This window comes from Motacilla alba, chromosome 6 (genome assembly GCF_015832195.1).
Source record: "Motacilla alba alba isolate MOTALB_02 chromosome 6, Motacilla_alba_V1.0_pri, whole genome shotgun sequence".
NCBI classification, from domain to species: domain Eukaryota; kingdom Metazoa; phylum Chordata; class Aves; order Passeriformes; family Motacillidae; genus Motacilla; species Motacilla alba.
This window is the reverse complement of record NC_052021.1, coordinates 26,767,270-27,343,985: the sequence shown is the minus strand read 5'-3', so window position 1 is coordinate 27,343,985 and position 576,716 is coordinate 26,767,270. Positions and strand designations below refer to the sequence as shown.

The 576,716-nt window shown below is 39.8% G+C and overlaps 6 protein-coding genes and 2 long non-coding RNA genes across 60 annotated transcripts in view; 3 read left to right on the top strand and 5 right to left on the bottom strand.

Annotated features, from left to right (window-relative positions):
* Positions 1-47,125, bottom strand: part of TCF7L2 (transcription factor 7 like 2) — a 173,387-nt gene extending 126,262 nt beyond the window's left edge. For 13 of the 36 annotated variants that reach the window (XM_038141195.1, XM_038141196.1, XM_038141197.1 and 10 more), the window contains exons 1-3: positions 46,224-47,124; positions 45,820-45,886; positions 45,513-45,637 (exon numbers count right to left, since the gene is read on the bottom strand). In XM_038141195.1, coding sequence (XP_037997123.1) covers positions 45,513-45,637; positions 45,820-45,886; positions 46,224-46,412 — 381 coding nt within the window. In that variant the 5' untranslated portion in view covers positions 46,413-47,124. Of the gene's footprint in view, positions 1-45,512; positions 45,638-45,819; positions 45,887-46,223 lie in introns of all 36 variants that reach the window. The other 23 variants (XM_038141206.1, XM_038141194.1, XM_038141200.1 and 20 more) reach the window with 6 other exon arrangements.
* Positions 47,126-100,403: 53,278 nt separating this feature from the next.
* VTI1A (vesicle transport through interaction with t-SNAREs 1A) lies at positions 100,404-367,463 on the bottom strand. 5 transcript variants are annotated; one of them, XM_038140471.1, is made up of 9 exons: positions 367,109-367,463; positions 360,479-360,537; positions 356,227-356,337; positions 316,965-317,042; positions 310,605-310,625; positions 305,677-305,761; positions 212,371-212,441; positions 207,941-208,013; positions 100,404-111,769 (listed from the first exon to the last, which is right to left on the bottom strand). In XM_038140471.1, the coding sequence occupies exons 1-8, from the start codon at positions 367,200-367,202 to the stop codon at positions 207,948-207,950; spliced, it is 585 nt and encodes a 194-aa protein (XP_037996399.1). In that variant the 5' UTR covers positions 367,203-367,463; the 3' UTR covers positions 100,404-111,769; positions 207,941-207,947. The 5 variants fall into 5 exon arrangements, with proteins under 5 accessions (XP_037996399.1, XP_037996397.1, XP_037996400.1 ...); XM_038140469.1 differs by having other exon boundaries at positions 207,952-208,013; XM_038140472.1 differs by lacking the exon at positions 310,605-310,625.
* Positions 367,464-367,605: 142 nt separating this feature from the next.
* ZDHHC6 (zinc finger DHHC-type palmitoyltransferase 6) lies at positions 367,606-377,807 on the top strand. Its single transcript, XM_038140468.1, has 10 exons — positions 367,606-367,996; positions 369,707-369,798; positions 371,390-371,549; positions 372,596-372,757; positions 373,344-373,397; positions 374,861-375,028; positions 375,315-375,356; positions 375,706-375,851; positions 375,940-375,983; positions 377,243-377,807. Exons 1-10 carry the CDS (start codon positions 367,748-367,750, stop codon positions 377,344-377,346), a joined length of 1,221 nt encoding a protein of 406 aa, XP_037996396.1. The 5' UTR covers positions 367,606-367,747; the 3' UTR covers positions 377,347-377,807.
* Positions 377,808-379,406: 1,599 nt separating this feature from the next.
* ACSL5 (acyl-CoA synthetase long chain family member 5) lies at positions 379,407-400,087 on the bottom strand. Its single transcript, XM_038140993.1, has 21 exons — positions 399,933-400,087; positions 390,763-390,948; positions 390,115-390,223; positions 389,396-389,460; positions 389,215-389,316; positions 388,798-388,897; positions 387,426-387,604; positions 386,742-386,774; positions 386,495-386,546; positions 385,878-385,951; positions 385,373-385,450; positions 385,025-385,159; positions 384,417-384,551; positions 384,247-384,342; positions 383,648-383,720; positions 382,821-382,909; positions 382,624-382,740; positions 382,051-382,194; positions 381,053-381,154; positions 380,605-380,676; positions 379,407-380,218 (listed from the first exon to the last, which is right to left on the bottom strand). The coding sequence occupies exons 2-21, from the start codon at positions 390,916-390,918 to the stop codon at positions 380,078-380,080; spliced, it is 2,052 nt and encodes a 683-aa protein (XP_037996921.1). The 5' UTR covers positions 390,919-390,948; positions 399,933-400,087; the 3' UTR covers positions 379,407-380,077.
* A 2,943-nt stretch (positions 400,088-403,030) lies between these two features.
* On the top strand, positions 403,031-445,308 carry LOC119702627. 4 transcript variants are annotated; one of them, XR_005257402.1, is made up of 5 exons: positions 403,031-403,560; positions 403,672-403,728; positions 429,793-429,853; positions 440,872-440,955; positions 445,069-445,308. It is a non-coding gene; the product is annotated as an uncharacterized LOC119702627 (long non-coding RNA). The 4 variants fall into 4 exon arrangements; XR_005257401.1 differs by having other exon boundaries at positions 403,031-403,728; XR_005257404.1 differs by lacking the exons at positions 403,031-403,560; positions 403,672-403,728 and adding an exon at positions 420,096-420,199.
* Positions 407,507-410,536, bottom strand: LOC119702628. Its single transcript, XR_005257405.1, has 2 exons — positions 409,602-410,536; positions 407,507-408,891 (listed from the first exon to the last, which is right to left on the bottom strand). It is a non-coding gene; the product is annotated as an uncharacterized LOC119702628 (long non-coding RNA).
* TECTB (tectorin beta) lies at positions 416,655-426,167 on the bottom strand. The gene is made up of 11 exons (XM_038140995.1): positions 425,698-426,167; positions 424,726-424,814; positions 422,755-422,945; positions 422,238-422,380; positions 422,085-422,157; positions 420,611-420,714; positions 420,448-420,531; positions 420,086-420,248; positions 418,245-418,314; positions 417,345-417,377; positions 416,655-416,856 (listed from the first exon to the last, which is right to left on the bottom strand). Exons 2-11 carry the CDS (start codon positions 424,799-424,801, stop codon positions 416,804-416,806), a joined length of 990 nt encoding a protein of 329 aa, XP_037996923.1. The 5' UTR covers positions 424,802-424,814; positions 425,698-426,167; the 3' UTR covers positions 416,655-416,803.
* An 11,441-nt stretch (positions 445,309-456,749) lies between the features above and the next one.
* On the top strand, positions 456,750-487,549 carry GPAM (glycerol-3-phosphate acyltransferase, mitochondrial). 11 transcript variants are annotated; one of them, XM_038140748.1, is made up of 22 exons: positions 456,750-456,952; positions 457,642-457,743; positions 459,249-459,356; positions 461,337-461,459; positions 464,420-464,493; positions 467,371-467,484; positions 468,759-468,908; positions 469,553-469,649; positions 470,673-470,809; positions 472,137-472,236; positions 472,966-473,178; positions 473,555-473,668; positions 475,602-475,687; positions 476,598-476,713; positions 477,502-477,572; positions 478,719-478,983; positions 479,488-479,630; positions 480,996-481,073; positions 481,842-481,982; positions 482,699-482,888; positions 482,998-483,056; positions 484,238-487,549. In XM_038140748.1, exons 3-22 carry the CDS (start codon positions 459,312-459,314, stop codon positions 484,352-484,354), a joined length of 2,433 nt encoding a protein of 810 aa, XP_037996676.1. In that variant the 5' UTR covers positions 456,750-456,952; positions 457,642-457,743; positions 459,249-459,311; the 3' UTR covers positions 484,355-487,549. The 11 variants fall into 11 exon arrangements, with proteins under 11 accessions (XP_037996676.1, XP_037996672.1, XP_037996670.1 ...); XM_038140744.1 differs by having other exon boundaries at positions 456,752-456,952; positions 457,645-457,743; positions 459,249-459,379; XM_038140742.1 differs by having other exon boundaries at positions 456,752-456,952; positions 459,249-459,379.
* Positions 487,550-576,716: the final 89,167 nt, after the last annotated feature.

The following is a 576,716-nucleotide window of genomic DNA, read 5'->3' as shown; positions in this document are numbered from 1 at the left end:
TCTTATGGGGGTTTTGCATTATTTTTATTTTAGCCACGTGTTTAGAATAGGACAGGAAGGGGTGACCTTTTTTTTTGCTTTTTTTTTTTTTAATTTTAAGATTCTGTCCAATTATTTTCCCCTTCCTGAGCCTTTTTTGGGTTTATTTATATTCCCGTAATACACAACAGCATTCCAGATTTAGTTGGTGACACTTGGTTGACACAGTCAAAAGTGGATCCAGTGCAGCCTGTCTGCCAAACCAAGCCCCTCATCCATCAGCCGAAGTCCTTTTACCGCAGGGTCATGAAGGAATCACGGACTGTTTGTCATTCCTTTCTACCAATGTCCCTCCTTACTCTAGAAACCAAAACCCTCTTATGCTTGTCGGCTCCTCCTCTTCCCCACCCCCATGAATTCAGCTCTTGGCATTCACCAGCATAAAAAGCCATGGGATTCAAAACAGAAATTCTTCAAAACAGAATTCATGGCATTAAGCAGTAAGTAGGATATTCTGATTTTATTGTACTTTACTTACTCCTACTTAGCTCTAATCCTCACTCCCTAGACAGAGGCTCGCTCTTGCTGTCAGTGAAGTCGATAGGAATTTGGCTATTGACTTCAATAGAAGTGGGATCAGTTCCTCACATCTGTTGCACAAGGCAAGCAATATGCGCAGCAAAAAAAGAAAAATAGGTGGGGAGAGGAAAATAAAGTGGGGAAAAAAGGAGAGAAAAACCTCCATGCTGAATTGTGAAATGATAAATTAACGCAAGTCAGGACTGTACATGACAGTCTCAGGGGACCTCCAAATCTGCAAACCAACACTATCAATTCCTAGACCAATTCCTGCTTTCATAAAAAGGCAATCCAAGCAACTTACAGGGGAGAAAAGACCCCAAAACACACACACAAAAAAAAAAAATTACTCTTCGGTCAACAGTTTCTAATGCACCAGCTGGCCTGTCCAGTATAGATTTTCATGCCGAGGAATCCCTCAGCTCCCTTCCCAGCCCTCTGCTTCCCAGAGGTTTGGAGCACAAGGAGATAGGAACAGCAGGAGATGGCAGGATCCCAGCCTGCAGAAGATGGAGCCGACGGAGCAGTGCGAGAAGTCAAGTACTAGTTGCTGCTCCACAGCAGGAGCAGGATCCAAAATAAACAAGACCTAGATCTGGAACACGATCCTGCCCTGCGTCACAGCCCCGCGATAATGCACCAGGAGTCAGGATTTCTTGGCATCAACCACACTCTCAGCAATAAACAAGCCAGTTCTCCAGAGCTACGAAGGATGCAAAGGTAGTTGGGGAGGGAAGGAAAGGTAGAAGGGGGAAAAAAGAAAGACAAATGAAAAAGAATTATCTGTGTATGAGACAAAAAAATGCATAACATGAGTATGCAAAGATGGAACTTTCAAAACCGGGATGGGAAGAAAGAAAAGGAGATACAGAAATGAACCTTATACACCTCCTACCTGCAAAGATGCTGCTCAAGGATTCGGCATCTTGGCCAAATAATTTCTCTTTGTGTTAAATTAAGGGCAGCAGTAATAGCTTACAATAGAATGGCCCCAAGATTCAAATTCTCCACCTAAATCTCCATAATATAGCTAAGAATTTCAAAGTCTTGTTTAAAAAAATACGAAAAACAAGTAAATACATAACAATCTAGCTGGATCTCAAAAATTCCTCAGGTCTGTTTGCTCACTATGCTCCATGGCAATCAGAACAGCTACTCTCCCTCTCTATTTATACTCCATTTCAAGCTGCGGTTCTTACTACGTGCAGCACATTCACCATGCCAGAAAAATCACTTAGCTTGGAAAAAACCAGAACGAGAATGATGAAACTGGGAAGAAAAAGAAGGTAGGGACAATATTTTGCTAAAAAAAGTACAGGTGGCATTTGTGCTCAGACAGGAGCTAACGTAGTGCCTGTAAGTCTCCGATCCACCCAAGTACTTAAGCACCTGCTTAACTTTTAAGCTGGAGCAGCCCTGAAGGTTGTAGTGTATTTCAAGGTGCTCCAAGGCATGGTGGATCAGTGTGAGTGGTGCTGGCCGAGTCACTAACATTTACTGACTGCACGTATGGCAGAAGAGGCTTAAAGCTGCACAGCAAGTGGCTTTCAAAACCATCAGACCTGCGAAGAAAAATCAATACAATTTGCTTCTAACCACCCAGTGTTCAAGTCAGGTTTTTTATTGCTGACCCACCTTCTTGCTCTCCCATCCTGCCTGATCCAAAATGCCCCGGGATGCTCATGTATCGGTACCAAGGGAAACCCTAGGTCAGGGCAGAGGGATGTGATGGGAACCAGAGGAGAGTGTCACATACGGCTCACTGTAGCATGCTGTAAAAAGTCACCCCCTGCAACACAGAAATTCTCACAGAATTAAATCCCTTATAATCCCATTTAGCAGAAACAAGGTAGAGTGGTATGCTGGTGCTTAAGACATTTTAGTCTTTAAGAAAGTACATTTTATTTAAAATTTAAAAAAAAAGCCCAGGCTTCTCTTAAAAGAACTTGAATGGAAGACATTTTAAACCAGAGTTCCTCCTCTGTGAAGGTACTTTTTGTTTGCTGAGTTTTTTTTTAAGGAAGTCACAAGGAATAGAATAAACCATTGAATATTTTCACTCTTTCCAAATTTTTTATAGCGGCACATATACGTGCTACCTAGTTCATATGTACAAATAAATGTACTGAGCTAATATTAAAACAGCAACTAACTGCAGTGAGACAGAAGCTTTTGCTGCAAGACTATACAAATACAAGCAAAATAAAACGTACACTGCTCCCTAAATTAAGAGCTGCTAACTGTGGTTACAACTTCTTTCCCACTGGGAAATGCTATCTGTGGTCCAGCAGAACACCTTCCCCTCTCCCCCAGAGCAAATGACCTACCAACTAAGTACCAGCTTTATACTCAAGTTGGTCAAGTAGGTTTTTGCTTAACCCACAGGCATTTTTCATATTTCAAAGTTTCTATTAACTCCCTACTGATGTACCCTAAAAGAAGTTTTTAAGGGCTTGGAAGCACATAAATAAAATAGACTTTGCTGGACCAGCACAGACGAATTGAAAGTCTTTCACCTGCAGTGGTGGTGATAAAAATTTTAGATGTAGCTGCACACATGGCCCCTCCATAGACTTCAGATAGCCGTGATTTCCAGCCATTCAGCAATCTCCTGGCTACTGAGCTGCCTCAGTTATGAGACAAGCATCAGGACAGGACCTGGGGTTTGGGTTGGGTGTTTTGGGACTTGGTTTTCTTCTTTGGTTTCTTTTTTTTTTGGCTGTAGCAAAGCCCTCTTTAGCTGCAAGGCTGAAAGAAGCTGCTAGCCTGTACAGTGATGATAAGAAACCTGGAAGAGGAGAGGGAGATGGCAAGGAAGAAAATCTGGGAGGAGGGAGGGTGACTTGATGTGAAACCCTGAAGCAGAAAAATAAAGGTTTGCTTCAAAGCTAATGCTGTGTACTAACCCTTCTGCCCCTGTTTGCTCTGTAAGGCACATGCCTAGCTAGAGACAGACCGTGCCTGCAAGGTAGAAACTCTGAAGGAGTGACCAGAGACTCAGCTGCTTTACTGACCAAGTTCAAGCCACTAAAAAATGGATGAATGCAAAACTGACCCATCCTCTGTGGTGTTATATCAGCAAACACAGGCAGAACTAGTTATTGTCCCTTTTTAGCTTCCTTCTACTAACTTTGCACAGTAAAAGTTGATAAAACCAGACAAAAAAGTAAACACACCTGTATTATTATCTTTCCTTTCTTTAGTCCCAAAGTGTTTTCCACATCTAAACAGAATTCCCACTACAATGAAGTGCCTAGCTGCAGATTCTGTTTAAAGACTTACTACAGAGGATCAGGTCACAGCTCTCATAAAATATCCAGCAATTAACTCTTTATAGAAAGTTCATTTGGCAAAAGAACCTTCAATCCTGCTTTCTCCTAATACAGCTTTCTGCTCCAGCCCCCGCAGCACATGTTAAGCTGAGAGCATTTTAGGTACTGTCTGGGCTACAGAGCTGTGATAAATTAAGCACTGCACAGTTGCATGAATGAAATGAATATACAGAACCATTTAAAGCACGCTAATGTTAATATGAGGGAACTCCTACAGATAATCCCAAATTTTCTAATCCCTTACACTTTTCACCCATGGCAATGGATTAACAGTCCCAGTCCCAAGACCGCTCATTAAGCAGAGCATCCTCACCACAGCCTTGCTGAGCCCTGCACCACTGCTCTCCACTCACCTGTGGGTCCCAGTGGGTCAACTTTGTACTGTGCTCCATCAGTAATCCGAAACAAACCTTTACCTTGTTGGTACCAGTCTGTTTCATTCTGCCTTTTCTCAGGCTCACTCTTTTGATGCATTTAAAGTAATTTTCACCCCCTTCCAGAGCCCCATCCCCCTGAGCAGTCACAAAATCATGTTCAGCAGCCCCACAGAGTGTGAAACACTGGGCAAGGCTCACCACTGTCACCACTACCAAGAGCAGCATGGAACAGGGGCAGAAAGGCTACCACAGGCACTGTGTATCTTCTTCATGCAGGAAAATGTTTTCCCTTTAAGAAAGGGATGACAATATACTGAGAAACATATAGATTCCATAAGGGAAAAAGAAAGGGATGATCTCAGAAATCAAACAGATATTCTCCATATCCCTTATTAGAGACATGAGGCCATTTCCCCTTCAGTTCTGCTCAGAGGGGATTTCTCGTACATTTCACATGCAAACATCCCAGAGAAAGCAGGACTTAGGAAGAGACAAGAAAAAAAACACACCATATCCTTGGCAGCTTAAGACCAACTTTGCTAGCATTCACTAAATATTCTCAGGAATCCTGCCCTGTAGCCTCTCATGCAGAGGCAAACCCTTCTCTACCATTTCCCAGACAGATATCAGAGCCCCAGAGAAATGGAGCACAGACCTTTTATTTCCTCTCCACAATATGCAGCAGGTCTGAACAGAAACATTGGTTGTTTGTCATTACAACTTCTGCATATATTTACAGAAGACCAACTAAATAACTTAAGATTATTATCAGGGTATAAATCAATTGGCAGCAGACACTTTGGAAATGAACACAACCATTCTGGAGCAAAAAATAGAAAAAGGAAAAGTTTTCTTTGTGGTGTGACTCTGCCTCATCAGCTTTATTTATTTTCCCCAAATCACATGGTTGCCCACAGCTGCCATCAACTACTTTCATTTCAATTTTGATTCTGTGATTTTAATTCCTCCTTTCCAATGGTCAGAATTACTGGCAGGAGCAATGCCACTGATAAAACTACCTCTCCAAAAAAATCTCACCTGATTAACTCTGATGAGCACATTTTCACAGGGATCTCATGTTTATTTAACACAACTCAGGCAAGGTGCCAAGGTGATTTACAGATAGTGCTAACAGATGCAAATCTACCTGGCCAGGAACCACGAGGTACAGACACAGCACATAAACACACAGGCAGCAAACATGCCAAAGCCATGTGTCTTGAAAACAGTTTCCTTAGTAGTCTGATGGCTGTTACTGGCTCTCTGCAGCACCACAACTACACCCCCTTAAAGAAGTGTAGAGCTATCCTATAAATGACATCAAACCAAAGAAAGACCAAGGTAAAGAATACTGTAAGGAAAGTCCCCCTCACATGCTTGATTCTACCCCAGTATGTGGAAAACAAAACCCAGAACGCAGATCCAAATATAAACATTCTGTGAATGATTCTGGTGCATTTGGTAAGAAAACAACTCTGTTGTTATCCACTCAACCCAATCCTACATGGAGGGGGGAGAAGTGGGGTACTTGATGATCTACTTTGTGCTTGTACACTTGCAGTTATTAACACAGAATGTGTGACCACATGGGATTTGGAAATGCAGAGTATCTAACTGGTGAGCAAATGCTCCCTCATAACCAAGACATTGATTTAACTCGACTGCCAATGTCACCTGGGCTGCTGGAAGCTGGGAAAGTTTGAGTTCTCCACGCAGATGCAGAAAGCAGCCAGATGTGTCTAGGATGAACAGCCAACCTGCTAAAGCCCTTCCTCCTCATCCTCTCAATATTTCCTTACTCAAAGGACAGTTATAGGAACTTTTTGTTGCCAGCCCACCTCTTTTAATCTCATGATAAAAAGGCAGGCATGGGAGACTTGGAAGATTTTTTTAACTTAAAAAAAAACCTGTAGTACTTTGATTTAAATTTTTAATACATTTCTCACATGATCACCATCTCCAGTCATTCTTTGATACCCTCTTGGACCCATCCAGCAACACGCTCTCTAAGCCAAGATGTATTTAAAGACCATTCCCATGAGGAAAGTACACTCAGCCCCATTCTGTAGAGGGGCAGGAGAGAGAAGAGGGATTTTGAGTGGCTTGCTCCAAAAATGAAAACGGGAAGTTTGTGGCAGAGCTGGAAATAGACCCCACATCTCAGTTCTCCATCACGTGCGTGGCCCCATGCCACCCCCAGCCTACCTCCTACGGTGGGTGATGTTCTGCACTGCTGCAAAGGCCACCCTGTGGGGCTTCAGGCAAGAGCAGGAGCCACGACAGTGGGCAGATCTGTGACCCACCAGGGCAGGCAGCAAGTCTGACCCTCAGCACCAGTGAGGACAAGGGAGCAGGGTCTCAGGTCTCCATCCCGCAGCGGAACCAGGCACGGCAGGCTGCTCCCACTCCAGCATGACTTCCCCAGCACTTGCTATTCTCGGATATTGTCCTGCTTTTGAGGCTGGCAGAAAATAGCCTCAAGTACAGCAGTCCCATTCACACCGCTTCCCCTCTCCTCGCTCGGGTCACAAACGGAACAGGTCAGGTCACACCAAATGCTAATATTAGCGGATAGCAGGGACATTTTTAAACTTCTAAATTAAACTAAATTTGCTAGGACAGGCAGGTCATTCACCATGGTTTCCCTTGGTTTACTCCTTTTTTGAAATGGCCCACAGCAGCACAGTCCCAGCACGAAGCCCAGCCAGAACAAAAAAGTGGGATGTTGGCACGGTGGAGCTAGCAACATGACACCTTTTCATGCACCATCTCACTCTCCATGCCAACTCACATCCTCTCCTCACTGTCTAACTGCCTTTGTTGGGGTGGAAAGATGGCACCTTGGTAGCTGCCTTCTGTGCACAGGGAGGGCTGGCCATGTCCAGCAGCACCTGCAGCCCCCCAGGCACAACTCTCCTGTACCTGCACCCCTGGGGCCAAGGAGACCCATGCTGGCACAGCAGAGCCCTTATTCAGAGAAAGGGTCACTCCCCCAAAATGGGTTTTTTTGGATAAATACTCCTGGATGACTGTGAAAACAAAAGGAAGGAAGCCAACTGTATGCTGCCCATCCACATTGATAATAACAAAAGAAAAATGAAAGCAGAAGTCCCCAAGTCTTTGTTACCAAAAACCACTTCATGGTGAGAGGACAGGCCTTTCTCCCACGCATGGCATTTATTTTTCTGTGTTTTGCTCCATTCAACAGCAAAACCTAAGCTAGCCAGAACCCTCCGCCCCACCCTGATACCATCCCATGCTTTTACGTGACTTGGTGCTTGGTGTGACTTGTGCTGGTCAGCACGAAGAAGAGGGAATTAAACCCTTAGGGCTAAGGCATAAGTGAATGCTCCTGAAAAGCATTTCAAGGGACAGAAATAAAACTTCTCTAATTTAGTACCCCTAAAATTAGGTGCATGGGATTTCCTACACCCTGACCCTTGGTTTTAGTTTCAACTACAACTTAACTTCCCCAGAAGAGCTCAAGAATGACACAGCTCTTTTTTTTTTTTTTTTTAAGATTAATCATCTTCATATAAAATACTAACAGAGGTCACAGGGAGGAAAGGACTGAACTTGAATCAAGCACTGTCACTTTTATTTCTTCCAAGACTTCAGAGCAGTTATGGAAAACACACTTTAAATAAGAAACAGACTCATTGCTGGGAAGTCAAAGAGAAGGTGGATAGTGTGGGGAGCAGGTTATTTCAAACCTCCAGGGGAAATCCTCAGCAGAAAACCAGGAGCCAAGAGCTGTGGCTTCCTAGCAGTGGATTTCTGGCTGCACTGTGGTCCCCAGAGCCAGCTCTCAGCAGAGCCAGGGGCTGGGGCTGTGGAAGGGGACAGTATGACCAACCCAATCTACATGAGGGCAAGCCCCAGGTATTTTGGCAGCTGTTCCCCCACCTCCAGGCTCCTATTTCAGGAGTACACACACATCAGACAAGCTGGGGGAAGGTGGCAGCCACTGTTGTCCTTGACAGCCGAGCAGCAGAAAGAAGAGTCTCACCCTTTTTTCTCCCTTCTCCTTAAGAGCTTACTGTCTCACAAAGCCCTTAGTCAGACTTGATTTTTCCAGTTCCTTTTGCACAAAATGCGGCATAATAACAAAATAAAACGGGGACCCAGAGAACAATGAGTTCAACAGATTAATGGACAGGCACAGCCATCTTCAGCTTTTATAGCCATCAGCCCTGAAGAGCACTCCCTTCCCACAGCCTTTGAAATGAGCCTCAGCAGTCCTTGGACCTTTCAGGCAGCTGACAAACACGCACCTTCCTTTCTCAACTAAATCCCAAAGACTCATCTTCTGCCCGTGCGCACGTCAATCTTGCCATCATTATTAAAGTTTTATTGGCACAACAATGCAAACTCTGAGCACAATGCATTAACCTTGTAAAAATAACTGAAAGAAGCCAGGTAATGGAAAGAGCAGGGGAAAGCTTTTTCATCTCTCTCCCTGAAGACAGAGGCGGGGGGAGAATCACACAGCGCTCTCAGCAGTGCTGAGTCATCACAAAAAGGATTTCCAATCTCTCCCCTCATCCCTCGAAAACCACCGACAACTTCTTGAAGACACCTTGGAAGTACTGTTCTCCGACCCAACTTGTCAACTGAAATTCCTTTCCTTAAAAGACAACACAATCCTGTTCTACAGTGGCATATTGAAAAGAGGAAGGGGAAAAAAAAATACGTTGATGTCCAGGAAAGTAGGAAAGGTTACACTCAGCAGACAAGGACTCCTATTTTCACCATAGCAACAAGCCTATTTAGAATATGGCCTACCTGCATCAAAGAGCAGCCACAAGAAGCTAAATGTAAGTCTAGTGGTACATTCAAGCACTAAGATGAAGAAGCAGCTCACATAAGCATGTCAATGAAACACTTCCAATTACATTTCATGCACAATTATCAGGGTTTGCTCTGAACCTCCTTTCTTGGTGTGTTTTTTGTTTGTTTGTTTGAATCCAGGTACGAGTAGCAGGGATGAGGCGTGGCATTATGGAAGGTCCAGGTGCAGGGAAGGATCAAAAGGAAGCAATCCCAGTGACTCTCAAAGAGGGAGACTTCACCGGGAGGCACTACAGGAGGAGGTTGCTAGCTAGAACAGAAACAGGAAGTTACTCACTGATTGTTAATTTGCTTCTAAACAAGGTGAAAGAATACATCAATGACCAGTGTTGTAGTCCCCAATTCAGCAACAGAGAGCAGACACAGTCTTCACACCTCAAACACCTGAAAAACATCCCCATACTTGAGAGAGAAACTAACCAGCCACTAGAAATTGTGATCAGAATAATTCCCCTACTCCCACAGGAGTAAGGCTCAGGTGGGAGAATACACCTGCATCCATCTCCTAAAGGAGTACAGAATACTACAGGGACATCCATGACTCAAACAGGACTCACATTTATCATATAAACTGTATCACATTTACTGATACAACAAGCTGACTGATCTCTCAGTATAATGATCACTACTGAAAAAAATTATGCTAAGACACTATGAGAATCCCATATTCAGCCTCCAAGCACCTGTCTGGTGCTGCTTCTTTTAAAGTCCCTACATGTAAGAGCAGCTGCCCAAAGAACATCTGGCTTTCTAAAGAAATGAAGGGAAGATCTTAAAACCACTCTATCTGCAGGAGAAGTAGCAGTCATTTCACTGGTTCAGGTCAGAGACTGAGGAGAATTGCTTGATGACTGGAAAGTTGACTAGAACAAAAAGACTCACACAGATGGTACATAAGAGAAACTTAAGCCATTTATTTCTGATATTTAAAATATAAATGGAAGCTTTTCTTAAGCAAGAACATTGACAGGTCATAAGAGATTTGACCAGACCAGGAAAGGCAAGACCATCTCAGATACTCCCATTGAAAAGGTGCCCATCAAAACTGCCAACAGCAATTCAAGAAACTCAAAAGAACAACTAGTTATTAGCTGAAAATAGAGTCATGTATTTCTAACCCAATATTAGATAAATAATTTTACAGATAAGAACAACACGAGGGAGCTGAATTTTCAAGTGTGTTCAGAAATTTACCAACTTGCATTTTACTTTTAAACCTGAAGAGGAAAGGCAAAAAATGAAAAAGTCAACCACAATAAAAAGTTCAAGAAAATCTTTGGTTGAAAGAGAATGCACCAAGTATGAAATAGACACTTCACAGTGCAAAACTCTCTGCTGCTGAATGCGTTTACAAGGCACCCTTTCCATTTTCCAAAGCATTGCTTCACTCACTTCCATGAGCCTTCCATGGCAGTCAGTGGGAGGTACTGGGGGACTGGTGGCAAGAGCTCTGATAGGGTTTCTCCACTGGAGAAGGACATGATGCTGGCTGGCCAGAGCCATTCCTCCTCTTCAAAGGTCCAGCAAGGACCTGAACAGGATTCAGGGAGACTGAGCTACATGCCACAAAATGAACAACTTCACATTCAGCCCATGAAAGGAAGAATGCAGAGGAGAGGTGATGAGCAATCTCTGATTGAAGCCTCAGTTGCTTATTTTTTTAATTTTTTTTATGCCACCATCCTACCTTTACTGCATGTAGAAATGAACACCTTAAAAATCAGTTCTGGAATTAATTAAACCAAACTCATACAATCTCTTGTGCAATTGCTAAAATCAGGCCACATTTCCACGATGTTTATCACACGTCTGCAGTACCAGATCATCCAGCATCTCTCCAATCAGGGTGTGGGCACTCAATTATGTTCTTGTCAAATTAACAAGAGACCATGGTATGGAGTTTATGTCCATGGCAGGAGGCCAGATGATACCTGATCTGGCATGAAGTCTGCCAGGACACCGAGGCTCCAAAAGATTTTAAAAACCAGAAACTGGTAGAGAGGTTTTATACAAGTTCAGTACTTTATTTCCTGAGGCTGCAACAACCTGTCTCCCTACAATCTGATTAGCTAGTCTATGCAGCCAAAAACTCGGCTTAGAATCAGCTATACAGTCATTTCCACCTCTACTTCCAACCCCAAAACGCATTAAGACAACAATATAGACCACTGATTTAAGAAAGTGTGCAGGGAGTTGCACTCAGTGGAATATGCTGATTTCTAAATCGCACTCTTATGTAAACACAGGCTACTTTGTGTCTAGATCCTGTTTGAATGCTGTTGTTCCTATTGTACAAATGGGGAAACTGAGACAAACAGCAATTAAAGGAGATGCCTGAGGTCATGTCTTAGGTCTAGCAATCAGCAGAGGAATCTGGATTCCCAACTCCTACTTGTATTTTTTAACCACTAAACCACGATCCTTCCCAGTTCAAGTACAGTTTCAAGTTCAAGGACTCACAAGAAAAACAGGAGTAGACTCTGTTAGATGCATATGCAGGCTGCAATGTTTCTCAAAATACAAGTAACTTTCTGAAAAATCTAACTACTTTAAAGAAGAAAAAATTCACTGCAATATAGTCTTAGTTGGAGCCTGAACATTTTTCCACCAGGGAAGCAAAGTAAATACAAACCCAGTGACATCTAAGTACACTGGCCGATTACAGCTTTACTTTCAAAAGAGCTTTGATTGATCTTTTTTGATAGACCTGAAATAAATTAAACTAGATTGACTCACTTGAGAATGGACTGTAATCCTTTAGTCAGATCCTGAAGAACTCAAACCAAACCAGCTGTTAATTTAGGCTTTATAAGATAAAGCCTGAGAAATCCAACCTGATGTACCCCAGAGCAATGGCTTACATCATCTCTGCAAGCAATCAACTTGCTGCTTCTTTTAGGAGCTAATCAGTGCTCTCTACCATGTGGGTGCCAAACTTGTTTTCTGCCTCTCCAGCAGACTCCATAGCCAAAGTAGGAGGGAGGAAAAAAGAGCAAGGGACAAGAGGGTGTAATTTAAAAGATTCAGCTGTTGACTTCATGAAACACATTGCACAGGCTGTCCCAACATTGAGAGAGGGGGGAAAAAAAAACCAAAAACACATGAGCTGACTTACAATAACTATTTTAATTCAAACAATTGCTGGATCTAGGTCGGGAATAAACTGCCCAAATCAACATTCACAACTTGGAAGGGGAAAGGAGGGAAAGGAAGAGGAGAACCCACACGTTTGAGGAACCAGATACAGACAGACAAGGAGAGAGTCAGTTACAGCCTTACACGAACAACAAAGCAGGCAAAATAAAAGGTGGGGCTTTCCAGCTCTCACAATCCAATAATAAAAACATGCCCACCATTTTCTCATTCTCCCATCTGAGATTTAGTTTGCAAAAAACACTTCTTCCTGAAATGCTCTGTTTGTTGAACCTAAGGGGATCACACTAGAAATCCAATTTAAGGAGTTGAGGTGCTTTCAAACTGGTTTTGTCCATTAAGGAAAAGATAGCAATGAGGGTTCTTAGGTGAAGCAAACAGAAATTGATTGTTACAATAACATGAATGTGGTATATATATATATATATATATATATACACACATATAGATATAGTGAAGTTATAAAAAGGGACATGCAACAGGCAGAAACACCACTCTGAAATAATTCACAAAAGGAAACTAACACAATTCAAATACAAAAAACATACTACTTCTTGTCATAAATCTTATATAAAGGGAAAATAAGGAAAAAAAGGGAAGCAAGTCTTAAGACAAAATTTGACTTCCACCAGACACTCACTAAACCCTTGGCAATAACATCTCCAACAGGGTGACTTACTCCTGCAAGACAACATACTTCTGGGTATGCCAGCTACTTCTGGGAGGGAGCACAGTGCAATCTGTGTTAAACACACGAGAGCTCCCAGAGAAAGCCACAGCTCTGCAGAAGATGAAGCTGAAGATTACTCCAGGTGCCCATGGTTGCATTTGCAGTCTCTGTGACAAGAGGACCACTCTCAAGGCAGCTTTGTATTGCATTGGGAGGGGAGGAGAGGAAAGGAAAAAAAGAGGAAAAGCAGTGCAAGTGTCATGGGGATCGAGCAAATCAGATCAGCCAAATTACTAGTTGGGGAGAAAACACCCCATCAGTGGTAGTTCCTGTATGCTTTGTTTAACTGCAGTAAATTAAGTTCTTTTTAGAGGACTTCAAGCAGGATTTCATTAATTAAGATCACAGTTAGCTCTTCTCACTACAGGAAAGGAACATGGCAGGGTGTTTTTAAGAGCTGCAATGCTGGTTTATATTCCTACTCCTCAAGGTAACAACGCTGTACCAAAACATCAAGCAGGTGTTTCTATTATCAAACTATTACCAAACACAATACTTGCACACATTTTCCTTGGTTCAGAGTATAACTGAATACAGCAAAACACCTTCCTAGCACTTACTAGAAACACCTCTGTAGTGCTCAGCAGCCCTGTTCAACATCAATCAAAAACAAAGTCAAACTCGGCTCTGGTCAGCAGCGCTCCAAGGAAATTGTGGGCAAAGGAGAGGAGACTATAAATGCCTTGAGATACTTTTGGAGACTATCCAGGAATAACAGAGGTGGCCTCGGATACAAGCTTGCACTATGCAGTTTTATCCCAGCAAACAAGTAGATACAAGTAAACAGCGTTGCCTCACACATGTCCCAGAGGCGCTGCATACTTCAGACACGCAAGTACTCCGTCAGCTCCTCAGCACTAACACACTCCAGCTGCATGGCAGCTCCAGGCTTTCCCAGCCCCCTGCCCTGACCCTCACCAGCTGAAGAAACCAACACTGCCAGACAGGGCATGGGCACATCTGATTTGGGCAGTTGAGAGGTGATCCCATCTTTGACCACCATAAACCTCTAAGTGACAAATAGAAGCAAGAACTCATACTCAGCTCGCTGTCGTTAACATCTAGGTCTGTGCACATCAGCTCCTTGCAAGAATTAAATCAACTCAACCTCATGATTTCTCACTTTCCCCACCTAAAATACAATCAGCAGCACCTCAGGCTGTCCTCATGGGTCTTCAACCATATAAACACACCAAGATGCCTGGCTCTCCTTGCCATTGATACCTGCTCAGGTCTTCTTAGTTTATCAAGGCCCAACAGTCCATTTTAAAATCTTAGCTCAATTTTACATACATCAAACAGCCAGCAGACACAAAATATGAAGGAGGGAAGTATGACTGTTGAGGCAAACAGATATAACTTGGCTCCGTTTGCCATTTCATGTAACTTCCTGCATCACTGAAGAATGATCCAGCAAACATGCAGAGGAAAAATAATAAATAATCAGCACAATAGGGAAGAGAGAGATGTCTCCACATAGCCCCTTCTCTATTCTTTTTCTTCATCTATCCATAAATTATTTCCCCTGACCATTTCTGATGTGGACATACATTCCAACACAGCTGTAGGACTACACAGTGTCTCCTCTCCACACCCATTCCTAACATATGAAAAGCATGTCCAGACCCTGGGACAAATTCATAAAGTCCTCAGGCCTTGAGTTATCACAGTCTTCTATCTTCAGTTAGGAAGGACACTACTCTCTCTAGTTTCACCTGAGTCCCAGGCTTCTTTCTATAGGATTCTGAAGCTCACAAAACAAAAAAAAAAAAAAAAAAAACAAAAAAAAAAAACAAAAAAAACCAAAAAAAACCCAAAAAAAAACCCAAAAAAAAAAAAAAAAGAAAAAGAAAAAGAAAAAAGAAAAACCAAAAAAACCCCCACAAAACCAAACCAAAACAAAAAAAATTTACTAACTGTCTCCTATGGGGATGGAGACACTTTCACCCAGAGGTATTTTATATTCTTTCTAGATAATCTGATTGTTTATGCAGAGACCATCTATTCTAAGCAGAATCTTGTTTACTGCTCAGGGAAACAATTTTAAAGAAATACAGAAAATAACCTGAGTTTTTAACGTCAAAGCAAAAAAAAAAAAATTAAGTAATTAGTTCATAAAGTATTATTCAGGGTTTTTTAAATTAACTTAAGTAACAAGACTGCTACTGTTGTCTTTATAGGAACCATATTTGTTCACAAAGTGAGAGTTTGGAGGCAGGGTTTATAACTATGTTTAAGTCTGCAACCCAGAGTGGCTGAGAACACAATATTAGAGTCAGAGATCACAAAATCAAACTGAATCCTTCACACAGCAGCATCCAGTATTTGAGACATCGCTGCACCATACAGATTGGCACAGGCACTTGGTTGTGCAAGGAAGGTTGCAAAAAAGTTCGATGCAAACTTTATACCCTTTTATTTGTCTAACAACAGTGCCCAAAGGCACCACCAGAGAACAGAGTCCTTTTGTGCCGAGCACTGTACAAACAAGAGAGTGAGAAAGACTGACCCTGCCCAAAAAACAGATGGGAGGGAACGAGGGAGGCACGGCAAAGGGAAACTGCTCGAATGAGAGACCTGTGAAATGCAACATCCGTGCTCAGGAACACATTGCCTGTGTGAGTGGGTGACAAACTGAGAACTAGTAACAAAGAAAACCAGTTTCCTGCATCTCCCCAAACACTGATCCCTGTCCCAGCTAAAACAAGTGTCCCTGAGCAAGCATCCCAGGGACTTCCTACAACATAATCAAGTACTTCCACACCACACCAGCCTTCCCAAGCCTTGTGACTAAGAACAAGAGAAACAAATGAGCTGACTTTGTTCTGCTGGAAAGTTGGGCCCCTCCCCTCACCAGGGGAATTAAACTCCTGTTTCTAGTACTGGAGGATAAAGCATCAGGTTTCAAAAATCATGGCACTTTTAGCTCCGGGAAGAGCTGCCAGCAGCTGAGACATAAAAATTGCTCATCTCAGACTTGTGGTCAGAGTTAACATTTGGGGATATTTCCACAGACAAACAGATAAGGAGGGAATGCTTCCCTGGCAGATTTATTAATCTGTAAATGCTGGCTGAAGACACTGAGCTGTTTGGAGCAGCAGAATCCCAGGGAGATGGATTAGCAGCAGAAACGTGGATGAGGTGGCTGTGGGTGCATAACGCTAATTAAATATAATCTGCAATTTATGAAATGGGTTTGTACATATAAAGCTACATTTCTCACCACTAATCACAGAAGATCACATAAAATCACCTTCTACAGCACGTGGGGGGTTATACACTTATTAATTGGAATGAACCATCAGGGGGTGTTTACTGTGCCTATAAACTGTACCCCCACTCTCGTGAAAGCACTGCTACATCACCGACACACCACAGCCCTGATGCTGCAAGCCAGAAAATCAAAATAAAATCTTCAAGAAGGAGAGAATTCCTTGCAATCAAAAAAGATGGACACGCAGCAAAATGGTACAAAACAGGCAACAAATTTCCTCTTCCTGCTGCCACTAATTTCATGCCTATCAATAAGATGAATTATTCTGCTGCTCGCTTTCTGTGTAGTCTTTTGTTTCCCAACCCCAGGAAGATAAATTATGTCAAAGTATAGACTTCACCACAATCCATGGGCCCCAAACTATGCATGGGCCACTTCAATCTCTTCAGCACATTTTCAAGAAATGACATTTTTCTCTAGAACCCTCCATGCTTTGCAGGATGCAGTTCCTCTATATGTGCTCTAGATACAGAAAGTCTCCTTTATTTTTGGGAAGACATCAGGTAGACAAAGCCTTCTAAAAGGTGTTTATGGCCACACTGTGGTTAAACTAGAAAGCACCATTAGACCTTTATTAATCAACAATTTACAACTTTAGTTCTCAATCCAGTATTATTGAGTTGATAACAGGGAGATGAAAGTGGAGATGTACAGTAAAGGACTGTCCTATAAATGTTAGTCTATCATAAAGAAGGATCCTGCACGGTGTATGAGGGGGTGGGGGCAGCAATGACTTTCATCACTACTGGCTTTCCCAAGGTTATTGATGGGAGCAAACAGACTTTCTATTTTTTTCTCAGTTTTATCATATATCTGACAGTATTTGATGTTGCTTAAACCGTACAAGATCTTAGGAGCATGATTCTAGAAGAAAAACATTAGCTTTTGCCTTGAAGAGGATTCCACTGCCCTCAAACATGGGAATACACAGGAGTTTTCATGCTTGGTAAATTTAAAAAGCATAAATTCTTCACCTTCCAAACATTCATTATCAACCTTCAGGTGGGAAATTCAAAGGTCCTGACTATTTTTTTCTTCTTCAGTATGTATTTTATATAGGCAATATGGAGTAAAAGAATTACTGAAGGACGCATTCAGAGTCACTTGTAGTAGAAATTAAACAATTTGTTTAATTCTTTTAATTGCAATTTTAAAATAATTTAATTATGTCCTGAACCAGTGAGGTGTTAGACATGGACATGGTTCTGAGAGAAACAGCTCTTCAACCAGTTTAAGAGTCAGACTTGTCCTTAGGTAGCTTTCCTGAAAGTGAGGTGTTCTGTCTTCATCCAGTTTGTCTTGGTCAAGGAGAGGAATTTTACCCTACAGTAATTCTCAAGCACTTTTCCTACTTATCTACCTTAAAGATCTAGCTAGAAATGGGACTTGCAAACAGCAAAATTAAGAACTCTGGAAGCCAGGCTGAATATTGCTGATAAAAACCACAAAACCAAGAACTCAATTGCAAAGTAGGCTAAAGAGCAGAAACTCAAAGATAAAAAGCCACTCTTGCTGTAAATAACAACGATAACAGAACCACTAAAGCAGAAATCAAAACCCCATGTACTCTGCTTGTGGTTTTTGACAGAAAACCAATTCATTTGCTTCCCCTCAATTTGCACACCAATGCAACCAATATTTTGCATGCTGATTGGAAAATTAAAAAAAAAAAGAAAACAAACACACAAAAACCCCAACTCCTTATGTCATACATATTTCCAACACTCAACAGCATGCAAAAATATAAGTTAATACAGATTTTTTGTAAATACCTGGAAACATGATATATGCAAAAAGCTGTCTTATAATATTCATGCTATCTAGTTTAAACTTTTCCCAAAAAATGAAGCACTGGGTTTCCAACAAGCCTACGCAGCCCACCCTGTATGCTTAAAACATGCTTTTCTTCTACACGTTGAAAAATGCTGTTTACCAGAAAAGTCAAAAGATGGGAAAACAGCCACTAAACACAAGCAGCAAATGAAAGTTGATGATGCTGCTAGAGCTCTTCACCATTCTGTTAACTGACATGTTGTGATATTAGTGTGGATTTTTTTTTCTTTTGCCATTCTGCTTGTTTCTTGTTAGGAGGAAAATAAAAACCATCAACAAATAATCACAGCATCACACATTTCCAAATAGACTTTGAAGTTCACAAAGTTGTTGAGGGAAAATTCACAGCCCTGTTGCTGAGATTTGGTTACAGGCAGCCCAATAAAAGCTGACTTGCTAGAGTAATAGTTCACCATCATTGAAAATAAACATTTTGATGATTATCAAATAAATTATAAAAATGGGAGTTTAACATCTAAAAATTACAAGATCAGCAATTTGCTCTGAAACAGCTCTTAGAAATGGTGGAATCTATTTAAATGCCTAGAACAATCTCAAGGAGAAGTATTTTGTGTGAGCACAAGACTAAAAGCACAAGAAGATGAGTCCTTGGTGGTGTATTTGGCCCAAGCTTTGTATATTCATTTTCTTGTAATTTTTGGTGGGATTATAGAACCCACTATAAGAGCAGGAATAAAGTATGATAGCATGGAGACTGGGAGGGTGGGAATCATTGTTTAGTAAAACTGTCTTTGGAGTGGGATTTTCCATGAGATTGCTATAATCAATACAACTTTTACTCAGACTTTAGGAGGAGAGGAAAAAAAAAGCAAAAAAGAAATGTGCATGTGGTCAGGGAGAAACAAAGCCTGAAATGTGTCAGGCAATCTGGCTTCTCATGGCTACCCCAGTCCAAACACTTCTGAGAATATGAAACCACAATGCCATAATGAAAATTCTTTCGTATACATAATTATTGAACACAATCAGCATCTGGTAGGAGAGAAAAGAAAGAAGTCTGAATACACAGCTCCCATCATGACAAACTGTCAGCTGGCTTAATCAATCAGCAGCTTATGTTTTTACATATGATTTTGGTGGGAAGTCAAAAGGAAGAGAGCTTCAGGGGAAGGGAGTATTTAAAAAAAAAAAAATACACCAAAACCAAAAAACCCAAACAAAACAGTTTTTTCATTTCATCCAGCTCTTATTTACTTTAACCCCACTTCTCCAAAGTTCTTTCAAGACAGCATCATTTTCCAAAATACAGAGAAAATTACCTTATGCCTTAGGCTAAGTTTTAGGTAAGCAGTGCTAGTTCGATTTCATAGATGGGCAAAATGAGGCAGAGACAACCAGGCCAAAGGACAAACAAAATTGTCTGTAACAGTCAAGAGCCATCTCAACCCTTTGGGTTCAACAACTTCTGCATCCTTCCTCCCATTTTAAACAACACCACGTCCAAGATCCTTATCAGCTGAATGATGTTCCTTAAAGGACAGAGGCAGGATACACACTACATCCCTATAATACACACATTCCATATGACCTATGCTCTCCAAACCAAGAGTGACTCCCATGTCAGCATCTAAGATCCTGCAGCCACCTCATTAAACAAACAGCGACCTTTTAATTAAGAATGAACCCAACATTCCTGTGACACGTGCACACATCTCAAGACACCAAAAGGCCTTCAATTCCTCTTGTTTGCACTTCAAGGTTTTGTTTCGGGGTTTTTTTAACAAGTAAAAGCTATTTTATAATTTTTAAAAAGTATTAGGCAATTCCAAATCACAGCAGCTGATGAGCCAGTTTTTTGGGACTTAAAAAAGAATGATCCACACAGGGAAAAAAGAAAACACACAAACTCTCACGGAGTGGGTCACTGGGCAATCCAGACACATTCTCAAAGGCAGACGTTGTGGGAGATGAAGTTACTAGGCAGGAAAAACAGTTGCTAAGTCTGAATATTTGGTTATTCTCAGAGCAGGGATTACAAGAGGAAGTGTTGACAATGTAAGAGTAGCTACCATGAAGTCCCCAGAGCTTTTTAGCTGTCCCTGCTGATCCCACAGTGAGGGGAGGGGTGAGTGACAGGGCTCGCCCACTGTGACAGTGCCAGAAACAAGCTCGTGTGACACTCACAGCATGTTATACATTGTCATTTTAATACAGATTCTTCCAGGCTCTCCAGAAGAACCTACCTACGCACAGACCCTCTAAGTAACACTGGTTCACCTCAGTGTCACAGCTCACAATGAATCGTGCTCCTTTTGCCATTACCACATGGCTACATCCAGAAAAAGGAATAAAACACCTTTCTGCCAGCACCACAATGTCCTAGGCCTTTTAAACAACTTGGAGCTCAATTCCTTTGATCCTCTCAGAGCAGGCTTTCTTAGCTTGTTTTTACCGAGGCTAAATGGACTTTCAGGACAAGACAGGAACACAGCCTACCAGCCTTCCCAAAATGGCTGATGGATCTGTCTTCATTACAGGGAAGCACCGCTCATTCAGAGTCCCAGGCACAGAAATAAAACTGTTTGAAAATATTTTCAATAGCTCAGATTTAACAGATATCAAAATGAAATCATGCCTTGCAAAATTAATATGCTTTGAAGTATAGATGACTGAAAATGAAGACCAACTCTTCTCTCTGTGTTTTATTTAATAAAGTCCTGCAGAATTCCTTTTGTTATTACACTGAGCTTTCTGCTATACCAGAAATAAGGAGTTACTAAAATATCCTAAGTTTGCATATCAGCAGCAGGTTATTTCACCCTAGGTTTAACAGCCTCTAGAAATTTCACAAAATGACTAGCTGACCTCAACAGCCCAACTTGGAGACCCATAACCATGGAACAGGTTCCCTTCTCCCATGTTATCTGCTACCAGCAGTTGCAGGAGTTGAGCAGAGCATTGTGACAATGAGAGGGAAGCAAGGGGATGCCCAGCAAGGCAGGAACAGGCACAGAGGGATTCAAATAGGACTTATGCCTCTTTATTCATGGCTTCTAAATTTTGTGGAAAGGACCTTAGATGAATAACAAAGAAAGATGGTTTGGGTTTTTTGGTTTTTTGGGTTTTTTTTTTTTTTTGGTCTGAAATGAGACAGAACACATGGATCTGGGTTAGTTTTGCTGGAACGTACTGAGGACCATGAACAACAGATTGAAATACATTTATTGCTCAACCTCTCAGTCTTACCAATGCCATTCCTCTGTGAGATTGTTCACTTGCATATTCCATGGCCTTTTACAGCTTCCTAGTGCACACATTTTGGGTATTACACCAGTAAATAAGCAGTGAAAACTTCCTAGGCCATTACTGTACAACACCCTAATCCTCTGGAATATGTCAATCATTCTGCCTGCACAGCACAGTGCTTAATTTTCTCTTAAAATACTGAAAGCTGTAGCTGGAAAACCTCTGAATACACATTGAATACATCCCACAAAGCCATCACAAGACTAAGACCATGAGGAAGTGATCACTCCCTACCCTCTGTTCTTGAAAAAATAATGAGAAAAAAATTAAAGAAAAACCTCTCCTCCTCCCTTGCATTTCAATAAATCTTAAAAATCCCAAGAAGTTTTGGAGAAAAATTATTTTAAAAGCCCCTTCACACAGAGTCAAAAAAAATTATCCTACAGAATGCTGCTTTCAATTTATATATATTTCCTTCTCAATGGGAAAGATCAATAGTTTTAAGAAAAATATTACACCTTCTTTCTGCTCCATATGTTTCTCTTATTGGTTCATTTACACTGGGCTGTTCTCGTACGAGCAGTTAGTACATCTTTTTGTCATTTTAGCCTTCCCCAGCCATTAGTGCTAACCACTGAGACGGCGCAGCTCTCCTCTGCCATCCTGCCTCAGCACTGCATCTCTTTCTCCGGCCCTTCTCCCTTTGACTAATGTTCACCAACACTCATACATCATTCCCAAATTGGTCCAAATGAATTAAACACAGCTCTGCTTAACATTACGAGATTTAAATGGATTTTCTCTCTGCAGGTCTGCCCCATAATTGGGTTTATCCATCTTGTTGAAGTACAGTTTACACTTGCTAACATCACGCCAATTCAAGCTACATTTTCTGCTCCAGTGGCAGGAGTGAAGCAGATTTGTCATCGGATCATAACAGGTAATTCAAACAACAATTAGTTTGATGACGGCCCGTATGTCAATGTCTGGTCCCAGTCAGCTCTGCTCGCACCCGCTGCTCTCTGTGTGCTAAGATGAATTGTGCTCACAATTCTTCCATTTCAATCGACAAATACTTACCGGGAAAACGCTGCAACTCAACTGACACCGAACCTTCCCATCTCCCAGCAAGGACCCAGGGGAGAAGCCCTGGGCAGAGCAGGAGGGTGCAAGCTCCTCTGCCCTCCAGCTACACCCCTGCTTCTGGCAAAGGCTGAAGACTGGGGCTTCCCCACACTTGTGCAGGGCAGCAGCAGCACTCTGGAAACACCTCTCACCTGCGCACACAACCTCACCCAAACTCAAACCCACCCTGTGAGACAGGTGCAAGCTGCCCTGACTTTGCAGCCCTGAAAACTCAAGCAAGTCTAGACAGAGGCTAAAATGAGACTATTTTCTGATGGGTGCAACAACCACAACCCACTGTAACTGCCCCAGGGGCAATTATGAAAAGCTGAGCATCACTGAAAATGTTCTTTTCAAGGTGGGCAGTCAGCACAAGAAAGCTCTAGCTCCAGATTTCCATGTGTTGGGAAAAAGAGGGCAGAACACCCCTGAGTCCCAGTTTATAGCGAAATACTTCAACTCCCATAATAATATTCAAAATATTTGAAGGCAAAGTCATGAGTTCTGGGTTTGAAAATACCATGCATTTCTTGGAGGGCTGATTTTGCCAATTAGACAAGACATCATTTGCTTCTCCAAATCTGTTCAAGAAAGCTGGTTTCAGATTAAAAGAAACATTCTTTTCTGAGGGCCAAGTAAATCTAATACACATTCATGTTTTTCAGGTCCCTTCATAAACATGAGGTTGTCTATGACACAGCACTGATAATTTCAAACAGCCATGTACATCTGTATCCATAGTTTTAACTAAAAATGTGATGAATCCCTTGGCTGCTTTTCCTCTTATTCTTTCTGGTTTAGAGAAAGAAAAAACCCTTCTAACTGACTTTTTACAATATCATTTTGTCTGCAATTATATACTAACATGCAATACTAGTTGCTGTACATCATTTAAATGAGAAATCCAGCTAGCTGACTGAGAATGTAGGAATGCCTTCAATAATTAGAAAAATATCTCCACTGAAAGAAACCAGCATTTAGATAGCAGTCTTGGTTTAAAAATTAAAAAGTGCTTAATGAGCAACAAAGACATCAGTGACTAAAGATTTTCAAAGCCAATACCAGCACAGCATAAAAATCTCTTTAACCTAAACACTGTAAAAGAAGATGATTAACTTCCGATCAAAAAGTAGTTAAAGCAATGGTATATAAAATATTCTCCTTCTGGAAGTGGCAAGGGAAAATTCTGTACAGATAGAAAGCAGATACAGTAAAACCTTACTGGAACCTGGAAAACATCATTCTGTGTCTCTACACTGAAATTTAAGTCAGATACAAATCAAAGCCCTGAAAAAAATTACAGCATTTTGTGTGTCTGGTTCACATTTTCTGTTCTAATACCATCACTGCCTCCCCAAAAAATTACAAGCACTTCTTTTATTTTCAGCTTTTTTTATTATTCTGATGCATGCCTTATAGATGGAGGCAAATCAGACTCAGCAGGCCTAATGCTTAGTTGAGGAAAATCATGAGAGGGCCACCAGGGTTCTTTTGTGGAGGCTTGTTTCTTTTGGGTTTTGCAGGTTTTTGGGGGTTTTGTTGGTTTGGAGTTTATTTTTGGTGGTTTTTCTGTTTTTGGTTTTTTTTTTTTTTAAGCAGAGTTACCACAGCTCGCAAAAATCTTTGGACAACATACATTTAGCAATTCTACATTTGTTTTTTACATCATGCTGGCATTTCAGGATAATTCTGAACACCGGGAACAGTTCCAAGTGTCTCAGGTCACTTCTGAAAGTACAGCTGGCATCAATCCCACAGGTCATTCCCTTGGAGGGCTTCCCAACATCTCAGGAGCACCCAACTGAAAACTCCAAAACCAGGCAGAGACATCAATGCTCACACAAAGCCCATCCTCTGGTGATTTGTGCCTGTCAAGCTCTGAAGGAAGAAGTCCCATCATCCCAAACACTTAACGGGCAGAAAGAAATCACAACATCTTCACCACATTCGCAGCGCTTGACCCCAGCACTGGGCAGGGAAGTGGTGGCAGCAGACAAGACTCTGGCAAGAAATCAGGACCCAGTTTTGCAACCATTACTCCTGCCCCACTGAAGGCTGGAGGTATGGGGTAATGTCCCCAGAGCAGACCCTTATCACCCTTACCCACAAGGCAACAAAGCCACTCATAGCCCTGGGCAAGGCAGGCACTTATTGCATGGTGGAGGGGGCAGCAATCTTAACAGGGTGTTTATTTTTGCCAAGCTGGCATGGGAATAGGGCACAGGTGTGCACGTGAGATAAGGGCAGGGGTCACTGAGAGAAAATGTAATAATGACTTCCAGGTTTCGGAATCGCCTGGCACTCCAGAGCCAGCAGATTCCAACTCTTCCAGCTATTCACAGCCAGGAAATACCCTCGCTCTCAGTCATCGCTCAAAATAATAAATATTTATTTATAAATTGCACGCAGCCTGTTCCCCTGGAATGGGGCTGAACAGAGCAGAAATAAGGGCAATGCAACCCCTTAATTGTCAGAACACCTGCAGAAGCAAACAGGGACCACAAGTTACACACACACACACACTCAGATAGTACCAGGAAGCATCACCAGCATCCAAGAAATTATGAAGACAACTGAAAAATTTCTCAGTTTTAGATCTATTCTCTCTACCAAAACAGAGAGATCTTTCCCAGGTCATAATCCCTCAAAAGAGGAGACTTCCTACTCTATCACCAAGCAGGCTCAGCTCCAGCCATGGAGGACAGGTGCCAGGCTCTCATCCTGGCATAAAAGGAGATGGATACTGATGGTGCTTGGATGTAGAACTGGGTAGAGCACAGCCAAAAGTCAACACAGGGAGCAGGAACTGAGTGGAGCACCTAGTAAGTGGTAATTTTTTTTTAAATTTCATAGGTCTCAGCTATCACTAGCAGCCAGTGCAAAGCCTGAAAGCCAAGAAGAATAGCCCATCCTCAGGTTTTTGTGTCCCAGCTTGTCCTGACAGCTTCCGTTGCAAATCAGTTGTCGTAGCTGGAGACTGGACTTGAGACGCTGATTAAACAAAGCTTGCTCTGCTCCTGTCTGACACAGCAGCTCCCTGTCCAGCGCCTCATTAACAGGCTCATGGATACCCATCCACTGTGACTGCTAACTCCACTGGCTGGTGAAGGGCATGCACCATGCTGGCAAGAGGCCGGATCTGAAAAACATCCAGCTTTTCTGAGCAGTCAGAGCCCTGTCCCAGAGCAGCGTGGATCACTGTGCTGGAACCCCTCTCCTGCAGCGGGTGAGCTCAGGCAGCTGGCATGGGGAGCCAGGCTGAGGTCAGGCTGCTTGGAAAGAGCAGAGGGCAGTGGACCAGCCAAAGGGCCATCACAGCTTTTAAGATTTGCTGGTTTGTCCCAGCAAAATCCTCAACAAACCAGCCTTGCACTGCAGAGACTCGATTTGGAGACAGAGTGCATTCATACCCCTGTGCAAACAGCCTTGGCCAAAAGCCAACCAGAGAGACCCAGCAGTCAAAGTAGGTCCTGCTTTCAGGGGAAAGCAGAACACCAGAGATAAAGGCTGGTATACAGTGGCCCTCTTTAAAATAATTATTGAAAAAAAAATCCATAAGAAAACTTTCATCGGCTTCATCAAGGCCAGAATGTGACCCAAGCTTGTGGAGCCGCCCTGAGGGAAGGCAATTAGCCTCACTCAAGGGATGCCAAAAAATTTAGCAGAGCATCCATAATCACCCTGAAATGTTCTCTACTAGCAAAGCATAATGTGTTTATCATTTATTTCTCAATTAAGTGGTGCTTAAATTGACTAGGGAGTGGATTTCTATTGTACATTGATTAGCCAATAAAAATACATTCTAAAGCAAGCTGGCCTACAGACAAGGAACATCCATCCATCCCTCTCCCTCTGCCAAGAAAGGTGTCTTCTTGGACAGGCTGCCCTACCTTCTCTGCACCTCTCCCAGCACTTCAGCTCTTGTGCAGAACACTTATACACAATGAATGAATGAATTCCTAAGGCTACTTGTAAAATTACTAGGCGCAGCCTTGTTAAACATTCATTTGGAGCTAAGACAATACATTAAAAATCAGAAAGTAAGGGAGTGCCAAGTGCAGTGCTACCATCAAAGCTAAATAAACAGAATAGTCCATCAACGGCTTATTCCCCCAGCTAACCCCAAACCATCCATCTGCACTCACTGGCTCCCACAGATCAATAGCAAGGCTCATTGATTATAATTGGAACAGAAACATCACACCCTTTTCCTTCCAGGTCAAAAGGCACAATGACTACAAGCCATTAAGTACTTTGTGGCATCACTCGATGACTGTATTTATGCCATGTACGTAGTTATGATTATTGTGTGGAATAATGTTCATCTATTTCAGCAACAATCTGACAAACTATATTTATGCTGCACCTTTGGCCTCCTTGCTTGAACTCTGCTCAGCAACATCTCTCAGCTGGGACTACTTCTAACACACAAACCCTCCAAATTGCTTTCAAACTACCAATGTTTCTTGGATGTTGTTTCATTTCAATCTACTACAAAAGGGCAATTTTTTGCTCTCCGCTCTTTCACCCTCCTTCTCTCCTTCTCTTGCCCCTCAAGCTGTTGGCCAAAGAAAACAAAGGATTTTAAGATACATTTCTTGTGTGCCCTCTGTGAGCACTGTGAGTCCAAAGTGTTACAAAGGTTGGTCCAAGAAGCTGCGTTTCACCACCCAGCTGGGGAAGATGCCCCTCAAACCCCAACAAAGCACACAGGAAACCTCACCACTACCTACAGTCCCTCAGGAGCTTCCAGGGGGCCTGGCTGACCACCTTGGAATGTCACTTTATAAAAGTGGCCTTAATTGCAGACATTCCCATATTGCACTCACATGACAGCTTCCCTATCATTCCAGGGTTGCTGTGTCTTTTGTGGACAGCCAGCAGCAGAAATATTAATGCTACTTCTGTATTTCAGAGGAAGAAAAAAAGGCATAGACACATACTTCTATTTTATATATATATATATATATGCACACACACTCATATAAACCCCTTTGCTGTAAACAAAAAGGCTGGTTTGTCTGAAGGTGTTATAAATGCCCTTCAGAGCTCATTTAGTCTGGGCTGCATAATCTCACCAATGAATTTGCCACTTGTAAATATTCCAAATTTATGCCAATAAAGTCTTCTCAGGAACCAGACAGCCTATATATGCACACATATATATAATCCATGCATGGAGCCATTAATATCCGTTCATGGTTTGTTATTCTTGTGAAAGATCAGCAGGGGAAAAAAGGGAAAGTCCAAACCATGTGTCCTCAGAAAGAACACTGAGCACTCAGCAAGTTGGAAAAGTGGAAGCTCACACCCCATCCATGAGATGGGGCAGGTCCACACCACTTCTAATTTCAAAACTGAAAGCAGAGACAAGAACGTCAAGGAGAAAGGAGATAAATGATGTCGTGTCACGCTCTCATAAAAGGTCTGGATACACCTACAGAGCCTTCCTTATGACTGTCATATAAACATTACACTGGGGCTGTGTGCAGGAGATTAAACTGGAGCAGAGAGAAGCTTCACATGTGTCATTCTACCAAAGGTTATTTTAGGATCAGCTTAGAAGATGAGTTGTGGGTGGCAGCTGATTACATTACCAGAGGCATATCTAAATATCATGGGCCCATCAGGATCTCTCATAAAGGGTTGTGGCTGCACTGGAACTTGAGCTTGAAGCTCAGCCTGCAGAGCAGTCCCCTTCCCCAGGGCTGTGGCAATCCTCCCTGGGCATGAACTTCCCTCAGAGCAGGACACACACACAGCACAAGCGCTTTGGTTTAAAGGCCACATTTATTCAAGGAATAATGTCAAGGAACATATCCACGACCCAAGTAGCATTTTCCCAGCCAGGACCACTCTGCTGCCCTATGAACCTGGTGAGCCACCATGAGCACAAAGACTTGGGCACAGGGCACATCCAAGTACCACTCAGACAGTCCTGCATGGCCAAGTCACCACCAAGCTGTATTACCCCACAAGCCAGCACCAAGCCACAGTTTTCCTGCTTCTGTGCATGACAAGTCCCAGCAGTCAATTACCTCTGGAGTTCCAGCTGTCAGGGGATCACACTGTGGTGATAACTGCAGCTGAAGGAGGGCTTTGGAGGAGCACAGCCCAGCTTACCATGAATCCATGAAAATGTGTGTAGCAGACTAATCTCTACTTACATAAGAAGTGCCTGTGTTCTCCCACATAAGCACCCACCCTCACAATCTTGAGTCAGAAACCAATGCTAGCTAGTCACAGAGTCATGCCCATGGCTTGAGATGGCCAAGCAATGCTGCCAGTCCTGTCTTCAAATGGCCTAATTTCAGGTGATTTAGAGGAAACCACACAGCTTATTCATACAGAGAGTGACCACTGAGTACAGCACCTAATGGCAGTGCTTGTTCTCACACACAGACAGGCAGGCCCTCCCCTACAAATAATCCTCCAAAACAACTAGAAAATAATCATGTACTGATCGTCAAATGTTGCTGCGACCTTAAGTTTGCAGAAAAAGAAATCTCAATATATACTTAAAATACATATTTAATATATGTAAACACACTTATGTAGGTATATATCAGCATTACAATAATATTATAAATATTGCTGTTACATAGATGTTGATGCTATATAGATATTAACATTAATTTTAATATATAGCAGGTTTTGATAGTTTCCTATCAATCTCTTCCAGATTTCTGCACTAAACCCCTGGTTCATAATTAGCTCTATTTAAATATTTTCAAGGCTTATAGCACAGTTTTTTAGCATACTACTTTTATAAAATCTGCAAACATTTATTGAAGCTTTTAAAGAGAAGTTTATGATGAAAATTAACCATTACCCTGAAAAGTAGCTAATTATATCTTCATAAATTTTTACCTGTTAAGCCATCCAAATCGCTACCAAAAAAATTTAAAAAATAAAAAATAAATCCATCTTCATTTTAGTTCAGAGGTAGTTCCTCTCCCGTTTCCAACTGTTCCGAGATGTTGGTACATATGACTACATTGATGTGCTCAGTTGATTAAAACCAAGTATTTCTACTGCAATTCTTGGATGAACCACTCTGTCAGGCTCTGCAGGCCCAGAAGTATAAATTAAATCTGAAATCTGGGCCTCAGTTTGGGTGGGCAGTGTTCCTTCAAGTTGTAAAAGCATTTAAATAACACCACATGTTAACGACACAACTGCTCCTCTGGCTTTGTCATCTAATAGGACATCACTCCTTGGCTTTTTTCAGCACAGGAGGCCCATTCATCACAGGAGGCCACATTCCCCTGGTTTTTCCCTGAACAAAAGTTAGAATCAGCTGACACTGGACCCGAGTCTTTGTCCGGATCAGAAAGAACAAGATGCCCCCCAGCGCCCACCTTGCCCGCCCAAGCGTTTCCAGTAAAGGGACAAATCTTACTACAGTAGCAGAAAAAAAGTCATTTAGTCGCTCAAAAGGGGCTGCTGGTGACCCCACCTAGCTGCTATGCTACAAACTAAACACAACATATGCTACAGCAAGTGTATGTAGCACGGAACAGGCTAAATGATACAAATTTCCAAAGCAGCTACATAACTCTGGTGACAAAGTATAAAGAAATGGGTGCAAACAGCAGAAACTAATACAATCTATATCGGTTTACACTGAGGAAAGGCAAACCAACACCAGTTTCATCTTCTGTTAGGTCAGTGTATGCACGCTCATACAAAAAGAGATCATCAAATTTTTTTTAATTAATTTCCTCCCTCTACTTCAATAACAAGTCTGTAACTTGTTTCAGTAAAATCCACGCAACTGCAAAGGCAAAGAATCACCATAACCACTAACTTACACCACCTGCCAGAAATAAGATCACCTCAACAGTTTGCAATTCAGAGGTTAATCTTCTTAAAGTTTTAAGACAAATCACTACACATTATCCTACTGCAACTACACTCTTTGGCAGGAGAAGGTCACATCACCTACCAGAGAAAAACACGTATCTCTAGTGGTTCAAACCATGGCACATCATTGAAGGACTATTTTTAGCCACTTTACAGACAGCCTCAAATTAGTGAGAAATATTTCATTCCATAGCTTCAAATTAGCCTTTAATAAAGAACTCTGATTGTTTCCCCACTATAAGCCAGGCTGCCTGACATTGTTTGGAGGATAACTCATCCTCTCCTCTGAGCAGAGGTACAACCACAACTTCTCTGGTGCATAAACAAGAGGGGCAGCTACCGATTCCTCTCTTGATCAAACAGTCCCATACCTGAGCCTCCTGTTGTGCTACTCAGCTGAGTTATTACTCCTTGAAAAAGGACAGCAAGTCACTTCTGAACCATTTCACAGGCAACAGCCTTTTTCTCCCCTCCTACATGAACTGAAATGCCAAATACCAAACCTATTTGTAGCAGTCAGGATTAGTTCTAACAGGAGAACCACTGAGAGGATAAACTGATCTGAACATTTATCTAATCACTAACCATCATTCCTACTTATTAGTTTATTGTACCCCAAATGCAGAGTACTTAACGTAATACAGAAAGTTTGACCTGTGCCTGGAGGAACTCCCAAGAGTAGGAAAGAAACTGAAATAAGATGAAACTGTAAGAGAAACCAATCTCAAGTTTCAACCACTTCTGATAGCAGGAACATGGATCCCGCAAGAACCTCTTTTAGCCGTTACTGGAACTACCCCAAAGAAAGATAAGCCTCTGTTAGATAATCAGGAAGTTACACAAAAGTGTAAATCTCTGCATCAACATCACAAAATACCAAGAGGAGATGTCTGACAGGCTCTAGCACTTCATGCTCCTGGCTGTTTTGATGTTCTTGCCACCTCTGAAGGTTGCTCTGGAGGCATGAGACAGCAAGTCACCTTTGGAAACTACATACACCTTCAGCTTTAGAGGAAAATCATCCTGGGAGCCAGACATCCCAACTGCCTTGACTGTGCTCCTACCAAACACAGCATACCCACGTGAACACAGACCTAATGCAACTTGCTGATTGTATCAGTACATTGGGGTTGGTGATTGCTGGCACCACAAACCACCACAGTGTCCCAGCACCTCAGCTCCATGCAAACATTCAGGCTGAGATGTGATCACTCCGAAGGCAATCAGTGTGCAAGATCATTACCAACCACCTCGTGCAGCTATACCTTGAAAAGTGACTCCATGAAAGTGGTATGAGGGTGAGGTAGGGAGGAAAGAGGAGTGTAGTGTTTATTTCCTTTTAACTTTCCATTTCATATGCATTCAAGTGCCGTGTCAGAACATGTCCAGACATTTATTCCCCTCCCCATTTACTCTTCCTCCAAATCCTTGTCCCACAAATTTTTTCTAGGATCAGAAAATTAAGCAGAATTCATTTCTCTTTCCTATGCACACGGAGTAATAAAAAAGGCTTTGTAATCCAAATTCTTCACTTGTGTACACCTGCGTTAACCCCATTGTCCTCAAATAATTCCCTTAACAATGGCTGTGGGTTTGTACAGGTGTAGAACAAGCCCTGTAATTAGAATTTAACAAACAATTCCAACAGCAGAGGGAAAAAAAAAAGAAAAAAAAAAAGTGAGACTTCAGCTTACTCTTTGTGGCATCAACTAACATATTCAAGTAGCAGGGGGAAAAAAAAACCCACAAAATCAAATTTCAAAGGTATTTAGGCATGTGCAGATTCTGGCAGGAAACTCAGGATATTTCCAAATACTGCCCATTTTCTACTTAGATCCACAAACCAGAGCAATAGCACAGAGTATAAATGAAGAAGTTGCTTCTCATTTGCACCATTTTTTTCAGTGTTCTCTTTAGCCTCCTTCCTGCTTCACCAAGTATTTTTCTTCCAAAATAAACTTTATAAGCTTCCTCATGGGATCACTATTTAGGCCATGATCCTACAAGCCCAAAAGCACAGACCCAGCTGGGCTGAAGACAATTCCTCAGAGGGCTGGTAAGGAGGAAAGCCCAGAGCATGTGCAGGACCAGGGCTTTGCACCACCAGCTCCCAGGAAGGGAAGCACCTCCAAACTGCTTCTCCAGTCAGAAACAACACCAACAGCAGGCAGAGAAGCAAAACAGGGCCAGGCAGAAAAGCAGGACTGAGGAAATGTCACACAACAAGAAGAGGACATCAGCTGCTTTGTGTTGCCACCTCAACTAAACTTGACAGCTGCTCTTCCAGGCTGAACTGGATTTTACACAGCTGTAAAATCATATAAAAGCTTTCTGTTGCTGTCATGAGCTCTGGCTTGCAACCACCACTTCAAATCAGCTTCCTCCAGCCCTCTTTCTCCATGCACCAAGCCATAGCCAAGACATGGACTGCAGACATGATCAGGCTTTGTTGTGATGGATAACTTGGTCACAACAGTCCAGTCTAATGGGAAATGTTATCCACCTGGCAAACAAATGAGATTGGTGACTTTATAGGGCCAGCAATTACTCCTCAGTGATGCAGAATTACTACAGAGAACTTAACACTGAAGACATGTCCATTACTGACAAATTACCAAACCAAGAAATCAATTACCAGCTGAGAAAATAATGGACAAGGGCTTAGATTGAGAAAGCCATGTTCAAGAGAGGTCCATCATTTGCAACAAGTACATTCTCAACAACAATTGGTCCTGGTACAATTAGTACCACACTGGTACTCTTTCAGGATGGTAGACATCACAATTGGTCTGCAAACCATCAATGGTTGAGACAAAATAGCATCATCTAAAAATGGAGACACTGTTCAACCTGACTACGGCATTGTCCAACAGACAAACCCCACTCTATGCTCCAACACTGCACAAGCAATTCAGCATTACTTCCAGGAATATCAACGTCTCCCAACTCCACCACTCCAAGACAACTTCCCCATGATCAGAAAGCCCTGCCACATTCACACACCATGCTCACAGATGGGGCAACTGAACTGGAGGAGCACATGCTGCTGAACATTAATAGGCATTTTTGAAATGCAAGCTCCAAGACAAGTAATTTTTCCATAGTTTTTCATCTTAGGGCACAACCATGTGAAAAAAAGAAGTCTGCTTTTGGCTAAAACATAAGGAGATCTAGCCAAATTCTTCATCATCATCATCAAGTGGAAAGTAACTGAAGGGGGATGAAGGGAAAAAAAATCAAACTACATAAGAACACATGATCTCTGAGATACATTGTTAAATAGTCATGGCTGTGAAAATTGTATCCATAATCAGCAGCAAGACCTTCCTTTACCCTCTGGTCCATCCATACCTTAGGAATTCACTGCAGTTGGTGGCTAATGCCAGGTCTCCAGAAGAGAAGAGGGGAGGAGACATACAGCACTCACAGGGTGCCAACAGAGCACCTGACCATGCCAGAGGGCTTCAAGGCAGTGTGATACAGAGAAACACAAGACAGAGTGAAGACACAGGCCTAAATGGCTCCTCTCTCCCTCCCTCTGCATTCAGATGTAGAGGTGAATGAAGGGGAGAAACATAACACTGACTAAATGATTAAGTAAATTAGCCAAGGTTGCAAGCTCCAAACCTTAAGGTGGAGATCCTAACATTATTTTGGGGAGAACAAATGAAAGGCAATCACAGAGCCTAAGCAGCCTATTTAAATGGAATTGAAATTACCAACATTACACCCAGGATGATTACTTAAGGAACCCAAGGAGCTTGGTATTTTCTTTTCTTTAGAAGTAAAGGCATACAGGAAATTCAGCAGTCACATTTTCTTCCTGGGGCAAGAACACCCACACTGCTCACTCACTCATTCACTCCCATTTTTCTCTGTGCAGTGTCTGACCAAGAGGAGCCTAGACTGAGTCCTCCAGACACTCCTGCATCGTGCACAAAAACAATCCTGATTTTAACAGTTTTATTTGGCTTGCTCACAAGACTCAGTCTCATGTAATCCACGGGCCTGATCCTTCTCCTAATAAGAGCAATGGCAAAACTCCAGCTGATTCAGTAGTTCTGGACAGACCTTGCAGCAGCAAGAGGATAAACTTCAAGGGCCCAAGCCTTATCCATTCACTTTTCTTGCTTCCACAAGTAATCCTTTTAAAAATAATGGGACTGCTCCTAGGAGTCAAATATGCAGGACTGAGTAAGAGCAGAAATCAACAGAGAAATATTTGGGGCTCCCCCTCCACCACAGTACAAGTGCATTTTCCCAAGCATCCTCTTATTCTGGTAAATCAAATGACAGCAGCAAAACCCCCCCCAAACAAAAAAAAAATTAAAATTTTAAAAAAAAATGCCTAAAAATGCCATTGAAGGCAGGAAGAAGAAACCTAAGTCCTTCTTCTTTTTAAACACAGACAATCAAATGATGAGTAGCTGAAAATGTGGCCACACACACACACTCCTTCATATACACATACATACACAGAGGCAGTTCATCAGAAGTGAATCAGAGGGAGAAAGATGAATTTGAACCCTTTATCCCCTGTCCTTTATAAAGGCTGCCACTCAGTAAACGGAGATTGCTCTAATTACTGTGACAATTCTGCACCCCGTTCAAACAACTTTTGTGCTCTGGACAGGTTTCTCCGCGAGTTTGAAATTCTTGGCCTGAGAACCACTCTTGTCTAAAAGAGGTTTCTCGTTGCAAACGCAGAATGCAACACTAACAAGTTGTCCCTCTTTTCAGCTCCTTTCATTCTCCTCTTTTCCAACTGCCTGATTCAGGGCTTAATGGAAACTTGTCAAGGCTTTTCTTCCCACAAACCCTGTAGAGCCCCAAGGCAATCTGTGCACAGAGCAACCACAGGAATCTCATATTGTCAATTAAAATTGAATAGACACCTGATAACCAAGTATGTGTTCAAGGATAATATACATCACATGCATATACACAGATGTACCTGCGCAGCCAGTCCAGTGCCCACATTTGGGCACACCAGCAGCACAGCAACTCACTACTTCCCATTTACAACCACCCAGTGACATCCAGGTTCTGGTTTTCACTTTTTATATTTAATTTAATTTCACTTTTATGAAATAAAAAACAAAGTACTTTTAAGTACTGTAGTCCAGCAACAGAATACAATGGAAAATAAACTAACTACATGTACCAAGCACTTGGCCTTTAATAACCCTGGGGATTGTAAAGATATTTAGCTGCTATCCAGATAAAATAAGCTCTGTGGATATTCTTTACACAGAGGTTTGTGACCAATGCAGCAGTTATGTTTGTGACTAGCTCCTGTAAGTACCTTCTTTAATTTTAATTGACAGAGGCATGATTTAAACTACATTTTTATGATGTAGTTTAAGAATTAATAAAAATCCCATGAGAGAATGTAACAGGGATTGAAGCAAACTGAGACATTTGGTTAATAATAATAAAAATCTCAACTTGACTTTCACACAGACAACTACAATCTGTAACTCCACTGAAAGGGAGAAAACCTTCCTGTAAATGTCCCGTAGAAAACAAAGATAGAAACACTGACTTATTCTCCTGATGTGTTCATTCAAGGTCATACCTTCCCTTGGATTCTTTAATATTGGCAAACATTTATAATGGAGCAGTTTCAATAGCTGTCTGTTCAGCCTGGGTGTAGATCAATGCATCATCTATACGCCGACTTCCAGACCTTGCCTATGTCAGAGTAGTGGTCCTGCTTTTATAAATCTCTTAAATCTAATTAAGCCAATGCAAACCTCATACTGTCCATGCTCCCAAACCAGTTCACTCATTTAACCAAGTTAAAATTATTCAGGCTAGGGTTTAAAGCAGTTCCAAGAGAACCTTTATTAAATATTACTATCAGTTAAAAACAGAAATCAATGTAGCAGCTTTTCTCCAGAACAGAAAAGCCTACAGTCTCAGACTTTTCCAGATCATTATTTAAGGAGTCACTGACTCCAGTGGGAGTTCGGAAGTGCTCCAAGAGGTACGCCTCCACCTTTTCTTGCTCTATTTTTCCCTTTCTTAAAATAGAACAATTTGTTTCTATTGTATCAACATCCAAGAATCTCTCATATTCCCCTGAATGTCCTTTTGCAGTATTTTCAGATTGGCAATTTCTATTACTTTATTACTTCCCACATCCTCCTTTTGGACTTTTTTTTTTTTTGGTGTCTCTGCTGCATCACCACCAGTAGTGAATTAAGCAGCAGAGAATGATTTTGTTGTATACAGCATCTTTCATGCCACAGATAGTTTGGAAAGACCTACAGAGCTGTGAGATACACACAAGTTGAGCACATTTATATATTCATACTCAGTAGCCATAGGCATGCAATTGTACTTCCCATGGAGCCTAGGGCACTAAAACCTGTTCTGCCAAGAGGGGAGAACAGTTAGGCAGGACTAATTGTGTCAGTAGGAAGAACAAAATGGTGAAGTCCAACAAGAGTCCCTCCTGAACGCAGCCTCACTTCCTACCTGAACGCCTGCAGGAGTTTGGTACCCAAAACATCTGACCCCGAAAAGATACTGCCCTCCCATCTTCTCCCTCCTTGCACTTCCTTCACCAAGCAGCAAAGGCACTTCAAACAACATAAATCCATTCTCCACTCAAAGCCTACTTGGCTCCTATAATTTCTATCATTTTCCTGTCATCATTTCTTCTTTGCTGAAGCCAGCAGCATATGAGTCAGAGAACAATCATTAACTTTTACAACTTCCATACAAATCCACCTACTCATATTAGAAAAGCAGAACTGACATGCAACACAGCCTCGGACCAAGCCCTGATCCTGCCAGGATGCTCCACACTTCTGCGGGAAATACTGCAGAAGCAGGAGCTCATTCAAGAATGCACCACTGGAAATGTAACTTGACTTCCCCCACCCCCCCCTCCTCCAGGAGCAAAAGACTATGACGAAGGAGCTATACATCAATATCATATTTAGTTGAGTTTGGCATTCTCAATGCCTTCATCCACTTTTGAAGAACTTGGCCATTGGTTCAAGACACACGGGGCCTGATGCAAAGCCCTTCGTTATTAATAGAAGCCTTTTTTCCACTGACTTCAATGGATCTTGGACCAAGCCCAAGGAAGACAAGATTTCACAGCAGTAAGAGTGACACACATTCTCCGCATTGAAAAAAAAAAAAAAAAGGGCAAAAGAAACAATACGAAGCATTTACGATGTCAATCTGTAGCACACAGTTCTGTTTGTGTTTTGCTTTTTAAATATAGGCTTTAGGCTGTTGGATTAGTGCACCCAAAAAGTCTCTCTGAAGGTGGAAGGAATCACAGGCAGATAGAAAATGCTATGGTGAGATACATAACAATCCCAGTACCTCCCTCAACTAGGATATAGAGGCATCCTCTACCACAACATTTCTTGTAAGTTGCTGCAGCCACACTCTAAAGTGTCCCAGCACTATAAACTCCTCCAGTAACAGCTACAGTATTACCCATGACGAATTAATTTATATTAATACGGCTATCACACGCATTTCCATATGAAACCTATTGTTCTGGAACATTAATAAAAACCTCACTAAGTGAAGTAACATGGTACCCCTACACTTAGTTTAAAGATATTTAAAATAAATACATTTAGAACAAAACTGCTAATATCTTTAGTTTATCATATTTGGCACAGCAAGCAGAAACCCAGTTATCTTCTCAGTACGTATTTATAGCATCACCCGTTCCCATTCATTCTGCATTTTCTTAGAGAATCTGCTGTACCCTACATCTGCAATTCATTGACTTTACAATTTACCACATGTTGAGATGGAGAGGTCTCAGCTCCATTTGAATCACTGCACAAATATGCAAGTGATTTATCGTTTTAAAACTAAAGACTGCAGAAGAACGACTCCACTTTTCCTGAACATTACTCCTTCTGGCAGACCATGAACAATTACAGCGCGTACTAATTAAGCTCTGTAAATGTGCTGTGCCCTGCTAATGCCTACCAGGCCTCAAATTTAGTTGCATGAAGCCAAACTTCAGCCAGCGACTTAACTCATTCAGCACTGCCCAGTTGCCTGAGCGTGACCCCACAAAGAATAAGGGTCGAGGGTTTAGCCAACCTAAAACAAAGGCGTGAGACTGAACAGATTTTTTTGCCGGAAAGAATCACAGGGGGGAGATGCTGGAGGAGGTGGGAAGCATCTTGGGAATGAGAGGAACATCCTTGTTGATAACCTGTTAAAAAGGTACAATACCACACCAGCTTTGCAGCGCAGTGCTGGGGGATTCGGATCTGTCCCTGGGGGCTAATAAGTCACAGCGCTCCATTGATTAGGGAAATGCATAAAACCTTCAACAAAACTGTACAGCTATTTGTGGAAGAGCTGAATTGACAGCCCCCTCTTTTTTTTTCTCTTTTTTTTTTTTTTTTAAAGTCAGGCTTTACATGGCTCTAGAAGAAAAACATATGGCTAAAGGAGTGCAGCTTTCCACCACACACATAACCCAGCCTTTTTCTTAAATTAGTCTCCAAGCACAACAGCAACCTAGGGGGAACCTGAAATCAACTGCTGCAGAAATTAAAGCTAAAAGTAATACCTAGGCATATTTGAGTAATCACATTTTCTTGTTAAAACACATACACCCCCAGCACAGACAAGACAGCAGCACTTCAAATCTGACTGTCCACTCTAGCAAAGCGTGTGTAATGGGGAGTGAGCCGGGAACAAGGAGCTCCGCTGAGCCTAGCATGTTTCTTCTCGGGCCCCAGACTCTAATGACGTTTAAGAGTCAATCCCCAGATCCCAAGCTTCCCCTCCAACCATCCATTCAAATACTGGCGTTTCCCCCCCTGCCCCCCCCCAAGTTTCTACAATTTCTTCTCCCGCTCCAACATCCCTCCTTTGTCCTCCAATTACTCTCCAGTGGCCCCCCCTGCTCTCGCAGTGCCTCCCCCCAGTTAACCCCTCCCAAAACACCACCCTGTGCACGTCCCCCTGCTCCCCTCCACGCTGACCTACACGTCCATCCCACATTGTCCCTTCCAGCAGGACACAGGGCTTCTCCCCTAAAAGCTGCCTCTAACCTCAACATCTTCATTCATTCAGCGCATGTTTTCCCTTAACGTGGGCTTTTGCTGCTTTCTAAGAGGCCCTGTTTTGTACACACAAACCAGTCTAATATATCTATTTCCAAGCATCCTCCTTCTGCATAAAACCCGAGGCAGGTTTGTTTTTTTTTTTTTTCATCCCCAGCTCAGCGGTATGTGAGAAAATTAAAGGACATTTCCAGGTGTCATCTGTCTTTAAATGTTTGCTTGTGCCGGTATCTAGGAAATGCTGCACAATACTGCTGAGACCTCTGTAAAGGACATGAGCTGTGCTAAACTTCATCCCTGCTTCAGCCTGGCTGCATCACCCACTGCCCAGCCTCTACAGCACCACAAGCGTTAATTATAAACTTCGGAGCCTACGTAAGAAAAAAAAAAAAAGCACAAACATAAAGCAGCAGTTGGGAGGAGCAGCAGAAATATTCTTCGCTTTTAGGTGGGGAGAGAAAAGATTTCCATATCTCCCCCACACACCCCCAGCACCACACTTCATCTCTCATTGCTTATAATTAGTGAAAGAAATTTGACCCACTGCCAGTGTCTGTGGACCTTGGATATTATAAGGCCAGCGTGGCGTCAAATATCTTAACATTCATAAGTGTTATAGGCTGTAAATAAACCCCGTGGATTTATGACCCTGCCGTGCTTGCCAGCAAACGACTGTGGCACATTTCTTTCAGCAGACCTATCGAGGTGCAAGTTTGCCTTTGGTTGTAAAATTAACCATTTCCTTCACAAATGTGCCCAATTAAAAGTCAAAGTTTTAAGGCTTACTTACATATTTGCCAGGACATGGGACTAAGGAGACACCCAGGGAACACAGCTTTAAACATCCCCCCAAAGCTCACAACTCCCTCCAAAGCAAAACTTCTCACAACAGCCCCAATGTGCAAGGAAAGTGTCTGATTTCACCAAAAAGCCCTGAAAAAAACCCAAGCTGACAACCCGACCGCTGTTATATTTCTACGTGCCTATCGCCAGCCCTCGTTTTTGGCTGCTCTGAGGCTGGGGGGAGCAGGCGTCTCCCCCCAGGCTGTGCCTGGAGAAGGATCTCCTCCCTTCCCCCAGGATAATGTCATCTGCTTCCTGTGTAGGAGAGCATTTGCTAAATCCAGGTTGTCTCATGCTTAACTGCCAATAATCCAACTTCCACATAACTCCCAGACAGCTGGGAAAAGGTCCTTAGAGTTTTTAGTCATGGTACAGAAACACACGTCCACACAAAAAATCTGCAGCTGTCCTTTTTCTCTACACCACATTTTTTATCTGATTTTGGGGCCCACTCATGAAAGTCTTGACAAATTTAAAACATTTTTACCTACATTCTGGTTTACAAGTGCCAGTGAAAGCTGCAACATATTCCTTCCCCCCCTCCATCTTCAGCTGACAAATCAGCACATACTTGCTTGAACAAAAAATGAAGGGGAAGAAGGGAAAAAATAAACCACACCACCCTATTCAACATCCTCAGTCGTTGTATGAACGCATTCAAAAAACCTGGAAAGGCATCTACTCTATTTTTTTTCACTACAGATCAGCCACTGGTGCACCTATTAAAATTGTTCGATTTCCAAAGCAAATATTATTTTTAATGAAGTGCAGTCCTGCAATTATCCTGTACACTCAAGTAACAGTACTGCATTATATTGTTTTGCAAGGTCCCAGAAACATGAAACTTTTCTCTAACTAATTTTCATAGCCCCCTGAAGAGAAACTGAAGGAGTAAGCACTGCAGCATTTGCTCCAGAATAAAATCTTATCAAGAAAAAAAAAAAAAAAAAAAAAAAAAGAAAAGAAGAAAGAAAAAAAAAAAGAAAAAAAAAGCATAGCTTTAAAATAAATCAGCTTCTTTACTACAAGTAAGTTAACAAACACAGTCTGTTTGCCACTGTATACCAGCTATGCTAATGCTATAGCAGAGTGATTCAGCAATCTACCTAATTAAGCACAAGGAAAGTTTCTTTTATGGAGGCTCCATTTGATTTACACTACAGGATCATCAGTTCTTATTTAACAGCTTGTTTTTACACAAGTCCAGAAACTTTATTAAAAGCAAGTCCATTCATTTTTTTTTAACAAAGCAAATAATTCACTCTCCACTGAATGGCTCTGTATCATAAAGTACCAAAGTGCTGACATATTAAGTTGTATCTACATTATTAAACTAGTTGGTGGACATTAATACTATAATCCATACTGCAGACATTAAACCTCAGCCATAAAGATTAGTAAAGAATTAATATTGTCACATCGAGACTGAAACCTTAACACTCCAGCCATAAATATTTCTGAAGGAGATGAAAAACAATTAGCATAAACACCAAAGAAGGGCAAGAACACCTGTTCTTTTTCAGGGCGATAAGCATTTTATTGTTCTCTATTTAAAATGTAATGACCTGTGTAATTACAGTAATATTACATTGTATTGCAAGGGCTTGGAATGTCACACTTTGAAAAGTGTTGTCAAAACAATTGGAGGGAGGGGAAAAAAAAAAGGACCACCATTAACCCTTCACACCCCAGGGTCTAAAGCTTTTGTATTACGAAGGATTACATTGTTTCATTCCGTAGCTAAAGAAAAACAACAATTTTTCAAGGCGATTAATAAAAAATATTTCCTCCTAAACATAAAAATCAAGGCGATGGGGCTACTCCCCACCACAGCTATTCCCAACTCCCAAACTTCGGGGCTAAACATAAGCTTATCCCTACAGTCCCACTCAGCCAGCAGCAACTTAGGGGAAAGGAAGATGCCACAGCACTAGTAAAAATAAGAGCCTCTGCCAGCAGGGTTTTCTCACATTACACTGCATCTATTTGCTTACCAAAACCATTAACCAAGCTCCAAATTTAAGCTAAAAATCAAGTACACCACTTCTACATTTTCCAACTCTGAAAGAAAAACAGTCTCCTTTATTATCCATAACATGCAGCCACCCCAGTCCCTCCACAAGTGCAGGGATGGAACTGGTGCTCTCAGATGCATCACTTCATTACTATTTGACTGGAACTCTACTTAATAACATCTATTCTCATAAGCCCACCGCTGTATTCTATCAAAAGCAAGATTAGCATGCAAAAAAGCTTGGATTTTTAAAAATAAAATTATTCCTATCAACCTTGATAAAGAGTTTGCAGTATTTAAAGCATTATCCTTGAGAAAATATTATTCCTCATAAGCAGATTTTATGATGCTTCATAATTCTTCACATTCCTGAAGCAGTAAAGGAGAAATTGCTGCCCACAAGTTTGCTCTTGAACAGACAATTACAGGTACATTTAAAAAACACAATGACCCCACTCCACCCCCAAATAAAGCAACAAAAAAAAATCCAGGAAAAAAGAAACCACAACAAAAAAACCACACCCACAGACTTTTAAGATTGTACAACAGCAAAAGGAAAAGAAAAACAATTTTGCTACGTATCTGCATCACCTCTTTACCTTGCATGCTCTGACACTCAACAAATATGGCTCCAGGAAAAACTACATAAATAAAAATAAAATTCGTAATTATGCAGAAGCATCTATACCTTTCCAGCGCGTATTTAAAAATAAAATAAAATCAAACAGGAAAGAGAAAGATCTAGTTCATCTGGAATTGAAAGCTGGTACAGCAGAGAACTAGAATCCACCTAAAAATAGTGTGTGACAGACAACAGCTATCCCGCTGAATCTTTATAATATTCTGCTCTCAGGCCTAAATAAACAACTTTAATTTTTCCTGGCTATAATTAAGTGGCAGGCAAACAAACAAGCATACGGAATGTGAAAGAATAAGGTTAAGAAGATAGGAGAAGGTTGCTGGAGCCTGGATGTGGAAATAAGAAAATTGCCTATTGAGTGTGGAAATATCCTTTCAGAATTCATCTGATAACACAAGCAGGCCACCTGCTACACCAACAATAAACCAACCTGTAAGCTTTTGTACAGCACCTTTAATTCACACGAACCCAACATTCCTACGGAGGCCTTTTTTAACGGTGGGGAAGCAAAGGGAGGAATGCTCCAGGAGAGCTAACTGCTGAAGGATCCTACCCCACATGCTAAAGGAAAAAGGGATCTGTAATAAACGTAATGAGGAAAAAAAGAGCTGGAGCTGTTGTAAGAAAAATGCTCTAAAAAAAAGGCAGCAGAGGTGTGCTTCCGATTAGTCTGCACTTGGAACAGTGGAATGCATTGAAGGTAAAAAACGAGGGGAAAAAAAAAAAAGGAATACAAAGCTTCACAATTCGTAACAAAGTGATTTGGAACAAAGATTGTTTTGCCATCTGGATTCTGGTACTTATGGAATTTGGAATTTATCACCATCATCCATATACATGTGGGTGACCATATTCAAAAGAAAAAATATAATGCATTCATCCCCTGAATTCCCCTCCCCATCATTACAATTGCAAACTGCAGTCACCCCTCTGCTACTGTCCCAGAAATCACCTCCTCACAAAAAGAGCCTCACAAGCTTCCAAAATAAAACTCTGCCACAGTCCCAAACATATGCAAAGTCAGAAAACCTTCCTCACAACCTCCCTGTCACTCTACATTTGCTAATCTGTGTCTACTGACGTTTTACTAAGTGAAAACAAGACTGACCCGATGTTTAATATTTTAATGCTTTAAAACACTTGTAGATCTGATATACTGAAGTTGTCCAAGCCCTCAGTCATTAGTACGGCTTCAACATCTACCCAACAGTAGATCTATTATTGTAAATCGCTATCTCGTGTTACCACAAGGAAAAAAAAAAAGTGTATAAACACACATGGTGATGGTGGGAACGCTGCAGACTCAGAAACACCCAGAAGAAACAAAACAGCAACGCTAAAGCCATCGGTAGGAATCAGTGGTGTTTGCAAGTCCCAGCGGATTAAACCATCCAAAATGAAAAATTTTTAAACTCTTTAAAAAAAGGAAAGGTGACACTTGAGAAATCTGATGTCAGAGTAGAGCACACCGTGGGTGACACTACGAGCGGGGACTATAAACCCACCATAGACCCCAAAGTTTCCTGGCATCTGGGCTAAACCTCGCTCCAGCTGCAGGCACACACAGACCTTCACCCCCCTCCAGTGAACCCCGAGTTAGGAGTGAAAAGAAAAAAAAAAAGACAAAAAAAAACCCAACAACAAAAAACCGGACGCTTTCAGCAAATTGTTTTCCTGCCAGCATACTTCCAAGAGGAATTTTGCTCGACTTGTCTGATTATTTTTTGCGCTGCTGTTGTTGTTGCCAGAGCCAAGCCAGGCGAGTTGTTTCCGGACTCAGCCCTGTGCCCTGAGCGCGGCTCCCCCCGCTCCGCACCGGGACGGAGCCGCTCCCCGGGCACGGCCCCGGCCCCGCCGGGCAGGGCAGCGGCGCTCGGCCCCCGCACGCCGCGGGGCGCGGATCGGGGCGGCCGGACCGGGCTGAGCCCGAGCACAACTCGCGGCACCCACGGCCCGAAGGGGCACAATGAAATCGCCGCTCCCGCAGGCCGGGGCGGGCGAGGGCAGGAGAGGGTTAAGGGGGAGGAAAGGGGAGGGGGAGCCGGCCCAGCCGCCACGGAGGAGGGCAGAAGGCGACGGATCACCATGGAAAACGAGGAGTTTGGAGGAGCGGATCGCAGGCTCGGCCGGGAGAAGACAACCCCCCTTCCCAAGGAAGGGGAGAGGAGATGGGAGAGAAGGGAAAGGGGGGAGGGGGGGGAAAAAAAAACCTCCAAACGCAAACTTCTTGAGTTTTTTAAAATTTGTGCCCAGTTTTGTTTTGAGGCTGAAATAGGTGTTGTTTGGAATTTGTTTGCTTTTTTCCTTCCCCACCCCCAACCCCCCCGCAGCGGAGGTTACAAGGGCTCAAAAAAAAAACTGCCCACAAAACTGAAAGTAAAAAAAAAATTAACAACAAATAAGAAAAAGACAAAATAAGAAATAAAAGGGGAAAAAATGAAAAAAAAAAAAAAAGGAATATGGCGAAGTGTAAACAATCCCCCTCCCGCCGCGGCCCGCGGAGTTTGGAAAGTTTGCGGCGCGGGGGAGGGGGCGGCGGCAGGGCCGGGGCGAGCGGGACACCGGGAGCGCGGCGGCGGCGGGAGCCGGGGAAGGAGCGGGGGGGGAGGAAAGAGAGGGGGGAAAAAAAAAAGGCACTTACCGTTCTCGCCGTCGGAGAGAGCGATCCATTGGGCAGATACGGGCTGCTGAGGTCGGGGATCATTATAAAGGGATAACCCGGGTATGGTGGGCCCTTAAACAACCCTCCATCTTGCCTCTTCGCAGCTAACATGGCGGGGAGACACGAGCGGGAGCGGGGAAGGAAGGGGGCAACAGGGGGAAGAGAAGGAGGAGAGGGGGAAAGGAAAAGTTTTTTTAGCAAGTGTCCCCAAAAGAGGAGCCGGGCGCCCGGCGGAGGGGCGGCGGTGCGGGGCGGGCGGCGGTGCCGGCCGGGCCCGCGTACTCACCTTCCTCTAAACTTTCCCGGGATTTATCTCTGAAAGTTTCGGACCGAGGCGGGGGCCGCCGCTCCGCCTGGGAGCAAGCCGGGGGTCGGCGTGGGGCAGTTGGGGAAAGGGGTGGTTGGAGTGGGGAGGATGTTTTTTGGGGGGTGGGGGGGAGAAGGGAGAAGAAGAGGAATGAAAGGCGAAAAAGAAGGGAGAGGTGCGGGGAGAAGGTGGAAGGGGAAACAAACAGAACAAAACAGAAGGCATCGTTACAAGTTGGTGCCGCGGAGAAAGTTGGGCGCCGGCGGGAGCGGGACCCGGCGCGGCGCCCCCGGCCCCGGCCCCGGCGCGGCCCCGGGCACAGCGCGGCCCCCGCCCGCCCGCCCGCCGCCCCGAAACGGCCCCGCGGGGGGCTTCCCCCGTACCTCCGAGTCTGAGGAGCTGTTTTGATTCGTTTCTGATTCATTGACGAGAGATGACTTGACATCAGCTAAATCCCTCTCCGCCGAGGAGTTCTCGGAGATCTTCTCCTCCTGCTCCCCTTCGTCTTTGAAAGAGATCAGTTCATCGTTGGCGCCCAGGTCGTCCCCTCCACCGCCGTTCAGCTGCGGCATTTTCCTCCTGCTTCACCCCACCAGCAGCAATTTTGCAAAAAGGGGAAGGGGAAAAACAAAAGAAAAAAAAAAAAAAAGGAGGGGAATGGGGGGGGGGAAGGAAAAAGAAGGGGGGGGGGGAAAGTTTGCACCAAAAAAAGAGGAGTCCAAGGTGAAAGTTTCTTTTTTTTTCCCCTTCTCTTTCCTCCTGGGGAGGGGAAAAGAGGGAGGAGGAGGGGAGGGAAATGTCTCTTCTTTGCTCCTTTGCACCAGTGACTTTAGGCTTCTTCCTTTCCTTCTTCGGGATTTTCTCTTTCTTTCTTCCCGGGAGCTGCTCGGCGTGCACTGCGCGCACACGCACACCCGCGCACGCACTCGCGGAAAAATTAATAATAATAAAAAATATATAAACCGTGGGGAGGGGGGAGCAGCGGGGGGGGAGGGGGGTTAAAAAAAAAATAATGCAACAAACCAAGCCCAGAAGTCAGCTGTGACGGGGGGGCAGTCGCCGCGGATATGGGGAGCCTGTGCCGCTCGGGTTTGAGTGAGTTGAAGTTGGACTGAGAGCTTTTCAGTTCAAAGGCGGCGCTGATTGACAGATAGAAAAAGGGGGATCGAAATCCGGAGGAACGGAGAAGTCTGGGATCCGGGATTATTGACAGGGAGCGAGAAACACACCAGGCACTTAATGAGATGCAGGAGAGGGCGGGGGCTCCCCGGTGACGTCTGCATAAATAAACAGGTCTGGGGCGCGGGAGGGGGAGGAGGAGGGTGGGGGAAGTAGGAAACTAACAATGATCCTTTTTGGCATGGGAGCGGGAGCGCGAGGGGAGGGCAGCGGGGGCGGGGGCGCCGCTGGGGGGGCCGGCACGCAAAAGGAGGGGGGAGAGGCTGGCCAAAAAAAAAAAAAAAGAAAGAAAAAAAAGAAAAAAAAAATTTAAATTTGTGCGCCGTAGCTCAGAGCTGCGGGACGGGGGGAGCGAGGGGAAAAACACTCGAACGGGTGTCCCTGACTCCGCGCTCCGGGAGCGCCAACTTTTACATTCTGGACATTAATAAACATATCATCCCCCCGCAGCCCGGCTTCTCCTGAAGGATGTTGGTGTTATTATTTGGGTACATGCGACGGCAGGGTGGTGCGGTGGGTGCTTTTTTTAAACCGTTAACATTTTTCATGCCACTCGTTGGAGGTAAGAAACTCCAATCATAATAAACACTAGAATATAGTAAAAGCCTTTTTTTTTTTTTTTTTTTTTTTTTTGGGCAGCACTTGGTCCTTGCATTTATTATGGTTATAACACGCAGGATGAAAATGTGTGAGATCACTCGCTGAAGATCAGATATTTCCAAATTATCTTATAGTAAGGCATAATGTTTTCTGGTCCTTGATGTAAAAAAAAAAAAAAAAAAAAAAAAAAAAAGAGAGAGAGGAGGAAAAGGAATGTGACTGCTAAGAAGTTAATTAGCATGGCAGGACGGAGAATCAAGGACTCCCAGACTTCAGAAGTGAAAAGTTGTGGTGGCGTAAACATCACGCTGCTGGGGGGGAATCAAAGAGAAGGGGGGTCGCGGTCCGGGCGCGGGGCGCGGAGCCCGGCCCGGGGGCTGCCCGGTCCGGCCGGGGCTCCGCCTGCACGGCCACAAAATGGGGAGCGGAGTCATGCGGATGCGAGAAATGGCATCTGTTCCCCGAATCTAATGTGGCGAGGGGAAGGAGGAAACAAATTGATCTTCCAGCAGTGACAAATTGTAACAATGGACGAGTCAATTGGAAACTTTAACATGGGCAAGGAACAAAAGGAGGGGAGTGGGGAGGGGGGCGGGGGGAGACAGTAATTTCAATGGGAATTAGTAAATTGCCTAATGGAAATGGTGTTTGAAAGCAAGGGACAGGCTGTACTAAATAATCCAAACATTCCTCCAGAAATCTAACCTGCTGCTCATGCTAAGGGTCATTCAGCACATAGGGTTTCCAAAACAAAGCCAATTTGTCATGCAATATTTAGAGAGTTTGGGGGTTTCAGCTAAACTGTCTTCTATAAAAAGAATAATAAAAATAATAATACAGAGATCGACAAGGCTAACACGAATTCTCAGGCATTAAAAAGTTCACATAGAAATTTGCATACTAAAGGGAAAGATGCAGACAAAATAGAAATAAAAAAATCACTGCAACTTACAACTTTAATATTAATCAGTAAAGCAGAAGTAGAGTGAAAGGAAGCATGAAAAGAAGTAAAACAAATGTGTACATTTAATCAGACAGGATTGCATAGGACACAAAGAACAGGGCTAATTAGTCTCAGCAGGTAGGGACTAACCTTCAGACTTCATAAATAAATAAGTCTGTGAACAATGTCTAAGTGGGAATATGGAGACAGAAAAGGGATTATTTTAAGACACCAAGTAAAAACATGACTAATGAAATACTTCACTGTTAACTCAATGTACAAATGCATTGAACAGTTTCTTTTTCCACTGGTCTTTTGACTAACTTGCTCTTTACTTTCAGAAATTGTACTAAATAACTGTCTGTGGGCATGCACACTCCCCATTTACCCCTGATTATGTACTTACTGTCTCTGCAAACTAGTGCCTTGCAGAGTGACACCTTAACAAATATTCTCCATTTTTGTTTGCTTTTTGATTTTAAATGCCTTTATATCCCAAAACAATATGAGATTAGAAATACAAATGTGACAGACTCCTATTTATTTTGCAGGGCCATGTGCTATAATTTGATCCAAATGAACAAAAACAGTTGCACTGTTTTGTTTTGTTTTTCCAAGATCTTTTTACAATCTGCTATGGATTTTTCTTTAAACAAGCATGCTTTTGCTTCAGTCCCAGTATAGTTGCTAACTACTTAGTAAGCACCATCAAAAGTTAGTGTGCAGGACAGAGCCAGTTGTTGCCCAAAGCTGGTTGCAGAAGAAGGGCCCGATTCTGTAGAGGCTCACACACATGAGTCACATCACTGACAGGTGACTTGTGGAGGTGATGCCACACCCGGACTGCTCTGCAAGCGATGTTACTCACATGAGTAAATTCTGCCAGAAGGGAGCTCAGTGCTGTTTGCCCCAGTGCCAGGGGTGGTCCCGGGTGTGGAAGATGGCTCTGGAAGGGTGAGGGACTGTGCCCCAGCTGTGGAAGGTGTTTCCTGGGCACGTGTCTGCAGCTGGGGTTTTGCCCCCATGGTGGATTCAGAGGAGTCCCATGAAGGGCCAGGAAACTGCTGCCGAGTTTTTATCAAGTTCTTCCTTTTGCAAACTTCCAGGGGTTTGTTTTCAAACTGCAGCCTAGAGCTAGTGTGGTTGTGAAGTCCAAGGATTGTAGATGGTTACTGAACCAACAGGGCTTAATGAAGGTTGTACAAGTCACTTTGGATGGCTTGTGCATCTGATTTGTATCATTTCTCCTTATGTAACAATTTGTTTCACAGTCAGGGAAGTGAGAGCTCTCCAGGGGTCAATAGAAGCTGTTGAGTAGTAGGTTCTCAGATGATACCTTGAATTTAAAAAAAAAAAAGTATAGCATTTAATAGTGAAAGAAACACAATATTAAAATAAAAATAGAATTAAAAAAATTCAAGCTAGTCCATGTCAGGAAACATGATTTATTGTTTGAATGCCCAATTTTAAGCGACAGCTGGAAAGACAAAGCCAGGTGCTCCACATTTAAGAGATGTTGTCTTTCTTGCCAAAGCTGACCTCTAGCACAGATAAAGAAGTGGAAGTGCCTTTCTCCAAGCTTTTGTAACCCTCACCACTCAGTACAGTTGTACCAAATCTGAGCTATGGGGTTTGGTGACCGATGACGGTGTCACCGTTTTACACTTTGGCCCATCACTTTGGTCCTGAGACGCCTGCAGTAGAAGAGCAGCAGTGAAACACCACGTGAGCTTCACCTCACAGCTCACAGTGCAACGAACTGAAGAGGGAAGAGGTTGACATGGGGCAGCCAAGGAAATTTACTGTTTTATGAAGAATGTTTTGGAGTCTTAAATGCCTCACCAAAGGCCCCAGCCTTTTTTGGAGAAATATGGAATGCTGAATGCCAGCTGGATCTCCTGGCTAATGTTTACATATTTGGTGTGAATCTGTTTTCATGGTCTTCTCCAAGAGGTCCCGATGTAGGTTGCAATGTGTAAAATTCAAATTATTTATTTTGGAAAGATAAAAGGACTTTGGTTGACCAGGCTGGGATTTGAGTCTACAGCTCAAAGGAATCTGCATGTTTACAAATAATCTTGGATCATTAAATCTGCTCTGAATGTCAGAAAAAAAAAAATCAATATTGAAAGGGTTCCAATAACTGGAAGCAAACACATCTGCCTAGTGTATTACCAGTACTGCCTCTTCCACAGTTAGCAAAGAGGGGAATTTTTTTCTAGGGCAGACGAGATGACAGCATGAAAACACAGAAACCATGGCTCCTGTCTGCAGTCATTTGCATTGACTGAAACAAGCACACGTGAAAATTCAAGAAACCTATTAAACAGGAAAATATCAACAAACAGCCAGATCATGGTGCTACTGCCAGATTTCTTTGTGGCTTTAGATGTCGCACATACTGACCAGGTCACTGTGTGCTACTGGATAAAGGAGGACTTTCTATCTTCATTCAATGGAGAAACATTGGAAAATTAGTCCCCAAAAACTGCATGCATTGTTTTTCAAGCTCATAACACAGCCTAATGGCTCTCAATCCATGCTCTGCTTCCCAAGTCATGCCTATTGCTCAGTAGGAACATCCCTCCCTTTTAGCACCTAAACCACAGCTGTACCACTTGCTTTTGTTAGAGATAATTCTGTCAAATAATAAAATCGTTAATGGGTAGAAATATGCATTCATGCAGGGATTATTCACACTTTATCATGAGGTGATATCAAGCACTATAGGAGTGAATGACAAGAAATAGGCTTCTGAAATACAGAACCCTCCATAAATATACCATTTTTATTGACAACCCATCTTTTAACCCTAATAGTAATGGAAGAAATCCAATAAATGAAACATTTACTGCATAACTTGCCTTATTTTCGGGTGGTGTCTGATTCCTTTCTAGCTGTCTCTAGAAGATGTTTTTAGCCTAATTTGCTCCCTAGAAATTTCACTCGCTAGAGTTATACATCTATGACGTTTTATTGCCTGAAGCCAAGTCTGAATAAGAACTTTCTTAAGATATACTTATCCTAATGTCAGTCTACAAGAACTGGGCTGCTTTAGTTTGATTTATTTGTGCAGCAGAGATATGGTGCACCTATGTAGCTGGCCATGGCCTCAGACTGTATCTAATACCCCAAACACAAACAAGTAAGTGAAACCAGCAAGTTTAGCCATGGTTAGTTACAAGCAGACACTTTTAAACTAATCGCCTTAGATTTGTATTTTTATGTCTCTGTTTTCCTAAACAACCAACACAGCAGACCACTGCAACTGAGTGCAGGTGTCTATATTGTCTGTATATGGTCACAGACACACACCAAGCACTAGCCAGATGCAGTGTGCTTTAAGTGTCTAAGGAATACAGGTTGGCATTGAAGGACCAGGAGCACAGATGTCACTGGCTGAGCTTGCAGACCACTGCCTGGCTGGTTCCCTGGGCCCTTTCTTCTGCCTGCTCTCTCTAGCACCCACTTGTGCAGTCAGTCATCGCTTTGGAGCAAGAGCCTTCTTTTTCTTGGTGGTTTTGCTGGTCCCTCTCCAGAATTTGTGCATGCTATGGTGATGCAGACAATGCACTGATAACAATTTGGCTTGCAGTGTTAGTGAGGGTGGTGTTGTAGGTGAACCATGGCTGAGAGCAGATGGTGGAAGGCAAGGAACTCAGCAAGCTGAAAGCCCTGAGCATGCTCTCGGCCAGAAAGGACTGCCCTTTCAACTGACACACAGTAATTAGCTGCGTATGCATTTGTAGTCTGTTGCAATATGAGGTAAAAGGGATTAGTTTTGCAATGGTCTAGGAACATGAACATGCGCCAGCTGCATTCCAGCTGTAGGGATTCTGGCTGATGGATGACAATAGTCAGCACAGGGGTAGTAACTTCTTAAAACAATCAAGTTTAACAGCATAAGATTATTTGATCATGCCAAGCAATCACAGAACCACTCATGTTGGAAGGGACGTGAAGACGCCTTCAGTCCAGCCTCCTGCTCAAAACATGTTTTAGCTCTGAATTCAGAGCCATTTGTTGAGGGATTTGTCCAGTCAGGTTTCAAAAGCCTTCAAGGACAGAAATGAGACAACTCTGAGTTAGGACTTTGCGTTTATTCTTTCTGAATTTCATAATGTTCCTGTTGGCTCACTCCTCCAGCCTCTCCAGGTCCCAGTGGACAGCAGCTCTGCCCTACAGCATATTAATTGGACTGTCCAGTTCAATATTTGATGTCCTCCACAAATGTTATGAGACCTCCTCCAGGTAATTGATGCAAATGCCAAAGAGGACAGGCCCTGGGACAGGCCCCTTTAGTACTGCACCTGCCATTGATAACCAGGGCTTCAGGCCATAATCACCACTCTTTGAGTTTGGTCATCCAAACAGTTATGCATCCAGTTGTCTGCCTATACAGACTGTAATGTCCTAACCTGGGTGCTGAAGTTTCCTCTCCTGAAGCCTCAGGTTTGTGCTCTGCTGCTGGTCTTCTTCACTCCTGTCACATTTGTGGCTCCTTGTAGTCACTACAGCCACGGCTGCTGTTGTTTATCACATCCCTGTCCAATTCTTCCTTGCTTGTGAGTAGCAGATCCAGGAGATCATCACCCACCTTTTGGCCATCCACTATCTGTGTTATGAAGTTTTCCTCAACAAACTCCAGAGGCTTTCTAACCCTATTCTGTCCCACTGTTTCGGGCTTTCAGCTGAAGTCAGAGATGTAAATTTTTCCTAGTAGCACTGTGGACTGTTATCTGGACGCTTCTAATTGTGTAAACATGATTGACTTTGTCACCTTAATCAGATGATCTGTAACAAACCCACCACAGCATTACCCTTACTGGGTTGCCCTCAAGCTCCCAATCAGCCCGCCTCTGTCTCCATTTATCTCCTGTTTCCCTGTATTTGTGCTGCTCCTTCACATAGATTCACATAGTATTTGTACTCCTCAGAGCACAGGCAAGTCAATGCATTCCCTCGTGCCTCAGTTTTTTCTCCAAATCAGTCCACTTAGATTTCATGTTCTTCAGTGTACCACTGTCCCTGGCACCGTATTTTTCTGTCCCAGATCTTCAGAGCAGCCCATGGCCCCCATCCTAAATGCAGTCAGTAAGGGTGACCAAGAGGAGGTCATTTTGGGCTAAGACAGGAAGTTTTAATTTAGGCTAGGAAGTGAATGAGTACTGCATTTCCTGCAAGGCCAGAGTTAAACACGCAGCCCAAAGCCCAGGAAGGTCTGCAGGCTGGAACCACATGTCCACACGAAGTGCACTCCTCTCAGGTACCACCAAAGGCAGACTTTAATTTTACAGAAAACTACAGCAATGAAGGGGTTTTCCTCCACAGAAGCAGTTGTTACCAGTATTTTGCACAGAGCCACCTCTATGCTACCACATGTGCAAACAAGCTCCTGACACTTGAAGCTTGCAATCATATTAATTAATAGTTGATCTATTAATTCATAAACAAAGTAAAAGGGTTCTCAGGAAAATCCTTCCTAACTTCCTTGAGAGTATTTCAATAGCTTGACCAGGCCATTTATAATAGAGATATTTACTGTATTTTACTCCTTCCTAACAAATAATTTTCTGATTAATAGTTCTGCTTTAAAACTTGTTCTGGTCTTTCCTTTTCTTCCTCCAGCTCCTGAGGCATATGTCTTCCTTTTTTTCTTCCTCATTTGGCAAAGGCCTCCCAGCTACATCAAGCAGTTTCAAGTCAGCCAGGGAGATAGACAGAGCTCTGCTGAAGGAGCAGAGCAGTCTCTCTTTGTAAAATATGCTGCCATTTATCAGCAGACAGAGGTTTTTCTTGCAACAAGGAATCTGAGCTAGTGCATACCAAAAGAGTGGCACTGGAGACTTTGTGGTTGGCTGTTGTTTCAGGCACATTCAGCGTTTACATAGCCTGAGGGCATAAATGAGCAGGCAGGAGGGAATGGACAGACCTTCCTACAGCACAATTAGGTGACAATGAGCTATCCAAAACAATCACGATAGCAGCAACATCAAGTGCTTTCCCTGTGTCTCAGGAGTCCTCCCAAGACTTATTGCATCAGAGGCTCTGTCTATTGCTGGTGCCTCTAGATGGTGTCTCTGGAGAGATGCAGTTGTCAGGCGCTCTGGAACAGTATCCTTTCTGGGAAACTTATTGCAGCTTGAAATATTGCAATTAGCTCCAGTGGAGCTGGTTTCTGAGCTCCCTGTCCTTACTTAATGCAGGATCCCTAGGAACAGGAGACATGGACCTGCAGGCATTACAGGAGGTGTATGTAAGGGGGATAATTTACAGGAGTAACACCAAACATGCTCCATCTACTAGAAAAAAAGAGAAAGGTCTCAGGACCTTTCTGCTCCAGTTCTTCAAGTCAGTCTTTCTTGACTCACTTTCTCCTTCATAAAGCTTGCCTCTGAAAAAGGGAAGCCAGGGAGCTGCTCTCCTGCTCTTCCACCTTGGCTCTCTGGATCCATTAGCTCCTTCCAAGGATCCTAATCCTACAGAGCTCTGTTTTACAGGGGAGAGATCAGAAAGAAGGTTGCAATTTCAAACCAAAAGACATAGAAGATTGTGATCAGCCTCTGTCCCACAGAAAATGCACTGTGTGTGGATTTCAAGGCATTTGGTAGATGTAAAATTCCACTGGAGACTGTTCTGTTCAGTTAGAGAGACACAAAGGACAAGGGTGGGTCCTGCGTTCACAAGAAGAAATCCAGTGTGTTTTGTCAGCTATTTTACCTGAAGCTCGAATCTATCATTTACACCTGCTCCATTCACATTTTTTCAACAACTCATGGTTGTACAAGAACCACTGCAATTCTTCAGGCAACAGCACCCTTAGGACATCTCCTACATCCGTGGGAAGACATAATCTGGCATTCAAGGCATTGTGGTAGAATTGGCATCACCACTGTTTGCCTGAGGCACCATCTTCTTTCTGTGCCTTGCCAGCCTGTTTAGCTTAGCCTCCTTCTCAAAGGCAGGGAGCTAAGGCAGTGCTTTTGCCAGAGAGGAATGCAGAAGAAAACAGAGATTACATAGATAGAATAATGTTGGCCTCCAGATTTCTTTGCTGGCCCAGACTGGTGAAATCTATGTTCAAAAGACCTGGGAAAACCGTGCCCATGGTTATGAAAATACACATGTCCTCAGGCTTGCTCTCTTTGTCCCTCTGACCTAAAGCAATCTTTGTCCAGTCAGGAGTGGAGAACATAGCTAAAATAGCAAATGCAGCCCATTTTGCATACTTTTCTGTGGCACTAGAACTAAATGATTTATAACTGAAACATTGACTGCTGCAGTACAGGACAAGTAGAGGAAAGTTGGCAAGGCAGCAATTGACCATCTTGTAGGAATAAGAAATTCCTTTCTTCCTCCTGATCTCAAACCTGTCAAGTGGCAAACTACCTTCATTCTCTTTGGGAGGATAATCAAAAGGTTGCAGAACCAGACCTTAAGTTGTTCTTTTCTGGACAAATAAGAACTGTTGTCAATGACCACCCACAGCCACCTCAGGACATGCAAGGAGCTCCCGTGCCTTGGGTACTTGATATGCCCAGAAATCCTGTTCCACTAATTAGGTAATTTGTCCATGAATCTGTTACCAAAATCCATGAGATTCTTCCTGTGCACATATCTAGTTCTTTATGTTAGAAAATGGGTATTATATGCTCTTATGGCAACGACTTGTCTATTATTACAAAGCGCATTTGCAATGTTTAGCAGAAAATAGCAATGTTAGTTTTGATTTAGCACAACAAAATTTTTAAGAATATGTTTGGTTTTTTTTCCTGCAAGCAGATGTTATTTGAATCTAAGCACTGCTTTAATACAAATAAATAAAAGTAGGATTTTTAGGAGATTATTATGATCTTCAGCTCCAAGGTCCTGTAGTACAGAGGTCATTGAATTTCAGCAAGTGGTTCCTGCCATGAGTCTGTCATTTCTAGCTGAGCTACAATATTTCATTTAGAAAGACATCTGACCTGGTTTTAAATATTTCAAGTCAGAACTCCCCTTCTACTGTAGACAAATTTTGTTCCAGCGATTGTTCATTACCCTCTCAGGGGAAAAAAAGAAAAAAAGGAAAAAAGAGCACTGTAATTCTATTTCAAACTCATTTTCCTCTCGTTCCAGCCATATAATACTATAAACGAGTATCATCTTGTATTGCCTTTTCCTCACCAGTAGCTTTCATTCCTTTTCCTGCTGTTCTGTGGTCCATGACTGAACTCCTCGTGCCTTCACATTTTCTTCCCTGGCAGCAGTGGGACACCACAGGCAGAGGGCTCTGCTTGTGTTTTGCATATTGCAGGATAAGGCAGTGAAAACAAATTTGAAGATTATCTGCAACAGTAACATATCAGAGAATATTTTGTCTTTCCTGGCCTTAAGTTGGTCATCTGAGTGGCCTGCAAAGTTAATACAGAGGCCCAAACATCAGCTTATCCCAGCTAGACTAAAACATCCCCACTGTGCAATGCCTCATCTTGCCACAGTACCTGACTTACTCCTTTGACTGCAGCCAGTTCCTGCAGGACTGGCAGATACTACACAGAAAAAAATCCCTACAAGCTGAACTTCACTTCTAATGAAGATACTTTCTAGAAGGAAAACACTACTAGCTGCCAACAGAAGATGTCTTTGTATATCCTAAATTTATTGTCTGGACTATAAAGCCATAGTACAGTACACCCGTATTTGCATTCCATAGTTGAAATCTTGACCATAAGGACTCTAATGGATAGACATTTCCATTTTTTAATAAAGAAAGCACAGAGACTCTGAGAGACAGACATCTAGGATCTCTGGTTTTAAGAGAAATGCCAAGATCGTGACATTGGGGATATAGTCTCTTGAACTGGCACTAACACTAATTCAATAGAATACGTGATATTCTAGCATAGCTTTGACCAGAACTCATAAAACTTTCTGTAAAATCCTTCTGGATTTGCTTCTCTTAACAACATAGAGCGCCCTTGTTTTGTTTTACTTTCTAAAAGATTTATTATGCTTGTTTTTCATCAGAGAGATATATGAAGTTTAACTTTCCCTAGTTTTGTTGGCTGACAATCTCACCTCTTTTATCTTGGCTTCCTGGAGAAAAGCAGCTCACCTCGTCATGCTGTAGCATTTGTAACCATAGATTAACTTCAGCTGAATGTGACAGGAGATGGAGACATCAACAATATTTCTGTCCTCCAATTTAATGACTGTTAGAGAAGTCCAGCTTAGCAGCCATGGGAGGGAAGGTCCATAGGGAAAGGGCAGTGTGGGTGGCAGAGAGCAGTGAATCCATGGGGGAAGGTGCATGGAGAACAGACTGCCCAAGTCCCAGTGCTCACCCCACTGCTCATTCAGTGCTATTAATGCTGTGGTCACACACAGATTACTCCGTGAACCCCTTCTCCCACCTACAAATATCAAGAACTTTTCCTTTTCTAGCTAAGTTCACATACTATGCCTTGCAGGTAGAGCCACTGGAAGGATTATTAGGGAAAAATGCAAATATTGTTGACTGCCTTTAGGTTTTCTTTTAATTTTTTCTTAACTCCTTTTTATTACAAAAAAAAAAAAAAAAAGGAAATTAACAGGTACCAGACCCACCATCCTCCCACAGATGTACCAATGGTCTCCTATGCAGAGTTTGAGGATTTCTGTGCAGGAGTTCATCTTGGAGTTTGCAGGATTTGTAAGATTTTTTGGTTGTTTTTTTTTTTTTTTTTTATTTTAACAAAAGCTTAAATAGAATCTCCCAATTTACTCCAAACTGGCAGTGTAGACAGGGAAGTGATACTTCAGCTGTTGTAACACACACTTCAGCAGGACCAGCTCATACATCATAAAGCACCACTTGCCTTATCTGTGTTGGAACAAGTCGCTCTAAATGCATGAACTATTCTAACAAAAATAGTGCAGACTTATCTCAGAATGCGCAGGGGGAAGTCTCACACGTCCTGATGGAAGGGCACAAGGGCTGAAACTTTGACAATGATTTAATCTCAGTTGCATATTTCACAAGGTTATAGTTAAGAGCAAATAAGCAAAACCAGAGAATTTTAACAGTCCCATGAAAAGTGGCTTCCCAATTTGTTCAACTTCTGATCTTCACTTAATGGGTAGTCCTGCTTTTTTTTTTTTAGAACTCCAGTGGCAATGTAGTCTGCTGTGAAAGATAAGACCTATACTAGCAATGCAAACAAGCAGCAAAGAAATAGCTTTGACTACAATTTTTAAGTCTTCTTCATATATTACAAACAAGCACCATACCAAAACCAAAACAAAACAAAAAAAAAAAAAAGAAAACAAGGGGAAAAAAAAAGAAGAAAAAGCCCACAACATCTAGGATGCAGTGATTTTCATATCATCCAAAGAACAGGGGGAAAAGCCTGATTACACTTTAAAAAGCCTTGGTAGTACTGAAAATACAGCAAAATCTTACTTGTGAAGCAACAAGGCTCAGTGGCTTCCTTTGCAAGAAGCCTTCAAATTTCCAGATCTCTGTGTCCACTGTTTACACTGACCGATCTACCGCTGCCCAAGAAGAATGAAGGTTAACAGTGAAGCTGGAAATTCAGTGGCCCAGGTGGAGTTTCCATTTATGGGGCTGTTCTTGAGAAGACAATGATCCTCTGTCCCTTTTCTAGCACCTTTGCAAATTGGAGGTATTGCTGGCCGAATGGGTTAGGGGTTTGTATTTTAATTAACTTGCAAGGTCTTAGAAAATGTTTTCAGTCTGTGACCTACAGACTCCTGCTACCTTTACTAATAAAAGGTTAAGGAGAATGGGTCTGCAGATGCTATGGAGCAATATCTGCATATGGAAATGCTAAAGGGGGCTACACTTTTCACTGGAAATTTGTAGGGGTCCAAAAAAATCAAAAAATACTGGAAAAAAAAAAGTGGCTCAGATCTCATCTGTTCAGATGAAAGAAACTGCTGAAGACGGAAGTGTAGATATGTATTAATATATCATGATATTGTAACTAAAGAGCATTATACAGCAGCACAATGTTATAACATAGTTCCATCTATTGAGTCTCACAGGGCTGTAGCAATAAAACCTAAAGAAATGAAGGCAGACTGGGCTGTTTACTTTTAGCTTCTGATTTCTAAAAACCGTTTTATTTACAATAGGAGGTTGTTAATGTTTTTAGCAATGATATCCTTGGAATTATTAATCAGAGTTGGAAAACAGCTCCCCACACAGGTTTGGCTTAAGAGTAATAGCTGTGTATGATAAAGGAAGACCTGAAGTCATGCAGGGCATCTTAATATGATACATGTATTAGAAAATATTGCATAGATGCAATGTGGCCCCCAAGTGTAAAACTCACACATATTCTTTCCTCTTCCCTCCCTCCCTCTCTCTTTCTCTCTGTCTTTCACTTGTAGTCTCTTTCTATATTTGCTAAAACTGAAAACAAATCCACTAGACTATAGGAAAGCCAAATGTCACTAGTCTATATGAAAGCCAAAACCCTCCATATTTAAAATTGTGAGGTCTAGCACAAGAGAAGGAGTACATTTTGGGGGAGGGAGATAGGATTTTTTTCATATCAGCAAAAAATATTGGAGGTAGATATCTGTGCAGTTGCTGAGCTTTTGTGTTCTGGGGCTAGGAGACTTGAATATTATTAAGGGATCAGTCACAAAGTGCATCAATCTGGCATGTACTAGAGCCAGATATCTATTTGCCAAAAACTGGGAAAAAAAATCTCAGCAGGCTCACAGTTGAAGAATGGTGGACATTGCTTTGATTCAGGAAAGCCCTGGCACAGATATCTTCCTGGATATGGATAACATAATGGACTTTGGGGAGCATATTAAGTCACCCCCCTGTGACTTGCTAGCAGCTCTGGATGTGAATTATACAACTCTGGATTGATATGTTAGGGACTCAACAATTTCTGTCTGCAGCATTTCCAACCTCTGAGTGAAGTATTGGGTTACATTTTTTCCTTTTGGTTTGATGGCAAATTCTGCTGTGCTGGGTAATACTTTTTTTAAAAGCCTGCAAATAAAAGAAAGTGTAAATTAAGTGGGGTGGGGAGAGTGACTGTGAATGCGTGTGTGATGCCCTGCATTTAATATTTCTCTAGAACAAAGTCACACTTGAAGGCTGGCTTCTTTATTTATACTGTTTGTTTATGAGATCCACAAATGCTTGTTTTCAACATGAAATAATTTTTGCAGTGGCTTCAAATGAAAATATGTATTCACTAAAACCAGAAAATCAACTGGGAGCTCACCACTGCACTGAGGCCCATTCAGACTCACAGCAACCCAGCACCCAAGGGCTCATTAGAGATTGACCAGGAGCAAACTGCTTGATTGGCTCTGCTCTGGCTGAGTCTAGGGTGCTTTTCCTGGAATCCAGCTGAAAAGTACAGGTGTATGCAACAAATATGTTGGATTTTTGACACCTGACATCAGTTGATACTGACTGACAGGTCTTGGCAGTTAGGGCTGGTGGAGACTTCTGAGAGGTTTCCTGCCCCTATTTGGTTTTAGGAGCAGAATTTTTTCTTGATGACAGGACTTGGATTTGATTACTTGAGTTTGATCACATGTGTTCATACACATTACATTGAAACTTTATTTCTTCATAAAATCAAAGTGATTTTATTACCACTAAGTGTGATATGCACAAGACAACGGAAGGGCATGTCACTTTCTAGAGTATAATTTGTGAGAAAAATTCAACAACAGATACAGAAAATATGAATAAAGAATGACTGTGGGCTCCCCAATCTGTGTATAATGGAGAGAAATTCTTTATATTGCTCTGTGGGTACGTTGCCTTCTATCCCTGATTTCACGGACCATTATATTTTATTTCATCCCACACAGACCACCTCTTAGCCATAACTGCATAACATATGAAAAATACACTATTTGCTTATGTGAGAAAGTAGCATTAATAAAATAATTATATATTTTAAACCTAAACACTTTATCCTGTTTTCTTCTAACAAGAAAACTGGCTGCCTGTAGGAGCACTGAGAAGTGACAACTTGGAGTTGGAATGACATGACTCCCAAACACAACATCCATTCATGCCCCACTGGGTTTCAGAAGCTGTGATTTTATAGCAGTAGCAAAAAAGTCCATCCACTTTGTAGATGACTTTTTACAAGAGATGACCGAGATCTTGGATATGTGAGGATATTGAAGTGATCAGAGGAATTTATGCTGGAAAAAAAGATGGATTGAAGAATGGCGGTGAAAGAAGTAGGACTGGAATTATGGGTACAGAGAACACAGGAGAAGAAGTCTTGGCATTTTACATTTCAAGCTGTTTAACTGCCAGACAGGTGTGATTTACCTGGAATAATTTCCCATAAGCATCAGGGAAAAAAAACAGTATGGTATGTAAGATGACAATTAAGAGACTTCTTTTGCATGATTGCACAGGTATCAGTAAAGGGCTCAGAGTTATATAATGAGGAATTGTAACTGTAACACACAACTTATGAACTCTGTGACTGTACTCACAAAAACACTGGACAAACAAGTTCCATTGCTCACCCCTGGCTGCTGTCATTGGCTAAAAAAATCAGAGAATATTTCTTTTTAAAGCAGTCTCCTCTTCTATCATTCCACTTGGTCTCCCTTGTGAAACACCTGGTCCATGGGGGTGCAAACATCAGGAGGGATAAAATGGTCTTTCAAGAGAATTCTTTAAGGTTTTCAGGTCTGATACTCATAATTTACATGAAGAAAAAAAGAACTATAATGGATGCTTATAAATTCTGTCAGGAATGAGGAAATCTGTTAGCAGCTGAAAGTAACTACCCAGCATTTTAAAAAGCAGCAGTTTTCTATCTTGTTCTGTCACAGGGTCATTGAAAGTCAGAATCTGAAAGATCTTATCCAAGTAGATTTTTGCTATCATCCTGGAGCCCATGGGCCAAGAGGGATGGTTAGTGAGTTGGATAATCCTGCCCTCCACACATTATGCAGCCAGGGAGAAGGGCAAGCATTCCAGTGGGAGGGATACTGCCAGGCAGCCTTTGTGGAGGTGGTTTTCTGGCAATAAGAATGAATTGGAGAATGAAGTGCAGCACCTGTGATAATGTGTCTTTTAAATCATTATGTCTAAACATTCTTCTCAGCCATCTAAAAACATGTTTCAGTTTAAGCCAAACAACACCATTCAGCACAATACGTCTGAGGAAGAAAGCCACATATTGTTCTTGCATTTGTATTTTTCTTTTCTTTTTCCCCAGTCAATTATTTTTTTTTCATTTAAGAACATATTATGAAAGGCCCAATCATTACAGTAAAAGAACAAGTCCTGCAAACCTTCACACATGTGATTTTAATAGGTGTAGATATGTGAACAAGGATTAGTAACACTCAGCCCTTGCTTAGCATTAGTGTGTGGGCTCAAGTTATGCTCTTGCTGTGAATTGGCAATGAGACACAAAGCCTTTCGCCTCTGGGGCTGTGGTTCAAATGCAGCCTGGGTCATTGGTGGCTCTACACAAAATGAGGGGGCTGTTTCTATCCAATTTCACCCTCTCCCTGTTAAAAGACAGTAGAGAATTCAAGGTCAGAGTGATCTCAGAGTCTCTCATCTTATTATGAATTGTTATTTTTCACTTACTATGCTATACTACAGAGCCTGGAGGCTTCTGCCAAGCGTGGGGCATGTCACACTGGTTACTGTGAGAACAGGTGCAGCTCCACTTATTTACAAACACACTCAGGGGAAGAGGAAGATGAGCGTAAAGAAATGAAGCTTCACGTCCAAAGGACAGTGGCCAGAGCAGAGTACACCTTTGCCCGAAACCTGACTGTGCTACTTCCTTCTCCACCTGCAGCTGTGGGCAAAACAGTGGCAGGAAACAGTGTCCTTGGACTTTTGCTTCCCAGCAGGTAACCTGCATGGCTGTCAACCCAGCAGAGTTTATGGTATTTTTTTAGTAAGGTGGGGATAATATAAAACAAAGTGTGTGACAGATGAAATGCATTAGCCCCAACAATATTAATGGATGATAATGTATACGGTAGATCATTTTATCACACCATTTACATGTAAGTTTGTTTGGTGTATTATTTTTGACACAGTGGAAGATTCATAGATCAAGAGAATTGGTGTAACCCAATTTCATATGTTTTGTTGGATCTTGGAACAAAAGTGGATGCATTTTGAGTATACATTAAGCAAGTGCTGCATTAAGAACTTCCTTGCGACACCTGGCACCTACTTTTATGGCTTATTTTGTCAGATTGTTTCTTCTATTCAAAGATTAATTTTCCCACTTGCTGAATTTGTTAAATCTTTGAACATTTCAGCCAACGAAGAGGTTTTCAGATCTGAGTTTTCTCAGGATTAAACACTTCTGTAACAGAAAAAACGCTACTCAGTCAATACAGACAGACTTGTTTGAAACCTAGCATTTGTTAAACAAAAAAGGTTAAGCTGTTTATAAAGAAAAGCCCGGAATCAAACATGCCCTGGCTTTCAAACATGCCATCTGTAACTAAACAGGCATTGGCTCAAGCACTTATAAAAATGCTATTTTATGCTCATTTAAAATTTAAAACAAATGTTGGGTTATCATGTATATGGTTTAAAATCAAGGTATATGCTCTTCCCTAATGCAGGAGAAAGATGTGACACCCCTTCCTAAGGAGGAGACACCATCTTTGCAATACTTTTTTGGGGTCAGTCCAATTGCTGTATCAGGTCAGTGCTGTGCAGGCCACGGAGGGGGAATCTCCACTCAAGTACATCCCCGTGCCCATTGCAGGGCTTCTCCCAACACATGTGCATCCTCTCACCAGACCTGTCAATTCACACCATTTTTATCAGTCACTCCCCTTGGCAATGATAACACAGAGAAAACTTCCCTGGGACTTTCTATGAGCTTAAATTAGAGATGAGGTGCTGGCATCCTCAATGCATTCCAAAGCCTGGGTTGTACCCAGTGGCACAGCTGAAAACTGGCACAACTGTAGCATGTACCAGGTGCCAGGTCCATGGTCCTACCTGTGAGACACACAATCTGGCCTGGCATCAACTCCTGCAAGCTCATTCTTCATCAGCCAGACTCAATGACACCCCAAACCTCAACTCACTTACAGGCATTTGCAAATTTCTATAAAGTCCTTTCCTAGTATATTGGGATTTTTGCCATTTTTAACCTGGAAACAGGATTCTAGTGAACTGTACCTGCCAGGGTTGTGTTTCTCTGAGATTTCAAGGCCAGTACAGAAAATCCCAAAACCTCAAATACATCTTTGGGTGGATTTTGCTGGTTGTGAGGGAGTGCTGCAGAGGGCTCTGGGGTGTGAGAAGGAAGGCTGAGCAAGTCTGCTAGCGGGGCTGGTCCCTGGTGTGGCAGTGGAAAGACTGGATGCCCTCCTGGCTTGGCTCTGCCTCAGGAACACTAAAGAGCCTGCACACAATTAGGGACTAGCCTCCAAACTTCTTTAAGTTCACTCATTTAAAAAAGCAACTAAACTCTAAGAATAAAATAAAGCCCAGAAAAATTAACAAAAGGACAAGACAAATGCTTAAAGAAAATGAAAAGAATAAAGGATTTTAAGCTATATCCTTGTTACCTTTGTTTCTCCTCAAGGAAGTAATAATTTTTGATCATTAATATCCCTCTTCCATAATAAGGTAAAACATCAGATTATAAAGAACATTTTTTAATGAGAATTCAGGGACATTTCTGAGCTGGTTGAGAAGTATGAAAGTATTTAACCTCAGTTCAATGGACTGCCCTTTATTAACATTTTTCTTCTAGTGCCACTCACATAACTGCCCTTTCACAAGCCCCGTCTCAACCATTTGGTACTTATAACTTGGTTTTAGCCAGAGGGTGCATTGCAGAATACAAATCAATCATTGACTTTATTTCTTGTGACTAAAGGATTTCATAGACAGTATCTTTGTGAACAGAGCTACCACTAACAAAACAGTGCTTAATGATTAAAATGTGTCCATTTTTCTCTCCATTCAGCAGTAAAACTATCAGAAGTGTTTGGAAACCTGTTCAGTGAGTGATGTGGCACTGACAGTGCAGCACACCTCAGCTCAGCTGAGCACATGCATATGTAAACAACTCTGCTATCAAACACTGTGCCTTGTCAAAGATTAAACGTGTCTTTAGGGAATGGGAACAGTGCCATGCTAACACCTTGGCAATACAGGCCAAGTGGCAGGACACTTGGCTTCCCATCAATTTGTCATATGCCTCCCTTGGAAACATTCTTCTGGAAACATGAGAGCATCTCTGTCATGGGTTTCTGTCCACTGGCTGCTCTGGGTGAGCTGCCAGTGCTCTGCACATTGCCAATGTTAGCAGTGCTTTTGTCAGGTGGACACTTGCCCATTAGGAAATGGATTGAAGCCACCCATGTACTTTAAATGTGCCATTGTCTGAGCTCCAAGTGCTAATGAGAGTTAATGGCATCAAGTCTGGTCTGGTCTGGAGTCTTACAGGAGCTGTATCCCTGCTACCCACTGTTACCTTTGAGGGTTCTGTCCTACCTCTCAGTATATATGTTTGTACTACACCTCCTTAATGCAAGAGTATTTGTATTTGTATTTTACATATTTATTTTATATATTTGTATTTGTACATTGCACAAGGGAAACAGAGCCAAGCTAGAACAGAGGGTAGCAGCACTGTTTTAACTTAGAAATTAAGGTGAAGTTGATGAAAAAAAACTGATGAGGTTTTGCTGTTCATGTAGAACAGCCAAGTTTTATCCCAGAGGCTCACATTCAGTTAAGTGCATTTAGCTCTGTCTGCTATTGGAGGGTGTAGAATGGGTATCAGCAGCACCTCTAATGTTTTGGAGAGCTGACACTTCTAGAATGTTTTGCAAATTTTAGCTCAATGGTTTTGACAGACCACAAATTCTCAGGCACGGTGATGGGAAATTCTGCAACCCAGTGGACATGCACTAAACTCTGTCCCCCAGCCATGGGGCATAGAAGAACTTTTTGAAATAAAAGGCTTTTCTCACAGGGCTCTTCCCTTGCCAGTCCCCTGGTGCCAGCATTCATTAACATCCCAGTGCAGACGCACTATACCTGGTACATTTGGATGCACGGCCAGTGCTCACCCTGCTTGGGCACACCAGAAACACTCAACAGCAGCCAAGAAAAACAAGAAGAAAGAATGTCCATTAGGAGATACTTCGTAAGAGTTACAGATTCCCAGAACAGCTCCAAGTTTTGAGGTTGAATCCTTGGGTTTCTATCTCTTGTCTTATTTTACACACATCAGCTCAGACAGATTTGCAACACTTGACAGGCAGAAGTCAGTAGATTCCTGACCTCCTTGATGTCAGTGGATTTTGCTGCTAGCACTCATGGAGTCAATATTTCATTCCATTTTAGTACTGGATTAACTGAGGTACATAAGGCAACACACTTGTGAATGAAGGCAGTGCATTGGCCTCTGTTTTTCTAGGCCTTTTGGTGACACATCTCATGGTCTCAAAGCAGTACAGCAGGAATATGACATTTAGGCCTTTCAGACATGAAGGAATGCTGTGGCAACAAATGCAGCAAAAAGCACAGCTTATGAGAAATGCAAAGCAGGTTAACAATAACTGTCTTTGTCAGAAGAGAAGACACATGTAGAAGCAGGTGTGAATATCAGCTCTCAGAGTTGGAGGCAGTCTTGCAATCTTGAATATGTACAGTACTCAGCAAGAAGAATTTTTAGAATGACATTTAAAAAGCTGCTTTTTTGTTGCTGTTGTCCATTTATTTTGTTGCTTTCAGTTACTAATCTGAACTGCATAATCATTTTTTCAGTAGTCATGTTGTTTGTTGGACAGTTCTGTCTAAACCTTAGGGTAGTGTACAATGAATTAAGACCCACACACTCATATACACCTGCAAACTATTCAAAAATCCACAAAGAAAATTTTAAGTAAATACATCAAGGAAGAAACTGGCCTCACATCCACCATTCAATTTTCAACTGCTGTGTCTTAAATGGGAAAAAAAGAGAGCCACAAACTTTGGTTCTTGGAACCAGCAGAATGGTTCACACGTTTTTGTTTTAACTTTAGGATTCTCTCGTTTTAGCAGTGAAAAGAAATGATAGTTTGCTTTTGCCATTCATGTATGACACTATTTTACAGCTCACAGCTAGCTGCATGCAGACTTTAGTAGATGCACAAGGAGGTGTTCATTACCTGAATGCAAAAGTTTAAGCAATCGCAACTTAGCAGAATCTCTTGGACCAGGTCTCATTAGCCTGGGAGTTCCAATTCCCCTGGAAGCACCTTGTTGAAGCAGACAGCTTGCCTCTTCCAGCACATCAGCTCTTCCTTTGTACAAAGGATGTTACAGGAGAGTGATTAGATGGAGAAGGATTTTTCTGCTAAGAAAAGAGCTGGCAGAGGGGGATGTTATAGTAGAATATAAAATCATGAATGGCATATGGAAGACAAATAAGAAATGGCTGTTTCTTTTGCTGCCCCTAGTTCTTGCATGAGGCAAGCAAGTGGTATGTTCTCAAACAATAGCAAATGTTTTGTTGTACTCCTTCACAGAGTACAGACTGGAGCAAGTTGTGAAACTTCTTGCCACAGAAGTTCGTGTGCCAGAAGTTTGCACAGATGAAAAAAAGGAGACTAGATAAAGTAATGGAATTAAAAGCACTACAAAAATAATGTACCAGTAAATCTTGATATGCCATTCATTCTTGGGAAGACCTGAGCTGCTGGAAGCTGAGTGAATAAACTTGGGACATATAAATGCCAGGGTACGTTTGCCTTGTTCTTGTGCCCTTATCTGGGCACCTGGTATAGCAAGAACTCAGACCTTTGGCCTGACCGTGCTAGACTGGTCTCGTGTTTGCACCTCTGCCTGGTTTGTGCTTATCTGCAGCCTGCTGGTAAACTTCTGTACAGCCTCCCCCAAAATGTCTTTTAAGAGCTTAAAGTATCATGAACTTTTACCTAGCAATTTGTGCAGATTTCTTGAACTTTAGAAGAAGCTATAAGTAATGACATTTGCTGAGGAACACAGTAAGATACAGAGCCAAGCAGGCCTAAGTCTCCTAATTGTGTGTATGCATGCATGAGAGGGAGAGGGAGACGAAGAAAAAAAATGTGCATGTGAAAGTAACTTTGTGTATAAACCAGATATTTTCCATGACATATGCTGATGAATTGAATTCTGTTAATTTATAAACTACATTCTGAGCTGGTAGAATTTCTGTAGTGTTTCACAGGCCGGATCCTGTGAAAGGACTGGGAAAAATCTGTTCCAATTTACTCCACGCTCTGCAGTGATTTTCTAACCAACTGTGTGTGAATTATTATATTTCGATCTGTATATAGAGCACTGAGCACTCTGGCCCCAGCCCAGACAAGCAGTTAAAGGAAATGTCCTGCTGAATTCACAAAGACTGTTTGCATTCTTAAAGTTAAGCATGTGCTTAAGGGCTTTGCTAGATCATAACCAAAGATCTCAGAAGCAGTTGGCAAGACTGATACCACAGAGAATAGAAGAAGAGGAAAACAGCAAGAAAGATGTCAATAGATATATTGACATGAATTTGGAATGGTGCTTAGCATTTGAGCGCATTAAGGAAAAAGAGATCTAAAAAGCTCAAGAAGAGTATTTGAGAGAGTGTGTTGACTTCTAAAAAAACCACTTCTTTCTAACAACCATACATCAATCACTGACTTTCAAAGGAGAGAAACATTGCAACGTATGTTGCACCATTCTCATTGTATTATTTTGTTATGTGTAACACTGCAGCAATTTTCAGCTTACAAATTCTTAATCTCGTTTCGGTTCTAAAGCACACAGAGATCCCATCATTTCTGAATGGGCATCTCTAGAGATTGTCCTTTCAGAGCAGGGGCAGCTATAGCAGGTTGCCTGAGGGGTTGGCTGTTTCCAGGAATGAGGATGCCACAGTCTCTCTTGACACCTTGCTCCAGAGTCTGACCACCTTCACCAAGACCTTGGTATCTTCTTCCAGTGGTACAAAACTCCTGCCAGTATTCTCATAAATGTTTAGACCTTCTTCCTATACACATGCTCTGCTCTACAAAAACAGGTAGGCCCCAAGATTTCAAAGGGATTAGCCATAGGATTGTAAAATAGACATGAGTGCTTTCAGTACTTTAGCTGGCAAGTCAAAGTGAATAGGTCAAAGTTGTTATAAAAATGGAAAAATCCCTCAAACTATATACTGCAGAACTCACAATTTTGTGACACAGATATCACAATGTGTGTGCATATTTTTTCCCCTTGAAATTTAGAGGAATATTATTTCTTAATCCTGGGTCAGGTTTGAAAAATTTTCAGTTTTATCTGTGGTAGTGGAGGGCTTTTAAGGATTCACTCACATTCTGCCTCCCCACTATCCCCCTCCCCCTTAAATTTAAGAGCATTTTCTCACTGATTCTGATTTCCATAACAGCCATAATTTCACTCTTTCTTTTCAAAAGTTCAAAGCTCCAGTGCTGGTAAAGTGTATACGGATAAGATTGAACCCTTGGAAAACAGCAAAACACATGAAGGCAAAGGTGCATGATAAAGCGATTTATCTGTGCCTTTGCAGTTATTACACAGATAACATTTTGATATGTGTATTATGTTTAGTAACTCAGTATCTATGTGTGTAATAGACAATTTTTTAGTTAGAAGTTTATCTTCCAAAACTGTACCACGTTTTTCAATGAGTCAGCTGGTTACAGTGACTCCTGCAATTTGTGAAGTAAATGCATTTATGTATTATGACATGAAATGTGCTTAATTCATTTCTGCGCTGCTGTTTATGTATGATAATACTTCACAGGAGATGAGTGAATATTCTATGAAACCTTTCAAGAGGTCAATGTAGCCTTAACTATAGTGTCTTCACTCTGCACTGACTAGCAAATCTTTGTTGAGGGACGAGGTGGCTGGGGTTTGTATGCTCACCATGACCTGCATGGATTAATGGAGAGCAAAGGTTCCAGTGAGTGTGTTTGTGCAAACATATATCTACAGGAACCTTCAGGCATCCTGAAAGCTCATCTGCTTCCCTCAAGGATTTGAGGGAAAAGATGGGGAGGAGGATTAAAAGAGTGGCAAACAGATAGAAAAATATTACTGTTATGTTAACTTCTAATTTTCTGGGCTTGCTATTAAAAGAGAAATTGTTATTGTTCAGTTAGCATGAAGATGCTGTGGGGTATTTGCATCTTTCCCTAAAATAGGGCATTTGGAAAGTGCTTGAAAAAATAATTTTATTGGTTCTGTGTGGATTTAAAGACAGAAAGCAATTGATCTGCCCTCAAGTCCACAGCTACCTAAGGAAAGGAAACAAAATATTGTCTGTATTGTACATAAGTGGCTACAATATGATTTTAAAGTGATATTACTAGCATCACTTGCAAACGTCTTTCTTTCTCTGCTGGTGCCAAATTTTCAAAACATTTCAAGCACACAAAATCTATTCCATCTTTTCAGAGCAGACCAGATGCTACCAGAGCTGCCATGCCTATCCATCTCAGCAGCCATGCTGCTTCCAGTGTTTTGCTGGGATCACACAGGAAGGTGGAGGAGCACGGACTTTCAGTGAATGACTAACTTAGGGGGTTTTCCAGCTCTCCTTCCTTCACACCACATCCCTTGAATCAGGCTCAGTGCTTTTTTGAAACAGCCCACCACAGGGTACAAGACTCAACTGGCAAGAAATGTGAATAGTGTTCCAGTGGTTGAGTGAGCTGAACTGCCTGACTGAAGAGTGAGAAGGGAGGGGGAAGAAAGAAGAGAGAAGAGAGCCACTATGTGAGAGCCACTTTCTCTTGAAGTCTTATCCTAAGAAAAAACTCTAGGTAAGTATACCTGCAGGCAATGAAACTCAGGTCTGTTTTTCTCAAGTGCTCAATACTTCTGCTAACTCCCATGGCGACACCTTAACAGTCAGATTCTCAAAAGGACTTAGTCTTCAGTGAGCACCCAGGGTGCTGAGGCCTTTAAAATTTCTGCTCTCTTCCTTTGCTGCCTACTTGGGAAATGAGATTTTTGTAAAATTCTGGCTTTACTCAATAAGTAAAGCTTCTTAGTTAACTCCACTAGCTGGGGGAAAGACATGGATCTTTAATACGTTCTACTAGTATTTGCTAGAGCAGCCCAGGTTGATTATAAAGTGTGTTTGCATGAAGGAAGCTGGTGTCTGTATTCCCCTCCAAGGCCAATGCAGAGTGTAGGGGATGAAATGCCATGAGATGATGGGTCAGTCTCCAGGTCACGGCCAGGCCACGCAACCCTTCCCTGAAAATAATTTCTTTCTCTCTCTAGCTCCAGGCTGGGCAAAACTCCTTAAAACCATATTCTGAATTTTGGTGAAATTGTACTTGAATTGAACCCAAGAAGATGTAAAGACACTCTCTCCAAGGACTCCAGGAAATGATGCAATCTACAAACCATTTACTACCTGTGTGTTTTACCCTTGGATTTTGCCAAGGTGCTTAACTCTGCTTTATGGACTTCCCATTAAACTTATCTCATTGTAAAACAGTGTTTCTTTAGGGAGGGGAAAACGTTTCAACCTTAAACTATTTAAATCAAAATCGCTGAGGATTTTTACACACCGGGAAGCGGCACCAGTTAGTTCTAAACAAACTGTTGATGTGAAAGGATCGGCACACCCCACTCTCACTGGGGCGGCATTGGCTGACGAAGGCTTCACCACTCCCACCTCCATTCACGACAGAATGGCAGGCAGGGAAAAGTGCCAGGGCCTCAGCTACTCAAGTGTAAAATCTGGCATATAATCACAAAGGCTGAGAAAGGTAATGGAATATAAATTGGGGCACCTAGATGTAGCATGCAGACTCTGTCACTTCGGTGCTTTGACAGCCTCTGACAAAACCTCGACAGGGAGACTTTTCAGTGTGATTTAGCTGAAGGAAGAGCATCCTTACAGGCAGCCATCCTTCATGGGTGACGAGCCCTCCTCTGGCGGGGTGGGGACTCAAGGGTGGCTACAGTCCCTGCACCTCTCTGACCACAGGCTCCAGACTTTGTCCTCTCTCTTTGTCCTTTTTGGCAGCCAGGCAGAGAGAGGAGAGCACGTGGGTAAAAAGGCAGAGACACAACATGTTGAGGCTTGGCCTCCTGCCTCTCCGAGGCAGCAGTGGTGCCACCTCTTCGTGGCTCTTGCCTCTCTTCTCAGCCTCCACACACTCAATGTCCTCCTTTTCCTTGCTCATTAACAGCCCCTGGCTTGGTAATGAGCATCAAACTGTAATTTACAGCATCCAGGGGAGTGGGAGGAGTGGAACAGGGCAGAGAAAGTGCTGCTCAGCTCACCTCTTTGGCCCCACAGGCTCCTCCTGGACAGCTGACACTTCAAGTTTGGGATGGTGTTCGGAGCTTCTCAAGCAGCTCCAGGCCCGGGCAGGGAGCCTGGCTGCTGCTCCAAACTTCCCTTGGGGCTGAGGAGCAGAGTCTGCCCCTATCACCTCCAGAGCTGACCTCCCAAGTCTGTCCATCACGGGACTGGTTTCCCAAACTGTTGGGGAAGGTTGTGTGGGAAGGGTGGCCCTGCTCAGCTGTCCTTGCTAAGCCACCCAGGTCTCCCTGCTCCAGGGCTGATTCTGTAGCCAAAAGCACTACAAAATGCATACACATCCTCAATTTTGCATGAAAAAAGCCAGTGTTGTGCAACTCTCTCTCCAAAATAGGATCCAATAGCTCTGTTTACATGGCCTCAGGCTGATGCTGGCTAGGCCATAAATATCTCACAGCCTGAGCCATGGGCATGCTGGAGCCTGTTTTGGGGAGGAGGGGGATGTCTTCATTCCAGACATTGCAAACCAGAACAGCTTCCCCGCTATCTGAACTTGCTGCTCCCTACTTACTATTAATTTGTCCCTTCCTGTAGCTGATTTGTACCTCAATTTCCCTGCTATCCTTAAAGTTAATTCGTTGTGTTTCGTCCTACAGAATGGTGCTTAAACACGGATTCCTGGCATTAGCTAGTGAATATCCAAACGAGATACCTTAGTCTTCCCTTTAAGGCTTCAAGGGTTTAGGTCCGAAAAATTAGCTAATTTTCAATTTTCTTTTTCTTTTTTTTCTCTTCCCCCCCCCACTTTGAAATCCTGGAGGATAAGGCAGTGTGGTCACAGCACTTGTGAATGGATATCCCTGTCTCAGGGAAAATAGGGACAAAAAGGAGACTTCTGATCTTGACTTTCTAATGAGAAAGATTTGGCAAAGATGCATGATTAGATCACTTAAGTGGAGAAGCAGTTTTGACTTCCAGTTAAAAATATTTCGGACATATTTTTTCAATATAGTTAACCAAGGCTAACGTGTGTCAAGAAAGTGGAATGAAAGGTAAGTGTAATATGAGAATGAAGGCAGCTTGGAGAGAATGACAGGGAAGCAGACTGAGGGGACAAGTAAGCCCAGAGTCTGTCCAGGTTGTGACCACACGAATGCCTGGATCAGGGGACAGGACACAATTAAAAATCTTCCAGTGGATCCTTTATGAGAAGGTGAGAGAGAGACAATAGCATTTCCTGACTGCACTGATTCCTGTGATCCTGTGTGGTCTTAAGCTCATTTATATGGAACACTGCAAGCTACATAACCTGAATTAATGCTGTGAGACAGAAATGAAGCCACTAATGGACAAAAGGAAGCATGAGTCTAATGGTTCAAACACAGAGCTGGGGAGTCAGGAGACCAGAGCAGTTTTACCTGATTTAGCTACTGACTCATCTTGAGACACTGTGAGGAATTCACTAGTATCAAAACTGTTGCTGATTTTGGTTTGGTGTCCACGTTTTCTGAGGTTATGGTCATTTTGAGCACTTAGACCTGAGTTCCTAAATGCCACAGCTGCCTCATCTGGAGGCTGTGAGCATACACTCCTTCATGCTAGTGCAGCCCTATGAACCTCTCAGGGGAAAGGGCATAATATTATAATTTAAATAATTTACTTTAAACCTTGGCTCAAGGGAGAGGATGGCTATTAAGTAATGGCCTTTGTAATCTAGAAAGCCTTTCCTGTCCTTCCCTGAGATGGATCCTGTACTTAACACTTCACCTGGCAAAGCAGAGAACAATTTTCCTCCACTTACCTTAACAAGGCAAGTCTTTTACTCACCACAGCACAGGCGGGCTGGACGCTTTGATTGAGATGGCCCCACATGGACTGTACAAAGGATGACTCAGGAAAAGTTTTGCTAATTCCAAGAGTCTCCATCAGGCAGCTCTGCGGTCTCCGGGCATTGCCACTGGCAGCCAGCTTGGGGCTCCTGTCTGCCCATCGGCTTCTGTTGCAACAAACACGAGGTCACACATAGTCATATGTTAAAGGCTTAATTACAAACGAAATGTCAGCTTCTGCAAACTTGTTTGTGGCTAATTCTGTTGAGGATCATTCAGCTTCCATGGGTAAATTGGGTGGAATTGAATCTCTAACTTCAAAAAAGGCTGTGTTTAGGGACAGGTTTGGTGCCTGTCATGCTGTCACGAGCGCCACTAAGACAACTTGGCTTGCTTCAAAATTGTGGGGTATTTATATAGGCATACAGCTTATGTAGTGGTTCATGGGAAAAAAAAAAAAAAGGAAAACAAAACAAACCAACCAACCAAACAAACAAAAAAACCCTGAAGTCTGTCTTTGTGGATAAACAATTTGCTTTCAGAGGTAAGGTGAAACAAGGTTCTGACCCAAAGATACCTATTGAAAAATTTCTTGTGAGGCAGCTTTGTGAGGTATGTGTAGTTGAAAGCAACCAAGATGAGTGCAGCCATGAACTCTGTCCTCCCTGCATTTTCCAGTGGTGGGCATAGTCTGGAACATTCTAGGAGGGAATTTATCCACACCAAGGATGAGTGCAGCCCCAGCTTATGTCTTTCTCCACAGCACTGGGTGCTGATTCCTGTAAGAGAGGTCACTTGATGAAGTATATCCTGTCTCAAGCATGATCTGGCATGGCACTGCCTGTATGTTTTTCTAAGCAAAACTCCCACTGACATCAGTAGAAGTTTGACTTCAGAGGAAACTGAATTTCTGCCTATTTAATCTGATTCAAGCCTTCCTACATGAAACACAAGGGACTGACACAGCCTCTCCACCTTGGGAATCGTATCTCCCCATACCACAGCTGAACATGCCCCAAGGTCTGTTGTGGAAAAGCTGAGCAAGTCTGAGCCATTTTCAAAATGTTGGTGGAGTTTCACAGCCTCAAGCAGTCATTATTGCACTGGGTCATACCCCTGAGGTAAATTATTAATAATAATAATATGTTATTTTTGTTAAACCTGACATCTCCTTTCATCTCAGCCCCATGCTTATCAGGAGCTCTGCAACAACAAAAAAGGAAAGTTTTATTTCCACATTTCCATCCCTTCGTCTCATCACGCCACGTCTGCTTTGGGGAGTGAAGCATAATCTGTGGAAAGCTTTCATGCTCTCAAACCTACCAAAACATGCAATATTAATTGGGATTATTAATTGTATTTACTGCACTAGCAAGTCTAACCTTGTTAGAGGCCAGTGTGAAGATGTGGGATCATTTCTGTCATTTGGAACATCCTGCATGCTACCTCCTCTCAGAAATCAAAAGGAAAATTACCTCACTTTTATTAATCATCCTTTTTCTTACAAGATTTTGCCTTTTGTTTAGCTGCACTTCACAAGGAGAAGGTGTGTTTTCTGTGCTGCTTTGAGATCTTGGCAGTTAATGGAACTCTTTGATTTTTAAATAAGAGTTATTCCTCTGAGTGTACAGTATAAACCTAACAGGCAAGGGACTGTGCCTTTAAGTTCATCAGTTTTCCCAGTGCTGTACTGGAAGGATTGGACTGAAACTTTAAACATTTCTAGCCATACCTAGCATATGTATAATTTATAAGCCACACACCGTTTTCTGTCAAATAGGCGATTGATCTGACTCGGATCTCGTTAATTATCCTCCACATACATTATACGTTAACAGATCTTCAGTATACTGTGTATCAATATTAATAAGATTATAAAACACTATTGATAATTAGGAAGAGAAAGAGACCAGGCCTTTGATTCACTCTGTTACTAACGCCCCTGCATCTCTAGATTAAAAAGAGACCACTTTTCGTTTAATAATATCAGATCAGTACATCCATCTTCTAAAAGGCTTTATTAAGAGAAAGCTAAGATTTGCATCCCTATGCAAGGGGCTATTTGAAATTGATTATGGAAGCATCATTGATGTGTGAGAAATTTGTTTCTCTGTCTTGTCTAAAGGGGGACCTAATAGGTGGGAGGGATTTAAGGTGGAGCACTGCACTCTTGGGTCTTTGATCAGGAAATTTCTATTTTTCTTTGTCAGGCTATATTTGGTAAGCCAGATTGTCTTGTTTCAGAGGAAATTAAATGGGATGTCATATTTCTTCCTTTAAAAAATAACAACATCTATGCTATCATAGTCCAAAAGAGAACAGTGGAATTAAATAACAATATTTATCTTTAAATTATGTGGGTCAGATTTTTTTTTCATTACGTTTTACAGTTTTCCTTTTTTTTTTTTAAATTTTGCTCTGACCTGCACTTTATGTTTCCATTAAGCTTGTTTGCAACAAGCAAACCAGAACAATGAGTTGCTAGTGAGAGCTCTGAAACTTCATATCCAAGTTGAATCAGGTAAACTTCGCTTTCTTAGAAATTTCATACTAAAAGTGAGGGAAAATCATTGAAGGATGACAGGAAACATAGCATAAATTAAGGTTGCCACGTCACTGGTCACTGGTCCTCCACTGGAATTCTGTATTGCACCATAGTGGCTTGGGAACCAACACTCTAGCCAAACCCAGGTACTTTTTCTAACACTTTAGAAAAAAGATTTGGAATTCAAGCATGAGACCTGCTTTTGCCTTCCTGCTAATGTCCACTAATTGCTAAAGAACTTATGTCACTAATCACCCAGTCATTGTCTTCATGAAACTTCAGAGCAGCTCTTCACCAGCTCAGCTCACACAGAGCTGATGCAGCCAGGCAGAGTTCTCAGGCTCTCTCCCTGCTCTGGAGCAATTCTGCAAGGCATCCTTCCCACTGCGGACTCCCTTGGGCTGGCTAGAGTTAGAAGATCTCATTCCATCCACCACAGATATTTTAAGCACCATATCCTGCAAACCTATAGAGATGAGATTTCTAAAATACCATGTTCAAGACCCCACAGCTTCTGCACGGGGGTGCAAATGTTGCTGTGCAGAACAGGCTCTAGTGGAAAATACTCAGTGTGAGCAGCAGAGTGAAGCTGAGAAAAACTGCCCTCCCTTGGACAGGGGCTTGACTCAGGGAAATTTCACACATGCATTTCCCTGCAAAGTAACCCAGTAGATTCTGATTTCTCATGGCAATTCTGCTAAAAGCCTAAATAAAACCATCAATTTATGGCTTCCAGGAAATCTGCCCTATAAATAATCTTTCCATTCCCTAGAGCTCTGTGATTTTCAAACATGCTGGGCTAGATCATGTTTGCGGGACTGTGGAAGGGACTCTGAGATGAGGGAGGTCCCAGGCTGCTATGTCCACTGCAAAATCTTGGGAAAGTCCCTTCATCTGCCTGGGACATCCATCATACTTGTGAAGGGTCACAGAAACTGCCTGGGTGGGTACAACCATGGGGCACAGGACAAACACCCACAGTACTTAAAATGTCAGTGGGACTCCTCTGACACCCATGCCAACTGGAGCAAGGCCACCAAACAAGGTCGTAACATTTAAATTGCTCATTTTGCCTCATCTCGTTCCATGTGAAACTGGGAAAGGGGCAATCAGCTGAGACATAGAGGTGGCAGGGCACAAGGAGAGATGATGACCTGCTGGAGAAAGGCTAAGCTGAGAGCAGGTACATGAACCCAGATCAAAATTTATGTACGGGGTACATGAGCAGCATAAAGGGCTTTTTATGTTGCTACAAGTGTAGGCAACACAACACCCAATAATTGTTCTTTTTTAACCTCTTGGATGGTTGTGCCCTTCTTATTTCTTGAGGGAGCCTTGAAGGAAAACTGTAGAAAGGACAGCAAGAGACAACAATGTGAAATGAAGCCTAAAGGCTTAGAAAGACATAGAATAAACCAATGGAAGTGCCACAAGATAGCACAAAACCCTGTAATTTTACTTCCTGGTCAAGGAAAGTCTAATGGCTGGCAGATTTTAATGAAATTCCTGCAAGTCAAGTGGATATCAGGGCAGGAGGACTGGTCTGTGCCAGCCTGTGGCTAAAAGCTTGCTGCCCTTTCTCTCTTCCTGGATGCACCGTGGTGCAACTTCCTGAGCCGAAGTTCATTTCTGGTGGCAGGCTGTCCCCTGTCGCATGGGGAATGAGCCTGGGACCCTGAAGACCTATCTGAGCCATGTCACATCCATTCACAGTCGGGTTTTCATGCAGTTCAGGCCATGAATAACTTGCTGTGTGTTCCTGGAGATGCACCACTGCTGTGTGCCGTGTATGCTGTTTATGTTGTGTGTGAGCACAACAGCACCTGCATGCACAAGGATGTTTACAAAAGGAAGCAGGGAAGTGCCTAAGGTGTAGGTTTCTCATGAAGGAGGGAGTTCATTCCCCTAGGCCCAGAAACACTCCTTTAATTTCTTACGTCGTTTCACAAAAAATCACATGGGGAAACAAAACTATTTTCATTGAAAATGTAGAGAAGTAAAGATATTTACAACTCTGGAAGCTAGCTAGAAAACCCCTGAAGATCCAGTTCATATTCCATTGGGAATATCCTAAGTTAATGCATTCATGTGAATGTATCTCCCAAAAGAAATGCAGGAAAAGGAGAAAGTACATAGAAATTTGGGGTTCTGACCTGTCTTTGGCATTAGTTCTTTAATGCCAGGCTTGCCCTCTTGGCTGCTGTGCAGCGCAGTGGCTCAGCAAGCCTGGCAGACTTCAGTCAGTCTCTGAGGTCTGATGCTGCTCCACAGATGTCTTCAACTGTCTGGAACCAGGAAACAGAGACCAATAAAAATCCCTCAGCTGACTGGTGGGGGACAAATATATACTGAGATCATGGTGAAATGCTTGTCTACCACCTACAAATGAAAGATCTCTTGATATAATCAGGGCCATAGAGGGGGCTGTCAGCACAAGAGGCAAACAGTTTTGATGGCCAGTCTTATCCATCAGGCAAAATGGGTGTTGAAGCTGTACTACCCCAAGTCATGGGTTCTGCCAGCTTTGGGCTCAAATGTGTCATAGGAAGAGCATGGAAGACTTTGTTTCATCTATGGCCTTCCTGTCTAGAGCGGTACAAAATCTTTCTGCCTCTACAGCTCTCAGGCTGGGTCTATTAATTAAGAATCAAAAGAGGGAGGTGAGGAGAAAATATGCATGATTCCTGGTATCATCAGAGCACATGCTGAAAATGAGATCCTTGGAGGCAGTGGCAGCAGTCAGTATTTAGGCAAATTAGGGCAGTGGTTTAATGCATCAGTGCCTTCCTGATGAATCACAGAATTGTTTGAATTGGAAAGGACCTTAAAGACTGTCTGCTTCCAGCCCCTTGCCATGGGCAGGCACCTTCCGCTGCACCAGCTTTCTCAAAGACTCATCCCACCTGGCCTTGAGCACTTCCAGGGATGGGGTACCCACAACTTCTCAGACAGGCAAACTCTGCTAGTGGCTCACCACCCTCACAGTAAAGAATTTCTTCCTGATATAACTTACCCTTTTTCAGTTTGAAGCCATTCCCCCTTGTCCTATCACTACATACACCTGTAAAAAAGTCCCTCTCCAGCACTCTTGCAGCCACTTTAGGTACTAGAAGGTGCTCTAAGGTCTCTCCAAAGCCTTCTCTTATCCAAGCTGAATAGCTCTAACTCTTTCAGCCTGTCTTCATAGCAGAGGTGCTCCAGTCCTCTGCTCATCTTTGTGGCCTCTTCCAAACTCACTCCATCAAGTCCACATCCTTCTCACGCTGGGGACCTCAGAGGGTGGATGCAACAATCCAAGTGGAGTCTCAGGAGTGCAGAGTAGAGGGGAAGAATCACCTGGCTTGGCCTGCTGGCCACATTTCTTTTGATGCAGCCCAGGGTATGGTTTATGGTGTGGAACCATTATGGTAGAAATGGTGAGAAGGATCCATTATCACAGAGATGATGCTCCAGGTGTCTGCATAGCCCAGAGCAATTATTACATGGCTTCTTGACATGGTACCTCCAGACAGCTCCATTGTGCCCGGATTTGCATGTTATTAACCTGCTCAGTGTTAGTACATCAGAAGAATTAGGAAATAAAAAGAAAATAATATCCTCATTTGAGCTTGAGCATGGTAGACTATTTTTCAAGCCTGGCAACATTTTAGCTTCTATCGAAGAAGAACATTTGCTTTTGTGTTAAGTGGGGAAACCCTGCAGATGAATGTGCAGCGTGAATAAAAATAGCAAAACCTTGGTGGTTCCGCACTTAAGAAAAAACAATACTTGGGCCACTTGAAACAATAAGGGTTGGCTGCCAGCTTGAAATTTTGTTTGACAAATTTCAGAGAGAAGGGGTTTTTTCTCCCCTCCTCTAGCCCTGAGATATACTGCAAAAAAATGCATGCACACGAGCCGTTGTCACAGGGAATGTACCAGCCTTCCATTAACATTGCTCTCTATAGGATGGTGGTTGGCAGGAGTGCTCATTTTAAAATCCAAAGGCTCATGTCTAGTGCTCCAGCCCTTATTCCCCAGAGTTTTTTCAAGCCACTTGAGCCACTTGTCTGGAGCCTGCTTGCTTTGATCTCCTTCTGCATCGAACGTGTCTGGAGAGAGCTCTGCAAGGGGAAAGCATGAATCGAATTGTGCGCTCCCATCTCAAATCTTGCCCATTGCAAAGCCATACCAGGAAATTGAGGAAATGTTCCAGGTTTAAGCTTTCTACCCTTAGCCAGAAATTAAAACCCCTTCATTAATCCAATCTTAAATCTCAACTAGCTGCTGCTTAAAGTGGTAATAAATATTTCATACCGATTGTGTTGCGTTCCTTGCTGTGTTTATTAAATGGAGTTTCTCATAATTCCAGTTATTCATTTTAATAGGTCAGGACTTGGCTGTGATTTAAACAGACCACTGAGGAAACAGCCGTGGTTAAACATTGTAACAATATGGATTATTAATTTAATTGGCCAGCTATTACTTGTTTTGACTCTGTGCTAACACATTTAGCTCAGTCTCTTGTGGCCTATAAACCACAAAGGTCGTGACTTCAACATTCAGAAGAATGGGAAAAAGAGAATCAGGGCTGAGATTATGAGGAAAAATAGAGAAACAGTGTGGGGAAGACAGAATGGGGAAGGCTAAGGGCTTGCTGGAGGCAGTGCAGGGCAAAAGGGGATTTATTTAGTAGCTCAGCAATAGAACATCCTCTAAACCACCAGCCAAACTAGCAGTTTCTTTCAGTCTGCATCCCTCTGAGGTGATTTCAGACAGTGATTTTTACCTGTGAGTATAACAATGGTATCCCCACATGTTTAATAATATCACTATTTTCTTTCTAAATTTTTACAATCTAGTTTAAATTATGCCATGCAAAGAGCTCACATGTGAATAATTAGCAATAATATTTATAAGTGTGTTTAAAAGGCCAATCAGGCATCCCCACCCTGGATAGTTTCACTGCACCTTTATTGAAAGCCATCTCATGATGCTAGTTAGATACAGTGGGGTGAAAAAGCACAATCCAAAGGGCATGCTAGCAAAAAGTGACAGTGAGGGAAAAATGTGGGGTTTATCTTCTGTGCTCAACAAAGGCAGTGCAATTTGTACCATGGACTGCTCCACTTGAAAGGGGTCAAATCTTTCCATTGATTTTTTTTATGCACCACTCTCATTGACTCCAAATAGGAGTTCTGTGCTTTGAATAGCATCAGGATATGACCCCATATTTGTCTTGGCAACGGTGTATAAAATGTGGCGGTGGGCAATGTTTCCTTACTGATGCCTGTGCCAGGTATGTTCAACATTCAACTCGTACAAGTGCTAAGACCCTACCATGAAGGAAAGTACATGAATACAAAAGGTAGACAGGTATATTAGGCAGAGAGGCAGTCAGGTATGAGTCTCCATTTTCAGTCTCCCTTTATCATGTGCCTTTGAATCTGTAGCTGTTCCTGTAACAAACTGCACAGGCCAGTAAGTTGGAAGAACACAGCCCAAAACCTTTGTCTGCAAAGGCAGGCTCCAAATCATGAATCTAACATGGGAAATGTAGCATGCATGAGCACAGCATACATAATCAGCAGTAACAGCTGCCCAGACAAGTTGGTGGGATTCCAATACTGTAAGACTTCCATCCTTGCTCTCTTATCCTCCTTCGCATAGCTCAACCCAATTTTCCAAGACACAGGGACACTGGGAAAAAAGACACAGGCTTGAAAGCTTATTGATTGTGTAGAAAAGAGCCAGATGGAGAAAAATTCCTTCATTGCTCCTTTCTGTTTTTTTCACCTCTCCTCCTTTTCTGCCTCTCTCCCCCTCTCCCTGACCTAACTTTGGCCCTGCTAGAAGCCTTTCTTCACTATGCCAGCCATCACTCACACCCCTGTTGCACAGCTCAGCTCCCCTGCAGGCAGATCCCAGCTCCACAGGAGTTCCCATCTTCCTGCCTAAATTTCCTTGCTCACCTCCTGCCTTAGGCTTCAAACCCACTTGCTTTCCATCATTGCATCCCCCATCATGCACATTGAGACTTGGCTCCTTTCCAAGTTTTCATCCTACCTCTGAGCACCTTCTACTCCTATACTCAAGAACCGTCTCCAGACTCACTTTGCCCGGCTGGTGCCACCAGCATCAACATCCTGTAACACTACTGTCCCCCTTCAAGATATATCATTTTTTGCATGCACGGAGTACAGACCAAAGGCTAGGACCACACTAAATTCAGTGTCTTGCAGAAATCCTTTAAAAGCATCTAAGAATTCCTTGCCCTGTGTTGTCAGGCTGTGCACCTCCCAGATTCCCCTCCTGCAGTAGTCTGGCTCCACCACTCCTCCCGGCTCTGCGTGGCAGTCAAGAAACCCCAGCCAGTGGAGCACAGCTCCCTATCCAGGGAGCCATCCTTAAGCTGCTGCAGGTGCTGTGTGCTGGGCCCTGTATCTCTAAGTGCTACTGACAAATAGGGCTTTCTTCTGTGGTGCCTAGCACCAGCAGCCCCTAAGGACAAGATACACTTTCCTTCTTCTCCCCCACCCCCAGCCCTTGCACACAATACAGCATTTGTCATGAACTTGTTTTCCAGTACATGAAGAGCACAAAAAACGCGTGCTCTTTTATGATAAGGTAAGCAGAGTGACCCTGTAACATTCCACATCTGAACTCAGAACGGCATCTGCCTCACAGCTGTCCTTGTAGCGAGCATTTCAAAAACACAGACAGCAAAATCCAGCAACAATATCTCATCACCGATGTAGCTGCTTACAGCACAGTCCTGTCTTCCAAATACCCGTGTTTGAGAGGTGACCTACAGCTGTGAAATTTGGATGCAGATTCCAACACCACCCCTTAATTTCAAGGATGTTCCAATATGAGTTTTACACAGAGTTGCAGGCCAAGTGCAAAATTTGTGGCTGGAGCTAGGTTCAGACTCTGTACACCCTGAGTCACAAAGATTTCCAAGAGTTTTGGCTTCGTTGCAGTATTCATGTTCCTTCTTACTTGAGTGCGTTGACATACCCTCTAGGAGTCATGGACTAGGAACCCACAGCGACAGGCTCTGCACAAACAGAATAAAAATAAAGGGAAGAGTTTTAAGTTCAGAGTCAAGAGATAGATACAGGGAAACGTGGAAGTGTAGGGAAAGAGTTGCACTGCCAACAGGACAGTCAAAGTACAGTTGAGTTTTCAGTGGTCATCCAGCCAAAGGAGAACTGAGGGAGATTTTAAAAAGGGAACAAGTCAGCAACATTGCAAATGTGTGCAAAGTGCTTCTCAAGAAATGTGGATGAAAAGATAGCCAGCATGAAAGGACAGCTATGGACATGGACATCTCAGACCAACTGGAACAAGATCTACTTTTGAGGAAATAAACAATGGGAAATGGATGGAGGGGGAAGAAACCTTGAAGGGCACTGAAGGCAGAAGCAAACTGTTGCTACTTGCTACAATAGCTAAGGTAGTGAAGGAAGGCAAAAAGAAAATTGATGGGATCCATGTGATGAAAAATGGGCACCATTCAGAGTAAGTATGAGAGGAGATACAGAGTTAGACCAGAGAAAGGGGTCTTGTAATCAGATGAGAAGAGCTTCAACAAGCAAATTGATTGGTAGAAGAGTATCTTGAAGAAGTTGTGCAGGAGGTGCCAACCATGATAACTTGAATGCAGGATTTTAAGAGAGAGCAGTTGAGATTAAATTCATCTTATTTATTTAACCCTATAAAGAGATATCCCAAAGAAGTGGTGAGATTTTAACTTGGATAGAGGGGAGAAAATCACAGTGGAAAGAGGAATACAGAAATCAAGGATGGTAGCTGAAATAAAATACAGATGAAGTCCCTAAAGAACGAGACACAGGAGGAGGACTGAAAAACTGCAGACATGAGTGCAAGGGAGCTCAGGGGCAGAGAAGTTGCCAGAATGTGTCCAGGAGTTGCTGGAACAAGGGAGAGCATGGGACACAGCAATGAGGGCTGGTACAGGGGGGAGCCTGGTGCACACTGGAGAGTGCCTGCAGGTGGAAAAGCAGAATCATGGAAGACATGATGCTGTTCAGAAAAGAAAGAATGGAAACTGGGAGGTTGGGTGGGTCTTTCTACAAGTTATAGCTCAGTTTGCATGTGTAGTCCTTCACATAGTTCTGTTCTACCTTGTTCGTTGGATCTGGGGTTCTCTGGCAGGCAGTGGAGGAATAACATCATGAACTCCTCCTTGTCTTCAGATATCATATGAGAGATTTTCCAAATAGTAATGTGGCTGCAGAAAACCAGGAGAATATTTAATGTATCTTTTTTTACCTCTATGATTTTTCTCTCCATAAAATGTTGACAAAAATCAGCATTTCTAACATCACAGATTTTTTTGAAAAAGAGGAGGAACTGTTACGTCATGTGGAAAAGATCCTGTTGAAAGGTATCATAATGTCTGTGATTGCTCATGTGCAACTCCTTCTTGGAGGTCTTTAGGGGATTAAAATGAATACTTTGAGTACAGGAGCATCAGTTACTTCAGTCAACATCAGTAGCCAATGAACTGATTACACTGGCTTGTATCTCTGCTGTGGCACAGATGGAGACCATTCAGTAAATTCCTTCATGGTGAGAATCATCCTCTTTGTTTTGGAAGAGAGGTGAGGACACAGAAAACATAAGAGAGTGTAGCAAAGAGCAGGTGCTGGCACTCAGCTTGTTCTAGCGAGAATGATGTAATACTTGAATAAAAATAATTAGGTTGTTGGACACAAGCCTTCGTATAAAAAACAGCATAGAAAACACATGTTTTCACATGTTTCCAATGCAAAAACCACCTGTCCACAATTGGTTTAATGAATGTTCACATTACTGTGAAGTTTAAATGAGCATGCAGTGGGTGCAGCCAGCACACAGCGGGTTGGTGTGAGCACTGCTGTAGGTGAGCAGCAAGTCTTGAGCTCCACATGCTCTGAATGTCGTGTGATGGGCCAGGGGAACATGTGGAGGAAATGCCTCATTTTATACTTCTTCAGGAGAAGGAATGAACCTATTGTCTGGTCTTCTGGGCAGCAAGTACCCGACTCCAAGCCCAATAAAACTAGTGGGAATCAGATTCCAGGATCTTGTTGACATTCTGCACATTCTGTGGTTTTTCTTTTGTCAGGATGCACTCTGCTTTGGTGAGAAAAAAGGGGAAGGGAAGGAAAGAAATGTTCAGAATTCTCTCCAAAGTCATTTGTGGAAGCATTTATTGGTTTTGCTCTCTGTGCATAAACTTGCTTGCCTGGTCTTGAGCTGGCTGGGTCATTGGTTTCTGCCTAAGAGTTTAGAGAAGTGAGAGTAAATTTTTGTTTCCCATGATAACTTGTATTTTGAAAATGGTATTGGCTTTTTGTCTTTTTTTAAGGAAAGCAATTGCTCATTTGAAAATATGACACTAACAGAATATTTTGCAATGTAAGGACAGCTGAAAATGCATTTTGCAAACAGTACAGCACTTGACCACATCTCTTGGCAGATACATGTTAACTCCACCTTAAAGAAGAGATCTAGTCACTTAAAACTTGCTAGCAGTGTATATGGTGAATAACACCAGGGCTTTTTACATTTATAAACACTATAAAATTAGTTTAAGATGAAGTTTAAAAAAAGGCCTGTAGAACATACTCTGGAACATAGGAAAGAGCTGGTGTACAGTACTTTGGAAGTTTGTTTCAAAAATACATAGCAGATAGATCATTACTTGGTTTTCATTCTCACCTGTCTCTGACTTGTCCCACAATACATTTCTGAAACTGTCCTGACCTATTTCCACAACATATTTGTAGCACCCACACAAACATAATCTGTATTTTTGCAAGATAAACATGTGAATATTGACTTATCTTGCCTAAACAATTCAAGTGGAACCCTAACAGCCTTACTAAAATAAAAATATTTGTAGCTTCCAATAATTAGCCTTCATCATATGCATAAAGATGTTTTCATCTTTTTTTCTACCAGCTCCTAGATTTAAATCTGGACTGTCCAAAAAAGTGCAAAAATCCAAAAAGTTTTCCTCTTTTACATCCATTAATCAGATTGAAATACCAGTATTTTCTAAATATCCAACAATGTTTGCAGTTCCCAAGTGTTTTTTTTTTGAGTCCCCAGCCTTCCTCACAAGCTCAGGACATGTAGATTGGCAGACAATATTCATATCCATAGAAAAGAGTGACAGGCTTGGGGGAAAACCCAGAGAATTACTCCAGACTCTTCAACTCAGATTTCATTTTGTTTCTTGATAGTCAGCACCTGACTGTAATTCATTTTGAAAAGTTTAAACAGAACCTTCTATTTTTTGCTGACTTTGGAGCAAGGGCATTTGTCTATCCCTCATTAATCTTTATGTCACTTGCAAGAAACATCATACCTTTTCCTTTTGGAATAGATTCTCCAAATAGAGGTCCAATGCTGCAATCCTTGTCCCCATTAAGGTTTTGCTAATGACCTTATAGCAATCAGATTATTAAACTGGGCCAGATGCTTGCTAGATGAAGAGAAGTTGAAAAGTGGCACTAAAACAGAAGCTTTCCCCTTTGACCCTCCAGCAGAGTTTAAGGCATCAGCTTTCAGTGGGATTGACTTAACAGAAGCAAGGTGAATTTAATGATGAGTATTTTCCAAAATTCCACCTGAGCATTTGTTGGTGTTGGGTGGAACCACCAGCCAAGTGCTTCATTGCACAGTTTGAAAGGTTATTGAGTCCTTTAGCTGTCCTGTAGATACAAGCTCTTGGCTTGACAATATTGGTAGGCATTTACATACTTGCTGTTGCAAGAGAGTAGGAATGCACTCAGTCTGAGGATTAACTTCCAGCCAAAGAGTAAGAACTTGTTAATATATTCCAAGAGTATCTCAAGTCCCCTTTCTTCCCCTGCTTGGGTTCAAATAATATCATCCTCTTCACTCCTCAGGATTAAAGCTAACTGATACGAAGGACAAGCATGAACCTTCATAGCAGAACTTCTCCCAAATAAAACAGAAGTATTTCCTACGTAGAACCTTCCCTTGCTGAGCCCCACCTTTGGTAATCACAGAAAGAAACTTGGAGGAAAGAGTACCCAAAGCAAGGCTTGGAGATTTCATAAGAAAAGGAATGAGGGAAGAATAATGACATTTAAAAAGTATTGGAAAATAAAAAGGTACAGAGGATTGGCCATGGATATGTCTGAGGAATCTGTGTAATATTCTAGTACTGGAGAAGGGCAATGTTATTCTTAAATCTCCAAAACCTGACAAAACATATAAAAGACAGAACTGGGTTCACAATTACTCCCAAGTGTAATATTATTAAGTTCTTCCAGAAGGGACTTCACTGTAATAAAGAACGGGTTTGTTTCTCCATTTTACAAGTCTCTCTGAACTCATACGTTCAATCTGCCTTTCACACCATCATTGAGTTTGCTTATTTCTGGATTACCACACTCTCTCACTGACACAGGAATGTTAGAGTCAACCCGACACACATAGAAATGTTTTCTATCTGTTAAGCAGTGCAGTGCCAGAATATAACCCAGGATGTAACTGCAATGCACAGTGTCCTCTTAAAGAAAAAATACTCAAGAGATATATGTGTTAAGGGCTCTGTAAAATAAGGGAACTAGCTATTACCAGAGTTTACTTATTCAGTACATCAACAAAAGTGGACATTAGTCCTTCAGTTGAAAGTCAAAATAACTCAACTCATCCAAATAGTACTGGTGAGAAAGGAGTAGGTTAGGAGAAAAAAAGAGTTTTTACTAAAGCTTGAGTTTTTTTGCTGAAACACTGAGGAATTTGGACCAAGTTAATATAGCCCCTATTTTCAAAGGGGCCTTTAATTTAAGACATCCAGCTTTCTGAGTGTCCAGCTGCAGAAAGGGGCAGGCTGGCTACGAGTGTCAATCTGAGTTGTTGGGATGTGCAGGTGGTAGTGGGGAATCAATGTCAGGCCTTCTAGGAAGCACAACATCAGTGGAAAGCGCTGACCTCCGGTGCTCCACGCCGTATCCTTCTGTGAGGATACCAAATGGCAGAGCCGGGTGTAATTATACTGCTGCTTGTAAAGCCAGGGATTGAATGTGCTACATCAGCACTCGCTGCTTTTATTACTGAGGGGGAAGAAAGTCTCGCAAGGAAAGGAGTGAATGAAATTCCGAGTGCTGTGTTACTCTGGTTAACTTCTGGAAATCTAATTATTTGAGAAGAGGTGCACTTAGGAATCATTCTGTGTGGGTATAAAAAAATTGCTAAAGAACACCCTGTCTCCCCTCCTCTATACCTTACCCTCAGAAAAAGAAGGCAGGTAAGGGTACATTTAACATTCACAGTCTTTTATACTGCTAAGTGAAATCAGAACAAAATATGGTAATTAATCCATTGTGCATTCAAGGATTCAGGTTTGAGCAGCAGATGGGAAAAGTTGTGGATCATAACCCCATGCAATATTTGACAGAATATCAGTCAAATATAGTTCACACATCTTCATGTTTCTGTCAGTCCCTCTCATCTAAAGTTAATTTAAAGTGACAAGAACTACATTAGCACTTTTCAAAGGGTAATGCAAACTTTAGAATATTCACCTCAAATCAATACCCATCCAGACTCCTAAATGGTCAAACTGGCAAGTTCCTGAAGGTGATTCCATTTTGCTTTTTATGCTAAATTTTCCATCTGTTTCTGGGGTTTATGCATTAACCTTTAAAACAACTGGTTCAGAAGTATGGCAGAGAGGGTGGCACCTGTTTATTCTGCATGATACCGTCATGCACACATGTACAAAAGAGTCAAGGCAAAGTGGAAGAATCTAGTTGTGCAAAGCAATAGTTTGGATTTTAGCCTGTGAGTTATTTTTGAACAACTCCTTGTGCAAGAGGTGTACTTTGATGCCCTGCTTGCGAGTGGGCACCTACTTTCATTTCACCACTGCAATAAAAGAGAGTCCAAAGTAGAGACCTCACACAGGCTCCCACAGAAATTTTCATCTGGTTGCCCTGGTGCTCACAGCAAAGTTCAGATTTCCTGAAAAGTGTATTATTTGGTAGAAACAGTAATTTCTCCCCTTTTTTTTTTTTTTCAACCAAAACAGCCTTTGTGAGCACATGCACATCTGCAAATGTACGCTTGCGTATTTTTGTGACTGACTTGGGTGTGGGAGTACAGCAAAGTCCAAATCCTCTGATCTAATGCTATTGCTGTGCTCATTGCTTGTGCTTCTGCTCCTTGTGTTCACATTACCAAATAAGAGATCACACCCTGCAAGGCTCCACAGAGCTCATCTCCAGGGAAGGCAAAAGCACTTCTTGGCATTCGCACTGCACACAATCCCAGTATCGTCCCCCTTCCCCCCCGGCCTTGTTACAAATGATTTAAGGCAGGCTGTGAATGAGAAACATAAGGTAAACACTATTTGGCCTTTATTGCCTTCCGTCCCAAGCATAACTTGCCCTTGCCTCTGGAGAAGTGCCCAGCTCAGCCCTTCTGGAGACACAGTCACTGGCTGGGATGTGTGTGTGTGTCTTCTGGAGAAGGTACAAAAGAGAAAGGATCACATTGGTGAAACGACTCCGGCTTCTGGACTTTGCTGGGGTTGAGTCACATGTGGTATGGAAGGAGGCACAAAGCCCACCAGCAGCTGATGGGGTGGGGAAGGGTGGGGAGAACATCCAGTCCCTTCTCGAATTTTCCTCCTTTCTTTTCCATAGAACAAACCCTAAGATAATCCTTTCCCTGGCAAAACTGACTCCACCTCACCTCATATCCCTTGCACAGGTTGTGCTCCAAAAGGGGTGATGAGGCAGAACAGCAGGCCAGCCCAAGCTGTTCATCATCTGCATGGGGTACTTAGATATTACAAGACAGATAAAACTTAAACATGTGCCTGGCTCATTTATGCGGCTCTGTGAAAATACAGCAGGAAAAATAGCTAACCAAAGGGTCCCCAAAGAAAATGGTTGTATTAGATCAGACACACTTTTCCTCATGACTTCAAACTTGAGATAACTTTGCCAAGCTGTAGCAAGAACTTCAGCTACTTCAGGTAGGTGTAGGTGATAGGGGGCTAAGATGCTCAGCTTGCAGGACTTAGTTTGCTTGTTCCAGGTGGTATAAATCCTTACTAAAAGCCCACTGCAGCCAGCATCTTCCCAAAGGACTGAGCTGCATCCTCTTGGTGCCTGAGCCTGGAAAAATCATGAAAATGCTTCACCATGGGGACTTTCTCTGTGCAGTAATTCAACCACTAGAATAAATAAAACATTTTCCTCTACTTCTTGACAAAAAGGCTTGACTGGGAAAAAGGTTCTTTTCTTTAATAGCCCTGACCTGTGAGTATTTTTAGGTTCACATGAGGGGATTAAGTGCCAGCTGGTTCCACCCAGTGTAACCAGGGAACCTTGTTTTTTTGTGTGTCTAGCCATATACACCGAGGTGACACTACACAGTTTTTGTTCAGCATAGCCTTATGTTTATGCAAATGTCTATATTTAAAATAAAATAAATACTGAAATCCACAAAGGCAGAACCTGACATGTCCCCCACCCAGCTGCCTGTCCTCCCGTACGTCCTTACTGTCCATAAACCCAAAGTGGGTTGTGCTAAACAGAGGAAGAAATTAACTACTGGAATCAGGCCACACGTGTTCTTCACGGTTGGCCTCAATGACCCTAAGGGTCTTTTCCAACCTAAATGATTCCAGGTGATTCATAGACCACTTGCCTACAATACAAAGTGGCACTAGCTGCCAGATGCCCAGGACAGAGGAGCTCCAAGGCACAGGAACTTTGAGCTCCTTTTGCCCTTGGTAGGGTTTTCACATGAAGCACAGACATATAAACCAGGTTTACCCTCTTAGTTTTTACCCAGATGTGCTCTGGCAAAGACTGCTTGCTCCTCTGGACTGGCCAAGGGCTGTCAGGCTTTGGAAAAACTGTTGTGTGCTGCAGTGGCTCCCCAGGAGACTGGGAGGCTGGCCAGGAATAAAAGGAATCTCCTGCAGGAATCCAGGAGCCAGGGTACACCTGAAACCTCAGGAAGACTCAGGAAAAAATCCCTGGTGTGGCTGCCAAAGTTAAACATGGCAAGCAAAGGACAGATTATTCAGTGTTGGGGTTCATGGGAAGCTTCTCTTCTGCTTCCTTCTTCTGCACCCACTCTTTGTGTCCTAGATCTCCACAATACCATTTGGTCACTGAAGCCAACACTAGCAATCAGACATCGGGAGTTACAAATATGTTGTCATTCTTCTCATCTCTTTTCAACAGGAAAGAATTTAGTGAGAGTCATGTTAGAAATGAGGAGCACATCTCATTTTGGGGGTTAAACACTGCTTTTCCTTGAATTCAGGAATTTGTGCTATTTTTCTTTTAAATTCTTGATGTCAGAACTATAGTCATCTGTAAAGCAAAAGCAAAATTATTCTTCTTTTCCCTTCTGTAGGGGAATTATTTGTATTTTCTGCAAGACACTGCCTCCTTTTGAGGTATGCACTGAAAACAGTTATACAAAATGCTAGGGAAAACTGTGCTCGCATTTTTTCTGCTGTCATCTCTTTGCTAAGAAACACGAAATCAATGAAAATCTATGTGTTCTCCCTGCCCTACATTTTCTATGCAATTTCTGAAACTTTGAATGCCTGCTAAGAGAACCACATTGCAGGAGGAAGGCATATCATCCTGGGAGGACCGGTATTGCCAGCAGGGCTGGCAGCAGAGCCACAGAGCCATCCGAGTAGGTCACCCCCTGGAGCGAGAGCCATGAGCTCCTCCAGCCTCCGGGGCTGCCCAGGAATGGAGCTGGCACACTCCCTCTTCTCAAGCAGACCACGGCAGCAATTAATTGCGTAGTAATGCAAGGATGCAATTAGAGCCTGGCCAAGCACAACCTACCCCCTCTCGGGGCCTCCAAATTTGGAACATTTTCATTCAGCAGCTCACCCAGACCTGCTGGTGAGAGTTGACCTCAGAGGAGTATCTGACAGCACCACCCTGCTCCCATCCTCTTCCTCAGTGGGTGAGAGTAGTTGGGTGCTGATGCTCTGAGCAGGCACTTGGATATCTTCCCACTTTGTTTTGCCAATGTGCTTGCTCGGGGTTGTTTGCCTGACAACCCAGCAATTTTGATCTCTCTTCCAGGAGGCCTTTTAGTCAGTGTAACTCCCCGAGTTTATCCTTCAACATGCTGTACTTCAATTATGCCACTTACAAAGAGTGCAAACTACTACATGTAATTTTTGTTTGTTCTGCCTGCGCTTTCTCCTTGGTTTTGTCCTCAATCAGTGAACTACCCAGAGCAGGGCAGTTGTCTGAGGTTGTTTGGAAATAAGCTGAGCACATAAAGTCTTATGATTCTGGGTCCATCCTCCCCTTCCCCCCACCTCACCACAAATGGACTCTATTACTAATCATAACTCACAGCCAAGATCTCTTTGGTTTTAGAGAGGAAGAGATTTTCAGCCTCGGGCAAAAGACATCCAGTCTGATCATGAGAGATGCTGAAAGCTACGGGGGTTGCTGGCGCATAGTATCACTGAGGATATAGTCCTTGGGGAACAGCTTCCCTGCTCATCTAAGTTTTCTTTCATCCAAAATTCAGGCCTGCCCTGTCCCAGTTAGCTGAGTAAAATCTTTACTAGAAAAGAATGGATTTGGGTGCCTCTGGTGGTTTATTTTTGGTTGTTGAGCACAGTGGAGGGACCTGCTTTGCAGAGATGGCTGAGCAACTTGCTTTCTGAAAAAGAAATCTCCTTACACATACCAAGCACAGCACCCTAAAGTGCAGGAATCTGAGCTGTCAGGGCACTTTTGAAAATGGCCATAAAACTGCTCAGAATGAAAAATACTGTGAAAATTTTGAACTTCTCATCAGATACAGAATTAGGTTTCACCTTCTATGCTACAAAAACCCTTTTATTATTGTGTCTTGTAGCATTAAAAAAAAAAGACAATAAACATTAAAAAGCAAAGTTTTACTTTGGCTGAGACAGAGGTCTGCTACCTGTACTCTGCTACCCTGACCACTACTTCCCTTTAAAGCCAGTGGAGGAAGTTCTCCTAGCACACCAAACACATGTGTTTGTGTACTGTTTGCACCTATATTTATATTCTCTTAATTACTTTGTATCCCATACAGATTTAAAATTTTCTCTTTTAGTAACAAAGCTTTCCAGCTCACTTTTGTCTTTCTTTTAAAAATAAACAACTTAAAAGAAGGCAAGATCAGAGGATTAAGTAAATTAATGAGAAAGATACTTAAAAGGCTTTCAAAGTATCCTTCTTGCAACACTGGTATGTAGATTTCTTAAATAAGTAATCATGAGTTCGCAACTCAAATTAGCACCACCATACACATTATGGAGGTCTGCTCAGGAGGTACAAAATTTGAACTCACCTCCGTAAACGAGACAAACCACATTTGGTTTTATTTTGGTTTTATCTTTCACTGCATTTTCCCCTCCGTGGCTGGTGATGGCATTTCAATGTGGCAGGCGTGCTCTGGGTTATTCAGAGCGGGAAGTTGTGCATCTTTATGCACGAGGTGTAGGCAGCACAGGACGACACTGCGCTCAGCTGTCGGGAAAGGTGGGAAGAGCTCGGTCTCCGCAGCAGCTGGCAGGTGCCCTCATGTTGCTCTGCAGGCACTGAGGGATGGGGAGACGGGGAGGGGAGGCTTGAGCTAGAAAGAAACAGAAAACATAGATAGACACAACTGAGGCCAAGCTTTGAAAGACGAACCGTAAAGGCTACAGACGGATGTCTTAGCCAGGAGGCACGGAAAAGTATGAAAGGAAGAAGCAATTAGGAGTATTTGTCATAAGAAGCATTAGGGAAGAGAACAACTTTGACAACTTAACCTGTGGCATGAAGGCAACTTGCAGCTTGCTGTCACTGAAGCTGAGGGGCAAGAGCCACCATTTTACAAAACCCCCAACTTTTGCCAGTTCAGTCAAGGGCCCGTTTAAGGTACTGGAGAATACAGAACCTCTGCACTCTGCAGTGCAGTGCCTCCTCTCCTTCACGCTTACTTTAGGAGAAAGTTGGGTGAAAATACTCCAGGTTCCTATCTCGAGGAGGAGAAACTGAGCACAAAGCATGAGCCCTCCAGCAGCACCCACTGAGCGCTGCCCTCCACACGCCACAGCCACAGGGAAGCAGTGGCACCAAGGAGTCTGCATTGCAATCTGACCTCAGACACAGATAAATATAAATACAAATATAAATATAAAAATATAAATGTTGTTCTCCTCACAACAGATAAGCCAAACTCTAAGGCTGGATGAGAGGTAAGAGTATGCAATATTTTTTCCCCTGATTAGCAAAGGAACCTGTGCTTCTCATCAGCAGCACCCAGACCTCCTCCACTTCTCCCTGCAGATTAACCCTGTCCTCCTTGGCAGGACACTGGCAGAGCATGTCCCCAGCCGAATTTTGGGAATCTTGCCCATGTATCCTCGCTGCCTTGAGAAGACACCTCAGCTCACTCACCTTCCAGCTGCATTTCCCGCGATATGGACTAAAGTTGTGTGGGAGAAGTCTGGGCCTGGGTGATGAGGCCCATTGTCCCTTTGTGTACATAAGCAGAGTTATGCAGGCTCCCAGCATCTCCCCTGATTTTGGCTGTGTGAATCCTGGACTCCTAAAAAATCATTGCAAAAAGACCTAATTCTTCAGGTCTTAAAGAAGTTTGGAGTAACACCCCTGTTTGGGTCAGTGGAAATACCTGAGGCTACAGGAGATGGTCCCATCTCCCAAAGCCCCTCAGGACAAGGAGGCCCAACAATTGGAGAAAACATTTTTAAAAAAATATTTAGTCGCATTTAGAAATTCAGTTATCTAAGATTTGTTAGAAGGGTTTAGTCTTGGTTAAAAAAATATTCCCAAAAATACTGTTGAAAAGGTGTAAAATAAGATGAATAGTGAAGTAAGTGTGTGTGTGTGGGTATGTGTGTATAAGCATGCTAGAGAATTCTTTTATCTCATTGAAAGACATTTGATACTTATTAAAAGATTATTGCTTTAAGGCATATTTTGATTTTCTGCCTAAGACTGTGGAGAGTCTTGCTACTGAGATAATAACAAAGAAACCTTAAACATGAAAAAAAATACCCACATGAAAGATAATATGTTCCTTATTAGTAGTGGTATCATTTTCGGTGGGATTGCTTCTCTCCAAATGTAAAAGAAGTTTAAAAGTAAAAGCTCATTTCCAGTAAAAAGAGACACCACACAGTAGTTTTGAACTTTTTTTTTGTATTCAAAACTGCTGGTGTGTGATACTTCATTAAGCAATTATCATGACTATTTACTTCAAAAATTTATTTACAGTTTCAAGATCTGTGCTAAGGAGAATACAATCAACTGTGTTGTGTATATCAAGACAGAGAGAGTTGGACAAATCTATTAGACATGCCCCAACAATGCTTTCAAAACTACACTTTTTCTGCTCTTAGATGAAAGCATTTTGGGGAGTCTAAAAGCAATCATGTGCAATTTTAGAATGATTGAAACCTTTCAGAAACTTGACTGTGTATTTGATGTATTTTTTACATATATATATATTTATTTAAACGTGTGTTTTTACTTTGGTATTTCTATTGTCTCTTTACAGCACCTTTCTGCCCTCAGACCCTGCAGAAACCTGGAGAGTCAAGCCCAGGGTGGTGGAAGAATATTTCAGTCAATGAGAGGACACAGCTGCAAATATAATCTCCTTGTAGCTGCTAAATGTTAGTTTAGAGGAGTAATTTAATTTTTATTAAAGTTAATTAAAGTCCATTTGGATTGATCTAGATGCAGAAGATGACAACCTTCTTCACAGGAAAGAAGAAAACAATTATGGTACATAAAGCTAAATAAACAGCATGGAAGAAAAAGACCATCCCAAATTTACAGTCTCTTCCTAGTTTACAATCTACTGAAGTTTAAATACCACATTAATAACCTCCTGAGCAGGGAGGCACTTGAAATACATGCCTGATTAGTGAAATAGCACATAAAATTCATTTTTCTATGAAGACGTGCAAATATTTTATTTACTCAGGAGCATTTACAAATTAAGATTTAGTCAGATATTTTCTGTGTTTTGACCTACACTTATTTCAACAACATCCATCACTAGAATAACTGTGCTGCCTGCTGAACATGAACTCATTTGTACGAACATTGAGGAGCACATTATCTGGAACACATTTCGAAAAAGAAAAAGACATAAATAAATAAATATGTGATTTTTTTCACACAGAACAGAAAGGTTAAGGGATCACTGACTGAGGCAAGAAATGCTTTGGCATTAGAGGAAAACTGTAGATCAAGAGAATATTATTTTTAACAGCAAAATAAAATCTCTTTTACATTCAGTACTTCCTTTGTTTCATTCAGGACAGTAGGCATTAGAAAAGGGACACAGCCCCAGGAATGTAGCAACCCAAACCCCATTAAACATGCATGGGGAAGATTTCCAGCCTGCTGTGCAGGGAGTTACATGCCCAGGCTCTGTTAACAACAGTAATTGTGCATATAATTTCCTGTGCATTGCTCTGAAAATTCACCCTACAGTCTTTAGCTCCATGTCAAGTAACTCAGCAGCCATTTATTACAGTCTGAGGGTGGAAACCAGAACTTTGAAACTGCAGAATGGCAGCGGCCACCTTTGCTCCCCTCCCTTTCCCTCACTTTTTTCCAGAATTCATCAACTGAAGGGAAGGTCCAAGGACCTGGTCCTCAGACAAAGCAGGAGTGCATCCCTGAAGGTCCCTCCTGGGGACAGGGATTTCATGCAAACCTCTTTGGATCTGGTTTTCACCTCTGGAAGCCTTGCAGAGGCCTGGGTGTGGATGGCCAAGGAGAAAAGGCACAGCTGCAGTGTGGTGTAGAGTTAATACCCACAGGAGCCCAGGTAGTGGGAGAGGTGGCAGGAACAAATAAACTCACCTGAAGTGACAGACTGAAGATGCTTCAATAGTGGGTTTGAATTGGGCTATTAAAACACGAGTGGCTGACCCCAGAGAAGGGGCTGGTGCTAAGGTCCTCAATTTCTGGATAAGAGAATTGCTAAGAAAAGATACCAGGACAGAAGGTACAAGTGAAGCTCTGAGAGGAAAAGTTTGCAGTAGGAAACCCAGCTGACAGTGCCTTGATACCAGACACTACTGTGAGACATGCCAAGCACCCACAGCTGCCCTGAAAACTCAGAGTTTTACTCAGACCAAAGAACAACTGAAATAAAAACCTTCTCTCCTGGAAAAGCAGTAAAATGCCAAGCTGCCTTCCTTGGCAGAGAAGCAATTAAAAGTTTGGCTCTATCTGCTCGCAGAAGAATGAAAGCAGAAAGTAAAATGGAAGCTACATCTGAGGACACTGCAGAATCAGGGCAAGCCATGAAGGTAATTTGCTGTAGACCACTAGGCTCCAGAAGATCTTACAGTGAATCATGTTGAATAAGATCTCTCTCTGCCTGCTCTTCTGCACTTAGATACTAATTAAAAAAGTATACAAACTTATCATCCACAGAAATATGTACATACTCAAGCACCCAAACCACCATTCTGACTATGAAACAAGAATCCCACCTTCTCCACCACACTCCTCACCAAACTATCCCCTCAGCCATCAGCACCAGGAGGAAAGGACAAGAGGAAAAAGCAGAACAAAACCAAGATGTTCTTGGCACAGTGTGCCCAGAAGGTTAGGCAGTGATGCACTAATGAATAAGGTTCTCCAGGGAACAATCTCACATCAGTAGGTGGAAGGGCTAATCTAATAGTTTTCTTCCATATCTAAATTCTATAAAGGTGTAACTTGCAGCAGGGAGCATGTGATCACTCTTTGAATAAGCAGTGGGAGGAGAAAGGATATGTTTAATGGCCAGAATTAGTTTCCTTACACTGGTTTCCTGAGCCATTGTGCAGAATATGCAGCCTAAGAGTAGTGTGAGACTTTTTTTTTTTTTTTTTGATTTTGAAATGGGCACACATCAAATACACCCATCCCCCAGACACAAGAAAATTCTCGCCACATGCTTCTGTCCTCCAGACTTACACAGCATTTTATTGTATGGAACACATCAAAAGCGTTTGGTTCCCTTGTAAAAGTTTTACAGGAAAATCATTGAAGAGCAGTGTAACTTTTCCTTTTTTTTTTTTTTTTATTCAAAACTAGAACCAATATTCTGGATTCCCACACTTTGGTGTGGACTCAGAGAAAGCTGTGCTTTTCTGTACTGTAGAGCAGAAATACAGACCCTGTATAATTAGAATTGCAGTCATGGCCTGTGGGATCTAGTGATTTGGACATATTTTATTTAACCAGCTTAGTAAAAGGTAATATTCAGCAGCTGTGATCTATAGCAGAATTACAATTTTCAGGGTCAAGGAGGGATTTTGATATTAGGAGGTTGGGCAGAATTGCTGTAAAATCTCATGAGCTGTCGTTAAAAATAAATGAGAAAATAGGTTATCCAAGAGTCATTGTAAGGGAAAAATCAATAGGCAGTGTCTATTCACTTGGGCTGTCAAAATCCTTGAAATTTGAACAAAAGTTTCACGTTTAGTGTGCTGTAGGTTTTGAAATGTAAGTGGTGAATGCTCTGTGGGTACAAATTCATTGTGCTGTGCATTCAAACAAGGAGAAACCCTTCTGAAGTTCTGGAGTTCTCTATTAAGACAGTACAGTTCCTCCGTCACCAAGCCAGACATGTAAAACAGTTGCCAGCAAAACTTCAGAAGCAATTTTAGCTAGCTGGTGACAAACTCTCTCTTGGAAATAGTGCATTTCTTTCTCTCACCTTGCTCCTCTGGGGTTCCCTCCCACGTGTGGCTCCCAGCGGAGGCAGGGAGGGGCTGCAGCCCCGGAGCCCCGGCAGCCTCGTGCGAGCGCACGCGCCTGGTGTGGAACCGCGACCAGTGGAGTTTGGGAATGAGGATTATTGATAATTCGCAGCAGCACACATAATTGATATGGAAAGGGAGTATCATCCTCATTCAGAAACAATTAACTTCCCCCTCCAACTCAGCAGTTCAAAGAAGACTCAGCCTTTTAAATATGAATGAGCAGAATTTCAAAATATGCAACTATTAGCTATTACAATGTACACATGGAGTAGGGTTTTTTTTTTTAATATTCTTGTGGCTACCAAATTTAAGTGTGACGTGGATGCAGATCTCCAGGAGCCCAAGTCATGCCTGGACTCCAATCACTTAGAAGTGGGAAGGGGAAAATGAGAGCTTCACACTGCTCTTGGATTTTATTATTTTATTTGAGCCACAGCCTGATACAACCCAAAAGTCCAGTTAATTCCTGGTTCAAGACCGACAACTGAGACTTTACAGAACATACAAGAATTCGCAGAAAACACTCATTCCTATTGGACATCTAAAAGGAAAACCTTTCCCCAAAGCTCAACAACACTGAGGAATTCAAAACTCTTCTGCAGCAGACCAATGAAGATTTGTACATTGTTAATTTGATTGCAGAAGGTGCATGTTAAATAGAAAAGAACTGAGTTTGTCACTGTCATCTGAATCCATTCAGTCAGTGCAACAAAGGTATATTTAACTAAAATATGAAACAGACTTGCTAACATCGCATTATTTTCTCAGGCTTACAAAGTTAAAAAAAAAATTAAACTGAATATAAATGACTTTGAGCATTTTTTATGACACCCACAGCCTAAGTGATCCAGATAATGTAATCTAACCATCATTAGAAACCATGAAATTACAATTCCTCTGGGATGGATATTTATCTCTCTGTTACATACAGAAAGGCGATTAATTAGTAGCTCTTTCAGTGTTTAACATTACTGTGTACGGTGGCTGATTAAAATCTAACTATAGAACAGCTATGATAGCTAACACGTAATCTGGGGAAAGTTTAGCTTGGGCACGAAGAAGCACCTTAAAAGAAAATTTTAAAAAATGCACTCTTAGAAGTAGGAAGCTTCAAAGCCAAAACACAGACTTCCTTCTAATTTCTATTACACACAGCAATCATGACAATTACTGAGATTTCAAAAACCTCAATATTCAAAACAACTAAACCCACGTGAAATATTTTTGCAAAGTGGTACAATTCACAGAATACCTTTTTTTTTTTTTTTTTGAGAAAAGTGTACAGAACACAGTGAGGAAGGGAAACACATTGTCTTGAATGTCTTATTCTGAAATTTAAATGGGAGGGTTTGCCAGGGTGTGTCTGTGTATGTCCTGTATGGACAGCACAGCGTGCACACACTGTGTGGGCTAAATTCATATTTCTGGTGTAATTTCACTGGCTCGTGTGGAATGCACCAAAGATGTGTCAATGTGTGTGTGCAGACAGTTTCCTCCAGGATCTCATGGGGGAAAAGAGGACATGGATAATTTCACTTTGAAAGGAATAAACAGAGGCAACTTTAGCAGGTTTGCTTCCCAGAGCATTCCTTTTGTGAATAAAAATACTGGAGGAATTTCACGCAAGGGTGGCTGAAAAATCCCAATTCACTAGTTGTTATTTTGAAAATAATTTCTTACTTTGGTGTCACTGTATCTAGGTATGAGAACTAAGAGGTTTGGTCTGGTTGAGAAGAGGAAAGAAGCTTTAAAAGAAAACGTGAACAGCTCAGCAAAAACTCCAAGGTAATCCTGGTGATATTTAATTTTTTGAAACTACCAGCTGAGACCACAAGTCAGTATTGGACATAGGTTGTATTTTAGTGACAACACACAGAAAGAAAGTGGAAGTACCTTGAAAATGTAGTGTAAAGAAAGGACACTTTACCACCCCCACAGCCCCCCAGTTCAGGTCCCAAAGAACTGAGCCACTGATTCCTAATCCTCTCCACTGCATCAAGTATTGTGTAGATGCTGCTCTCTTCTGGCTGCCTACACAAATTTTAATATGTAAAATGTTAATAAAAAGTGAAATAAAAGGCTGTGAAGAATCAAAGATGGCTTCAAAGTGCTGAGGGCAATGGAGGCACTCTGAGGCCTTGCTGAGGAAAGGTGACCTATAACCAGTCACCTCATAGTTCTGATCCCGCACCACGCGGGCCATGACCTCCTTCAAAATTTCCCTCCTTTCTTCCTGAAGACCTCACTCAGGATGACCCATGTTCATATTTGTAGGCGAGGGGAAGGCACACACTTATTTTTCAGGAGAAAATTATGATGTCTACTGTGGGCAAACCATGCAGGGCAAGGGGTACAGGTGTGATGCTGTGGGGTGTGTGTGTTTGGCCATGTCACACCTCACGGCAACCTGAGTATCAACAGTTCAGTTTTGTATTCTTACAAAAAACAAGGATAACTGAAACCCAGTGAAAAGGTTAAAAAAAAAAAAGAAAACCTTAAAAAAATTCTAAACTCTCAAGTGACCCCTGCATCAGGACAAGGATCTTCAAGCCTATCCAGCACAACCAAGCTGCCAAACCAAGTGTATCAGGGGTCACACCACCCCTCCAGGGAGAGCAGAGGAGGAAAAAGATTCCTTTGAATAGGTTGGAGGTAGGAAATAAAGAGGTCGCCATGACATTCTATTGCTCCACTGTGGGACACAAAAGGGTAGAACAAGATGACCCCAAGATGGTTGACGTCTTTCTACCCTCTAGTTCCACACTATAAACATGTCCCTGTCAGGCACCTCCAACCACCTTCTCTGCAGATTTCCTCAAGCAGATCTTCTGGGTCAGTCCTGTGGTTCAGAAGAGGTGCCATACCCTGCTCCATCCATCTCATGTGCCCATGTGGTAGCATCACATAACCATGGTCTGCCTGAGAAAGAAAGAGCTGCTCTGAGGGCACGTGACACCTGTGGGTAGTGTGAGTTCAGACTGTCCAACAGCACCCAAGTCACTAGTCCAAACTGCAGCACAGCTTAGGCACTGTGTGAAAGCCAAAACATCTCATCCTAGAGACAGAAGAAATAACCAACACTGATCCAACCCCACACTAATTCATTGTCCTCCTTAAGGCTCTTAAAAGATCAAAATAACCTTCAACTCAAGTGATATCTGGCTATGTCCTACATCTCTGGAGCTCTGCTGACCACACAGCCAGGACACATGGCTGGGGCTGAAGCCTTATGAAGGTGAGAAGTGCTGTCCCTGTGACAGATCAGCTGCTCGTGGTGGCCAGGGAGGTGCACTCTGTGCCACGTGTTTGTGTGGCGCTGCTTTGCTCCCGTGGCGAGAAGGAGAGGAAGCGCAGTCCTCACAGCATCCGCGGGACTCGCAGGGATATCTGTTACAATTCATTAAGTAGTGCTCTAAGAAGTTACAATAATAACATTTCAACACAGTTTCCAGAGGGAGTCTCGGAAACTACAGGAAAAGCTGACAAGTTTCAATCCATTTATCAAAGCACTCCAAGACAGATGAAACAGCAGAGCTGCTTAGTGAGGAATGTCTCTCTTTCTGGGTGTCCAGAGCATTTCAGTAAATAAAAAGCTCTTTAAAAATAAGTCAATACAATGGAATCCCTTTTGCCTTTTGCCAGCACTTGTATTACACTTGCACCCAAATGACCCTCCTACCTATAATACTGCAGCATTTACATACACATCAAATGGGTGCTTTTCACTTACATAATACATTTAATCCAGGGATTACAGAGCACATTATATATTAAACATTACACCACCTCGTGAGGTAGGTTAGCATTAATGAAATTGTGGTGGGTAAACTGAGGCACAGGCCAGCTTTATTACTTGCCTGTAGTCCAGAGGCAATCAGCTGAAAAGTCATTAAGATGCTGCTCAAACAGCAGAGACACATATGCACCTACTTGAATGGGTAAAATAGACTGATCCATGTGTTCTAAAGCAACTTCAGCTGCTCATCTGGAGACACTCAGGTCTTGATTTTCTGAGGGCAGGAGAACAAAAGGCAAATAGGAAATGTCAAAAAGAACAGAAAGCAAATGTTTGCTGATAGAAATATATATTTTTTGTATGCCAAACTGTTTACGCAAAACAAGAGGCATCCAATACTGAAGGACACTTCAGATGCTGATCTCTAATAATTTGATTTTTCTGAGTAAAGATTTTTCTAGACCTGCAACAGGGGTTTTGTTAGGTTTTTGTTCAATAATGTTGGTTTATATTTAGCTTTCATATAGCAGGGAAAAAAAAATCTTTGGTTAAGGCCAAGCATCTAGGATGAAATTTTCAAAAGCACTCAACAGTGGCTTTTGAAAATAGAATTAGGCTAGTTGCTGAGACAAGCTTTGAAAGCCACCCCCTACCTCCTTTAGCATTTTAACTGAGAGCTGATTTCCTCAGTGATGGTACTGTTCCCTGTTTTAGTCTCCCCATCTCATGGCCTTCCCTAGTATTGCTGAGGCAAGTTGGATTTAACGCCAGAAAAGCAGGCAGGAGACAGGAAAGGAGGGAGCCTGTGGTCATGACCTCCCCAGCAGGTCTGCTGCCCCAGAGTGCTGTCGCTGGACACAGGGATGCTCCCTGGGTGGCTCCCACTTTCCAGCCAGCCTTTGTTCTCTTTGTGGGAGCCCTGGCTAATAGAGGTGTACACCCTTCGCCTGATGGGTAGGTGAGGCTATAATTACCTCGGTAATAAGGTCTGATTCTTCCCTGCTCTGCACCTCCTCAGCTGGCCAGGAATACTTGTCTAAAGTGGGTGCAAAATGCTACAAGATCAGAAAGATGACATTTTACATCAATGGAAATGACCAGGTGTAAGGAACAAAGGCCTACAATAACAATGCTCTCAACTCTGTTGTCCTTTAATTAAGTAGTTCCTCCAGCAATGACACTAATGAGGCCTTGTTTCCTCAGGGTTGGATTCTCTAGTATCTAAATGGGATGTGAGCTTTTCCTGGGGAGAGAGGCATTTATAATTTCTTCCTCCTAGGTAGTGTCCAATTTGGGTGGATGTCACGCTGCAGCCTCTCTTGGTGAGGACGCCAGTGAGGACATCTCTCCTCTTGGCTGCTGATTTCCTGAAACCAAAAGAAATTTTTGAGAGCTCCACTCTCTTATTACATTTGGCTGAGTTTGGTCAAAGGCTCCAACTTGGCAGGGGATAGGAAGACAAATTCATCAAATGAGACAGAGCAAAGACATAAGCCTGTTTCTTCTAGGAAGAGAAGATTAAATATTATTTTTTATTTAAAAGCAAGTTTTCTAGTGGTGTGGTAAACTCACAGGATATTTTCTTGCTTCCTTGGAAGGCATGCCTGGCTGCAACTCCTGCAAGCAGTATCAACAAAAGGAGTGTCTACAGACAAATACATGCAGACAGGACATGCAGTTCAGGCAACAAGCAGTGTTACTTAGCTGGCTACAGAAGAGAGCTGGAAAGTTCATTAAATCCACAGACGCAGTGATCATGTTCACTGGGGACAGTGCTGACCGGACAAGGTCATGGGTCTGAACAGAGAAAGCAACTGAACAAAGAGGCAGCAGTAGAAGGTTTTCTTTGGGTTCGGTCCAGGAGAGCAGTCACAACATGGCAGCCAGCAGGATGCATGCACCATAACACTGGCAATGCAGGCTTGGCCGCCTGCTCCAGACCTCTCTGGCCACAGGACAGCAGGGACAGCCCTTTTCCTGTACAGAGTTTAATGGCTCAGAACCACTTAAGGCCCTTGAAAATGTGTAAAACTTCCACTTTCCAACACTGCTTTCTGGCAGGACAGACATCCAGCAAGTGCCTTCACATGCTCCTGAACATCCCATCAATGAACAGGCACCAGCCTCGTGAGAAACCCGACATTGCCTTGCAGATTCCACATCCTTCATTGGTTATGCCACCACCACCACCTGGTATCTCTTATGATACAGCCAAAACACCAAGGGAACACCCAGGCTGCACTGCCATAACTCCAGGATGAATCTGCAGCACTTTCCCAAAACACCACAGTGCCTGGATGGTGGAGAGATACCAGCTGTGGGTAACACAACTCCTCACACTTAGCCTACCCCACAGAATAAACAACATTTGTAGGTTATCTAGAGTTTTTTTTGCCAAATTATTGTTGCCTGGGGAAAAGCAGACTATTCCCAAATCCACCCTTGGATGCCTCTCCAACGGCAGACACCATTTTACTTATATTTCTGCACAACAGTCTCCCAAGCAGGTTTTCCAGCCGGGAGAGGTAATCACATCTGTGTGTTAGCGGGAGACAGAGAGCTGCAAAGAGCGAGGGCTGGGAGCTCCCCCTCTCTGTGTCTGTCCCTGTTGAACTTGTGTGGTGTGAGATGGAGACAGAAGCAATAGATCCCCACAGTACCAACCTGTTACAACCATACCTTCAGGAAAAGTCCAAGGAACTACCAGTGGACCTTCCTGAGCAATGGATCAATACAGAGCTTCATATCAGCTGCGTCGTTATTCATGCCAAAGGCAGTTGTTTGGATGAAGGGATGAAGAGTGCACAAGTTCACTGGTTCTCAGAGTATAAGCTCTTCCTCCCCCGCCCCATAGATGCCTTCATTATTTATGTGTGACAACTAAAAGACAGCAGTGGAAGATGCTAAAGTGTTTCTCAACGTGCACCTCTGTCTCCCAACACGCACAGGCCGGGATTGTGCACCCAGGCCAGGCTGTGGGCATGGCGAGGAGCTGGTGTGCCACTGCTTAACATGCACAAAAAAACCCACTGCCAGACGGTAGCTGATGAAATATTCACCTGCTACATGCCTCTTTCCCCACGTGACTCCAGAAGTGACAAATTATCCCAAGGAAGTGCGAGGGAGCATCATGGACTAGGATGGATTTGCTCTGCAGCATCCTGTGATACGTCATCACGCCTCGCTCGCCATTTCTGCTGTCATCCCTGCACAGGGACCCACCGAATGCAAACTGCATTCAGTTCTATTGAATAAGAAAAGATCAAAGACTGACTATTATAAAGCAAAGGGAGCCTAACACATATCCTGCCTTTGACTGTTTCTTTTTTTACCATCTTAAAATTCTCCTGAAGCTTCTCCTTCTGTAAGAGGATTATTTACAACCAACAACTGCAACTACACAGAGAAAATATACTCAGAGATAAATACTTTTTCTCCTATAAAAAGTAGCAGTTAAAAATATCTGTTTCAAAACAAAATCTTCCCATGGTTTCATACAAAAACCAAAAAAATGTCAAAACACATGCTGTCCCCTCCAAACGAAAAAAAAAGCCTGAACCCACATCCTCCTTGAGTTTATCATAAGCTGTCAAGTTGCTAGAAACAGAACTGTGTAAGACATTGCCACAGCTAACAACTTTACTGGGGATCCACATGTAGCTCTTTCCCCCCTACAAAAGTCCTACCAGATTTTGAAATGTGAGTGGTTCAGTTCAAAACAAAAAAAGAAAGGGACATGGATTTTTTTTTTATTTAGGATGTGTGCAAAAGTGGTTCATTTACGACTATGTATTAAAAAAAAAAAAGAGTGGATATAAATATTTATGATTGGAAATTTCATTATTTAAAATTATTCTATAAATTTGCTAGTAACTCAAAGATGAATGCCTGCTGTACAGTTTGCAAATTAAGTACCATTATTTTTCTCTTCTGCACTTGAATATTACTCACAGCTAAAGTCATTTAAAGGGGTTAACATCAGCCTTAATTAAATATTAAAGTGTGCCTGTACCTGCTGCTATTGTTGCCCTTAGAATAAGATATAACCTATTTTTGACAAGTTTTCATCTTTCTCTGTGGAAGACGCTACATGAAACCAAATCAGTGGCAAAGAGGAGGGTAATGAATAATCTATTTCATATTCCAGCAGTACCCAGAGCTCTGAGTGGAAAAATATTCAGTCAGATGATAGTATGAGGCTGCTGAGGTACCACATGACGCAGCTAATGTTTAAATAATAATAATAATAATAAAAAAAAAGCGATAAACAAATCATTAGCCCTTAACAGTTGTTTAATGCAATTTGTTAATGAACGTAATGGTGGGGACTAATAATGAAAGAAAATAAAAACGTCTAAACAGGCGCCAAGTTGCCAGTGATGCTCAATTATTTCCTTGTCAAGTTTTTATGATTTAATGAGCTCCTCTGGGACTGACGGCTGTCAGTCAGTCGTGACTTTTTGACACCATTACAACTTCAAATACAGCAGCAGGCAGGCTGTTTTCCTCGGATTTGAAATACTGAAATGATCTGACAGGTTTAAAGAAAAGATGTGCAAAAAAAAAAAGGAGAGAGAGAGAGCGAGAGAGAGAAAGAGAGAGAGACACAGTTGCTTTTTCTTTCTTTTTCTTTTCTTTTTTTTTTTTTTTTTCTTCTATGGGGCAGACAATCTCTGGATGCTGTTTGGTAATGAAAACCCAATCACAGAGGTCATTATCTGATGAGGTTTTCTTGGAACTGGCAGGGTTTTTTTTTCTTTATTTCTTTACTTAATGATAACCCTCGATGGGTTTGCCCCGCATGGGATGGTCAGAGCCGCACAATTTTGTTCACCATTAATTTCAGCCTTTGAAGCTCAGAGCTCTGAAGCAGCAGCAAAGAAAACCCCCCACCAAGCTGGCTCCAAAATAAGACAATCCAGCCTGCCTTAAACAGAATAGCAAATGGCCTCCCATCCCAGAGATGAGAACTGACGTCAGTCAAGCTACATTTTCTGATATTTCCCCAAAACGTATAGCATTTAAAACCCTTTAAAACTTAAGAGTCTTTAATTAAATTGCTTTTGATTTTGTATCAGTGCAGAATTAGTTTATTTATTCTGCGAGCCCAGCTGTTTAGCAGGGATGGATTTCGCACACAGCACCACGTGTGAGTTTTTTAATTTGTCGTTTCTCCACAAAGGCTGGCAACATTAGAAACACTTTGCTCTTTGAGGTTTACATTTGTAAGCACTTGGATTCATTCACAGACGTGCTGTAAAAGTGACCAAACTAGTCCAGGGGAAGCCTGGACCTGGGGGTGTCACACTACCTGTGGGTGGCTGGGGCTGTGCTCTCAGTTGAAGTCACTCAATCCCCACCAAAATGTGTGGATTTGGTGAATCTCACCCGCACACTTCCCAGGCCAAATGAACAGGGGTGAGAAAGGAGTAATAATGTGTTTTGAAGATGTAATGTCCACCTGAGCACTATTTTACATGTGGGAAGTACATGAGGATGCAAAGCAGGCACAGAAGAGTTATTAACAGGTTAGCATGAGAAACATAGCGATGGCAGGCTCATCAAAAGTGAAGATGAAGGCTTTGCGTGGCAGTCTCTCTCTCTCCCTCATTCCTATCTGAGTGGATGTATCTGATGTGACACTATGCCCTAGATTTATACTGGGATAAGGAAAACTAGCTTCCTTTCAGCTTTTTGCTGATTCCAGCAGGTGGCTAGATAGAGGGCAAAACCTAGTCATAGGTCACTGTTAAGATCAGTAGTCATGAATCAATTCCCATGATAGTTAAATTATTGAGGCAATGCAGAGAATGTCTAGGCAACAGACGGAGCTTAAGATTTCCTTCTTGACAGTTTTCTGCTTTACAAAATATGCATCTCCTAATTTGCCGAGCTGAGGATAAATATCTGTAATGCTGCCAGGCTTCCTCCTAATTTGTCTGAACTCAGCTCTGTGCCATCACCAGAAGCTAATGGCCAGAGCTCTGCTTACACGACCCAAAGGCTCAGTTTGAGTGCATTTCGTGCCTGAAGGCTGGAAGCTGAACACCCAAATCTTTCTGTGTCTGAGAGCCATGGGGTAAATGCCACACACCTGGCAAGGATGAAACCAGAGGATGCCAGGTGGGGTCTCATGACCTCATGACAATGCAGGGCCATCAAGGTGAGGAGCTGAACATGACTGTGCTGCACAGAGCAACACCTCCTGAAACGTGGGTCTGGGCTACCCAAGAAATTTTGTTCCAGCACCATCCTGCAGACAGTGACATGAGCTGGCAGAGAAACCCAGCGCATAAACCACTTCTAAACTTTGTTGTGAGCTGCATGTAACACTCAGACAGCAGAGTTGACCCTACATGCTTGCATTTGTTTCAATAAGTAGCATTTTTCCTGTGGAAATTTTTTTTTCCTTTTATTCTACAGTTATCACCCTATTTCTATGTTTTAGCTGTGGCATCAGTACCAAATCCTTTTAACTGAGTTATTTGTTTCTATGTAGAGAAAGCAATGACATTTAGGGCCAAAATCAGCCTCCAGGGACAGCACAGCAAATTGGTAGAGTCCACAGGGGTGCCAAAATCCCAAAAATACTAAGGCACACATGAAAATTCAGGGCTCAGCTCCTGCTTAATGTGGGGAGGAATTTAAAAGTCACCAGATTTTTGTTTCTTTTAACATCTTTTGGAAACGTTTTATGGCTTATGTTCAAGGGATGAATATTCCTCTTCATTTGCAATATTTGTAAGGGATTGCAAATAATGAATTTTAAAGTCATTATAAAAATATGAACTTTATCCCATCAGCAGTGATAGACCTTTGTTGGAGTTGCAAACTTAAATATAAGCTAAATGACCTCAACCTGTCTAAAGGAGAAGCACAGCCAATAGGAAAAGAGAAACAGCTCACTTACACACAGGTAGATGAAACTTTGATATATTATATCAGCTAAAAGCATATATAAATTAACATTTTTACAGTTTCTGTTTAAAAATGAGAATACCACATCAGAATTTAATACACTCAAAATACTCCAACATGCAGTCTCAACATAGTCAGGCCAGTATTAAAAATCTAGATTGTTTAATGCACTATAATCACACATTTGTTGCTGAACTATTACTTAAGATCTCTTTTCAATCAGCAACAAATTGATAAGTATCTTTAAATATCTTCATTAAGGGCCTAGTGTGTAATGCTTATCAGTACATATATCAACACTGCAAGATTTAAAAGAGATTCAATAGATTGGCTGTAGCCACAACTACATTTTAGGTAAGTGATGCGTTTTTATGATCTTGATGAAAGTGGAATTGCTTTGAATAAGCAGAAAAGAAAACCTAACTTTAAAAAAAAATTGTTAAATTGAGTTTTGGATTTACATCATATATTAAACACCATCCTAAGGTCGCTCTCTTTTTGAAACTAGCTACTGTTCTTAACCAGGTTACATCTACTACGATAACGCATGATTGGGAGTTAGTCACAGGAGACAGGTTCACTTTCTACATCATTTGGTCTTTGCTTTACTTATATTCTAAATCACAGAAGGTCAGATACTGCTTGATATTCATACACCTTGCACAGCACAAGAGAAGTGCAAAGACCCCTCTTCCCTCATGAAACTCTGGCAACTTACAGGCTAATTGTCTGTGGGTGAATTTGATACATATTAAGTCTTTTTATACCAGAACAAACCCTCACTCCAACAAATATTAAGATCCTGAAAACACTCAGATAAGGACAAATATGTAGGAAAAAAATAGCCCCACATGCCATCAACTATGCCATCAATAATACAAAATATTTTACACCACTTGCACCTGAGTTGAAGAGTGGAAAAGACAGGGAGACTCTGTCAGTGCAAGAGAATGATTCATGTGACCACTTTGTCTTAATTACTCAGAACAAGCAGTTTGTTGCTGTTTAGTGAAGAACAAAGATATCAGCGTCCCCTGACAGAAAAATAAATAGCCATCATGGTAGTGAAGATGATGATGACTGCCAGCACAACGATCAAAATCCGGTTTTGGATGATCCTGGAAAAAAGCAAAAGAGACAAAAAAATTGCAGTGAATGAAACAAAATAAATCAAAACAGCAGAATACTTATAAAAATTATAAAATTAAGTGTACAAAAAAACTGGAGAAAAGACATATGCCCATAAATTCAGTATTCCCTCTACCATTTTGTGTATCTTGATTATTTTTTACTTCTCCCAGTTTCCAGTGCTTCCAACTGTATCTTTATGTAGCTATTAAATCCAACTTTTGTATTCAAGAAAGAAGTAGAATTTTCTGAATTATGTATACATGTATATACATATTAGAATATATTAAATAAATTATGTTCCAATTTATTAACCTTCTAAGAACAAATTAAAAAAAATAGTATTCAGTCAATGCAATCCAAGCAGGGTGGTCTATAATAGTAAATATCATTATATTTTTTAAAACCATTCTGAAATCTTTAGTAGTTTTAATCTGAAAAGAAACAATTTATTAACTTTCAAGGGATTTTACTATTAAGGAACAAGATTTCAAGGAAACACATGTCAATGAGAAACTCACTTGTACTAAAATACCAAGGGAAAAGTACAAAAGATAGTTTTGAAGAAAAGGATGATATAAAGAAGCAAGTGTCAAACTGTGAAGCTTATGTTGTAAAAGCATCTCTTGTCTCTGTAGCATACCTTTACTTATGGTAATAGGCAATGTTACATTTCTATGCAGTATGAAAAAAATGAAGATTAGTGAAAATAAAAAGATGCCAGAAGAGGAAAGTCCTAATATTTTTCAATCATTTGTTGGGATAAATTCCTGCTTCTAAAATCAGTCACCACATCACTTCAGATTTTTCCTAAAATTAATAGGTCAATTAAAATTACTAAATCAAGAAACAGTAGAATTTGAGGCATTTTACAGGAGGATTTTGGATTGTAAGAATTCAGTGTTTGTTATTTCATTTTCACAGAGAAGGAAGAATATTTTCACAGGCTCTTTATAAATAGGGACTTTTGCAAAACACACTTGTACATGAAGCTTATCATTAGAATTGGAGAGGTATAGAAAAAAAATCCCAACAACCAAGTGCAATAAAAGCACCCCAAGTTATATTTTTTTTTCTCATGCTTCTGCAAAACAAAACAAAACAAAGTCTGCAAGAACCAAACAACAGTAAGAAGACGTAAAACTGTGTTTTGTGAAACATCAAACCAAGTAGAAGTTGAAGACAGGGAGTGTAATGTGTTAAAATGAGCATATTTCACGCAGTGAAAGAGAGAAGAAACTCCAGAGAGCAGAGGGGAGTTTTTCCTGGTAAATGTTTTTCATTTGAATGCGGGTGGATATACATATAAATTATACTGGAAAGTGTAAAGAAAAATGCAGTTTTAACCAACTCCAGCTCTCTCCTTGCTTACCCCCCACCTAAAGGAAAAGCAGTAAATGGATGGATGAAAACTGTCACATCAGACAGACACCCTCCCCTGTGACACTCTAAAAGGACTAGCTCTCTATCCTCCTGACAGGTTACAAAATGATCACATTTGCTGACACGTCTTCCGCAAAACTGCTTTAGTGTTTGTGTCCACTTTCCTAGCAGGAGATGAATGGGCTGCTTTGTCCTCATTTATCACTTAAAGCTGAACTAAGATCTGTCTCGTTTATTTTTCCCTTCCTCACTAGAAAGGCTCAACCACAGCATTAATTCTTTCGCGATGACAGCTAATTCAAACTTAACAGGCAATATTTACTCTGCCAAAAGGATGAGGAGGAGGGAGGGATGTTTCTCACTCTTTTTTTCCTTAAAAAAAAAAAGTGTAGCAGGCTAACAAAATAAAGCTAATTAAGGGCTTTTGGTTCTTGTTGGTTTGCACTTCAATTTAACACCTGAACTTACAAGCTTCTCTTTTGTGGCGGGGTGTGACATTCTCTGCCAAACACCTGATAACAAACGATTTGCCCAGGCAAATGCATGAAAACCAGAATATATATTTACTCACTCGCCCTCATCACTCCTGAAAGGACACTCAGCAAAATTGAAACTCAGCAGTGAAATAGATTAAAAGCATGAAAACTCTTAAAACATTCAGCCTTAAGTAATACACAGTGCAGCTGGCTTGACAACCATTTTATTTGTGGGATGTGGGCCCCAAGGCATCCATAATGCTAATTTACAAAGGATTAACTGTGAGTGAAACTCGCTTAATCTAACACATAGTTAGGCAAAGGCATACATAACATACTGAGTGTTTAAATCAACTCCTCCTATCTCTGACCCACCGAAAAAATCATTGCATCGTCTGAGAAGCAAAACTAAAGAAAAATAAAAAAGAAGCATGAAGTTCGCCAAATGCTTTATTTTTTAATACCCTGTCAGTACACACATGATTGCAAGATTATTTAATCAGTGTCCATGTCTCTAAAATCCTTTTCAAGAAAACACTGAGTGAGGCAAGTCACCACCTGTATCTGCTAATTGAAGGTTCACTTATGGTATGAATCTAGGAAATACATATCAAAGTTCAATTTCTAGGAATCTGAATTAGTCTGCACAGTGCAGCAAAAGAATATCATATTAAAAGGAACAAATTAATCATGAAATAGGATGGATGTTATCAACAGATTCCTACACTGAAGCATTATATACTTTTAATATTCAAGTCCACAGTTAAAGATTAATTTTATATCTTTAAAAAAAGAATAACATTGAGTTTTACTGTTTTCCTTTCAAGCGAGCAAGTAAAATTAAACTAACTGCATACTGTCCAAAGGATGGGGCTGGGAGGAGAATGACAGAGCTGTTTGGCAGCAGCAGGACAGTCCCAAGGAGGACTCAGTGGTGCCTGTTGAAATCTGAGTCTGGGAGCTGCTGCTAAGACAGAGAACACAAGTTCTGGGTGTCAGCACATTTCAGATCTCAAAGTCAACAGGCAAGGATGACCCTTTAGAGTAAAGAAAAAAGGAAGAGGAAAGGGCGTTTTGAGTGATCCAAGACAGTCAAGGCAGCTCACAGTTGTGGAACAATGGTTGGCATTGGCAGGACCCATCTGTAGGGAAGCCTATAGTACTGTCACAGCCAGACACTGCCAGTGGGTATTGCTCTAGGCAAAGCATCAAGGAATTTAAGTGGGGGAGGGAGTGATAATACCAAAGGAGAAGAAAATGGGGCCTAAGCTTGCTACAAAAAAATCCCAAAGGCTAACATGCTCACAAGAAGCAGATGATAATCTTTTATCTCCATTACACCTTAAATTCAACAAAATCTGGTGAACGAGGAAGCCCAGATTTTTCTTTGAAAATGCAAAGCATGTTTACAGGGTAAATAATTTAGGAAAGAATATATACTTGAAAGAAGACACCCATTGAAACATCCATGGCTAAAATGCCTGAAGGCAAAAACTTGTGCATTTGCATGCTGCATTTTATTAAGTTAGCACACTGTAGCTTTTAAAGAATGCATGGCCAAATTAAGAGGAATGTGTGACTGAAACATCAAGGATTCCTCAAGTTTACATTATGAATCACAGTGCTGTTGATATGAGATGAATTAACCATTTAGTTGATGCAGTTTAGGCACTGAATTCACACCAAGTTCTGCTGGAGCCCTGTGCAGAAGCTCGTTAACAGCCAATGTCTTCTGTTCCTTTCATACTCAAGGCTCTAGGAGCACAAGGGTTCATTCTACTTTGAGTTAGAAGAGACAAAAAATCTGTGCTTTTAAACCAAGCTCCATCTAGTTTATTATGGACAGCAGCCCGAAATATCTGGGTGCAAAACCACACAGAAACCGTAACTAAAGCAGATGCAAGGGTAATGTTAATTGATGTGCTGGAACAGCACTCTGGACTAACACTGCAGAAAGCACATCCCTCTCCTCTCGAGATTCCTTCTGCTCCACCTTTCTGGATGCCTGACCCTTATGGTCACAGTGCCTAATCTCCAACCACTGCTGTGCTGGAGGGTGCCTCACTGGCCAGCCAGTGCCAAATTCAGGACACCATCCGCTTTTGAGGATCACCTCCCTGCTGCACAGGGCAACCACCGCTCTGCAGAACAGGTCCCACATGCACTACCAAACACTGATGTTCCCGGAAAATCCGTTCCCCTCATTGCTGCCCTGGCAGAAATTGTGTTGCCTTTCCACATTTCAAACCCCCAAAGGATTCGCGCCTGTCCGTAGCTTCACACACACACACCCACACCCACACACACACACACACACACAATGGGTCTGACTCTGTTTGTGCCATGTTTAGATCTGCTCCGTATAAACACAAAGCAGCTCCCGAATGAGCTTTTGCAAACCTTACATTAAGGATGCCAACCGTGTTTAAACCTTTTTATAAAACTGCATTCATTAGCAGGGGAGTGCACGACATCTATATGGGTTCAGCCTGATGTCTTGCACATGTCTTAGTGCCTGATTGACCAGCATTGAATAATGATGCCTTGCCATTAAGCACTGATGGTACAATAACAATTGTCATGAAAATCAGCAATCATGGTAACATGTTAACAAAATGCAGGATATAAACGAACCAGTGCAGACTCTGGGTGCATAAAGAGTGTGTCCTTAACTTGAGGACTACAAATAAAATACTGCAAAAAATTTCCTACAGAAGCTCAACTCTGACACTGATACAAATAATAAAAAAAAACCCACCAAAACAAAACCAACAAATGGCTTGGGGGATCAGTTAGCACACATTCATTACAACACAGGGCTTTATTCTTAAAGGAGGCATCTTGAAAAATAGTGTCCTCAAGAACACAGACTGATTGATGACAGAGCACTGTTCAACAGTGTTTCACTGTAATATGTGTTTATGATTTAACTAGAAGTGATTCCTATCAGTTTACTGGACAGAAAGGCTTGCTCTGTATACAAAATCACATCTTAAATGGTCACTTTGAATACTTGGCTATTGCATTTTTTGGTGCCCTTTTATTTCTGATTGGCAGTTTTTGCTAACATGAAAGAAAATAGGTGCATGCAAATCAGTGGCAAGCGATTTTTAAGTGTCCAATATTCATGTGCAAATCAGCAGATTCAAACAAACACTAAGGGTCTAGTCAAACAGGGAAAAACATACCAGGCAAAATTAAATGTGCATTTAAAGTAATATAGCTATACTCACACAGCTTCTGGACAGACACAATTATTACTATATATAAGGACATCCTTGTTACGATGAGTTTTCAAATGGAAGCACTAAACCCCACACAGGGGAATAAAATGTTATGATTGGTAAAGCAAAGCCTTAGATACATAATGATAAATCTCAAGTTCAGGGTGTGTGGGGGCTGTTCAATCATTCACATCTTCAGGTTTAAGAATGCTTTTCTTAAATAAAAGCAACTGAAAAAAATGAGACAGGCTGTGGCAAAAACATAAAGACATGGCAACCTACTGTAATGAACATTGCCTAGCAGAACTACAGCTGGCTGGAAGTATCTGCCTCGAGACATTTTTCACCATTAACAACTGAAATTAGCAAACAAAAATACCAGTGAAAAATATATCTGCACAACTTGCACATGACTCCTTGGCCCTCCTCTAGCTGACCATGGGAAAAGTGAGGAATTTGGAAAACACTCAAGTTTTTTTCCTCTTCCCCACCACAAACTCTGAACATATGTCTATGTCTTTATGTTCTCAAGCCAGAAGACCTAATTACATTGTAATTGACATTGTTTGTTTAGATGTGAAAAGGCTTTGGGGTTGGTGGAGAGGGGACGGGACCCCCCCATGGCTTACTGGGGAAGAAAAGACCACACTTCCTGAGGTCCATCTTCAGTCTGCAGACTGTTCCTAGCAGAAGCCTCTTTCATGTTCTCTGAAGTCCTTCCCAAAGGAAGAACTTAGGAAAATCCATAACAATTGCTGAAAACTGAGCAGATAACAAAGTGAAACCCTCAAAAATGGAGGGTTAGTGATTAAGAAAGGATGGGCTTTTTCTAGCTGATTTTCCAGCAGGGTTTATTGAAAGAGCCAGGCCATACAGGGCACCTATGATTTTGTTGATAGGGCTGAGGAGTTGTGCAGTGCTATGTCCTTTAGCTTAAAAGTTCAGTCTTAAGAACTGGGGCTGTCTACTTATAATAACATGGATACCAATCTCTAGTTATAATATTACACTCAAACCACATCAATGTGTTTCCACCTGGGCCCTGAATGAAAGAATGAGTCATGTAATAACAGGTGCAGGGAAGTAGTCACACTATCCCACTTTAAACATCTAAATTATATCTAGCTAATCTCTCTCAGCTCTGTGTATACAAGCTCGAGTTGTGCTCTGAACTGCCCTCTCTTTCTCCTGGCTATATAGGCACCCCAGCAGTGCTGGTCAGCAAGGTTAGGTGCCTACAACATAGGAATGAATATCTCTAAAAGCTTGAACATGAGGCCCAGGCAAGAAAGCTTGCTAGCTCTGAAGGCAAAATCATACAGAAAGGTGTTAGCATATTGTAAAGTGTAATCTCCATCAATCAGAAATATTGCAGAGATGAAACTCACCAGTGAAGCAGAAGATGCTAATCAATAATTAGTCGGTAAGGACCTTGATCCATCATCACTTTTTAATGGATCCTATATTTGCACATTAAATTTTGACCAGAAGCAAATATACTTTTCCTTTGACTGTTCTTCTAGAGGAGTAAAAGAAAGGATATCCCTCTCTTGCCTGCATGCCTGCTGAAACACACTGGCCTTCCTTGACTCAACTATGTTTTTACCCTGCTGTGTCATCTTCTGACAACCTTGCCATAAATTAAAACTTAAAATTATTTTGATTATATCTGATAGCTAAAATACTTACGGAGAGATTTAATTAATAGTAGAAATCTCGCAAAGCATTCTAAATGAACAGCATTGGAGTGTAGTGTTATTTGGTAGCCAATAGGGTTATCATGGCTTGCATGGGCCTTCTCTCAAGGAGCTGGCAGTCTTGGGAAGTGAAAATTGTACCCAAGAGATGAGTGGGGTGTGTGTGGGGAGTGAGAGGGGACTGACTGGCCTGGGAAGGAGAGAGATCTACAGGAATGATTGGAAATCAAATGTGGTAACAGGGAAAGCCTGATCAAGGACCTAATAGATGTGGGACTAAAGGTCAAAACACAAAATTGAAAGGCGCTCAAAATCTTGGGCTAGCCAGATTTTATTCACTGCTTATTTTAAAAACACATGGGAAGTCATTTCTGAAGGATGTAAAGTATCCTTCTGCTCCTGAGACCCTAACATGGAACTTTTCTCTACATGGTTTTGATGCAACTTCAGCTTTCTGCCATCTCCATGTCCACTCCTTCCACAGAGGGAATCAATCAGGTGATGACTGTCACTAGGAGGCACAGTGGGGCTTCTGGGGCCATGAAAACTCACCAGCCAAAACAGGAGAGGGACTAACTCGTTTCATGCAAAGCACAGGCAACACCAGATCCCTTTGGCAAGTCTAAATGACAATCACATGCACAGTGGCAACTGCAAGTGGAAGGAATCAAGGTTGTCTTAATCTCCAACCAGCCTTTCTCAGGGTACTGAAGTAACAAGAAGAACAAATCACACATTTAGTCACCTGAGCATGACTAAGAACCATAGGCCTTAGCAAACATTACAAGAGCTTTAGCAAGAGCTCAGAGGGAGGGTGGATAGCCCAGCTGTCGGTGCAGTGGCATTCTTCAGCACGTTGGGTATATGAGACCCTGGTGCCCAAACAGTTAATAGGGAAAGAAAAAAAAAAGCCCCAACCCCCTCGTCAGCACTCAAAGCTAAAGCAATTATTTCTCCAGCAGAATAAATGTATGCTAGCTATAAAATGACAAGAACATACAAGATCTCATATTGGCTTTTATGATAAATATAGTTAAATTTACATTCTGTGCAATTTAAAGAAAACAAAAATGCCAAAAGTCTGCATCTTATCAACTTCCATAATCATTAGAAGCCACTAAAAGATATATCTTAAACAGATGAAAGGAAGTAACGTCTTTCACCCTGCCTCAATTTAATTAATGACTAATCTACAGGTTTTAGGTGTGACAAAGCTGGAGACTGGACACACACACTCTTCTTGCATTATTTTCTTCTGATTACAGGATATTTGACTGGGCATCTTTTTGTATGGCAAGTTTCCTACAATTGTCTTAACAATGTTGACCTCTTTTGTAAAAACCTGAAGGCATCTGCAGCAATTGTTCCTGAAGATCTGCTATCCAAAATGTTACCATTTCATGGCACTTCTTGAATGATAGAATAGAATTTTTTTTGGTATATATTCATTTTTTTTCAAATGCTATAAAAGAAAGGAAAACAATCATGGCTAAGGCCATTTGTGAGATGGCATTAAAAGAGCCTACTCTGAGACAGATAAAAATAATGAGAATCTTTCTGTCAAGAAGGATTTAGAAAATATCACGAGCATTATTAAAATTTAATTTTTTACTGTGCTTTTTGGTTCCCCCTTTTCCAGTGATAATGAGCAGGACTGCACACCTCCACAATGCTAGTACTTGTTTTGAGCAATAAATTCAGCCTTCCAGTCTGAAGACATTTCAGACAACAATTTTGACTGCTATAGGCTTATTTTTCAACCTTTTCTGTGCTTTGAGTCTTCCTATAAAAACCAGTTCATAAGCTAATTTTCCACAAGGCCAGTGGAACAAATAAAAATCAATTTTTGCCCAACCGGTTCAGAGAAAACCTGGGAACAGTGAAGACAGAACAGTGAAAAATAAAAAGAATCGATGTATTCACAAATGGTTTACCTGATAGAGAACTATCAAATTAGTTGTCAGGAGATACTTGCCGCTATGAAAGTATTTTCTTTTCAGCATGTTACAGTATTTCTATTAGGGGAGCAGAGAAGCCTCTACTTTGTCATGACCCCAGACACCTCGGTTTAACGACCACGTCGAGCCTCCAAATATTTGGTAAAACCACAGGGCACAAAGTCACAGTGCAAGAGCCCCTCGCAGGTCTTGCAACCAGAGGGACCTGCAAGCCCAACTGGCTTAGGGTGGGCGTAAGTCTTCATGATCTCCTGGAAGGCACAGAGATTCCTGTCTCATAGAAGGCAGGGAGATATTCATGACCTCAGGCCAACCTTGTCAAGAGGAATTTGGTCCATCAAGAGAAGGAAAAAATCGTAAAAAACACCGCCCAGACTTCCCTCCTCTGTTAAAACCCCAAGTGTTCAGGAGCACACTGAAGACTAAGCAGTTTAATCTTTTGGACAGCAGAACACAAATTTCTCCAAAGATGGGAATCCCATTTGTAGACTTCAAAACCTTCAGAATCTCAAGGACAAGTCAGGGCACAGGCTTTAATATCGTGGCCCAATCCATTTCATCATCTTCTACACTAATTGGGCAAGTGGTCCCAAAACTGCCATACTGAGAAGGGATGGGATAGGTGCTCATGTCTGCCTGTCTGCAGCAAGAAAAATTTGTCTGGAAAATTGACTGAAGAACAGAATCTGCTTTTTAATACAAATTAACCATCGCTGCTGTGGAAATAAAACAAATTTATAATTTACAAGCTTAAACATTAAGGAAGCTATTTTTAAGTACCTATAATCTTCGCTCTGGTATGTAGCATTTTATACACTCCTTTATTTTTATGAGTTGGCATTAGAATGTGACTCATTTTAACAGAAAAAAAAAGGATTAACTATGTTACTCAGAAGTAAAGCTCCATATTACCTATTTAAAATATTGTAACACACCATGGAGACATCCTTTCTAGGTCCAAACAAAACATTACTCAATGAAAAAATGGCATGAAATATAAAATATTCAGCAGAGGAAGGGTATTTGGAGCTAAGCAGTTTCACTGCCAATAAACAGCATCATAATAAATAGTGTGCATGTAGGAAAAAAAAAGTATACCTGTTCTTCAATATTTGAGATGTAACACCTTAGTGGGGGAAACGAATAAAGATACTACTCTTCCACTAAGCACATGCAAGGGAAAACTAAAACCACCACACATTTTGATTCTGAATCTCTTACAACTGATGCTAATTTGCTTATGATATCTGCCTGATTTAGAGCTAATCTTCTGTAAATTAACTCCTAATGCTGTCTGAAATAATCCTCTTAATGCTGGTCTGTCTTGAGTACTTTATATCAAACACCATGAAATGCACAAGCATACACAAGGCGTTCAGCAGCTGTAGTGCTGTTGGCTGCTCAAGAGTATTTGCTGTGCCATGAAGGCACAGAGCTGTGAGGCCCTGGGGCAGCTTGGGGACCGCTCTGGTTGTCCCCTTGGAAGGGGACAGCAAGCCAGAGCCGTGTCCCACCACCTCCTGGCCACCAGAGAGAAGAGGAGGCTCTTTGTCTGCTGATGACAATATGGTGCAGGGGGGTACAGCTCCATGCTCCAGAGCTCCCACCTCCAGCAGCACATGATAATGAGAAAAAGTAAACCGCTCAGGCTTTGAGATTTCCCAGCAATGAGATCTGTGTTAAACAGCACTAATTATCAGCTGGAAGCCTAATCTGATAACGGGTTTGAGAAGACAGAGACAGACCATTTTGTTTCTTCAGTGGAGGAAAATATTTTAAGGGTGTTGCTTCAGCATCAGCCAGCTTAATAATTATTGTCAGTGGGCTTATAACTCTGTATTCAAACATATACTTTTTCTGCTAAATCCACTCGAGCAATTTTCTCCCCAACATTACTTTAATGATAGAGCCAAAAACCTAATTAATATTGGTGAGAAATGCAATACAAACACATTATTTTCTTGGGTTTTGAAACATAAATAGCAGACACAACTTTGACTGAATAGACTTCTTTATGTTTTAACAGACAGTTTATTGGCCCAGACTCCTACATATAAAAAGCACAATTCCAAAAGCAATACATTTTTAATTGAAAAATTCATGTATTTTTACTATGTACAGGTAACTTTGTCAGGTAAAGGGATTTTAAAACAATTTTAATACATGGAATGTTGTTTAGTAATTATATTCTCATCATAGCAAGTGCTTATAGGAGGGTATTAAAAGAAAAAATATATTGTTTAAATCATACTTTATTGGAACTTGCTTTTTCAATATTTTAAAGAACAGATAAAGCACAGTGATCACTGAGCCGTATGTGTCCAACAGCCCTTCAAGAGACTTGTGGAAATGTATAAAACAAGCAGTGATACAATCCTTTGCCAAACACTGTCATAAATTTTTTATTTGGCAGCTAACATTCTCACTAGCTTTCTTGGCAGCAATTGGGACCTTTAGCAAGAAAGGTGCAGGAGAAAAATACCTTGTTTAGAGATGTTTTCAACACTTTCTGGGATTTTTCAGAACTTCTGCCTGCAGCATATTTTACAACCACAGTCTCCAGTCACCTGATGAGTGGGTGGTGGTTTAAAACTTTTTTTTTTTAATATAGACAGCCTACTACTTCCCTCTGGCCTTCAGCCTAGGATGTGAGCATGTGGAATGGGGCTGTGTGTTCCACAGAGATACAAGTGGTTGCTCCTCTCTGTCTAGACAAAAAAACTTGAAAATAGTATCAGAATGTACCTTTCATTGCTCTGATACTATCTGTATCTTATTCCCGGGTGACAGAGATAAATGAAAGTCAAACATATGCTGATGACTTTTGCATTTTTCTCAGGAGATATCTGCAGAAGAGCTGGTCACAGGTGCAGCTGCCCTGGCCAGCCAGTGTGTTGCTGAGAAACAGAATTGGGAAATAGATTTCTGTGCCCAGGTCCAGAGGTTTTGTTTGTTTGTTTGTTTTCCTTTAATATACTGAACTTAACATCTGATGCATTACCTTCCTCCATGAGGCCAGATGTGCTGATGTATGTGTCTCACCAATTCACTTACAGAAAAGATATTCTATATTTTGGTATTTCATCATTTCAGGATAAAAAGAAGATGAACCGACTTTATATTTCAGCAACTTCCTCCAAAACGTTCACAGCATTAAGATACGTTTCAGTTCTTCACATGAACAGAAGGGAAACAGTCTTCAACAGATGTGGACAAGAAAAACACCTTATCTGCTTCAAATGAGAAAGGCTGGAATTTGGTTTAAGACAGCACACATTGCTTTAAACACAGGCCTAATTAAAGTAATGCTGTTAAAATTATAAACACGAACTAGAAGGCTTCCCCACAGCCTGTGCTCCAGTTTTGCCTGTCGTGTTTACCAGGGGCATCACCCCTCGAGAACGTTTCAGAGTCCACACAGACATCTAGTGGCAGGTGAAAACACTGCACGGTGGCACCGCCACCTGGCACAGCTCCACGGGGACCTGAAGCCGTGCCAGGGGTGAGGTGAGCTAACTTTGCTACGACTGTGGTTGGGCAACCAAACAGGGAAAAAGATGTGCTCCCTCTGTGCCATCCCAGCAGTCATGGAGAGACAGCTGCTCTCGTGGCAACTCTGGCTGCCCAAATTTACATTACTATCGATTCTCTTCAATTAAATCAGAGCTCTTTTTGTCTTTCTGAGTACCTTTAAATGTCTCTCCCCTTGCTACTATTTTATCGTAGTTAAAAACTGCAGAGGCTAATTATGTAGCATCGTTTGAAAGCTTCTCTGAGCGTTCCTATGCACAAGGCAGCTGACTGGAACACACCGGGGCAATGAGACTTTACAGACAGCAAAAAACACACACGATGAGCGAGTCCAGTCAATAATAAATTCTAAATGGTTGGAGGAGGATTATGACTTGCTCCACAGTCCACATCAATCAATGGAAAGATGCCTAAAACTTCAGTGGGGTTTGAGTCCCACATCTGCAAAGGAGATCAAGCGCTCCAGCTCTGCACAGAGTTGTAAGAGCTCAGTGCCCTGATTCTGCTCTGTTACACCATTTGAAATCAAGCAGTACTCAGTGGTGTCATAACCCTGTACATCTGTGTCAGACCCTGTGTTGCAAGGACAGACTCGATGCCAAGAATGCAAAACAGATGTTGCTTTCCTTATGTTTTCTTGTTGTCCTTTAAGTTGTTTTCATGAGGTTCTGTTTTCATTTTGGGGAGCACAACAGGTCGACAGGACTTTTCAGAGGGCAGACTGGAGGAATGCTTCTTCATCTTCCTTTTTATTTTGTGTGCATGTGTGAATATGCAGAGGCTTTGAGTTACAACTGGGAAAAATCTCTCTTTTCCCTTTTTTTTTTTTTTTTTTTAAGCTTCATTTGAGCTATGCTTAGTTCCCTTGGGGCAAAAGGAAAGGTAGCTATTTGTGGATGGGAAAAAGAGCTTTTGTGAACAGCAAAACTGCATCACCAAACAGCTTAAGAAAAAGATTTTTTTGAAGTTATTTTTTACTACTACTTTAAGAGGAAACAGGGATAAATATATCTTTTTTGCATGTTGACTCATTAACAAATTTAGCAATAAACACCTTGCAATTAAGTCCACTAGTTTACTGCTGTCCAGAAGTTTCTCAATACTCTGCACAGAAGGTTTTGGAAAACACATAACTAAGAAATGGTGAAGGCAAATCCCAACAGCTTGCTCAAACAAATCTAGCCAAGGCTTAAACTCACTTCTTAACACTGAAATTCAAGATGCTGTATCAAATAAGCAGCTCTTTTTCCCTGAAGAGAAGAAACTGGGTGTAGCTAACCTAGTGCATAATAGGTTTATTCTCATTCACAAAACAGGAATTACTTTATGGCCCCAAAGTAAAACTAGCAGAGAAATATACTGGCAGATTTGCTGCAGATGTGTGTTGTGACACGTATGCAGGGAATCTGCTATTAATCACACGCTAAGATTTTAATATTATGTAGGGTAATGCAGGCAATCATTATGGTGGAGGTTCTGGATGCATAACAGCCTAACCCACAAATGGGACTTTTAAATTTAACTCATTTGAGCTCACTCTCACACTGCACCAGTTGAATTCCCTGGTTCATCCCCCTTCTGTCCACTACATACATTTATTTCAATATCTATTGTGCCTTTCTTTTTGTGCTTGTCCTCCACTTCTTTTCTTGAGACACGACAGTTGTTGGGGAAAGTGCAGCTTTTCAATTCTCCTGTTTGCCAGACTATGACAGGAATGTTCTTGTTAGAGGGGCTGTTGTGAGACCCCTGGACATGTACCCAGCACAGGAAACAGTCTGGCTCAAATGCTGGAAAAGCCATTCTTCACCTGAATCCGTCAAAATTTGTGTCTGAACATAACTAGAACCTATGTATCCATACCCGGGCTGAGATTACTACGGACAATTATACCGTGGAAATGCATTATTCTGACAAAGCAATCAATCACGTTATTTCTCACAATTTCAGTTCACCCCTAAAATTTTCCTTACCTCCAAAGCCAGCTGGATATTATATTACTGAAGCTGTTGAAAGGGTGTAACACTAACCATGAAGCCAAAGGCCACTAAAACTATGCAATGCATAAATTTTTATTGTTTGCTCAGCATTGAAATCTCATTAGGGCTCATAACTCATCGGCGCACTGCAAACATTTGCATCTGCTGATCATGAGAACTTGGACGGAATGTACACCTTTGGCTAATTTACTTGTTATGTTTTTAGATGAGACTGTGTTGCTTTTTATTTTCTTTTAAAAAGTACTTACGCAGTTGTGAGTCAAATGTCCACTTTTTAAACCGAATACATGAAAACTTTCATTTGCAGTTTCTCAAGGTTGTTCTGTTGCTGGCAATGTTCATGATCATCATTTTACAAAAGCTTCATTTGACTTAGTATTCAGGGTAGTCATTGTTTGAAAACTGTGCCCCATAGAGCATTTCACTTCATTCATCCTTTCTGTTTTATGCAGCCACATTTTAATTAGATTAAAATTTGTCCTCCAATTAGCTTTCATTAAAGTTTATAGATTACAGGAAAAATCTCCACTGAGTTGTGCTTCAAAACTGTGCCTTAAGTTTAAAATGAAATAACTGTGCAAATGAAGCTATTATGAAGATTATTACTATGCAAAAAACATCAGTCACTTCTTGGTTTGCTTATACATTTAACTCTGTAATTCATTTTGCCAACTTCAATACCTCTGTGTTCTCTAGAGTAGTCATCATAATAATACCTTACAGTTACAGGATACCTTTCATTACCAAGGATCCTTAGGGGCCTGATTCTGCATACCAGTACTCCTGCTGAAGTCCCTGAAACTATTTGAGCAAGTGCTCCTTGCTGCTTGTGAACCAGAACCCAAGTACAGGTCAAATCCTGCTTCCAGATACCCACGTAGCGTTACTGCTGATCTGCGCAGCTCAGAATGCAAACCAGATATGAACATCATGTAAAAAGTCCTTCTGGGTGAGATGTGGCAGCTGTTTAATGGTGCATGGTTACAGGACTCACCTCTGTAAATGAGGGTGCGAGGACAGATACTTCCCCCACAGTTAAAATTGCAGAGAAAGCTGAGAATGTAATTATCCAAAGAGGAAGCGACTCTGTAGGACACTGGGGCTGGGGCTGCATCTCTGCTGTCACTCACGTCTTCAGATGTGACACTGCCAAGTATCGGATGCCCAGTCACTAATACCTCCTGCACATGCAAATCTACTATGGGCTGAAGGCAATATAAAGTTTATAGTTCACCAGGCTTATCCTACAACCAGACATTTACTCTAGAGCAACCTCTTGGTGGAACACAAGGGACTCATGTTGGAGCAGGGCACCACAGAAATGGATCTGTTTGCAGGAAGTTCTCTCCCAATAGCAAGAGCTATAAATATATACATATAATTAAAAATAAAGAGAGAGAGAAATGCAGCCAACATTTTAAAACTAAAAATAGAGACACTTGGGTTACAAAAACAGGGACCTGTCTTTGCTCTAGCAACATATTTCTGATGGGAGGAACACAGCAGAAAACAACTACTTTACTACAAATGTAATGTAGATCATTAGCATGGGAGAATTATTTCAGCAAAATGCAGGAGTGTAAAAAGCAGTTTTCCCTATTTTTCATGTGCTTATTGGTTGAACAACCACTAGTAAGTCTTCACATCCCTGTGGTAACTAGTGTTATTCCCACTTAGCAGATGGCAAAAGTAAAGTTTAAGGGTGTCAAAGGCTAGAGGGGAATTTATAGTTTAAATGCTCTGACTCAAGCCAAGACCATGTTTCCAAGATGCAAAGCAAACAGCAGCAATGCTAATTTTAGGAGTCATGCTCAAGTCTGTCCCTTCCTCCACCTGTACTTCCTCCTGGTATCCCTCCTGGTATTCACTTCTGCCATCTCGTTACAGCATTCCAACCTCAGTTGTGCTGACTCAACAGCTTATGGGTCCATGTGATGAATCAGATCAAGGAATTGATTCAGGACAAAAAAAGAAAGAGAAAAATGAGAAGGGTGGAGAGGTGAGGAGAGATAGCTCACTGTGCACTGGATGAATTCAATCTGAAGACATTGACAGGAAAACAGAAGTACCCATGTAAACAAGACAGCAGCTGGATGCAGCATAGGGGCAAGAATGAGTATTTTTGTAGTATTTCTGTTGTTGATGTTATTGGTTTTGTACCACGGGACTGAGGTCCAAACCATTCTGAAATCATTCCATTTTTGTGCTTTAACTCTTTTATAACTCTTCTTCTGTTTACCTCCCTTTTCCTGCTTTGCTCTGGGGAAGAGCATAGTTACTCCTTACTACCTTAGCTCAACAAATTTGCACAAGAAAATTCAGAAACTGCAAGTATTTGACTTTCCACAATCAAGACCTGGAACACCAAGTTTGCCTTCTCAGTTACACTGTCTGTATTTCAGTAATTTTGCTCCATTTCCTCAATACAATTGCCATGTTTCATAAAATACAGACAAACTAGTCATGCTTTATGTCAAGGGTGCATTTACAAATAGTTTATAAAGGATTTAGATGATTAACCATATATTAGGACAGTTAATCAAATTTAAGAGGCTATTTCAGAATTCTACAGATCAAGCCGTTATTTATAATCCTTGGTATTGCTTTCTACCTTACATCCAATCCTAATGCACACCATTAGAATATTCTGCTAACTCTTTATCAATTATTTGTGTTAGCAGAAAAAATCCAAACAAAAAAAAACCAAAAACCAAAACCCAAATCCTATCATAAGGAATAGGTTAGATAATTAGGACATTGAGACTCCTAGACTAAATGAATCAGACCCAAGAATCAAATCTTTGGAGATAATTAGCCTCTGCCATGATTTAGATACTTCAAGGTCCTTAAAAATCTCAGCCCTCATCACTGTGCACATGGGATTTAGGCAATTAAAAAAAGCAGGCAAAGTGTCATCTGAAAAGGCACAAATGCTGCAGTAACTGCAACAGCTGAGGAACACATATTTTCTTCAAAAAACTATCAGCATCACGACAGGTTGCTTAAAGCTTCAGCGCTTCATGCTGGTTGGGGGAAAAACCAGACAATGGAAAACTTGAGGAATGTTAAATTTAACTGTTATCCTTACAAAATGTAGTTCAGCTCGGTTAGAACAAAATGAAAAGTTATTTCTTGTCATTTTATTCAGTCATTTGAAGCAGTGTCTTCTCTTTTTCATAGTTTTCACTTGGTACTGGGCATACAGAATGTTTTTAATGAAGAAATAACTACAGATCACTTTTTATTGTGATATGCTTATATAGTTTTTAAAAAAATCTGTTCTGGAAGTATAGTGTATTTGGTGCTATTTTTGCCTAGGAATGGAAACTTGAACTGGAAATAGAGTCATTCATTCACACTTACAGGATGACATCGCGTTGACAGGCATGCAAACTTGGAAAGGTGCTACGCAGTCACTCTTAAAATACTACACTGTATTTTTTTCCTTCTAAACTTCAATTAAGAAAATGTTATAGAGGGATCAGTACTTTGTGAAGGCTAAGGGTTCATCATTTGCAACAGATCCTCTTTCAGAAGTACAAAGACAGAAAAGTCAAGGCACTAACAACTAAATAAACTGTTTTCACAACAGAACTGGCACCTTCAAGTCCCTCTGCAGTGAGGTGCTGCGCTGTCAGGAGTTCTGCTTGTTCACACTCATCTCAAAGAGCATTCCCCAGTCCCAACAGAAAGGTCATCAATCCTTGCTGCCAGGTAGTCCGTTACTTGCCTTGGTTGTTTTTTTGTTTTTTTTCTCAATTTGAGGAGAATGAAAATCATAAAAGGTGTGAGAATATGGTTGGAGTAGATAAACTTAGAGATCCTAACAGAGCTGGAATGCTGTTGGTGCTAACAAGCCCTGAGCAAGTGATCCATGTCTGGCATGCTCTGCCAAACAAACTGCAATTACAGAAGAACCAAAAATAAAACAAGCAACTTTAAACCTCCTGAACGTGTGAGCCTGGGTTTAAGAATCATATTTGCACTTGCTCCCACAGGCTTGCTTCCAAAAGGCACACAAAACTGGAGGGACCTTTCTAATGGGAAGGAAGGAAGGAAAGTTTCCATTTGAGACCTGGCATTTTGGAATGGCAGAAAGAGCAGCTGACCCCAGGGGCTCTTGCCCCTCAGTGTCAAATTCCTACCAGAGCAGCTTGTGAGACTTCGGCTGTATCATACCTGAATCAAAACGTCAGGGCTCGAATCCACACCACAAGTCATGCTCTCTGAAATTGAGGTACATAATCCTCTTGGCTTTGCTTTCTGTTGGGCTTTTCTACCCTTTTGCATGCCTTTGCAGTGCCAATCGACATGTGTTTCCCCTTTTTGTCTTACAGAGAAAACCTCAGCTAGGCCCAAATTTTAATGATTTCAAACGATGCGCTCTGTAACTTCCTTTGCACCAGCTTCCTTGTTTTCTGCTGGTTCCAAAAAACCCCTTTGACCTGCTCGTAAGAACACCATTTCTGTTTCTGTCATCCCAAATTAACAAATGAATGAGGAGAGGGAAACTCCCCTGTCACTCCAAACCTTCACCCTTCAAGTCTCCCTGCCTCATTGCAGCCCTGGTGCTCTAAAATAAAGGGAGCATTAATGGGCTGAAGTTTCCATGGGACATCAGCACTTACTTAAATGATATTCTGAATCGTGGGCTAACTGGTGGTGGGCAAGGGCAGGTATTTACTTGGTGCAGTCTCTTAGGATACAATGGATTTATGGCCGTCAATTCTGAACAACACCACTATTGTCTCTTCACATTCTATCTGCCTCCATTATTCATTTGTGTTGATTTTGATTGATGAAGACACTTTAAAAAAGGAGGGGAGGAAGGAGGAGGGGGAGAGGAATACTTCAACTGTTCGGTTTCTAATTCCTGTAAATCTACAGTTCATACTCCAAAAGTACTACTCAAAAGAAATGTCAATCGCCACATTTTGGTAAAGGGTTTTCCCTTTTAGCAGTCTCTCTTCTTTCTGAAAGAAGTGGGGTGCAAACAGTGCTTCCATGACATTCCTAATCACCATAGGCGACAAGAATAGTTTGAGGGTTTTTTACGAAAAAGTACTAAGACTTCTGCAAAACCTCTTTTGCATATTTACTTCCTATGCTACAGTTATTTAAGTTTTAGAGCTGGTTTGAGAAGTCAAAAATTGTTTGGCCCACAGACTTGAACCCAAGAAGAGTAGAAAAAAACTTCATTCAAAGTGAATGCACCTGCTAGAAATCTGACTGTGCAGAAGTAATCAAAAAAAAACAAAAAACAAAAACAAAACCAAAAAAGCCCAGCTTTGGCTTGCTTACTTCCAAATATATGGTATTTACTGACCTCTCATTAAAATATCCTGACAGAATACAGATTATGAACCACCCAATACATTTCTTTCCATGGGAGGCAGCATCTGAGGCCTGGGGGTAAAGAGATTCCTGAGAGTTGTTTATATTCAGTTCACTCCTCTCAAAGTTTTAAATGAGCTTCTGAGCAAGCACTACAAACTTGCCAAGCTCTCTGCTTACTTACAGAAAAGAGAGAGAGAAAGAGAGAGAAAGAAAGAGAGAAAGAGAGAGAGAAAGAGAGAAAGAAAGAGACATTCTCCACATGTTTGCATCTCTTCCCAGAGATCTGCCCCAGCACATGCTGACTGCCTGTAGCCAAGGAAAGTCCAGTATCCTCCTGAATATTTGGCCACAGGATTTCCTCACTAGTTCCACCCCTTTTTGCACTTTAGATAGGATGAGGTATAATAAAGCAAGAGAAGTAGTGAAAAAAAGGACAGATAAATTTTTAATAAACTGGCGTCAGTTGTCATAGTCACCACCACATTCATAAATCCACCCCTGTATTGAAATTTTGGTGTCTAAAATGTTGGTGTTTTAAAATGACTGCAGGCTCAGAAGAAAAGCTTTCCTGTTTCCTATTATCTCTGAATATGTGGGCTTAGAAACATTACTTACAAAAAAAAGAAAACTTGACTTCCAAGAAGAAATAGGTGAAGGGAGGAAGAGTCTGTGGAACTGCTGAATACACAAAAGCTTGCTGCTTGACCACTCAGTTCGTTTTGCAAAGCATAATTACATCTGCCTTTTTATAATGTTATGTGGTTCATATTATTACTTTCTGCACCATCTTTCATGTTTCAAGGGAGTAGGCTGTTACTAACTGGTGTTAGGAAGAAACTAATTCTAATTACTCAGTATTTCTGCAGCTCCCTGAGAGGGATACAAGATGTGTGCAAAATCATCCAGTTCTGTTTTTGAAATTCCCGTCTTCACAATTTTGACTTTTCAAAATGATCTGCTCTTAATATAACATGAGTTGTCAAAGGCTGTCAAATAAACGATATAACTCTCAGGAAATAAACATCTCTCCCCTAGTAGGTTTGTATATATTTCTGCAAAAGTAAAGAATTCTAAAAGTAAATAAACACATGGGAGGATTAGAGAAGCAATAAACAAAAGCATTTCCTCATTTTGAATTTAAGAAAATAGAAGCCTCTTTCCAGCCACTGCCAGGAAATACTAATGCACAGAGGTGAAGTTTGTACTAGCTAAAATATTATTTCATGCTAGGGCATATGGACATGCATTCACTCATGCATGCACACATTGCACGTATATCCCCAACCAAAATTTAAATCAGGTTTCTACTGTGCCTTGATGGATTGATGGGCAGAGGATTTTAACACCCGTTTGGACCAACACCGGCACAGGGACTCCTCGCTGCAAGACGATAAAGACTAAACCTTTTAGTCCTAATGAAGGAGTTTACAGGATTCCTAATCCCTGCACCCCACCTCACTTCTCCCGCAGTCCTGCTGAAAGCTTTAAAACAGTCCCCAGCACTAACATGGTACAGAGCCTGTTGAACATGCTGATCTGCTCATGATTACTCTTTGCCACTGTAAAACAATCTAACTCCTCAAGTGAATGGAGTCTGTAGCAACAATGGTGTTATTGACTTGTTGCTCCAGCTCTATTTAGTTATTACCCTCGAGGCCACAATCAATAGACTTTGCACCAAGTCAGCCTAATAAATCCCAGGCTTTCACTGGAGCTTTGCCAGGAACTGCTAGAAAATCTATGGCAGTCAAACACTTAGAGTATGAATAACATAGAAAGCTGTACTGACAGCTGTATAAATTAATTAACAAGGAATGTTCTTACTCTTTTAAGAAGATCATAATGCACGTTTACCATGATTTAAGGAGTCACAGGTAGAGCAACAGAAAAATTACCTTTGTGCTTTCATTTAAAATAAAAATCAAATATGATTAAAACAACACAGCTTCAGACTACTTTTTCCTCCCTTTGATTATTGGACATGCAAAAATCTGCATTCGCACTGCTGCTGTGGCCATTTAATTATTCCAAGTTTGATTGAAAAAGGAACTGAGCCCAGCAAGCACTGACCACTCAGTGCAAACGGTGCTGGCATTTTCACCGGATGAATGTTGACTGTTGTGTGCTGGTATCTGCAAGGGGGACTTAAATCGTGTTTGTAATGCAGTGATTAAAACAGAAACAAAAGGAAGGGGGAAAACAGTCGTTCAAGAAGTAAGAGGTTGGTCACTAGTGAATTCCAGGTTCTTTCAGTTCCTTCTGTAATAAGCAAATGTTCTGCAGAGTCAGCTGCGAGGCGCCTGATCGCAGCGTCCGGAGACGCGCTGAACCCACTGTGGCAAGAGCTTGGTGCCAGCCCCGGAACAAAAGAACCTCCTTTTTGCACATTGGAAACAAATGTAACAGATCAATAGGCTCTTACAACTGATTAGTTGTCCCAGTGGTACTCTCTGGGAGCATTCAGCTTTCCTAACGAGGGTCACTGCTTTGCTGGGAAGCGAGGAGGGGCTTGGGCACCTGCCAGGCTGGCTCCCCACCAGTGGAGGTGGGCACTACCTGGGGCAGAGACCAATGCTTGAAACAGTCGTGGCCTTTGGCTTGTAAGGAAGTGAAGGAAGGCTTGGGCAACGAGGCAGAACTAAGCCATGCTGTTAGCATGGGAAAGATGAATGAAATCTGTCCTGGCCCTAGGCAGAACTGATCTCATGAGCGTGGTGAGGGAAGTCAAACCAAGCTATCCCATCTGAGGAGGGGGTAGCAAACAGATGGGGGGGGACACAGACACTTTTGAGAGGAAAAGAAGGTGTGACCATGCTCTGAGGTGTCTTTCACCATCCACAACCAGGAAAGGACTGCAAGCAACCCTGAGAAGCAAACAGAAAAGCCTACTGGCTCTCAATAATGGATGCTTATTTTGATCCTTTTGGGCTTTAGGGGCTCTTAGGAACCTCACTGGAAGCAAGGGGAATCTTTTGTTTTTCATTTGGATGAGGAGATTCTGAGGAATCAACAAGGGAAAACCCACTAAGCACAACCTCCTCTTGGGATACTTGGTTTATCCATCCTTTCTAAAAGAAGGAAAATCCTCCTTCTTCAACTTGATAAAGAAAGGGGTCACTTTTGGATCCCAACCCATAGAAAAGGGCATGTGACTGCTGGAATAGATACATTCTGAACATACTCTCACCCAGAGGATGGACAACCTCACCCTGAATGGTTGGTCGCCACAGTTTTTTCAAAAAACTAGATTTTCAAAGGTCATTTTGATACTGCTTGTTATCAGCAGAGAGGAAGGGATGAAGTTCATTTCACAGCTCTCAGTTCCTCTCCTCCATGGACAAATGCATTTAGTCTCAACTTTTGAATTCAAAAGTAGGGCTTTCAGGAACTTCAATGTTTCTAAGGATTGAGGAAGCAATTTTTACTGAAGTTTCCAAATTCTCTTTAAGTCCTCCTGCTCCCTAAAAGGACTCATGAGGTTTTTTGGGAGAAAAAAAAAGTTCCATTTTTCATTTAGAACATGACCTCACATTTGAGGTTATTTGATTGCTTCTGAGTAGTGCTCTTTCCTTATCCCTTCCATCCCTTTTCCTTTTTAAATATGGCAGATTACTTTGTTTTAAAATACCCCTTTCTACTGAGTCTTATGTAAAGCATATATGTATCAAATAAAAGATCTGCTTGGGAATCAGGACATATTTTCAAGAATAGTGAGGTGGACAGCCAGAGTTTCTGAGGGCTCAGCCCTGTGAAAAAGGCCTAATTTTCATTATCAGATGAATATCTGTCCTTTTAAAACATAACTTCTCTTTAATAAGGTCAATTTCAGTACCTGAAATTGTGTCATCAAAAGCACTATTCATATTTGAAAATTTAGGATTCAGAATTCATTGAAAGTAATTTGAACCCACCAGGGATGCACCTGGAGCCTTACAGCTCTTCTGGCAATGTACCATCAGAAGTGGCCATATGCCATTGTCTGGCACCTTGTTAGCAAAATGGAGTTACTCTGTGTTTGAATAAAAAAAGCCTGCACAGTTTCTGGGTCCTGGGTCATCCTTGAGGTTCCTTGTGCCATGTGACTGTTTTTATTCACTAATTTTCTGAAGACTCAGTCCATCACTGTGTCATGTTGATGCGGTTTTTGTAACAAGCAGAGGCAATAACATACTTGCATTTTTCAAGCAGCTATTTCAGACATAGTATCTGAACTCCTACACCTTTATTTTGTGTGTGCAAACATGACAATGGAGTTCAAACCTTAGCATGAGTGCCAATTCCTGACCTGGCAGTAGGACACAGCAGTGCAATGCTGGAAGCTCCATGAGTGGAAGGCAGAGACTGAACATGCAGGACCTGCCAAAAGCAACAGTGCTGGATCTAGGGCTGGCATCGTTTTTCTTTCTGAGCCAGTTTTGCAGCAAGCTCCACGATGCAGTCAGGAAGTGCTCTGCTGCTGGAAGCTGCTCTGCTTTGCTGATGAGATTTAAAACTAAGCTCCTGGTCTTTTGGGAGTCGTTAAAGATCCTGAGATAAAAGTGAATCTCATTAGCCAATCTTAAGAAACTCATAGGAAGAGGGGCTGTAGAAGGAGAAATAGCTGTTTATGAGCACAGCAATGCAGAATTTCATTAAGTTCTTGCCCATATTCTGCATCTGACCAATACAGAAGAAGACAACTACAGAGACACCAAAGGATTCCCAACCTCTCATTTCCTAACATCTTCAGAAATATTAATTATCAGCTTCACAGCATTATCCAGCCTACTTGCTTTTTTCTTCACTGCTCAGCTTCTTGATTGAGGCTCCTCTGGCCCCACTGCAGCCAGCTCTACACAGCTGCCACAGCTGAGTCGTGCCTGTCCTCAGCCCTCTTATTCAAGCCACAGTGTCACCCTGGCTGCCTGTCCACCAGGAACTTTCTAGAGGGACACCCACAGCACAGAGCATGAAACAGCTTCACAGTTTGGGTCTGCTGTGCAATTATACTACCCATTTAAATTGTTAAATAAAACTGCTAATGCTTAGCAATCACAGGAAAAAATATTACTATTTTAAACAGACACCAATCAAATGCAGGCTAAAAACCTGACTTTCTTTTTTCAAGTCTCTTCTTTCCTTACTCATTGCACTGCATGCATATCCCTCTCCCCTCCTCACAAACTAATTTGATGGTCTTATTTTTAAGCATAGTAACAATTGTTCATACTAGTAATCAAATAACAGCATTTTTCTCTAAGTACCTAGGTTTTTTCACTTGTACATGAATAAGTACAGTAATTCCCAGGCATCAGGCATACAGCCACAGCAAGGCAGAACTTCCAAAAAATTGCATCACTCTTCACAGCAGTGCCTGCTACACGACTCTGCAATTGCTTCTGCTCCTTGAAATAATCCCCTCTGAAATGGAGTTCTGGATTTTGGCGGGTGATAATCCCAAGGGGTACCACAGTGATAGCCAACAATCCGTAACCAATAAAAGTAAGCTTGCCAAAGCATCCTCTTCCTCTTTTTCGTTCTCTGATTTCCATATTCTTGAGAGCTGGCCCAGAAACCCTGGCCAACAGTAGACAGTCATACCAAAGCACAGATTTAGAGGATGAAGAGTATAAATGGAAATACAGAACAGTTGAAAAATTACATTTTAATTCAATTTTCTGAAAAACAGTCCCACACTTAAATGCACTTTGGATGAAGACCATAAAAGTTGTACAGCTTCTCTGGCTGCTTTTCTAAACTCAAATGTGTGCTATCTCACTTTAATCTTAACTGCTTCTTAAGGTGATAACACTGAACAATGGGGCTCTAGAATATATAGGCCAATCAAGAAGCAGGAAACATTTTTCTTTCCAGCAGGTCTGCAGAGGTATAACAAAAAGAAACACTCCTGAGCACTAGACTAGCACTGAACATAAATGATAACATTGTACTGGGCTGAGTTTTCAGTGATTTGTTCCTTTCTACCAAATGTTCTGAAGCTAATTGGCTCTGGAAAAGAATCTGTGCAAAGCTGGTATGGCCCAACCTGCTTTAATTGGGGTGGTGCCCACCAGTAGCTCCTCAGGATCAGGGCAAAGGCATCCTCCTGCCAAGCCAGGCTCTTATTTACTCGTGTAGCTTCAAAATCTCTCCATCATGATAGACTGGATCAACCCAATCTAAATGTTTTGATCTGTTACATATGTGGAAAATGAGATACTGGCACACACACACATAAAGCAGCTGTTTTCTAAGTGCAGTCCTTTAATGGCCTCAACACAGAGCACCAGGCAAGTGAATTAGTCCAATGGAGACTGAGTTACCTTCCCCTGTCTGAGCAACACAGGAAAGGAAATTCGATGCCTACTTTAAATGACAGAATTAAGCTAGATGTAACTTGCAAATTGATTAATTTTCTCAGCAGACTGAGATTGATCTGATTTTTCTCTTTCGTGCAGTAAGTATTCTACACTTGTCCTGAAACAAGTTAGCTAAAACAAATTAGTCAGTGAGGAATAAATTTAAAGGGACACTGACAGATCTAATATAGTCCCAAATTAAGGATAAAAGTGAGAACAATACAAAATAAATATTAAAAAGTCAGCCTGGAAAAAATCCCAATGCTGCTGTGGACTTCTTATAAGGAAATAATTTCCATTTAAATAAAATTCACAACCTGCAATCAAGTTCTGTGGTGAAGGTGAAATTTACTTTCAGTGAGGTGACACCAGCAAGTACACTCAGCTCTTCAGCTGCAACCACCAGCAACAAATAGACTGCAACGAGCAAATGCAATATTTCTAACCAGTGATCCAGGGTTGGTAGTTGACAGTTTAAATGCATTGCTATCTTGCTAGCATAATATTTTAGGGATCATCCATAAAAATTTCAAGTATTTTAAAAGGCACTTATGAGAGCAGGCAACATGATCGTTGCTGGTATGATTGCTTTTATCCAGAGGTCCTCCTGAACTGCTCTGTCAACTTGTGCACTTGGAAATTCACACTTCCACCACCAGCTTCACCCACTTAGAGGAATTCTGCAAAGATGCAGCTCTGTGGGCCTTAAGACCTGACCTGGCATGACTGGACTAAAAAGGAGATTAGTTCATTCACATTCATTTAACAATAGTTTAACCTCACTGGTTTTGTGGCAATTTTAAAACAGTTCCCTGATCTTTTTCCAGTTTCAAATTCAACACTTGAATTGCACAGATATTAAAAAAAAACCCAAAATTTTCAGATTGGGTCTGTTCAGTAGCACTTTCCCACCATGCTTTTCAGTCCTTCTCTGGTCATAAACCAACTTCAAGCTCACAGCACCTCCTGTGATGGGGACTCAGAAGCATGCATACTCTCCTTGCTATTGTATGAAATAAGACCCATGGCATCCATACCATAAATGATCAGCCACCCTTCATTAGATCTCAAGTTGCTAACTGAGCTCAGAACTTCCACATTTTATTTACGAGACACTTTAGATAGTAAATAAAACCTGATGTGCTGAATAAAACAAAAAAGACAAAGGAATGACAACAGTAATTGAAGTTCCTTGTGGGGGAAGCACCACAGAACACATTATCCATGGCTGCAATAAATCAGCACTGAAAAGAGTTTAATAAAGCTATTGAGTAAAAGGTAGAAAAAGGAAGTGTAAGGGCAGTTCTTACAGGAAGAAGTAAATTGATTATATCACCCCAATGGTGATAAATATGGTGATATAAGCTGCCTTGTTGTTCAACTGGATGAAATAGCATGTATTTCACCAGCCTATGGGATTAAAACCTGGAGGTGACAAATTGAATTGGCATTAAGAATAATGTTTGCCTTTGTAATTCTTTTTTTCTCAAGAAACTTACTATATTGAATGGGACAAAACTTACATTTAAAGGAAGGCTTTATTTGTCACACATATGATCTTAACTCAATAAACCAAACAAGGCTTTTCTCTTTCTCTAAATCAGTATAATAATGGTAGTTTTGTTTAAGCTGCTTGTTTATACAAGAGCCTGTAGATATATAGACCTTAGGCTAATCCTATTGCTGAAAGTAAGACCTAAATGAAAACAAATCTTAACCAGCAGATCTTTATTTTAAAGACAGCTCTGTTCAAATCAGCTATGCTGATTATACTCTGAGATAACCCACACACCATTTAAGGTCGATCACTTCAGCAAACATCAGCTTTGCACTGCAATTTTCTAGTCTTTTATTTTCCAGGATAGCAAAGACCCGCACAACGACTTTATCAGAGGGTTACACAACTTCAGGCCAACAGATTCTTCAGGGAAAAGAAATAAATGCAAAAGCTCAATTTAAAATTTCTGTGTTACTCCAACAATGCTGGATTTTAGTATTGAAGAGCAGGTTCCATTTTCTCTTTTTCTCTTTCATGCAAACTAACTAGAACACAAAGCGATGGCACCTTGACTTTTTCTGGTTCACATAACATCTACATAAAACTCATGAAAATGATGTGCAGGAACCTGAATGTGGTTTTACCCCTCCCAAACGAAATATTTTTCCAAGGAGTACCTAGTATCTCTCAGGGATACAGTGGAGAGTGGGAATAAGGGAAATGGAAGAAAAAGCAGTATCTTTTAAAAGCCAAACTTTTATAATTATTATTTTTCAGTGTGAAACAAAAGTCCCATACCAGAAAAAGACTGATAAATGCTTGTCTTCTGCAAATACATAGGTTGCATCCATCACTTTACGTGCACTCATTACATGCCGGTGGACTTAATCTTTAAAAGAAACTTAATTTTATCTGTGAAAACATTTGCAGAAGAGAACTGATAAATTCTGAATGTAACATGGTCAACTTCCATTTTCCCCCTTCTTCCACCTTTTCTACTGAAGTGGATAGAAACAGGCCCCCCTGAGGAAGTCAGGACACTGGTCCTCAATGATTGACCAAAGCCAACAGAGCTAAATGCCAGCAACAGTGGCTTCAGTACTCCCCGCAACCCTACAGTTCCCTGTGATCTGCTCAGATGAGTCTGGAGTCCTTTCCTAAATACACATGCTTGGATTTGTTTGTGGTTTCTGCAGAAGAAATATTGCCTCAGGTTGTATTAAGTTCTGGAAAGAGTTTTCAGTGGCAATTTTTGTTCGCTGGAAAGAAAAACTCCGTGCTCTTGATAACCCCTACTCCCCCTACCAAGAAATTCCATGAGAAACCCTCTACTATGGCCAGCAGAGAGATGGGAAAGCTGCTGTCAAACTGCCTGGCCCTCCCCCCTCTCCCTGAACCCCTCCCAGGCTGCACACACACCAGGAGCAATGACTGGGCTTGCACTCCCCGCTCACCACAAACTCCACTGCTGCAGCAAAAGCACAAGTTTTAACAAGTCTGCTGACTTCAATAGCAGCATTTGCTAGCACAACACATGTCCACAAAGTCAGGAGCTCTTCAGAGCAAGGATTACAGATCTCCAAGGAAAAATAAAGTCTAAACAAGGGAGGTGATGGGCTGACTCTGAAAGGACAGATGATTTGGGTCAGATGTGCATTAAAAGCTTCAAAAGTCATATTGCTTTTTTCTCTTAAACCCTTTGTTTATATGTTCAACTCTGCCTTACTCTTCTGTTTCTACCTAATATCTTACTTCTTCCTCTGTACCTGAGGCCTCTACCCCCCGTGCTTTCCTTCCTTGTCTGGCTCCCTCTCCTTGTTACCATAAAGCAGTTTGTTTCCCACCCTTTTTTACTCTTTTGTTCACCCTAAATATTTGTAAAGATAATTTCCTTTCCCAACTCTCCCCAATTAATCTATTAAGGGAAGTGATGAATTCATTGTGCTCCACCAATGTGCCACAGCCAAATTCTGAAAGAAAGGGGTGACATTTCATTGCATATGGGGGATATGAAGGGGCTGAAAGAAGTGGCTTTGCCTGCAATGAAGTTTCCATTCAACTCTGCACTTCTGAGTCTTGGAGACAACATTTAACTCACTACATTGCTCACCCTCACTGATGTCTTAATTCACTTGGCACCTCTTGTTGGCCAGTGATTGAATTTAAAACTGTAGGCTAAAGGGCTCTCTTTGGATTACCTCATTTAGCTAACTGTGTGCTAATCAGAAAATGTGCACTGAGTAGTAAGACAGTTATTGCTGTGTATAACCAGTTACAACTCTTCTAACCCCGTATCCAAGACTGAACATGTCAATATAAAGTTCAAGGATACCATGTGAAATTCTACCTCCTCCTGGAAGGAAGTGCCCAAGGAACTCTCATCCCAGTTCTAAATATTAAACATTATCTAACACCTTTCAAAAGTGAGGCTTTATCTTCTTCTCTTTGTATTGGATAAAATAATGCCAGATATTATTGTCATCTACATAATGGTCAAATCCCTCATTCAGTTTTGTAAATTCTTGGTTTGAGTGAATTCCAGTGGCAATGAACACTTAGACTGATCACACATTGTGTGAAATAGCAGGTCTGGTTCTGGGAGCTAAGCCAAAGCTGGAAGCTTGTTGGTACAGAAAGATATTTTTAATTGGGAAAGGAATAATTTAAAAAATGCCAAAAAACAACCTGTACATATCTTAGTTCTCTGTTGGATTGATGATGTGACAATTTATTAAGTTTTCTCAACTCTTTGGCCCAGTTGTAAGTCAGAAGAAAAAACGAAACTGGGAATTCTGGTAAGAGCAATGCCACTGAAAAAGTGGTACATATATTCCTTTTCTTCTTGACTTATTCATACACATCATTTGTCTGTTTCTTGATAAATGAATTTTCTGGACAGCATTGCTCTTATGGCACATCAAGGCTCAAGAACACAGTACACCAGGGGAAATAAGAAATGGATTTTATTAAGTTTATTAGCAGCTAAAAACATGATACTTCAAGGCTGGAAGTAAAGTAATCCACCTACACAATTTGAGTGGAATGAACATTTGGCTTCAACTACAGCTCATATGAAAAATATAAATCCAGTTTCTCCATTGGAAATCCTCTGGGGTTGGGTTTTACACTACCTTGATCAAACTAAGAATTAAAGTTCAAGCTGGCTTCCATTCCCACATGGCAATATGACCTACATGTTTGTATTAGTGGTGCTACTTCTTCCATACCCTCCTTCATATCAGTATTTCCCCCAGCTTTTCCTTTTTCTTTTTTTTTTCTTCCTTTCCCTTCTTTCAAAGTCAACGTGAGTTTTAACACTATATAGACAACATATTGTGCAGACAATGAAAAAAAGTAATTAAAGAAACTTATTACAGAAAGAGCCACTTCTAAACAAGGTCCCATCACTAAGTTTCACAAATGGAAAATAGCTACCAGAAACAAATGAAGCAAGAAAAATTGATCATTTTTGAAAGAAAATTCTGAAGCTCAGTATAGTTGTTGTTAAACTAAACACAGAGGAAATCTCATGGCTGTATGCTCAAGGCTATACTGGAGAAACTGGACTTGTGAGAACCAGGACTTCTGGGTTCAGACCTGCCCCAGACACTCAGTGTGCCTCTTGTGGTTACCTCTGGGCCAGAACTTTTCCATCTGGAAAGTGAAGGCAAAGCTCACCTCCTACAAGGGGACAGTGCAGGGCTTAGCTCACATCTACGGTGCTCTGAAGCTCTTGGATGATGAGAAGTATCTGTATCTGAAATGCTGTCCTTACACACCTACTATCTGCAATAATCTGTAGTGGCACATATTGACTTTTACATTACCAGAAGAAGACAGATCTGATTTCTTCCTAGATCTCACTCCTTGTACTCTGGGAAGCAGCTCCAAAGCAGAAAGCAGTGTTGCTGCTCTTCTTACTGCAAGGCTTTCACACCAAGACTATTGCTCTGATGGCTTTGCCAGTCAACTCACACACTCCACTGTCCCTCAGCCAGAAGAGGCCTTGTTAAAAGCCAGTTCAGGCAGGCTGAGGTCTCCAAGAGATCTGGAATGACTCAGATCAGTTCTATCCACCAACGCATCTTCAAGTTGCTGTTATTTCCATTGACACTCAAAGCCTCTGGTTAGCATGGAATAGTATGGACTCCATTGAGAGGACATCCCCACTGACTGAGGAAGCAATGGCTCTGATAATCCAGCTCACCTTCCCCTTATTCCATAGTGTGGAGGCTTCAGTAAATACTCTTCCAAAAACCACTGTTTTGAGACCAAATGGGATAGAAATTGACAGCTGCGGAGGAGACCACATCTGGATACCAAACAAGATAATAGGAAGGAGGAGCAGTTGCCTGGACTGGGTGTTGCAGCAGTGGAGTGCAGGAACACAACAGCCAACTTCCATAAGAGACCTGCTTGTGTACAAGAGGGAGTTAAATCAGCTAATCATGTATGCCATCACAGGATGGGTACTACAGGGCAGCTCAGAGAGTCAAACAGGCAGTGATCACTCCTTATCTATAAAAGCAGCCATGTTTTAATATATGGTGCTTCACCCCACCCTTTTCAGAAAAGATTGATAAGCAAAATGATGAAGCTTTAATGAGCTTAATTGCAAATGCCTTATGTTCTTGCATTGTTGCCAAACAGCTACTTTGACATCCAGCAGTTTACTTAATAACTCCCCCCTCCTCTTCCCTACCCCCTCCAAGCCCAGTAACGTAATTATTCCTGTGGCAACCCCCCTATTTGACGTCTCTTTATTTATTTCCCTTCTCCCCCTCCCTGAATTACTGTAAATGGGTATCTTTGAAAGGAGGGTGGCAGGCAGCTTTTGGTACAGGGCTCACCAAGGAGCTCTCCATCAAAGGGCCCTTTGTGAGCATGTCCTGGACCGAGGCCAATCAGATCATCTTGCTGTCTGTCTCTGAAGAAAATTCGCCCCTGGTATGCAAGCCAAGCCAAGAGCGTAGACAGGGTGACTGCACTCCTAGTCCAACCTGTCTTAGCTGAGTGAAAAAATGCTGAAGGGAAAATTACCTGTTTGGCTCCAGACTGAATTAACTTTTTAATATACAAGTATGTTTATTATTTTTTCCTTAAAAGTGCCTGCCTATCTAATATATTCATTAATGTTATCTGGTCAGTTCGCTTGAAATATTATGAAAAATGTGCAAATACAATAAGGTGACAGTGCTTGGAGGCAAAGCAAGATGTATTTTCTAATTATATGACAGAAAACAACATTGTTATTAACAAATGACAGTGCAGAGCAATCTTATGCCGAGGCCAGTGCAAGCTAGGATATCTTGCTCCTCATATCCAGAGTATCAGGAGAGGTAGATGGCCTTGACACCAACTCTTTCTCTATTCACTGACCACCACAAATCCTCAGCATCAAACTCCACCAAACTCCTGGAGCCAGCCTTCCAACCCCAGTTTCCCAGTGGCACAGCCTCTCTTCCCCAGCAGATCCTCCTGCTCTGTCCTGTGCCCTCCCAGCCGAGGGGCTCTCCACTTCATACTCAGAAATGTTGCATTTTCACCATCCTTCAGCTGCTTGCTAAGTCTCCTACGAGTTTTGACTGGGACTGCAGAGAAGTGCAGAAAGGTTCTGCCTGCCCCCAGCTCTTGCTCCTCTTCCCTTGGTCTGCCTGGCTCCCCCAGCCCCTGCTTCTATCTCGAATTCCTTCCTCTGCTGCCACTTCCCCTCGCAGCTTCTTCCTGCTCCCTGTGTGCTCTTGACTCTTTTGTTCCCCCTTTTAGAAACACCTTGTAAGTGCCAGACAGGAATTTCCCGACACTATGTCCTGCATTAAGCAAGCGATAATGGCCGAAACAATAGAGAATTATGTCAGTAGGGTGCCCTAACAAAAGAGCAGAATTTAAATGAGGACACAGCTTTGGTCTTTGGAATTTGTCCACTATAAATGACTCTTCTTATATTATTAGCATGTCTAGTTTAAGTGGAACACATTGTAATTTTAAATGGACAATAATAAAGAAGGATCATATGTCCTATTCTTACATGTGCACTTAACATTCCCTGGGGGTTCTTTCCGCCTGCTATCCCCTCTCTTTCCCCCATCAAAGCCCTTCATATTTCTCACTACATTTAACTATCTTTTTAAAACTTGTTTTTTGCTCCTAGGACAATCCAAATCTTCTAATCCAGAGCAGTGTAAAGAAAATATAAAGTAGATTGTAGAACTACAGCTAGCTACTTGTGCACCACCCCTGCTCACAAAAAGTTTGTTTTGCAAATACTATAGAAGAAAACTCAAATTATAGACTATATTTTCAAAAACAGTTGACCTTAAACTTATCCTGGTTCTTCCTCTCTGAAGATTTAAATGACATTAGGATCCCTATATTCCTTTCTTAGTCATGGTTCAAACAACAACCGGCCAGGCTGCCTTTCAAAGCTGGCCATCACCTAGCAGCAACAAGGATACTTAAAAGTAGTCCCTTAAGCAGCCATTCCTTCCTAAAGAGCTGTGCTGGTGTCAAGGGTTTCTGACTACACCTCAGATTTTGCAAACTAATTCAAGCTAAAACAGACACTGACTTAAAAAAAGTCTGCTTACTTTACAATATAGTCCCATGACCAGTTGAACTTCACAAAAGAAAGTCACACCATGGATAGAAACCTGTGTCCAACACATCCATTGTTACTACTGACAGTGGAAGTTATAATCATGAAACAAAAGACTAAGTTTCCTAAATTTCTGTGCAATAGAAAATGAGTTACCACATTTGTAGTGATATTTTTCACTCATTTCTCTTCCTTGTATTTCTTGACAAGCTACTGTCACCTGAAAACTGGGGTTTCAGAGTAAGAGCAACAAGGAAATACTGACAGATCAAATGGGGGTTGTCCAAGACAATATTTCCAAGACGAAATGCAGGACTGGGTTCAGAAGTGTCATTCTGTAGCCTACAGTGTTTTTTAATTGTGATTCTGACTGCTTTCTTGACCATCAACACAACCCTTACTTACCCTATGTCTCAGTTTTGTAACTGGTTATCAAGCAAACCAAAGTGTTGTTAGTAAGCCTGAACAAAGTGCAGAAATTCTTCTGTAGAACATGCAAGCCCATGCAATGGTTTAGTGCTGTTGACTTTCAGAAAGACTTGGTTTAAAAAGGATGTTCTACAGCGCTCTTGATTTTCATTCCTCAGACTGTGGGTTACCACCAGGGAGACCTATCCTTTTTTTGCTGCACATGACAGGCTCATTTTTGCTTACTTGAACTGTGATCAGTTTTACCAGGCCCTGACAAGGGTACACCAAACACAGCCTTGTTTTTCTTCTAGGAATGTGCAAGAAGAATAATTTTTACACACCTTTTTTCCCCCCTGCAGCCTACAACAGGGCCAAGAAGTACTTCAGATGAGGTAGAAGCATAATCGAATAATTTTAGTAGTCTTAAATCAAGCTAGTCAGTATCAAAATACCGTGATTTCTGAAGCACTCACTGGAATTTAAGGGGTCTTTCTGGAATTAATCATTCTGGCACAAGACACAACCACACACCATCTCTTTCTTCTATGCACTAATTTGTCATAAAAATCTGTTCCTTTGACATTGTCTCTACTGCCAGTAGATGACAGTCGAGAAAATATATGTAAAAACAGCCACAGACTAAGCAAGCTATAGATTACAGAGTGAAGAACAGTCCAAAAATTCTGTCTTAAGCCATAAAAAAAGATGAAACTTTTCTTTTCCTAGAGATAAAGATTTCTGCTCCAAACACTAGTTTTCCATTTCCCAGATGTGGCTTTTGAAAGGATTCACCATTTGTAAAAAAGAAACATGATGAGTAATAGCTATCTCCTGCTAATTTTGCTTCCTGTAGGGATTTACTCCTTGGTGTGATCTCACATGTTCAGGGATGTGTGATGATACGAAGAGAATGGAAAAAGCCCTTCAGCTTCAACACACTGGCACTGCCTCTGCAAAAGGCTGATGAAGAAATGAAGCTGACAGTCTGAGGGAGGGATTGTGTCTCCATCAACCTCCTACGTGCCAAGCTACAACAGGACATGGCATCCAGTAGATGTGGCCTTTTAAATCTTGCTTCTAGATCTGGCATGAAGAGCAGTGAAAGCACATTGGTGTTACAGTCCCTGGGGAAAGTGCCCTCCTGCATCTGCTCCCTCTCAGCTATTAGCTTTTAAACCCTGTAGAAGGAGCAGCACCTATATCAGGAGTACAAAACTCTACACCGGCACACAGGTCCCCATGCTGTGGCTGCTCCTTGTTTGACTTGGCCATCCAAGAGCTCCAAGGCCCTTAAACAGAATCCTAAAACACGGATACTGTAAATGTAAAAGAGAGAGCATTAGGCTACTAGGAAACACCCATGGGAAATGTGGTGGCGCAATGTATCCCAAACTGTGATACACACCTCATAAAGGCAGGGGAGCTTCTTCAAAGCAGTCACACAGGTTGACCCAGAACCAAGGCCTTTGCTGCAATAGCACTTGGTGCCATTGGAACAGCTGCAGAAGTAGCTAGGCTGTTGTATTTATCTTCTTTTTTTAATTAAAAAAAAATATTTTATTTAAGTGTAGTGGCTATCCATTTGGGAATATAAATTTTACCTGTGTCCTGGAACAGGCACATGAAACAACTAAGTCTCACAAAACTCCTGTAAGACAAATTCCATAACACCCCCAATTTTAGAGGCAGAGACAAATGAAGTCAATATCAAGCCCAGGGTGTGCACGAAGAGCTCCTACCCCTGTGTTCAAACCACAAGATAATTCCTCTCCTTTCAGGCCCTGATCCAGAGCAAATCAGTTGGAGTCCTTCTATTGAGTCCTCAATCAGCAGTGTAATCACTTTAGCATGTGTCAGGATTAAAACCAGCCCTCCAAATAAGACCATGTCTACACTGCAAATGCCTTACTGATAAAGGAATACCAGCACAGTAAACAGACAAAGCATTCCTGGGGCGGTGTAAACTTACACTGGCAAATCTGCTCTTTGTAGCGGTACAGTAAAATCATCCCCGCAAGCAAAACAAGCACCATTTTGAGGTATAATTGCATCTACATGTGTAGTGTTTGCTCACTGAGAGGTGTCAGTCTGACCAGAACAGCTGTGCTGATAGAAATCTGCAGCACAGACCTGGACTTATTTAAAAAAAAAAAAGAAAAAAGTTTTAAGCAATTAATAAAAATCAACATTGACTCTCTGGTCAAAGTGGTGTCAGTTTGTCTCTTCAGAGGTTTACACAAATTGGTTGATTTAAGAAAGAGAAAAGAAAGGAATTTAACATGGTTACATAGACTTGCCTTGGCTGGTATTTCGAAGAGTGTAAAGCTATGGAAATCAGATCTACTGTGTGGAAACACCATTTCTGGACACAAAGCCAGGCTTTGTGAGTTTACAGCTAGATTTTTCCAAGACCCTATTCAGCAAAGTCCTGTAGTCACAGCCTGCTAGTTCCACAGATGGGGGAAAATGGTGATGTGGAAGAGATCTCCCACATGGCCAGCCTCCTTCCAAAGCCCTAATGGCACACTACCTCTTGCTGCAGATATAGGTATCTTTGTATCTCCCTCTGCTCTTACAAGTGAGAGCTTGAGACTGCATGAAAAAAAAAAAAGGAAGAAGAATACAAAGAAGGTACAAGGAATACAAATGTAAACAGCCAAAAACGAGACAAAAATCTGGCTGGGAAGGGAAAATTTTTCTTTGGAGGGAAAATGTTTCTCCTGAGAAACCTTTGAAACACAAGAACAATCACAGCTTAGCCCAAAAAGTTCCTTTCCATCCTTGGACTACTCTGTTTGCTCCTATTTCCACGTTACGTGCAATTTCTGTTTTGACAGTTTCTTAAGATCCAGTTGAACAGAATGAGATTTGACTTGATGATGTGAGATCTGATAAAATTATGTGAGGAAATCCTAATTTAACAACCAATCCCTTGAATCACATTTCCTTACCCCCAGTAGAATGTAATTGTGATAACCTAATATGAGCTGCCTCCTCTCTCCTCCTTTGTGTGTGCCTAATGCAATCACAGCTCTGCTGAGCCTCATGTTCACCCCTGACCAGCCTGCTCCCTCCACTCCCTCCTGCACTGATTCAACACAGGGTGTCTGATTTACTCCCAGGCTCCTTCTTTGCTGGATTCTCAGCAGCCAAAAGGCTCATTTCCCTGTGGTGTCTTTGCAGACACCACCTCTAATCCTTCTTTTCTGTTATGTCCCCTCCTCTATGGGTGTAATCTTTCTGAGTCTCCATTCTTTCATCTGCTCAACAACCAGTTTCATTTGCCCTTTCATTACCCTCCACTAATTTACAACTGAAGAACCTTTTCTGACACAGGAGCTTGAGAAGACATTGCAGTGAAGCTACCACAGGCCCTTCTGCCTCACCAAAACACTGACATGTCTCTTTCTTTCCATGCTGATACCCAGACTATCATTCTATGCCAGCATAACTCATCTTTCCTTGCCTTGTTCCCACAAGGAAGAATTAGTTAAATAAACACACAAAACTAGAAACTTGGCAATCTCTTGTTTACTACAGACTTTGCCTCCTTGGCTTCCAATTCTTCCAAATTGTCCAAAATTAATCAGGTATAGACAACTTCTCTATCCCCATACTCTAATCAGAAGTGCTTACTTGGTAAACAGCACTTCAAGATCTCTTCTTTGAAACACCACACTTCATTCCTGTGGGAAGCACACAGCCCCCATTCCCTGGCAGAGACACAGCCTCAACACCTACCCCGAAGGAAGATGAAAAATGAGATGGCTGTTTCCTAGCTGTGCATACTTGAGAAAGAAATATGTATTTTCTTCCCTCCCTTTTGCCTTGCTGAGCCTGTTGCAGTTGTGATGACATGTTGGAGGTGATTAGGCACTCAGTTTTGATGACACACATAACTTATCCATGTGGCCAATAAAACCTCCACACAACACCTCCCCATCCACCTCTATAGACCCTCTTGATTCCTACCCCAGGCTTCAACACCCAGGAAAGTTATTTATGCCTAAGTGAATTAGCTTGCTAAGAATTTCTTAAGTGGAGTGTGGTGAGCCAGCAGTTTTCTTCCACAAATGAGAAAATAAGTAAAGGGCTCTCAGAGATCAGTGTTGCTGAAAACAAATTGGCACAGCTAATTTTGGCCTGACAAGTGCACTAAGGATTCTCTACATTTCCCATACAGGTCAAGCTTATCGGTTCACACTTGTTAGTGCAAAAATCTCTTTTCCTATCTTTGTTTCTGCCACTTCTCTTATCCTGTCACTCTCCTGCAGTAAGTGCACTGGTTGGGCACTTCAGTAGCCATTTTTGCAAACACTCTTATTCCATTACAGAAAGATATTCACATTACACACAAATGACAGTAGACTTCAGTGTAGTGCTTATCACAGAGAAAGGACAAGACAGCTGAGTGCACCTACTGCATTTCATGCTGCCTTACACAACGTGATCTCTTTTTCAGCAGCTTCCCTTCTGGAAGAGACAGGCAACATTTCAATTGAATCCTTTAAAAAAATTCTGCATGCAGAGGACAGAGGGAGGAAGGGAGAAAAGTTATCCATTATGATGGATTAACTGCAAAGGTAGCACTTGTAATTTCCTCTCACTTTTGAGCCCTTGGGTCATAGACTTGACTGGGGTTGGATTGTCCTGCATTTCAAGTTTGGGGTTGTTCCATTGCCTGACCATGGGTGGAGCACACCAACCTGCTGACAAAGTTCTTTCCTTTCCAAAACATGGGAAAAGAAACCAAAGAAACAAAACCCAGCCCTAATTTAACAGGATTGGGATTTGCAGATGGGAAGTGTTTTACCGAGTCTTATCACTCCTGGGAGAGTGGATATTTGCTGAATCACACAGCAACGGGTCAAAGGGATTCTGCTGGACATAGGCAGAATTTGGTGCTGATCCAGCTTTTGCAAAACACTGCTTGCAGTCTCAAGGGAGGTACAGGACTGGTAGGAGGCTGGAGATGGAGAGCCCTGCTGGGAGGAGAGCTCTTCTAGGTACATAGGGATATTAGGACCATAGGCAGCACAGTGAGGGATCTCCATGGGATGTGGAAGCATGTGTTATGATCCCCTGGCCCTCCTGAGTGCTAGGAGAGATTGTCTAAACTCCGTAAGTGAAGGAAAACCACAGAGGCAGTATGTGTGACACTTTGCCTTCAAAGTCAAATCATTCTATGGCCCATTTTTCCACTCAGTGAGTCAAAACTGCTAACCACAGTTCCCATAGGAAAGCAGAAGTCAAGCACTGGGAAAAGCACTTTTCTGTATCTGATTTTAGCATTTGCTTGATCCAAAGCAATAATCTGAAGTCAAGTAGAGGCATTTTTCTTTTTAAGTAATGAATGTTTAACAGTGGAGCAACTTATGGAGATGACTGCTTTTCCATCAATACTCTGTTCTTTCCCATTTATCATGCCCAGGGCAATGCCAGCAGTTGTCCTCCACTGTAGATTTTGAAGCCTGATAAAGATCAAGGTATGCAATAAGGTCTAGTTGGGATGCAGGCTGATTCTATTCCTATATAAACACCCTATCAGCACAATATGCATAGTTGTAGCATCTTTGATGGTCTCAGTTTTGGGGGCAGAAAGAAACAGAAGACAGAAGAGAAAGTAAGGTTCATTCCATGTAACAGCAAAATTCACTCCACAAGCCTAAGTAGGAGGAGGAAGAAATATTGGCCTGCTTATTAGCTGCTGAGATGTCCAGAGGATGTGAAACTTCTCTAAGTTCAGGATTCCAGTTCTGGGTATTTCACACTTTACAATTCCCTGGCAGGCCAGCCTGTTTGCACAGACCCTGGCTTCTGGGATTCAACATCTCACATTAGGCCATTTGGAATTTATTAAACACGTGTCCCACAGAACACAAGACTTCCTTCAGAGGAATAGGCAAATCACTTGTAAGTGTGCATTTACAAGATCAGAAGTCATGAAAACCATGCTCACTGCTTGTCAACTTATTTAGGGGAAATTGTGTAATCAACTTAACACAGCAGTTATTCTTCACCTAGAAGATCAAGCTCATTGTTCTTACATGTCACCACACCTGGCTATTAATCACTTAGGAGGAATACATAATTTTAATTTAAATTAAGCTATACAAAGTGGGGTTAAGTCTGAATTCAGGTATCTTCTCTCTCTTTCAGAGAAGCTGGAAAAGTCAGAGTTTCTCTAGTTTAATCCCCATTTTCTGGAGGAAAAAAAAAAAGAAGAAAAAGACATTTGACTGAAAGTTGCTATCAACTACTTATGTCCTCATCACAAGCTGTTAAGGAGACAGGTAGCTAAGCCATTCAACACCCTTTCTTTCATCTTTTCCTCTGTTTTCCTCAAACAATTTGGAATCCATGCAGAATTTTTGCCAGTGGCATTTTCTCCTTCTACCTTCTGCATTTCATCTCCTGTGCAATTCATGGCAACTCATGAAATGAAACAAAAAGAGATTGAGGGTCACTTTATGACTAGACATGATGCTCTCCCTTGTCCAAAGCCAGTAGACAGCACTTCTGGAGGACAATGTGAAAACACTGTCATCCCAGTGTGGTGCCTGGAAACATATTGAGTCCTTAGTACTCTGAGTACTGTTCATCCTAAAAGCCCCTCTGGGTAGTGATCCAGCTTATTAAATGAAAAGTACTTAAATTCTGGAAAGACATGATCACATTTTCCCCTACTTGCTATTCCAAAACCTCATATCATGCAATTGAAACTGTTTTAAATAATTATGCCAGGAAGCTGACAACAGCTCAGATCCCCTCTCCCCACCATGACTTTACCTGGGCTTTACCTGCTATGAATGATGTTATGCCATTTCTGGGACTGTTTCAGAATCTGCCACTTTGGGATATCTCTCCTGTGCATTAAATTGCATCTGGTTACACTCCAGAAATGCATCCTGCCAGGTCAAGGGTTTTTCTTCCCTGGGAATTAATTATGAAGTCTTCATCTCCAACATGCACAGCTACTTCTTATTTGCTGCCTACATGCTTTTCACTTTCCTGGTTTTAAACTGGGTTGGAAATGCTAACAAAAGAGGTAATCTGCCTTTGTGGGTACTCCCATAATTAGCAACACGCACATCTGGATAGTTTCAATAGTCCACTGTTATTCAAACAATTTGTAATCACACAGACTGTGTAGTGAACCAGCAGACCGAAGCATATAGCTTTTCATTATTATGTGGCATACAGTACCCATAATACACAAATAAACTCAAAACCTGCAGCAGCAACAATGACACATTCTGTGTGGCCTTATTCACCAAACAGCTCTCTAAGAAGTCTTTATCGAAAAATGCAACACATCCACTAATTATTCGGGGTTGTAAGTGGGTAGGAAGTATAGGAAAATATTGCTGCATCTGTTCAACATTCTAAAAAGCCAAGTCCAACAGCATTTACAGGATTTAAAAAATAAAGTCTATAAAAACCAAGAGCTCAGAGCTTAGTTATGTGGGTACACAGTACCACGCACATGTAACAGTAGTCGATTTTACAGGATACGTAACAATACACACCAGCATAGCCAAAGGCAGGATCAAGCCCTTAAAATTTTATATTGTGATTCGTGCTCAAAGATTTGTTTCAGTGTGGATGCCATGACTCATATTCTCCACTCCCCCAGTGCTTCATCCCCTCCTTCCCCACAACCCAAGCTAACTTTTTATTAAAATGCTCTGGATGCAGATTCGCTTGTTTAAGCCTGGTATTTATGTATTTCATCCTGCAGCCTGTACTCACAGGAGCTACTTACACAAGGACTGTGAGACTGGCCTGTCTGGAAATGTTTACTGCAGGAAGAAAAGATGTCTATTCCTGCTCCTTGGCTGAAGGAGCCTTTTCCTTTTAATGACAGACTGCCCAGATTTCCTGAGCACAGGACTGACTAGGAAACATCTCCCCTTGTTGGCCCCTACACAGCTCTGCAAGCATCCTATCTGAGCCCACACTGCATCCATCACAGGACAGTGCTGAACCATTTCTAAGTGGTGCTTCAAACGTTTCATGAGCTATCTCTACTAGTTGTTGGCTACAAGATTTTATATAAAAAATTTATTATCAGAAGAATTTATGATTAACTTAATCAGTACTGGTTTATAGGGAAACAGCACAGGGCTGTAGAAAATTCCAGTCTGAAATTTCTCAGAGTCAAGGTACATCAGTGAAATGTTTATTCAGAGAAAGCAACTGCCAAGTAGGTGAATACAACATAATGATGGTTAGCCTGGCACTGTGAGTCTGGAGTTCTCCTGTGGCTCTTACTCATATTCTATCCAACTCAAGGACATAATTTTTAATCTTTATATTCTTTTGCTTGTCAATCTGCATAGTACAGAATGATACAACAGTAACTGCAGGGTTACCTTTCTCCCCAAAAACCTGCTTTGCATCCTCTGCATCTTACCTGAACAACTGAGTTTGGAAGAACCTGAGAATGTTTATTTCTCGCAGAAGGAGTTTGGGTCCATGCTTGCTGTGCAGCCTCTTGAGGCTTTTGGTGACAGGACAAAAATGGAGAGAGCACTGAGCTTTCCATCATGGCCTGCTGCCCTGGGATAAGGGATATTTCAGAGCATGCTAAGAATAACTATTTCTCCCTCTGCACTTCTCCAAATTCTGTGAAATGCTTTTTGAATGATGTTAGGTACGTCAAGGATTGTTAAACTGGGTTTTAGTAATTACTCACATTGACTTACAAAACCTGTGTATTTACGTGTTCCTTTTAAATAACAATTCTTCGACCACAAAAGCTGATATTCACCAAAACCTGATGTCTGCACATGGCACACATTCTGGCCACACAAATCCACATGACAATTACCTGGATGTTTTGACTAGCTCCTAGAGTTATAGATCTAGGTGGCATTGACAACAGATGTTTTCCAGCCAATCCCACACTTTTTTCAACCGTATATAAGCAAAGAATTTCTTCTCATTTGTGACAACACATTCTTATTTCTCAAAGGCATTGTACAGCTACATTAATGCATGAGAAATGTGTTGAGGTGATGCGTTGAAAAACACAATGAAGGTGCTAATCAATACTGACAAACACTGAAGAAATTCAAACCTCCATACAAAAGCTGAAGCTCAAGGCCCATGTGAAATAAAATAAAAATTATGTGACATAACAAGGGTTATCTTTGATTAAAAAATGACACTTTTTCTCGTATGAAATCTGAGTTATTTAATTTTTCAAAAGTAAAGCTACAATAAGCAATAAAATCTCTTGCACAAACTGCAGAGTAAGTTAATTTTGAATATAACTAAACAATATATCAGCGAAGTATTCCTTTCAGCTTCCTGGAGACTTGTATATTGCCAATTTATAATTAGTTGCAGATTTTCAATTACTTTCTAGCTAACAAAACAGTTTCATTTGCATTGTTTACTTGCCACTTAACTCAAATTGTACCCAAATTGGTTATTTTAAAATGTGACACAGATTTTCAGGGCCAAAGCAAATTCTATATATTTTAATGTAACAAGCATCTGTATTTCAGTCTTCAATGATAAAAGTGTACAGGATTTGGCCAAAACTCAATCAACTCCATCACAATCTCAAAATGCCTCCTGTGCAATTTGTCAAAAGCAGATTTCTTGGCAACAACACACAAAACTACAGCAACATATAATGAAGAACATAATCTCGGAAAATACGCAAAGTTTGTTTTGTGTACTAATTGAAACTGGGAAACCACTGTAGGCGTATTTAAATTTAACAGAAAATCAAAGAAATTAACCATCAAAATATCATTCTGCTACTGTGCTTAAATATAGTCCACTGCATTGACTCTCATCCTGATAGCCCCACTCATCAGGAGCACAGTAAACTCAAGGTGCAGAGATTTGGGGGTAGAGTGACTAACTGGTGTTGCTCAGTACCAGGCAGACCTCAGCTTACTCAGTTACATGATACTCTTTATGATAATGCACCCTGCTATGAGATTTAAGAACTGGCTGTCTGCAGCAATACCCTGTGCCAAGAGATTCCTGTTACCATGGGAGAGAAGTGTTCTCCACTCCCTCTCCTGCCACACAGACATTAAATGCAGGTGATTTTTGACTTCCAGAATAGCAAGTGCGAGTGTCTGACCAGCCTTTGTTGTAGTCCTCATTCTGTAATTGATCATCCTTCTCCTCCCCATATAAAATAGGCACAAGTTTTAATTTTTTTACTCATGCAGAATGTCCCACTCAACATCTCTAATTGTTCTGAAAATGTGTCCATCTCTGCTAGATGTGGGGGTAGGACACCTGTTACTGGGGCCAGACAGTCTCTTGAAGACAAGGACACACACAGCATGGAGCAGACTCTTCTATCTTTTTCTTCATCTGGACGTGTCCTTATGGACCAGGGTGGAACAGACTGGTGTCACTTTCCTGATGAGTTATGACAGATTCAGGGCTAACAAGTTTGCTCTAAATGTATGCACAATTCTGTGACACACATTTTACCTTTTCTGTGAAAAATCTTATTCAAAATTGTATTATCTGAATGAGTCTAGGTTTGCAGAGCTGTTTTACAATTGCTCCTTCTCCTCCCCAGCCCTACCTGAGGCTAGAGCTGCCTTGGCCATGGAGTGCCTTGGTGCCAGTCCCAGCAGAGATCACAGCTCCACTGTGGCAAGGGCTGATCACAGTAAATAGGCAGATATGCCGAGTTCAAAGGATGGACAAAACTTCCCTGGACATTTTAGACTGAAATTTGATTTTGTTCTTGGATTGGGGCTGATGTGTTTCATGAATTGTGCTGGTTTAGATTAGATGATACAGAAAGCCGGTCATGTGTTTTTCAGTGGAGAAGAATCTTTTGGGAAAGTGTTATTGCTATTGTTCCCTCTAATTTCCTGTTTCTTCTCCTTTTGAATGCAGCATGACAGCACTAGAGCAGTCTCTATAACACAGATACTTAATATTAACCTACAGTATTTCCTAGGGAATACTACTTAATCATATTCTATGCACAATAGCAATTTAATAAAATATATATGTTAAAAATAACAAAGTCTACCATTCCTAGCCCCACCCCTGAACAGCCATTATTGTCTCCTTCCAGCAGCAAGAAATGGGCATTTAATCTTACTTTCAACTTTCAGTCTTTAAATCAGTTTTAAATCCATGACAAGACTTTACATCCTACCCTATTGTTAGCAAGATTCCTTAATTGCCTCCTTTAAAAGACTTTATCCAACCCTTTTGAAAGTTTAAATAAATTATATCCACTGGTTCTCCTTTATCCATTATTTGTTAACTATTTCAAAGAAATCTGAGAAGCTATAGAAATTGTGCTGATTTGCCCCCATCATATTATCCTCATCTAGGTCCTTTATAACTTGATCTTTAATCATTCCCTCAACCATATTTCTTTACAGTGAGGTGCCTCCCAGGTTTATAATTTCAGGGATCGCCCATAACACCTTTTAAAAGGAGGGCAACGATGTTGATCACCCTCTGATAAAACTTTTTTTAAAAAATAATGTGCTGTTGCCATTTGTCAGTTACCAGCCATGGCTGTCTCCATTTATGGCCTCTAGGCTTGATTACTGCATCCAGATATATCTAAAGACAAATTTGGCAAATCTGAAAAATCTGCAATTGGTACAGCCCACCTCAGCAACTGTAGCTGTGTGAGTACATCCAGGACATCCCCATGGAACATCTCCATGGAACATCTCCATGGAACATCCCCGTGGAATATCCCCATGGCCCTCTCCTTTCACCACTCTCTGTGGAGCTGAATGCAGGCAACGTCTCCATCCTGGCATTCAATGGGCCCACACTTCCACTGAATGAGACAATCTCCTGTCACACTGAACTACACCCTTCCCTGAGGATCTGCTGTAGGATCAGTCAGCAACAAAAGTGAGCCTTGCAAAATTCAAAAGACAGCTGTCTCAGAGGCTGGTGCAAGAGTAAAACTAACTTTTGCAAGAGACAAAAGTAGCAGTGATACTGTATCACATTCTCAAAAAACAGCCAATTTTTTTTTCTTGTGGTTTAATTAATAATAAAAATAGGCATATCCCGACCTTTATCAGAGAGTCAGTGGGGCAGCTAAATAAGGAAGCAAGATATGTATTCTCTTAAATTTTAAACTGCATAAGGCATGCAGATGCTATTTTGACATGAGAGTGAAACCTAAAAACCTAGAGAGCTATTCCTCTTGAGTTTCTTCCAAACTCGTACCATTGCCATACAGATCCAATTATCTATTACAAATTAATTCTTCTAGTCCTTCCAGCACATTTTTATCCCTTTGTCTCTGTCAAAACGCTGCTGTCACTACTTGCAAAGAAAACCAATGGAGGAGGTATTTCCCCATTGCCTAGTGATGCAAACAAATAATCTAGCTTTTCTACACTCTCCTGCTCATCAAGCTGAACTGGGTTTGACAACTGGAATGTATTAATTAAACCCTTGCACATTTAAGGGGAAAAGAGTCACTCTGCCAAATAAAATGGGACAATAATGAGGACAGCATTGGAGCATCTCTACTGAAAGCTTGCCACATTTCTAGACATATATTCATTCACCCACTCATCCTTCCCCCTCCCCCAGGATCTCCAGTTTGGTATGAAGTTCAGAAACAAGGATAACAGCAAGCAGCAGACGAGATAAGCGGACACAGCGAGTATTTTTTGATTTCCCTTATTAATGACACGAAGAATTGGCTCTTTTTAAAAGGACTGTGTATTATTTCCTGCCACTATTCTTATGGAGCAAAAGCATGACACTAAGAAAGGGGTCCATGCAGACCATGCAAACACACAGAATCAAGGCATTTACATCACATAAGGGATTTCAACAACTCTCTTCTGGTTTTTACAAACTACTTCCACTATGGAGTGCCCCTTGCTTTGGGAGAATAGGATGCAGCTGGGGAAAACACTGCTTGAAGGCCCAGTACCTACAACAAATGGGCTTTGGGGCTGGCAGGAGGAGAGAGAATACCCCAAACTCCCCTTCCTCATTCAGGACTGTGGGTCAGGACAGTTTGCAGCTGCAATCCAGGCAAGCCCAGCTGTAGATGGTCACCAGGAGACATTTGTGCTGTTGTCTGGTGGCCATAAAGAAAAAGCCCTGTCACCACAACCTCTAAAAGCACTGCATTGCAGCATTTTCCAAGGATAGCCTGGAAGGGAGAGCAAGGCACCAAACACTTGGAAGCAACTAATTGCTTGAGAGAGAGTGTAAACTTAATAAGTAGGCCACACAGATCACATCTTTACCACCAACACGTTGAACCATTTACAAAAAAGTTTTGTAATTCTGCATAATTAAGTCTTTTAATAATGTAGATTTGAAGACTACAGAGCCACTGCACTTAAGGTTGATGCTATTTTAATTACATGGAAAAGACATAATTTGGGAAGAAGCCTTGCAGTTTATTACATTTACTTCTGTCAAATAACTTATAATTGTGTGCCAAGGTGCCTGAGAAAAGTATTGTGGGTTTTTTTGCTGTTTTTAAACATCTTATGCCACTCGAAAAGGACTACTTCCTTTGTAAGTTGCTGTTTCAACTGAAAGGTAGCAATTAATTAAGCCATTTACATAAAACTGTCTTGGATCAGCTACCTACAAAGATGAAGGCTGAAATCTACCTTCTAATTGAACAAATAAAGTTTTAAAAATAAATATATGTTGGTAATTATCTGTAATAATACAAATTAGGAAATTTAGCTGATAAAATGAATATGTCAGAAATTAAGACTAAATTCATATCATCTAAATTGAATAGGAACAGTCTATCAAAAACATTCTTCTAATTTATCTTTCATTTATTGTCACTTTATACATCATTTGATGTCTTGCCATATCACATGATGCAAATGGAGAGGAGGTGGAAAGTGTCTCTGTTTAAAAGGAATGTGCATATTCTGATCAGGGTTTTGGGTTTTTTTTTTTGTTTGTTTGGATATGGACAGGACAGAAAGGAAAAACCTCTGTTTTTACAAACTGTCATTATACACAGCAGGAGACAATAAATGACATAATTTAGCAAAATAACCTGGGGTACTTCAACACACACAATCAAAAGTAAACTGTTCATTTATCTAACTGTATGCAATTGATATGAGTTCACAGCGTACTAATATATCAAGTAAAATAAAATAGGTGTGTCTTAAAATATTGCAATAGTTTTAACTTCAGAAACACAGCTTAGAGCAAAATCATGGTCTCACTAGCATTTAACTGCAGTCTATATTTTTCCTTCTATACTTAAAAGAGGAAATTGTACAAAAACATCTGATGCCAGTGGTGAAAGAGATCTACACCAGAGATTTGCATTGCTGCAGCTACAGCAGCACAGACAGACGGACCCCGTGCAAAGTAATTTTTACACCCAACCTCCAGCACAGAAGGTGGTTTCTCATCCTCCACCTGTGTGGTGGTTCAGCTGATTAATGGTCTCACTGTGACAGCTGTTACACATGCAAAACTTGCACTGAAGCGAGATGCGGGGGTTTTTTGTCTGCATAATGACTCGAGGACACAATTCTGAGTCATATCACATGTTCTGAGCCAGGTATCTTCCTTTTCTAATTACAGCATTCTTTGCTAATGGATGGGATACATTTTCTTCCAATATATCTCATCCAAATGTTCTTCCCACACATAAATCAAACTTATAATAGTAAAAACTTAATCTGGAGAGATTTCATATTAAAGCTTGCTCAGTCTGTCTCCAGGCAGCGATTGAATACCTCGGAAGCAGCTGAGATTGTGCATTACACATGTTGTGCCTGCACTCACCAAACCAGATCTCTAAGATGTATGAAAATATTTATGTACACAACTTGGAGTACTCAGCAGGAGTATGCATCTGCATAACAATGAGCACAATGTTAAGTGCTCACAAGACCAGAGCTCAAATCCACAAGAGATTTCACTCTGCAAACATCCCAATCTCATTTTTTACTACTGACCAGTAATGGGACATTCACTCAGGATTATTGAGCTTCTACACCTGGAAACATCTGTGCAAGTAACTCTTCAGAGCAGAGAACAGCACTACTTCTAGGTTTATGCAGAGCCTCCAGACTGTGGGCTACCCTTTGAAAATCAAATAAATATCTGGCAGATAATAATTTAATACAATGTCTGCTGTGTGATCCTTGACTGTTGTACCTCAAAACTTTATAACACTTTGTAAAATTATTCTAACTGAATTACTGAACTAAACAAGACTGTCTTTTTACTTCAACTATACAGCAAACTTGTTCTCTGTTCCACCACTTCCAGGTCCACAGCTGAAGTGCTGAGCACCTGTGGCAATGATTCCTTCTGCTCCAGTCTTCCACACGAGGTAACTGTGACAGGCATTTACTGAGGCATTTCAGAAACTGAATAGAGCATCTCTGGCCCTGTTTTTATACTTGCTTCAAGGAAACATTTCAAAATAGGATATAACAATGGAGAGAACTGCATATCTAACATAATAAGCAAAAATTGAACACCTTTAGAGATACACTTTTGCACAAGTTTTCACACATGTGAACCAAAGCATAAATTCAAAGATGTAAGTGCACTACAGAAAATACTGTTCATGAATGGATGTTATGTAAGAGAACATGTCACTTCTTGATGTAATCTTTAGTACTAGTCTGAAATCATTAGTCAAATAGGATGCAAAAATCTAAAACAATCCAAGAAAAAAGCCTGTTTTCTTTTCTGCTTCTCTTTCAAACAGTGTCTCAAAGAATACCTTTGCCTTTTATAATTTCTACAAAATTGGAAAAAAAGCATCACCCAGGTAAGTTTACTGATCCTTGATTTAATAAATCTAATGTAGATTCCCTGCCTCAATGACAGTGATCTACCACCTGACAGTAAGCAACACTTCCATCTGAAGTCCAGCACATAAGGTATGATAATGCAGTCATTGCAATGAGAACCCTTTTGCATTGTGCATGGTCATTTCATGACAGTGGAAACAGAAGATAAATACTTCTCACCACATTACAAATAACAGAACACATGCAATCCTCCCACACTTCTCCATTCACCCTGTCTCAGTCACTGGTGTTAGGATGATTAATAAAACTCAGTTTGGTCAATAATAATCTGCTTTTGCTTTCACCAGGAAGCTCATCTTTCCTCCTTTGCCCATGGCTCTTTTATTGTTCTCTGCCTCTGGTTCCAGAAAATGGCACAGCTTTGCAAAATGCTCAGAGATGTTTCAGCTATGGAAGATGCCATGGTGAATAAACTTCTACATTGCTTCACTCTACATGTGTCAAAAGTGAAGCTTCTTCTGCCACTTATGACAAGTGTCTTCTAGGAGAGACAAGCCTAGCCTGAGGAGTTTTTCAAAGGGTAAATGCTGTGTTTAAAAAGAAGGTCTACCCTTGGCAGAAAATCTGATATGTTCTCCTTTGCAGGCATATAATAACTTCTAATATCAAGATTGATTTGAACCAGAGAAAATAACTCTTACCACAGTTGGATTTTTTACAGCTGAGGTTTTAACTTTACACCAAAAGTTAAATCCCTGCTGAACATGTGTAAGGCTGCATCTCCAGAGTGGTTAATTTCTCTGAGGTTCTCCTAGAAACTGGCCATAGGTAAACAATCAATTTTAAGGAAATTTTTATTTTTGTAGCTCCTGGACCATTATCTAGATATATCTATTGAGTTACAAGAAGGAGACTGTCTTATGAAAGATCATTACCTCTGAATTGCTCATCCTGTTGCTGTTGATTTCTGTGATGCAACAACCTTTGGCAAATATACTTGAAACTATTCACACTTGCCTCCTTCTGAGGAGGTAATGCCAGTGAAAGTTTCCTGGTATCTGGAAGCTTTCTTTTGTACTCATGGAACAGGTAGACAGGAGTTATAAACTATTGCCTATTGCCTTCACATAAAAATGAGTTTGAGAAATCAATTCTGGAAATTATAATTCAGTTTCTACTTCTACTTTGCCCCGGATGACTTAGACATTACCTCATTGACAAGGATCAGAAAGAAACCACTGTTTCAACTTGCCAAGCCTGTGGCTAGAAGTGACATTCTGAGTCTGATCTTAAGCAACAATCCCTAAGCAAAAGGCTATATAACTAATTACTAATCCCTTGAGCTGTCTGGGCTATAGATGGCACCATCATACACTATTTATTTATTTGGATGAAATTCTGTGTCAAAATATTTCAGCAGGACTACAGTGACCTGGCAAGATACTATAGGGATGGATGACTTAGATATGCCACAGATCAGAAGATATTCTTAGCAAGCGTATGACTCTCAGAATGTTAAAACATACGAAGCTAGTTATCAAAAAGCAAAACATATCATAGAGTTTCTTTCTGATTTTTTAAAGTTTAAGAACAGCATATAAAGAAACAATGTTGCAGAGTCTTAATTTTTTATCAGCTAGCTCTATTCCTAATTATTCCGATATTTTATCCTCTGCAGATGCCAAAGATAAAATAGAAACATAATTAAACGAAAAGCAAGGAGGAGATGTCCTGAACCTAAATGTGTCTAAGATAACCTAGTTTTTGGAATCTAAACAAACGCCTGTTTAAACATTTCTTCTGCAGTATGCCTCACTTGGAAGCATCTTCATTTCCAGGTGAAAATAGCAAAATTGAATCCCTGACACCAATGCAACTAAGACCTCAAGAGCTTTGCTTCCTTAAAATGTACAATCATTTCTCACTAGCTGACACTAGCTGTTGACCTGTGTGATTTGTTATCTTCAACATAAAGTACACAAAAAGCTTTAGAAATTCCACATTCAGGACCATCTGGTTAGTGTTACCCCATTTATTCCCCTCTTTTTCCATTAAAAGTTTCAACCAGAAGTACACGAAACACTAATAACAAGTAGAATGTTCAACAAATGCTAATGACTGACTATAACTTATCACATTCTTCATTCTAAATACCTCATGGAAGAAATCCATTTGTTTTCAGAAATCTTCACCATTAGAGAATTTTCCCACTGGCCCGAGGAACTGATATTTGTTCCTTTCCATAATACTTGCCAGTTATGTGTGTGTAGGATGCAATCACCAGGAGTTGAAATGGTGTACATTTAACTTCTTACAGCTGTTTAAGTCCTGGGACAGGACTGTCTCTGTTGCTCCATGTGCTAAACAGGAAAGGCATGTGCTGGCTTTTGAGTCCATGGCAAACAATATTCTGTGCCCAGATGCACGGAATCCTCTAAAGTTCACACCTGGCAATGTGTGTAAATCCATTTTCTTATCCTTCAAAGATTTTCCAAGCCTGCATCAGCTTGAAAACCAATTGTTTTTATATGATAAACCAGGAGGGGAAATGGGCACACACTCATCCTACTCTAGAAAAGGCAACAGGTCTATTCTTATTGTGCTCTCCTGTGATCTGACAGATCCAGGATCCTATTTCCAATTCAGACCAAATGCTCACATTTCACATGTGAGCTTAAGCTTCTGTCTACTGACCCTTCCAGGGAAGGTGTCTTTGTTCCTTCTGTTGTAATCATTCATTTCCAAATTACAGTTACTCATTGAAGCAGGCATTTTGATCCTTCCCCAGAGCTCCCCCAGAAACACCCACGTGACCATTTGGATGGATGAGAAAAGGGCAATGGATGCTAGGTCTGTATATATCTCTTTCACTCTCCTTTTGACCAGAAACTCTTTGTCAAATGTAGTAAAAAAGTGAAAAATGGCAGTGTTGTAGATAGGTTTTTTTTGGGGAGGATGGGTTTTTTTTTGTCTAAAAATCTCTCCTCACTGAAGTGTTACCACTCTCATCTGTACATGTGGGTATATCAGAGAGCATCCACAGTACTCAGGACTTCCTGAAAATGAGAATTGAATCTTGTGCAGGTCACTTCTCAAATCCAGTGCTCTCACCAGACCAAAAGCCAGAACAAATCCCAGCCACTGGTGTGGGGAAACAGATGTGTTCCAACTCAAGTGTTTTATTCTAGCAGTTAGCAATTGTTCCTCAGTCTCTCAACCCCCCTCAAACTCTCCCTTCCAGGCTGAAAAGAGTAACAGAGGCCTTGTCAGGAAGTGAAGCTGCTTGGCACACCAGGCAACACCTGGAGTAGGAGAGCTATTGCCATATTGAGGGCCTGGTTACCCTCCACTGCACTGACAGGATTTCAGTGACTGAGCCAAAGATGGGTCTGGAGCTGTTGTGCAACCTCGTCACATTGACTAAAACATGTTTGAGATTGACTCCCTCGCATTACTGTGCATTATAGAAATGTATATAACATGCACTCAGGGGAGAAATATATTCTTGGAGCACACCCACATCCAACATATCAGTGAACATTTTATAAACAATTTTCATATTTACAACAAAATCAAGTGCTAGGTTCTTGAACCAACAGTAACCCCTGAACGAGTCTTTATGTGTAGCAAGAGCAAAGTAGGAACAGGATCATGCATGGCTTGGGAGACTGTTAAGGAAACTGAATCTTCTTTCACATCATTTCACATCATTTCATCCTATCAAACACCATTATAAATTAAAGAGCTACAATGAATTTTGTCATGGGTGGGGGTTTAGTTTGAAGCAACAATACTACATTTGATTCAAGAATAATCAATTGCGACCTATAATACCAGTGTGCCAGCTTTTTCAAATTAACTGACCATGGCTAGCAAACAGCTATTAACATAGTGACTGTGTGGGGATACAAAGATATGCAGTGTCTGTGCTGCTGAACCACAAAGTATTTTTAAAAGAAGAAAAAATTAAAGAGGATGACCTCCCCCTCTCCAACTGGCCACTAAGACAATGAACTTATTCAATCTTTACAGTCTTTTGTGCTTCTTTATAGGAATATTCCACCAATTTCCAAAATTATAGCTGGTAGCTAGTTTAATATGATTTTTGTGTTAAAATAATGACAGTGTTCACAACAGGCCTAAGCGTTCTATTAAATCAGTGATTAGTACACCCTTGTATATATGCCACATGTCAAAACTATCATACATCTTTGTAATTGATTATAAAATCCTCTGTAAGTATGTACAGTAATAAGGCCACCCTGATGTTAAAACATCCAGACACAGTTTACTACTCACTGCTAAATTCATCCATTCAGTGGGATTGACACCAACCTTTTCTATTTTCTCTCCCTAACAAACTGCAGATGTGTCTTCTGTGCAGGAGACAAAAACCAAAAGACTTGAAGGATGACCTTCAGCACAGCAATTTGGCCATAAGCTGGCAATGGCCACAGGAGCAGCAGCGCTGGCTGCCCTCTTCCCAAGAAAGATGGATGCACCAGTGACATGTCCCCAGCACAGGACAGGACAGAGTTATGCTCCTGCTGCACCAACAGGCCAGTCCCGATCGTCTGTTCCAGCCTCTCCATCAACAACAGATGGTTCATATAAGAATACAGTACAGCTCAGTTGGGGTTTTTTTTCAGATTTTGAGGAATATGGTTGCCTAAGGACAGATATGTGCTTTGCTATAAGACTGCCTGGTAGTAAACACCCTTTTAAAAAATACAGCAATATTTTTCAGAAGAAAGTAATGAAAACTGCACAACTGAGGATGTAACAAACCCAGCATTTTTTAACAGACTGAGAAATCTGTTAGGCTGAATTTTAAATAAATATGATAAATCAATCAAGCAAGGACTCTTGTGCCATTCTTGTACTGATTTAAAAAAAAAAAACAAACCCAAAACAAAAATGAAGAGACCAGTGACCATTTTGTTTTCTCCCTAGCAGAAAAGTATACTTTTGTCCTATTTCCTTATAATAAAAAACAAGAAAACTCTTGGGTCTCAGGCAACATAACTGTTCACCTCAAAGGCAGATGCCAGGCTTAGAAAATTTCTAGTGATAATTCCTGAATTTCAGAAAGCAATTGTGAGAAGCTGGTTATGATGGGGATGCATACAAAGCCATCCTTACAATGCACCTCTTCCTTCTGCTTATTGAAAGGCAGCTTTGGAAAAGCTTGAAGAATTTTGACCATTGTTACTCCTCTTTGCTATGGTTTCCCTTTTTCTGTTATATAAACATAATCTACTTGATTTTTCTTTCAAAGCATTCTCAGCCTAATCCCCTCCCAACCTATTCTCATTCATTTATTCCAGAGGGGAGAGCTCCCACCTCCAGTCAGCCCCTGACAGTAGGCTCCATCACCCATTTGTTACCTTTTCAAGCAAGGATCTTTGTGCTTTCTCCCCTGCTGCCCCCATGCTTGGGTAGAGCTCCTTGTTCATGTCCACAAAGCTGCCTCGTTATCCTCCTTCAAATCCCCTCTCAAACCTCCTCTTAACTCTGCTGCTAGAAAAAAAGCTTGACAATGGCTGTGCTGCTGCAATATTGAGCCCACTACCTATGAAGCCGACCTTCTTATTCACTCCTCATGCTTCCCCATCTGCTTATACCCACCTGTTGTCTCCTGTCATTTGGTTTAAAATTTATCAGAGGAGAAAGGGCTAAATCAGCTTGAATTACTCTGCCTTTGCTGAGAACGCATATTCTTGTCAGCTGACATGAGGCAACTTGTTACCCTGAGAAAACATCTTTATATGCCTCAGCCATCTGGATGTAAATTCTCTGGAGGGGGCAACTCTGCTCTGTGTTTGAATGCTGCCTAAGGGTCCTGGTCCTGGCTACTTCATAGCACAAAACCATTGCTGCATCTACAGCAAGGATTATGTTTGCTCTTCTAGGCACCCACTTGTGTGTGTTACCATAGCTTGGGAGCCTGAGTAGATGGACAGAAGACAGAAAGTCTACTAAACAGTTGAATGAAATATGGGTCAGCCTCAGAGTATTGGACATATGGCCCATATTTAAATCTGATTAATACACAGGCCAAATTCTAGTAAACATTTAAGAAGTTGGATGATAGACATATACAGCTACAACCTACCTGGTTACCCTCCATTAGCACAGTTACCATGAGCAGGGGTTAAACCAGCTTTACTTCAATAGCAACATCATCTATCTCTACCAGGCTGCTATTTCCACTGCCTCCTCTCCACCCTGTTGGACAAATAACAGAGCAGCACCACTCAGTCTCAACAGCCTCAGAGGCAGGATTAAAACTTTTAGCTACTGTGAAATTATCTTTTTTAAAAAGCCAGATGTTATTTTCCAGATGAAGTGGTTTTTGAGTGATGCTAACAGAAGTGGGTTGGTGCTGTACGGGGCAGGGAAGAAGATTTCCCTGACTGGTCAAATCAAGCCTCTGAGTCATTCAAAGTACAGGAAAACATCTTTGATAAAACCAATCAGCCCAATTTTCAATCTGTCATTTAGTTAAAAAAATAAATCTGTATTTTTACTCTAAAAATAAACATGCAGCATTCAAAAGAAAAAATCCCAATCTTTAACTTTGTGCTTGCTTATTGTCTGAGGGTGAGGTTTGAATTTGCCCTTGCCTAGAAATCCCATTTAGGAAAGTATGGGATCAGTTTCATCCTTTTTTAAAAAAACCAACTTTTACAAGTGGAAAAAAATCCCACAGAGGCTGCAGGGTAATGTTTTTCATTAACCGGAACACACATTTTCAGAAGTAAATCTGCATGCTTTTTTTCTGGCAATAATTAACAAATTATTGTATAGCATTTTTTTAAAATTACTCCCCAGATAATGACTCTTCTGTTAGTTTACACCAATGAATACTGCCAACCTGTTTGTTTTTAACAACAAAGCAAGAAGTCCAAAGCCCATTGCTGCAAGCCATATTTCCAATCCCTATCTTCTGCATAGTTTTGAACTATAAAAAAGAAAATCTTTTTCTAAAACTTAATATAGAAAAATGAGCATGACCAAAACAGTTTCAAACCCCAATCTTCAAATGAAATTGCAAAATGAATTTGAAACTGCAAATGAAGTAACATTTGTTTTAGTAAACAGCAATTTGTACAGATAAGGTTATTTACACAAGAGCTCAACACATTTTTTCCATCTGCATTATTTGACAAGATGGATCCAAAATTCAAGAAAGTTAAAACTGAATAAACAAGGGTATCCGTATATTTAAAAATCCATTTCTTTTACTACTTCACCTAATACAAAATCAGCCCAATGCAACTGCCATTTTAAGGAAGTCTTACAAAGTTTGAATGAGCAAGTGTACTTCATTACAAAAGATAAAAGTTTCTTCTTTCCTACAGTGAAAACAGGTAATTTCAGAGGCTGTGGCTTATAATTATTCACTGCTGAAAGGATTTTAAAAGGTCCATATTGAAAACAGTGACCCCCAGCTTCGCCTCAGGATGAATGGAGGTAGAAATTCTCATTTTGCCAGAATGCTGGTTGATAACTGTTAAGCAAAACATGCATTTCTTCATTACAGTGTGGTCTGCAGGTTCATTTAAATAACAATATCATCCAGCATAAAAGTCACAAAAGAATTATCTTGCAATTTCAATATGTTGAAATGTATTATTAGTGCTAACAATGGGCACCTTGAGTAAATAAATGAATGTCTGTTATTGGCAGCATTACTTCCGACTATTTAGCTTTATGGAATATCAAACTTTATAATTCAACACCTTGGTCAAGAGTGTTTGCTTGTGTAACTTTTGAACTAGAATTGACATTTTTTAATGTCTCTCCAATTTCCTCTTCCTTTCCCCACTGTTAGCAAGAAAGTAAAAAAAAATACATTGCTCAAGCATGGGAAGCACTATTGTGTCCTTTTGTGAGGTATTTAAAGAGCCACCTTCACACCGCCATTATTTTTCATGACAAAAGCCCCCCAAATATGGAAATAAGATTTTTTTCGAAAGGTATCAGTTTATAAATTATATAAACAGTATACAAAACCCATCAACAGTCTTTTCTGACCTGCAGATCTCACAGAAAAAAATTAACATTTTAGAATATTATTATTACAGGAAATAATCTCTATCTCAAGAGGCCCACCCTACTTATTACCATTAAGATAGAAATCACAGCACAAGAGGTGCACATGATGCCTTAAGTTATAGCTTTCCTATTTTCCAGATTCTGTACTGTCGTAGTGTGTAACTCTGGACTTCATATAAAATATTAGCAAGTTCTTTTCACAGTTTAGTTAGACAAAACAATCCTTTCTCAGCCTGAGAACGAAGGACACCGTTGCATCTTTAGGCCCATAAAGCATAAACAATGGCAAATCGAGGAGAGTAATCTAGGAGGATGGGATTTCATAACCCAAAGCTGTAATTAGACAATTAACCCCAATATGTAAATGGACCAAAACTAATAAAAGTGCAAAAACTGGTGACTGGTCATCCATCTTAAGTAGAGCCACAGCCAGCCTCTTGTACTACCCAGGATGTATCCTTTAAAGGCCTTTTAATAAATACCTACTTTATTCCTTTAACTCTGTCCAGCCTCTGTTCCAAGGAGCCTCTCTAGACACCACACAGCTTCTGAGATCAATTTTGTGTCCAAAACCATGTGATGATGGCAAGTGCTCTCTAAGAAAACATTCCCTACTGCAAGCCTCCAAACGGCTCCAGGAGGAGGAAGGGGTGTGCTGGTTATCAGAGATCACCCCACACCTGACTTTGTGGGGTATCTTGACCACTGATGAAGTTTTCAGGGTGGAAATTCAGCCTGGTGCCCTCATCTCAATGCACACAGGGCTCATCCACACTCCTGTCTTTTCCCTCCTTGCCACTGTCAGTGATCCAGGTGAAATCCACGTAGCGCCAGAGAGGACAGGCTCTGATGTGGTCCCTAACAACCCAGGTGCCCTGTGATTTAATCATGGCCATGAATGGGGCTGTGACAATGACTGCAGAGCTTTCACACAGCTCTTCCTTCTGGCGATGCTCTGAGGGCTCTGCCACAGGTTTCTCTCAGCTGCCTTTTGGATGCACTGTCCCAGCCCCTGGGTGCTTCCCTTTTGCATGACATTCTGCCCCCTCAGCAGAGCGGATAACACAGAACAGTTTGCTTGGTGCAAAGTTGGCTGTTCAGCTTATTTCACCAACAAAGGTTAAGTTTGATTTAAGGCACTGCTCTTTGCACTGAAATGACTGAAACAAACCCCCTCCCATTTGATTTTGTCGGGTTTGCTGTAGGGTTGGCAGCCTCAGGCAGATGGATGGGATGGACAGCAAAGAGATGGTAATATACACCACAGCTATATTCCTTGGGGTACATCTGCCAATATCCTACACCTACTGAGACTCTTAGCCATTTCTTCACATCCAAGATATCCACTAAAGAGGATACTCAAAAAAATAAATCACATTACAAGAAAATGGCAGATTCAGTTGAGCCTAAAGAAAGAAAAATCTTTTCCCAAAAGACAATGAATACAACCAAGGTGTGCAGCATGACTTGTGCCAATATATTTATACCATTATCAAAAAGATTGAGAAAAGAATGGAGACTGCTGGGATACGCTGAACCAGACAGCAGCTTTAAAACATGGATGTAGTCAAATGTTCCTTTCTTTTATACAACCTTGGAAAGGATGCAGTTTGTAATTCAGGAAGACAAAGTTTACTTATTTTCACAGATCTGCAGGTAAAGAGAACTGCAGTTCTGTTTAACATTAGCTACATTGCCTTCATGGCCATATGTAGCCTGGCACAGTATCAACCTCAAATTATTGTAGAGTTTGTAATGACTGACAAGGCAGAAGTCAGCCTTGTAATTCAGGTAGAATATTCAGATATGAGAAATGCAGGTTCACTTCTAAATGTTATTACACATCCCCTGAACCACCTTTGGTAGGTTGCAGTCTGTGCATCTGCAGCACATGGCAAAGATAACACTACTGCCTTCTCCCATTCTTTGTCTTGACAACCAAGATTATTAACTCATCAGCACAGAGAATTTCTCTTAATTTGTGTTTATACAGTAATTTGTACAACATGGCCCCAGTTTCAGATGGAGACTCTATGCATCACTATACTTCTAAATAAAGCCTGGCTTGATTTCTTGAGGTCTACAGAGCCAAATTACAGCAATTCATTTCAACAAATTGAAGAAGGGCTTGTATATGGGAAGACAGAAAGGGACTGAACATGTGGTTAGCAAGGGGGAGTTTCTTGTGCTGTTAATCCAATTCTAGGGTGACTGCTGGGAATCTTCTTTACTCAGTAAAGCCCTTAATTATGAAGAGAGTCTATACAGAACTGCTGAGGATAAAAACAATGAACAAGTGTCATGGTTAAACTATCTCTTCTTTTATAACTGGCTCATTTCAAATGTCTAATAGAGAAGTCTACAAACTCAGAACCCCTGGATCAGAAGCACTATATTGTTTTTATACCATAGGTCAGTGCATCAGCATCCTGTAGCAAAAAGGGTATTACGCAAGTGTTGAAAGGAGTAAATATCAATGAATAGTAGTAGCCTGTGACGTCTCCAACATGTGATACTGCAAACTCAAAAAGCAATTTGGCACTTCCAAATGCTGGCACCAAATACGGCAGTGTAACGTGTTTCTACAGTTCTCATTCTATAATGTGTGATCTCACCCTCAGGTCTATAGCCAAATACAAGAAAAAAAATAAGGGGGAGCTGCAAAAACATGTGAGAAAGAAACATTAAATAGTAGTTCTCCAACCCCCACTGCTGTGTGGCACAGAGACAATGTTAGCAATGGAAATCCTGTAGCAGACAGCCAAATACTCAAAGAGAAGAAGAATCCAAGCAGCAACAGACTTGCAAATCTCAAGAAGATCCTTCAGCCAGATTTACAGCCTGTTTTAGGTCCCCTGCACAGAAAGGTCTGATCAGGCATGCCATCCTTTTTCTTGTTTCTGTAAGTGTATAAAAGGTTGACTGCTCCTGACTTCTGCATATTTTTGCTCTAATGTGCAAACTGCCAGGCAGTCCCACACTAGAGATCGATGTCACCCAAACACTGCAAGGGGTTCTGATAAAGTATTAACTGAGTGCTCTGACCAGTTATTAATGGGAGCTTTCTCTCTTATTACAGCCATCATGTCAAAACTCAAGCCAAAGGAATTTACCCAGGCTCTGTCCAAGGAATACGACACAGGAATGTAATACACATATGGCAAAGATTTAATGTATGTGATGACTGCTCGGCAAATGATGTTTTTATTGTTCAAGAAACAATGGCATATTCAAATGTGGTATAAGTAAGGAGTGAATAATGATGTTAGATCATTGCACCACCAGGGACACACAAAAGAAAAATTTGTTGCAAAATTTGTCTGTCTGTGAATAGAGTAAAATGATACTGAGGACGGGCAGACCATCAGGAATCAAATTGCTTTCAGGAAGAAGGGGGGGCTGGCATTTTTTTATTGCCAGTAATTTTCTAATGAACTGTTGACAATCACAGATGTTCTCACACCTCAGACAGCTGGGGTTCTCAAAAATTCACCATGTGGCCAAGTGTCAAATTTTAACTGGCTTTTACCTGCCTTTGTGGTTCTGACTACTCAGAGTATGCCAGTGGTTTACATTTTTGCTGTTTGGATAGTCACTGGCTAAATGCAATAGTTTCCACTTGCCTTTGCCCTGTCGTGTAGGTAAACACTGCAGCCTAAAACCAAGAGTAAACCATGCATGGACTAGCAAAATGAAAGGCAACTTGTAAATAGTGACCACAAAGGAACATGAATATCCTCCTTGGAAAAAAACATACCATTTTTCACTTAGCTTTTAGTAGCATCATAAAAATTTGTACAAAATCACTAGTTTTCCAAGCCTTTTTTGGTCACAAAGAAAAAGCAAATTAAAAATGGGTTTGTAACCAATTGTTAAGCCATGAAATTTTCACAACAGCAGTGATACAAGTTTTAAGGTAAAAACCCAAACATTGAGAATTAAAAACACAGGACCTGCTATCAGACAATCACAATTATCCATTTCTCCAAATTATAGGGTTCCTCTGAACTTTGTGATTGCAAACAAGAACTTTTAGAAAGCTACTAGAATGAGATGTAAAAGTATCTTTATAGTCACTACTGTGGTTTGATTTCCTGAAACAAACTAGAGTAAATTCAGATTGGATTACAGAAGAGGCCGATCTACAGAAGTCCAAGAAACCCATTGGAGACTGCTACTTTTATCTAGCTACATCCTTTAAAATTCAAGAATGGAATATCTGTCCTCTACAACTTGAGAGTGTCAAAAGGTCTCAGTTATTTTCCCATGACAGGCCATTCTATCTGATTCAACAGAAAACAAAAATTGAACTTTTACATAGCGCTTCTTAGAGGCTGCTTTTTATGAGAACTATCCCAATATGATACAGTTTTCTTTAAAAACACTGTTCTTGTTAGCTTCTGCTAAAACAATAGGCATGAAGTGGTACCTTTTGAATCTTCTCTCTCGGATAAGGTATTTCTGAACTTGATAACATCACCTGAAACATTCTGCCTTTTTATGACCTAGAAAAATGGCTGGTATTCTAAAAATGTGTCTATTTTTAAATTATATGTATTTGATAGCTTGACTTGTTTTTAATCATCTCATACAGAAGTGATGTGCTACTAATGACAACTGAAGTACCCAAAGATACCTTTAATTTACAGATTTCAAATTAAACATCTCCCAATACTGTGAGAATTGTCACCTTCACTTCAAAAACCAGGGGGAAAAAAACATAGTAGAAAACACTTTTCATATAATGGAGAGAAAGAGAACGAAGTCCAGGCAGACGACATATTCCAGTCCGGTGTTTTATTGCTACATGGCACAATCCAGTTTTCTGCTGGCCATTAATGGTATTTAAAGTAAAATAAAGAAGTTAACTATGACTGGTACTTTAGAACAGGGGCTTGCACATGTCACAATCCTGGTAAGAATAATTCTGATGATTTCCACTATGCATTAAAAGTGCATATGACTTTTAATCATACAGATTAAGCTACAATAGATTATCAGACTATGCCCAGTGTGCTCCTCACACAACAGGACCATAAGGCATGGGGGCTCTTGGCCCTGGGCCACCATTAGGATACAAGATCTCCTTCAGTGCTCCCCAGTGCCCAGAACTCTCAGCTGATCAGCAGTTTATGATGCTTCACTCTGCAGGGCCATGGGAAGACAGAGCAAATGCACCCACATTTTGTGTTTGATTTGCACTATCGCTGTGAATGCACAAGAAAAGCATGGGAACAGATGTAAGAATAAGGACAGCCTGTCCACTGACAGCATGTCAGTGATGCTCTGTGTTGTGCTGGTCCCCAGGCTTAGACTGGATTTCCCTAAGATGGGACTGCACACAGTCCTTCTCCACATTACTCCGTGAATTATGGATTCTTCTCTTATGCAGGGGGCCTCTTTCTTTTGGGGTCACTTTCAGTAAAAAAACAACCTCTCTCAGGAAAGATTGTCTGGCTTGTTCTCCCCTGTCCAAGTTCTCTGCACATTCTCCAAAACTATATTTTAAAAGGTTGTGCTAAAGCAACTGGCCTTTTGTTCTATCTCAGGGGACATTTCATTGTTGCAGACCCCAAGCCTGTGTCAAGAAGCCAAAATGAGTGGGATTTCAAAAGCTGCTCCCATCCTATTGTGCTATAAAGCATCTTTTGAAAAGGAGCCAGCTTGTCACTCAGTCTGTACTGTTAGCACCTTCTCTTTTCCCAGGGAATCTCAATCCCAAATGGAGATGAGACAACAATGGAGAAAGCAAATTAGCCCCATGTTCAAAGTGGACATGGCAGTCAGGTGTAGAAACACAGTATACCTAAAATTTCAAGGGTAATTTGTAGATTTTACAGAGCTGCTAGATACAATCTAGCATCACTATATTCATGTATATATTGATGTTCCTTTAGTACAGCTTGGTAAATATGGAAACACACTGAAATATAATTCAGATTAAAAAAGCAATAATTTAAAAACCTCTCCTGCAAGACTTTCCTCAGATACTCCCAATACAAAAATTTGTGTCTCTTTCTCTGTCACATAGTTCCTCCCTTTTCCTCATCACCTCGTAAAAAGTAAATCATCCTCTCATAAGCCAAGAAAAATTTTAAGCAGTTTTTTTTTCTAGAGTCATGTAATGTTTGGCTCTATTCCAACTCCCATGCAGGAAATCTAGATAACATCTAAATAGCAAAGACTTTTTCACTGCAGAGAAGCTACTGTGTAGATGTAATGCCTTGTCTCCTAAATGAAGTTAATTGGTTTGACTGTAAATGACCAAAAGCTCTATTCTACTGAGTTACCCTAGCCACTAAAATGAGGAAAAGCTACTGAAGACTGCCTCCATGTGAGCCCATAATTCATAAGCACTTATTTATCTTATGGTCTAGTGTGAGCTCCAGCCCAAGGTTTTATTGTGTGATCTTCTGAGTGGCCGGCAAAACCCAGTCACCACAGGGATGGGATGGACAGAGAGTGCTGACACATGAGACATGAGACTACACTGGACTGACTGAAGCTGTGTCCTGCTGGGCTCCTGGAGGATATTGCCTTCACTGGAGAGGTGCCTGAATGGGAAATGAATGTATTTGTGAACAGCTGCAGTTTACAACCCAGTCCTATACAGTAAATTAAACCAATGTCAGGCTATATTAATATAGCAGATTATAAACAGTGGTGGAGGAACAAATGCACATCCCATTCAGCTCTCACCACAGTGGCTGCACTGACTTCCCAAAGAAAGGCAGATGAACAGCCATGAGTGGAAGCTGCTTCAGCCACGTAGCTTAATTCAGTGTTCAGTGTGTCAGCAAACCCCATACAATACATGAATAAAACTGGTTTCCTTTGTGAATTGAGCTGGGACATGGGGCAAACCAGCAATTTCCAAGAAGAAAAAAAAAAAAAATTAGAAGATGAAACAGGATCAGCTTGAAGCCTGCCTCCTGCCCTTCAATGCCAGGCCCAGTCACAGCCTGAGAAGATGGACAGAACAGGTTACCCTGATCTGTGTAACAGGCAGGGGGGAGGTGAGGGGCAGAAATCATGTTTGGTACCTCAAAGGCAACTATGTCTAGACCCCTGGAAAACATGCAGCACCTATACATGTGATATATATGTGGAATATAAGCACCTCTACTTAAGACAAAGAATTGCAACTTTGGCAGAAGAGGTGGAAAGCACTCACTGCCCAGCCTCTCCTTAACCTGGCGTCTATGCTTAGCTGGTTTATGAATCCCACACTTGGAAACAAGCCCCTAAAAGACAGAAGTGGCAAATGTGCTTTGCATGACCAGGACTTAAATGTCTACAACTAACCAGAGTGAATGGTACTGCCAGATAAAATCTTTTGAAAGCAGAATATCAGTAAAGGAATCTTAAACATACTGACACACATAAAATATTTTCTTAGTGGCATATTTCATGGACTATAACCTTACAAAACTTTTGAATTTATGGAAGCTTTGCCAATAGTGAAGTGTCACTAGAAATGTTCTATAATTGGGACTAAACACAAGGAAAAAAAAGACAGTTGAAACTATCCATGAAATCAAAAGTGCTTACTTTTCTTAGATTATAGAGCTGTATTTGCAGCAATGCCAGAGCAGTATAACTAGACACCTTCAAAGAGCAAAGAACAAAAAGTAACTAGGTAAATGCTATGCAACAGCCTAAAAATACTATCATTAAGTTAAGAAACGGGTTCTCCTAGAACATTAAAACTACCCATTAAATGAAGAAACTAATAATTGGTACTCTTGAGTTGTGACACTTCATAACCTGTGCAGGAAAGCAGCAAATGACATCTAGGAAAAATCACTGGAAGCAGAATTTAATTTGTACTGCAATATTACCATCGTCTACCACAGTCTAGAAAACCACAGAAATATAGATAATAATGGGAAGGTTCTTAAAACCAGGAAGGGAAGGAATTCCTGAACTGTAAACCTGAAACCTGACTGGGTTATGGTACTGCAGGACAGTTGCCCAAATACTGCATCATATCAACACACAGCCTCATGAGCTTTTACCTTGATGCTCTTGCAGAATGAAAGAGAAAGAGAAGGGGAAAGGAGAAGGGCACCCAAACATCATCCCTACTCTTTACTACTGCTGTTTTTCCCACAGTTAATTCCCCTGACTTCACTGCCACTGAGCAGGTATAAGATTGAGAACAAATAATGTTGATGAAATAAATTATTAAGTTCTGAATACGAATCTATACTTCAGTGAGGGACAGGTTGGAAAGGACATGGACCAAGTCCAGCTTGGGTGGAACTGCTAAGAGACAAGTGGTTTAAGAACCACCTTCAGCTTTTTATGGCAAGAGTTCCCTGCTGCTATTTGCAGCACTTCAGAAGAGGAGACACAAAACAAGAACAGGGCAGCAGAGTTGACATTGCACCCCTCAAGTTTGCTCTGCTCAGAAGAGGTGAGAGCGGGAAGTTGCTCCCAGCTGGGATCTGCAATTTTCACAGCCATAGAACAGCATTATAGTTTCTCTCCTTGGGACTCTGGGCAGAACCTGATGCTGGTCAGGATGAAGGACTGATCAGCTGCATTCACAGGCTAATGCTGAGTGCTAATGCTCCATCAGAGTCTTTTTCTGGCATTGCTATGCTGGCTAGGAACAAGAAAGACAAAACCAAACCTAACCCTGCCAACATTACTTTTCCAGCAAAACTTCCAGTTTTAATGTAGCAATGGTGACGGAAACATGCTATTGTTGACTCAGCTCATGTCCTTCAGAGGAGCAGTGTAACTATGCCAGGCACAACAGACCACTGGCACCAGCACCAAGCTTGGCACTGACCTTGACTGGGGATGATGCCAACTACAAAGAGTTTCAACACCTTCTCAAACAAAACATGGCAACAGATTCAACAAAGGCTCACTGTGAGTGAGAGAAACTAGTAGGAAAAACTCCTTGGGCAAGCATGTGATACATCATCTAAAGTGTTCTTCAGCAAAATGACAATATCAAACAGCTGCTGGAATGGAGAGATAGCATTGTTGAACCTAAACTTGGGGCGGGTGTGACACAGCTTAAGAAACAGGCTGTTGACTAAGTCAGGGGAAATGTCAGCCTGACAACCAGCCCGTCGGAAGTGACTGCAGATCCTCTCTTTGTACCTATATCTGCATGTCAAAGTCACCGTGGCTTTGACAATGACCATCCCTTTACAAGCCTGCTACAATATTTGTGTCATCACCTTCCATTGAGACACTGAATTAAATAATTTTTTAAAATGATTCAGGCAGCAGTGATGCATGAATTAGCACCAGGTTGTGCCATCAATGGCTCTTAAGCTAATATTACTAGAACAAAACAAAAATCATACTAAAAGGAAAGTGTCTTTATCACTGAGCACTAGAGAAGTGTATTTACATACTAAATCTTATTAATAAACACTCCAGTACAGTGGGAAAACAAATAGATATCAGTGTGAAATATTTAAGTGCTGAATGTAATACTGCTGAGCTGGCATGAGCTGTCATAATCGATGGGAATTGTTTACACAGACTCCATTCCTCCAGTTACGCAAACAGAGCCCGTGTAAACATCAGACCGAACCCGTCGGTGCATGGCCCCATTCCAGGCTTCTCAGAAATGCAAGACACTTCCACTCTCACTGACAGCATCCTCCCATGGACAGAGCTCACAGAGCAGGAATGAGGCAAACACTCATCTGAAATTCCTTACTCAGGACGTACACAGGATATTGGGCAAGTTGCTTTTACCCAGAATGGATTTTTCCCACTTCTCTAAAGCCTGCTTTTCTCCCACAGCTCTTTAGGATTTATGGCAGAAATTTAAAAGCTGAGTGATTTTAATTACTCTTATGGAAAAATCCTATAGGATTCAGCAAATGGGGTGGGGATGGGTTGGATTTTTACCTAGGATGACAGAAAGGATTTCTGCAATGGAAATTTAGAAAATTATTCAAAACTGAAAGTTTTAGCAGGAAGAATACTCACTTTCAATAAATTTGAATAGAGTTGTGAGAAAAAGCTTCAGAGCCCTGCTGACTTCTGCGGATTTTCCTTCTCAAATTCACTATTTCTTTTTAACAGAGAACACTTCTCCCAGCATCTTCATCTAGAATCTTTATTTTTCTCATGTTTCATTAAATACCTTCTTAGAATCTCCCTGTTCTCTTTTAATAACAAAGTAATGTAATACCCAGTTAGTTTAGAAACTTTGCCAGCATATGACATGATGCTAGTGCTTGTAAAACTAGAGCCAACTTCATTATATTTTACCTCAGGATAGTAATCAGGGAAACACTGTCTGATTCAGAAGAAAGAAAACATGCTTTCTTCATACATTAGAATGTTATCAGCTTATGATACCTAAATAAACTTTACTAGGATGAAAAAGTTTACTATACACTCATAAAACAGACCCATTGCTGAAGCTCCTAATGTTTGTTTAACAGCTGATGGGTAAGCATACTAAAAGGAAATTATGTGGTTGAAATGGAGTTTCATAGTTTATAGACAAATTTTAGATAAACATTCAAAGCAGATTTTGGGTTTTGCACATGAAAATGTACCAACTATTCATTTTCCATATCAAGCCTATGCAGGATAACATCATCACATTTAAACCACATTAATAATACTAATCTGCTACTTAAGCTCTGTTCTCAGGTTAACAATGGGACAGATCATTTTTATCTTCTGTTTACCAAAGCTACAGAGATCATTAATAGTGGTAGCAGATCTCCTAGAGTGGTGGAAGTTAGCTTTCCAAGTGGAAATGTAAAAGCATGACTGGGAGACAGGAAGGGACAGAAGGGGTGTGTATTTCTGAAGGATGAGTTTTCATGACACTGGCATACAGTCCATATCAAAGTCAATCCAACAAAGTTAATTTGATAATTTCAAAAAATGTAAGTTGAAAATCTGGAGAGTTTTAAACCTCCTGGAAGTGCAGGCCAGCAAAGAAAAGCTTCCTCCCACAGCTCTGCTGTAATATCCAGGTTGAGCTTCTAAGTCCATGACCAAAGCAAAGCCATTGTGCTGGGCCTTCCTAAACAGAAACTCAGGTGGGAACAGACAAGTCCATTCACAAACCACAGCAGGTCTGAAGCGAGGCTGCAAACACTACAAGTGGATGTGCTAATCACCATCTCACTGGCTTCCACCATCCTTTCCCTACCCTCCCCACTTTAAAGAGCTTTTTCATAATTTATTGTCTGGAAGGCAAAATAGTTAATGCTAATGTATTCAGGAATAGTATGCAGGAGGTTCCTGGGTTCAACAATCCATTTCTTGCCTTATTTGACAAAAGCATTTTGTCTGTTTAATAATAACAACAAAAAAAAAATCCACATTTTAAATCTCCGGGAGAAGATATTTGTTTTAATTAGGAAGCTGTTGATTAATTTAACCCTGTGTAAGCACCATATTTAGCTACCATTAAACTGAAAAATACCTAAAGTAATTAACATGGCATCTTTTGAGAAATTTCTTCTAAGAGCTTTTAAGAATTTGTTTTCATTGTTTTCTGTCATGACAACAGAAATGCACACTTTCTTCATCAAACAAATAGAATATAAGAGCAGTTACCTTGCATGTGTGAGGAGAAGTGTTTCTATCTCCTTTCTGGGATGCATCAAAATCTGCTTGAACTACTCTTTAGAGAACCTGATGTGGATCAACACACAGCACAACTCCTGAGGAGTCAAGAAGTTCATTGCACCTAGGCTTGTCTGTTTATAAAACTGGCGGAGCATTTTAAATTGCATCCTCACCTCATGCACTTGTCATTTCATTTTGGGAAATCAAATTTTTTCCAACCATGAATTACATAAATTTCATGAAAGATTTCTGAGAGTGTAGCTGACTAGGTGGTAAACAAAGAATCCTCTGGTTTCTCAAGAGTACTTCATGATGTGCAATGGCTAAGAAATACATGCATCAATAAAACTTTCTAATTGTCATTATATTAGTGACTGTATCTCTTGAGGATGCAACTATGAACAGCACCATTGTTTTCATATGTACAAGAAGTTGTATTTCAGCTGGCTGCTATATACCACCAACTAAACCCAAGGTCCATCAGTTTTACTCTGAATACTTCCTTACTTCCCAAAGAGACAATTAAGCAAATGGAACCATTCATAGAACAAGAATACTGGAATTCAGCCTCTAAATCAGTCTGCTAACTGATTAAACTGTGCTTAGTTAAGAAATGGTTAGAAAACAATTCCGAGTTATAGCATAAATAGATTAAAAACTTCACAGCCAGCCAAAAATCTTGGACTGCTTCAGTCAGGGAAAGTTGAGTGCCAGTTTTAAAGGACAGCTTTTGGCTATGTTATGGATGCATTATATAAAAAATTGAGTGCTTCCCACTATCCCTAAATATAGCTTTATTAGTTGTAGTAGGAATTCTTCATATAACAAGATCTTCAGTCTTGCAGAAATTAGAAGCACTGCACCTTCATCTTCAAATTCATTACTTATTATTTGTTGCCTAAAAGGAAGCCAAAGCCAAATTTAATTCGAGGGACAAATGCAGGATATGCTTTTAATTTAAAAAAAAAAAAAAAAAAAAAAAGGACCTTTCTTGTACTTATTTAGAATAAAACCTAACAGAAAATGTCTTTGAGATCAGATCAGTTCTGGAAATCTGGAAACAGCTTGGCACTAGCATAGCAGTAAGAAAAGGTGAGAGGAATGTGAACCAAACTACAGGTGGTAAGAAAAAAACCACTTAATGCTAAACATGTTAAATGGGTCCACAAAGGCCTTTGAGAACCATGTACTGCAGAATTAAGGGGCCTCAATGTTTCCCATTGAGATGTCTCAAATTTCACTACTGTAGGAACTTGCCAGTACATAACAAGACCAGACCCCAGTATCACTGCACATGATGCTGAGTACCTGTCACACTCTAGGCTTCGCCAGAGAAACAATGGCACTGAAACTTATACTCAGGGGTAGGCTTAAGCTTTTCAGCTGTCACGAGTTACAAGACCTGAAGTGGTTCTTCAGTTTCCTTTCCAGGGCAGTAACATTCCCCAAAGGCTCCTGGCATTGCATGGGAAAGGGTGTGAGGGCCTTTCTGACCAGTGCTCAGCACTGCGAGGAGGGACAGCAGGACACGTGCAGATCCTGGAATGGGGGCACCAGGGAGATGGCAACCCACCCGGGAACAAATTAGTTAATTGACTTCAAAGGTGAAGGAAGATTCCAAGTATTTTCATGCAAGGTAAAAGTCTTCAGAGAGAAAAGAGAGCTGTGGCAAAGAATACACGCACATGTATGTGGCTAGATATACATGCATCCCTTCCGGGGAAGTCTCAAAAATAACAAACCACTTAGAAAAGTTGCAACATTTAGAACCTAGAGATCACTGCCCAGTCTCAAAACATCTCATGGACAATAAACATCTATCATCAAACTGTCAGCTCAGAAACACTGTGGATTATGTGGTTGTGGGTGACCAGGCCAGCAGTTCCACAGGAACAGCTGAGGAACTTGGATCAAGCTGCCTTCCCAGTATTAAAATATTGCAGTAACAGGCTAGTTTTCTTTGCAGGTATCATACAGCTGAAAACAAAGCCATATCCTTCAAAGTTACCTCCAGCCTTGTGTGAAGGATATTTCGCTGCATGAGAAGCACATCAGAAACTGTTCTGGAGTCACTGTTCAACCTAATGATCCTTTGACACATCAAGTTATGCCAAAGGGAAGGAAGGGTTTGTAACAGGGAGATTCGAGGCTGATGGTCTGTACAAAGGTCAATAATACAGAAGCCTTGCCAGGGAACGAAATACTTTCCCATATTTTTTCCATCCCTCTTCATCATCAGCCTTTTGTATGGGTAGCTTACCAATGTGCCTTTTTACATAAATATAATTACAAAGTTAAATCAAAACAGGATGGTAGTAAGAATCTGTGGAATCCTTGTAAACGCAGTATGACAGCTTACATTTTATGACACAAACTAATTAAAACATGCTTATTCTGTCTCCAGAGCTGCATCTGAACTCAGTGAAATAAATTTTTTCATGAATTTCAGTGGGGAGAGAATGGGAAACAATTTATCATATGGCCAACCTAGAGAAACTTTGTGTATGCACCAACAGTTTTGTTCACTCATGAGAAACCTCTACAAGTCAGCAGTAGATGATCTGACAAAAGTGTGAAAAGTCAGAGACCGAAGACATGCTGCATTTTCACAGGAAAGCTGACCCACCCAGCCACGTGAGATCATTCAAGAAAAGCCCATCAAAACTGAACAGGCCACTGTAAATCTTGTAAGATTTTTGTGACTAGGATGCAATTTCTCCTCAACTCTTGCTTCTGTACACTAGATCCCAGCAAAGAGCTTTCCAAGTGAACATCAGGATCCAAAACAAGACCTTTTTATACATGGCAAACTAAAAGCATCAAAGACCTAAAAATCATCATTATCAGTTTTAATTAGTCCTGTTTTTCAAAAATCTGATTTGTATGTCATATCATATTTAGGCAATAATTTGTTGGCCACAGATGTTCCTCCAAAACTGGAAGCAAAAGATATTTTTATTAGGGATTTTTTAATAAGGAAGAGGAAGACACATATTTAAAACACTGTCAAGAAAGAAAAAATTACAAAAGTGTATATTTAATAAAGTATATATATGTAGTACTATTATCAGGCAAGGCTGTAATTTTTTGTTGTTTCCTAATGTCATAACCATCTGGCAAAGATCCAGATTTTGTGCACAATCTATTTCAGTTTCTTCCTAGGGTTTAAATGTAAGGCAAAAGGTCAAAACACAACCTGAAATATTTAAAGTGGTCAATGACAGTCATACTGTCAATGAATTATCTCAAGTTTACTGTTAAATATGGATAGCCTTTGAGGTAACCTCCAGTATATGTCACAGTTTTCTAATGAGTTATTAAGTTATTAAGATATGAAATATTACTGAATTTTAAGCAAGACTAAGGAGTAAAACCCAAGTAAAACAAATTAAAAGGATAATAATTATGCAACATCTTGAGATGTACCAGTCACACTATGCATATATAAAAAAATACATTAATAAACTGAACATATTAATAAAAAGCTAAGACTGGCCCTTCAAGACCTCAACACTAATTGGAAAGGATTTAGACAGCACATCTTGAATAACTTCCATTAACAGTTTTGGTAAGTCACTGTTCAACTATCTAAAACTGGAATAATTTAAGCTGCACAGTTCATCTACTGTATTATCATTTGTGAAAGATCAGTGAAACATCATTAGACAGTTTGAGTAATGAAGCAATTGTCTAATTGCCCCGACTTGAATCTTATTTCTGATGAACTTAAATGATTAACCATGAACTGGTTTCTACATTTGAAGCCCCACAGTTCAATTAAAGGCCAATGATTATCATCATCCCTGAGATAATTTACTTTGAACTCTGAAGAATTCTTTCAAAGAGGGTGACACTTAAGCAGATTTTATTTTTAACAAAGAGGCAAGCTTCAGACCCAAGAGGCAGCTGTTATGCCACAGTACCTAGAAGGGTAAGAAGCCCACGCAACCCCTCAGCAACTTTGTGATCTGCTGTGGTACCATCCTGCAGAACAAAGAGATTATTGCAGCAGCAACAATGACCAGCCCTCCCATCTGGCAGCCAACAAGTTGCTCCTGGGTCTTTCAGATAATAATCACTTATCCAAAGTGTGAGCTCATACACGCACACCGAGAGCCCACGCACCAGGAAGCTGGACTGCCATTACAGAAGGACTTCCTGCAGGCAGAATTCCTGCTGAGCTGGGAGACAGGGTCCTGGCCCACACCCTGACAGCAATGCCCAGGGCTGTCTCACATTGGGACTTACCCAAATACGTCAGGAATGGGCCCAAGCCATGGTTACAATTACCTTGAAGGCTGTGACATCCCCTCATTTAACTGGTTCCAGGCTATAATTCATGGTCTAGATGAATTTCTGTATTCTCCAAAATATCATACCCTCAAATACAGTTTTGGAAATGAGTGTCAACCAGGTTCAGCTGCTTGCTTTCTTCTTTAGCTACCAGAACTCAACACACTCATACAAAATATCCAGACCACAAGCTCACATAGCTGGAACATCCGAGTTACACAGTTCTCCTGATTAACTTCTGAATGCTAATTTCAGAGGTGTGATACCCTCTTTACAAAAACCTGGTAAGAAACAAGAGACTCAGAAGGACTGTGAGTATCTGAGAACACCTAATGTAGTTTCAGAAGGTGCAGGTAAGGACAACACTGTCACGGGTTCATGGACAGAGACAGGACAGTGGGTTTCTCAGTGAGCATCTGGTAGAAAGGAAGTTCCCACAGGTAGGAGAGTTTGGGTGGTAGAGAACAGCACCTTGTGGTGATGGCACTGCACAGGGTCAGAAGTTTTGCCATGAGGCATATTCACACCTTTTTTTGCTGTTGATAAGCAGCAGTTCTGTCACACTAATAGCAGAATTCTCCCTTGATTTAATGAAATCTATATTAAGGTGCAGTATCACAATTCAGCACTTGCCTTTAACCCCACTGCAAACACAAAGTGTATTACAAATCTGCTACAGGAATCACTTCATCCAACATAGATATGCAGAAGTCTCAAGGGTGGAAAGTGGCAGCTGTTCAACACATTCACTCATGGAAACGTTACTCACCATCAGTATTTGTTTTGCTATTGTTACACAGTTATGTTCACAGTGAAAGTGCCTAAAATATTTGTTTTCTTTTTAGAAACTATCCCATAATAGCATTTTTTTTCTGCAAAAAATGCTTTCTGAACTGCAGATTAATGAGTAAAGCAAGTCGTTAAAGATATCTTTTAAATATCGTTCCTTTCTCATTTTATAGCTCAAGAGCCATGTGTCTCTCTTTAACATTGTGATTTGCAATGTAATACTCCATGAGCTTCCATATCTGCCTTGTATAATAGTTTCAAATAAAATTTGGCTCTCTGTATATCTTAACCTTGGGAACAGGACTGTTAAAATCCTAGAGGCCAAATACCAATATCCCTATAGGATTCTCATGCACATCTGCATTTCTGGAAAGATGATATTTTTAAGGGAAAAGCTTTCAATTAAACATTCCTCTAGAAACCATAGTTTTGCCCAGCTCCTTCCTGTTGCTCTCTTGGTAATGGCCACACCACAGGGTAAAATTTGCCATATGACAATTTCATCAGGTAGGAGACCTAAGAATACATATTTGTAATAAGTTTCATTTTTTATTAATTCCCCTTTAAATTTCTGGGGGTACAGCTGCCCTGAAAATTTGTGTTACAGCAAGAGGACTGGAGGAACTGTCTTGTATCCCCACTGCAGACTGGATCTTTCCCTGTCATTTGCAGGCAGAGAATTGCAAGCAACCCACTTGAACTGCGAATGAAGCTACAAATGCCAGAATTTGGTCAGTCTTTTATGTTTTTGCTTTCAGCCAAAGTACCTGAGGCACTGGGATGCAGACACTAAAGAATCAGATATAAGTGTGTACCCACTTTAACCTCTTGTTTATAGTTCATTACCCAAAGTTTCTTGGAAACTGCACTTTTGAGAAGGAAATTTCTCCAATTTGGTTTTGGCTAGGTGATCTTCTGCTTGCTCGAGGGGTTTATTTGTGGTGTTTTGTATTTGAAGAAATGCAGTTGGGATATTTGAACAACCAAAATGTTAAACACACGTATTTCCTTTATATATGCTATGGGTTTTTTTCAGCTGATTTTTTAAAACCGGAATGACAAAGCGTTAACAGGTAAAATCCAGAATGAAAACTGAGAATTCTTACCAAGAATAAGGGACTGTGCTTGTCTTGGAGAGAAAATATTCTGGTTTCAACATGACACATGAGCCCAAGCAAACTGAGCACTGACCACATGCAGTAGATTTTTTTGTTTGTGTTTTTGCTGAACTAAGAAAGGATGCACCCAAGGGAGATATTAACAAACTGAGGCTACTCAGTTCACAATGTTTGTTGTCCAAGTCACAGAGCAACAAAGAAAAAAATGCCACAAAGCCCAAATATTCTAAAACCCTATTGATTTTAACTTATTTCATGCTTCTAAAGTCTCAAAAAAGATAAGCTGTGAGGCTGAAAGACCAGGAATACTGAAAGTACACCTGCAGATGTCTGTGCCTATTACCAAACCTTCCCCAGCATTTATTTTTTTTCTTTTTTGTAAAAAAACGTAGGAAGAGCATTACCTCAGAAAAGTAAATACTCTCACACTTGACATGTTCAGTTTCCTTACCTTACCAGCTTCACAGAAACTGTATTTTTGAATAGGTCCTAAATGAGTGTTTAGGGTTTATTTTTTTGCCCCCAAGATCAAGATTACTGTCCATGGTTTTGTGATGTCAGTAATTATCACAATAAATCATTGTTCTGCTCCAGTGAGATGTTATGCCCCCACATATTACTGAGTCCTACACTGGACATAAAAAACCAACAAAACCAAAACCAGCTAAAGGGTGGGATTTCCAAAAGCATCAAGCACCAGTCAGATTTTACACCCATAGAAGTCAGAGGTAATTTGGAGCAAAAAAAAAACCCAACAGAAACCCAAACACAAACAACCAGAACCATATCATAATGATGCAGTATTAGGCTGAAAAAAAACCCCAAAGCAATAAAGGTTCCAGTGTTGGCATTCACTTACAAAAATCACTTGGCATGAGATACCAGTGGGAGATAAGCAGGTACTGATCACTGGGGGCAGACTGCACAGTCTGACTCCAGGGGTCACCCCCCAACAGTATTGAGGACAGCAGTGGTTTTGCTCTCCTAGTGTGACAGCACTCTGGAGAGACCACAAAATAGCTGAAATGTTCTTGTGACATGAAACTGAGGCCTGAAATATTTAAATATTTAGAGTGTCTCCCTGGAGTATTTAAGCCTTCTGATTGCATGCATTGAAGATGGCTGAAGCAGTGTGCTCCAGAATTAGGAAAAATGACTTCTGTCTCATTCTAATGTGTGAGTAGGAAAAAAGTTCACATGAAAGACCTGTGGCATCACACATTAGACTGTGTAGTTCCACAAGGTCATAACTGCATCTCCTCCATAATCCCAATATATTCAAGAAAAGATTGCTACAGAAATCTGCAAAACCTAGTTCTGAACACTGTGTTACACCTAGAAGAATGCTTCACTATAAACACTTGCTTTCAGACCTTTGCAAAGCACATGGGCCTTTTTACTTGAGTAATGCTTGAGAACTGTAAAAAACGTCTTCTATGCAAAGCTGGAGTCCAGTGCAACTCTGTTTGCAATTCTCCTAGGCATGGGGATTAAATGAAATGCAGATCTGTAAATTCAAGATCATTACAATGCCACAAAATCTAAGGCACTCAAATCACCTTCAGATGTTGCTGCTGTTAAAATTAACAATAACAGGAGCACAGTTGCTAATGTTAGGACAGCAGACTCAGAAGGCCAGTCTATGAAAAAGATTTGCCACTACAACAGTATAACTATTCTGGCTTGAGTTTCTACTGGAGTTGCAATTTACCAGCTGGAAAAAAAAGCTTTTATTGTTAGAGGTTTTACCCTCCCCAAGCAAAATAGAATATACTGGCCAAAGTTTTTTTTTTTTTTTTCCTGGTACAACCATGTCTACACTAGGGCTTTTGCCAATACACACATACAGCCAAAAATCACACCTCCAACTGACATTACTATACTGGCAAGTGTTTCTAGCACTGGCCTTAAAGCAGTTATTTGTTCAATCATTGCTTTCCACATTCATCCCTTACCCTAAAAATATTTTTTTTTACAGGTAAAAAGCTGGGAAAAAACCAATCTTAGGTCTTATTCATCTGTTTCTTATATAAGTAAAGGATCTTTTTTGCCTTCACAGAAGTTGAATTCCTCCTTCCCTTACAAAGGCAGAATAAACATGGTGGGGGAGCTGGTGTGGGGGGGTGGAGAGCATGAATCTTTAACCCCACAGCAGAACAAACAAACAAAAGTGCAGGTCAGCCCTTGCTCATCTTGCAAGAGGGGCAGAGAGACAGAGAAAGAACAGAATTCTCAATCCTAATGACTGCTTGTTGCCATTCTCTACATACCAAAGTGAATACAGTCCCTCAGCTTTGGAAGTGCTATTTCTGTTCCTATTGCTGCATCTGCTGAAGCAGATTCCTCCACAAGCAAAAAGTCAAACAATCATCACCCAAAGCTCACACAGAAAGCAATACTTTAAAGGGGGCATAATTAGTACAAAACCAGGGGCTGAGGGGAGAGAAGAAGGAGAAATGTCTTTTCAGAAAACCTCACGCTACCCTCCACAAGAAGAGGATTTTCCTGTGACTTGTCTTGGTCTAAAATTATAAAAACAACTATGTATTTCCAAGCACATTTGTTTCCAATAGCTGCAATATTTTTTTGCAAAAAAAATTATCTAAACAATGGCTTTAAACATTGTATGGGAAAATAGAGCTTAAAGTGTTTCATTTTACTTCTAAGGCAGCAGTATAATATTTTCTTAATATCCTTCACCTCTCCAAGCCATTTCCTGTGGTTTGTCCTAAAATTTACCCTTGTCAGGGTATTGGAAGTGTCAACTACGCGTGAAGAGTCAACTTGCTCTTGGACTGAAAGCAACTGTACCCTTTTAAAATGCCATGACTGCAGCATCACTAGAGAAGGCAAAACCAGTGTGTTTTTAGAGACAGAACTTTTCTCCTTCTTCACATTGGTATTTTTCCCAAGCTAAGGGTCAGAGAAGTTGATTTGGAAAACACCACATTATTTCTTCTTGTGCTGCTTCTGTTCTGCCCATGTTCAAACAGTTAAGTAGAGACTTGAAGATGTACAATGGATTTGGCTTGATATTAAATTAAATAAAATTTTCTTTTGGAAGCTGTCTAGCAGATCCTATAGAAAGTAGTTGTAACTGTACCTGGAATACTCTGAGTTTTAGAGAAATTTCCATGTCATATACTGCTTTAATGCAATATTGACACACGTAACCTGCAGAACTCAGATGCAGATACAGATTCCAAGGTGTTGAAACATACACACTCAGGGTTTTGGTTTGAGCTCCTCCACAGTAAAAGATTTCTTTACTTCTGAGCACGCAATGATACTTTACAAGTAGTGAGCTCTGCTATAACTCTTTACAGGTCAGAAAAACCTGAACCTTTCATTGTGCAAGTAACCCAAGATTACCAAAGGAAAGTAAGCCCCATGGCCAGCCCATCTGACGCAAGGAGAGTGACATCCGGACATGTTTAGAGTATCAACACCTCCAACCGAGCTTCGTGCTGCCAGGAGCTTTTTCCTGTTTGGATTCAAATGTAAAGACACCTGGGATCAAACGCAAATGATCTCTTTCGATTTCATCCGCGGTGACGTAAGGTGAGGGCGGCTTGACAGCACCCCGAGGAGCCAGCGCACGCAGCCCGAGTTACTTGGGGCTACTCAGGTTCCCTTGCACCCTTCCCTCAGCCCTGGGTTTCTCTCAAGTACTTGCTGCCAGCTGCACTGAACTGCACACAGAAGAACAATATGCAATAAACAGACATCATTAGAGAAATGTTATTTTTCTTATTACAGAAAAGTTGAAAACTTTCACAATATCTTGAAACACTGCTCAGAAATTACCTCTTCGGCTTGGCATCCATTCCTCTTTAGGAACAAAACAACCCCAGCAATTACAGGAAAAAGCCAAACTGACATAACTAAACCAAGAAAGCCTTTTATCTATTCATCTCACAAGGTTTTATTTGTTTGGTTTTTTTTTTTTAACTACTTCTTAGGGGCTTGAAAAAAAAAGCATTAGGTGCTCTTTGCATGCAGAACATTTATGACCTTGTTCAACTTCTTCAATATATTTCTTACTAATACTTGCTATATTAATGGACTCAGCCCAAGAACTAGTAATGTTGAGCTTTTTAATTGCTTTACACAATTAAACGCTAATGTTTCAATCATTAATAAGAACACTAAATATCATTCTTTGGAGCACAATGTAAGCAATGTATTATAAACAAAAGCTTCACCAGGTTCCTACCTTTCACTTTTTATAAGTAGTTCAGAAAAAGAAGCCTAAAAATAAATAGCATTTACTGTCAGTGGAGAAAGTGCTGCAGTAAAGAGCAGCAAACAACTGGGAGACACAATTATAACCTCCACCCCTTACAGCCTTCACAGAGCCTTTGCTGTTGCTGTCTATGTAAGCAGAGCAGAGCTGTCTGCTTCAGGGTTAGGGTTTTCTTGGAAATGTTTACTATAATGAGAGAATTTTCTGTTCTTTTTCTTTTAATCACAACACTGTCCAGTTTTGAGACCTGAATTGATGCAAAAAAAAACCCCAAAAAAACCAAACCAACAAAAAAAACCTCCAGATGACATTTCAAGGAATTTAATAATCAGATGCCTCATTGCACAGCCTGAGAGTGTGTTTCACATTATATTAAAATTATTGACATCCAGTCATGTAATGGCAAAAAGAGCTGACACCATGCTTGGTTACAGCTGTTGCCACAACAGTAGTTATTTGGCAAATGACGTGAAAGAGGACAAAGTGCTATTGTGAGCTTACACCAAGCTTTTACACACTATGTCTCCAGTTCATAAAGAGGAAGGAAAAAAAGAAATGCCGCCTTTTTTCGGCACAACCACATTGTGATTCTAAGTGAATGTGTTTGTCAAAAGATGTCAAAACCATCTCCAAATGACAGGCTATGAAAGCCACAGAAGGGGATGGAGAGGGAGCCCAAGACTCCTGCAAGAAACGCAACTCAAACTTTGGGTAAATAAGATAAGGTAAGCCAGAAAAAAGAAGGAAAAAGAGATCTCGGAAAGCAAACTTGCTCTTTCTCCTACCAGGAGCAGATCTCAGCTGCAACTTTGTGGAAAGTACCATGAACGGGTCACACTCTGAAGAAGGCCACTTGTGCTCCCAAAGGAGTGTCTGTCACTGGTTGTCTGCTCTTGAAATTCAGGTCTTCATGAGCATGCTCAGGACATGCCTCCATGTCTACTTTCTTTGTGAGTCCATCCACATTAGAGAGAAATGTATATTTGACTAAAACACTTGCATCTCATGGTTTTTTTTCCTCCATCAAGGAGCTGGAGAGCCTGCCTTACCACAGAAATGGTTTCCCAATAAAATAATCAACAACAGTGTTGGAACTCTGTTCCTTGAAAGGAGGTTTGTCTCTGTGCCCCAGTGAGCCAGCAGGGAAAATCAGCTGCTACACATTAAGGAAAAAGTAATACATTTAAAACAAAACAAAAAACAAAAGGAAAGGAAAAATAATTTTCATCAAGCATTTAATTGCAAAAACATGGTGGAAGAGAAAGAAGACTCAAGAGAAACTCCAGGCCTTCTTGCATTTAAATCAGCCATTCTGCACTTAAAACAGAAATGCTTCGATCCTGGTTGGTGCAGAGATGTGTCTACAATCTTTTAAATTAATTTACTGACCCTGATGTTTTTTCCTCTAATACAATGTTACCCTAAACCCTTCCTCCCATCTAGCTGAGCTCTAAACACGACCTAAGAATTCATTTTGATGTCTGTGACATTGAGACCGATTCTTTATATTGATCCAAAATGAAAAATTCAGATGAGAGAAAACAGCCAAACAGTTGACCTATGTGAGTATTGACTGTTGTCTACATGAAAAAGTTGGCTCTTTCCAGAAAACTTGAACCACCATGTAGTATTGAAGATGCAAAAGCGATTTCCTCTTGTGAGAACAAGATATCACATGTTTGCTTTTGCCAAAAGCTGATTTTAACAGTAGCCCCTGGAACATAGTATTTATAAACTTACTATGTGACAAACAATTTATAGAAAAGCAGGACTAAATAATTTTTAAAATTTCTCCTAACACTAGTTATTAGCACACCAGATGCATGCAGCATAATTATAGCACTGGTTTCTTTTAAAATATGGGAAGACACTAGAAAATATTTTAAAAATAATTTTTCCTTCCTTCTTTACTCTCCATTTATTATTTAAATATGCTTCTGCAGTGAGGAATCGCTCTACACACATATGAAAACTGCAAAGTGAAACTGAATATAAACAGAAAGTGACTGATCTCATTTCACTGAGCAAGAGGGTTGAAGGCCAGAAAAGAAATAAATTGCTTAAGGGGTGGGATGTTAAGCAAATATTTATACAATTTTCCAGTTTTTATCAAACATAAAATATAATCTAATAATCATCTAAGGAATGTTTTGAGAACATTTTCCCTTAAGTATTACTCAACATTTAGACATGGATGATCAAAAAGTCGAGACCCACTCCCACCAAGCATACAACAGTATTTATCTCAATCTCTCTCTACTAGGAAAGATTATAAGGATTACATTTCAAGCTTGTGCAATTGTCTTTAGACAAACACAACAATATGCAATAAACTAGTATTCCCCAGATGACTTTATGAGAAAAAAAAAAAAAAAAAAAAAGAAGTGCTAATGACAATTAAGACTGAAAGAAAAGAAGAGCCAAATAAGTAACAATGTGGGACAAAGAGGCCCCCGTGAAAGATGCATTAGCATGGAAGCCATCAAATCAGGGGGTGGTGGCTTTCCATGCGGGAAGGCATTCTTTGGGGCCACTTCTTGGCTTCCTCCACACAAAACAGTTCATTCCTTTAAATGATGATACATATTGTCAGGGTTTGGATCAAAGAAAACAGGGTACAGTGGGTCTCAAACTGAAGTCAGTCTCAGAGAGCTCAATAGTTTAGGGCCAAGTTTAAAAGCCCTCCCAAACAATTTCTATTATCCAGCTCAGTCACAATAATATTTTCCTATTTAACCTGTGTTTAATTGGGTCAATGGAGCAAGAGGACAAAACAGAAACTGTACTGTAAGCTAGTCTCTGCATTTATAAAACAGCTTTTCTCTGGTATATTTAGCACCTGCTCCTCCTCCCAGATTCAGAGAACAAGCTTGAGCACAGTTTTCAATTGATTTCAAAGAACAGAATTGTAAGCATACAAAAATTGATGTCTGAAAAATGTGCATGGGTTCATTTAATCTGCTCCACCTGTGTTGTCCATTTACAGTGAGCATCACTGAGATGAGATGCCTTTTTCCTTAGCTGACTGCTAAGGATCTCGAGCTAATACATTCTAATAATGTTTGTGTAGTTTCTTCCAAAAAATACTACATGTGTTATATGCATAACATCAAATTTGAATATAATATAATTCCAAATACTCCATCTTACTCCAAAGAGGACACTGGGAATTTACTGAGAAAAAACTCCTTGAGAGCAATCCTTGCATGAAGAGTTATAAATGTTCATCTCATTTGATCACTTAGATTCCTTAAATAGGAAGCATCTGATTGAACTGGCATGTGGGAGCTTGATTTTTTCACTCCGTGCAGATAGAGCTTTTCTAATTATTCAGCTATTCAAAGACGGCCATGAAAATATGACCAACCAAGTGCACCAGCACAAGAGATGTTCTATAAACAACACTCTTCATGAAAATTATGCTCTACAGCATCATTATCAGACACCACATTCAGACCTCATTCTACTCCAGATTTCAACATGTGCCTGCTACACAAACTGTCTAACAACCTTTCTTCTAACTTTACAGCTAAGACCACCACCATTTCAATTGATATTTCGACAAAATGCAATTAAAATCCATGGTTTTATTTTCTTTTTAATCAGGAGTTGTGCAGTAAAATACTGGCATTTCAAAGGCTCACTAGTATGTTTTTGGTCATCTACATTTGGGTTACTACACCAGATAGCATTTGTATGTGTTCCCAGAGTATCTCCATGGCTTTACCCATCCATGCTCTGCAACAAATTATGTTTCTTTTTTTTTTCTCCACAGGTGAGAGGTGATGGTGACAAAGGTAATTTTAGCCAGAAGAAGTGACTGTCTACCTTCATCCCTGAGCTTACATGTCTCTCCTCCATACCTCCTTTGACAAAAATAGCAGTGCTGTGATACTAAGTCATAAAACATTTCATTTGTTCGGATCTGCTTCTGCTTTGAGGAACCCTAAAGTACTTAACAGACGTTTGTAAAGTCCTGATTGATTGCAGGTTGACAGCAGCCAAAAATAATACATCACAGGCCACAGCAAATTATAGGAACAAAATTTCTGACAGAAGCAGTAAAGAGAGATTGAGAAGGAAGAAGTTGCCTGGGCTAATTTAACATTACTGCTCCTCTTCTCTCTCTCTCTCTCTCTCTCTCTCTCTCTCTCTCTCTCTCTCTCTCTCTCTATATATATATATATATATATACACACACATAGTTCATCATTATGTCTCAGGGATGTGTTAATTCTATTTGTTAAACCAACTCAAACACTCTTTTCTGTCTGCAACAAACTAAAAATATCACCCAACATAAGATGAGCTTGTCACCTGTAGCCCTCAAATTGATATCTGAAGAAAACAAAGAATTGATACCTCCTTTTTCTCCTAGCTATGTTCAATAGCTGAGGAGATGAGGTATGTACTTGCCAATGGACTATTATGGGAAATCAGATACTTCACGACCCTCTAGTCTAAATTCTTCCCATGCTTCTCTTTCACTCCTTTTAAATCCATGACTCCATGGATTTAAGCCATGACTCCAAATCCGGATGGGCACTACTACCAGTCAGTCTATCATTCACAAACTCTCATCAGGTCATGTGAGGACCATGCACAGATTAATTAAGAGCATTTGCTCTTGGAATGCTTTGCTGTGATATGGAACATTATCTTCATTTTAGAGATGCACAGAAACAGATGTGTTCACAGTTATCCAAGATATACCCAGGACAAAGCTAAGAATCAAATATCAGTAGCCAAATTTCTGATTGTTTTTACTAGATTGGAATGGTAAAAAAAAATAAAATTCAAGCCCTTAATAAGATTAGAAATAAGTTAGTTACATAATATCTCAAAATCAAAAGGCAATACATCACAAAGCCTGTGGAAACATGCTGATGCTGATTCAATATTCAACTTACATGAAATACCTATGAAAAGACTATAAAAGGAAGACTTATAGCTGAGTCTTTTGCATTATTTTATATATTTTAACTATGAAAATACTGTATATTTTGAAATATATATAACAGCTCATAAAATGAGATATTTTCTTCTCTTTGCTCATGCACTTGAAAATACTTTATCTCTAAAATTCATGCCAGTATAAAAAAGTCCAAACAAAAAAGTCTTCTTTCTTCATACCTTAAGATTAAGAAAACCCCCAATAATATAATTAGCTTGCCTTTGAAATAGATTTAAAGACTTTGAAAGCTATTTCTTCATGTGTCTAGGAGTAAATAGAAAGTGAACACATTTCAGCACACAGACTTTGTTAGTGGGTATACCCCTAGTGCCTCTGATTCCATCTGCATTATGCAGGACAGAAATCAAAATGAACAGAAACCAAGCTGTGGTGTGAAGCTCAAGTGAGGACCTGCCAACTCACTCTCAGCCATACAAATTCCACAAATCCCTTCCCTTCCCTGTCTACAATCAATGCCAGCCAAGCCTTCACGTGGTGATAAATCCAATTCTATTTCCTTATAAAACACAATGAGAACTGAGACTGAGTCCTCCAGTAACGATTTCAAATTCTGGGCATCTTAAGCACAAGTTGTTAAGTAAAACACTAAAATGAATGTTACTGTTTTAATTACTGTTTTAATATGGGAGTGTGTGATCTTTTGCCTCCTTACAAATGTGCCAGAAAGCAAGATTTTACTTGTAAATTGATTTTTAATGTATTTTGGTGATTATTTTTTGGCGCTTATGAGGGATATTTTGGGGAAACTGAAATATCGACTGATTTCCTTTGTTTCTAGCACAAATACACCCATTCACCTCTGTCCCTTGAATAAGATTGGGCTTTGCGATTACTGTCTGTTTCATTCTGCTTAAGCACTGCTGAAAATAAAATAAAATTAAATCAACTGTAAGAGAAAGCAACTTGTTGTCTCCAAAGTTTTGAAATGACTGAACCATCTCATATTTAATAATTCAGACTCAGTCCTTTAAATTTTGTCCAGGAAAATAAGATGTTCTTTATATTTCAAAGATGTCTTCACAAAAGTCTGCAGTACTGGATTTTCTGACGCAGAGTGATTATAAAACCCCCTTTTGTTCTCATAACTTCATGATGTATATCTATAACTCTTTCTTGTTTGTGAAGATAAGACCAGCCTTGTCTCTCTAAATGCCTTTTCAAAGGAAGATTCACAGTTGTTTGACTTTTGATCTGTGTGGCAACTAGCTCGACCACCTGCACTGGGTTTGAGCAGTTACTGAGCTTGCTTTGTACCAGCTTATGAACACAGCAAGCCTTTGACACCAGAACAAGCCGATGTGTGAATACACCAATTTACAACGTAAATACAGGGTCCAACAATATGGGCATCTTTAATGACCAAATGTGTAAAGTGCATATATTGTTTACTGATTATATCATTAAATAAAACAGATGGCTCATATTCTCCATCTACCTACAGTGGATTAAAACACAATGGTGTAATAGTCTGGTAAACTGGTAATGTGAAACATTGCTTTGTACTGCTGTAGTAGCATAAATAGCTGTTCACAAATGAGCTCCAAAGCTCCACTGCCACTAAGAGTAATTAGCTTAAGGCTCTACTGAAAGAATGCTACCTTCACAATCAACACGTGTATGCCATTCATGCTGAAAACTGCATTTGAAAGATACAGCGGTGACAGAAAGTAGCAAGGAAGTTTCTTGGCATGGATAAAGTAGACCATATGCTTCCCAACATCCAGGCAAGATTGGACACACTTAGAATCAAGTTTCTCAAACAATTCCCTATTTAAATGCATTATTTGCAGACATGATAAGCATGTCAGAGAAACAACAGCGGGGTTTTTTTTTTTTTCACTTGCACAAGCATTTTTATCAGGAGGAAGGCAGGGAGTTGGTGCAAAAATAATCTTAAGATGCAATTTTTTTCTTCAAGAAGAAAAATTAGTGTTGCAATCTTAAACTATCAGTAGATCTACAAAATAAGTAAAAGAAAATATGAAGACTTTGCTCTAACTCACAGATGTTATAAAAACCTTCTGGGTGACACTTTGGTTAATATAGCAAATTCCAAGCTAAACAAGAGCTCTAAGATAATAAATGCTACACAGTGAGATCCTGCACAAATTATTTTAGAGCTACACAAATGTTGCAGAGAACATAAATACCAGTATTTATGGCAAAATAGTTTTTGTCTCTGTCTTTCTAATTTTTCTCCATTTCCACACTGACTTTTCTTTGCCTTCTTGATTAGATTCAAGTCAGAGAACCACAGAATGGCTTGGGTTGGATCTTCCATATTAGTTAAAGAGCCAGTCAGAATTAGGAAATTTTCATCCTTCCTATCACCAAGTTGACTAAACAATCTCTCACTGTATGGCCACACTTTCTCATTCATGAATTTTTATTCTTCTGAGAGCTGCTCAGCGGGTTAGTGATGAGTGAAGATTTCTTCTGCAGAGTTTTAAAGGTCCAATACAACACATTACATGCTACCAGGGATATATTCCTCAGTTTTGGTATTGTCCCACAGCATCACTAATTTATCTGTAACAAACTGAGTGATACCCCAAAGTCATAATTTATGGCCTTCTTTGTAAAACTACAATAATGACAGCAACAGCAACTACAAAATACCACCATCCCTACCCCAACCAAGGTTTGATCAAAATAAAAGAGTTCCTTGTTCAACATTAGGGCTACAGATGAGCAAATCTATGACTTGCAGGTTCAGGTCCTGGGTCTTGAGGTAGAACATCACTGACTGACTTGAACACAAATTGTACTCAGCTGAGTTTTCCTTTTTCCAGTTGTTGGTCAGTTAATCTCTTATTAGCCAGAAGTCCCACCTATTACTAAGAACTAGACTGAAAATGATCTAGTCTAAAAGATTAGCTAATAAGGACAAGATCCTGATATCACAGCAGTTTTATATCAGCTTGATCACTTCATTGTTTTCTTAAAGATAAAGCTCTTAGTGTGCTATCAGAATCATGCTGGAAAGCCAAATTAACTTTGATTTTACTAAAAGTCAACAATTTCAATCAAGTGTGGCAAGAAAAGTGCCAAGTGCCACGGAAATCATACTCAGCAGGCACAAAAGAGCTTTTTTACCCGACAGAAGACGGGGCAAATCAATTTGCATTCCTCCATTTGTTTTCAAACACTACCTCTGTCCAAAATACTAGTGAGTCTATGGGCAAGGGTGGGAGAAATGAGTTAAAATCATGTTTGTTTGACACAATCACTGTCTTTTTCTTTAAGTGTTTAGAAATGCCACCAAAAAAGTTAAATCTCAGTCTTTTTTAATTTCGTCTTGCAAATGTTGCTCTCAGTCAGTGTAGTATACAGTCTAGTTTTAGTCCAGATATGCAACTTTATGAGAATGATTTAATTTTGTTGTCTCTATTTGCAAAGCTTCAGGACATGTACACATGAAGCTACTGTTTGGAAAGGCTGAGCTTCCAGGATTTGCCTATTAGGACAAAATCCAACTCTTCTATTTTTACATTCCTGTATCCCATCAAAAGGCTTGGCTTGATGAAAACTGGAAACTGTAATTTAATTCTGTACACTTTTATTTATGTTCTCTAATTGCTGAAAAGTTGAGCAGAAATTTCTTTCCACAGCACAAGTCACCAGAAATCGCCTCACATGCACCAGCACATAAAACTTCTCTGTCTACCCAGGAAAAAGGATTTGGGTTAAACATGAGGGAAAACTTGGAAATATCTGACTGAAGAGTTGGGGAATGTTGATCAGTGGAGAACAGGCCAAAAAATATCTGTCAGAATTAAAACAAGGTCAGCCAATCCTGCCTTCACACAAATGGATGAACTTTTCTGAAACTATTTCCAAGGTGGTTCTATTTTCTTTGGTAAATATATGGATTAAAAGGAAGTGACCCAGTGGCAAGATATCATGCATATCTTGTGTTCAGAAAATGTTACATTCAGGAATTTATGGCTTAAATACCCTGCAGTAAATGGAATGTGTAAAATTCAACCTATATTGTTCTTTCACAGTTATAGTGTGAGTGGTGTCAAGATGATGATCCGTAATCAACTACTGGCCTTAAAGACTTTGAATTAATTGATTTCTGAAAAGTTGTCTCCAATTATTTCAGCAATTACTAGTGCCAGCTTTTGCTAACAGTTTCTCTCCTTCACATAAAAAACTGTACCATATCCAAAACATGTTCACTACCTTCACCATTCCTGAATATCACATCAGAGGGATGTGACATTCACACATCATCCTACTGGAACCTCCGTGCAACTACTGCAGGAAAGCCCTGTACTGCTTATGCAGATATAAGACATGGCTTCTCAAGAAAGTGTGTCGTGGGATACCTGCTGTGGTTCAGACAGGATAATGCTGGGTGTGAAATGCCTTTTGTTTCACTCATGACACTGTGAACCTTTTTAGGCTCCAGCTGCTTGATGGTAGTCAACATTCCCAGTGCAGAAAAAAACCACAAAGGGTTACACGATACTTAACCTATCATGATGCTTTGCATTGTTGGTATATGCAGTCTAGGACTAGCTAGGATAATTATCCATTGGGATCCTGCTTTCCTGCAGAAACACAACTGTGTGTTAATGTTCTTTCCAGCTGTTCAGCTGGACATGAGTAGACAGAAGGGGAGCAAATGAGATAGCAATTCCAGATGATAGAAAAGAGGGAATGGAAGGGACAGAACAAAGGCCATTGTACACTTCAAAAAGGAACGGAAAAAGAGAATTAGAAATGTGGTCTGAAGAATGCTGAGAACCCTGCTCATAATGGACATAGTGTAGGCAGCCTGACATGTGGATAAAGCTTTCCAACAATCTGAAAAATAAACCAGTGCTACCATATAAATGCTCTTACCTCACTGAATGAGGGACATCCCCTTCTAAAGCTGCCTGGGCACAAGGAGATTAAAACACTGACTTATTTTATCCTATGCATTTAGGTTACTAGATGTGAAGATCAATCGTGATGTTCCTTTTTTCTTCCAGGTTTGAAGAAAACTTAACTCTGTATCACTTAGGTTGTTAGAGATGAAGGTTTGCAAAGGCTGTGGTGGCATTAAACTAATCCCAGCTACATGCCTGCAATGTTGAAATTGGTCCCTTTTTAAGGCATTCAGTGCCTGTGGCCTGGAACTCTTCAAGTACACTGATGGCTGGTGGTTAAATAGCAGCTCAAAAGACTTCTGCACCCTCCATGGTGCATGAGCTGAACAGTATTTTTAACACTGAATGAAAGTAGGGCAAGATTTTTCAGAAGTATTGTGGAAACAGCACAGAAACAACACTGTCTAAGAAAGGTAAGGTTTAGAAAATGGTTTTCCATTGATTATTAAAAATAACAAATGCATCTCACATGCATCAGACTACATCATACCTAAACTAAGGACAAGGAACCCATATTGTCCTATACTATTTTAAAATATTTGCTTTTCAGACCTAGAGGTACATTTCCTGTTTTTTGGTTGGACTCCTAATGATGAAGAATGCTCACCCTTGGGAATTTTGCTGATGACACATTTATGTTTTCCAGATGTTTTGTCCATCACTTCCACAAAGAAACAAGGTTTCTTTTTAAAGTCAGAGACAAAGCGAGGAACAACTAGGTACTAATTAATGCCAAGGTTTAATCTGGAATAACAAGCAGTATGTTCCTCATCCAAGGACTAGATTGTGATTAACAGCACCACAGAGCTTATCAGTTTCCTTCTGAAAAGATTCAACACTTCATAATTGATAAAGGTTAGCCGCATAACAAAACACAAATGTACAATAACGTAAGAATCAAGTAACTATATTAGATGCCTAAAAGTCAGGAAAATTATAAAATAAAGTTATTATACTGACAGTAACAAGCACTAAAATATGCTACGCATATTTTATGGCTTCCAGTTAACAACAGAAATATTAAGGACATGATTTGCAAGGAGCACAATAAAACCTGTGTTGCCCCAAGAGATGACCCAGAATCATTCTGCCACCTACTCTCCGCCTTATTCAGTCTCCTTCAAGTTAGGGGAATTGCTCCTCTGGTTTAAGTTAACCATATGCTTAAATATGCTCCCAAATCAAGGTCTAAATTACTGAAGTAAACAGCTGCAGCTGTAAATATTCAACATGGAGCAGACATTTTGCTTGAGGATTTACCGTTTCAATAATTTTTCAGTTGAGAAATACATCTTGAAGCAAAATTAGAAATATATGTACAAAAAAGTTGCTGAAACAATTCATACACAAACTTCTTTTGGCTTGAGACCAAATATCCTAGAAAGAGGAACTCCTCTATTAGCATGAAAGCAAAGCAAACGTAGCTGTATGTTAAACCCCACTCTGGATTGGACAAAGACTTGCCTTCAGAAAACTGCAGAGACTAAACAGTCATGTCCAAGTATGACTGATACAGGCTTTAGCTCAGAAGAAAATCAGTTTTTTGTCATGGACTTTTGGGGATGGAAACAGACATTGGTAGGGAAAAAGGGAAAAAGACAGTGGTAACACTCACTCTTTGTTTGGGTTTGTGTCCCCATAGGGACATGACTGTCCCTGCTGCTGTTCTCAACATATGGAAATGTGGGCTTTGTAGCCAAGCAAAGAGGCAGAACAGACATTCTTAACTGCACATCTCTATGAGCCAGAGAAAGCAATAAAGAAGTCCTGGGCATACACTGCTGAATGGCCACGGCCCAGGTCAGTGGGTGCAGGCAGAGCACCCCATGGCCTGCTTCAAGAACTGCCCTACACCGAGGGTCCCCTCAGCCCAATGACCACAATATCACCACTGCTGAAGTTGTATGAGAACTGCTAGAAAAAACTGCAATCCAGGCCCAGACTCTGAAGGCCAATTCTGAAAATCACTTCTGCTTAGGACCAGAGGCAATGGACACAAGCTGGATGCTGGGAAATTTCAGTGAGATACCTGAAGGATTTGCTTATTTCAGCTGCTACTGGAACAGATTGCTCAGACAGACATTGGTATCTCCAGCCTTGTATATGCTTGAAATGTGACTGGAGTAGAGCCTGAGGAGACTTGTCTTGAACAGGAGGTTGGACCAGATGACCTCTAGGGGTCCCTTCCACCCTAAGTCATCCTACATCTCTGTGAAATGTTAAAAAATAACTGCAAGGTCTGAAAAAGTAGAACAAACTTTGACTAGCAGTGATGCAAGAAGCAGGACTCCAAGATTTTTCCTGGAAAGAGTGAAAAAACTGCACCAGAACTCACATTTCATTTCTGACTGCAGTGATATTGATCATGCAGCTGTTGGCAAGTCACAGAACTTATTACCTGAGAGCTGAACCGAACCCTTACTGCCTCATTTCTATCAGACAGAGGCAGTGTCTCTGTCCTGTTGGGAATCAAATTTTAAAAGTCTCTTTTATAAATGCAGATGTGTTCATAAGCGTCTCAAAACATCATTCTCAAAACATCTCAAACAATCCATAACACTGAAATCTGAAGATTAAAAGAGTATTTTTAACACAAAAATTTCCTGGTGAACCAGACAGGATAAAAAGTTGTTCTGGAGTGTAGCAGCCATTCTTCTAAAAGATTTTCCCGCAGTTTGAAGGGGGTAGACAGAACTTATCTGCTAATTGAAAAAAGATTCAAATCTACTGAAATTTTTATCTGGTTGCTTTTAGGTTTGTTTGTTTCCCACTGGGCTGTGTGTGGCTTGGAGACTTTCCAAATTCTTTTCTTATAAGCTTTTCTAGGCTATTGGCTTAGGATATGGGCAAAACCCTGATGATATTCCAGAACACATTCTTTTCTACTTCTTTCTAGCATACTGTGCACTCCCTAGTTCACACTGCGGTACAGGCCAGGGGATAGAGACCTGAGACAACTTGTTCCAGTGCCTCACAGACAAAAACTGCATACTTCATCTAAATCCAAAAATTAATATCTACTCTAACTTAATTTTCTGAACACCCATGTCCCATCACTGCACTCACAATAAATAATTTCTTCCTAATATCTAATTTAAACATACTCTTCTTCAGTTTGAAGCCATTCCCCCTGATCCTAGAAATGCCATGCCATAAGAGGAATGTATTAGCTTAACAGAACCTAAGTATTTGCTACAGAAAAAAGAAAAGATCACGAAGTATAGGTAGGTCATTTGTATGTAAGAATACTTAAAAACACTATTTACAAAAATATTCTTACCCACACACCCAAAATCTTGTCAGACAACAAATTCCAATACATAAGGCTGGGTACCTTATTACTGGAGCACCAAACTGGGATAGGAAGACCTGTCCCTATTATGCAACTGATTTCCTTACTGAGCCATGGCCACCTACAAAACCTGTCTCTGCTTTTATTCCCCATCTCCAGATCATTTTATGCACAAACACATGGCCAGGGAATTTAGGTCATACAAAGGCAGTAATTTAGCCCTCTAGCTATCTAAATACATGATCTCTTAATATATTCAGCCAGATTCAAAAGAGATGCTGCTTTACCTTTCCCAGACAGTAAAATTAGAAAGAGTTAGGCACTAATTTGAAGCATAGAGTGTTAGCATGGCATATGACTTCAAGCATATCAGCAAATAGATATTGTGGGAACAGCCACTATATTGAGTAATGCTCAATTTATCATTACCTTTTCTGTATAATAGTGATGTGGAGATGGTCCTACAGTGTTTTATTTTATTGGTTCCAGTAATTACACAAAACATTGTGATTTCTTGGGGTCTGTATTTCATGATTATTCTTGTAACTAAACAAATTGGGATGGTGCTGAGGCTGGGATAATGCTAGACCCTTCTACCTAACAGTCACAAACAAATTAAATTCACCATAGGTCTATCAATTACGTGGTTTTAAACAACATCCTGAGAATTGTCTACTGAAAGCTGCTTCTATGCTGGCATTGCTTTTGGCACATTTACCTGACCCAAGCTTAAATCCTAACCTGACTTTCTTCTAGATGGGTGACTCAGCTCAGCATTTTTGTTGAAGAAAAAGGAAATCCAGTGCTGTTCTGACACACAGAAACATGCCATCATGGTGTTCAACTACATAATCCTTTTGTCTGAAAAGAAGAGCCCAAGTATATCTCAGAAAGATCATATTTTTCATTTGGCTTATGGAACACTTATAAACTAGGACTCCTAACTGTGATTCCCAAACACAAAACAAAGTCAAAGGTTACAGCATATGTTTTTGTTTCAGCTTCTCCAAATTACTTGCAAATGTATTCAAACACAATATGAGGAGATACTTTATTTTATTGAAAATAACAGACTACAGTGTGCTGCAAAAAAGGCTGGGGTACCTCAAGCATAAACATGGAAAGAATACATTGGTTTAGAAACCCATAAATCCTTATTTGAATCTGCCAACCTGAAAGCCAAGTAAAGCCCGAAAAAACTATTTTTCCTAAATGCTATGTCTGATTAAGCCATACTATTAAATGACAGCTGAACTTTAACATTAATATGATATTATTTAAATAACTGCATGATTTTTTTTACACTAAAATGATGAATGATTTTTGGACAGCTCAATTGACATAAAGCAAGAAACCCCTTTAATGAGATTTGACAAAATGGAGACATATGCAGAATATTCGTTACAGCTCATGTCGCAGAGCCCTTCCGGGGGAGACTTGGGTTTGGTTGGTGTCTTTTCTTTTCCTTCATTTTTTTTATAGTTTATTTTGATTGTCTACAGCCACTGAACCATCCCTTTCAATTGCCACTTCCTTCCTCCATGGATTTTGAATTTAGCTTGTGTCATTTACATATTACTCTTAATCAGAGAATTTTATACATTACATTTTGCAGTTGGAATTGTAAGAAATCTGTGGAATGAAGGCATCAGGTTCAGTCACTTTAACCTTTGTCAATTTGGTATACAAGGAACTAACAAAGGTATTTTTTCTGAGGAGACTTATGGAGAAATAAAGCTTGTGTTAAAGAACAGCTTTTAAAATTCCAGTTTTCACGTTTCCTAAGCCAAGTGACAAATCAACAACTCTGCTAAAATTTTCTCCTCTTTTTTTTTTTTTTTTTTAATAAGCAAAGTGCATTAAGCAAACACACAACATAAAAGCCTGTGGCAAGGGTAATTTCAGACTGAAGTCTTCAGAGGATGCACCAAACTCCTTTAAAACTGTGCTTTCTTAGCACCCAGCACCGCTTATTAGAGGGATGCTTTTCTTCTTTAGGAAACTGAATATGTACAGAAATACAGACATCACAGAGAAGCTCAGGTGCTGTTTCACTGGGTAAAGAACACATATCCAGAGGTGCCACTAATTCAAAAAAATCTGTCTGAGAATGCACCGATGCAAATTTAAGGGTAGAATAATCAGTGGATAACTCTCTCCCTTCAGTCCCACATAGAGTTTTAGAATAATGGACAATTTTCCTTTTCATATCACCTCATTTTGATCCCAGGGACAATTTTCATAACATTGAAAGCATAGAAAAAACATGCTAAAACCACAAGGGTTGACAGTGTGTCTGCCCCATCTATTTAGGCAGAATTGATAATTTTAACCTTTTCTCTGCACATAAATTTATGCTGCCCCAAAACATTTACCAACTCGCTCATTTTAACAGGCCAAAAACCCCCTCAAGGCACAGAAATCACTCAAAAATAGAAAAGACAGAAAATCATCATCAAAAGACCTTAATTTTAGAACACATCCAAAACCCCCCAAACAAACACAAAGAAACAAAGCTGAGAAATCATTACACAAGGGCTATTCTTCAGGTTCAGAAAACCCTTTCCATAGTCATGACAAAGCCTTCTATCATCCAAAGACATTCTACATAGCAGCCTGGGTAAAAAAATGTCAGGTACACCAGCAAAATGTTGAGATTGAAGTAAAATTGAAAATAAAGGCACGGAGGGAGAGGAGAAAAAAAAGAAAGAGCAGAAATGTCCCTACCTTGGCCTTACCTTCGCAACATTCCTGTCAAAATCCTGGAACTCTTCCCCAGGTTTGCATCTGTTTCTCTAAGCTGGGGAGAAAAAAGTCCCATTAAAGGTAAAAGGCACACACAGCCCAGTCTGTACAAAGGACAGGGGTTTCTCCAGTCACCTGAGTCAGTTAGCTTCAGGGTTAGCACACAACAGGCTCGTAAAGCCACCAAAGCTCTGAAATTTAAAAATATCTTGTCTTGTTTTCACTTACATAAATATGAAACCCAGACAAGGGAAGTCATTGAGGCAACAAAGGTGAGTCAGGATAAAGAGCAAAAGCTTTACAAATAAAGGGTTGCAGGTAGAAGCTCTGTACATTGGAATCCATAAGTCCCATGTGTATGTGTATTGTTTGTGTACACTAGTGAAAGGATCAAGGGATGAAGAGACAGCCATGTTCCTGATGCTTTATGAAAAGAAAGACATATCTTTCTTTCACTGTTTTTCAAAGACTGTAGTTTAAAGAAAGAAACAGAAATACAAAATATAACATTTTAGCAATTCTGTGTAAAACAAATATGTCTATACTGCCCCTTAAATATAAAACTTGTACTGACCTTACAGCAGCCACCTCTGGCCTGGGTGCTCAAATGCTTTGTGAATAGTATATATACGTGTACAGAAGGAACAGCTGTATAGTTTATATGGTGGGTTTTTTTCATGTAAGGAACTCTCACTCACTGAAATGACCATTTTTGTAGTTTATTAGTACAAAGGAAACCTACAGTTTACAGCTACACCTAACTAGCTTGTTCTACAGCAACACCTAACTGTGTTGTTCTACAGCTCTCAAAATATTGCCAAATAGGTAAAAAATGAAATAGAGTAGATGAAAAGTTAGGAAGCAAATGAACTTCATGTTTATTTCTATTGCTTTTTAAAAGGGACTAAAATGTCCCCTCTCTTTTTGTGTTTATTAGCATCCCAAAAAAGGAAATCTAGAAATTAGAAGATAATAGGAAGAATGGAGTTACTTTCCTATCACCTCTTCTGCCACTGGCAGCTAGAAAAGAGACATCTTTTGACATTTTAGACATCTTGGAACCAGTGAGACATCAAAATTTACTGTTAAAAGATAATGTAATGGTTATGACTATTTCAGTTATGAAATAGCAGGGACCACTGTTTCTAACATGCCCCAAAACACAGCTGTGTGTACATAGACAAAAACATTCTTCTCCTTGGGAAAGCTGAATATTTACCTCTTCATTATCAAATCAGATTGAAAGGATTACCTGAGTCATTGGCTTCTTACTGAAAAAACTTTGTTGTAGTAGACAAAATGCATCCTGTGTTACAAATCCATCAAAACAGTAACACTGCCAAGGAGAGTGGCAATCTTCCAATAACAAATCACCTTCACCACAACAAACCACTATTATATCTTGAATATTTGAACAGCAGCAATATTAAACCCAGTCTCTATTCTGGAGCACAATACTGTAAATATTTGCTGCCAGATTTAATGCTTATTACTGAAATCAGTAGGTGATGTGACAATCAGTGTCACATAACCTTTTTGCATAAATTTCCTCCTTATTCTTCTAAAAGCTATTAAGAAAATACCAAGTAGAAGCTGGGACTGGATAACACCAATCAAGTCTTGCTCTTAGCAATATCATATTCAGTGGGAAGGCTTGCACTAACTCTCAGATCTCTGTAATTATGTGCTATGATGGAACAAAGATGAGTATTATATTCCAGGGAGGCCATTCCCTCATTTTTTCCTGATTCATCTAGACAATTCAAGCTCCAGAAAAGCAGTTTAGCCCGGTTTGACACAAGTAACAGTGGAAAAAACGTCACAATAATTTTTAAAAGGCTCATTAAAAAGCCAAGTTCTTATCTATGCTAGAAGGGAATCTGAAGTACAAATGTATGCTTTACATTGGTCTTTCATTATTCATAAAGATGCATTTAACACTTGGGGCTTCTCCTCCCTTTTCACAGAAAAGTAGCGCTCTCCTTTTTACCATTAAATGTTTGATCCTAACTTTCCTCTCTTGCTGCAGGATTCTACCTGACAGCTAGAATCAGTGCTGATAGTTAGGAAGGGGAAGCTGAATCTTAGAGGTTTGACAAACTCCTCTAAGCAAGATGACCACATGTTTTTACGGTAATAAAAAACCCACAAAATAAGCAAAAGAAACATTAAAAAAGAAACAAACACGTACACACATAGTTGGAAGATCTCTAGCTACCTCCCAAGAGGATGCTAAGAAAACACCTTTTCTTCCTGCTGTGGCAGAAAAAAACCTAAAAAAACACATGAAGAGTTTCAAACTGTAAGTTTGTTTTTATTTAAAACTGAATTATCTGATTGCAGTTCTTCCACCATTTCTTTACCAATATCAGCACACCACAGAAGTGTGGAATGGAACTGGTGGAATGTGAACCCCTTAAACAGCGTGTGTTTCACAGAACTGATGTAGTGAAAACATTTTGAAACAGGCTTTGATATTAGCAATGGCAAATCTATATGGTGTTTAAAGATAATATTAAGAATGATAATGAGAGAACAGGAAGATGAACAAGATGCTGACATTGATATCTTGTCTGCCTTAGACAAATTTCGAGGTTTTCCTAAAAGATGTTGCATCTTTTAATGTCCTGTATAATCCAGTTAACCTATTTGACTTGTAGCAGAGCTTTTATCTCTTCTCTTTGCCTTCAGTAGAAAATATGAGTTTTACTCTACAGACAAGAAAATTCATCTATGTAAATTTAACCAGACCATTGAGACATTAACTTATTTACATTTTGCTTATAAAAAAATAATTTTCCTAATTTTCTCAGCATTGAACTGTTAAAGCTGACCATCATACTCATGGTGACAATTTCATTCCAGAAGACAAGTTCATTTCCTGGTTGATAAGATAATAACTCCATGTATTTAATGTACAGCTATAGTGCATTGATAAAGCACCCTTTGTTCTGGTCTTTCAAAAGCTCTAGAAAATGGAAAATTAGCTAAATTATCTAAGATCTCCCCTGAGTGTTCATCTGAGTGTACATAGACAGCTGGAACAGGTAGAGCCATGTGGCTCCACTGGAGAACTTTTCTGAATTCCCTAAAGATAATATTTTAAGTATTTTTAAGTATTTAAGTGGCTCCTGGTAAAAAAACTTGGAATTTGAGATCTTCCATTATGACAAGAGGTTTTTTTGCTGCATTGTGGTGTAGTATGTACGTACTACATTTTCCTAGAATATCCTTCTTATTTTTAGTCTTAGCATCTTACAGGTTTTGCCTTCAATGAAATTTGCTCCTCAGGTGGAAAGCAATGAAAAGGAAAAGTTATGCTAGGAACCATAAATACATTGAGTGATCAGAATTACATCTCTGGGATATACAGGATCAGCAGAAAGGAATACATGACATTTATCTCCATTGCTTAGGTTTTATTTGTCCAGCTAGAAACAGAAAAGCATTTCAGACTCAGCAGTCACTGGGGATATAAGAAGTGGAGGTGAAATATGACACCAAGTTGCCAGAACAAAACTTGGTCAATCCTCACAATTCTTGTTACATTTAGTGATCTAGCTGTATTTGTTGTTTTAAAATCACTAATGCCCAGCACTTCAGAAAGCAGCTGGTACAGCTGACAGAAAATGCCACATTAATGCTGTTATAGGAAGCTTTACTAATCAAAGCTATCCAATGAAGAAACTCCCAGGGACAGATAAAGGAGTTTCTTTGAAGTGCCACTGGTCAGTTAAGAGATGTGTGGGAGAACATGGCTTTGTAGAAATTGGATGCTTGGGAAAGTATCTGAGCAACAGGTCATGGACAGAAAGTCCTGATTCTGTGGGCAGAAACCAGAGACAGAGAGGCTGGGTTCCCACATGGAAGGTCAGAGAACTTGTACACACTGGGTGGGATGGGCTTCTGAGCATCTCCATTAACTCTGCACAGTGGAGCTGATCCCCATGGAAGCCACGGCAGCCAGAAGTGACACAGATATGTTGCCTTGGCTGCAGAGACAGAGCAGCAGTACCTGCTCCTCACACAGACCTGCCCAAGGGGCCGTTATTTGCATCTGCAGCTACAAAGAGTAAGGCTGCTCAACTATTAGAAGCTCACTTATGATACTGAACTGTTTCATTGGAAGCCCAAGAAGTCATTGGAATGGACAGTATAACAAGCCTTTCAAAGGACAGAACACTGACCTAGCTGTGATAGTGACAGAAAATTTGCTCCCAGCAGCAGATTTGGTGACTACAGTGTGATTCCCCATCAGAGAGACTTGGCAGGATGTGACCTATGTAAGACACTTTGTAAGTTCTCCACTGCAGATGGTGATTATATCTCATCTGGATTATTTTTGCATGCACAAAGAACTTGCCCAATGCAAATAAAATGCAGAATCAGCAATTACTTATTATCAAACTTACCCTTTCCCGAGCACGCTGGATCTTCTCTCTGTCATGGCTGAGGTTTTCAAGCATCTCCTGTCCAATCTGCTCTGCATTAAAAAATGAAAATGTAAATCATGAAAAATACAGCTTGTGACTGCAAGGCCTTAAAATGCCAAGTTAGATTCTAACAAGAGCATTTAACACGTGGTAGCCTAGTCACTCCTCCTAACTGCAAAGAGGAATACATCATTATATTAAATTTTAAGTTTTTCAAACAACATAAAACTGAAGAAGCAAACCAAACCAGAAGCTGCCCCTCTGCAGTCTCTTGAGATTGTCTACACCCTGGGAATTGATGCTGACCTTTGATCTGTGAAACAAAGGCAAGAAGACTTTCAGACTTGCTCTAGATGCTGGGTGCTCATAGTTCCTATCTACTCCTTAAGCCCAAGGAAGTCAGTAAGCCTTTGCTAAAACACCAGCCATCCTTGTACATCTAAAGACACAGAAGTCATATTAGAAGAAAACCTCTCTCAGCGCCTCTCAGCATTTACCATTGATGCTTAAATGAAAGCTTTTTCAGGCTCAGCCCAGTTACTGGTGTCTGCTTTGCTCCACCATGGACTATTTCTGGCTGGCTTGAGATAGGCTGTAATCTCCTGATGTTTTCAACAGCAGACAGAGACAATAATTTATAGTCATCACCGTTTGTTTACACAGGGCTTGTTTGCTTCCGCAGCTTACGCTGAACCAAAGGTTGCAAAATTATAGTGGAGAGGCCTCAAGATACGGTACAAAGACAACACAAGATGCCAAAACTTTACTCTTCAAACAGCTTCAATCAAATGCTTCTCTAACACTGAAATATTAGCAGCAAGTATAGAGAAGAGATTTTAATCTTCAAAGCTCTATAGAAATATTAAGAAACCCTTCCTGTATTTCCCTGAAGGAGAAAAATAAGTTAAATCATTCCCATTTTACAGATGGGGAAGCAGGCAGAAGGAGCAGAAGCAGCTGTAGCTTTGCCTCAGGACACACAGCACGTGTGAGACAACCAGCATTTTTGTGCACATTCATTTAGGGTACTTAGCAGGCTTACCAGAGATATGAACCAAAACAGTAAAACTACAAAAACATGGAGTTTTTTCCCCCTAAACAACAAAAAAAGTGCCTTGCTTTTGTTCTGGTGAGTGAGTGGGATCCTAAATGTCATTATTCAGGAAGCCTTCAGAAATGGATCGTTAAAAAATCGCCAATATGTTAGCAAACACGATTATGATTTTCTTTTTAATAGATGCAGTCCATTTTCAAGGAACAATCCAAAGTAGAATCACCTCAAACTTTAAAAGTTTGAGACAAGCAATGTTATTTTTAAATCCATTTAACACAAGGTACACAGTCTGCCAGATAAAGTCTGAGGAAATTCATTACATATATATTTCTCTATCAGTTGCCAAGTATAGTACAAGTAAGATAAATATTTCCTCTGACCACAAATTGACATCCTCATTATGCTATCTTGTCCCTCTTGGCTCGCTGCTCTTTACTTTTAGCTGTATATACAATGCCTCCCAAAGGTGAAATGTGGTAAGATACATGGGTTTGGAGTTAAAAAAGCTGCACAGTGCAGTGCAGTTACACAAATGGCAGCCTCAGAAAGTGATTCACGAGAGCCTTGCTTATGTTTGCATGTCAAAGGACTTACAGGATGGAACTATACTGAGCTTTTCCTCATTAAAGCACTCAAAATACTGTAATACACAAACAGAAATATGTGCTCAATACAAACCAGGGGAGAAAAAAAAACCAACAAAGCAAAATCTCTTAAAAGAGAGGGGGGGAAAAAAATCAACAAATTACCAACCTAGTAGCATGAGGTGAAATGATAAAAAGTGTATTTAGTGCTAAAAATTACATGTATGTTTGCAGACATAAAGGAGTACGAGGTACAGATCTTCCTTCAAAGGAATAAGTATAAAATACATGGCTAAAATGGTTTTGTATCTCATGAACAAAGCTCAAAAATATCTTTGTAGAGAACAGTTTTATTTTTATTACACCAATTTTTAAGCAAGTTACTGTGGGTTTGTATATATATTTTTTTCATCTTCTTCCTGTCACTGGCAAGTTCACACTCTTAGCTTTTTATAATGATTGAGTTTATTTTCCAACCATCAATGTGACAGCAGCATCAACTGTAAGTGAGGGTAAAACACCGTCACTTTGACGAATAGTGTATTTTCCTCTCATTGTCGATGACTGAAGACATCAATAAATAAGGAAGGAGAGCATGTCAGCCAGAATATCACAGAATGAATTGTTGATATGACACTCAGGGATTAAACCTTCAGCCATGAAGTTCAACCTAGCAGAGGGGTCTGAGAACTGAGATAGTTGCGTTTCTTCCCAGCAGCCTCTATAGATAAATAATTGGACGGATCATCAATTTTACAGGAGTAGCTTTACTCTACATGCACTTTCGTTGATGATCTTTGGCCTTTTTTGGGCTAAAATAACAACATAAGTTGAACAAAGAGATATGACGGAGATAACATAATCTCACAGTAAGTTTGCAAACATAAATTGACACCTTTATGCTCTTCATATCCTCATTCTACTCAGAAAATTCACTGATGACAGTGAAACTTGATATTTAGCTGGAAGGTCAAGACAGTCAAACAAAAATATTATCACACAGAGAAAATAAAGACTTCTGAATGAAGACATGTCTCTTCACTTGGTTTGCAACTGAAAGCACCTGGGACTAGGAAAAATGTAGCATTACCCAACAGTACAGCTAATTACAAGCTTGATATAATTGCTTTCTAACATTTTTCAGGTTTCCTCACAACTCTGATGTTTTCTTTCCAGTTAAAACATTCATCCCTGTGGCAGATTCATGCTTTTAGTGCAATGGTGCTCTATGGATCTTCCCAGCCTACTTATAATGCAAGTCATTGAAGAAGCTACTACAGTTATGTGAAAAGGTCAGGTTTGTAAGATATACTGTAGTGCAGATGCATGAATTAAGACCAACACACAAACTAAAGGGTGTTGCCTATTGCCAGTAATGGTGCTATTTCCACAGAATCTTAACAATGTCAATTATTTGGGGATTATGCCAACCCTTCCCTTGTTTTGTACGGACAATGTTTAGTATGGTGCAGTCCCAAGTCCTACCAAAGACTGAGTGGTGCTGCCTCTTCTAACTGAAATTCCCAAAGAGATGCATAAAATTATGTTTTAAAATTACAGCTAAACTGTGAGAAGCAGAAGGGTGAATGCATTTACATCATTATTATCTGTGTACTGACAGAGGGCAGGAATATTCGATAGAGCAATTATCTCAGTCTTAAACAATCCCGTGATGGTCAGAAAAAAATATTTCTGAAAAAGTACATAATACTAACAAGCATCATCCTTAAATGGTGAATGCTAAAATCCACAGCTCTAAATGTATTCTGCCCTAAAGGTTTTTTGAACAAAGTATGGGAAATCGTCTTTAGTGCCAAGCACTTCAAAAATGCCATGTTGTGAGTCCAACACAAATGGTGCCCTGTTCTATGAGACTGTTATGCAAGAAAAACATAACATTTCTTATCCTAAAACACTGAAATTAATTAGAGGAATTAATACAACTTTCCTCACATGAAGGAAAAAACCAATACCCCCCTGCAAAGTAACAAACACAACCCTAACTTCCCCCTTCATGTGCGCACAAATTGGCACATGGCTTTCAACTGTTATGCTGAGATAAACCCAAAAGACAATGATCACTTCTAGCAATGATTTGCACTCCTGAATAAGCCCTTTCTTTGGAATTTGCTTGTAACCTGTATGCAGTATTTATACATAAATAATTACAAATTGTAATTATTTAATATGTGGTCCACAGAGTTTGATTTCTAATACCTACACACATATCAAGGACGCAAAATAAGTTGCGCTTGATTGGTTTCTTTTACTTTTTTTGCCTCCAGCCATTTAAGAATTTATGTCCTTTATCAGCTAAACTGATTCTGAAAGAGCTTTTTCTAATCACTCAAGTCAATAATACTTTTTTGCCCTAAGAATGACTAATATATTTACTCAAGAGACTGGAATGACACGGAATGAGCCTCTCCAGGCTTTAGGATAAACAAACGTGCATTTTTATGAATTTTGAAGACAGACTCTCCATTTTTCTTTTCATATGAAAAATAAAATAATCCAGCATAGTTCATAGAGCACTTTTTCTCTCGGTGTACCCTGTGCATTTGCATATATATGTGTGTGTGTATATATGTGTGTGTGTGTGCGAGTACATATAAAAGTGTCATAAGATGCAGCAGATATCTTGATATGATTTAAAATTAAAAAAAAGAAAAAGCTTATAGCAAAGAAAATCACAGAAAGGATACCTGGAAATATGATTTGCTCAATCTTATCATATATCCAATGCATGCATCTGAGCTATGTAATTAGAGGTTAGAAAAGATGAATTAGAAAAGATGAATTAATTTACACTGGGAAAAGCAGAAGACCATGCTAAAAATCAAGATGGCTGTTCTACAGAATCATGAAATACACTACAAAAACCACTGTGTGTTGACCAGAGTAGGAGTCGGGAACAGCTCCAGGCTGAGATCCTCAGCCCTGCCTAGTGAGCAGTGCCATTTGGGGAGTGCAATTGTGTGTGGTCTTTGCACAGAGACATCACATGCTCTGAAGATGTAGCAAAAGCTTATACAAGAGTTTTGAAAACTGTGCTGACACAGGCTGCGGCTTTTTTTTTTTTTTTTAACTAAAGCCACTCCATTTTGGACAGGTTAAAAGTTTTGATTTTAGGGGACTAGGATAAATCATCAACAGCAGTTTCTGGGAAAAATATACTAGAAAGTGGTAAAAGCTCACTGTTCAGAGGTGACAGCAAGCAGATTTACAAACTTGGAAAATATAGATTGCAGGAGTTGAAGAATTTGGGGTTGAGTTGAACACCTTATGCTTCTGACAGCAGAAAGTTAATAAAGAAAGTGATGACATATCATGAAGTATAGGGACACAGGTAAAAGTCCAATAAGTTCCCCAGTTCACACATGACATATATTTACATTGAACAGCTGATATAATTAGAAACAGAAGGATTTAGATCATTAAGGTTATTAAAAAAACAAGTACAGGGTAATACAGATAAATGAAGGATAATGTAACAGCCATAAGCCAATGGAGAGACAATTTGTAGAGCATTAACAGAACAGTGGAACATGAGTTAGTGCTCAAATGCCTCAAGAATCTGCCATGAAGATGTTAATCTGCATGCTGCTAAGTGGTCAATGAACACAATAAAATAAAAATTAGCTATTTTTTATAGGGATTAGTTGGCTTCTTCAGTAGAAGCAAATGCCATACAGGTGGAAAGAGCACTGATAATCCACAGCATTCACCAAGGACATCCAACACTTCCAGAGCTGTCAGAAGTTCAGTTGCAAGAGAGGATAAAAGAAGTTGCCCAGTCTTACTGTGGAGGCAAGTAACATCTAAAAATACCTCCCAAACTTCCAAAGTCCAAGATGTCCACCAAAGTAAAAAATACAAACATTTTTCAAATGAAAAGGTCTCCCTATAAGCTATAATGGATGTTCATGAAATTATTTTTATTGGCCAAGAGCAAAAGGGGCTGGTTGAGACTGAGGTCAGAGAAGCCAGAAAGAAAAACATCCAGAACACCTAATCAGAATTCAGTCTTTGTGTTTTGTTCAAAATAAAGAAGAAAAGATATTTGAGGAAGGTGCCACATGCCTTTAAGAACAAACCGGGAGCATTTCATAACCAACGCCTCCCATGGTCCAGGCCTAGTTTGTCCTTCACCAGTAAAAAAAAAAAGGCAGATGAATGAGAAGAAAATAGGATAAAGAAAGAAGAAAGATGACAGATCTAGTAACTTCACCTCCAGTTGCTTTTTCTGTTTCTAAAGTTTCATACCTTTTCTGAAATCCTAACTTACATCAATCTGCTGGTAAAAAACAACTCATTTCTCACTAACTGATGTATTTTTTTCTGTCTACTCCCATCACCAATCTAGCTGAGCTCCCTTACTAACATCCTCACAGCAACATTCACAGGAGGTGGCAGACTTTGATTCTGCTGAGCACTTGTCTACATTGCAGGCTGGCCATTGTTCTTGCCATGCCCCAGCCCAGCAGTGCTTGTCTGCTCCAAATTCTTCCCATCGCATCTTCCTCCCCTTCCTTCTTCCTTCAAATAAGTTCTAAGGCAAAAAAGAAATCTTTCCTTAGTGCATCAATAAGTAAACAACTTGCTATCCCCCTTTCAATGACTAATAATGTACCTAAAGTTGGGAGCCAACCCTCAGTGTCTTCTTTTGCTACTTTTTAAGTGTTCCCAGGATGGATAAAGCCCCTGCTTGTTCTGAGCTTGGTGCGGGAATGGGTGATGCTTCATTGCAGTGCTGCCAGTCTTGAACTTGTCTGAAAGTTGTTCAGCAGGGGAGAGTATTAAAAATCCTGATTGCATCTAAATTAAGTTGCAGAAATACATCCTCTAAAACTTGAGCCACAAGCCGACATTTAATTAAACTTGTGACTCCAAACAGCACTGAGATGACACAATGGTGATCTTTGGTTCATCTAAGGCTGTATTCATAATCATTATTTAATCAAAAGTGCTCCACCATCTACCCACTTTGCTATAAACTCAGAGTAGTACAAATAATTACTCTGGACTCTGCATTACTGGTAATTTTAAAGACATAAAATGTGCAGGTAGAGAGTTGGCAACATAAACTCCTGCACGTGCACTTCAAGACACAGAGCTGAGCACAAGAGAGATGAGAGAGCCTATTAGCCAACCAGCAAATAGAAAAAAAAAAATTACATTATGTTTTTAAAAGAGAAGAAAATGTTTTGAAATTTGTGAAGAATATTCATTGAAGAATATGTTTTAAAATTGAAGAGGGGAGTGAGAATTTTTTTCAATCTTATTTAACTACATAACCACTACATACCACAGTATGTGACATTTAGGAAGCACAAAGAGCAAAAACTGCTAGTTAAATCTGTAAGCACTGGAAGAATTTATTAATTTTTCAAACTGATTCTTTATGGCCCTTTTATGTAGCTTAAACTTATCAATAGTAAGAGTGTTTTGCAGTATTTTCTCTGGACATCAGTAGACCTATGAGAAGAGTATATCCTTCAACTGTTTCAATCTGAGAAAATGCTCCTTGAAGCAAAAAGCAAAGTTATCATCAGAAAGTAAAGTCAGAACCAAACAAAATTACATCTGGGCTTGTTCAGGTTTCTCCCAACATCCTGATTTACCAGATTTATCTTGGATCTACAGGTAAATTAAAGTCAGGAAAGCTGGCAATATGAACAAGAAGTCTATGCCTGTTTGATCTCTAATACTTCCATGAAGCTAAAGAGTGTTTTAACCTTTCTTGCACTGTTCAGAAACTCATTTCAAATGTGAATGGAACTATCTCCTGCTGTATTCACATTCATATTTAAACAACGAAAACCAGAAATAAAATAGCACCCAGACATGAGAAAAATAAAACAAACCTCGAAGCTGATTAATAAATAATACTTAAACACATTGACCAAAAAGTGCAGAGGTCTGTGCATAAATAAAGCATTCTGTAAACAATGTGTGTATATAAAAATATATATATAAAAACTTTTTTAAACATGGTAAAGCCCACGAAGCAGGTGAACAGCTCAGCAACCTCGGAGCTGGCTTCAGTGCAACTCACTCTTTGAATACGAATTAGCAGTGGGTAATAGCAGCATATTTATGAGGCCTTTTGCCTGGTCCTTCTCTCCAGTGAATGCTGTATTATTCATTGCGTGTGCCCTGACCCCAGTGCGCTCCTGTTCTGACAAATCATACTTGATTAAGACAAATCTTTATTAGTTAGCTAGTCAACTTCCCCATTTATCATTTGCAAATCCCATTCTCTTTTTCAGGTACAGTAAAAAAGTAACTGTGACCAAAACCATTTTTTCTCCGTGTAAAATGAAATGCTTGTTACAGCCAGTAAGTGCAAACTGAAGCCTAGAAGTCAGTAGTAGATGATAAAATAAAGATTTAACAGGCATAAATTACAAATGGGGCAAAACTCTAACACAACAGTGTACCTTGGATAGCCTGAAGAAACATTAATTAGCTCATCCTTTCAATGTTTCTCATTTTTTTCACAAACTGAATCTCTCAAAATCTAAATGCCATAAAAAGAAATGCATTGCAAAGTTGGAGGATGAAAGTGCTAAAGTATATAAAAAAAATAAGAGAATGTGGAGGAAAGTTATTGTTCAAAGTTTCTACCAATACTAAAATCTTTTAAAAGGAAGAAAAATGAGTACCAAATTACTAATGAAGCTTCATTTCCCCTTGTAAATGCAGCATCTCTCCAAAGAGGTGGCAATTTGGAAAGGAAAAATCCCTTTCAAGAAAATGTTAGAGTATTTATTGGGCAATTTACAACCAGAGAAGCATGTGATATGCAGTGCACAACAGTTTTGTCATGATGGTGGTTTTGCTTGCAGAGAAAAATGTTTCTTCTACCAAGACCCTGGAGATCTGAAGCAGCTACTTGGAGATGGAGAGACAAGGGACAGAGGGAAGGGACAGTCTGTAGCTTATTAGGCTGGCTGCTGTTCAAGTTCCAGCTATAACCCAGAATTTTATTCTTTGGAAGGATCTCTAGCAAATGTTCCCTTGGCCGTATTTTTGTCTGGTGATGAACATAAGTAGATTGTGCATTTTATTACATTTTGAATCTTGGTTTTCCACATTGTGATATTTATACCCATCAATTAGAATCTATGTTCATTTGAAATACACAGCAATTTAGAAACCTGCACCTAAAGGACAAAACATCAAGATAAACATTGTGGTGCTCCTTACCCGGAACACTTCTCACAGTCTTCCTCCACTTACAGCTTCCCATCTCAAGCCATTTTTCATTTTTTCTTTGTTTTTTGTTTTGTTTTCTCTCTTTTTTTTTTTTTTTTTTTTTACCCTGCAGGACCAATGCAGCTATGGATTCTGCTGCTTTTTCACACACATGAGCTAAGTGCTAGTTATTTCCATCTGCAACATTGCCTTTGATTACACACAGAGTAATGCTGAGAAAACCACTGCCTCACTAAACCCACAGCAAGGTTCAGAGGGAACAATGAAAAATACTTGATGGCCTTGCAAATCAGTGTTATCAGGAGGTATACAAAAGGGAAAGAAAGAATCCAGACTAATTTTAAAATCCTGGTTGAATTTGCAGGGCTATGTGTAAATATATGCGTACATAAAATAAAATTTAAAAATCTCTGTCCTTGTACTTGTAAAACAAAGATATTTCTTCTGGAAATTGCTGAGATGGAAAAATAGACTATCCCATAATAGAATTTTTACAGCACTCCTCAGAGCAGACTCATATTTTAAGGATCAAGTTAAGCTCTTCAGATGGTGTTTCAGAGGTTGACTTACATGGGACCTTTATTGCATAAAAACCTGATTTTTCAGTAAGTGCCTAAGATGACAAGTGTGATTTCTTCTGATGGAGCAACTCAGCAACACTTATCAACAGTTTTGGCACCTGTACAATAGACTACCACTACATGACTTGATTTAGGGCAGACCTGGAGATTTCCAAACACAAACTGATCCAGAATAGAGCATGGGGCAGCAGCTTCTGCTTGGATGCTCCAAAAGCAGCACCAAGTGCCATCCTATCTACTGGAAATGGTCTTTGGTTCCTCAGGATTTGGGCCAGGATCACCAGGGAGGCTGCTGCTTGCTCCTGGGTGCTCCCTGAACTGCAGCTGGCACAGACATGGGCACTGGAGGTGCCATGGAGCAGTGCTGGCAGCTGAACAGTCTCTCTGGGGATGTCCCAGGCTTGGGTGACATCTCCTCTCTCTCCTGGTCTGCCAGGCTTGTCAGCATGCAGGACATGCTGCCAAAGGCACAGGTGGTCTGCTGTGGGATGTCATTAACAAATCTGTGGGACTTGTTGGCAGGCCACTGTTAGAGTTTATTTCTGTGGATGGTCTGTATGCTGCAGACAGAATGGATTTAGTATGTTTTTCTTTGCTGTACCTTAATTCTTGATTTCTAGAAGACAAACATGAGTAAAACATTATGTCTAGCAGCCCTTAGCCCACAGAGTAAAGAGACAGTAAATATCTGGATTTTCTGTCATGCTCAAAGATCAAGAACACAGGGAGGCAAGGTCAGATTTGAGAAAGGGCCCCAGACTGTTGGGTTCTGTATTTGAAATGAAGTCATGCCACCTATGGGCAGGTACCATCCAGCCCAACATCCTCACTGATGTTGCTGACCTGAGCCCATGGTCATTTTCAAATTTTACTGCTGTTTTGGATGCCAATTAAAAAAAAATCATAAATTGATCTTTCTGAAATTTCTCAAGCAATATTTGATGTTGCAAGATAAGAATTTGAAAGAACAGAGCTGTAGTGCTGTCTCAGGCACTACTGTACCCCTGGTAAATTCTTGTGCCTGCTTCCCTGGCTCTAAAATGGGTGGGAAAGAATCCACATTGGTCAAACAGTGTGTAACATTAAAGGAATCATTTTCATATGCAAGGCATTTAAATACTGCACTTAGCTTCTTATATATTCATTCTCATGACAACTACTAGTTTGAATACCATTTTAATCGAAAAAAAACCCCAAGATTAGAAATTATTTTAAAAATGAAATCTGAAGTGGCCCACTCTCCTCAGCTACAGAACATTATATTTAATCTAATAAGAGGTTTTTAGATTATTCGAACCCCAAAATATAATTATCCCATGATCTTCTGAATTGTTAAATTATTGCAGTATGACAATTTAATGCAAACACCCAGTTTACAAACATAACTTTGCTGGAAATTCTCAAGAAGTGTTAAACCGATGTCAGTGTCTCAGTAATTTCGCAGTTTAAAAACAGTTAGAAATGTAATGACTACACTGCACTTGATTAAAGCATTTACAGCTCTAATCAAAAACTGACAGCAAGATCAAAGATGTTAACTTAAATCTCTCTTCTAATTATGTTTAAAATGCCACACCTCAGGCCTGTCTCTCCTCTTCTTTTTCAAACCAAATTCTGCTTAAGAAAGATCTAACACTTCTTAACAGTTCATTATCCAATAAAACTATTCAAAGCTTAAAAGCAATCTACACAATTAGTCAGGACCTCAGGGAGTCCACCGGTAGTCTTTATTACAGGGCTTCATATTAAAACACCTTAATTATATTTGTCAAATGGATTTCATTAAAACCCATCGTCACTTTAATTTTCATATTTTGACAGTGCTGGCATAGCATTATTACCACCTGCCAAGCTACGAACTACAACAAAATTATCAAATTCCTTCAAATACTAAGCAGTTTCTTTTTGTACCTGACCAATGATTTCCCTCTTTTTGGTGAATGCACCATAATTAAGAGGAATAATTAAAATTTCATATTCAAGCAGCACACAGGCAAGCTAAACGTGCAGTGTATCTGTTGCAGGTGTGTAAATAAGAACCTATATGGATACCTGGTTGCCAGGAGCACATAATACAAAGGTAGGGCACATATACTGAAGTGCTTCTGAATAAAAAAGCCAAGACATCAAACAGAATGCACTATTATTTAATCAAATGACAACCATCAGGATTTGAAAGCAGAGGACATTTTAACTTTTACTCATTATACTGCCATTTCAACACAACAGATCTGGGGATTATGACCATATACTGTAACCACAGTTTTATTTTAGATGTAATCCATGGAGGTTCCATTTGACTGTAGACAATCACAATGAAATTTAATTAAAATAAAAATTCTTCATCCTCTCTTCATACAGTTAAGTACTGTGACAGGGCTTCTGATATTTAGGATACATTTCCAATGCAGGACATACCAATTGTTGTTTGATTTTTTTTCTTAATACTCAACGCCACAGCAATTAACGACTTCAGATAATTACCAATAATATAAAAGGTAGGTACCAGCATCTGTCATGCAACACAGTTTGGGCTGTTAACATCATCTAGGATATAGAAATAAATTGAGTCCTCTTTTTTTTGCTATCTGAAATACTGTACAGAAAACTGAATTTATTGATATTGTGCATATATTTACTGAGCTAAATTCAAGCCTGATTAACTCCATGTTCTTCAGTGAACATGTGTGTGAGATGACTTTGGCCCACAACAGATAAAACAATAGCATGCAGATTGCAATGGGGAAAAGAACAGAGAATTTTCCTTTCTTCCATATAATCATAGCAAGAAATAAGAAATTAAGAGGTTTCTGCCATATGTCTAATACACTTCACTGCTTTGTACAAAGGTCTCAAGAGTAATGATCTCCGTGTGTTATGAATATTTTAAGACTTATTAAATGTTCTTGGATTATTTTGAGCAAAACTATGGGATTCTAAAGAACTGGTTTAAATGACAATCAAATATTATTTCTACTTAAGGTGAAATAAAAATTTTATAATTATTTAATGTATTATCAAGGAGGAAAGCTTCAACCTCTTTCACACCATATCACAAGTTTTAGCAGAGGAATTACTGAAGAGGTGCCGGTGTCTATTTAATTTAATTTATTTTATTTCTTTTCATTTCTTTAATTGCTTTTGAATTACAAAGAAATAAAGAAAGAGTACTTACAAGCAAGGGACTATGAGCTGATCACAGATCTCTTATTTGACCTTTTGGCAAGTCATCTTATTTCTTTTATCCTATTTACTCTATCTGTAAAACAGGGGTAAATAATGTTCCTACTAGAATTCCACTGAAACAAGCAAATGCCCACATGCTGCCTAGCTTCTTTTACTAGGACATCTTACAGCAAACAATCAGAATTTTCTGGTGTCTCTTGTTCAACTGCAAACTATCATGACAGCCTTGGGGGTTTCTCTTAGAAAAACCCAGAGACAATCTAGGAGAAAAGCAGTGTTTTGAAAACAATCCCAGCCCAAACCAGCGTAGGTTTGCTTCTACTGACCTGGAGGGAGCCAGCTCCCCCAGCCAAACACTAGGATGGATGGAGGGATAGGGAAACTTCCCAGATGGGGAGCTGGTGGATGAGGAAAGCTCACATGTGCCTTTGACACAACTGGTCAGGCTTTCCCTCTTGAAATCTCCTCCTCCCTCTGCACCCAGGCTCCTGCCCTCTCTGTGAGAGCTGTGTAAGGCTCTGGCTTTAGCTCCTTTCCCCCCCCAGATCTGCAGCTGATTTATGGCTGGAAAATCTCATGCACCAACTCAGTTACTATTTAATAAGGGACAGATTTCCCTCCCTGCTACACTGCTCTCTCCCATCTCTCTCACTGCTTAGCCTTCAACTCAAATTCAACGAAACACAGCAATTCCTTGTCCATCAACATGTCTCCACTCCATCTAGTCTCATGACTTGCAACATGATTGTCTTCCTTTCTATCCAGCCTCAACAGCTTTTTTTACTCCGCTCTTTTTTCCATCCTTGCATTTTGGGCAAGCTCTCTGATTCTTTCTGCATGACATCAATAGGAAACAGACTGGTCCCAGCCACTCCTTTCTTAAAACCCTCTTCTAAACTCTCACCCTTTATTTATATTATCACACTGTTTTGTTTTAGCCCTGACAAAAAAAAAAATCTATGCACCACCTACAGTAATCTAGAACCTTGCTACAAACACTGTTTTTTAGTATCATAATGGTCTTTTTCTGTCATGCTGCTGTCTCTCCCCAGGTCAGCACATGAAACAATAGCTACATTCCTTCTGTAGCCAATCCCTTCATGGTCTGACTTCTCCCATTGTCTATCAGCATATTGACTCCACTCTCAGCTCAGATATCATTGACCTGTTAAATTTTTACTCGAGCATTTCTGCACTTTCTCCCATGCTGCCATAACTGAAAGGAGCTGAGCATAAACAACTCATCACCTCATCCCACTCTTGCTATCTCTGGTCTGGCTTTTCTTGTCAATTGATATACCAGGGATAATAATTTCTTCACAGTCCATGGAAATCTCAGGCACAACCATGAACCTTTGTGTTAGCTGAATTTCTAAATGTCTAGTCCCAGATGCATAAGCAATAGCAGAAAATCTAGTGAGCCCATGAGAGTATCATCCACAGGGGAGGAGGAAGGTACAGTAACAAACAAGTTAGCACCACTTGTCTTCAGTGTTTCAGAGCAGGTGTGACACAGGGATTTATGATGTACACTGCATTACTGTGAGGTTTTACCTTCCTAAAGCAAACACTATCCCCCACAAGCTATCAGCAAACAGAATGTAAATCTTGTTGTCATGAGTGAATAATTTATTAAATTGACACTATTACTAATAATTACAGAAGATGTGCCTGTTTTTCACTCCTGACAAACAGGAAGCCAGCCATGTTTCCCATTTCAGCAATGATACACAAGGAACAATTCAAAGTGATGCTCGTCCCTGGCTGGCACGTATTCTTTACCATTTGAAGTTTATTTGATACAAATGAGGGTCTACAGAACCCTGCTGACATGAAGTCACAAAGAGCATATACATTTATGAATACTGCATTTACTGCACTCTGTATGCGATGTTTGTTAGGTCTCGGGGCTGAAATCACAGCTCTGAATCTATCTTGAAGATGTTAAGGATGCGTTGTGAGCTTTTGCTTTCTCTCCTCCTGCCCCCCAAACAAAACAAAACATCACCACAGCCTTCATGGCTTTAATTATTAAGTTTATATTTTCTGTTTTATCTTAAATCCCATAATGGAAGCAACCAGGGTTTTTTTTTTTCTGTCTCCTTGTTTCTTTTTTTTTTTTTTCTGTAATAGTACACACTCTTGATGTAGGAAGGAAATGTGAAGACAGAACAATCCAGCTGGATTAGACATTTTTGAAACCTACTGCCAGCAGTGAGCTGTCAAAGCCAGCAATCAAATGTAACCCTGGCGAAAAAGAACTGGGGACTGCTGTGAGGAGATTTACTTAGAAGAAACTCTCAAATAGTGCTTTTATGTCCTGATTCTCCTCCCCTGAACCAGTTTTATACCTGCTTGTTGTCTCCCCCACCTCCTTGAAGCTACACCTGGTTTACAGTCTGTGGTAGGAATACTTTCTCTATTCCAAAATTAACTATTGCATTTCTGTGGCCTCAGTGCAGAACACCTTGACAAATACTTATTGTTCTCCTCCTAGATCTTAAAATCTACGAAAATGTGGGGTAGCTATTAATACAGAGATCTCTACAATGTCTCCAAGAATAAAAAGTCTTATTATCATTTTTTTTTTCAGCTCAGAAGCTGACAAAAGAAAGATGTCACCAGAAGTCAGAAGGGTAAGAATTCACTATTCTGACCTTACTCCCACTTTTCTACAAGACCATAATTATATAAAATTTATATTCCATCTTTTCCCCAGAAAGCTGTTAATAAGCATAAGGACAACTTGGTAGCAAGCACCATTAAAATTAAAAGACACAAGAAGATATTTTGCTATAGCAATGGAAAGGAAAGCAAGACAAACGTTAAAGAACTGACTGGAACATGAAGACAGTTTAGGGAGTGAATCTGGGATATTGAAGAACAGGGTCTCAGACAACCAGTGGGGGAAAAGCAAAGACCAAGACTATGTTGACTAATTATTACAGCAGCAAGATCCTTACATTACAAAAAAGGTCTTTCTGGATTAAAAAAAGAATGATTACAGAACAGGAGAGTAATCTGAATTTGGGCTATATCTAGTCTACCAACATACCTGAGACTCTCTCCACCACAAAATGAAAGTAATGTTACTTAATTATTTTCTAGAGATGGCATGAAGATTTATTGATTAATACTAAATTTTAAGCTTTAAGAACCCTCTGATTCATGCAGAATCTGAATTTCAATGCAACAGTCAAGGAAAAAATAGAATTACAAGAGTGTCCAATTTGTGTGATATGCATATTCTTTCTGTTGGACAGAAAAGCACCTTTAAGACTGGAACACGAGGAGCTACAGAAGCCACTGTAGGTCCACATACTGGAAAAACTTACAAAGAGTCAATTGAATAGTTAATTTCACAATTTGTGACTTGAAAACTCAGTACTACCTTAAATTTTAACCAGAAGAGAGAATTTATACTCCGGCTACTTTCCCTCTTTTAAATTGATCAGCCATTACAGTTAACAACCTTCCTACACCATAGAAATAAATAAATAATGTTGTACCCATTCTAATTCAAAAACTCTTATCATCATTAAAAACACAGTTGATTTAGTCAGAAGTTCCATCTATTATGTGCTGTAATGATTTAATAGTGCCAATTAGATCTATAGTATTCCTAGACATGGAGGAGTTGCAGCTGGAGCTCTGCCGACCAGTCAACCAATTTTCAAAGGATATTTAAAGGTCTGCACCACTCTATTCTAGATAGAAGATTAAATTGTAAAGGAGAAAAGAAGCAGGATTTCAAAACAAGTATTCCAACATGACAAATAACTCTTTTTCCTGGGCTTTGCTTTTGTAGAAAAGAGAAGTATTTCACCCTCCTATTCCATAAGTAGCTGGAAATGCTCTGCATATTTTAATAATGACATCAAATAACTTGCTAATTCAAGATACTTTAGCCAGCCATGTGTCCTAGTGAGAGACAATGCATGAGCCCTTTAAAGTATCTACAATACAGAATATGTTCCTTGATAATGTCATTAAGCCACGATGACATGTAGCAAGCAATTGCTGGCAAAGGTCAATAACCTGATCCATTTATACAACGAATGCCTGTTAAAACAGTGTTTAAAGAACAATCAAATGATTGATGACCATAAGCTCTATGTTGGCCATGATGTGCTGGGTGCACACACGGCGTGTTCTGCAAGCGCTCCACGTACCTCTGCTGCTGGGGGGGAAGCTCTTCTGCCAGAAAACAACAAACCAAAATGTTTAGACAAAAATGCTGACAACAGTAATTGAGTAAATAGAGGTCTGAAGATCCATTTGTGAGCACTGAGCACTAAAAATGTGATGCTGATCTAACTGAGTACAGCTCAGTTTGACAATAAGGTGCTCTGGGCAAAACAGACTGCAAGCATTCTCTAAGCTCCATGTCACAGCCTGGAAAAAAAGATGTGACCATCCCATAGATCTCTATCACTGATTTCTAAAATTCTTAATTTTTAATTTAAAATGATACATTAAAATGCAGCTTGATTTCATGCACATTTCAATTTGCCAGCTCAAAAGCCATTGTCAAAATTCACAGGTCCAATTTGCTGTGTTATTTAAAAAAAGGGGAGAAGGATCATTTCCAAAATACTTTTGTTGTTTTAATCTGTCAACAACCATCATTCTGTCAACAGAGTGCTGCACACTTCTTTGAATTTAATACCCTTTTCTAAACAGTAATTAACCTAACAGCTTCTTACAAGTCATTTCTCTGTCTCACCAGAAAAGCGTGGTGACCTGTGTGTTCTGTAGGACAGGAATGCTTCTCAAAATCGTCATATAGTCCCCACACAGAATTAATTCTGTCATTCTAAAGTGACCACATTTCACTTTTCACAAACAAGAATGATCCTGAAAGTCATATATATATATATATATATATATATATATATATATATATATATATAAAAAAAAATATATGATCATAGAAGTAATAAAAGAAATATGATCCATGCAAGGCATTTGATATTCTATAACAGTAATGGTTCTGGCTTTCATGAGATAAACACGCTGGGACCACATTGTGCTGCTGAAGTGCACCCTTCAATTAAAGAGCATTTCTGCACACAAGCCAGTTCCTCATGGAGGTGTTGATTATAAGTGGCATTCATCAGAATCAATGGTATAAAAATAAGCTCCCTGCCATTTTGCTGCATCCATAAACAGGTGTGGCCTGAGCTTTATTAGGTGCCCAGACAAAACGACATGCAAGGACTGTATCTCAGCATGAGTCACAAAGCAAAATTACAGTTCTGTGCTGCACTTGGGAGACTTCTTAAAATATGTTTCCCAAGTCAGGGGCAGCAGTCAGTGTTGTTGGTTAGCACAGTCAGGAACTGGATCCACCCCTTCCTGGGCCCTGAAGAACTCCTGCATTGTGGTGCAACAGTCAGACACGTTCCATGACTGTTCTTAGAGCTCCACCTTTCCTACAAAAGTGCAATTTCTGCATGGCACAGTGAGCAACATTATACTGGAATTATATTTAAAAGCATTCATATGAAGAGTCATCACTTCTTCCCCAGTAACCTCCCAGCAGCCACAAAACTAGCTGAAATAGGGCAGAAAACAGTTAAAGCAAGAGTGAGTTACACATTGATGACTTTTCCATCTTGCCCTCAGCGCAGATGGAAGTTCAGTCAGCCCTTAGCACACATGTGCCAAACAACTGATAAAAATGGATGCCAAGTACTCCAAACTTCTTTGCATTTTGGAAGCTAGCACCAACTGATGTACTAAAGGAATCTATCCTGTTTCCATCCTGCTTGGCTCTGTACCTGAAGCCTCTCCTACCTACATTGTTTTAACCACACATACCAGGATGGATTTTTCCTCACAAGGCTTTACAGGCACATCACAATTTTCACTCCAAGTGTCCAAAGATCTTTCAGCAAGCCAGTGATTCCCATGTTCCTCCAGCGGAAATTAAGTTTTCATCTTCCTTCTTACTCTGTGAAAGAAATCAACCTATTTCCCGTTTTCCATGACACAATCCCATTTCTTCCCTTCCACTATAGTCCTGCTGCCAGGCTTTTCCCACCACCTCCTCTTGTGTCCTTCTCTATCTTGTCAACCATCAGGTGAATGCCAACACTGGAGCCTGATGATTTCATTCTAAACTGACAAAGTCAAAGACTTCTCATTTACAGATCAGGAATGGAGATGTGGGAATGTTATGGCTCTTCCAAAAGTCAGAATAAATTAGTGAGACAAAGGCGTATCTCCTGACTTCCAGTTTCTTAGGATAGAAGAACATTGGAACAATTAGCTTGTAATTTTTCCACGTTCAAGATGGGGAAAAAAGGCATCATCCTCAGGTGCTAGGAACCTTCCATTCCACATTCTTACATGTTCTTCCAAGATGTTGAAAGAAGTGGGTTTTTCTTTTTCTAGTGTTCCTGGTACAGAAGTCAGCACCTTTGAATTCTGCGTCCTTGGCCAGGGGAGCAAGGCCAAGCTGGGGCCCAGAGCTGCAGGGGTAGGAGCTTAGTACAGACCACAGACCAAGAACAGCTCAGAGACTTGCAGTGAAGGCAAGCATTCTATGGGAGGATGTGTTTAGATGATTCTTCTCTCTACATTAAAGAGCACTACATTTTGTGGGGTTTGATTCCCCCCCCTCCCCCCCCCCCACTTTTTTTGGCCTAGGGAAAAATCCACCTCCACTTTATTAATAGTGAATTCAAATGGTTTTTCTGCTGCAATTTAACAACTTTTTTTTTTTTTCCCTGCACAGAGACAAGATAGTCTTCTCTCTTGAACCCTTCAACATATTTGTTCTGCATTATTTTTTCATTCGCAGTTATCCCGGAGGCTCTCAATGTTTAAATAGCTCCCTCCTTCCCATGTAAAGCTGTGCACTAATATCGATCAACTTAGGCTGGGAGTTACTATAAGGCATTTTTCAATAACCAGCCAAGCTGTTCAGAGAGTGTCTTGGATATAACCCTTAGGTAAACAGCACAATACACAAGGAACTTTCACTCAGCAGGCACATCCTTCCAATCTCGAGGCTGGCTGCCAGTGCTTCACCAGACAAAGAACTCGATTCTGACTTTCTACTCTGCAGGTCAGAGGCCAAGTTATATGAGCTGAGGATGTTTTTATCCTTATGCACAGCATTTAAGTTTCTTAGCACACTTGCATATTTAAAGATATCACAGCCATATGCCCTTCAAATAAGGGGTCAGGAAGTAAATAAGCTTTTAATGAGTATCAATTTACTTTTTAATAAAAAAATAAACACAATTAAATTTCATTCATCTAAGAAGACAAAGGTGTGGCTGTGCAAGAATTTTAGGAATTAATTAGGTGAAACATCTTTATCAGTGAATTAAGAGTCAATAGGAACCCTTACCTGGCTGAAGAGAGAGGAAGAAGAAAATAATTTTAAGCTAAATAACTAAAAATAAATCATAGGAAAAGAATTACATATATAAACAATATGTCAAGAAGACAATATGTCAAGTAGTATCCACACTTACAGAGAGATAAGCAAGCTATTCTGAATTGTTAGGTTTTCATTTAATTCATCCCTGATATAAAGTAACAGGTTTATTCTATTCTTACATTACCTCATTAATCAAAAATGGGAGAGAAATGTGATTGGCATGAAAGACTTAAAGTCATTCATACTTTATGCCTTAAATAGATACATTCATTGGTTACTTCCCACAGTACTTAATTCTGAAATGAAAAACATGGGGTGTTTTAATTTCCTCTTCTGAACTGTAAAGCATCAGATTATGCTACATTGTTTTTTTAGCTCTGAGAGATCCTTAAGAGACAAGCCTGTGTAAACTAAAATGGCAAAAAAAAGTCTGATGTAAAAATAGTCCTAGGTCGTTGCTTTGCACACTAAAAGCAGTGATGTTCACACCCACCAGTGGGCGAAAGATAAACATCACAAAAGTAAATAACACTCTGAAATAGCTGGCTCCTATGAGTCCTGCAGACAGCACAAACTGTTTTGTTGTTTCAAAAAAAGATTATGCATACGCAAATCCACATGACTTTAATGACAATTTCTGAACGTGTTTTCAGGTCAACATCTGTGCTGGGCAGCCGGGCAGAGCCCTGTGGTGCAGCTGTTCCCAGTGCCCTGCTGGCACTGCCCTCACTGGTCCCTTTCCTGCTGGACCTGTCCGTGTCCAGGCTGGCTCCTGCTGCAGCAATGCTCCCTCACCAAGGAGTGAGGCAGTCTGTGGTGGCAGGACACAAAAATGAAGGTGAATGTGGCTGGGCAGCACTCAGGTTCCAAAGCTTGGGGGGATCCCCACATGTATTGAACTGAGACACACACACGGACCCTTGGAAAGCCGAGGTGCCCCACATTCAGAGTTCTCTGCATCTGACAGATGGCTGAGGAGCACAGCACTTACCTCCCTCTCTCCCCACAGAGCACCACCTTAACCATCAAGAACGAACAGGGTTGCAGCAACCCAGGAAAATTCCTGTACAATGGCAAATGCAATTCAACGCAGGTAAACGCAGGATAAAAATTGTAAGACAAAAGATTCCAAAAGAAAGCCAAGACATTAGGGGAAAGTGTTCAGAGGCATAATGATTGAAGAGAGATTTAAGTGTCCTCCTGGGTTATGAAAGTCTTAAGCTAATGGATAACTGCAGTGGGAAAATAATACTGCACCTTGAGCTGCATGCCTAGAGGAATAAAAAGCTAAAATTCTGGTGCTGACTGGCACGTAAGACTGGAAGCCCTGCCTATAGTATTGCATTGTCTTAATGCACATGAATTAATACTTCCAAGTAAACTGACAAAATATGAAGAAGGACCATCTGAAGGAGGACCATCTGAAACACAATTCATATTTTACAGCCCACTGTAGCTCTGTATCACACAGAAGCTGCAGGCCACCACCACACTGTTGCAATTTTCCATTTCTGGCCATGTTCTGTGAGAGTGCAGATGGGATTGCAAAAGAGAAGTCAGAAAGGTGCCACGTCCCCAGTACAAGGGAGGCAAGACTCAGGAACACACAGTGGCTCAAAAGCCATCACCTTTACAAATAATTTGTTCAGATTTGCTCTGTAGAAACTAAAGTCTTGGAGGAAGAAGTGTAGCATCTGATTTGGCACTTTATATGATACAAAATCTTTGTCATGTCCCAAGAACTGTGTATCAAAAATTGATTCCAATTTCTTCTAGAGCCCACCTCAAATTAAGATTAAAAAATGTAAGAATTTTTGAAAAGGAATGAAACCTCACATATATGCAGGATCTTTGCCAGATTTCTGTGTAACCAGAGAGGGACTTAGGGCAGAAAAGACAGTTCTAAGACCATTCCCAAAGGAAGTTTCTGAAAATAAAGATGCTGCCTTAAGTTATAAAAAAATTAGTTCCAAGTTCAACTGGTGCAAAATTTGAAGCTAGAAATGTGCAATCTGTTTGAATTGTGTTTAAATTTATTTAACTAGTTAATCAAAATAAAACCACACCCCTTTGTGGGGTGTAGGGTGTATGCTCTTTAAAGTAGACCATAAGCCACAGCTCAGCACAATGCTTTGCAACAGGCATCTGAGCCCCGAATTCTCAAACTGAGTCAGCCTTAAAGAGCAGTCAGTGGCAAGGGTGCCTGTGTTAAGGAACACCATCCTTACTCTTCCCACACCTTCTTTTTGGTTCATTAATCCCCTGAGGGTCCCAGGGGTGACTGGAAGAACATGCCAAGGCTCCCTACTCAGCACATCTGTAACAGGCACAGATGTTACAGATGTTCCTGTCTTCCTTTCCCTCAGAGCTCTGGGCAGTTCCTCCCATCCTGCTAAACCACCAGGACAAACAGCTTCAGGCTGCAAGATTTCCTCCTGGACAGAGCTTTCACACGAGCCCACCCCACATCTGGGCTCACCCTGGGCTCCATCCTGATGTCACCCCTGTGGACAGTGGCTTCTGCTCACATCACCAAGGAACACCTGGCCCCAGCTGCTGGGCTGGGGGAGTATCAGGTTGCTGTTACAAAGGTTTGTTGGCAGATAATTTTAAAGAAACACATTCTGAGAATGTTTTTACAATCTTCACCTCTACCTGTTCTGTCCTAAAATCCATTTTTCACTATCGCTTCTCCAAAAGACAAATTTTATGTTTCTTTTTTTTTTTTTTTAAACCCACTAGAAGGAATCCCCTACTGCCTACACAATAAAGTCAGTCAGAGGCAAGATTCTTTCTCACAGATCTTATCCCTCTAAGCCATCAGACTGACTAAACCACTATCCTTTGATCAATAGGCCGCAAAGTGGGAATTTTCAAAAAAACCTTTAAGCAAAATAAAGTTGCTTCCTTATTACACACAGGCCTTACTCCCCCAAACTAGAAGAGTGGTGGGATTTCTTTTTTTTATTCTTTTACTTTTATTTTTTGTTCAAAACTTGTTCAGTCTGGATACAAGATATATCCCATCAAGGCAGAGAAAGCACTGAGAATAAGAGAGTATTTACTACCACTGAAAATGGTGATTTCATCAAAGGCTCAGCAAAGTGGCCAACTGTGAGAAATTGTGAACCATGCACTGAATTTCACCATTTGTTTACAATTAAATGTATTTTAAAAAGGTGTCTAATTAGCTGTCTGTAAATGTAAATGTATGCTATGTTTAATTAAAGGGATGTGAATAAAAACAGTGGTTCTACCTGCAGCATAAATGGAGACTGATTCTTTGAGCTTTATTTTATGCTGCCCATAGTGTCAAAAAAAAAAGTAGTTTTATGTGTGAGACTTAGTTTGGACATTGGACTTCTGAGATCCTCTAACAGCAATCACCTAGTGTTAAAAAGCCAAAACATCTTTTCAGAGACCACTGCCAGACAGAAAAGAAAATGACTCTCTAATAAAATTGGATCAATTTTCTAGCTAACCTGTCCCAAGTGGAAACAACATAAGACAGGTTCCCAGAGAGTCAGCATTAATGATGGGTCCATGCAATGAATATCATATGCTTCCCTGGACATAACAAAATTGCCTGGGGCAACTTTCATATGAGGGCTGGATTGCAAGTTGTCTGTCTTGCTTCTTTCCCCTTCCTAAGCTAGCTCCTAGGCTTTTTTTTTTTTCCTAAAGATTTCTCACTGTGCTTAACTGTGGTACAGAGTATGTGCTTAAACATATGGAAAAAAAAAGAACTGATTTATTTAGTCCAGCTGAGACACTGAAGAGAGCTGGGTTCAGTTCCTGTCTCTGGAGGGAAGGCACAGCCTGGCCCTGGGGAGGTCACTCTGGGTTGCTTTTAGCTGATCTTCAGCAGCCCACGCTGCTGGGCTCTGAGCAAACATCAAGCCCACATCAGCCTGAGGTTCCACAGCCCTCCTTCCACACTGCCAGTCCCTTCTGGACTCACGAGGCTGAGGTTCAACACCATAAAGACATTACCCATTACCATAAACAATTATTCTATTTTGCACATAAGGGTTTTGGGCTGGCAGAGGATGCTCCTGTGTGCCTATGAAATCTGGGACAGGCAGCATCCAAACTGTGCTCAAACCCCAACTGAGATAACAATAACAATATCCCTGGACATAGGCATGTTGAGGATAAATTGCCAGAAGCAAATGAGACATCCCACCTAAATCATAGATAGGTTAGATATATTATTTTGAAAAAAAGCACAAGCATATTGATTTTAAAATACTTGGGGTAGGTAGGATAAAGGAGAATTTTTGCACTAAAAAGCCCACATGCAGGATTTAAGTGCCAGGTATCACATAATCAGTTACACTATTGAATATGACTGCAGAATGTATGAACATTTGACTAAAGCATCTATCATTTACAATATTTATATTGAGAGAGTTTAGATTGTTCAAAAGCATTCCTATACAGCTTTTTACCTACTAAAGACAACATTTAAAGAACAATACTTAGAACAAAATTTATTGTGCCTTTTTGCAACCATTTTCATTGAAGAAGTAATAGTACTCCAGTGCAGTCTCAAATTCTGACAAAGCCAAACAAACAAAATTCCCCAAAACAGCCCAAGAGACAAGAACTGATATTTCAAATGCACTTCCACTATTTGCTTCTTCAAATCTCTATTACTTTTCATGAAAGGAAACCTTTTTGCACACAAAAAGGGCTAGGCAACATTTTTTTTTTCAGTTAAGATTACTCTGCAGATTTTTTTTAAACTAAGTTTTCATTGTAGAAATTTTAATTTTTTTTTTTTACTTTTGCAATGATTGCTATCTATATTACAAAGAACTGATATAATTTAATTTGCAGATAAATATCCCTCCACTGCATCAGCATACTAAGAAACATGAAAAAAAATATACTAGAGAAACCCCAGCTGCACTGTTTTATGCAACAGGAATATTTCAACCTTGAAGTAAAAAATTTGCCTTTTATTTCCAAAACATTACCAATGGTACTACAGAAGAAAGCTAAGTTGGGAATATATACTTGGCAGTCAAACATAGGCAGGTAGTAGAATTGCACTTTATATATAAATATCATGAAAGCAAAAAATTGTACATCGTCTGTACACCTTAATTTCTATTCATGTAACCCTAAAGGTTTAGTAATCTCAGGTTCAAATTCTATAGATTATAGAATTTGAATACATATTTGAATACAGATTCTATATTCATATGGTAGCTTAAAATATGTTTTCAACAAATAATTTCACAAGTTGGCACAGAATCCAGCTTCCCTCTGCCACCAGAAAAGCTGGTGTTGTGCTGCCTCTGGATTTGGAGAACTGGGTTTTACTCCTTGCTCCAACATACATCTGAGAAAGTAATTTAATTATGTCCTCCATAACATGGGGCTCATAATTTCTCTCTCTTGCCTGGGTGATATTGTTAATATTGGGAACAGGGGCTGCCGCTCGTGCTGGGTTTGAGCTGTGGGATCAGGTCACGATGTTGCAGAGGCACGTAACTCCTGGTGCTACTCACTGGACACCCACTTGCCTCCATGACCCTGACCCACCATACCTAACACACAGCAGCTCCATCTTATTAATTTTTTATTAAATACCTGCAAAGAATGGGAACTAAGTATAAGAAGCTGTTGGAGGTAGGTGCAAATTACCTTAGTGCAATTAGTCAGAATTTAGTTTTAACAAGCAAGCATTTAAAATGCAAAAGCATTGTAAAGTCATGTAATCTCTTTCCCCAGATGAACTTTCCACTTGACAGTGAAAGACATAGGGACGTGAAACTGAGAAAAACAGGTGAAGCTATGCTTTATTATTCTACAGCATATCAGTCCAGCCCCCGAGCAACATGCCCATTAAATGCTTAAGACAGCGATGGAAGCCCTGTGGATCTTTACATCTCACCTGTGCACACTCAGTCCTAGGCTGTACAGCACAGGTAAGAAATACGACATGATTTACTCACTTCTTATTTTATTTTACTAATAGAAACCAGCAATCCAGCTGAGAGGAGGCACTGCTTTACAGATAATGCTGGGGATCACCAGAAGTCCGTAGAAGACACAAACTGAAAAATTCAGGTACTAATGACAAAGCGCAGGGAAAGAGTGGTAATTAGAAATACATTAAAGCATGGGGCAGCAGGGGTTAATGCACTTGCCTTTCAACACCACAGCATTAATAAAACCACATGACAGTGGTTAGTTTGTACTTCTCCTGCTAACACAGCTCAAAACCTGCCTAAGGAATTGAAGGGCAAAAGGTCTCAGGACCTTCCCATGGAAGGAGCTGCAGGAGATGCCCACCCCAGCCCTTCAGCACCATGCCCTGCTCCAGCCAGTGTGAAGAAGCAGATTTTGCACACACAAGAAACAGACCGCGCAGGAGATTTGCTGCGCTTTAAGCTCGTGCAGATGCTTGAAAACAAGCAACAGCTTAACACTAATCCTGCCTAGGAATCAATGCTAACTAATGCCAGAGTCCCCTCTTCTCATGCCTGTGGAGGGCACAGAAGGACCCCCACAGCCAGGCCAGCCTGCAGCCAAGGGCTGCATTCCACATGGACAGCTTGGGTTTTGTTTCCAGTTTGAGTCTGTCTCTCCCTAGGTTAGAGGGAGAGAGGAGAATGATTTAATGCTGCTCAACAGCAGCAACCCCTTTGGGCAAAGAAAGCATGGATGGGGTCCAGTCAGAGAAGGGGGGAGACAGAGAGGTTCTGACTGTGAAGGCATTCATGACCCAGGGCAGAAAGAGATTTTACTCATCATATGAAATGTGAACTAAATGAATGCCCAGCAAACTCTGGTTTGGTTTTTAAAAAAAAAAAAAAATCTACTTCATGCATCAAATTATCTACCAATCCACCTTCTTATTTGTCTTTAATGACTAGTATGAAAACAGCTATCTTTTCTTAAGTGCATTGTAAACTGAATGACCCTTCTATAAAACCCCACTGGATTTATAGTGTTAAAAGCCAAAGTCCCAGAACCGTACCTCTGTTTACTTGAGAAGTATAAACCATTAACCAGAAAACAGAGAAGCCTTTTACAGAGACTGGAAAACAAATGGTTTAAAAGCATTAAGATCTACATATCTTTCCTTCCCATACATTCAAGGCCATCAATCATGCATAATCCAGAACATACGAGGTGCAAAAGTGCTAAAAAGGGCCCATTAAAATACAAGTCTTTCCAGGTGTACCACCCAATCACCAGAACTGAACAGAGAGCAAAACCAGCTCCCACTTATACACACAATACCATTAGAGGTAATTTATCATGTCTTCTTAAAGTGATATATAGCACGTTATGAAATTGCTCATTAACTCTCCCAGCTAAAGCCCAGCTTGCCCCCATGTACTTAAGTGACTGTAATGGGCATTTCAGAGACCTTGGCTTAGAATTCACTCTTATTCATAAAGCTCAGCTTCTATAATCAACTTTTTAACCTGCTTCTAGTAATATCTAAGTTCATTTTTTCTGTGTTAGTTTTGCATATTATGCAATGCAATGGTTCCTTTTCAGGACCCAAACAGACAGTATTTGAATTAGATTTCTTCTTCCCCTTTGCCATTCTCCCTTCAAGAAGACCTATAAAAGCCTAAACCCATACAAGCCATGTCTTTACTATAGATACAAAAAACCCCTTCATTAAAATACCATTTTAGTAAGTGTAGAGCCACAGGAACTTTTTTTTTTTTTTTTAAATGGGAAAGAAAGCATTCTCATAAATATCCAAGATCACTACTGTAATCATCCTACCACGTCAGTATCATTAGTCACAAAGAACTGCATTTTAAAAGCATTTCAGCACATGCTTAAACTCCAGCATATATTTAAGTCCTGCTGCCTCCAAAGGGACTTATGTGCATGACTGGCTAAGGGCCAAACAGCCAACTTCACATATCAGCACATGAGCAGTTTCACACCCATGCTTTGCAGGATGACTTTCAGCCAAAGGTCTCAATAGCCTTCCCATGGGAAGACAAGTGGCACTGTCTCATTCAGCTGGATGACAGAGACATGGGGTTTGGCCAGCTTAGAGCCTAACACAGTGCCAGAGCCAGGAATTCAATCTTTCTGATGAAACTTTAGCAACCCCAAATGGTTCCCTACCCATGAGACCTCTCCTGCCTCAATCAGGATTCAAGCTCTGCTGCATTTGTTTTGTCTGCTCTGCACGGGCAAGCACAGGGCTGATGCTCACAGCAGCCACGATACTGTCCTGGAAAACAAAGTCCTTGTGGAGGAGCCACACAGCAGCTCAGCTGCTGGACTATCCAAGGCAATGCAAATGGACTTATCCAGCTTTGTCTGCCTAAACCTACACTAGAGAGAAAACATTTCAGCACAAGTTGATATTTCCAGACTGGCTTAGCAGTCCTCATCTCTGGTTTGTTTGACTATTTCCAGGTCCAGTCTCTACTCATTATTATTGTGCCTTGAAATTACAGCAAACATTTTCTTTTTAACTTCATCCCATTTCAGTCTTTCTACTACTTTTCTGATAGCAGATGACAAGGTTCACTTTCACAGGCAGAAATACACAGAAATGCATTACAAAAGAGAAGCTTCTACTAAGGGTGGAAAATGAAGCTCAGCAGGCAAAAGTCAGTGAGAAGGCAATTCCCTCTGAGAGTGTCTGCTTTATGGGTTAATACAGAGGTCCTCAAACCATTTCATAATTGCATCACTTCTTAATAGAAGACTGGCTTGCTGACACCTTTCCATTTGCAGCTGTCTGGACCACCTGCCCTCCCCATTTGCAACCGCATTACATCCCTGTGACACCCTAGAAGAGCAATGCCTGGTTAGTGATCTATTTTATTTTACCTTGTGGCGATTTATCAGACTGAAACAAGGGGAAGGGCCAGCTACTTACCACTCACAATTAGTTATGCAAGAAGTGATTTTTAGGAACAAAGTGAAAACTTCAGTTATGGTAATTTATTTGATTCCTCAGTATACAGACAGAGCACTTGCCTATGACTGTGCTGCGATGTCTGCATGGCACAGTGCCCACCTCTGCTGTGACTGCTTATGGACAGTCACCCAGGGCATGGCAACATGTGACAGACTAATAAGCCCAGTGCACTCAGCATAGGAGTCCCTGTGGATGGCTTGAGAAGGACAGGACACAAATGACTGCAAATTAGAGTAAGTTTTGCCAACAGGAGCATAGCCCCATCATTGCCCCTTTAACTGTTCTAAGCCCAATTCTAAAATGATCCCTTTTAACACTAAAAGATACAAAGATATCAAAACCATCCCAAATCACTTAGAGAGCATCTTGAATAGCTCATTCAGAAATTAATTGCAGTGTGTCATCCTTTGTAGTTCACAGTCTATTGTTACTGCCAGGTGCACTGGCAAAGGCAGTATTTGCCTCGTGCTCTAGGCAGCATTTCTCCCAATAGAGGACATTTTCCTCTAGTGACAGTATTACAAGATTTAGAAGGTAGGCTCAAACAAAATAGGAGCAATACTGACCTAGCTATCACAAAATTTACTTGTGTAAAGCCCATTCCAGGCCCTGACAACTGAAAACCAACAGAGAGATCACATCTATCTCTAGGAGAAGCTGTCTGATATCCTAGTCCTTACAAAAACAAAAAGCAAGACTCAGAGTGATTTGACCAGGATCACTTGGGATGCCTGTGGAAGAGATGCAAACTGAACAGAGCTCTTGTGACCAAATACAGCTCTCTGCCTTATAACTACAAAAACACCTTATTCTGACTGCCTGCATTTAGGAACTTCATCAAGCTGTGCTGGTTTTGGCTGTGACAGAGTTAACTTTCTTCATAGTAGCTGGTATGGGACTGTGTTTGGGACCTGTGCTGGGAACAGTGTTGATACTACTGAGATGTTTTTATTATTGCAGACCCCAGGAGGGACTGGATAATAATATGGAACAGTGTTTGATAGGTGCTGGCCAGGGCCCAGCACAGTGCAAAAAAGTTTCACCACCCCTGGAAATGTTCAGAAAACATGGATGTGACACCTGGGGACATGGGTTAGCAGTGAACACGTGAGCAGTGCTAGGGTAATAGTTGTACTTGATGACCTTAAAGGTTTTTTCCAGCATTAAGAATTCTGTGATCCAAAGCTGCACCTCCTTGGAATGGCCACAGCACTTCTTTCTCCCAGGCATTCTATCACTTCATCACGATCCTGTAATTGTTCAGGAATAAACAATAAATTGTTCCAGACCATTGCAGGTAAGAAATTCTCCAAGACACCTGTTCATATTCTCACATGCTGTGTCACCCGTTGCCATCCCCTCACGAAGCCTGGGCCATATTCCTAAACTGCTTGTTAACCTTAGAACCAAAGCATTATTCTTAGGAAACATCAATAGAAGTATTTTAACTACCCAAGGATGTTCAAGGTACTGAGAAGGTCTTGTGAAGAGAGAGAAAACATCACAGAGAAAGATAGCAAAGGTGCTATTCTGCAATTCCTCCACAAAAACAAAACAAAACAAAACAAAATTTCTCAGTGAAAGAATGACAATTCCTACTTGTCTGCATGAGATAGTACCCAGAGCACAGTAGTGGCTTCAGTACAGAGCCCAAATATCAGATTAAGCTTAGGTCAGTGTTTTAACAACAAATCTTCCAGGCAAAACATCACTAATCACTACAGAGCACAGCAAACTGAAAAGCCAGCAACAATCTTTAATGTGTACAGTGAAAAAAGCGCATGGTATAGATCAGATAAACTAATATCAAGAACAGATGAATCAATATCATGACCCACAACCATTAACAGATATAAATCACTTCTAATATACTCTGGTCAATCTGTTATTATCTCAAACCCTTTGAGCCCCACATTGGGTGCCAAAGAGGACTGCCATGGTTTAACCCTAACTGGCAACTCAGCCCCATGCAGCCACTCTTTCACTTCTCTCCTGATGGGATGTGGAGAAGAATAAGAGGAGACATGAGAAAACTCAGGGATTGCAATAAAGACAGTTTAATAGGGAAAGCAAAAGCCACACACACAAGCAAAGCAAAACAAGGGATTGATTCACGACCTCCCATGGGCAGGCAGGTGTTCAGGCATCTCCAGGACAGCAGGGCTCTATTGTGTGTAATGGCCACTTGGGAAGACAAGCACAGCTCTAAATGTCTTCCCTTCCTTCTCCTCCCCCAGCTTTATGTGCAGAGCATGATAACATAAGACATGGAATATTTGGGTAGTCAGTTGGGGTCAGCTGCCTTGGCTGTGTCCCCAAGTTTTTGTGCACCCCCCAGCCTGCTCACTGGTGGTGTGAGGAGCAGAAAAAACCTTATACTGTGTAAACTCTGCTAAGCAATAATGGAAACTTCTCCATATTATCAAGACTATTTTCAGCACAAATCCAAAACACACCCCCATACCACCATAAAGAAAATTACCTTTATCCCAGACAAAACAACATACAACAAGTTAAGACATTGGTGTATTCACAGGGTAAGAGCAGACTTAACACTGAAGGTAGGAAAAAATCATATAAATATATAAAAATCTAAGAACTCAATATATTTATTGCCTCTGAATTTTCACTCCTCTTGTGTTCCCATGGTCTGTCTTAACAGCGCAGTGTGTCCTCAGGAAACACACACACACTTCCTTGTCTGACCAGAACAAAGGGGTTAACCCCACAACACAGCAGCCCACAAGACAGGTAAGCCTTAACATGGTTGCAGAATTAGAAAACACCAATCTTACTGTGTCCAGAGAAGTTACCATTTTTCTGTACAGCTTTTTGAGATTGTTATTGGATGCTTCTCAAAGCAATTCCATTGCTGCCATAATAACATATCTCCCAAAAAAAAGTTTCCTTGCCAAGACTAAGTATGAGGACAGGAAGGTAATGATTTGCTGGAGATCTCCTAAAAAACCACACTTTGGGTTATTGGAAATATTTTCCCACTTAAGTACTAGTGCGACTTTTGAACATTTCTCCTTCCAAAATATTTCAATATTTTCAATATTTCTCCTTCCTGCCACCCTAAGGCTCACAGATTAGGATGCACACAGTATTTCATCCTGCTCAAGACCTCTCTAAGCATCCTGGAGTCTTCAAGCCAATCTTGTCTCATCCCAAGTATCAGAAAGGCCAAAGAACAACTATTTTCAATACACCCCAAGCTACTGTGGAACAGCAGGTTTTGGATGTTTATTTAAGTCTTTAAATGTGATAAAACTCATGCTGAGCAAGTATCTCAAGACTATCAGAACTGCACTTAATGTGTAGCTGTGCCAGAAAAAGTCAAGTGTGCTGGTGGTGTAGTCAACATCCTTCCTTCTCCAGTTGAGAAGCATACATGTAGCTGCTCTTTTCCTTCTGCCATAGTACACATCAGTCAGTGGAACAAAAACACAACACAATGAAATTAGTAACACAAGGCTGCTTCCTAGTTCATTGCAATGAAATGTGAACAACACAAGCTTTGCTTTCACTCTAATTCCTACCTGATGCTCTTCATCAGTAGCTCTGTACAAAGAGGTGAGAATCCTTATTTCCAATTTCCAGATAGGGAAATGGAGGTAAAAAGAAAGAAAATGACATGGCAAAGCACTCACTTACTATTAGCAGAACCAAGAAATTAACTTCAATTTTCTGAACCATATTTCTAGGGGCCTATTTGTTATACTACACCCAGAAATATTTTTCCTTAAAAATATCAACATCAACATCATTTTTCATATTAAATTTATGTACTTTAGATTTTTATACATATTGAAAAAGCAATTTTAAAAAGTAAAATTAATACATTCCTCCTGTACAGCACACTGCCAAACATTTTTAAAATGTCACCGTCTCATACTCCTGTAATCCAGAGATCTGGAATTTATGCTCTATTACCCAAACACAGTGCTCTATCTCCAACAAAACCTGAGTCCATGGATTTAGTTTAATTTCAAAGCCTGTGCAGTTGGCTTATAAAGCATGTTTCTGAAGGACTTGAGATCTAAGACTGAGATGTAAATTCATGGGAAATTAAAAAAATAAGAAAATAAATTAAAGGCTGTATGATTTCAAATGAGGTCCCCTTAAAGTTTGAAATACTCCTCTAATGCAAGACCAGTGACATGCAGTCTCTAATGTCCCCATCCAGATATCTGGCCACAAATTACAAGATGCTCTTCTCCCAGAGAGCCTTTTAGCACCTAAACTTTCACATTAAGGAATAAATGACCACCTTTTTCCCCATACATTGGACAATTTGAAACCAGATCTTATGCCACATCAACTCCAAGCACCCTTGTCTTTCTCAGTTTCTGATTTCCAACACAAGCCAGTTTTGCGTCCATCCTGTGAGCTCCTCATTTCACCTGTGAACTCAGAGAAAAATCGCTTTTTTCAACAATCCAGCACTGCCAGCTGGATCTTTCCCACATCACTCATTCTTCCTTACTGACACCATAGACCCATATAAGTATAACTATGGTATCTATCAATGTTTAGTAATTTGTTTACCCAGGACAGCTCAACTCTGATGGAGCATCTGCTTTTCAGCAAGGTCTTGATTTGTTACCCAATTTTCCAGCTGGATTGACAGAGGCACAAAGAAGTCAAGTGACCTGCCTGGGTCAGACAGCGGCGGTGGCTTGGAACAGATTGGAGCCCATCATCTCCTGTCTCCACACCCTGCACTAGACCATGCTCCCTTTTACAAGTTGTTCTGCACTAGAGATAAATTTTGTCCACTTTTTCTACTTGTTGTCTTGTTTCATAGTAATCCCTCCCTGTTTCGTTTATAAGTTGTTTCACTTCTGAACACAGGTTTAAGCTATTTGGAGGTCATTGAAATATACATAATGAAGCATTCAAGCCAAAGTTTTCAGTGCTCTGGTCTCCCTATCCTTCTCTTGAACTCAATGACCTGGCAAACATTTCTGTATCAGGTGTTCATATTTCCTCTACAACTTCCTTCAGGAAGAAGGAATGCAACTCATTTGCCACTTGTGCTTTGTCAAATTCTAATTGTTATTAATTTTCCAGCTAACCACTTCCAGAGAGATTTCAGGCTATTTGCAGCTTCATTTATCATGGGATTTCTATTCCCATCACACAAATACAAACTACTATTTACAGTTATTACACAAGTAAAGATGCTTGTACAGTCCTGCCCTTACTACTGTGTATTTTTACTTTATAACTTTCAGGCTATAAACATGAAATTTCCATTTTAACTTCTACAGGCCAGAAGCTACAGAACCCCAAGGCCAAGTGGCTTTTCTGAGACCTTTAATAATTTTCTTGGGCTTTCTCAATCTCACTTGGACTGTTTGCAAAACTATGCATTTCCTACTTTATGCAATTGAAATGAAAGTAAACTGGTTAAGGTTTGCAAAGATGGAAATTGTTAAAAAGCTATTCCTCTGGGGGCATTTGCTTCCTAATATAGCCTCATTTTTAAATTCCAACTGAACCACACTTTGCTTCAGACCCAAAATGGGTTTGGAAAGGTACACATGCTTTTTATCTATAACAGGAATGTACTACTAGAGCACTGCTGAATAACTTCCTTTAAGCTCTATTTTTTGAATAAACCCACCAACCTAACATCTTAAATTCCATTTGTATTTCAAACCAAGGATTATGAGAACAAAGGGAGCTTAATATTACTATTGCAATGGTATTTCAGAAGAAAGTACATACATAATGGTACCTTGGTTATTCATTAAGCCAAATCTTTACTGAGTCTCAAAATAATCTTTTGTTTCATAAATGGTAGGGTTTTTTCCCTTGAAAATAATTGGATGCACTATTACTAGGTAACGAAATATCTGATTTGAGGCAAACAGATATAGGAGGTAGATGTCTGACTATGATATATCAAAATTTACTTCAGAAACAGCATAGTCTACCTGAAAGTGCCAATGCTCTTTCTGTTATCTTCAGTCAAATTCACTTCCATAATCACACTGGCTTCTCTAGAAAAAAAGTCTATTTGCTTAATTTGTATCCTCATTTTTTCGAAGCCATTCAGGAATAAATATTTACATTAGCAGGACCAAACCCAACTTAAATTGGTAAAAAACAACCACTTCATGCTAAGCCTACTTGCTCTCCTTTCACTCACAACATAATGCATATTTACATATATACATATAATCCATAAATACCACACACAGTTCACTTGCTTCCTTTAATGAAATCCTGCCAACACCTGTTAATTTATGATTCCTGTTATCATGGTTTTCCTGAAACTCTTTTATTTAGGTCCCAAATGACATTGTCATGTAGTTGTACAGTTTAGCAAGCTCACCTAAGCCCTCCAAACACTCTGGCCTCTAGCAAAGAATTTTTGCCTTGTCAGGTGGATGGACAAAGATTTTCACCAAGGCCATTCACCACTAATTCTCATGTCTCCACAGAGGCAGTTTCTGAAAAAGCACAACTTCTATTCAAGAATGTTTAGTTCCAGAAGGACCCTCTCAGCCCTCCTTTACACAAATTGCAGGTTTGCCTGTGCCTTCAGAAGGGTTCTCTGTATTTACATAAATCCCAGGTGTCCTGACACCATCACACTTCACAGGTTAGTGGGCATGAAAGGGTGTGGATCCAGCAATCAAAGACAAGGCAAATACTCCATAATGCATGCCAAAAGAGATATTTTTATGTACTTCTGTGATTAGAGAACTGTACATTTGGGTGCAAGATGCTCTTTGCACACCTCCCATTCCTACTTTGAGGGCTGTGACAAGAACTGTTGAGTATTAGGTGAATATCTACCTACTTCCACATCCCTCTCATATTTTACGGGTAAGAAAGAAAATAAGGCAAATAATTTTTCTTGGGGCAAGAGGTGTTCAAAGGTGCTAACTTTCATTCTTTTGGAAGACAAAAGGAAGACAGGGTTCAATTAATGGGCGTATGCAGGGTGGGTGGCATGGCTGGGCGTGTAGTTATTTCTTCCCAGAAGCAGGGTTATTCAGTAGCTAGACAAACATGTAAAGGCTGGTTATGATACCATAAGGGCACCAGGCTCCTGCAGAGCTAGAATTACAGGGTTACTGTGCAAAGAAAGTAGGCCCAGAAGGACATGAGGTATTTAGGAGGAAGCAAGGGTGTAAATGCTATTTTGGATTTTGTTTTAGAATACTTGGAACCAAAGAAGAGACTAAAATGAAAAAATGCTTCAGGGTGAGGGCTTTCCGTAAGAGCTCATTCTGAATGCAATTTTAATTTGAGGTGGCTCAAGTACTGATGAAATGCAGCAAGCTTAGAGCATGAGTTAAAAATAATGAAAAATGTAATACTTGCTGAAAAATACATCTATTCTGTTGTTTTAGACACTGTGCAAACATTTGCACTTTTCACTTCTTCAAAATCCTTCTTTCCTGTGGCTAAACCTCTAAGATTAGAAACATTGTGAACAACAGTATTAGCCAGAAACTCAATGATACTTAAGGTCAAGGTAGATGTGATAATTCTTTGGTTGAACACTTGGTTTCTTTGGAGCAGAATCACTCTCAAACCTCCTCAGTGAGGTGTAATTGTAGTCATTCAGTCTAACTAGGTTAATCTTACTTTATCCAAGGGATAAAAAGTTAGTCCCTGCCTTAAACAGCTTCCTTGACAAATGGAAACACAGGCACAGAAAGACTGCGAAGCTTTATGCACAATAATCAGGACCTTCACAGTGGATCTAGAACTGAAATAATTTTGTCAAGAACCAGGTCCTGTTTCTTTTTCCCTGGTTCCTACAGTCATATTATTGAAGACACCCTCAATGGGGTCAGTCTTATGGATAAAGGATCTATGGGAGACCTGTGCTCCTTTGGATTGGCAAGAAGATGGGAGATGCCCTGTGTCATCTCAAGTGGCAACAGTTCTGCATTGCTGGGCAACTGAATTGTGCCTTCAAATCTGTTCAGTCCTTTTCCAGTTAGTTCACAGAACTAAACCACTCCGTCACTCATGTGGTTTGTTTGAGCCTAGAGAAACTTTAAATTATCTGTCCATACTTGCTGTGACTAAATGGTAACTAAACCATGGTCTCTTTGTTCTTAACTATTTACTAGGTCCAACAACTGTTTACAAAAATCAGCTGTAACACGTTCTTGTTAAAAGCTTAACCACCTAACCCCTCATACTCATCTTTCTGAACCTATTGCACATGCACCAACACCAAGAATACCATACATTCATTACTTCACTTTCATCCTCTCTGTTCCAGGATTAATGAATCAGTGCAGAAGGTGCTGAGACTCCTTGACGTATTTGGGGTTGGACTTCAAGATCTTTAAAAGTCCCTTTCAACTTAAACCACTCTACAACTCAATAATATTTGCACTCAGACTTTCGGTTTTTACATCAACAATTGAAGAAAACTAACTTCTAAAAAAACCAGCAATACAAATAACACTAGGAAATTAATTCATTGCCTCACACCTTGCCTGCAATTGTGCATACATGGAACCATTATCAGACATCCCAAATGGTTTGAAATTGGCTTGACAAAGGCAACAAAGCTCAAAACTTTCAGCTGGTAAGGACTGGTTTTCCCCCACTGTCTTCAATGCAAACCTGCCAGCTACAGCAGATGAAGATCCAGTCCAGTCCCCTCTCCTAGAAAATTTACACTTTTCAAAATGCACTGCTATAGGCAGTTATTTCTGCAGATCCAAACCCTTCCATTAAAGATGCTCAGAGACTTTATAAGTCCTGTTAATGTATTCCTTGGGGAAGTCACTATCCCCTAAACCCCCCATAGTTATTGTTAGGAAATCATTAACCCACAGCTCTTTTCAACTCTTGGTAATTATGATGTTAAAAAAAGGGAAAGTTTTGCTGCTAACAGTTGCAACAATGTATTTGTTTGCCACATGCAATGGAAATCTGATAGACAATATCTGTGCACTCCATCTGTTACACTGGATTGATCCGCTGATGAGATTCTTTTTAGAAACCTGCTTACCCCTGCTGGTGCTGAAAGCTTGAAAGAGAAAAAACACTTTCTTCTCCTTGTTCTCTTGTGTGGTGGTCGACCCTGTCTTCCTCTCCATTAGAACCCATCCTGCTGCCACAGATCTCACAGGATTTATATTGTTTTGATTCCTTTCAAACACTGTCTTGTTACCAACATCTGACAACAGTCTCTCGGGCTATCAGGATTTTACAAACTGACCAGGCCTATAAGTCTCCATAAATTCCATGTGGATACAGACCTGTGAAAATGTCTTCAACTATCCACTAAAGTACACAGTAGCTCTTTTATTATATAAATAGTCATGGGTGTTCTATACTTACACGGAGGAAGAAGCTGTATTTTGGGGAGGGGAGGAAGGAGGGAAGTGCTCAAAAACTGTGCCAGAAGAGGTTGTTCTCTCAGCACTCACTGCACATCACTGAACCCATTTGCTCACCACGCTGCTTGATGAGGACACACCATGGGTGGTCTTCCTGCTCCCCACCCCCTTCATACCAGCAGTGAAATGCCACAAAATAGTGACTCAAATTTAGGCATGACCACACACATTGGTTTCTCGCAAAGTCGGGGAAATTTTAGCAACAATCAATTCAAACAACAATACCCAGAAAGACAACAATGCAAGGACGTATCTACAACTGGAAAACTGGAAACGTGTTGAGTATATAATACAGCGAGATACAGTTTTAATGAAATATTTTAGCACCTTGGCCTTGTGCTAAGTTGAAAGCTTACAATCTGTGTGTGCGTGTGCACAGGTAGGTATGTATACAGACAGACATACATCAACACTTCTTCACAGCAGGTGAAAGGGAAATCTGACTGGGTTGGGAGCACACAGGCTGTATCTAACTTCCCTGTTTAAATAATACTACCAATAAGTCAAACTCCTCACAGCCAAGCCAACTCACCTGAATGAGTGCATTACTTTAAAACTAACCTGCTGCTTGCAAGAAGAGCCACAACCATGCTTCTGCCAAAACCAACAGTTCTCCTGGGGAGTCAAATGATGACTGGGGTAGGCGGGGAGAAATCAAATGGTTAATAGCAGGGCTGTTGCTTTTCCCAAGCACAGCAAACTGAGCCTAATTGATGCTGACGCGTGACAGACTCGTGTGTGCAGTATTGCCCGGGCGGCGAGTGAAGCTGCTGACAGAGGGTAAATGGTGCATGGCAGCTGGTCCTGCCCTGGCCTGGCATGGCAGAGCACGCACACACTGCCTGTCAGGAGATATCATGAGGGCTAATGAAGGGCAGCCTGCATTTTTATAATTCTTCTCACTGAGTTTTGGATCAGGCTTTACGCCGTGAAGCCTTCTCAACCTTTTAGTGCTTGGTTAAGGATATGTGACACTTGTTTAAAAATTAATGTGGTCTAATCAATTTAAAGTTAGGAAACTAAAAGCCAGTACATTTCTGTTCAAGAAAGAAAAGAGTGTGGATATGAGTGTGTGTAAGATGGAAAGATATGGCAGAGAAAGAAGAAGAGTGGGAGAGGACAGAAACGAGCATTTTTTGCAGCTACTAACAACTGAAAGTGGTAACATGGAAGTAACCACCAATTTGTCTGACTGCATTTCAGTGGTCTTCTACAGCCCTTTTTAAAACAAAAAGTAGTGCATTTCTAATAGGTTTACTAAAAATAAGTGATTCCCTACAAGCAACAAATGCTTCCTCTTTTCCCAAATCCCACGGCCTGTAATTGCAGCTGAATAACTGCATCAGCCCCAAAAATGAACGAAATTCTGCCCTCCAATTCTTAGGCATAAAGAATTAAATACAGGAAAACAGAATTAGGATAAAAGAGATCATCTGAGAAATCTACCTGGTTACTAACTTCAAATCACAAGTAACAGCTTGGTTGGACCTTCAGTTCTCAGGAATCTCTGATGGTTTCACATTCCTTTATGTTATTTTGCATGGTAATAAATGACAGAGATGTTTCTGGCTTTGTTTCTTCTGAAAAATTCTGCTTATAGACAAATGGAAAATCCACATGCAGACGACTGTCAAGACTTTTCATGTATTTCACTGACCAGTGCAGAATCATTTCTTGCCACAAATCCCTGAGGGCTTTATGTTGGTTCCAAAAAATCCCTGGCATTTTCACAACTGACTTCAGGATTTCAATAGTTATTTTACATGCCAGTAAAAAAAGGTCTTGGTTCTCATCTAACCTGGAATGGCTTATCCCCTGACAGTCACTATTAGTTTATGTGGAACAAACTCTGAGTCTATCAGAGAGAAAGAATTTATCTTCTGGGGAGACTTCTGGCTATCTTCTCTGCCTCTGTAAGTCAAAGGGAGAAAATTTGATAATTTTAGAAAAAAAAAGATGTTATAATGTTCTCACTCCTTGCCACTGCTTTAGGTCTTGCACTTATATCTTCTTTTCCAAACTATTAGTAGGCAGACCAGAGGGGAAAAGACACCATCTGAACTACTACATTTAGGAGGAAAAAAAAAAGAAAAAGAAAAAAAGCAAGCAACCTCCTCATTTAAAATTCAAAATCCTCATTCAAAAACCACGAATTGCTGCATTTACTTGGTAAATAGAAACTGCCAATTTTTTAGGTTTACTAGTTAATGTAGGAAAAAGTTAACCTAACCTTGGCAAGTACAACAGACCACAAAGAAGTATCACACTCTGAGAAACAAACAAGAGAGGCTGACTATGGCTTTCAGAGTGGCAATTTGCTCATTGAAAATGCTTGTATTGAAGAGACACTCAAGAAACATAAAACAATGGCAGAAGGTACAAAATGAAGCACCTTGCTCTCTCTCCGATGCAACCTCAAAACAATACGGCTTCACTTCCCAGAAGTGCCTCTAGAGAGAATTTGGGTAAATTTGTGTAAAGCAGTATTGGAGAGGACAATTTTTTTATCAGATTGGCTGATAAATTTGGGGAAAATAATGGGTGATGGAATACAAAGGTATTACTCATCCCTCTAAAGCTAAACTATCACACATCAGTAGCTTAACACGGTTATAAGCAGATTGATTCTACTGGATGTAAGAAATTTTGTGCTACTAAAAGGTGGTAAAATATTTTCAACTGGGTATTCAGTGTAAGAATTAATAAGTATTAAGTAATAAAATTAAAATTTTTTAATAAATTTAAAAATTCCCAAGTCATTAAAAACTTTCTGTTTTCTGCACTTTGATAAAGAAACCCCCGTGTAATTCACTTTTCTTTTACTCAATTTCACATTCTATTTCTTCCATTACAGGATGGGTATGACAGGACTTCATCTGATATTTGTAAAGAAACAGAACCATGCATGCTTATACACCAACCAAAATATAGAAATATATTTCACTTTCTACTTCCAATACTGTGAAGTCATGAAATGGAAATGTTTTCAATAAAAGTAAGCAATTTTCATTTTTTTAAAAGAAACATCTTTGTTATAGTAATCTCCAAAATCTCTTACAAGACTGATCTCTGTCTAGTTTCAAATGACAAAGTGTTTTTGGTTTCTTTTTTCTTTTTATTCCAATGAGAGGAATACCTGGGGCCCATATAAAGGCCACTAAACTGTATAAAAGACTTCATCAATTTTGAACAATTTGCTTTTATGGCAAAAACTGTAATTTAGCTTAGTGAGAAAAGGCTGCAGTGTCATACCAACCTTGCACTATCCAAGTTCACACTGTACTGCACAATTTTGCAGGTCTGGTTGAGGAAATAATCTGTTTTCTTAGGAGAGAATAATTACTTTGAGTGTTTGACACCTTATTCTAGACTTCAAGGAAGAGTTCAATAAATTTGTGCTCATGAATCTGCTGCCTATAAAGATTAAAAATGTGAGCATTCGTATTAGATTTGAGGACATGGCAGCATGGTATCAAAAACCAATTTTTAAACAGAAGAATTATCACTACTCACAAGCAGTACTTGTAAAACTAGATGCAAATTAGAAGAATGTGTTGAGCATGGGAAGGGTAAAATTACATGCCTGAAAATGTATGTATATGTGGAGACACACATGGTGATCTACACTTATGATTGTGTGTGCACATACGTATATTTGTTCACATGTATAAACACAGGTGATCTATTTGAAGAGCTGGTTCTATGAAATTTTTGATTAAAAGAAACTCCATACTAACTGTTGCACCTTGGATTTTATAGGAGCTTTGTTTGGTTTTAGCTGTGAAAAAGCCGCTGCTCTTCCCTGAGGACTTCTCTAACAGACATTTTAAACTGGTCAACTCCAAATAAAAACAAGAGAGATATTTGTGAGCATCACGACCGTAAGATCAAGCCCTTTATACTCAGCTAATTTATGGACTTGCACTGTGCTGGTGTGCAAGTATATGTGGGTGCATAAACTATTTAAGTGCAAATTGCCAGAATGTCAGTAAATTACTGTTGGAGCTGCAAAGCATTTACATACCTTAGGCATGAGCAACCAATTGGAACTTTTAATCTTTTAACAAGTTACTGCTCAGTGACATAATAATGAATAGAATGAAGAGTAATGAAGTTGACCATAAAGCTTAGCAAATAAACACTGTACACAAATATAACAATTCCTGACTAGCTCTGCACACAAAATCTACTCCTGGTTTACTTCCAGTTACCGTATCATGTGCCAAAACACAGTAACATCCTCCACCCATTGCTTTTGGCAATACTGTTATTGAGTTTTTTGTAGATCACTATCTGCTGCCCTCACCATGCTGGGATTCACCCTCATTATAAGCTGTTCCCCTGCAGATAGCTTTATCTTTCAGCATTGTTCCAAGGAAGTTTTTAGAAGCTTCCTTGTCTCAATACTCCTGTCAAGGAAGTTGTGGAAATCAGCCTCAGGATTACTGACAGAAACTTTCCTTTGTTTGAAATCTGAATGTGTAGCCTGGGTTATCAGCACTGACAAGGTCAGAGACCAGACTCTATCGTTATTCTCACCTTCTACCAAGACTCCACGATTAAGTCACCTAAAATAAAATTCCACTTCTGTCAAAAGACAGGGCAAATCGCTCGCAAGAGCTGCAAAGATGACTGACCATGCACGGTCTTCTGTGGGTAGGAAAGAAGTGTGTCTAATAAGGTAATACAGCTGGAGTATCTTTTCTAATTGTGACTGGCACACCCTAAATTCATCTCATTTTTGAAAGCAGTGCAAGTCTAAAAAGTATCAAGTTCAATTTTGTTCAATACGAATTTGGTTCAGTCATTTGTTATAGTCCAGATAACTACAAAGGCAGGTGAGGAGCTACAAAAGAAGCAGTAGGATTCTGCATTAGGCCCCTACAAGACAACAGCAGAAACAAAAGAAGGCAATAATGGGCACAAGTTACTGCTGAGTGATTTCTGCCTTTGAGGCAGAAATTCACTTCCAGCTGAAGTCCCTATCAGAAAAACGACCACCAAAATTCCTTCCTCTGGCAGCCATGCCTGTAGCTGAGGGAGGGGGGCTGAGGACAACAAGCATCAACAAGGGCAGTGTTAGAGGCTGTTCTTGCAGGATGGGCACTTGGTGGAGCCTTGAAAGAAGCCTGAACTGCTGTTGTCTTTGTGGTTTTTTTCTCTGTAAAAAGAGAAAACTGCCTTTTTATGATATGAATAAGATTTTAAACAGTATTATATTAAAAGCTCTGGGGAGGGTAACTGAAAAGCAAACATTTACCTTTTACTTATTCCTACAATGAAATAGCATGGTAACATGACATTATCACTCCAAGGTAAATATTTACTTGTTAGTATTGGGCTCTGCACAAAAATATACCTCCCTTCCCCACCCAAAATGATTTGCATTTTCTATTACCAAGACCAAAACAACCACCCACCCCACAATTCCCAGTTTAGTACACTGCATATACTTCTTGACCTATACTGAGATGCTAAAACATACAGAGCAATATTTGGGGCTCCAAGAATACAACTCTCAGTTCACTCAACTGGATAATGAGCTGAGAATATGTGATAACAAAAGGAAAGGAGGAAGTTTCTACTTTCAACCTCCATCTCCAGCCCAAAAGAGCATTACCTGAGAACAAACCACAGCACAATAATACACAACACCACCACAAAGAGGGCTGTTATCTTTTCCCCATCAACTTTCACTATTATTTACTTGTCACTTTCACTTCAGGAAAAAAACAATATGATGACTATCCAGACTAAAAGGAACTCAAGCATTGTAAGTAAACTCTTTATGATTTCTTATATGTTTGGCTAGTACTTTTGTACTATTTTAGCAAAGGTTTTGAAGCTTCACAAAGCCAGGACACGCAGTTTCTCATGAGGAGGAGCCTTTGCTTTTGCAGTGTTGGGGGGTAATGGAAGGTATATGGTTTTTGAGGTTTGAAGATTTTATTTTAATTCTATAATTTGCAAATACAATTTAAATTTTATATATACCACAGTACTCCAAATACTGTGAAGTTCTTTGTGCTAAGCTAGCTATGAAATTCACTGAGAGTTTTTAATTTTGCCTTAGTATAATCTTTGGCTAAAACAGACTAGGCATTGAAGCAAAACTAAAAGTTTCATTTTGGTACTCAGATACTTCAGCTTGAGCTACTGTGCTCTCGTTTTCCTGTGGGAGTAGTAACAGTGAAAAGATAATTTTTATCCAACAATATCTTGAGAACAGGTCTGAATGGTAAATGATTTAAGATGCTACTGTCAGATTCCCATCTTTCTTGCTCCATGTACCTTGCTAAGGCTCCTACTTTCCTGTTAGAAGTATTGTCATCATGACAGCAGAGATGGCAAAACATGTGTGAGCATTCCTCATCCGGCACAGGCAGGAATCAGACGAACTCTCCAAAACTTTTGGAAGAGCTCACAGTTTCTCTCCCATTGTCTAGACTCTTTGGATATGACGAGCCAACTGCTGCACAGAGACATTTTCTCTGCCAGACCTAAATAAAGTGGCTGAATCCAAGGTCTTCTCTTAAACTCTGCCATTAGATCAGTGGATGTGATGGATCATGGAACTGCATTATCAGGAAGCCAAAATCCTAAAGTGTTCCAGCAGCAAGATTCCACGCTACCCGTGCAACTACCACAGAGCCAGGTAGCAATTTGGGAAATATAAGTCTAACCAGAATGAAATAGTTCAACAGTCTTTGGCAACACTGGAAAGCTTAATTTCAAGATTTCCAAACAACCCAAAACATTCTAGTGTTTACAAGCCAAAAGTCTGCAGAACTTCCTTTTCAGTAAAGAAAAAAAAAAAAAGAAAAAAAAAAAGAAAAAAAAAAAAAAGGATATTTCAACTTTCCATTCTCATTTGAAATAAAAACGGGTGATTTCCCAGGAAAAAGCACCACTACTTACAAGCTTCAGGAGTCATATATTTAGAAGAAACTAGAAACTGATGCAATTCTTGCTTTATAAATATACTTCTGAAGTTAATAATTCCTACAGCCAGATGCACCTGACCATTAGTGCCCTGCTACAGTCCCAGAATTGCTGTCTTCCCTCACAGTAGCCAAATTACTGCTGCATGTCTTTCTAATGTCTTTTGAGGGCTCAAGATCTCAGAATAACTACCAGAAATACACAAAAAGGTGTAAAAGGAAAAATGGAGTTACAAATCATCAATGTCAGGCAAGGAAGGAAAAAGAGAGAGCAATTAGTATTTGTTTAAATGTTAAAACAGTCTCCTCTTTGTTTCATATAAAAAAAACCCAACAACATTAACAAAATAGAAAAAGTAACCACTTCATAACTCAGTTTCCTTACTATCAATAAAATTAAACTCTTGGGGAGCATTCTGATGCAAAACTACTTTTCAGATATGAGACTGGCAAATTTATTTCTTCTTCCAATGCCAAAAGTACTTTTTTACCTAGGAACAGGTCTATATTACAAATTTTTTAAAAAAGCCTTTGTATTTTTAAATGTTAAGTGGCAGTTTAAATAGTAAAAATAAACATTCTGAATAAACTAAAATTCAAGTAATAACAAGAAAAATGGTGGAGAAAGATACTGATTTATAATAGATATAATTTATAATTCTATAATCAAGATTGTGATGCTTGGTGCAGCAGAAAGATTTCCTTGAATAAATTCATTGTATTTTTAAAGAGAGAAATTTCAGAGAACACAGTAGTTAGTAAATATTTAAAACCTTTGTGGTAAAGGCTCAAACCTCAAAATAACAAGGAAATGACAGCAGTTTATTTTTCTCCACATAAAACTGAAAGTTTTTGTAAGGTCATTATAATGTAAGCCTGTTTTCTCTTTAAGAAGTAAATAATTACACCACTGATTTGAGTAGACCTGCCAGTAAGTCTACATGTGGTTAAGTCAGATAGACTGATGCTCTAAAATTGGCAAGTAGCTGCTCCCACAAGCTATTAAGCGACTCTGAGGTCTAGGTAGCTCACAGTACTTTTATCATATGTCTATGAACAGAAAAAAGAAAAAAAACCACATTTAGACTACAGTTGTTGTGCAACCTTTGAACATGGTTCTGCATATTCCATGATAACACAGAAACAGAACTTGATGCAGTGTTCACTCTCTGCTGCAATATTTAACTGCAACGTTTAAGCTTTCTTCAGAAATGTGTCTCTGACTCTTGTGGTCACAAGGAAAACCTTCATAGCCATGAAATGAAACAATTTGCAAAGATATGACGATATTCTTGAGCTTGCAAACAGCCTGAAATAAGGACAGCGATGTCACTGCAAAGAAGATTGCATTAAATTAATGGCTGTAATCAAAACAATGAATGTTGGCTGTTTAACCACTACTTCAACCATGGCTGAGTTGCAGATTTTAGCACCACCATCAGTATGTGTCTAATCTCACCTCTCTAGGCACTAAGACCTCAGCTGGCGTGGAGCTGTCGATACCCCAAACTTTGCTGATGAATTTCTGTAACACAAACTATGCAGCGACCTGGGCAGATGCAGTGACCTCTACACAGACAGCACGAGGCAGCAAATGTCCTCTACAATCAGTACCTTCTGATATTCACTTGAGTAAAACTCTTCATTTACTGATTTGAATAAGTCTGTTGCATCACAGTGCCATGAGAGCTCAGGGGACACCACTGCAAATTCTAACCCAGCCCATTACAAGACAAATGCAACTTTGCCTGTGGCCAGTTCCCACCGTCATTTCTACATCTGGGCTGCCACTGAAGGCAAAGAGAGCTCTGCATGGGGGACAGCAACAGAATATAGGTCACATCACCATTTGTGGTATGAATGTTTACCCATTGTTAGTAAAACAATCTACATTTTCTTCCCCAAAGATAAAAATCAATCCAAGTATAAAGTTGCAATCCAGATTAAAAACAAAACAAAAGTAGCTAAACCATTCACATCATGGGTCCTGCCTTGCAGCTGTGGGAGGGTTAGATGCCTTAAAGCCCTCTCCATAATACTGCTAGCAAACAGAAAAAAGAAACCTGTATTCTGCTGGTGACAGGACTGCCACCACAACAGCCCTAAGACACACCGAAGCTCCTTCTCGCAGGATTTCAGGGAACAGCACAAACAAGAGGGAGGCAAGGGAGTGACTGACACACAGAATAAGGGGAGCAAGGAATGCAGGGGACAAACTTACATGGTAGCACAAACAGACCTCTGCTGGAGGGTGTGCTGGATGTAGATGGAAGAGTCAGCAGAAGGCTGAGCATCACACAGAAACCCCAGCACACAGGCAGACAAAGCAGCTGGATGTTTGCAGCATCCCCTAAGAGAAGAGCCCTTCTAAGTGGCTCCTGCTCCCACTGAACTGTATTACCCTCCTTTCCTGTAAAAAACAGATGAGCAGGCACCCAAATACCATGTGTCCCACAGCAAAGATTTCCCTGAGCTAGAGCCTAAAGGGAAATGTGACACATGGAAGGTTGGCAGTAAATCTCAAATTCAAGACTTGCTTGTTCCTTAAGTCACAAAACTCTAACCTCTGCTAGGTCTCCATTTTGTGGCACAGTCTCACTTCTAATGGTGACACACAGAATTCCAATGACAAGTGACTGTGACCTCAACAATCCTAATGCTGAGGAACAGAGAAGCTGGAGAAACGGAACCATTTGTCTCCTTCTAGAACACAGAAAAGCATTTTCCCAGGGCAGAAAATGAAAAATGCACCATTGATACTTGAAGGCTGGTTACAAAAAATGGGGCTTTAGCTCTTCCAATAAATCAGATTTTTTTTTCAGCAATAAAAGTATTAAAAAATAAAGAAAAGAAAGATGATCAAACAATTGGAGATGATATCAAGTCCATTTAAAGATCAGCACAGAGGAAGATAAGACAAGTTTTGGAAATAGACTAAACTAAGCAGGAGAGGAGTTGCAAGACTAAACAAAGAAAAAATTCCTTTGCCTTGAAGTCCAGTAGCAGTTTGATGCTTTTAAAGGAAGCACTCATTTTCTTCTCTATAGTTTTGCAATAATTCTGCTAAATACCAAAAATATACATATATTCTTTAAAACTTCAGCTTTCTAGCAATGTGATGAACACAGCACCTGAATAGATCAACCTATATGTTTTCTCAATAACCATATAAAACTTCTGATCTTTTTCCTTCCTTTTTTGTCATAAATGTGCCATGTAATGACAAATTTGGGCATAAATACAACAAACAAATAAACAAAATCAGTAGAACTACCCACAGTAGTAAAGCTATGCAGATGTCTAAATATTTGCAGGTGTCATAAATAATAAGCTTTCACAGCAGGAACTACATATCTGTGATTAGTTCACTAGTACACTTTAGCATTTTCTAAATACATGTAATAATAAGGTTAACTCTGTGATGTATTTTTGTTTGGCTCATTGTATATAAGTGCAGCATAAATCTCCCGTATTTTATTTTCTTTGTACATTTTCCATTGACACACACATATATATACATACATAAAAATATTTATACATTCTACATAGACACAAAGAAATATCTTCATGAAGGTTACATTTGACCAGTAATGAATACTGGTCAACAAGCAACCACTCTCATCCTAGAAACTGTTTAGTTGTAAAAATGTTAATGAAATCCACAGAAACACTTAGGAACCAGTTTTTTAATCTCATTACCATATCAAGGAGCTCCCTGTTAATCACTGTCCAAATTCATTTGGATTTATTGCATCACAGTTATGCTTACAATTAAATGCCACAAGGTCCCAGTCAGATTAAACAAATGATTTTTCCTGTAGTCCTTACAGGACTAGTAGTGACAAATCACATGGAAGTAAAATATATCATAATTAATTAGCAGAGCCCCATAGATAACCTCTCCCACAAATCTCCATGGGCAATTTTAATAGGTTTCAATATTTAAATATAAAACCCTACAAAATTGCTTAAAAATTCAAGGAACACTTGCACTTATTATAGGTAACGAATATGTCAGTCATGTAATTTTTTATTACATAATTATTTCTTTAGGGATGTTAGAAACAAGTAATTATTTTCTTAAAAATGAATTGGGAGCAACTATTTTAAGCATGCCATTGTGAATGAAATATTATCAAATAATTGTTGTATTACTAACAACTGACTTACAGAAAAGAAGCATTTCCTTATCAAAGCACATAGCATCTCACCATTGTAAGAAAATTTAATCTTCTTTACTGAAGCTTCAGTAAGCCAGTAAGAATTACAGGAAGATAACTGGTCTTAACATAAAATATGAACACCCATGTGAAGAAAAAGGGTTTGGCTTCTTTAGCTTGATTTCTAATAGTTCATATAAGCTGCTCATTCCTCTTATATGTGTTAGGGAAAGTAACAGATGACAGCATTCCAGAGACATGTCAGAAAAAAATCTTCCTTTACAGAAAGAAATATTTTGTTAAATACTATAAACTGTTCATGGTAATCTCTCTGCTTAAGAAATAGCAAATTCTACCTAAACCAATTCAAAACAATGTGCTCCCAGAATGGGCAAGCTACAATATATAAAACCTGACAAAGAAAAAGCCCTCGTTTACTTCCAGAACTAAGCTTTCATCTCAGTGATTTGGATTTGTTTATCCAGTAGAGGCCTTGGTGCTCCTTCATAAAAATCCTCAGTACACTATATTTTGTCTGCCTTCAGTCTCTTCAAAACATCAAAATGTCTCATTTCTCATTCATTCCTTGCTAATGTTCACTTAAGGGGATATTCAAAAATGTCTGTGCTAGCCCAGGAAGACTGGTCTCCTGACACTGGAGAGGAAGGAACCTAACTTAAAATAAATGTTTAATGATGAAATTATTGAACTGAGTTTAGCCTTGACATGTCTGCAATGTCAAAAGAAAGTCTTCAAGTTAAATAAAAATTTGTAGAAAATACCAACTCTGTAGAAAATTTCAACTCTGGTTAGGAGCAACTTCAGCTTGTAGAAACCATTTACTTTGAGCCACAAACTTGAGCTGAATCTCAAGTTATCCTGCCTTCAGTTAATTAGAGTTACTTAATTGTGGTAGCCAATCTTCAGTATCCGAACAATCTTCATCAAAGAATCTCTTGGAAATTACACAAATTCTTTCATTTAGAAGCATCTCAATACTGACTCTTGTGTTGGGCACAAAAAAAAAACAAACCAAACCCAACAGTGCAAGAAGAGAGTTGGGGAATGAAGGATATGAAATTTGTGGGACAACATAATGACACACTGACAGCAAGTAGGCTGTGAATGGACTATGCAAATGTTACCAGGGTCTCCAAGTCAAAATGTCAGACAAAAGAAAAATGGAGAAAAATTAATTTGTGAAGTCAGCCTCTATAATAGGAATTAATAAATAGTGGATATTAATAAATACTGGAATTTGTAATACAACTCTTCAAACGATTTGTGAAGAGTGAAAAAACTGATGTTTAAAATATACAGATATATTTTATGAACACTACTTAATCTCAAGTAAAATAGCAACAACAAGATTTTCAACAAATAGAGGTCAAAAAAGGGAAAAAAGATAACATCATAAACTTAAGAACAAAAATTTCAGTCCATTACACCCATTTCTGCTGTAAGGTAAATTTTCAATTAGGTAAGTGTAAATACCTCAAAATGTAAAGTTCATGGTACCTCAAGAGGTTTCAGCAAATTACCCTGTGTGTATTAAGTAAATTACCTGTTATTGTATAGATGAGGAGAAGGTCTGAACCTGTGCCTTTCAGTGGCAGCTCACCATTAGACTAGTCCAGTTCTAGCACGAAATCACACTCACAATATGTGAGCAGGGTTAATTTTTGTTGAGGCACTATTCGTGGAAGAATAGCCAAAACCACTCTGTGCTGATGGAAGTAATCATCATTAGTTAAATGAATGTGCACTTAATCTCCTGACAAAGAGCAGGAGATAAGCACTGAGTTGGGGAAAACTCAGAAAGTACTTTAAAAGGCTGTTTCTGATGAGCTAGAAGATGGAAAGCTGCTGGCATGATAAAACAAGGAGAGGTAATGCAATGGGACATCTGACTTGGGAAATATTTGCAGCAGCATTCAGAATGGGAAAAAAACCATGGTAAAACAAAAAAAAATCTGTTCATAAGTGAAAATATCTGGTGTGTGTGGATGCTCAGGGAACACTAGATCTGAAGAGTACCACATGAGTCTATTCATATTAGGACCTACAGAGATTTGAACTAAGAATGGTACCTATCACTGAAGGGAGAGAAGCAGCTGGCAGGAACATTCCTGGCCAAAATATTTGAAAATATTTAAGCTTCAATACATGAGAAAATTCTGCAAAAATCCAATCATTTTTCTTACTCACAACACCATGTTAATCAAACCAAAAGAATTACCATGGTAAAAGCAAGCCCATCAATACAGTTGCCAATTACCACTATTAACCTTTATAGAATTGGTAATATATTTTCAAGTTTCTGACTAAAATCTGTAACATAGGATTATCTTTTAAATAGTTCGTTCATCTTTGTTTTTTATTTACTTCTAATAGCTATCCTATTCAAGAAACCTGTGGGATTTCAAGATACACAGCTTTGTTTATGAAAGTAAAAAAAAATAATATATTTTTAAACTTGAAACATGAATAAATCAGTACATAATTGTTAAACCAAAGTAGCATCTAATCAGTTGCCTTTCACATCATAGCACTGACCCTAATCTCTGAGGCATAAATAAACATGCATTCTTCGTGCAAACTTTAATCATAAAAAAGAATGAAATATATTCCAACATAAATATTTCAGCAAATAGCCATGTGAAGGAGCATGAATGTTTAATTTAGACATCACCTCTGTCACTATCTGTTAGACATCATACCAGTATTTCTCCTCTGGGAATTCCAAAATCTAACCAAGTTTCCAGTGCCAACTGAAAATGATATTCCTTCTAAGCCCCATAATACCCATTCTTCTAGGAACTTTAAAATATTTTACTATTTAGCAAAATCCTTCTTCAAGGTTATCACATCACATTTAGTCAATCTGTGTCTACTAATACTATGTACAAATTCTGAATAACCTTCCAGTGCCTTGTTTAAGCTGGAAGCTTCTTCCAGATATTTCTACCAAAGATCAAGTCATACCTAACTAAGCTCCTCAACTAGAACATACCACTGTGGTCAATTTAAGGATCTTCTGTTACACTGAACTTCTTTTCACTTATTCAAGAACTTAGCAATGGCACATGAGGTAGGAAGATAGATGTTTTTAATACTGGCTTTCAAAGACTGGAGAGAAAAGTCTAAATGAAACAGACCAGGTGAGGAAAAATGCATGGTTTCCATATGCTTGTCATTCAAGACAGTGATCCCCCCTCAACTGCATGAAAGTGCCTTTGATCTCTTGCCTCAACTGAACAACCACGTGATGACCCTTGACTGCATTTGAGCTATGGAACTGTTTGGGAATATAGCATGGAGGGATTTGTGGCTGCATGTCTGGAGACATGTGGATCCACAATACATACAATAAACTTGTCTAGGTGGAAGGAAAAGTTATGTTCAGCAACTGAGTTCATTGCTCTAGGTACAAAAATAGTGTCATGAACACTAGAAAGCTGCACTGAAATAGCACCCTAACATTAAGGTTTTGCTCCTCAATCTCTGTACCCATTAAGTCTATAGAAAGGAATAAAAATATAAATCATCATCATTTTGAAAGCACATACTGAAGCACTTCTAATGTGACATTTTATCTTAAAAAATGAGCTTAAAATAGTGTGTCTTAGAGGAGCCACAACAGCACATAGCCTCTTACAGCTGGTTTACAAGTGGTCTCATATTTTTCCTCATTGGAGCTCAGTAAAGAATTAGCACTTCCCAAAACACACTGCCCAAGACTTAATGGAGTAACAGAATGTGAAAGAAACCAACTCAACAAAAGCTGCAACTGTGTCCTTTTCTCATTTTCTCTGCTCATCTGGTCTCTTCTGAAGCACTCTGACAAGTGCTTGGCAGAATGGGATCTCTGTCCATGGCCCTACAATCACATTTCATTGTCTGGGTTCGTAGGCTAAACTTTAGGTGTTTATGGACTTCATCCTAACTTTCTCAGAATCTCAGTATGGGAGGGTCTGTTCAAAGGAATGAGTAATTGGAACTGGCTGCACATTTCTAATGAGAGAACTAATATATTACTACATAAGAAAAATGGATAATAGAATAGAGTTCAGAAAGAAATGGTGGAAGTACAAGTCTACTTGAGAGGCAGTCACAGAACATCTATCCTGTAAGCCAACATACACCACAAACTGAAATTCCTCCCAAGATCCTTTGAGAGACTTAAAAAACCTTTAAAAATTAAAAGCCACAATTACAATGCTTGAGAGGAAGACAATAAAATCACATGTTTGAAAAACCCAACAGACTAGCTATAAGCAGCCAAACCAATGTTCTGTATAGTAGCAATACACAGGATAAATGAAGATAACTTTAATAAGGAGCTTAATTCCACCAATGAAAGCCTCAGAAGGCCAATGGCCTCACATTCCCAATTTGGTCTTTCCCCATGGTTAAGAGAAAACCTCTTATTTTCCATTACAGAATTCAGTGGGCCAATACCATAACCTTCTGCCAAATCTAATCCCATTACCACCCAAAAAAATGTTACATGTCTATGTTGTGATGTAAAAACTAAAGGAATATGTGGTTTCACAAAGAATGATCATTTGAATTATCCACAAAAAAATCTTCAGCACATCAACAACCTTAATACATATCTGTGCATGAATATTAATAGACCCTACCATTATTAGTCTTTGTTATTTTAAGAGGAAATTAGAGTTAAACGGTCATAAACAGACTATGAAGCAGTAAATTCATCAAGTGAATCAACAAAAAAAATCCACATCATATCTTTGTCCGGTCTTGACAAATTACAATTCTGAGAGGCGGGAGCTCAGGAGAAGCTAAGACAATTTTTGGTCACAAGTAGAGGAGAACACTTCTATCAGGCATTGTTAATTCAGTAGTGTAACAGATCAGAACAAGTGCTTGTCTTTATATGTAAGTTGTGAATGAAAGCAGCTGTGTCCTTTACTTCCTAACATACTTCTGGAACCTACTATAGCACCAGGAAAACCACAGTCAATCCTGGCTGAAATAGAAACAGCTTATTTTCATGGGAGAAAAGGTACAAGAGTAGCTCATATGCACAATGAAGAACTCAAAATGTGTACATATCAAATTGCAGTTCAAATCAATTATCCGTATGACACGGCATTAAATGACTTCCAAATTAGTGGAGAGCATCCTGAAAAAATCAGTCTAAACCCATCAGTGATGGGGTTTGAAGTTCTCAGAGCATGTACATCTCTGGAGAGATCTGTGTCTATATTATTTCATTTCAGGGATTTATATTGAATCTGTCAGTGTATCTGGACACAGACCTCATAAACCTTAAGCATATGGATGCTGCCTTCTGTTCTGATGGATGTGACATACAAGGGAAGAACTCTCACATTTTGGGAGCTCTGACAATGCAGAGCGTGCCTCTGAGTTGATGGGAAACTGTGCTCCTCAACTCAGGAAGTTTACAGGCAGAAAGCAGCAACTTCACCTATGCTCCAAAGAAGCAGGTAAGTTGCCAGCTTGTTTCTGAATGACTTAGTGCTGAATGAATTCAAATATTTGAGATGTTTCTGCATTTCTGAGCAGCATGAGGTGCTTGAGGAAGGTGCTTTCCATAAGAGGGAAAGCCGCCACAGCACTTTGAGCAATGGCCCATACCACAAAATAACTCTCAGACTGGAGCAGTGGGGGCAGCAGCTTCAGTCTACAAAGTCTGATGCAAGGTTTTTGCGATTTCTAAGATCTCCACTAGTGCAGTAAGCAGAAAAATACAGAGTAGTCAGACAGGAATGGCATTGTGGGACATAGTACTGCATGTTGAAAGTTTTTCCTTTCACGTCTAACCTGTAACATGTCTTTTTCTCCCAAACTGCACCTTGTTTTCAGAGGCTGAGGCCCAACACTCTGCCCATTGGTACTTGATCAAATTGCTTCAAGCCCAGGGCCATTCATTGCATGAGGTAAATCAACTCTTGGCCCATTATGTACTTCCCAACCACTGTGATTACAGAGAAAAGCACATCAGTTTAAACCACCCTTATAGGTCAGAACCAATTGCAACAAAGTAGTAATTAATACAAAATCAGTTATCAATACTCATGTGAGAAGCAAGTCATGAAGCTAGCACAACTGAATTGATCACAATCATCCATTCTAAATTACATCATGTGCCTGTAAGATACTCAGTACAGTAAAGTCTCAATTACAGTTGCAGCCTCTAGGCACCATGCTAATTGAATAACAAAATAATAGTAATAATAATAATAATAATAATAATAATAATAATAATAATAATAATAACAATAACAATAACAATAACCATAATAATATAAGTTTTAAAGAAACTGCAGCATCTTAACCTGAATATATTTAACATATTCAAGTATCTTCTGTGTGAACTTCCCAGGAAAGACAAGAGTGAATATGAGAGCAGTGATTATGAGGAAGCTTTCACAACTTTGGTGCCACATCACCTCTGGCTCAGTAGACACCTGCTATATGCATGACCCACACACATTCTGGGGCCCTCCATGGCAGCTAGCTTTCTGCCAGGTAGGACTATCAGAACTACACAGTATTTTTCCTGGGACATTGTTCTGTCCTGACCACAAACTGAAGCACAAACTTTATGAGCAACAACTTCAACAACTTCGGAAATGGCCCCGCTCCAGCAGGACACACCCCAGAGTGCATTACAGCACTGCCTTGTAAACTCTTTTATTAATTTCATAATTAATGCTTAGAAATCAGACTTTTTGCAGGTGATAATTAAATATAAAATCAAGGCAAAACAGATGTGTGATAAATTCTTGGCAATGGCCCTGTTTAACTGAGTTTTAGCATGGATTTCTGGCAGGCCCAGCCCTGCTTCTGCTCTGGATCCCCCTGCAGTGCACGTCGCCAGGGCCCTTCATGGAGCACTTTGCCTCTCTCAACACTGTCTTTAAAGTTCCACTTACCATTACAACATATCAATGTGGAAAGGTTTAACACCTGATTTGGTTTTGTTCAAGTCAAAATCCACTGCAGCAGTCCATGGTAAAACTTATTTAAAAGATCTATAAACTTTTTATGCACTTTTCAGCTCAATACCAGCTCATTTTTCTTTGATGACATCAGTGCAACAGTGACTTTCTGTTGCACTTCCAAAAGAGACAAAACTAGTGAGAACTTTCAATAGTTCCATAAAATGAGGCCTACACCCCAAAAGAGGAAGGTACATAACATCTCAGCTCTCCTCCCTTCTCAGAACCTCTCTGGCTGTCAAACAAAAATGACAAATCGTACATTTAAAAAAAAAAAATCACAGAAAACTTAAAAATGAATAGAGCTTATGCACACACAGGGTCACAGTTTATTACCACATAAACTGCTGGCCACACATTCTTTTTGCAGAGAATAACACTGGACTTTGTCCCTACAAACCTGATTTAGGTTTGGAAATCCCAGGTCCGTTTGAAGAGACTGATACTGGACTTCACCCCTACAGGTCTGAATTAACTTTGGAAATCCCCGTTCTGAGCCTGCACTAGCCATTTTCCTTCTCCCCAGAAAAGGATGGGGTTTATTCACTCTCATGGGTTTTATTCACTCTGGCTCATGCTGGAGTATGAGGGGAGGAGGTGAGTGAGGATGAACTCCAGTGAACTGCCTGTGCTGGGCTGAGACCTCCTCATTCCCTCTGCTCGGGCCACGGGCACAGCTACAACTTCAGCCACAGGGTGTCTGAACACAGGGTGTCTTCCCCTTCCCTATTCACACTGTGCAGTTGCATCCAATAAAATTACAAGCCAGGCCCAACACAGGTGGTTTCCCTTCCCTTCAAAGCGACCCTTACACTCTGTTGCACTGCCTGGCTCAAAACCGAGTCTGGTTTGTTGCCATGAGCCTGCCAAGGTTGCAGAGGGATGGGATAAATGTGCCCAAGAGTTGTATAAGCCACTTTAATTTGTCATATAAGGAAGTGTATAACTAGATGCCATGTCTCTACTAAGGCCTGTCTGGTTTGGCTCAAGAGCAGGACCACATCCACTTACACAAACCACTAAACCCCTGACCTGGGTGAACCCAGAGAGGAGCAGAGCTTCTCTGGAGCTCAGTCATTCCTTACCCTGCTGCTCTCTGCTGTCCCAGACACGACACATTTCAGGAGTGTGGATAACAAGTAGGATATATTTTCTAGCTTGGGCTATTGTTGCTACAACTAAAACCATAAATAAAATTAACTTCAGCCTGTAGTCTGCATTACAAAGTTCATTTGCTACTAAATTCATAAGGACATGTTCATAAAGCCATCCTGATTCCTCTGTTGGTCACCTACTTGGGGCTGACAGAGAAAATTCACTGCACTGGAGGGGACACCTCACAGCCCAGGAAGGGATCCCAAATGGTCCCCACCCTCAGGAACCTGTTTCTGTCTGGGGAGGAGAGAAAAGTCACACAGTCAGCGAGCTTGTGGGAACATGTCTCCCACATTAACCTCACCCATCCAGTATCAATGCCTATGAATTACAGAAGCAGAGAGAAACTGCATAAAAACATAGTTACTTTAACAATCTGCTTTGCACAGTAATTAATCAGCTGAGCCCTCTAAGGGGCTCCAAAGATCCCAAGGTAAACTTAATTCACTTTAATTGAATTAAAAAGTATGAAGCTATAAGAGTTACAGTGCCTAGAAAAGATAAAAAATATCCCTATAAAACCTGCCTGGAAGTAGGGAACTAGCAGTTATGCCAAGCAGCAGAATAAGAGGACATGCACTGCAGGAATGACAAAAAAATCAAAACACAAATAAAAATATATTTAACTTGATCCTTCAGTATGCATTTTAATATGTCAAAGTTAAACACAGCACTGTGGTCAAAGGTGAATGACAGAGTATTTTTCAGGGTTATGCCATGCATTGGATAGGGCTGACTGTCAGCTTGCTTTATTTAATGCAAAAGGCTTAAGTCAGTTCTAAGGTAAAGATTGTACTTCCTACTCTTTAGAGGTGAAACAGAAACAGTGGTCTATTTCAAAAAAGGAACTTAATAGCATCTATAAAGTAAATGACTTATGCAAGTGTATTAGTACATTTTTTGTTGATGACTGCATACAAAGATATCCATGTATACAAATGTCCTCACCTTGAAACAATTCAATAATTTGTTCATGTGAACATGTGTGGCCTGTGGATTGCCTGTGAACCATTTGTCCTAGATACTGTTTTGATTACTTGTAATTCATATTTTTCTCTCTGCAACACTTGATTAATCACCTCCACCTCATGTTATTGCTCTTACTTGCAACCTGAATGAACCCCAAAGAACTTTCATATTCACATGCCTGGGACAAATATTCAAATTACATACCTTTGCATGATTATCTCTTACCATTTCTTTCCTCTGGAACATTCACTCCATTAAGCACTTACTATTAGGAACATTCAAAGCGAATAAAAAGCAACATGAAAACCTAAAAGGCATTCACAGAATTTTTCTAGCGAATGCTCACAATACTTTTTTTTTTTTAAACTAAAAGCATCAGTCCAGAGATCAGTAAAAAAAAATAAAATAAAACAAACCAAAAAAAACCAAAAAAAACCCCTAAGCAAACTGTAGAATAACTAGAGTGCAACTACATCAACAAAATTTCTATTACAACATTTAAACTTCAGGAAGAAGTTCCAAAACAAACTTTTACTGTCAAACAGGAAAAACAATTTTCCTGGGAAGTTTTCCTTTTAAAAATAAAACGAAACCCAGAACTCTGCATACTCTCAGCCCCAAAACATAGACAGTAGCTATTACTTTTACTAAAATTATCACGGAACTTATACTCAGAAATACAGGCTCAATGGCTACTTGATTTGTCAGGAGAATGAAAAAGATAAACAACTCAAGAGTGTTCTGAATAAATGGCAATTTAGCAGAAATACAGTGTTTCCTTGAATGCTCTTTTGGCTATAAGCAATAATGCTGCCACAAAAATCTGGTTTGCATCATCTAAATGCTTGAAAAAAGAACACATAATTTAGGAAAAAAGCGATGGCTGCCACTTAGCCATAAAGAGCAGCACTAGTGTTAGAAATAGCTTTCCTATGATATTTTTGTTCATGTTCTGGGTTTTTTCAGCAGTAGAAGTAATTACCGTGGTTTGTGAGGGCTGTGTTTAGTGCCATTATCCTTTAAACACTGTACACAAACACTGAGTCTGACTCCAGGAAGGTTGAATGTGGCCACAAGCAGGGCTGCAGCCACATCCTTGCCTTTAACCCACCAAGGAGCCCCAGTGATTTCATGAGAAATAAAGGCTGCACTCAGGAAAAGGTGCATTGCCTTTGATCAAACTTCTTGTGTGTTGGAAAAAAACCTTCTTTTACACCTTATATGATAATTTTATGCACAATACTTTAACCTAAAAGACAGTGAGTGGAACAGCCCTCAAAACTTTGGTTTCAGAGACTGGATATTCTTTTACTTTTCTTAGAAAATGGAATCCAGTGCCAAATCCCTTTCATCTGTGCTCTGTGAACTTCATATTTCTACTTCCAGGAACATGCTTTACATGTCTGAGAAGCTTTGAAAGAAGACATCCCTAAATAGTTAAAGATGGATTTCTGACACGCTGTCACTGGTAAAACAGGTACTGATCATGCCAGAGGGGCACAGGCAGATTTGAAGCTCAGTGTGCACCAGGTAAGGCTTTTACCACCAGGATTTGTGGAATTAGCCTGTACCAACCTAATCCATAGCAGTGACCCTAAGGGGTCAGTGTTTGAAACAGCTCACAACAGCCAGCTGGGACCTTTGAAAAACTTCCAGATCCCTCCAGGATTCTGTGGATTCCAATGATTCCTGGAGTGTGCACACCCCATGCTGTCAGCCTGCACCAAGCTCTCCCCTCCACAGAGCAGCTCAGCACTATGACCAGCTCCCTCTCCAGCCAGCAGAAGGCCAGCAGAGACTGCAGGGAAATCACCCAGTGACACACACACTGCTTCAGCTCCTTTCTATTGGCACAAAACCCTATTCTACTTTGGCATATAATCTGCAATTAATCCAGATGCCTGCAGACAATACGTAAGTGCTTGGCTGAATACAAGCTCATTCTTCTCCTGTTTAGACACAACCTTCTTTTGTAAAAATTTTCTAGGAAGGTGCCTCTGGGACTGGTTCTTTAACTATCTTCCAAGACTCAGAGGAACTCTGCTGTTTTGACCCTCCAGCCAGCTGGAGGAGCCTGGAAATAGCCTTTCTGAATGACAGGATACAAGGAATGCAGGAGTTTCTCCAGCTCCAGGGTAACATGAATCACTTCCTACAGATAATAGCATGTATATCACATGAATCCTCTGCTGTGTTTTTAACCTTTGCTGAGAAAAAAAAAAAAAAAAAAAAAAGAAGTTGCTAGTAAGGGCTGTGCACTGTGAACATAAGCAACACCCTGCACTTACCATTAGAGCATGGGGATGGCCCATTTATTAATACTTGGGTTTGCTCTTGTTATAAACAACTATGTAATAGTTGGCTTTTGCTATAATATATTTGCTTTCACACTCTGATTACAAAGCTATAGGTATTCCCTTCCTCTTACAGCATGGCAAACTGACTGCAACAAAATCAATATGCCAGCTGGCATAGATTTTGAACACCAAATACTTTTATCAACTGCCTGGTTGACATATAGTGCATGGTCACTTTTAACAGCGAGGTGTGGGGTCACCAAGGATGCAGGTTACACCACGGGACAAGCTTCTGAGTTCAAAGAAATATTACCTTTCCAATCAATGGATTAAATGCCCTGCCACTGGCTTTGAACCAAGGGTGTGTCTGCTAATTGCCAGGAGCAGATTGAGCACCCCACATTCCTCAGCCCAGACAATAGGGAAGCAGCACACCTAATCCTTTTAAATGGGATGCCTGGTGTTGCCTGCAAATCTGTTTACACTGTTTAGCAAATGTGAATTAGTATTAGCTGGCATAAACACCCTGCTGTGCAGACCTTTGTTAACTTGAGGCTACTTCCTTGTTCTCTCAAAGCTGTTAAATGACTCAATCTGGCCTTAATATGTTTCAGTGCTGTGTTCACTACTTATCTCTCAGGCCTATTGTTTTCTAATGCATCCTCATAAACGTCTAAGAGGTTCTTCATTGTGACAACAATTTGTTCAATAATTACAGGTTCACATGAAGAAAGACTAATATACTGTGTGGAAAACCAAATATACACATGGAGGTGGAGGGAGAAGAGATAAAGACAATCTCAAATTACTTTAAAAAAAAAGATAGGTCTGGTATGAAAAGTCTTTAAGCGCTTTAGCATTTTCATAATTACAGAAACAGGAAATTAATTAACAGTTATGTATTTTACATAGTCTGTTAGGGGTCTGCAGGGATACTGCACCAGGAAAGAGATTCATTTGTGTAGTCTGTGTTGTTCTTTGGTTCATGATATGATCAAAAACAATGATTTTGGCATTAAGAAAGTATTGAGTATTCATGATGTGCCCAAGGTGTGGAAGATGAGGTCTGTGTTCCAAACAGCTTACAAAACAAATGCATTTACAAAGGAACTAGTAACAAATTATCCTTGTATCCTGAGTTCCTTTAACATAAAAAATCTCCATGAATATTATGGCTTCTCTATACCAGGAAAGAAGCCACTGAAGACCTTAGTTAACTTTTCAGACCTCAGTTAAGTCTTCAAATACTCGCAGTTGGCAGGCTTGCCATCCAAATGAACACTCAAATCATATATGCACATGCAGATTTGTCCAGGGCACAGGTTTATGACCTGCCAGCAGTGGCTCTCTGCGACCCCTCAAACTTACCTTCTGACCCCGTTACCTCTCTGTCACTACCTTAATAGGAAAAATTTGCCAAAGCCAGCTGTGATGTTCAGTAAGAAAGCGACAGCTGCTGGCCTGGGTGTACCTCAGTTCTGCAGCTGCAATAAATCAGCACCCTCCCAGTATTTCAAAAAGCTTCCCTCTCCCCCTCATTCTCCTTTGGCCAGTGGAGCAAGCCATGCTCATCACCAGAAGTCCCCTGTCACTTTAAGAGAAATGGGAAAACCTGTACCATTTTTATGCTTTTGTTCATTCTTTTCAACCCATTCTAACTCCTTCCCTCTGGGAGCTAGCCCTCCACCAAAAGTTTCTTTCAGTAAAGCACTAGCTCTGTCTATTAAGCTTACCCACCCCTGCTTAGCCTTAACACTGGTTTCTTTGTACTTGCCTGGTGAACTGACCAGCTACACAGCACAATAGCTACAATTACTAAATTACACTCCCTGTCACTGCCTTTTGTATCACACCTCTAACAGGTGTCATTACTATGATAGGCAAATTGTAATAATCCATCCACAGGCCCCCCCCAGTCTTCATAATGTTTTTCTTTTTATTATTATTATTTTATTTTACATAATATATGTGTGAATACTGCACAGAGCCTGAATGGTTGGTAAATGCACAGGACTGAAAGATTGAACTGCGTGGACTGCACACACAAACAGCAGCATTTAGGACAACAAAAACTGAATGCTGACACATCCCTGGCACTGTTAATACATGCACGTACACAGATATATTAAAATAGTAATAATAATGCCAATAAACGTGGCTATGGAAAACATATGGGTTTGAAAAAGAGGCATAGGAAGCATTTCTGAGCTGAGGCTGCTCCCCTGCCCTTCCGTCACCCAGATGTGCCATGGATATGATGGGTGCACAAGGATAAACTGAGATCCCTTGCAAAACCCTGGCAGGTGAGGCAAGCATAAGAAAGCATTGCAGGTTATAAATTCTATGGATTCAGCAATTAAAGGCAGGTTTTTAGTATAAACTTATTATAAATATTTAATGACTTATATGATTCACAAAATCAAATATTTAAGCAATGTTTAAGTAAACCAATAAGAAACTTCTTTACTTAGGCCATTGGAACCTGTCATAACCTTTTAAAAGTGATAAATATATCAATATGTTCCTGTCTGCTGTTTTCTGGAGTCCCACTCACTACTGTGTTATTCCAGTTGTACACCACACAAATCCACTGACTTTACTGACTGGAATAAAAGGTCACACAGTAGCAAAATGGCTTCCAAAACCCAACCTGATAATGATGGCATTGACAGCCCCACCAACACAGTTTGGATTTCCTCAGTGCAACGTAAAGACAGAAATAAAACACAGGAAATAAATTTCACACACTTTAAATGTAATACCTGGAGTAAAAAAAATAAAAAATACACTGTGCTTCAACACTTAGTTGAGAATCTCCATTCTGTAACTAACACTGCCAAGATATTCTGGATTAAAAAATAGTCATTGAAACAAATCCTGATGGATAAAATGGTTTTCTTTGCGCTCCATTTGAAAATTGAAATCCACAGTTAAGCCATTTTTAGCTTTACAGGGTATTGTAGGAACACAATTGTGCTAGCCTGAAAGAAACACAAGAAGAGATGGCCTGTGAAATCTCCTTGTGATATTTGTTTAGATGCTAATAAAGGTAAGAATGATTGTTCTTGTCCTTCTGAAAAACTCTATTTCAAAGCTGAAGTAATTTATGACCTACCTGCCCATTTTTGGACAATTAGATCACAATTTTTGGCCCTACAACATCCTCTGAAATAGCCAGAGCGAAGTGCAAGAATCCCACAACCCAGCTGTATTCCTTCTACAGGTTTGGCATCTCCTTACACAGCTGTTTCTCAACATGACAAAAAACTGAATGCAGACAAAAAGCAATACATTTTGTCCTACCCCATCATGCCACTCTTCCACCTTGCACATAGCACTTAACTAAGTTCCCAAGCAGGACATCCTTCAGGATGCTCCTGCTTCTGAACACAACAAACCCCTGTAACTCACAGAATGCAGCAGAGAGGTCAATATTTCACATAGCTGGAAAAAAGTTTAGATTCAAGCATTTCTTCTGCAAGAGGGACACACTGTACCACACTGAAAAAGCAGGTAAGCTGCTTTGAAGCATATGGCCTCTAGGCCTCATCCCCTTTTAAAACTCTAATACCACCATCAAATCATAATGCAAAAAGCTTGCAGGGATCACTGCTATTCATAGGCAGCAAAAAATGTCACCCCACTTCAGACACAGAGCTGCAGTCATTTGACAAACCCCATGATTACAGCAGAAAGAGGACAGGAAAGGTATGAACAAGTTTTACCCTCTTTAGTCTAGACTAGGGTCTGTTATGAAGATGTCAGTGTCACCAGCACAAGTGACAAGTGGTGGACTGTACTCGCAGTACCAAATTCTACAATCTACAGAAGTTTCTACAATACTCACAAGTATAAGTTATACTTCTGTAGATCTCGGCTCTGGGAACTGCATATTTAGGAGGAGAAAAACATAAAAAATGGGTGCTCAGGATGCTCTTTCTCTTGATGCTTTACCACACTTTCTACAGTTAGACAAAAAAAGTAAACCAGAATTCGTATGACACACTGTCATAACTTGGCAGACGTGAAACATAAAAGCAACACAGAAGCTGCCTCATGTCTTGCATAATCTTTGTGAATCACCTGTGAATCATGCTCCCCTGAAATACATCACCAGACTGAATTGAAAGTGCCTTACTTCTCCTCTCCGTATCTTAAAAAGGGTCTTGAATAATTGAAGAGTACAGACAAGGGCCACAGAAAAGATCGACAAATTGTGGGCAAAGAACCTTATTTTACAATGAGGGATTTAAGGAATTCAGTTTCACAATAAAGCTCAAAAGAAGTTTAATTTATGGTTCTAAATATTTTTATGGCAAAACATTCCACTTGCTAATAGAGTCTCCAATCTGCCAGGAAAGGGAATATGAAGGATTTAGGATTTAACTTTGAAGCTTGGCAAACTCAGATTAGAAACAGAATCACCTGCTCCTTTAAATGCAGACTGAGTCACTATTGGAATGATTACTATGGAAAGAGCTGGCCTTCCCATCTCTTGATACTTTCAAACTAATGGATGCTTTTCTGGACAAGCTATTTTCATGCTTACAACTTATTAAGTTAAATAATGAAATAATTAGGTGAGATTTGCTGGCTTTGTTTTACATAATAGGTGAGACAATGATTTAATAGTCCTCCATATTTAAAACCTATGAATTTATGGACTGTGTCAATGTCTGAACATTTTTCTCCATCAGGTATGACAACAGTTTCTCTCCTCACTTTCCAGGTAAGTTTAAATACAGATTTATCCTATTACTTTCCCTCCCTATGGCACATGCAAGACAATGGCCACAAAAAAACATTGAGTAGATAATGCTGAATCTGAAACTATACAGTGCAAATCCAACCTTTTCAGTAAAGCCCTTAGGAATAGCATGTGTCTATGAAGATATCTGGAACAGAGATATCTGAAGAGATGAGATGAGTACAGAGTGGTGCAAGCAAGCCTCTTCAGTCACAGAACCCAAAATTAAAATTCTTAGGAAAGAAATGACACCACTTGCTATGTAAATCTCTGCGCAGCATTTATGGATCATTGCAATAGTGAACCATGTCTAGGAAACAAAACACTTTAATAAATACCCTATTAAAATTTTACTGGATTTTTCTTCATTTTACAAAGTCTGGATGATACCAACTTCAAAATCAAACATTATACTCTACTCAATGAAGGCCTCAACTGAACATGCCACTGCCACAGTACTAACCCAGCTCCCCCAAAGTGGAAAGGTAATAGTTTGAAATCACACACACACACAATTGGGAACACAAGCCTATTCTCGTGTCTGAAAGAGCCTGTGCCTCATTTTACAGAGATTTCATTAGAATCAGCCATCCCCTATTTATATGGTCACAAACTAGAGAGGATTTCTTTCCTAACTATCAATGTATGTTTATATATAAACAGAGGGGAAAAAAAGAGGGAGTGAGAAATTGTATGCATCTGGATGTACAACAAAAGATATGTCTTACATACAAAAGATACAAAAAATCTCATCATGCCCTGTAAGGCTGCAGGAGTTATTTCAAATGTTTCCCATGATAGCAAATAATTATCTCTTGCATCTCTCAGCCCATCCTTAGCATTGAAGCAAACAAATCGTTCTAACACATTCCACCATTGCTTCTAGAAGTTCAACAACCAAGCCTTGGATCTGCCACACTTCAAAATATTCAAGACCTGTGCTGTTAGAGTCAAATTATTGAAAAACGTGAAGTGTGCACCTCTATTAGAATGTGCAGCCATTTCCCTAAAAAAAACAAACCTGGAAAAAATTCCTCCCATGGGCTTTGATGATATGAAGAATAAACATGTCATTTTATCATGGCCTTTCCTGTCCACTTTATCTATCATAACACACTACTTAGCATACTGCATGAGGCAGAGGAAAGTTTGTTGGGCTACCTAACTTTGTTCTAGCCTCTTGATTTATTATGCTAAGTACTTATCTGACATCTGAATTAAATGAGACTATCAACAGTAGAATCTAGTTTTAATGAAAAAAGAAATGATTGAGGAAGACTTGCCTCATAGGGACATACCTGAATATATCCAGCCTTTGTTTCAAGCCCAACACAACTAGAAAAGAGTTCTTAAACTTTCTACTGTCCCCAGCTCTCCCTGTTACCTCCTTTCTCTTTTACCTGGTACCATTGCTCCTACTGCAATATTTAAGCACAATTTTAATGTTCTTTTTACCAGACTCAGTCTAAAATCTTGTAGATTATTTCCTGCTAACACTGAAATACAGACTCCTCTATCAACTGATATGTAAATCTTCTGTCCTGGCTTTCATCAGCTTTTCATTGATTATTCAAATAATCTCTTCCCTGGCTTTGATAAAATCATTATTTTTCTAGCCAGTGGTTTGGGCAACTTATCTCTCTCTTTGCAGTGCTTTCATTCCTGCTACTTCCTTCACTCCTGCCTCCAATTTCATTCCTTTCCCACATCAAATTTCAGGTGCCATTCTTCAAGGCCATGCCAATTGCACTTTTTATCAATTTTTATTCAGTATACCACTCAACCTCTTCGCAGGTATGTATGACCAGCCCAAGTGACCAATTTTCCAATCAAATCTGCAAGCAAATACTCTTCTCTCTCTTGGTCACTGTCCATTACAGTGGGAAGATTTTCAGGCCCACCTAAAATTATCTTTCAGTTACATTTACAGTTACTATTTCTCCTTATGAACTTTGTAAGTTCCTGTTAAACTCTATTGCTATAAATTTTGTGAGAAGAAAAGAAAAACCCAGCAAAAATCTTACCACTGATGCAGCAAGATGCTGATCATCACTCTTCTTCTTTTCCTTTATAACCTGTTAATCCTCATCCATCTTTCCCTGTCTGATTGCTAGGTTTTTGGAATAGGAAGCAATTTTTTCCCTACATTTGCATAGCAAATAGTACAACAGGGCCTTCATCCAAGACAAGGATCCTTAGTGTTATGGTATTAGAAATTGTAAGGTAATGTATAATAAGAATAATTACAAGGCCAGAGATCTGCTGGACTGCATTATACACAATAAAAGCTGCAGATACAGTAGATTTCCTAACCACAGCAGCACTGGCACAAAATAAACATTGCCCCATGCACCACATCACATTTATACGATATCGTTTCAATATACTGGAAAACAAGGAGGAGTTTCTGATTATTCTGTTATTATTTTATAAATACAAGGTAGGATTAGTTCAAACCTAATGGCTCTGTCAGTTGCTCTTTATACTGTAATTTCTGCTATGCCTTTTTAGTGATCACAGACATATGTCTCCTTACCAAATTAAGTACATACACATTTAAGTGACAGCATATTTTTAGAATGCAACATTATATGCTGGCAACAAAAAACTACAAAATCACAACATCTAAATTTATAAAAAAGCCAGCATAATACCCCCATAGTATCACATTAAAATAAAATTACACTATATTATTACAGCATTTGAAATTAATATGAAAGAGTTTGGAAAATGAACATTTCAAAAAGTATTCTGTTTCATAAGAATGGATCTTATAAGGACCATACAGAATTTGTGTTTCAGCTACGTTGGATCTTGAATTTGGTAACACAAGAAAGAAAAAGACGACACAGGAATAGAAAACAAGATTTTAAAGATGCAAGTAATTATTTAAGAACATGTGCAAACCACCCCCCCAACCCTATTTTCCTTACAAAGCTTCATAAACAGAGCAAACACACAGACACAGCCACCATTGCAAAACCAGTTGTAATGACAGCAGTCAGAAAAAATAGAGACTATCTACATAAACCAAACTGGCACTCAAAAATAAACCACACACATTTCTAAACAGAAGGTTTTATGAAAAAAATGGAGTATCTGTAACAGTGCATCACAGATCTACACAGTATGAAGTTTATCTCATTAATCAGTCATTAAGTGAAGGTTTAATAGTTCCATAAGGGAAGGTAATTCCCTCTTTTTCTAATACCTTCACATCATTAAGTGACTGCTAGTTTCATAGAAATGTGCTTACAACCTTCTGATTCAGAAAATGAAAATAACAAATATCTAACTCTGAAGGAAGACAAACCCCATTTAAACAAAAAAATACTGAACAGCCTGCTCAGAAATCCTGCCCCCTCCTCCCCCATTAGATGTGGTAGTGTTTATGCAAACATATTATTAATGTGTATTACAAATTAAGCAGAACAGAAGAATCTTTTGCCTAGATTTACAGGACATTTTACATCTTCAATTGAGCAGCAACAATATTCACTTTGAGTTCTAAAATACCTTTCACAGATAGAGAGGTTAATTGGTTGATCTTAGACTATGGATAAAATTCAATACCTAAATTAAATGCACGTGTATAGATAGATATAAAAACATATATATATGTTGATATATAAGAAAATATATATTAAAGTATCTTTGCACTTTTTGATAAAGTTATTTTAATTAGAAAAACAGACACCTTTTTAAAATTAATTAAGTTTAAATACTGTTCAGGAAAAACTTGCATATTATTAACACTGTATTTTTAACTGTTACTCAAATATAGCCATATGCTTTTTTTCTGTAAATTTATTATTAATATCCCTGGCATGCAGATAAATGTTTAATAGCAAATTGATATACACTTCAAAAGAACAAATAACTGTGTTTTATAAGCACTGCATTAAAAAGTATCTATGGCATAGTTATGGACACAAAAAATCCTAATAGGGTCAAACTTATAAGACACTGACTAATGTTACAAGTAGGTATTTAGAAACATGCTCTATTTTCCCCAAATTCCATTATGGTAACAGACACAAAAAGATGCTGATATCCAGTTCTGTTAAGTACATCTTTAGTTCCACCCATTACACAATATCAAGTCAGAAAACAGTTTTATCTGACTGGTGGCTCAATGGCGCAGCCTATGTGTGCAAAAGTAGAACACAGCAAGTTTCTGGTTTTAGAAATGAGTGCCAACCCTCTGGTTTTGTTGCATTTAGATAATCAAACTTGCATACAATTTGCAAAAGTGATGAGCTGCATAAATGAAGGACTATTTTGATAGAATATGCATACTTACAGACCTAAACTAATTAAATTATTGACAACGTATAACATGAAATCCAAGTGATTCTGTGCAGAATAAATAAATAAGTATAATTTATTTGGATATTTCTCTGTAAGACTAGATCTGAAACAACGAATTTCACTCAACCTTTATTAAAAGATACTGAAGAATATAAATATATGTGTATATATAAGACAATTTCACCTCACCACCTTTAATATGCCCATTTGGGTACATTAATACTGCTTGGTTTCCCTCTTATTTTCAGAGACAAAATACCTACTTAGATTTACACTTTCATTTTCAAAGCAAAATATCAGTGTAAAATGTTTTACTACTCTGATACAAGTAATGAGTGAATTCTGTAGCACAGAAGGATGCAAAGCACAAACAAATACTCTCCTCCTATATATGCATTTAACACGAATTAGCTTTCTCAGTTCCCAAACACAACCCTCACCCAAAGCAACCAAATTCAGTAATTCCACTTAAATATGATCACAAACCAGTTAAAGCACAGGATCTAAGTGTGGACTGCAAAAATCAGGGAGAGAGAAGATGTGAAAGAGACAGGGACTGATCAGCTCATGCCTCCAGATAACGGGGTAATACATTTCAGACTGGTGAAAATACCAGTTTGTTCATTCCAGGTGGGTGTCCAATACCTGGCTATGACATGTCATGACCTGTAACCTTGTTCCAAGTGAGCTGAGCAATCTTAGGGGGTCTGAAATGGGGAGAACTGCAAGCAGTGCAGTTTGTTTAGTTAAAGAAACACTCCCCTAGTTAATTTGACAGATTTAAAATAAAAATAAAAAGCCTTTCTAAAAAAAAACAAAACAAAGAAGTCACTTTCTTCCTAACAGAATATAAGCACATATCCATAGAAATATAGAGGCAAAACTCTCAAACAAAATCTTATTTAACAATCAGATATTTGTATTCTGTTTTAGAGAACAAAGTCATAATGGTTTTATAAAGCCAAGTATACCGACATAAAGAAGTCTTTTTTTTTTGTCATGCAGAGTTCGCTGCTAATCCAGACATAGAAAAGAACAGTGTTTTATATTTACACTCCATTCTTTTTTTTTCACTATTATTTTAATAAAATGACCCCGCATATTTACTCAAGCTGTTTAAGCAGGTAAGAAGTGCAAATAACATGGCTTGCATCATGTTACAAACCCAAATAAGTAAGAAAGCTGCCAGCACAAAAATATATATTAAATTCAGAAAAACCAGATAATTTATATAAATAAGTAAACAATATTTATTAAATTCAGAAAAACTTATGCACCAGTTAATTTAAGGACTGCAAAACCTCTTTTAGATATTTAAAGAATTTTTTTTTTCATTGTTAGCATCTCTTGTTTTTTGTAAACATGTAATTAATGAAAAATTCCTGGATTTAACTCAAGCTTGGATAATGTTGTCCCTTTGTGTTCCACCTGAAACAGTTTTGGAGGTCTGTTAACAAATAGGTCAAATACTCCTATTTCTTTATATGCAAAAGAAAACCATACACTAATTTCACTTTATTTGCTAATGCTGTTGATTGCTGACTATTAATAGTTTCTTGGGACATTTTCAATTTAATTTTTGAAGAGTTTGTAGTGCTTAGAATGCATGGAAATGATCAACCACATGCTTGTCACTAAATTGTCCAAGCCAAAAAATCAGATGTAGGAAACAGCACTGACAACCTGCATTCTACAATGGACACATCTTGTTTTTAGCAGTAATGGCTTTGTGTATTTATTTAGCAGCGCTCTTTAGTGCTAATTCAAATAGAAATATGTATTTGGCCACGGACATGCTTATAGCCTGAAAAGAGATATTTATTCCGTAAAAGTTAAATCCCTACTCCAACTGTTTCTTTGGTTGCTGTTTGCTCATTCTAGAATTAAACTGGTCACACACATTTTTCATGTTTGATCCATTGAAATAAAACTAGACAACTTTTATAGACATGGCTTTATTGAAATGGATGTTTATTAGTTAGATCATACTACTCTACAGAAATAATTCTCCTGCTGCTTATAAACATTTTGATCAGCCATATTCAAGCGAAAGAACAAGTCTAAGGGGGAGGGGGAAAGCAAAAGAAAGAAAATGGGAGGAGTAGAGACGGATACCATGCACAATTCTCATGTGACCTGTGGTACTACCTAATTAGAAAACATAAAGTTTCCATAAACCTTTCCCTGGAAGCAGCAGTATTCCTACTATCACATTTCAGTCCGTGTTGCGTGATTTATCTCCATTTCCGTGAGTAGAAGAACAGAAAATGCAACGCACAGTTTTGAGGAAGAAATCTAATGGCACATTGTAAACAAGCACCACCAGTTTAGAAACTGAATGCAAATACAGCAAAGGGATTTTTCCAATAGATCTTTCTTCATTATGGTACAGAACACATAAGAGAACACTACTGAGCTGCAACCTCAATTATATTGGCCAGCAAATTACTTTTAACCATTAAATTAGAAAACGTTCTTCAGCACTATTCAGTTTAGCATTCTACACTGTCTCCAGGCTGAAGGTGGTCTGCATGTTGAACTTAGTACTGTGTGGGTTATAGTCTTTGTTTGCAGTCTTAACTGGGGATTGCACCTTAGCTACCGTAGTTCAAGCGTAAAAATACTTTGTCTGTAACACTATATACTGTTGCCAGCGACCCTCTAAATCCTTGAACCAACTGTGTCCTCTGGTGTCACAGAAGATAATGCCAATTTATTGCAATGTGTGGCTTTTTTAACTGATTAAAATTAAGCCGTAAACACGTGACAATGGAATTAGCACATTTAGAGAGTCTGTTTTCCCACATCCCATTTTGCGCTAGTGCGGCTGATCCCTGCAACTCTACGCGGGTGCAATTTTAATGACTTCGCTAGGTTTTGATGTTCTTATGAAAAAGCAGTGCTTGGTGTTTGTGGAGAAGGTAGATATGGAGGCTGAGTAGCTGTGATTGCGGACACTGTGACATCGTCTCTGTTTTTCGATAGGATCGGTGTCATTTTCCTCCCCACGATAAGACACCTCACTGACAGAGCCCGATTAGGGAAAATTTTATTATAAAATTCACTTCTATCGAACAAGGATGGAGTGATAAACAGTTCAGCCTCAGGGAAGAAACAGGGAAAGATTTTTCTTCTCTCTCTCTCTCTGCGTCCCTTTTTTGTTTTCCTTTTTTCCCCCATTTAAGAAAATCCTCCCTCCTTGTAGGACTTTTCCTGAACGTGAATGCGTTAAGCTAATAAGAATTCTCCAAATGTAGAGATCAAAGACATACGAATGTTGTTCTAAAAGGAGAACAGTTGTGTTACCTCACAATTCAAGAATATGGTTTTAAAAAGTAAAAAGTGAGGACATTTTCTGAATTACATTTTCTGACAAATTCATTAAAATCAAAAGTCTTCTGAACAGGAAGCTTAGGGAAACACAGTTTTATTTTCCAATATTCACTTACATTTCTCCCTGGTTAGAAAATTGGCAAGCTGCAGGGTAAACAGGGAAAATGGATAGTTGTGGAGCTCTAATGCTTGAAGATGGACTAAACTCCAAGGAAGAACATAAAAGAAATATTGATTTTATCCTTTTTTTAATGCTAAAACATCTTTGCTTCCATGTTTGGTAGCTCACAGAGGATACCTCTAATAGGGCATCTAATGCCATATATGCAACACATTTCTGTAATCATCACAGAGGTAGCCAGTAAATATCATCTCTAGAAGATGTCTTGGGGAACTTGGAGAATGAAGTCCAGGTACAGAGTAATTAATTCCAGTTCTTATTTTTTACTTTACAAATTTTCTTAATTTACGTTGTTTCACTGATAATTAACTGATTAAAAAATAAACAGTACTAAAAAGTAATTTTTCTAAAAAAAAAAAGAAGAAAAAAAAGAAATTAACGCAATGGAAAAGAGTGTACTTATGATTTTTTCAGGCTTTCACATCCAAGCTGTAACAATGCCATGAACCAAATGGTTGTCTTGGTTGCTCAACAATAAAACTTCCCAAGGAAGAAAACCCTAAGCACTGCCAGTGGTTTTTTTTTTTATTTATATCCAAACTGGACTACATTGAAACCATTCCCTCAAGATGGTGGCCTCAAAGTTACAGATGCTCCTTAAATGAGTTTTAAGCACTTTCAATTAGAACATTACAAATCTGCTGTCAAAGAGAGCCTTAGCATACAAGTCCTTCTGGCTATGTTCTACATTTGCTTTTATTAAATAACAATGGGAGGATGTTTACAAGCATATATAATTTTCATTAGGCACACTCAACCCAAACACAGTACACATATGATGCAAGCTTCAAATAACTTCAGTAGCAATTGTAGCCCTGAAGTAAAAACTTGCCAAAAATGCCTCCTTATTTGGCTAACAATCTTTCTAGAAATTGTATTTACTGACATCTATGCCCTTCTGTTAAGCTGAATAGAAGTATTAACTGAAGGGTCTGCTGAAATAAACACTGCAATAAATTTTATGATTCTATGAAACTACATTAGACTCAGCCATGAAGACAGCTCAGCTTTTCTACTTGCAACTTGCATGAAAGAAGAGATAAAAATGTTATTTTACACTCTTGGAATAGTCAAGACAAAACATGTATTCCATCTATTTATAATTTCAAGTTGAGCACACCATATTTTTAATAACGTACAAATTATTTCAGAAGTCGTGATCAGACTACCCAGTCTTATCTTGAAACACTAGATTCTATCAAATATTATCACCATGTTTTTCAACTGATGATTCAGTTCCACACAACCAGAAAAATAAAAATGTTTACAAAGATGACTGCATTACAACAAACATCAGTGTGAAAAAATATGACTAATGAAGGTAAGGCAGATCAATTAAAGGGCAAGTTGGAACTCCAACACATTTCTTTTCAGCCTTCAAAATAAGATTTTAAACAATGAGTTTGTGATTTCAGTAGGGGAAGCAGCCAGAGGAAAAAAGTACATCATTTGACTAGTGGTCTGTTAGATAGATTTCCTTCAATAACTTCTTAAAAGAACATTTGCTTCTGATTGACTGTAGCTGAAGCGTCAGAGCTGTTAACTGTGTATTAAACATGGAAAAAAAAAATACAGCTCAATAACCCCATCTAAACACAGAGGAATTCTAATTAGCAACAACAAGGCAGTAAGGCTGTTCTCCCCTACAACTTCTTCCACATAAATGTCTCTAAACCTGCTTGAAACTTACTATGTTTTCTGGGATGGGGGGCAAAAGAAAACTACTTCAATAATTTAAACAGCTCAGTATTACCTACTCCTAGTGCTAAAGTTGGCCATTCCTCTCCATGTGCAGCCTGAACAAGGGGCTGGTGAGAATGGCAGGAAACAAAGGTGAGATCAGAGATCATCATTCTCCTCTGTGTAAATACATGGCGTTGCACTTTGCAACAGAAACCAGAGTTATACCAGAACTCCAGTACGCAATTGAATAATTAGGATCTGAACACAATTATTAGATTTTTTCCCCCTGTAATATACCCAAAAAGCAGGGTTAACTACAAGTCTCCTGGAAGGAGCAAGCAATTCCCTTTCTCTCTCCAGGACATAGCACATGAGTTGCCTGTGTGGATCTGTGTAGCTATAAATACACTTATCTAGAAGAAATAGTCAAACAGTCTTTTCTAAGAGGAGTGCCTGATTGGTTAGCAGAAAATTGATACAGTGGAGTGAAGAATAACTGATAAAGAGATAATCCAGTGTGGCAATGTAGTTCTGCAGTGCTGTAGCTCCTGCCTTCATTGGGTGGTGAGTGTAGGGTGATGGAAGAAAAGGACAGGCTTCTGTTGTTTGCATTTGAAGTATGAGGGAGACATGGTGTGAGCAAACTTCAGATGTGAAGAACAAAAGCCCAGTTTTCCTCTATACCATCTTTAAGTATATGATGAAGCCCAAAGCTGAAACACTGTGCTATTCCATTTTTACAGCTGATGTTCTCTTTATCTGTTTTATACCTCTACAAAGCAGAGATGCAAATACCTGCATGTACTTATTCAGTGCATGCATAACTTCATTTCCAGTGAAAGGATCAGTCTATATGTTCTAACTCGACCTTAATTTATGCAGTAATTTCCCAGACTGTTACAACATGCTCATTACTAGCATAACTAAACATTTCCCAAGCAGGCTATATTTAACAAATATTTAAAATTATTTCTACAAGGATTAAACATCCAAAAATTATTTTATTTTATGTAAGTGAATAATTTAGAGAGAAGAACAGTACCTAAGCTGGTGGTGGATCAGAGTATGCCAGTTACAGGAGCAGTTAAGCGCCCATTGGCACAGCAAGACTCAAAGACCCGGTAGGTTTCAAAGAAACACTTTTTTTTTTTTTTTCCCCTTCTAGAACTCTTTGCTTTCTAGTAAAGCTGCAACCACAATGTTCTCTCTCTTAATGCCACCATAAAAAATCAAAACACTTTAAAACAAATTGATGTCCTCTTTAATATAGTCATCACATCATCACAGTGCCCTTGCACCCTGCTTGGTGACAACCAGGGGGATGCACACACACATCTCTCTCTTGCTTGCTCTCTCTCTCTCTTTTTTTTTTTTTTTTTAAGGCATTGAAGCAGGCAACAAAGAAGGAGAGAAAGACTGGGAGAGACACTCAATTGAGATATTGGCACCTTTGATTGACAAGATCTAATCAGCTTATCTCCACACTAATAAAGTTGATGGCCTGTGGAGCTGGTGTATGTCCAGCTTCAAGTGAACTTTCAGTAGCCAAAGCCTCAAGGGCCAGGACTAAGACTGAGCTTATCCAAACTGATTTAAATCTATTCCTAATGGGCTATTTCAATGTGATCAATTTGAAAGGTCGGAAACCTGTAACCACTTGACTAAATTGTCCTGATTTGTGCTGGCATCACTGGAGATGTGGTCAGAGACACAAACTATTTATCTACAATGAAACAATGGAGTAAAACTGATACAGTGCTGAAATTATTTCACCCTCCTTAAAGTATTGTTCAGTTTATTACAAATTGGGTGTTTTACAGATGAACTTCTCTTGTACTCAATAGAACATTTTGATGTATGGTGTTCGAAAATGGGTAGTGAATGCCACAAGCAAAATTCCCTATGTCATGAAAAGGGGCTGAACTGCTTTGTAGCTATTGAACAACCGGCTTTGTTTTTCTAAATTAACAGATTCCTTCATGTATTTTGAGGGACTGCCTGTCCCACCAAAGGTGTGATGGCAGAATTGAACAAGGAATGACTTGAGCATTCGGATAGATTTCATTCATTATCAGCAGAATTAAACAATTCATGTCTGAAGTTCTTGGAATTAATTTTTCAAAGCTCAATGCACTTTCAACTCCAGAATAATGTTGAAGAAACATATGTGGCTATATGTACTGCATCACATGAGGAAAAGGGCTTGCTGCTTCCTTCAGGGTAAATTACTGCTTTTAGGAATGCAGAGAATTTCACAGCATCAAATTGCATCTACACAAGATAATTTCCGAATTAAGAACTCTGTTATCCATATAAAAATTAATATCTTAGGAAAACATGGTATTACTAAACAAACATCTTATGAGGCGGAACTATATACTCATATTTACTTTACAGATTTGACAAAGCATGAGCAGTAAAACCAAATATAAGTATTTTTCAGTCAACAGCATACATGAACACCTTAGGAATGTCTTGTATTTAATAGAGGTAATTTAAGCACTTTCCAAAGGAAGAGTTTTTTGGTATTAATGCTAGATTACAAAAAACCCTAAGCAATATTTTCATTCAGATTGTGGTTTTCAAGTTGTAATTGCTTTATACAAAATCCACTCTAGTGTTATCACTCAATATCATCTTCACTGCTGTACATCTGAAGATAATTTTGCAATAAAACTTAATTGATAGAGCTTATTTTTCACTAATCTCCTAATATAGAAAAATGAAAAAGTACTAACAGTATGTATTATAAGCTATGACCCTCACAGTGCAGGATATTTCTAGTTTATCAAACTAAAATAGATCCATTTTATGGCATCAAATATTTTATATACTTTAATAATGTAGAGACTTTTTCCCCAAATAGGAAGTAAATGGAAAATTTCCTTAATAAAGGAAAATGTGGAGAGTAAAAGTCATTCACAAAGAGGATAAGCAGAACATCTCATCTCATAATATTACTAGCTTGTGCCCCACTGACCATTAGTGCAAAATTTCAAAACATCTCAGTTATGGAAATCAGTAAGTCTGCCATCAGTGACATCTATTAAGAAGTTAAATTCAGTGATTTTATAATTATAAACTGAACTCCTTCTGATGTACTGCATAAACTGGATTCTGAACATGACTTTTTAAAAATTAAAACATTGTGGATTATTTTATATTTCCTTCTCCTTTGGGTAAGTTAGACATGGTATCAGTCCTAAGACTTCTCATCAATTAAGTAAACATTTCTAGTGATTACTGAGAACATCAGAAGAGAAAATAAAGCATTAAATGTTCGTAGATGACAACTGGTATTTTGAATTCATAAGCCTTTCTTTTTAACTTCAGTATACCTTAAAGACAATGCTTCCAGAGCAGAAAATTCCCCAGGTGCCAGCCAGCCACTAAGCCAGCCATCATAAGAAATGTCCTGTAATCCTGAGACCTGGGGTCACATTGAGTCCCAGCCACTGCAGCACCGTGTTTCTGAGCAGAGTAGGTAACTTCTGTCCTGAAAAATAAATGGTCTGCAGAGTCACAGAGCTACATTTGGCTCACAATCAACAGTTTGTCTGCTTGCCCAGACTTTGTTCCCAGTTCTACTACAAAAAATCTGCTGGAATGGACAATTTGACACTTTGAACACCTGGTGCTGCTCTGCGATCTTTGTAGGTTGAAATGAGATAGACCTAAACTGTAAAACTGAGATTATCTCTCTACTCCTGCAGTGAGACTTTGAACTTCCCTTCCTCCCCAAATCAGCCACTTTCCTGCACAATTTCTGTTTTGGTCTCTTGCAGAAGGATCCAAACATATTGATTACTCAGACATGACTCAAAACAACATAAAGAATCAAGGAAAATGCTCCTACTGTTTGGGATGTCTATACAGGATTTAAAATACCACCCTTCCTGATCATTCAGGAATTCTGTAAGACAGAAAAGATATTCATCATAACCACAAACATCTTTCCAGATCTGCACTGGCCTCATTTTTCTGAACCTCTGAGCCTAATCTGGCTTGGTGCTGCCTTCTCACCTCTTTTTGGGTTTTTGTTTTTTTGTTTTTTTAATTTAACATTACTGTGCTTTTATCTATGAACAGTATGAGTACAATATCATTGTTTCTGTCTCTCAAGAGGACTACATCGATGCACAAATGAAGTTCTTAGAGCCCATGCTATTAAAGAGCAAAACCACATTGCCATCAAACTGGCAAAAAAATTGCAGCAACTTCAGTTGTAAAAATGCAAGTATGGGCTTATTTTTGCATTTCAATACCTCTCATACTGTCATTTAAGAATGAAAAACTTTTCTAAACACAGTCATCAGCCTGGCAAGATCACAGCAGATGTATCAGACAGAATTAGTGAGTGTAAAAGGCTGAAAGATTTGCACTTTGTCTCCTGCAAACGAAGACACGACCCTCCAGACCAAATCAGCTTCTGCATTTTTTGGCAGTCAAATCATAACAAAGCCAAAGCAATACTAAACTATTGATGAGGATTTTAAGTTTAAATATCAAAGTGATATATATGCAGAAGAACTGTTGACATTTGAATTTCAGCAACAGGCATTTTTTAGGCATTTCAAACTCTGTAAAACCTGACATTTCAGTGTTCATATACAAAACCTGCAATGATACAACACCTCTTCACCAATATTTTGTCATTTAAAACTTTCTCCTTTGTTATATAGTCACATAGTAACATTTCAGAACATATTATTGCCTAGAAACCTGTCATCCTTATGTAAATAGGAAAAATGTGCTGTATATTAATTATGATTTTTTGCAGTGATCACTTTCAGTCTCCCTGTTTCCAGTAGTCAGGTTTTCATCCCCTTTATTATTCATGTAGAAATCTGGCAGGTAAAATATAGTACTTTTATGCAATGTTTTGATGAAGCACACCAGAGAAAATGAAATGAAATGAACTGGACTACCCCAAAAAAGAAAAACAACACAGGTGAAATACAAGTGTTCAGTGTATTATTTTCATGACATATGGGAACTAACCTGTACTGCTCCTCAATTATTCTATAATGTATAACGTCTGTATCCCCAACCTTTTAACAGCTGGGATTGAAATGTTTTGACATGATGATCTCTAGGTGGAAATACTGAAAGCATTAAAATATAGATATAAATAGGTGATAATGAAGAACAAAATGTGTACTATTTTCTTGCAGTCATAGTTTGCAAATTAACAAGCTGCTATTGATTTTTCTTTGAGGTCAATAACAGCATCTATTGATCTGAGAAGTTAATACTCACTGAGGTCAATATTATATCTCAGGGGTCAGCATATCTGGATTCTGACTTCTATTTCCCGTCCATATATAAATAGTATAGAGACAAAATGGGAAAATTTCATCTTTGGAGATAAAGAACTGTATTTGACTGGATACAAACTCCCCAAAACATTAAAACTTAAGAACAGAGTCTATCTGGATCATTTTCAGACAGCTCTCAAACACTTAAAATCTTAAAATTTAGAAGTATTGTCTTCATGAACTTTACCTTCAGCCCTGAACTTAACATCTCCCAAGCACAGAATGGTCATTCATTGTGCTATTTCCCCACAGCAAAAATGAATCCATTGTAGAGACTACTCAACATCAAGAGACATCAACATATTTTACCAAACTAAACTAAAATTCATTAAAAAAATAATAGCTGAATAACAGTTGTGGTGGTTTTGATTTTGGTTAATCCCCATACTTTCCAATGGGATCTCAGGGAAAATCAAGAGAAACTTCCCTGATGCCTTCAGTGAACTCTGGATTGGGCTCTTGCAAAATCACACAAAGTTTTCTACTTTAGTTTGTTACCCAAGCATTAACACGTCTGAAGAAAAACTAGAAGTGAGCAATTAGTCTCCTGATAAATTACTCTGACAAATGTCAATGAAGCTGTAGCACACTTAAGGAAAATGACAGGGAAGGTAATAAATTTCAGAAATGCCAAGCTCATAGAGGGATTTTTACATCTCCCCTGCAACAAATGGTCAATAGCATAACATCTCAAAATATTAGCTTTGTAAGGAATTGTAATTGTGTGAAGAGACACTATTAAACTTACAGCACATATAAGGCACACTGTGGCAAGCATTTAAATTGGCTAAAATGATACTCCAGAACTTTAATAATATTCATCACATTTGCAGAACTTTACAATTCAGGAACTTTCTATCATTATGCAAAGCAGAAAATGTTATTTTATGCATCAATAAGCTGTAACAGAAAAACTGATAGTCCACAAATTGTACAGAACTAAAACTGTTAATACACCAACTCCTGAGCTGTGCAGTAGGAATGAGTAAAATATGGGTCATCTGGCTTTTGGCACCAGGACTTCTGTTTGAGTGCTTGAGCAAGCAAAGAGTCAGTAAAACAGGAGACCATAGAAAGCTATTTTCATTGTTAATTCAATATTTTACCTTCCTGTATCAAAATTTTGCTTCAAATTTCATAAATTTACAAGGCAAATACTTAAAACACTCATTTTTTACCAAAACATAGTAGTTCCCAGACAAAAAGTACAAATAATGGTACAAGTGTGCTATGGAGAGCATCACACATGAATAAAAGGTTCCATTACAAATGGTCTAAGTTTTTTGAATGTCTTAAGAGACATGATCATGCAAATAACTATCCATGTATCTAACAGGAAAAGGAAGTAAAGTAATAGGCATTGCTCTTTAAAAACATACAGAAATACACAACTGATTTAATTTTGAAGTAAAAAACTACAGTCAATCTTATTTTGAACCACTAGTTAAAACTACTTTCTTAATCAAACATTCACTCTGCATTTTTGTATAGCTGCTTAAACATAGAAATTTCCACCAAAAGAAAAGAAAACCTTTCCAACTCAGTTTTGTCCCTCTGTGTGGTCAGGAGGACCAGCATATATTTCTTTAAGAGCTACATATGTTATGGCATATTCTTCTTTATTTCATTACTTAATTTATTTTAAGTTTGAGTTTGAAGAAACTTTCTTGGAAAAAGGAGATCACAAACATTATTTTGTTGTTTTAATAGCTGAATAAAATAACTAAAACAATGTCATCGACATAGGGAAAACACCAAAGTCTATCTGAGCATTTTATATTTATAAGTTATAAATTTATTCCACAAATTTAGTGTTATTTCCATTTCTGTGGGCCAGGTTTTAAAAAGCATCTCTAAATGTTTTCTCCGAAGATTAATCTTAAAATGTTAAAATTAACATTTATTCTGTTATAAATAGAGTAAATACGTAATCTAGTTCATGACATATTTATAAAGTTTAGTTAGAATACTTGTTGTATAGAACATTTTATGGATATGCATTAAAAAACCCTTCCCTTGAATTATTACCATTTGAGCAATACTCTGACTTGCCATTTTAAACTCATTTGAGAAAATATCATTGTTTCTAGACTGGATTTAAAATACATCCTCTCGATAAAATTGGAAGCAGTTAATTTAAAAAAAATAAAATAATGGAAAAAAATTAATGTGATCTCTATATTTCATTCTTAACACTTTTATACCTCATATTTCACTACTGGAAAATAGGGCACTAAAACAGAAAAATCACTTACATACGGAATAAAGCAAATATAGTAATTCTCAGAAAATTTCTCAAGATGGCATTCCAGCCAATTATTACAGTAGGCAAGTGCCAAAACATTCAACACATGGAAATCTTACAGCACTCAACTATAAAAATCAGATTAATGCTTTCAAGATATCTGTAATGAAAACACAGAATTATTGCATCCCTGTGAATAACAAAAAATCAAAACCTAAACAATACTCTCATTCCAACTGTTTTGCATGTTGGCTCTCTAGATCCTGTAAGAGAGCTAAACAGAAGACAAAATTAAAACACATAAACACTTAAAAACTTCAGTTTTACAGAGTCACAGACTCTGTAAAATATGGGAAAATTCACCCCAGTAGACACCAGCCAAGGAGATGCAAGCCATTACATTTGCACCGTGTTTATCTTTGCAAGATATGGGATGTAAATTGAGGAATTTATTTCAGGAAAATGCAAACCACAAGAATTACCTATCTACTCCTGATCCCTTGATTTGGAGATAACCAGACAGAGCTCGACCTCCCTGATTGAAACAAACTCTTATCTTGCAAACCTTTTTGGAAAGGTACTAAGCAAAACAGAGAGAGCTTGTCTGGTGACCAGTGATAGACTGGCCTGAAGTTATGTCGGGAGAGGTTTAGGTTGGACATTAGAAAAAGGCTTTTTCCCCAGAGGGTGGCTGGGCACTGGAACAGCTTCCCAGGGCAGCGGTCACAGCAGCAACCTGACAGAGTTCAAGAAGTGCTTGGACAATGCATTCAGGAACAGGGTGTGATTCTTGGGATTGTCCTGTGCAGGCCAGGAGTTGTGGCTGATGAACTTCATGACTCTTATGGATCCCTTCCAACTCAGCATTTTCTATGGTTCTGATTCTTCCCCAGCATGCACATCAATGTGTCAACCAATGTGCATGTGCCCACACACACTTGCAATTTAATATGTAAATATTTATGCTCTGCCAATAACTGGGCATGTTTATAACCATGACAGCATATTACATTTGTTAGGATTAGGCCAAGAATATAAAATTCCATATCAAAATTTACATTTACATTTTTGGAGATAGCAAAATATGATGACATAAAGAGAAACTGGCAGAAAAAGAACCACAACGTGACAGACAGCTGATACTTGGAATTAGGAGCAAGGAAAAAGTTTGCAAAATATGGAAGGGACACAAAATCACAGAAGAAAACCTATGAAAAAAATACAGAGAAACAAGAATATACAGATGTGCATAAGTGGTCTGTGACTGATGTAAAATAGTGAATTTGTATTCTCAAAACAATGAACTACAATTTTGTTGGTCTACAGTTCCTCACAACAGCTAGTAGCCAATAACCAGAAATAGTTTCTCAAAATAAGACTGTAACAGCTCAAAGAAAATCACAGTGCTGGTTCATACTGGCTGTTCAGAGAGATGAGTGGTACTGAAGATCAGCAGTTCCACTCACACTGACAGGATGAAATCAAGCCAGTCAGTAAACAGCTTCCAACATGGAACTCCTGAGTCTAAGTTTTGATTTAAAAATAGAGACTTGGATGGTCGGCAGTACTTGCACAAATTAGAGGTTATGTCCTCATCTGACACACATTACACAAGCTGACATTTCAACTGCAACTGGACTAAGGTTCCACAATGTTCAGCACTTCTCAAACCTGACTGTTGCTCATGCAACACACGGATAATTTTTTTGGACCATAAATGTCAGTAATTACTGACAAAAATAAACTCTATCAGCACTATAATAAAATCATTATCATACAGTAGTATGGTGTGACTTTAACTGTATCAAGAAATACCCAGATAAGGTGCTCTTCCATCATTCCACACTGTGATAGAACGATGTTTTCCCATTCTGTGCTTGTATGTCCTGTTTCAGGACATACAAGTTTGGGCTTCTCCTCCCTGCCCCTGTATTTCTACCCAAAAAAAAATCTGTGTAACTGTAACTCTTTAGTCCTAAGACGTTCTACCAGGAAAACCCTTTTTATAGTGGCTTTACCAGAAAAGCATGCTCAGTACAGATATATTTTTTTATTGCTAAACTTCATTCTTTAGTGCATTTGGAGGAAAACAATGTTAGCCTATCAGGAAGCAGAGGAAGAAAGCTTCAAACAAGAAATATAAAAATATCTGCAAAACACAGGTGAGCTTTGTCAAGTCTAAGCTCATCAACTTTCCCTCTTGATGTAAGTTGTAATATAAGAAGTCTTTGCCAAGCAAGACCTCATGCTGTGCAAATTCAGCCATGCCTATGTAGCAAAAAATCTGTTAAAAACTATTGAAAATCAGGTTATTTACTTGAATACCAGAAATTCCAATTCACCAAAGTCTGGTTTTTTAATAAAATATACAGCTGATGTTCTGTGGAGAATGAACTCACCAAATGAAGTCATTAAATTAGCAGTGTATTAATATATTTGAAGGTCAAAAGGTGGACTTGTAATTCCATTCAGCTGTGCTCTTTCAAAAGTTGCAACAGACTGACTGTCACTGCCAAGCCAGTATCACTTGGAATCAATTCCTTTTCACTTGGTGAAAGTTCAAAAGGAGTGCTAGTGGTATATGGGATGGGAGAGAGAGAGAATAAATCATAAGTAAATGGGAACAGTGTTTAGGGACAATATATCAGAATTTGAGTCCTACCCATTAAAGATTAACCAGCAGTTCCCAACTATCTCAAACTTTCTGCACAAGTTTTCTAGAACTCATTTTCCTCAGGGAGAATATGCAACCTGATCAAGAGGTCTTCTCAGGCCTATACAAGTTGAACCTTTACTTGCTTGATTTGACATTTTTTGTCCACCTGTTGAAATGGGTTTTCTGGACAAGAAATGTTAGATGAAATTCTGACATCTCTGGGAGACACCTAAGCTAGGTGGCTGAGAGCGTAAACAGATAACAAAAGAGAATATAAACATATATGTGAAGAAAACAACTCCTATATATGGAAGCCTCAACTGGTGGCTTTGGTCTTTTCCATTATCTCTTTCTCAAACCAAGGTGGTTTGGAGAGTTTACTCACATTGCTAGAAACAACAGATACTGCTCAAAATATCTTTTTATTTTTATCCTTCTTTCTTTTATTTGCCTTACCTGCTCAGAACCAGACAACAAACTCTGAAATGTTATCACAGAGAGGAAAGCTCCCTGAGGCTAAATAATTTCAAAATTGAAAGAAGCAGGTAGTGTAAGTTCAGACCAAAAACTAGCCATATACCTTGACCTGAAATCCTCACATTCTTATTAGGACAAAAAAGTCTTCAAAAGCTTTACTACAAACTTAGGAACAAGCTACAGTGAATACATTCATCAATAAACACCATCTTATACGAATAAATACATTAAAGACAGAGGGTCAGCACCAAAAAATTATGCTGAAATACTGTTTTCTCTGATTCAGTTAGAGGTTATTTCCTATACAACAGTCTACACAGTAGAGGTGGTCCAATAGGGGGCCTGTAAAATAATGCTTTAATGTCATCTCCTGAGTTCAGCTTATAATTCAGATATGAATGTTATTCACAGGTATCCTATGATAAATGCAAGGTATTTGTGAAAACATATACAGATTTTAGCCTTTTGTCTGGCACACACATGGGAAGTACTTAAAGTTTCTGATAACTGAAAAAAAATGTTTTCATCATTCTAGCATGGAATAAAAACTCCTAAAATTATGTTTCTATTACATATAATAATGCATCTTTATAAGGTTATTGTATTGTTTGCTCATCCAAAAATCAGTCTTAAGCAAACTTCAATTGGATGCAAGTTCCTAACAAGACTGAAGCTAAGTTGTCTCATGATGTGTGGTACAATAACAAATTCCTACACATGTAAACTAACCTGTGACCTCTTCCAAAACAGAGGGCAAAAAGGTCAAATTTGGATCACTATTTTTTTCTACTGTAACTTAGCAAATCTGTACTACTGAACAGATTTGACATTCCTTATATGCTGCATTAATGATATAATTCCAAACCTACTGAGGTGAAAGATAAGACCTCTTTTTATTGGAAATCCAGTTGAAAGGTGCTGAATACCACAAGATAATCTTTTAACAGAAATGGTCTTACAACTCTATAAAGTGTTTCCTCATCTCTTAAAAAAAAAAAGTAGTTGGAAAGCAGTTAGAGGGCAGTACTCTCAATTAATGAAAATGCCCAATTTCCGTACTTTATGTATTTTAAAATTTAAGAAAATACCAAAATAATCTATATCCTGCATTTGAAACAACACATGGAAATGCAGAGAGCCATGGAGCAGAGGAAACAGACTTTGAAAACCAGTAGACAACACTGGGTGAGTTACTGGATAAACTTTTCATGACCACAAAGGTGCAAGGCCCATACTGCTGCTGAATCAAATCCTTCCCAGAGCTAAGGAAAATTGGGATGGTGCCAGAATTTGAATTAATGCAAAGGAGTATCTGAATACAGAGAAAGGGTATTAAAGAGCTAGAATTGAGAAGGTCAGAGCTGGGAAGGATGGTGAGAGGGAGGGTCAGGAGGGAGGAGGTGGCAATAGGGAGCAGCTCGGTGACTGGACAAGCAAGGAACCAGCAGGAAATATTCAAAGCGAAGGTGTAAAAAGCCCTTCCCTGGTATCAACAACTGCATGGTAAAGCACTAAGGAATGGAAACTGAGTAGTCTGGTCTCTCCATGCCCTGTCAATGCTGCTTCTGACTGTTTATTACAAAGCAGCAGCACAACCCAAACATGATTCCCCCCATGACCGTGCAGCTGGGATACTCCCGAGGACTGACATCCCCAGAAACAAAAATCTCTCCCTATTTCTTTCTCCTCACCACTTTAAAGCCCAGACTATGAAGAAGGGCAGAGGGCTTACAGATGTAGGAATGCAATATGCCACTTCAAAATGAATTTCTGAAACAATAAACAGATTTTAATAGAAATCAGCCAGAAAAGAAAAAAAATTATATATGAAACATGAAATACTGCTGCTAGCAGAAGAAACAGGGATCATGAAAAAGCTCTCTCTGATGGTGACTGGAAACTGCATAAAAACTCATTTCACTATAGAAACTTTGGATTAAGATTTCAGTAGAAAGATGTTCTGGCATATCAAAGAAACACCTGAAGAGGAGATATTGGTATATGCTCCAAAACTCAGAAGCCCTCTTTCTCTAATGAAAGGTTTTACACACAGTATTCACATATACATGTATGAATAATTCATTAGAGATGAAATAGGTAGATATTAAGTGTAAATATCTAGGACAGGAATAGCCTTTTTTATTTAAACCAAAGGGCACTAGAAGCAAGGTCCTGATTTTCAAAACTTGGTTTCCATTTCCATACTCTTAGTTATTTGGAGCTCAGAACATGCATGCGCCTGAAGACAGAACAGGAGTGTGTAGGTCCAAGAGATATTAACTAATTCAAGTAAATTACTAAGCATACAAAATTACAAAGAAGAAACAGCAATTGTTCTACTAGTCTAATGCAGCTCTATATGTATGAACATTAGGATTTGTTATTTTGTTAAATTAACATTACATATTAGAGCCATTTGAAGTTTTTTAAAGCCGAGCAAACACTTTTAAATTCTATTGTAGTAAAGTAAACTCCAGCTCTTGCAACTGTAATGGAATGGAAACAGATTGGTCAATATACTTATTTTAATTCTAATGGTTTCACACATGTTACGACAGTTCTGGTGAGCATCTCATTTATGACACCTGACCAGCACAACCACCCCAAGAAATATGGAGGGAGAAGGTCCTTCAGGGCAGCTGCTTGGAGATTCAGATTGTTCCATCAGTAAAAGAATGAGAAATCCAAATCTGTGACATGCTGCTGTGGACAATGTGGTTGTGCATCAAATTCCATTACTCATATCTGGCAGGACACCTCCTGGAGTTAACTGTTAAAACAGTTCCCTTCTCATGCTAAAGTCATTGAACTTGAAGCCTCCCGCCTTATAAAACATTTGTTAACATACTTCCACTGATCCGTTCACTGCACTTTCACTCAGTGCTGCATCCAGATAAGACAATAATTAATATTATTTCATAAATAAGCAAACACACATCTTTGTCTAAAGAGATTCCTATTTGCTTTCCAGCAAGTAGGCTGCCATGGCTTTGAGGTGGGTCTGACCATCTGCCTGTAGGTCACAACATTACATTATGTAATTATGGCTTAGTCCAGAAAAGGAAGTTTGACTGTAGCTCATTACAACAGGTGAAAGCTACTGGAATTTGCTTGGATCCCTCAGTAACAAGAAGTAGTCATGTCACACAAGGGTGGAAAATAAGCTGTTGTGTCCCTTGCTGAGAGATATTTCTCCTTTAACTGTCTCAGAGTTAGATACTCCTGAGATTCCCAATGAGTAAGGAGGATTGAAAGAAATGATAATTTTAAGCAACCTAAAGTTTCTCCTGTATATGGAACAGGAGACTTTTTCTTCCTTTGATTTCTTAACTTCTAAAATACCATGTTTACATGCTACAAAAGGGATATGAAAATAGAAGCCAAAACAAAATTTTAAGATTAAGTACAAAGAATAGATATATTATCCACAAACTCTTCTAGCAGCACAGATATTTCAGAGAGATTCAGAGCCACAGCATAATATCCAATAATCATCACTCATAGAGACAAGCTCAACACTTCTCAAATTACTGAAAGCTATAGACATAGCTTAGGGTGATGAAAGAAAGAAAGTAAATACTTGCAACATAGTTTCCCCTGAAATCCTGGACAGCATTTAATGGTTGGATCTCTCTCTCTCTCACACATTGTCTTGAGACAAGGTGAAACCTACATTATATAAACACCACTTTTTTTTTTTTTTTCCCCAGAAAATATCTGGCAGTTGAGAAGAACTTAGTGAAAGCAACTCAACTGAAAGCACAATGGTCCACTACAACAAGGTGTGCTCTTCTCCTCCTTGACAGCGTTTTACATTTCCATGCCAATTTTATTACTGAAGATGAATGAAGCATTTTCAACTATTCTTCATTGAAAATATTCCTGTCTGTGCAAACATATCTAAGACTCAACAAAAAAGGGTATATCTTACTGTGCTACATTCTGCAGACAAAATAAGGAAGTTCTAGAATGCATTTTGGTACTGTGGTAATCTGAGCATGGGGAATAGAATTAAGCCCCCTCAAAACCAGGAAGAATTTTGTGATTAATCAGGATTAATTTGGTGAGCTCTCCTTTTGACTGAGAACAAGTTTTAGAAATGCATGAAAATTGCTTTCTCATATTCTGAGGCTGTATGGTCAGATTAAGTGGCCTGAAATTAAGAAAATTGAGTTGCAGAGTTGCAAATAATGTGTGGTGTTGGAAATGCCTACTTATTCTATGCCTACTTGTCTCTTTGTCACAAGCAAAGCAGATTATAACATAAATCCACAAAAATAACAAAAATAAATATTCTTTAAAACAGTGTTTTGAATTTAAAAAGCAGATGAGTGCACTTTGTAGTGTAATCAGCCATTATTAAAAACTTCCCCTACTTGGGACAAACAATGGAGACCTTCGAGATTCAAACACCTGATGGTTTCTCTTTATGTCTTGAGAGATTTTTGTCATGTTTTTGCCATAAAATTCAGGCAACTTAAAAGCAAATGCTCTGATTAACTCCCAAGTGTACCGAATCAGCTCCTCAAACACCTGTTAAATTTGCAACATACCCACACAAATGTTTAGAATAAAGTTCTTCTGCTTACAGCGGGCCTTGAGTACTCCAAAACTGGTTGCCAGATACTAAAGGCTTTGCGTAGTCCTTCAGGAGGTTTCTGCATAGATTTAAACATCCTCAGCATCAACAAATAACAGCAGACGAACTATGAAAGCCTGACAATGCTGGACTGCCTTAGAGATGGTGACATAAGTGGCATCCTGTTCAGACACCACTGAAGGCATGAATCAATGACACCGCTCAAAGAAGGAAGTCAGACCTTCCAACAGATCTCAGCTTGTATGAACAACTGTACATAAGATGAAAGGGCTTATCAATTTAGAGATGCAAACAGGAAAAAAGCTTCTAATTTATCATGGTAAGTTTCAGGAATTGTAATGTGAAATTGCATAAAATTAGTTATGTGATGTCAGATTAATCCCTAGATGATCACAGGGGCAGGTTAAAATAGTATATGTATTTTTGCTGATTAAGGTAATAAAAAAGACCCAAATGTGACTTATTCCAGAAGTGAAAATCATCCAGCTTCATTACAGTATGCAACTTACATATCCATAATTGTGAAAAGACACCACATAAATAAAGTAGAATAGATATTTAAGGCTTGTCACATCCACCTCACAGAACCACAGAATGGCTGAGGCACAAAGGGACTTCTTGAGATCACCTTGTCCAACACTCTGCCCTAGGGTCACCCAGAGTCAAGATTTATTTTGAGTATCTTCTGAGATGAAGAGTTGACAATCAGTCTGAGCTACCTATTTCACCGTTTGGCCATTACCAAAGTACAAAATCATCATGCTCTGATGGAATTTCACAGGTTATAATTTGTGCCTCTTGTCCTGTCACTGGATATTACTGAGAGGAGTCTGGCTCCCTCTTCCTCATTCCACCCCATCAGCCATTTGTACACACTGACAAGGTCCTGCAGAGCCTTCTCTTCTCCACACAGAACACTGTTTGCTTTCTCAGCTTCTCCTCACATGAAGGATGCTCCAGTCCCTTAAACCTGTTCATGGTCCTTTTCTGGACTCACTACAGTATGTCAATGCTTTTCTTGTACAGGGGAGCCCAGATCTAGAAACAGCACTACAGAAGTGGCCTCACCAGTGCTGTGTAGAGAAGCTCTTTATGCAATAGAAGTAATAAAAAAGGCAAGACATGATCTGAGCAGTCTGCTTAAAGAACTGAAAATGTTTTATTTTATTGGGAGACCTCAACAGAGAGCAACCAAAAATACTTCCAAAACTAAGTTCTTTTGTTGCACTGGATTATATATACCTAGAATCATTGTGGTCCATGCCAGGATTAAAAAATCATCAGTTTCTATAAAAACCTTTGGAAAAAAATCTACATTACAATGAAGTCAATATTTCCAAAGTCATTGTCTCAAAATTATTTAATATTAAGAAATCATATAATATCACTCCACTCCTAGTCTTCACAGAGTTTTGGGAACAAGAATTATATATCTCTCTCTCTCTGTGCATGAGATAAAAAGTAGAGATGGACACAAAGATGGGGTGAATTAGTGAATTCTATGGAATTCAATGCAGTTTCACCTGGTTTTGATACTGAAAGACACTGTTTCCATATAAATATACATTTGCACTCCAACCATATTTCTCAGAAATCACCATGGAGATATGCAACCGAAGTTAACATGATCATCATCTCCATAAAACAAATTCCACATGGAGTAAAAAAGGATATAAGACATCTCCTCCACAAAAGGATCAGTCTGAATTTTTATATACTGCTTCTTTGTGAAAGATCCAGGCTCAAGTAAAGCAGATCAGGAACCATTTTTGACAAGTTTAAAATAGTCCTTCTAAAAACAAGTTATTGACCATTTATAGAAAATCTGCAGGAAAGCAAATTTAATTGCTACCATATGTCTGTCTATATAATATGCCATCCTCTGGCACAAAAGAATCCTTGTCCCCTCCAAATTCTGCACTGTATGTTCCATACATCCATTTCATTATTATGCACAGCTCTAAGCCCACAATAATTAAAATGTAGACACTTTAGTAATACCATTTATTCAGCATAGCCATATTTAACTCTATAAGGGTTTAACTCAATTTACCTCTTATAAGGTTTGAATTCTAAAAAAATTCTGGATATGTATCAATTAATCAGGACTCTCTGCCAGAAAATTATTCATGGCTCAAACATATATTTTCTGAAACTTTCTTCAACTTTGCACAAGCTTTTTTTAAGGGGATTAGACTTTGAAGGCTTAACTATTGCTGGTTTAAAAAAAAATCCACTAGAAATTGCTAAAACTTAGAAAAAATGTTTTGAAAAAACAAACTGAAAAGTTTTAGTCAATTAAAAACACCACTAATTCAATAACTGTGCTGCAGTTTAGCCTTCTCCATTAATTTTATTCCATCTGTATATTTAGGGATGTGATTTGTTTACTTCTTTCATTGCACAGAAACAGCTGCACAATCAGTCACTAAACTCATTGCGAGAAAATTGAGCTGATAACCTTATTATATATCAAGTGTAGTTAATATCTTATACATTGACTAAAATGAAATTTTTTACATATATGAATGAAAGAAAAGACAAAAACAACTGGAGTCTGCAGTGTGTGCTAGCAATCATTGCGGGTGGGTAAACTGACAACATGTAACTGCATATTAAGACAAATGTAGAATTTAGACGAAGTATTCCATCTCTTTTCAGATGTATACTTTTAAACCTCAGGAACTGTTTTCAGTAGATGTCATGCCTTTTAACTTGAAAAAAGATAAGCGCAAATAAGCTCCCAATTGTCTCCCCAATATGTAAACCACATCTCGGGCTGCTGTCTCTGTTTCGCCTTTGAAGTTTCCCTGAAATGTCATGTGTTGTGAAGACTGCTGTGCATAAGCAAGACAATTTGCTCACTCTCAGAATTCTTACCGGTTTCCACTGCTATTTGGTATCCAGCCTCTAGTCTCCGAGATGACCTTTCCAGCCTCTCTGTGTTATCGAGCAGATGTGCCCTCTGAAAAAGAAAAGGGAAGAGAGAGAAAAAAAATCAGGCAGCAGCCTACAATGTTCTCTCCCCCTTTTTAATTGTGCTTTCATATTCCAAAACATAAAAATATCCACATATATTTTATGGAACTGTCTGTTACAAGGACCACTGGAAGGGGCAGGTTCTATGATCAATCATAATTATATGTACCAATCATTTTTGTTTTGAAACATGGAATATGTGCTTCACTCATCTTACATGAACCCACAAATCAGAATGCAACTATTACGTGGGAAACCTGTCTGAAGAGTATTTTCAAAATAGATTTCTCTGTGACATATGCATGCAAGCACCCATGATTTCTATTCAACTACAGTTTGATGAAACCATCACTTTAAATGCAAGTGATAGTTTTTAATAAGAACTTAATTTTCAGCAGAGGATATATTTCCTTTATGTGTACTGCTCAAGTGAGGTGAGAAAACAACAAGCTATTCATACAGAATACTGAACAGCATGAATATTCTTCAGACTGTTTGATGTAAAAAGATGTAGAAACAAAACACTGGTTTCTTGATTTACATCTCTTATGCCTAAATATATGTGAATATATAAATAATATACACAGATGCAGGTATAATTTTTTTTCCCAGAAGTCATTTGCCCATTTATAACATAACATAACATATTTATAACATAACATATTTACCATATATAACAATAAACAGTGGTAAAAGTGCATCTTTTGATGCATTTTTAGTTGGGGAGTCCATAATGGTGAAAAAGCAAAATTATTATTTTCATTAGTTTTTCCTCCATCCAAAACACCAATATTTCACCATGTAAGCCCATTTCCTTTCAAAATTTCATCCTGGACCAGCTCTAATCAAGTCATCAAAAAAATATAAGCCACCCCCTCTCCCTCCCACTAATCACACACACCTTTCCAAATACTTCTTTACCCAAAAACCACATTTTGGATATTTGTCAAAAAATATTCCCTACAACTCTGCCTTGTTGACAGATGTCATTTTAAAATGGAAGAAATGCTTTCTAATAATAATAAAAAAAGGAGGTGCCATACATATTATCTGAGTGGCTGTCTACCGAAACGATCTACCTTGCTCTAATGAGCCCCTATGGATCTTGGGAGATGCAAGCTGTATTGACATGCACACTTAAGCTAATACACCTAGACCAGTGCCTCCAAGCTCTAGCAGCCAGGGATGCTGACAGAATATCTCGCTTCTATCTTCAAAGAAAGGAAGTGATTAGTATGTTATCATTACCATTCAAAACGTGATTTCCCTATTCCCTCCCGGCATAGGTGACACATCTCTGAGATGCGGCCAGACGATCGAGGCAGCTAAAGCCACATCAAAGCTTGCCTTGAATTTTTTTTCTTTTTTTTTTTTTCCCCTCTCTTTTTCTTTTTTTGGAAATCATTAAAACAATGCATTTAGATCAGCATAGATAGGACCCAATGTGAAGGTCAGGAAAGCTGCAATAACAGTCTATAATAATTAATAGACTTGTCTAATACACAGTGGATAGGTTAAGAGAAAATTGCAAAAAAGGCTTTTGCATTCATGGGGGGCAGGCCACCAAGAAAAAAATAATCAGTGCAAGCACTTAATAAAATTTAAAACCAAAAGCTACAATGCTTTAATTGAAATCATGACAGTAACTAGAGTGGTGCATGTTCTTAGTACTCATGGTCAATCTAGATAATTAGTGTTAATTTTGCTTAATTATTATTTTTTAAAAGGCATCTTTTCATAACATCTGCTGGTTCCTCTTCATTGCCCATTAGAAGAAAAAAATAGTGTGGTGCCTTTCTCCAAATAGTACCCCTCCAAATGATATTGAACTAGTGTTAAGTATTTTAAACTTTGCAAAAACCCTCAGAAACCTAACACTCACATAGATGTCTCTTAAGAAAGAAAAGTAGAAGGGGAAGAGGGTGGGAGGTGTGGGGCAGAAAAAGAAGGAGTTCAGAGGGTAAGAATCCTAAAAGTTAGAGAGGAGATACTTAAAAAACCACCAAAGGCTGGGAGTGAGCACAAGGAGTAGAACACTGAGCACAGAACAGATGTTCAGGGCTATATACGGGAAATGAAAACACCATCCCACAATGTTAAGGGAGAGAGGGGGAAATAATCAGATTTCACATCACAAGGTGAAAGAGCTACCCAACAAAGAATTAGCACTTGACTGTATATTTTTCTATACCATTTAAGCCACATTTAAATAAAATAAATTGCCACCCCAGTTCAGTCTTACTGCGAGCAATTAGAATACTAAAGCCCTGTGAACTCGGTGCTAACACTAACTCAGAGCCGTTTCTTAACTTGATTTCAGAGCCTTTCCACCCAAGGCATTCTATAACAAAACCTAATTTTATTATTAAGGGTGGCGTCATTTACATTGTTTGGATTTGGAGGCACCCTGTCCTTTGGACATGAAATCAATGCCCTGTAGCAGCAGCTGATGTTTTCAACTGCTCCCCACCCCTCCCCAAATTCCTTCTCCCACAGTATCCCCTGCACTCTGTGAGGAGGGTAGTGAGGTGATTCAGTCTGTCTCGCAGCTTCAGAAACAGCTTCTATCTGGAGTTATATAAGGAAGTTTTGCAAAGTGGCATGCTATCACTAGAGATTTAGTCATTCCATGTGGGCTGGATTCAAACTGAGATCTCAGGAGCTCAAAAGACAGAGCGACACAGCCTCCATGGAAGCCTGTGTACGGCAAGCGTGCGAGAAGAGAGCCTTGTAATGAGAGGAAGCACAGGTTTTTTTAACAAACAGTATGGCAAACCACAATTTCTTTTAAGATCACTTCATACCTCCTTAGGAGAACTATAATTGGGGATGCCTTGATGTTTCATTCTGTGACGAGTTAAGAATTATGCCTGAGTCACTGTACTAGCCTTCATTTAAACTTTAATGTGCATTTTGCATTGGATAGAAAAACACCATAGCATTTACAACCCATCCAACACTGAGTGGGTACTTACATGCAGAGAACAGAATGCCAACAATTGGGTTTTAAATTGTTTTTCTATCTACTAGCACAATTTTGTTCAAGGCAAACTAAATAAAGGGATTTATTACTTTATTTTCTGCTGATTTCACCATATGCAGAGAAAGGAAAAAGTAACTTATGAAGCTAGCAAGGAAAAGAAAAAAAAAATTACCAGAAGCAATGTCCATTTTTTTAGGTGGCTAACACAGAGGATTTATAAAATCCAAAAGGTGTAACTGAGTTCAATATAGTTACCAAGTTGTAGCCCTTGGCAATAACACCCTGAATATTCTTACTTATATTTACAGCTATTTCAAAAAGAAAATCAGATAAGCAGCAGCTTTGTTCTTTACATATAATTAAATTTCCAGAGTAAATTTAAAAATTAGGAATCTTTATAAAACTATAGTCTTATGTTTGCAAACAAAAATGATCCTACTGCACTCTTTGCAAAAGCAAGGAGCAGACATGCAGGTGCTGTTAAAGGGATGAGAAAATGAACCTTGTTCTTCTGAAAAACCTCAGAAATCAGGCTATACAAACCCTTGCAACAACACTGTCATCTGTTTAAATACTGAGACTATTGGGGAGGGGAGCTCAGCAGTGGTGGGAAGGCTTTCATGTGATTACATGTTTATTTTATTTAATTTTTTTTGTTAACTCTTTTACTCTGTAGCTTTTACATATTAATATCAGCTCTATGAGAAGAGGGGGGAAATAAAGCATTTGGGGAACTAGTGAAGAATCTTTGTATCACAAATACCTACCTGTTTTTAAGAATTCTCTGTAATTGTCCTTAATCTGGTTACTTTACAATTCTTTGTCATCACCATTTCTAAAACTCACAATCCTTTTCTGCAGAGTTCAGTATGTATTACTGATACATTACTGGGCACACATGTTCCACAAAGAAGATACCAGACAAATAAGTGATGTTAAAATATTTGTGCTTCTAAATATATTTATTCAAATACTTCACTGGTCCAAGCTTTCCGTATGAAATCCTTCAGAAATCTGACCTGTAAGTAAACTTGACTTTACACAGCCCTTCTTTTCAGTGGCTACTAGGAAATAAAAAAAAATAGCAGTTCAAATACCTGCTTTGCTACAACAGTAAGCCAAAGCAGAGATTAATTTCATAAAATATACCAAAACATTTGAGAAACTGACCATTGAAACAGGCTTCTTTCTAAATATTTATGAGTAATTTTATAACTGAAAGAAAGGTGTTCTGGAATACTGATCTCTAGTGTTACACCTACAGATCTACAGCACTCACAAATAAATAATAAATATTGATATGTGTGTAGGTCTCTCTACCTGTACTGTATTTTCAGTGGGTGTACAATATCCAGTATAATACATAAGCTATTTAAATACCTCACACCAAACTCAAACCACTGTGAAATACCGTGTAATTTTAAAAATGTTTCAGCAAAGGTTTTTACTAAAGCAATGCTTTCACTTTCAATACCAGTGTATAAATGTACTTTCCCTATCAAAGATTTTGTGATGCAAACATGATTATTACTGTACCTGATTTGATCATGGTATTCTTGGAGAGATCAAATAATAGAGTTTTTTTCCACCCTTCTTTTTCTAGTGCCTTTTAAAAAAATTCCACTATCAAAGAATGTTAATTTCTAAGGATTGATCTAGAGATTCCTATGTAAGTATACAATTATTAGGGAAAAAGAGGCACAAAAGTGAATATTTTAAAGCAATGTAATCAATATTTTTGCTTTGTGTAGATTTCCCTGCAACAATGAACAAAAAGATCTACTTCAGATTTAGAAACTCAGCTTTAAAGGGAAAGCTAGACAACAAAAAGCAAGAAAGTACTCACCTCTTCACGTAATTTTATCAACTGCAACATGAACGCACAAAAAAGATAAAAAGGAAAGAAATGGCAGGAAAGAAAGATCAGTTGTGTGACAGGATACAGAATTAACATTGACAATTTATCTGTTTACATGTTTAGCATTTAAAAATCACAGACAAACACATTAAAAGAACCTAAACATAGACTACATGCAGAGTTTTTTGAACGAATAAAGATCACTTTCTCACACTGTCACATTAAACAAAGAGAATAGTGTGAAATTCTCTTTTAAACCACATCTAAGACACCATCATGAAATAAAGGGGAATGACTTCATAGAAGTCTATATTATAAAGAAAAAAACAAGTTTACTATTCCTCTCTTCGAAGATTGTACAGCTGAAGTGGTTTTGTATATACAAGTTTTCAGAATGTTTTCTGTATATTTTAGTTGTGACAACTGATTTCTTATTTTACTAGCAGATCTAACTTATTAATAGATGACTGCATCTTTATAGCATGTATTTCAGTATTTCAATTTTTATATACCTGAGTTCTACTGTACCTATATTATTTAATTTTATTTTTGAACCTCCTTTTGAGGGTTTCTGCCAGGTAAAAAAAATGAAGCAGCTTAGTTAAATGTCTCAGAACTATGATTTATTGAATAGCATATTTAAAAATAGACAAAGGAATAGGGAACAACATGAAACATATTTCCCTCAGAAAAGACCCATTCCAGATTCTTGATCCAGACCACTATACAGTGTGTGTATATACACACACACACACACACAGGGTGTGTGTGTATGCTTATATAGTATATAAATTTACATTTATTTATTTATGCTTGTAAATCAATGAAATCTATCACAAATAATATTGCTCTGGCAGCTTTACTATAAAACTAAATACAATCCCAGCCTGATTATCAAGCTATGTTGTAATATACTCGCCCCTTAGAGAGATAGATAAATTATTTGTACTGGAACAAAATGTATAATTACTCACAACAAATATCTGCACAAGAATGGCCCTTTATAAAAAAATTACAGTTCTCTCACCGATTCCAGTTCGAAATTACTACAGCTACACAATTATCTCAGTTTATGCTGATACTTCACCTACAGTTTCATAACACTAATTTTCAACACGTGTAAGCTGAGAATGTTTACTACTAATAAAGTCTCACCAGCATGAAGGAAACAAAAGAACCTCCATTATTCTCTATTGTCTCATATGGCTCGTCTAAAACTGAAGGTCTGCCTCACCCCGTTACCAAAAGGGACAAGAGCTCTAATGAGATGTAATTAGGGGGGCTCCTACACCACCCCAAGCTGAACCGGGCCAGCTCTTCTGCACCCAGCTAAAGGAACTTAGCTACAATTTGGTATAAAGGAAACCGCACTGCTGGGCAAACCAGCGCTTAAATTCAAGTGCTTGGCCTATCATAAATTGGTCTCTTTCTCCAGCTCTTCCCCCCCTTTTTCCCCCAAAAAGGCAAACATTAAGGCTCTTTAGAAAGAGACGATCTGGGAGTTGATCACATAGCTATCTTTTCTTTCTGAGGCCACCATTCTTCAGTTGACTATGATACTTAAAGGGCCAAAGTTTAAAACGACTCTCCCGCAACAGAGCCCGTCCGGGCATGCCACCCTGCTATAGTCAATGAGAGTTTTAAAATGCTGCACATTTGTTTTTTCAATAGGTCCCAAACAAAAATGTTCTATCTTGTTTGTGCTGCATGGCTGAATTTAAGCTCTGCATGGGATTTGCAGCTAAGCTAAGTAATGGGAGAGGGTTGGGATTTTTTTAACATTGGCTGAAAGATATTCATTCAAATTAACAAAAGATGTATTTTTCCCCCATTTAACAATGCTCTTGATGAAAATGTGTTACCTTTACATTTCTGTTTTGAAACATTATTTTTACTATGCTCACTCCTGAACTGTAAACAGCATTAAGCCATGCACAGCCACCATTTTAGGTTATGATAATCAGCGTATTTTTGAAACAACAAAGATTTTTTTTCTTTTTCTTTTTTTTTTTTTTTTTGCAATACAGAATTCGATACAAGAGGTAATCTGTTCCTTTGTAGGCTAAAAAAAAAAAAAAAAATCTGGTTTACGCTGGTTTGAACCAGTGGAATCTCTTGTGGCTTAGCCTTCTGCTGTGACTAAAATCAAAACTGCACCACAGAGAGCAAGGGAGTGAGATAGGATGTGAGTGAGAGTGTGTGTGTGTGTGTGTGCACGCACGCGTGTGGCCGCGAGGCTCGTCACGTGATGCAAAACTACCGAATTTTTTTTAAAAAGCTGATAACGCCACCGCCGTCTCTGTCCGCATATAGATAACGAATAAATGCTGAACTCTATTAAACGCCCTTTACACATTATCGTGGGTCGAACACACAATTTTCTGAACTTATGATGACAGTCTATTTATTTTGCTATAAACCCTCGGCATGTAACGAACAGATTTGTGTCTGGTAATGATCTGCTCTGCCAGGGCTATATGAAATGATACCGACCTTCTTTAGATCTTGGCGAATTAAATTGACCAACTTCACCCCCTGGTCTGTAGCTGAAGTTTGACACACTTTATGCACAGCAAGCCCAAATCTAATATTATCACAACTTTGTAGTCAGAAATTAAGTAGACACAAAATATTTGTTCACCATGAATCATATAGAATGTATGGGCATACGGATATGCAGTCTAACCCAATGTGAATTTATTTAAACCTACTAATGAACATAGCCGCAAAAGAGAAAGGGACACCATTACACCTCAAAAAAGTTGATAATACTGAAGTTCACATAATTTCAGTCGAGAGAAGTTTCTGATTTAACCCAACATATACTCCCTCAAAAACATGACTTGCTACATAAAACAGTTCTATTATTATTAAAGTGAAGCTACAACTTTAGGTAGTGTATCACTGCACTGAAAAACTCAAAACTTTCAAGGGATTTGCTAAATGTTGGTGGCCAAGACGACAAACAAGACTTGAAAGCAACAGCCTGTTTAAGACCACTCTTGGAAAACAAATAATAACCTAATGCACACAGTAGTTTTTTGGGATTGGGTTTGTAAGGTGAAACTTTATTTTTTTGATGCAAGAAGGGACATTTCTTGATTTTCATCCTCTGAATGCCTCATCTGACTACATTCACATAATTCAAATTAAGAAGAAATTAACGTATGCCAAGCAATGACTTCAGTGAACTCTAGGATCATTAAGAGCACCTGTCTCATGAAAACAAACTGCACTTATTTCAAAAGAACCTTTCAATAGCAGAATTATATATTTCTTACAACTTCTTACAGGAAATGCCCCTGTCTGGTAAAATCTGTTAAATTTTGGTTTAACCATTAGAAAGGAACCGTATTCCAAGTTATTCTGAGCATCATCTAGACACAATGGCTGCCACTTTTGGGAGAAATGCTGGGAAAATGAAGACAAAAGGAAAATCACCATTACCTATTCTTCAATCTGTTCTTTGTACCTCAATCTTTCTTCCTGAGAGAACAACTGGAAATTCATACCTACCATCCTATTCATTACAGCTTATAACTTAGCTGTGGTCTGCTGTAATTATACCTTTGAAACTCAACTGAAAAAAGAGAAGCTGAATGAGGAAAAGATCCAGATAATTTAGTTTTCCAATAATGATCTGTTTTATTTGTAGCTTTTTAATATGGTCATACTAGCCAGCAAGCATTAAGTTCCTTTTGTCTTCTCTCACCACCAAAAACATCATGCAAATGTTTATCACAATGACAGAGACCAACAACTCATATCTCTTGTCTGCCTCTGGGTAACAACCCTGACTACCCAGGTAGTCAGTATTTCTATTGGCAGATTTAACCAATTTTCATGGTTTGGTACAGGAGCAATTCTGAGCTGGCAAGTTTTTTCAGCCCCTCTTCTGTCAGAAAAGGAATCCTTTCTATCCCTTTTCACAGCTGAACTGAATTGGGGAAAACAGACCCACCATTTTCCAGTTAAACTTATTGAACCAAATTCAAACTGATTGAGAAGTAAAAATCCTAAAATATTAGGGTCAGAATCAGTCCACGTACCTATATTTGTTTCCATGAGACAAAACAAAAGCAAGCATTTTAAACATCTTCAAATATTTTACATGGCTTTAAGTTATACCTGAGCATTCTTTCATCATTTACTCCAAGTTTTCTACTGATATAATAATGTATAGGAGTGAAAGCATATTAAACCTGGGGTTACTGAGTTAAACATGACAATATCTCATGTTCAGTGTCTGGTAAGGACCCAAACCTACACTTGATTTTGAAAGCTATACATTCTAATAAGCTCAATACCAACTGAAGTTTTTGCACTATCTGCTTGCACCCATATCTACATGTATATAAGTACAGGTATAAATAAAGACATTTAATAGGAAAAAGAGAATGTGATATTTATTATTGAAACAACACAATAAATAATTTCTTTTAAAAATCATGGCATTCACATATTTAAAAGAAATTAGGTGACTCCTTTATGCTATTTCATTATATTTTTCAATAAAGGAATGAAGAACTTCAAAAGGTACAGAGGTAATAATTTCAAGTTGGGCTATAGAAAAGGATTTTGATTATCTAAAAAAGTATGCAAGAGTCCTTCAGCACACAAATTTTTCTTCCATTTAAATAGTGGTTATTTGGAAGAAAAAGTCCAAAGTTGACAAATAGTTGAAGGTATCATTTAGCTCCTTGAGACAAGAACATATCTCTTTCACCAAGTTTGGAAAAAAGACCATCAGTCACAGCAAGAGCTCACATGAACCAGTTATTTAAACATTCTTTAAAAAGTGAAAATAAAATATTTTATCTTATCCCTACACATAAGATATTCTGTTATAAGTAAAGCTTCTTATCACAATTGCCCTTTTATGTCTGAATTCACACATTTTTTTCTTGAAATGTAAAAGTAGCAGCACCTTAAGAGAAATAAAATGAGAATCTTAACAGTTTCACAGGACTTCATATACAATCATGACATTCAGACTGTGAAACTCTTCTCCCAAAAATAATCTTCTCCATAAATTCATTATTTAGGTATAAAATCCCCTCTTTATTTTACTCAAATTTTGGAATCTCCCCTTTCTATCATACATAAATATTAACATCCTTTAAATTTAAGTCTTCCCATAGATATCAGAGCTGCTATACTCCAGTCTTACGTCTTGAGATAATGTATCCTCTGTCTAATTTCATTCATGTATGAATTAAAGTCTATTACAGAGTTAAAACTTACTGAGCATGTTTAAAATAGTCTATAAGACTGGGGTTATAGGGTCTGTGTTTTGTAAGTCCTTGTACAAGGTAAGTCATCAAGACTTTATTTTTTCTGTCCTTAGTAGAGCTGAGCCTATACTGAGCATAGAAGACACAAAAAATTTCAGAATATTGTTCTGATCCATTTCCTTATTTAATAACACATTTATCAAGTAAACATTTAAACCATTTTTTCTTTCATTAGCAAAATAATGTGGATTTTATCTGGTCAGAAGAGAAAATACGACCGGTAGGAAAACTTTCAGCTAACTTTTAACTCAAAAAATACAAGACTTGGCTAACATAAATTTTAGAAAGAAAAGAAATATTCTCCTTTCAGACGGAATGTCAAACAAGTTTCATCCCAAAAAGAAATATTAACAGGTGGGTCAAAGTCTCCTGAATAAAGCGTTGCCGTCACAGTTTTTGGTAGTCTATCAGGATCCTCACTGTTGTATGCAGAACAGCAATACGGGTACAAGATTTTAAAAAAGCCTCAGGATTATCAAGCTTTCATTCATTAAAAGAGGTGGATAGCACTCTGCATCCTAGTGCAACATGCACTATGAAAGCATGCTCTTATTAGTACAACTTGTGTTTTTGGTACAAGGAGAGAAAATCTGGTTAAAGAAGGAATCACACAAGGAAACTGAGTGGGATACTGCCTAATTCTGAGAGCGCACTTTCATTTGTTTTGCCTGCCAGTGTTGATTTAATTATACTGCATTATTATCAAAGCTGCATTATGTACTTTTTTATTCCTTTTACATGTGTTTGAGGTGAAGACCTTGGCTTTGTCGGCAAACAGCGTGTTTCAAGTTATTTCTTAAGTACTAAATAATAAAGAAAAGAGAAGAAAAGATTTTTTTTGAGATAGCAGACAGTGATCACAAGTTAAAGGGTTAAATGTAAGATCTCCAAGAAACATTTTGAAGTTGATTAAGACCCCAGCTTTGCATTAAACAGTATCACTTCCACATGAGTTGTTGCTAATGCTGTTAAGGAGCAGCTTGAGAAGCCCAGTGTGCCAGTGACCTCCTTCACCCTCCAGCCACCCACTAGGGCTTCTTGATTAGCATCCTACCTGGTTCTCTGAGGAATTCCCGTCATCCCCTAGGAGTTCATTCCGCACCTCATCACTGTAGGCGATTCGTGACCTTTTCTGTAAAACAAAAAGAAAAAAGGGTAAGGAAGTAAAGCTCCGGAGCCATTGGTATCAAGGCTGATCATCTTAAACCTCGAGAGCCCCCTAATGGATACCTATTTGATTAAAAAAAAAATCTGCAAGTGAAAGTTATTACAAAGTTCTTCAACTGCTGTACCTTAACAAATCGGCATGGCCAGACTATAGTATTTCTAAGACAGACACATCCTCAACACGGCAGCAACGAAAGCAGCTTCTGTGAAATTTGAGATATGTAACGTGAAGTAATATACACTAATAGCAGAAGCACTGAAAAAATGCCAGTGCAGGAACCAAACACATTTTTCTGAAGAATACTTGCTAGTGGGTCAAACAATGCAATGGAACAGTGATGGCAGCAATGCCACTAGACAGGAAAGGAAGATTGAACTTATCCCATATTAAAAAAAAAAAAAAACCAAAAACCAAACCTGAACAACACACATGTGATGTATCTGATTCAATTTAAAGACGTAGAAAATTAAAAAGCATTTTCTATGCTGCTAAGGCTGCTGGGAAAGGATAAGAAATTAAAGGGCGAAAGAAAGGAGAGAAAATAACACAAGGAAACATTGATTTTCAGCAGTTCATGGAAACACCACAAAACTGACACTATCATTCATGGGATCATTATGACAGACAGGATATTAAGTAAATTCACAGCTTATGAGCACCAGATTTGCTCTTGAACTGATAATTATGTTGATTCTAAACTAGATCAAGTACCAAGCACTGGAAAGCAAGTGTGTGATGATTAGCAATGTAGCACAGGATTCAATGGAGCAACAGGGAAGCCCACAATGAGAACATCAGCCCAGCTTTCAATTTCCCTATTAGCCAAATAACAGGCTATTACTCAGTTAATATTCTCACACTTACCATTAAAGGAGAGATTGAATTTTGAACATATTGTCTATTTTTTTTTTCTTTTTAGGAGTAGTTATGGTAATTTTTACACCTCATCAGAGGAAGAAACCCAAGAGTAACAAAAAACTAAGCTGTAGGGCCTTCCTTTATTGATGGGGGCCTCCCTCACATGCTGCCATGATAGTGACTACCAGTGGGAACTCAGAAAAAATAAATCCCTCATCAAAACTTCCCTGCTTGGGCCATCATGCCAAAACTTGTGCTTGGGACTGAGGAACAGGAAAAGAACACTAGAAATTATACTGAGCACAGGGAAATTCATCACCTTAGTAACAAAGAGGTTTGGAAGTGGGTCATCCTTTGTGCAAGGGACCTAGCAGCAAAATAAGCCTTGTATGGGCCACCTCAGAGCACAACATTTTAGCTCTTTATGCTGTGTAGCTCCCCTTTATCACCAACATGATCATTACAATGTTTACACATTTGTGATTCATTTGCCATCAGATCCCAAAGCTACACATGTAAGTAGGAAGGACAAAAGCCTTGGACCACGGACCCACGGCAAGAGGTGAATTGTGCCAAATCTTTTGGAGATCTCAGCTGTCACAGTTTCATACTAACCAAGCTAAAGTAGTCTACAGCATTAAAGGAAATGAGAACCTTTAAACAGGCTGTGGTATCAGAGCTGCCTGTTTAAATTATTCATTTCATCACTATGGGGGACTAAAACACTCCACAGTATGCAAGAATATCATATGGAGATAGGTTTTGTTTTTCTCTTTTCTCACCAAAAAGCCAACAAATTGGCATAGATTGCTCAATTACATTATTTTCCTATTTTCATTTGATACACATCAAACAAGGAAGGAAATTACAAATATATACCAATAAATATCTAATCATCTTTTCTGATTAAGATTCAATCTTAAGACCTCATTTGAGGTCTAGTAGTTCAACTGCACAGTTTCTCCCAATTTCAGAAAATGACTCAGCCCCATTGATCTTGTTAGTGTTGAACGTATTTATCATTATTAGACTGAGATGAGGAGCATGATGCTTCATGAGCTTGTTCTCTCGTGAACAAGCTTCCTAATAATATGTAGGGACTGAAATGGTCCTTGATTAGACATCATTTATTTGAAAGATATAACTGGATGACATTCTTATTCTTAAGAGCCTGCATGGGAGAAAGGAAAAAGAACATACTTCATGGGAAAGAAATAAATGTTAATAGCAATGCAATTTTTAGAGGCCCTTTATAATACTTTATTATCATCACCAGTGAACTTAATAAATATATTTGTATCATTGTTCTTTAATTGTAATAATCTGTCATGATCTGAAAATCAGAAATTTTATTAAAAGAAATAATGCTTTGACTACAATTAGGTAGAACTCTTTGCCATAATCAATAAATAATTTGATACTACTTTTGATCACAGTTTCACTACCAAATGAATCAATAATATAAAAGGAAAGGTCTTTGAACTAAAGTGTTCATTTATTCTTTCAGGATTTGTCCAAAATATCAATATCTTGAAATACTATTCTTATTTTTATTAAAGTATTATTCGTTAACATTCTAAAATGTGACTATCAATATTAGTTCAGCTTGTCTGAACTCAATAATTAAGGTTTTTTTATGATTATTTTTATTTCATAACCATCAGCTGTTTATAAATATATACTTTAGCCAAATGCAAGAATGATAGTTTGAGCTGGAAATGTCACACACTCTGCTACATTTTGAAGGAACCCAATTCATAATGCATTTTATAAATAGTTAATGACTTCTATACATAAGCTAACCAGGCAAATCAAGAAATTGTCAACATTTTTAGTCTTAGTTGTCAGTTACCACTGTCTACTGGTACTTTATATGTATGTTTCTAGAAAAGACAGAAGCTTTACAGAGTTTGTAATCCAAGGCATTTCTGGGCAGCTCAATATAGGTTTAAGAGGTTCTGTGTGCAGTTTTTTGTCTGCAAAGCTCTGTCACATATAGAAGTTTTCCTTGTATTTTATATTTTCTTGTATATACCTAGACAAAAAGTCAAAGCACACAAGTGGTTTTGCTCAGTGAATGTGTTTGCAGTTGAGCATAGCATGTGCCCAAACACAGAGACACAAAAGGGTTAAGCTACTTTCTACAAGAACTTCAGCACTCAGAAAGTTTCAGGGGCTGTTTTAAATGTACTACAGTACCCAGACCTTCTGACAAGGAAGAATTTCTGATTCCAGGCAGATCTCTCTTGGTTTATGAACAGGATTTTTGCATACTGATTGGGTGATTTCCTTAAAGCCCTGTTCAAACAGATACACTTGCTCAGTTCTGTCTGGCAATTTGGCTTTAAACAATCTGTCTACTTGACCCAAGCCTTAACATTTCCCAATAGAACTGAATGTGTTCATAGGCAAGCCCAGCTAAATTAGAATTGAAATGAATTAACTCAGCTTAAACTAATTAAGATCTGTGATCTGCAGCACCACCCCCCTGTATGATTCTACATGTGAAGCAGGGTACACGTAACCAGACTGTAAGAATTCTGCTGTACCACTAATCTGAGCATACCAATGAAGTTCTTCTATTACTAAAGCATATGAGAAGTTAATTTCCATGGCCTACACATGGCAAAGCAATTGCTTAAATTGCCTCACCTGGGAATTTAATACAATGTTATCATCAGACCAGCCACACTGTAAATAGATTTATAATGCTTTCCATGTGCTAGGCTATGTTGCATATGAATTAAGTAATGATCTGGTATTACAATACAATCAGCTAGTTCCCACACCTGGCAGACAGGATATTTTGCTAAATTACTACCTATACAGATACATCACAACATAAAAACAGAGAAGGTAATGGGAAGAGAAACAATCTACATGGTGTGTGACCGAATTTTACACGGTAACCAAATAAGATGTAGATAGAAAGAGGTATCCAAAATAATCTATTTCCAACATCTGCACAACAGAACACATACTTATTCATTTCTATTCAATTTTGGCCTAATTTTCCGCATTCTGTACTTTAATTACCATCCACATTCTGAAATGTTCCCATTAGTGAAGGCCAGAACTAGCCAGTGCCCCCTCACTCCAATGCACTTCCAGCAATCAGGCAAATAATTGATATAAAGTATTGCACATTTTCATACATGAACTAAAGAATGACTTTCCCCCTGCTAAATGCTAAGCAGCCCCCAAACAGATGAGCAAATGTAGGTGCATTTCAGACAAAAGACCCAACAGATCCTTTTATCCCAACCCTTCAGTTTTTCAGGCTCAATGTATTAAGAACAGATTAAACAGATTTTTCTGGTGGAATATGTGTAAACAACAAAAAGGCTTATTTATCCACTAACATCTGTTTTCATACAAAATCTATTAGAATTTCCAAGTACATATAAATGTTTTTAAAAATCTCCAGGCACCTGTTTCACAGTTTGGCCCTGCTCTAATATAAATAAATACTTGAGATTAACATAACCAGAAATAATTTGTGGGAATATATCAGATTTTGTGTTCTTCGACAGTAGTCACTTCTACCATGTGCTAAAAGCAAGCTGAAAAAAGTGACCTGATCCCCAAATGGACAGCTAAATACTGCAGAATATACTCTTTCATCTCTGCCTTTTGGAATAGGTTTTCAAGTATTTTTTGCTGAGCACAAATGGAAATGATACAGTTGAACAAATTCAGAGGAAAAGTGGCCCTATTTAACAATCTTAAAGCTTATATTGAAACAGAAATCCAAACAGGTTTCTTAGTAAACAAGAGATATTGGAATTTCTTTTCAATTTGAAAAATTGTGTTCAAACTTCAGTTTTCAAAACTTAGACTTAATTTTCATTTTCAAAACGATATTTCTCTGTAAAGGTGATCAAGGAACAACAGACTAGACACTTCAGACTGCAATTCCAAAGGGGTTTCCTGTTCCTAAGTAGCTGAGTTTTAGCAATTGGATGCATGAAGCAGGAAAATTGTGCTAATATACAACCTGATGCAATGCAAGACTTCCAAGCATTTCCTTAAGAAAACTGAGAAAAAAAACCCAAATGAATACATTCCTGTCCAAAAGTAAATAAAAACTATTCCACAAATCCACTGAAACTTCTGATTGAAAGAATCAATTTAATAGTACATGTCATGTGGCAAAAGTCAATGTCTCAGCCACCCCCAGTGCTGCCTCCCTCCCTGCACACGCAGAGAAGAGGCTGCAGGCAACTCTGAAAGAGAAACAACTCAAACCCCGTGTTCTGCCACTCTGCCAAATGTCAGCAGCTTCCTGCAACAGCACAGAGAAATCAGACTTCAACAGCTAATGTGAAATTAATGCAGAGATACTATCATCCATCTTAAATAGATGTCACAGGTCCATAAATCTTCTTTTCAATAATCCTCATCAAACACACTTTTGGTTTCATTATGGGGTGAGGGCAGGGAGGAAGGTCAAGCAAACCCCCATGAGGACACAACACGTTTTGTTATGTTGATGGTGAAAAATGCAGCTTCTGCCCACAAAACTACTTCCACCTCAAACTCATGACCAATGGTTCATGTATGTCACCAACGAGGCAGATGCTTAAGCTGCTATACTGCACCTGCTGTGGGCAGGGAAGGAAACAGGTGACCTGAGAGAGAACTGAAATTGACTGTTTATGGAGTAACAGAGGATGGTTCCTATCGTGAAAAAGACAGTTCTATTTAGACAAGCAGCTTTTATTTACCAAACTTGTATCAAACTTTATCAAACTTGTAAACTTAACAACCCAGAAATGGAAAAATTTTTCAAAATTCAAAAGGTTGGAACTAACTGACCTCTGCCTCATTCTGTTTTTAGAGAATGCTCAAATATTCACTATGATCACTTTGGAAATCTATGGAAACATCTAAAGAAACCTAATATAATGCAATACAACAGTTATAAATCCAAGCATAGAAAATTTCAGGTGAGTTCTGCTTGGGCTTGAATAGTACTCTCCAAACATAAAAAGGAATAACTCCCATTAACCTGGCATGTAAATCAATTTTATTTTCCTTTTTATTATAACCACTCATCTTTGCTTGTTTGAATTACCACATACTAATTCCAAACCTTGGTCCCTCCATATACAGTATTTTATTCTTTCATCAGAATTTAGTTTCTCCGAGGTGCCTTTAGTGCTAGGCTGTTCTGCACAGCAGTTTGCCAGCCTTTTTATTCATGTGCCATAATCTCAAAATGTGCCAGGCATCAGCTGCTGCCAGAAGGAAGACTGGGTTTATCTGCAAATTTAACTGTAACATCTCTGTAGGCCAACAGTGATACATGACCTCTGCACTGCTGACTTGCAGTTATTCCACTGTCCACTGTTACCCACAGCTCACAGTCTGTTCCTGTAATGTGCTTTTCAGTACTCTAATTTCAGTATTTCAACCAACCCCCTTCTATGGATTCCTTCAAATGACCATTATTAAACGATCTTCTTTCATTACAAAGCCCATCTTTTCACATCTACTTAGCTGGCTGAGTTAACCAACTTCTCTATACAGTCAGTGGAAATTCCTTTAAATTGTGCAGGAGATCACACAAATTCATTCCTTCTAGATCCACCTTTCTGAAAAGCCTCTTGCTTCCTTGTAACCACCCTGTCATGTTCAAAGACCAGTATGATAATTTAGATTGTTGAATTAAAAGTTAGTTGTCATGCCTTTTGCTTTGATACATATAGCACACATATATTGGCTAATTTGCTGACAAAGGTTTTGCAACTTGTAGACTCTTTTTACTATGGCCATCTCTGTCACCAGTGCTGGAATAAAAGGCAAGAGCAAGGCTGGAGTGGGGGGGAACATCTTCTCTTCCCAACTCAAACAACAGTTTGGTAATAAAGATACCACAGGTCAAAGACCATGCCTGATGCAGGTTCAAAGTAATCTACACACTGACAATTAATTTGGGTGTAGGGGGACTAAGTGGGATAAATTCTGCTATTTAAAGCATAGGTTCACAACTGAAGTGAAAAAGGACATGTCCAGACTGTGGCCTCAAAAAAACCCATCTGTATGCAAAGAAACAGCCAAAATCAGGTATTCTTGATAGAGAAATTAATCCTTAATTCATGTTCAGGCTAACCTGCAGAATTATTTAAGGATATCAATATGAGCACTTAAAACAATCCATTTACTATGTCAAATCCTAGAAGACTCTGACCCCTAAAACAGATTTTCAAAGTCACATGAGGCATTGGAAGTCAGTCACTAATATTATACAGGCTGCTGTTCTTCTACAGAAGTCTCTGTGAGATCTGAATAACTTCAGTTTAAAGACCAGCTGAGCTAGGCTACAAGAACAAGCTTATTTTGAGAATGGTTTAACTACAGCAGGTCTTTGAAATAAAATATATACATGTAAGAATTACAAGTTGCTCTGCAAAACTACCTTTTAGGGAAAATTGTTAAAGATAATGGTGGAACAGAGAACTCCTAGTGCCTTTTAAAAGCACACTACAAAGTTTCTGTTTCTTTTACAAAATCTTTACTGGTCATCTCAACTTATCTCCTTGCTGTAATGACCTAAGCCATACATTTTAGTGGTTTCTTTAATTAATATGAGCTTGGTTTTGTGCCTTTTTTAATAAAGTCTATTTTACCACACAGCTTCATTTATCCAATTAATGCTACTTAGAGGACAAGGAGCAACTACACATCACGATCATGTACTTCAGACTGTTTTGTGGTCCAAAGACTTTATGCTGTGTGGTGTGTAATTAACATAAATGTTTTCTAAACCTTGGAGATGGAAGATAAACTCCAGTGTGCTGGACCAACAGGCAGATGAACTGAGAAAACAAAAATATGGAACCATTTTCCTCCAAGGGAGGAAGTTTAATAAGAATGCCAACTTTTAAAGAGTGCTCCCAAAGACACTAAAGCAGGGAGGAAAAAATCTTAAGGAGGCTAGAACTAACTAATTAGTTCACACTAATTAGCTCATGGTGAAGGATGATAAACATCTCAGATAAACCAAAACATTAAATGTTCATCAAAACACCTTTGTTTCAGCTAGTATCTCCATCTGGAGCCCAGGTTCCCATCGCTAGCAGTAACAAGACACCTGCTGGTACATTCCACCAGCTCCTTCCTTTCCCAGAAAAAAAGCATCCAAGTTTCACTTCCTTCCTCTTAATTACCTTTATCAGTCTGTACCTAACTGTAAATGAAAACCTGTAAATGGGCTGAACCAGTTGCCATTTTTGAACACTACCATCATCTTTTTCAGCTCTCCCACTCCCTGGATTTCTAACAGTAGGCAAAGCCCAGGAAAGATGGCATTTTTTACACTTTCCAATTAAAAGTACAATTTTGCTACAGAGCTCAGTTCTCTTAATAAATTATACATATTGTCCACTGTGAACTCTAAGTGTAAAAGCCAAAATGAAACCATAAAGACAGATCTCATTTTGGACATCCAGAATGAGGGCAGGGAGAATGAGATGTTTCTAAGGCAGCTGAATTGTCCAACCTCCATTTGTGCTCTGATAGGATCTATTTTAAATCAAAGAAACTTAAGCAAACCTTTCCAAAAATACTTTCTAGTCCATAAAAATCTATTTTTAGACACTGCCCTTTTTTTACTGAACACACACACACACACACACACACTCTCTCTCTCTCAGCAGCATCTTTCTAGTCATATATCAATATATGTTTAATTTCTGAAAATAATACACAGAATAGGAAATTTTCAGTTGACCCCTAAGAATATTAATCACAATGTGAAGAACCCTATTCCATGCGAGTAGCAGATGATAATTTCTGACCTCACCATTAAATAAAAATAAAATCATGTCTGATGCAAAGAACAACTAAATAGACACATTGTGTAATTATGGTGGTTTGCATACAAATACACCCATAAGATACTCATTCTGTGTACTTCACAGCAAACATTCTAAAATATAAGCACATTAGCTCAAATTATTAATTAATGAAAAAGGAAATGAAAAATACTTTGTCTATAACGTGGCCCTATCAAAACTAATTTTTGGATCTTGCTGTTCATGCTTCCTGAATTTATTATTTTTGCACTGATATGATTTAGCTGAGATTCCTTTCCTTCCTTCTAGAACATATGTACTTGCAGACAGACATGTTGCCTTGCTTGAAAAAGAAAAATTGTCTGAGTTTAGTAATTTTAGTAGTTAAGTGGCCACAATTTGGCTTTGAAGTTTGCAGCAGATTGATGGGGGAGTAAATCTGTACTTTCACTGCTCCCCACCAGGCACTACTGGGACAGCACCAGTTGTTTCATGCTGTGTTAAATCAATAGCTAATATGGTAAAATACTAACCCTATGTTCAGACATGGCATTTTCTAGCTTTATCACAAGCTGATGATGAGCAGTTCTTGCTTTGCACTACCTGAGATAAAAGTCAGTAACTAATCCACTACCTCTAATTTATTGAAAATCCACTACCTCTAATTTATCAACCTAAAGTCCTCCTCCTTTTTATACTGCCTCTCCATTTTTCAGTCTCCCCATCCAGTGAAAATAGATATTAAAATATTAATTCCTAAGCAGATGAAAAAATATTATTATAACACACAGCTATATGAAAAATAACCAAATCAACCCATTTCTAACTTTGTTTATTTCTTCAGAGCTTAAGTCTTCAGCCTAATAATACAGTGTAAGGGAAAGGCAGTATACTTATAGAAAATATTGATATTTACATATATTTGGTATGTAAAGTGTCTCTCTGATAGACAAGCTTCATCTAACTTCTTGTTTTTTCCTGTTACCTTTGGCATAGTCAGGAATTCTGCCTCCAAGTGGACCAGCATACCACACAAAGAATAATGAGCAACACCAATACTGGCAGTAGCTCATTTCCCACTAAATACTGATGTCCAAACTCTAAAAATTCACTGAGTATTTCTGTTTTGTCCTTGTTACTATGTTGTCACCAACAATGCTTCCACATTTCTATTGATCTTGTTTATAGCTGCCTAGATTTTCACTGCCAAAACAATGTAGTGTGAACCTTAAGGAAAGTCTCACTTGATGTACGACTGCATAAAGGCTGTTATCACAGTCAAAGCTTCAATTAGTCCAGAACTTGTACTGCCTCCTATAGTGGCCATTAATGGATAATAAGGGGAAATCTTAAGAAACAGAGCAAGGATGGAATTATTCTCATTTCAGTAAATGCTGCCTGTTTCTGTTGATCAGTAGTTCAGGGAGTTTGAGATATATCTAAGAGCTTCACACTTAATAATAAACCTTGGTGGTTACTGCTTAAATAATACTTCTTTTATTTAAATAGCAATTGAAGAGCGGCATTCATGCACAAAAAGAAAGATGTTCAGATCCCACTATTAGGACAAAGATTAAATTCAAAAGTTATCCTACTTTTCACTTGAAAAAACTTGAGTGAAATTCCAAACAAAGAAGCTAACAATTAAAGTATCAAAAGCAATTAATTTGTACCACAGAGGGTTCTCTTCCATGAAGCACATTTTGGTAATAAGAATTTAATCCTGAGGATCTCTTTTTTACCTGGTGAATTCCTGACTAAGACAAAGATTACCTAATGAATTACTTCCCAATTTCAGCTCATACAAGTTAGTTGCTCTCCCAGTCTCCTAACAAGCTATGGCAAATATTCTAATTATTCATATTAGAAAAATAGAACTATACAGTCATATTATATTTCTGTTCAGTTCCTTTGAAATGCAAGAAAGGCCCAGTACCATTTGACCAAACATCTGTCCCTCCACCCCAGCAGCTGTTCTTGCATGGCACAGTGTAGAAACTTCTGGTATAACAAAGCTGTTAGCATCAAACACAGATGATCTGATACAAAGCCAAACAAAGTTTGATAGCATATGGCAAACATAACAGTTTCAACTCCAACTCATGAACCTGACATGCAAAACCAACGTGGAAAGAATATAAGGAACTAAAGGAAGAAAAACTCCATTGTGCAGCACATATCTGGGTTTCTGATTCCTGAGTATTCAAGGACAAACTCCAATTTATGCAATAATTTCAGTTTAAAATTTCATTACCACTGTCCACTGCTCCTATGAGCAGCTCTATGGTTCTACAGGACAATAACAACCTTTAAGACAGGATCACAACAGATTCCAAAGATTTCTGAAGCAGTGGCCTCACATAAGAAGTTTAGAACATTGTTGGGTGACAGCTTATACTTTTTTTTCCCTTAAAACAAGATGTATATACCTGATAATACAGGATCCTGCAGTAAATCACACGACTGATACTTGAGCATTAACTCCAAAACATAAGTGATTCCACAGTTAAGCATGAAAATGGGAAGCATAGTTGCACACAGCTGACTAAAGGTATATTTTTATTTAAGGATGAAAAGCAATTATTGCACCTTAAAAAGTATTCTATCAGAAAGTGTTTGCTAGGCCATAGGGAATCCTAGTTTGTATTTCACATTTTGGATCTAAACACCTCACCAAAAAGAGGATATTTCAGTTATTTATTACATTCTGAAAGAATAATTGCAGGGGATCAGTAGGAGCCAGTATGTGTTTTCTTAAACAGTATTTCATAGATGGCCACTAAAACTGACATTTGTTTGTATCACTCTGGGAAAAACAGTCGAGACCTTGTGGCTGGATTTCCTCCTCCAGTGTATTATGGATCAACTTTGACTAAACAGATAAAACCACAAAAGCACAGAAATCGCCGCAAACCCGATCCATAGAATAATTTATTTAACACGATCTGCTAAAGGGGAGAAGCACTCTAAGATTTTCCCAATCACTCTAATTTCATATAGGGGCATCCCTGAAGTCAGTGTCCTGTTTTTCTCAGGGGCTGGATAGTCCCCATGGTTATTAAGAAGAAACTACCAGTCCACTATCTCAAAGAGAAAGGTGCACATACATATTTCTCCTTTGTCTGTTTGATTTACAGACCTGAGGAATATGGATTACCTCTGTTATCTGCACAAACAAGCTCCACTAGAATCTTGGCATTCAGTCAACTTTTATCTTGGGGACCCCAAATTGTACTGTTAGGCAACACAGAGCACCTATCTCAACTGAATTGTCATACAAATAGATTTTTGTCAGATGTTCAATTTGTATTGGGGAGCATGCCAGCAAAAACAAAAGTCAGCAATTTAAAACAATAAACCAACCCCTGTGCTGACAGGAACAAATTACTATATTCCAAATGAATAAGAATTACTGTAGATCACAGATCCTCAGTATGAGCACTACACAAAGGGTGGAAAAATGTTCCTCAAATTAATTCTTTCTGGTAACTCCGTGCTCTGAAACAAAAAGAGGCTGAGCACAAATAAAATACAACGCAAAATAATACAAATAAGTTTATAAAAGCACATAAAGAGGTACAATCAAAGAGGAATTAATTATTTAACAATTGGTAGTGCAAAGACAGGAGATGAGCAAAGACTCATTAGAGTTCAAAACTAAACTTTTGCAGTTGGTCAAACAGTGCAGCAGTGTGCTGTACTTCTAACAACTCCCAGATCTGCTTTCGAGGCAATGACCTTACAGAGCTGAGTGCACTGCGAGGTGATGCATGCATCTTTTCGGGCAAAGATAGAAGTAGCTGCAAAAACACAATACATTTTGTTAGCCCACCCTAGGAGCAAAACTTATTTCTGTTCTTCCACAAACCACACAGAAGGTCTAGCACTATCTTTTCAAAGAAATCTTCTGATCACTCTGTAATTATTCCTTTTCGAGTGACCCCATTCCATAACACGCCATTTATGAAAAGACCTTGAAAACACTTTCCCTCTGAAACTTGGTAGTACACTACACAGACCTTAGCATTTGAACTAGGAATTATTTTTCTTTTATGGATTATAGCACTTAAAAAAGAAGCCTTCATCTACAAGCTAATTGGGATGAAATTTGTCTAAATAATTTTTTCCTGTTTCTTTTTCCACTGTTGGCAATGTTTTCGGGGGTTCATTTTTGGTTTTTAAATCTGTTGAAAAACTCAGCATGTTCACTCATAGTCTATCTCCTGCCCTGACAAATAAAATGATTTCCAGTCTTGTCTTTGTGACTGTCATTTCCTACCTTAGAAATTAAGATGCCAAAAAGCAACATGAAATAATAATATAACATTGAGCACTGGTAGGCATAAAATTATATAAAAATTCCACCACCCTAATGAAAAAAAAAATATCACCAATAACTACACTGAGAAAAAGCATGTACAAAATCAAGTGAAAGTAAAGAAATATTTATCTTTTTGAAAGTCATCTCCTGGAAAAAATTATAAAAAATGCTTGCATAATGCACTTTTAGCAAACAAATAATACTAGAAAAATAAAGCCACAAGCAGAAAAATCTTTAATTTAATTTCTGTTGGATCATTCCATTATCTGTACTGCGTATACAGTGATTTTGAAACTACAGGGAAACCACCCCTTCCCATCATTTTAAGACATTCCAGAGAACTTTACACGGAACCAGCACAAAAAATGAGCAGTGGAACAATAAAGGCCTATAACCCAACCTCTATCTTAATAAATTAATTTGCATATAAATGTAAGGCATTAGTCAAATAATTCATACTAACTAAAATGGTGACAGTCTAGTTTTGTAGAAAATACAGAGCAGCCACTTTCCAGTTTATTTTTACAAACAGAAAGATGATAAACAGGTTTTATTGAACTTTGAGCAGCAACAGATACTCAGCATCTCCACCTTGGCCCAAAGACAACAGAATCAAGGTGGGTTTTATTGAATGCTGCCACGATTAACCTAAAACCTTGATGGCTGTATTTCCTATCTTACAGGAATAAGTGTACATGTAGGATGTTCCACTCCTGGCTTTGCTCTGTCAATCCTACACACATGTAGAGAGATCAGTGGGATGGGCAGCACACAGAGGTGATGCCAGCCCTTGTCCCTGCTTGGATTCGAGTCAACTCTCGGTTTGACCACATTAGAGAACAAGTCTAGAAAGGGAGCTATATATTTACAGATCAAAATGAGAGCTAACATACATAATACAGACAATATATCTGCACAGAGAAGTACATGTCATTCTAGTCCTGCTTAGTAAACAGAAGATGAAAGAAAGCAAAACTAATGTAATTTTGAATGATGATTTCATTATTTCCCATGACATTAAATACAGCATTTGGCAGTGCAGAAATTTTTCCACATTGTTACAAAATCGATTTACAATTATGATGGTGATGGGGATTATTTGCTATTCAATCTATATCTGTCTGATTCACAATCAATACATGAACTTAAAAAACCCTAACATGTCTTTGGAGTAAAAGCTGTGTGTCGTGGAAGACTATATAAACTGCATTGATGGAAGCTATACAATGTACAGAAGCACACAGCTACCTGCTTCCTGTGGTCATTGTCTTTTTCTCATACACTGGGAAAAATACCATTCTGCTAAGATCTGAAGTTTTAATACTTTCTTTGTGGGGTTATGACTCTTTTATGTGGAATTCAGAAGCTGAAGCATAAGTACACAAGATCTACCTGCATCTTTTGACTTGAATTTTGTAAAATTGGCATGGGACGAAACCCTTTGGTGAACAAATATACGAGGGAGATGGGAAGAGATTGATCAATTGATTACTTTTTAAACAGAAAATGTAAGAAAGCTCCTTCCCTGGCAAGATAGAACTTAATAATACAAACCCTTTCAAATCTCAGTGGCTGAAGTTCTTTCTAATGAGACTTTATTTGGGGAAAATATCAAATTTTTCTCACTGCACAGGGATAGCATTCCTATCATATTTTCCTATTGAATGAGCAGGAAATATATGAACACCAGCTATGTGGCTGCATCAATGCACTCTTTGAGACTGCAATTCATAGAGGAACATGGCTGAAAGTCTAAAGATCAAGTACTTCAGTTTTAAAGTTTTAAAATTTAATTATTAGGAGCATAACAAAGTAAAATAAAATACTGTCTTATTTTAAAAGAAGTACAACGAGTTGCTGCACAAACATGATATCATCAATGTGGGCATATCCTTCACTAGCAAAGCCAATGCAAAGGTCAGATACTGAAGTTCTTTGTGCAGAGAGGACATCTTCCTGACTCTGGCCACCAGGCCTGAGGGAGTTATTTGAGACCTACTGAATTACCAGTAACACAGTAATATTAGACAACACTGTTTCTCATTAACAGAAGTGCTAAGGGGGAAATATTAGGCTTGCTCTGCAGTCACAGAGCTATACAAAAAAAATTAGCAGTCTGAGTGAACTGCATTGTCACACTCAGTAGACCACAAAATACTGCTTCACACAAAAAAACCCTGCACTGCTAACAGAGCACTCTATAAAAAATTGTATCTAAGTAAAAACCAGTAATGGTTCACATGAATTCTTAAGTTGTGTGTAATATTTAATGACAAATATGAGACTTCATACAAGGCCTGAGAAGTGTGTAACTATTTCAAACTCAGGTTTTTGTTCAAACTTCCACAAACTGGACAAAAAACATTTCAAGACACCTCTTTCAACACAATCTCTTCATTTCCAGATAGTTTTCTAGGTGGCTGTTGCTTATATCGTAAGTGCTACATTTTAAAAATAAATGTCAAGTGGTAAGGGTCTTATTCCCAGCTGGATAAGTTATGTAGAAACAATAACTCAAAAACGTACAGCTTCATGTTTGCACTATCTTTAAGTAGGCAAATAAATCCAAAGTGTAAAAAGTTAAAAATATTTCCATTTACAGAGCTTTTCCTGAGAATATTCCTATGAAGTGAATGAGGCAGAGACATAGAAACAGATGGAATTTGTTTGTATTCCCAAATAATAGTTGTGGTATTTCCCTTCTTGAGTTATACTATTTCCAGAACTAGGATCACACCAGAACAAAGGAAGCCTTATTATTTTCTGCATAGGCTGAAGACAAATATATTGATCTAGCACTCCAAGTAAACCAACACATGCCTGCTATATTCCCAAACTTTTAGTTGGAATAACAGGCTCTACTTATCTAAGCAAAACTTTCACTGTTCTGGGAGCCAGAAGCTCAGACACACTGTTTATACCCCACCTGGGCACAACGCTGTAGAAGTGACTGCATCCCCTTCTGTGTCACATGCAGTCAGAAAAAAATAAAATTTATAAAGCTGACTTAGCCATACTAATTCAGACCGAAGGTCTATCCAGCCTAACCTGGAGTACCCAGGAAGTGCTAATATTAGAAACTCAGAGAAGGGGTCAAAGTGCATGATCCCTGTCTGGTATCCCCTCTTTCCTCACCCACTCTGTGGTGGATTACAGATCAGGCACTTCCCAATCCTGATGCCCTCTCCCCTCTTGCATTTTCATCTCTAATTCAATAACTTAATTTGATGCCACCTGACACATATTATGAGCAGTGGTGAAAAACTTGTTGACACTGCACCTTCTCTGTATGCCACTCCATTTACATAACCATCTTTCTATATAGCCCTTCCCTCTTAACCCTAGCTGAAAAATTTCTTTCCATTACTTAGTTCCTTGTACTGAGCTGCTCCAGAGCTTGTTCTGCTACTGCATTTTTGGGGAACGGGGAATTATAATCACACAAAGGTGATTAGGTAGAGAGATGATTTGTCTCAATCTCTATTCCTTTCATAGTAATTCCTTCAGTGCAATTTTCTTTTCTGAAACACTTTTCTGAACACTATTGAGTTTGGACTTTTTACTGTATTTTCCCCAAACAGTAACACTTGCCTGTCATTGGGAATGCCAATACAGAGCTGTTTTCCCAATAGTTGCATTCCTTTCTACTTATCAACAATAAGCTTCACCTCTGAGTTTAATGCTTAACCACTCAGAACACTACTCCTGAAGTAATTAATTTAGCTCTTCCTTTTACTTTCCTGCATATTTTAGTATCATCAGTAGCTTCATCAATTCTTTCCTTTTTTATATTAAGACCATCTAAAAATATGCTGAACAACACAAATAGGAAGTTGTGGGACACCACTGATGAGCTTCCTCCACTGTGAAAACTGACCATTTCTTCTTAGCCTTTTGTTACTAATTTAATGAAAGTGTCTTCTCTAATGCCCCACACAGTAACTCAATTTTTTGAAAAAAGCTCTGCTGAATGGAAATCTGTGAAATCTTCTCCACATAAAATAAACTTGTTAATTTTGCTTAATTAAAGAGTGGTTCAAAGTTGCACACATCAAGTAAAATGCAATAGATTGAATTAATTAAATGAATGGTATGAAGTGCAGCTGTCTCTTCTAGACACTGACTAGTATCTATTTCCATGAATATTTCCTTATAAATTCCTTTTCAGCCTCCAAACAGATTTGAACCACACAGCCTCAAGATCTACTGTATGAATGCATACAGTTTTTAATTTATTTATCTTAAAGAGAACCTTTGCTGACACCTAGCAGATAAATGATTAATTGCACTTTTTATCATCTTTGTGAAGTCCCTACAGTTGATATTTTAGAGTCCAAAATGAAAAGCTTATCCAGATAGAAAATAGGTGGCACTCATATTCTTAAAAACCCCCACACTCACAAAGTAAACAGAAATGCCAGTTACAAGCATAATGAAGCATTTCCTAACATTACATCTTTGGATACAGATATTCTCACTTGAATAATTTCTAGCATCTGCTCAACTCTTAGCAGTTATCAGCCTTAAAACACCAAAATAAAAATCCATGCAATGCAGAAATACTATATAATTTCAGAACCCTGATAGCCTACTAGACAGGATGCTTTGCCACTAATACTACTAGAGAAGGACCTCCTATCCACAGAATAAAGTCATCCAACTATATGGGATGAAACAAATTTTAAAAAGTGAAGGAATTTTCATATAACCAATGTTATTTAGTTTTATTTAATGCACTATCATTTTCCAGGGTCTGTGCACCCCCACTCCTCCAACAGCTTCACAGGGAGTCTGGGAACAGGTCCAAAGCAGAAGGCTGCTCGTGGCAGGACCACCCATTCTTCTACCTCCATACCCAGCCCTGACAGTTTTTGCCACCACTGATTTTAAGTTCAGTTCTTATATTTTCACACTGGAGCAATGACAAAACATTAATGGAAAAAAAAAAAACCAGTTCCACATTTGCATACTGCTTCATCATTCTCTGAGTTTAGGGCAAAACACAACTGACTCGCCTTCTGCAAAAGTTCTACTCTGATTTTTCAGTTCCCTTGATCCTGAGCCACAAATTTGATAACTAATTCCTGTTCTGATGATGTAGTTCTATGTTGAAACACCACTTCTCACTCAGAAATCTCTCAGTCCCAATCAAGAAAGGCTGGAAGAGTGTAAGACTAACAACAGCATACACCTGCTTTACCCCAGGACCCTTCTGCAGTGATCTTTTACTCACAGACAAATAACATGAAGCTATTTGGGGTTTTGGTCCAACCTAGTGTACTCATTCTTGTGGCAGGCGGGGATATACCAATGGGAAGTGTTTGATAGAGGTTTCAAGTGTGATGTACAACTCTACTGACTTCTCTAAGCTACCCCACCTCTCTCATTTTTAGCAACGCATTCCTATAGGAAAATTTTACAACCCTTCTTTGCTAACTGAATTACCTGCAGTATAGATAATATTATTCTCAATAGTAAGTTGTATAATTCTATCTTTCTCTCAGCTATAACTTCAGTTCCACTTCATTCTTGTTATCTGTCTACCCTGTAACATTATTAAAGAGGAAAAATCACTCCTTTTAGTAAAGATGGAATAAGAGGTGGTATTTTTTTTTTCAATAGGAGTTGTATAAGGACAAACATTCTCAGGGATTGCAGAGTCATTTTGCATCATGTCACAGAAAAAGATGATCACTCCTCAAAGACTTTGTCCAGGTAACATTACAGAATTTTTTGCATTTCTTCTTTGCAACAACTAACACTTCAAAATCTTTGGGGTACTTCTGTCCCCTTCTTCAATGACTTAAGGATTAGCTTTGCTATATATATGTTTTTGATTTCATTACTTCAGCTGGTATATTCACCTACCCAAAAGGCCTCTGGGTATCCTGGTTGCTTGACCATACTGGAAATTCACATGAAAGAAAACATATCAATGAAATTCTCCAAATGGCAAGTGATTTTCTCTGAATTCAAAACCGTTCAAAGCCTACCTTGCCAAGACTGAAACATGTTTCTTGCGACAAGATCATGTCAAAGGATGAAATTTCAAAAGCACTTATGTAATCTGAAAAAAAAACAAGCCCTCCTCGAACCATGAAATGAGGTGCAGGTTTCTACGTATCTTCCTTTTACAGGTTACTCATGAGAATCTGAAAATCCCACCTGAAAAGACATAAGACTAGAATTTTTAAGAGGTCTAAGCTGCTCAGTGCTGAAAGCCATTGAGGATTGAGCACTGACTCCTTCAGGGTCCTTTCTGAAAAAATCTCAACCTATATCTTTTAAGCTGCCACAGGTAAAAGCTTATAGCAGCTACAAACGATGGCTTGACAATGGGGAAAAAAAGATGATAAAGATGGCAATGGCAGTGGTCGGAGGTAATGCTTCTGCATGTTCCTGCAGGCCCAGTGAGAAAGCAGCTTTTGATGGTGGCCTCAGAAGCAGCTTAATCGTCTGCACTAGGGCATGAAGCAGCTGCACTGTGGACTGCTGTAAAGGAGGAAGCAAATCAGGAGGAATAAAATGAAGGAAAACAGCAAACTACCATCTAATCATGTCCTTGGTGGAAGAGAAGCTCAGAGAATTATTGAGATGAGAAAAGTTTTAAGTCAGCATCTTTTCCCTCAATGCAAAGAAAGGATTTGAAGCTGACAAATACCATTTTACCAACCTACTGCATTTAGTTCCCTTCCCTTGGTCTCTCAACTGATAACTTTGTGAAAGGGCACCAAATTAAATGTTCCAATAATGCTTGGCTTCCTCAATCCCAATTTCACCAGGAAACAGACACAGGAAATAAAATCACCGAGATACCAATTTACAGTTCTAACTGGTCCACGAAAGGCATAGAAAAACTTTTCACTTTAAAGGAGTACTTCCCATGAAGGTTAGCTTCAAAGAAACAGATCTAAAGCCAGAACATTTTACAATTTCACCAAACTTTATATTTTTGAAAATGTTTTGGTCTGGAGCTTTGAAGCTTTATTCATTTTCCTGAGTTGAAAGCCTCATGAACCATTTAATTATTTTGGGTTCACAACATAGAGCCATAAACTTTGGTGCTGCCAGTAATTTTGTCCATTTCCTACCTCTCCTCACCAGTCTCCAGAAGCCATGCAAGGAAAAAATTAAATGTGTTCATATATTAGTTTTAAATTACATATAGTTTTAATTGTCCCACAGCTGTTGCAAGCTAAACTGGGACCACTGTATTCCATATACAGCAAACAATGCACATGCATACACACACACACAAAGAAGTATACATCTAGATCTTGCACAGACTTTGGGCAAAATTAGAAAGTTTGCAAACTAGAGCAGCATTAAAGTAATGTGCAGTTTGGCTGAGGAACCAAAGACATTTTGAATGAAGACAGTTCAGTACAATTGCAATTTGTCTTCTATCAGTTATAGAAATACCAGGTATGTTAACATATACTGGATTTTCTTCCTCAATCTTTCACATTTTGTTCCATATTTGTAAACAATCAATATGCTTCCCTCCATTTTATGTCTCACTGCTTTCTGATCCTTAGTTACTGTCTCCATATGGAACACAAGCTTAACAACACTGCAAAAAGAGACAGTTGCTTGACCTTGCCCTTGTACCCAAAGAAGCTCCCTGTTGGTAGACCATGACTTCCACCAATCCAGAGAAATAATTTGTTACTGGAGTAAAACCACAAGGCTCAAATGTACCACATCACACATTCATAGGAGAGAAACAATGTAAACTTGGGAAAGGGACTTCACAGGGAAGCTGGGAATAAAGTGGGCCACAATGAAAAGCTCAGATTTAGCCACTAACACCTGAAAGAACAGCAAAAAGTCAATGATGCATTCATCTTGCTCTGGACACATCCTTTGTCCCCCACTTACACTCACTGTGGAAGTCTTCAAACTAAAAATACCTCCTTTAGACCCTCCATGTAAAGAAGAAAACCCCACGTTCCACAGCCACATCCATTATATTCCATGTCTAAATGTTAAAGTATTTCCTCTCAAACACCATCCAACAGTTTACCAAACCATTAGGATCTGAGCAATAAGATCCATCAGCTGTCCAGTCAAACATCCACTAAAAGGGACAACAGTGCTGATACGATCTTTCCAGTCCTTCTGCCAAGTTTGCTACCACAAAGAGTGTGTGTGTATTGGGATCACTGTGCTCTATAACGAGGAGGGAGCAATGGTAAGAGGGACAACTGTCTCCTTTTAGCAATCTTGTTTCTAGCTGAGGAGGTGGAAGGCTGAGCAGCTTTCCTTCCACTCCCAGCCATCTGTTAAAAACATCAGTGAGGACAGATCTACATCAGCAATTATTATTGATAAAACAAAAGTGCTCTGACACAATCTTTAAAATGGGATACTTCATTTTATCAGCCTAGAGAGGAACTTATTCTTTCACAGAGTTACTGACTAACAGCAGTCTGGATCACTCACCTCTCTCCCCAATATGCAGCACATTCTGTGCCAACCATCTCCCCTGAGTTTAACACTGTCATTTATGTTTTAGGGGGGAGAGGGGAAACCTGACCTCATGCAGCATTTTACTAGAAAAGCCTGGGAGTCATAGGGCACTAATAAAAATACCAGAAAAATAAAATTAAGGAAAAGAAAACAGAGAGAAAAAAAAAATCCACAACCAAAAACACAATAGAAACAATACTTTGTGTTCCTATTTTAAGTGCCTCTCTCAATGCTATATGCATAGCAGCTAAAGGCAAGCTGGAAACCAGCCAGGTCCTGGCTGCCAGCAAAAATTTTGTCACCTCCTTTGAACATCTGAAGTATGTTTACCCAATAGATTTCATTAAATTACACTTCCATTAGGAAGCATACAATGTTGATACTCATCTCAAAGATAAAAGGGATTGCTAAGAGGCATGTCATCCTGCTCCCCAGCTGATTGCTATTTCTGGGCCAATCAAGGAAAGGAGCCAGAACAATACTTAGTTAAAAAAATGCAGCATCTCCCCAAGGACTACATACTAAGAGACTGCAGCTCCATTATCAAAATGAGCATATCATTAATGACAATACACATAGAGTATGTTATTTTAATACAACTCATACACAACAAACAAGCTGTATTTGGGTCATTAGCTGAATTTGTAAAGCAGTGTTTCCAAGGGTTAGAAACTCCTTATCGAGATATGAAGTTTATAGGTTGGGAGCAGGGAGAGAACAAATATTTTATATGATCCCAAAATACAGTGACTCTAATAACACTCTGTGGTTTGAAGTGCAATGTAGTAGCTAACAGAACAATAGGCTATTCAAACAGAAATTCTCATATTAAAGTAAAGCATTAGTAATTTAAAACACCAGGCACTGTTTTACTAAACATCTATGAAGGATAATGAAAGCAAAATGCCACTGATGCAGTTTATACTGTATGTATCACCTTTTAACTTATTATTACAGCACAGTTAAAATAATAAAAAAAAAAGAGATTCAAACCAAATTTTACAAACATTAAAAAAAAATCTATAGAAAAAACAATGCTGATTGTAAGGCAAGACACTGGGGAGGGAGTAACATAGGAGAACCAAATAATTTATCCTATGGTAGGCTAAGCCTTTCCTAGTAGAGAGGAGGAGATATCTTTGTCTCTAAGCATTGCTGTTAGATGTATGATGTTTAGTGTGTTTCCTAATCTCAAATTCACATAACAGCAATAAAGGGAAGAGGACAAAACCAAACCCATGCTAATTAAAACCTGAAGATATAGGAAAGGGCTGGGAGGTGTTAGCTCTTTACAGTCAAGCTCTGCCTCATCGTCTTGCAGCAATCTGTGACTATTAATCTCTAAAAACACTCCTTGCTCAATATTCTGCAATCTAGACTTCAGCCAATCTCTTTCAACGTGCAGAAAACCTTTTGGTTTAGCCATATTTGACATATCATATGAACTCCAATTATCCATCTTTTTGCAGTTAATCATCTCACAATTACATTTCCTGCACTTATAAGCATCCAGCTGGGAACTGAGTTTTAATCTAGGAAATAAAAAAAAAAGGATTCAGGTTTCTAACAAATTACTTCTAATTAACCAGAACCTTTTCTAGTCATTCCAACCTAAAGACGCCTACAGCAAATGAAAGAATTTATTGTTTGCATTCCTAATGATACTTTAAAATTTCATTTCAATTTCCCCAATGAGTAACTTTCAGGAAATTCACTGAACTTATATCTACTTAAACAAACATTCTGTTAAGCAGGAAATGCACAGCAACACAAAACCTAGGGGAAGAAAGAGAGAGCTGGTATTACACTGAGCACAAAAGCTGCTAAACAAAGCTAAAATATCAGAATGCTAATTAAGGGCAACTTCCAGAAGTGCACTGCAGCTATGGTGCCCATGCTCTGCCAGAGTTATTTGGAATATCAAAACTATGATCCCAAATAACAGTTTAGAAATTAAAATTTGGTTTGGTTTTTTTTTATTTTTCAGGGAAAAAAAATTGGTCAGTTCTACTGATACAAGGCAGCAATTTGTAATCTGCACAAATGAAGTGGATTAAATGAAGCCACCTCTCTAGATAACTCAGGAAACTAAGTCAATGCCAGTTAAACAGCACATGAAAGAGCATTGTGCCACATCTTCCAGTGATTTCCCCAGGGAAAGATTTGGAATAAAAGCCATATAAAACATGCTTACTGAACAATTGGGAAGTGCACAGGGAGGTAGCATGAGGTAAGAATCAAATGTAACAGTTTCATTTACATTAAGTTATATCAATTTTCTCCAACTGTTTCAGAAAGTCAATGCAACCATCTGACAGAATAGGATTGTTGCAAAGTAAATTATACCTTTCATGTTTTTTGGACAGTCAAATACCAGAGGGTTTTCTGTCAATTATATGGTATCACAGATGTACATCCCAAATCTGTCCATCTATCTAACAACAAGAAAACAATGTACATCTGAAAAACACTTGTCAGAGCTATCTTTAAGTAACACATAATATATAGGTCAGTCTAACTGCAGAAATATTTGCTCAAAAGGTTGGTGTTCATTAATGCAGTACAAAAGCTTCAACAATACAAAACAGGACTGCACTAATTGGCTGATTGATTTAATACCAAGTTAAAGTAGTTAATTATTCTGGAAAAGAGTTATTTTTAATGCACCTGAAGCCTTCCAAAACGATTAAATTTTATATGCCTGCACTAACCTCCTATTACTTTGACCTTCATTAACTACCTCTGTAGGCACTTAGAGAACACCAAAACTTTTGGTACATTTTTGTTTTTATTTATAACAGAGGCTGAGTTGTGACCGTGGACATTTTAACTCATTTATAACAAGGGAAAAACAACAAAACCAGTAGCAACATCCTTTACCACTGCTAAAATTTAGCATACTGTAATTCCTGCCACAACAGCAACAGCTTTGATTCCAACACTCCAGCATCACAAACCAATTAATGCCCACCTGCCCTTCCCAAATTTCTGCATTTCTGGTTATTTCTCTATCTGACACATGGAGTACATTCAATTATGTAGGAAGAAGGAATAGATTCCCCTTGATGAGATTCAAAGATACATCTTCAGGTATTATAGAGAGAATATTCAAACCACTCTGCTGGAATTGTGTGAAACATCATGAAATGATCTACCAACACACTTCCAATCTACCTATGCACTTTCAGCTGTGATAAATGAAGACCTGCATGAAGCAGCAGCAAGAACACTGTGGCAAAGTTCATTTTAGTTGGGCAACTGGTCACCAAAGACAGAATGGAAAGCCTGGCTGACAGAGGACAAAGTTTTTCTTCTTAAAGCTCCTCCCAAATCTAAAATGGGAAATTGAGAAACAATTCAGACAGGCTATAGGTTTTTCTGTAGGAACTCTGCTTGCAGCCATCAGGATCAAGACAGGCGTTCCCATTCTGAATGCAGTGCAAGGTAGTTGGTATTTCAATGCATGCTCTAGGCCAACACTATGAAATCCCACCAAAAGTCCTGGACACAAAAGATCCCAGGCTGCTCACCCAGACTCCAGACCTCAGGCAGAGGTGCCCAGGAAGGGGACAGAAATCTTCACTGGAGCTGTTCCCATCAAGCAGTTTTAAAAGTCAGAAAGACCAAGGCCTGTCAAGTCACGTGTGCCACGGATACCTGGCAGAGCTGCACAGCTCCCAGTGCCACTAAGTTCAGGCCAGAATTTTATCAGGGTGCAGCTCAGCAGGGACCACAGATGGGCAGGGCCATGGGGAGCTGGAGAGCAGCACCCCACAGCATCCCCCAAGCAGGGGAAAACAGCCCTGAAGTGGAGGCCTGGGTCATGGGTGGGTGGGGACGCTGCTCAGGGCCACCGAGGGCTGTCGGTGCCCTGAGGGCCCCAGCCACTCAGAACTGACCTTAACTTTAGCAGGATTTTATATTAATCACAGCTTGTGGAGAATGTGGAAAAACGTCAAGCAGAGAACACATAATGGATTTACATCACCATGGAGAAGACAAATTTCAAATCAGAAATATCCAGCATACGAAGCAACCCTGATGCAGGTTAAGGCCAAGGACATCTGTCTGTTGTTACAAGAAACTGCTCTAACATTTTAGAATAGTTTTACTGGTTTACTGCCCTTGAGTCACACAAGCCCTGAATTACTGGCAAGTAAGGAATGAACGGATAATATTGCAAAGAGATTCAGAAGGTACTAGGCAAACATGAAAAATAAAAAGAATTAGAAGAAAAAACACCCTCTCAGCTGCAGTCATTTAAGTAGGAACACCACAGAGAAAAGCTCTTAAGTGCAAATCTTTCTTATTGCAGTGTTACTTTCAGTGGCACATGAAACAGCAATGATAACAGGCTCAAAAAAAACTTTGAAAATAAAGTTAAAAGATACATGTAACTTAAAACTAACATCTTTTCCTACACAGAAAGGTTAAATTGTGGGGTTGACATTTGCATTTGTTACGTTGTCAACGTTTCCTGCCTATCAGCCTATGTACAAACAATATCTAAAGATGTCATCTACATATTTATACCAAAGGAGTTTATGAACAAGACCTGTCAGTATATTTTAACACCTTTCCAAAACGTCAGCTTTCATCAGGTATAAACACAACATGTTTAATTTATTAGTTTGGTTTAATATAAAAAGTTGACAATCATATGTCACCATAACTATTGATAAGGTAAATAAGGACTACTGGAAAACGTCAGAAAGTTATTAAAATATTTCTCAGCTTCCTGAATCAAATTGGATTTATTGGCTTTTCTCTGTCAATAAGTGCATCACACATTTTTCTTCATATGGGTATTTTTGAAATGATGTGTCCAACAATGCAGCTTACAGACAGACTATACATCCTAGAGAATCTGAATTTCACTTTGACTTTTGGGGCCAGGGGAAAGGACTTTGTTAACATTAAAAAAAACCCCAACTAATGAACACAAACACACAGATTTGTTCACCTGTATTTAAACATATGTCAAAGATTTCTTTTTCTAAAATATACTAAGCCTCATTAAAGGCAAAATATAAGGCAAAAGAAACTTTTAATACAATTCTGAAGTTGAGCAAAGCAATGGATTTCTTTCCACTTTCCACAGGAGGTGCTTGATTCAATTCCCTCAAGAAGATTGCTACTGACAAAGGTCCCCCTACTTTGTTTATAATGGCAGAACAACCTGTTGTCACTTCATTCTAGATAATTTCCCCAAAAATGCCATGAGGGCAGCATAGCCACATTTCAACAATTTTATCCTCTCTGTGGCTATACAGCCCAACACCTCACCCGTGACTCACTCCAGCCAGACTGCAGCAGCTTGCCCTATAGGGGAAAAAAAGCCTTTATCCGAATGCAAGGATAAACTCCATTACATAAATTAGTTCAAACACTCCTGCCCAAGCCACATTCAGGCCAAGTAACAGCCAGAGGCATAGAAGTTAAAAGGCAGGGAGTGCCAGAGAACAGACAGCTCTCCTTGCTGAAGGAGGCTTTTCTTTTCTTCAGAAAGTCCAACTCTACACCTCAGAATTAGATACAGTGTAGAATTTACTATTATATAACCAAGATCATACTAAATTTGATACCATGGACATCATGAACCATGGCATAGCCCAGCCCAGCCCAGCCTCTTAACTAGTCTGTAAAATGTACCTGGCAGGGATAAAAATAGTGTTTTCTTAGAATTCACCAGATACGCTAAATGTGCCCTCAAAGACTGGATCTGGATTTCCTGATGCTGGGAATTTTGGTGGGATTTTAATGATTTGTGTCACTTTTGTATCAAAATCACAAATGCAATGAGTACAGCACGGACCTAGGTATGGAATATCACAAATATAAGCCACTAATCCCTTGTTGCTATCGGAAATTTAGTGCTGAAGACCTTAAAAACAGATTGGATAAAATGGAAAACCAGAGGCTTCGTTTTTCTGTTCAAATGACAAGTAGGTGAAAGAACTGACACATGTTCCACCATAAGTGACTGAAAAGACAATTTCCAAAAATGAAAAATAGTCCAAATTTATTAGTAAACATATTTTTATACTTATTAACCATAGGACTATCCAGGCCCATCCCTGGGAGTGTTCAAGGCCAGACTGGATGGACTTTGAGCAACCTGGTCTAGTGGAAAATGGCCCTGCCCATAGGGAAAGGGTGTAGGAACTACAGGATCTTGAAGGTCCCTTCCAATCCAAATTCTGTGATTCTAAGATATTTCAGGCCACAGAAGCACCTGTCCTGGTTTCCTTTGTCTGATACAGGGTACAAGAAAGGGAATGGAAATTTCCACAGGGTCCAAATTCTTCACAAAGAACGGAAGGACCTCAAAAGGAAGCCTTGCTCCAAAAGAACACATTTATCTACACCAGGATCATGTTGGAGTTCTTCCACTATTTTTTCTGTAGTGTACATGATTTCAGATTTTATTGCAGAATAGATTTGGCCCAGTTCTTAGATCAAACATCTTCCCTTCAACACGGTTCAAAGCTGCCTGAAACACCAGTATTTTGTTCAGACCCTCATGTCTGTTCAGTGCACACCTGAAATGGAGTTTCCAGTTCATTTTCCTGAAAAAGCAACTCTATTAAGACTCATATGCAGTAAGTTAGGAAAATTGGGGGATTTTGTCCAAGCAAACACCACCACTGTACAAGAAGCCCCAGATGGGAGAAAAGTCCTTAGCTAAGACATTTTTTAAAACACACAAATGGGTTGGAAACTGGTCCTACATCATGAGAGAACTCAGTGATTCTGACCTTAACAGAGTACTTTTTAGGTACAAATTAAAAGTAAAAACTTTTAACATTTGCCCCAGAAAGAGAAACAAAAAAAAGGAAAAAGGAAAATGAGGGGGAAAAGGAGTGAATTTTCCTTATGTTCATTCTAAAATACATGCATTTTAAACCAAGCTCTCTACAGGGCCTAAGTGCTGAGCCACCAATCTGCATTGCTGAATGCCAGACATGTAGCTCATGAATGGAAAAAAGGGATTTAATAACACGTTTGAAAGTGACTCCAAGTATGGGTCAGGAGGAAGATGCAGCCCAGGTGCCTTCAACTGAAATAAAGATCTAACAGGAGGACAACATGACAGAAGGTAAGAAAAAGACAAAAGGAGCACTAAGGGCTTAAAAAGGCTGGGAAAGCAATTCAGGTTAGCAACCCCTAACTTAATCCTGACCTTTCTGTAACTTTTTACCTTGATTTAGTTGACTGAACTAACTTTGTGGGAAGCTTACACAACCGAACCAGAGAATCTGATTTCTCCTGAGGACTGGGCAGAAAGAAGAGGGAATCACATGGTCATTTGAGGGTCTTAATGACATTGAATTATGAAACTATACAAAAGAGTCAGTACAAATCAAATCTTTTCTTTTGACTAAAAGAATCCTAGCACTATGGTTTAGGCCCTGCCTTAGCATTATCAGCTTTACTCACAACCACATTAATCACAGAAAAATGCTTCTCCTTTTTTAAGGATGCTAGAAAATTTAACAGAAACACATAACATGAAAACCTGTAGTTTCAAAGACAGCTGCTAATAGAACAACCTATAATACTGACACTAATCTGTATTTCTTAAACAAATAAAAATAATCACAAGAAACACATTAACATAACATCCCAGTCCATTGCACAGTTCTATTTAGTTAATACTCATTATAGTGCCAAAGAGCTGTAGTCATGAGTGAGAAATCCCTTTGTGCTAGGCACTCCACAAATGGGGATCCTTGTGACAAAATATCTGCAGTTACATGTCCCAAAATAACAAGCACCATAATGGAAAGTAACTTTTCAGATTTTGAAATAAGAGAATTTACTTTGATACTGATGTAGTTATTCTCTCAAATAAAATATTAAATAAACACTTTTTTCCTGCTTGGTTACATGACCTAGCAAAAGTTACAGCTCGATTTAATAATGGCTCAAACCTTTACTCAGGAATCAGTGAAAAGGAGGTGTTAAATTCATAATGCAGGAGCATTTTCTAACTAAGGCTCAAGCCAAGACCCACCAGACACAATACAAGCCTTTTCTTTGACTTGCCAGAATTCACATTTGAATCTTTAGTGAACAGGTACAAAGCCTGCAATTGCAATTCAATGTTTTCCACACTGACCAGGAGGGTAAGTTGGCAAACACTACCCTTATTCATTCTAGTCTTAACTTCTCAGAAAGTAAAAAAACCCCAACAAACTAAGGACATGTTGGAAAGTTGTGGGGGTTCCAAAAGCATGCACAAATGCCACTCAATGGGAAACATGCAGAGCCCACACACACACTCCCCCTTTCTTTCTCTTTATATGCCAGGCACCAAATATTTAGTTAGCAAAACCCTTTCTTCATTACACCCATGTGAAATGGTCAAATGTTACTATAGAGGGAAAAATTATTCTGTTCTACTGCTGATCCCTGAAGCCACCTGCTATATTCCTTTTTACTATCTGTAATCTTTCTATTTCTACTCTAATTTTCATTGATCACCTCTTTGAGAAGTGAAACCTCTGTAGTATTCATTAAATATTGGAAAAGGCCTATTTTCCTCACATTGGCACCCTAAAGGCAGTTTATAAAAAGCAAATGAAAAGTAAGGGAGGTGCTGCATTTGATCCACTTATTATAAATGTATACAAGCATTAAATTGTCAAATGTACAACTTTAGATCCTCTAGCCTTTGCAGGGATTTCCTCCCTAACTGAGCAAGAACAGCAGGCTTAAATAGACTTTGTGGCCAAGAACCACTTTTTTGTTGAAGTTTGTACAACAGCTTTAAGGGAAGCTGGCTGTATTTGGGACAGACTACAAAATGATTGCAGAGTGAAAATAAAAAGCTACCAAACAAAAGAACAGAGATATTTCACACTTTTTCCATATGTTTCACATAGTAAAGAACATTACTAGGAGGAGGCAGAATCACTCTAATACACTTCCAGCTCCATTTTTTACTTTCTATTCCTTCCTCACTAAAAGCCAGAAACAAGATGACATCTCCACTGCCATAAAAGTCCATCTTTTTCTACCTGATAGCAAGTTTTACAGAATCATGAAGTTCCTTCTGAGCTTATTACAAGTACATTAAAGAGAACCAGCTTAGAGCACAAAATGGGAAGGTTTTTTCCTGAGACAAAAGAGTGGTGGTTTAGTTTTTAAATACCATTTTAAAACATTTGCAGCTAGAAAATACTAAAGAAATGTAATATTTTTTAGTACAAATTAAAGTTTTCTTACAGAAGGGAACAGCACTCTCTCCAACACTGATGATATCTGCCTAAATATCTCCTTTGTTCTTGGGTTACAATTTGGGGTAGAGGCAGAAACAGAAATTTACCATTTTGGTTAGTAAGAAAAATCGGCATGAAAAAAGGTGGACATACTTGATTAAATGATTTTTCTTAAGAATCCCTGACACTTTTGAATTCATCTAACAGATTAGCTTTTCACAAAGGCTGTTCAATCACTTATAGTAGACTTCTTGAGAAAAGAGACAGAAATGCAATTTAATCGTACTGTAGTTCTATTGCACTAAACTTCAGTATTCCACTTTTGGAAACCCAAGATCATAAAAACAAAACTATGCAAAACATGATACCTGGCAACTCTGATTTCTTGTAAAACACACAGAAGTTAACATGTAACATCACTAAATCTGTGCTGTGGAAAGCATCAGAACGAAAGAGCAAATACATCCATCACTGTTTCTTTATCTCTCTTATTAACAAATCCAGAATGTATTTACATTTACAGGAACTTGCAACTGGCACAGAAAAAACTGTACTATCCCAGTAACATTACCATAAATCTACAGTTTCCTGCTATTCTGTGGCAAAGGTTTTCAGCAGAAACAAGGTAACTAAAATATTATTAGTACTAGCAGAATATAATGAATGCTAGTATTTGTAATGTTTGACAACTGTTTGACAACCAGACATGCAATGCATTCAGTTATGCTAAGAGATTTTTTTTAAAACACTCCAATATTTGCTTACAATGTCATGAGAATTTCAACAAGCATTTAATATGTAATGACCATATAAAATGTTCCCCTTGAATTCTGATTGAGAAAATATCAGGATAAAGAACAAACCTCTTGAAGTTGGATAGAAACAGTTATTTTTAACAGCAGTGCTTATATTTCAAGTTTCTCTTCATGGAAGCAACAAAACCAAGCTGGCAAAAAAAGCTATTAACCACTTGTTTGCCAACTAATTTTTGACATAGGACAGTTAATCAGTCACAAATAAAAAGTTCACCATTTACCAGATGGCAACTTCACTATAAAGGGAAGCTATTTTTGACCATGGCAATTAGTCTTCTCATGTTTCAAACACTACATTCTATTTTAACATTAATTTTTAAATCTATGTGGCTTTAACTTAAAATAAACTGTACATCAAAAGAATGGAAAATAAACAGCCAGGAACACAATTTGACGAATTGGATTTATTTAGTTTATTTAGCTAAACAGGGTCCATTGGATCTCTTTAATAGGCTGACAGTTGCACTGGGCTGGTTAATAAAACATTCAACACAGTATCTTCAGCCAATATAGAAATGCAAATCCCACCAGAAATATTTTATTCATGAAACAGTAATTTCAGTTACTACCAAAGCAAAAAAAAAAAAAAAAAAAAAAAAAAAACAAAAAAAAAAAAAAAACAAAAAACCACCAGGAAAAAAAAGAAACTGGGGGAATAAAGGGGGGGGGGGGGAGCGGCACTTGCTTTGCAAACAAACAGCGCCACCCAGCGGCACTGCATGGACAGCACACCGGGAACGGCCGGAATTCATCCTGCCCCTGCCAAAAGGAACCTTCCCTCTGTTTTTTATGATTTACCAGGAGCACGTGTCTCTTCTTATTCAGCATTGAAATGCAAACTGGCCTTGCTCTAGCTGGCAAAAAAAAAAAACCAAAAAACAAAAAACCACAGTAACAAAAAGCATTCTAACGCGTTAAGGAACTCCAGAGTGCAGATCCAGCCTGAAAAGCAAATGCATTCAAATGATGGGGGTTTTGCTCACTTCGTCTTTTTTCTTTTTTGTCTTTTTGGGTTTTTTTAACATCTTGATGTTTCAAGCTCATGATAGAAACAAAATCAAGCTTCTACTTAAAGGAGTGCAGGTGAGCAATACAATGCAATGAGCATGAAGTACACTCTCTTTTTCTCATTCATCATTGCCCCCTACAACCATGTTCAACTACGGCACCTTCATTACTGCTATCAAAAGCAGGACAGCAACAGCAGCTTCTTTTTGCATGACAGGTATGGGAGTATCACTTGGGTAGAATAAGAAATCACTGAAGGAGTGGGAAACAATAAAGCCTTCCCTGTTGTGCCCCCAGCATTCACCTTTTCTATATGAAGTCACCTTACACATCAGCTGGTTAGAAGAAATTTTGAGTGAACATGGCTTCTTCCACTCTCTTTTAGAAAGAACAGCAAAGATATTTAATTTTACTATTTTGAGAAGTAGAAGTTTTAACATAAGAACAAACTCCATTGTAAGCAGAAATTGCAGTTCTCTGCTTGGGAAAGGGCTGAAATCTGAACATGTCTACGAACAATCAGCTGGTCTGCACAGACCACTTTTCAGCTTACTTTAGTACAGAAACATTTTGTGTGTGAAGGGAGAAAGGAAAAAGGCATGAGTGCTTAGAGTGCTCTGAGTCATACACCTTCCATTATTCACAGCCCCCAGCCACACACAGGAGTTATCAGACTCACCAAATCACTTCCTGAAAACACCTTTATTTGTAATCAGTCAGCCAAGTCTAAGCTACACAAACGCATCACATCTTGCTGAAGGACCAACAAAGAGCCACCACAAAAGTCACCAGTCTCAGCCCCACGTGTTAACAGATGAGACAGACTCAGAATTTCCTGTGAGGGTCAAGGGGCAGTTGGTTGAGAGAAGAATCCAGATAAGGCATTAGCTTTGCTGGCAATAAAAATTTGCTGCATGGTTGCCCTCACCCAGAATATTATCTCTTCACACATTGAGTTATGAGATGCATAACACACTTATTGGTCAAGCACAGGATGATTCTTTGTAAGCAATACCTACAGAATTACAAAGCTCAGGAGCTAAGGTGTGTTTCACTGGTGTGGCCTCTCAGGAATCTCAGCTAAGATGATCATAACCCTTCAGGTTAATTACAAATTAAGCATGTTAACTCCCATCTTTCACACGTTCCTCCACAAAAAAGCATCTCACACTAGTAAATTCCGTTATGAAATAAATTTACTCCCATCTTCACACTTCCAAACAAAATAAAAAGAAATTTAAGACATAAATAACTTAGAGCAAATTTTCTACAGGAGCTCTAAGTTATACCATGTGCTAATATTTTATGAGTTTAGGCCTTGAATGTTACAAAAAAAAAAAAAAAAGGAGAGAGAACAAACACTTTCCCCTGTATCACTTTTCTCCCATTTAAAATAGCAGTATGATAAATCAAGTAATTTCAAAAGGTGAAATACCTCCACCTTTTTCCACTACAAACCCACCAGGGTGGGGACACAAGTGAAAACAAGATGAAGACAATGTGGAGTTAGCCTCCATAGAAAAGAAGCCAACCTAATGCTCAGCCACAGTCAGGCAGACAAATATCATATCAGAAGTTATTAGAAAAGTAACAGAGGAAAACAAACAGTACCTCTGTAAGGAGCAGTTTGAGTAGAATGTAGAGGAGTGACTACTTATCTCAAGAAGGTGACAGTATCTATAAAAATGGCAGTGAAGGAACTTTTGTTCACAATACCCCTTTTCAAAATTAGATTGTCAAAAGTACATGGCCAGATAATTCAAAGTCTTTCTTCTGAAACTTAGTTCAACCTTGTGTGCACTAAAACAAATCCTCCACAGCCCCATTCAAAAGAGCTGTACTATTCACAGAGTGAAAACTAATCTGATTTCAGAACTTTTAAATGTGTCAACAGATCAGGTTTCACTAAAGGCACCTGCACCTGTCCAGGCAAGGTTCTTGTGCACACATGACATTTTGGCATGACAGATTCCCCGTTTTCAAGAACACTGTTAGGATACAACAATTAAGATACACACACAGCAGTTCCACACATGGCTCACAATTTTCTAAGTACAGAACATTATTGCACTATTTGCTTTATAAATCAAAATAACCCAGCAGCAACAGTTGAGTCTCTAAGTTTTAGTTCAAACTGGAGACCTAGGGAAGACTGGCCATAAAGACATAGCCAGTAACTCGTCATTTGACAAATGGTTTCACATGCTTACAGCCATATTTGTCTCGGTAGGTAACTGAACCTGAAATGGGGGAAGTGGTATTTGCAAAAAATAGCCAGAACATACCAGACACAGCTGTATGAGCTGTTCAGTGAGCTTCTGGACTCAGGTGGTATTTGAGAGTCACACAGAGAGCTAACTTCATCCACTAAAATTCCACTGGTTATCTCCTTAAATGTTTTTAAATCTCAACAGCAGCAGAAGTTTTAACAGTAATCTCAAAAAGAACCTGCAGGAGGTATAAATTGTAAATACATACCTCACCAATGACTGAAGCTATTGTAAAATGGCAACAATGTTTAAATGTTTACTCAAGTTTTGTACAATGTATCTATGTATCTGCAAATTTGCCCCACCCCCTTTTTTTGTTTTAAAGGTTATTCTGAAAGTCAGAATTACCAAAATCAGTACCAATTCTGAGGATTTAAAAGGAATGAGCACTGTCTCCTGAACTGATAACAAATGCTACCTGCAAGATTCACCTCTGTGCTGCCAATAGAATAGGAACAGTTCCTAATTAGCTTCCTTTATTTGATGGCTATTTCTTCTTTGTCAATATGCTCATCTCATTTTCAACACTGATTGTGAAATATTAATTTTTGTAACACAAATGTTATTGTATAAAAATCTTGTAAGACCATGTTATATTTCCTCATCTATTTGAATGCCTTATATGCCAGCAGTAAGCTTTTCAGGAAAATAAATGCCTGCCTTTGTTTTTTTTCTATTTTGCCCTGACATTGAGCCAGTACATGGAACTCTGGGGATGGATACAAATGCTAGGAAATAACCACATATTTGCTAGGTTTATAGAGTCACATTTTCACATGGACTGGGATAGATTTAGCTCACAATCATGTTTATAAAATCTGGAAGCCTCTTACCACTATATAGCCCCACTATTTAAAGAAAACTGGCTACTTTTAGGTAACATTAACATAAAATGCTTTATTTCTATGAATAAACACCACCAATAGTCCATATCCTTAAAATACTTTTTTTTGCTATCAGAACTTACTACTTCATCAGGCACAATGGACATTCTACATCTGAAACAGCCAGAAAAAATATTTATAAGCCTAAACCTGTCACAGCATATGCCACAGCACATGCTGCAGTCGAGAGGGCCATGATACACAGAGCATCAGCGTACAGTATCAGAAGGCTTCAAGCCATACAGAGTAACACCATACCACTCCAGAAGGCTTCAGGCATCTGCCCATACAGAGTAACATCACTTCAGAAGGCTACAAGTGTCTGTTCTTCTGGTTCTTTAGCCCAACCTTTTATCCCCTCATGTTCCTGCATTGCCCCTGTGTGCCCTCTGCTCCCTTTGGTGGTTGGTCAGTGCCCCTGGGCACTCCATGGCTCATTGCTGTCACTGCTGTTCACTGCTTCTCACAGCTGAGCCACTGGGGATGGGGCTCGGCCCAGCCCCACTCCCAATCACCACAAAGTGTGTGCTTACATAACTGCACAATGGTGCACCGGTAGATTCAGGGAAAAGACTTCTGATGGGAAGATTGTTTTAAGCTTCAGGAACTCTTTGGCAGGTGGTCCCAAGCCGTGGAGCAGCCTGGAAAGCACAAGGCTGTGATGTGCAACTCCACTCGGGGCCACAAGATAGAGCCACCAGCGCGCTCACAGCCCGGCAGAGCCCCGCAGTCCTGCCCTGACCGAAGAGGGACCAACGCTCCTACAGAAATGAAAGGCCTGGGATGAGCTATTGAAAATGAGATAATAAACCCAAGATTTACATCTGCAAGGGAAAAGAGACAGCATAAGGCTTTTGAAACAGTTTCATTCTGTTTCAGTATGTTTATCACAAGCCTAAAAGTTGACTTTTGGAGATGCGGGCAGCTTTTCTGCAGAGAAGCATCACTTCATGATTGCCCTGTTCTGGTATTTCTCTCCCCAGGGAAAACTGCAGAGCACTGAGGTGAGCATCAGAAACCACTCCTGCCTAAAGCTGAGGTGCAGTGCTCGCACTGTTCATTTTCCCCATGAGTATTCACAGTGCTATGCTTCCTGAATACTTTTAAAGACAAAATTGTGCTATTATTTTTTTTCATTATCACTGTTCCCCTTCAAGAGAGAGGGCTAAGAAAGTGCAAGGTGGTTTTTTTCTCCTTGGATATTATTACTGCAATTAGTGTGTTACCAACTATGCATGGGCAATCCAGTGCCTTTGCAATCCTTTGCCTTCACACACCCCTGGACTGCAGAGCACTGACACCTAACTGCAGGTCTCAAACCAACAAGGATTACCAATGAGAGGAAATAAATCTCCTATTCACAATTTCTTCCTATTTGATTACAAAGTTAGAGATGAAAAGCCATGTTTGGAGTAACTTCTCTAAGTACAGCTCAACTGAGCTTAAATCTGTATTTTTCAGAATATACTTCAACATAGTAAAGTTGAAGTACATTCACATATTCACAAAGATGCCACAGAACCTAATAAATAATATTACAGTGATGGCATTTTGTCATTATTACACATGTTGCTCAAGACAAAATAAACTCATCAGTTACGTATTAAATGTCAAAAATAAACTTTAATGTGGTTCATCCTGCCAGTAAAAAATGGACAAGTCAACAGTCCACAAACCTCATGTTTCCTTCTCCTAGCTTTAAACATGTTGCTATGCTGCTGTTTTCCATAACTGTTTGGGTAAGGGCAAATTTTCAGATGCTATAAAGCATTCAAATAATCACAAGATCAATTCTCATGCTATCAATGAATATAAAATAAAACTACTAGTGCTGGTTCTGCATTCACTTTACATTTGAAATACAGCACTTAATGAAAAAGACTGTGCACTGAAGTGTGTAGTTTTTGCCATTAATTTTGTTCTATAGTTTCCAACAAGTTGCTATTTTCCTGGATAATAATCCAAAAAGAGTCTTAAATCCTTACATACAAAATTAGAAAAATATTAGTAATTAGAATCTGAACTATGTTACTAAGTTGTAACACCACTATCTGCTATGTAAGAGGTTTTTTCAAGCACAGCTGTTTTCTTCCAGCACTTTGCCCCATCCTTCACATCATTTTCCTTCCTTGATCTTCTGCTGAAGATCCTTGGGTTTGAGCTGTTGTTTTTATCCATTATTACAACCGATTCCTTCCTCTTTCTCATGGTGTTTTTGCTTCTTCACTTTAAACACAACCTTATGTTGCTGTGATCCTGTAAGTCCCAGTGCTATGATGAATTTCCTTGCACTCATTTCTCCTCTTCCATACAGTGTTCAGTTCTGAACCCTCTCATTCTCACTTGCCTGGGAATATAAAAGTATGAATTCCACCATCTACCTACATACAGAAATAGGCCAGGAACAAATATATGCTGACAGCAAATTCTCACACATATGAGAAGATAAACAGCATTCACAATTGGTCCAGAAATTGCTCTCTCTGGGAAGTCACTGTTTGGCCACACACAATTCCTACAGGGGAACAGATGAGACTGCCTCAAAATTTTGATGCAAGTCTTTTTATTCTAACATTCCTCCAACTTTACAAACTGCAACCATCTTCTCATACATTTTTGTGCAACTGCTCAACTTGGCAGAAGCACAGAGGAGTGACAGTCAGCTGGATTTCTTGGCTGCAGGTATAAACACTGACTCCTCTCCCCTGAAGGATTAAACTGCTGCCAGCAACCTGAGGAAATTCACAGCTCTCCAGTGAATGGAAAATACTGCCACTAGTTATTTCTTTCTCCCTACCCTGGAGGAACTGAGCTGCTGCCAATTAACAAAGCATTTTCCTACACTTTGCAATCCCTTTGAACTTTTTCACGATTTTACAGGAAACAGTTGTCTCTATGTAAATCTATTCAGTGCAAATCCCAGTCACAAAAAAAGGACTGATAACTGTAGCAGAAGCCCCTAGACAAGGGAATCTTGTTAGTCTGCATCCATTACTCAAAAAAAATGTAGTCTTTTTAACCAATTTGTACAAAAGCCAAGAACAATCTAAGTGCAATGAAAAAGAAAACACAGTGACTAACAAATGAAGTGCACATGAGATAAACTACATTCAAAAATTCCACAGACTGGAGATTATACTGCTTTCATGTTACTGCCCACATCACTACAAGCTGTCATTCCTTGAGAAATAGGATTAAAAGCTGACTATTTTGCATACATCATGAACACTCACAGTATCTAATGATGGAGAAACAACAGAGTTCCAGAGTAAAGGGACAGGAGGCTAGCAACTGGAATATTGGTAAGGGACTGCTGCTAAAAGAAAAGCTTCTCTTTCCCAGTTTGGTTTTCACCTGCCCACATACATAGCAAGACACATGCAGAACTCATCTCCCACACTAGTCAAAAATGCCCTCTCGCTTGCCTGAATAACTGCATTGTTTTATTTTTAAAATTCCTAGAGATGCCATCTTTATGTAATAAGTTAAAAACTCACAAAATCAGCTTCAAGTTTTCCCATTTCTTGTTTGTAGCTTCTCATTCGACTGCTGTACATCCCTCGGCTTTGAGGTGGGATCTCTCGAACTTCAAGTTCCATCTGCTCAAGCTGACAAGTGAAAATAAAGAGGAGGTATAGAAAACAAAAGGTTAATTAAAGCAAGAACAAATTTACCTGAGTTCAAGAAATATTCCTTCATTATAAGGAAAAGTGTTGCTAATTCTGCAATATACAAACCGCTTATCAAAATCTTTGCACAGTCTTAGGTCAAGAAACAAGTGACAATATTAGTATTATTAAAAGTCAGAAGGAATGATTCAAGCCAAACATTTCTGGATTTCAATTCCTACTGTGGTGAATACATCTTATTACAAAAAAAATAGTAAAACAGGATAATTCCTGCAAATGAGCATAGTTCAAAAGAAAACCTATCTTCACCTAGCTGTGCAGTTTTGGAAACCATTGGCTTAAAAAGGAATTTTACTTATTTATTTACATATATATGTAAAGTTTTATTTTCCACCAGTCTGTGTGTTTATGAAGTAATTCTTATGTTTAATAAACTAATTATTTTTTCTTTAAACATTGCTAACTCAGCAGAATTACATAACCTGAATTGGCTACCTAAATCTACGCCCCAAATTTCTATGTAAGAATATTAAATAGCTGAATTTCAGGGTTCAATGACAATGCTATTCAAGAACTTGTATACAGTCAAATGCATTAAAAATTAGAGACATATTCTATCCTTCAAAAGCTTTTTTTATTTATTCTTGCCATGTAGAATTCTAAAGGGCCTGAAATACCAGAATATGGCACAGGGGTACAGCAAATCAAAAGTTGTAAATGAGGGCTGCTAATTACCTGCCCACTGGGTCCTGGAGCCTGCTCTATATGGAGCTGTCTGCTCAGGAATCCTGTTTTGAACTGCAGAAGAATCCCACACCTGTCTTTTAAAATCTTTCCAATTTACTTAAAAAAAGATAAAAGAATACCTCTCCTTGGTTGCTGTAGGCACCTGAAACAATATTTACTTACCTCCTACTGATCTTGGTTGAACAATATGGCACAGGAGCAGAAATGCTTTTCAATTAGGGTCCCAGGCTACCGGCTACAGTTCTTCACAAGGGACTGCCAGAATTTATTCCTATTTAATCACTTGCTTACACTTTGAAATTTCATCCTCATATCATAAGAAAAGCATCTGAATTTAATCAATGGAATTACCAGATACTCAAAAGTCATTTTGCCTGATGTATTCTGATTATACAAAATTATATTCAATAAAAACTATAAAGGAGACTTTAATTAAATAGTCACTAATGAATTGAAACACACAAAGCAATTTCTAATTCTACCCAGTTCTTTAGCTCAGGCTTAACTTTCCAAAGGGGTATTATAAATTAAACCAATAGCTGGAATTAACAGCTTACTTCTTATCAATTTCATCTTAATATATTTGATTATATGTATGTGTGTGTGTGTGTATTTTAATGAAGTCTCAATTCTTGTCTGTTATATAAAAACAAAAACATATACCAGTAAATCCAGAATTTGCACCAACAATCTGACCGTGATCCACGACATCTAAAATGTTCATTCTAAAGAGTCAATATTAGACAGGGTAAGCTCCAAGGAACAACGATGAAGCATATTTAGGTTGACCAATATTTACCAATGTTTTTTCATCATGAGATTAAATGGGTGCATTTTGTGCCTGGGCTGAGAAATTTCCATGAGAAGCCATGCAGAGTGAGCATGAGTGAGCCTAAATGCAACCTAATTTCATGCATCTCCATCTTCAGAACTCATACTATTGGTTATAAAATCATAGTTTTCATAAACAAGCAAAAGCAGAGCAGCCCTTTGTATTTCCATTAAAAAATACAACAAAGTAGTGTGGCTGATGTTGTCCACTCCAAAATAAGTCTCCCCCTCCCACAGGAACTTCTTCATATGAATCTGCTCTGGACTCTGGAATGAGCTGCTATATTTTAAGAAACTTGTAAACTTCACAATTTTATTCTGATTCCAAAGCCCTGGAACTAAAATAGAGATCTAAACTAAAAAATACAAGACAAGAATAACCCAGCATTTGCAACACGACAATTTTGTGATGCGTTCTTCATCAAAGATAAAGGCAAATAACAGAGAGTGTGTTTTGTCTTCTTAAAAGTAGAATTTCACTCAAAAATTCACAATTCTTCTGGCACATGCTAGATTTTACACTCAAAGAATTTCCCCAAGGTTAGCTCAACAATCATCTTTCTTAAAAACCTGGTAAAAATAACAATTAGATACTCCACATCAGATATGGAACAACAGGATTTCTCTCCAGAGATTTCTTATTCCATAGTTCTGGCTTGAAAAGGCAGCCAGGGAGTCTGAAAGTGCTCATGTCACTTCTGCACATACATCAAATCAATTACACCAGTGATTTTACCCAAACAAAGCAGACAGTGTTTTAAAACCATCACTGGCTAGTGAACACAAATAAATTATCTCTATAATAATATTTATAATACATGAGAGTGTTATTTCCTAGCAAGTAGGAAATAAAAAAAAACAGCTAATCCCAGCTTTGACTATGCAAGACAATGAAGCAAACCAATGCAGGAAAACTATCAGCAGCAAGGAATTAGGTTTATTCTGATTTTCCACTGTAGCCTCTAGTTTAAAATAGGATTCTCTTAATCAGTTTTGTTATTAGCAGGTTTGTTCAAATTGATTTCTAAACCCAATCCTTGACATTAATCACAAACACGTTGGGTAATTGCTCAAAGCCAATAATTGAATCTAAAGATCTAAAACAAAAGAGTGAAAGAAAAGCCAGTACATTAAATGAAGATCATCATTAGCATAAAAATATGAATACTGGATTTATTTTTTAATCTTGTAATAAATACAAATGTAGATGATCTTTTCCTGACATAAGGAGAGAAGTAAGAAGCCATTAACTCAATTTCTGCTCCTTCCAACCTACTTGGTATAGAAAACCAAATTTGACTGACCACCCACACTGGAGCTTCTCTGTACTGCTCTGTCAACTTGTAGTGAAAATGAGCTGAAAAACATTTCTAGATTTCTACTTTTTGCAGCTATTTGAATATGAAAGTGCCCAAAAGGCCTTCATGTATCTTCAGAACATCCTCATGAGATGAGACAGTAATTTTACCATGTGTCTCACTGGGAATATCAAACCAGGGAGGTTAGGTGCCTTGTCATCCTCACAAGGCAAAACTGCAGGAAGTCATCCCAAGATCTAGCTATACTGGATGCTATTCCAATGCTGTGGTCTACAAGACTAATTATATTTTTAAACCAAAATCACCATGTATGCCTACAAACAGTCAAGAGACTTTTTTCTTCCTATGCCACTTCAAAAAATTAATTTTATTGTTTAGTTAGTAGCCAAATAATTGATTCAAGTTTCTTCCATTACAAGAAATTCTAGGGTAGAAAAGCTAATTTCTTTCCCTATCCTAAAATTCAGATTACATTTCTGACATTAGATACACCAAACCCATTTGGAAGCAATAAACAAAAGCAACTTCAGGTAAGGAACTATTGGCCATGTGGGAAAAAGACAATCTCAGCTGTCATCAACACCTCTGCTCAGTTAATCCACATCTACAAAAGTTTACTCTTCTACTCCTCCCAGATGGAAGACATGACAGGCTGTAATGGGAACAAAATAAATAAAAGAAGAGTCACAGTTGCTTAACAGATGTTGCTTGTCACATGCTGGGATTTTTTTGTCAGTGTGAACCACAAACTAATGCCTGGTTAGCAGCTACACTCTTCTTGGATCAGTGACCCACAAATGCCATGGGCCCTTGTCCTCACCTTTATGCCTCACTTGCTAAAATGGAAAATAGATCTACTGCTCTACAAGACATTCTGATAGATGAAATTAAGTAGGTGCTTGGGTCTTATAAGCCAAAAACAAAGCCATGGTGTGTAAATATTTAATTCCATTCCTAAAGAACTAATCCACGACTCTAAGTCTGTAACTATTTATTGACTTACAGCAATAGTGCAAACCTTGCATCACTTAACACAGGATTAAAAAAAGATACACTTTTCTTGTATTTCATATCCTCAAATAAGAACCATTTCAAGACTATTATTTCATTTTCTAACATATCATTGTTAAGTGTTTTTAGGCATGGGTGTTAAATGTTGCTATCAATGATTCTATTATTTTTGTTAGGAATTTGCAGTTAACATATGAAAAGCCAGAACATACCAGTTCCCTTGCTTCTTCGAGCTGTTTCTCAACATTTGCAACCATCTGCTTCTTCTCATCTGAAACAGAATCGTGAAAAAACCCATATAATTGTGCTCTCACCATGAAAGAAAAAACATACAATTTCAAAAGATTGTATGTATCAGCTAAAACAGACTCGAGATTTATTCAGTGTGACATCCTCACACATGGTGATACACACACTAGTAATTAAAAAAAAAAAAAAGACTGGAGAATCCTTGAAGTTCTTCTGCCCTGTTATGCAGCATTTGCTAGTTAGGAAAGCATTTACAGCTGCTTCAGCTGTAGGAATTATTCCTCAGCAGGCACTTGCTGGTGTGTACAAATGCATGAGAAGGCACATGCATACACTAAATGGAAAAAAAAAAATCATTTAAGAACAAAGGCATAACAGATTCACTCGCAAAACATGAGTTGCACAAAACCAACCAAGCATCCCAATTAAAATTAATTCACGGCCTGAAGAAAAATGATGTTTCTATTCCCCTACTCCTATGCTGGGTCTAGAATTGTTTCTTTTACTTCAACAGATATAAAATGAAATGCCACAGGAACTACAAGAAAACCACTGTCTTCTAGTGACAGTAAAAATGGAAATTAGTAATAAAACATAGAATTTTTAATAAATTCAAATAAGTTTTAAGTTACACATAGCAATCACTATCTGCCAGGTTCCCCAGCAAGGCTATAGCCCAGCTACAGAGACTGACTTTTGTCCTGCCTCCAACCATCCATTTACAGGCAGAATCCAGTCTGAACTGAGAACTCAGATCCAGCGTCACACCATCACAAACATCCCAAGTGCTTCACATCTTGGTTTGTTACAGCATGAAAGGGGACTGAGAAATATTCAGACACTGGATAACAAAATGTCCCCTGTTTATTACTGTGGGTATTCAAGGGTTTCCATCCTACCATCACATCTTCCAGCCTTCAGACTCTAAATCCACCCATTGCATCAGTGAAGTTAACAACAAAACTCTGAACATACAAATGGCTTGTTTGAAACCAGGAGTATCATGAGACATCTGTACTGGTGGTTTGCCTGGTGAAGCAGATAAAAAGTGAATGTCACCAAAGTGTCTCCAGTCACAGCTCCCCAGAGGTCATGATGGATAAGTCTATGTTGGCACAAGACTTAATCATGTGTCTCTAAACTTCAGAGCTTTGTTTTTAAGTCTGAATCCCTTTGTCCTTCTTCCACATGATCTCTTTGTATCCTGGAACTGACACATTAAAGACCAAAAGGGACAATCTGATGATCTCCATCCATCCTTTGCATTCTACAAGCCACTGAATTTCATGAGAGGATCACTTTAATAAAGGAACATAAATCAGCTTCTCACAGGCAGAAATGCCTATCCATCTATCATCTTATTCATTTAAAATACTCTGCACTGTCATTCAAGGACATGGGAACATCACAATCTGTCCTTCCTCAGTTACATATACTGGAGCTCTGCCTGCACAGAGGATCAGGCTTGGGACCATCTTTCCTGCAAATCTGGAATTCACCCTACCACATTTGGTGGCTTCTACCACAGCAGAAGATGCAGGAAATATTTTCTGTGTAGCACTTGTAGTTTTCTGCAGGCAATGTCTTCCTTTAATTCTCCACCAGGTTCTCATGATAGCGCCCAGGCCAGAAAATTCAGCATTTTATCTTCCTAACATAAAAAACCCAAAAGTAATCTGCCCCTTCCCCCTCCCCCCCCGCCTTTCTATTCTCATATCCCAAAACACCCCTGTTCTTTCCTTCATTTGGAAGTCAGCAAAATGACAATGGACAAAAATAAAAACAATGGAAGGGATGAAACACACAACACCATTTTATTGAAGCCAAAAGAAAATTTCAAAACATAGCAGCAGAAAATAAATGTACCAGAGCATTTTTGGTACTTCCTGGACTTGTACTGGATCACAATTTTCATACACATTTAGTAACCTAAAATTTAAGGATATAAAGTTGGGGGATTTTGAAAGGTATTTCATACTGAGCAAATTCTGCTTGTACTTGTGATTACAAGAACTACCCAGCACTCACTGGCCAGTAAAATCTTACTGACCCACAGAGAAATTTAGCTACAGACCTTTTGTAGGGAAAACTCATTAGTAAAGAAGGACGTCTAGCTAAAACTGCTCCCATAAAATTAGGAGGAGAGGGTATTCAAATGATCTCAAATGGTGTAGTTAATTACATTGTAACCCAACTCCAGATTTTAACACTGGCCCAGGTACATAATCACCCAGATGCTGCCTTTATTTTTCCTTCCAATACAGGTATGTGAGCAGGCACATGGCAACATCCCAGCACTGCAGCTCTGGAGCAGGATCTTCAGACTTCCAGGAGAGCAGCTGAACTTGTTGCAACTGCTGATCCTCTAGGGCACACAATATTATGTAACCATGGTTTCCAAAGCATTTCTTTTCAGTTTTACTTTTACTTCAGTGGTTAAGCAAAGGAAACACCTGAGAAACAACTTATTTCACAGCCAGAATCCCCATAGGAAGGGGGGCACAATACTCACAGGATGACTTGCTGAGACTGAAAGTGAGATCCAAGGGAGTTCCTCTGGGTAAGAGCAGTTTGCCACTAATCAAGTAGATCAGGACAAACAAGTTAGAGTCTAATTAAAGATGCTCATATTACTAACCGTATTAGTCGACTGTGACTTAGCAGTTTTCAACCTGCCTACTCAATCACTTCCCTAAATACACTTCCACAGGAAATGAAAAGTGTTTTATAACTTTTTGTTTTGATTAAGAATTCAAATATCGTTTAGAAAAAATAAAAAACAATGCTCCATCAAATATATCTGAATGTAATTTTTCCCTTGCATTGCTAGACAGAATGTCCCAAACAAAATATTCCACATAGTTTGTATAATTTAGGTGGTGAAATTGACAAACTATGGATGGAGACTGGAAACAAGAAGGGATTTTCCTCTGTGGAGGATTGCAAAGAAATCTGTTCTCTGTTTGTACACAAGGTTGTGTAACTTTCTTAAAAGAAACAAGCTTTCACTATATTTTTCCCCAGTTCCTTCAGTTCCCTAGTTCCCTTTGCCCTAGCATTATACTCTTTCTTTGTCTCCCAAAAATACAGCAGTCACAGAAAGGTGGGGAGCTGTCTACAAGGTTGGAAACATAACACAGCACTGGTTTGATCTCAAAGTCAACAAAGAGATTAAAACAACCTGGATCAAGACTCAGTAGTTCCACTGCTTCTGGAATTGCTTCTTCTCATTAGCACATGCTGAGGAAGAGACTGAGAAACAAAGGCTTCAGCTCACAAACCATTTGCAGATGTTGCTGTGCTCACTCAGGTGGTTACATGTTCACCACTGCCAGAAGTTACTGTCCAACAGCAGGGACAAATGGAACAGTACATGCATTTCTCTCTTTGGGTTATAAAACTGGGTTCAAGAGGCATAACATAATGAGCCAGACCTGAAACTGAGACACTGAGTAAACTTCAGTGCAGGAGTACAACATAAAATTAAAGCTTTCTTCAGCTAAACCTGTTAGCAACTGAAATGCAGCACTTTGATTGCCCAGCAGAAAATGCAGGTACCAAGTATCAGAAGAATGGCAGCACACCAGTCCAAAGCCATCACAAACCAGAGGCCACTGTGCTGGGAATAGACTAAGTATCACCATTTGTGCTGATAAAACTCTCTTTCATATCAAGCAATCAAAATCTGTATGAAGTTTTGGTCAAATCATAAGACAGATGTTTCTCTGAAACACCAAGGAGCATTAATAAAACACATCAGTCAATGATCTTCATTCTTCAAAGACCTGCAGCAGCAACACAGAAAATCTATTTAAAAGGCATTTCTCTATTTATAACTTTCTTTAATCCCCCAGGTGATGTCTGCCTCAACAACAGAAGATATTTCTTCCCAAGATGTTCTATTGTCCCTGCTGCTTATTGTTTCTGTGATTTTTGAGAGCCTTTGTTACATTTCTTGCTGAACTACTTATGCATTTGTGACAGCAGGATTGTCAGCTGAGCCATCACCATCCTAGAACACAGGACAGCATCATGTCCTGACAACACGGAATGCTGGAATGTTGCAAAACCAATTAAGCAGCATTTCTCCATTAGAGCAGGTCCATCTTGGGCAGCAGAGGGAAATAACCAGTCACTAGACTTCAGGAGATGTCTCTTTATTATGCAGAGTGGCACAAGTCCTTACACCTTTCATCCTGCTTCTTCCAGCGGGGAGGAAGAAGGCCATCAGCAATCTCTCTCAAATCACTGCTGCTGAAAACTGTCACCTCAGCTCCCCTCCCACCTCATAATCCTCTTTTTGAGGCTCTCCCAGTCATGGCCACAAGAACTAACTGGAACTTCTGGTGATGAAGAAGCAAAGATCTCGCAAATGTTCCTATTAAGAAACAAGGGAAAAATGCGTATTTAAAATATTTCTGATAAAGTCTTCAGCATAATCAGAGATTTCTTTTCCCAAGTGGTCAAATGTTTCTGTTAGCTAAGAGTGCAGTTTGTTTTAAAGTCATGGAATTTATTTTCCTGATGAAAGACAGAACAGTCCTGAAAACAGAAGCAATAGCTAAGCCACAAATGTACAGGGCAAGAAGCAGCTATAATGCAAGTCAGTTCAAACCCCATATAACCAACCACAAATATAACACAGGGGGAAAAAATTAACTTTTGTCTTATCTTGACTCCATTTAGCCCAGTACCACATTACTGGTCCTGCAAGGAACATTCATTCTGTCTCCTCCAAGAGGATGGCAAATTCTATTAATGGTCTCATAAAAGAATGATGATTTCAAAGCCTGCTTCTTCTAGGCTATGTCACTGTTGAAGCCAATACTCTTTAAACATCTTTTATTTAAGCTCCAAAATTTCCCTAAGTGAATAAAAGATACCGATTCAAGGAGAGGATTATGGAAATCCACTACTATTATGCAGAATATTCTTCCTACTATTGAACAGATTCTGATGACTTCCAAAATCTATACAATAAGGAACTCAAATCTCTATTTTTTACAATTAGGGAATTAAATCTCTCTTTCCCTATAAATCAGTCTGGCACTATTGATTTTCAGAGGATCAGCCAGTAGTGTATTTATGATGTCTCCCTGCTCCTACCAGAGGTCCTTAAATTTACAGTTCAAAAGTTAAGAAGCCTTTGTGAAGGATTCCCTGCATCATCTCAGTAAATGGTTTCGGTGGCCATTTACAGGTTAAATATAATTTCTGAGCAGATTAAATTTCACACCAGTTCTAAAATTCAATCACAAGAACTCTGATTTCTTTCTCATCTTCATTTTGTAAGTTTCCATGAGAAAACACACAAAATTTTCCACCTCAGCTGCAGGTTCTGAATGAAGTATCTCTCTGTGTCCTTGCTGTTAAGATCAAGAGCAAAACATCTTTGTTAAGCCAAGGAAAAGGCACAGTTTCCTTTAACCATGGAACTCAACCCCATTTTTTCAGAAGACTTTCTAACTTGCTAAGATTAGAATTGGACATAACCTTCCAAAGTCAAAAAGATACCTGAGATCACACATTTCAGTTGACCACCTACCTCAAATCCTATTTAGAGTCACTACTCCATCACTTCATGATGCATTTCCCACTCTAAAAGTAGGAGGTTATTCTTTGGTCCTGGATGCATGATACCTTTTCTTTTAGTCACATGGAAAAGTACAACATTAGTATGAGTTTACTTCCTTCTTACTCCTGTGGGTAAGGGTCCCAAAGTTTTGGGTAATATGCATAAGAAGCAGAGGCAGAAGCATGAAACGAGCTGAGAACAGACAAGGCATTAAGCTAAGCTACAAGAGGAACAGATGGGAAAACCACAAGTGTCAGCTTCCCTCCATCTCACACTCAGAGCCCTGCACTGGGGCACTGATTCCTGTGTGCTGGAAGATTCAGCTGGGCTGATTAACAAGACTAAAATTTTCATCTTTCTGCTCTTACAGACAGTATTGACTCTACTGCAGGGACACATCATGAAATAGACCATGAACGCTGCAGGCTACTGACAAACACATTAAAGTAAATGAACAGGGATTACTTTAACTCTGCTCCTGCCTGTGAGTCACCACAGTCAATTATCCAAATCAAACGTACAAGGAGTAGGCAGCCAAAATACTGGTTCAGATTAAGTCATGCACAAACTCTGTCGGTGCCACAGGAAAAACACTTGATTTCCCTTACTGGTGTTGTGGCATGACCACAATAAAGAGGATCCAGCAGCAATGCTGGCACAAGGAGCATCCCCCACCAGCTCTGCTCAGCTCTTCAGGCGCACTGGCGTAACTCTGCGTGCCCCAGAGCCGGGCAGAAGGGAAGAGCTGATCCCCACAGGAGACCAGCGAACAAATATTCTGTCAGAGTGCTCTTAACACGTCTCAAGAGACAGCTCGCTGCTGGGACAGACCCGGGGCAGGGAGATGACTGTACTGCCCCAGGAGCGAGGAGACACACGGGTGAGAGCTCACTACAACCACGCCGGCACCTCCCGCCACCGCCCTGCGCGCCCATCGGCGGCAGCCGGAGCGGCTCCCACAGCCCAGCCGGCCGGGCCCGCGGAGCGAGGGCCGCGGGGGCGGAGAGCAGCCGCTCACCTCCTACCAGCTTCGGCACCTTCCCGATGCGGCCCGTGATCTCTGCCGTGAGCACGGCGAAGTCCTGCTCGTAGCTCTCGAAGTCGGAGGACATCGCGGCGATGGCGCTGCCGGTGCCGGGGGCGCCGCTCCGGACCGCGCCGCTTCCGCGTTCTGCCACACCAAAACGCGTCCCCCACCCCGCCCCCGGGCGCCTCGCCACACGTTCCGGCGAAACTCAGGTGATTTAACCGGCACGGCCCGGCCCCTCTCGGCCCTCCCGACAACCCCTGAGCGGTATTGGCACGCGGGATCGCGCCGCACCGCAGGCACCGAGGAGAGGCGGCAGCTACGGGTCACTCCCGCCTCGCAGCCCCTCATGCCCCGCCTCGTAACCTGCGGGGGGGAGGAACGCGGCTGCAGCGCTACCGGCGGGCCGCTGTTTCCCCGGGGACCCGTATTGCGAGCGGACCGGAGGCGGTGCCAGCGCGGGCCCCGCCCCTCCACACTCCACCCCTTCCCTGCCCTCCCCTTCCCATCCCTTCCCTCCCCTCCTCTTCCCGCTCCCTTCCCTCTTCCCTTCCCTTCCCGCCCTCGGCAGCCGGCGGGAGCCATGCACGGCGGCGGCGGGGCGGCGGCGGCCGGGCGGCGGTAGCGGCGATGGTGGGGCCGGGCGCGCTGCAGCGGGCGCGGCGCCTGTGCCACTGGGGCCCGGCGGTGGCGCTGGCCGTGGTGGCCGTGTGCTCCGCCACCGCCATGGCCGACGCCGCGCTCTGGTACTGGCCCCTGGACACGGCCGGGGGAAGCGTCAACTTCGTGATGCTGCTCAACTGGACCGTCATGATCCTCTACAACTACTTCAGCGCCATGTTTGTGGGCCCCGGGTACGTCCCGCTGGGGTGGACGCCGGTAAGCGCTGCCTTGCGACCGCCTCGTCCCGGGGCCTCGCGGGGACCGGCGGGCAGCCCTGCGGCCGGGCCGGGCTCCCCCGGTTCAGGACAGTACAAATCGCGTGTCTTTCGATGCCACTGTTTCTCCTCTGTCCCCCAAGAACGCTGCACGCTCTCAGGCCATTCCTTCCTCCTTATCTTGTTCTGAGATTTTTCCTTTGCCTCTCCCCGGTTTGCTCTTGCCGCTTCCAGTTTCCAGTACAACCCAGTTTGCTCCTGATAGCGAAATCGGACAGATAGAAACTTTCTAACACAGTTTCGGTATTAGAAAGCAGCACGCTGGACCCTTCAAATATCCTTCCTCTAATGGAGTGTGCCAAGCGTTGGGTAAACAGAGTTTTTATTAGCCACACTGATTACACATTCACTGGCTATCCCCACCTATTTAATGTAATGTAGTGCTTTTCTTTACATTGTCACGTTCTTTATTGGAAGTCCTTATGTGGCCTTTTGGGGTCTCCTTTGGTGGTCTTCAGTGGCCAGTGTTGTAATATTTCAGGTGGCCGTTCCTTGACCCCAGCTCCAGTAAGCACAACACTGTTGATTTCCGTGACCGCTGCTTTGTCAGCCTCGCGGAGCTGAGCGGGCTTCCTGCTTGCCTGAGTTACGTCCTTTCTTTGCTTCTCCAAGGCTCTGTTCTGTTCTGCTGCCCTTCTCCATCCCCTCCCTGTGCTGTCAGGGCTCTGGTAATGCTGCTTGGCTGGCAGCAGTTGCTGTGGTTTATTTTATTAGGGGCTTCTCAAAGCAAAGCACAGGAAACAAGCGCTGATACCTGGGAATGAGAACCTCAAGGATATCTGCATATTCCTGCACACACCTGGTTTGGAGATTTTGCTGCTAGCAGTAACAGTTAGAAGTAATTAATTTAGAAAATTTTGTTTTTATTTTATGCAAGCCAGAAAATTATATGGTTACCTTCTGCTTAATACAGTGCTAGATAGAAATTTGCATGTCCTGTGCTTCGGTAATCTCTTGGAAGAGCTGTAGTCAAGAATGACACGGGTTCAGTATCCCAAGGCAGCTGCCCAGAGTTTGTGTTCCAGTGGTGTGATGCAGAGTTTAGTGCTGGTCACCTTTCTAATTGTGGAATATTACTCAGGACAGAGTCTAGGCAGAAGAGGATCCTGATAATCATCTTAGCAGGACAGCTGGGTACTCCACTTCCTGAGTGTAAGATTTTGGCCACTCCTTGCTGTCTGCAAGTGTCTCTGTCTCTCATCTTGCAGTAGTGTAAGAGATTGTGAGGGAGTTGAACATTAGTGTTTACCAGTGCTGTATCTTAGTAGTAAGCTTAGAGTGGTTTATTGTGTAAAATGGAGAGAAAATGTGCTCAGGATTTTTTTTTATTACAACAATAACGTGCTGACTTTTACTCTCAGAACTTCACTGTGAAATCGTGCTTGTACAGTTGCTCTTCCTGACAGAAGAACTGTTTATTTCTTTTAGCAACCAGCACTTTTAACAGTGGGAGATGGCTGTGTTGATAACCAAGAGATTAGCTGGGAGATTATTTAATTTTGTTTTTTCCTCTCCTTGACGCCTACAATTAAATAGGGTTAGACTATGAAACACACCCTGTCAGAAGAAATCAAAAGTGAGGAAAATGCCAAGATAAACATTGCCAGCAGAGTTGTGTATACATCTAACACTCCTATTCTTCTGTTTAAAGGAAAAATCTCAGGATTGCATGTATCTCCAATACTGTAAAGTGTGTCAGTCTTACAAGGCACCTCGTTCACACCACTGTCGGAAGTGTAACAGGTACTGTTCCTCTTCACAGCTGTTGAAAGTCCATTTTAGAGCAGCTTCAAATCTAAGCTTGGGCTGTTACCATAATTTGTGCTTCTAGCACTTGCATTGTACTTTTTAAAAAAGCTTCCATATGAGCACTATAGCCCTTTCAATTGTTTCCACTTTCCAGTTGTATGATATCTATGCAGTTTTGCTGTGTTTTAGTTTAGAAAAATTACTGTCTTTAACATTTTCTTTATAGTTTGAATCAGTTTCCCTTAAGAACTTCTCGATGGTACTAACAAAACAGTGCAGTCCTGCTTCAGGGATGTAAGTGTAAATACCTAAAAAATCATCTGAAATTCTTTTTAAATTGTGAGTCCAAACATTGACCTGCTTAGAGAGTAGAAATATGTACTCTGTCATCTTTCCAATTTCCACTCAAATTAAATATTGATTTGAGTGGAAATTTTGGACTGCTTTTTTTTCACTCTTCACCAAAACGTGTTTTTGAGGGGAGTTGGCATGTTAAGTAATAAAACTTTTGAGTCAACTTAAGTTTGCACCTTGTTATCTTCCAACACAGTAGTCCTGATACAAAGGATACTTTGTTATAAATAGCTGTCATTAGAATTTAGTGCATCTTGAAAAAATCAAGGCACTTCAGCTGTCTGCAGTGGAGGCAGGTTGTGCTCTGAAGGACTCCTAAGAGAGTGTGGTGAAAGGATATTGCAACATACCTGTTCATTTGTTATTTCTAGAAACCCGAGATGCGCAGTCAGTGTTTTTTTAGGAAACAGAAACTGAAACTCCAGAGCAGTGCTGTAATTTGGCTAAATCATCCCCAGTTTTAAAACTAATGACTCTTTTCCTTGAGTGACAATTTTTGACAACTGAGGACTGATCACTTAGGTGGTCACTTAGACTTTTACACCTGTCAAGGTGATTTGGAATGTGAACAAATCTTTATTCAGGTGGGGGTTTTTTGCATCTGTAAAGTACCCCAAAATAACCAACACTATGTTGAACACGAGAGTGTCTCTAGGGTGTTTACACATGTTAAATGTATTTTGAAAAGGATTTTCAATGGTGTGAGGTCAATACATAGCAATTTAGAAAGCTTTCAGAGGGTTTACCACTGAAAAGAAAGAGTCACTATCACACTTCTGTCTGAATATCTTTCTTTAAATACTCTTCCTACAAGTGGTTCATGGGGAATTTGATATTTCCTTTATTTTCCTGGTATTCTGATTTTTAAAAACTGACATTAACAGTAGTGCTTAATTATTATGATCATAGTTCTGACAAGTCCCATTCTGTGGCTCTGTCTCCAGGCTCTGTATTATGGTGATTATTGGCAACTAGTTAGTTTGAGTAAAGGAGGACAGATAACTGGGGAGGGTAGTACCTGGAAGCACTTTTTATTTGCTTTTTTTAATTCTACAACATGGAAATATAATTCTGAATAGCACCTGAAAAGGAACTACTGTGTTAATCTGTCAGAAGTTGGTGGGTTCAAATGAAAGAATGGAGGTTGAGGAGTAGAAAATCAGCCATGCTTTGAGTTTTTTGAGAAACATCATACATGTCCTTTATATTAATGAATATTTATTATTCACAGATGTGTGATGAAGATGGATCACCACTGTCCTTGGATCAACAACTGTTGTGGATACCAGAATCATGCATCTTTCACTCTGTTTCTCCTCTTAGCTCCTCTGGGATGCATTCACGCTTCTTTCATATTTATTATGACAATGTACACTCAGCTTTACAACAGAGTAAGAAAACATATCTAAATTCATAAAATATTACTTAAGTCAGGTGCATAATTTATCTCTGGAAATATGAGAGAATTTGGTTTTCTGAGAAGAAGCATGTGGAATTCCTTGTTCTTCTTTCCACATGCACTCCTAGTTCTATTGTGTACCTGTAAGAGGTATGGGAATGGAGGAGCATTCAGAGAAAGTTGTTTCTATTTTCATTCTTTTTTTTTCTTTTTTTTCCCTGTTGCTTCTCATAATCACAGGGAGTTTCCTGTTGCTTTACATTGACTGAAGGCAGTTTCTGAGTAGCATTTTATGTACAGAGAGAGACAGGCTGTGTTTTGGCTGGCACAGAAAACAGCTGCTATTTATTTCCAACGCACAAGTTAGATCCTATTTATTTTCTTTTACTGGCCGCTTTTCTTGATTTGTGTCTATTTCTTCAAGAAAAAAGTACATTATTTTTGGGACTAAAGATAAATATGTTAGGTGTGGATTTTTTAACTGAAAAACTTCAACAGTGAGTAAAGCTTGTTTTGGAATACACCCCTTATCTCAGATCCATGGTTAAGGTTATAAGCTTTGCTTTCAGCCTTTGTGGTTGCAGTGAAGAGCTTGATAACATCATCTGAGTGTAACAGATGAAGTTGTATTTGTAGCAGCTGAGTTGTGTTTGCAGAGGGATAATGTTGAGAATTGCTGTCTGCAAAGCTTTCAGAGGAAACGTGCAGCATTTCCATGGAAAACAGGGACTGTTCTATGCAAACATTGTCCATCTGACACTGATGAATGTGGGTTTTTGAACATACCAGAGTCCAGATTTTTTTGCTGATTTTTGGGCCTGTGGAGCTTGCAGGATGGTGATGGTGGTTTCATTTTCCATCTAGCAGCAAACTTCTGAAGATAAAATCTTTTGAGTATTTTTTTGTTGTTGTTGTTACTCTGCTTCATCTCTGTCAGTTGTTGGACACTTACTTTCAGAGCCAGATTTCGTAGGGATAACTTGCTTTGTTTCAGCAGTGGGAAAGTTCTTGAGCTGAATGGAATTTTCCTCTTTGCAGATATCTTTTGGGTGGAGTTCTGTGAAGATTGACATGAGTGCAGCCAAAAGAGATCCTCGTCCCATTATTCCCTTTGGACTGTCTGCATTTGCTGCATCTTTGTTTGCCTTAGGACTGGCGTTAGGAACAACTATTGCTGTTGGTATGCTGTTTATTATCCAGGTGAGTCTATGGCTCAGTTACAAAGAAGTTAAAAGCTGTAAGTTCTGTGTGCTTGTGGAGCAGAAACAGAATTCAGGATTGAGATAAGAACAGTTGTTCAGAGCTCATGTGGTTGTATAACTTTTTCAGGGATTTGTGTAGCTTTGTCCCAGGTTTTTCTGTTGCCACAGTTTTGCATTTCTTTCGTTATTTTTCATGGGAGGACTCGGATGTGAAAATCTAATGAACTAAGAAAATATGAGATGGATTTTATAAACTCCCTGAAAATAGGCAAAATGCTTGCTCTGTCCCTGCAAATAGCTGTAAATATGCCTGATATATTTCTTAAAATATTGGAGATCTTTGGAAGGAAACAAAAAGACACATTTTAAGCCTAAAGTGCAATACTGTGTGATCCTGTCTTAAGTGTATAATTCTAGATCCTGTATCTCGGCTAAGGGTTAGCTTCTAACAAATGTTTCAGTTAAGTCTATAAAAATTGCTTTGTTCTTTAAAACAAGTTTAGTTTGTTAAATGAAGCTTTCTTTGTATAACTGATGTATTTCTGCAGAAAATAAATCCTAATTTCACCTAACACTCATTTCAGATGAAAGTAATTTTGACAAATAAAACTTCAATCGAATCCTGGATTGAAGAAAAGGTATGCTTTTAATACAGTATTCTTGTCCTGTTACAAAGTCTGTTTTCCATATTTATAATTTTTGTCTCATCTCTGGGTTAAAACCAAAGATGTTATTTCAGTTCACCACTGACCTAACTCCTACACCAAGCTTTTCCCTTGCCATCTCTGAAATCCACTGAAAGAAATGAGAAATCATGTAAATGCATAGATTTTTCTTTTGTTTTGGAGGACTTTGTTGAACATGGAATAATATTTGCTTTGAAAAGACTTTGCTTATCTACTTGTGGATGTTTTTGTCTGAAACTTGAGCTTAGTCATTACATCTGCTGGTAGCTTTAATTGTCCACCTCGCTGACCCATTCAAAGTGGCATCTTTTGACTCATGGTTTTACCCATTTCTTACATTGGATTGTAAGGGAGCATTTTCCTTGACTTGAAAGAAGTACTAAAAAATACCTAGTCTTCTGTCCTTTAAATTTCTCTTGGATTTCCTTATCTTTATAAAGGTTTTCACAAGATTTTTCAGTGAAAAATATAGTCAAGCAGCAGAAGCTAAGTTTAGAGGAAGCAAAACTGACTCAGTATTTAGAAATTAGTTTGATTCCACCTGGTTAGTTTTTATGTAAGTCCACAAACATTTCATTAATATCTTGTTGTCTTTCTTTTGCTTTGTGTGCCAAATTAGCATGAGAATCTTGACTGTTTATAAGTACTTAAAATATTGTAATGTCAGCTGTTTACATGGGATATGGCTGGATCCAAGTCCTGTTAGACCTTTGAATAGCGGGATAATGGAACATAAGTGAAAGAAATCCCTGTTATCACTATATTGTAGAGTTTGGAATAATATGCTAAAATTTTTACTGTAAAACACAGGCTGTTAATATGTTCCTTTTGAAAGCTGAGCACGGACTGTGATACACAAATATTTAATAAAATGGCATTATTGCAACAAAGAGAACACAGTTCTGTAGCTGCTCCACTAGATGTCATCAGAACTGTGGGAACAAAGCTGATTATGGAATGTGGGCAATTCAGATCATGCCTGTGTGTGCATTCTTAGAGGAGGAGTTGGCACTACCAGTGTTGAGTCATGTTCCTGATCATTAGTCAAAGGATTCTGAGCTGTGGAAGCTTTTGTATATAACTGAGAAATAGGCAGGCATTGGTCCCTAAAAAAAAAGGCAGTAAAGTAAGATTAGAGCGTGGAGGGAATTATCAATATAGTCAGTGGACTGTTGTTAAAGAGGAAATGGGGGCTGACAGCGATGGGGGTACCCAAACCAGACATTCTTCTGAATATAAGGAGTTTTTAAAGCCTGGGTTGATATAGCTAGCAGGAGTTCATTGCTCTTGCCTGAAAACATTTGCCTTTCGGTCCCGTGGACCCATACAGGGCTTATGACCCATCCTTAATATTTGCTGCTTGACTGCAGTGTGTAGGGTGTTTTTATGTACTGCGTTTCTTAATTATTTTCCAGGCCAAAGACAGAATCCAGTACTACCAAACGGGTGAGACCTTTATCTTCCCCTATGATATGGGAAGTAAATGGAAGAACTTCAGGCAAGTGTTTACATGGTCTGGGATTCCTGAGGGAGATGGCCTGGACTGGCCAGTTAGAGATGGATGTCACCAATACAGTTTGACGGTAACTGATCTTCGATGCTGTCTCAAGCTGATTCTCCCCACTACCCAATTGTCTGCTTTCCTTTGCAATAATAGAGCAGCTTTTTTAATAACTAAAATAGACAGGCTTGAAATGCATGTACAGGAGCTCTGTTAATTGTTCTCCCGTTTTTAATGCACTAAAAAGTTATGCTTTTTTGAGTGTTTCAAACAGCTAATGGTACTTCCTGTGTTTGTTGAATGATTTCAATATGTGGCTTCATTTTGTGTTGAATGCTGCCTAAATTTCCATTTATGATCATTTATAGATAGAGCAACTGAAACAGAAAGCAGACAAGCGAGTAAGAAGTGTAAGTATTTGTTGAAGTTTGGTCTAAAATTACTTCGAAATAATAGAAATAGCAGTATAAAATAAATGTAATTTAAGTGACACAGACAATGTATAGCAATCTGCTTAGTTAATTTTGGTACTTAGCCTTTGCATTTGCTTCTTAGTTTCCAGATGAGAAGAAACATGATAATAAAGAGGATTGTCCTTCACTGTTAAGCAGTAATTTAGAATTTAGAGTCCCTTTGGCAGCCACTATCATTATATTTAAATCTGTGGTCTGCTTGAATAGATTTTTTTAGTGTGAAACTTGTCAGTAGGGCCATAACTCCTTCAGAAAACAAATTGCTGTGTTCTGCTCCAATCTGTAGGTGCGGTATCGAGCCATAGAAGATTACAGTGGTGTCTGCTGCCCTGTGACTAAAGGTGTTAAAACATTCTTCACAACACCGTGCACTGAAGAACCTAGAATTGCACTGAGTAAAGGGGATCTGATTTTAGCCACCAGAGGCTTAAAGTTAGTGGCTCCACACCTTTATATTTGGTTAAAAGAAGTATTGAGCTGAGTTCTGGCATCTAATTACCTATTATGTTTCCTTCCCCAGACACTGGATGTATGGTGAGAAGATTCTGATCTCAGCTGCTGATGGTATGGAGCAGTTAATTTCTCTTTTTCTGTCAAAAATTGCAAATCACTTTTATAGCTATCTAGAAATGTGGCCAATATTTATGTTCACTTCTCAAAATGTAGAATGATAACATTACACTCTCCACAGACTTCCCAGTTTTGATAAACATTAATTCACTCTGTCAGACTGACAGAACACTGATATAGTAGTTTATTGAAAGTTGAGTGGGAAGGGGGACACTTCATATTCTGAGAAAAAGTTAGACTTTTAGACCATAAAGAGGTTAAGTATGATTCATTTTTTTGATATTTAAATAGTGGTCTGTCATAAACACATCCAGGCTTCCTACCTACACACTCTGTATAAGCATAGAGATTAATCTTTCCGTATCTTAAAAACTAGAAGAGATCATGTCTTTGTTTGCATATTAAAGTCTCTAGAAATTATTCAGTTTATAAAACTAACTGTGGATGTTGAAGACATTAAAGACTCCTGCTGATGTGCAGTGGGTCAGCATCACAGCCACCTGCATTGAAGCTATTACCTTTTTCACTTCAGACCTCTTGCTTTGGACTGAATTAAAATTTTGCCTGCCAGAGGATATGTTGGATACTGTTGTTTCTTCCAAGTAACTGTTAATTCATTGCATGTGCATTTCATATTTGTACAAGCTTCCCAGATGCTGAAGTAAATCTTCCATCCTCCTCGGCATTGGCAGAGACTCTGCTGAAATACTCATACAAGTAAAAACAGTTACTGCATCTCAAGAAAGAGGAAGATCAACTATAAAGGGTTGAGAGGAAAACAGAGAAAAATTAGAATAATAGAAAAAGTGAGTTACAAGGAAAAGCCAAAAGAATTGGGATAGTTTACCTGGAGAGGAGTAGGAAATGGGAGACAGCCTGGGTATGAACAAATAGTCATCAGCTGTGTGAAAGTCTGTGGTAGACAAGTTTGTTATCTGCTTCCTGTGCCTCTGCTGTGTAGAAAAAGGAGCTGTAAACCTGATTTTTAGACAGAAAGATTCAGATAGGATATGAAGATGAATTTTCTCAAAGAAGATAGAGCACTGCAAAACTTTGGAGTTGTCTGAAAACATTTTAGGTAGTTGGAAAAAATCCGTGCATCCCCAGGCAATGATGTTAGAAATTACTTAGATGTTCTGTCTTGTAGAAGAAAATGACTTAGGTAAGTGCTTGGTGTCTCTTTCAGTCCTGTGTTTTTCCTCAGTAGTGGGACATGTTTTGTTCTAAGTTAATGCAACTTTTCATGTCTTAAGGTGGAATAAGAGAACGAGGCTGGTTCCCTAGGAAGTGTGTGGAAAAGTACCAGTATGACTCTGAAACGGATCAACCAGTGGATGGAGAGAAGAAAAGCAAATAGCCTTCTAATTTTTTTAAATATGAAATGGAATTTTTACTTCAGACCACAATCCTTTACTTGAAATTTTCTGTATATTACTTTAGACTTATGCAATGAATATGTTAGGACGAGGTTTTCTTTTCCTCACAGCTGAAAGGGTTGTATATGCCTGTGCCATGGTTTGCATACTTTTTAAACAATAAATAATTGAAGAAGCCATTCAGTGGATTGCCTTCAAGATGCATCTTTTTCATCACAAGTCAGGTTTGTTTTTTTCTGTTTAAATTGCATTCTGAGCATTAAGATTTTAGGGTTTTTTTTCCTCAGCCGCATCTGATCGTTATGCGTGCTGCTTATCTTTTGTATTTCTCTGAAGCTGCCCCTAAAATAAACACCTGATTCAAATTCCAGATAAAATTTGTTACCTGTGACTTTTAATTATGTGAATTGTCCACCTCAAATAAATGATACATTCATATTCACTTGTGGGTTCAATTGTTCTTAGACCTAGAATAACTAGTTCCTAGGCATGGGAGTCTGAACTGACTGGGAGATAAACATTTAGCCTTGAAAGTTGCTTTTCAAAGTTAAAAAGGCTTCAGTGATTGCAATAGGAATGTCTTGTGCTTTTAATGGCAAAAAATTACATCCACCACTGTCTGTTCCCTCTGAAATCTGAGCCAGTACCCAAGAAATCTTGATCCATTTTAGAGTGAAAGGAAGCAGTATCCAAGAGCCAAAATTTTTGTGAAGTTTGCTACTAATTATTAACAGCCTTCTTAAGGCATTTTCATTTAGCATCTAGAATGGATTATTAGAAGGAAGACCTTAAATTTGAGTTACTTGTACCAGCTCAAGGTTTTTTAAATGTCTCCAAAATGCAGCAGGTGCTTTTGTTCTCTCATAGTGTAGAATTACATGCCAGGTTGAGAAGTTTTGAAAATCAGTTCATGTGGCCAAAGTGGCACACAAGGGACCAATATAAGACCAATTTACACTTGAATTGTTATATATGTTTTATTGTTGAGGCAGTGCCATTCACCCTCCAAGCATATCTTCAGGGAAGCATCACTTTATTTTGTATCAACAGAAGTACTTTCCAGGCACTGCAGCAGGTGGCATCACAGGATTCAGCCTTGATTTCTGCAGATCTCAGTTGCACTGGATTTACTCTTGCCAACTAACTTGCTCATTTTTGTGTCCAGAACCAGTTCTGGGATACATTTCTTCTTCCCCATTTCTTTTTTTTTTTTTTCTCTCTAGTCTCCCCTTGGGAATAAGATCAGGCCACCACTGACTTTCATGTCACATTGCTTTAAGGAAAGGATAGGAAAGATAAGCAACATCCTTACATGCAGTTTCAAAGATGCCTTTACAGCCTCACATTTCTGACAAGCACAGTAAGTGCCACAGTGGTTACCCTCAGATGTCAAGGTCTTTGGGCCCAGACGAGAAACAGAACTAGGTCAGTTGTTTTTACTAGTCAAAGCTAGAGCTGCCTAACAGCAAGAGGGGGATCTTTTGATAAATCTTGCTTTCATTTTGGGATAGCTGAGCAAGAGCATTAAAGAGAGAGAGGAAAAGCCACTAGCTGTCTGAACAAAATAGGGAAGACAATTTTTATCTGCAAACAGAATCGGCCTAGGAAAGCTACGGATACACCTTCCCCATGTTGCATCCTTGTTAGCACTGCCTTTTGAACTGCTAGAGCTGACTACTGCTCTCAGTAGAGACAGCACAGACTGATGGAAGACATAAGAAAGTTTTCATCTTGCTTAAATCATTTTCTGAAGCAACAGCTTAACACAAAGTCTCACATCTTATTTCATGTGGTAAATTCATTCTTACACCTTAGCCTGAAGACAAGGAAAAGAAAATTGGGTAGGAGAGTAACTAGACTACAGGAGCAAATCTGGAATACACTATATTTTTGCCTCATGGCTGGAGCTGCGGTTGACCAGTGACAGCATAGGGAGCAAGTTCACGTTCTGCAGCAGTTGTGTTCTAGCTGCAGCCATACAGAGCCAGGCAGCTGACAATGTGGTTGCAGCAGAGCCACAAATAATTCACACAGGCTTTAATTTGATTGTGCAATCTCAATTTATTGCATCCTATAACCTTAGGATTGACAGCTAAAGTTTTACACTTATTAGGCTCAAATTCGTAAGTGTATAGGCTTTAACACTGCCATTTCATTTGAAAATGTGCAAAAACTCATCCAGTGCCTCCTAAAGAATGAACATTTGCTGTAGACAAATGTATTTTGCAAATGATTACTCATTTTCATTATAAACAATTTGTCCTGTGTGGTCCAGGACTGGGAACAGTTTGCTAAACAGATGTTAGCATGAATTCATACTATGTTCAGTCTGATTGCAGGTCAGTCCACAACAGGTCACAGTGGAGTTTGTAGTTTCAGCAGGAAAACAAGATTTGCTTTTGACAGTGAGAAGTACATACAGCTGTCTTCTAAAGGCTGAGGTTCTTGCGTGTTAACTGCAGTTTCAGTCACAGTCCAAGAATGATGAAAGTTCTGGCTTAGCCTAGACAGTTGATGCTCAGCCCCACAGGATGTTCACACTGCTAGTTGTCAGTTATACTACAGCCATCTTCATCCACAAGTCATTTTTCTCAGGTACTAGAAACAAATAAATTTAAGTTCATGTTCCCTTCCACTCAAGCCTGTCTTCACCATAGGCCATGTAGTGTCACAGATTTAACTACTCCATGCAGTTTAAGTTAAACTGGCCATTTATTCCTGAGCAGATGAGTAGAGGGCCTCAATCTCCTTATGGAAGAATTTAACAAGGTCTCCTCGCTTTGCCTTCAGTGTTGGTGTCAAGAGTCCATTTTCCACAGAAAACAACTCTGTGTGGATGTACAGGTCTTTAACCTATTAAAAGAGAACAATTTAGTGCATGACCCATCATTAGAAGACAAGCAGCAGTTTTTCCCAGCTTCCTTGGGCAAGAATTCAGTCCCAGGAGATCCAGTAATTAAACTGTTTTATTGGCTGACACAGCAAGAGGGTGAAATTCCAGAACAGCCCCCACAGCCTGTTGTGAACCTCCATCTCTTTGCAATTGCTACTGTTGCCCTTCACAGCCCCTGGTCTCCTGGTATAGGGACAGGCAGTCAGCTTTCACTGACTGCTTCCATCTGTCTGGGGCAGCTGCCTCAGGGCCCCTCCTGGAACAGGCAGTAGCAGGAATGGAGAATTCCCAGCCACTGTGTTAGCAATGCAGGTGCTAGTGACAAGCAGGATTTGAAAGTACTCACTTGTTCAAAGGATTTAAGGCCAGCCTCTCTCCCCAGTCTGGTCATATCGTCTAAAATCGCTTTCTTCACTGCCTAGAAGAAACACAGCAGAAGCAGAGTGGGCAAAGCTGTCATTCTGTAATTGCAGCTCAAAAACATAACCATGTGCCCAGTCAGGGACAGGTGAGGATGGCAAGAATACATATTTCAACATTCAAGATTTCTCATATTAAGGCCACTACAGAGTCATGTCTCTCTTCTCACTGGAAAAGAAGCAGTGATAGCCCTTGAAACAAAGAGACACCTATACTCAGTTCCAGTTTTTGCTGTAAGGCTGCTTGTATGACTCACCTAGCATTATACCAGTTCAAATTACTGAAAAGGGGTGGATAGAACAAAGTCAGAGCAATGTAGGATTGGACTTAGAATTAAATTTTGTCTCTCACCCACTAAACACAATGCCACTCACAGGGTTTTTGCAGAGCTCTTCAAAGGAACCTTTGACTCCCAGTTTTGCTGCAAATTCTGGAAGCATCTCAGCATCAGGAACCACTATACCTATTAGAAAAGACTGAAAACAAGTGGAAATAGTCAGGCTGAGACCAAGCTAAGGCATACTGAATGTCTTTGTGAGCTTGCTTGCAGGCAGTGTTTCTATGACAAGTCAAATGTACATCTCCATGCATTTTCAGATTTTCAAAGGTAGCTACGAGGATTTCCCAGTCACCGAGAGTTGTGACAGCAGTAATTGAAGTACTGACATAGTTTGTTATGTGTGCTGAATGGTCCAGCAATTACTTTTAGCTGTTTACAGACTGAAGACTGGCATCTGCTAGCATAGGCAACACCTCTGTGGCAAAGGAATGGAGAAATACTTCTGCTGTGCAGAAATGCTGAGAGAATTGGTGTTGTTCAGCCTGGAGAAGGCTCCAGGAAGACTTTTTGTGGCCTTTCAAAACTAAGAGGGAGCTTGCAAGAAAGATGAGGACAAATTTTTAGTAGGGCTTGTGGCAATAAGACAAGAGGTAATGGTTTTAAATTATAAGATAGTAAATTTATATTAAATACAAGGAATTTTTTTTAGGTATGAGGGTGGTGAAACAATGGCAGAGGTTGCCCAGAGAGGTAGCAAGAAACATTCAAGGTCAGGTTGAATGGGGTTCTGAACAATCTAATCTAGTTGAAGGTGTCCCTGCTTATTGCAGGGGGGACTATTCTATGAATCTAAACTGCACAGAAGTGACCTGACATACTAATCCCACAAAAGTATGTAATTAGCCTTTACCCAGCTTGCAACAATGCCAGTTGTCACTTGGGAAGTCGTAGGTCTGAGAACATCTTCCTATAAACACAGCTCTCTTAGGAACAGATTTTGTACAAGGACTCTTGTACATGCATACATTTGTGCCCTGATCATCCAGAACTTGTTGTGGTAGGAAATGTTGCAGGATACCTAACATCACTTACCCTTAGGCTTTCCCCATGTACAAAGACCTGGGCTACAGGAGCACTTCTGATATAGACATTTTCTATCTTCTCTGGAGCAATGTATTCTCCTTGTGCAAGTTTAAATATATTCTTCTTCCTATCAATGATCTTCAGCGTTCCATTCTAGAAGTTAAAAGTGGAGGTCATTAGATCCAAGTCACTGTCTTGATAAGCAGGCTTTGTTTAGTTGTATGAAAGGCACATCTGGAACTAGTCTAGAAACCACATACTGGTCTTTGCTTTCTACAGAGAGAAGGGTTTGTGTAATTTCTCCAGTTAGCTCAGGACATGATTAGACAGCTCCTTTATTCTCCTCTGACAGAAACCAAGACACCTTGTTATATTACTTCTACCCTGAAGAATAGTCTTAACTATGGGCCTAGCAGGTGTTATTTGGTATCCTTTAATCTAACGGGTCTTTAGAGCTTTTCCTGGAGTTACCTAGTGTATCTTCTATGCAGAGACTTTATCCTAGAATTCCATCTTTAGAGAATACTGTGAAGTAACAGGAATTCACATGCAAGAGATGGTTTATGTTAAGCAAATACTCACTGGCAACCATTTCCCTATGTCTCCAGTGTGGAGCCAGCCATCTTTATCAATTGCTTCTGCTGTCTTCTCAGGGTCTTTCAGATAACCCTTGAACACGTTTGGTCCTTTTATGCAGACCTATAGCAAGTAGAGAACACTGTTAGTCACCAAGTCTTATGTTTCAGTATTTCTTGACATGCACCGCAGATGGTACCTACCTCGCCTTCATTGTTAGAAGAGAAGTAGCTCATTTCTTCCACATCATCTAGTTTTATGATATTACAAGCCAGAGGGGCTCCAACATGGCCTAAAAGAAAGAAAATCAACAAAAAAGACTGCAGTGATAGTAGATACTTACTGGGTCTGTTCACTGCTTTAACATGAACTAGTATTATTTAATGGAGTCTGGCATTAAATGTTCAAGAAAGTTGTTGCAATGCCATTTTCAGACAGTTAATGTAGGACAAAAAGCAGGTAAGTCTTGATGCTTAGAGCCCTAGTGGTGTAATCTACCACACCAGCCACAAACCACTGAACCACTCGTGCCTCCTCAGGACCCCTCTCATAGATCCTGGTATTCATTTGCATTTCATCCTCATTATGCTCTGCAGTTACTGTGTTCACAAAGATGGTTAACTTGAATTTAGAATATCCAGTACTGCTAAGGTAAAACTTAAGTCTTCAAGGCCCTTCAGGAATACAGTCAAGTATCATGTCTAATAAGTAAAATTTCATTTAGGAGACAAAGCTAGTTTCTTAAGGCCATTTGGGAAGTCTCTATCCAGTTTGTTCAGCTCTCTCTATTCCTTTCCTATATTCTTGGACAAAGTCTAAACTGACCTATGACACTTTAGACTGGGGTTCCTCATCTGGTTGAGTCAAGAATTTTAGTACCTATTAAACAGACAGGTGACTGCTGCTACCAAGAATCACTTTGAGTACCATGATTTAATTTTCATTAAACTAAAAGCATTACAGCACCTATGCTTGAGTGCCCCTTTGTGTGGACAGCTCTGGGAGACTTCACAAGTCTCAGCTCCCATACCTGTTGTCCAGTCTCCAGGCATTGAGAAAGTGGATCCAGCTGAGCATTCAGTCTGGCCATAACCTTCAAAGATCTGTGCAAGAAAGGATGAGTATTCCTTGAACATCAAGTCCTTGGTGTGAAAGGCATCAGTTTCAACTGTGCCTGTGCTCAAGTTTTCTTAGGAAGGAAGCCAAAACAACCTTTGCCTTTAAGATATCTTGATCTTATTGGTGTAACCAGATGTTAAAGTTCACCTATGCAAACTTTGCTTTGGTCACCTCATTTTCTGTTCTCAAATGTGCTGCATTGGGAGCTCACTGACTGTCAGAATAAGCCACAAAACTCAGAGGCAGCTGCCTGACTATGAGTGCTGCATGTTCCTATTTCTGCTGCTCTCTTCCTCTTCTCAGAGCCTACAGCTTAGTTTTTTGGTAGTGTAGTTTAAAATGGGCCCTGCAGAATTTTTTGTCCAGTTAACTCAGATGAAGCAGTCTGTAAATGCCCAAGACTGACAGCATTTTCCCCAGGAACAAGCTGAGCTGGACCCCAGCTGTATCACTGGTTACTCATTTGTGCATAGTCAAACAGGGCTTACTTTAAAAGAAAACTCATCTTACCTGACAGCCTAATGCTGCTCTAAGAAATGTCAGGACAGAGGGAGATATAGGGGCTGCACCTGTCACCATGATACGCACTCTTCCACCCATGGTTTCCTACAAGTGAAAAAGAAGCCATCAGATCCTCCAATATTACATTGCTTAGCTCCCTTGCACTTGGAATAACTTACCTGAACCTTTTTGAAGACTAGCTTGTCCCAAATGCTGTCATTTCGAATGATGCCCTGTTTTATTTCAGCCATCTTCATGAACACAGCAAATTTTAACAGGAAATTCTTTATTGGGGTGTTTGCACCACTCTGGATCTGCAAGGAAAAGTACCAGTGACTTTTGGGTTTAACTCACATCTGTACATTTCATTCCTGCCTTGTTAAGAGGCACCAAATCTTACTTCAATGTTCTAGGGCCTGTCTTCACCACTGCAGTGTCTAGGAGGTGACCCAAAAGACAATATCAATTCATATTACTGTTTAAACACTACAGCCATAGCTTTGAGGAACAGGGATCCTGTTAGCTGTGCACTTGATTCATTTGCATTACAAAAGTAAACAAAGTTTTTGTCTCTTAACAGCAACAAACTTAGCCCAGTCATGACTGGATAGGCTGTTCTTATACTCCCAGAACTCTTTCCATCTCCTCAGAAAGGATTCTATAAAATTCTTCTTGCTAAGGGGTAATTAACTAGTGGTGATATTATGACATATTCAATATTATTTTGTATTTGTATGCTTGTTTGGATATATGAACAAAAAGAAAACAGCTAAAATTGCTCACGTACCTTGTCATAGATTCTGTTGAGCAGTCTTGGTACAACTGGAAATAGCGTTGGCTTCAAGGTTTTCATGTCATCTGTTAGCAGCCTGATATCTCCTTGGAAGAAGCCTACTTTTGCTCCACAGCTGTATATCACAGTCTAAAAATTGACCAGATTAACCTTAGTCAACCAGAATTCCTAGCTTCACTAGCCATAATGATTAGTCTATGAAAATCAGCATGATTCCCAGGGTCCAGTTGTTACAAAGTAAGGAAAGTTATTGTGTGAATAGGTTTTGAGGACGCACACATTTCTTGTGTCTTTTACTATAATTTGGTTTACAAAAGCTCAGATATATATATCTGTACATACCTGTACAACTCTCTCAAACATGTGAGCCAGAGGAAGATAGGAAATGACAATATCTGAACTTGTACACTCAAATGTGTTCTAGAGGGAAAGGAAGTAGAAGTAGGTTATTATTTTCTATGCCTGCTTGAGTTACTTTTAAGTAGAAAGTAAATAAAATTTGCATCAATTTGAGTACTTTGAGACAGTCACATCCAATGACTGAAGCAACTCAGGCTCAGGCTCATCCATCACCTCTTCAAGATTTGCAGCTGTCACTCAGCCACACTAAATCAAAATTAGTTTTATGTTTTGAAATAGGTGGTTTAGTACTCTCGGTTTTTATTCTAGAATAACTTCTATGTAGAAGTTCTTGTCCAATTCAAACCAAGTTTCTTGCAGTGGTATTGTCTCATTGAAAAAGGGGCACTTAGGAAAGCATCAATTTCTGGGAGGGAATGGTTTACAGAATATGCCCACATTAAAGCTGGTTTCATGACTGAGGGACATTTCCTGGAGAGCAGCTTACCTCTGTGCATCTAAGGAAGGCAGCAGCATTTGAAACAACATTCTGATGTGTCAGCATGGCTCCTTTAGGGTTACCTTTGGAGAGATCAAGCAAGGTGAGCTGTGGCTCTGACTGCTTCTGCTGGCAGTTTCCCATGTCTTGTTTGGCTCAGTTTGAACTATCTCAGTACTAGGCTCAGTCCCAGCAATTATTCTCATAAGAGACCACAAATATGCCTCATCTTGAGTGCTTTCAGCTATGGATATTACATAAAGGAGATGGATACTGAAACAGCAGAGCAATTGGGAGTAGCATAGAGAATGCTGAAACAAGATTTTTGCTTTAGCCCCTGTGGATCAAAATACACAGTTGAACAACCACTCTCTTGAACATTAAGGCTGCATTTTTCATAGGGTAAGACAACACGAATTTGGCTTTTCTTGCCCCAGTTTTAAGAAGCTTTATTGTAGTGCACTTGACTTGTAATGACAGTATCCCACGTAAAAATGCAAGAGCAGTTTGACATTGCTCTTGTAATTTACTGATTTACTTCCATGTTCATAGGATTTCTTTATTTTGTGCAGGGAAGCTGCATGGGGAGGCTCTTTCAGTGGGGAAGCATCACTATAAATACTTACCTGTGGTTCCACTTGTAAAACACACAACAGAAAGATCTTCAGGCTTAGGAGGCTAAAGAGAAAAAGCCACATAAAGTCAGCATGAGGATTATGATGGTTATCTGTAACTACATACAATTCCTAACTGATGAATCAGGAATTCTGGTTCACAAAAAAAATCTGCCAGCCTCCTCTAGTAGCAGCAGAGCAAGAGGTCTTTCCAGAGACTAGTTTTACAAATCTATAGCTGTTTCATAGAGATACTTACAACTGGTTCTCTGATGTTGTTTCTTCCCAGCTCCTGTGTTAGGGAAAAAACAGAGCTTTAAGAGATGTGCACAACAGGTGAATAAGTAATTGCATTTCAAATGCAACACCTGTTTTACTACTTTGCCTCTTGATACTCTTGATTTCTGTCTTATTCAAACAGAAAACTCTTCCTGAATCCAGTATACATAACTCTGAAAAACTGTCTGCTGCAAGTGTGGAAAGGACACATTTGAACATGTGGAAAGTGATCAGAGCTATTTAAGGAATTTGGAAGTCCTGAGTGGAGAGGTTTCCTTTTATTTGATGTAGGCCACATCTCTTTACATTGATGCAAGCTTAAGCCCAGTATTGGGATGTCTAAGCAGCCAGTAATTTGCACTTACAGTTCCAATTAGATTCAACTGCCAGCTTAGAAGCCAGATTAATCCTGTTACAACAGGATCACAAATTAAGCTAAGCAAGTCTCGGCTGTTCACAACACATGGGCACAACTTTAGTCAACTGTTTGAACTCTGCAACTCTGTTTAGCTAAAGATAACAAGTTTCAAAATGACTGCTCACTCATTAAGATGTCAGGTACAGGCACGACAACTGGGTAATGCTTACATTAAAGTGTCATTGCTGCCACAGAAGATCAAGATGTTTAACTGGCAAAGTATTACAGAAGCCTTTAGCCACCTACCTCAACCTCCTGCAGGGACAGAATTTCAATTCCCACTTTAGCTCCTCTGTCCTTGAGCTCTTTATCAAAGAGATCCATGAGTACAATAATCTTCAGACATGGGGTCTTTTTGTCCTCACAGTTCTTAAGCAAGACCTCTGCCTTTGCAGGCGTGTCACAGATCACCACGCTTATGTCAGCTACAGAAAAGAAATTATCAGAAGTCTGTTTAGAAGACATGAGGCCACTGACAGCTCAGCAGCACATACTTTTAGAACATAACATTGGTTGGTGCCATTTGCATTTGTTCATATGGATTCAGTGGCTGGTTTACTGAATCCTGGTATAAACCATACTGGTTTATTTAGTGCTGAGAAGGTTCCTCCTACCATACTCAACTGATTGGGCAAACCTGATATTCTGGCAATATAAAGTGAGGGCAAATGCTGAGGAGCTGAAGAGAAATATCTTCCCTCACCGTCAAGATGGGCATTGAAACTACTGCTATTGCCATGATATTGTTTGGGTTTAGCCATCTTCCTTAAATCAAAAGAAATTAAGGCCCAATTGAAAGAGGTAGCTAAAAATAGTGAGTTAATACTTCAGCTTCCCTGTAGATGCAGTTACAAAGGCCTTTTTCTTTAAGTCAGCAGAGAAACTGGATTTGCCTGAGTCTTCCAGTTCCCAGTTAAACTGGTAAATTACAGGTGTGTAATCCCAAGACAACACCTGTTTCCAAGATTCACCACCATAACCGTTGAAGTGGTTTTGCTTGGCAAATCCTATTTTTAGGATGGATCCCAGATCCCTGTAACAACAGTGGATATTTATTCCCCCCATATTTCTCCTAAGACTTGGGGAAGAAAGTCTGAAGATTTATTTAACTTCCTTGCCAGTTTATTCCATGATGGCCTGCTAGATGTTGTTTCTGTAGAACTTGCAATAACCAGATAGATTAAACAGATTTAGGTTTATCTTTACCCTTCCCTCCCACATTCTTTTCATCCTACAACTTTAAATCAGACAGACACACAAATCTAGTCTTAATTTACATGCAAGTCTGTCTGCATTGTCTGATTGTTTGGCAGTGTGGGAGTTCAAGATTGCAAAATCTCAAATAGCAAATAGTTGAGCACTTTGATTGCAAAATAATCTACAGGATCTAGCAGATCCTTCAGTGGTCTTGCAATCAAGACACTAGGAGACATAGAAAGCCCACAGGATTCTTGTAGGCATTGAACCATGTGCCCTGCAAAGCAGCTTCACTAAGAAATTGTCTATAAGACCAGTAAGGTTAAAGCTACTCTGATTTCTGCAAATTCCCTTGAACTTAGCCCTCCCAAAGAAACTTTCCTAGAAAAATCCTTATGAAAGAGTGGAAGTCAATATTTACCTTTGTTAACAATATATACAATGGCCTCTGGTCCCAGAGTGTCATAGAGTGGAACAGCAACCATTGAGTAGGTGTAGCAGGCATACTCTGAAATGATCCACTGAAAAGAGAAAACAGCACAACTAAGGAAAACTAGGAGTCCTCAAGGCAGGATTGCCTACAGACTTCATACAGCTTGACTAGCCCATGCACTTGGCATTGGGGGGGATATGGAAGGAGCACATCCATGGGAATAAGAGTTGTGAGAGGTTATTGTATTACATGCTTGGAATGGTATGTGCTCAGTCAGTAAAAAGGGAGTTGGGAAGGAAAAAGTTGTTATTGTTCCTCATGTGGGCCTGAAGCTATTTAAATACAGACTATCCTCTCACCCCAAGGTGTCAGAATAGTGTAGGAAATACACAATTTGTTGCTTACCTCTGGCCTATTCTGAGCAAAAATGCCAATAAACTGGTTTGACGATGGCTGGCATCCTTTTTGCAGAAGCCCTGATCCCAGGTATTTAGTTCTGTCCGAAACCTGCAAGATAGTTATTCCCCCACTTTAGTGTTACTAGGCAATATCCCAAATTAATTAATCTGTCATTTACAATGCTCACCTGTTTATATGTCAGCCACTGATAAGGTTGCTTGGGTTTCCTGTAGCCTAGACAGTCACCATTTCCTAATGAAAGAGTTCAGAAAAGCAAATTCAAAGCTCAGTACTGAAGTTGCATAACGCTACAGTAGAAACACTTGAAGTGGAAAATGTTTTCTGTCAGGCATTCAGGTAGCTGCATGGAGAGCTGGTCAGTGTCCATAGTTAAGCACTTTGCCCAAACCAAGGCTGTAAGACTTTAGCTTTACCCTTGCAAGCAATACTTCTAAGATCTGGTGATATTTGTTCGATTGCACAACTCATGTGAGGTTGAAATACCTTGCAAACCATCACACATTTCCATGCATAGGACTTGTGAAGTGATGTGCACAAATTCATATCTGTTTTAAACAGGCAGTAATTTCACAGGAAAACTCGTATCATAAGACAAAGGAGAGGTGTTCCCCCCCCAGTTTTTCTGATGCTTTGTATCTGCTGACTCTTGACTGAACTCTACCATCTTCAGCTTCCTGTATTTGTTCCTGCCCAGTCTGCCAAATTAGACTAGTACTAAATTGGGACAGGAAGAAATATGGTTACTTGTCTCTCCACTCCACAGAAGGTTAGAAGAGCTTTTGCTAGCCTGCATTGTTACCACAGCCAAGACACAAGGAAAAGGATCTTGGAAAAATTTTGTTTACTTGTGATAGACAAGTACTAACTACCAGATGCAAAGCTTACCAGAAATACTCACTCCTCTCTGGAAAACTTCATACAGGGTTTTAGCATCTTCAAAGTAATAAGAAAGGAGGTTATTATCTGTCAAGAGTGCAGCTCTTCTGGCTCCTCCCTAGGAACAGAGCATGGTTATAAAACAGTGCAGACCAGATAAAATATCATTTGTTCCTCAGCCATTCTCTCATCAATCCCATTTAAAGCATTTCAATAGCATTGCATTGTTAGGAAATTCTTTTCCCTTCCTGATTTTGATCTCAGTCACATGCAGAGGAATTTTCTGGATGGCCCACCTTAACATTGAGTTACAGGTTATTGAGAGGCCTTGACTGAGTGCTACCACTTCCCTGACTACATGAAGTCTAGCACTGGTTTCAAAGCTGATGCAGTGCATTGAAAATACAGGAAAAAGTCAGTGACAGCCAAAGCTATCTGGTGAAAATCCCACCTAACCCTGGTTAGAACAAGCTGCTCTTTCTCATCTTAGCATCTTAAGACTTCCCATCTCCCCACTGTGCTTTTGAGTTGTACACCTGGGAGAGAAGGCTGTGCACATTGGACAGGAGAGTTTCCACTGACACCCAGAGTCAGAATGGATCAGTATTCAGATGAAGCTCCAAAACAGACCATGCCCACAAGCAGAGAAAGCATTACCTCAATTCCTATCGACTGCTTGTTCAAGTCAACAGGAGGTAACAGGGGTTTTGGCCTGCTTATCACCCAGAGGAAGATGACAGCTCCAAATGCAATGAGACTGATCAATGCTGGTGTTGGGAGCGGTGAGAACAACACTTGAAGTATCCAGATCATTGTACTGGATCAGTGGAGCCAGAGTTGAACCTGAAACAAATAGGAGGTTTAGTAGACTTGAGTTAGAAGCTTTAATTACCTATGAGCCATGGTTACTTAAGTAGCTTGTTAAACAATACTGCAAATCATTTCAGCAGTTTGCCCCTGGAGAGTCCTGGTACAATAGTGAAGCACACTTATGCAATGTTTTAAGCCTCTTAAGAGATCTTAAGTCACCTGTCCCCATAAATCTTAATCTATGCTGCATCCACCTCCACAGAAAGCTGAAGCCTGATGAAGTTAGACAAGGAACAGATTCTTTCCATCCTTAAGTAAAAAAATCTGCCTGAAGAAAACCAGTATATAATTTCCCAAATCTATCTCCCCAAATATAACTAAAAAATGCCTATGGTTCAATGATGTGAATTGTGGAAGTAAGAAAATTCCTCAATATTGTAAGTGTTCAATAGGAAATGCTTTTGCTGAAATAGGAAGGGTATTGATAAATTACATGTTTGATACACCTACATATATGTCTGCAGGACAAATAGTATATTCATGGTCAACTGCTTTTACTGGTCATGCCAGACAAATATTTCAGAGTGACAGTGTGGTCAGCCAAAAAAACCAGCACAAATCAAAACTGTGAAAGTTGCTTTCCACTAGGAAGTGGTGACCTGGAAGTCAATGTGGGCAATGGAAGTCTAACTGGGAAATACAGAAACAGTTCTGCTGCTTGCATTCCCCAGGGTATCTTCCATCAAGGACAGGGAAGCAAAATATGAGAATGCAGACTTTCTTGTAAGACACAGAGACCTGAGCTTTCTTCCTTAGAAACAAACACTTTTATCTTCAAAATGCTCTGATGTGTTTTAAGATTGAATTGCCAAGAGGAAGGACTGCTTTCCGTCTGACTCAACTCAGATCTCAGCAACTTGTATTTGCTAGTGTCTAAATATCTATGCAGGACACACCACCTCACACTGCAAGATGAATAACAGCACTCTTTCAGAGTCCTTCATACAGAATCAAAGGAACCTGATCAGTAGATAATATGTCAGCTATCATCTAAATCCCAGTACAAGAAGAATACCAGGAATCCTGATGTAATGAGTTCCATTTACCCTTTAACTATAATTCTAATGAAGTTGAAGGTATTTTACAAACCAATAATAAGTTCAGACAGGACCTGAAGTCAGAATTTGGGTGTCTGAGCCCAGACTGCTCATTTGGATTACTCGTATCTGTTTTACAGTTTTGTAGTTTCCAGTGGCAGTGTTAATCAGCAATCCTGGTATGTTCTCTGGTAAAAAAGGCATGCTTTGCCTGCTCTGCATCTGGATAAGAAAGGGTACCTCGGAGGCTTTTCAGCTAGTCCAAGCTGCCAGATGCACATCACACACATGACTGAGAAATACCAACTCCCTAGTCCTCTTTTCTACTCTAAACCTTAGTTGCTACATGCCCTTCAAACTCCTGACCTTGGCTTCATGTCCTGAGAGTCCAAAAAGATTGTGCTACAGCCTGAAAGGCAGGAACTGCCCTTGGGACTCTCTACTGATGGGCAGTTCCAGTCACTGGGCATACTGATCCTAAGGGAGCACAAACCTGTTTGTAGCACAGCATATCACCCATCTCCCTATGGACCTTTATCAATTGAGCCTGGATTAAAAAAAAAAAAAAAAAAAAAAAAGCAGAACCTAAATCCAGGTCTGCTGATCAAGTTTACATTCAGGACAAAGCTACTTAGCAGTTCAGGTTTAGCACTGCTTGGTTTGGAAAACTGAAGATTATTAAGTGAATTTGGTAATCAGCTGCTCTTGACAGTATATATATCTGGACCATTAATGCAGCAGTTAGCAAGCAGCTTTCTGCAGTGATTAAACTGCATATGGTTTGTGGTTTATATTTCCTCTTTCACTAACATGAGCAAGACACTTTTATAGCAAGAGCACTGAGGCAGCTAGGTAGAGGCATCTCCATTCTCCCTCATGAAAGGTGGAATATGCAAACTTTATTCCTTTAGCTCAGAGCTCACTACTAAATCCAAGTGACAGAGCAAATCACATTTGCACCATTTGTATGTTGGAAGATTTCTAGACTGACACATCTATTCTCAAATCTTTTTAGAGGGATGCCAGAATACTCATGTTAAAACTCCCCTTAATATTGATTATTAGCAATCAATTTGGGCACTTTCCCAGTCTTTTCCCGTGCCCAGATGGCCAAAAGGAGTTTTCACTCAGTGCATTTCGCATGACTCTTCTCTGGTCATTTTTCAACCAGCAGTGAGAGAATAGAGCTATATACAGGTAACCAGAGGGACCACAGGCCTGTACAGCTGCACCAGTTTTATTGGCTGAATTGTGCTCTCATCTGCTTATTTCAATAGTACTTTTAAGATGATTTCCCAGAAACCATGAATTGTTGTTTTTAGAGTATCACACTAGAGATAAGAAATAAAACTATCTTATTTATGGCACCAAGTCCTCTTCTTTAACTTATTTATATGGCTTACCATTAACACTGTCTGACTAGGTCAGACAGATCAGAGCAGTTGTCACAAACAGCTATTGTCTGTTACATGGACTTATTGGGCAGAAAATTTACTGAAGACACTTGTTTGACCTTTTTGTGATAAGGATCAGAGAACCCAGTAACCCCAAATGCTCCATGCAGCAGTAGACAAGTCACTGAAAATTTTTCCATCAGGGTATTTCCCTGTTCTCACTGACTCACATGCAAAGTAGTTTGTACCAGGACATCTAAGAGGACTGAACATCAAGCCCTGAAGGATATGATTTTTTTGCTTGGAGCAAAGAACTCAAAGTCCAGAGAGAACACCTAATCAAGGAATGATCATTTAACACAGCAAAACTTCTGCCTTCAGGTTCTGAATTGATTCCACAAGTCTCTTGCATAAAAAGAAATAAAGATCAGGCAGTAATCTAATCCCACTGTAGCCCAGCATACCTATATGTAGTCAAGGATGATTTTCAATTATATTTGAATGAATTTTTAATTTAAAGAAAGACCCGTTGACAAGTTTCTCTAATGTCTGGGAAGTATTATTTGCTCATTAGCTTCTAGGGTTTGGTGGGTGTTTTCAGTAACTTTTAGTCTTCATTAGCCCACTTACAGCCCTGACTGAGACTACATATGTAGGACTTTGCATATATACCCTTTAAAGAGAGAGAGGTTAGTGTTGCATAAAAAAAGCACAGATGCACAAAAACACAGATCCAGGTAATACAAAAAATACAAAAAATTTTCATATCTGAAAAACTATTTTCAACACCCCTACTTTATTAATAGAATAGTGACCATGTTTTCTTTTACTTTCCAACAATGTTTCCAACAAAAGGGCTTTAGTCTCTTCTATCAGAGCACATAGGGTGTGTTATTCAAGCTGTGGCAAGAGATTGTCAGCAAATTTGTCTCAAGTCTCAGAATTAGGACAGTTGTTTCCTATGCCTAGAGCTTTTACTGTAACTATCTGTCAATCCAAGTAGCTGCTAATTTAGCACGTCTGGCATCATCCAAATGCCACTTAATCCTGCTGCCATTAAAGCAGAAAAGCCAGAGAGAGGACAAGGATCTGTACTTGATAGACCTTCCTGTCCATGGCAAGAGAACAGCTGCAGCCTAAATCTGTGCTATGGAACAGCTACAACTGGACTTCAACCCCCAAATCCAAGTGCCCTGTGCATACATAATACCTGATCCATATCAATTTAGTGAAAACTTAGTGCAGAACAAGAAAAAAACAGAGCATTTTGGACAGACATCAAATTCCACTGCAGGGTAAGTCTGAGCACCAGTTGCCTTTCTAAACATCAGAGGGGTCAGAGGTGGAGTGTCTGAAACCCCTGAGTTCTGAGAGCTCAACTCCCAGGGACACAAAATGCTCAGGATGTCTCAAGCCACCTGTTAAGCTTCTTGTGCAATAAGATGCTGGACAGTTGAAAGTGTACTTAGGTTGTCTGCCCTGATCAATGGTCAGGGATAAGATGCACTAAGCTCCAGAGTCAAAGGCTTCATTTTTATCAGAAGAGATTACAGTGATACCATTTACAGCCTTGAGTTCAGGAGTACACATTCTCATTTCTACTGTACCTCCCTCTTTACAGCTATTCCTTCATTACCTAGAAGGAATCAAAATTATTCTCTATGCTCTCCACTGGAAAGTGGCTGATCTGTGTACTTTTGATTACATAAATATGAAGAAAAATCAGTGTCATCTCCATTGCAGGAGTTCATGATGAACAACAAAGCAACCTCTGATACTTGCACAATTTTGGAAGCAACAGTCTGCACTGCCTGGGAGAATGTCTTCTGCAGTTATGTACTTTGCATCAAGTTTGCCTAAGCTTTTGGCATGATCATGACATCTTTTTTCTCAGCAATAGTAAGGTAACACTGACTGTTTACAAGCAGGAAAAGTGGAGTACAGCCACCTACACTAATTAGTTACTTAACCATCAGTAACTCACTCTTTCCATCTGCTTACACAGTGCAGCTCTTGCCTGGTGTCGTCCTGCAGATGTGAGCCACTTTGCCAGTTCTTACTCCTTGGAAACTCTGTATTACATATTCCTTCTTGATGCAGCTGAAATCTTGTGCTCCACACGGTTTAGGAACATCTAATCTTGAGCATCCAGAGGGAAGTTAAAGCACAAAAGCTCAGCAGTGATTTCTGAGCAGAGCCATGCAAAAAACGAAGCAAAATGCTCAGTAACCTGCATTAAGCCCAGGATATGCTTCAGTGAGGCTTTGCTTTTAAAGTACCTCTTCAGAGAGTCAGAACCAAACAGTTCAAGCACCTTTTGATCTTAGCTGAGAAACACTCTGCTAGAGGGTGGGAAAGGACGAGGCCTCAGTAACTTTCAGGAAGCAGAGTGCTGTGGTTTCTGAGCCTTGCTGATGAAACCAATTGAATTCAAGCTTTCAGTATGTTTAAATAGAAAGGCCATTTTTTAAAATAGAGAATTTTACTGTGCTGGATATTACTGTCTCTCCATCAGGAGGGCAACAACATCATGACACTACTTAGTACTAAAAGTTATTTTCGCAGATAAATTGAAAAGCCAAGCTTTCATATAGTCTTTATATCAGATTTTCTCTTGGTAACTAACTACTCAGAAACATGCATAACTGGCCCTTTGAAGCTTTTAAGAATTTAAAATACAGTCAGTATAGCAATTTCAGTTACTGTTTATCCTATTGGATAATACAGGTTCACTTCTTGCAAACACACAAGAAGTGCATCAAAAAATGCATTCATGCATCAAAACTAGATTAATAAGAATTTTTCTCTAGTGATAGGGCATGGTATTAAGAGCAAGGCCTAAAGCTTGACTTGAAAATTCACACAGAACTCCTAAGAAAATTAGAATATTATCACTAGGCACCTTAGTCACCCAGAGAAAAGGTAGCACCTAAAGTTTCTAGATATTAATGTCCATTACTTCATATTATCACAGCACTTCAATTATGAAGAGCAAAGAACAAACATATATCTGAACTTAACTCAGCCCAAGGTCCACATTTAACTGATAGCACACTACCAGAGATTACCTAGGAGGCTCCTGAAAAACTCATTATCTTGAACCCTGCATCTAATCACTGCACTTGCACATTGGATTTACCAAAGCCCACGTGAGTAACAACAAGCAAACTCATGAGCAATAAAACAAATACAGTAAAACTTCATCACTTACACAGAAAACATGGCAGAGCATGTATAGAGATGAGAACTAGTGAGTAAAGGCACATTCCATTTTGAATATAGGGTAGGAAATCAACCTCTTATCATTAAGTAAAAGGGAGCCTTAGTAGCACAGTTCAAAACCAACACCACTTAGGTAACACATGCCAAAAACTACAGCCAGTTTCTTGTCCCCAGTGTAAATAAAGCAGCAAGAAGAAAAGCACATTGGGAGGGGAGCTTTAAAGGGAGGAACTTGCATGGGGGAACTGGAGTGATTAAAAAAACAAAACAAAACAAAAAAAACCCCAACAATCCACCCACACAAGAGGAAGTAATTGAGCTTTTTTGTTCGTTAATGAAAACAGCTTGCAGTAGCTCTAAATAGATCTAGAAAAGTAAACCAAAACATTTCGAAATTATATTTATGGTTTATTCTTTCTAAGCTGTTTACTATTATCTTTTCTATGTATAAAGCTGTATTCTCATCAATAGCAATTTTTTCTCTATAGCTGCATATATATTAAGGTGAGCAGAGTTTTGTAGCCTGTAATACCAACAAAATGTTCAAAATGTTTTGATTACAGCACCTCTCACATACTGCTGCAATGGACTTGCTGGTAGGCTGGATTTCTGCTGATGGTTTTGTTTTATTTGGTTTTGGTGTGGGTTTTTTCCTTTTTTTTTTTTTCCAAAAGCTACCTAGTTCTTTCTGTTCTGTTATAGACATACATAGATGAAATTATTTGTACGAGGTAACAGTGAATCATGTTTCAAGTTTCAGTCTTGTTTTCTGCTGTGACATGGATTTTTAAAAATTATTTCACAATTTTATTTCTTTGTTTAAAAGTTTATAGCTGTCACAGTTTTCCTTTTTCTCTTCAATGCTTGTCTAATATAACTGGAATTTTGCAGTAGGTTTGGAGGGATGTGAAGACAGTAACTTCACCTGTGTCTCTTCTTTATTGCCTTATCCTCAGATTTTAGAATTGTTTTCTCCACTTAGGAGTTTCCCTATCTGATGGTTTTCCTATGCTGCATGATTTCAGAATAATCTGCTTAGCTAGACAAACTGTAAAGCTGAGATGGAATTAACACAGCATGTACTTGCATCCAAAATACAACCTGTACTGGACCTTGGCTTGCTAAAACACGTAGCCCCTACTAATTGCAATTATATTTTTATTGCTGCTGTAATCTTTATACTGTTCAGGTAGAGCTAACTTACATGTAGTTGTGGCATTATTTAGCCACGTAGGTATCTTTTAGGGAAACTGAGGGTTGATTCACTCATTTTCCAGTAAGCTGAGCATAAAAAAGAAATAGCTTTTTCTTCATGCAACTCCTCTGCCTTTGGCTTTTCCTTCCCAGACCTCTTCCTGTGGCATTTCAGAGAAGCTATGAGCTTCAGCTTTAATAGTGTCAGGGGGCATTTGTGCTTACAGAACGGAGACAAGGCCAGGCTCCCAGCCCAGCCAGGTCCATTATCACCGGCTCTGTGTGCCTCTCTTAGCATTTTCCCCCTTCAGATATCCAGCCTCAGGCTGTCATTTTTCCAGGAGCAAGAGAAGAAGCAGTGAGTTTGCCCTGTCATTGGTCAGCTGTTGGACAGCAGTGCTGTGTATCTCAGGTGCATTCACTTTGCTGCAGGGTGGGAGAACATGCCCACGGCACGGTCCTACCTGGCCTGCCAGGAGCCCGGAATGTGACACAGAGGCTCCACTCTATTGCCTGGGCTCAGTGCGTGTCACAGCTCCAACATAAATTGGATTAAAGGATGCACATAGGAAAGGTTCTTCTTAATGATCATTTCTGTTCATATTGCTCATTCAATGCTCATAAATTAGAATACAGATGACACTCTTCCCCTGTTACACATAACAAGTGACACGCAAATATTGAGGCTTTTAATTTTTCATAAATGATTTTAATAAACTCCAGCTTTTTGAAAGACATAGAACTTTTTTTGCTAGTAATTTTCTGTCAAAAAACAAAGCAGAGTTATGAATCTCAGCCTTTGCTTCTCTTCGTGCATGTATGAAAAATTTACACCTGTACCCATCATACCCATGAATTACTTGAGATGAGCAGTAGGTAGTTTATGCATATGGGGAGTTCAGGTTGTTTCCTTTTGTTGTCACTGTCAAAAATCTTTTGCATAGAGGATGAATCAGGTGAGCTTTTGTAACAAACCTTAAGGTCATAGCACAACATGAGCTTTCATTATCCAAAGATGCCAAAATAACCTTTCTACACATAGCAAATAGCAGAGGGTGTAAATAAGTGAAAGGAAAGCATTGGCTCCATGTACCATTTACTGTGTTGTCCCTTCAAAACTTGGATTTAAATTTTGTGAGTCTGTGGGAGGTGTGAGCTCACTTTGTTTGAATGATTTTAAAATCCCAGTTTGTTTTCTTAATGCTATAAACACAATAATTCTTTATTGCTCTGTTCTGCTTTTCAAGGGCCGTGTCCGGCTTTGTAAAGCAGAATAACTGCACTGGAACATGAATTACCTTCTCAGAGCACAAGTGAGTTCCTCAGGAAAGGAGGTATGGATAGGAGATGGGCTTTGGAAGAACAGTATGATTTTTTCCAGTTCTCTTGCTTGCAGCTTGATTTCAGGTTGATCTTTGTCTCTACCACCTTCTCTGTACACAAGCAAGAGCTTGGAGAAGGCTCCATCTCTATAACTAGAACAGGCAGTTGTACTAAGGCAATGGCAACAGTCTGGTGTGCCATACCCTGTGATATGGGGTTTTAAACCATTACAAAAGGCATTACAGCCAGCTTCTATGTTTCTAGTTAGGGATTAAGCCAGATTCTATTGTATTAAATGTTGCCAATAAGTCTGTGCATATAAGTGACCTAACATATTGCAGCTTTTTACTGCTCGTGATGCTGAAAAAACAAATATTCTTAAATTGTTGGAACCTGGTTTAAACATTAGTCTGAGTGGGAGCCTGGCCCTGCTACTTTGTGCATTGTATCTTTAAATAGGCATAACTAACAAATTGATAAGAGAATGGCTCCAGCCTGGACTGTAGACAGGTTTCTACTTCCAGCCAGTCTATAGCAACAGGGAGCGTTCAGGTGGCTGCTCTCGTTCAATCTGTGATTTCCCTGTATGCCACCCCTGAGCCCGGACTTGCTTCTTTAATAACATACAGCTGTTGCCTTTAACAGCATGCAGGGTGATAAGAAGGGTGCATTGGATCCAGGTATTATAGCAAATTGAGGTTATTATCCTGCTTGCAGTACTTCCCTGCAGGAGCAGGAAGCCCAGCACTTAGGAAACACGGGCTCTGACTAGGAGGGATTTTCTTACCTTCCTTCAGTGCTGGAGGAGGGTGGAGGGGCTGGTACGCCTTGCTTCCTTTGCAGCTTTACAACTCCCAGGTGGTGTTCTGGGTTGGCTCTTCCCCAGCTCCAGTGGTGCTTCCCCAGCTCCCGTGGCAGGACTAAGCCCCGAATCATCAGAGTGTGGCTTTAATAAACAGGCGACACTGCACCCAGGTAACCTTTGAACCTGCCTTGCAACAGGTTCAAAGGTAAAAAAAAAAAAAAAAATATTCCTGATCAAATATAAAGAGCAATTTTGGCTGGTTAGAAATGTTAAACATACAAGTCTTGCACAACAGTGTTAGAAGAGAGCAGTGCATTGTGAAAACTAACCCCAGCCCTGTGAAAGCTACAGCCCTGAGTTTTTCATAGGGCTCTCATTTACTCCAGGTGTGCAGGGGCACTCAATAAGTCTTGCTTCACTGAGAAAAGGTGCCTCTTAGATTGCACTTTGAGCAAGCAAACATATTCCAGTATTTTTCACCAGATGCTTTGTGTAGAGTCCTGTCCTTAACGTGTCCAGCCATTGAGGCACAGGTTTCCTTTGCAGCTCCAGGGAAGGGTCTGTGAAGGAGCCACTCCTTTGGGGTCAGGGCTCCCAGTGCCTTTGGCATCTGTGGGGGGCTGGTTATCTCACCATGGTGCATCTTCCCTTTTGACACTGTGCAAAGGTTAGTGCACTGGCTCAGCTGCCAAGTAGGCCAAGCCTGTTTTGTGAGAGATTTTTTTGTGTTGATTTAAACAACTGTGGTTTTAGTTTGGGTTTTTTTTTTTTTTTTTGCTTTCCTCTGTATCTGAAATGGGAATAAGAGAGCACCTGTGCTTAATGCTACTTGTTGTGAGGTGAGGTATGCAGGCTAGGCTAGCAGTTGGAGCTTCCTGGCTTTGCTTCCAAAGGCTGTGGATATGATCTGTGGAAGACATTTTCTGCACGTGATCCAAGAGATAGGGCTAAATAGCAAAGTCCTTTCAGCACTCACTTATTAGAGAGCACCCAAAGGAGTGTAACAAAGGAGGGTAACAAAGATGGTGAAGGGCCTTGAGGGGAAGCCATATGAGAAGCTGCTGAGGGCACTTGGTTTGTTCAGCCTGGAGAAGAGGAGACAGGAGAACAACTTCCTCTTGACTGGAGACAAGGGACAGGCAGCTCTTTTCTGTGGTGACCAGTGACATGACCCAAGGGAATGGAAGCAGTGTCAGGAAGGTTTAGTTTAGATATTGGAAAAAGGTTCTTCACCCAGAGGGTGGTTGGGCACTGGAACAGGCTCCCCAGGGAAGTGGTCACAGCACCAGTCCTCACAGAGGTCAAAGAGTGTTTGGACAATGCTCTCAGGCACTTCATGTGACTCTTGGGAATGGTTCTTAGCAGGGTAAGGAGTTGGACTCGATGATCCTCGTGGATCCCTTCTAACTCAGAATATTCGGTGATTCTGTGACTGGTAGTGACAAGATAGTAAAGCTTTTGTTGATCTAGGTCTGGTTTGTCTGGGGCTGGAATTCAACTCCTGTATGAAGAGTAAACTAATACTAACACTTTTCACTTAAGACCTTAAGTATTCTTGATTGGTGTAAGGGAACCTGCCTGTATCAGCAGGTATGAATAAAAGTGGAAGTACCTGTGCCAATACAGTATCCTGGACCTTCTGGTTGCAACCTCCTCTTAGGTTTTAGGAAATGCCAGATTAAGGAGGATGAAAGAAAATGAATAGGGGGCTTTTCCAAACTTGGTGCAAGGAGGTGACACCAATGTTGGAGTCTCTTGGCTTCTGTCTGTGGTGAATCTTGCATGTGGAAAACAAAGCAGTTGATTCAAGGTTTTTACAAGGTATGCAACAGATACTGATAATTAGTAATTGGGCAGGTCCCCGTTCAGCCTAAGTGGATATTGCATCATCATCTCAAAAGATCTGGAGTGACTGACACCATCGGTGGTTTTGGCTCCTAGATGTGTTTTATAAACCAGTGGGGGCGGGGAAGCACAGCAGAGTCACTTGAGAGGGGAACAAAGCCATTACCTGCTAGCTGTGTGTATAAAGCTGTAACTGCTTTTCCTTCTCCACCCTTTCTCTCTGGTACATAAAGTACATGGCATTTTACCTCATTTGAACAGCAAATTTGTCGAAGTTGTGGTGTTTGGTAACCTTTCACCTATACAGTTTATTCCTAATGCATTCAAACTATTGATTAGTTCACTGTTAGAAACTGTGAACTGAGCTACTTGGAACAGTGAGTGGGTTGTCCTTGAGTCTGGCAGGGGAGGCTCCTGGTCAGATGTCCTGCTGAACTGCTAATAGTGGGTAACCTTTTTCAGCTTGTTTTGAAAGCAGGTGTGAGAAAACACATTCATAAGTCCTGGAAAACAATGGGCTATGTTCTGTAGTGCAGGCTTGTTTCTGCACATCATCTGTGTTCCTTGTGGTTTGCAAATCAGTGATGCTGTAGTTTGTGATCTCATTGACCAAAGCACACAACCAATGACATAAAATAACCTAGATCAGCTGTGCAAACATCACCTATGTCCCAGTTCTGAAAATGAGGAGCTGAAGGCAGACCCACAAACACTGGGTGTTTTTTTAATAAGATTGGAAAAAAAATCAGGTAATGAAAACAATGATTTTTCCCCTCAAGACTTAATTATTAGGAAAATGGATGACAAGTGCCATGATGAATTCTCTGCAGGATAGCAGGGGTTCCATGAATTTTAACAGGCTAGTCATTTTTTGAAGTCTGAGCAAGTTATGGCTCAATATTTATTCAAACTATTACTTTTTGACAGAAGTGTCTGTATGCATGGGGTTTTCAAGATGGTGAGAATATGATTTTTCTTTTGCTATTTGTTACAGGTGACAGAAAGCTCGATAGTTTCCCTTCTTTGTTTAAATCCACTTTCTGTGCTGATCTAAAGCATCAGTGGTTCAGATTAACACATCTTTCAAATATAATCATTTGCCTCTTGTGCAATTCACTTGACTCTTGAATAATGAAGAGAGACCAAAAGGGAGCAAAAGAAATTAAAAAGAGTGTGTCTTCCAGCCTTGTTCAAGCTCCATTACTGAATGCAGGACTCAGAGGTGTATTTTAGATACCTGCCAATGAATATTCAACTGTAGGATGTCCCTGAATGCTGCTTAAAAGGTATTCTTACTGAGGTTGTGCAACCAGTCTGAGCCATGAAAGAGTGGAGCTAAAGGTCATTACTACACAAAGTTGGAGTTTAATCACTTCTAGGTACCATATAAGAAGCCCTTTTTTTATTGGTCTTGTGAAATCTACTCAAATGCAATATGTTGAATGACAAACACAAAATAAACTCTAACCCTTCAGCCTAAATAGTTGCCCTGACATAGTCAAATTTGGGGCCAGGATATTATAAGTAATTTTTTACTGTCTTAAAACATTTGTGTGAAAGGCATAGATGTGTCATTGAACTGTTTTAACAATTAGGGAGGCTGCACATGTATCTGCAGTTGCTCCGTAGTGCCCAAGAACAGCTGCACAGTACTTTTGTTGCAGGATGTGGCTGCTGCATAAAATTGAAGAATCTGAGTGAAATTGCTGCTTCTGTGTTACCATTGACAATCTTGCCTTCTCCTCTCTTCATGCAAAGTTGAATGGTATGTGTGCCTGTAAGTGTCTATGGTTTTAAAACCAGACAAAACAGAATGTTGAGATAACTGTAGGTGTTAAATACATACAAGTATGAACTGGTACTCTCTACCTTGCAGGAGAAAAAAAGCATCTGATTTCTGTCTTGACCAGCTGACTCTGAGCATAACTGACAGGTAATTCTACTGATTTGACTGGAAACTTTTGAAAATGTTAGAGAGTGTGTTTACATTGGTATATTTGGGATCAGAATTTGTCCTCAAAAGACTGATTCTTCTGGGCTCTGACACAAAAGAAATATTTGGCATTGATCTCTTCTGTTCAATCTGATAAGATGCATAGATCATCCAAAAAAACTGAAGCTACTGATTCATTTGCTCAGTAGTTTTCAAACGTTTCAGTTTTCTTGTTCCACTTACACATTTACTTGAACGTTTTGCTGTACTGCCAGGATAAAATGTGGGCAGCATAAGCAGACATGAAAGTTTATGAACAGAGACTTTGACTATTGACCATTCAAACTGGAAGTAGGAAGATGGAGCAAATCTTTCCTAGTGACTTTAGACTTTGGATTTTCATACTAATAAAAGGAAAAAGCTGATGTTCAAAGTAAGCAATACCTGACGTGTAATATTTAGATGAGGAAAGTTTAAAGACCACTTGGATTCCTTCTAAGTGTTATCAGTGCTGTAATTTCATTAGGTGGCTAAATTCTTATTGAAACAACTAAATTCTAATTTTTGTTTTCAAGATAACAAGCTTTTGATGTTGCAGTGGTAAATACAATGGTTTGCTAAGATGTCTGTTACAGTCCTCTATGTGTCATGTCTTGGACCTCATCTGTCCACCTGTGCTTAACAGAAAGGATAAGCCTTGGAGTTTAGCTCTTTTCCTGATATTCTGAGGAGCCTTAAGCTCCATCTCTAATTTAGAAACTGTCTAATACAGGGATTCTTTTTTTTTTTTTTTTCATTTCAGGCTGAGTTAATGCCATTGATGTTGATTACCAACAATTATAAACCAATGGAGGTTCAGCCTTTAAAATATGGCAGATCTTCTGCTTACAGATTGTTATAGAAACAATGCAGAATGCCTGTAATTTCTGAAACATTTTCCCTTGATCTGGGCTTCAGCTCAAGCCTTGATTGAGTCAGCTTTACCCTAGTTAAAGACCAGGTTAAATATAAGGAGTTCAAGACATTATGAAATGAGGTGTCCAATGCTTTTGTGATTTTATTCTCTGGTTTTCATTAGATACATAGATTTAAAAGACCAATGAATTATGCTGTTGGATCAGTACTGCCATGGTCTTTAATGTCCACATATGTATTTCTTTAGAAATCTGTGTAAACAGACCACTGGAGGTAATTTTTGGAAGGTTTTTGAGATCACTGTCATGCAAGATCACAAAAAGAAGCATTGGCTTGAACTGAGAATTTACATGTTAATTAAGCCTCTCTTGTTGAAGTTGCTTATGTAATGATTAAAGCACTTGTATTTTGGCACCTAAAAATAGGTTCAGAAATGCAGAGACTGTGTAGCATATGTGGGTTTTCAGGGTTGTACAGATAAAGAATTTTCAAATTCAATTTTGTGTCAAGTGAAGCTAGTGACTTTGAAAAAGCCAATTGCTTGACTACAAACCTACAGTTGTATATTGCATTTCAGGGGAATACATTGAGGAAGAAAGGTAGTGCTATTCAAATTCAGGCAATCAGTACTTCCTGTGGCTAAACTGTAACCCCTGGGTCATGTTTAGAAAGGGTTTGGAGCAAGGTGAGTGCATGACTTTGCATACCTGATTCAGTACAGTGTGATTCAGAATCGGTGTGTGATATATGGGGTTGTAAATGCCACAATGCCCTTCAGAGGCATTTCCTCTGCAGTCACTGCAATAGATTGCAAAAGGGATTAATCTGATGCTTTTAAATTGAGCTACAGCAGATATGATTGTCAAAAGGTACTGTAGGAAGTCATGACAAATCACTAATGAGATGTGTCATGGTGAGCACTTAAGTTCAGACTTTTGTTGAATTTCTCTTGTGTTCTGTGTGACTTCTCATGTGTTTTAAAACTAGCATGTTTCCCAGATTTGTTTTGGACAGAAAGGATCTGCAATAAATATGTAACAAGAACAGGGGTTTCCCTTGGGTTAGGATGGCAGCAGAAGTGTGTGCTTTTCTGTCCAGGAAGAAAATTTCTACCTGTGCTGTATGATACAGAATGTTACTTCTGGTTTAGATGGAGAGAGATGAATACCACTACCACTGAGGCAATCTTGTATTTCACTGCTAGTGGTACTTGCCTCATTCCCAATTACTCTTTACTGTATCAAATATACCCAGTTATTTTCCTTCCAGCTGAAGTGTGATAAACAATATATGATAACCTGTAAAATCTGAGCTGCCCTGGGTTGCAATATATATCGAGTCCAAACTCAGGATGCCATTGAAACAATTAAACCAAAATGCTCTGATTAATTAAGATTATTTAATTAATATCTGGTGACACATAAAGAAGTCAGAGCCAGCAGAATATAAAATGGATTAAGAGGAAAGTATAGAGTCTGAGGTATGGCTGTGCTGCCACTTGGTGACAACACATCTCATTGTGCCCTTCAGTGCCACTCCTGTCTACCAGTGCTGCAATAGCTCTTGCTCTGGTGAACCTTGCCAATGCTTTGGTTAATGTGCCAGACACCTCTGAGCTTGTTTGGGCATCTCAAGCACCTTGGAATGCTTCCTACCCACATGGCAGCCAGAAGCAAGGGCTCAGCTCTCCAGATTGCTGTCAGCAGCCATTTCCGACCAGTCGTCCTTAGGTAACTTTAGCCCAGCTTTTGTTTATGCTGATTGTGTTTGCAATGCCAGGGAGCCTTCTGATGCCTTCACCTGTCAGGTTCAGCAGGAGAATGTTTCATCCCTTTTGGACCAGGTTGCTCAAAGGCTGAGGGGGAGGATTTGTTTCTGTGGTTTGCTTGCTTCGCCCTCCAAGTCCTGGGATTCTGGGGTTCAGGTATTTGAGAACAGTGCTTGGACCAATGTCTCTCCAGTTTCAGTGGGAAATGGGAGAATGCTGGCATGGGAGAAGGCTTTGTCTAATTTTTGACTCAGACTTGCACCTGTCTTCTTTGGTAAAACCCAGTTTGACTGCTATTTTCCTGAAGATGCTGTGTTCTGTTTCCAGGCTTTTCTGGAGGAGTGCTTTGGAGTAAGACTGTTGCTCTGAGGAGCCAGGAGGATTTTGTCAGGGGGTCTGTACACTCTGGCATTGTTTCTTCTGTGCCTGAGCTCACAGGTTACTGCAGTGCATGCATCTCACTTTCTCCCTCAGTATAAAGTTCTGAAATTCTTGTGATGACCCCATGCACCTGCCAGTAGTTGCTAAAATGACATGAGACTTTGGACAACAAGCTGGGAAATAGGGCACGGGGAGGAGATTGAAAATTGCTGCCTCTCTGTAAGTCTTTTGTGTAAGTTAACATAGTGTTAACACCGTTTTCCTGTGGCTTCTCATCTGCTTGTGGTGAGAACTTCCTTTGATACAGATTGCTTTGTGCCTGTGCCGGATCTGGGAGCATAATTCCTTCTGCTGGGAAGCTGGTACTTGCTGTTAGGAAATTGGATGGAAAGGGGCTTGTTTGGTAATTGTAACAAATGACAGAAAGGTAAACCCTTAACAGCAAACCCCGGCACGCAGTGCTGTAGTGCTCTTCAGCTGTACTGAAATTGAGTCAGCTTTTTTTGCAATCAGCTCTGTCATTTTCTCTGATGCGTAGCTGATTTCTGTTCAGGCTGTTTCCCACAAAATACTTTCTAGAAGACCTCAGAGCTATTTAGGAAGGAGTTTTATTTGGTCTTCAGCAGTTTCAGAAAGCAGAACCCTATTTTGCTTTGAGGATCTTTCAAACTTTAAAAAGCAAGAGAACAGCTGTAGCTGAACAGAATTGCATTATTTTTTTTTTTCTGAAATGCCAAAGCACAATGCCTTCACCTGATTTCCAGCTGGGCTTGGGTGTTTTGTAATATGATTGGCTGCAGTTGATACCAGCTGTAAGAAATACTTTAACTAGTCAGAAGCAGACTGCATTTTCATCCCCAGTCTTGTACATCCTGGGGTGGCACTTCAGGCACTGGCTCAGGCTGCCTTGAGTACCTTTTAAGCCTGAGGCAGCACTGCCAGGATTAATCTCTGTACCATGGGATGTTTCTGTACTTGAGGCTGCTTGGAGCTGAGTGTTTCCTCTTCTTTGGCACACAGTCTGTTTATTTCTTAGCCTTTCAAACACAACACCTACCATGGTACAGTTTGCCCCAAAACTGTGCTTTGAGCTTCTCTGGCAGTCTGCCCATAGCTTTAGATGAATTTGCTATGACTGCAGTCACGCATTTTGACTCACTCTGTAGCAATCCAAAGAAGGTGCTTCCTGGTAGAGGTATGCAATGCAAATGCTGGAAAATATTCCTGCAATATCACATCTCTGTTTATAACTGGCAACATCCAACTTCAAATCTTCCTTGAGGAAACGATGGCATTTAAGCTGGGCTCATGTCCTATAGCACATATGGAAATCTGTCTCTGTTAGCAGGAGCATGCAATAAATGCTGTAAATACTATAAATGTCAAATCATCATCAGTGAGAAATGGATCATTAATTATATGAGCTTTAGGCAGCTGATTCTGAACAGCAGAGGAACACTTGAAGAGTGTTAAACTGTTCAGTCACTTGGTAAATACTAAAAACTGCTAAAATATAGTAAGCAGCATCTGCTCCATATGCTGTACATACACTTCACGACAAAGAGTTTTTCTGTGGTAACACCCTCTGGTTGTCCTCTTCTGGCTGCTGACATCCTGAGCTTATTTATGTTTCAGCTCATGGTGTGGAGTGCAGATCATTGCAAGACTTCCTCCTGAGGTGCTGTCATGTGCCACATTTCATTTCATGCACCCACATATTGTTGTAAAACCTTTGGTGCAACTAATATCATGAATTATTCCATATTAGAGTAATACATCCTGAACTCATCTCGTTGACCAAATACAAGGAAAGAGTCCCATATTCGCACAGAGCAGGGGCTACTATAGAAGGTGCTTGACTTCAGCCTCCCAACACAGATGGAGGACAACCCAAGGCTCTGGAGAGTCTGATGAGTGCTGGAAATAATGAGTCTTTCTTACGTTTCCTTTGCTTCTCTTCTGTTTCATTCAAAAGTGGTGCACACTGGTGGTTTTGATTTTTTAAATTAAGTTTTTGCCAGAAGACACATTAGGAAACACTTCTGTAACACTCAGATGGATTTCACCTCATTTGCATTCTCATCTCCAAATTTTGCAATCTGTATTTGTTAAAAAAAAAAATTAAAAAAGGAAAAAAAAAACCCTCAAGTCTAAGGAGATATATCCAGACAGTAGAATTGATGGCTTCACTTAGCTCTGTGCAGTCACTAGGGTACTTAATATTCTGTAGTACTACTTCATTATTTGAAAAAATAGTATCCATGCTGTTGCTGGGATCCTTCTTTTTATCTTGTGGGTTGAAGAGCTATTTGCTTTCTTCCAGTCTTTCAGTTATTCCACATGCTCTTCAAAAATATATACCAGTATACATTGATTCATTATCTCATATATTTCCACGTATCAACTAGTTGTCATAGAATGTAAGAATTTAGAATTTTTATTTCTCCTATCTCCATCCCCTTTCTTTTTCTCATCTCCACCCCAAAAGTGCAAAAGCACCAAGCAAGCGGTCACACAGTAGATGTTAGTCAAGATTAGCAAATGCAACTAGATACTCTAGAGAGGATATTCCTCACAAATAAAACCATAAAAATCCCCTAGCATCTTTTAATGAGCTTACTATGAAAGATCAAAACATGCATTATGACACATGAGAGAGCAGAAGAGATCAACAATATCATTGAAGTCTTAACTCTGAGGCAACAGCGAGTTGTTAACTTCAGCTAAACACCTTTGCCCAAGAAATGGATAAAGCAAGAAATTTTTAAATTTCTTTTTCTTTAGGTTATTTTTGCTTAAAGTCACTTACCTCTTTCAGTAGAATACCAGTTGTTGTTTCTTTAATCTCCTTGGCGCTGTTGTTAGCTTCCTGCTTTTGCTATTCGATCTGTTTACTCAACCATCTTTTATACTGTGACAGCAACACCCTCACGTAATAACAACTTGTTTTTATGCAGTGCATTCTCCTCAGTGATTTACCCAGCCTACTCGCCACCTTACAAACCTGAAAACACTGTTTTAATGGGATGCTGTCTACCCTCTAGTTGTCTAATCTCTTAATGCTATTTTTTCTGTGATTTCAAGATTACTTCCAGTGTGGCTTTAAGGATCCATAGCAAATGGTATAGATTTACTATAGAACAATATGGTAAAGAATTTCCATCTGAAATTGATTTTTCCCATTCAATTGAAATTATTCACAAAAGGACTTTCTCAATGTATCCACATTGACAGTAGAATTTTCATATGCTTGTCAGACATCGAAGCTTTTCTAATGGAGGTTCAGTGTCCAGACTTAACAGAGATTTTAAAATTGAAGTAAATTACCTTTTCATCAAGAGCCCTTGTAATTGTTGTTCCCAGTCATCTTAAGACAATGTATTTAAGTGACTGCCAGTTACATGGACTTTACTAGAGTTTTGGGGGAAGTCCCTCTCGGTTCTTCCCCAGTTTGCATGGTCAGAAGCTCAAGCAGTTGCCTATTGCTGCAGAAATTGTTATTTTCTAAAAAAATCTCTCAGAGAGGTCTTGCTGTCACATTTAACACCCTTTCAATGAAGTCCAGCTAGAGATTGTCCAAGGGCAGCTAATGCAGCTGTTCCTGCTCACATCTGCCTCGCTGGGGTCCTCTCCGGTGCCCGGGAGGGATTAGCAGTTCTCTGTGCTGCCACAGGGCTGGTGCAAAGAGCACGATGAGCTTCTGTGAAAGAGTGGTTAGCCTTCATCTTGCAACATTTTTGTTTGCTCAATTACTTTTTTTTCACTCCTTACTGACCTTTTCCCAAGTCAAATATTTTTTTATTTTTTATTTTTTTTTAATCAGAGACTTGAGAGCAAAACCTGTCATCCCCTGGATATAAATCTTGATACAGATATATATCATAGGGGAAAAAATTATTTTTGCTGATTGCCTAATAGTTACTTATGTAAGACATGATCCTGTGTAGTTAATTCTGTCTGCTGATTTGGATCACTGTCATCTGTTGCACCCTTTAACTCTCCTGCAAGCTCCTCAGTTTCAGTATTCCCTTTCAGTATGAATGTCAGGCCAAAAACATAGAAAATTTTGTTTGATCTAGGTATTCTGGTATTATAAAGATCAGCCATATTTTGGTAGAGGAATTTAGACAAATATATGTTAGTTAAAGAATTGGGAAAAACACATAACTATAGCTTTTTCTGGAGCTTAACAGGTGCTGTGTGAAAATCCGTCTGAAGCTGTCATGGTAAGGAATGTGTTACGTAGTACTATAAAATATGCAAACAACTGAAATCTGTGGGAGGCCAATAAATCCAAACTGACCTACAAGAAAAAAATAAGTCAGTGGCAATTGGGATTACTGAAGATGATAAAACAATTCAGAGTTGCTCTACAGAATAACTTTTTCCTTTTTATTTTCTGGCACAAAATAAAAGGCAATCTTCTTGTGACCATCTTTGGAGCACTTTTTCTTTTTTGGTCTTCTGACTGAAATATCCCTGTGTTTTGGCATGGTCAGACGGTAAAGCTGGACAATGTCCTTCTCTGACACTTCTGTCAAAATTGTGTCCTCTCTGCAATGAGTAGCACAAGTACTTTATAAACATTCCCTGACAGGACCTCTGCTGCATTAGCTGGAAGCTCACCTGACGTGCATATTTGGGTTTTAACAGTAAATAAATGCTTCCTAGTTAGTTATGGCTAATATACAAGTGTCAACACTTGGTCAAAGGCAGTCTGTTTTAAGGTTATATGTGGTTCCCAAAGACAAGAGTGTTTACAAATCTCTGTGGACTCTGTCCTTACTGTTAGTTGTTTATAGGATGATTTTTATTTCTTAGTAGCTCTTGCAGAAAGCCTGTGAAGCTTTACAAACAGGAAATGTTCCTCTTGTGCAGCCTACCCATCCCCAGTGGGATCAACAACACTGAAGAAATATCTGTTATGTCCTGAGTGCTGTGATTCCTTTAGAGATGGGCCATGTACCCAGCCAGGACCTGAAATTGCTTTGTTGGCCTTCACACAAGCCAACAGCCCAGGTCTGGCTGGCTGGGAGGGGGTGAGGGTCCAGGTACAATGGAGGGTAAGGACTGCCACCCTCCGAGGCACAGTGGCACACCTAGCACAAGTGTGGGGACAAAAATGTTGATGTAAGCTTCCTCCCAGGTTGTTAACCTTTGAGTTTTATTTTATGTTAGCTATGGCTAGTTGTGATTTGTTACTGTGTGTCACCAGGTACATAATAAGTTGCGTATCAGAACCCTTGAATTTATTGTATTGAGTTTCTGTATGTATGGATTTTCTCTTTCCAATACAGATAAAATAAATGCAAAATTTGCAAGTTTTCTCAATTCACAACTCATTCTCAGAAGTATCATGTCAATCTACCTATTTTTTCCTTGGTTAATATTCTGTTGGTCCAATAACAGTCCCCTCTACTGGAATGAGTGCCAGTTTGATATGACCCCCTGCCATGACCTGCTCATGACGTTTTTTACATGTCACTTTTTCTCAGTTTGTAAAGGGAAGATTAACTCTTCCAGATGAATCAGTTACTGATCTTAGAGTACTTAATGAAGTATTCACTATAAGGAGCTAGCACCGAAGTGCTGGGCATGGAGACAGTGAGAAGTGCTCAGAATGTTCTTATCAGCACTGATTAATCACCATGTAAATTTATAGTGCTGGGCAAACATTTCACGGTGATAAGATGTCTATTTTAGCATTAGACCTTTGCTTTAGCATTAGGCCTCAGCTTTAGTACTCTCCAAGCTGTAGGACCTATGTGCCCCACTTCCTATCATGCCTTACTACATCATTTGCACTCTGTATAATGTGCTTATGGAAAAGCAGAATGAAATTTAAACCTGAAAGATCTTCTCAAAACACATTTCAGGGCCATGTTACTCACAAGTCTGTGCTACCTATTGTGGATTGTCTTTTTATGATAAAGTTAATTTAATATACATCCTGATTGTCTGCGTCTGAGGCGTTTTGATGTGCTTGCTCCCAGAAGAAAAATGCTGATGTTATTTTACTGTTAGGAGCAGGGGAGTGTAAGCAGAAGAGCAACAGGGTAGGATCCCTTCCAGTGGATGCTTTGTGTCACAGTGTGTGAATTCTCAGAGAGAGGTGGTCTGCGGGAGGAGGGTGTTAACGTGGATGAGACCATATGCAGACAAAATTCAGCAGGGAAGGAGGCACAGGCTGCCAGAAAGCAATCTGGGAAGGCTGGAGACTGGTTGCACCCCAGAGCAGCAGTTTGCATTGCAGATGGGCTTCATACCGTGGAATCTCACAATATTTCTCTTAGGTTCTAATATACCTATTAGGTTCTAATACCTATTAGAACCAGAGCATATCTAAGATAATTGTTTTTTAAAGAGGTATGCTGTAGGTTTTCTATGTAACAACAAAGTTAAGAAAATGTTTTGGAAAGCACGGCTGTCTCTGCTACTCAGTGCAACGTGGCTTCAGATAGTGCTCAGGACACTTTTCTCAGCCTTGTGTGCCTGACTGCCAGGCTGCAAAAATTGCTATTTATTTCTCAGAAGCCACTGAACTTGACCTTTGTAGACCTGCAGTGATATGCTACATGAAAGGGTCATGGGGTCCAATCCATCAATAGCTATTTTTTTCCTCTGCAACTGTGAGCTGCCCTTTGGATGGGAATAACTTGAAAAGACTTGATCTTCAGTACAGAGTGAGAGGTGCACTCCTAATACAGACCGTGTACATCTATGATGTGTTTTGGATGTAGTGAGTCATGATACTATTCTGAGGTAGGGTTTTTCCTTGTCCCTGACTTGGATATTTGAACAAAATGTCATGGGTTTACAGAATAAAGAGATGAAGTTGGTGTTTAAATGAGGATTAAGACTGGGGAGTTTCTATACATGGCATCTGGATCTGGGACATTGCTGTGTTTATATTGTGTAATGTATTGCCAATTCTGGCAGCACATGCCCTGTTTACCTCAGTGTGCTGCAGAGCTGAGATCCCCCTACAGAAAGGCTTTCAGCCCTGATGTGCTTCCCTCCTTGCCGGGCTGCCCTGGCAGGGGTTACACAAGGGGGGCATGTCAGGTCAGACCCAGCCCGGCATCTCTGCAGCAGGACCACGTGCATGTCCCCCAGCAAACACTACTGAGGATTCATTCTAAAGTTTGCATTAGAAATTGTGAGATCCCAGCACAGGATATGAGGCATTAATGATTGACCATAATTAATTCTTGACGGTCTTGGTACCTGCTCCTTCTTCTTCACTATTGGACATGGGGTGGCAGGACAGAAATCACAGTGCCAACAGCACTACTTGTTTGGGAATACTAAGGATAGATTGTCTGCAGTGGGAGGCACCAGCTTGCATTATGGCATCCTTGCTCATTTTGTGTTAGATTTGACTCATTCTTTCATTGGCAGTTTTTGTTGGAGCTCTTCTGAATTTGCAGCGACTGTCAAATAAAGGCCACCCAGGTTAATGCTGTTTACCGTTTGCAAGTGAGAAGTGAACCTCTATTTGATGAACAAAATATTGTGTAAAGTGTGTCGCTGTACTGGCAACATTGTGCTGCAACCTGTGTTGCTATCATGTTGACGCCTGTGTGTGTTCATTTCTCTCCTACTTCTCTCCTACACAGAGGTTATGACCTCTGTGACCCTGTGCTTCAGCACTGCAGTGCCAAACTGTGGGAAGGAAAGCATGCAAAAATTCACATCTCATTAGAGTTCATCCAAATGGAAGGAAGAACTGGGACAAACCTCAACTGGAATCTTTGTGGAGACAAATGTTGGGTTCTAAACAGATTATCTGCATCCTCCCTAAAGAATCTTCCTGTCCCTAATTTCCATGGGCAGACTTGTGTTTGGCTTTCAGATGCAGAGATCAAGGCAAGCTTCTTCATGCCCTGACTGGAAAAGATCCATCATTTTAGTCCATCTGAAATTATGAAGTCTATCAAACTTCATCTTGTGCCAAAATCTTTAGTAATCGTTGCATTTTCTGATACAGGCAACATAAATAGGGTTCAGTAGAACAAGTAGTGATGAGCCATATGCTGGGTTAGGAAAAAAGAAGGTGGATTTTTTTAATGCAAACTATTACGGATGGACAACTTTCGCTTTCTTATGGAGCAGTGCTTCTGGAGCTGAAACCTGTTCACGTGCTGCTGCCTTCTCCGGCAGATAGACCTTTCCACAGTCACCTGTGGCAGCTGTTTTTCAGTTGTGTTTTGATGGTTTTTGGCAATAAGCCGTTTCTGGGCTGTAGGGAGGCAGGGATCCAGAGCGGAGCAGGCAGGAGCCCCGCTCGGTGCAGGAACACGGGCAGGAGATCCGTGTGCCGCAGGCTCCATCCCACGGGAGCGGCCTGGGAATTCACGGGCTCACTCACAGCTGCTGAAATCCTGCACGGCTGCTTCCAAAGCCACACTTGCATAACCAGAAAGGAATGAACCAACCTGCCGAGGAAACCGGGCTCAAGGCTCTCTGCACAAAACAGCCGCGATAGGAGTGCAGTGAATGTTGTAAAAACAAGGCAAAAGAGACGGGCTTTGGAGAAGGACGAGAATTGGAAGAGGTGAAAGCCGCTTGGAGGTGCTGAAACGCGGGGTGTCAGTGGGAGGAGAGCAGAGGAAGGCAGGCGATGCAGCAGGGCCCGGGGCCTGCGGCGCGACCGCCCCGGCCCAGCGCGCCCCGCGGAGCCGCGGGCCCGGCCGGGAACGGCGCCGGCCCCGCAGCGCCCTCTGCTGTGCGCGGCCGGGAACGGCGCCCGCGGGCTGAGGCTGCCCCTGGAAACGCGCTGAAAGGTGTTCCTTCTACCGCTGGGCTGTAATGGATGCGTGTCCTAGCTCTGCATTATCTTCATTACAATCAGCTTTTGCCGAAAATAAGCTTTATCAGGGAGCTGAAAATCCTTCAAAGAGTTATTCAGGAGGCTCCCTCTCTACAAACAACAGCAAAAAATCTGTAATGCGCTTTTGCTTCAGCATGAGCAAACAAAGGTACACCTACCGTGTTCATTAACTAGAAGTGTAACAACTAGAGTCATTCTTCCCTCTTGCACATTTAGGATCCTGGAAGTTTCATGGAAAAGTTCTAAAGATGTTTCTGACATTTTCAAGGGGTTTTTTTCAATATTGTTCTAGTAACTAATGGAAGTAAGGAACCTACTGTTATGCTTGTTGGGGAATTGTTTCATGTCCTGACATTTCCTGCTTTTTATAAATCATGATTTCCCTTTCTAGTGCTTTTGTCTTGCTGTTGTTACTCAGGTACAGACCTAACACCTGGACCCTGCTGTGTCTGCCACTGGCTATGTCTTCAAGGAAGTGCAAAGCTCATTAGCTTGTTTTCCAACCTCAGATGTGCTCAGTATGCACCCACACCATGTAACCATCCAGCACTGAGCCTGTCCAGTCAGCAAGACATCCTACTCCTACAGCGTGCTCTACTTAATCCAACCAATCAATACTGACAACACTGAGAATCAGGAAAGAAATGTCAGGTCATTAACTCTGAGCACCTTCTAATTACTGCTACATGAAAAGCACCCTTTCCTCCCATCCTTGACGTGTTCGGTTGGTTTTTGTTTTGTTCCAAGACTTCACAGAACAAAATGGGACTTTGCAAGGCCAGGCCTGGAAGGGAGTTTGGTACCACACTGGCAGGGAAGGGGGACCCTGAAGGTAAATTTGGCACTGAAAAATGCTGAGTTTGCACATCTCTATATTCTGTTCAGAAACAAGTCCTATTGCCATCAAAGCTTTTTAAAAGGAGGCACTGGCAGAATACATAACCCAAGGGTTTTCACTAGTTCAAAATGCCAGCAGAGACTTGGGAGAAGCAAATCTGCTTTGGGATTTTCCAGAATTGGAGGCACAAAGCTCATGGAATGTTTTATTTATCTGGTAAAATGGTTTACAAGGATTTTTAGTGTCTTTCCTTTTTCCTCTGTAAAATAAACATCTTTAGTAAAGAAGTCCAGGTCCAAACAGGATCGGGGAAAGTTACGAAGTACAGCTGGGCTGCATTTTATAATAAAACAGCAGAAAATCCAATCACGAAAAGTAGGTGGAAGATGACATCTGCAAGAGAAACACAGGCTACATGTGAGCACTTCCCTGTCAGCTCCCTTTCACCTTCTCTTCCCACCCCATTCAATAAAACTGCATGGCCTAATGTGGCTCTGTCAACATATCAAATGTTAACAAATAGACTTTGAAAGGTGTGCTTCAAAGCCTTTCCAATCAGAAATGCTTTCAGACACCCCTGTTAACCCAGTAAAACATGATTGTTCCTTTTTGGGAAGAGGGTGTGACAATTAGAGAAAGAAGATTGTTCAGTATTGGAAGTAACTGCTATGATTTTATTGTCTGGTGTGAGGGATGGACCAAAAGAAGGAAAACAAAGTATATAACACTGGGAAATAAAATCTGATTTTGAAATGTTCACTCTTCTGTCAAATTTACTGATATTTCAGATTTTTTCTTTGAGCTATGGATTTTATGTTGACAAAGACACTCAAAATCCACATTTGGGATTGATATTTTCATTGTCATACTTTGTTGGTTACCTGAGAGTGTGTAAAATCTGGATAAACCTTTGCCTGTATAAAAGAGGAAGAGAAAAAGTACATCAGGATGATGTTTAAAATAGGTCAAAATGCACCAGTGTGCTTTGTAAAAGCAGAACAGAAACCATTCATCACATTTTGAAATTCTGAATATTCTTCCTCTTGGATTTACTGTTTGAATTATAAAAGGATCTTCAGTTCTTTTACCTTCTAACATCGATGGGGGTTTACTGGTGCAATATAACGGATTGTAATAATTCTTCTGTATCTGTATTTGTAATTTTAAATTGGCTTTCAGATTGGTGCAGATACAGTTGATAAACTAGTGTAAAGGGCTCTAGTGAAAGCATTGTTTGTTCCAAGGACTTGTTTCAAAAGATGAAGCAGCTCAGAGAGAAATCCCTGGTGCCTGCAGGAGGCAGCAGTTGGAGGGAACAGTTGTTCTGCAGTGGGGAAGGTGATGGCAGTGCCATCAGTGTGTCAGGAGGGATAGGAACATGAAGGTGTTGTGGATATGCTGAAGTACGGACCCACAGTGTAAAGAAAACCTTTCCTGCTGCTCCTGACCTCTCTCCCACTCCCGTGCAACCTGTCAGAGCGTGTCTGAGCTGCTGCTGAGGTCACAGGCAGGTGAGCAGAGCTTTCACTGCCAGCTCAGTGTGTCAGTGGTTTGGCCATTTATCATAAATGCCAAAGGGGTGCCTTGACTCACTTGGCAAGCGAAGAGAATTTCACTGAGCTCTTCTGCCAGAGTTGGAGGGGACCAACTTCTGTGCAAGACTCCTGCTGCCCCGGGGCAAAGGGGTCTGGCAGAGGGCTTTGGCTCCCTCTGCTTGCTCTTATGCTGCCAGCTTCCTTGCTTCCCAAAGGGAGAAGCACCCCAGGAGCCCAGGCACTTACTGCGCACGGTGATCTCCGCCACCAGAACACCTCCGGTTTGTTCCGTGCGCTGCTGGCGTTTGTCACATGTCTCAAGAGAGCAGAGAGAAAGACATGTGTACCAGAACAATTAAAAATTATAAAAGAACCCCCAGGCACAATTCTTATGTTTCCAACCAAGGAAATTGGTGCATATTTGCTGGAGACTTTTTTTTCTGCCTGTAATTATTGGGGGTTTTAGTGCAGGAGAGATTTAAGGACAGTCTCTACAGTTCATTTTTCTGAAGATTTTGGTGGGCTGCCTTTCCCACCCTGCCTTAAACAAAACTCCTGTCAAGAAGGGGGAAATTGAGCTCCATCTGTTTAACCCCTGACCTCTGTGAAGGCTTCTGTGGTTGTTCATTGCTGATGATAATTGTTGCCCATTGGGTAGAAACAGGAAGCACCAAATCCTTTCCATATAGATCAGCTCATGTCCAGCACTAATGGTGCCTGTCACAGCTGACAAGGTCTGTATTGGAGGCAGTGCTCTGCAGATTAAAGGTCCTTGTGCATCTCCTGACCTTTGCAGATCCCCAGCTGTGGGCATTTTTATTACAAACTCAGCATGTAGTAATTCTGGTTATGAGTTGCTGGTAAGCACAGACCACCAGCTTGGTTCAACCTTAATTGCAGGAGACCACCAGCTGCATTTTTGAGTGGGAACTGGACTCGAGGGATGTTGTCTGATCAAGCAATTATCCTGCACTGGAGGGTGAGGTGGGAATTCCACACAGTGCCTGAAAGGATGATGGAGGTGTTTGCCAGTACTGCCAGAGGGGTACATATGAAGTAATGGGTTTGTGTTTTCTTTTAACTCTGATCTGTGGCTGGATAAAAAGTTGAAGAAATCTTGGAAAACAAACAACAAAATCTAAGAGTTTTTTCTGTTGCCTTTGAAACTTAGAATTTCTAACAATGTGTTTTTGTCAAACATGCAAATTAAGGCACAATTCAGTTCCTAGTGCTTAGCATTGAGGCTGTATAATACAAAACTGCCTTAATTTTCTCCTGGACTGAGAAAGAGGTTAGAAAGAAAAATTGGGCTCACCAGGAGTGATGTTTCCTCTTCTCCAGCAAGAAACACTTGTTGCTGAAATGAGTGCATGTTGGCTAAGGAGTATTTTGGGCTTCCATTTCAGGTTAAATAAAATCCTATTTCATTGCGTGAGAGAAAGAATGGCAAAGCTCTGACTTGGTGAAGGGTGGAGAGAGAAGTCTTTAAAGAAAGATATTTTATGGGCACCTGCCCTTGTTAAACTGTGTGCCTGTATAGCACATAATATGCTCACCATGCTCCCATCTAAGGATACAGGAATCCACTTTTCTACCTCAGTTCCTGTCCAGAGACAATTTATGTATTTTATGCAGAGTAGGATGTCTGCAAGAGCAATAACTTAATGCAACATGGCAGGGAGGACTTTCCTTGAGAAGGGGGACGGGGAGCCTTGAGACAGGTTCTTCCACTGCCCCAGGGTGCTCTTAGCACTGAGATACTTGGTAAAATGGAAAAAGCTCCACTTTCTCCTTTTTTCCAGGCTTGTGTTTAACTGTAGCTGTTTGTCAGACAGGACTGTAGTGTGGGATATCGACAGGAGTTGAGTTTTTCAATGGCTACCTTATTTCTCAATACATTTAAACAAGCTTCCCAATGTTGCCTGTGGCATGACAGGGGTCGTGCTGCACAGCCGGGTTCACACAGTGCCGTGCCTCCATCTGCTGAGCACCCTGGCGCTGGCTCTGCACCGGCAAACCCTCGGGGAGGGCTGCCCACCCTGTGTCTGAAGGTGGCACTGTGTGTTTCTCCAGCAGGGAGGCCTTACCACGGGGCAGGAGAACTTCTCGCTGTCGCAGACGTGCGTCTCGCAGTGCAGCCAGACCTTGGACAGCTTGGGGATGTTGCGGAAGCGGAAGGCGTTGAACTGGAACGTGGCCCGGTTTGTTTTCCCGTTCTCGTGCACTAGGATGGAGTAGTCTGTGGCACACCTGTGTTGTGTGTGGAGAAGCAGTGTCAGAGCTCCCGTGGCTTCAGTGAAACATCTCCTGAGGTAGCAGTCTGATGAAAGCATTTGCCCTGCTGTGGGCCAGCTTTTCCTTTGCTCCCTTATACCCCACAACCAGCTTTCCAGTCATCCTCAGGGCTGGGCTGAGTAGAGGTGCTCCCCTGGGTCCCACCAGCACCTACCCCTTGGTGATCAAAGGCCAGTGGATCTGGTAGAAATACTCTGAGGAGGGAGTTGCCCAGCAGTTGTTGAGAACAACTTTAAACCTGGGGAGATACACACCCCAGATTAGCAAGGAATGTCTCAATCACCAGTTCATTACTCATTCCTCCTTCCCTTGCCTACCTGTCACTTAAGCCCTTGGCTTCCACTCCAGCAAATATGTCAGAACCAATTTCTGATGTTTCAACCACAAAGGGGGCTTCCTTTATACTTGAGAACTTGGCATTCTTTGAAAGACAAAGACAAAGGCATCATACATTACTTGTAACATACAAAGCAAGGCATGATTCAACTTCAGACACCACTGGAGAGATTGACCCCAGAAATCTGGGTTCTTACAACCTGCAACCTCCAAACTCTACAGTGGTTGTAGGACTATTGCAAACCCAAGATGATGTTTAAAAATATTTTTGTTAATATTTGGCGTATAATGATGATCAGAGACAGAGCTTGATGGTGTTTGGGTTGTAGCATGTATTGCATGTATTCCCATGCAGCATGGGTGGGAAGCAAGCTTGCTGCTGCTGCTTCTGGTGGTGGGGAAAGCTGGTGGGAGTGAGAGTGAAGGTGAGTATATAGAATGGGGATGGAGTTGGGGCATGGCCACCTGTTGGAGAAAAGGAATGAAGACAATCAGAAATCACAAGAAAAAAGCCAGCCTGCTGAACATGAAGCAGTGTGGTGCTCAGGTGAAAAGTTTTGGTTACAAATACACTGAAATGCCTACCTTAAATCCCAATGCTTCTTGTTGAGTAAGATGATAACAAAGCTAGCACCAGAATTGTACAAATAATATCAGGTTTAGTCCTAGCATTGGCTTACCCAGTGGTAAATACTCCTTTCACCTGGCCTATAATTTCAACACAGTGTGTTCCTAGTTGTGCTTTTTCTAGCTGTGCTAAAATAGAGAGGCTGTTTTGGTGCTTTTGACTGTGCTTTTGTGGAGAAAAGATTCCAGGATTAGAAGCTGGCTGCTCCAGCAGTGTAGTGGAGCTACAGAGAGGAGAGGTATGCCTCAAAGGGACATGATATCAAGGGACAATATTTTGTCCTTGATATCAAGGGCAAAAAATATCAATGTCTGCCTGATATCAAGGGACAATATTTTGTTGGCAACAAAATTCCAGCATGACCTAAAGATCTGTGGGGTACATAATCAAATATCTGTCAGGTGAGAGGACCAGGGAGAAAGCTGCAAGAGAAATGCAAGGAGCTTTGCTGTGTCTGTAGAGGCCATGCAAGGCCAGGAGTATGTGCAGATTTGTGCTGCTCTTGCAGTGGGACTACACACAAGTTTTGATTTTTCTTATAAAACCTGTCAGCAGGTTAGAAATGTACCTCTCAGCAGAAAAATCCGTCTGATTTTGAAGGGATTAAAAGAACAGTTGGCATGTGTCTGCTCTGTTCACTTTGAGTATATCCCTGTTAATCAGCAGAAAGGAGAACCCCTGCCAATCCCACTGCAGTTATCTTATCCAGGCTAGTAATGTGCTCCCTGACACATAAAAGTCAGGAGCAGCAGCCCTGTTTTTTCCAGCTCTTTGGCTGAAGCCTTTGTAAGGTAAAGGTGAAGGTGTGAGTGGCAAAGAGCACTTACAGAGTAGAAGTTGAGGGACAGTTGGCTTTCAAATGAGCCGGAGCTCCCATTCTTCACATGGACAGTGGCCACCCTGGGGACAGGACAAAATTCTGCATGAGTGAGGCATGGTGATGAGGATAGGGGGAGACACACTCCCAGAAGAGGATGTACCTTTGGTCAAAGGCAGCCTGGTTCACCAGGTAGTTGGCATTGTATGTGCAGGTGAATGAGTAATTCACAGGCTGGCTCTTCACAATCACTGAGGAGTCATTGGAGACGATGGAGTTGTAGAAGTGATACATAGGATTCTTGAACTGGGAATGGTGACACAGAGAAATGTGGGTATCAGGAATATACTTTGAAACATGAAGACTCTAGTGTCAAAACAGCCTCCCCAAAGAAACATGGTTTGGTAGCTCTTTATATGCTGTGCTGCCTATTTCTATGCCTTACTAAACATAAGTTCTGTGTAACAGGTGCAGGTGAACAGCAGACTAAAATCACTAAGCCTGTGAGTACTTTGCCTGGAACTGCAAAGCACAGCTGTGTGATTCTTCCTTCTCCTTGACTCTGCAGTTTGCCTCCTTCCATTGGTACCTAAAGCTTTCTTCAAGCTGAACATGATAGGGCTCTCTCAAGTGAGTGCAGCCATTTCCTGAGTCAAAAATGCTGACCTTCATAGTCTTACCTCTGACTGTGTGCCACAGTATGATTTGTTTTTAGGTGACAGGTCTGGGATTGTGAATTGGTAATATCCTGAATCGTGGATCCCATTGTAGCAAATGCCTCCAAGTGCCAGCTGATTAACCTCCCATCCATAAGGACACTCTGGAATTCTGGTTATGATGGTTTTAGGATAGCAGTATACCAGAATTACATCTGGAAGGAAAATGATACACCTGGAGTTATTCAGTGGTAATTTCCTTTAAAAGAGGTGGGTCTGCCCACTTACTTTCCATTGGGCTTAACCTTCTGTGAAGAGGGGTGTGTGCTGGAAGGTCCCCTAATGAGAGCAGCTTTTGCTACACAAAACAGACCTTTCGGTTGTTAAATTCTGTCCTCTTTGGAAGAGTTTAGCCTTTGCCTTCTAATCAATGCAGAACTTCGTGAAAATTTGTTATCCTTCTGGAACAGCTGATTGAAAAGCAGAGACACTGCTGAGAAACCTGAAGTAAAAAGGACTGCACTGAAAATGTCTCATTAACTTATGCTGCAAAGCTGGCTTCTGTAACACCACTGACTCTGTAAAAATAATATTGGTGAGGTTGTTTGGTAGGCTTTGTAGATCTGCACTGTTTTGTACTGGTGTATAAATCTTGGCCACAATAGATATGCTGCCTTTTCTCCTCTTGGACTGGCACTGTACTGACAGCACAAACTGAATTTTTCCAATTGTCAAGTCAAAAGCCAAGATCTAGAACTGAACTGAAGAACCTAAACCTGCTAGCAACAACAGGAAATGACCCAAACTCCCAGCCCTGTTAACAGCAGTGCTGTGTGTTTCCAAAAGTGGTGATTGCTAATACACACATGAATGCTGAACATCATAACAGACAGACTGATTGTTTCATGATAGCAGAATTGGATATTTTTCACAGGCACAGCTAATTTGAACGTTCAATGGAAACTTTATGGCAAATATTGACTAACCATTAGTGACCTGAAAATTGAGGAATTGAGGAAGACTTACAATTACTACAGTGAGAAAAAAAAGGCACCCTCTCTGGAATTATTCAGTCACTTCTTTTAAAGCCCTTGCCACTCTCATTTTTTATTCTAAAAGCCTCATTTTGCAGCCTTTCCATGTCTGCTAGGGAATAATCTGGGAAAGTCAAGTAGAGACATTAACAAATTGCTTTTTTCTGATTAAGAAACCTTCAGCACACACAAGATGATTCTGCTTGTGTTAATGCTCAGATTTAAAACTGGCAACTTTAGAGCTATGAAAATTCCTGCAGTTAAGAGAAACTGCTTGTGCAAATAAAGGTACTGAAATAAATGGCTAGAGGGCAAAATACTTTAGATATACCATGAAATGACTGACAGCAATCTGACAGCAGTCATGCACTAAAAGGCAAACACTAAATTGAGGCATATCCCAACACATTTCTAGAGTACATTTTGTAACTGTAGTGAAATCTACAATACAGGTATGCCAGGCACCAGATTAGTTTCTAGGCAGTAACAGTGTGCAATTAGAGCCTTACCTTCAATGATTTTTTGTATTTTTGTTGCTTTAATATAAAGGTGTGGTTCAGGAGTTCAGCCCAGCACATTCAATCACCACTGGGAATCTAACTGTAGTCTGTGGGACTAAAGCCCAGTTTGGGCAGCAAAGATCTGCTGCACCTAGCCTGTACTATTACAGAAAATTTCTAATTGTTTTTGTTCCCTTTGCTACTTTATGCTTTTGTGATTAACTTTCTTGCACTGTGGTTATTCACAGAGTTAACTCTGTGCCTAATTCTTTGTGGGGTTAGAACTTGAATGGAACATTCTTTACTGTGCTAGCTCAAAGCAGGTCAATAAAAGAAATCTAAGGATTCGCTCTACAGAATCCACAGTTTAACTTTCTGAAGGAAAACCTTTTGATTTTGAATGAAAAAGCCCTTTGGCAGCTTAATTACAGGAGAAGATCTTAAGACAGAAGTTATTTTACCTGCTTTATTTGGGCTGCAAGGCCCTGCAAGAGCTCGAGCCAAGATGACCAGCAGATAAATAGCAAGAGTCACCATTTCTTGCAATGATCTGAGGACACAGGAAATAAAAGCTGAAAATGTCTTTAAAAGTGGAAATAAAAACAATGCATTGTCTGAAATACTGAGCTTGTAGAAGCTACTGTTAAAATGTCCTTTTTGCAGAGAGAAAAAATAACATTACTGATATCCTGTCACCCAATGTAATTGCAATGACAGGGTAAATCTTTCAAAGACCATTGCTATAACTGGGTCACTATTGTGACAATTTTACTATTTTAGTTTAGTGGTGGCTTTTAATTATTCTAGTTTGATTCCTTGCAAATAGTCTAAACCTAAAGTGTTAATATAACCAAATGAAACTGAAACAGTGGGATTTGAAAAAAAGAGGAAATAGAAATTACTAGAAGAAATATGACACAAGAAAATTTATAATGTGCTTAAAATTTAGTGCTGAGACTATTCTCTGTGGTGATTGGTATTCTGATGGATGTAAATTTAAGGTAGCTCAGTTTTGGTGAACTATGCATTTTCTCCTTTGCTGCTAAATGTTGAGTTTCTAGGAAAACATCCATAGAAGTTATTTACATTTACATTTCAGGCCTCCAACATGAAAGCTGTTTCCCACGGGGGAAAAACACGTACAGCCTGTAGGATTGGGACTGCAGTTCTCATATTTTCCCTTTGAAGACACTCTTCAGTATCAGCCCTCATACACACATCACTAAGCAGACTAAGTCAGAAGTAAGAAATATCATTTATGGGGAAAAAAAATCATTCCAATTCAGTAATTCTAACAAAACCAATAAATTTCAACATTTTCACACAGCCTCTATTTAAAAATATATATTTATAAAAGGGTCTTAAAGTACATATCAGTGACAATTCCTTCTAATTATCATCCTATGCATTCTACAAGAAATTAAGGGTTATACCTACGAGACAGGATGGAGCTAATTATTTCAGATTTTCATTCCAGTCTTATTCCAAAAGCAGCGCTGTCAGCTCTTTCCAAGATGTCTTCTTTCAAATGAACCCAGCTGGTGTTATCTTCGCTTTATATAAGCAATCTTGTAAAAGGAGCCCATCTCTGGTTAAATCTCAACCTGCCAGTATTGTCCAGTGTGAGAGGAAAAAAAAAGAGTTATAGAAAAGCAGTTCTCTTCCCCTAGATGAGTCTGCATTGCTGCTATTTAATTTTTACAAATCTTTCTACAGTGTTTTCTTACAGATCTTGCAAACAGGTGAACAGAAACCTGCTGAAAGTACAAAATTTTTTTGGTTTGTGAGTTTATTAGGAAAATGTAGAATTTCTGGAGAGGTAAAGCTACAACTGCCTGCTAAATTCAGTGAAAATATATTTATAGGAATTAGCTGCTTGTCTTAAATGGCTTATTGAGAATGTCACGATTTGATGCTGTACAAGTGGACAAAAGGAATGGCAACAGATCATATACTACCTTTGGAGTTGTTTTTTTTACTTTTTTTTTTTTTTTCCTAAAAGCTCACAGGCAGGTAATCTGAGTTTAGGTAGGCTCTTCCATAAGCCTTAGCATTATACTACATAATAACAGTATATAATACTAAATGCATGTAAGACTGTGTAGTAGCATTGAATATTAAACTATAGATTGTATAAAATTCACCATTGCACAGAAAACTGAAACAAATTTATTCTTTGTATGACAACCAGTCATGAAGTTGCCTGTGGAAGTCTTGTCTAGCTGGCAGGATTTTCTGGTGCCCCATTACATCCTGTTTGTGTCAGCTTATAGTGAAAGGCTCAGAAAAAGTAGTGGTGCACTACTGCTATTTTATAGAAAATATGCATTTTAAACAGTCCTGCCATGGGAACTGGCCCAGGCTCAGCTTTGGGCAGTGTGTCCCAAACCCTACCCAGCCCCGTGTGCTGTTGAACCACTCATGCTCTGGTACCTGTCTTGAGTCACTAAACACCAGTGGCACCCAGCCCTGGGGGGCTCCTCACACATGGTCTGGGTAGCTCCTCTTGGGCAGAGCCTAGTTCTGCCCCATCCACAGCAGGACTTTGGTGTGGATCTGCCTTCTCTCAGGCAGTTTTTGGCATATAGGGTGGCACCGTAATAAAGCTGTACCAGTGGTCAATAGTCCGGAGTTTTTGAAGGAGAGAGTGGAATGGAAGAGCACAGTGGCCCTGACCTAAACCTGAAATGCTCAACAAGGAGTTTTTAGCTGGCCTGTGAGTGAGATTTACAGGAACACCTTGAGGACAGCGTTCACTACAAGAAGTGTCTCAAGCCAGAAGACCTGAGCAAAGCAGGGCCATGGGTGCCCCTGCACTGGGAGGGCTGCTCAGCAATGGTCATGTGCAGGTGAATCTGCAGTGAAATGAAGAATTAAGTGATCAGGTGACTTCTTCTGGCAAACTGCTCCAAAGCCCTAAGCAAAGGTTGAAAAGCCTATACATGTCAGTGCTTAACTTTAAACATCAAGTCTGAACCAAGTTTGAAGCTTTATAAGGAGTTGCTCTTACTGTTCTAGTGAGCCACCACATGCTGATTTAAATGAGATTACTTAGAGATGGATACATGGATAAAATCCTCTGGCCAGGCTTTGTTGTTATTTTAATTGAATTAAGGAACAATCCACTGAACAAGAACCAAAGCTCATCAATCATTTGGTGTGACCTCTCTAACTAGAGATTATCCTCATCAGAAATCCTAAAGCAAGGAAGATTTAACTCCAGGTGTCTGTTTTATAGCCTCACCCCAAATCCTGCAGGGATTCAGGCCTAATTTGGATTTCCTAAGGCTAAATATAAATATACACGGTGTCAACATGCACTATTTTTTGTCTTTTTGTGTATGAGTGTGTATTTGGTCTGGAAGAAGAAACCAGGGTTTCTGGTGAGACTTTATCATCAACCCTGTTGTCAAGAATGTATAGCCCAGAAACAAGGGGAGGCTTGCCGGAGAAGGCTTGTGACTTTGGTCAGGAGAAAGGACTCATGGCTGTGTACAAGCTAATTCTTCAAACTCAAAGAAACAGTTTCAGTCCTAGGCTTGGACTTGGCCTATCAGTCCTGCCCACACAGGGCTGACTTGGAGCATAAGATATTTGGCTCACCTTAATTAGGCATAGTGTAAATGCCTTGCTAAAAATTATGTAAGTAGTCCACCTCACCATAACATTACCAAAGCTTTTGAAACACAGATTAGCTTTTTACTGATGTTTTTTAGCAAATACTCTAATTAAACTAACATTTGTATAATACTGAAGGTTTCGATGGAATTACTCTAAAATGGATCTAATCCCATAATTTGTAAGAGAAAATAAATCTCTCACTATCTTCTCACAGAAAACTTATCTCCATGTACATAATACTCCTTTTAGGCAAAAGGTAGAAAACAGAATGAAAACCATGAAACAAATTTGGCAGTGGTGCCAGCTGGTGTATAGTAGTTTGCATTTGCATGAGAAACAAGCACAAAATGTACCTAAGCCAACCAGCATTTGATATCTGCACTGATCAGAGGTGAAGGCCTGGGGAGGGTTAGGTTTCTCTCAGTAAGTGCACACACAGAAAAAGGAAAGCCATTAACTTGCAAAGCAGACCATTGAGGATTGTTGCAGTTCCCTGAGTCTTTCCAAGACCATTGAATAATCTCAGCAACCTAAGTATTTGTAAAGATTTCAACCAAGAGCAAATGAAGGCCTTATTGTGGGTTTCACCTACAAGGGCAGCTTGTGTCTCCAACCTTGTTCCTCACATTGTGATGGAAAGCTGGGTGAGTATCAGCTGTCTGGCTCTTACATGAAGCAAAGGAGGTTCTGCTGTTTGAACCTGCAAGTGATATAGCAACATCCAATTTTCATTGGTTTTGAACAAAACAATAAACCTGAAGAGTCCCCCCTAGATGGAAGGACTTATGGGATAATGAGGATCAATGGAGACAGGCAGCTGATTCCAGGGGAAGGCAAATCAGCTGACACTCATCTAGAGGCTGCAATGTATAAATGATGGTGTTTCCACACACCAAAACCTGGCATACTCAGTTTTGTCTGAGGTAAGGGGTGTATTTATCCCACAGGCATAGCAGACATCCATGCTGGGTCTGGATGCATAGCAGCTGCATTTATATTTGGCCTGATCTGAGTGAGTAGGTCCTCTTGGAAATGCAGCACTGTGTTGGTACCATCAAATTTTCCTGAATACTGATTGAGCTGTGCTGTGTAGACTTATTCCCTCAAGTCATAAATACCTTAGGGATTTAGGATTGTTCTGCCTTTTGCAGTGTAAATACCTTTCCAGTAGTTTATTACTCATGGCACGTGGCTGGTCACTCACTTCAGCACATGACTGAGTCACCATCCCTGCAGGTACAGGCAGATGTGGCACTAAAGGACATGGTTAGTGGTGGTCTTGGCAGTTAGGACAGTTGGACTTCAAGAACTTTTTCCAACCTAAATGATTCTACAGTTCTATTCTATGGATGTTTTAGCCTTGTGAGCAAATTATAGAACAATGCATGTATGTACAGAGAGCCTGGGACCCACAGATCTCCTGCACCCTAAGTGGCTGATATTCTTCAGTATCTGCACAAGACTTATCAGAAGAAGGGGAAATCAGAGGAAACTGTCATAGTGGAAGAGTCACATAAAAACCAGAGATGGATGTTCAGGCCACTGGAAGAGACAGTCTTCTGCTCTTGACTTACTCACGTGTTAGCTCTCTGTGTAACTACGCAACACTGAATCATAGTTTTTCAGCAATCACCTGCAGCCATGAGCTTGGTGAGACAGTGCTGCTGCTGGTACATGCACTCCTGGGGTGTGAGAGAGGACAGTCTCTCAGCTGAAGAAGCCTTGATAATTCTGCTGTTCAAAACAGATATTTACAACAGCAAATCTTGCTGAACACAAAATTGCGGCTGAAGTCAATAATAATATTTCATGTTCATTTGAATGCCTGATTCTATTGCTGTTTAGCTTTTCCAGCATATTTAATGTTCTTTGGATGCTTCTCCAGCAAATTCCTGCCTGTTTTGCAGTTTGCTACTGTTGGAACAGAACATCAGATTCCAGCTGAGTTTCCGTGAAGCCTTTGTGTGGGTAAGTGCTTTATTTGTTGTAATTTTTTAGGAGATGTCTTGGACTGAGCTACTTATGAAGGATATGACTTTGGAGCTTGATTTAATGAATGTATGAGACATGTAAAGCAGGTCATACGAGACCAGAACTGATGACTAACACCAGTCATGTGAGACCTCACTCATCCTGGGACTGCCTCTAGTTGGAGATGCCTAAACTTGCCATGTACTTAATTAATTTGTCTAAACGAGACATGTATTGCGTTCACAAGTGCTGTAAGGTGGCCAAGATATCTGCACAGATATCTGTATGGTGCCCAAGATATCCTGTGACACAGGACCTCTGGGACACTCGGGCACTTTTGGAGCTGGAACTGGAAGCCAAAGATAGTCAGGACACCTTAATTGACACTGGATGTCTGTGTGTGGGATATCTGAGTGGAGACCAGCCAGACACACTGCTCTGGTTGGCTTGGCATTCATTTTTGCTTGCCTTGGGAGCCTGAGCAGCCCTGCAAACTCAGCAGCACACATGCCTGAGCCTGCTCCAGCACCCTCCAATTACTCACTGAGCGCCCAAGGACAGCTTCCAGGGAGAAGCTGGAGCACTTCTGGGGAAAGATAGCTTTGATCTCAACAAGCAAGAATTGCATCTGGGTCTCCTGTAATCCTGGATGAGGGCTCTGACCACCAGTCTGCTCCAGCTGTTCTTTGAAGAGGGTGTGGCTGTGGCTGCTGGGCTCCACTGTGTCCAGAGCTGCTGTCCCACCTGGGATCTGTCAGAGCAGAACTGCAGGGATTTTTTGCTGAGAACACAGAGATTAAGTATTTTGTAATGGCCAGTTACTGCTGTGGAATTGCATTCTGTAATCACCTGAATGTGGCCTAAATTGCTTCTGAGGCACATAAGTGCTTATTTGGATCTCAATCACGCTGTCCTGTATAACATCTTGTAAACCTTTTAGTTCTTGTTATCTCAACAACAGGTCTTGATCTCTTGGCAGTGTGGGTGAGGATCTCACCTCAGTGTGGGGGAGGATTTTGAGAGGAAGGTGAGAAAAAAGGAAGAATAGCTTCTTTGTGTCATTCATTAGTTTAATCTTCTCAGTTTGGCAGCTGGCTCTGACACACAGACCATTCTCTTCTCGCTCCAGTAATGCTCTCTTTTCTGGGCATTATCCCACTGGTGCTGGGAAGGGTGCTGAAATACGATGTTTCTCAGTTTGGGTTGGGGTATGTCACTACAACTTCTAAAAGAGTCTGCAGCAGATGTCTCATCTTCTGCCTCATTCCTGGTCATGTGTGTTGGCCACAAATAATGCTGCTCACCCAGCCTGCATGCTTTGCTACTGAAAACCTGACAAAACCAGGACTGCAGTGCAGTGAAACATAAAATGTATACTAAGTGCAAATTTATCCTCTGGGGTCCCTCAGTGGCAATTCCATTGAGTGCTGAGAAACTGATCTTAAATGTATGCTGCTCATTTAAAAAATATGGTTAAGGAAGAAAAAAGCAAAACAAAGACAAATGAAGGGGCTAACTGATAAAGAAATTTCAGAAGCAGGAGGAATGCTGAATTACAGTAAAGGACTTGATTGCCATGTAGCTTGGAAGTGCCTCATATTCCCAAGCCCGGAAACCTTTCCTCAGACTTGCAATCCGTATGGTCTTGGGAGTCTGGAGTGCTCCTGCTCCCTCTTTAGCCCCTCTACCCTTACCTGAGCTACAGAGCCCTTCTCCAGCTTCCTTAGTTCTCCATGGTCTGATCCAGCTGAATTATAAACCTGCTTTGTGAGATCCAGATAGGAATGCACACATGAAGGACTGGTAAAAATCATGTTCTTGAAATGCTCACCATAAATTCATATCCTTTGAAGAGTTAAGATCCATTTATTTTCCCTATGAAATAAACTTTCAGTATCTGTGGTGCTGCAGTCTCAAATCCAACAGAAACCTTTGCACTTCTATCAGTGGCAGCTGCTGATTAAAATCACAGTTTTGGTTTCCCAAGCTACATAATCCTGCTAGTTCATTCTTAGACCTACTTTTCTCAGCACACTGTATCCATTATACCAGTGTTGTCCTCATTTTTGAAAGTTCGTGATTTTTGGCAGTCTGATAGCATCATCCTTGGAGACAGTCTCTTTTGCTGTGAAAGGGATCTGTTTGTTGTAAAGAGTTATGTGGCTCTGAGAGCTACATGTATCAAACTTAGCTGCATTAATTAGCTGGTGTCGTGCTTGTAAACTGATCATAATAATGCTTATCACAATCTTGGTACCATTATCTCTGTTTTGCAGATAAAGGCACTGAGCCACAGAGTGGCAAAGCTCAGTGTGGGGTTCTTGAGCTGCCCATCCTGCTCTTACTTTTCCTTTGCCACTGAAAGAATAAGCAGCTTGGAGCAGGAAGTGTCCAAGCAAACTCTGGGTGAGCTTGTCTGTGAATGAGAAGTTTTCTGGGAAGCTGTGGAATGATTGTTTGGAGGGCCAGGCCACGTCTTTTGGAGCAGAGGACTCACATGTCAGAGGCTCTTTTGCCACCTAAAGTCATAAATTCTCCTTGCTTGTCAGTTTACCATTTCCACTGGCCTTTATGGATTTTTGACAATGATTTGGTGACTTGATTACCAGTTGAGTGTCTCAGTGGATTTGCCTCTTCTGATGCCATAAACAAAGCTTCTCACTTAGTCAAGACACATTCTTTAGCATTCAGCCTCCAAAAAGGTCACTTTCTGAGACTTCCCACAGATAACAGAGCAATTTTCAGATCAGTTAAAGAGTATTGTTTTCTTCAAATTGCACCAACACGCTATTGATGACATCCACTGAGAGGGTTCTTTCCATTCACCATGTTTCATAGTAGCAGAGAAATGTAACAGCTTCATGCAGTGGAATGGAGCAGAGCAACTGATCTCAGAGTTTCAGGCATTCAGTTGGGTTTTCGTTTCCTTGTTGAATTATGACTCAACCAATACCAAATAAAATCCAGATCTTAATTTTTTAAATTGGCTAGATCATTAACTTTAATTATTATTCAAATTTTATATTATTATTAAATTTAATTACTTCTTGTAGAATTCACTTAAACACCAAATGCAAGAGGTGGCTGTGGTACTGCCCATGTACAATTCTTCAGAGATTTTCATGAGCTCCCTCTGATAGTCAGTTTTGAGAAAACTGACATCTTTGTGTTTTCCTCTGCTGAGCTGCAGCTGGTGTTGTATTGATCACTCAAAATCAATTCAACCATCCTGGGCAAAAGTACTATTTGCTAGCTTTTAAAATGATAGTTTCTCTCCTCTGATGTAGCTTCCAGTAATGTAATTGGAGGAAATACTCAGTCTGCAGCAAACCATTATTTTGATCTAAGCTGGCTGAACAGAGCATTGTGGTCATCTAAAAATGTTTACAATTATGATACCAATGGCATTCATGTAATATTTCCTACAAGCTATTCCAGAAAGTATGACACTGTAGTTCCCTTTTATGAAAATCCCTTAGCAGTACAATAATGTAATTACCTTCCAAGGGATTCATAGAGTTGTTCTCCTCCATAACCCACCACATCTCCAAGTGCTCAATCCTCCAGGACAGACTGTGCTCAAGACTCCAGATTGATTATGCTGTTAATGACGCAGGAAGCTCTGCTGTTGTTTGTTTATTCTAAGATTAGCTAAAATTAGAAGTTGACCTTGTGTTCCTGAATTAATTTAAATACAAAAATTCAAGTTACTGATTCTGAGGATTTCTTCTCTGGAAATATGATCTTGAAAGCCAAAGCTCCTAGCTGTGAGTCAGTTCTTAAGTGATTTTGAAATGAAACGTGTCTGGCCCAATTGATATATAGGAGCAATAAACCCTGAGCAATCTCCAAGGTAATGCCTTTACATGTATGCTGGGCATCTACAGATATATAAGATTTTGAAAGATTAAGAAGATGTCAAATCCTTGTTTTAAATGCTTGAAAACAGCTGGATGAATTCAGTAAACAGACCTTGAACTGCTGACTGCTTAGATGCTTACCAAAAGCACATAAAGTTGAGGAGATACTCTTTGCATTTTGCATCTCTGGATGGTCTTGATATCTTAAAAAAAAAAAAAAGAAAAAGAAAAAAAGAAAAAAAGAAGATAAGAGCAGGGAATACTGACTCTTTTACAGCAATAGGTTGGGAAGATACATTATTGATGTTTCAGAAAATGTGTAAGGCTTAAAGTGCTGAACTTGAAATACTGGGAAAGAGTCTGTTTTCACAGCCTTTTTCTTAATATCAGTTTTGTTTTTTCTCAGTGGGCTCCAAAACAAAGTGTACCTAAATACATCAATCAATAGTCAGTTCTGAAAATGTAAGCTGATTTGAGAGTATTCTGATACATCTTCCTGGAAACCCTTTGGGAAAAAAGAGTGTAGTTAGAATGCTCACTCTCTACATCTAATCCTGGGGGTGGGTATGGTATTATTTTGGCATAGGTGAAATCAGTGGATATGAATGTAGAGAAGAAATGGCAACAATGGTATTTTCTATGTTTGCAATACCACTCATTTCAGACTCTCTGAGACCTTCATAAAGATTTTAGTCTGGACACCAACTGGCCAGGAGATGGTGTTAGTGATGTACTATAAACAGGCACACGTGGCACAGAAAGGCAAAGTAACTCATGAAATCTGGTGAAGACATCTCACACTCCTCTGAATGGTGCCCATCTTTTTGGATCCTTCCTTGGCCTGTTCTCATTATTTTCATTGTCTAAAATAATTATTATTTAGTGTTGCTGTTTCAATATGGCAAGCAAGCAATGATATGAGGGCAAACATTATTTTCTTTATCCTTGTCAATACATTCATTAACTAATAATGTAGATAATTTATTAACAGATAAGTAAAAATAGAATAGATCAAAGCCTACATCACTTAGGAATAGCAGATGTGAATGAAATAAGTTCAGTCATTCAGACCTTTTTAACTTCTCTTCCAAGCCTTAATCTTGTGGCTAGTAACAAGTAGTTTGGAAAGATGTTCCTCTCTAGGACAACAAATGCTATATATTTCTTTCCTTCTGCACCTCCTGTCAGGAGCCAACTCAGCTGAGATCCCCAGCTGCAGGGTGACCTCAGGCCTTTCAGTCAGCTTTGTAAATTCCTGTACCAGTTCATTTCTCCACTTCCCTCTTCATTTTCCTCATGTGGTTGTAACCCTTATGATCTGTCCAATATGGCACTAAACCCACAATGTCTGAAGGTGTTACTATGTAATGTCACCTTCTGGTATTCTCACCTTCCCACCTCCTTCCATGTTTCCTGTCCCACCACCTCTCTGTGCACTTACCCCTTCCACTGAGCTCAGCAAACGCTGCTGCTCCATCAATGTCCTTCATTTCATGACTTTGCCCATGCTACTTAAATATGCTTGTGTGTGAAATTTTGGTTGTACATCTTTCCTTCCAACAGTCCTTTGCTTTGTGCAGGGTTTCCATGGTGGTTTCCTGCTGGCTTTTTCACCTCTGCTCCTCTTACCAGCAGTGTGGCATCAGCCAGAAATGGCTCTTTAGGCAGGAGCTGGTGTTGGGCAGACAGTGGTGGTCAGCTAACGTGATTCCTTGGCAGCAGGCTGCTGCTGTGATCTCAGGTGATACATGCATGGGTTTGCACTTTTTAAAGCTATTTTAATCATGACTATCCAAAGAGAAGGAAATAAAGGCACTTGTGCTTCCTGCGTTGCTGCGCAGTTACAGCCAGCCTGGCCCCTTTAGTCTCAGTCTAACCAGGCTCTCTTGAGGTGAAGCAAGGAGGCCAAGTACATCCTGGCCCCAGGAGCTCAAAGCATGAAGAGGGAAACTGTACCCTGATATTTCATTTCTCTGCCTTCCTCAGGGAGATTTCTGAAGCTCACTGTGCAAAGGGAACCTGCCCCTGCTTTCCCTGAGGTGTGGACTGCTCTTTCCTCTCATTTTGCACACAGGAGGGGCAGTTCCTCTGGTTCTCTTATCTCTTATTTGCCTGTCCATGCCAAAGCTGGGGGCATCCTGACTGGTGGGCAATGTAGCTCAGGTGAAGGGACAAGCCCTGGTATTTGTATCTAAATGCTGTATATAGCCATCTTATCTACAATGGTTATTATCTTTTAGATGTAACATACTGGACAGAGTGTCCTGGATGGCTTGGAAAAGAGCCACTGGGATTAAAGGTCACTGAGATCAATCCCACTGATGATTTATTTAAGTGCTTGACTATTGTGAATTTTCTGCTTTGCAAGTATGCTTTTTTTAAAAAATTTTAAATTATGTGATATTCTCTGCAAGAGTTCCTGTTTATGAGCAAATATCTTAGGTCTAGGGGGCTTGGCATCTAAATACCTTTTAAAAATTGATCTAAGAGGTTTGGATGACTAACTCATATTTTTTTAAAAGAAGTTAGTTACGAATCTAAATCTAGTTATTTTGAGGATTGCAAAACTGATGGACTTTTCTCCACTATTATTAGCACTGGAAAAGTGTCTTCCTCTATATTTGCCAAACACATCTATTGAATTTTGAGTTTCATGCACTAAAGCCTTTTAAAAATTAACTCCTATCTTTCGCCAAGTACCTTTTCCAATGACACTACTTTGTCTGCAGTGACACTTCACAACAAGGCTGTTGTATTCTTTTCAATGAGCCCACCATGTATTCTTCAGACTGGTCCTTATCCTGCCAGTACAGGAGCCTCCAGCACTACTAAGGGCAGCTTAGAGTTACTGTCCTGAGAATATTGGCAGAGAGGGCCATTTGGAAAAGCAGTGTTCACTCTGAAAAGGGTCTGTTGCCCTTAAGTTACTTAAAAATGAGAACTGGTGAGGAGATAATGCTCCATCCCATCAGGGAAGTATATCTTTAGGATATATCTATATTTCCATAGAATTCATTATTTCTATTTTTAAACCAAATTCTATAGAGAATGAATGTGAAAATATTGCAGTGTTCTTCAGGATTGAAAGTCTGCTATTTGATCAGTTGTGCTTACGAATCTGAAAACATTTCTTGTTTGGGAAAGTTTTCTCTGTCACAGAATTCTCTGAAGCAGAAGCCTTTTCTCCCAAGAGTAATATAGGAACTTTATAGGAAAACCTATAGGTTTTCCTATAAAATATAGGAAAAAATATAGGAACTAACTTAGGAAAACCACACTTATTTAGTGTGTTTCTTTTTAAAGATTGCTCTTTAAGAAATTGAAAATGCCTGAGGTGTGTGCATAAAATTGTGTTTGAATACGAAGGACTGGTTAACACAAAGTGAATACAAAATTGGAAATTTATGTATGAGAATGTAAAGAAGCAGAAAATAGGCAAAAGTGGTTAGGGCACACACATATGTGGAATCCTAAGGAAAGCAGCAGTAGAATTCAGGAAATATTTAATCAGTGGTTTGACCATACCTTTGGCTCAAGCTTGGTAAATATGTGACTACTCAAGGTAAGGATGCCAGAGCAAGAACATTTTTAACAGGTCACTGACTGTTATTTTAAATGGACTCCTAGCTTCATGGCCCTCTTAGATATAATGTTGAGAAATTCCTTGTGTAGAATGGCATCCTGTCCTGTTGAAATATTTTATTATGTTTACCAGGCTGACAAATCTTTTGATTGCAATTTAATTTAATACAATTTAATTGCTACTAGTAGGATACCCTTCAGGATCTTACTATCCTCACTCTTGCTGGAATTCCTGTTGCTGTAGTGATGATGTTTTCCAAACATTGTTTTGGAAAAAGAAATCTAGGGTTATCATTAATATATAATTATGATAATGAATTACGATCGCTTCAGTTTGCCTTCCTGTAACACTGTGTGCATAGCTACAATAAGATAAGAACCTTTAGGTAACATTTACATTAATTATATTAATTAGATAGTTGTTAGGGTAGTATTACTACTTTATAACCCTTGTACTGACTATTTTGATAGTCCATGTGCAAGGACACTGCTTCCTCTAATTTTGGTGAATAAGGACTATCACAGTTACCTGGGAAGAGGACTGTGAGTGCACCTGTGGCTGTGCAGCAGAGGACCCCAAAACGACCAGTTTCAGGGCATGGCAGCCTTTACTTTCTTCTGCAGACATGATGGATGTGAAATACATTTCTGAGAAACTGGAAGAAACTCAAGAAATAAAAAATAATTTGCATGTATTGGCTACAGACATTAAACTGCATAAGACTCCAAGTAAGACTGTGCTTGTGCTTTTCAATTGTAACTTTTCTCATTTTTCTTTTTTTCGAGTTTATCTTTTAGTGCTTATACTTATTGAACTTGAGAGTGTTAACTGCATCCATTTAGATAGAAATTAAAATGAAGAGTTCTTTTTTCCTATTATATTGATAAGTTCTTTTTATCACTGTGATGGAGGGTACATATCTACATGTAGAATACATTATAATTTTGGAAGATGGAATTAGTCCATTTTTTTATTCATTTCCCTCTTATTGATAATGTTAAAAAGACTGCAGGATTAGCACCAACATTACCGTTGATTGAATGGCCTTGGTGGGGCTTCAATCACAGTTAAAACAGATTCTGTTGCATGAAAGGCCAAGGAAAAGAAATTACAGAGCCTGGTTTAGTGAAGGATTTAAGTATGCATGAAGGACTAGGGTGCCAAAGCAAGCTGGAGAATTGTGGAGTGGTCTGGTGAGACAGAACACGGATTCTGTCTGGTCTCCAAGACAGAACTGAATTCAACGGTTGTGTGCAGATCTTGATAGCTCAAAAAACAGCATTTTTAAAATTATACTAAAGAAGTGTGGTTTCCTTTAATCATTATAGAAGGCTCTGAGAGGCAGAGGTAAAGGAGAAAGGGGCAGGCTGATCAGTCCAGGCACTAATTAGGACCAAGGTCTCTTTTGGAAGTTAATGAGTTTCTAAATAGCTAACAAGCAGCTGATAGGGATCAGGGATCGGAAGAATACTCAGCTTCTGCATCCTGCTTTTATTTCTGCCCTAAAATGAAATCTACCTTTAGGAGATACAGACAGTGTTTTGTGGTCAAAAGTCTTCTATAGAAATACCTGCTTCTCCGGTGAAAAACCTTTTCTTCCACAATGCAAGGGAAAATTTAAATACATTTTAAGTCTCCTGAGATTTGGATTGATTTACAAGAGTATTTCTTGAGCCTTACTGCAGTACTCAGGATAGGACTTCAGTGATTTTAACTGTTCTGGACTCTCTGACCCTGCCTTTGGCTATGCTTCTGATAGTGTCTGACATAACTGCTCTTGTTTGCACTTCTCCCTCATCCTTGTATGGCTTTTGCCATCTTCCTGACCCTGCTGGGTAGACATTTGCACTAACACAGCTTTTGCATGGCATTCATTTGATTTTGAAAAACATTGAAAGGCAAAAGAAATGCAACCAGAGAAGTGAATGAGAAAAAAGAAATAAGATGAGAAGCCAAGTGAGCATAAAGCAGGGTGGAGGGGGGGGGGGAAAATCTGCTCTTAGGGCAAACCAGAGAGGGGTTTCAGGCACTTCTTCAGTGTGCGCATGGCTGTGCAGACACTTTGTCCTGAGCAGAGCCAGAGGTGCAGCCTGGTGTATGTGTGTGTTGGGCTGTGAGTGTGATACACCCTTAGCTAAGCACCCACCTGGGATACAGGAATCAGCCATGCAGAGACAGTGGGGATTCACTCCAGTTCCCAGCTTAGAAGGGTCTGGTCTTTCTGAATCACTTGCACAGCAGATCTGACTTCAGCAATTTTTCCCCCCACAAGATTCTCTGCTACTCATGTCTTAATAGGTATTTAATAACATGTATGAGGTAAGTAGAAAATTCTTTTATCTGCCCTAAGATTCCCCTTTATTTTCACCACCTTACCACTTGGTGGATCTGCATCAGGAAAGACCAGTGTATTTCTTTGCAGTTTGAAATACTTGTCATTCTTGTGGTGGCTCTTTTCTGAGTCACAGCCTTTCTAACCAATATGGAAGTAACATTAATATAGCAACAAGTAATTAAAAAAACCTGGAATCTATTTGGCTCACACTACAATTGAGTATGATTCCACAGCTGTAATTAACTAGGCAGTGTCTGGAAGTGTGTTGCATCTACCACCTGCCTCTCCTGTGCTAAATTTCTACTCCCTGTGTTGTTCTCACAAAGAGTAATGAAAAGCAAGGCTTGGAACAGTGACATTTCTTGATTGAATGCCATGGAGGCCAGGAATCCTCCTGTGATGTGTTGGAATGTCTTGTGCTGTTCTTGAAACAACCCATGGTGGTAGCTTAAGTCTTAGGATCTTAATGCTGAGGGCATTCAGCCCTTCCAAAATAAATTGCCTGCTACCTACTTTTTGTAAAAAATTAATTCTCTCCCATGTGTAAAACAGGTAGCTGCTAATTCACCTAAAGGTTATAGTCTGCTTTTATGTGATGACAGTTTTTCTTAGATATAATGGCCTAAAGATATGGTTTTACTTATGCCGTGCTCATCCTTCTCTGTTAACTGCTTTTGGTTAATAATCTTTGGCTCAGGACTCTGGTTAGTAGACAATACACATCACAGCCAACACCTGTATAAACTGGTTATCTGAACAGGATGTAGATGGGCAGAATGTGAACGTCTATATAATTCCCTTTAAATTGGCATATGAAAGGGAATTGCCAATGAGTCATGAGCTATTTGCAGATTAGTACTATCCAGAACCTGGTGCCAAGGAAACTGACTTATTCTCTGTTATTACTTTGCTATTCATTGCATTGTGCAATACATCAATTGCAAACATAAATACATTGAGTAGTCCATGGATAGGAATAAATCTCATTATGTTCAAGTACGTACATGCCAGGTGCTAGCCCTGCACAGGGAATCACACGCGTTATGCAGTTTCCTTGGATTTTTCATGTTCTATTAGTAGAACTTTGATGGTTTTGTTTGTTGGGGTTTTTTTATTATTTTTTTCATTTGGCTGCTTCATTTTTGATACTAACTTGGAAGAAATGACTTGAACAAAATATTTTGGACTTTTTTCTGAAACTCACAGTGCTCACTGAGGATCTCTCATGTATTTTCAGCCTCTGGGTATCTTTGACAGTTCCATAAACTTTTGGGAGGACGTAATTTCCCCTTGACTTTCCCTCCAAGGTTCTTCAGCTAAGGTATGTTTGTTTGTATTGGTTTTTTTGTATTTGTTTTGTTAGGTGTGGAAGACAGAAAGACTCTGTCATATTATGTAGAATATATTTCTGGTTTTTACATCTCCTTGTGTTCAGACTGCAAGAAATTGGGGAACTTTGGGGTAGTACAAAGCCTCTTTCCAGATCTGTGTGTCCAGTTCAGGAAGGACTGGTGCTTTTCATTGGATCTCTCCTAAGGCTCACTCCTGATTTGTGCAATGGTTTCTGTAAAACAGCTTTTTGATCCAACTGGAGACTGCTCCAAATCCACTCCCACTGCTGGTTCCATCAGTCCTCGGTCGTTGCTGGTGGGATCAATCATTTAGCAGCAGATTCTGCCAGCTGTGTCCTTGCACTGATGGTGAACTTTGGCTTCATGTTAACTTAAGACAGTGAAAGACATCATTCCATGCAACCCTTTTTCCCCCTACAACCTCTAGAGGCCCTGGGCACAGGGCAGCTGTGTGACCACAGACATGGAATCACCCTGTGCCTTTGGCTGCCCTTCAGCCTCTGCCTTATATTTTTAGCTTTCAGTACTCTTACCAGGAGAATTGTCTCTTCTTACAATATTTGTAGCACACTGGGTTAATTAGCAGTTCTGCTCCCTCCTCCTCTGGTCTCTAGTAAAAAGCAAATATTCAAAAATTATTCCTTAATTTTGATTAAGGAAGAATTGTACTTCCTAACACTGCATGACAAAGCATCCTTATTTAAGGGACTTTGAACTGGCATTTAAACTTGGATGTCTCTGTCACACAGCAGGTGCTTCAGATCACTAATCTCCTGCAGTCCAAGCTGGTATTTATTCCTGTCCACTCTCAGATTCTTTTACTTGGCATAGCAAAGCATACCATGCACCCCACAAATTGTGCTGGTGAGCATATTTAATTGTACATCAGCAGAGTACCTATAATTAACTCCATCACAGTGAGATGCTTGGATATCCTCATTGGGAGGGTTAATGTCTTCTCCAAGGACAGAAGCAACCCTGCAGCGAAGATGGAGCTGCAAGGTTCTGCTGGCAGAGATGGAGCTGATCAAAGCCTTTAATGATCAAACTGAAGTTGTTTATATTTCAAAGTCCAGGTTTTGACTTCCTTGAGCTATAGCACTGGGTAACTACAAATATCTCAGGGTTTCCTATCAGTCCTGTGCATCTAGATAAACTCTTCATTGACTTGCTCTAATACCAGACTGTCAAGGTGGTCAGCTGGGATGAGGTTTGGCAGGATTAGAAGTCAATGCTTTGTCTATGTTTGGAATAGTCACTTAAATTTTATATTCAGTGCAGAGAAACTGGGCCCTTCAGAGCCTGTTATGAGTGATGCATCTGGATGCTTGAGGCATCTGCTCTGGGATCAGAAGGCCTGTGCCCTAGAAGAAGTGACTGTTTCTTCCTAGTGTGAGAGACAGACATAAACATCTAGGCTTAGCTGGGTGAAGCTCACCCAATGCGTTGGTCCTTCAGTCCAGTTCAACTTTTCCTTAGCCTCTCAGTAGTCTCTCAGTATTAGCAGGACTCAGCAGGACTTAGGACAGTTTTTCTAGGTTGTAGGAGGCACAGACATAGCAGATGAAAGAGCAAGGTGTGGCAAATAATTTTATCATTCAGACCTATAAGTGCACTCCAGTTTTGTGCTAATAGTGCTTTAAAAAAAAAAACAAAAACAAACAAAACTCCAAATTATCACCCCTTCTGACTGTACAAGAGCACAACCTGCTACCTTGCAGACCTTGTAGGTCTCACAGATGCCCAGGGAAGCAGAATCAAAACTCCTCTCAGGCTAGAGCTGGGGCTACAATTGTGGTCACAATGTATGCAATACTGCCCCAGATGGTTAACTCCTCTGGATTAAGAACCCACAATGGTTTTCTGTGTTGCTATTTTAGACTTTCCCACTTGATCAGCAACATGTCTGTTTTCACTCATCTGAGTATCTACTAGATATATCAGCAAGTAGATTTTCCTAGGTAATAGTATATAATAATCTAATTTCTTATAGAGATACATTTAAGAAAACTAAATAATGAATCTTCTGATTTGGAGTGAGCTGTGTCTAGCCCCCTGTCTTGTCTTTTATTGCCATTGCATTTTCAATCTTATTCTTTCCAAAATGAACATCCAGGGGTTGAAATGGAAATTTCGAAGGTGTGCTATGAACACTTAGGCATGCTGATGTAAAAATGTGAGAACTCCTCATAGCTTTCATTCTACTTTGTTTCCTCTCCATGGAAAGTGCTGGTTTGAAGTATGGCACCGCAGCAGCCACCAGCTCATCCCAGTTGCTGTGGAGAGGTGTCTGTTGCAGTAAATTGCTGTTTCACTGGTGCTGAATGGCTGTAGGTTTCTGCTACCCTCACTGCTGGATAGCTAAAATGTGTGTATCTGCATGAGCCTGCCATTAGGACAGCTGAAACCATACAGGCATAATGAGCTGGAAATACATTTCCAGCCTTGCACCATGGCTCCTGTGAGTAATACATCTGTCACAGGCCTCTTCAGCATCACTGAAATTCCTCTCCTGAGAGGGAACCATTCAGCTCAACAAGTGTTTGAGGGTCAGGACTTTAATTTGTATTAATATAATCTATTAGTGCTTTTCTGCCTCAAACTTCTCTGCATGTCCAAACTTATTGGTAATATTGCTCTGTGTATGTGCAATTGTGTTCATGTAAACAGAACAGAGAAAAGTTTGTCTGTGATCACAAATTCATCCACAGATTTCAAAGAGAGAAAACCGAAAAGCCTTCCTATTCAGAAATATCACTGCAGAGACCTGGGGAGATGCATTTAGGTGCATGGACTCCTATCTCAGACAAAATCTCTCAAGGTGCATTATACCAGGCCAAGTGTTGCAGAACATATGACAAGGATCCTGGTGTGGAGAGGAGAATGAAGGCAGGATGCTGCCCTTGGACTGCATCTCTCTCGAAACACAATGATACTGTTGATATCAAGCTATCACTATTAAACTATGAGCTCGTCCTCTTTCTGCATCAGTGTTGCAGAATTTCTGAGCTGACGTCTTCCTTTTTCAGCAAGTGATTGGGACAAAATTGCTCCTGTTTTTAGATTAAAATGAGAGATGATTAACAACAAAAATTCCCCATAAAGATTAACTTTATGTAATAATTCCATCCATTTTTTCATTCAAAAATATCCAACCAGCTCTAGCGCAAGACACTACTAAAACCTGCTAAAAAGACTTTTGATTTGGTTGGCTCCTACATCTGACTGCACCATATTAAGGTTAATGCATTAAATTAGTATTAAACTCATATTGGTTACAGCCGAAATAGCCAAGATATTTCAGCATGAAGATATGAAAGGTGGAAGCTTTCCAAAGTCACCTGAACAGGTGCATTGTATGAAACTCTCTAACATAGTTGAAATCAGTTTCAGTCCAACCCCTCTGATTTTAATTAACTTTGAATTGTCACCAGTAAATGTTAAAATGTATTTAATACATGCTGAAAATATCCTTCACTACATTGCTTCAATGGTGCTGCTGCAGAATGGGTCTTTGGCACATTTGGTGCTGTGGAACTTCGTGGCATTTGTTCTTGTATGCTTTTTCCTTGGTACCTTTATTGGTTGCAGGTTTTCTGTCATGAGGATTTTGTCTAGGTAGCTACAACATACTCTTGTGGCTTTAGAATCAAGAATAAAAAGATATAAGTTGTCTTAGTGAAATTCTTTTAAAAGCATTATCACGAAGTCTGAAGCTAATTAATGCTGCCTAAGCTTATTGAGCATGAACTTGAATTGGCATCAGAGAATAGTTCAGGTTGGACAGGACCTTTAGAGGTCATCTGGTCCAGCTTTCAAAAGATGGGCAATAAAGTAATCTACTGTGTTAGAAAGATGGTACTGAATGAAAAACGTTTGGATGGGACTGTAAAATGAGGTGTTTTAATGGAAAATATGTCAACATATGGGACACATAACATTTCATTGACAGGTGTTATCCAAACCTGTTATTAATTGAGCAATCCAGCCTTGCTTGTTTCTTGCTGTAAAGGCTGCAGAAATGATGACATAGGTGTGTGTTAATCAAATCTCAGTGGATCACATGTTTCTCTCTCTTGCAGGACTTAACATTCATCAGTCTAAGAGTATCTCCAAATAACAGTTAATTATCCTACCCAACATCCTACCAGGTTGGTAAGTATTCTGCTATTTAACAGTTAAAGATAATTATGAAAATACTGAAAATTTCTGACTGAGAATCATAAACAATTGCATAAAGAACATTATTCCTCCACTTGTGGTGAAGCATCTGTATAGAATTTATGGACTACTGTGTTACTCAACCCAGCAGCAATGGGTACCTCTACAGGGGAAGCTACCAGGTGACATCCAGTCATCAAATTCAACTTACATCACTCAGAGTAGATGGTAACATGCCAGTGTCCCATGCAGAAATGTCACTGCTAGCTTCAGTAAATTAACAAGATCATATTCATATATTTATAGTTTGGGGATGACTTCTTCATGTATGTAAACAGGGATGTTTTGCTTCCAAATCAGTTTCAGGTATAATGTTGCCTTAAAGCATGATCTGATAATCAAACTGTGAAAACCTAGAGGCATGAGTAGCTTAACAACATCTTAATCTAATTAGAAATTAGTATTTTATGACCACATGGACAATGGGGGAAATACAGTCTTACTCAGCACCCTGTGATTAAAATGACTGACTGGAATGGACATTCAGAAGCCTTGTTATGGAATGTATTTATCTTGACAACCATAGCGGAAGAGCAGTTGTTGTGCACTGAAAGAAGTTGCTACAAATCATTTCAGCCATTGGTTCATGCCCAGTAACACTTCCAAGATGGGACTTCTTAACTATTTTAGCATGAATGCTTGAGAAACAATTGGATGTTTTGGGAATGAGGTTAGGTGATGATTTACATAGGAATGGTCAATAAACACCTTCTACCTATCAAGAGCATGTGAAGCTTGTGCAATGATCTTCTTCAAACTTCTGACCCAGGATAACCCACGTTATCTGTCGATCCCATTTGAGTGTTGTAAGAACAGCTGTATGCCCTTATATATTCTGGTATCACAGTAATGGGAGCTGTAACTGCCTCAGCGAGACAGATAAAATAGCAGAGGACAGACATCATCCCTGGCACCTCTCCTGGGTACCTCCTCTCTATGGATGAATCATTCTTTATCCAGGAGATTTTTATATACGTCCTTTCTCATGACCACATACATATGTGGCTGGATTGGCAGGCCATGGTAATGCACTAGTTTTTTTGCTATATTTTATGCATAAAAGAAAATACAATTAGAGGTCCCATACAGTGCTCAGGATACTTGCAGAAAATAAATGAGAAAATAAATGTTTCTCAGGTGTATTAGAATGGAGCAATATGTGAAGCAGAGCAGCCTAATTTTTTTCTGAATCACTGCCTGTTTTACAGTTATCTTTTTATGTGTTCCTTCTTTGCTATTTTTTAATTGAGCACGAGAAATTCCGGATTTAAAATAAGTCTGTGGAATGATGTTTGTATGTAACTGTTATTTAAAACAATACAATTAGGATGTTGTAGATGACAGACAGTTCTGGAATAACCAGTAAAAAGAGCACTTAAAAAATTAAGATATGAAGGTCAGAAGATGATACATAAATGCTTCATCACATTTCCCAGATTTTTTTCCTGTACTCATAGATCCTTTAGTTTGTAAGTAGAGGTTTACCTGAGCATATAGAGATAAAATGGCAGTTTGCCAATAGTAGGCAAGGAAAGAAGACATCCTATATGGCAGCACACTGGTTTCCAAACCGTAGGTGGTAGAAACCACTTTGGAAACCTATTTCATTAAGGAAAGAATGATGTTCCTGTCAAACACAATTACAGTTTTCTCAAGCATGGCTGAATTGGATGTACCTTGTAGCAATACTTCAGGAAAACACCTTGATCAAGAAAATAATGCTTTGGTGATGAATCCTATTGACATTACTATTGCCTAAAGGCAATGCAAATGTAGTTTACAATACAAATGCAATGTAGTTTTAATTAGGGGATTAATACAAATATATTCTGGTAAATTGAATTGTTGGCATGAAAACAAGCTGGTTTTATTTATTTTTTTAAACTGGGAATTTAAATGAGAGAAAAGATAAATTATCAGTATTTAAGCTATTTTCCTCTTTTTACTCCCAGAAAACAAAATTAAACCTCAACCTGGATAATCATGTAAAAGATGTACTTTTTAAAGCCACACTTTGACATCATTTTCCACGAAGTCTCTTTTCATTCAGGGGCTCTCCCTCCCCCATGTTTATGCTCCCCTTCAATAACAGGAAGCAATGCTACTCCTCACAAGCAATGGGATGTGACTGTCTGAGCACAGCTCAGACACTTCTTCTAATGGCTCTGCTACTCTGCACAGCTCCTGCCCCTCCCTCAGTTACTCCTCACGCCCTTCCACTGCCACTACAGTTGTTCCAGTGTGATGGTTGATGAGGACTTCTCTTTCAGGTGGATCATTTCCCCTCTCTAAATCTCTGCACACCTCCCTGATGAGAGGGATATATTTTGCCACCAGCATGTTTTAACCAAAAGATCCCAAAGGAATGGTGTGTTTTCTTGAGAGGTGGGAATAAAATGGAAAAAATGAACAAGGAAGGTTCAGGTCTTCTTAAACCTGGTCTTTGGGCTTTGTTGGGTAGGTTTTTCAGGGACTGAATGTATCTATTTCAGCATTTCCAAGTGATTGTGTTTGGAGAGATGGAAGACTAAAACAGCATACTCGACAGGGCAAATAAAATGATTGGGTGGGGTTAGAAGAAAAGTTGGATATGTAGATTTTTATCGGCTGTGAAAAAGGTAAACCCCAAACTTCTTTCAGCTCTGCTATCCCTCTTAGTCCAGTCCAACCCTGTCTGCCTTAGTTATCCAGCATTATTATTTTATTGCTGTTTAAATAGATTTGATTCAAAAACATCACGTCTTTATCCATTATGAACACATCAGTCAAGGAAGCAAGCAATGCCATAGACTAAAAAACACCACCTGTATCTTATCTGAGGCCTAATGGTGTTTTAAATTCTTGAGTGTTTTCTAAAGATGTCATCTACTTAAACTGTGATAAACTACTCATCTTTCAAATAGAATTTCTGACCACAGTTATGTCTTGCCATCTCTGTTCCTCTTGGCTGAGGAAAAAAAATCTACTTTGTTATACCAGTGGAAATCTGGAGTCATCCCAATCTCTATTGATGTAAAAGGGACCAGATTCTGTCCCATATAATACTTTGTATAGCACTTCAACTTCTGCACTGTGAAGTATCTAAAGTGGGGCTTGGAATGATCCTTTCATTAAAAATGAAACATATTTATCAAGAAATTACATCAACTTTAGAAAATATTCTGAAGGTAGTGCAAAGATAACAGATACCATTTCTTCAGTTTAGAATAGAGATGTGGAGAGCCATAACTGCCAGACTTTAGGCATGCACTGTAACCTAAGTTAACCTCTGAGATTAAAGTATTGCCTGAATTAACAGTTTTCATTATAGGACTAATAAACTTTGTGAACTAAAAAACAGAGTATGTTCTACCCCGGTACTAAATTTGAGAAAGCTGCAGTGCCCTGGCATCATAAAGACATACTCAGACATCAAACTCTAAGGGTCTGAACAGTGAGTGAAAAATTGTGTGACAGGAGGAGAGAGGCCCAAGTAACCTCAGTGCACAAAAGTATCTGTTTGCTAATGAACTGTTTGTTTTAGACCAAAAGTTTATTATTGCAGTCAGTAAAGATATGAGTTGAATTGCACACACATTTTCTGGCAGGTTATTACAGGTTATGAAGGATTAAAACTTCACAATGAAAATCCACTTTGTGGCAGACTATTAAGGCCACCGGCAACAGAACTACAGAGCATCCCAGGAAATGGATTTAACACAAAAACCCGTTTTCTGCAGGTAGAATTTACTTTCTGGCACTGCTTTGATGATTACTCAAGATCCTGTGTGTGCCATGGATTTTCATGTGCCGGTGGTGTTTGCATTAAGTTGTGTAACTGCTTCTTAATGCCTGTTACGTAAGGATGCATAGATTGCAGCTCCCTGAGGTGTCCTGCACAAACCACAGCTGATAGTGCGAGCGTGGTTTCAAAGGTTACTCTCGGCTGAATTAATTTTACATTCATTAAGTGCTCCCTGTGTAAGTTATGTGCTTGGTTAATACAGAAGTGTGGACTATAAGCTCAAGTAGGGCTCAGAAAGTGCCTGTGGTTGTCCTATAATAGAGTATATAAGTTTTGTGATATTTGTATCATACACCACTGTGGTGCAGCTTTTCTGGTCAAGGGGGGAGATTTGCTATTGGATTTTGCTATGCTATGATTTTACCCCAAGGATCTCAGGCTATACAAGCTGACATACAAATAACATGTAAATAGAGATTAGACGACATACAACATTCATACAACATTCAAAAGAGGGAGGTTTTTTAATATATATACTAAATTTACTGTTTTAGCCCTTTTTCTTGTATTTAATTTTAATTAAGGCACTTCTTCACTGGAGGGCTCCACCAGGTTATATTTTCTAGTGTGGTCCTCTGAAAATGCACTCCTTACTTTGTATGCAGCCTCTCATAATTCTAAATATTAACTGACCACTGGGATATCACATATATCTATGGTCAGGAAACATCTACATAGGGTCCCCAGAGGAATAAAAAAAGCCGAGAAGCAAAGACACAGTGGATTATGCTACTGACCATAAAGATGCAAAATGCCACACAGACTCTTTAATTGTGCATTGTTCTGCTTCCAAATATTTTAAGTACAGACATGGATGACTTTTTCTCCACATCTGCCTTCTTACGAGATTTAAAAATGCCTAGATTAGAAAAGAAATAATATTTCAAAATGTATTGGCTCTTATTTTGAGGGCTGATCAGAAGCAGATAAGGTATCTATGCCAGTCCTTGAAGTATTAGTTAAAATATAGTAACCAAGTTATTTTTAGTAACAGGTGTTGCTTGGGTAAACAAGCTATGAAATTTTGCTTCATGTTTCATCATACTGGGTAGGATTCCTGATGGTACCTCCTGGTCCATACATACTAATGATCTACCAGAAGAGCTGAAACTGAATGAGGAATGGTCAAAAATGTCAGATGATGCCATAATGTAGGTTGGACTTGGGGCTGATATTTGCAACATACTTCTCTTGGAAGACTGTTCCAGAAATAACTTGCACAGGAGCTTTCCCCAGTTTCTGATCTAGCTGGTGCTTCCCAAGTGCTTTTTATGCATTAATTTAATTAGCACATTCTACGTGCATGTTATGTAAGAAATACTAAACACTAACTATTCACAAGAAATGTATCTGAGCAATGTCACAGGTGAAAATGCACAGAAAGTTCTTTTGTGAAAAAAGCTGGTGGGGAAACACAACTGAGCTTGATTGGGGAAGCTCAGTTTAATCTCAGAGTCACTGCAGTAGCTCAGGATGAGAAGAAAACTTTTTGCAAGGAAGAGCCACAGGCAATGCCCAGTACATTTTGACCACTAAAGCAGATTTCTGAATGTGCATTCAAAGTGCACTGGTCTGCTCATTACTTTTTGTATTTCATAATATAAATACAACATTTATCACTTATTATTATAATTATCATGATCATATTTACAAACTGAAAGAAGGGAAACTTTGGTTAGATATTAGGAAAAAGTTCTTCACTGGGAGGGTGGTGAGATACTGGAACGGGATGCTAAGGGAGGTTGTGGATGCTCCAATCCTGGAAGTGTTCAAGGCCAGGTTGGATGAGGCCTTGAGCAATTTGGTCTACGGGGACATGTCCCTGCCCATGGTAGGGGGACTTGGGACTAGATAACCTTCAAGGTTCCTTCCTAACCTTTAAGATTCTATGATTCTATTATACCAGTATAGTCAATGCATAACACTAATTAAGTTCAGTCACAAAATGCAGAGGTGGTTATCTGCAGTTTGCTAATGTTTTTCCCCAGAAGAAATAAGACATTGTGGCTTCAGGAGGCTCCTCTTCTTGTCTTTCAGCCTGAGTTCTATTGCCTGTTAACAGCAATTCTAGTTTACCCTGAACTACTGTAATGCTTTCAGTAAATTATGCTGATAAACAGGTGCTCAAATTTGCTCAGGTTTTTTATGCTGGATGAAATGTTTTTTCTTTGTAACTTTGTGTCTCTGAAAGACACGGCTTTTAAAGCCAAAATCTGATATAATCTTCACTTGTACCTCAGGTTAAGTTGATGACATTAAGTTGATGACAAAGACACTTCTCTCCCTCAAAAGACCTGGCTCAAAACATCCCTGTCCTACAGCCTGAGGTACTTTGTACTTTGCTTCTGGAAATATTTAGTCTCTCTTTGTAGGTAAAGGTAAAATAAACCAGAACCCTCCAGAAACCACTCTTGCTTTATTCATCCTGTGGAAACAATGAAAGGGGAAAGTGTAGTAAGGATAAAGTCGGTATGACCCTTCATTATCCTAAATCTGAAAGAGCTGTGGGGTGACTTAGCCCACAAGCAGCTTCATGCATCCAGCCTGTCATGCTGTGACCCATGCAAGTTTCCTGAAGCAATGGCTGGTCATGCGTGAAATACCAAGTTAGTGATATCTTCTGTTGTTTTATAAAGGGGAAAGACAGGACCTGCAAAAACATCATCTTCTAGAGAGAGATTATAACCTTTTCAAGGCCTCTGCCACTTCAGGTGAATATCCTGCAATAACTAGGCAATTTAAGAGTTTAGGGTATACAAATAAAAAGATTTCTGTTCTCATGAAGGTATAAGATACTTAGGAAAGTATTAGGTTATGCTTCAAACAGTGAAAAAAAAACTGTGTAAGATTTTATCATGGTATGAGTTGAATATCTGTAATTTAGTAACTGAAAAAGTACACTTTTGCTGGGTCAGTTGGTATAGTTTTGATCACCCACAGTTTTTGAAATCTATCATTGTAATACAAGTTCAATGGTTGGCTGGATCTTAGGACTTAAGGACATTTTTCTGCAGTTCCCAGATGCAAGAGACACATAAGTGGGAGTGGGAAAAATGCCTTTGTTTGGGAAACACACTGTGGGAAAATTGCTTAACACGATTTGAGTGTCAGAATTGGAATGTAACAACTGGTGTAGACAGATTAGTGCAGAGCGAAGGCCAAAAGCAAAAAACTGCTTTTTGTCAGGGTTCTCAGTTAATTTTGTCATGCTGAGACAACATTTGTAGTTTACTTTTTGTTGATTGTGTTCAAAAAAAAATTTCAATGACATAAAATAAGTTATGTATAGCTATGGTAAACTAAAGCCTGGAGACCTTCTATTTTTTAGTGAAACTGGCTTACACAAAGGAAATGTATCTAGACATCTATGGGGATTTTTAGTTCCTTTTTGCTTTTTGCAAAGCCAAAATCAGCAAATCTATTTTGTTTGCTTGGATAAACTGGGGAGCAGGGAGTGTTGCCCTTTGTAGGTGTCTCTCTGTTCATCTCTATGAGATAATCACATAAGGGATTGGGAGTGTAAAGCTTTCATTGGAATATATGGCAGACTGCATCAGGACCATTGCATCAGAGCAGAATTGATGCCCAGACACTTTCATAACTCTCACAAGTTGTTTCAGAAGATGTCTCCAAAATTCTGTGGAAGTTTCCCAACCATCAGGTCTTGTGTCTTTCACTCCAAAGGCATTAAGACTCTTCCAGTGTCCCTCCAGCAGTGCCTTGATTATGGTCCCAAATACCTGAAAATGAGGGGAGGGTGGGATATCATGTGATTCAACTGCTGCAAAGCCTCTTGTGCAAAGTTGCTGAAAGAGCTGTCTGTGATCCCAACTTCCAGTATCTACAGTACTTGACAAGATGTGACAAGTCCTTCTAAAGCCAACAGCTGCACAACAGAGCAAACCTGAGCAGTGCAAAGTGCCTCCTTTTCAGACTCTGATGAAACATTTGCCTAGAACCTCATATTAATTAGGGGTGGTATTATTCTAGAAAAATTCACAGTTCTGTGACTCAAGGATGCCACAGCAAATTTGATAAGATCATGATTTTGTGATTTTTCTATGAGATGCCATTTTTTCCAAAATGGCCCATACTGCCCTTAGATCTTAGATTTCTCTGTTTTCTATTATATTCCTTGCTTTCTTTTTTGGAAGGGTAGAAAGCAGTTCTGGATTCCTGGAGAAGGAACTACATGAGAAGAAAGTCTTTGCTTTTTGCAGAGAAATTGACAACAAGTCAAGTTTATTTGGCTTGACAATAAAGTAATTAGTGAAGCTTGAAGTACCTGCAAATGCAGTGTATCCTTTAAACAACAGAGTCCCCCACACATACCAATTTTTAATGATTTACAAGTGGATAATAATTTGGAATATTGAACGGTATTTAGGGCCTATATGCAGTAAATTAGTTGCTTTATCTGTTGTTTTTCACATAAAATCAGTTCTTGGATAGAATGTCAGCTTTGCAAATACCCTCAAGAAACAAAAGTGGAAAAGTGTAACCACCCTTGTATAATACATCTCCTTTGCTCACAGCAGGCAAGGGGAAGCCTGCATTGTTATGGCAGATAATTGCTCAAGGCACGAGTATGGGAGAATCTTGTTCCAAATTCTGACATTGCTCATTGCTAAATTTAAAATGCTGGCAAATCCCTTTGGATAATTAGGATTTTCTGATTTGTACAAAATGCAAGTATGTGTGTAATTTCTTGACAGAAAAATGGTGTTATGTTTGGAAGTGTAAAAGTTAGTAATACTGGTTTCAACCCAGTTAGTTATAGTGGATCTTTCCGTTAGAACAAAAGCCTTTTTTGTACTAATGTGAGTAATAAGTTCAAGGGAAAAGCTAGGAGCAGCTTGGGCTAAAATGCCCTTATCTTTTCAAAATTACAGAAACACGATATATTTCACAGGAGAGAGTCACTGTACTCCTAATCAATTTTGTATTTATTCTCAAGATAAGGGGGATGAAAGAGAAAAGAAAAAAATCATTTGTCTTGAAAGGAGATATTAAGTATACCCAAACCATTTTTACATACAATCTTATCAACCCATTTTGTGGCCACTTGCCACTCTCAGGTGCTCTTAATATATTGTATACCAAAGGCAATACTGCTGACACTGAGTTCTGCCACTGCCAAACTGCATATTCATTATTGTTCATAGTCATGTGAGGTCAAGTTCGGTCACTGCAAACAAAGAACCTTTGTCTGGATCTTTACTCCCTCCTCACAGAGTTTTTGGTTTCCTAACTTTTGTAATGCTCCCCAAGTTGAAAGTTTCTTTTTAAAGAGGATGCTGTGTACTCTTTTGTAAACATGTCTCCATTACTAAAAGTGACATCATGGGAATCGCTGGAAATGAGCTCAGAGAACAGAGCCAGGGTAGAGCCGATGTAAAAAGAAGTCCCCTTGTCCCTGCTCCCTCCTCCTCTGCACAGAATTGTCCAGCAAACAGGTACTTTGTTGAACTCTGCTGGAAGCTTCATGAGGAATTTAAACATAGGAAGGACTAATCATTATTTTAGAAAAAAAGAGTCCTGCCAGCTCTTTCTCCTCTGCAGGCTGCTATGCACGAACGTGGTCAGCAGCTTATTCACACAAAGCCAGGGTTCTGCTCATTTGCCATCATATGCAAATCACCTCCCTGGACTCATTGGCATGGCAAACACTTCAGTTTAAGGACTTTAAAAAGATGGATTGCAAAACTCAGGCATGCTCCCGCTCCTACTGAGATCAGTGGCAAGCCTCCCATTGGCTTCAATGGAAGCAGGATAGAATCTCCCTTTTCTGGAAGAGAAAACCCAGCGGTATTTGGGCTTTTTGGAGCACATGCAGCTCTGAAAGTCTGTTCCTTCAGGGCATTCCAAAATTTTTCCCATTTGCTTGATTCCATGGCAACACAACATCACCATCAAGCTTTCAATACTGAAATGAGATTTTACTACTAAGCCTGAGGATTTATACAAGTGTAAAAAGATCTTGCTAAGCTGCAATTCCCATTAGACTAATTCAGGATCCTTTTCAAATGAGTGACAAAATTCTCTCTGGATTTATTTTACAATAAACCAATAATTTTTTTAACGTTAGAAAAATGGGAAAATTGCTGTACAATCATACAAGAAACAGTCTTTCATTATTACACAGAATCACTATGTTTCAGTGAAACACTGTATCTATTTACTATCCTTTTCAAAACAGTCTAAAAAATAGCCTAAGCAGTTTTCTCATAAATGATACTAAAAGCAGACTCTAGAGACTGCACAAAATTACAACAAAGCCATTGAGGTTTTTCTTCTGATTTTATGTTACTTACATCTCAGAAATAACTCTTTTGCAACCAGAAGAAATATACCAGTGTAAAAGTGTACAATGAAAAAATATGCCAAAAGCTCCATGTTAGGTTTTAAATGTACTATAGTTCATCTTTTATAGAGGGAAGCAAAGCCGACAGGCTGGCTTTACATTCAGTAGTTGAGAGTTTGCTGAGTTACACCACAGCACACTGAAAACAAGTTCCCTCTTTGATCCCCTATTTTTATGAGTGGAAGGGGGAAAAAAATCAATGTTATTCCACACCTAGAGAAGGTTCTGTGTGAGCAGTATTGAGAGTCTTTTATAAAGTACCTACTAAAAAGCTCACAAACAAAACACAAATGCAGTGAAACAAATTATTCAACATCAGTAAGAATTTCAAGGGCCTTATGTTTCCTGCATTTTCTTAGATTTGATATATAATTTCCATCTCTGGTATATTCAGTTTTCATGTAATCCAGCTCTTGAATCATCTCCTCCAATGTGATTTCTAAGATGATTCAAGCTCTGACTCCCCTCACTGCACACAGACTCACGCTGGAAGCAATGATCAGGATGTGGGCTGCAGCATTTTACTGGGACTTCGCTTCTGTGATGTGCTCCTTACACAAAGAGAGTTATAAAAACACAGGATGTAACACTGGATTTCACTTTTCTGAGTGGAGTTCAGAGCTTCCCCTTTTGATACCTCCAACACCCCTGGGTCAAACACCTTGCAACCCTGAGTGTGGGATGTGGCCTTGCTGCTGGTCACCAGATCAAATACACAAATACTGGACTGCTTATTGCTTGGAAACACAAACTTGATATGAGTTGTACATTTCATAGTTGTACATTTCATAGTTGTACATTTCTAGCTCATATCTTACTATATTTTTTAATTTGAAAAGTAGGTGTCTCTTATTCCAACATCCATGTTGCAACAAAATATTTTTCTTTGGTAAAGGAGGAAAATTCTGACTCAAAATCCCTTCTGACCCACAAACTGCAGAATGCTCTTCTTAAAACTATCAGTTCTAATACTCCAGTGGTATTCCCCGGAGGCACCCAGTTGTGGGAACTAGGGCAGTTCTCCTATGCATGCAGCAGTTAGGTTTCTGTCTATCACATCTTATGCATTTTCTTTTATGTGTGAAATGCAGTTTTAATTCTTCCAACTCTCATTTGTAATAATTTCAAAACAACATCTAGAAGGAAGACCTCAAGGGGAAAACTAACACCTTGTGCTACTTTAGGCAGAGTATTTGCATTTGTATAAACAGTATCTTTTATTTTGTCACTTTATTCCTGTATTGCACTGCCGTGATTTGGACATTCAAAGAAGAAATGTAGGCATGAGCTTTCCTGCTGGGCTGTAACTCAAGCCACAGAGAAACTGTCTTTAAATAGCCCAGGAATGCCAAAGCCAAAAAATACTCTCGCCCTTGTCTGGTTACATGCAGCAATCTCAATCAACATTTACTTTTGCGCTCAGTAAAAGGCAAACTGGCACTGCAGCAAGGCCGGGCAGGCAGATCGATACCTGTCCCGAAATTTCCGCGATTGCTCGCAGCAACTCTGAGCCGCTGCGAGCCCATTTAAAGACCACTTCACATCACTTTTCCAGCGTTTTCCTGTTGAGCAGCTCAGATTTGAGAGCTAAACAGCCGTGAGTCGCTGCTCTCTCTGGCCAGGGGGAGGGGGCCGGTGGAAGCGGCTGTTGAACCACGCGGCGGCTGCACCAGGGCTGCTCTGGGCCCGGCTGCGGTGCGGGGCTGTGAGGGCGGGAGAGCAGCGGCGCGGCCGGGGCCGGGCAGGGCCGCGCTGCGGGCAGGGCGCTCAGGAAGTCGCGTCAGGCGCGGCGCCGCCGCGGGCCAGCGGGAGGGCTGGGGCAGCGCTGGAGCCCGCGGTGAGTGCGGGCCCGGGGCCGGCGGCGGTGCGGAGCGCTGCGGAGCGCTGCGGAGCGCACGGGGCAGGCGGCAGCCGGGGGCGGCGCGGGCCGGGCCGCGCGGGCGGTGCTGCCCCCGGCGGCGGGGCGGGGCAGCGCAGCGGCTGCCGCGTGGCGGGAGGGGCGGTGCGGCCGGGGCAGCGCGGGGCAGCCGGCGGAGCGGCGGCGGCGGTGCGGGGGGCGCGGGCCGGCTGAGGGGCGGCGCGGGCCGGGCGGCGGGCGCGGGGCCAGGTGGGCGAGGGGAGCCTCGGTCGTCCCCGCGGGGCTCCGGGAGCCGGTGCCGGTGGCTGCCCGCGGCCGGCGCCCGCCCCTCGCCGCGGCCGGGGAGGCGCGGGGCGGCCCCTTGGCAGCGGCGGTGCCCGGGGCGCCGCGCAGCCCCACCGCGCTCAGCGCCGCGGTTTTATTTATAGCAGGTCTGGTGAGCGGCGGGGCTGGAGCCCGGAGCGCTGCTGAGGGAGCCCTGGTGAGCCCGGAGCGCAGCTGGAGCCCGCGGGGATGGCGGTGGCCGGCAGGTGAACAGCGCCAGCGCCGCAGCGGGCGCTCGGGGGGCGGGTTGGCTCACAGGTAGGTATGCGGCTGCTGCTGCTGCTGCTCAAACGGGCTTCTAATTGCGTATTTTTTTAAGTTCATCTTTTGTATACACCGGTGCAGCCAAGGTCACCTTGAGCACGAGCGGGACGCATTTTGGTTCCAGCATTTGAGGTTTCCAGGCTTTTTTTTTTTTTTTTTTTTTTATTGGGAGGGTTACATAGTAATTTGCCTGAGGACTAATTTAAATAAAAGGCGGATTGAATGTAAAAGCCAGCAAAGATAAAGGGATGACTTCGGTACTTAGGCTGTGCAAGAAAATGCATGGTCTGTCTGCATGGTTATACTGGCTTAGACTCCAGCTTGTAGTGGGAGCTCTCTGTGTTCATGTATTACGGGATGGGTTTGTGGCAACTTGGGGAGGGCGCTAGGAAAGGCAAGAATGTTGGACTAAAGTTTTAGGTCTTGCTGTTGCAGATGTTAGCTTAGCATTCTGGGTGGGAACAATCTCATTACTGATGGCCCACAGCTTGGCCATGATAGAAGTTTCTTTGCAGTGACAGATGGAAGAGGAGGTATTGCCTCTCTACAGTTTCTGTTGGTGAAAATGCTGGGATTCCTATTTCAGTGTCTCTCAATAACAAAGCAGTTTAATTTGTAGTCTTTTGCAAATACACTGTACAACAGTAAGTTGTTTTAGTATGTTTGCTGTTCTTTTTTTCTTTGGCCAAGAAAGAATTATTTATGAGCTACAAAACTTCCATTTCAAAATAATTAATCAGGTTGAGATTTTTTTTACTGCTGTTTAATCCCACAAGACTGAAACGTCACCTGTCAGCAGTGTGTTCACATTTAGAGGTGTGCTTTTTTATAGAGCACTCCTTCTTCCTGAGGAATTTGCAGACTGGTTTGACTACAGCTAGACCAGACACATAAAATATACTGTGAGATAGGATTAGTTGAGAACATTAATGACAGTTTTTGTAGATCATAGGTGTCCTTGAGAAGCAAATTATGAAAGAGCAAGGTCAGAGTGCAAGAGAATAGTAAACTTGTGAAAGTGTCTGACATGCGTATCCTTATGGCTGCAGGGTTTAAACCATGCAGTAAAGAACAGTGGAAAATTACAAGGGGACTATGGTGACCTGTTATGGGAAAAAGAGCAGGGAGAGAAAAGCATGCAGGAAGCTGGTTGGTATGCTGTGTTTTTGGAAGTCAAATGTGCTGGGGTTTTTAGCATATTAAAATCGTGTCAATTGCTAGCTGCGAGGAAGCGTCTTTGGAACTGAACTTTCACTGAAGGGTAAAAAAATACCAGTTTGCTAATTTATTGCTAGATGCCCATCATTGAAATTAGGTGTGTGTTTCTGTGCATGCATATAAATATATGAATATACATATAAAAATTATATATATATATATATATATATATATATATATATATATATATATATATATATATATATATGCACATTTTATTGTTTTGCAGTTTGTGATCTTCAGTTCAGTTCCTGTGTCATGGATGAAACTGCTTTGTCCCTTGGAACAATAGATGTTTCCTATTTGTCCACCTCAGCAGACTGCAGCATCAGTAGATGTAAGCATTCCACTGAAGAGTGGGTAAGTAAAAATTGAGAATGTTACTGGCCCTATTTATCTTATTATTTCTTCAATTTGAAGGTGGACTTTTTATTGTTATGAAGATAAGGAATTAAGGCTCTCATGCATGATACAGTTTGGTTTTAATTTAACTTGAAACATGAGGAGGAACCAACAGTTCAATTCTGTGCCAAAGAATAATCCTGTCAAACTCTTTTGATAGTCTTACAGTTGTCTGGTGTGATGTTGCTAATCATTTTATATAGCAGTAAATGTACAGAATCCCATTCTGGAGTAGCCAAAGTCAAACAGAGAATCAAATAGGAAGCTTGTTGCTCTTCTGGGTGATGTAGTGTGCAGGTGAAAAGGAGCTTGGTGCTGAAGTTGCGCAGTCATGTAGGCATTGAAGCTGGAGCAGGAGTGCAGTCCAGGAGGCAAAAAAAAAAAAAAAAAAAAAATTGGTGGATATAAATAAGGAGCCTATTAAAAGTCTGTGTCCTCCATTGAGTGAGTCTTGGGATTTGGAGGGGACAAAGGAGACAGTGAGCAGAGTGGTCTGGGTGGAGCCAGAAGAGCCACATGGGGGCTGGGGTTGGTGGTAGATGGTTTAGCAGCATAGGTCAGGACGAATTAGACATGGATCTGGAGAGGAGGAGCTTGAACTTGATACAGAAGAATGGAAACATGGTCAGAGTTGAGGGAAAGGGCAGATGTCTTGGCAGCTGGGATTTCTATCTAGCTAGATCTAAGTTCCATGGAACAGCAAGCTGCAGTAACCAAGAGGTCTGTGAGAAAGTGGAATAAGGGCAGGCAAGTCAGAAGAGATAGGAAAGAAGTTTTGTAAGAAAATGCTGGAGAGGTATGTCGGGGGTTGGAGACAAGCAGAAGGAAAATGGCATAGTTACAAAGTTGGTTTGTTTCGGAGTTAGCATTAAAGGAGGTGGTAGAGGAGGGATTATGGCAGGCTTAGCATCTTGATACTTGTTTATTTCAGATGGAACAGTTAGCCTTGGAATGTTTGCCAGTTTGTGCTGCTTGCCAAATGTGATACATGCGCAATTTAGTTTTTAAGCATCTTCAGCATTGTTTTTGACTTTCTGGGAGTTTCTCACTGGGCTGAGTATGTGATGATCTGTATTTGTGTCTTCCAGTCTTGGTTCTACCCTGCTGCTCTGCCACTTAAAAGTTCTATTTTAAACAACATTTTGGGTTTGGTTTGGTTTGTTTCTGTAACTTCTCTTTTAATACTGGAAGTAACTTTCTTCTCAATAAAATAAGTGGTTTAAAAATGGCAATCCAGTTCTCATTCTCAGGCAAGCAATAATTCAGTAGACTTTAATGGAAACAATCAAGGTCTTTGAAAATATACTTAACTACAATTTTTGCATTATGTCCTAACATAATGCAAAATGAGTTTTGTGAATGAGTTTTGTGAATGCAGTTACTGGATTTTTTTCTTATGTAATCTTCAGATAGACAGTGTAACTTTGGAGAAGTCACGGGGGTTCCTTTTTCATATCACTCTGCATGAAACTGCTGAAAGTGCCTACAGAGTCCATGCAGTTAATATTTTGGATACATTGAGTCTTCTTGCAGCTCTACAGGGTTATATGCATTGAACTTTAAAATATGCTGTTCATATTGCAAGCACCTTTACATTATTGAGAATGTAGTGTACTGTTAATTTCTTTCAGTTTTCTCAGCTGGCAGTTTCTTTGGTGTTTCTTAATTACAGCTATCATTCCTTTTAAAATTTTGTGTGTCAACCCATGCAGCAATGTTTACATAAGTACAACACTGAGCTTTTCTTTTTATTTTTTTTTAAATTTTAGAGAAATGTTAGAAGAAATTGTGCTTTACATAATTGAGGAGTAATCTTTTTTTGTGTGTGTATGGCAGCTCCCATTCCTCAAAGCTTTCCCATACACAGCAGAACACATATTTCTGCAGATTTACACAGTGGTCTTTTGTTCTGCAGGGAGAGTGTAACTCTCGTCCCACTCTGTTCCGATCTGCCACTTTAAGATGGAAGGAGGCTCTGCTGAGCAGGAAAAGGCCGTTTGTGGGACGATGTTGCTATGTATGCACTCCCCAGAGCCGGGTAAGAAGATTATGGAATGGATTATGTTTGACAATAATGCATACTTGCAGCGTAATGAAGTTGCAGTAGTTTCCTTACTTTCAGAATTAAGGTCGCAATGTTTTTTACTTCTTGAAGTACTATAGTTTTTCACTATTGTTTGTGGTTACATTTAATTTGTCGTGGAACTAAAGGATGGCACACACCTCTTTTGATGCTTAGTCTCCCACCTCTCAGTGCAGACTTATTCCTTGCACAAAATTCTCCAGCTCCTCAGAATTACTACTAGGAAATGGGATAGTAAAATTACCTGGTGTGTTAGATTAATAATGGGAATTTGAAGCATATGAAAGTGTGAAAGTTTGCTTTTAGGACGCTTTAATTCTCTATCCACAGAATAAATACAGTTTGGAAGCTAAGCAGTATGCTTCCTTTCCAACTTGCTTAGTCCTATACTTGAGAGAACAAGTTAATTTTCTACACCTGGCTGATTTTCCACACCTGTCTCTTTGCCCAGCCTGGAAACCAGGACTGCCAGTTGTGATAGTGGGGATATTTGTCTGCTGGGAACAGTGTCAAGATGGTGGCTCTAGAGAGGTTGTGCAAGCTGATTTAAAATGTGAACTTTATTGAATGGCATTGGGCAGGCTTTCTGTAAGCTCAAGATGCAAAATGCTGATAAATGGCACAATACAGTTTGCAACCAGTTCATCTTGTAATTTGGCTATGTGTACACCCTGGGCTTTAGACTGCACTCAGTTACACCTTCATTGGCTGGGCTAGAGGGAAAATTTGCCTCCCTCTTTGACCAAAGAGAAGTTATTTCACTCTGTTCCTCTGCCAGAACAGAAGATTGCAGCAATGACTTAAAATGTGATCTAGAAATCCAAATGTGCTGTGAAGGCTGCGTGTGATATGGGCAACAAGACAAACAATTAGATAAACTGAGACTACTTCAAACAGACAAGTCAAGTGTTTTGACTTATAAAAAGGTGTATGTGAATCCTCAGCTTAGGGCTTTGTGCATTTAGTAATTAGCCTGTTAGTAATTAGGCTGTTCCTCTCAAACTGGGAATTATGCTTTAAAAATAAAAATCTTGTTCTGTATTTTGTCCATTTAATAAGAGACTAATTAACTGTCCTGAGATCCCACTTAAGAAAGGAGCATGACCTATTAAGCCCTTGGTTGCCTTCTGCTGTAAGGAAAAAAATACCATCCTTGCACAGACAGTAACAAAGATAATCATCTCATTAGATTCCAAATAATTTTTTTGGAGCAGCCTTTTCCATTATTTTTCTTAAGGAAAATAAATGAATGAGGCTAATTTCCTTAAGTGTGCTGACCATGCTAACAACTTGCCAATGCTGAGAGTGGAAAGTCTTGCCTCTCCCCCTCGTTTTCCTTCCTGCTCTCCTAAGGGCTGATCAAGTTCATTAACCAAGCAGAAAACTATCTGCTTTATTCATTTAGTCTATCTTAGTTTTTTGTCTTGTCTGCATGAAGTTGGGATGTTAAAGGGTGTGATGATGCTAGAGGTGCTCTAAGTTAAGAGGTGAGGCAATGTGAGGCATAGAGATCAGCAGGAAAGGCCAGGATGTGGGCTGCTTCTTTGTGCCAGCAGGGAGATCCTGTATTGGCTCAGTTGGTTTCACAGAACCACATGCTCTGCCTGACACAGGATTGGAGAGGAGTTAAATAAGGAAAAGCTAAAGTGTAACAGTACTGTTGGAGGATGACTTTCATAGTGAGGTTTAACTTGACACTTGGATCACTGGTATGGACAGGTATAGGACTGGCATTCAGTGGTACTTAACTTTGTTGCTGATTGTTTGAGAGACCAAGAACAAGTCATCTTCTCTTTGCCAGAGCACGTCGTCAGCTTATCACATCTGCAAAAAGTCACCAGTGTATAGTCAAAGAAGTTGGCATAACATTGAAGTTTCCTCTTAAGACCTTAGAGCAACAATTGGTTGATTACATAGTTGTGCTTTAGCAGGGAGCAGAAGACTCTGCTCTCACTGTAGCACATAATTTCTACCTGATTTGCAAATTACATAGGACAGTCATATATTTTAATTTTGTGGTAAAAGGTGTGTCCTAAACAAAATACAAACAAATGACTCTTACCTGACTCCCATTGCAGAACTGGTGTTGAGGCTGTTTTGCAGCTCTGCTGTTGCTGGTGACCATCTTTTTTCTTTGCTGTCCTTTTTTTTGTCTTCTTTGACATTTACAGTTCCAGTAGTTTTAGCTGTAGTTCACTGCTGGTAAGGTACCAGTTCTATAATTATATATAATGTGAGTAGAAAGAAATCAGCCTCTTGATCAAGGTGTTCACTTGGACTATAGGAGAGTAGAATTTAGATCTTCCTGCGAGGGAATATTGTGGAAGTGCTCCTATACTCATCCCAGTTAATACCTTGGCATGTGGAGTCTGTAACAAGGCTCTACAAGGCTGGAATGAGTTTGTTGTTCAGGCAGAGCAGGAATGTGGAGATTTGCCACCTAACCATGGATGGATATCCTGACCCTTGGGCTGTTCTTACATGATGCTTGTTCTGCTGGCAAACCGGATGCTACAGGCTGAACATCAAATGCTCATGGTTACACTAATGCCCAGTGTGGCTTAATAAAGTTCTTTCTCAAAGGTGATTTCTGTATTGTGACAAGTCCTGGTTTATATTACATCAGAATCTGCTGAATATTGTGGCTTGAAGAGTGTAACCAGTACAACCACACAGTAAAGCCTAGAGAATGCTTTGAAAGTGTTGGACTTGGGAATAGTGATTAGAATTCCATTTTCATTTTAGAAGTTTGTGTACTGTATAGGCAGGTTCAGCACTTCTGGTTTTGGCTTTGCTTATAGTACAAATGAAAAACATTGCATTATCTTAAATGTTATGATGAATGCAATAGACAAAGCTATTTTTATGTAATCAAATAGTCCATCAATCTTTTTTTTTTTTTCTTGGTTTTACAGGATAACTTCTTCAATTCTAGTATTCCTTCTTTGGGTCTACGTAATGTCATATATATCAATGAAACACATACCAGGTATTGTAGCAAGTGTTTCTTTTGCTATTAAAATTCAATGTGCTCTGATTTTATGACTGAGAAATCTTTATTATGATCTGGACTGAGTTGATATATATTGTGGTCCTCAAATGGAGAGATTTGGTGCTGTCTTCAGTAACATGCTTGTTAAATCCGGCTGTGTGTATTTGGGAACTGGGCAAAGTCCTTTGGGGTTATAGACAAGGAGTGTAGGGGTCAAACCTGTTTCACAAAAAACCTAGAATTTTTTCACAAAAAAAATTCTTTCTCTTTTCATGCAAATGGCAGCAGCATCTGTAGCATAATATTGAGGGCACCCAATTTATTCCCTTATGCAGAATGACTTAGGCTGCCCTTTAATTTACTGAGCAGATCTGGCTCACAAGTTAGGTGTTGACTATTACCACTTATGGCAATTAACCTGAATATGTCTTATGAATCTGTCTCTTCTCTGCCTCAGTGGCAGAGTGCAGCTTCTGAAAAGTGTGGTATAAATGAAAAAAATAAAAAATGAAGATGTGTCTTTGTGCTATTGGAATCATATCTTGTGCTCTCGGATGAAGATGCTGGAATTGCTCAAAAATATTCTGTTTTTTGGAAAGTTAATAATGCTTGCTAAGTTTTTCTTACAGTAATCATTAGCATAAGTAGGTCCTGCAGTGTTTGTTGTAGAGTCAGAGCAAACAAAGAGAGGCCAGCAGCCTGAAAGAAATGAGCCAAAGTGTCTGAGGGAAAGAAAGGCAGCATTGTGTGTGCTTGAGAGGGAGAAAGCTAATGTTAGAAGCTGTTCTTTATTACATTTGTATTAATTATGGGGTTTTAAGTGTTGAGCTTGTAGTTTGAAATACAGAAAAATGACAGAAATACTGTTTAACTTTTTTAAAATCAGTTTCAAAAGTCTAATGCTTGAATGGTTTTGAATGGTCAAAGTTACTTGAATTGGAAATATGAAGAGAAAAAATATGGGTTAATGAATTATTCTAAAATAAACACATCTAGCTCAGAATAGTAAGAAATACAATGTCATCATAGTGTGAAAATGGACAATTTTAATGAAGTTCTGATGTCTCATCAGGCTACATAGTCACAGTTTCCTGGCTTTAGAAAGCAAGAGGGGTTCTTTTTGACTGCCAGCATGCTGCAACTGTACTGACAGCCTTTATGTGAGGTACAACGGCCAGTTATAAATGTCTCTTGACTGGTCCATTCAGTGTCATTTTTGTCTTCTCTTATTGCTACATAATCAGAAAACAGATTTTTCCAATTAAACTACATTATGTCTAAGCTGTAAAATGAATGTAGAAGCCTTCATACCTTGACAGATCCCTGCAATAGCTGTGTGCTGTTATGATATGTTCCTAGTTACCAAAAAATATTCTTGTCAGAAAGCATATCCTTTTCATTGCGTTCTAGAAAAATAAGTAAGGCTCTCAAACTTTAAAGAGAAGGGGGATAAAGGAAAAAAGCAATTAAAACAGGGTCACCAGTCTTCTTCTCTGACCACATGAATAGCTGGTCTGAAAATATGTGTGATCATTCCATACCACTCTGTGCCCATGGCTCGTGCATGTGCACCCATCTTAATTACAGTGCACTCCAGGGCTTTGGCCTTTTGCAGTGTAAAAGTTCTGTCTCATCTTTCCTCGCTGTTTTTAACACATGTATAAATTTACTGAAGTGTGGTAGGGAGGTTTAACTGCCAAGATCAGTAACTCGAGTGATGACAACGGGTGAGACGTTGGCGGGGCTCCAGCATGGAAACCACCATGAGCTTTGTCACCCACAGTTCAGTTTGGGACACTCACTGGAGCAGCAGCCAGGCATTGCACCAGCAGACCTCAGGACAGGAGTTTTGTAAAATACTTACTGATCTGGGCTTGGAAATTGCCAGAGTTTAGTTTTTTGTCCGGCTGTTAATTCTGCCCCATCACATCAGCTCTGCTCTTTGGGGGTCCCAGGTGTTTGGTTTGTGTAAGTGGTGGCTTTCCACTGCTGGCCCGGTAAATGAGGAAGGTGAGGAGAGGAATAGTGATGCATATCCACTGTGGGGGATGGGGTATAAGCCATTTCTGTGTCACACGCATCTTCTGTGTTGTTTGATACTCCAAATAACATTTTCTCAGGTGATTTCTGCTTGTATGACCGAGAGAGTAGAGGACAGGGTTAATTTAAAAAGAAGAGACTGTCTTCATAAGTTACCATAAACACTTGAATTTGTAGTGAGATTTACTGATTATTTTGTGGTTGTACTCTTGCTAAAACTTTGCTAGGAGAAGGAATGGAGAGGACACGTAGGACTGGGTGTTTGAAGGCACTGTAAAGGAAGAAAAGCTAACTAAAAAAGTGGGTTTAGTTTTGATGGCTAATGCAAACATATTTTCAAAAGTGTTTGTGAGAGTTTACCCTGTGCTTACGTGAGCAGCTTTCCCAAGAGGACTTGGTGTTCCTTGAAGAAGTTGACAAACCTCTTGGCTGGGCATTTACTTTCCTTGGTAGAAAGGGGCACTAAATTGGAAATCAGCACTATCACTTCTTTTGGCCTCGCTGAGCTGGCGAGTTGGTTCCAGAGGACAAAATGTATATGCTGGTTTGGTCGCTGCCTTCCTGTGATTCTGTGGGTGTTTTAAGGCCAGTGTCACCCTGAGTTGAAGTGGTGCAGGTGTTGGCTCAGATATTTTGTGCTATGCATCAGTTGTTTCATCTGTAACATGAAGATATTGGCAATTTACTGGGAGATACAGAAGCTTTTAGACAGCCATTTATAAACTTTTACTTACTTTTGCTTCTTAATTGTATTTTTAGTTGTTTTTAATGCTGTTGTTTTTGGAAGCAAAATATTTTGAGGATCACACTGAAATACCCTTCCTATTTTTGTAGGTACAGAGGGTGGCTTGCGAGACGCTTTTGCTACGTCCTTTTTGTGCAAGAGAGGGATGTTCATAAGGGTATGTTTGCCAAGAATCTGACAGAAAATGTGCTGAATAGCAGCAGGTAAGATAACACAAAATTAACTATTTAAAAAATTTCTAGTACATTAAAATATGCCTTAATTTAGAAACTGCCAGTTTTGAAAATCAGACTATTCTATACTAGAATATACTATACTTCTATACTAGAAGATGCAGTATCTTTAGCAAAGCCTTTCAGGAATATATCTTGCAATTTCTGTTGGAATAGTAAAAGAGGGTGATTTAAGGATTACAAGTCTCTAAATTAATGGAATGTAGTGGGGGAGCAGCAGACAGTACACAGAAAAATAAATTGATACATGAGAGCTCTTCAAATTTCTGTTTATCTAATTCATGTAAGTCATTACCACTGAAGTAATACTGCAGTCATCAGAAATTGTCAGTATTTCAGAAATAATAGAAAAGCAGCATTTTGGACTACCCTGAGTGTACACCTGGAGAGTACAGCAAAAATTGGAAAGAGGCTGTGGAATGGAGTACCCAGCCTTAACTTTGTGGAGCTTGTTTTCTGTTTCATATGCCTCATTTTAAATGGCATCCTGAGCCCCTGATCAGCTGTTCAGGTATCAGTTTTCCTTGGACACAAAGAAATTCAACCACATGCTTGCTCCTTGAGGCTACTTTTATCAGAGGGCACACACTACCTACATTAACATTCCTAATTCTCCTGAATTTTTAAAGCTTGAGTCATATCTCAAGTTGATAGTGTTGCTTTTGAAAAGTAAAGCAGACTGCATTGTGCTACAGTCAGGGTGTGTTAAAGGTACTTACTGTCTCTTGGGAATGTTTTAAAGGGAGAAAATAGCCCTTATAAAATTTTTTTAGACTTGCTAAAACTGAGAATTCAAGGGCAAAAATAATCTAGAAGTTTAAAATGGCAACTGCATAAATCTGTCTAATGAGGTATGTGAAATTGCTGTGGCAGGAATAAGAAAACATTAATAAAAATGAGACTGCACCTGTTCCCCCTGAAACCCCTGAATTTTTAACTTTATTAACCATTTCAGAAAATTTGCAGTCACATAATATTTTAATATTAGTACCTGTAAATTGTGTATGTACTGTTTCATGTAGTCACCTTTGAGCCCATTCAGTCATCACCTGCCTCTTAAATTAGAGCGTATAAAACTGAATCAAGTTCAATGCATTTGGAGTACACAGTAGTTTAGTGTGGATGCTTTTTATGTTTGCAAGTTACTCCTGTAGAAATATATAGCTCATTCCTAGCTGTTGTTGTCTGTGTTTTGGACTCCTCTGTTGTGGGGCTGTTTCATAAACTTAACTGTTTCATGTTAGAGTCCAGAAGGCCATTGTAGATGAAGCTTCTGAGCCAAGTACTCCTGGCAGTTTTGTGCAGACGGATCCCAAAGCTATCAACAAAGTGAAGAAAAAAGCTAGGAAAATTCTCCAGGAGATGGTAGCAAATGTGTCACCTGCTTTAATCAGGTAAGAAAGATGTCTCATCGATATTGTCAGTGAGTGGAAGAATGGACAAGCTCCTTATGTGTCATACCAAGAAAAGTAGTAGTTATTCTTCATTTTCAAATGCAGCAGAAGTCCTCTGCCTTTACAAGGAATATATTGTATGATAAGATTAAATACAAACTTTTCCTTTTCTCACAAAACTAGTTTTGGTGCTAATGCTTGGACCAGAATTGACATAATTTGTTTCAGGCTCATATGGGCAAGAACAGCTGTCTGCAGTATCATATACCAAAAGATAATTTTTCCACACTTTAGCCTATTTAATGTTATAATTTGTAGATACAAATATCTCAGGGAGAGTCTTATTTTAGATTAAAACATCTCCTGTGGTGTCTACATTTACTATTAAGGGTGATTTTGTCTCTGTCATGTTCCTAGTTCACAGCCTTCACTGAGGTTGATACAAGATTTGTGTCATAACTGCAGAAGGCTGAAGTGTGGCTACTAACCATAGGCAAAACCTTGTTTAGCAATTGGATTTTACAGTAATTTTGTTTGAATATAAGTTATCAGATTAACTGGCTTTGCCCTTAGTCATACAGAAGCAATATAAAACAGAGGCAGAAATAAATGAAGCTTTTTGAGTTGTGTTTGTTTTCCCTTAGGTTGACTGGCTGGGTGTTACTGAAGTTGTTTAACAGCTTCTTCTGGAATATCCAGATCCACAGAGGTCAAATAGAAATGGTCAAAGCAGCAACAGAGGTAAGGGAGGGTGGGAAAACCCAGTAAGGTAGATTTCTGAAGTGGTTTCTAATAATATTTGGAGCACTTCTCTTTTTGTGAGAGTTCTGCTAAGTCAGTATGAAATGCAATTGTAGGTAGAACTGTATTGTATCTGAAATACAGTAAGAACACTATTTCATAGTGTTCTTAATTAAATGTAGGCTCCTAGAGTTGTGTAACCTAAAATACTATGTGAACTCTGGGTTTACCTTTGATTCAGGATCAAATTTTAACCATTAGGCTCAATGATTATCTCAGATAACCTTGCTTCCAACATCATTTCCGCTTTTTGAGCGGAGGCAGCCAGCAATAAATTAGTAGATCTAGTCAGGATTTTTCACTTTGATTTGGAATGAAAACTTCTAAGAAAAATCTTTTCCCATTTCTTACTAGCAATCTGTTTCCAGTTTTTCAGTGTTTATTGAAATTGTTTAAAGAAACTCTTGAATGCTACCATTTTCTTTACACGTAAATGAATTAACTCTTCTTGCAGGATTTACCTTAGCAATATTGATTAGATAAATGAAACAAATAAAAAGGTTCCTGTTCTTTTTGGGTTTTTTTTTTTTTTTGAATATTGTGTTTGGGAAACCCACTATTCATAAATCCTTGCTAATATCTAATAGAAACACCAATACTATGGTGACAGGGAGGATTTTCCACATCACTTTGTTTGATTAGTGTCTCAGTACTGTGAGTCTGAAGAAACTGGGAGTATTTGTATCCATTATATTAACAATGATTTCATTGTTATTGTAATGGATACAATTGAAAACTGTAGTCCATGAAAACTAAGACTAAAGACAAGTTGACTAAAATGTTCTCATTGTCCCAGCTGAAGGAAAACCAGAAGTATACAAACTCAATTATGGTAACTGGAAAATAACATCAGTTTAGATAAGATGATGCTAGCAATCTCAACAGTGGATTTAAGAAATGGACTAATATTCCATGTTTCTTACCAACTGACTTGTTTCTTTTTTCCTTCTCTCCCCACCATAGATGAATTTGCCTCTTATCTTTTTGCCTGTTCACAAATCCCACATTGACTATCTGCTTCTTACATTCATTCTTTTCTGCCATAACATCAAAGCACCCTACATAGCTGCAGGGAACAATCTCAACATCCCCATCTTCAGGTAATCACCTCTACTTGTTTGAAAAAAGACTGAGGGGTGGAATGTAATCTCTTGCACAAAGTGTAAAATTATCTGACTGTTATTGGGCCATCATGTAGAACTTCTTTGGTTCCTATGACATGTTCAGAGAGGGAACATCACAACTTCCCTCTGAGAAGCTCTGTTAACAACCTTAGTAGGGTAAGGAGAAAGGGTATTCCTTTTTTGGAGTCTCAAAGTGGTTGGATGACTAAGGAAAGATGATACTGGAGAAAGAGTTGTGAATGGACAGCTCTTCATGCAGTTTAATGAGATGGCTAATGAGCAGCAACAGTACTGGGTGAATAATACTTTGTGGAAAAGTATTATTTGAGTCTGTGTTTAAATTAGTCTCATTCCACTTTGAGTCTGTGTTTAAATTATATTGCTGGTGGCTGAAGAACCTGAGGTATTTTGGGTAATATTTTGCCTCTGCGACAGAATTTGGGCATATTTGGTATCTAAAGAACAACTGGATATTATAGGAAATTATGAGGAAAGAAGGGGAATGCCTTGACTTCAAGGGTGTTTTACACCAGTAGGTGCTGGTCTTTAATAATCCCAGTAAAAAAGGCATTCATATAATCTAGCAAATAAATGCTAGTTCTTAGTGCCAGCAGAATAAAGAAAGTTTAGCATAGATAATCTAACACTACTTTAGGCACTGGGCACCCTGAGTTCTGCAGCATTCAGCAGGCCCCTGATCCCTACATAGCATCCTGTCTGCAGAAAGGTGTACTCCTGTTTGGTTTTTTGAGCCAGTAAAGGATTTTTTTTTTTAAAAAAACAGCCCTTTGCATCATAGCTTCTGTCAAGCAGAAGGGATGTCCTCATGAGAAATTCTCACTATCAGATAAATGCAGGACCATGCAGATGGTGTAATTGCTGGTGCCAGCCAAGTGGGAGCTGCCTGCAGATTGCTCTGCTGAAATCAGCTGAGTGAGCTGATTCTGCATCTGAGGGGAGTGTGCGTCACACCATGGGCATGCAGGCCGTGCAGCACAGCACAGACTGGGGCCAGCTCAGGTGAACTCTTACAGGGGTCACCAACATCTCAGTGTGCAAGGATCTCCTGGTCAGTGGCCTCTCCAGGCAGTGAAGTGGAGCATGATAGTGCAAAGAAGCCTGTTCATAAGTGAAATGGAGAAATATTTGTGTAGTCCCATCATGTACAAGTAGTGTAATACAATTTAGTCTTTTAGAATTTCAGTTATTTGAATCCCTGTTGTGTGCAAGAAATGATTTGTTGGAGATGTAGTAGTTTCCTGCAAGCTGAAATCAACGAGTATAATCCTTCTTTGGTGTGTAGCACATTGATCCGCAAGCTGGGAGGATTTTTCATTCGTCGGAAGTTGGATCAGAACCCTGACGGTCGTAAGGATTTCCTGTACAGAGCTTTGCTCTATGTGGTGTGTATTTCTTGCCTTTCTTTCTGTAGGTAATATTTCACTTGGGTGGGAAGTGGGAAAAGTGGGTTCCATCGCTCTGGAGATGTATTTATTGCTTTAAATTTGTCTTGAGTTTTATGCTGCAAAAGGGGATTCATTTTTGTATGAAGGTTTGAATTTCTAGAATAAAGAAAACTGCATGCTCAGCTCTTGAGGATGAGCAGATATCCACCTTGCATAATCCTTATTAAAGAATGTGGAATTAATGCTCTCTGAGTTAACTTAAGCTTGTTCCACTGATGTCTTTTGTTGTGAGGCATCTCTACCCTGATTCACTTAGCACAATGGAAGTCTCTGTTCATGATGGGTTGATGTAATCCTTTGTGCCATTCAGTGTAGTAGCTGTATTTGCATCTTGGAAGATGGGATGTGCTGGGGAACCAGAAGGAAAGATGAATGTGAATCAACTGCATCAACCGTTGCTAGAGATGCTTTTTGAACAAATGTCATTATACTGCTTGTATATTCATGCAGATTCAGTTGCACATGGTCTGGGCTTGTGTCAGGCATTAATTAATTGCTGGGGTTTTTTCCCACAAGTACTCATGCCAAGTCATGACCTTCCTTTGCTTTTTAAAAGCAAATGGCTGCCGACAATATACCTGAAATATAATTGTATGCTATTATACATATGTATGCCAACGTCATTAGACACTTATTTTTTCTCTTTTCCAATCATTTTGTATTCAGCACATAGAAGAATTATTGAGACAGCAGCAGTTTCTAGAAATATTCTTGGAAGGCACACGTTCTCGAAGTGGAAAGACATCTGGAGCTAGAGCTGGTCTTCTGTCAGTGGTGGTGGATGCTCTCTTCTCAAATGCTACTCCTGATGTCCTAATTATACCTGTGGGAATCTCCTATGATCGCATAATTGAAGGTCACTATAACAGTGAACAGCTGGTAAGAGCAATCAAATAACTTGCTTTGCCTAGGGAATTTTCTGTTTATGTGCAGGAAAACATGTTACGTAGTTAAAGGTTGTGCTAGTCCTCTGTTCATGTACTCGGGGTTCGTGTTGAGACATGAGTCACAAAATGTCTCTGGGGAGTGCCGAGGTACAGGCGACACACTTCTAAATGCAAATTCATGGCATGACAAGTAATATGTTCAAGGGGATATCCACAGAGAAAAATAGTTCTCTAAATGTACTTGAAGTTATAAGGTGTGTCAAAAGCTTTGGGCTTGCTTTGTCTGCTGTTGCATGCATTTTAATTTTAAACATAACCTTTTAATTGCAAAGTGGAAGAAAAGCAAAACAACCACCTATGTTTTTTAGGGCAAGCCTAAGAAGAATGAAAGTCTTTGGAGTATAGCTAGAGGAGTCTTCAGAATGCTGCGGAAGAATTATGGATGTGTCAGAGTAGATTTTGCACAACCATTTTCCTTAAGAGTAAGTTTGATATCTTGAAGGTCTTTTGGAAGGTTTGATGTTTTTGGTGTTTCAATAGTGGGACACATTTATTTTAATTTTCTCATTAAAATCACTAGCATTATCTGTTGCAGTCCATTCTGATAGGACAAAAGTATCCGTGTTTTTGATGAATGTTTGATTGTTTGGACACATTTGTATTAAGCTGAAATAGTCTCAGAGTTGATATATTAGTTTTGAAATGGTCTAAGTATTCTTACTGGTGGAGTTCTTTCTTTGTTTAACAAGCGATCTGTAAAATGATCCTTATACTATCTAGTATTTCTTTACATGGTAGGAACATTTGGAGTTAAAGGAAGCTGAATACTGTTTTCCAGTTTAATTTAATGACATCTGCAATGGTTGAGGAAGGGCATTTATCTTGCTGGATTTTTAAAGTTGCTAAGCAAATTAGTAGCTATAAAAGTGTCATGGGTAATATATCATGAAAATATGTATATTCTTTGAAAGTCATAATTCATTATTAGCTTACAGCTGTTACCTACAGCACTTCACTGTTCTGTAGTTTCTCAGGGAATGGGCTAGTGTGGCAGTATCTGCCTTTACTCTAAATTTTCTTAGATCTCTTTGCAGAATCTGATGGTACTATTCTACATTTCACTAATCTGTATTCTGCCACAGTACACCTTATTTTTAGTGTGACTTTAATAAGATTAAGCGCTGTAACAGCAACTTACTAGAACATTATTCAAATTAATTAGGTGTTCTTCTTTCTGCCCTACTTCTCTCAGAAAAAGCAGTAGGGTTGGAGAGCTTTGGAGGGTTCAGTTACCACAGCATGAAATTATTGCGACCGGCTGCGCGGCATTATAATTAGTGTAGTAGGGAAAGATACTAATTCACTTCCGAAGGAGAAGGCTTGGGCTATTCTTGGTAGAGAGTTAACAACTCTTCTTGGATCAGTGTAAGGAAAAGAGGGTTATCTGCCCTCTTAATCTAGTGAAATGCTAATCACTCTGTACCTTCCCAGTAGCCTCTGTCAGGTCTCATTTGTACCTGTGTTCCTTATTGTGCTCTAGAATGGTGACAAATGATGTAAATCCTTGACGCGTGCCTTAGCTCACACTCGCAGAAGTGTAACTGTAGTTGTGTCACTGCAGGTTTTTCTAAAGCAGATGAGCTTTGGGGGTTAATTTTGGGCATCTGCAGTTCTATGAGCACAGGCTTGGAAGCAGAAGAGAGTGAAAGAGGCTGTGGAAGTCTTTTAAGCAGCTTTCCTGGGAGGGAACTGTTTTCCTGACCAGCAGGTTAAGTGGCTCTTTAGTTTCCCATTCTTTACAGAAACTGAGGGAACACAGTGTCCTGAAAATAGAATAGTGTAAATTTTAACCTATAAGGAGAGGAGTTTGGCTTTTGAGAAATTTGTGATTCAGGAATTCCAAGCATGCAGTACCCTGCCTGCTTCCTGGGGGCTTTAGTTTGTGTCTTGCAACTGGAGTTTTGTACAGCAGTGTTTCCCCTTAGAACTTCTATCTCCTGGCATTTGAGGAAGGCAGGAGTAAGCAATAATTACAGTCTCCATGCTGGTTCTGAATGGATGCTAGGTTTTGCTCTCATTCATGTTAATGAGGCAGTTCTCATTAATTTAATCGTGGAACTCATCTCAAAGGAGTTGTTCACAGCAGCGTGCTGACAGAGGTTATGTGTTGTTTTCATTGCAAGTTTTTTTATGAAGTACAGATTCCTTGCTGTGGGAAGCCTACTTTTTGAATAAATAAAGTCAAAAGTGTTGAAAACTTTTAATATCTCTGACCTTATTACTGCTTTTTTCGTGTGAGCTTTTTTTAATCAGTTGCATTTTTGAATAATTGCCTTTTTCCTGTAGTAGCATTATCAGTTGAATGCAAGAATAAGGTGGGAAAAGTACAAAAAATAATGAGTCTTTTTTTAACAGGAATATGTAAACAGCCAAAGCCAAAAACCTGTGCCTGCTCCTTTTTCTTTGGAACAAGCTTTGTTACCAGCTATACTTCCATCAAGGTAGAGTTTTTTTTTTTGTGTGCTTTTGAAAGGCAGGACAGGTTGGGATTTATTTGTTTGTTTATCCTTTTTAGTGTTCTGCATTACATTTCAAGCAGCGCTTGAACTCCCCATGGATAATCTAATTGTTTATAGAAAAGTGCAAAACTTAGGCAATTCTAACTGCAATTTGTTATAAGAGTTACCTTCTTCCTGATGAGCTCTGTTCAAATAATTTCAAGTAGACTTTTTTCTTTTTTTTTGTAACCTCTGCTGGTTTGTTTATAAATTTTATGGAATAATTTAAGGGGAAAAATGCCTTGCTTAGGGAAAACTAAAGGATTGTTTTTAAATATTTCACAAGGGGTTTGGAATAATTCCAAAGCAAATAGGACCTGTGAGTGAGTACTCCTTGTTTTCAAGGAGGTAATTGTCAGAACTGCAACACTGCTTAAGGGTTAGTTCTGCACTTGTTACATAGATAGACATTTTAGCTGTTTTTTTCAGGAGTTATACAAATCCTGGTGGGGCAAAGTCAGTTCTGTACCTTTAAAAAGTTGTAAGTCCATACAAAAGACCATTTCTAGTTTGTAGAGAAACTGGGCTCTGTCTTTCAGGCAAATTTGGCTTTTTTACTGTTGTCCATATTCGTTGAAGGAAAAAGAGCAATTACAGCAAAGTCATGAGTAACCATAGAGAAAGTTTGCAATTTTTCTTCTTGCAGTCTTATCATGGATTGTTTTGCAGTGCAAAGCAATAATCAGGAAAAGTTGGTAGAGCTTTTTGCTGATGGCATTTTCTGCCCTTACCAGACTGTAATGGTATTTTGTGCTGTGGTTGGGTTAGCATATATTAAAAAAATCAGTTTATATTATTTTACATTTTGAACAGAATCTAAATGTCATAGTGTTAATTTTTATTCTGTGTTCAGACCTAATGATACTGTGGATGAAGGTGCAGAAGCCTCGCTGCCCAACTCCAGGGATATCACCAGCGAACCCTTCAGAAGAGAGCTGATATCCAACTTGGCTGAGCACATTCTGTTCAGTAAGTGTTGAAGAGTATCACTACCACAGAATCATAGAGTGGTGCGGATAGGAAGGGATCTTAAAGATCATCTCATTTCAACCCTCTGCCATGGGCAGTGACACCTTCCACTGGAGCAGGTTGCTGTCAGCTGCCTGTTTGGTTTTGCTGACAGCATGAATTTTCTGTATGGTAATATCACACTTCCTTATTGTCTCCATCCATGTGATCATTTCACGACTTACAAAATCTTGACAATTCTTCATCCTTTGTCTGCCTCCATTCTCTTCAAAGTTTAATAAACTCTTTCTCTGATCAAATAGAAGATTTTTATTCTGTTTGTTGGACTAGTACACTAAACTTTCTGTACTTTGAAGTGCTTGATTGTCATATTGATGCACTCATGGCTTGTCTCTTCATGTAAGGAGCTACTGAAGTGTCTTAATGGCATTATTTAAGATAATATATGAACTCATCTAGCTATATGGACCAGTGTTGCCAGGTTTGTTTTATAGGTTATGTGAAGTATGCTTCAGTCAGTAGGTTTGTGGTTTGTGGTACCAGAGATACACAGGAAACACTACTTACCTTAAGAAATATTTAACCTTTTTTGGCCTTCTTAGTCCAAGTTACTTTGATTACTTTAACATTGTTTCTAGACAGGCATAATACACTTTGTATTTCATTCAGTGGGTACAGTTCTGTGCCCACATCAATGTTACCATTTTTTAAATAGTGGCTACTCTTTCATTTGTAATGGTGTTTGGAATGTCTCAGATGCTCAGCAAGTTTATCTTGTTCACCTCTAGCTGCTGACAAGTCCTGTGCTGTGATGTCTACCCACATTGTTGCCTGTTTGTTGCTGTACAGACACAGGCAGGTAAGGCTTCTGTGGTGCTTAAACAGCCAAACATTGCTTTGGCCTTGTTAACTTATTAAAAAAAAGTATGGATTTTACTATTGCATGATAGTGATTTAAAAAAAAGAAAAATGCATTTAAATTAAAGTGGATTTCAGGTAGTCTGAGTGCTGATATTTTAGTTAGCAGTGGGTGCTTGAACACAAGCCATTATTGATGGGATGAAAATAAGTGCTCACGTGGAAATAGATCTTTGTAATTCAAAATGTTACGCTTTTTTTAAAGATGGGTTACGCTTTTTTTAAAATGTTACACTTTTTTAAAAGATGGGTTTCATTTATTGTCTTAGGGTTGTTTTTTAGATCTCAAAACACATTCACTACTGAATACTCTAGAAACTGTTCTATTAATTTCCAAATTGATTTGCTGTTCCTCAGAATTAATACACTATATCACAATGGTAGAATGATACTAATGTTTACCTGAAGTCTTGTGCATGAAAATTGGAAGAAGATTTTTTTTCCTCCTACAAGTTTGTTTTGTATTTTTTCTAAAAGTCCTTCAAATCTGAAGGTTTATTGTACGTAAATTGAGTACAAATGGAAAAATATTGGTCACTTGTATAATCCTGCTTGTGGAGGAAGTGTTACCATTCTCATCAGTCCAGTCTTTCCAATTTCCTAAAATAGTGGAATCAAATAAGCATTTTATAATGTGATCTGACTCCATCTTGGGAGAAAACAAGAAAAGGATGTGCCTGAGGAAAGGCTTTTCCTCATGGTCCACATCAATTGTTCCATTCTGTTAAGTGCAATATTCCTAGCTAATTCCTATGCTAACTTTATAGCATAGGTAATAGAAACATGATGCTTCTGACATGGTCTTGAGGTATCTTGAGGTATTCAGGTCTCTGCAGGCTGTGAAATGAAGCAAGAAGCAAAGAAAAACCTTGCATTCCCAAATAGTTCCATGGCTGTAAAATATAATTGCATGTAATTCAAAACATGTGGAACTGCTTCATCCAAACCTCAGTGAAAATCAGTTTTTCTGATATGACTGTTGTGCTTTGGATTATTGGCAGTTAGTTTATTTTGTGATTATGTGGTTTACTGATAGATTCCTGTGCAGAAAAATTGTTTAACTGTGTGATTCTGTGTTTATTTGTAGGGAACTGATCTTTCCAGACTGGTAGAAGATTTCTTCTCTATGAAGGAGGAGGTCCTAGCCCGTGACTTTGACTTGGGATTTTCAGGGAACTCAGATGATGTTGTCATGCATGCCATCCACTTGCTGGGGAACTGTGTAAATATCACAAACACGAGCAGAAACAATGAGTTCTTCGTCACTCCCAGCATCACAATACCTGCTGTCTTTGAGCTCAACTTCTACAGCAATGGAATACTTCATGTATTCATTAAAGAGGCTGTTATTGGTATGTTTTGGGGTTTATCAGGGAAAGACTTTCTTGTAACCTTCGAAGTCAAAGTATCTGCACAAAAATCCCCATCAGTTTCTTGTGTTATTTACTTCAATACAGTTTTTTCACTTCCTATTTCAACTCATCTTTACTTTAACAAACAGTTTTAAAGCAAACTTGTATTTTGTTTGAGGAACGTTCCCATTCTTTTTTCCCCTCATCCTTTATCTTTCTTGTAAGTATTTGGGTATTGGTCACTGCCATAGGCAAGGCACTATCAGAGTTCTGAGCCAACATGGCAAAACCTGTGTTTTGGTGAAGAGTATTTTAATGAGATTTTCTTTTGATCTGACATTACTGGACAAAATGTAGTGGTTAAGTCTGTCTTTATTCCTGAATGGCATGTGTAATATTTGACTCTTTTTAGCCCCACAAGTGGAAAAAACAGAAGTTTGATGTTTCCTTTGCCATGAAGCTCTTTGGAAAATTAAACTTTGCCTGTGTTTGTTTCTGCTCCAGCCTGCAGTCTTCATGCGATTCAGAGCAGGAGGTACAGAAATGGTACCAGTGGTGCTTCTCCCAGTTTAATCAGTCAAGAGCACCTGGTCCGAAAAGCTGCCAGCTTGTGCTACTTGCTTTCCAATGAATTCAGTGTGTCTTTGGTAAGTAATTGTATTAATTGTTCAGTCTTTGTTCGGCTTGTTATTTTAAAATTACAGGATGCTTTCTACAGGTGTCATGGCTCTGGTCTGTTCACTGTCAGAGCAGTGTTATGGTGATGGGTATCAATGGCTGTCACACGCTGAGTGCCACCTGCTGCTTCTGCCAGTGCTGAAGTGGGTGATGCTGGGATGGGCCTGGGACATTTCTGCTGTGCTTTAGGCCTTTCCTGAGAAAGGCAGCATTAAGGAGCCCACCTCGTGTTGTGGGAAGCTGAGAGAGCAGCTCCTCTAACATATTTTGTATCATTCCTATCATTACCTTATCACAGCTGTATTTGCATTCTGCCCAAACTAATTTTTTTTTTTTTAACCTAAAGAAACAAAACCTGTTTTTGTTTCTTTTACAAAAGAAACACTTACTCATTGTGAGTACCCAGCTCCTTTGAGTTTGCACAAGTGGCTGAAATTGTGCTGGGAAGTAAGGCTCCATAGTCTAAATTCATATTTGCACAGGAGTGCAGTACTCATGCTGTGCCACACCTCGTATTTAGTGGAAATTTTAAACATGGCCTGACTTCAGTTTTTGTTGATACAAAACACTGACGAGAGTTGATGTTATCTCACTCTTCAGACACTGCATACTTCCAATTTTAAGTGCTAGATGTTATTTTTTCTAATGTGTAGAAGTTACTTAAAATTCTAGAGATTCTTCACTTAGTTCTTACATTTGTACTCATATTTGACTTGTGCATTTTTACAGAAGCATAAGCCAAATTTAGTATTTTTGTCTGGGTAGTAAAGTTAGCTCATATACTGGAGTTCTTTAGTAATATTATCCTTCTGCTCTCAGAATTAATAATTGATTATTATTTTTTAAGTAAGAAAATATTTCCTAAATGATTATAATTAATGTAAAAGAAGCTGGGGTTTTTTATTCAGTTTCAAAACACATAAGAGAATTTCTTGGAGATGTAGTTTCCTTTACATTCCAAATAGATCACTGTTAGGAGTTTCAATAATTTCAATTTTATGATGATATTATTCCAGAACTGTTAACAAACTAAAATTTGGTTAGAAGCTATTAAAAGGGGAGAGTATTTAATGTGGCTTTCCTCCAGTGGTAATGAATTTTGGAAAAATCTTGGACATGTTTTAAATATCCTATTTCACTATAATTTTTTTTAATGTCTGCCAGGATAAACACAAGAGTGGTGCACTAGGATTATGCTGATAAAAGTTTTAACAGCTTGCATAGAAGAAATAATACTGCTATATCTAAAACATTCATACTGAACAGGAAATGATGTTGCTGTAATGGGTGTAATGCATGTGACTTTTCAATGGCATTCCTTTTATGTTGTGCAGCCTTGCCAGGTGATCTATCAAGTTTGCCACGAGTCTGTGGAAAGGCTGATCCAGTATGGCATTCTCCTGGTGGCTGAGGTAAAGTGGCAGAGATGCTGTAGGAGTGGTGTACTGTACTATGGGTGGTTTATGCTCCTTAGTTGTGAGACTTGTTCTAAGTATATGTTGTTACTGAAAGCTTGTAACAACGTGCCCAGGACTGAGACTGCTTCACTCCTCTGTTCCTAAGCATCAGACAGTTGGGTACAGTCAGCCTGTGATGCTTCATTGCTCTGTGTGTAATTTCATTTTACCAGTAAGGCTACTAAGGAAGACACCTATTTTTGTACTGTCTTGAAACTTGGGATTTATTTTATTATTGAAGCCGTTTCAAATGTAGCATAGCTACATGGATTTTTACTTTCTACTCCACAGGAGTCAGGAGTCCAGACCCTTTGTCATTCTTTAATGCCTTTGTATTGATCTCAGAATTACTGTAAAACTCCTCAGCTTGCAGTTTCAGGGTTGTAGGGGAGTCGCTGTGTGGTTCAGTTTGCCAGAGGTGCACAGTGCAAAGAAAACCTTAGGAGTGGAGGCAGCTGATTCAGCATACCTTTGCTTCATAAACTTCTTTTTGTGCACAGTAAACAAACCTTGGCACCCAGGAGGAAGCAAGAAAAAAACCCAGTCTTTTTCACCAAATGTCTCTTCTCTCTCCTTTTCTCAATGCTGCCTATAATTGTCTCACCTACATCCATTAAATACTAGTTAATAAATGCATTAAGTCAGATGAGGTTATAAAATAAACCTATTGCTTGCCTGGATTTGGAGTTTTACCTATTTACCACCTTCTTTTTGAAATTTAAGCAGGATGATCAGGAGGATGTTAGCCCCAGTCTTACAGAACAGCAGTGGAATAAAAAACTCCCTGAGCCATTATCTTGGAGAAGTGATGAGGAAGATGAAGACAGTGATTTTGGAGAGGAGCAGAGAGATTGCTACCTGAAGGTAATATTTTCCTTATAATGTTGAACCTTCTTGTGAGAGATATAAATTACTTTGCTTATTCAGGACAGGTACTGATAATTTTTTTGGGGGGTGGTTTTTTGTTGGTTTGCAGTGTTAGTATTTTTGTACAGTCCATTTGTCTCCCTTCACATGAGGAAAATAGCTGAAGAAACGTAAACAATCTTTACAGGGAGGTGGAGGAGCAATGGGCTAGAGTCCTGAAAACTGATAAAGACTCAAGTACCTTGGATTCATTCTTTACATGCAGTCTAAGAGGGGCACATCCAGCTGGTATTTATATTCAGCCTGTGTTTCACTTCATAGATTGCTTATGTTGATTTTAGATACATTAGTAGTTTTCTCAGAGCTGACACAAACACTTTTTAGGGATATCATGAAAACTTCTGTCTGTCTCTGTGAATGTAGGGCAGCCCTTCTGTTGGCTGCAGAACAGCATGATGTCTTTAATTTTATCTTGGGAAAATAGTAATACCCTGGAGGAGGAAAAAATAGCATTGGTCTGTGATGTTCAATGCCTGTTTTGTCCCTCGTGATAAACTGCTTTTTTTGCTATGCTCCCATTTTGTGCTGTGCCCCCACACCTGTTTTTGTGCTTTTGTTTTTATTTTGGTTCCTGTTTCAACATGTTATGCCTTGCAGGTCATTTCTGGTTTCCAGTGGTCTCTGTTGCTGAACCTTTTGTTGCCTTTTCTTAGGTGAGCCAGTCTCAAGAGCACCAGCAGTACATCACTTTCCTGCAGAGGTTACTGGGGCCATTACTGGAGGCATACAGCTCTGCTGTCATCTTTGTGCACAATTTTAGTGGTCCTGTTTTAGAGTCTGAATATATTCAGAAGCTGCACAGGCACTTAATAAGCAGGACAGAGAGGAATGTTGCTGTGTATGGTATGTTAAACTGCTTTTGGAACTGGGTTTGATTCTTTCTGTTCTTTCTACCACAAGGTAGCCCAAATTAAATTTCAGTTTGTTTATCTCTGGGTTTTCTCTCTTGCAGCTGAGAGTGCTACCTACAGTCATGTGAAAAATGCAGTGAAAGTCTTCAAGGAAATTGGAGTAAGTGTTTGGTGCTCAGACCTGGCAACTGTTAAGTTTCATTTCAATAATGAGCACAGTTTGGACATTTCATGGAATCTGTTCAGCATCATTTTAAAATCAGTGGTTATATCTGTGGAAATGTATTGTGGGTTTGGAGCATTTTAGTTTCCTTTAGGCTGAGGGCTGTTACAGAGAACACAAGCTGCAGAACAGGGCACTTCTTTCCCCTGGGAAGGCCTGTGATCCACCCATCTGGATGGATGGGTGACTAGACATTTTTATTCACAGCAAATGAGTTCCTCTGTTCTACTCTGTGTCCCTATTGAACAATATTGAAAGGCTGAGAGCATGTTCTGTGCTCAGTAACAGCTAAATTTAATTTTGAAGTCTGCTTAAATCTTTAAAAAAGCATTAGTTATTGAATTTTGGCTTAGCAGTGATTGATGCTCCAGAAGAACCATCCTTATACACCTTCAGTGTTCACCATGAGGATACAGGTCTTCTTTAAGATAAATATTCAATTTTGTACTTTACCACTAGTATTTCAAATCATAAATCACCCATTTAGATTTTGCAAGTGGAGTGTTTTTCTTTTATCAGACTGGCATGGATTCCTGAATGCCACATAAGATACAGCAATATAATTTGGAAATTATTGACATTTAGGCAAATTGTTGCTGGGTATGGGTTTTGAAGTTTTTGCCTTTAAATTCTAATGTATTGAATAATCCAACAATAGTTGGCCAAGTAAAGCTCTCTTCCTGTAGACTTTGAATAGCTGTGAGGAAAGCACCTACTGAATCCATCATTTTCCAACAGCAGGATAAACTAGAATGAGAAATGGAACTAGATAATGCCTGCTGTGCATCTTTTATAGCATAGCATCTGAATTCTTGTTTTTACAGTGCTTACACTTTCAATTGAATACCTTTGATTGGTTGTTTTGTCCCTCACTGTTGAGATATGCCTGTTTATCACACACTGTACTTTTTTCTCAATTTCTTTTCTTCCATAACCCTTGAAGGGCTTCAACATTGAGTGAATTGTAATAATACCCGAACGCATTGCCATCTAAGCCTTCAAGAAATTAAGTCTTGTAAAGGAGGGAAAACTTAGTATAGACCATAACATTTTAATCTCAGAAGAAAGAAGATTCCTTTAACATGGTGATGCTTACATGTGTTCATGCTGTGCTTCAGGTTTTCAAGCAGACTCAGCAAAAGAAAGACACCATTCTGGAACTCGGCACTACGTTCCTACCTCAGAGCAACAGGCAGAAACTACTGGAATTCGTCATGAGCTTCATGGTGTTATAGACCACACACAGCACCTTTGTCCAGGGACACGAGGACAGGTTTTGAGACTGTGGCAAAGCCTGGGGACATTTGCTAATCCTTCAAACTGTAAGGTGCCACTGTCTGGGTAAGGCCTTCTCTGACTTGAACTACTGGAAGACAAGTGCCTTCTTACGTGTGCATTTATGGGTTTCTTACAGTCCCAGTCCTGTTGTAATAAAACGATACTCAGATGACACTTTCGATACAAGTAATTTAACATGTTGCAAAAAATAAGATAAATTATTAGACTTAGATGTAAAAAAAGTTTTATCAGTGTTACATTTTAAATAAACTTTTAAAGACTGTAACAGATGCACAAGTACACGTATTGGTGTTCTGTAGCTAACCCTGAGATCTTGAGTTTAGTGGCAACACAGCTTATGGCTTAACCAAGTAACTTTCATTCCAATTCAGTTTTATTGTTTTAATAAGTGGCTCAAAAATTTTGCTTAGGCAAGCTATATACTTCATGGATAAAGCCATAGTTTTTCATAAGTGTTAACATAAATGCCAACATTCTAATGAAAATTACAGGTACAGACATCTGAGAATAATGATCATGTAGCAGATGATTGTGAGAAATGTCAGCAGGCACACCTTGAACTATTAAAACTGTGTAGTGCAGTGGTAAATTGCACTAATCACTGCTGTCAGGAAGAATGTGAGAGTAGTGTTCTTGCTTTTATTATGGCATCTGTCATTCAGGCAGATGAGTTAGGAGACAGTTGCCTGAATGTGAATATCTTGTAAAATCTTAGATTATTATTTAATTGAAAAAAAAAGAATAAGTTCAGGGTTTTTTTTTTTTTTGGTTGGTTGGTTGGTTTTTTTTAATTAATAGGATGTCAGATTTTTTAAGTGGAGTAAAGTCTTGATTTGGTGAAATAAGTTTTAATTTTGACCCTAAAAATTTCAGCAATAATTTCATCAATTCTTTGGAAACAAGTGTTTGTATTATATTCTGTTGTTGAGGAGACCTAAATTGGTATGAAGTAGTGCCTCTAGAAACACAGAAATATAAACAATGTGCTTTAGACTGTGATCTAACTGACTTACAAATAAAATTAATTCACAGGCAAAACTGAATGATGAATAAATTCTGTCCTATGAAACAGGACTCTGGTGTTGCAATTTGATCCTTTTTCATGGAGGACTTGCACTGTAGATTTCATCTTCTCTTCATGTGAGGGCAGATTAAATTGCAACCTGTAGTCCTGTATTTTAGTACAGCTGATTTAGCTGAAGCAATAACTTGGTGGTATGTGAAGGTGGTTTGCTTGTGAAATGTGTTTTCCCTCCTTTATGCCTTCTAGATGAGGGAAATGAAACATTTCCTTTGCTGCATTGCTTTGCTTGATTCTCACATCCTGGCCTTGTGAGCAGAAAATCCCCCAAATTTCATCATGTTGCTTAACATAAACATGGAAAATCATACTTGAATCCCAGCACTTGCACTGTTATGCCAGCACAAAACTGATGCACACAATTAGAGTTTGTGGCCAAGGAGCTTGCATTTGTACTGCACATTTGTCAACAAGAATATTTCTGTAAATTTTTTTATTAAATGCTATTAATATTTGAAAGCTGCAGTTTATAGTTTATTAGCATTATACTGTTAGCACTGTGAGATGCATGTGTTTTGTCACTAAACCAGGTGCTCTACAACACATAAAGAATTTCTGAACCAAAGCTACATTAATATGGATAAACACTGACCCTTGAGTCACTGGTGTTCTTATGTCCTTCTGCTGTCTCAGCAGGACTGACTACATCACACATAATTTGTTTTGTGAAGGCTGCCAGCTGTTTAGAAAACAGTTTCATCTCATACTCACTGATGTGCACTGTTCATCCACCTGATGAATTCTCCATACAATGTTTGTTGCTGATGGCTTCCATTTAATATAAAAAAAAAGTCTAGGTGCTTCTGAATAATGAGCTCTCATAGTTTACTGCACTTCATCAGATCGGAAGTGTACTAACAGCAATGTTTGTACATAAAATTGTTTTTAAAAAATGAAGCAATATGAAGCAAACAAAACTTGAGTCATTTTATTAAGAATGTTTTGCCAATGGAGGTATTAGTTACCATAAAACCCAGGAGTACTGTGGTCACTGGAGTGTTCTGGCTAGCTGTTGCAACTAAAATAATTTATAGCTTACATTAAAAAAAATGAAATAAATCTGGTTAACATAAATCATTGAGTGGGTAATAATGCATGTGAATACACATTAATGGATACTTATATATGCTGAGGGAGGGCCACCTCTAAAACTGTTTTGGTTTTGTATGAAAAAAAACCAACCTGCATGTGATAGATTGGTACTATGAATCATATGCCACTGGAAGCCCTTGCATTCTGCAGCAAGTGTGTATAATGTACACATGTATATATGCTAGTATGTATGTTCTGACACACAACATCTATGCTTTTCCCTGAAATTAAAGCACAGAATGTAAAATTATCAGGCTGTAACAGTCAAAAAGACTAAAACCAACACTTGCACTGTATTTACACCTTCAGTGTCTTCTGATTTTATTAACTTTTCATGTTTGCTTTGCTGTTAAAATTCCAGGTCGAGTTGATTTCAGTAAAGTTAACCAGTAAAAGAGAAAGGACCGGCCCTGAATTATCACAACTGTATTTTAAGACTTTATAAAGACTTACATGAGTCTCGTAATTCTTATGAGCATAATACTCAGGTGTGCAAACCTTTATGGGCCAGTGTCTTTTCATGCTATGAGAAATTTAACCTCTCCACGCCCATCCTGTCGATGTCCCGTTTTTAGAGAGATGGAAATGTGGGATTGCACTCCCTGTGTTCCATGAGTTCACTGCCTGTAGTCTGGGCAGGGCATTGGCTCTGTGCTCTGGGCAGCACAGGGCTGCGCTCACCACCTCTGATCAGGAAGCATAGAGACACACTTGCATTCACCTGCCTGCCTGCTCCTAAGAGAAGTGCCCCAAGCACCAGGTGGAAGAAGATTGAGCTGGGAGGTGATGTAAGATACTGTTTATTTTGTGTTTCTGTGCTGGTGAGCCGGGAACTGCTGACTGGAGAATGTTTCTGTGTTTTACCTGTTATGTGTAATGCGTGTTTGTTGTAGAAGCACAGAGGTGTACTGGAGTCATTTTAATAAATTAAACTGTTTGCTAATATGACATTTAAAAAGCTCTTCTAGTGTTCTTTTGATTTATTTTTTATTGTTGTGATTTTTTTAAAATAACTCACTGAGATAATTCATTCAATAACTTTGTTACACTGTAGGTAGTTTCTGAAATTACACCATTTAAATCCCTCATTGTATATGTATATCTACCAGTGTATGAGCTTGTGCAGAGACACTTAAAAAGTAGGTTGAAGTGACATCCCAACTCCTGAGCCACTGTTTTGTTGCAAAGTGGAGGCACCTTTTTGCCTCTCTGTTCCCCCATCCCCACAATGTTCTTGCACATGGAGTCCTTTTGCAGCTCCTTTCTCCTCATGGGGGTGTTTGTGTGTCATTCAGCAGCCTGGGATGGCTCTGATGCTGCAGACTTCCCTTCTTATGGTGATTTCAAGCTGATCTGGAGTGTAATAAACACCTGTCAGCAATTGTGACAGCATCTGGCAAATGTGAATTAATTGGAATGGGGCTTTAATATAATAAAACCTGCATAGATGATCATTACCTAAATTGAGAAAGAGGGATGCTGCTTCACTCTTCAGGAAAAAAAAAGTTATAATCAGCTGATTCTGTGAGAGGCCTCTAGCAATGTTCACATGGCAAGCAAGGCTCAATTAATTGACAACTCCAGGCTGAAGCAGGAAACTTAGAATTCAATTATTGTCAGTATCTTGAATTAAACCCAATTCTTGTTGGTGATGACCTTATATGTTATTTCTGTAAATGTCTTCCTATTTCTCAGTCTTTTGAGATCCCAAATGTCAGATAAAGCACTTATCTCTAGTTTTTGCTTAATTCAGTTTTTATATAATAAAAGCTTGTCAGGCTTATTTAGAAGGATCCTTGCTTTGAGCTCTCTGCTTTATTCTCTTATGGTACATCATGTTTTGAGTAGCCCTGTGTTTTCAAGGTAAGATCCACATTGATCTGAGTTGCTGCTTGAAACATTTTCTTTTCAGTCTTTATTTATAGATGTTCCTTGTGTTTTGCACTGCTGGGCAAGAATTATTGTCCTTATTTATTCTCCTGTAAGTTGGCCAACCTGTTAATGTAATTATCCAGAAGGTATTATCATAGTTGATGCTATCTTTAGAATAAGGGACTTTCTGTCTTTTCTGAAGAAACACGTAGGAAATGTTCATCACTGTGCCAGACTTCAGGCCTGAGAGATCATAAACCCCAAAAAGATTTTCAGCTTTCATCTGTCATAAAACATTGGCAGTTAGAGAAACAAAAGCTATTTAATTAATTGCTGAGTAACCATTAGTTATATAAATATATGTGCATGTAATTATGCAGTGCAAAATTTCAGTAAAAGACACGTAGCATAATTGCTGTGAGTAATTTGCATGAAAAGGTTGTTCTCCAGCACAGTAATTATGGTGGTTGTTAATCTGATAGTATTTGCAATGCCTTGGTCCCAAATATTTTCCAGAGTGACAGTCCCTGAGAGGTGAGGAAACCCAGATACGGAGATCAGATCATGTAAATTAGGCTCAAATATTCACTGAACCCATGCATGGCCTGAGACACATCACTTCTGATGCTGTTTTCTATTTCCATTAGGAAGTAATTTGAGGAACTACATGTGTACAGGTATGAAGTAGATTTTTTCCTCTCCTTGAAACACAAGTCACAGCCAGAATTGAAAGAATTTTGGAGTTGAAGGATTATTATTAGGAGTGGACACGATTTTAGATCTGTTCTGAGTCTTGTCTGTTCAGTATCTTCATTAATGACCTTGGGAATGGAAGAGAATTTGCTCTTTACATTTGTAGGCAGTAAGATCTGGAAGAGCCAGGTAGTCCAGTGGAGGACATCATGATCCCAGGGGTAACGATACCTTTTGGAAAGATCTGAAGGCAAAAAGAAGAAAGCCATTCCAGCCAGGGAAGTACAGTGCATTACATCTGAGAGAGGACCAGCTGATGTACAGGCCCAGGAGAGGAAATAAACCAGCTGTGTAGCAATTCTTTGGAGAAAACTCCAATGTACTGGCAGACCATAAGCAGAAAGTGACTTAGAAGGGTCCTGCTGCCATGGAAAGGGCAGGTGTCATTTAATGATACCCTTGCTCCTACACATGAATGACAAACAGAGGGCAAAACTTGGCAGCCCATAAGGTCTCAGCTGGGATACCATGTTCTGCTTGAGGAGTTCTGTTTGAAGGATGCTGTGGGCAAGATGGAAGGGGAAAAAGAAGGTCTTCCCTTCAGCCCCCTGTATGGAGAAAAAAATAATCTGGATTATACCCTGGCTATGGGAAAACCCAGACTGGATAAAAGTAGTGAATTTAGTCTTCAGTTGCACTGAAAAGAACCAGGGTAGAGAATGTAAAAATTTTTACTGTGAGCAAAGAGAAGTGCTGAGACAGATGCCTTCCTGGTCTGAGCATCTTTCCTGGGCAAAGTAGAAATGGGTTTGTACAGAAACAGTTTGGTCTGGCTGCTTTGGCTGGTGGTCTGGCTGATTCTTTGTGTTTGAGATCAGGAGCAGCTGTAGTATGAATTATACTTCTTGTCCCTGTAATAATTAAAGAGTAAAATATGTGCAGGTTTTACTTAGGTTGTTCCGTAAAAATGTTTTCTTGGTGTTTCTGCTGGTCAAAAACCAGATGGAGTGCCAGCAGGGAGCAGGAAAGGACTGGGGAAGAAATCAGCCATCACATTGTCTTACTGTGTGGGGTGAGCATTTTCATAGAGAGAGGTGTAGGCGTCTCCTGCCTCAGCCAGTAGTAAAATCCCTGGTGACTGGAAAAGGGGTGAGGAATCCTGCCCCTGGTGTTTTCATCTTCCAGAGTGTTCCTGGCAGATAACAATAATAAATTACAAATTAACTCTGTAATCTTTTAACAGTTTATAGTTTAACTCTGGCACTGCTTTGGAAATGCTGAAAGCCGAGTGATATTTCCTGAGTTTTGGGTTTACAGCTGGCTTGACTATTGCATTATCTCAGGAGTTCAGGATCTAGTGATTGTATCTACACGAAGAAAACAACATTTATAAATGCCACAGAATTGACAGTGGCTCTTTTTTTTAATGCATTTTCACTGGAAGAGTTTCCAGGATCCCCCCAAAAGCACTTAAGCAGCCTTTTTCAGAGAGCTCTATGCTGTGTAATTGGTACCTGGGATGGTTTGTTAACTGCTCACTGTGGCGTGTCTGTAAAACCAGTGTCACACCTTTGATTTGCTGTCCCTCTTTAGATGAGGCTGAGGAAGGGCTGAGATTTTGTTCTCAGTTAAACATTTTGCATATTTTTTGATGATTTGGGGCTCATCTTACAGCTGTGTTAATGTGCTTGTTTTTTTAAATTTAGCTGAAGCCTAATTTTAACCACGGTGTTCAGCTCTTTTAAAATCAGACTTCCTCTTGTCTCTGCAGGATGGAGAAGGCCAATTAGACTACTACCTGTCGGAAGGCAGTAAAAGCCTTTTTCTGTGTTTATATTTCCCCTTCATTAAACTAAATTACCATAGTTCACCACCTTTGCCTGCAAATCTCTCACTTTGTCTTGCTGGCTGGCTGGCCATTTATAGCCTCCAGTTTCCTTAGTGTATCCTTGGAAAAATGTTTTTTAATCCCCCAATATAAATCATTGTGTGTAATAAAATGAATGTTCCCTTTCCTAGGAGATGAAGTTTAAACATGTTTTGTGTTTACATTTTTGTAGTTGTTAGATATAATGTGAGTTAATTCTGGTGCTGGGCTTTAAAACTCCTGTGTTCTTCCCTCAAACCTGCAGATTCTGTCCCTATTACCCCAAAATGTTTCTTCTTGTCAAAGAGTCTAGGAAAACTGGTTTAGATATTAGGAGAATTCCATCCCTTTACCAGCTGTAATCATTAACCCAAGTTGTAGTTTACAGAAGTCTGAAGCAAAGAAGCATGGAAATATTAGAAGCTGGTATTTCTGGATATACTCCTGAGAGCTGGGAGAGCAAACCAAGGCAGGACGTTGTCTTTTAGCTGGTTTATATGAAGTTATCCCTTTGTTGATGCAGATGGCAGTAAAAATGAAAAATGTTGGAATCAGTGACACATGTAGTTAATTTTCTGAACTAAGTAAATTATGTACAAATTGGTTATTAATAATTTGAAGGAAAATGCTAGATAAGAAAGTGGAGCAACTTTTCTATCACTTTCAGCTAAAAGATTAGTCTGAGCACAGCAGTGCTTATCTCTTATTAAAGCCCCAATTCTTCATCTATTAAAGAATCAGATCTAAATGATGCAGCAGGCCTGAGATGTTGCTGCTGCAGTTGCCTGGTGTGTCGAGCCAGGCTGCAGATTCAGCTAAGCTGGAAGGTGGGATTGTGCAGGAAATTTTGGGTATGCAGGACCTCCTGGAGGTTACTGTGACACCGTGAGACTCCTGGTCCGAGTAGCTCAGGGTGATTTTCTTCAATACAGTCTCTCTCTTTCTTCAGTTCTCCCTGTTGCTCCTGTGTGACTACAGCAATGTCCTCTGTCCTCCCTGGCACACTGATTTCTTTCTCCCAGCCCATTCTCACACAAGGGGTTAACCTAGAGTCTGGCTGCTCACTGCTGTGTAAACAACATAAGGGAGCTCTCTTTAAATTGCTTAAGAAAACACTCTTTCCCCACTGTTTGCCTGCTTTAACATTCAGGCTGTACTTTTACAAATTGTATCTCAGATTCAACACAGCTACCATAAAATTAAATAAAACCAGACTTTCCAAAGGAGATACGTAGTTGCTACTCATGTCCATGAGTAGAAAAAATTCCTGATGTCTGTAAACCGGGATTAAGGACTTTGCATTTTAAACTTTTTTTCTTTAGAGAAGCATTGTCATTTTGCTCATAGCAAAACACGGATGAGCCCAGCTCCATCCCCAGTGTGCCCAGCAGATGGTGGTGGAGCTTCATCTGCAGCTGCAGTTCCCTCGGAGGGACCGGGCACCACCATTCCCAAACCTCGGTCCCCGGGCTGTCCCTAAGAAACAAAACATCATTTCCTAGGCAGCCAGCTGCAGTATTTGCTAGACATAAGAAACACTTCATTTGGAGCTGGTTTTATCTGTTGCTATGTTTGATTTTTATAGTTTCAGGAATTGGGCTGTGTTTGACCCCTGACACAAACACCACCTTGAAAGACCATGTGGAGTTTACTCCTCTTCAAGTGAAAATGTGCATTAGGAGAGAAGCTCTTCGCCCATCTTCCTGCACTCTCTGGTGCAGACAGGTATTTTAAAGAAATGAAACTATCACTCCAAGACAAGCCCTGAGCATGGCTCAGGTTTGGAACTATCCCAAATGCAAGACCAGAGTTCTGTGCTGAAGATCTATATCAGACCCCCTCCCCAGCACCGTGTAAACCAATGCCCCTTATGGCTGTGGGAGGCAGAGAACTGGATCTTCTACAAGGTAGGTGCAAAGGAGAGGGACTGGCAGGGCTGCCAGCTCAGCTTGTCCCCCTTTAGAGATAAACTTTCCTCTGATGATGCAGGGCAGCTCCAAGACTTTGTCTGAGTATGGGTACAAGGTGTTTTCACAGTATCACATCATCTTCACAATTATTCTGCAAAGCATTATAAGCACTAATTTAATTATAAAGTATTCTTCAGGCTTTTCCTTGTGAAGATAACCTTCTTGATCTCAAGTATCCCAGAAAGAAGTCATTAAAACACCAGTGAGCATGCTAATTCATCAGCACACAGAGATTTTTTACTTAAAAAAACTCCTGATGGCCCCTCTAGTGCAAAGCAGATTTGAATCTGCCCTCAATAAAAATGGAGGAGACCACTGAGTTTAAGAAATCCTTCAGGTAGGGGGGACAGTGCTGTTCACTGCTGCAGGCTGGACAGGGAGATGGCTGAGGCTGAGCTGAGCATCTTTGTCCCAGTGTCCAGGTGACTTTGTGCATCTCAGGAGATGTCACTTGTGCATGTCTTGGCAAGACTGTTTGGGTTTGTTGATCCCAACAAATCCTGCCCTTTCCCCTTCCCTCTCCCTCCTTATTTCCTCCCCAGTGCTGTGTCCCCTGTTCCTGGGCAGCTGCCTTAAGGCTTTTCTGGGAGCACAGGTGAATTAATTTCTGCACCCTCACTGCCTCCATCCCTTTTTCTCATGGATTATTTTTCAGGCACATCAAAGTCCAAGCTCAGCTCCCTGCAAAGCACCTCTGGCCACTGGTCACCAGGGGAGGAAATTGAAGGCAAGGTGGGCCCACATGTGTCCCACACTTCAACCAGAGTGTGCTGCCAAGGCACTGTGGTTTGGGAGCTTGGTCCACTGATCCCTTGACTTGATACAGAGCAGGGACAAAATCTTTCATATTTATGCAGGAAGCAGCTGTAGGCACTGTATGTCAAGAAATAAATCAACTTCCACCTTTCCATCTTGGAAGCAGCTCATGCCACCCCTCATCTATTCACAAGGGGTAGGAGCAACTCTTGGATCAAACAACATCAGGTGCCTGTGGGGACAGGCAGTCATAAGTCAAGGAGCCCTGAGGAGCCTCAGGAACCCTTTATTGAGGGGCTGGAGGATGTCAGCACTGCCTATGGGGGCAAATAGCCCCAGGTTACTTGATGAATCATGCCACATGCCATTAAATCATGCCACATTAGACAAATCCATGGGCTTCATGATTCCCCTTTTTCAGCCCAGCTGAGTGGAGATGCAAACACACACACAACACACTCTATAATTTCCCTCTGCATGGTGGATGTGACCTGAAAAATAAACACATGTTTCCCTGTGGGCTGTGTTGTTTCTCTGACTGGTGCTTGTGTTCGCCAGCTGTAGCACATCCCTTCCAGTCTGGTGCCCTTGCTGAGATCCCCCCTGCATCTCTTTGGTAGTGCCCTGCAGCAGGGTGGGACCATTTCCACTCTGCTCCAGCCTCAGTTAAACAGTGCTTTATTTCTCTGCTGGCACCAAGAGCTGTTTGCAAGTGAGGCAGAGGTAGAAGCCTGGCATCATTGAGAGCCCTCAAGAGCCTCAGTGTCGTCTGATCTGCTCGTGGCTATGCTTGGCAATTTTAAGGAATGAGGTTCTTCAGACAGCTGGGATGTCTGTCTTCTTTTCCAGACAATTTCCAAGCAACTTGCAGAAGCCTGGGTGCTTGCAGCTGCCCTAAGGAGCTCTCCTGCCATCCCAGTGCAGTTCAGCCCTCTCTGGATGCAACAGGCAGAGGCTGAACTGCCCCCTCAGTGCCCTTGGATCAGCTCCTGCCTGAAGCACCCTGTGCCTGTGGCAGATGCCAAAGGGCTGGGGGAAGATGTCTGGTGGGGTGGTTAGAGGAGACAGAACATGGATTCACAGGAAACAACATTTCATGGGTTTTGCTGTTTGTGCCCTGCCATCCTTTGCAAGTATAAATAGGTTATCTGCTTTTTAAAAACTCCCTGTGTTACTGGCTTCTGGGCATTGGCTGTTTCCACACAACCCATAGGGGACACAATTGCTGCTGGAAAATGAAGGGGAAAAATGAGTCTTTAATTTGACCTGCAACATCAGAGAATTTGAAAAATTGTGAGTGTTTTTATAGAGCTTTTATATCATCACCCTTTTCAACTGAGCATCCTGAATGCTTTATAAATATTAATTAAGTCTCATGTGGCTCCTCTGAATTACGTAAAGGCAGAATTGCCTCATCCATCAGAAGAGAGGATTCAGAAACTGCTTAACAATTTGAGACACCATTAAATGGCACCAATTCAGTGAATAAGAACCTAACACCCCCTTGAAACTTCTGGGTACGAGAAAAAATGAGGCAACAGGAAAAAATAGTGTTGGGGCATGAAGGGCTACTACATGAAGACTTGACTCTTCTCTCTTCTCTTCTCTTCTCTTCTCTTCTCTTCTCTTCTCTTCTCTTCTCTTCTCTTCTCTTCTCTTCTCTTCTCTTCTCTTCTCTTCGTCTTGCTTTGTGGGACAACCTTGTCTCCCTGGATAAACTTCATCTAAGGGCAGGGTTTCAGAAAAGAAGGAACCCAAAGGGCAAATGCTCATAAAATCTTCATCCCTCCTCTCTCTCCTAGGATGTTCTTGATGGCTGGCACCAGGAGCTGCTGGAAGAGAGGGCTGCTCCAGGAGGGTGGAGATGCTGGGGTAGTGCAGGAGTTAAGGGAACTCCATGGAGCAGTGTGGAGCTGGGAGCAGGATGGTGAGGCCAGGCATGATGTGTGAACCTCTTAGACAGCAGCACAGAGGGGTTTAAAGGACTGCCAGTCCTGATATCAGTATGCTCCTTTGGGAAAGAATTTCAAGATTATTGCTCAGAATCACAGAGGCTCAACAAAAGAGGTGAGCTAAGAGCAAACTGCAGGCCAACTCCATACCATGTGTTAGATAAATCACCACAGCCAGCTGAGGAACTTGGGCTTGAACTCTGGGTAATTAAAACACTTAACTCATAGTACAGACTGGCATCTAATGAATTCAGAGAGGCATCAGATTTTTACTCAAATTTCTTATATCCTTGTTTTTTTTTTTTTCTCAAATGCCTGAGAAAGGTTCTGGATTGTTTCCTCAGCTGGACATCTCCAGCCATGTCTTCCAAAGCTACTCTGGATAAATGGTTTCTAAGAAGATGACAACAGACCAGGATAAAAGTAAAATATTGTATTGGGAATTTTTTTTTTTTTTTGTAGTATACCAAGGCAATCTTGAAATGTTCTAAAATTTCAGTGAGTACAGAGGCAACAGACACAAGCTGCATACAAGGAAACACCAGACTGGACAAGGTCTGAGCAGCCTGTACTAAGCTGGCCCCCTGTTGAGAAAGGTGGGGGATGCTCAACCACCTCTCACCCTAAATGATTCCATTCTTTTGCTCCTGTTGGGAGCTGGAACAGACCTGTGCAATCTCTGGTTTAGATCTCCAGGCCATCCTTAGACAAATTAAGAGACACAGGCAGCCTTTTAGACACTTAATTTTGTGTTGCTGTGAGAATTATGATCTCTGTAAGGTCGTGCTTTATGTTTTTAAAAATGTAAAAGTGAAATCAATTTTCTTATTGTATTTCATTTCTTCAGCACATATGAATTCACCCCTGCTGAGTTTTAATCTACTGTGAATTTTCTGGCTTTGTTTCCTGCAGAACTTCTTTTGAAGAGCCCTTGTAAAGAATTGCATGGACTTTGAATGGGAATGAGAAATAATTCAAGGCATAGATCTGTTAATCCTGAAAGCCTCAGTGCTTCTTCTTCATACACATCAGGAAAATATGCAAAGTTGCAGCAACCAGTTACAGCATGGCTGCAATGAATCTGGTATTAGCTCAGGCAAGGCACAATACATGAAGACTGATGCAGGAGGAAGGTGGTGAAAGTGAATTTTTGATTTTTTTTTTATTTAAATGGTCCCAGTTCAATCAATTCTGTCTTCTCAGCATGATAACCCAATCATGATTGTCTCTGTGAAGCAGAGGATTGACACCACTTTAATGTATTTCATTTTACAGCAGTTGTTTTCCTACACATAATATTTGTAAAGGAAAACTAACAAAACTTGACTAGGTAAATGAAAATAAAGTTAATTATTAGGTACATTTCTGTGTCTTCTTCCCCTAAAGAAAAGGTATGCCTTTTCTGGTTTTTGCGTTTATTAAAAAAACTTTACATTAAAGAAATGCTACATAAATAACATCTAATAAACACCAATCTCTTGCCTTTCCAGTCAGGAAAAAAAAGGAGTATGTCAGTACATTGCAAGGAAACAAATGGTAACAAAAGAGCGCTGGGATCAGATCAGTCAGGTTATAACTTTGCCCTCATCCAAAGGAGTTTGTGAAGAGCATATAAATTTCCAGTGACATGAAGGAGGATTTTGGCAGTGACTTACCATTTGTCTTTGTTTCAATTAATGGTTTAGCTCCCAGGTAAAATAACAGAAAGCACAGACATACTCAGAAGTTCTTTCATTTCTTTCCCCTCTCTGGTTTTCATATTTCAAGCATCACGTATAGTTAACAATGTGTCAACACTGCTATTAAAAACCTCTGGTTCTGGTTTTATACATATGAACTGTAAAAAAAATTTCTTCAGGCTCCAAATTTGCAGGGTCATGCTCATGAGATCCTGTAAAACATTTTATGAATTCATAAAAATGTGTTAGATTCTGCTCCATCTCCTGGATTCAGTCTCTTGAATCTCTACCACAAAGCTTTAATAATGTTTTCAATACACTTTTATTAGTGAATTTCTTAGAGAGCCAATTATAAAATTGTGATCAGAGTTCCTTATAGCTTTGTTTCTTCTTATCACAAATTAAAAAGAAAGCTTGCTGTTTCTGCTGTGTTAGAAATTGATTCTTGACTTAGGTAATCACCACACTCTTTCTCTCAGAAATGTTATCACATACTTGCACAACTCTCACATTTCCCTCACTTCAGCCTCTCCATTCTGCTTGTTTTAAATAGTTCTGGAAGGATTTTGGATGGCATGGGCAGCCTGGCAGCTTTAAACAGTGTTACTGTACCTACAAAATGTCCCTGGGGAGGATTTTAATTCGGCAGAGTGCCTCTCCAAAGTGGCTGAGGGAATTAGGTTTCCAGAAGGGAAGAACCCAGGATTTTGATTTGTTCAGCAGAGCTGAAATAAAGTGAATTATCTGTGATATTGTAGAGTTAATAAACACAACCCTTAACATGACTCTTTAGTTTCTGTAGAGTGACAAAATGCTGGATTTGTCCTGCTGTGAGAAAACCAGGTCTGTGTCATCCTGGCCCTGACAGCAGCTTGGGGCATGGGCTAAGACATAAGTCAAAAAACCCTCACAGTTAAAAAACTTACCTTAAAATTTAATTTCCAGATGTCCAAGTTCATGCCTGAGAACCCAGGCTGAAATGCAGGATAGTTTTTATTGTGTGATCTGCTGTGTGCCTCAGTGGGGCAGCATCAATGAGTTTCAAAGGCTCCTTATGTTTGCATGGATTGCTCCTGCATACAGAAAGGCATTTCCTCTGACCAGCTTGCAAAGGGTTTCCAATTCACATTAACTAGATTATCTCTCTCCTTTCATGAGGATATGTGCAGGAGAGCTCTATTTCTATATCCCAGTTGATGTTTTACAGCAGTATCTCCCCCTCTTCTCTTAAAACTGCTATTCCTGCTCTGCAGCTGATAGTTTGGATTAGATATTGGGATGTCCATCAGTGTATGTGAAAGAGATATTTACTATGGAATAGGCCTTTTGGTGGTCTATATAAATGGGAAATTTATTGTTTATGGTTTCTGATACTGAATTATGTTGTAAAGTTTATTTCTTGTGATGGTCATTCCTATTCACAGGCTGCCTTTTAGTTGGGGGGCACTGCATCACACTCTGTGTCAGGATAATTTTTCCTGCTGTGGGAGAATTTTTAAGCAAATGTCAGTATTATCCCTCACTTCTACAACAGAGAAGGAGGTAAGTAGTGGTAGGGATCGAGACTCAGCCAATCAAAGAAAACATAACAGGAATCAGCTCCTGCTCCATGGTGGGATTTGGGTGGTGTGGATGTGCCCTGCGTGTGGTGTCTGTGTGTGTGCAGGAGCAAAGAGTCCCCCCTAACCCCTCCTTGGCAGGGTGTACTCTGACCCTGTGAACTCAGGCTGTGTTACACTTTTGATTTCATAAAGCTGCTGCCAGATTTGGGGAATCAATTACAACTTTCAAAATTAGGACTTTTCCTTCGAAAATAACAGCTAAAATTCAGAAACAGGATGTTTCATTCTTTTATTTTACTCTGTCCTACAGGCTGTCCTCCTTCCCAAGAGCAGATTGTCAGTGTGGGTTGCAGGGTCCCATCTCTGCCTGGTGCCAGGCCACAGCTCTGTGAGTGCATCCTTCCTGCTGATCTTAACACTGTCCTAAAAGCCTAGAAGAGATTTTTCTCCCTATCATTCAGGAATTAGGCTCTTGGGTTACCTCATGGCTTTACCACTGAACTGACATGGTCAGAGACTGTAATTTTCCATGTAGAGAACTCTGAAAACCACCCAGGACACTGAAGGTACTTTAAACCCTTTTTCCTGAAAAAGAGCCTGTGTGGCAGAAAGGTGGAGTTTTCTTGTTTTGTTCTGTAGTAGACTCCTGTTTAGATGCTTTAAAAAAGGAGTTCTACTTTTTTTTCTTTCAATATTGTCCATGTATGAAACTGCCTGAAAGCAGCAAGGGAAATGACTCTGAAAGGAAAGACATGGATAAGGAAGGTGACAGGAGGAGGTTACTGCCCTTTCAATACCTCTCTGCTAAGGTTAACAAAGGCTTCAAACCACATCCCAAGTTTGGACTCCTGTAGAATATTAAAAACCACTTAACTGAATCCTGTGGAAGCTGTGTTCTTTAGCAAGCTCCTGTGATTGCTGGCACCAAAAATGTGCTCTATCCCTGCAGGCAGAGGGAAGATTACCCTGGAGAGGGAGCACAGGGCTGGAGGGGAGGCACAGCACTCCTGAGCAGAGCTTTGTACTTCAGATTTCTTTGTGCAGAGCTGTAGTGCAGGAGCCCTCCAGTGAGTCTCTGTAGTGTGCCAGACTCCACAGCAGTTCAGAAAGACCTACTTTGTGTAGGAGTCATCTCTCTGCACCTGCAGTGGGACAGACAAGACTATCACAGCCTAACTAAATTCCTGTGAAATCTCCTATGACTGACACAGCAAATGATGCTTACTTGGCTAATCTCCACCTTTAGAAAAAGCTGAAATAAAATCTGAGGCTTGAATGTTTGTGTTCCTTGAATCATCAGGATAAACATCTGAAGGTTGTGGTACTGCCTTGGGTCCACCAGTAATAAAATATGTGTGTGAGCTTGCGCTGTCATTTGTTTCATTTCTAGTAGCACTTTACCTGGTAGAAGCAAGCAGAGAGACTGAATGGCCAGGAGTGATAAACTGCTGTGTCAGAGAGTCAGTAAACCTTAGCCACAGAGTCCTTCTGCTTGTCATAAGCAAGTGATTTAAAACTTTTATGTGCTAGCTTCTGCCAGCACATTTTGCACAGATCGTCTTTCTTCCCTCCACCTTGCAGCTGTCACCTCCAACAGAGAGCTTAGAAGTGATAAAAAAATCACCTCTACAAACAGGACCAAGAAACTACAAAGAAAACTCATTAACTCATTGCTTGTTGCAGTCAGTTCAGCAAGGGCTGCAAATGAGTGCTTTCCCCATGGCATCTTGTACCAAAAGCTTTCCTTTAAAGGAAAGCTTAGACGTGAAAATGAGGGTAAAATGCTTGATGATCCCTAAGGTTTTGGAGCATTCAGTTCCTTCTACAATTAATGGAATTTGGGCCTGTAAATGCCTTATGTGGCTTTGAACATCCTGCTTGACTAATATTGAAACTGCCAGAGCTCATCACAAGCTCCCAGGGGTGAGCACTGGCAGGGCCTCCCGGGAGCAGAGAATTCCAGCAGCCAGAAAAAAGGAGGATGTGCTCCTCCTTCATGTGGGTATGAAAAGCTTTGCTTTCATAGCTGCAAAGCCACAGTGGTTACAGATCTTCAGTGGGCACCTTCAAGTCTTCAATTTCATGTCTTCATATGTTCCAGAAGTCTTCAATTAATTAATTAGGCAATTATCTTTTAATAGCTCTTTTCTGCTGCTCTGGGCTGCACAGATCCCTTTGGCTGGCTGCTATGTGACTTTATCCAAGGATCAAACATTTTGTTTCTAACTTTAGCAGTGCTCAGAGGCCTCCTTCAGCCCAAGACCACCTTGTCTGCATCACTGGCTGTGTCTACAGTGAGCAAAAAGTGGTGTTGGTGGTAGTAACTGTGATCTGCAAGGTCTGGCCCCAGCTGGGGGAATCACTGGGCACCACTGCCATAGCAAGCAGTGGAGCAATTATTAGGGTCACATTTCATGTAAGCCTTGGAATGAGAACTCCTATTGGGGGTATTTGGTACCTACTGGCAACTCTCTTTTGCTTTTGTGAAATCTCCTTGCATGCCCACAACAATGGTCACTAGAAATGCTCCAGCTCGTTGGGTGTGAAGTGGGAATATTGCATGTTTGTTGTGATTCCTGCTTTGAAGATGTGGCTGAACAGATTGTGTCTTGTCTGGCTCCCGCTGCTGGAGGCTGCTGCAATGAGAAATGTGATGCTCAAAATCACTCCTTGCACAATGCAAACTGCAGAATAAATCCTGGGAAAACTTGGCAAAAAATCATGGACTTTAATCTCCAAGCTGAAGTGTGTTTGTTTTAATAGCTGGTCCGGGAGGCGCACTTTGAACTCCTTCTTACAAAAGGCTTGTTTTAAAATTGTGAAAGATTTACTTCTGCAGATTTCATATTGATCTTCCGTCATTTGAGGGTTTTAAAATAGAATTATTTATTTTTGCTAGTTTGAAAAAAACAAAGATTTTCTACTTCCAGAAAATCCAGGAGCAGAAAAATTCAATAGCCCTAGGATGGATCATGTCACCAATGGCAGTCTCAAAATAGGACATTTAAAAAAAGTGAGTTGTTTGCATGAAATTTATCTGTTCATACCAGAGAGAATTTTCTTTGGTGCAGCTCTCTTCTAGGAAATCTTACAGTATTAATCCCACAGTGATAGCCAGACATTTTCTCCATACAAACACTGATGAACAACTTGAAGAAAGCAAACAGACTGTGATGAACTGTACAAAATCATCCCTGTAGCTGACAAATTTGTGTTCTGCAGTAGAATAGGACAATTAGAACTGAATAATATTTCCCCTTTCATTTGTGTATCTCATGTTAGGTTTGAAAAATGTTCTATAGGATTGTCATGTCCTTGCAAAATGTTGATAAATATATTTTTCCCATGTGATGGAAATGAATGTGAATGGCAGATGGTTCCCCATGTGACTGGCAGATGAAGTCAGGGATTTGAGAGATGGTAGAGAGGCCTGAGGATGCCTAGGAAAGTCAGAGGCAAAGAATGAAATCCAGCTTCTAACCCCTGCCTCATACAGGTCTGCCAGCTCTCAGGAAATCTTTGTAAATCTTAAAGAAATTTTTGGCTGAGAACCCTGATGTAGGAAAGGGAAAAAGAAAATCAGCATAGTTTGAATTGACCTTCCAGTTCTGAGAGAAAACTTTAAAGGTGACAGGGATCTAATTGTGCCCTAATTACCTGTGTAATGAGACACAATTACTTTGGGATATGAATTTCAGTCCAGCTAGGGGTTGAAAGAAGCCATATAAATTATGCAAACTGTATAAATAGGGTGGAATAAAACATTTCTGTGGCTCCAACTCTCTTACAATTTAAGATCAAGAAATTATTGTACAATGATTCAAACAGCTCAAAATACTGTACAAGAGATAACTCATCTGAAAGTACTTACAAGCAATAATTCAGTCAGCTGGTGAACTGAGTGTTAATGATGAGCGAGGAAGACTTCCAGCATTTGAGAGCTGTTAGCTGGATCACCTAATCTGCTACTGAAGATAATTGCCTAGCAATATTTTTGAAAAAAACAAACTGAAAATAAGTTTAATCCCAGCAAGCGTTCATGTAGTTGAAGGAGAGCCCAGAAAGCTGGCAAGATCATGAAATGGAAGTTTATTTTTGGTTGGCTTTTATACTGGAGTTCACATTTGCAAATGTAATCCTTCAAATGCAGGATGGGTCACACTGGCAGCCCCGGAGGGCATTTAATGGCCCTTTGTGTCCCTGCCCAGCTGGTCCCAGCCCTGCCCATGGTCCGGGAGACCCACACCAGCTCAGGCAGGGCTGTGACTGTGACCCTGGCTTCTGGCTGGACCTGGACCTGCTCTGTAAGGAGCTCTTGTCCCAGGTTAATCCCTTAAAAATAAGGAGGAGGAAATATCTCATAGCTTTGTCTCCAGTCCAGTCTTTCAGAAATGCCCTTTGCTGCATATCCCAGATGTAGAAGTCATCCACTAAACAGTTTCTCCAGTTTTCTTGGATGGTTGACTGCTTCTGCCCATTTTTCACTTTTTGGGCTAAAAGGCTGTGGCCAAATGCTCCTGAGTCCTGTGGAAGGAAAGGCAGCAACCAACACTTGGAGCACAGACCTGTCAGTTTGTCATGGAATGGGAAACAGTGGATTAGCTGAGAATCAGGATTAAAGAAAGAGATATTCTCAAGGTTTCCAAACTCCGGGGAAATGAATCAGTTGCTGAACATTCTTAGCCAAAGAAGAACCCACCTGGCCACCTCCTGCACTCCTCAGGGGAAATCCTGACACCCCCAGCAGGGAACTGCCCTGACCAAGTAATTTGTGTTCTCCTGTTCTTCCTGTGAGGTGAAATGTGGGTGCTTTGATGAAGCTGCTTCTGCATGGGATCTTACCAAATGTTTGGCAGTGTTTGAATTTCCAGATGGGCTCTGGGAAGCTGATTTGGGCCACAGGAGCACTCTTTAATTAGAGTCATTGTAATTGAAGAAGCATATGCTTCTTTACTGGAGACACCTATAGTACCTGGGAAGAATAAATATCTTAGGGAAAGAAAAGAAATAACCAAATAAGCATTTTACTCATGAACCAGAAGAGTAGCAAGCTAGTTAAAAAGGGACAGCTCCACACCAAAAAAAAAAACCAAAAAACCAAAAAAACCCCCCCAAAAAAAAACTGGACAAAATACTGAGAGGAGGGGAAATGTATTTGGGATTTTTGTTTTTCACACTAAAACTCAATTTAATTTTTAGTGAAAGATTGTACATCAAAAATACAGCTTTTTCTTCTATGGCATATTTAATGCCCAAGCATGCCTAACAATGCATCTCCTTCCCAGTTGCTTCCATGGATTTCCCAGGAAGTTGGAGAGCTTCACTTTGGTCCAAGCCCAAATGATAACATCTGTATTAGCAGGGTGGAAAATATAGGGGTTTTTTTGTTTGCCTTCAGCTGTTGGAAGTGTCTCTGAGCTTCCTCTTATTTTCTAAGGAGAAAACTACAGGTGCAGGAGATTTCAACTCTGCAGCTTTGTGACCACAGGCTATTTATTATCATTGCAAAGCAAAGAAACATACTGTTTACTTTTTATTTATTTACAGTATATTCCCACAATATTTTAAGGGGAGTTGACTCTAAATCTCTGTGGTAATTTTCTTTGCCTCTTCAGGCTCAAGACCTTATGAAGATTTAGGTGATTTGTTTCAAAATCCATTCTCTTGTGTACTTGTAGGGGTTTTGTGATGACAATTGTTGCACTAATTCTTACTCGCTGCACTATTCTTAATCAACACAATGTGCTGATTAGTTTTGAAAACAATTTCACACTTTACTGGGAAAATAAAAAAGCAATTGTTTTAGTAGCCATTAGAAAATAGTGTGGGCAGGAATGGTGACTGAAGATTTGTCCATGATACTTAAAGCAACATTTGGACAACCTGCTGCGTTTCTGTTATGTGGTCAAAACAGTGCACCCTATTTTAATTCAACAGCAGTAACAACAAAACTAAAATAAAAGCCAAACTCCTTGGATAATGCACTGTGTGTCATGACTTTCCAAACTGATAGCACTGGTGTTAGTATTGCTACAATACTAACAAGTGTGTATTTATTATCAATTCTGTTTTGTGGTTTTGCCTATTTGTCAGATAATATCCAGAACACAAACTGCTATTCAGTTGAAAACTGCAATAAAATTACTGTATAGCTCCGTCCTTCCTTTTAATTACCTAAAGAAAATGCTCTGGGTGGAACAGAGCTAGTTCTGGCTAAGGAGCAAAGATTTAACTACCCCATTAGACAACATCAACCAAAAGGCACGTGAAGGTGAGTGGAATAAGTAGGGGGAAGCTTCTCTGTAACCACAGGGGAAAATTAAAGTAGAAGTTGGCTGAAAAAGAGAGTTGTGTGGGGTGAGTCTAGAGGAGCAAAATTGGTAACTATAGTTTGGGGGAGTGGGGACATTAGGGCTCTATTGCTATGGTGAGATCTGTGCTTAATACTTGGAGATCAGTCCTAAGCAGAACCAAGCTCAGTCTGATATGAAAATGCCTGAGCTGTTCTTTACTGTATAAATAAACTTGTAAGGAAGAAATAAAACATCTTGGTAGGAGATGAGAGGAAAAGACCCACTGCTGCTTTCACAGGTGGAGAACGTGAGCCTTACTCCAGATCCCACAGGCAGCAGATGGGGCATGAGTTCAGGGAGGTTGCAGGGTCCCAGAAAAACTGAATCCCTTTCAAAGGGTTTCAAGGAGAGTTAAAGAGACTTAGAAATCCTCCTGGTTTATTCTGGACTAAGGGCCAGGAAATCCTGTGAAAATGCTTGTGTTTTCTCTAGTGGATTCAGAAGGACACCCAAAATATTTCTTCATACAAAACCTGTTCATGGCACATAAAAAGAAAGCATGCAATTGACTGTGAATAACCAGCTGTTGGAAGAAAACCTAGAGAATAAGGATTTACAGGAATGATTCACAGCCTACTCACTGCTTGTCTCTTATCTTTTATGCCTGGGCCATAATGTTAAAAATATCATCAGACCACCTAACCTGAGCTCTGTCATCCAGCTCTTCTTATTGAGCTTGTAAATTCAATCTGATCAGCCAATTTTGTCACATTGCCCTGATTTAGCTGCTAACTTCATCAAAAGAACATCTTTCCAGCAGAGAAAAAACATACAAAGAATTTTTATGCCAGTTTTTGAATGAACAGCTGCTCTGGGTACTTCTTTCTCTTCAGTAAAATTCAGTTAATCCTACACCTCTTAGGAAGGGCACATCCCTACCTAACTCATGCATCTGAAGTGCTACAGACATTAACAATGGCTGACCCAGTCCTTTTCTACTAAGATCACCTTCCAATGTATTTTTTCCTCAGTTCTGTAAAAAGGCTCATGTTTTACCAATGCTACATGACTTGTGTGGTTCATTGCTCTCACCTGCAACATGAGACCTTCTCCATTTGCTCCAGGTGAAGCTGAGTTGCTGGCTTAATTAGCCAGTTGGCCAAAGAAGATAAAACCTGAAGGAAAAGGCTAAGTTGGGTCTGGCTGTGTTCTCTCTGTGTGTCTTTGTGGGAAGAAGGTGCCTTTTTGATAAGGTATTGTTAAAGGTATTTTCAGGATCCTGCTGGGGTAAGAGAAGAGAAATGTGGAAGTTGGCTGAAGTGGTCATGTGCCTGAAGATTGGGTATGTAAGTATACTGTAGTTCTGACTACTCTTTGTGTCTGCTGGTTTCTGAAAATGTTGAAGCTGTTTGGTTGAATGGCATATATGTATAAAAATAAAAGTACTGTGCCTTGGTTAGTTGATAGTGGTGAGCTACAGCTAACTCATCATTAGTCCTGAGGAACATTAGGTACAAGATCTTGCTATGGGATCACTTTAAAAGGCTGGTTTGGGAGTTCTTTATTTTGTGTCAAAATAGTAATCAGCAGAACTCCAGGTATGGGTCTAGGCTTCCTACCTTGCTGAATAGAGGAGATCTAGTTCACTTCTTTCCCTAAAGCTGTAACTTCTGCAGAAGGTGTGGTACTTGCTTTAGATCACATTTACTGGAAGCTAATCCTCTTGCAGAAGTTAATGCCTGTAACAGGGCTCCAGGCAGACGTGGCAGAGATTTGGAGCATTGTATTTTGTTTGTTTCTTAATGTGGAAGAGATTCTGTAACTAAAATGTATTTGTCTCCAGGTGCTCTTCATGGTCTATTTAATGCAAGCATTTTCTTGTTACATTACTGCCTGCCTCTCTGCACAGTTCCAAAATAATGATTAAAACCTGCAGTGACTCAAGGCTTTTCTCTGGGGAAAAAAACCCAACTAATTCTAGTAAGAATGTTTATACAAAGATTCTCTGTAATAGTTCTGAGACTTTTAGTAAAGTGCAACTGTGGAGGAGATCATGTGCTTTACCCAAAACTGTGCAGGCTGTCATTCAGGATTAGGTGTTTTGAATCCTCCTCTTAGGAGGGTGTATCAGTGCTTCTGGAAAGAAATGTTGGGTTGTTAATAAAAGTAATGAATGAAATTGTTTACCTGTAAAGCATGTGGCAGGAATGTCATAGGAACTTTTTGCTCTCCCACATCCTTTTATTTTCTGTGCCTGGGGTTTGTGACAGGAACTGCAGAAGTTCTATCCAGAGGAATAAGCCTTACTTTCACTATACCTTGGTGCAACTGCTGGATTTGTACTTCAATTATGATTGAAACCTTTGCTTGGACGACAAAGATGCTGGAAGATATCAGATGAATTCTGACCTGGAGATTAACACAGTTCCTTGTGTCTAATGCTATCCCCTGAACTTGGCAGGCTGAAACTGATTCTAGTTTCAGAGTAAGAGCTGTAAAACAAATTCAGTTAAGCTTTATAGGATATGATGAGCAAAGAATGTATCAAACTTCTTTTCAAGAAGGTAGAATTCATTTAGTGCAGACTGCTTTATTAGTGATGGACTATTCAGTGATAGAAAGTCTGTAGTGTAATAGAGGTACAAATTTTGTATTTTGTGCTGTTAATTGTTTTTCTTTCTTGTATGTTAAATGACACTTTGCTTTCTTGTCAATGTGTTTCTGAATCAAGAATTCATAACCAACTAAACCATCTGTTTTATTGGTATGCTGGTTATAATGGCAGCCAGAAGTTTTTGTTTAACTGAAATATGAGGAGCCAAGACTTGTACCCAAGTTTTAGTTTAGGGAAGCGTCATAGACATCTCTCATATCGGTTCAATTTGAATTTTCAGACAATTTACAGATGAAAGGTGATATGTTAAGTAATGGGTACAATACATGCATTTGCACTCCTCTGTAACCTTCAGAGCAGACAGTGTGTTGCTGCAGCATAGAGCCAGATCCTGATGCAGTGTTCTCTGCAGGTGGTGATAAATGGAGTCTATTACTCAGCAGGGAGTGGGCCTTCCTCAAAGAGTTGAAGGATGATGCAGTGAGAGTGGAGGAAAATAAGGCTCTTTTGTGTGTGTATGTGGTAAGGTTGCTTTTAGTCTAGTACATACCAAGTGGCCTCAAAAAATAAATCAAAAATCTCAGCCTTATGTCCAATTTCAGGAAAATGCTGTGCTAGACTAAGTAGGAAAAATGAGGTGTTGGAAGGGTGAGGTTGACTGAATGGAATAACTGTATGAGTAATATATTGTTTTGGTTTCTAATAAACACTGCTGTGTGAATAATGGTCTTTCACTGGATGAAGACCTTATTCAGCAACCCAGCTATGAGAAGTTGAGTAAAAAGGTAGATGCTCAGCAATACCTGTGCACGAGTGTGCTGCATGGAGGAGTGAATGTGTGTGGGTGTGGCTGTTGGACCTGGACAGGAAGCTTGGCAGATATTTATGTGTGATCAAGAGGGGGCTTGCAGAGCTTCTGGGGGACACTTCCAGACCTCTGTAAAGAATCTTGCTGCAGCTCTCCCTCCTTGTCCCACATTGTGGGTCTGTACCAACTCTGATTTATCTACATGGCATCTATGTAGCTGCTTCCATCTGATCATCTTTGTGCTCTTTCACAAAGAGGGAGGAATGGAAGTTTTTTTTTTTTTTTTTCCAGTGGAATACTCCATATTTTACTGTTAAAATAAAGGTTAAAGCATTTTGAAATATTTTAGTGATCCTTCTCTAAGGAGAGTAAGGCATCAATTGGCAGATGAAAAACTTACTGGTGGTGACCCATGAGGCCTGGCTGAACAGGGAGAAGATATAATCTGCAAAAGTATCTCCAAATGTAGTGTTGGTGCTTAGTTCAACAGTGTCTGTTCCAATGCATTTAGACAGCTCCAGCCTCAACATTATGGTGACTTACTGGTGACTGACTGGTATCCATCCTACATGTGCTTCTTGTGACTGCTGGGCTCAAATGAGTGCCCCCAAAGTGGCTGTGGAATTCTGGGCACAAATTCTGCTCAGGCATGTCCAGATACCCGCTGTTAAACTCCAATGTTTCAAAACTGTCCTCGGTGCTCACAAAAAACATCTCCTTAGGGTGCCATGTATTCCTGCAGGCATTCAGGCCATTCCAAAGACAAATGAAGCCTTGCAAGTCTGACTGGGATGGTACTGACACCCACATTGGCTTTATTGCTTTGGTGGTAAGAAATATCAGTTCCCTCTGTTCTTTGTGAATTCCAAGGTGCAGCATTGCATATAGGATTATTTTTATCTTGAACAGTCATTTTCATTGTGGGAGGTGCTCCTGCCCATACTGAAAGCAAATGTGACAGTTGCCTGCAAGCTGTTGGAGCCCTTTGCAGGAGAACTATTATGGGTTTCTTTTCCTTTGTAAAAGGTGCTGTGTTAAGGATGCATCATGTACCCTGTCAGACAAAGACCATGAAGTGACTCATGAGAGTTCTGCTCTGACATGCTGGGCTGAAGAAACATGAAAATAAATCATTGTGCTTTGTAATGTTTATTTTATTTCAAGTCAGCCTGCCCTATTAATTTTCTTTCATTGTTTTTTGAGTCTATGCTCTTTTGTTTCTCATCTGGAATTACTCTTATGCAACATGAAGCTTCAGATTTATGGTTCAGATTAGTGTGTCTTTGGGACCCTTAAGATTTCTTGCAGTTGATTGTGTTTTGAGGAGATGCAAAATCTGCTTGAATACAAGTGTGCTTCAGGGGGTTTGATTGGAGCTGAGGCAATCTGTGGTGCTGGCAGTGACGTTCGTGATCTCCCTGCACCGATGGGGTGTTTGATAGAGATTCTGTTGTAGTCTTCTGCTGGGGACTCAGTCTTCCCTTTTGTTGTTTTCATGCCCTAAAAATATTTCCCTTGACTTTAAGAGCAGCTTTTGCTTGTTCATATTTTAGTCTCTTTCATCTAATTCACAAGTGATCTATTGTTATTGAGATACTCTGATGGCAGGGCCCTGGGGTATGTGGAGTTTAATGTATGACAAAACCTTACTGTGTGTTTAAGGGAGTTATGTACTTTAAAGAAATTAAAGAATTTCAGGCTAGTGGGGTGCCTCTGTGGGAAGGAATAAGATGAAGGGTCACTGAAGTACTTTTTGGAAGGTGATCAGGAATTCTCTCCTAATACTTGGCACTCTTGAGTGCATGGAGTTTTGCTGTGAAGGTCAGGGATGATGTTTAAAATCCTTTGACTATTTCTGGCAATGCAGCTGTGTGTCTGAGGAGAGATGATCACCCCTGGAACAGTGTGGATATGTCTGGGTGCAGCACTGGTCCTGCCCAATTTGTCTCAGTAGGGAGTGCAGGCAGGAGCACAGATCCCTTCCCAGGTACTTCCATCACTTTTTGTGTTGGCTTGCTTCAAAGCTGAAGGGATTCAATATGGGGATATTCAGGGATTGTGTGGGTTGGAGCCACATTCAACTGCACATTCAACTGCATTAAGATTCCTGGTCTGGGTGTTCAGTGTAAAGCTGCAATAGGAACTTCTGAGTCTGGGCTGAGGGAATTCTGGTAGAATTTTCTTACACTGACTGCCCTGGTTTTGATGAAGTTGCTTGTTGGCTTTAATTGCAATAGGATGAAATAATGTCAGCTGTGCTTTCATCCTGGTTGTATGGGTTTGTTACAGGTGTTCAACAACACAGCACCAGTATCTTGCTTGCAGTCTTGTTTCTGTTCCCTAACTGGTCTCAATCTTGTATATCACTGAATAGAGGGTTTTTATTTCCTTTTGCCTCCTGAAGTGACTGGAAACACCTGCTCAAGTCTATTTAGCACTGCAGGTAGAACTTGGGGGAAAAAAAAGCCAACCCTTTCTTTTTTTTCTAGCCTTCAGTATGAGAAATTGGCCAATGGACTATGTTCTGAAAAGCCTATTTGTCTTTCCTTATTTTAACCTACCTCATGGGGAATTTAGGAACTTGTCTCTTGTGAGCTAAGCAATGTGACTCAACATTAAGCAACTTAGAAAATGTCATGTTTCAGCCTAGTCTACAGTGAGTAGAAACTGATGGGGCTTCTTAATTTTTAAGAAAGCAATTGTCATGAGAGGTAGCCCTTGCTGCTTGGCCAGGGGATTTACTTGTTTTCATCAAAACACTCAGACTTTCTGAATAATGTCCTGAAGGGAAATGGTTCTTGGCAAAGGAGTTCTTAATTACATTCTATTTCAAATTTATTTTACATTCTGATCTTTAGCAAGCAAGTGTAATGGGTTACTTCTGAGAAACTGGCATTGTGGCCTGCCCCCTGGGGACTTCTGGGGCGGCATAGAGAATTACAGCTGCTATTAAACTTCTTGCAGTAATCACAAATTGAAAGCACAAGAAGCCAGGGAAAGTGTCTTGCAATTATCTTTGAGTCACAAACTTGCAGCAGTGCCTAATTCACCTCTAAATTAGAAAGGAGATTTTCTAGTGCTGAGAAACATGCCTGCATATTTTAGTGACATGATGAATTGCTTAGATGCTTTCAATCTGCTGTCATTTAGTGTTGACATTATCTGCATACAGTAAGTTAATTAGTACAAACAAAAATTAGGTAACAATGGTGAAGTCTTCAGCAAGTATGAATCAGTATCTGTTTATATACCTTACTAGATTCACATGGGAAATAGTGTAGGGAATACTTAATAACCTCTGAAAGAGGATAAAAAGTCCTTCAGTTTGTATATATGTACTAATAAGACTGGTGGTGATGCAAGATGTAAATAGTGGATGTAGCACCTTGTCTTGACCAGCTTCTTTCTTGCTCTGCTGGTGGGAATACTTTTTTCTGGCAGCTGGATAATAAGCACAACTGTTGTACCTTCCCCCTTTGAATGCTGTAGCTGTGCCATGGAAAACAGTTTGTACTCCAAATGCAGCTATGGTTCTGGAGATCAGCATTGTTTTCCTTGTAGAAGGTCAGCTGGGGCCAGAGGGGCAGCTTGGATTTCCTGGCAGGGATCACCTGGGCTGTTCCCAGAAAAATCTCTTTGCTTGGCAGGGGGTGGTGCATCTCAGGCTCCTCTCTGGGAAGTGTCTTGTGGTAACAGTGACTCTGATGAGGGGCAGAGCTTTGCCTTTGCCTCCAGCTCTTTCTGGGCACCAGCTCTTGCTGTGTCAGCAGCAGAGCTCCTGTGGGATGCTGGGCTCAGCCTGGAAGCTTCAGAGCTTGGAGTGAGCTCTGCCTGTAAGCTGTAAGATGCTGTTGGATGAGAAGAACAGCCCTGCTCCTGACAAATGCCCCTGAGGCTGAGCATACTGTCCCAACAAGCTGGACATGATGACATTTAGAGTAACTCCAAAACCTGAACAGCAGCACCTCTGCTTTTGCCTAAAGTGATGTGAAGCCCTCATGCCTTGTGGGAGAGTTTCCTGCTTTTGTTTCTCTGGAAAAACCGCTTCCTGCTGGCCTTGGATTGTCACTATTTAATTTCTGCTACATGTATGATGAAAGCTTCCCAAACAGAAAATGGCTTCTGACATTGAAAAGCATACAACTCCCTTGTTGTCACTCTGTGATGTGTCTGAATCTGTGCTGCCAGTCTGTGTGCTCTGTCACTGCATGAAACTAAGTTTTTGAGTAACCTTCCTCTGAATTTGGTCAACCCTGTAAATTGCTGGCACTAAAAGAAAATTCCTGTTGTTTGCAATAAGCACAATGTTTATACTTATGTGGTGGTCAGGGACATTTTATTAAAAACTTGCCTTGGAAATCACTGCTGAATTAGGAAAACTTGTGCATTTGCTGACAACTGTAGTGCAGAATCATTAATGCCTTTTGTGAGTTACTTCTTTAGGGTATGGGATTTACTTCTCAACAAAAAAAAATAGGAATAATAGTAATTACCAACTCCCTGGGCAGCATCTAATTTCAAGCCTAAATTTCAGTGTATAAAACAATACCTGAATAGAAATAAATCTTTACATGTACTCTGGGAGGACTCTGTCTATTAGAGCAATTTAAAATATAAGAAATAATAATTAATGTTTTCATCCTTTTAGCAAAACTCTGCATGCCCATTAACTAATTACTCTCCTGCCTGCTGATATTAAACTTAATGCTGAAACATTGCATTCATAGCTGCAGCTACCATTTTGGTCTAGAAATAATTTTAATTATGCACATATAAAATTGTAAAGGACTTGTATTTTTCCATGCAGTACTGAGATTTAATTATTAATTGAGTGCATGTAAAGAAGGGATTTGGGGTAAATAACTCTGAAAACCGTGAGTAAAGTATATAAAAATTCTTCAACAAAACAAATATTTTCATGCTCTCAGTGTTTTAGGTCAGGCTGTGACACTTGATGCTTTTATTTGCTCTCTCCAATTTGACTACTTTCCAGGCAAAATTTTAGACTATATTTTTCTGCTAGAATTTTCCTACTGATAGAGCCTAAGGTAAGCTCTGCTGATCCCAGAGCAGCCTGGGGTTCTTTTCTATGTCTCTCTGGTATCTAATAAGACATGAATTTCCCTCCTAAAGCTTTTCATAGCTCTGTTGCTTGTATCCTCTGCCCTCTGGGTAGATTTTGGAGTCATTCACACCTGAATGGTCCATAGCCAGTTTTTTTACAACCCAAGATGCACTCTAAAGTCTCCAACCCTTCTTGAGACAAAATCCCCCTTCAGTTTGCAGGAATTCCTAGGGAGAGTAGCTCGGCTCATCCTTGTGGGTTCCAAATGTGGGTACTGGGCTGCTGAGTTTGCGTTGTCTGGAGAAAAACTTTGGGCTTCTTGGTGTGCTCTGGCTCTCCCAGGCTGCTTCTGATCCCAGCCAGGCTGTGCTCCCTCTGGACCTGTGATTGCACAGCCTGGCAGCCTTGGATCAGAGGGGCTGTATGGAAGGGAGGCAGGACTGGTGGTGTCTGCATTAAAATTCCACTCCATGGAGATCCCTCACTTTCAGCTGTCTGAGCAGTAGGGCTCTGCAGTGATCAATGGAGGGAAAAGACAGTGGCTTTTTTCAGCTTCACTGAAATCCCCCAAACATGGGGCCCCTTAATTTTTAACACAAAACACCATGGGAAAGAAGTCTTCTTTCTGGGAGCTCATCTCTAGTGTCAACTTCCTAGGTGGCATTTATTTTTGTCCATGTTGTAGGACTTTTCAAGTGGAAAAACTTAATTTCTCTGAGCTGTATTAGGTCTGTCATGCCAGGCCCTGATCAATAATGGCAGTTTTAAGGATCCCTCTAGCACTGCATCCTGACTCTAGCAAAGGTCTAAGTGAATGCTTAGAGAGGAGGAATGAATTGCCTTGAGTGTCCCCCTGTCCTCTGTTTTTCAGCCCAGAGAATTTCTTCAGCTGGAAATGATTTCTTTCTATATTAAACAGTAAAATCCTCTTGACATAATTTCTAGGGACACTTGGTAACTTCAACATACTTTCCCCAAGAAGAAATACCCTGAACCTGAACAGTCCTTAGCTTGTTAGGTCAAATTAACTTGTTCATCAAATACAAACTTTTTTTTTTTAAAAATCCTTATCCTGTTACAACAACAACAACAGAGCTAGAAGTTAGGCAGAGCATCCAAGTCCTGAGGCCATTTCTGCAAAGGTAGCCTGCTAATATGGCTATTGAGTAGAACTGTGGTAGAATAGTATTTCTTTTCATCTTGGAATATCCTGGGAGTCTGTAGAGCAGAGGTCATAGAGGTTGAGTTTCTTCCTGAGTTCTTTCCATTTTCCTGACATAAAACTACTATTTAACTGGAGCCGTCAGACACAGAAACATAAGTAAGGTTGTGGCCAGGAATTGGGCCAGGTTTGGGAGAGCACACCTCCATTCCCCAGGCAGGAGACACAGAGACTGACATATGTTTGCACAGAGAGTACTGGGAAAACAAAAGTGATGCTGATGCAAGGTGGTTTTTGATTAAGACATGTCAGTTTTGAAGGTAAAGAAACTGTCTGGGGAAAAATTGAGTTGGGTCTGGTACAGCAGACTCTCTTAAAATAAGAGCAAGTCTATCTTGCTGTGTGAGCTGACAAAAAGTTCTTGTGTCAAGGCAGTGCTGTGCAGTGCTATAACACTCCTGGAGACATCTGTGTCTTGCTCCTTAGGATTTGCCTGTTTCTGTGATGAGTGGCACTGCTCTCTCAGCACATTGAAGGACCTGCATTTGGCTCTGCTGCTGCAGCATTCTTGTTCCTGTGTCCTGCAGACAGTGGTTTCTACTTTGCACATTCTGTGTGCTTGTTTTCCAGCTTCCAAGGCCTCCATCTGCTCCCTTGTTTTGCTCCTCTGGTCCCCCAGGCTGCTATCTACCTCCCCAGGAGGCTGCTGGGCTCCTGTACAGCCCAGAAGGAGCCACAGGAGTGTCCTGGACAACTGAGCTGTCCCTCCATTATTTTCCTCTTCTGTGCAAGCAGCAGCTCACTGCAGAAATCTGCACAGTCCTTTAGTATCACCCACAAGGTAGGCAAGCACACTTCCCTCCTCCAGGAGGAAAAAGCAGACCACGTTTGAGTCAGTGCTCCAGAGCTCTTGAGGTCTGTTTTGGTCTCACTCAGCAGTGTGGCTCACTGTAGGAACAGACAGTTCTTTCCTTGAACTACTGGTGGGATTCTGAGGAAAGCTAAAAAGTTGAAGAAATGTAGAAGTATGCTTTTAAGAAGTTATTTCTGTTACTTGTTTTCCTATTTAATAGGAGGAAAATATTTCTTCTGTTGTCTATCCTTAGTAAAATTGCTATTGGGGCAGAGAATTGTGGACAACATCTGAATATTTGCTGTCTTCCTGAACTAGAGCACTTTTTGGACTCTTACAGAATGTCTGGTTATTTTGGTGCTTTGGCTTTTCTTCTGGGTGGCAGAGCAGAATTGTCATCAGAAACACTAGGTTGAAGGTATGTGTAAGCTGATGGAAATGACAAGTAACAGGCCACTTCAGGTGGAGCCTGATTGTCTAAGGCCTTTTAAATCAAAGTGGAGAAAATAAGTGGGGAGCCTTTTCCTTTTATCCTCTGTCTTGGAGACATAAATATTCAGGGATATTTTTTTTTCCTGTTAAATGCTACATTTTCTAGGCCCAGCACAGAGATTGAGTTTCTAATCTGGTTTACTTGTGATTACTCTGAAGTGTTGTGATTCCAAGGAAGGCCTGGGTGGTTCTTACACTTTGATTATTATCTAGCACTGTTATAAAAGGTTTTCTTGTGGGCTTTTGGGCTGAGTTCCTATGGGTTTCAAACAGTAAACTCTTTGGTAAAAACAGGAGATGTGGCTGCATGCATTATGTTTGTAACAGTGTCTTGATGTACATTTAAAGCTCTAAAAATGTGAAAATAAATATGAACTTCTTAAACATAGTTTCTATTTGTATATAAATGTTGAAACCTATTGGTTTCCATGTTGTTGTGGAATCACCCTTGAGTTGTAATTTAATGCAACTTTGGGCTGCTTCTGTACTAGGGCAATATTTCCTGCTGTGGTCTGGGGTTTCCTCCAGACTGACCAAGATCCAAGCCCAGCTAAGAAAAGGTGTGTACATTTTGATGAAGCTTCCATGATGAGGATTTGGAGATGCCCTTATGTTAATAAGATGCACCCAGGATTTGAACCAAACTCTTGTGATCCCTTTGGAAATGCTTTGTCATCAGGAAAACTCCCTGTTTTAGTGACAGAATCAGTTACATTTTTCCCATCAGACCCACTTTTTTCACTTAGCTGACCTGCCTCTGTGTTTTGTGTAGCTTGGTTTAGTCAGAGACCTTTTTCTTCCAGCTGAGAATGGACTAATCAGTTGTCAGCTGCTGCCATGCTTATTTTCACTCAACTTGAAGAGAAGCAGCTGCCTCTGGAGTTGATGGGATTTCCTGTGTGTGTAAATCTTGAGTACAGCATTTTAATGCAAGCCTTGGGCTTTGACTGGCAAGAAATAAATTGGAAAGGGAGATTGTGGTTTCTTCTGGTGTTGTGAGGATGGCCATGGGGACTGCTGAACCCTGCCACCTGATAGCACAGCAGGGGCTCTGCTGCAGGTGTTGCCTTATGGCTGAGCTTGTTGGGTTTGCTCATTAGTTACAGTTTAAGTGAGATGCTTGGGATGCAACACAGTGGGAATGGAGAGCAGATGAAGTGCTGCTCAAATTGATTTTGGAGACAACTGCAAGCATCTCTTCTTCCTGTCTCCTCTTTTTCCCTCCCTCTCATTTCTTGCTCCCCTGAAAATAGAATTGTTTATGGAGAGAGGTTTGAGTTTGCAATGAGTGAGGAGGAATTGCCTTAGCAGGGAGACTCAGTAAAAGTTGATGTTGAATACATTTTTGGTGGTATTATATCAGTTCCTGAAATAAAGGGAAAGACAGAAAAGTTAAGGAATAAGATAAACCAGCAGTGCATCAGTTTCTCTGAGCTTTGTGGAGAATCGCTACTGTACTGTCTTGTGGGATAATGCACTGCCCTGTCCAAGAGAGATTTGTGAGGCTCAGTAGCTGTCACTTTTTCCCAAAAATCTGTGGGAAGGAAAAGTCATTATCTGCCACTAAAACCCTGGACTGAGTTCTAGTCACAGCCATGCTCATGGGGGGAAAGCTCAGATTTATTATTATTATTAATAATAATAATATTATATATGTGTGTGTGTAAAATGTACCTCTCCTGAATTGCTGCATCAATCATGGGCTGGAATAAGGCAGTATTATTAAAAAATCTGTATTTTGTAAGATGGAATAATTAAATCGCCAAATTTGAAATGCTGTCATTTCTCTTTGTGGGCAAATTAATCATGAAGCTTGAAATAAATATTTTAAAATAATTTTATTAGTCAAACATTATCAAAAAAAGTAATTTTAATGCTGCTTCATTTAAATATATTGTTTTCAAAGATTTTCTTTCATTAAAAAACCCAAAACAGTTAATGAGAAACTCTGCTCTGCCTGTGTGAAGTTTGATGGGTTAGTGAAGGAGGCAGTCAGCCCCTGGGGATTTGATTCTATACAGAAATGGATATCTTGTGTTCTCTGCTATTATTTATGATTTAATTAGTAGGCAGAAAAGGCTTTTTCTCCCTCCAGATCACCTCACCCTGCCCCAGTTTTTCACTGATTATTCAAGTCAGAATCTGAGAAAACAAGTTGTCTAGGTGATATGCAGTATAATGGATTTACAAACTTATTCAGGTCCATCAATAGTGACTTTTCTAAGGCTTTAGAGTTCCTTCATAATAGGGTTGGAAAACATAATACTGTGCTTTCCCTGAGTGAAGTAATGATTGTCCTGGCTGCTCTCTCTGCTAAAGTTAATTTCTTCCCTGGTGTTAGTGGCAGCAGGGAAGACAACAGGCAGAGAGTAATGCCTTTAGAATGTGCTTCAGGCTGGGAGTGTCAGGAGCCGTGTGGGCTCAGGGATTGGGTTTTACTGGGGAAAAAATTGATTGGTCCTGGTGAATTTGATGTTTAGGGAACAACCAGAGAAACTTGAGTGTGTGCAGATGTTTGATCAGCATTGTGTTCCCTGATTGCACCAAAAACATTTCTAATGCTATGCACAGATGCAGTCCATCATGGACATAGTACTTGGCCTTAAAATAGAAGAATTGTGTACTTTGGAATCATGCTGAATGAAGGCCCAGGTGAGTGGGTTGACAAATAGCTGCCCAAATCAGACCACTGGGCAGAGGCAGGGACAAACTGTACAGTGAAACAGTGACTGAGGGCTGCACCACTGCTCCTCTTGCTGCACATGCACTGTTGGCTTGATGCAGGATGTAGTTCTGCCCCTTAGACTGAAAAGATGTAATTGCAAACTGGTGTGGTTCTACTAAATAATCTTTGTCGGGTTTTGCCATGTTGTCCCCTACTTCTGGCTTCTCTAGACATTCTGAGGTGGAAAATGGTTTTGCAGACTGGCAGATGTACCAATTCCATTCCTCTTGGCTTAGCTGGGGCTGCATCTCCAGGCCTGCAGGAGGATTCTTTTGCTTCCTGACCATTTAAATAAAAGGGGATGGGGGAAAATAACCAAGCAGTCTCTTGCTTGCAGAGAGGAGCCTGTAGTAGTTTCTAGCCTGCTGTTTCTGTATGCCCATACGTCAGCAGAAATTGTCATAGAGGGTAAAAATAACTGGAGGAGAAATTAGAAAAAACTGTACAAAACATAATTATCACCCTTATCCTGCAAACCCTCTTGAGCTTGTGAAATGGCCTCTGAGTTAGTCAGCACAGCTCACTTCCGTAGCTCTCCTAGATGTTATTGTTCTTTAAATTTCAACAAAAATGTCAGAAAAATTACTTCTTCCTGTGACTTCTGGAGCTCCTGCCTCTGATCATGTGAGCAGCTTGCAGTGCTGAAGGCAAGTAATTAAGCAGCACTTCTGGATGCCTAGTGAGAACCTCATGGAATATTGCAGTGATGACAGAGCCAAATGAAAATAATGTTCTAAAATAAGTGATTGATGTGCAAGACTGCACTGAAACAACATCAGGAAGAAACAGATGCTGGGATAACAAAACCCACAAGTAGTGGGTGTAAGAGTAAAAAAAGAGGACTGGAAGGGTAGAAAAGAACAGAAATTTCTTAGTAGAATACAAGAAAAATGATACTTGGTGGTGATCAAGAAAAAATAAAACTGATGGTGATGCACAAGGTGAAGGAGGAAAAAGGACAAGAAGATTTGGAAATGCAACAAGAGTAATATTAAGAATCTGCTGCTCCTTGGGGAACTAAATGTGCCTTTTAGACATTAAGGATGCAAAAAGAAAGCAGAAGGAAGGATAGTGAGAAAACAGTGAGTTAAGGGCAATAAGATATTGCTACAAAATGGTTTAATCCTTAGTTAGACATATTCAAAAGTCCATGGGGTCATAAAGACCAGCAAGAAGTATTTCTCTATGAAATTTACATGTGCCTCAATTGACTTACTTTAGCAGGTCAAAGCTATTCACTTCTGTGGTATTAACCAGTGGAAGCTGGAGTTTGATCTTCATCAGATTAAACTGATGTGCTTTGTAGAAGAAACGAGCAGAAGAGCAAAAGCTTTACAGTGTCCTGATATCCCTGGGGTGGAGATATTCAGCCACATTTGCCTGAAAGTTCTTGGGTCACTTCCAGCATGAAAAGGAATGAGAACCCACCTTACAAGCAGATCTGGATGTGCAGGGATAAAAAGGGGTCACAGAAATGTGGCTTGGGCACCAAATGGATGCCTAGAATACGATGTCATGTAGAGGTCTTCAAGTGCACAAAATAATCTGTCTGTAGAGAACTCAAGTCCCCTGCTGGTAGAAGTGAAAAACATTAACTTGTTAGAATACATGTGTTGACTTTTGACCCCTGTAAGGTTCATTTACAGTAGTGGGTACTGAACACTCTGCTACCTGTAATCTCAAATAGTTGAGTGGATCACTGTATTCTGACTAGTCTGTAGATTAAGAATTGATCTGAAAAAACTAATGATTCATCTTGTAACTGTGTTGACCTATTTTGGCAGAAAACCCCCAAAATCTCTTTTGTCAGAGCTGGCAAGTACATTTTTCTGCAAAAACGTGGGGAAACAAGGCAAATTGTTTTCCAAATCCCATCAATAGCTCAGCTGGATTATACAAAAGTTTTGTAAAAAGATGTTTAAAAATTCAAATCATATAAAAGAATAATTTTTCTTAGTCATAATTTTTAGTACGTCATTGGGCTGACTTAAGTTTGTAGGCAATGGAAAATGCCATTTTGACTCTGGTAGAATTTGCATCAATTTAAGTGACTAGATACCTTTAAGAAATAAAGTGCCTGATAAAGCAGAGTATTAATAAAAGACCTATTCTGAAGCTTTTTTTGAGCCAAGGTGACATGTAATCTTTTGGCTTAAATTCTTGGGATGATTGCAATAGGATTTGGATTGCCACCCATACATAAGAGAAAGGAAATGTTGGTAATTTTACTCAACTTTAAATTTCAGTTAATTGTGTTCTGCCACTAACTTTTTTATGCTGCTCTTTAAGTCTGAGACACTCTTACTGGAGCCTTGGGTGCTATTTCTTCTTCTCATGAGGAATAAGATTAATTATCCCAGTTGCATTGAAAAGAGCTCTTCAAATTGGTTGGTGTGGCAAACCACGCCTTTGTGCAAATTATGGAGATAATGCTTGTGTGCCAGATTCTAGAGTCAAGAATCTGAAAATCAGGTTAACAAATTGGTATTTGTATATCTTTGGTCATTTGAGGATGCTTGAGGTTTTTGGGAGACACTGATATAACTTTCAAAGTGCTCTAGACAAATGGTCCTGGCATGCTGGGGAAAAGAAAGCTGTTGGGTTTGACAAAGCAGCTGAAAGATGTTAATTTGAGGGCTAAGTCTTGCAAGTAATTTATTTGTCTGAATTTGATTAATTTAAAAATGGCTTGCAAAAAGAAAACAACAATTAGCTTTGGAGGATATTTGGAAACATTTTTTTTCTGCCTGGGGTTTAGTTGTGAAATTTTTCTTGCTTTTCTTTTCCAAAAATGTTCTTTCTCTTAATTATTGGGATTTAAAAAAAGAAGAAATCAAACACAAAACACTTGCTGCTGATACTGCAAGGAGTGAGCTGGCTCTATTTAAATGTCATAGAGCCCCTGTCCTTAAGCCATAAAGTATTAGAGCAAATATATCACACTAGCTCAGCTCAACAATCAGTGTGCTACTGTGGCACTGAGGCTCACTCAAAGGAGGGTTGGTAAAGGCCATAAACATCAGTCTATCTGTGTCAGCCTCTGTGAACTCTCTCTACTCTGAGATTGCTTTTCCACCCCAAAGACTTGAAATGCTTAAAATCTATTTTGACTTGGAGTCACAATAGGAGCAGTTAGGAGTAACTAACCCTTCCCTTTCTTGTGAAACCCTTGCAGCCCATCACTGGATAATCACCTCTTTAGGGGAAGGGAGTCTGCCTGAAGTGGGATGTCCCAGCTTTCTGTTGCTGTCTGGCCATTGCCGAGCTCCTCTAGCTGGAGCAGTTCAGCTGTGTTCATATAACTCTGCTGCAAGCTTTTATTCTATGAATGTTGCTACAATTTTTTCCCCTTTCTCGGATTTAACAAATCACCTCATTTAAATATTTCATTTAGGAGCTTTGTCATGTAGCAATGACACACTTCTGTGGCTTTATGGAGGAGAAATGCAGTGCAGAAGAGAACCACAGTGTCAACAACAACACCAATAAAACCATAATCAGTATCCCATAATTACTGTACTCCTTCATCCTAGCAATGATTGTGTTGTATTCCAGAATCTCAGGAAATGAAGCTTTCAATAATTCATTCTGGTTTTGGGCTTCCTTTTGAGATGAGAAAGCAGTTTCTAATTGCTCTGCATGTCTATGCCATGGTTTCAGGTAGTGAGCTGCTCATCTCCAGTCAGCTGCTGTTCAGAGGGGGCATTACTGCCTGGAGGTAATAATTTGCTCTATGATCCTGCCCCAGTTCTTGTAGCTGGAGGCATTTAGTCTTTTCCTGTGCCACTTCTCACTCCATGGCCACTGTCCCACTGTCCACCACTTCTCCCACCTTGGCTCTCAGGTGCAATCCAGTTCCCTTCCTGCAGCACAGTGGTACTGAAGGAATTTCCAAGGCCTTTCTGCAGCTTTGCTTTGGAGTTCCAAAGGGACAACCTTTCCTTCCAGACTGATAATAAAACCTTTTTACTTTGGACCTCTACTTCTGCTTTCCAGTGCATGATTTGATAGTTGTCCTGATTAGAAAAAAAAGTGAACTCCACAAAAAAAAGCAGTGGCTGGTTTCTCCATTTGCTATACCTTTTGCCTGGGATGTTTCTATTCAGAGATGCTATCTAAAAGTGACTCTTCTTTGTTACATCATCCAAACTGATTCAATTTCTCCTTGACTAGATCAAGTCGGATTTTTCTCTGCTGCTTCTTCCACTATCACACTTTATAGATGCGGAAAGTGCAGGGTCCATGGAGAATTTAAAAAATACAATTTGAGAAATTGCTCTGCTTATTATCTCATCCTCATCTTTTGTTCTCTGTGTAGAAAAAGCTTTTTCCTGCCTCTTATATGTGGATATAAGAGTATGAAAATAAGTGCAGGTACTTGATGTCAATTATAGTCATACTATTTAAATGCAAATTCTGTTTTTGTCAGGCTGATCTAATAAGATGAATAGAGGGCATTTATGTAAATAAGCATGTTGTAATAAGACAATGAAGTATTTGTAATTTTGGTGGTTAGCATTTTCTGTTCTCCCAGAGGATGAGTTGACTGGGTTTTTAGGAACACAGGTGAGGGATGGGAGTGGCACTTGACATTCAGTGTTTGGGATAAAATTGTATTGAGGCTGCAGACTGAAACAAATCAGGATCATTAGAAGCCCAGCAAAAGAAATGGCATGCAATTTCTCGTTAGCACGATGCAAATAGGAAAACTGTGGGGAAGCAATCTAATGTCAACCTTCAGAGACATGAAACAGATGATTGTTACAGTATAATAACACTTTACTTTTTTTAGCATTAGGTTTTCCTCCCTCTTTGGATATTTATTGTTAATAGACCAACTAACAGCTATATGAATTCACTTGTTCTTATACACGTTGCCTTTGCAGGCCAAAAAAACTACCTTCACACTGGATGATAAAATTAGTTTTAACATAATTACACAACTAATGAAATATCAAGAAACTTAAAATGTTGAGGTCTACTTTATTTGGACATAGTGCCCAAGCTCCCTCTGTAGTCAATGGAGACCAAGTGGTACCTCCAGAGAGACTTGGAGTGGAACAAATTTCTCTCAAGATGTGTTTTCTATTTCCATGGATTACAGAAAGAATCTGGATTAGTTATTTAATTTAGATAACTATCAAATTAACATAGGAGGAGGAATTGAATCCTGGAGGGCTTTGTAGCAGTTTTTGCTGCTGTAATAGTCAGCACACATGGAGCTGGTTATGTGGGCTTCCAGTGGCAGCAGTCTAGGGTTCAGCTCTGTTATGATGGAACCCCCTCTGAAATTAGTAACTAGGGATCTTTTCAGCACAAATAAGGATAAATCTAAGGCAGGAGATTAACTGTTGGTACCATTTAAAATACTAGATTTAAACCACGCTAAAAGGAGTCACTGATGTAATCTTTTACTGTTACCCCAAGGTATATCACCTAATCCACCATACAGTACTTTAAGTTTGCATTTGGCTTTTTTCAAAAACTTTGTTTTTTTCAAGGCCCTTAAAAATGTATTGTAGCACTGTGGGGATGGGGGAAATAATGATAATTGCTACTTAAAATATATTATAATTTTGTATTATATTTTTTGCAAATATTTGGTGCCTTGAATGATACCACACTGAATTGCCGTGCTCCTGGAAACTGGTGATTCGCCTGCATTCTGATATCAACATAATTTCAGATATTGCAGGCTGGACATAGCCTATAAAACCTCAAAGCTCTTTTAAAGGGGACTGATGTTAACAGTTTCAGTGGTATCACTACAATAGAGGTGTTGTGTCCCTACACCTGGTTCAGCAGTGCCCTTGGACAGATTGTGAAGCTGAGGGTACCACTGCACTCTGGCCATTTACATAACACACCACACTGCATTTGTAATGATTGGAGCATGACTGCCAGAGATTGTTACTGACAATGTGCAGTGTTAGACCACTCAAACTGCAGGCTAGGACTTCACTGGCTTATACTGACCTTCTGTGTGTGCTCAATATACGAATGACCAAATGGATAACTTACACGACCAAATTCTCTTGATCTACCTCCCTTACAGGAAGTTTCCTTTCTATTAGGACCATGATGTGTCAAAGGCTCTGGTTGGTGTCTAGTACTGCTTTGCCCTCTTTGAAGTGGCAAATTGGCTCCAGGAGTTCTGTCTGGAGGTACAAGGAACTACACTGGATTAAAAATGTCCATTCATTTTGGGAACTGATGGATTTGATGCGATTTTCACTGGTAGATTTGGCTGTCTCATGTGGCTGTAAAACCTCTTTTCCATCTCATTTGCTTGGTAGGTAAGGGCCAGGTTGGTTTGTTTTTTTTTTCTTTTTTAAATCTGTACCTATAATGAGATCATAATGTATCTTTCTTTCTAACCCCTTAAAGAAAATTCTGAGAACTGAATAAGCCTTAAAATTCTGAAACTTTTTTCTACTTTGTTCTGAAAAGAACTGTCTGATAGAATTTGCTACAGAAGTAACAAGTGAATTTTACCATATTTCAGTTAGACGCATGCTGATGGCTCAGTAGAGCTACAAAAGGGAAGTAATTTCTTCTAAACTACACAGATTTAGAATAATTGTTACACTGTCCTATTGTGTTACATTCTATCTGCTTTTTCTGTGATGGTATGCTGAATAAATAACTTCTAGAAAATAATCCATCTGGCAGTTCTGGCTCCCCGCATCTCTTCCTGGAGCATCTACTGCTATGTTGTAACTTTTTCAAACTAATTACCAGAATTGTGCCATGAATGTTTATAGATAATTGAGAGCCTCTGTTATAGGCACAGGGGTATTCTAGTTTTGTCATCTTCGTGATATTTGGAATGTGCCAGGGAAGCCGCAATTGTAGAAGAGTGTGCTATAAGAACATGTCAGAAAGATGACTGTGACCAGTCTCTTGGAAACTAATGGATAAAGAGACCCCAAAAGTGCTTTGAGGGAACTTTTTTCTGATGTTCACCAGCTGCTTCTCACAGGTGACCTCGAAATGGAATAATTCCTCAGAGAACAGTGACAATGTTCTCACTGAACAAAATCTCATCTTATGATTTGAAATCCCTGGCTTTCCAAAGGCTTGTCTTTACCACAAATTGCTTCCTAGAATGTGTCATCTTGCTGTTTATGGAAAACCATGAATCTAGCTTTGATCTAAGCCTTTGATCTACCATTAGGGAAAGTTCTTGAACCCAAGTTAACAAGTTTGTTTCTTGTATGACTTCACCATAAGGTAAAAGTGGGCAGTAAGAGGAAATCAGGGTTTCAGTGCTGATTTCATACTGTCATGTTGCCCCCTCTTCCAGGGGTGGGAGTTGTGCCTTCAGGATCTAAAATATACAATGCTCCTAACAGCTGGGCAGAGAGAAGCTGAAGAAAAGGTGAATTTGTCTTCAAGGCTCTTTAAAGATTGGTTTGTGAGGGATTAGAGACATACTTCACTCCAGGGCAAATCAATAGTACTGACCAGGGGAGACAAAGTATCCTGCAAGACTTAAGGAACATGGGGAGATGGGGGGAAGAAACAAATTTGAGAGCTGTGATGGAGCTGTGAATCAGGGTGGGGTGCTTTAATCAGTGTTACCTTCTTTCCTCTCTCTGCTTAAGTGGCTCCTATGAACTTCCTCTATGTAAAAGACAAATGTATCAATGTGTTACTGGTACCAAAAGAATACTGACTATATTAAACAGTTTCCAGTCTAGCTGGAAGCTGTATGAAGTCAAGGCTTAAAACAAAATGTGTCCAACCTTCCCATAAAGTCTTTGAGGTGGGCAAAAGTTTAAAGTGCTGTGCAAAAGGATGAACTGCAGAGCTGCCAGCCCCCCTGAAGATGATAAAAGCATGGAATAACCTATCAAGGCTATTTCCTGCAGCTGAGACCTCTCTGTCATGTAGCTTCTGTATTTACTGTTGGAATTTTGTTCTAGCACAGTTGACTGCTCATTCATTTCCTGAAAGGTTTTTATGGATGGCAAGCTTTGTTTTGATCTAGCTTTCTTTCTGAATGTTTTTACTCTCCAGTTTTGAATCATGGGCCCCACTACTCTCATTTTATTGACAGTAGTAAGCCTACTAGAGAGGATTTGGGAGGAGGTATTTTTAATACTTAGCCTGTGATGTACACATTATTAATTTGAGATAGCTGGAGCTTGGCGATCAAAATCACCACCCTTTGGAAAAGTTTTGTCAGAAAGGCTCATGATTTTCTTGTAAAGATTAATTCTAATAAAGCCAGGAGATGGAATGAGGACCCTTTGTGTTTCAGTAGAGACCAAATTAATTATGAGTGTATTAAAAGAGGAGATAGGAGTTGTGATATTAAAAACAGAATAAATGGTGGATAACTACTCAAAACTCTGCAACTTTCTTATTCTACAGCCTGTAGAGGTGGTTTTTTTTCCTCAATGATTCAAATGAACTCATCCCTACCAGTGGTCTTGGAGCATCTACCATCTCCACAGCTGGTAGGACTCTCAGTGAAGACTGAATAGAGCAAAGCGAGCTAATTTAGCTCAAACCCCGGGTAGCAGCTGTTTTGTTCAGGACTAGGAAAACTTTTACCGAGCATCAGAGTGTTGTAAATGGAAGGGAAGGATGATCTGCAGGTGGCAGATGATAACAAATGCATGGTGAGGGTAGCCTGCCAAATTGCTTCTCTGGCAATGGAGGGAGGAGGTCTGTATGTTGGTGACAGGCTGCAGAGCTGCCTGCTGCTTCCCATTCTGGGTCCAGGTGAGCTGGAGTTAGCCTTGGGTTCCCTGCATCAGTATACCTTTGGTTTGGAAGCCCCACTTCTCTTGTGGAGCTTCCCTACTCATTTTCATAGTGTTCTAATAATAATGAGCTAAGGGTTATGGCACCTTTGGGGTTTTTTTCCCCTTACTTTGGCCACACATGTCCACACTCAGTTCAAACATTCACAACTGTAGAAGACATTGCTATTTGATGTGCCAGATATGGGTCACATGAATGTTGTCTGGAACAGATGCAGAGCAACACTGAATGAGTAATTTCCCATCAGTTTTTGCAGGAAGAAAATGGCAATGAGTCTCTTCAATCAGTTTTACCTCTAAACTGGAAACAATTTTGAAATGTCTGTGCCATCAGAAGTGTTTTAGGGGAACATTCTTTTTAGGCATCGTGAGCTTGTAGCAGCAGAAAAAGTCAGTTTTTTTGGACAAAACTGGTTGACTTGCAGAACATTAAAGGTCTCCAAACTGACAAGAGCTGGTGACATTAGGATCACTGACTTCACTTTCCATGCTGACATTGGAGCTCTGAAGTGGAATATGCTCGGGCCTTATAAACTTTCTTCACCTTCTCTAGATCTGGAACATTTTGTGCCTTTGACCATGAGCTCAAGTTCTTAATTCTAGCAGTAGTCCCCAGAAGACATGTGATGTGTGGGCCTTGAAGGATATTTTTGAAACTGGAGAATTTCAACTTTAAGTCCTACTGCAGCCTTTTAGGGAAGCAGATGAAGTGTTCAGTGCTTCATCCTGTTACTTGAAGCTGTCAGCCCATGCTGCATTTCTTGGTTGATGTGAGATACAGCAGCTTTAAGATGCTGAACTGTTGAGACTTTATGCCAAAGTGTTTGTTTTGCCTCAACTCTATTGCTCTTCTGGACTCTACCCTCTAACCTGTGTCCTGAGGTATCTGGAAAGAATATTTGCAGTCTCCCTGGACTGTTAAAGGATATGCCTGATCCTGGAACCTCTTCTCCCACATATGGCAGCTTTAAAGAGAAGGTGGTGAGACTGCAGTACTAGTCATGATGAGAAGAAAAACTCAGATGTAAAGGAAAAGAGAGGTATTATTAGAAGCAAATCTAGGGCATCTGGATTCAGTCTCTAGTTCCTGCAATTTATAACCATGTAGTCAGTTCTGTGGTTGTTTTGGTAAAATGGTGTATTCTCAGTAGTTGTGGTGTGCTTTAGCACTGCAGTAAAAAGACAAGGAATAAATCTGTAGTTGCCACAGTAAAAGATGCAAGAAGTGAATAACATAAGGCCAAAACTTTTGTCCTCTTCCTGATTGCTGCAGGGAGGAAAAGCCTGAAGTGTTAGTTCTGATGGTGACATTAGACTTGCAGGCACATGAGTTCAGTGACAAGCAACAGGATTTTGCAGAAATGAGCCTTTTACAAGTTAATCCACTTTATCAGCAGTTTGCATGCTCATGACTTAATGCTGATTTCCTCTATATCTAGTGAAAACAGGTAGGAAATACTTGTGCTCCTTCACTGAAAGCAGCAGCCACACTTGTGCTAGTCTCTATTTGAAGTGAGCTCTTAGGTTAAAAAATTCCAACCCAGTAATATTTCTGCTCAGTGCTTCCTCCCTGAAGTGGCATCATTTAATGTATGAAAAAGAAAAGGTGAAAATTAACAGCCTGTCTTGTTTGCCAACACTGTGTCTCTAACTTACACTTTACAGATCACTTATTTATCAGACTTGAGAATAAGGCATAATTTTTTTGCAGTGATGATTCAAACAACTTTCTAGGAAGACTAAAATATCTAAAAGGCAAGAATTTGTGACTGCCTAGATGCAGAATACAAATTTTCCTGTGAAAATCCTTAACAATACATACCTCCTGTACCCTTAGAAACAAAATACTTTTGAAATTCAAGCTATGGTGGTAAGGACATTGAGAAGAGTAATTGAATTGTTCTTTTTATTTTTTTTTTTTTGCTTCTAGCGTATGGCCTAATCAGAATGTCAGCTGCTAAATGCAGAAATTTTGGTGATGTTCTTTATAAGCCAAGGTAAAGAGAGTTGAAAGAGCTGACAATGTGAGTCAGAATGACTGACTACTGCAAGTGAATTTTTCTGAGCATTTGATCATATATTTCACTCATGGTCTATGAACGTGCATCTTCCTACTTGGTGCTGTTGCCTTGTGAGATGCAGAGGCATGAAAAAAAAATCCATAAAAAACTTTATATACTTGCAAGTGCTTGCTTCTCTGACAAGTATGCCACTGAAAAGATTCAAGAGTCTTTGCGCATCTGATTTGGAGATAAGGATGATGTTAGTGAGTGGTTGCTCCAGTGGCTTGTGCAGAGACTAGAAATTTAGTCTGATCATTAGAATCTTTCTTGTATTTTATTAAGGGACAGTTCTGACAGAAAACAACTTGTACAATTCACAGAAAAACAAGTTCTGGAATTACCTTTGTGGGGACCATACCAATACAAAACCCCAAGGCAGATGTGCCTCACCAGAAGATTTACTCAGGACTTGCTCTGCCTCCTAGGGCCCCGTTTTTCTTGTATTCACACTATGGCCTTGCTGCTAAGTATAAATTGTGCCCAGCAACAAGAGGTGATATGAAATTAATGGTAGTAACAAAGACATAAGTTGCTGCTTTCATGTGAGTGTACCAAAAATTTCTGTCAAGGGCATTTAATTTTACTTTTACTGGTCTTGAGTGGCTATACTAAAAATACCACTTTACTCAGAGCTCCTTCAATCTTTTGGTGTGCTTAAAAGTGAGTACAGAAGAAACTTATTTCTAGAATGTATTGTGGCTTTAGCTGGGTACAAGAAAACTGTTTCTAATGTATTAGATGCTTAATGGGCTGTGTCAGGCTTGTGGAAAGTTATGTGCAGAACCAAGCTCTCATATGTTAGTTGAGCTTGGACTCCAGTAAAGATACTCTTGAGTAGTTTTCTGTGGTATGATTGAAATGTTTACAAACAAAATTCCTTATATAGTTTTGACATGTTTCTACAGTTCAGAGATTTTAAGTCTGTTTACTAAAGCTGTTGTTTGGCTGTGTCTGGGTGTTTTGTTGTTTCATTGATCTTGGGCTTCTGGGTCTGTAGAGAAGTTGCTGGAGGGTGTTCAGGCTGATATTTTTTAAAAAAAAATTCTCCTGGGCTGCTAAAATTCCTGTCTTGTGGGAAAATAAGGGGAAATAAAGAAAAGCTCCAATAACTTGCAAAGTTTTACTTTAATCCTACAAATGACTGCCAGTTGACAGGAAAAGCTACTAGAGCTATGGAGCCCCTGCCCAGCCTGTTGCTGTGCTGGCAGCTGGTCCTTACTGAAAAGTCACTTATCGAGTGTCATTGGAAAAAAGCCTTGAAGCATGGGACAGCTAGGAGCTCTGGGAGAGAACGAATTTGTGTTGCCAAATGCCATTCTGAGGAAAATGTTTGGAGAACTTCTGTTGGGAAAGCATCTGTCCCTTACTGTTTTTTCCCCTGAGCGACATATGAGGTTTTTAAAAAAATTAAACGGCATTTGAGCAAAACACCTTGGTCTTGTAAACATCATGTCCTACTTCAATTTTAAGTTTTTTAAGATATTTGTAAGGGCAACTAAATGGAAGTGTAGTGCTTATGCAGACAATATTCCTAGGGAAAAAAGGTTTTTTTATTCCTGTGCACTCTACCTGATGTAAGTTTGCCTTATCTGTGCCATGACCCATCATTTCTCTGGACTGTGTAAACTTGCATAGTAGCTGTGAAGGTTCCAGATATTTGTAGCAATGCCATTATGATAATTTTACACATCATTATTGATGCCACGGTAAGAATGTAGGTTAGTGCTTATTCCCCTCCACCATTATACCAATCACTGGCAAACAGAATCTGTGGGCATTAATGTGGATGTGTGCTTTTCTGAGCATTTTTAGTAATCAGGGGTGAAAGCTAGCATTTCACTCCTGATCTGATTCTGAATGCTAATTTCCTTTAATAAAATAAATTAGTCTCATCTAATGCAGCTCTTTTCCAAATACTGCTTCAGTGAGAAGGAACTGGACAATCAAACATCCAAGGAGATGAATTACTGTTTTAGAGTTGGTGAACATAATATCTTCTATGCTTTCTTTCTGCTTGACATAGCTACAGCATCCATTGGAGGGACAACCAGGTGGATGGCAGGAGTTTGGGGATGGGGGGAGGCAGAATAAAAAACTCCATTTGCCCTGCTTCCCTCTATCCTGACAAGGATAGGAAATTACATCGTCCTGGTTTCAGCTGGGATAGAGTTAACTTCTTCTCAGACTTATTTATTAATGGATTTATCACCCTTATTTATTCCTTTGTAGAGCATCAGAGATGTGCACAACATTGCTCAATAGGTGGGAAAAGGCCAAGAAAACATGTCCTCACTACAGACCTTATAATTTAGAAGCAAATTGTGCACTCACAACACAGTGCACTTCATTAAGTTGTCTTATTGGTCTAATAATTGCTTGTCTAATAAATGAGCTTGCTTTCTATGTTCAAGTTGTGTTCTTTGAACACTGACCTCATTCTTTTGTCTTTGCCTTTTGTCAAGTATAGTGTGCAGGGTTTATCTTTTGTGCTCATACAATGCTGAGTGACAGCTCTCCTTTCTAAGCATGGATCTCTATTGCCTTTGCCAGAGAAAAATGGTAAAGCAAATTACATTCCCTGTCATAAAGCTGCATTGGCTCATTTGGAAATAATTTGGAGAAGTACCTATCTCATATGTGTGGGATTAATTAAATATTATCTCCGAGTAAGTAAATGTGCCTATTACACAAGATCCAGTTGCAGATCAAAGTCTGCAGCCTATGATTTCCTAAACCCTGCCCAGGTGTACTGAAACTTAGCCTGACAGTTGTTGAGTTACATTTGGTATGTTAGCATTGCTTCAGAGAAGCCTGCTATAACATCTCCAGGGATGGGCAACATTTTGTGCATTGTTTCTACAGCTCTCTAAACTGCTTTCATTGATTTTAGAATAACCAAGAAAGGAAACATTAAAGGAAACAAAGCTGCCTGCCTAGCAAACCAAGGAAAGCATCCATGACCAGCTGGATTATGTTCTGTCCACATTCCTGGTTTTACTGGCTGTCCAGTAAATGTCTTGCAAAGTTCTCAGTTTTGCTTGAAGGCACAGGAAACTTTCCAAAAAGTCTGTAGCACAGTGCAGGCACCACAACAGTGATCTTCATGAACCTGTGAAGTCTGGAGACCACAAGCAATGCAGCTTTGCTCTGTGCCAGAGAATGAATGCAGGGACAGAGGAGAGACCGCTTTGGATTGGTCACTCCCATATTTAGCAGGAGCCCTTTTGTGAAGAACTTTGCTTGTATCTTGCTGAGAAACACCACTAAAGAGTAGCTACATCAGGCAGAATACCCTGCTTGTGGGAAACCCTGATGAGATGGCTTAAGGGTAAAATCCCTCTTCTGGATTGGATTTTTCACAGCTATCAGGAAGAGTAAACAGCATAAGAGCTTTGTGCTGCTCATTGTGATTTCAAGCGCATAACTTGTGTAACTTTCTTGATCTATCTTTGTGTTCAGGCTATAGCAATAGCAACCTGCTTGGATTCTCCTCTCCTCACAAGAGGAGGACCCAAACCTCAGACTGCAGCTAGAAATCAGTGCATTTTTATCACTGCTTGTCACTTATTGTAAGATAATGTTGGGTTAGATGCCCTCAAACTTATTCTAGGGGACTGCTCTGAGAAGATTAACAGAAGGAATAAAACATGGATTTGGAGCTTATGAGGAAGTGGCAATCAGATTTTGGTGAGCCATTAGAGATTTTTAAGCATTTGCTGTGTAACGCATCCCAAATCTTCTGAATAGTTACTCATCTAATATTTTAATAAGAGAAAAAAAAGTGCTGGGCAGCATTAAGCATCTAACAAGGAAAAGGAAGCCTCAGTAGCCAGCAGAAACCTGGTAAGTGGAGCACAACCCTATTTACCACAGCTGTTTGAACTGCAGACTGATGTGAGTTAATTAGAGCTCAAGCAGAAGATATTTGTGCCGTGAAACAAGACTGGAGCATGTGGCTCCTTAATGAAGCTGTGGTATCCATCATGGACAAAGTGCTCAACAGACAGCAATTTGCTGGTTCAGGGACTCTCTAAACTGCTGCTCATCTACTCCTTTCCTGCTGCCACAGCTGATTTTGCTCATGTGTCTCAGGTTCATTTTGCATATGTCTCAGGGCAGCAGCATTTCAGATACCTGTATAAATTGATCAAAATGTATAGGGCAGCAAGGCAGGGCTCACAGAAATGAAGGACATCAAATGAGAGGCTTTGGGTGATTAGAAACCTGTGCTTGGCAGTGCCTCTGTATCATTCTGAAAGCTGGTGCATTTGACCTCCCTGAACACCCTTTGTGGGAAGGACCCTCTCAGTGTCAGCACAGCTCTGCTGCACTCTGCAGCTGGAGGAGTTTCATGAAGAAGAGCCAAACCCCAGGGCACAGGTGGGCAGCTCCCAGCTGAAGTTTTGAGCCACGTAACACTTGCTGCATGCCACAACCTTACCTGCATCTGTAGAAACTGATGCAGCGAGGAGCCAACTGAAATGGTGTTGGCACCTGGTCTTCCTAGACTTCTCTCTCAGGTACTGCAAAAATCTGGTACGTGGTGGGACCTTCATGTCTTGGGATGGTCTAAAGAGGTGGTGGAGCCTTAGTGATTGCTGAAACAAAGAGCTACTGGAACTTGATCTAGTAAATTCCTGAGTCATTATGGGGGATGTTGTACCAAAAACTTGGTCATTCAGATAAAGCTGTTTGTTTCTTTCAAACAGTTATTGGGAAATGTTTGTTTTAACTGCTACTGAGTAGTCAGCATTTGTATTTCCTGCTACTGCCACTGGCTGGATCACAGGCACATGGTTTCAGAAGCCTGGGCTCACTAGGCGTATAACTACTCTTTTGCCTACTTTACTTCCCTGAAATTTTTCCAGTGAAGTGTGCGAATCTCCACATACCAAAAGTAATTTTATCACTAGAGAGTTTGACCTTTCCACTGCAAGTGAAGCACCTGAAATCCAGCTAAATAATGTCCTTAAGGGACAGTAGATTGAATTTAAATTGTCTAAGATTTTTTTTTTTTGGTGTCTGCTCAACAGGTTAGGCAGCTGGGTATAGATTAAAATGGGAACTAGACATTAGAGATAATGGGATTCAAATTTCATGTCAGATGCTCCTCTTTGCTCCTCTGAAATTTCTGATCTAAAGACTATGAGCTCCTGCTCCTTTAAGGGAAGCTTTTCTCATGCTGTTCTCATTAATGCTTCCTTCCTGGCTGAGGGGTTTTTGGTGTCACTGTATATCCAGCATAACGTGAAAGATGCTTTTTAAACTAAAGTGTCCCCAATCAGGGCCACCTTTGAAAGCACTGGGGATTGTGTTTCTACTTTGGTCTTCAGTGTCTATCAGTGCAGAGTTAAGTTTGGATTTGTTTTTGGGGAGAGAGTGATCCAAGAGGAAGCTGAAAGAACATCCCCCTGCTTCATATAAAACAGATGTAATTGCATCATGCAATTCACTACTGGGAAGTGTTTCCTTAATGAAGGTAATGAAATACCCCATAGAGAACAGAGTAGGCATCTGCTTGACTGTATTGGTTCAGCTCTCTGCTTCTGAGTGGCAGAACACTTCAGCAGTTGTTCTGAAGTTACACAAGAAATAATTTTGGGATTGAATGGCATTGATCTCCTCCTCAAAGCCAAACTGAAACCTTAATACACCACTTCTCTGTAGATTTCATAGTAGATTAAGTCAAATGTTTAGGCTGGGTTGTGTCAGCAAATACCTTCCCAGTTGGAAGTGCATAGCTATGCCTGTCTGAGAAATTAAGTTTTCTCTAGGGATCCTGGTGGTTCTGCCCCTGCTGAAAGTTTTGAGTGTTGAACCCTGTGGTGCCACTCATGGGATCAGGGCTGGAAGCTGAGCTTTTCTTCACTGGTCAGAGTAAGGGTGGGTGAGCAGCACCCTGTACCTGTGAAGTGCTGGAGCATTTACCTTTTCAAAGTCTGATGGGAATGCTGTATGAGGAAAAGAAAAGCACTAAACCCTCTGTATCCAGTATTTTATTCATTCATGATAAACATGTTTTTGGTCTCCTTAGAAAAAAAGGAAAAACCAATTACTTTTCAGCTTGCTTGTTCTCATAGAAAAGCTCAGTAGGAGTTGGAAATATACTAATTTGTAACAAGCTTCATGCTGTCATGTAAAATTTAGCAGTCTGGTTCCAGCACTGAAATTTTCTGGAGTGTAGTTATTCCCTCAATGTTACTTGGTAGTTTAAGGAAAAGATATACAAACAAGATTATACTATCTAAAAATTCAGAAGGTGCTTGTAACTGTTCATTTATGATCTGTTACACTTCTGTAGGGCCTACTTCTTTTATGCTTGTTGCAATTTGGAAAGATTTTCTAGGGAAAAGGGAAAATATTTCTTTTAAACCACCTCTACTTTCAGCACTTAAGCTGCCTAATACTCACAGAAACATGCTTTTAAATGTGACTAAAAGTTATTACACTGTTTGTAGCCATTATTTCTGTGCTGATGAAGGCAAAGGTATCAAACAGAATAAAAAGTGAAACTTGCACAAACTGTTTTTTAGTGTCCAAACTAAAAGAAAATATACACAATGAAAAAAATCCCAAACAAACAAACTTGCTTTTGAACACCAAGCCTGTTGTCATACAAGTGCTTTATTTTAAACTAGCACTGATTCTTTGAAGCTTTGGTAGTAATTCAAGGAGTCTGAGGCTTAGGCAAAGATGAAGCCCACACAAACCTGTTCAGCTGAAGTTCAGTGTCTCTATAAGAGCTAACAATTGGAGAGCAGTTTGAATCTAATGCTTGTTAAATTGAGAGTTCACTGGCATGTTTTTAAACAACACAACCTATTCTGTGTTCTCTTTAAATGTGTTCACTGATGAGTAACTGAACATGTGTTTGGGTGGAAATTGAATCTGTGAAGGTATCTGGCCAATTGATCTGTAGGTGCCAAAAGTAGTTAAGTGTTGAGGTGCAGAGAGCACAGAGTTCATTTCTACAGGAGGAAATGAGGTGTTCTCAGCACCGAGAAAAGTGCTGCTTTTTCTGGTACTACTTGCAATTAACTTGAATCACACCTTTGTGTTGAGTGGTAATGAGGAACATGGTCAGAAAATCTGGTTCAAAGGGGAAAGATGTCTTTGTGCTGCACCAGTATTACTCACAAAAGCTGGCAGGAATCTTTAAAGAGGCTGGATGAGGGCAGTATTTTCTTGCTGAAGAAATAGAAGAGGTGTTGTGATAAAGTGGGGTTAAGCAAAGAAGAGATAAGTCACTCCCTACAGCTAAGTTTGAAGGCAAGAGGGGGAGACTGTGGAAAATGGCTATGAATTGACAATAAAATCAAGAATTGACAATAAAATCAAGATTGGCCCAGAGCTCAGGAAAGTTAATAGGAGCTCTGTAGAAGCTGAAGTCTGTTCATTCCCCTCCCCTCCCCCTTTTTTTTTTTTTAATGGTTGTTTAAAGTGTGACAGGGATGGTAGGGGCATATGTGGAATTGAATCTCAGGGTGTAACTGCGCTAGACCTGAGTGGTTCAGCTATTTCTCATGTAGAGGTGTGTTGCAAGCTGGAGTTACTGCTAGTAAAGTCCAGGGTAAGGAAGCAAAAAGAGCCTTTCATAATATCCACAGATGTTTTATTCAGCTGTGCAGTGGGCTCTCCAGGTCCCAGCACCCACACACAGAGGGTCCAGGTTTTGGTCTGCCCGGGGGTTAACTTGGTCTCTGGGCAGTACAAAGATGAGGGTCAATCAGGGAACAGGGAGGAGCAGCTCAGGGACATAGGAACAGACATAGGAGCAGGGGAAGGAGCCGGTGGGGTCTAACAGCTTTTTGAGGGAAGCTTCTTATGTCTTCCAAAAGCAGGGAATGTTCCCCCAGGGTCTCCACAGAGTTGTGGAAGTGAGCTGTGTCTGGGTGTTCATCAGGCACACAGAAAGCAGCCACTGGCTGGGAAGCAGAGTTCATGCCCATGTGAGAAGAATCAAGAAGGTGCAGAGATTTTCAAGTACTCTGACACAAGGAGGTCACTCTTGGATTTGAAGAAATTTTCAGAGCATTGTCATGGTAAATAAAAAAGGCAAACAGCACCAATCTGAAAGCTCTCACATCATAAAATGCAAAGTGCACAAACAAATTGTCACTAATTTTACTTATTGTTGTGATATGCTGAAAAGCTCTTCCTAAACACTTCTGAATGCTCGTGTTTTGTTCTCCCATAAAATTGACTTTTATCATTCTGAATCTCTTGACCCTAGAACTCTTAGAAATACCCAGCTTTTGTAGTATCAGACCAAATAGAAGCTTTGGGAATCCTGGCTATCACACACACGGCTGGTGACACGAGTTTTAATTACAAAACAGCAACAAAAACTTGTCTGAAAACCTTTCTCTTATGTCTTAATTCACTCCAGAAACTCAAGATGAACAGAACTATACTGTCAGCTGTAGTTAACCTTTCTTTTATACCAGAAAAGAGTTGGAATTGGCACCAAGAAACTCATGGGGAAAGGAAGGCTTAACTCTCCATCTGTGCAGATATGATCCCGGAGCTCCTGACCCGGGGTGGTGATGCTTGTGGGTGGGTGAGAGGACTGCTGAGTTTGTGCCCATGAGCAAGATCTTTAAATAACTGCCTCCCCATAGGTTAGAGAAGGGCTTGGAACAGGGGAGGTGTTCACCCACCTGCTGTCCTTGTTCCCTGTGACAGCACACTGAGGCAGAAACACTGGAGTGAGCCAAGGCAGAGCTGGTTTGGGCTGGGGCTGAGCACAGCAGCAGGTCCAAGGCTGAGACTGCAGCCCCAGGGTGTGGTGTTGATCAACATCCCAGGGTGGTCAGGCTCTGCTGGCTGCAGCTGGGCTGGCATCTCTTGTCTACACCACTGTCATGCTCATCTGAGCTGTGCTGGGTGCATAGATGGAAAGGGAGAATCCCTGAATTGCTTTCCCCTGACAGCAGGTTCACAGATCTTTCTGCAGCTGAGAGTATGGGAAGGAATTGCTCAGCTAAGCTGCTGATTTCAGTGGATTTTCCTCCTTAAGAGGATTACTCTGGTCCTTGGTGTTTGTTTCTCCTTTCACGTTGCCTGAATTCAAGTAATGGAAATTACAAAGTAATATTTCGTACTGAGGCACAGGGCATAGTGGGCCTCAGCATGAGATAGGAGAGTTGGCTTGCTCTTAAGGTCAGAAAAGACACAGTTCATTCATTAGGATTAATGCCTGCTTAAATTGGTTGGTAAATGCACAGAATTTTGGGGGGCTGTCTGCACAGAATCATCTTCGAGTCACTCTTCAGTGTGGGAGAGAATGTCATAATTTGAAAATTAATGTGCTTGTGACCAAACAGACCTACCATCCTTGCTCTTTTACCTTCAAACACCTTTGTGTAGTAGCATGTTGAAAGATCATTTCTGGCAATTATAGTTAGACAGAATAAATCTGCTGAGATAAAGGTCTAAGACAATGAGAAACAATGATGAGGATATGCATTATGCTCCTGTTGCATGCTCACTGAATGGGAAACATTCCAATGAGTATCTCTATGGATTCTTGGCTCTCAACTGGAAAGAAAATTTTGGAAGGAAGGAGGAAGATTGTGGTTTTGCAAAGTACCTGTTTGAAGAGATGGTTTCAAGATAAGTAAAATAAATTATTGTAATGAATATTTGAACAGGAGGCATTTGTTGCAATCACTGTGAAAAGGAAGAAAAGAAAATGATAAACCTTCCAGGAGAGTTCTCAGTTCTCCAGTTTATGCCTTTTGGCATGCATTATTCATGAGGTGTCCTACATTCACCCTTCCTGCAAACTGTATTCACTCTTTCCTCTTCCCCTGTGCTGCATTCCAAATTTGGCTTTTTTTTTTTCCAGAGGTACTGTCATAGCATATATAGTACATAAGGCTAGAAAAATTTAGAAATATAATTGACCTCTATGAATTATTTACAGAAAGGTCCTAAACTCACTAACTCCAAGCAAAGAGGAATGGCGAAGAACATAGGTGTGTTGTAGAGTGATTGAGGAAACCCTGACTAGTGTTTATTAATTTATTAGAATCCACTTTTACTGATGAGATGCTCAGATCTGTTCCTTCTGAGCTTGGGGAAGTCACATCACTGTCATTCAGTGAGGAGAGGTGTCCCTCAGGGTCTGCAGTGTGACTGAGACCTTTTGTGCCTTTGTCATGGTGGAACTGAATGCCCCTGCAGTAAATTTGGACAAGCTCCAGAGTGGGCCCCTGGGCACCTCAGGAGGTTCAACAAGGCCAAGTCCAATGTCCTACACCTGTGTCAGGGCAATCCCTGCTTATCAACACAGGCTGAGCAGATGGAGAGCAGCCCTGCCCAGAAGGACTTGGGGGTGCTGGTGGAGGGGAGGCTGGACATGAGCTGGCAATGTGCACCCACAGCCCAGAAAGTTCACTGTGTCCTGGGCTGCATTAAAAGAGGAGTGGCCAGCAGGGGGAGGGAAGGGATTCTGCTGCTCTTCTCTGCTCTGGTGAGATCCTGAAGAGCTGCATCCAGCTCCTGGATCCTCAGCATAGGAGAGATATGGATCTGTTAGAGTGGGTCCAGAGGAGAACTATGGAAATGGTCATTGCCTGGAATGCCCTTCCCATAAAGATAAGCTGTGAGAGTTGGGGCAGTTGAGTCTGGAGAAGAGAAGCCTCTGTGAAGAACCTTATTGCAGCCTCTCAATTCCTAAATGTGCTTATAAGAATTGATGGGGGCAGGTTTTTTTAGTTGGACCTTTGCAATAAGGTGAGGGGTAATGGCTTTAAACTAAAACAGGATAGATTCAGGCTAGATACAAGGAATAGTTTTTTACATGGGAAGTGGTGAAGCACTGGAACAGATTGTTCAAAGAGGTGGCAGATGCCCCTGGAAACATTCAAAGTCAGGCTGGATGGGGCTTTGAGTAACCTGATCTAGCTCAAGATGTCCCATGCTTGTTGCAGGGTAGTTGGACTAGATGATCTTTAAAGGTCTCTTCCAACCCAAACTCTTTAGTGAATCTATTTTATTTAAAGTGAACTGAAGAAGAAACTGTCATTGAAACAATGGGTGTATGGTCTTGCTAGCATAAATGCATTTACTGGCTTCCCAGAACATTTACAAAGGATATGTCGTTTATTTAAGACCTAGATGACCATTTCTGGAAATAGCTTTTTGGAATTGATGTCAGGAGCCCAAGCCCTTGGTTTATAATGCTTGACTGGCCCTGCCTCGTTGCCTTGAATGCACTCTAAAACAGGAGAAGGTGCTGAGCTCAGCTGCTTTCAGCTCCGTGCTGTCTTGAGATGGAAGCACTGATGTGTGCATGCACATGGGTGCTGACAAAAAAAGGCAGAGATCCTTGAAATCTGGTGGATGCTCACTGTCATTAGCACTTCTGTTGCTGCCTCTAAGACAGAAGTAATGTTGGTATTTGATATAGCAATAGTTTTTTTTTTTTGAATGCTAAGTTTCACCTTTAATGTCTCATGGCAGCCTGTGTCTATAGCAAACATGTCTGTGCAACAAGTCATTTTAATGTCTATCACTAATGCTTTTTGAGGTATTTATCCTATTCCTCTGGGTATTTTTTATTGTAGAGGTGTTCTCTGGATTGTTTAGCACGCTGATTTGATAAAATGTAATACATGCTCTCTTCTGACTGATCGTTGTTGTCACTCACTGCATGTTTGCAGTTCCTTCAAAGGCACAGCCCTCTGAAATCTGCCAGGCAATGCCTAGAGCTTCTGGCTGCTGACTGCCAGCTTTCATCAGCAGTGAGTAGAGAGAAAGCTGCCCTTTCCCAAATCACTTTACTTGCACTCCTGTTGCTTATATAATTTGTTTCTCTTAAGTGTTCATCTCTTTCTCTGGTGATCAGAGAGCCAGAAGCCTGTACTGCTCACTTCAGTTTCTGCTCTGTGAACTGCTGAGCACTCAGGTCTGAACACAGCACCAAAGATTTCCCTTTGCTTCCTCGCCTTTCTCTTTCATATAGCTATGCTCACAGGGTTAGATAATCACTTTAGACTAAAGAGAAAGGAGATTTAAGTATATTCTCCCTAATACAAATACAGCAATGTTTATGAGGATCTGCAGTTCAGTGGTCCTAACAATTTTGATCCAGATTTCTGTGTTCTGGAGTCCTGCAGCTATATTTTTCCCACATAAAACCCCATAAGCTACCCTTCAATGAACTCCTACTCCATTACTCCCAAAAAATCCCAAACACTTCTCTTTCTACCCTATTCTTTCCCCCCACAGCTTACTAGCTCTCTAATTATGATCCTGCAAGAGGAAAATTCACTCAAAGCCCTTATGTTGTGGGTCCATTCAGATTATCTGAGCATAACAGAACCAGTTCTTTTAAAGGAGTGGTGTGAAATACAGGTAAGAAGACAGCAGGGACCAGGCTCAGACAACATATTCAGGATTTGTCCCATTCACAGTTGTCATCCAGTTGATTATAAATGAGAAATTATTTTAAGTTTACCCTCATAATTCAGGTCCTACAACTTTACCCATGTTAACTTCAAGGATTTGCATGCTTAGGAAATGTTTTACATCTGGTGGGAACCTGTAAGAATTGCACCTAGAGAACAACTTCCTTATTATGTGTATGGCTTTTCCTGTGTGTTTAGGGAACTGTGGTGAGGTAGTTTTTCTTGTGTTAGTGAGAGGTGTTACCTTCTCCACCTTACATATAACATCTTATTTCTCCTTTAGTGGATCCCAGGACTCATCAATGGGTGAGCCTTCTTCTGATGTCAGCAGTACCCTATCAACCCTTCCATTGCTTCTCAGATAATTTGGTCATAATCTCACAAGTTTAGCCAAGAACTGTGGAAAAAATAAGGCATACAAAATGAGAGAAAAAAACCTAAAAGTAAAGTGAGAAGGTATATTTAGGACATAGATTTGTCAAGGGATCTAAGGGTATGGGGTTAGTTCTGTGTGCAAGTAACAGTGCACAACCTTCCTGTTTCAGCCTGGGAGCTGGGGCTGAGATGGATGCTTATCCTGGTAGGGGTTAGAAGTCAATTCTGTTCCAAACTTGTTATGAGTGCTACAAGGACACAGCAATATATTTATCTTTCTGCCAAACCTTTCTGGAACATTGCAAATGGCTGTCTTCTTGTCAAGTATCAGAGCCAGAGTTGGCCCAAGGAAATCCGTCAGACACCCAAATCCCACAGTGGATTTCTGTATAAAACTTGTCAAAAGTTGCCATCAAAGTGCAAGGAGGTCATTTAAACTTACATTGCTTTTCTTTTCTATGGTATGCATACTTAGCTGCTTTTAATTTACTTTGCCCTCTTCCTTATTTTTTTACGCCCACACAGGTTTTTATGATTTGATAAAGAACAGGCTGTTCTTACTGGAAGTGGAAAAAACAGACTTATTTTACTGGAAAAGGGAGGTAAAAGAAGGACTACCTCTCCCTTCCCAAAAGAGAACCAAGCAAGTTCTAACAAAGTTGAGTGGCAAGTGCCTGTATTGGGGATGATTGACATAGATTTCAAAAAGAAAGAAAATGCAAAAGTATTTAACTGATTCCAGTTTTAAATCCATGAACCCATGGAAAATAACTGCTACTTGTTATTAAAATATATGTCTATTCATTTTAATGTGTCCTTTTGGGAGAAGTTGCAATTCTTCATTTTTATAAGAGTCAATATATATATTTGTGAAGGAGAATGACCTGAATACTGTGGTATAGCTAGTTTCCTAAATAGAAAAAAATCCCTTTTGGTTAGTTTTAGCCAGAGGTTTCTGTAGTAACTAAGCTGTCACTAATTGTACAAATTATACATTTTGAGAGGTGGTTTGAAAAAAAGGTCTGTTTGTGCAACAGGCAAAACTGTATGTTCCTAACAGTAGGGAAAAGGAGTGAGTGAAAGGAGAATTGAGACTTGATACAGGAGCAGGAAGACTTCAGCATCCTAAATTTCAGAACATGACCATGGCAAAACAATTCTATGTTAGTAAGAGCAAAGTAATGAACATGAGGGAGAATATTCCTTTTACTGAATGTGTGCACTGGTGGGCTTGGAATGAAATACTGTAATTCAGGAAAGAGATGGTGAATGATGTTTCCAGTCAGGAAAAGGACTTGAAGGCCAAATGAAATAATGAAGAAGGTCTGAACAAAAATAACTTTGAAGGCAGTGTCAGCAACACAATTATGTGCTATGTAGAATGTGTTTTGAAGGCCAAAAATACAGATGGTTTGAAAAGGCCATGGAAGTAAGATCCATCAAGAGTTCTTAAGGAGAGGATGGCAATGCAAACTCCTTGTGCTGGTTTTGGCTGGAGCAGTTTTCTTCTAAGGAGCTGGTATGGAGGTGTATTTTGGATTAGTGTTGATAATAAAGATGTTTTTGTTGCTGCTGAGCAGTGCTCACACAGAGTCAAAGCTTTTTCTGCTCCCCACTCCACCAGCGAGCAGCCTGGGGGTGCACAAGGAGCTGGGAGGGGGCAGAGCCTGGACAGCTGAGCCCAAATGAGCACAGGGATATTCCAAACCATGTGGCACCTTGCTCAGTATATACAGCTGGGGGAAAAGGAATGGAGGGATGTTGGGAGTGATGTTTGTTTTCCCAAGTAATCAGTTCATGTAATGGAGCCCTGATCTCTAGGAGATGACTGAACATCTGCTGATGGGAAGCAGCAAATGAATTCCTTCTTTTGCTTTGCTTATGTGTATGGCTTCTTCTTTACAGGTTGAAGTGTTTATCTCAACCCATGATTTTCTCACTTTTACTCTTCTGATTCTCTCCCTGTCCCATTGATGGAAGACTGAGTGAGAAGCTGTGTGGTACTTAGGTGCCAGCTGGGGTTAAACCCTGAGAATTCTGCTCCCAAGTTTTCCCCAACAAGGTTTGCTGGGAATGTGGATTATACACCACTAGGTATAAAGCTACTTCTTCAAGCATGTTTTGGGGGTTTAGTACTTAACAAACACTCTAGTCTGTTACAAGCGACTGCTAGAAGGTTAAGAGTCTCTTATGTTTGCAAAAAAAAAAAAAATAGCCAAACTCAACTTTTTGATGCATGGGGTATCTGGGAAAGGTTCAATACTGTGTGTTTTCACAAGCTGAAATGTGAAAGCTCTTTGGGAAGGTCAGTGCAACAAAGGAAGGACAAATCCTCAACATAGCTAATTAACCTGGAGCTTTGCTATGACAAAAATGTGTGTACCTTTTCCATGCCATAAAACCAGGTTAGGGAAGGGCTGCTTTTAGTTTCAAATGACGGAGTTGCAGGCTTTTACCTTATTTCTGTGCAGAGGATAATAGTGAGAATGTAGAACTTTCCCTAACAAGCTAGAGTGATTTTAAGTTAGTCATTCATCACTGCTTATGTATCATATGATGTCAGCAGCTGGAGTGGGAATAAGTTTAGAGCCCCAGTTCTCCACCTGTGTTAAGACACAAGACTGGAAAAGACTGGTGTTTCTGGTATTTGAAGGTGTTAGGAGGAAAGTCTTTGAGTTTAACCCAGAAATTGGGGAAAGTTGGAGAAAGAGGGGAAAGTTGGAGAAAGGTAGCTGTTACAGAAGGTAGAAAAAGACTGTAATTAAAAAATGGCCAATAGGCTGTTAACAGAAGGGTCTGAGGAGGAGATCTTTTCAAGGTGTTTCCATAGTAGGAAGAAAATGGTTTTCTAGCTCAAAATTCCTTTTCCTTGGAAGTGAACATTTAACTGTGGTCATTGAGATCATGAAAGACATAATGGCTAAAGAGCATCACAGTTTCAAAGGTCATAGCTGAAGAACTGAGGAAACTCATTCCAGGAGGAACTTTCCTCAGTCTCTGACATTTTGATGCAGAAAGTTAACCAATGTCTTTCTGGACAAGAAAGAATTACATGAAAGTTTCACAAATCCCAAGAAAAATTGAGACTTGAAGGGAACAATATTAGTAAGAGATAAAGTGCCACAACTGATAGGTTATTTATAAATGAATGGGTATTCTTTCCAAGGAGTAAAAAGGATTCAACATTAATGTGGTAGCAATAATGGAAAATTTCTTTCTGACTGACAGAGAGGTATTGTCAGCAGAAGAATAGGGAAGTGATTTACTGACTTTTTTTCTTTAGTTACAAAACTTTTTCTTCTGTTAAATCAGTAGAAAATATCTTTTACAGTATGGTCAGTTAAAAAAAATGACCAACATGATGATAAAATAGAATGGTTTCTTCCCTGCAAGTTGATTATTTCTCAAAGCTTTAACTTGCTTCAAATGCAGGACAAGTTTTATTGTTGTCTGTGCTTCCCCCATCTCAGACTTTGCAGCCCAGAGTTCAAGGCTGTATGAACCTCCTCAGCAGTGTGACACAAGGGTTTTCTAAGAACCACTTCCTGCTTTGATGGAGAAAATATAAAATGATTCTAAATATATTCTTTGGTGTAAAAATGACTACAGCTGACTAATTTTGAGTGAATAGTTTGCAACATCTTTTTTGTTGGTGGAAATAAAAATGTACTTTTATTTTTAGTCTGAATACATTGTCCTGGCAGGGAAACAGCCTGAGAACCTGAACTGGACATTGAGTCCTGGCTCTTTGTAATGATGCAATAAGGTTCCCATTTAGAATAATTCCTTCAGCTCTCTATTCCTCATTCACTCCTTTAATGTCAGGATGATAATACCTGTGCCCTTCCTGCCTGTTCCTCTGCAACATGAAAAATACCATCCTTTGTAACCAGCTCTCTTCCATTCCCTGCTGCTGGTTGAGGATGACTGACTCTTCCTTTTTATTTCCTTTTAAAATGAAAATTGAGTGGTTAATGCTGTCCTTCCTTACCTTTCTGCCTGCAGTGAGCCCAGGATAAACCTGAAGAGGGGAATCCAAACACTGTCATGGATTGCTGTCCAAATAACAAAAATACAGAAACAGAGCACTCGTAGCTGTGTCAGCATAGAGAGAAATGTGTTCTTCATAGTCTGCTCTTGACTCTAAGCAGGTCATTGTTAAATTGTGGTCAGGTTTAGTGGCTTTTGCTGCTTCCCTGCTGCAAAGCACAGAAAGGAATCTTGCTGGCTTTGTGCCTTCAGAAGCAAGAGAGTTATTTAATTAGCAAGACAGGGTGTAGATAATGGGCTTAAGAATTTGTGGGTGTTGGGTATGTGGGAAATCAGGAATCCTGTCATAACAGCTACTCAGAATTATCATAACAGAAAAAATAGATTTTTTTAAAAGGAAAAAAAGTTTCTTTTGAGACACTTGAAGACCAAGAAGTTTTAATAATACAGGGTTTATCATAGTGCCACTGCGTTATAAAAGGTTCTGTGCTTTTCAACATTACAACCATTCTATTATGTGAGGTATACATCTCTACTGGAAAAATCATCATTGCACAACTTTAATGAAATATTTCAAATAATTTTTGGAGGAATTTCAGAATCTGCTGTACAATGGGTTAATCTCTATGTTCTGAGATAGAGAGGAAAGGATTTCTTTGTCAAAATGAAACTTTTCTACTGGAAAGTTTATCTAACTCTTTATCTCCTCATGTTTGACTAGGGTAGAAGTCATGATCCCCTGTCCAAATCATCTCCCTCTGGTGGACAAAGTTCTAAATAATACTTTGCATTTTAATGTTTATAAATTCCAGAGCTGTCGGATCTCTTCCTGTTTAATCTTGTCTGGAATGGTTTTTAGAAGCTATTTGACCCTGCAAACCTTTCTGTTTTCTCTTATGCTTTCCCTTATTTCAGTCAATGACCCATTGTGCTAACAGGTTACTTACCTTAAAATAAGATTGAGATTTTTGTCTTCATTTAAAAATATTAATAATCTTGCTGAAGTTTTGATTATTTGTGAAATATCTTGAAGAGAGCAAAAACATAGAAGAGTTTTACTTAAAACAACATCCCTGTCTTAGAAAACCACCCTGCATTCTTATACAGCCAGTGATGCTGCTAGCTAGAAACCCTAAAAGTAATTTATTCTGCTTCTCCTTGCCACAAGAAAATCCTGCAACACAGTAGAAGATTCCAGCTCATCTAGCTGAATGTATACCTGGAGCACTGAGAAGTTGATGACCACCCAAATTTCATCCTGCTCATGAAATGAATTTTCACAATTAAAATAAAATATAAAATACAGTAAAAAATAAAAAACCTCCTAAAAGTCATGAATTAAAATAAAACCAAACTAAAAAACTGGTTGAATCTCAATAATACTCAAGATTTACCATTTGTGATGCTTGAACTGGAATGTTCAATAACTATAAAATGTAGCAGTACTTTTGCCAATAGGCAATAATCTTGTTTTGAGTTTTAAATTCTTTTCTTGCTATTGCTTAGGCTTTAGTCTGTAATTAGAAAAGCTTAAATCTTCCTCTGTGTTTTGGAGTTGATATTTACCCTGCCCCAGCAATAAATTTTAATTTCTACATTTGAGTAGTGTAGAATTAAATTTTCTAATTTCATACAGTTTGGGATTCTGGAGAAGCATTAGGATAAGATTTTATTAGAGAAACCTGAACTCATGTGACTGTGTGTCTTGTCTGGGACAACTAATATTGAAATAAACTCTCTCAAATTTGCTTCCTTTGAATTTTTTGCTCTTGTTTGAACACCCAGTATCTGCTGTGACTGCAGACCCATGCTGAAGCTTTGTAGCTGTTTGCAGTATGATTATCACCAGCTGTGTATAAAGGAGAGAGAGCTGTAAGCAAGGTCTTGGTGACAGAGCTGGTATTTGTCACCAAGAGATGTGGTTAATTTTTAGGTGACAGCTGAATGTAAATTATTATTTTACCCTTAATTTTTCTTTGCATTGGAAATGGTGCAGGGATTATGAGAGGACCAACACATGGCTGTCAGAACCATAATCACAGAATGGTTTAGGTCAGAAAGGACCTTAAAGATTCATTAGGTCCACCCCTCCTGCTATGGGCAGGGATGCCTTCCACTGGTCCAGATTGCTGAAATCCCTGTCCAGCCTCTACTTGAATACTTCCAGTGCTGGGATATGCACAGCTTCTTTGGACAACCCGTGCCAGTGTCTTCTCCTGTTTTGTGTGGGAAGGGGAATCCAACGTGCAGCCACCCAGCTCGGTAGTTTGAGGTGTTTCACAGCTGGTGGAGTGTTGTTGTGCTGTTTCACTGGTGGAGTGAGGCAGGGTGGCAGAGAGGTGTGCTGAGCAGAGAGGGCTCATGGATGGCTGCAAAAGCTCCTCGCCTAGCAATATTAATAGAGGTGGTGACATCTCTGCTCAGTGTCCTGGTTTTTGAGCATTGCCTGTTGTCCTTTCCCAGGGCTCCACAGACATCTGGTTTCCAACAGGCTGAAAGTTTAACTGGAAATGACTTTGTATAAGTTGGTGCCAGAAAAGTCAAGAATACGTTATCATATTTGATTCCTCTTAATTCATAAAATTAAGTTATGTTTATAAGAGCAATTTTTTTTCTATTATAAAATTGAAATGTTTTGTTCTCAACGGACACAGTTGGGTAAAATTTGGCCTGTGCTTGGGTAAAGTAAAAGCTTATAAATCAGTAGTAAATAGTCAGAAAAATGAAAACAACCCCTTATGAGGTTTTCTACTTTGCTGAATAATAAATAACCTCATAGTGTGAAGTATTGTTCCCCCCTTCTTTTCATTGTACCTTTGAACTAAAGAAGGTATTTGTTTTATGCACCCAATTACAGCACTGCTGACTTACATGGCATTTTTCTGGGTAAACAAAGCCAATGAATACATGGTATATGCTTAAAAGCTATTGTCAGTAGTGGGACATTCTGTCCTCCTCCTCCACACTCCACTGCACCAATGGACATGGTCACACTGTGGTAATTACATTTTTTCTTATATTTATTTATAAAAAAAACCCTAGGCAAGCAGAGGGCCTCTCCTGCTCTGTTGCCTCTTCCATAGCTCTCAGGCTGCTTGGTAGCCTATCTGCAACTATGCAGCAAAGCCAAAGCACAAGGTGAAGAGCCCCACAGTGGCCTCAGCTCCAGGAATGTCCCTAACCACCCTGTGGGTTGAATTTAGCCCTCTACCACTGCCTAGTGCTGGGAGTGAAGCAACTGTCACTTATTTCTGTAACTAAACAGCAAAGAACAAAGGGGTAATTGCCAAGCCCAGGTGATGCTAAAAAATGTGTGAATGCTGCCCAGGCTGACCCTGGAACACAGAGGAGCTGTGGCCTCTTGCCCTGATTGAGAAACTATTTCACTGCTGTGTGATGAAGATGCACTTTTGTGTGTGTATGTGTTTTGAAACTGATTTATCATTTCCTTCTGCCCTTCCAGTAAATTACTGTGGCAGTCCACAGTGCCTGCCAAACTTTCCAAGAGAGGTTGTGAGGGAAGCTGCTGGAGGTGGATGAGGGGGAGTCTGTTGGGGAGAAGGACTATAAGGAAGGAAAACCTGGTCTGTTTTTGAATCCTGTTCAAGGAGCCTTGCAAGTGCCCTACAGCCTTGGATCTGCCCTCTGAGGCAGCCTCAGCCACTGGGGAGGGAACTCCTGCCCTGTCCCTTGCTGTGCTGGGTGAGGCTGTAGCAATGACTGGAGTACCCTTTCCCAGAGAGCAGAAGGGATGCAGCGCAGAAGGAGAGTGTTGGCTTTCTGTCGAGTGTGAGCAGTGGGGAGGAATATCAAGTGAGCATCAGTCTGTAACCTCAGCAGCAATTGTCTGTACCTTCCTGGCCACTGTTTTCATTAAAATCATCTGTGCTGCATATTTTACTTCCTCTCTATTGCTAATCTATTTCACCATTCAGTACTGCTTGTTATTATCAGTCCTTACCACCAGCACACTTTTCCATCTGCCACCACTCTGTGCTCTCTTTGCCATGCTGCTTTAGAGGTGAGACCCAGGGGTGCTGCACTTTGACCAGGGAGAGGGATTGTGACCTCCTGGATCATCACACTTCTTCTGGGAGGAGTTGGCTTTGCTCATCCAGCTGCCAGGGTTGTGTTGTATTGTCATGGGGAAGGGGGTGGAAATCATTAAACGTGATAAGGAATAACTTTGACTATGCTGTAGTTCTAATGTATCAAAGCCATCTTCTACACCCTGGAGGCAGATGGGAAAAGATGATCAGATGCTAACAAGCTGGTAAATCAACAAGAATAAAAGCTAATTAAGTTGTAACCATTATGCTAATGTATGCTACAATCTAAACTGAGCTGAGAAGTTGCTTTCTATCACATCTCAGAGTTAGGAGATTGTCCTGTGAGACTGGGTAGCAAGGACTATGGACAAAGCTCAGACTTACCAGTATTTGCCATTTTGGCTAAGAACCATGTCAAATGGAGGTAAGATGGTAAAAAGTATCAAAGGATCATCCTCACCCTTCACAAGCAGACTTGCTGCCTAATCTAATTATCCAGGTATTGGTCTACAAACTTAGGCCCCATGGGAACAGCAGTCAGTAATATAAATCTGTTTTGTTGCTGTATTGCAGTAAATACTAGAATTTCTTTGAAGAGATGTATATAAAACATCTCCCTTTTAATAAAATCAATATGAAAACAAAATATACAAATCCAAGAATAATAACAACAGAAAGCCCTCCCCACCAAAACAGCCCAGCACCCCCACAAGGCTACAAAAAACAAACAAACAAAACAAACAAACAAAAACCCCAAAACAACAAAAAACCAAAACAAAAAACCCCAACTGCCCAAACCTACTAGCACAACAGATCTGAAGGTAAACCATCTGTGGGTAACTTAGACCTTACCTTGCAAATACATGCAGTGAATGGATCTTTATCAATCAGAAACAATCCTTATCAAACTGACTTTCCTAAGAGAGGGGGGAGCAGGTGAATTTTGGCCTGTTGTTTTCCCAGAGGAGATGCACCCCTGAGGACATCGTGTCTCTCTTGGACCACAGCTGCCAGCACTGAGCTGCTCTGCAGGGCTTGAGGAGGAGCTGGGAGGTGCAAACAGCAATTAAACCTACAGCTCCTGGGGTGATTAGGTTCTGTTTTCCTCCCATAGATGCACAGTTTTGGAGATCTCTGACTTATGGTAATGTGAGGAGCTAAAAAAGCAGTCTTAGCTCCTTCAGGTCATCATCTATTTGCCTTGCACAGTAATAGCAGCCTATGATGTGTTCAGACCTAAATGTGTGAATGTGGGATGTGAGTACAGCTGGACTGAAAAAATAATGATTGTTGGATGTCGATATTGTCTTTTTCTATCCTGGAAACCATCCGTGGGAGTCTAATGACTTGTTTAGAAGATTGCAGGAGACAATTGCTAAAGCAATCAGCAAATATGATTATAAAGTCTCTAGACTTTCTATCTTAAGTAGATTTGGAAGTGAAACATCTCCAAAAATGCAGCAGAAGAGGAAGAGAGCATTTTTCCTAAACCAAAAATTGTCAGTTATTTCACTGTTAGTTATTCAGTATTTCACTCAAATTGTACTTTTAAACATTGTATTTATATTTTGTTTTGCAGCTGTAGTTAAATAGGTTTTGAATGAAAGAAAAAGGGAAATGAAATGTATGTGTCTTGCTTGAAGGGAGAATTCTTGGGTGTAAATAATGAATGAGAGAGACTTCAGCAGAAAAATGAAGGGTTTTGAAGGCTTCAGAGTTGGTCCCCTTTCATATCATTAATAAAAAATGAACTATTGCAATAGCCAAAGTGCTTTGTATAGTCACAGGGAATTTAGGAAGTGAAGCTTTACTTTAGACAAGTGAAAGTTGGAGTTTGGTTTTTCTTTTTCGTTTCATTTTTATTTCTTGGTTGGTTGGATTTTTTTACTAGATCATGTGCTACTTGTGTCCTGGGTTTATTTTTAAGGTGGGCAATTGCTGCTGGACTGGTGCATGCAAACCACAGCTGTGAAAGAGTTGTGATTGCAGCCAGGATGAGATGGAAGAAGAGTTTTGTTCCCCCCAGTCTCACTTCACACAGCCACTGGGCAGGGAAGGGCAAGAGGGAGGCTTGTTTGCTGATCTCTCCCAAGGCAAGCAGAGAAGATTTAAGCAGCTGCTCAGTCAAATTTGAAATGATTGCTGGACAGATGATAACTTTCTTTTGGGAAGGTGTTTGCTTTACCTTAAAAGATCCCTGAAAGAGGTATTGCCTTTGTTGCTAGGTGGCACATTTGATTATTGTCTCGAAGCAGCTGGACAGTTGCTATCAGCTCTGCATGGCTGAAACTCAGTACAAAAAGGTCTTGAATAGTCAAACCTACATCACAAAACACAGTTTCCAGGCGATCAGGAGGCTTTCACCTGTTCTGTGCCATCAGATCAGTGCAAAACAGGTGGAGTAATTGCCCAGCAAAGCAAATCATCGCATTCATGCTCTAGTATAATAACCCTACAAGTGAGTGCAAAAATACAGATGGTAAATTAGGTCAATTAACAGGAGCTTCGTGTATCTCTTAAACAAGAGACTTTAAAGGCAGTAACAAATTTCAATAAACTAAATAATAGACAAAAATCTACTTATGAGCTTTTAGGCACGATGCCTTTCCAGTAGAGTACTCAGCTTCTGTTAAAATGCAAATTTCGACTCATCACTTGGGAGAGTAGTGAACACCAGAGGAAATACTAGAGGCAACTAAATGTATCCAGTTCATTAAAATACATAATCTTCTAATAAAAAGTAGCATTGTCTCTGGAGGGCCGTATACTTTAGCTTACTTCTCTGTGAGGAAATACTTGCCAAGAGTTTCTAGTGATATGAAGGGAAGTGGAGGAAGACTTGCAGATCTCATTTGAGCCTAGACCTTTTAGGACCTACAGAATTTTCATGTACTATCTCACTCTTATTGCAGTAAGTATCCTAGGGGGTGATTTTTAGACATTGTTTTTCTAACTGGCAAAATAAATACGATTTTTTCCTTATTGTTTCTGTCAAAAAGGGACTTTGGAGACAGAAGTTCTCTCAATCTTTAAAAAGCACAAACTTTAATACTGAAAATTAGATCTACAAAGAACAAGATTTCCCCACAGAAAATGCTGATGTGTTTAGCAATACACATGTAGGCATGCACACAAATATTTCGAGAAAATTGTATTTTTGATAAAAAGAGGCAAAATATATCTTTCGTATTTTAAGTTGTTTTCAAAACCTGAACATTTTAGACTTGCAGCTAAAAATAAACTTTTCAATAAAAACCAAACAATTTAAGAGGTTAGCTTAAAAGCCAATACCTCAAATTCTCTGACAAACACAGTGGAAAAATGTCAGGTGGTCACACCATTTGTTGGTTAGGTTGAATGTGTATTGTGGGGCTTCCTCAATGGAGAGATAACTGGTGTTCTGTTTCTGCATCATGTTAGTACAGTTTAATGAACTGCAACAGTATTACCCCTTCTGCACTTATGCAAAGGATCTTACAAATGTATTTCATCCTGAAATTCACTAATTTTTGTACCTGGTGCTGGCATCTTCATAATTCCAATTCCAGGGACCTTAGTTTGTTTTGCACTAATTGGTCTAAAGAAAAAAAAAATCTAAATCTCTCAAAATCTGTGTCTTTCCTGTGAAATTTGCCCCAAAACCATGACACTAAATGGTGTTTGACAAGGCAGCCATGCGCATCCTTCTGTGAATTAGTATATTGGCTTTTCTTTATATTGCAGCTGCTAGAGGATAAAATCAGTTCTTAGTGTTGATTTCCGAAACATCCAAAAGGCTACAATAAAACATAAAAAAGAGAGATTGTCGTAGCAATATCCCTTGATGTGCTTGTTCCTCATCCAATCCCTGTAAGTAATTACCTGTCTGAAGTTGTACAAGCACTTCAGTTTGGCTAGAGACAGTTATTGATTTAGAAATCAGATGTGCTTGGGCTTGGTTAAAAAAAAAAGCCAACAACTTTTTAAATTAATTTTTTTTCTCAGCCTGCTGTGGCCATGAATAAGCATCATTCATTTTATGCAATTTCCATTTGAAACATTTCTGTACTGAGAATTTGTTTACCACTTGTGGCCTGCTAGTCTGAAAATTAGTTTTCTAAATATGCCTTCTAACCAAGCATTTGAAATGCTCCATTAAATTTTATAGGTTTGGGTTTTTTTATCTATTGTTTATGGAAATGTTATCTCTCTGTCTCTATACAGGGTAATATGATGTATTTTAAAAGATGAAAAAGCCTGGATTTTCTTGATCTTAGGGTGTTTATTTTGATTATTTAGTTTATTTTTTAGAAGGCTGAGCTGCTGTAAGAGCCACAAAATTAATACTTGAGGAGTTCTGGCCATGGGAAAATTTAATCAAGAGATACATATTCCTCTACCTTTTCTCTCCCAGGAATTACCCTTACAACTGATTAAGCAAAATACTTGAGCCTGAGAAGTTGAAAATGTTTCCTGTAGAAAACACACGTAGAGTGCAACTTTTACATAAAAAGTCACGGGCCAAAGTAGAATGTGATTTATAGGAGTTACTGGGAGAGGGAAAGAACTGCTGTGAAATCAAGGAAAATATGGAAAATAAATGTGCACATTCCAAGCTGCACATGCCATTATTGAGTCCCTAGACTGCCATTATTGAGTCCCTGCACATGCCATTATTGAGTACCTAGGATTTTCTTGAGAATCCCAGAGAGATTTAATCCTTGTAGGAATGGGGAGGTCCCAGCCTGAGCACAAAAGGATGCTTAAAAAAATGTCTGAACAGTTTAATGGCTCTTGTGGTTTAAAAGTAGGAAATGTGGGGTATGTCATGCTGATTTCCACTGTCAACTGTGGCTCATTACTGCCAGGAACCAGGTGGTAGAGCTGGTGATGCTCGTTTGAGCCCATCTATATGCATTAGTCACTTCCAGATCGCGTTGGTGTGTTTTCCACACGCTGCCTGGATTTTCCAGACAATACCTTTTCTTGAGTAAGCAAGCACTGATGGAAGCTCCTTGTGAGCAGCTTTTTCTCCCGGTGCTTTGCATGCTTCTGTGCAGGAGGAGTGTTACTGGAGCCTGCAAGACAAACTCCTCAGTGATTGCACAAATGAAGGCAATTTAGGGTCTGAATAAGGGATGTGTAGGAGTGGAGGAGAAGCGCTTCTGCACCTCTCTGACCTAAGCAACTCTAATGGGATTTTTTTCTTCCTTCCCCAGTAATTGGTTAAGTCTCTTCAGACCTCGTTCCTTCCTTCAGAAATGTGTATGAAAACTATTCTTTTTCAAATATACCTCTGGAACTAAACTTTACTCCATTGTTGTGGGGTTTAAGCCCAGCTGGAAATTAACGAGGCAACTGCTTGCTCAAACCCCCTATATACCCTTACCCCAGTGGAATGGGGAAGAGAATCAAAAGTAAAACTTGTAGGTTGAGATAGGAAGAGTTTAATTGAAAAAAAACCCTAAAATATAATAGTAATGATGTTAATAAGGGGGGGAAAAAGCCAAAAAGCAAACCAAGTGGTGCACAATATGATTGCTCACCACCTGCTGACAGATTCTGACCCCTGATCGGCCCCCCTTTCCCAGGCACTGTTTATGTATTTACTGGGTGTGGTGTTCTATGGTGTGAATATCTGGAATATCCCTTGGGCCAGTTCAGGTCACCTGTCCCATCTATGCTCCCTCACATTTTTTTTAATGTACCTCTTCCAGCCACTGGCAAAGCATGAGACACACACATACACAAACAGTACTTAGGATAAACAGGACTTAGCAAAGCCCAAAACATCAGTGTGCTATCAACATCGTTCTCATTCCATGTCCAAAACACAGCACCGTACCAGCTACTGGGAAGAAATTAACTCTACATCATCTGAAAGCAATGTACCCATTCAGCAGACCTGAGAATTTGTACTGCTAGAGATGATTGAAAATCTGAATATTCTCTAGCAATTTGAGCTTATTGAAGCCTCTTCTAATATTAGGAGATTCATAAGTGTATCAAGAGAGGTTACACTGAATTAAAAATTGTTGGAGTTGTAGTTTCAAGCTTCCTGTCTAAAAAAGATCAACTGTGGATATATGCTATTAAATGAAAAATTAAAAAAAAAAGAAATGAAAAAATGAAAATGCCTGAAAAGCTTCCAGAGGGTGAGCAAAACAGGGCAGTGGAAATTTGAAGGGAAATCTCATGCAGGGACCAAGGTGGGTGGAGGGGATGTATTCCCAGATCTGTCCCCTTGTGCTCAGGTGCCACAGGAGCAGAGCAGGAGCACTTGGTCATACACTTCGGGGCAGGGTCAGGGGAAGAGTGAGCTCCTTTGTTTCCCAAGTGCAGGAGACATCTGGATGAGAATTTGACACTGCTCAGATGTTTGTGCTGCTGCCATCTGGAAAGCATGGATTGACCACAGCTCTGCCTGTGTGACTCAACCACAGCACTCCCTTCTGCTCTCTGGGCTGTCTAGCAGGTATAATGAGACCTTCTGGGATGGTGTTCCTGGCTCTGATGTTTCCAATGCTGCTCCCATCACTCTCTGGAGTTTGGAGATTGCTTACATCGAATATTGAATTTCTGGGCATTTATTCCTTTAGCAATTGTAGCACCTGCAACCTAAAATACTGCTGCAGACATAAAAAACAGCAGAAGTAAAAAACCCAACTTCTTGAGAGGTTTCCCATCTCCTGTTTTTTTCAGACTGAAACAAAATGTTGTACAAGGCAGGTAAATGTCAACAAACTCTGTTTGTGTTGTTTTTGGTGAGACATCTAAATTATCTACTGCTATTACACAAAGAAGTTTTTGGTGTAGGAGTAACAGGTTCATCATGTCAACCACAAAAGAGACAGGATTTATTATTTTCAATAAATTCCAGTAGCTTCACAAAGCTTTAAGGGGGGGAAAGGGTATCTGCTCCTGTATTTTTTTCTGATTCCACTTCTGTATTTATTTAAATCATACTTATTACTGCAGAGAATTGAGTTGGGGGGGTTGACCACACAGCCATATTTTTTATTGGCTTTGTGGCTGTCACAGAAAGCCTATGTGTTTATTGCTTGTATTCTGTGTTGTATTGTCTTCTGCTGTACCCAGGAGCATAAAATGCTATTATAGAGAATCTAGTCTCAGACCAAGCTGATAGGTACAACTCCATCTAGCTTGATTTGCTATTTACTTATGAGAGGATCCCAAGCAATGAGTAAAACGCTAAGGGTTTGTGGATGAAACCTCCAAATTCAGACCTTCAAACTGGTCAGAGATCTTACTCCTCTGCCCTTTTGGTGCCTCTATGAAGGTACATGCCACACACTGTGGTAGCTCTGCAGAGTCCCCTTTGATACCTGCAGTCTTTTTCCTATTGGTGGCTTGGGGATTCATGAAGAAGCAAGAAATTGATAGCCCTATTCCTAGCTAGTCTTTCAATATCAGAACATCCTGGAGGACATGGTTCAGTGCAGGCATTTTTTACCAGCTCAAATATTACTTTATATTCCCAAAACTCTGCTCCCAGGATGCTTTCTTTTTCTTTCTTGATTGTTACAATTTTATTTGGAAGAGAAAAGGTGAGAGGGTTGCAGGAGCTAGAAATTAGTGAGATAAATACCTAGAAAAATTATTCTCCGGGAGCAGACAAAATTTCTATGCCAAGGGAGTTATGTTAACAAACTATGTTTGAGTACAAGGCTGGAAGGAATTGTGAGAAGGCAAGAGCAAAGTTTGCCAACACTTCAGCTCACATCAGGTAAGAAGGAGTGAGCTGGCCTGGCAAGCAGCTATAGTGGCTGCATTTGCCATTTGTCAGAAATGAAACTACTTGCAAATAATGTGATTTTAAACTAAATGACTCTGTTCTGTAGCAGCACTATGGGCTTTAATATTTTCCCCTGGGTTGTCTGTTGTTAAAAACAACAACAAACAACATCTGTATATCCTTGTTCTCTTTTAAAAGACTGCTGGGATGATTTGACATCAATTTGCTGCAGTAGAAAAGTAGGAGGAGAAATGCATTACTGGTAGTAGATGACTGTCTGCCATCTGGAGAGATTTTGTGGCTGATAAAATGTGTGATTTGGGCACAGATGTGTGTTTGATCCTGTTTCACCGCAACGGCTGTCAGAAAGAGCTGTGAAGAGACAGCCCTTGGGTTAAGGGAGTACCAACAGCTGTGGAAGGAGGAGCAGGTCCCATTGCTTCACCTTGTGGGCAGAGGCTAGGCTTTGAAAAGGTCTTTGTTATTAGGCCATATATCAGATCCCCAGAAAGTTGGGATTGTTTCCTTTTCCAGAGAACAGTGGAAATCTTTTATCCCTTCCATGGTCCTTGCTTCTCCCAGTGCTGCCCAGAACTCAGCTCTCAGCAGGATGTTGCTGTTTCTACAACTCTCCTCAGGTTCTCTCTCAGTCCTCGGATTCTGAGTTCTGTCTAGCCCTTTTGGGCAAGTCTCCTGCTTCTCATTCAGCTAATTTTTCTTGCCAGGTATCTCCTTCCTTGAGGATGTTGCTGTAGGGCTCGCCAGTAATGGAGGGAATACGTGTAATCTGGTTTCACTGGAATAAGGGAGAGTTTGATAGGTGTTTTCCATTTTCCAGCAGGCTCTCTCCTTGGAGTCCAGGGCTTTCACATATCAAAGGCTCATTCTGCTCCCAATATATAAACCCCATCCTCCTCTAAATCTTTGTTATGATCTTTTGTTTATAGAAAGTTAGTGCTGTATTGCATTTTCTCTGTCCTGCCATATCTGCATTCAGCCAACTTGTTCCTTCCAGCTGTGTCTGACAAAGCACAGCAAAAGTACCCAGAGCCCTTTTGTCTCATTTTTGTCTCTGTAAAGATTTTTCCTTTAACATTAATATGAAGTATCTTATTTCTCTATAGGAAGGGAAAGGTTTTAGCAACCACAGGTGAGACATGAGCTACTGCTCAAAGTAGCTTTGTCAAGAAGGGAAGGATTTATAACACTGTCAAGAAGTGTCTACACCTTTGCAAGCCCTCAACAGCCTCTATTTCAAACCAGAAAAATTCAGTGTACACAAATAATACACTAGAGTAGGTTTGTTGACAATTTGCCTGCAGACCAGCCTTTACTCTTCTGCACAAAGTGCATTTTGTTTTCAAACTCTGGATAGTGTTATATTTTAAATCATCTGTCTTAGCTCATATACATTTTGACTCCTCTGAGGCTGCTTATCTGGCTGGTGAGTTACTGTTGAATATGCAACACAAAACCAATCTAATAAGTCCCACCACTATTGTGAACCTGACAAGGAGAACAGTGTTACACAAATATTCTGTTGCTGAAGAAAATATTCCTAACAGATTGAATGTAGACAGATGATGTATTCCTTTCAAGTAGCAATGGAAATTTGTTTTCCTTAGTCTGAGGAGCAAGAAAAAATAGCATTCAGGAGCTAAAAATTAGGCCCATGTCCTCTCTAGTATAGAGTAACATTAGTGTTAATGTGTCTTTTACATTCTGCTGCTCCTCATGGGTTTTTGTGGTCCTAAATATATTTATATGTGCACACACAGTCCTTTAGCTTTACCTGGAGAAGGAAAAAGAAGTGTTTCACTACTGTGTCACAGCCAATATTCTCTTCTCTTAATCAAGCAGGGGCTGGTTTTATTCTTCCTAGGCATGTGCAGCTTGCTTGTCTTTGGAACTGGGTGTTTCTTGTTCTCCTGAAAGGATTAAGAAAAGAAAAAAAATTGATTTTGAAACCACATGCATTCAAACTTATGAACTCTTCTAACAGATGTTTTTCAAAGAAATTGTTCACCTGAACAAGAGGTAACTGGGTGGGGTTTGGCCATAGTGGCTGAGTAAATTTCCATTTCATAACTTTCATGTCCTTTGTTTCTTCAAAACTGAGATAAAAATCTCATTTTCTGAGACATCTGTGTTTCTATTTTTCACTTACCCTAAAAGGAAGACATGACCACTTGTTTTGTGAGGCATCCACCATTTCCATAAAACACATGTCTGTTGAAGCAGAAAAGGGTTTGCTTTATGATTAAATACGTTTAGAGATTTTCTCTGCTTATTATTTTAATCAAGTCCCTGACACAGGGAACTCAGCTTTTGGTTCTACACTAACAAGAGCTTCTAACAGCTCAGTGGATAGTACAGTGAATACTGCAGCTCTCTCTAAATGTGATATGCTAATAAAAAAAGGCCACAGAATCCTTGAGGAGTGCTACACACAAAGGTTCATCCAGAGATATTAGTAATTGTCAACACAAAACCTCTGCTGTACATTAAAGGAAAATAGCATTATAGAAAATAAGCAAGGTTCAGAGAAAAATCCCCTCAGCCCTCTAGACTCCTCATGTCATTACTGGCTCCTGTCCTTTCTGTAATTTCTGAAATAACCACTCTGTCAGGTTTTGTTTCAGCCTTCATCCAGGTTTCCTGGCTGTGATATTTATTTCTGCAGGGGTAATGCTTCATCATTTCAATTTTCCATCCGTTGAAAGCTGTGCTCCTGGATTCTGTTTCTTAAAAGCTCTGCTTATTCAGCTTTCACAGCAGGTATGCACAATTATGAGTTCCAGGACATGATAGATTGGTTTTCAAAAATGTGCTTTTAGGGCTTGAGCAGTGAGAAATCAGAGTTGTTTGGGTTTAGTCTGTGATTCTGCTACCTGACAGCAGGCTTTACCAGATAGATTTGATTTATCTGATTGGCAGAAACCCTTCACCTTCAAGAGGTTGGTGTCATCTTCTGAATCATAGAACCATCAAGGTTGGCAGAGACCTTTATGATCATCCAGTCCAACCATGGATCTAGAATTCTTGTTTAGAAGTTCCTTCTGTAAAAACTTTACATTTATCTTTCTTGATCTTTCCTGAGTCAGAAACAGAGCTAGAAGGTTTTTGAGTGAGACAGGTGAAACAAGAAGTACTTCAAAAAAGTAGCAGGCAAAGTTTGTTGCTGGAAACTTGTCTGTACTGTATCTGTGTTCTGTGAGAGAGACAAGGATCTCCAGTGTGCCTGGGGCTAAAGTGGTCACTGGCTAACCGTGTGAGGCATGAATTTGTGTAGGGTTAAAAATTTGTGAGGTTTTTTAGTTTATCAAGGGTTTCTACTGACACTTCTCAGCTTTGATAATCTGAGCCAATCTCAGCACTTCCTGAATATAGAAAGTGGTGAAACCCACCACTTCCAGATCACAAAATTCCAGTATTTCATATAACTTCCAGAGATCTCACTGTTTAAATTCCAGCATAGAAGATCTTAGAAGGTCCAAATTGTCTTATTGCTTATTGTCCTGGCTGTTTCCTTATAAATTACCCACTGTCCCAAGTGACTGATGCTCAGAAATGATGTAGGTGAACTCAGGATTTGAGTGGTCATAAAGAAAAAGGTCCCTAATCCCATCTTTCACTATATAAATATTTCTCTTGGTGTCAGGAGAAAAGGCTGAGGGGTTATTCATGCCCTTGGCCACCATTTCTGACAAGGCTACGTGTACAGCAGGCCATTTCAATAGGTGTGCCTGGCAGGCTTTAGATTCCTCCTTGTTCCACCTTATATAGTGGAAAGGACCAATTATGTCAGGAAGAAAGTGGTGGGAGGGAAACAAATCTGCTCTCTCATGTCTCTGGCAGCTGCTGTGGGAATCCTACAGAAACCCATCCCTGTGTGTAGCAGAACCCTGCCTCTGGCTCCAGCACAGAGGGAGGCTGACACATTCAGAGCTCTTCTGAGAGGAGCAGAGGTTCTAAAGACTGATGGCTGTCTGCCCCATGGCCAATTTGTAGTGGCAATTTTTTCACTCCAGCCCTGTTTTATCTCCTTTTTCTGGAAGGAGAACAACTGGGGAGGGTTGTCAAGGTTCATCCAGAGCTCTTGTTTTCTCCAGTCGCCTTAGAATCAGAGTGGAGGATCAGAGTGGAGGGGGCAGTTGAAACCTGTGAAAACAGGTACAGAAATGATCTTCCTTTCAGTACATGGGTTTGCACTTTTAACTGTGTCTTGTTAAGTTCTGTTTTGTGTTTTATTTTCAGTACTTGTGTACTGATGGATTAATCAGTAATTTTTATCCAGACTGCGCCTTGCCACACTTGCTCTCTCACACCACTCTCTAAGATATTTCTAAAGATATGTGTATTTATGCCTCACTCCAGGCTCAAAAAACCCCCAACACCACAATACAAACATGTAAAAGGAGCATAAGCATAAAGTACATTTTAGCCAGCTGGCATGACATTTACACCCCAAAGCTGGTCAGGAGCAGCAGGATTTTCAACCCACACAAAAAATACATAAAAAAAATTGAGTTTTATTTGCAAAGAAATGTTCTTATTTGTATTATTTTGATTTTTAAATGGTATTTATGTAAAAATGCTTCAGCTTCTCATAGCTAGACCTGGATGACATTTGCCCAAAGAACAGTAACTTTGTCACAAATTTAAAAAGGAAGAGGGGAACAGGGAAAACAGCATCAAAAAACTAAAAGTACTTGGGAAGCTGACAATAAGTCAACAAGAAGTTAGGACAATATATGAATAAATGGTGATGATTCTGTAAATATTATTCCATGTCCTCCCACGTTAAAAAATTCCTTATTTTGTTAGTGCTGATATGCTCAGGTTTGGTTACTGAGATTTTGAAATTGAAATTTTGGGGGTTGGTTTTGAAATTATATTTTCTTCCACACTCTTTTTTTAAGTGCAAAATGCTCTATGAAGAGAAATCTGAAATGAACAAAATGAGATGGCATAAAATATTACTTCTAACTTTTAGCTATGTCTCTTTATGAAAGAAAAAGCCTATTTGAGTTGAACTCATGTTGACAATCAGAGAAATTGAAGATTAGGAAAATCTCTTTATCTACACTAAAAAATATCCTCAAAATTTGAATTCTGAGCTTCCAAATGTCAGTCAAATATTTAAACATTGGGCCATTTTTCTCTCTATTATCAACAAAATATTGGAAAAATTATAAATAATTTGTATCACTTAGAACCTTACTCTGTTTTAGGGTTGCATTTTGTATTTTAAAGGATTACATTGGAAAATCTTGGGTTTAACTAAAAATTAGCTCTAATTCTTATTTATCTGAAATCCTAGTCCCAGTGGGAAAAGGAATTGGTATTAGTGAGTGCATCTCCAGATACTTTTCCTGTCAAGGTTTGCAGCTCATATAAGTATTTGACATTTGAAGGTTCGGTCTGGCACTTGCAGGGACTTTCTAAGAAAATCCCACCTTTAGACCCATTAACACCCTGAAAATCTATCTAGAGGTCTCCTGTGGGATCATGCTGGAAAGTATAACTGCATGAGCATCTTTTGAAAATTTGATTTTATTTTCTGTGTCTGCTTATTTTACTGAGGGATTTTCTGTGCCATTTGGCTGCACAATGTATACATTCATGAGTATTTCTCCCTCCAAAGCTCAATTTATCTGAACCCTTTAACAGGACTGTCACTGGATTTGCCTCCCCATTTTTTCTTTCCTGTCTTATTCCAGCTTATGTGGGTAAGATGCCTGGTTTTTGTTTATCTGGAATGGAGTAATTTTCCTGGGGCAGATAAAGAAAGGAAGTCAGTGAAGAAATTGTTTGCAGATACACAAGACTTCAGCATTCAGAATAGGTTATGAGCCTGAGCTGTTCTCAACTGTTTGGTGTCCTGCTCAAGGGATGTAAAAAGAAGAGTTGAATCCTTGCAGCCTGAACTGTTCCAAGTGCTGTTTCTCACTTTGTTTACTAAACCATAGTAAGATCTGAAGGTGTCAGCAGACAGGAGAGAGGACTTCTAATCAAGTGTCTATTATTTTGTGCTCTCTGCACACCTCTGCTTGCTAGACCTCAAGAGCTCTACTGCCATAGAATGAGAATCACATCATTATATTGCTAACACACTTCCTTTACCTGTGAGGAGCTTTTGAGTCCTGCATCATGAACCCTTGTAATTTTTGTGTTTTTCCTCTAAAGGCCTTCTCATTGAATGTTGTGGTAGCATATAGGAGGTTCTCTTTGACCCTCTCGATCTAAATATCTGTTTATTTGCATTTGCACAATTCCCACATTAGTAAAAAGATTTCTAGGTAGGATGGCATTTCAAGTAGTGTTGTGGGAGTAGATGCCTTGCAAGAAGCTAACAGAGGATGACTAATTAAATGTTAAGGAATAATGGTGCAGAGAGGCATCAAGAAATCAAGAGATTTGTTTCCAACCTGAAATTAAATGCAGAGGAGAGAAAAACTTGAAAAGATTTTGCTAAAACTCCAGAATTGTGCTATTTTGTGCAGAAATGTTTTAAGAGTGAAACAATTAATTTTGCAGGTGGAATGAGAATGGAGCACATGCTATGCCATACTCCAGAGTCATCCAGTGTGGCTTCCCTTCATGCCCAGGAATCCAGAGAAAATGAGGAAGTCTCTGGAGGGGAGACCACATGGGGTTTGCTACCTGCAAACCAAAAGATTTTCAATAAACCAACCAATTGTGGCTCAAACACTGCAACACAACACTAAGATCTGAGACTTTGTGGGCCATAAAAGGACATTCACATCCAGTGCAGGGAGGCAGATTTTGTCCATCCTGAGCTAAGGGACTGGCAGAAGGACATGTCTATATAAAGCGGATTCAGTGCCAAATGGAAATACCTATGGGGCTTCTGTATCTGAGCTGCTGAATGTGCACCATCAAAACAGAATTCAGCCACATGGATTTCCACTAGATCTCTTTTCTTCCCTGTTGTTTTCAGTGGTAAAATGTCAGCTAACAAAAGAAATCTTGTTGTTAGTCAGTAAGTGTTGTAAGAGGCTTATTTTTTCCATTTGCTTGAAGTAATATAGTATAGTATATCTTTACTGTGTAAGTCTGTTTTTATATTCTTTGTAGTTGATCAATCCAGGAAAAAACCCAACAATGAAAAGCAACTATATTTACTGAGAAGAAAAAATAATTAAAATGTTTAAGCCATCTTAGAAATAATGTTTTTTGAAACTGCAGACATCATTGTAGAAAATTTCAGTAATAATCTGTAAAACTAAGTTCATTAGTTCCTTGTGTACCAAAGCATATATTAGCACTAGGGAGCAAAAGTGAAGTAACAAAAAATTTGATTTTGCTTGGGGCTGTGCAAATTTTTATCTTCTGTGTGCTCTGATCTGTTAACTTAAGCGCTAAATGTCTTCCTATTGATTTCACTGCACTTTGTGTCAGAGCTTGAAAAGTGATTTGAGGTTTTTGAAACTACCAAAAGGATTTATTTGAGATGTTAAACAATCAAATTTATTAGTCAGTTTTGACAGTCTCAGTATCAGTGCATCCCATCCCCCCAAAATGCCTTCCTGTCATTTCTCTTTTCCATTCATTAATCTTCTGTCATTTTGTGTGTGATTGAATGTGCTTGTTTGGGCACACACTTTGTGGTGATTGGGAGTGGGGCTGGGCTGAGCCCCATCCCCAGTGGCTCAGCTGTGAGAAGCAGAGAGCAGCAGTGACAGCAATGAGCCATGGAGTGCCCAGGGGCACTGAGCAACCACCAAAGGGAGCAGAGGGCACACAGGGGCAATGCAGGAACATGAGGGGATAGAAGGTTGGGCTGAAGAACAAGAAGGGTGGATGCCTGCAGCCTTCTTCAGTGATGTGATGATGCTCTGTATATTGTGACCATCTCAACCACAGCACCCTTGCTGTCTCAGAGGTAAGGCTGAATGTGTAAAAGATTGGTTCACATTTACCTTTTGGAACACAACACAGCAGTGACAGTGAATTTGATCAGCAAGGCAGCGTCTATATCCTGGAGAGCTGGTCCACACACTAGGAAGTCTGGAGAGATTTCTTGCTCTTTCAGCTGGACTGCAATAATGAAAACAGGTGTTTCTACTGGTGTTCTTAAAAGCTGAATGCAGCTTCTGTTCTGATAGGGGTCTGAGCACTGTAAACTTTGGTGTAATTTTTCTGTCTCTTGATGCTGGTGTTGAGTAAGTTCAGGCAGAAGGCAGGGCAAGACTTGAGTCAAAACTGAACTATTTTGATGCCACTGTAAGAAGCTGTCACCTGTGATTGAGGAAGCTTTGTTCAGCAGAAAGTGGGAAAAGTTGTCCTGAAAACTTGTTTTACTTTTTCTCTCTGATATGACTCTCTAGTCATTGCCAAGAGCCAATCTAATTGTTTGTTTTGAAACTCAAGGTGTGTGTCTCCTGTCACTGAGAGGTCGAGCGTTGAAAGGGATGAAGTGCTGAGGCTTTTCAGGATGACAAACTGCTGATAGAACTGTAGGTCAGGAAACAAACAGCAGGAGGAAGTGCTTGAGATGGTGGGAGAAGGATGTGTTTGCATATCTCTCCTCTGACAAAAATTCTGGTGTGAACTTAGCCTCCTCTAAGACACATCACCTGAAGTCCCACATCTTGCAAAGAATAACTTAGCCTCAGGGATTCTACTCAGTACTGTAAGTTAAACCTCTTTTTAAATATTTTTTTTAAATATAGTTAGATGAGATAGCTGTGTGGTTTTCTTTGTGCAGCATATTTGTACATAACAGGACTGCATTTCTTTCTGACCTTTTCCTTCCAGTCTTCCTGGCCAGTCTCACTTCCCCACAAATCCATCACACATCCATCTTGGAGGGAACACAGAGGTACCTTGGTCAAACAGGGATGTCTTTAGAGACTTGTAATTTTTTGCCAAGCTCAGGGCTTCAACTCCTCCATTGCATTTCCTGGAACACAGTTAATTCTTTGGGACTTTCTTCAGCTGACTGTGACATTGCATAACTGGGTTTTGTTGGTTTGGTGGTTTCTTTTTTTCATATTCTCATATTACAGGGAATAAATAAGAGCAATTAGTAAGTTTAGGATAACTTTTAATAGGAGAATTACAAATATATCGTAGGCAAATAGAAGTCAATGAAGTAAAATAATGCACTTCTATTATTTTGGCTAATATTACTGTAAGAGTTTTAAATACTTGAATTCCCTCAAGGCTTATAACAAGGCTGTGCCACCTGTATGTACTCTGAAGTGGTTGCCCATCAAGGAGGCCTTGATAAAGTTTTTGCTCATATGGATACTATTCTGTTTTTCATTTTGCACTAGGATGGATCAAACAAAGCAAATCACATCCAGAAGCAGGAACCCAGGTGAGGTGTGCCCAGAAATAGAATTATTTCTATAGTTTCAGTGCTCAGACAGGTTCTCACTTTACAGAACTGTCTCTGCTATGTTGATCCAGAGAGAGAGTCAACAGAATTTAAGTCAGGATTCCTGTGAGGGAAATCCTTAATAATCTCTTTAAGTTTGTGTTGTGGAACTTTCTGAAAAATGCAACATCTTTCCCCTTCCCTGTGAATCCCTCATTCTTCCTCCTGACTGCTGGTGCTGAGTACAGGGTTGCTTTGCAGTCCTCAGCACAGGATGCTGCTACTATCCTATTAAATATGTGACCTTGTGTCATTTGTTGTTCCTCAGGTATTCAACAAGTGTTTTCTAAAAGATAACCCCTGGAGTTCTTGAAATTCAGTAGCGGTATCAAATAATTAACTGAAGGTCAGAGACAGTCCCTGCTACATCTAATTTGTAAGCAGCTGTTGAGGAGAAGCTGCATGTGCTGTACATTCTAATGAAGATCTCCATTTCAGACCATATTATAAGAGTCCTTGGGGACAATAGTGGCACAAGTTCAGATGTTTAGGAAACTGCAAGTACAGACTTCAGGCAGGTGCTGCTGTCAGTGTGCCTAATGTAAAGTTTACAATCACTGAAGACTGCACTCGGATATAAGCACATGTCGTGTTCCATCCAGGTTAGAAGCTGCAAGTTCAAACATGTGCTTCGCTGCTTTAGGATGTGGCTGTCTGCAGAAAATCACTTTACAAACAGCAAGGAAGTATGTTCCATTTCAGGAGAAAGGGTAAGGCCCCTCCTTAGCTGGAAATCTTCTGCTAGACCCAAAAGAAGCCATGTTTGCAGTGAACAGTTATGCTCAGCTTCTAACTAAAATTCCCGAAAAATACGATTTGAATCAATACATTTAGATTACTGTGTTGCCAAGCTGAAGGAAAAAAAAAAGAATTTATAGTTAATATAGGATTGTTAGCCTGTTTGAGATCTCTCATAAGTTAACATGATTCCAAGGTAGTGTTTTCAGATATAAATTTTTGGTTTTATCTTATATATACAACTAGCTGTCTTAAAATGCCCCTTGGGAAGCAAAATTTGAGAGCAAATATAACCAAGGACCTTGTGCCCTATAGTTTCAAGAAAAGTTAGACTACATGACTTTTGTAAGATTCAATCTTTAGATTTATCTAGATCTGTTTCTTTAGATTTTTAAAAAATTAAAATTACTTATTCATGGCACACTAGTAAAGCCTATTTGAGCTGTCTGATCAGTCTGCAAGTTGTATAACAGATCATTTAACAATGACTTTTTTCAAGATTTTAATTAGGCAAAACATAATTAATTGTTGACCTGGTTAATCTGACTTAGCGTTTAGCTGAAAAATTCTTTCACAATCCAAACCAAATTTTCCATTGGCAAAATGACACATTTTCTTTGACCTGAAGGTGAATTCTTTTGTTCACACACAGGAAGTCTTTGGTGAGGAAAAAAAATTTAGCCTTACTTTGTCTTGTATTAGGTGTTATTGAAGGATTTTGGTGTGTTATTTATCTCCAAATAAATTTTGCTGGACTCATGTATCATTATATGTCTCTATATAATGGTATCTTTCCAGGTAACCAAATATTTTCCACACTTTTAGTATCCTAATGTGTATTCAACAAAACACTGATGGATAAGCTATTGGACAAATAGATTTTAGGTAATATCTTTGTGGTTTTCCATCCCTAATTCTCCTCATTTAAGAGCACACTGGTTCCACACAGGAACTAAATCTTATATTTTTTAAAAAAAGATATATGAAGATTATGAAAAAAGATAACTTTGATAGCAGGGATTTCAGTCTCATCTAATTTTGGACTGTTCATCTGCAAAAAAATAGACCAGTAGACAAAGAGTGCTTTTTCACTGCTTGTTTCAGCTTTGTGATCCTTGGTTACTTGTGATAACTGTTCCGCTTTGCCCAGCACACAGCAACAGCCAACAGCAAAATACACCCAGCAGGGAACATCACCTGAAGAGTTTTGTCAGGAAAGTGGCCTGTGCAGGTGCCTTCCTGCTTGTGTGGGGCTGGTTTGCTTGTTTTTGAGAGACACAAATGACCAGTGGGGTTGTGTTGAGATTAGGGGACACAGCACAACGCTCTGCTGTCCCCAGATGGGGCTGGTGCTCCATGCTGGCACAGTGAGGTGAGACAATGTGAAATTCCTTCCTATCAGCTGCAGAGTGTTTTTCATGGGATAATTGATGAGATGGGGAAAAGAAGAAAAGGGAGAAGCTCCCTGAAGCAATTAGAGGGAAAGCAAGAGATAGAGCAGTTTTGTATTTGATTCTTGGTGCAGGTAACATTTGAACAGCTGAAGTCTATGGGGATCTTTCCAAGTCACACATAGTGTTCTACCTAGCTGCAGGAATCAACCATACTGCTATTGATGATATATTTATAAAAAAAAAAGGTGGAAGGTGAAGAAACATCAGTTTGTTTCATTGTTGACTCTTTGGCTTCTTGCCTTGCCTTAGATGACACAGGAAAATGAAGACAGTGGAGATAAAAGTACAGGAGCTTCAGACTTGTCTAAGACACTATACTTTCTGACAACAAAACAGGAAAATTATATGAGTTGTTACTATTTTCTTTACTTTTGTCAAAACTAATTTGAAGAGAAGGCATAGGGTAGTGCTAGGCCACTGCTGCACCTTTAGAAATTTGTGCTGTGCACAGAACAAGTTGAAGAACTGAAATATTTCCCTGCCTGAGGTGAAAGAAGTCCTTATAATTCCATCCAAGGGTGTCCTTTTAAATAACTGAGAGACTTGTAGATAAATTAGGGCCATCCATGGTGAAAGAGTAGGGCTGTGATTCACCACACCCTCCTGGGAGCTCAATACCCAGTTGTTACAGCAAGACTGTGTTGGAATGTTTGATATTGATTTCTGGAAACCTGTGTGACAGGGCAGATGAGCTTTGATTGAGAGCCCTGTGTCCTGACATAATTGGGAAACCATTATTTTAACCTGAGTTTGAGCAATTGGAGATTCAAAACTGAATGCTGGTTTGACTGTGTAAGCTCATTTCCATCCTAGGGCATGGGGAATAGTGATAAAGGTCTTTTAACTTCTACACCTACAAGAATTTCACAAGCTGTAAGATTTTCTCCCTAGAGTGCCAATGCTGCCTCAGTCTGGGAAAGTTTATTGTGCTTATTCATTGGGGATTTTTTGGGGGGTTTTTGTTTGGTTTCTTTTTGGGGGGGCTTTTGGAGGTTTTTTTTTGTTTCTTTTTGTTTTTCCTAGTACTGCTGCAATATGTTTGAAGCAACAGACACTCCTTCATACTACTGGAAATGAGGGGAGTGTGAACCGATTTGTGAGTTAGAGCACTTATTTTCCCCACTCAAGGAATTATATATTGTCCAAAAGCTGGTGTGGTTCTGCTGCTGGCTCAGTCTCGGCCAGCTGTAGTGATATCCCTTCAACTGGCTGGCAGGCTGCTTCACTCTGACCTTTTCCTGCCAAAAGGGGGATATCAGCTCTCTGATATCACCTCTAAAGCCAGTCACAGTCAATGGATACATGAATTTCTGTGTATGTTTGAGGAATATTCAGCAATATATATACAGGACAGCTTCAAGGTACCTGGGACAAAGGCATGAGGAGATACAAAATGTACCTTGTTACCTAAAAGCTCTGGGTCTCAAGCTGAACATCCAGAAAGGAAATAAAGATTTTGCTTCATCTTTCTGCAAAAATTGATTTGGTGTATCTTGTTTGTCATAGGGTTTTCTCTGTATTATTGGTCAGGATAATAAAAGCAGCACTGTTATAACCCTTATCCACAGACATGCAAAGTCTTTAGGAAGCTGGGTAAGAAGCTCAATTTCAGAGAAGAGAAGATAAGGCTCAGTAACACTGAGCCCAGATTTTCTAAAGCTGGAGGGGATTTTACACTGAAATTCCTTTGAAAATCAAACGTAATGAGCACCTATTTCTTTAATAGCCTTTGAGAATTACCCCTTAACAATTTGTGCTGCAAGATTCTTGGAAGAAGTTAGTCAGTAAATGGCTGACCAGTCTCAGGACTCCTGTTATACAGGGTTTATAAGTATTTCACTGTGTTCACAAGTTTCTTAACTTTTCTTATGGAGAAGTCAAGCAGCAAGTGCATAAATTTTTTTTTCTGTCTCACACCTTGCTCTATGGTAAATGTCTTCTCTGTCAGCTGGATTTCTCTCTCTTTCTACCTCTACAGAAGGAACTGAAGGGTTTAAGCACGAGGGGAGAAAGAAATGGCTTTAATTCAATACATCACTTTTGTTCCCTAATATTCAATCATCTTAGTACCTTACTATGAAGAATACCCCATACATGAGGCATAAAAAGGTGGATGGCTACAGGAGGGGATGCTGTCACCAGCAGCACTGGCAGAGTTCCTTTCCAGCATTTAAATGCCCTTAGAATCATGCTTCATCATGGTGTTCAAGGAATAATGTAGTCCTGGCTCATGCTGGCAAACATCAAAAGAGTAATCCCAAATCCTGTCACAATGCAGTGAATAATCACAATGAGTGATGTAGGCTGCTGGATATGCTACCAAGACAAGCAGCAAAGCTTCAGCATCTGGCTCTGCATTACAGTCACCAAAGACCTGCCTGGGTCTGTCCTGCAGAGCTGCCAGCTCAGACAGAGGCAGTTAGGGGAGAGGCACCCTTTGGAGCCCTGTATTGAACTGTTTTACTGCGTCTGCCACATCGATAGAGGAAATAAAACAACTGGCTGGAGGCAGAACTGCTGCGGGAGAAACAGCAGGGAGATGTGTGTGTCTGTGAGAGGCCCAAGAAGGCAGAAAACCAGAGGAAAATAGAGGAGGAGACAAAGGGCTTTGGTGCTTGTGTCTCCTAGGGAGCAGCAGACAGATGCCAAAGAGAGCGGGAGTTGGGAGAATCTGCTTGCGGGCTGCCAGTCAGGACTAAGGACAAATGCTGGGGCATTTCAGGGATCCTGCTCTGATGGTGATGCAAAGGAATTCAGGCTGGCCCTGGAGCAGAGTTTCTCCATGGATAACACCTTGTGCTGCTCCCTGGGAGCAGGATGGTGCAATGTGATGGGCATGTACTGTGCTGTGCTCTTTCTTCATGCCAAGGACTTTCATAGTCCTAGGGCCAGCCAAAATAGCCTGTCTGTTCCTGATCAGATCTAATATTTAATTTCAGTTCTCTAAAATAGACATGAAAGGAATACAGAAATTGTCATTACAGTTTATACATAAAATCATACCAGCTGCTTATCTGTAGCTATGCTGGTTGTTTTCAGGTGTTGTGAAAAAGAATAAGCAGCTCTGTAGATGATGAATAATCTAATGAAGTCAGGGAAAGCTGCATAATTAATCAAGGTTGAGGTAAAACCACAGCTATTTTGGAGGAGTTGTAACTTTAACAAGGCCAAGATTTTACCTCAGGTCTTCATAGAATAGTTTACATCCAAAGAATTTTTTTTCCTTAGCCCTGAAGGATGAAGGCTTATAGCCTTAATTTTATTTATCCCTGCTTACGTAACCATGAATGCTCTCATTAGCCATATAAATGTCTAATACCCTTTCAAATGCTGGTAAACCCAGCCACTCATTAGTAGCCCAAGGGCAAAATAATTCTTTTCACCAGTGCTGCAGATTTATAAAGTTTGAGCCTTATAACATTTTTCTCTTAGATGGGCCAGGAATATGCCTAATTCATTTTCTTATAGTTAGAAAATTGCTATTATAGTGTTAAAAAGTTTAGCTATTGGAAAACATCTGCATTTTATTCTATGGATCTTTAAAACTTGAGAAATCATTGCAAATATTCATTGAGATCAACTTATGAGTGAGTTTCAGGTACACCTTTCAAATTTCCTGCATTTTGAAGAATAACACACACATTTCTGTGAGGCTGATTTACTTCCCTTCCACACAAATCCAATCACCCTCACTTTGACGGCTGAAAACTATTTCCACTGTGAATTTAAAAATATAGTATCATGATTTTCACTCTAAAAGAAATGGCTTTCTGTTTCTCCATGGCTCTTATTTTTCAGTGTTTCATCTGGAGTTTTCATTCCATGTGTGTTTTCACATTTAGCCTCTGGCAGGTTTTTGTGTGTGATTTATGATGTAGTCAACATGTTTTGACCGAACTCCAGCTGATCGAGAAAGAAGCTATTTTAAAAAGAAAAGATGACTGTGCACAGAAAAAAAAAATTCTCAAAAAAATTAAAATAAATTGGATGGTAGCGGTAATAGCTTTGTTCAAACACTGCTGTGTGAGGGGTCTTGGTAAACAGCTCTGTCATTGAGTAGTTGTGGGATAATAGGCAAATGACTTCTCTACAAATATTGTTTTCCCTAATCCCTCTCATGTGCTCCTTGTCAGCACTGATATCTTCAGAGGCAAGATGGGCTCTTTGCTCCTGCAGTGCCTGCAGTGGGGCTGGGGATGCAGGAGGCAGCTGAGCTGCTCACAGCTCACTGAGATGAAAGAGTGAGATCCCTCTCCCTTCTTCCTTGGCTCTGGCACTCACCTGTTTGCATGGGGTGCCAATTTGCCTTTCTAACCCAACTAAGGGCTTTGTTTTTGCCAAGGTAATTTTCTGCTCTTTTGTCAAATGGAATTGGTGCTCCATGGGTTCAAACCTGAGCCACAGCTGCTCAAGGTAAAGCATTGGCAATGCATGGCATGGAATTAAGGGAAAAGCAAGAGAGGACTGGGTGATGAGTTGCTGATTTGGTCCGAAAACTGCTGTAATCTGTGTGATGATGGGAGTTGTTTCATTTCTCTACCCCAATACAAATTTCTATTGTGAGCTTGGATGAGCAATGCTGCAGTCTTCTGCCTGAGATCTGTGTTACTACGACAGGCTAAAAATCAATGGTGTGGCTGCAAGCTGTTTGTTGAGAGTCACAAGAATTCAGAGCACTGATTGTTACTATATCAACATAAGCCAACATTTTCAAAAATATTTGCTTTTAAGTAAATATCCAAGTTACCAAGTATTCAATCATCATCACTTCACCTCCCTGCTTTTCACTGACTTTGTTATGTTTTATCAGTGATGGATAACTCTGAATGTAGGTTGTTACCATATGTGGGTCAGACTGTATAGATTTTGGAGTGTTGCATCAGGCTGGTAGGTTCGACAAACCAGGCCACTGTTTTGACAGAGATGTCTTTTTATCTTCCTTGCTGGGCTGAAACTCAATGCTTGTCACAGAGATGTTCCTTTAGCAGCCCCAGGAAGGAACTGAAAGCTGTCAAGTAAGAAACTACAGTACCACGGCTTTGTGCTGCTAATGTGACTGGGGAAGGGGACAAACCATCCTGGCAGCAAGTGTTCCTGTCCCTGCTAGCATGGATGAGCTCTTGGCTGTGTCCCCTCTCCTTTCTGGAAAGTACAGATGGCCATGGGTGAGATGATGCTGTGTTTTGGCAGATGACAGTGACACAGAGGGGTGTGCAGACATGCAGTTTGTTGCTAGCCAATATACAAACTTCCTAGTTGCTGTCATCCTCTGCAGATGTTCGCCCTCTCAATTTTCCAGTGAGCAGTGTGAGAGTTCCTCTTCCCAGTATGCAAAGCAACAGCTCACCTGGGACTAAAATGTGTCGGTGTTTTAGAGCAGCCAATCGTGCAGAGGCTTGCTGATTGAAGACACTTCTGAAAACCAGCAACTGTTGTCAAATGTGGCTGATGTGGGTTTCAGAGACTTTGCATGCTGTGGGAGCACATCCCTGACTGATTTTGGCTGAAATACCACTGTTTCTGCCTCCAGTCCATGGCTGGCCCTTGCTGGCTCGCCAGTCCCACCACGACAGTCCTGGTGGAGGGAGCTGGGCAAACCTGTTCCCAGTCTCACTTCAGGAGAATCATCTAGCACCCCTAGCACAACCTTTTGGGCCTTTGAGAAACACAGCTGAGTGTGTCCAAAGTGGATTCAGGGATTCTCATGCTGTCCCAGTGGCTGGCAGAGCTGTGGGGATGCAGCCCCAGGCAGAAAACACTCACAGAGGGAAGACCTCTCCCCAGGCTCAGTGCCATGTTCATTCAAGGCACGTGGCCATTATTTGCCTGTGGACTCACGTTTATGGGCAGTGTAGTCTATCCAAAATGTGTTTTAATTCCAGAACACAGAGCCTGAGAGCTGGGACCTGGCTCTTTAGCCCATCCCATGGGCAACCTATTTCTTGCATGTTCATTGAGCTGTGTGTGGTTTAGTGTTTTAAGCTTGGAGAGAAAAGACTGATGAATTTGGACACAAAGGTCTCAGCCCAGTGGTCACATTTTACTGAGGGTTCTCTGGCACCTTTTTTCTTCTATTAAAGAGTGCTGTGCCCTAGAGACAATTTTCCTATTAAATAGAAGAGTGTTATTGTAATTTTCTCCAGTGGTATATATTCCAGATCACAAAGATATACCACAGCTATATTGGCCATTATGGTTCCTCTGAGTTTTCCTCCATTAACCATAATGAAAGTTAATTAACTATTTAGGAAGTGAAACCTCTAAACACACTTCTAGTTCCACAGTTTTTTTGTTACATCCTGTAGTGAACAAGATGGAAAGAAGGGATTATTTAAAAATAGCTTTGAGGTAACGCATTACTGAAGTAATTTCAAACAATCTGAAGGAGTCTTTTGGAATGACAGCTTTTATTACTTCCTCTGTTAGGAGATTAGGGGATAAAATGCAAGTGATTGAAATGAAGCAAGAAATATTTTTCCAGGTGTTTGTAGATGATACATTAAATAATTTAGTAGCTGGGAACAATGTGTCATGCAGTCATTCAGCAGAAAGAAGAAAATTGAGGGTATAAAATTCCCCCAGCTACTGTTCTGGTCTTACTGATATTTACATCAGCAAAGAGATGGAATAGCAGTGACAAATCTGGCCAGTATAGTTGCTGTTTCATTCCAGTATGCATTTTTCATTTGAAAACATACAACTGAGAGGCCCCCAGGTCTCTCTCTAATATCTTCCTGTTGGTGTAATTTTTTTCCTCTT

What these genes read in the sequence shown, in the direction of transcription:
- VTI1A (XM_038140469.1), bottom strand. Translation starts at nt 367,202, where the DNA reads ATGTCCTCCGACTTCGAGAGCTACGAGCAGGACTTCGCCGTGCTCACG. An exon ending in GGTGCCGAAGCTGGTAGGAG is followed by an intron (nt 360,538 to 367,108) that starts GTGAGCGGCTGC and finishes ATTCTGTTTCAG; the next exon opens with ATGAGAAGAAGCAGATGGTT. An exon ending in GAAAACTTGAAGCTGATTTT is followed by an intron (nt 317,043 to 356,226) that starts GTGAGTTTTTAA and finishes TTTGTTTTACAG; the next exon opens with AAAAGGTCACGAATCGCCTA.
- ZDHHC6 (XM_038140468.1), top strand. Translation starts at nt 367,748, where the DNA reads ATGGTGGGGCCGGGCGCGCTGCAGCGGGCGCGGCGCCTGTGCCACTGG. An exon ending in ACACTCAGCTTTACAACAGA is followed by an intron (nt 371,550 to 372,595) that starts GTAAGAAAACAT and finishes TCCTCTTTGCAG; the next exon opens with ATATCTTTTGGGTGGAGTTC. An exon ending in TCTGATCTCAGCTGCTGATG is followed by an intron (nt 375,984 to 377,242) that starts GTATGGAGCAGT and finishes TCATGTCTTAAG; the next exon opens with GTGGAATAAGAGAACGAGGC.
- ACSL5 (XM_038140993.1), bottom strand. Translation starts at nt 390,918, where the DNA reads ATGATCTGGATACTTCAAGTGTTGTTCTCACCGCTCCCAACACCAGCA. An exon ending in TTGCTCAGAATAGGCCAGAG is followed by an intron (nt 388,898 to 389,214) that starts GTAAGCAACAAA and finishes TTCTCTTTTCAG; the next exon opens with TGGATCATTTCAGAGTATGC. An exon ending in CCTTCCTTAGATGCACAGAG is followed by an intron (nt 385,451 to 385,877) that starts GTAAGCTGCTCT and finishes CTTTCCCTCTAG; the next exon opens with AACACATTTGAGTGTACAAG.
- TECTB (XM_038140995.1), bottom strand. Translation starts at nt 424,801, where the DNA reads ATGGTGACTCTTGCTATTTATCTGCTGGTCATCTTGGCTCGAGCTCTT. An exon ending in TGGCCTTTGATCACCAAGGG is followed by an intron (nt 420,249 to 420,447) that starts GTAGGTGCTGGT and finishes CACACAACACAG; the next exon opens with GTGTGCCACAGACTACTCCA. An exon ending in GGCGGAGATCACCGTGCGCA is followed by an intron (nt 417,378 to 418,244) that starts GTAAGTGCCTGG and finishes TCTTTTATACAG; the next exon opens with GCAAAGGTTTATCCAGATTT.
- GPAM (XM_038140744.1), top strand. Translation starts at nt 459,278, where the DNA reads ATGGATGAAACTGCTTTGTCCCTTGGAACAATAGATGTTTCCTATTTG. An exon ending in TATGCACTCCCCAGAGCCGG is followed by an intron (nt 461,460 to 464,419) that starts GTAAGAAGATTA and finishes TTGGTTTTACAG; the next exon opens with GATAACTTCTTCAATTCTAG. An exon ending in ACAGAGCTTTGCTCTATGTG is followed by an intron (nt 472,237 to 472,965) that starts GTGTGTATTTCT and finishes TTTTGTATTCAG; the next exon opens with CACATAGAAGAATTATTGAG.